General features: G+C 45.9%; 1 protein-coding gene, 1 long non-coding RNA gene, 1 other non-coding gene and 2 pseudogenes across 5 annotated transcripts; 2 read left to right on the top strand and 3 right to left on the bottom strand.

Annotated features, from left to right (window-relative positions):
• Positions 1-118920: 118920 nt before the first annotated feature.
• On the bottom strand, positions 118921-119650 carry LOC129515362 (ferritin light chain-like; annotated as a pseudogene).
• A 150588-nt stretch (positions 119651-270238) lies between these two features.
• PBX1 (PBX homeobox 1) lies at positions 270239-562451 on the bottom strand. 3 transcript variants are annotated; one of them, XM_055333978.1, is made up of 10 exons: positions 562255-562451; positions 561750-562040; positions 558345-558418; positions 328848-329092; positions 322556-322746; positions 315154-315289; positions 310367-310526; positions 303067-303179; positions 301599-301688; positions 270239-275525 (listed from the first exon to the last, which is right to left on the bottom strand). In XM_055333978.1, exons 2-10 carry the CDS (start codon positions 561938-561940, stop codon positions 275433-275435), a joined length of 1293 nt encoding a protein of 430 aa, XP_055189953.1. In that variant the 5' UTR covers positions 561941-562040; positions 562255-562451; the 3' UTR covers positions 270239-275432. The 3 variants fall into 3 exon arrangements, with proteins under 3 accessions (XP_055189953.1, XP_055189952.1, XP_055189954.1); XM_055333977.1 differs by having other exon boundaries at positions 561750-562451; XM_055333979.1 differs by lacking the exon at positions 303067-303179 and having other exon boundaries at positions 561750-562451.
• Positions 312647-319432, top strand: LOC129515226 (uncharacterized). Its single transcript, XR_008665541.1, has 3 exons — positions 312647-312680; positions 318983-319085; positions 319340-319432. It is a non-coding gene; the product is annotated as an uncharacterized LOC129515226 (long non-coding RNA).
• LOC129515287 (methylsterol monooxygenase 1-like) lies at positions 388135-389017 on the top strand (annotated as a pseudogene).
• Positions 422998-423103, bottom strand: LOC129515452 (U6 spliceosomal RNA). The gene has a single exon (XR_008665587.1). It is a non-coding gene; the product is annotated as a U6 spliceosomal RNA (small nuclear RNA).
• Positions 562452-576716: the final 14265 nt, after the last annotated feature.

The raw sequence follows: 576716 nt of genomic DNA, 5'->3' as shown, positions 1-576716 counted from the left end.
AGAATTCTGTTTCCCACAAAGGGACTAATAATAATATTTACCTCAAAGGGTTGTAAGTTATATATGAAAAGCATTCAGAACAGTTCTTGGCACATAATAAGTGCTTAGTAAACATTAGCCAAAAACATTACTAAATGAGGGTTTTTTTTCAAAAAAAGATTTCTTGGATTATTTGCCTTGGCTCCAGAGCCAAGTATCACTGGGAACTCAATAGTTGTTTGTTAAGCGAATGCATAAATCTATCTCATGCAGATATATAAAATAACATTTTACCAAAATAAGCAACTTTGGAGGTCAGGTCATCTAGTCCCACATCGACATTTTTAACAATTTTGTGGCCCAGATTGGTGGGATGATCACAACGATCATCAACTAGGGACAGAACGGTCACCAGATGACAAACCTCCAAATTGTCTAATATCTCACTGCATTCCACTGTGCTGCAGACAGGGACCTGGACCCGTGTTCTCAGCTATTTTGTCCAGCTGCCTTAGGACAAGGGCGAGAGTTCCTATTTAGTGTCTCCTAATGGCTCTCAGAGTGGTGCTTGGCAAACAGGGTGGGTGGATTAAATTATACCCTTTGTGATATCATGCAAGTAATCTGACTACCTAACAAGTTACAGTGCCATAGGCTGTCTCTCCCTCTCCGTATAATCAGGATATTCACTGTGATCATTCATAGGGAAGCAGATGGCTTTAAGAGTAGATAGGCCCTTACACATCTTCCAGAACAGAGTTGCATGGATTATGTTTTTTTGTGCAATGTCAGGTCCAGAGATATTACTAAGAATTTTTCTTAAAGAATATTGGTCACTCACATCTCCCTTCTACCCAAACTCTCTTCTCTAATTTGTTGTTTTCCATAATTCTTTTCATCATCTCATATGCTATATATTTTAATTTTTTATTTTGCTTGTAGTAATTTCCCCCATTATGAGGTCAGCTTTCTGTGGGAAGGCATTCCTCTGCATCATGTTCCCTGTTGAATCCCCAGCAGCTGGAACACTGCCTGGGACAAAATTGGGTGCTCAGTAAATAGTTTTTTTGAATGGAGAATGAAATGGGTTTGGGGAAAGCTGGGTCAAGGGCTTTAGACTGGATTCTTCCCTTTAGAACCTCTCCTGACATTTATTATAAGAATGTGTGTCAAGATTATCCAAGATGAGATGTGCTGTCCTATAGCATTTCCCATGAATAACGACGAACATATCGAGGAACACTGCTCTGCAGGGCACAGTTCATGAGGCACTCAAATTTTCTATCTTATTTTTTCAGTGCAGAGCCTGAGGCCCAGGACGGTTACACAGCTCAATATTTGGGCTGGACCCTCAAATCTTGCTGACATTCAGACCACTGCTCTTTCAACTGCACGCTTCCTGAGGCATCATTAAATTCATTTCTCTGCTACATAATAGCTAAAGTTTTAAATGATTACCCTGGTCCAACAATCTTTTATCAGGTGGAAGCATGAAACTTGATAGAACAGTTCCCAAATATAAGAAAGCACATAAGATACTTAAATGGATGTATAGATCAAATCTCAGTGTTAAAAAAAAAGGCCATTAGTCATCTAAATTCCTTCCCCATAATGGAATTTAATTATGATTATCGTCTCTTTTAGTTGTGTTTTTAGGAACTTGAAAAGAACATATCAGGCATCTAACTTCTCTGATGATTTTGAAAAGAAGAGAAAATGTAATGGGTACAGGAAGGAAGAGAGAGAGAGAGTTCCCCCTCTTCCTCTCCCTCTGTGTCTCTGTCTCTGACTCTTTTTCTCTCATACACATACTCAGACACACCCTTGTTTTACTCTTTTTGCCCACAGATTCTGAGACTCTTGTAGGTCCTTTGTTAGGTGGTGAGAACTTTTGGGAAGGACTGAAGGCAGTTGGAGGGTCAGACAGCTTGGTACAGTGGAAAGAGAGCTGAGTCTGAAAGCATCGAACTTGAGTTTCCTTTTGTCTCCATCACAAACCACCTGTGAGAACCAAGGCAAATCATTTCCTTAGGTCTCAATGATCAGTGGCAAAAGGTTGTTATACTGCTATGAATAGTTAATAAAGGCTGATGAGTACCTTCCTACTTTTTGTTGCAATAGTCAGTCTATGAACTAAGCTTAACCCATAGGACAATTGCTCTCCAATTTTGGAGGACATGAGAAGCACCTGGAGTACATTGGATTCCAGGCCACACTCCCAGAGATCCCCACTTAGGAGTCTGGGACAGGGCCCAAGAATCTGCAGTTTTAGCATACACTCCTGGAGATTCTGATGCGTGCAGCCAGACTGAACACCATGTTCTTGGAAGCATTGTTCTAAAGTATGGGATTGCCATTTAACTTTGGCAAATAGATCAGAAAAAGCATCTATATGTTCAAGACCCAGATGCCATGTTGCAGTCTTATTACAACTTTATTGAGAACACCATTAGTAGAGGAAGATTAAAGTGAAGGAAAATGAAAATGAAAAAAAATAAGATTGGCTCATAAGACAGGTTAATAGTTTCCAGTCTGCATAGTTCATCAATGCCGATGGGTTCACTGGGTGCTTTTTTAAGGCCCAGATGGAGAGAGGAGAGAAAGGAGAAAGGTTTTGGTACAAACCTAACCATATTGGTGAGATTATGCTTAATTTTCACAACTCCCTTCTGGATTGATATAACTTATCATTTTCCAAAGGAGGAAAATAAGACTAGTGACTTGTCCAAAGTCATACAACTACTAAGCAATAGAGGCTAGATTTTGAGCCAGACCTTCTAGCTTCAAAGATTTATGCTATTTACCATATAACATACTGCCCCTGTGTTAAAAGATATATATGCATGTTTCTTCAGGCTTTGGGTAGATGGAGTAGAGAGAAAAATAGAGAAGACATTGAATGAAAAAAAGAGAAATAAGGAGGTATAAAATGCAGAGAAAAAAATAGTACCCATGGTGAAGAGTATCACAGGATGACTAAATTTAACATGGATACTACTTGGGACAGGGGCAAAAACAGTTGGGAGAAGTTGAGATGGAACTGACAATGACTTTGTAGCTTGAAATCCTCTTTAGAGTACTCCCAACTCTTCTGACTCAGGGAGCAAATCCTAAGGTCAGGAGTGGGTTATATCAACTGATATAAAGTATAAATGACTTACATGGTTTAAAGCACAGGTTGCCAGGGATGCTGGTATTTTAATGAAGGAAAATTAAGTTAAGGAAGCGCATGGCTAATTGTGAAATTTCAGACCACAACTGACAATTAGTAGTGAGTCAAGTGGCCTCCCTATTGCATCTAAAAAACAAAAACAAAAACCGTAAGAGAAGAGACTTCCTGTTCTGCTTCTGGGCACTACAGAGGAGAGTGCGACATTATTCAAGCACAGGTTGGATTTCCAGAAAAAATGTTGACTTGTGGGCTACATCCTGAGTCTTAGAGATGTATTTTGAGGCTGAAAGAAGGCTAACCTCAAGCCATTGTCTTCTGACTAATGACCCATTTCTTTCCTCCACTTCCATTCCTGTCCTCTCAGCAGACAGAGTCCTTCTTCCTGTTCAGAGTAGCCTCAGGGCTGGCCTTTGAGTGAACAGTACACCTCTATAGGCACCTGCAGCTCCTTTATGTGCGGCCACCCAGCATTTGGGAGTCTTGTGTTATCAGAGCAGCTGTCCCTGACCTGTACAAGATTCCTTTATTTGTCCAACAACCTCTGCAAACCCTTTGGGGTCTGGGGTCACTGACTCTAGCAAATGCTGCCCATGCTTCTTGAAGAGGTGCCTTTCGGGAGTGAGGCTTTCATCCTCTGTCATCAGATAGGAGAAAGTTTGCTTTGCTCTTGAGCCAGCCAACTGCCCAAAGATCAATCCCAGAAACTTCCTATCCTCTTTGGAATCTTGTGCTGCCTCTTCTGGAAGCCACTAAGGGATTGAGGGGTCAGCTCCTTTCCCCATATTCACTTACATATTCATTGACAAATAGTTATTGAACGGGGCCACTGGGTGGCTCAGTCAGTTAGGCTTCTGCCTTTGGCTCGGGTCATGATCCCACTGGGATCAAGTCCCACATGGAGTTCCATGCTCAGTGGGGAGCCTACTTCTTTCTCTTCCTCTGCCCTTCCCCCTGTTTGTACTCTCTCTATCTCAAATAAATGAATAGATAAAATCTTGAAAAGAAATAGTTATCAAATGTCTATGTTTGCCAGTCAGTGTGCTAAGTACTGTGAGTCCTCAGGAACTCACAGGCTAGTGAGGGAGACAGGGGTATTAAAATCCAGAGGAGGTATGAAGACAGAAGCAAGGTGGGATGCTGTGGAGGCAGGTAGGAATAGGATTGTACCTTATCCAGATTGGGGCTTCAGAGACAATGTCCTGGAGGAAGTGTTAGCTAAGCTATACCTGGCAGGACTATCAGTAAGTAGGGAATGAAGGGTAGGAGTGTGAGGATGAGTCTTCCAGACAGAGAAACAGCATGAAAAGAGACTCAGAGGCCAGATAATGGTTGCATGGGAACAGCCTAGCAGTTCAGCAGCAAGAATGGAGGGGTGTGAGGGAGAGGGGACATTCGAGATAAGGCAAGGTGAGAGACATGAGCAGAGCCAGGACATACAAACTCTGGATCAATAAAGATGGATTATTCTGAAGGCAATCCGAGGTCAGTTCAGGGACTCCCTTGATTGTTTGTCTGCTACCTTATAACCAATGAGTCTAAAGGATGCCTCCATCACCAAGAACTATTGGCTGAGGGATCCCTGGGTGGCGCAGCGGTTTGGCGCCTGCCTTTGGCCCAGGGCGCGATCCTGGAGTCCTGGGATCGAATCCCATGTCGGGCTCCCTCTGCCTGTGTCTCTGCCTCTCTCTCTCTCACTGTGTGCCTATCATAAATAAAAAAAATAATAAAAAAAGAACTATTGGCTGACTTTTGAGAACCTTCCCATGCATTGCCTCACACAAGCCTCCCAAGAGCCCCAAGAACAGATAGGGCATTCTCCGTTTTACCCCTAGTTTACAGATTTCCAAACCGAAGGTCAGCAAAGGTGATAGACTTCACTGAAATCACATAGGGAGTCCATGGTAAAGATCGGACATAGACACAGGGTAATGGTAAGTGCCATAACACAACTGGTGAATCAGCAAAGGTCCTAGACAGAAGCAGAGTTACCGTGAAACTAGTCTTAGCTCTGAGGACCACCTGTTTCCATGTGCGCCTTCAAAGACCTGAGGAGTCATGCAAGGTGTGCATGTGGTCATGGGCTTTTCTAAAAGTCACATCATTGAGATATTCCAGGAGCACTCAGTCATGACCTTCTCTTCCACTCTGCCTTTCTCTCCATCCCTGTCTCCCCAGGGTTGGGGTGAGGCTGCGGGGGCTGTGTGCAATTTTGAGATTTGGTTAAAGGGCTGCTGAGTTGGAGCTAAAATTTGGGGAGAGATTAATTGTTTTCATAGTCATTTTTGTGCAGAGTTGATCTATTGGTAGCCAAGTTGGTACAGAAATGGCCCCTGGGAATATACCTGTGGCCCCTGTTCCAATCCACTGATGAAACAAAGATGTGAGGCCAAGGGTCACATGACATCTGGCAGCAGAAGTGTGTGGATCATGGGAGAGAAAGAAGACTTGAAATGTAGGGAGCCAGAAGCTAGTCTTGGAAAATTCTTCCAGATATTATATTGTAAGTGGAGGATTTGCTTTTGGTGGATGACTAATCGGAATGACTAATCTGAACTTTTCTTAGGTCAGAAATATACTTAATAATGGAATGTGTACAATCATAAACACACGCACACACCCACTATATGCAGAATGTGGGGGTGCATGTAATGGAAATGACATGACAGAATTTATCAGAATTCCCAATTCCTGTGTTGGCTGGGACAAACCCTTGGCTGTACTGCACAACTGAGTACATCTGTGTGTGTTTATATGTTTTATGCACCCCAACCATCAATAGCAACAAACAAATTTGAATTAACCATGCAAAAATAAAGCCTCAATTATCTTTTCATTCTCTTTGGTAGAAAGTGGTACAAATGTACATAAGCATACAAAATAGTAGGTACGTACAGACGTATACAACATATGGATATGTTGTATATATTTTGCAACATATGCAAAATAGTATGCAGTTAAAAATGTAGAGGAACAATATAAAAATATATCTGGCAGTTAACTCATAAAAAAATGTGATTTCCCCCCAAACTTTGTGATGTTTGTTATATTTGCCAACTTTTAAAATTTTTATAATTTGGTGGTTTAACACTCCACAGTGTGACTGAGCCCTTATCTCCTTAGCTCTTCCCCTGTAATGGGCATTAGCTTGGCTTCCACTTTTTTGCCACTCTGAACCCTGCTGCAATAAACATATTTGTACAAGTGTCCTTAAAAAAATTTTATAGGGGATCCCTGGGTGGCTCAGCGGTTTAGCGCCTGTCTTTGGCCCGGGGAGTGATCCTGGAGTCCCAGGATCGAGTCCCGCGTCGGGCTCCCGGCATGGAGCCTGCTTCTCCCTCCTACTGTGTCTCTGCACCCCCCTCTCTCTATATCTATCATAAATCAATCAATCAATCAAAAAAATTTAAAAACTGACAATTAAAAAATGATTTAAAAAATTTTATAATTTGCTTCTTATTTCATCCCAAATAAGTATTTACCTTCCAGTCAAACCTGAATGATAAATTTTGTTCCTTCTTTTATTATTTTATTTTAGTTTTTATTATTTTTTTTACTGAAGTGTTATACTATATGTTCCTTCTTTTTAAAAGCCCTTCCCTCTTCTCTATGTCTCCTCAGTGGCATCCGCTTCCTCTGATTCCCTGATCCGCTCTGGCCACAGGGATTATATAAACCCTGGGCTATTACGGTCCGGGGGAATTGAAGGTTTGGCGGAGGAGGTGCTGTTTGTGTGGGCTTTGATGACAGGTGAAATTTTCTATTAAGGGTCTCAGCCAGTTATGCTCCAGTGAGTTTTAGCCAGGGGAGCATTTCATAGAGTCATAAGTGGATCCTACCGCAAGAAAGGGATCCTACCCAGCCGTAAGGCTCCAACACAGTGGTAGGTAAATGCTGGGTTTTCTGTCCATGTGTGAAGTGAATGTGGACACTTTCTCACAAACAGAATTGATGCTGAGGTCGGTAGGAGGGTCAGTTCTGACTTAAGGGGGGAAGGTGGCCCAAGACTCATCTGAATTGAAAGCCAAACCCAAACCACCACTGGGCTTCATTTCCCCTGATCACAAGCTCTCCGAGGAGCCATCTCAAAAAGCCCTGTTTTGTGAAGCCATTCCTGCTTGGCATACAATATATGCTCAGTGATTATTTGTTAATATTACTTAATATCTTTGCAACTTGGTTTTCCCATCTGTCAAAAGGATTTAATGGGGTCACTGTGAACATTAAGCACCAAAGCCCAGGTAAAGCCCCTAGTACTTGCCTGTATACAACAGCAATAAATAAATGTTATTTCCATTTCTTCTTCTCCAACATAATAAGTATTTCATTACTTAAGTCAAACTTTTCGCCAGCCTCATTTCCCCCTTGAAACATACAGAGGGTTGTTTAGGGGAGTGCTTGGCCACAAAACATCTCTTGCCCCTTCATGATGTCCTTCTCAGGCCTTTCTCTTCCTCCTAGCCTAAAATCCCACTTCTTTTTTTTTAAGATTTTATTTATTTATTAATGAGAGACATACAGAGAGAGGCAGAGACACAGGCAGAGGGAGAAGCAGGCTCCATGCAGGGAGGCAGATGCGGGTCTCGATCCCGGGACTCGGGTCACGCCCCAAGCCGAAGGCAGGCACTAAACCACTGAGCCACCCAGAGATCCCTAAAATCCCACTTCTAACGTCATTTATTTAGCAAATATTTGTTAAAGTCTAGGTACCAGGCTCTTTTCATTGTCACAACTGCTCATGGGGTGGTACCTCTGCTACTGTCATTTTACTGATGAGGGCTGCAGTTGAGAGATGGCCTGACTTGCTCCAAGGCACACAGCGGGTGAGGGGGTCACAGCCAGGGCTGAAACAAGGCTGCCCCTGTTCCCAGGTTGAGCGCTTCCACACAGTGCTGTCCTGCCTTGTCCTTACTCCAGGTCAAACAGAGATCTCTGGTGGTTGGATGGCAGGTAGCACATGCATCTTTGTATCCTTCCCAGGAGGGCCTGGCTGAGGAGGTGTGCAGCCAGTGTGGCTCGTCGACTGAGCTGGAGGACAGAGCCTAGAAACCTCAGAGACCAGTCCTCTTGCTTTTACATGGCAGCGTTGTCCCAGGCTTGGACCTGCTCACGAGCCACGGAGGGTGGTTTAGTGTAACTAAAAAGGTGAAAGTATTCAGGGGGCCGGGAGGGCTCAGTAGGTTAAGTGTCTGCCTTGGGCTCAGGTCATGATCTCAGGGTCCTGGAATCAAGTTCTGCACTGGGCTCTGCACCCGGCGGGGAGTTTGCTTGAGATTTCTCTCTCTCTCCCTCTGCCCCTCCCCTCTGCTCTCTCTCTCTCTCTCTCTCTCCAATCAATCAATAATCTTTTTTTTTTTAAGTGATGGTATTCAAATGTCTGGCTTTAATATCCTTGTTGGTTATTTGCTAGTTTCCTCTTCATTTGTGTCAAACTCGATGCTGTATGTTGTTAGGAACTTAAGATGTGGTAGGTCTGTTGAGACCTACTCTAAGGGTTCTGGCGTTGAGGGTGAGAATCCTTTATTACTAACACTATCATTTTTTAAGCATCTACCATGTACCAATGTGTCTGGTTTGCTGTCCGCAATCTTCACAAGATCTCTAACAAATAGGCGCAGTGATCTCCATTTTATAGATGAGGAAACTGAGGCTCAAGTAGGTCAAGACAGTTGTCTGGAGCCACAAGGTTGACTTTGTTAAGGTGCAAATACATACCCAAGGTTATAGCGTTCCAAATCTACAGTGTCTCCTGTAAAAGACCCTATATCCCTCTATGATGACTGGTTCTTTTTGGGTCTAGGCCTGCTCTCCCAGGCTGCCAATCAAGTGTTATGGTGGGGCCATCAGCTTCGCTGTGCAGCGTGCGTGATGTGTGCTCAGTGTGCCGATGGCATCAAGGCTGAAGCCAACTACAGCGCCAGCCTCCTTTCCAGCCAACATCAATTCCAGGGTCGATCCACATCCTACAGAAGCCTAGAGAGGCTTTTGGCATGGGAGTCGGGAAAGAAAATGCTCTGATGACTGCAATGTTAATAAGGAGCAAGCCCAAATATGATTTGTCCCTCACAAAGGCCACTCTGTCCTCAGTCGACAGCCTGGGAGTCCTGTTTCAGCTGCAAGTCCGGCCACCCTGGCTCGGCCGCTGTCTCACCGCGTGGAGCAGGCCAGGCGTGCCTGATAACATCACTGGGGCACAGTGGTGCATTGTGTAGGTTCAGGGCTCTGGTTACCTGGGGCAGGCAGGATGCGGGCTCCGGGGCCGGAGGCCAGGAGGGAGGCAATGACTAAGTAAAAACAAGCATGAAAGGGGAGTGTTTTGGAAACCCCAGAGGAAGCTCTCTTCTCCCCCCTGCATCCTCAAGGTCTTTCCCAAGGAGGCTGCTTGATCACTGCCATCAAATTCAGCAAAGAAGAGGAATTTGGGCAAGACGTTTCAACCATCAGCTGCCTTGGGTTCATGTGTGTTCCTACTCATGGCTGGAAGCGGGCCAGCTTGCGAGTACAGACACTTCTCCCGAGTCCCTGGAGCCTTCGTGGTGTGACGAATCACAGGCGAACCGTCTTCTGAACCAGGGTTGGGTTGCCCGCGACTTCTTCATCTGGGGCCAACAGCCCTGATTTGCCTTCAAGCGCAAGTCAGATGGTTCGTGAAGCCTTCACTTCAGAGAAAGGCAGCCTGAAAAAAAGCTTTTCATAAATCACTCTGTTCAGCCCAGAGCCTGTTCCAAAGAAGCTGGGTTGGATGAGCTGCTCCCTTGGGGGCGGGGGAATCAAGTTCCTCTCTGGGAATGAGTCTGATCCTCTGAGCCTTGAGCTGGAAGCAAGCGACTTAAAACATCAAGTGTAGGCAGTGGGGTTGGTCGCTGACACCTCAAGTGCTCTCTTGGTGGTCTCCCCTAGTTCACCCTAGCCTCCCTCGCCCTGGGTGCGCACATTGACCTGTTCCCCGTATGTTCTGCTGTGACCTCTCTGCCACACCAAGGGCCCTGCCTGGGTCTGCTTGTCACATCCCTTCACCAACACTTCCTGCTGTTCCTTTCCCTTCCTGATGAAGCCTGTAGGTGTCCCAGGTCCCCGATCTTTGAGCTCTAAGAAACAGCAAAAACTAACATAATAAAGTAATTCCAAGGTCTGGGATTAGCTTCCCAGGACTGCCCAAACAAAGCACCTCAAGTCTGGTGGCTTAAAACAATATCTATTCTCTCGGAGTTCTGGAGGGCACATGCCCCAAATCCAGCTGCTGGCAGAGGCTGACGTTCTGTGGGTGCTAGGGGAGGACACTTCTGTGCTCCTCCCAGCTTCTGCTGTTCCTGGCATTCATTGGGTTGTGGCCACACAAGGTCACTTGTTCCATTCACTGATTCTGAAGTCAGGATATGGTCATGTAGTTTGGGGGGCCCTGGTTCCACCCACTACAGGGGGTAAAAGCAAATAACACTTGAGTGTGTTATCAACACTGTGCCATATTTGCATTCTTAAGCATGGGACTGCACTGTCTTCATTCAAAAGAACAATCCCTAGTGGAGATTGTGGGCAGGCTTGTAGGCAGGCCCTGTGCAGCACTTTGGAGCAGGATTTTTGGCTTGTTTATTTCCTTCTGATCACATCAAGCGCTCTATCTTCTAAGGGTCACTAAGGGAGACCAGCCTCGTGGTTCCTGAGATTGAGATGATGTGGAGATCACCAACCAGGGCAGAGTCTTCTTTCCTGAGTTGCTTTGGAAGAAGTCTTGTCATCCCCTGTGGAGCTGGAAGGGGGCAGTGGGGCGGTTCCCAGGGCTCTCTGCAGGAGACAGCTTCTGAAACAACGGGGATGCTTTGAAGCTGGGATTCCGGGAAAATCCCTGCCCCAGACAGGTGGTTACCTTCCAGCTGGTTCTGGAAGGATCGAGGAAGAACAGGATGGGTTCTGTTTCTCTGATTCTCAATGCTTGGCCTTTCCATGACAGAGCTGGCCAGACTTCGTACTTCTAGGGTTTCTAAGGGAAGCCAACTTTGGGAGGACCTCTGATCCTTTTGGAAATGTGTGCAGAAGGGAGTTTGTAAACTCTGAGATTGTGTTTGTTCTTCTGCTTCCTGGAGCATCCCTCTCACCTCCAGTATCTACCTTAAATCAGGGTGGACTTCCCTGACCACCCTATCTAGAAGAGCATTCCCTCATACCCTCTATATCCTCTTTCTTGACCCAATTTTTTTCTTTCCAGAACTTCCCATCTCTCTTGAGGACAAGAGATGTGTTTGGTAAAGATTCTTGACTAACTAAGTGAGTCGTAAAACCAGGAAGGCTTCATGAAACCACCAGCTTGGTGTAGCCACCTGCCTTCAGGGTGGCAAAGCTCTGTTATCATCCTTATTTTATGGTAGAGACCCTTGAGGCCTGGAGAGGGCGGACAACTGCTTGAGGTCAAAACATTGTGGGAGATGGATGGGGAAATAAAGCTGGAATCTATGATTTCCAGTCCAGGGAGCTTTGTGCTCACTATCGAACTGTTACATCAAACCTCCATTTGGTTGCAACCCAGTGGTCTGCCTTCATGATCAAGTAGTTTTCCACTGGGGATGAGAGCAGGAAGACTGGTAGCAGGAAATGTGGGCGAGGAGTTCCTCAGGCATGAGGACGCCCAGCTACAGCCAGGGCACCGAGGGCAACTCTCCAATACCTTGAGCTGGAACATGTTGCTATGATGATGTTAATGGGAGCTGATTGTGTGTGTGTGTGTGTGTGTTTGTGTGTGTGTGTGAGAGAGAGAGAGAGAGAGAGAGAGAGAGAGAGAGAGAGAAGACAGTGATACTGAGAGAAGGAGAGACTGAGTCAGAGATAGAGCAAGAGAGAGACAGAGAGAAGAGAAAGAGGGAGAATGAGCATGAGTGTGTGTTGGGGGGAGACCGTGTGGAAGGCAGAGCCCATAGTCAAATGTTTTCACCATAAGTTCGTAGTTTTATTGCATCTTTTCTCCCTGTCTTATCTTTGCAAGGATCGCATTTTTTCCAAGCAGCTTTATTCCCCAGGCTCTTTGGAAATTAAGATTTCATTTTTTTCTTGCACTCCCCCTGGCTGGCCGGCTGGTGCCCACTGACCCCCACAGGGAGGCGGCTCTGAGGCATCTCCCTCGCATCCCAGCACAGCTGCCCGCCAGCAGAGGCTCTTTGCTCTCTTTCCTTGTTCCAGAATGACTCTGCTCCTTAGTGGGGCTTCAGGAACTGCAAATTAAAAAAAAAAATGAGGGTGCCCTGGGTGTCTCAGTGGTTTGATGTTTGCCTTCAGCCCAGGGCGTGACCCTGTGGTCCTGGGATCGAGTCCCACATTGGGGACTGCTTCTCCCTCTGCCTGTGTCTCTACCTGTCTCTGTGTGTCTCTCATGAATAAATAAAGAAAACCCTTAAAAAATAAAAAAATAAAAAAAGAGGCCTGTGGACATGACGAAAGACTTAGATAAGTGTCCAAGGAGAAACTTTTAGATACTAAAAGGGCGATGCTCTTAGGCCTAGGGACAGTGGAGCCAGAGGATGCCAGTGGGGAAGTGGCCACATCCCTTCCCCAGCTGGGTGAGGTGGTGAGGCTGCTGGGGGCCTGTCAGCCCTGATTCCAGCCACCAACACCAGCAATGTCTATCCCCATCCCCATCCCCGGACCCTAGTGCCCTTGCTTTTGAGGTCTCCAGGCAGCTCTGAATCAAGACAGCCCCTTCATTACTCTTAGAGATAAAAGCTGAGAAGAAGTGTTCTTATTTCTATTGACTCTTCTGGGCCCCAAAAAGCAAATGGTGACAGTGGCAGGGTTTGTAGAGACTTGAGGTGACGCAGGGTGCGGTGTCTTGAGCCTGGGCTCTCATATCAGGCAGGCTTGTGTGAAAGTCTATGGCATTTTCTCATTCCTGGAAACAAGACCCTAACTCCTCATAGACTTGCCTTTTGCATCTGGAAAATGGGAATGATGCTGCCTTCCCACTGAGCTTGTTGGGAGGATTAAATATGATGTGTAATAATAGCTGGTATTGAGGTGCTGGGCTAAATGCTCTTCATAAGTTTCTCATCTAACCTGTGAAGATTGTGAGGAGTTCATGGGGGGAGGGGCCCATTCAAGGTAGAGTAACTGGTAGGACCAGAAGGTATGCCTAGGTCTGTTTGGATCCAAACCCCAAATTCATAGCCATGATTGTACTGCACCCCGACTAACCTCCTTCCATTAGGAATTTATCATAAGCATACATTTTTATTTTTTAAATTAATTAGTGAATTTTTTAGTTTCAGAAGTTGAGTTTAATGACTCATCAGTTGCATGTAACACCCAGGGCTCATCCCATCACGTGCCCTCCTTAATGCCCATCACCCAGTGACCAGTGACCCCATACCCCCACCCATCTCCCCTCCAGCAGCCCTCAGTTTGTTTCCTAGAGTTAAGAGTCTCTTATGGTTTGTCTTTCTCTCTGATTTCATCTTATTTTGTTTTTTCCCTTCCTTCCCCTACGATCCTCTGTTTTGTTTCTTTGTTTCCACATATGAGTGAGATCATATGAAAATAGTCTTTCTCTGACTGACTTATTTCACGCATAATACCCTCTAGTTCCATATACATCATTGCAAATGGTAGGATTTAATTTTTTTTTTTTAGTGAGTGAGTAATACTCCACTGTGTAGATATACACCACATTTTCTTTATCCAATCGTCTGTTGATGGACATCTGGGCTCTTTCCATAGTCTGGCTATGGACATTGCTATGAGCATACATTTTCACAAGACAAACCTAAAGGTCCAAAAGAATAAACTAGAAATTGCTTAGAATTCCATCACCCAGAAAAGCCATTGTAAACACTTTGCTATATGGTTTTCCATACAGTCACATATATTCTATGATATATACATGCTATTTTTTTTTGCCAAAAATAGCATCGTTTTGCTTTTATGGTTTTGTAGCTGGCTTTCCTCCAAAATGATGTATCATAGATAACTTCCAATGTCAATTTTTCATTCAACAAATTTGATTGAATGTCTTCTTTGCGACACTTGTAATAAATCATGGAACTGAAAAAATTAAAATCCCATTTCTGATGGAGTGCACACTGCTCTGTGCCAGATAATGTACAATAAGCATAACGAAAAGCACAATGAAAAATCACATAGTACCTTAGAAGGGGATACGTGCCATCAAAGAATAAAGCAGCATAAGGATTGGGTCGCATTTTTAGCCAATGAGCCCACTGAGAAGAGGGCATTTGAGCAAGGATATGAAGGTGAAGGACTTCGCTCTGCAGACTGAGTGTCTTGGGCAGAGGAAACAGCCTGTGGCAGCATGAAGAAAGAGAAAGCGGTTGGTGTTTGGCTGTGTTTGAGAGCAGTACCAAAGGGATTTTCTGACAGACAGGAAGGGGAGGCCTGGGAGGAAAAGAGGAGTCACAGAGGACTCCAGGGGATTGGTGCGAGCAACTGGTAAGAGACGTAACGGACACAGGGGAAGGTCAAGGGTGGAATCAGAGGTGAGTTTGGAACATGCTGGATTTGAGTTGCTGAAGATGTTGGAGTCCAGGAGTGAGAGTGAGGCTCAGATGACATGGATTTGGGAGTTAGTAACACAGATGCAGTTTAAAGCACGAGGCTTTCTGAGATCTGCCCAGAACAGAGCATGTGAACAGGGCAGGGGACGAAGATCTGAACCCTCGGGGACTCTGTTGTGCAGAGCTTGACAAGAGGAGGAAAATGAAGTAAAGACTGAGGAGGAGGAACCAGGGAAGTAGGAGAAGCGCCAGCAGAGCGCTGTGTTCTGGAAGGTCAGAAAAAGAATATATTTAAAGGAGGGGGTGGGGACCAGGTGTGTTAATACGTGATCACAGGAACAGCGACCACCTGAGTACAACTCCAGTGAGCGCTGAGGGGGGAGGATCCTCCAATAGGATTCTCTGACGGTTTTACTCATTGGGTTATAACCCATTGGTGTCATTGTTCATTTCCATGTTCGTATTGTCCCCTAGTTGGCCCCTGTGTCCTTTGCCCAAGCCCATGTCACTCTTGGTGCACTTACTTATCTTCCGATGGATGTTTCAAAGTTCTCACTATTGTAAGCGCTCCACTGAACATCCATGGACAGACGTCTTTCTATCCTCTTAGGTCGCTTTTGAAACTTGCCCTTATTTCAGGATGTATTGCGACTATTTTCTTTGACTCTGCCCACCCCATGCAAGTGTTTCTTGGTATTGCCTGCCTCCTTTCCCTATAAGGAGAATCTATATATTCTTTTCTCGACATAGAAGTTGCTTTTTCGTTTAATAATAATAATAATAATAATAATAATAGTTTCCCCACATAAGTGCCACACTTTATTGATCTGATAAATATTCATTATACACCTACCTTGTGTCAGCCTCTCTGACACCTTGGCTCCAGTTTTATAGTGGGTGCGAATATTTGAATAGTCACTGTCACCATTCATTGATATACTGATTCTTCTTTCCTTCCAGACACATGGTGGGGTCACAGTGGAGTTTGCTTTCCGTGGGGTTTGGGTGGCATCACAGGACTTGTTCTGGCTGATAAAATGTGATTGTGTGTCACTTCCAGGCGGAAGCCTTGGGACCAGTGCAAGAGTTGCCACCTTCTTTTTTCCTGCTGTGATACCTGGAAGCACATGTTGATATGGCACTTTTATCTGCTTGTTCTGCAAATGAACCAAGTCCCCTGACAAATCCATTGAGTGAAAAGTACACTTGTATCATTAAGTCACAGGGATTTTGTGGTTGTCACTGCAGTCTACCCTCTACTGACCACTAGTATCTAATCAGCTATTAATTTACTTAATTCTGCTTATCTCAGAAAAAGACATTTGCCTTGTTGGGGCGCCTGGGTGACTCAGTCGGTTAAGCAACCAGTTCTTGGATTCGGCTCAGGTCAGGATCTCAGGGTCCTGGGATCGAGCCCCGTGTCCAGCTCCATGCTCAGTGGGGAATCTGCTTCTCTCCTTCTTCCTCTCCCTCTGCCTCTCTGCTCTTTCTCTCTCCTTTCAAATAAATAAATAAATAAATATTTTAAAAAGACACTTACCTTGCTGGATACCAGATATATTTACAATTTGTTACTAATCTACCAAATTAATAATTTTCTAAGAGCACAAATGGCAAGTTGCTCTAAACCCAGAGCATGGTGGGAACGAAGGCTGTAGGTAGGTCACTGCTTATCAAACTGGTATGAAGAACACCAGCCTCAAAACCATCTGGGGTGCTTGTGTAAAAATGCAAGTGGGTAGGCCATACAACTCCAATAAGGTCAATAGATCTGTGGTTTGTATTTTTAATAAAGTCCCCAGTGATTCTTGCATATATGGAAGCCAGGGTGAGGAGTGTGCATCGGGTTGCAAACATTAACTCAGCAGTTTTGGGTTTGTTACAAAAGAAGCTCACTAGTGCTGATTGAGTGTTTTCTATGTGTCAAATGTTATGTTGGATCCTGGAAATACAAAGACAGACAGAGTTCCTGGCCTTGGGATCCTCAGAGAGGATGATTGTGGGACACATTTGTATAAAAGACTAATTTTAATCAAGAGTTGGGATGGAGGCTTCTACAAGATGCGGTGGAGGTCCCAACGTGGAAGTGGTCACTTGGGGGTACTGAAGGGCATGGGGGCTATTTAAACCGAAGTGAAAGGTATGTTTTGAAAGCCAATGTCAGTCATCAGAACCCGACCAGGAGGGAATCGCGGGGTCGGTTTGGTGAAAAGGAGGTTATACGATGAAGCAGTGGCTGGGTGGTATATTTTCAGCTGTGAAGAGGCAGTGACTAAAATCAAATATATCCTCTTCAGAGATTAGTCTTTGGAGGTAGGAAGGAAGGGAGGTGCTCGGCTATGTGGGTGCATTTTGGAGGAGCCAGAGGCAGGTGCATCCCGACAACCCCAGTTGACTCGGATACCCATGCCTTTGCTCTCTTTCTGTTCTTCCTGTCATCCACCTCCCCCCATGTTCTCTTGGCATCCTCCAGAAGAAAGAGAACTTATATGCTAAATACACAGATATATTCATGTGCTAGGAGCGTTTTGCAGAGTAATTTCCTGCTTGAAAATAACTAAAACCATAATGAGTCATAGATCCAGGTAGGACGAGAAATAAGTACTGTTCCTTGACCTACAGATCAAAACCCGGGCCTGAGGGTTTGGCAGTAGTGACAGTAGGTTCCTGAGGGTGGGCTGTATGCCCTTTGCTACTGCATTTCATATTTTACTAGTGGGGACGCTGACCAGGATCTTCCCTTGAGATAGACTTGAAGGAAAATCAGGAGATGGCCTTTGCAAGGGTTGTGGCCGGTACTCAGGAAGTGCTCACCTTGTTTCCTAAGGCTTCTGGTCTGCTCTTTCCTGAGCAGTTGTCACATACTAGCTTGTGAGACACCGAATCCCAGGGCCAGTTACGGAACTAAATGCATGGTTCTGCCTTCCTTTGGCTTCTTCAAGGGAAACTCATCTAGAGTAGGGCAAAAAGAGAGCTGAGGTCCCAAGTCATCTGCTGAGGAAGTATGGAAGGGACCCGGAGGGTTGGCCTGGACAGAAGAGGGTTCTGGGAGACATGAACTCAACACAAGGGCATGCTCTTAAATAATTGTAGCTGTTCAACTATAGTAGGAACTGTCTTAGGAGGCTGCGCTCATCTAAATGTTCAATCATTATTGGGACACTCTCTAACCGTTAGGTGTTGGACGAGTTAAGGATACAAAGATGAACAATATAGGGTTTGTTCTCTTGGAGAGGCCTCTACGAGAGACAGATTCGGATGTAAACAGATACATTCCAGCACAATATGTGCTGGTGGTGTTGGGGAAAGGTGCTGAGGGATAACAAATTAAGGAGTAACTAATCTGCCTGGGTTGCTTCGGGGGAGCCTTACTGAGCAGATGACATTTGATCAGGGTCTTGAAGGATGTGTAGGAGTCTGCTATTCAGCCATGCGGAGTGCCTTATCACTGGAAGTGTTCAGACAGAGATTGAATGGCCACCTGTCAGAGGGATTTCTGGGAAGGTGGGAGACTGGCCTGGGTGACCTCAAAGGTCCTTCCAAACCCAAGATTTTGTAAAAGAGCCCCAGTCGAGGGACATTATCGTCCTGGCATATATGTTACCATCCATCAACACGTTATGTCCAATGCTCCGCCTCATGGGGCTGGAGGAGAGCCGCTGTCAACCCGAAGAGGGTTTAAGTTGGGATCAGGAACGGGAGGAATTTATCTTTTCTTTGCCCTAAGGGTGCATATCTCTTTACACGTCTCGACTGAGTGTACTAAAATGGGAGGGTAAGATGGAATTAATGAGAAAACACAGAGATTTGGGGATGGAGGAGAGAGCTTAGCTCAACTTTGCACACTTGGCAGAGTCAGAGGGTTTCCCTTCTGCCCGGGTGGGCTCCTGTCGCTCCTGACTGCACAGAGCAGCTGAAGCAGCCTCCTCTGCTGCGGCCCTGCTCGCCCGAGCCAAGACAGCCATCTGAGGCTCTCCGCCTGCCGTCCAGCGCCGACTTGCCCTTCTGCCAAGAAAAGCAGCGGAGACAAAGGAGAAACACCCGAAGAGCAAAGTGCTCCCAGCTTCTCTCGGCTGGAGAATACCTGAATTGTTCGCATTCTTGACTCTGCTCAGGTGAGCACAGGTGCACTCAGGTGGAGCCACCAGCCTTTTTCTCCACCTGCAGGGCTGAGAGGCCCCAGTGACAGGTGAACACACAGACCTGCCATTGTCACCTGCACGGGGTGGTATATCAAATGCATCTTAAGAAGGGCTTGGGGCTTGAGGCTCCTGGGTCTCCGAAATACACACTTACAGGGAAAAAAGGAAGAAATCTCACAAATATGGGCTGTCCTTCTGAGAACCGGTGGGGAAGAATGTTTAGGCAACTGAGTCTAGCTGCTTCCTTGGTGACTTCTCATGTAGTCAGTCAAATGTAGAAATAAATCACCTTCCCTCTGGCCTCCAAAATTCAAACCTTGGCTTTCATACTCGTTAAACTCTGGAACTAGTTAACACGTCAAGTTTCTTTTGGGATGTCTGTCAAGAAGGATTAGCAGCCGGTTGATGGATGTGGGTTCAGACTGCAGTGAACTTGCAACATCCACGCAGTTCAGGAGAGCTGACTCTGTGTCCCCTGCTGACCCCTACAGGCTCCTCGGAGTCAGTAGGAAATGCAACCCGATAGGAGGGACTCTATGGTGTGTACAGATTGTGCCTTTTCTCTAAGCCAGCAATAATTCTAATATTAACTGTTATAAGGAAATAAACACACGTCTGCATTTTTGCCAAAAGAAACACAGGAAGGATAGACCCAAAACCAGCAAGACTGGTTATTGACCAAGGCTGGTGGGAGCGGGGTACATTTGAGGAAATGACACTTTAAAAAAAAATACCCTTTTTGAACAATTTTCACTTTTGGAAGCATGTTCATGTTTTGCTGCTCAGAAAGGTCAAATTGGTAAGGACAGGGGAAAAAACAAAAAATGGGACACAAACAGAGACAAATGGATCTACTTACATTTCTTATGAAAAACATAATCACACTAAAGGGGGAAATAAAATGAACCCAAGGAACTTTGGGCCTCAGGATTTTCACTATATACCTTCAATCTAAAGTCAAAAAGGCCTGTCAACAAATATTGAAGTTCGCTTTATAGGTTTGTTGTTCACGGTGGCATGGCAATTTTGAAACTAGTGTCTGAGTGTCCTGAGCAAATTTGTGATCATTCTATACATGGAAGCCTGCTATCATGTCAGAGAAAGGAGATGCAAACATGGGAAGGGGGAGGGTTTGGAATGAACTGGTAACACTGGTCTGAATGGGACTGCCTGGGACTGGTGTGAATGGAACTCATTTTCTTTATGTATATTTTGTGCAATACATATGTATATAACAGGATGTGTGTGTATTATGCTTAACGACATATGAACTGTATCAGGACAATGAACTTATCTAGATATCCATCAACCATTATTGAAAAATCTTTTATTTTTCCATTGTGAAAGGATTACCCCATCTAGTTAATTAACAAACCCAGCTCCTCACTTATTTATTTGTTTGCCTTTTAATTTTTGGGGGGCGGAGAGTGAACATTTAAGTTCCACTCTCTTAGCAAATTTCAATTATACATTGCAGTGTGATCAACTATAGTCACCATGTTATACCTTTGATCCCCAGATCTTATCCAACTTTTTTTTTGTTTTTTGAGAGAGAGAGAGAGAGAGAGAGAGAGAGAGAAAGCACATGGGTGGGTGTTGGGGCAGAGGGAGAGGGAGAGAGAGCTGTTTTTTTTTTTCTCTTGGATCACTTTCTATTTTTTTTAAATTTATAAATTTATTTTTTATTGGTGTTCAATTTGCCAACATATAGAATAACACCCAGTGCTCATCCTATTAAGTGCCCCCCTCAGTGCCCGTCACCCAGTCACCCCCACCCCCAGCTCCCCTCCCCTTCCACCACCCCTAGTTCATTTCCCAGAGTTAGGAGTCTTTATGTTCTGTCTCCCTTTCTAATATTTCCCACACATTTCTTCTCCTTTCCCCTTTATTCCCTTTCACTATATTTTATATTCCCCAAATGAATGAGATCATATAATGTTTGTCCTTCTCCGATTGACTTATTTCACTCAGCAGAATACCTCCAGTTCCATCAACGTCGAAGCAAATGGTGGGTATTTGTCATTTTTAATGGCTGAGTAATATTCCATTGTATACATAGACCACATCTTCTTTATCCATTCATCTTTCGATGGACACCGAGGCTCCTTCCACAGTTTGGCTATTGTGGACATGGCTGCTAGAAACATCGGGGTGCAGGTGTCCCGGCATTTCATTGCATCTGTATCTTTGGGGTAGATCCCCAGCAGTGCAATTGCTGGGTCCAAGGGCAGATCTATTTTTAACTCTTTGAGGAACCTCCACACAGTTTTCCAGAGTGGCTGCACCAGTTCACATTCCCACCAACAGTGTAAGAGGGTTCCCTTTTCTCCGCATCCTCTCCAACATGTGTGGTTTCCTGCCTTGTTAATTTTCCCCATTCTCACTGGTGTGAGGTGGTGTCTCATTGTGGTTTTGATTTGTATTTCCCTGATGGCAAGTGATGCGGAGTATTTTCCCAAGTGCTTGTTGGCCATGTCTATGTCTTCCTCTGTGAGATCTCTGTTCATGTCTTTTGCCCATTTCATGATTGGATTGTTTGTTTCTTTGCTGTTGAGTTTAATAAGTTCTTTATAGATCTTGGAAACTAGCCCTTTATCTGATATGTTATTTGCAAATATCTTCTCCCATTCTGTAGGTTGTCTTTTAGTTTTGTTGACTGTATCCTTTGCTGTGCAAAAGCTTCTTATCCTGATGAAGTCCCAATAGTTCATTTTTGCTTTTGTTTCTCTTGCCTTCATGGATGTATCTTGCAAGAAGTTACTGTGGCCAAGTTCAAAAAGGGTGTTGCCTGTGTTCTCCTCTAGGATTTTGATGGAATCTTGTCTCACATTAAGATCTTTCATCCATTTTGAGTCTATCTTTGTGTATGGTGCAAGAGAGTGGTCTAGTTTCATTCTTCTGCATGTGGATGTCCAATTTTTCCAGCACCATTTATTGAAGAGACTGTCTTTTTTCCAGTGGATAGTCTTTCCTCCTTTGTTGAATATTAGTTGACCATAAAGTTGAAGGTCCACTTCTGGATGGAGAGAGAGAATCTAAAGAGGCCTCCACGCTCACCACCTTGAGATCATGACCTGAGATGAGAACAAGAGTCAGACACTTAACCCACTGAGCTACCCACGCATCCCAATCTTATTCCTCATATAGCTGAAAGGGTTTTTTTTCCTTCTTTTTTTTAATCTATAGCTGAAAGTTTGTATCTCTTCCTCCTTCTTCAAGATTCCACATATAAGTGATACTATGCAGTAATTGTCATTGTCTGGTTTATTTCCCTTAGTATAATGCCCTCATGGCCCACCCCTATTGCTGCAAATGCAGGGTTTCTTCTTTCTCACGGCTGAATAATATTTCATGTCCAATATTGAGACAGACAGACATCATGGGTCTCCTGGTATGAGAAGGATATGACAATTCTTCTATGGTATTTCTTTCAAAACTGCATAACCTGAATCTAATCCCAAGGAGACATCAGACAGACTCAAAATGAGGAAGCTTCTGCAAAACTGACCTGTACTCCTTGGAAATATCGAAATCATGAAGGAAAAGGAGAGCTGAAAAGCTATTTTAGATTAAAGGAGGCTCAGATATCATGACAATAAATGCAACACTTTGTCCTGGGTCAGATCGCGGAACGAGGAAAAATAGCTGAAAAAGGATAGTATTGAAACCATCGACAGGGCAGCCTGGGTGGCTCAGCAGTTTAGGGGGAAACCTTCAGTCCAGGGCGTGGTCCTGGAATCCCCGGATCGAGTCCCACATTGGGCTCCCTGCATGGAGCCTGCTTTTCCCTCTGCCTGCGTCTCTGCCTTTCTCTTTCTCTGTCCGTGTCTCTCATGAATAAATAAAATATTAAAAAAAGAAACCATTGACAAAATCCAAATATGGACTGTACACTAAATTATAGCATTATATCAGTGTTAAATTTACTGATTTTGGTGATTTTACTGGGATAATATAATAGAATCTTCTTCTTGGGATATATGCACTAAGGTATTTAGGATTAAAGAAATACATCTGGGATGAAGGAAAAGAGACGGAGAGAGTGATAAAGCAAATTGGGCAAATTATTACCAATTGCTACTTCTGATGTATCTAGGTTAATAAGATATGGGTTTTCCTTGTGGTTTCCTATAATCTCTCTGTAGTTTGAAATTCTATCAAATAAAAAGTTTACAAGATAAAAGAGGCAAATTTGAACTGTGTTGATGAGGATTATTCCTGCCTCATTTTGCATTATTTTGGGGAGAATTAATTATATATCAATTTAATTTTTAAAGACCTTCCATTTGTATGCTGGTTTAGACCAACACTCTTTCACATTTTTATCTCATTTGATCCTCAAAACAGACTTTTGTAGTGAGCAAGGCAGATATTTTATTGCCCTAATCTTCCAGGAAACCCAAGATCAGACACCTTGCATTTTTCGAAGTTACAGATGTGGCTAAAGGTCAGGGCTTGAACCCCGGGCATTCCAGCTTTGGTACCAACCTTCCTCACTGCACTATGGTCACACCTTTGACCTTTGCGGTATGGGTGTTCCCTCCTCATCAGCTATGTAGGACATTGATTAGACTGTGATGAGGTTTGGCCACTCGGTGCCTGTCCTATGCCTCTTCACCTGCCTTGGATTAGGCTTCCCACGATGTACTGCTTGTCCAGCCAAGTGTCATATGTGCTGTACTAATACCTCATTGTTTTGTGGTAGATGGTCATGCCAGTGTCAGTGGCTAGACGTTACTATGTACACAGATTCCAGCCCTTTCCCCTCATATATGCCCCAAACTTTAGGCTATTTATGAAGTAAAAGCTATATCCAGCATCTTAAATTCTACAGCTCCTTTCTTTCAAGTTCAAACCCAAGTAATAAAAGTCTACCTTTAGGGCATATGGGTGGCTCAGTCAGTTGAGCGTCTGACTCTCAATCTCAGCTTGAGTCCTGATCTCAGGGTCTTAAGTTCGAGCCCCATGTTGGGCTCCATGCTAGGTGTGGAGCCTCCTTAAAAAAAAAAAAGCAAAACAAAACCAAAAAACCCTCTATCTTTGAGGAAGGATCATAGGCAAGTAAAAAGGTATTATGGCATGGACAGGAGAGGAGGCAATGTGAAAGTCAGCAACAGGCCTGGTGATTGGTTACTTGTAGGTCTTAAAAGTGTTTACAATACAGTTCCAGGCCCTCTTGCTAAAAAGAGTCAAGGCTAGAATTTCAGAGGGTTTGAGCTCATGGACAAATGAGGCAGGGAATGTCCTGTGATCAGACTTATTAAACTTGTAACCAAATTCCAATTTAAGTCCAGGCCCATTGCAAACCTTGATTTTTTTCACATAGACATCCATGGACCTGCCCTTTCCACACTGCTCTTCTTGCTCCAAATCCTTAACACTCTGATCATCTGCGCCCTTCATTTGACGCTGATCATATATTGCCCTATTTGGAATCATCTAAGGGCTTGCACACATGCACTAGACACTCCTAAACCCAGAATTGAGGTTTTGGCTTTGCCACAGCTGCTCTGCAATAGCTGCCTGGTCACCAAGTCCAAAGACCTGTCCTCAGTCTTTATTCTCCTCTATTTGTCTAGAACAACCTTCTTACCTTTGAGGATGTGACCAGCATGCAGATAGGCCCACATACACCATTCTACCTATAATTTCAATCACCTCCTTCTTCTTAGTCCTCTCTATTAGGAGAATTAGAAACAGGTGTTTGGTTTTGGTTTTGGTTTTGCCACCTGACTTAATGAAGCTCAAAGAATCCAAATGCTTGGTAGCAGAAAGCAGCATGAGGTGCTGGGGGCATTGCATCCACCTAGAAGCAGCCAGCAGGCCTCTTGCCTCTGCCCTTCCCTGACCACACTTGGTCTTTGACAGGCCCTGGCTTAGCACAGTCCCATCACACTGGGCTTTTATGAAGGCTGCTGAAGTGTTCCTTCACTTGGGAATGGCAGGTAGATAGAAGGTGAGGCAGAAAGCATGTCACCTGTCTGAACTTCCACCTCCAGTCCCTTTTCTACTGGTCAGTCCAGCCTCAAAACACCTGGATCATATTCCTGGTGGTACCAACCATCAGGGTGGATGGTTGAGTTATAGGAGTTGATCCAACAATTTGATACTGGACAGACATGCCTTTAAAAATGACACTGTGAGCTTCTAAAATGCTTTCTGCTTCCCAGGGATGTTTGGGGGCGGATAACATCTGGGAACGAACTATGAGCTTCTTGGGAGAATTTATTACCCAACACTCTTTTGAAAATCATTCCCCAAGTTGTCAGGTGGCCAAAACTGTAGTCATCCCACAAAACTGAGGCTAGCCCAACCCATATTTACCAAGGTCACATCTGAAGCACCCGGTTGTTCCCTCCTGCTTCTCCTCACTTCATGAGGATGACTACGAACTCAGAGCCTCTGACTCCATGTCCAAGCATTTCCCACTATGATGGTGTGAGCTACTATTTAGGGGACTGTGCCCTGGGAGCAATAACAATATGGAAACAAAGAAATGCACCCTACAGCTCTGCTATGGGGAAAGTACAGTATAGTTTGAGAGGAAGATTCGTGTATGCAAAATCCAACTGTGAGTATCAGCATTTCCTGAAATGAGCTCCTTGGCATTCTAGTTTCCCAGAAATCTGACAGATGCTACACGAGAGAGAAAATCCATCTACTCATGCTTGGTAGAACAAACCAGCCAACTGCTAGCCATCCGTGGTCAAGTACTTTTAGGAGATGCTGGCACATAATAATAGAGTATTGTTGAATGAATGCATAAATAAGTGAAATACTGAGTCAAACAAAGTTCAGTGGGGTTCTTTGTACTATGGTGTGTCAAGTTCCCCAGAAGCCAACCCTGAAGTGAGGATCTGTGGCCAGGGATTTATGAAGGATGTGCTCCCTGGAGAAGTCAGTAAGTGGGGGGTAGGGGGGTGGTTGGGAAATAGGACAGGGGAGGAAGAAGCCAAGCTACCGTGTCATCTCCGGTGAGGATGCAGCCCAGGCTCCCCCACCCCCCAAGAAGCTCCAGGGATTAACTTACTTGTCAGAATTTGTCCCACCCAAGGCAAGGGGCTAGGCTTCCAAACTGCTGCCCTCATCATCACTGGCCACAGCCTCCTGGGGGAATGTGAACTCGTGCTCTCAGGGCACCCACCAGTTCTCCGAAGAAAGTTGTGAGGGACACAGAAGCTGGGGATGAGCATAAAGAACCATAAAGAGATCTTGGAGGGCTGGAGAGGGCATTGACCATGTCTGCTACAGCTCCTCGAACTCCTCAAACACTTTACCATGCTGATAGAAACTGTGACTCACTAGGAGGAAAATCAATCACTCAGTGATAGGAGTCCCTTTTTTTGGACCAAGACCATTTTCCCCCTTAATGGTTCCCTCACTGGTTTTCTGTGAAACATTCTTTGGGAAATGCTGCTTACATTTTTCCCTCTTTTGCAAATGTTGTTTTAAGTGGCTTAAGGAGACATAGATTACGACTGTGTCAATGGGCACGGGTTAGCCAACAACTCCCTGATTTGCAACACATTCCAACTGATTGGTGGGCACGTGGCCAATTTTGCATCCTATTTCTGAGAGTGGAAGATATTGAAAGCCATCTGGGGCAAGCCAGCGGGGATGGTCCTTTGGAATTTAAATGGCATTTGGGTCTTGGATTTCAGGGACCTGAAAATGTGCCTACCAACAGCATAAGTCTGTAAATGTAAAATTGTAGACATACAAAAATATACAGATTATAAGGTCCTTGACAAAAGGATAATTCAAAGATATCTCATTTTTAAAATATTCAGCTGAATAGGCCTAGTCATTTCTTTCTCTCTGTAATATCCCTGGCAGCCACTAACCCAAGGCCAAAGCTTGGCTTTGTCTACTTTATCAAGAGAGCTAAGAATTAGAAGGGAATGTTCCAATTTTGATAAATCAGTCTCAGACATAGGGAGAGAGGGTGGGAGAAAGGGAAGGAGAAAAGCCTGCCATTTGTGTCCATGTGACAAAACAACCACTCTAAGGACGGGTGACATTTTATACCCCTGACCTGAGGGGCTTATGGGAACAGCTCTTCTACATCGAGAAGCCAGTTTCCATTGTTAACCCCACACATTTCCAAATTCAGGAAAGGAGGATAAATACCCTTGTTTCCCAAGTGCCAAATGGTAGAGGCAATCCACGAACCCTGTACTATGTTATTCTGTGTAAAACACACATCGCGTAGAGTTGCCAAAATGGCTTTCCGCATTTCGATCTGCAGAATGACAACAAGCAGAGCTCAACTCTGACCCTGGTCAACTTTTTTATTACAACAGCTCTGTGGGATGATTCACACGAAAACTCAAACAATAGAATATAAATGCTCACACTGGCTAATGGCCCAGAAGGGAGGATGATTTTAAAATGTTTTTGTTGTATTTTTTTCATATAGTTGCTTATCCTGGAAGCAGACAACTTGGTCATGAGTATTTCCTGGTAGGCTGCGGGGATGGACAACACCCGTGTCATAGGATGTCAGCTTTCCATGGTCCCCGGACATGTGCACATCAACCGGCTGTCTGCGTGCGCCTGTGTACATCTGCATGGACACGTGTGTGATGCATCCCTTTTCTCTCGCTGACCTAAAAGCATACTGTGCCACTTCAGCTTAAGCTTTGTACGCACTCACCAAATTCACATTGGGCTGAGACCCAGTGTGATAAGAAGGAAAATTTCCCCAAATTATGAACAATTGGCCAAGCGAGAATGAGAGAGATGGCAGGGAACCTGCCACCTTAGTGTTTGCTTTCTGTATTCTTCTGTTACCACTGGTTCAGCTTCAGGTGCTAAAAATGGATTTCCATCCTTGCACTGGGGCTTCCATCAGTGTTTTCTGGGGTACGCCAGTGCCTCTGGTGGGCATATGGCTGGAAGTGTTGAGCAGAGGACGCCCCTTGTCCTGCCGTGTGGAGCAGACACTCGATGGTGTGCATGGAGTTCTGTAGAGAGCAGGGACCCGGGCGCCTGGGTGGCTTCGGTGGTTGGTTGAGCGTCTGCCTTCAGCTCAGGGCCTGACCCCAGGGTCGGGATCGAGTCCCACGTCGGGCTCTCCGTAGGGAGTCTGCTTCTCCCTCTGCCTGTGTCTCTGCCTCTCTCTGTGTGTCTTTCATGAATAAATAAATAAAATCCTTAAAAAAGAAGAAGAAGAGGGATTGAAGGAACCTCCCCACAAGAGTGTCAGCAACCTTGCACCATCTAAATCAGCACTGTCTTGGAGAACCTTCTACTGAGACAGAGATGTTCTCCATCTCTGTTGCCCAACACAGTAGCCATTGGCTAGTAAGCCCTTGAAATAGGGCCAGTGAGATGAAGGAACTGATCTATTTTTCATAAAGGTGAAATTTACATAACATAAAATGAACAATTTTTAAATTGTATGTGGTTCAGCAGCCTTTGATGCATTTATATTGCTGTGCCACCAGCACCTCTATGTAGTTCTGAAACAGTCATCACCTCACAAGAAAATCCAGGGCCAATAAGCAGTGACTTTCTTTCTTTCTTCTTTCTTTCTTTCTTTCTTTCTTTCTTTCTTTCTTTCTTTCTTTCTTTCTTTCTTTCTGATTTTATTTATTTATTCATGAGAGACACAGAGAGAGAGGCAGAGACATAGGCAGAGGGAGAAGCAGGATCCTTGCAGGGAGCCCAATGCAGGACTTGATCCCAAGACCCCGTGATCACAACCTAAGATGAAGGCAGGCTGAGCCAGCCAGGTGCCCCAGACAGTGACTTTCCATTTTTGCCTTCCCTCAGACCCTGGCAACCACCAATCTCCTTTCTGTCTCCACGGGTGATCTACTTTGGATATTCCTCATATGTGGAATTCTACAAAATGTGACCTTGTGTGACTGGCATAATGTTTTTGAGCCTCATCCAGGTTGTAGCGAGTGTCAGTATCTCCTACCTTTTTATGACTAATATTCCACTGAACATATATGCACCGTCTTGTTCATCCTTTCATTCACTGATGGACATTTGGATTCCTGCAACTTCTGGCAATTGCGAATAGCGCTTCTGTGAAGATTTGTGTACAAAGATCCGTTCAAGTACCTATTTTCAACTCTTTTGGATATAAACCTAGGAGAGGAACTCTGGGGGACATGGTCATTCTGCCTGTAGCTCTGAGAAACCACCAAACTGTTTTCTGCGTGTAGCTCTAAGAAACCACCACGCTGAGGTTTGAATTTTATATAGTTGTAATGAACAATTTAATTGGATAAATAATGGGTAAATGATTTTAATCCCAACACTGCAACAAGGTGTGATGGTTCTAGAGCATCTTAATTCTTTTTGCTTTTAAATATTTTATTTATTTATTTGAGAGAGAGAGCATGAGGGGGATGAGGGGCAGAGGGAGAAGCAGATTCCTTGCTGAGCAGGGAGCTGGAGCAGGGCTTAGTCCCTAGACTCCAGGATCATGACCTGAGCAGCCCAAGGCAGACACCCAATGGACTGAGCCACCCAGGGGCCCCAAGCATCTTGATATTTTCTGAGCAGTAGAACAGAGAGCTTAAGAATTGTCCAGACAGGGCAGCCCGGGGTGGCCCAGCGGTTTAGCCCCGCCTTCTTCCCAGGGCGTGATCCTGGAGACCCAGGATGGAGTCCCACTTTGGGCTCCCTGCATGGAGCCTGCCTCTCCCTCTGCCTGTGTCTCTGCCTCTCTCTCTCTCTCTCTCTCTCTCTCTGTCTTTCTCTCTCTGTGTGTGTGTGTCTCTCATTAATAAATAAAAAAAAACCTTTAAAAAAAAGAAACTATAAAAAAAGAGTTGTCTAGACAACATCCTAAAAATATACTCTGCTGGAAAGAAAGCCATAGATATTCCATAATCCTACCGTTTTCTTTTCCTACATTATAGGGAAATAGATCACAGATCATAGAAAATAAGAATTGAAAGTGACCTTCAAGGATCAATATCCCAGTCCTGATGTTTAATAGATGAAGGAACTAAGGTCCAGGGTGGTGACATTTTCTTTATAAGCATTTGGTGTGCACCCCACTCAGGGCAAGGGCTGGAAGTCTGCGGCAGCCCATGGGTGCTGGGTGGCAGCAGAGAGCACAGGGGGCTGGGGAGCACAAGGAGAATGAATGGGGAGATGAAACCCCGAGACCAGGTCTATGGTCTCGGCCAGAGGGTGGGTGTGGGGCTGCGGCTAACCGGCCTCCGTTTGGGTCTGGCCTGCCTTGTGGGTAAAGCCAAATCCGATCGGCCCCCACCGTCAACTGTGACCTGCACCTGGCTAGTTCTCACTGCCTCCATCATTACCCTCCCGGGCCTGCACCCTGGCTGTCACCTAGCTTTCTACTGAACCACCAACACCCCCACCCCCACCGCATTCCCTTGCACTCTCGTTCATTTTCAGTCTTCTCTGCCCCAGAAACCTGAGAGAGTCTCATCACACTCAAATTCCGAGGCTCTGACCCCGGCTTATGAGACCCCATGTGTGTGTGCCAGGGTTGCTCTCCACCTCATCTCCTATCAGTGTCCCCCTTGTTCTCCGCTCCAGGAACAGCAGCCCTTCTGGGTCTTCCTCAAGCTCACAAACATATTTTGCCCCTGTCCTCTCTGTCCCGGGTCCTCTTTCCAAAGACATCTGAATGGATCCCCCCTGCCCTTCGTTCGGGTCTCTGCTCAAGTGTCACTTATCGGAGAGGCCTTCCCTGTGCATGTGGACTAAAGCGTCTCTGCTCTTCCACCATCTCTGCTCATCCTCATCCCAGGCACCAGGATTCTCCACAGCCCTCGTCATCTGGCATGTTCCTATGTGTACTATTCTGTACAAAACCGTGGCATCCCCTGCCAGAGTGTGAGCTCTAATGGGGTTGGGACTTTGTCTCTTTGGTTCTGTCTTCTGCCTCTAACAGAGACTGATATGTTAAAAAATAAATAAATAAATAAAAATAAAAGGAAGAAGGAGAGAGGGAAAGAAAGAGGATAATCTTGGCCAATAAGCTAATCTCTCTCAAATCTTGCTTGTTTTGATTCAAAAATGGAACACTGAGAATCATATCTACCTCATGGGGTCATTGGGTCTTATTGCTCTCTGTGTGCTTAGTCCAAATCTGGCACCTTGTAAGTACTCAGTAAATACAATTTTCCAGAAACTTCCCCAGATTCTTTTTACCATCACTTCTTCTTCCGAGGAGATGCCTGTACTCCATGCATAATCTCTGTAACAGGCTGGGAAAGGAAGGCATGGTTGACCCCTATTCTTTCCATGTCACCCAGCTTGACCTGGCCCACCTGCCATTTCATGCCTCTAGATGATGCTCTCCATTCCTCCCCAGCCACTGGAGCCTCATTTCTTCCCTGCTCTGCTCAGGGTTCAAAGTTCCTCGGAGTCCCCCACTGATTTCTCACCACTTGGTACACCAGATCTCTGCTGAGACTGATTTCATATTTAGGAAGTGTGCACACACGCACACTTCTCAATTTTCAGCACCCTCTAGAACCCTTGAATCTCTGGTTGATATGACGAGATAAGGATATAACATCATTTTTTTTACATCTGGACCTCCAGACAGTCAAAATGGGGCTAGGTGATCTGCCCCTGTTAGACCGTAGCCGGCACTCAAAACATTGAAGATTAGGAAAGATATCTACTCCGGGACTATGGTCTCCATAGGTCAAAGTTTTCTGAGCTGGTCTTTCTCACTAAATAAGAATGAGGCTGGTGGCCTGTCTCCTTGACAAGGCATTGGGTCTGTGTGACCATACTTCTTCAGTTGGCACGCAGTCCTCTGGGAGGTGTTTAGCTCCAGGATAAACACAGCAAACACTTGCGGGACATCAACTGTGGGGATATAGGTCATTTAAGCCATTGTTTGAGATGGAACATGGATATGAAGTAGACTGTGCATGGATTTGAAATAGCCTTATAAATGTTTAAGATAAAATATCAGTCTTCAAGGAAACATCTTGCTTGTAAAGTGCTGGTTCAGTCTACATGCCCAGGTTCCTTCAATCCTCACTAGGTATAGATTCTCACTCTCCTCTGCTCTTTGACTACTCTGATGGAATAATCTGAGGTGCATTATTGAGATGAAATGTGCTGCTGTGAGATATTTCCATGCTTTTCACAATTACATGGCAAAACAGAGCAGCCTGTTGCCAACAAATTTGTCTGATTAGTGTGGTTTGTATGAAATAAGGCCTAGTCATCCTAAACCCAAACCCATTTCCACCACCAGAGAGTATCATTGGATTAGCCAGTCTACAACTGATGCAGGTCTTATTTATTTATTTATTGGTGGTGGGAACCTTTAATTATTTTTCAATAATTAATATTGAAAAAAATGTACTGAATTAAACACATCTTCAGTGTTTTGAAGTGGGGCCTGGATATACTTAGCTTTTATGGTTCTAATAATAGATGCTTTACATTCTTTAGGATCATATTAAGGTCTTCCAGCATCTGGAGCCTCCTTGATCCAGTGATCACCCAGTGGTTCATAGTCCTCAATTGGTAAGATGATGGTGCATGAAAAAATATAGTTTAACTTGGTGGCACCTACAGTAGCAAGCTCAGATCCTCAGTCGGGGACCTGTAGCTCATGCCTGGGGCTGGTAATTACACTTAATAATAAGGTAGGTGCAGGGATTGTATAGTGAAAAATGCAGTCTGGAGAGTTCAAAAATTCATCTCGTGGCCGCCTCCCTGCTCTTCATTCCTGGACCAGCTTTCTCAAATTACTCTTCTTTTGACCAAAGAAAATCATAATCACAGGGAAGGAACTTCAACCAAACATCTGCTGGGGAAACAAGTAGAGCTATTCACCTGCATAATCAAAGAGGTTCCTAAGTTACACAGGGCACAGCGGTGACCCGGAATCCAAGCACAGGGGCGGCCATGCTGGGGACCCTTCTTGCTAATAGGAAGAAACTGAATGACGGGAAAAATTGCTTGTGGAGGGCGCTCGGGCCACACAACCCCCAAGTCACCTTAATTCAAAGTCCCAGGCCAGTGCAGCTCATCTCTTAGGTGAGATTATATTTGGGGGAGGGAGGGCAGGTGGTAAGATACGGAAGCATGATACTTCATGGAATACACCAATGACCAAAGAAAGTTGAAATCTGCTTCTGACCTCGAGACACTCCTTTGATCTTCTAGCTGTTGAAAGTTTTCTTTTCAGAAAAATGATCTATTCAGCTAGATTGTTTCCTGAGCATTGAGACATTACTTACTTGGAAAAAATTAGTCTTTATTACTCACTAGCAGGGTGGTCCCAGGTTAGCTTTCAGAGCACGACATATGGTCTCATGGGCTCACTTTTTAAAGCTCATTCCCTTTCCCTAGTAGACACCAGCGAATATGCTCAGAAGGGTGACAGAGCTTCGGGGCTGACATATGCATTTCTTACCTATGGCTGTCTAGAAAACATGAGCCCTGATCTTTCCCTAACCCATGAGTGGCTCTTGATTAGGATTGTGAAGTCAGGCTGGAGGGAAGCAGCCAAGCTGGTAGGGTGAAGGCAACACGGACGAGGGGACTTTTGGTGCCCCGCAAGCCAGAGCAAAGATCAATCAACTGTTGTCTCTTCTGACTGGGGGGCACGTGTCCCCCAGTAGAGAGAGAAGTAGGCAGATGTTGAGCCATAGACAGTGTGCTTGGAAAGAAGGATATTTTGCCATCTTCTAGAAGAATGTCTTTCTGATGTTACCTGATGCTGCAATGCTAGGCATTTCCCCCCAACACACACACACACACACACACACACACACACACACACACACACACACTCATTCTAGGACTGTCACATGCCTACCACGATGTTCTGCAAACTCTATCACCCCTTGTAAATATCCTCCCGCCATTCTCTCTCCTGTGGTCTCTGCTGTCCTTCCCCTTCTCATCTTCCTCCTTTCCTCCTTTAGTTATTCCTACATGTGCTCATGACCCATGATTGGTGAGAAAGAGAAGTGGGAAGCAGCCTGGGGTGACCACAGAGACAGCAAGGAGGTCTTTTGTGCCTTTGTTCATGTGGTCTACCCACGTTCAAGTCCCAGTGCAAGGAGCTCAGCTTCGTGACATTTCTCCTAGGTGCCCCCAAGGAGAACCAACTGCTGTCCCAGTTAGTCTCCTTTGTCCTTGTTCAAACTTCCATTGTAGCATTGGGTCCTTTGTGTTATTATCCAATTCCATGGAGTCTCCCTATTGGATGGTCTGTGAATGCTCCAAAAGCAAGGATTAGTCACCGGTCTTTAAGCCTGCAGTTGAACCCTGTTCTTGGCCCATACATGGTATGTGTACCATGAGTGCAGGCTGGATGAATGAATGAATGAATGAATGAATGAAATGTGTGATTGATTTCCTATTGTCTGGAAAATCATGTCAGAACTCCTTAGGATAGCCTTCAGTGCTTTACTCAATCTGTTCTCAACGTGTTCTATGTGGTTCAGACCCCCGATCCAGCCAAGAAAACCTGTGTACTCCCATCATCGTACTGCAAACACTCCTCCTTCCTTCCTTCCTTCCTTCCTTCCTTCCTTCCTTCCTTCCTTCCTTCCTTCCTTCCTTCCTTCCTCCTTCTCCCCCCTCCTCCCTCCTTTCCTCCTTCTATCTTCACTGTCACCTTATCCTCCCCAATGATATTATATCTCCTCATCTCTCACTCTGAGTTTCCATCTTGCTCCTCTGTAAAGACTGTCCTGTCTTCTGCAGCTGTACTTTCCTACTCTGATTTACTCGCAGGACATTTAATCATTTATAGCTCGCAGCGTCTCTTAGAGTTGTTTTGAAATTGCTACTTAATGGAAAATGACTTCTGAAGAGCGTCTTTCTTGTCTCCTGTAAGTTCCCTGCAGATAGAGATGATGCCACACACTTGTAACTGCAGAGCTTACCTCTGCCACCGCCCAAGCCCAGCACATTGCTGGACACAGGAGCTGCTCAATGCTGTTTCTGAATGAATGACTGGAGTCTGGCACAGACAAGGAAGACTGTGAGCAACAAAGTCATTGGGTTTTTTTGAGAGTGGATTTTCCTCTCCTGCCTCAACTGCCCTCGATATCTGAGAGAAAAGCTGCAGGAATGTGTAGAGTATCTGAGACAGTAAGAGAAGGCAAAACGATGCCAATGAAGAAGGCCCGAGAGTCCTGGAGACTCTTCTCTTCCATGGGTGCCTAAGCCAGACTCCAGTGGAAAATGGAATCAGAATGACTCACTTCTCCCACCTGTGTGGTTGACAAGAACTCTATTTCTTCCTCTCTGTGCTTCCAGCTTTGTCCACATTTCCTTACCCTCGGTTTCATGGATTTCCTTTCAGCAGTGCATCTTCTAGACATGCAGGGCTGTTATTCCTCTGTCCAAAACACTTTTTTTTTTAAAGAGTAAGCCACTTTTCTGCCAACTTTTTGTCCTTACCTACATAGCCCACCACTTTTTGATGATACCCATGAGGATTTTTTACTTCTTTTTGTTAAAATTGCAAACCCACTTTGCTTATTCCTCAAATGCTCTATTGGGAAGAAGACTCACACAGGAGTTACTTAACAGCGGGCTTTACTTGATCCCATTTTGTTCTAGATAGAGCTTAGAATATACTGAGCTTTTCAGCTACAATCTGTTATTCATCTTGGTATCCCCAGCATTTAGAATAGCACCTGACTTCTGTTGAAGGGTACCAAACTTAAGTGAATCTCATTTATAATTGTAGTATTGAGCATGAGACTGATATTTACCTCAAAAGCCAGTGGTCCTTAAAGTATGGGCCCTGGACCAGCAGCATTAGCATCACCTGGGAATTTGTTAGAAATGCAAATTCAGGAGCACTCAGGTGGATCAGTTAGTTAAGCATGTGACTCTTGGTTTCATGATCCCGGGATCATGAGTTTGCATCTGGCATGGGCTCCTCACTCAGTGGGGAGTCTGCTCGGGATTCTCTCTCTTCCTCTCCCTCTGCTCCTCTCTACTTTGTGCACTCTTTCTCTCTAAAATAAACAAGTAAATTTAAAAAAAAAGAAAGGGAGAAAGAAGAAAGAAAGAAAGAAAGAAAGAAAGAAAGAAAGAAAGAAAGAAAGAAAGAAAGAAAGAAAAAGAAATGCAAATGCACCAAATCCGACACTCTGGGGGTTTGCCCAGCAATCTGTGTTTTAACACATTTTCACAAAACATCCAGCTCATTCTGATGGACTCTCCTTCGGAGTTGAGCTTTTTCAGTGAGTTGTTGTTATATATTAAAAGATGCAAGAACTTGATCGAGATTTGTGGAAGCCCATCATGCTTTAACATGGTTCTGGGACATTGTATGTTTCTAGGCAGTGGGGCAGCTGGAGCTTGTTTTCAGTCTCTGATATCAGATGGAGAGAGAGCTGCCTGTCTGTCACCACACACGCCCTGGGCTTTCTTTGCTGCCCTCGGTTTGCACTTAGCCGCCCCGTCCCCCACACGCAAAGGATAAGAGGAGTAATACAGACGGTGCTTGATTCACACAAGCCCTCCTCTGGCCCCCTGTGCTATGCATGGCATTTCCATAACCTGGCCAAGCCGCCCGAGCCCCCATTCTGCTGAGATTCACCTGCACCAGGTAGACAGTGAGGGATTGTTCGGAGCGAAACACTGTGCAATCAACTGGAGATAACGGAGGCACAGGGGTCAGGCGAGCTGCCCGGAGCATCTTTCATCTTTGACTTATATTGGTGGGGTGTAAAGTGTGGCATCGGCCTGGCCTGCCCCTCGGTCAATGGCTGCCTTGTTCTGCCCCCCACTTATCTGCCATCGCTCTGATGTCACAGGTTTCATTTGGATAGCTGACTTCAAAGGTGCTTTTCAAATTTTTTTAATTTTTCTATTTCAGGGATAATAGCACAGCTTTTCAAAAGCATTTTGCTGTGCAATCAAATCAAACATTCTTAAATGGACGGGGCCAAGTTAACCCAGCCCAGGCACAGAAGCTCCCAAAAGGTTGCCAAGAACTTGGTGCCAATTCTGACAGATGGACAAAGGGAAGCTGTGTTTGCTGTCCTCCTCAACTGTACTCTTTTCTCGAGTCCATCGTGTGCTGAGATTTAGAAAGCAGAAAACACCCCTCCCCACTCCGTCCTCTCTGTGCGTGCCAACTCCCCTGGGATATTTTCCTCCAGGATCTGTAGTGTATTATCCAGGAATGACTGGGCAGTTGAGTCAATAACTGAATCTCTGAGTTTTTCTGATGGATTAACTACAAGTTCCACGAAAAGAGCCAAGCTGAATTCTGGCCTTCATGTCTTATGACTCCGCTTTTATTTGAGGCCTTATCTATAAATGAACCACAGAATCTGCCACTTTGTGGCCTGTTCCTGTTCCTTTTTTTGTGTTCTTCCATTGTCACATTAATGGCTGAATGCTCTGTCATGGCCTTCCTGTGCCTCATGGTGGTGGCTTGACCTGACTTTTAGGTAGGTTGAAAGTACTAGACCCAAGCTTGAGTCTTTACAGGGGAGGGACATTTTTCCAGTGAATGATGAGTGCACATTAATTGACATGGTTATTTCTTAGAACTGAGCTAAGTGCTTTCCAAGCATTATCTCATGTAATTCTCATGTCCCTTGGTGGCAGGTTCTGTTATTAACCACGTTTCACAGGTGAGAAAATTAAGGCTCAAATGGCTGAGATTTTAAACTCATGCCTGTCTGCTTCCAGAGTAGGCATCTTAGCTATGATTTTGTGGCTCCTCGGTCTTGCTGCAGGTGGCATCTGAGTTAAGGAAAGTACAGAAAAGAAAGAAGAAGACCATGGTTTTTGGCCGGGGAATATTTTGCCTTGAGCTTCAAAGAAAGAAGTCTGTAAGAGCAAGGGGAGAGGGAAGCATTGCTTTTGGGCTTTCAGCACCCCAAGATCTGTCTTCCCTCTGGAGCTGTGGAGAGCCCTTTCTATGGGATGGGAAGAGGTTGCTTTGCTACCTAGGTGTTTAGGAGTGGGGAGATGTTAAGCTAAGGACAATCTTGACTCTACAAGCTCCAAACTGTGGGCACTTGACTGTTCACAGTGCCCGAGAGTGTAGGGCAGAGTCAGAGAGATGTACTTTATACTTCAGGAATTGGATTTGGAATAAGTCCACAGAAACAGAAGCTCAGAGAAAAGATAGGGAAAAAGTCCCAAAGACTAAGACAGAGGCAATAGACTCATGGAATTTTTCAGAAAATTCTCAAATAGGAGAAAAGAGGAAAAGGATGTTAGGAAGCACTGAGTGGTCCTCAGGGAATGTATCTGTAAGTTCAGACATACATGAGCCACAAGGAAAAGCTCCTATAAACAATGGTGGACAAAACACCATGCCATTGACGTCTGGGGGCAATTTGCAAGTAAACCAAAAGGCATCAGATGGTGAAAGATAGATTTTTTTTTTTAAATTCAGATTTTGAGCAAGAAAAACCAGCAACAAAGTGACATTGCTCTGCTGAAGGTCAATACTGAAAATGGCCACAGGTCATAGAGAAAACAATTCTCCAGCACCTATTTCGCTTCTATGCTCTTTTAAGGAGAAAGATTGTACAACGGTGAAGGTCGACATCAACATTGATGGGAGGGGATTTTAACCCTGGAGAGGCGGGAGGTGATAAAGGAGAAAATAAGTGCTCTTTCTGCATGTCTCATGGGAGGAACTGTGTGTTTTCAGAGTACAGAGTGCTTTCACACAAGCCGGCTGGCTGGAAGCGTCCGCAGTAATTTTTGAGGAATCCTGAAATCAGTGGTCTTTGAGAAGCTGGCTTGTGAGCACTTGGACGAGAAAGAAAAAAAGTGAGGCCTTGGGTCAGGTATAAAAGTATTAAGGACTAATGATAACAAAATAGGCTCACCTCCTTTCTTCTTAAGGCTACGCTGTAGGCACTTAATGACACTTTTAACAAGTGTGTATGGTTTGAAGCTGGCATGCTAACTAATATGCCCAGTGAGAGAATAAATCCCAAAGTTATTGGTGGACTGGGCCAAAAAAAAACAAACCTCACAAGATAAAAATAACACAATATCGACCACAGCTCCAGTACAGAATAGGGTAAAGGTGGCTCGCCAGGCATATCGTGAGAAAAGAAACATGGCTTTCAGGTGATTGTAGACTCAACATAAGCCTGGGATATGATACTGTTGCCCAAAAGTTAATTTAAACTTGATCCACATAGATGGAAATATAATGTTCAGGACTTGGCAAAAAAAAAAAAAGAGAGAGAAAGAAAAAGAAAAAAGAAAAAGAAAGAAACCAACATATTTTAATGCCTTCCTATTGCAAAATATTTTCAAACACATTATCTAATTTTATTGATTTTTTAGTAGGATATAAAACCTCATTTTTTATAACTGAGTTACACAAACTGAGACACAGAAAAGCTAATTGATTTTTCCAAGATTGTGTAGCCAGAAAGTGGAAATGTCAGAGTTCAAACTCAGGTCAGTTTGGTTGCAAAGCCTGGTTCCTCCCACTTTCCCAATAATAAGGCTTCCACCAAAGTACGTAGGGCACGGTTGGCCCTGCAGCAGGGTGCTGGGCTGGGTGGTGAGGGCTGTGCTCCAGGAGAGGGATTAGTAATCTAGAGCATTTTTCGAGTGCTCTAGATTTTTCCGTGCTGGAGTGCACTGTGCGTTGTCCAAGGCACCAACCTTTTTGGGTGAGGGTGAGAACAAAAATACAAAGTAGATACAATAATGAGGGGTCTAAGAATTGTCATGTGGGGAAACTCCAATAATATTAAACCAGCAAACTAAAGAGTTAGGGTGGATTTGAGATGTGTGTTCAAATAGCTCAATATTTGCTGTGGGGAAGGAAGAAACAGAGGTGTTTTCGTTCTTCCAATAGCAGATCTAAAGCCAATGGGAGAAGTTATAGGAATGTTGACTTCCCCTCTGTAACAGTTTCCTATTGCTGCTGTAACAAATTACCCTGAACCTAGTGGCTTAAACAATACAGATTTATTACCTTATAGTTCTATAGGTTAGAAGCGCTTTATAGGTCCCACCGGACTAAAATCGAGGTGTTGGCGGGGCAGTGTTCTTTCTGGAGGCCCTAGGGGAGAATCTGTTCCCTCGCCCACATTTCTTGGCTCGTGGCTCCCTTTCTCCATCTGCAAAGCCAACAATGGTGCATCTCCCTGACCATTCTGTACTCCCTCTGATGCAGATAGGAAAACATCTAGGTGATCAAGCTGCACCCTACCTGGCTAATCAAGAATCACCTCCATCTGCCAAAGGAGATTATTCCTTAAGCTTATTTTAAACATAATCACATCTGCAAGTCCTCTTTGCCATATGCTCATGGCTTCCAGAGATTAGGATACAGACATATTCGGTGGGCCATTCTTCTGTCTATTTAGCATGAGGTTGTACTTTGCAGACAGCTCCCTAATAGAGCTGTACAGCCAAGAGTGGGCTATTTGGCACCCCGCTCCTGGAAATACTCTAACAGAGAATAGACCGAGTTTTGATGGCAGTGCTACAGGAGAGGTTCGATTAGCTGACACGTAGTTGATGAAATGTTTGTATAAGGGTGATCCCACCCTGAGATGTAGGATTTTGGGCTGCGACCACCCATTCTGTAACAGGTCAAAGAACGTCCCTCCAAAATTCATGTCCACTTCAGAATGTGATCTTCTTTGAAAAGAAGGTCTTTGCAGATCCAGGTAGTTAAGATGAGGTCATATTGCATTAGGGTGGGCCTCAAATTTGGTGACAAGTGTCCTTATAGAAAGAAGAGAAGACATACAGCGACACAAGGGGAAGAAAGATTTGTGAGGATAGAGGTAGGATGAGACTGTAGTGCTTTTTTCCATGCTGTGCATGCATCCTCTAGTGCAATCCAGTTCTACCACTGTGGCTAAGAGCATAGGCCCCAGAGTCTAGGGGCTCCTGCGTGGCTCAGTCGGTGAAGCATCCGACTTCAGCTCAGGTCATGATCTCAGGGTCCTGGGATCGAGCCCCAAGTAGGGCTCTGCTGCTCCCTGCCCCCCATCCCTCCCCTGCCCTTCTTCCCACCCCCGATTTGTACTCGGGCACACTCTCTCTCTCAAATAAATAAAATCTTTAAAGAAAAGAAGAAGGTAGGCCCTGGAGTCTAATGGCTCAGAGCTGAGGACTCAGCCTCTTGAAGATTTATTCTCTTATTTGTAAATCATGGGTAATAGCACGACCTTTCTTGCTGAGGATTCTAAGATGCCCATGTAAAAGGAAGCTCTCAGTGAAGTGTGTTCACTCACACAGGGTGCATTCTATGATCATCTGTGGAGTCTGTCCTACGTGTCAGCCACCACGCTGGGTGCCTGGACATCTCAAGGAGCCAAACAGACAAAACGTCTCAGGCCTGTGGTACTTACTTCTACAAGGCAGCAGAAAATAACAAATAGCAAACTTAACAAATGTACAAATTACATAATAGGCTGGAAGAGGATAAGAGCTATGGAAAAAAAAAAGAAAAGCAAGGGGCTTGGGGTGGGGTATGTGTGGAGAGTTGCAGAATGAAATTTTTAAAAGTCAGAGTGAGATTTGAACAAGCACAGGAGGCTGCTGGGGAAGTCAGCCATGCAGATACCTCAGCAAGCACATTCAAGGCAGAGAGAGTAGGGAGCACAAAGGCCCTGAGGCAGGAATATTTCTCATGAGTAGTAAGATCAGTGTATCTGGAACAGAGATACATCTATGTGTATCTTACCTTTCCTTTGCCTGGTCATGCAGGCAAAGGAAAGGAGGTAAATGAGGATACAAGAAGGACATAAGGGGACAATCAAAGGATTTGGCTTTCACTCTGAGCAAAATGGAAGCCATTGGAAGGGAATGAGCAGAAGGGTGATATGGTTTGGCTTACTTTTTAAAGGAAGCACTCTAACTTCTCAAGCCAGCTATTGAGAATACATCACGCCGGCTTAAGAGTGAAGCAAGGAGGCTATTGTAGTTGTCGGGTGAGAGATGATGGCAGTCAGGACCAATGTGGTCTCAATGGAGGTCAGGTTCTGCACAGATTTTGAGGATAAGTCCACTAGGGATTGCTAACATTGATAGTAAAAGGGAATCAAGAATGACTCCAAGGTTTGGACAAGAGCCATTGGAAAGGCAAAGTTGTCCTTAACTAAGATATGGGAGACTGAACATAGAAACTGTTTTGGGGGAAAGAGGTTTAATTTTGGATATGTTAAGAGAGTGATGCCTAAAATGTATCTCAATGCTGATGTAGAATAGGCGGTTAGATACAGAAGTCTGGGGATCAAGGTAAGACACAATCTTGTAATATCAAAAGACCTATAAAATTCTGTTATTGATTTTGTGGAGTGTGAGTTACGGGAGCATGGGGACGGTGTTAAATTCATACCTGAGTCTCCTGGCTGCCTAGCAGAGAGCATTGCAGAGTTTGTTGCCCAATACATGTCGGCATCCAATGCTGAGTAATTGGATACTTCCATTTTTCTGAATTTGATGGGTCTATAGCATGAATATAGGACCGATATGCCTAATGCTTGGTCTAGATTATTTCTCCTCTGCAAATCATTGCCTAATGGAAACAAAAAGAGCTTGTTACCCATTCTGCATAGAACTAGGAGTCCCTCCTCTGCTACATCCTTGAGTTTCTTCCTTCGTGACATGTTGAATAACCCCATTCCCTGGAAGAGTGAGGTGGAAAAATCACAGGATGCAGAACAATTCAAGTGACAGGTGAGTTCCTTATTTGTCTCCCATCTATGACAGTAAGAAGATCCTACTACTTACTTTTCTGAATTCCTTCTATGACAGTTACTTCTCGTTTATTGCTATTTTTTAATCTTAGATTTTAAACCATCGTCTCTTCTCCCATCCCAGCACCTGCTCTAGGCCCCGAAGAGGGCTTTTTAGTTAAGAGCCTAAGAGAAAGAGGAAGCTCAGGATCCCTTCAGAAGCTTCAATATACTTTGTAGCCTCAAATATTTAAATCTGGAAGAATCAGCCAGTTGCTCAACATCTTGATGTCATCTCGAGCTCTACCCTGGTGGGCTTCTCTGACTTGAAGCTAGATTGAGAAGGGCTTATTTTCAAATCAGCCTGGAGTTGTCTGATAATTTATAATTTCCAGTCTTATAATTTCTGATTTCTAGTCTAATAATTTCTGATTTCTAGTCTAATAATTTCTAAGCCTGGAGATGCATTACAATTACCAATGAGACTCAAACACTACAGATTCCAGGGCCACAGCTGAGACCTGCTAAGTCAGAAACCTCCAGGTCTTGAGCTCAGGAATCTGTATTCTCTAAGGTCCCATCATGGACTCTGATACAGCTGGCCCGAGGACTTAGACCATGCTACCTCCTTCTAACGACATGGCACCTGCAGGATCTGAGGTAGCTCCCCTACTTTTAAAGGCATCCCCAAAAGAAATTGTTCAAACCACTTCTGCAAGTCATTCAGTTTTCTCATAGATATAAACAGCTACATTTTTTAATGCTTTAGTAAGCTCTCTTTTAGGAAAATGAGTATGGCCATGCTCATTATGTGTTTGTCTTGCCAATACTTGATAAGCTAAACCATTTGCTCGCTGTTGGGGGTACAATGACAGATAAAACACTGTCTTTGCTCTCTTAAATCTCTGGCTACAGGGGGAGGGACAGAAAAATAGGCAATGAGCAGGGGGAGGTAATACCAAGAATAGAGAGATGATCTTCAATATTAGTAGACAGAGACCCAGACGGATACATCATGGACACGCCCGTGTGTATTGCTTATGTGAGGATAAGTGTGTGCACAGATCCTTTGTGCTTACACCCTCAATCTCCAGGCTAGAATGAGTAAGGCTGATTTACCTTTTTCCTCCTTTAAAAATATTCTTTGGACCTAGATCTGTGAGTATGTATATGCGGGTATCCTATGTGTCTTACTGTGTCTTACTCTGTTTGGGCAGCTACGACAAAATCCTGCAGACTAAGTGGTTTCTAAACAACAGAAATTTTTTCTTATGATTTTAGAAGTTGGAAAGTTCGAGATCAGAGACCACATATTTGGGTAGGGGCTCTCTTCTAGGTTGTAGATTCTTTGTGCCTTCCCGTGGCGGAAGGAGTGAGGGAGCTCTGTGGGAGTCTCTTTTTACATTTTTTTTGAATATTTTAATTATGTATTTGAGAGAGACATTGCCTGTGCATGTGTGCTCACAGGAGTGGGGACAGAGGGAGGAGGAGAAGCAGATTCCCCGCTGAGCAGGGAGTCCCATGCAGGGCTCTAACCCAGCATGCGGGGCTCCATCCCAGGATCCTGGGATCATGACCTGAGGTGAAGGCAGACGTTTAACTGACTAGACCACCCAAGCACCCTGTGGGGTCTCTTTTTTTAAGAGCACTAATCCCATTCATGAAGACTCCACTCCCACGGTCCAAGCTCTACCCAAAGGCCCCACCCACAGCACCTTTGAACATTAGGATTTCAACATACGAATTTGGGGCGGGGATGGGGGGGGATACAAACATTGACACCATAGCACTGTGTAACCACCGCTGCTGCCAGTAAGTACATGAGATACACAAATACTGATGTCCCTCAGGACGTTCAGACACTGCATGGCCTCCACCACCCAGGCAAGCCGTGAAAGCAAGAACATGGCGTTTTTCACCACAGTTTGTCAAATGTGACTCCAAGACCCTCTGCCTGACTCTGGGAATTCATAGCATACATTCCACATATCAGAACAAGCTTTCTGGAGAACCCTGGTGATTCAGAAATACCCACCCTAACTCACATCTTGCAAAGTAGTTACCTTCCTTATGCATCGTCTTTAGTTTGGTGGCATCAAGGTCCTTCCAAAAGCAAAGCAATTGCTGCAACTTCCATTTTTTTCATAGATGACTATCCCTGGGGCAGAAGGGCAGGGTTGATGTTCCCACAAGCAGTGCTGAAGAATTCTTAATAACGAAATGAATAAAAATGCTTTGCCTCTGTGTGGGTGTGCGTGCATGCACACGTGCCATATGGGACCACATATACGTATGGGTATCCACGCGTATGTATTTTGCCTTTGCCACTTATGTTTAGGATGATTTTATTTACGTCATTTCATTTCCACCTCAAATGCTGTGAAGAAGGAAGGGGCTGGTGGCATTGTACCCATTTTGCCAAATTGAATACAAAGGGCTCAGGCAGCTTATGTCCTTTTCCAAGTTCACAGCTAACGAGAGAGGAGCCTAAACTTGAGCCCAAATGTTTCCCTCCTGTTCTGAGATTCTCTTGTATTTACCTCCGAGGATGCTTAGCTTGGTGCACTGGACACTCCTAAAGAGTGTGGCTGTTGCTTCTGTGAATCTGCCATTTTCAGAGTTTCTTCTCGATGAGGAGTCCAAACTGAGGAGGAAATCCTGTAGTTTTTCCTTAATATTTCGTGTTGGTTCCTTGGGTGGAGACATCCACATAGCCATTCGTTAGTGCTGAAATGTGGCACCTGTTCCGAGCACTATTGGTCATGCCGGTGGTCCACGACCATGGCTGTCTTTCTGTACTTTGTCCTGACTATAGGCAATGGCTCTCTCTGGGTCCTGGGATGACTTTTGTAAATCGCTTACGTTGTCTGTAAAAGATGAGTCCACCATTAACAAAAGGGATTAAGAGTGTGATAGAAAAGAAATCTATTTTGTTTGGGACAAATAGGAGAGGGATAAGATCGGGACTCTCGGACCCCTACAGCTCGATCCATGATGGCTGTTGTCATTTACAGTAATGATTTACATGGATGAAGCCCGATGGCTTAGAAGGTGCTGGTTGGGATAATTTTGCCTTTATGAGATGTCACCCTGAGGTCAGGAAATAAATGTCACGGGCACCCAGAAAAGCAAGTTGAAAAGGTGAGGCACTTGAAGTCATGCCTCCAGGGTGAATAAAGGGTGTTGCCAGCACACACAGACGACAGCCTGCACTGTTTGTCCTCGTCTGCTGGGGGGACGAATTCCCAGGAGCCCCGGATTATTAATGGCATGCCAGCTGCTCTGTCTTTATTGCTGTCAATCACGGCGTCTGCGGCTCCTGTGGTCGGAGTGCAGGGCTGCGATCCTGGCGTCTGCAGACTTGCTGTGCATCCCTACCTGCCACATCAGCTCTGGCCTCCTTAGGTTAAGGGGGCTCCGGAGTGCAGAGGCGGCCTCCCAGGCAAATGATGTCCGACTGCGCCACCTGCTGAGCTCAGGCGTGACGCCGAATCAGAAGGCTGTGAGCATCTCCACAGAGCCCCTGGCTATCCTGCCTGTCTGCTCCCGTCGGTGGCAGGGTGGCCTGGTGGCAAAAAGCTACATGCAAACACAATTTAAGGCAGAGACAGAAAGCAGAGGGTGGTTGGCAGGGACTGAGGGGAGCTGGGAGCTGGGAGCTGGGAGTGATGGTTCACTGGGTAGAGGGTTTCAGGTTTGCCAGATATAAAGTGTTCTGGAGATGGCTGGTGGGTCTAGTTGCACAACACTATGAATTTATCTAATACCACTGAACCATACAACATCAGTGGTTAAGGTGGTAAATTTTATATTGTTTGCATTTTTTACCACAACCACAGCAAAAAAAAAAAAAAAACCATAGAACTGTAGTAAGGAATTGATTTTTAGTAAATGAAATATCTTCTTTGATCACCAAAAGTACATACATAGAAGGTGCCTGGGTGGCTCAGTGGGTTAAGCGTCTGACTCCTGGTTTTGGCTCAGGTCATGAGATCAAGCCCCGCATTAGGCTCGTGCTCAGTGGGGAGTTTGCTTGAGATTCTTTCCCTGTGTCCCTCCCCGACTCATGCTCCCTCTCTCTGTCTCTCAAATCAATCAATCAATCTTTAAAAAAATACATATGTACAGTTTGAGTATTTTCCAGGTATCCAATACTCTGTCTCCATAAATTTCTACTTTCACATCTCATTAATCTTGAAGTTGATCTTGAGAGGGCGTAATCATTCACTTAGAGAAGTAGCAGTGTAAACACTAAAAGGACCCCATATCATGGGCCTGGGTGAAGGTTGCAACCTCTCGGCAACCAGCTCTGCAACCAGCTCTGCCAAGAACTTAACCAATTTCTGGATTTCCCTGTCAACTCATCAATTAAAAGAAAAAGAGGTCAGGGATTTCTGTGAGCTCGAAGGCTAAAAATTCAAGGAGTTCCCATGAAAGTAGAAATTGGACTCATATTCTCGCTAGGAAGGAAATGAATGAGACTTTCTTAAGCACAGGCTTTCTTTAAGGAGAAAGCACAATGGGAGAGGGTGTTTTCAGGCAAAGGGATGACGGACGAGATGGGACAGTTTTGAAACCGAGAGTTCCAATTCCTTAGTGGGTCATGAAAATAGTTTGCTGGCTTCCAGTCAGCACTTTATAAAAGGAAATAGAACAAACTATTGGACTGTGTTGTGTGGAGTCATGGTGAGTATTCTGCGAAACTCTGATTCCAGGTCATGAATCCCTGCGGGATAAAGCCTATCAGAAATTCCACAGAGAGGTGGGCATGACAGGTGGTGACTGCCTTCCAAGGATCCAACCCTCAGGCCACATTCCTTGATCACCAGACCTCCACTGCTTCTGGTTCTGTGCACCATGTCACACCTAGCACGGTGGCATGGATTTTCATGGATCAGACATATCCAAAGGCCTGGAGGATATGGGCGTGAGGAGCAGACTCTCAAACTACTGGAATTGAATTTTCCAGACCTTGCAGAGCATTCTTAGTAAAAATGTCTATGCACACAATGGTCTCATTGGCTAACTTTTCCAAGACACTGCTCAGTAAACTAGGCATTTGTCTGTAAGAGACTTTCATCTGCAAACATAGGCATGAAATGCTTGCCCAAATGCACTTGATTTGGGGTTGTTCTCTTCTTTGGTGAGAATTTGTTGTAAAAAGGAGGCTTTTAGGATCCCAGGGAGAAGTTCTCCCAAACCTCCAGTATTTTCTAACCAGGTTACATAACAATAGAATAAGATCATAATAAGGGGACTGGTTGTCTATAAAAAGTGAGAATTTCATAATTCCTAATCCTATGTAGTCAGCATTAGTCAAGGCAGTTTAATTGCTGTGGCAAAACACCCCCAAAACTCTGTGACGTAACATGAAAAATCCAACTCAGTGTTCCTGGTTGGCTGGTTCCTATGGGAGGCTTTCCAAACGTGGTGACTTGGGGACTCAGGCTCTTTGCATCTTGCGATGCCACCATCTTCAACTGAGTCTCCAGAGTCACCATGGAAGGGAAGAGAAATGAGGAAGATACTCTGGATATCAACAATCTTGGCTTGGAAGTAATATGGATCATTGACATGGTATGGGCCAGAACTGGTCAGTCAGATGACAGGAGCTGGAGCGTGAGGTCCCGGCTGGGGCCACTTCCCAACAATAACTAAACCGTGGAAAGGGGACTCCAATCCCTGATGGTCGGGGACCTGTCACAGCCACAACCTGACCTTAATGTCGTAAATCATAGGCTCTCGATAAGCATCTCCCGAGTTTATAAAGGGATACATGATTAAATAATAAAGACTTTTTAACTTTATAATTGTTGTATTATTTCTATGACAATATAGTTTTATTTCTTATTTTAAGTCATTTTGAAGCACTCATTTAGCTATTTAATAATTTTCCTACCTTTCCTGCAGGTCTAAATGATTCTATACCATGTCTCAGAGTAGCTTAGGTGGCATTTTCCTTAAAAAGTAATGTGGGGGCAGGAGGCATCTGCGTGGCTCAGTGGTTGAGCATCTACCTTTGGCTCAGACCGTAATCCCGGGGTCCTGGGATCGAGTCCCGCATTGGGCTCCCCGCATGGAGCCTGCTTCTCTCTCTGCCTGTGTCTCTGCCTCTCTCTGTGTCTCTCAGGAATAAATAAATAAAATCTTTAGAAAAAAAAGATAATGCAGGGGTCTGATAATGAAATTCAAATCCCTTCCAAATTGGCCTTTATAAGCTACACAAACTCTACTTTGACAATGTCCACAGGAAAGCAGAGCATATTATTTTGCAATAATTCTATTTCAGCTAATTATGGGTGTCTGCCAATGAAGCCAAGGCAATGGTGGTAGCCGGTATATAAGAAGTGTTCCCAGAATGATTTAAAGCTAAGAAAGCCAGTTAAAAAAAAAAGAAAAAGGAAAAACAGAAAGCCAGTTAAACTGCAAACAATTTGATTTTATTGTAACTTGCCTCAGAGTATACGTTGGGCTTATAGCGACTTAAAAAAAACATTTTTTTAATTTAAAATTTTAAAAAATTTTTAAAAAAATTTTTAAAAATTTAAAAAAAATTAAAAAAATTTTTTTAAATTGTCAGCAATTTTCAGTACTACCCAAAGAATTATGGAATGATATATCCAGTGGTTCTAAGAATTGTAGTCACAAAAGAATGTACTTATCATAGGACAAAAGCCTTTCTGTAAGTGAAATGACATATCTTGTAAAGATACCTAATTTGCTTTGCTCTAAACCTCTGCTCATTCCAGACTCTGATTACTTTACAAATGCTCTTAATTGATTACCCCTTAACTGATGGGCGAGACTGACCAACACTCTCCATTCCAAACTTGTAGACTGATGCCCACAGCATCTTTCATGGAGGCGAGCAGTCCAGACTCAAATGGTATTTCTCGAGATTGCGGAGGATTCAGGTTCCTTCCAGTTTTCTGCACCACTATCCCTAGAAAGTGACCATTATCCTCAGGGTTCAGTATGGTTCCCAGAGCTCTAACCATCCAGCCACATGATGAAGAGCTCACCTTTTTCTTTTTAGGAGGCTGCTAGGAAGTATTCTATATACATTAAAATAAAATGTTTGAAATATGTTTGTATCATTTAATCCACTTTAACTTTATTTATTTATTTATTTATTTATTTATTTATTTATTTAGTTAGTTAGTTAAGATTTTATCTATTTATTTGAGAGACAGAGAGCATGAACGAGGCATTGAGGGTAGGGAGAGGGAGAAACAGACTCTCCACTGAGCAGGGAGCCCAACTTGAGACAGAGCTTAACTGACTAAGCCACCCAGGTGCCCCTTAACCAACTAACTCATTTAGATTAACCACCAACTAGCAGTCCTAAGAATATCTGATAATAGAGCTTTTAATTCAGCTTCCCATGATATTGACTTGGAAGAGGATGTTCTGTAGAATGAATTAAACATCCCGCTGTGGGAGATGCATAAACTAGCATCTGGTTTACTCCTTGGGCACATGCACATTAGAATAGAGTTATTCTAACTCTACTAGTTAGAGTACAGTCGAAGTTGCTATAACAAAGAGACTCGAAAAACCCAACGGCTTCAGTTCAATAGAAAGGAGATAGATGGCTCTGTCCTCTTAAAAAGTTGCCATTTCTCTGAGGGCAAAGATGTTTGTTCCAACGTTCACCTCTCTCAAAGAGTTGTAAGAATTTAAAAAAATCAGGGGACAGGATGGCATATGCTTGATCTTTTTAAGCTTCCCCAGGTGTGGCACATATCACTTCCATTCCACTGGCCAGAACTTAGTCAATCATAGGGCCACCCCTAGTTGTGAGGCAGCCCTCTGACACTTGATTCTTGTGGAAGAAAGGGAAAAACAGATGTTTGAGAACAATTAGCAGCCCCCCCCCAATAATTTGTTGCTATTGAGTCTAATAACTCTAAACACCTGATGGGATCCTAGTTTCTGAACATGTCTTAGGATCAAACCTTGGATTTCGAGGAACTCAGTTTTACAGGTTACGAGTCAACAGTGAAGGGTTTATAAAGCCCCCAATCATGGAACCACCAGAGTCAACCTTCCCACCATGAAGTGCACACACCGAACAAGGCTGTATCACCATAGGGCTGCGGGATTCGTATTGAACTGTATAGATGGAGACTTTTGGTGTCATGAAGACCTAACATCTCAGTGGTTGGACTGAACTTTAGTTTTTCTATAACAGTATAGCCACATCCAAATGCTTCCTGAAAGCAAAGTCTGAGCCTAAATGAAGCAGGATTTTTACTGTCATAACCATCATCAATTCAATGTGTCTAGATTAACTTTTTTAACAGATTTTATTCATTTATTCATGAGAGATGCACAGAGAGAGGCAGAGACACAGGCAGAGGGAGAAGCAGGCTCCCTGCGGGGATTCTGATGTGGGACTTGTTCCCAGGGCCCTGGGATCACGCCCTGGGATCACGCCCTGGGATGAAGGCTCAACTGCTGAGCTACCCAGGCATCCCTAGATTAACATTTTTGAGGGGCAAGGTACTGGGTTAGGTCCTGGGGGATGAGAACCTAAAGAAAACAATTTTTTTCTTTTTCTTTTTTTTCAGTATTCTTTTTTCTTAAATTCAATGAGTCAACATAGAATGCATTATTAGTTTCAGAGGGAGAGTTTAAAGCCACTTTATTGAGATATAATTCAGGTATCACACAACTGACCTATTTAAAATGTACAGTCCAATGGTTTTTACTTTACTCACAGAGTTGTGCAACTGTCACTACAATCCATTTTAAGGCATTTTCATCACCTGTCCTCCAAGACCCATGCCCACCAGCAGTCACCCCTCATTCCTCCTTTTCCTCCCTCCCAGCCACGGGCACCTGCAAATCTACCCTCTGTCTCTACCGACTTTCCTAGTCTGGACATTTCATACAAATGGAATCATATAATATGTGCCCTCGTGGTACTTTCAAGGCTCCTCTATGCTGGAGCAGGAATCAACACTTTATTCCTTTTTATTACAGAATAATATCCATTGTCTGGACACACCCACTTTTGTTGATCCATTCATTATTGGCCGATATGTGGAGCGTTTTCACTTTTTGTGTATTATAAATAATAATGCTATGGACCCTCTGGCACAGGCTTGTGTGCAGACATATGTTCTCATTTCTCTTGGAAATACATGGAGGAGAATCACTGGGTCGTATGATAACTCTGTTTAACCTTTTGGGGTGCTGCCTGACGATTTTCCAGAGCAAAGGCACCATTTCACTCTCCTGTAGCAGCATAAGAGGGGTCCCGTCTTTCTGAATCCTTGTTCTCCATGTCCTCATCAAATTTTGCAAGTGTCTGTCTTTTTTTTTTAAGAGATTACATCCATCCACCCATTTATTCATGTATGTATTTATTTATCCTAAAGATTTTATTTATTCATTTATTTAAGAGACAGAGGGTGGGAAGGCAAGTAGGGGAAGAGGCAGAGAGAGAGAACCCCAAGCACAGTCCGCCTGAGCAGAGAACCCGACTCAAGGCTGCATCCCACGGTGCTGAGATCATGACCTGAGCCAGAAACTATGAGTCGGTTGCTTGATGGACGGAGCCACCCAGGTGCCCCCAAGTGTCTTGTCTTTTTGATTATAGCCATCTGAATGGGTGTAAAGGTATTTCCTGTGGTTTTGATGACCATTTCTCTGGGGGCTCATGATGTTTAACACCTTTCCATGAGCTGCTCAGACATGGGTATGTCTTTGGAGTAATCTCTGTTTAGATCCTTTGCCCATTAAAAAAAAATAGATTATTTGCCTTTTTATTACTGGGCTGCAAAAGTTCCTTACACATATTTCAGATATAAGCCCCTTATCAGATATGATCTGCAAACACGTTCTCCCATTTGGTGAGCATTTTAGTTTCTTAATGGTGTGGAAGACAAGTTTCTTCCCTCCAGTTCGCTTTCAGATAAGGGCACTACGTGAATAGAACACACAGAGGATGTGCTAACAATGACTTTTAAAGAATCCCCCCAGGTGGAGGCTGGGCATGATCAGGAGGCTGGTGCCCAGGATGACTCGGGTTGTCCCTGTGTTTCTTTTGTGACCAACTCTCTGGCTACCAAATTCAGTCAAAATAGCGATCGGTCCAGTCCAAGAGCTGGTTTGGCTGGGTCTTCTTTCTTGTCGGGCTGACCACAAAGGGCATTGAGTGAACCAACTGGTTATCTGGTAACGCAAACCTGTCCAAGGACCTCACCGCTGGGTTCTCTCAACCTGGTAATCACATAGTCTCTGCTGCTCAGTTAGCAGAATTAGAATCACACCTGGCTTGGAACGAAGAGATCCCATTTGTAGCCGGCGAGTGAAGGGTCTTATGAAGCCTGGCAGAGAGGAGGCCTGGAAAGCTTAGCACCCTGAGTCCCATACCCAGTGTCTCCGGCTACCCCTACTCCCTTGCCCCCTTCTCTGACCTTCCTGGCCACCTCTTGGACTTTCTGACCCACTTTCCCCCAAAAAGTAAGACTGGAAAAGTGAGGGTCTCTAAGCATCTAAGCAGTGATTAGGGTCTCAGCCCAAGTCAACTGCATGGCTGTTGGGGCTCAGGGTTGGGGGGCGCGTAGATGTGGTCCATTTCTTCTCTTGTTTAGCAGTCAGAACACTCCCCGCTGCAAAGGGCTCTGTGCACAGAATCTGCCAGTGAGGCATTCTGGCCGAGGGTTACTCTAGCACAGGAACAGATGACAGGACGGCAGGTAGTCCGTCCCCTTCTAGGGAATAAGGCAAGGCTTCCTTTAACACAATGTGACAACTAATCTCTCAATAGCATCTGACTGAGAGGTTTTAATTACTACTGTGATACACACACGTGATTTCTTTATTCCCGCAAACAGCCGGGGCGCCTATGTCTTTCCCCGTCACTTTGCAGCGTGTGCACGAGCCCAGAGAGGTGGATTCTGAATCCTTCTCCTTCTTTCCTCCTTGTGTCTTTACTGCCCTCTTGCCCCTGCTCTGTCTTCGCCCTCCTTTCTTTTATCCTTAATTTGTGCAGAGATGCTTACTGATTTCCCGCCTTGAACAGAAGGCTGGGTCCTTCAGCTCTCCTTCCCCTCCCAGACGTGGCAGGGAACCGAGTGGTCCCGCGGAATGAAGGTGTTTTCACAGCCTTGCTGGCATTCAGATGAAGACCTCTCTGGGAGGGAGTGTGTGTGCTGGTACAGAGCAGGGTTGTGCAGAGAAGGCAGGAATCACAAGGAGGCATTTGGTGGGGAGCATCCAGATCAGACTTCCCTTCCAGCCCAGGAATTAAACCATGATCCAGTTCCAAGCCTGTCACCATAGCCCCAAATATCTATTTCGTTGGCCATGTAAAAATACATAACATCTGGGCCTTATCACGACAAATGTCTGAATATTTGGGAGCGTCGTGATTCAGCTCAGATTATTTGTTTATAATCAAACATAAGATGATCCAAATGCTCAGTTTGGAAGACTCTTTGGAACACCCGTTTGTGAGTCTCTCCGCTTCTAGGCAAAACCATGTTGTAAAAGAGGCCAAAAAAAAAAAAGGTTTTAGAAAATGGAAATATTGATCGGACATGGTGTCAGCACCAAGATATTCCACAGAGGAACATTTCTCAGCAGCTTCAGTAGTTATAAATGGACACCTGTTTGATTTCAAGAGAAAGAATATGTGGTAAAGGGGGAAAAAAAATCTGAAATCCTCACTGTGAAGCTTCCGATGGGCAGAGCAAGTCAGCAGCCAGTGTTCCTTTCCATGTGGTTCCTAAAGATCCTCCCTCACCAAGCACAAGACTACAGCCACTCTGGAGGGACAAACTGGTGACATCTAACTTGCTAATAAAAGTTCCCGTGGAAAGCAGACTTCATCACTTGGGTCCTCTACTCCAGGCGCCGACCCCATGGTCTGGATGTGCTTCTTACAGGATGCTCTAGCCCTGGATAGATGCACGTCCTCCATCTCCAGCCTCTCGCCCCCTGGTCCCTGCTATGGTGCCCTCACCCTTCTGAGCCCGCCCTGCTCTGGCCTAGATGCTGGAACAGCCTCCGCAGCTGCTGTGCATGGCTCAGACCGCATCACACAGACCAGAGCTAGCCCTTGGTCTGACTCCTTGGGCCATCCAGGGTCTAGCTCTTTCTGCTTTTTGGGTCCAATTCCATGACTATTCTCTCCCTACTGAGTATCTGACCAAGAATTGGACTATTTGCCTGTTGTCCAAACTCATCCTGGGCTTTTTCCTTTTCTACATCTTTGTTTGCTGTTCCATCCTCCTGGAATGCTCTTTTCATCCTCAGTGCCCTCCCCAACTTATCAAAATCCTACACATTTTTAAAAAATTATAGCCTAAATGGTTCCTTTCTCAGGGGCCTTTCCTCTGCAGCCCACGGAGCCTTCACTGCTACTCTTTGGGGCTCTGCTGTGTTCTTGCTGGAGCAGCAGGAGGAGCCTTGTTGGGCTCAGGAGGACAAGGCACTACTTCAGCTCTCTTCCCAAAAAGGCGTGTGGACCCTAATTTCGTCCCTCGATCTTTTTGAGCCTCAGTTTCCTCCTGTATCAACATGATGGGTTGGGATCGTCCCAGAAGGAATGGGCCTTCTGTTTAAAGCTCAGTGATTCAGTGATTATGATTTCAGAGCCTACATGGTAGCGCGCCTGCAACCTACTAGCTCCTTTAAGGTGAAGCTGGTACCTTCTTGGGGTGCCCGGGTGGGTGGCTCCCATCAGTTGAGCATCAGACTCTTGGTTTTGACTCAGGTCATGATCTCAAGGTCATGGGATGGAGCCTGAGAGGTTGGGTTCTGTGCTCAGCAGGGAGTCTGCTTGAGGGCTCTCTCTCTCTCCCTCCCCCCCTGCCTCCCCCCTGCTGCTCTCATGCATGCTCTCTCTCTCTTTCTCCCTCAAAAATAAATAAATAAATCTTAAAAAAAGAACCCAACTGCTAGCTTCTTCACATAACCCTCTTTCCTCTTGGTGCATGAGTGTCTTGCACATAGTACATAGCCAGTAAGTCCTGGCTACAGGAAGGAATGGATGAAAAGCAATCTCTTGCTACAACCTGATCTTATTCCGCATTTTGTTTCCAGAAGTGCTATGCAAGAACTGATGTGCACTGTTTATTTAATAGCTATTTCCTGCCTCCTTCTGTTCACGCACACAGCATTTGCCTTGGCTAAAAAGTTACATGCTGGAGAGCAAATCTGTATCAAAAGGAAGGTGGCCCTCGCATCCTCGCATCGTGTGCACATGGATTCTTTTTCCCTAAATAATTGGCTCGAGATAAGTATTAATTTATTTGAAGGGTTGTGCTTCAACCTTCTGCCTTCTGTCATGAAAGAGGCATGCCTTTGATTTTTGAAGAGGTGCCCAGTGCCACACAACCCCATGGTTGCCAGAGCTCTCTGTGTTGGTTGGCCGCACAGGGTAGGAGATCACCCATGTGATGTGATTTCAGAGGTACCAGTGGGGCCACCATCTGCCTACCCACTGGTTGTCATGAAGGAATTACTCCTTTGGTTCGAGAGCAGCATGCTGTGATGACACACCTCAAACTACCATGGGCGATCCTGTAGGGCAGCAACAATTCATGTCACATGCATCCTAGAAAACCCGAGCACCATAAGATGCAAATAGGTGTTATCATCGAAAGGAGACTTCTGCAAGGAAATAAATTCGGGCAGCTACATTACGTAGAACTAAACAGATTTTCCTAGCTGCGGGACTTCTCAGAACGATGAACAGGCCACCGTGCAAGGGGAATGAGGCAGTCACATTTCCCGAACTCACGTGACCACAGAATCAGAACCCTCCCAGCTATTTATGTTATTATTATTATTTTATTTATTATTATTTTTTAAGGTAAGTGTCCTAAGCGTGTAGGTTTTCACTGAACACTTTCTGGGAAAAGCTGCCTCAGAGGGGGCGGTAAGAGCCAGCCTCGTGCCAGATTCAGGGAGGGAAGCAGGTGGGGTGGAGAGGCGGGCTGGCCTGTGGCCTCCGGCAGCCAGCGACACTGTGCATGGCAAGGGAGGTGCTGCCCAGGTGGCCGCAGATCCCCACTCCACCTGAGACTCAGGTATCACCTCTTCTTTCACAGAGTTGCACCTGATTCAGCTTTGATGAGCTGTCTTCACACTTGCATCGGGTGACCTTGAGGGTTCAGGGGAAGGTGTGCTAGTTCTCCAGCACATGTGCTGGATGCTGGGCTCTGCACTCGGCAAAACAGAGGGAAGCTATGAGGATCCTGAGCGCCCCCCACCACCACCCCGGATGTGAGAATCCTCTGCCCTTCAGATGCCAACGCTACCGCTTGGCTCCTCACAGCAAAACTGCAGTCTGAGGTGGGGTCAATCCTGGGGGTGGGGTGATGGGAAATCAATAAAGCCTATTTCCTGGTAATGTAGAGTTTAAAGCAGACCATGGTTGATTATTTCCCCGCGGTTTTTCAAAAGCTTCCTGGGCTGTCTGCACGCGAAGATCCCAAGACAAACAGGTTGACCGCAGACCTTAGACAAAAGAGCAGCTGCCGTGTAGAAAATTAAACTCCTTCTTTAAGAGAGCCGGCGGAGGGAGTGAAGGAAAGCCCCTGTGGCAGGCAGGGGAGGGAGGAAGGAGAATCTGGGGCAGCAGAGAGGGCATTCCCAGCTCTGCGAAGCCCGGGGCGGCTCTGGGTGGCACCTGCTGCCCCCCCGTTACCGGGAAAGGAAGAGCCCTGCCCTGTGACCGGAGCACCTGCAGGTCATGGAAAGCCCTCCTGGAGCATCTGGTTGTCCTGACTCCCGTGGCCCCACAATCCGGGGCGCCCTCCCTGGCACTCCCCATACCGATCCAGCTCCTGTCCTGCAGATCTCTGTCCTGTTCCCACCGTCACTCTGCTGCAATGTCACCGTCCAGCAGGCACTGGGGACACCCCTCCTGGTGGTCTTAGTGGCTCTGGTTAATAGCACTGCATAGGCCGGATGAACATTTGCTGTGATGTTCCTGGCCACAGCGATCTCAGCCCTCCCCACCTCGCTGCGAGCATCTAAGAAGCACCCTGGCTCCGGGTCAAAGTGACTTGCTCGCCCTGCGGGGCCCACACAGGAGCAACGACCACGCTCAGGCAAGCGCGAAGGGGCAGGCGCTGGGCACGGGAGGGCCTGTGGAGCATCCTGCCTTGGTGCTTAGCAGTGATGCCGCGATGCTGGGCACTGGGGAGTGGAAGGCCAGGCTGAGCTCCTACCTCCCCGCCCCTACATCCTACTCAGAGGGCCAGAGGACCCTGGACGAAGGGACACGGCGACTGTGGGGGCAGACGACACAGCCGCACTTCCTCATCTGCCCACATGGCAGCCCGGTGGGGGGCTAACGAGAAGCAGGATGAGACGCAGGGCCTGCAGGGCCATCACAGCTGCTGAGACCCCCGACAGCACCGGCACCAGCTACGCGCCTCCCACCTCCCCCAACCAGGCTGTTAGCGCCACGAGGCCAGGGGACCTCCAGGCCGCATTCACCCCTGCTGGGCCCCCACTTGTGGGTGGAGGCAGCCCCCGGCCTTGAGAAGGAGGCTGTCTGAAGGTTCAGCCCATCTACTTGCAGGGGGAAATGCCTCCATCTGCCCAGCAGGCCTTTCTGCTCGTGGCCTCGCCCAGGTTGCGCCAGCTGAGAAGTGGGGGGGCAGAGGATTGCTGGACGTGCCCCAGCCTTGGTGGCCTGTGCCTGCCCAGGTGTCAGCTTGGGTCTCCCTCTGCCGGGAACTGCCAGGGATTGCCCTTGGGCCCCCAGCATGTAGTTCAGGAGGCCTCCCCAGGCTTCTCCTGCCTCCTGGAGAGCCAGGCAGCCAACCAGGCCCGGCTCTCCCCCCACCTCTCTACCTGGTTGTAACGGTGACCCCTTTCTGGTTTCCCAGACTCGCTGTGGTTTGTCCAGCCCATCTGTCTCTTGGTGCCCATTGCCAAGCGTGGTACGGTCAGGCCATGGCCATACCCAGCACAGTCAGGCCATCGCCATACCCAGCACAGTCAGGCCGTCGCAGTGCCCATCACAGGTCTGCACAGGCTGTTGAATGAATGGAACAAATGAACCAATCATTCGAGTTCACCAGCTGGCTGAGCTCTGAGTAGCAGGATCTAGAGAGGCCAAGGAGCCTGCCTGCCTGCACCCAGGGGCATGGACGGGTCACCGCATCTCCTGGCCCCCTATAGGGGCTCGTACCTAGGAGGCCTCCCTGCTCTGCTCCCTTCTGGGTGCAGACAGGCGCGCTCATCCTTTCCTTAGAAAGTCGCTGTCAGAATGGATTTCAGGGTCCCCTGCTGTGTGGGAGGAAGCTGCTCTAAAATCATTTTTTTTTAATTTTTTATTTATTTATTATAGTCACACAGAGGGAGAGAGAGAGAAGCAGAGACACAGGCAGAGGGAGAAGCAGGCTCCATGCACCAGGAGCCCAACGTGGGATTCGATCCCGGGTCTCTAGAATCGCGCCCTGGGCCAAAGGCAGGCGCCCAACCGCTGCGCCACCCAGGGATCCCCGAGGAAGCTGCTCTGAAGCAGCCTTGCCAGACGTCAAAGAACAGTGGGTTCCTTCCGGAGTGGTATGTGTCCCACACACCCGGCAAAGCCCTCTCACTCTCCCCACCATCAGGGCTGGCTCTCCCAGGGCTCTTTGCTCTCTCTCTGTCTGTCTCTGTCCCTCTGTCTCCCTGGAGCTCAAGCCAGTTCCTGGAAGTACTCACCCCCATCCCACCCCAGCATCCCCAGGTCCCAGTGCTTCAAACCACCTCTTCCTCCCTCCTCCTCCTCCCTCAATGCTTTCAGTCCAGGCAGGGAGGGAGACTTCTGGTTGTCGCAACCAAGGGTGCTTCCCGATGTCCCCCCAGCCCCCTCTTCTCTGCTCTTGCCTCCTTGGCTCCGACCAGGACGAAGGGAAGGAGAAAGAAGCAGGACGCTGCAGCCAAAGCCCCCAGTGGCCCTGCTGGGGAACGGAGCCGGGGTCGCCGGCTGCAGGCACGCACACCTTCTGCCCAGGCGCGTCACCTGTCCCCGACCACGGGCCCCAGACGCCCGCCGCGTGCCACCTCTCCGAACAGCTGGCCCGCGTGTCACAGCCAATTAGGCTTCGGAGGGAGTGAGAGGAAAAGGAGTGACACCGCATCCTGACCCCTGCTGTCACCGGCCGGTGTGGCGGCCAGCACGCGTCCCCGCACGGCCACGCCGCTAATTAATCACCTTGGCCACCGAGTGGTGCCAGCGCTCTGCGCGGAGCCGGGTGCATGCGGGGGCAGGGCCGCACCTGCGGGTCGGGGCCGGGGCGCCCGCAGGCTCTGGGCCACCAGCCGCCCCGGCTCAGCTGGCCCCGCAGGCCCGCTCCTGGCAAGTCTTCTGGAAGCTGTTGGGGTTAAAAGGAAGGGTGGGAAAGAGCGAGGGCACCTTCTAAAAGCCGTAGGTGATTACACAGAGCGCGGGGAGAGGAACCTGGGTGTAGAGCTGGGCCCCCTCTCTGGGGCTGCGGTTTTGGAAGAGTGAGTGGGTGCTCAGGGATGTGCCCGGGAAGGGGCCTGGGACCAGCTGACCCTCCGTTTACAGTTGTGCCTTTTCTTCCTTCCACTGGCTTCTCCACCCGCCCCCTGCATCCTATCCTTCCTTCCTCAGGCTTCCAGGGCCAGGTGCAGGCCCTGTGCCAGCTGCCCCAGAGCCCTAGGTCCTCCACTTCTTTTGAGACTTGAGTGAAAGTTGCCGCCTGCAGAGACTCTGAGGGTGGCCCTCCGGAGAGCACCCTGCGCCCTCCAGTCCTAGCACTCAAGAACCTGCGCTGTGATCGTCTATGTGACGCAAGGGGACCCATCCGGGTGGCTCACCTGCTAGTGCAGCCTCCACCGCGGGGTCTGGTATCACCTTTGCACTTAGCAACATTTGTCGGGTGACCCCTGAATAGGGCATGGTCTCACCTTCACGAGCTCTGGGTCATGTGGGGAGAGTGGCTCACGCCAGGTAACTGCACCACAGCCTGGCAAAGTCGATGGTGTTACATGGCAGGGTGTGCGGGGGGTGGGAGGGAAAGTGGGGAGGACAGAGAAGGGAATACCAGCCCCACAACCAGTCACAAAGCATATATCGTACGTGACCTTGGTCAACTGATAGCTGCTTTTGTGGAAATCTTGGGTCAATCTCCTCCATTTCTATCAAAGCTCAAAATCATGGCCGGAGCAGTCAGGGCGACCACTGCATGGCTTATCAGGCAAGACTTCTCCTTCTTTGAGGTAACGCAAGCCCTGATCACTCACACACTGAAAACAAACACGGCTGCTTCAGGTGACACAGCACACAGCGGGGGGACGTGTTATGTGCATCCATTTGGATACAGATCATTATAGGTTCAGTTTTAATTTTAAGGTCCAGGAGCCATTTATGCCTATCAGATCAAGTGCAGACTCTTGATTCCCTCGGTGGGATTGGGAGAGAAGCCTTTTGGTGCTGGGCCTCCCCAACCCTCTCAGAGTCATCCCCCCCACACACACACACAGCACTGCAGCTGTGCAGCGGGCCCTGGCCTAGGAAGCCCTCTGGCCTCAGTCTACTTAGGCAATATCAGCTCCCCTTCTATAAGCTCTGAAACCTGCTCTCCTTGGACTGCCTTTCTAGAAGACAGCTTAGGAGCAACGAGAAGCTCGAAGGGTGAGTCACAGTAATCATTCCATGAGGACAGATCCCTCCTGTTCTACGATAAGAGCTGTTGCGAGCAGCTAAGGGCAGCATTGGGAGAGTCTGACAACACTCTTTGCAATTTCTCGTTGGGCTGAGTGGACAACAAACAAGCGAGGGAGCGTCCATCATCTCTCTCGATGGCCATGGAAGTAGCGACCGATTTTACTCAATCATTTATTCTCTGATAAAGACATGGAGTTATCTATGGCTCTGAAGGAATGATACAGTCTTAGGAAAGAGAATATGTTTACACGAAATCCTTAACCAAATGTTTAGATCTTGGGATACCCGCCCCAACCCCTGCCAAAAGTGTCTCTGTGTTTCTAAAGAAAAATCGAAGTGAAATATATAAAAAGAGTCTTAAAATGATCTAAAAGTTTAATACACGAGGGGCGCCTGGGTGGCTCAGTCGGTTGAGCATCCGACTCTTGGTTTCAGCTCAGGCCCTGGTCGTGAGACGGAGCCCTGCTTCCAGTTCACACTCAGCGGGGAGTCTGCTTGAGAATCTTTCCCCTCTCTCCCCCCCATCCTCCCCGTGCTCACATGCACACGTGCTCTCTATCTCAAATAAATAAATAAATAAATAAATAAATAAATAAATAAATCTTTTAAAAAACATAAGTCTACTAAATGGTACCTTAAAATGTCAAAAACTGGAACTTGTAGCTTAAAATATGTTAAAAAAAAAGTATCTAAATTAGGAAAACAGAACGGTATGGATGGGATTGGCTGGTGGGCTCTGTCGGTTGCCCCGACAGGGAGTGACCAAGATCCAGGACTCTGTGTGTGTGGCCTTAGAGCTAGTGTCTGCGGGGACAACAGCAGAGCTCTGGGCCATGCTGCAGGGGCGCTGACTTTGTGACCTCTCCGGATTGTCCCTTTGGTCATCAGCCTCAAATGGCAATGGTCGTACGAGAGAGAATATGTACTGTAAAGGAGGCTGGGGTTGAGTTCCAGTGTGCCTTCTTAGCTCGTGTGACTTTGAGCCACATTCTTTCATTTGGCTAATGCTTTCGAGCGCACACTCACACACGTGCTCACTCACGGGTGCACTCATCGCACACGCTCACACTTACATCCAAGTGAGGAACGAGACAGGGACTCTGCTGGTACCAGAGACACAAAGTGAAGGTCGATGGGGCTCCTGGCTGCTCAGTTGGCAGAGCGTAAAGCTGGATCTCAGGGCAGTGAGTTCAAACCCCACACTGGACATGGAGCCCACTTTCAAAGGAAATAAAACAAACCAAAATAACTAAAGTGATGTTCCACACATGCTCCCCGCCGAAGAGCTCTCTGTCCAGTGACAAGCGCCGTTGACTTCCTCCAGGCGTTGCTGTCTTCCTTCACAACATGGGAGTGGGAATGCCGGTCTCAAGGTCATGCCGTTCCTTGTTCCAACAGGTCACCTAGAGCAACAACCAATCTCGTGTGCATTCACTCTGACTTTTGATACTTGCTTTTGGAATGCCTTGCGCCATAGATTCCAGTTTTTGACATTTATAACAAAATTTTGGTGAGCAATAAATGGACCGCTGTTTGCTCTTTCAAAAAATCAATGTATCTAGAAAGAAGTCAATCAGTTAAATTTTTTTTTTCCTTCCTGCTTCAAATGTTTTGTGTTTCTTTGTGTTGTTTTTTTTTTTTTCCATTTCCTTTTACCTGGTGCCCAGTTCTGTGGGCATTCAGACTGGAGATGCAGAAAAGTGTTCTAGTATTTCCCGTTTTCTTTTTTTTCTATGATTTTATTTATTTATTCATAAAAGATACAGAGAGAGAGGCAGAGACACAGGCAGGGAGAGAAGCAGGCTCCCTGCAGGGAGCCCGATGCGGGACTTGATCCCAGGATCCCAGGATCACGTCCTGAGCAGAAGGCAGATGCTCGACCGCTGAGCCCCCCGGGGGCCCTTATTAGTTACTTCTACCAACCAAAGTCTTTAATATGTTCCAGAGTTATCTTTAATCCCCAATGGGCCCCAAAAGGGTGCCCCATTTCCCGTTTTCTTACTTGAAGGATGCATGTAAGTATGTGTTATTAGTGTTGTGGGTGGATGTGTGAACATGTGAGTGTGCCTATGCATGTGAGTGTGCATGTGCACATGTGTGAGTCTGCACACAAGTGTAGGGTTAGGGAATGCACACACTAGGGCATGTGTGGACATGCATGTGGATGTATGTAGGAGAGTGTATACATCATACACCCCATATGCGTGTGTGACAATGAGTGTAGGTGTGAATGAACGCACATGTGAGAAAGAATATGTGTGGGTATGTGTGCGAGTGTACCTGTAAATGTGTGCATAGAGTGTGTGAGTGCAAGAGTGGGTGCACGTGTGTGCACGGTAGTGTGTAAGCGCGTGTGCATCTGTGAAGGCACCGTGATGTCTCTCGCACTGGCTCCGGAGACCAGGCGTCTGCCCCTGAGAGCAGAAACCCAGAGAGCCTCAGTATGAGGTCAACAAGCAGTCAGGCAACTTGTTCACCCAGTTGGCTTTTTTTTTGGGACAGATCTTTTCCTCCCCGATTAGCCTTTAAATACACCATCAAACATAATAATAATAATGATAATAATAATAATAACAACAACAACAACAACAGGGAGAATTGGTCTGAAAAAGAATGAGAGAAGATTCCAGAAATAGAAACCAGCAGGGATTTTTAAAAAAATAGCTGCTCGGCTGGGTCTTTCTGGTGAAATTGAAACTAAAAAAAAAAAAAAAACTGAAACTGAGCCTAAATGACTCCTGGAGGCACCTGGAGGGTTGTGGGGCACCTGGGGCCTGCTCCACTGGGGATGGGCAACCGGCTCCCACTAGAAGGTGGGGTCTCCATCTAGTGGCCAAACACAAAACTGCAGCTCCTCCAAAACAAAAATTACCAACCGGCTGAGAGCACAGGGCGTCGGGGGCATCCCCAGGCCTCCTCTTTCTGCAGCCCCCACAGACCCCCCCGCGACGTCACAGAGACATACCTGCCTTGGCCTCGCACCGGTTCCTGCACAGAGCTCCTCAAACCCTTGCCGCTCCTTAAGTGCTAAGAGCTCCGGGAGCATCTTCTATCCTAATCTTCGGTCTTTGGTCCTAGGTCCTGACACTCCTTAGAATTTCCTAGGGGAGAGCAGTGTCTTCCGTTCTGAGGAGGTGACTCTGGGTGGGCTCCCAGCAGGCAGCTGGCGGGCCCTGGTGAGGAGCCTGCAGCCTCGGCCCTTCCCCACTCTCCAGGCTGTGGATAACCTGGGGACTTACTATTTGCCCCTGGAGTGTGAGGTAGAGGCAGTCTTGCGGGACTAAGCCCTTGACCTGTGAGTCGACACTAACCCAGCATAATGCCCGAATTGCACTGAATTTTAGGGCAGTGGGCTGAGAATTGCTTGGTGGGGTAAAAGCCCCGTATCCACTTGTGAGTGTGGCAGTGGTGTGACAGTGGAGGAGAAGCCCAGGGCCTGGGTTTGCTCAACAGCCCCTTTCCCAACTCCCTCTCCCCCCTTCAGAGGCTCTCTGGCCTCCTGCCTTCCCACCACCTATCAATACCCATCAATCCTTTGCATCTTTCCCCACCCCCCCATACATCTTCCCTGGGCTTTACAGAAGAGGAAACCAAAGGCCAAGATCAGAGGCCATCAGATGTGTGATTTCTGGACTTCCGTTCCCAAAAGGGTGGGAGTTGCATTTTCTGTAAAAGGATGGCAGAGAGTGTGAGCAGTCAGCTTTCAGACAGAAGTTCACCAAATCAGCTTGCTTGCCAGGCTGGATGCCACTTCAGAGTTGGTCCTTGGCAGCAGGTGGGCACAGGCCCGGGGCACCGGCCTGGAGAAGGAAATCTGACCCCCGTGCAGGTCATGCCCGGCAGGCACCTTTAGCCTGCTGCTAATCCACTGACGTTTGTGCAATTGCCTTCCTTTTTTTTTTTAATTTAATTGATTAACCTGTAGTGTATTATTAGATTCAGAGGTAGAGGTCAGGGATTCATCAGTTGCATACAGCACCCAGTGCCCATCCCATCCCATGCCGTCCTTAATGCCCATCCCCCAGTGACCCCCTCCCCCCAACCACCTCCCCTCCAGCCACCTTCACTTTGTTTCCTAGAGTTAAGAATCTCTGATGGTTTGTCTCCCTCTCTGATTTGGAGCTAAGGGAAATCTCTGGCAGCTTCCGTGGAGCTTTGAGGCTCTAGAATCTAGCTATCCCAAGCCTACAAGGAGGGTCTTCAGGTTTTATCACAGACATCAACTGTGGGAGGATAAACTAGAATGAGTTGTACCCTCTGTAGAAGAGAATACTGACACCATTTAAAATGACTTTATGGAAAAATAATAAACACTGACACACTGAAGTGCTTCTGATAGTCCTTGGCAGCTCCTTAATAAATATTAGTCATTATGGTTATTATGAAGTCATTTTTAATGGTGTCAGGGCCATCTTCCCAACAACCCAATAATCGGAAACTAATATTATCTCTATCTTACACATGAGGAAACTCAAGTGTTGAGAGCCTAGCCACCCTCGCTAGACTCTGGCTAAACTGGGGCTTCAGTGCTGGTTGGCTTGAGTCCAAAAATCAGGCTCTTATCCTGTGTACCAAGCTATCTTTATGGAAAATATAAAGACGAGGGAAGATGTTCCATGATATCATTATCTGAAAAGGAAAGTTGCCTGAAATAATGTTATAGGATAGCCGTGCTCTGTATAAAGAAAATGTGTGTGCGTGTGCACATGTGGGCGCGTGGGCACGTGTATGTGTGTGTATTAGAGAGCTGAATGCAGGTTATGACAGTGGCATAAAGAGCTTAAGAGCAAGAGGTCTGGAACCCATTTTATGGGTTCACACTCTGGCTCAACTGATTCTTCGCCTTGCCAGGGAGGCACAGACTAGGGTTACCTCCGTGTGTATCAGTAGCAGTCCTACCTGGCAGGGTTGTAAGGATTAAATCAGGTGAGACAGGTGAGCCCCTAACACAGACGGTGGCGCTTAGCCCCTCAATACATGTGGACCCTTATTATAGAGACATACGAAGACTTTACAGAGCTGACCTCAAGATCGTGTAGACATGGGAGCCTTTTCTTCTTCTGTTGTATCTGTATTTTCAGAGTGACTTTTCATTAATGTGTAACACAGATGAGAAAGCATTTGAAAAGAATGTGGGACAAGCAGGAAGGTTGGGGGAGACGGCGGGTTGGTGGCTGGCTGAAGGCCAGGTGGAGGCTGGTGGTGAGGAGGGGAAGAGGCTCTGTGGGTCCATATGCCTCGCTGGACACAGCCAGTGGCACTAGGGTTTTAGGCCGATGATCAGATACGGCTTGTGCTTATCATGGGGCAGTAGAGACTGAGCTCTCCTCAATATCTGCTTTTCCCTTCCTACACCTCCAACCTCTAGCTGGGTCCATGGCCATGCAGAGTACAAACCACATTTTCTAGCTTTCCTGTAGTCAAGTAACTGATCCCGGCCCATGGGATGCATGTGCTGTGTGTCACCTCTGGGATGCATCTTTGAAGGTAGAGGACATTGGCTCTTCACTGTCCCTCCTCTTCCCACGGCTGGAAGCTGTATGTTGTGAGTGCAACCAGAGTAGACATGTTGGACCACGATAATGTGATCATCCGAGACTCCGCTCCTTCTGGTGGCCTTTTTACCAGACTACTTACTTGGGGATTTCCTTTACAGGAGGGTGAAACAAATTTCTGCCTCATTTTAGCTGCTGTTATTTGGGATCTCCTATCATTCGCAGCTCATTGGTTTTCAACTCAGGGGATACGTGGCAATGTCAGGGGACTCTTTTGGTTATAACTGCTGGAGAGATGCTCCTGGCATCTTGTGGGTAGAGAGCAGAAGAGTTGCTAACCCCCTGTCTGGCCCCAAATGTCATTGGTGACAACGTCGAGAGACCCCACTCACAGCTGAACTGAGTCTTAACAGAAGAAGCTTCCTACGAGCATATCCACGATGGCTTTATAGAAACAGCCGACCTGCTGAAGCACGGTCACGAGGTGGGTCTGAGCCCACCTTGCTTATCTCCCGAGACAGCTCTCTAATTCTTGAACTAGTCTGAGCCTTGGGTTTCTTGTCCACAAAAGCCCAGTGCCCTGTGCGCCAGAGGCTGGGTCTCCTGGGTGGATGACAATGCAGGAAGGGCCACAGATCTATTGCTCAGGCCAACACTGGGGCAGATTAGGGGGTAAAATGTGACTGTTTCCAAGAATCCAGCTGGCTGAACTCCCCCAAATCCCTGGGACCGTGATGGCCCTCTTGGAAAGGAAGGACTTCCCAGTCTGGATCCCAAGGTTCAGCTGCACAAGTGCTGTGAAGTCTGAGAGTGAATTACATCAGCCAGCCTCTCTTAGTGGTGGACTAGCGAGTCTTTCCTTGACCAGGTGAAACTCAGCAGGAGGGTCTTAAGAAGCATGTAACTGCATGGTCAACAAACAGTTCCCTAAACAGATTCGGTTGTCTGGGTTTGGAGGAATCTGCCTCCCTCCCTCCCTGCCAGTATGTCTGTGAGAGCACAGGGATTTCACAAGACAGGTGCCCAGTCTGGGTGACTTGCCCTGATGGACCAGGGATTCCCACAGTCTGGGACAAGACTCCCTTCTGCAATAACCATGAGTTGATCAGATTAGGTAGGTTCTGAGAATCTCTTCATCAGATATGCGCAGTTTGATTCCAGCTCAGGTCCTGGGTGAGAGGTTGGACATGGTGGCCCAGGATGGACACTATTGTTCCCTTGACGCCTGTGGCAGATGGTGAGATTGGCAGCTTCCTGTTCAATAACTCTCCTGGTATTTTGAGGGATTCTTAAAAATCTCTTAACAGGCTTGGTGAAAAGCTCCTTGTGATCCAAGAGGGAAAATCATGTCAACCAGGGTAGTAACCAGGGTCAAAGGGTGGGAGTTCTACAGTGACATGGTGGAGTGAGAAAGAGAAGTCAAAGATCAGTAGTAATTAAGGAGGGGGGTGAAAATATGGAAAGTAGTTGCTAAACCAATTCAAGCAATTTATTTTAAAGTAGGGGCCTTGGGGGGAAAAAAGTTCTAAATAATAATATACCAAAGAGAATAGTAATAAGCCTCATATGGCCATGAATTCACAGCCCATCTTATTTCCTTTGGTACCTTATCTACTTCCTGAACCACCCCATATGCTGAGATTATTTTGAAAATTTTTTTTAAATTTTTTTTATTTATTTATGATAGTCACAGAGAGAGAGAGAGAGAGGCAGAGACATAGGCAGAGGGAGAAGCAGGCCCCACACACTGGGAGCCCGACGTGGGATTCGATCCCGGGTCTCCAGGATCGCGCCCTGGGCCAAAGGCAGGCGCCAAACCGCTGCGCCCCCCAGGGATCCCTGAAAATTTTTTAAAGATTTATTTATTTTAGAGAAAGCGTGTGTGTGCAGTGGGGGAGGGGCAGAGGGAGAGGGAGAGAGAATCCCAAGCAGACTCCCCGCTGATCGTGGAGACTGATGCAGGGCTTGATCTCAAGACTCCAAGATCATGACCTGAGCCAAAATCAAGCATCGGACGCTTAACCAACTGAACCACTTGGGAGCCCCTGTTTTGAAATATTTTTATATAAATATTTTAGTAACTACCCCTAAATATATTCTTATAAAAATAACTATAATATCATTATCACACCTAAAAAATTATAATTTTAATATAATCAAACATTCAGTCAGTGTTTCTCCAATCACTTTATAATATTTTTTACAGTTTATTTTGCGTAAGGATACAAAGTCCTTGCGCCGTGGTTGATTGATGTCATTTAATTCTGTCTCAGTAGGTGCCCGTCTATATCTTTTTTTTCCCCCCTTGCAATTAGTTTAAGAAACCAAGTTGTTTATCTTGTAGATCTTTCTCATGGTCTGGGTTTCTCTGTTTTCATTCCTATGGTGATGGTTAGCCTGCTACTCTGTCTCCTAACATTTCCTAAGCTTAGTGCTTAGATCTAGAAGATGAATCAAATTTGGATGTGATTTTGTTGTTGTTGTTAAGACTCTTCAGAAGTGATACTGTGTGTTTCCTTGTGGGGGGAGGAAGGCTGTATTTGTCTGGTTATGTGTCTTTTTGATGATTATTACCTAGATCCATTAATTCCCAGGGGTTGCAAAATGGTGACCTTGAACCACCTATGGTGGTCCCGGCTATGTAGCGAGATGGAAGAGTACTTTCCACTCTGTGCACCAGCTCCTTTGTGTTTTTTTCCTTCCCCTAAGGAAAAGTATTTGTCAAATTGTTGAAAGTAGTGTGGCAGATCGAAAAATGTCGGACTGACATCTCTTGGAATCCTACTCCTAGCACCTACTCATGCTCTGACTCTGTATGTGAGTTCTGTAATGTGCTTTAATTTCCTAATGTGTAAAATGAAGATAACAGAACCCACCCTGTAGGAATGTGGTATTAGAAATAATGCATACAAAATTGGTATATAACAAACTCTCAGTAAGAACTAACATTTGTTCTGCATTTCATTGACTTAAAGATGTGCTTTTTAATTTTTTTTCACATGGTGACATCTCTGAACTTGGGATGTATGTTATGACATACGGTATTTTAGTTCAATGGCATATGACTGGAGTTCAGATGGCTTTCTCTTGCTCAAGGGCATTGAGTCTAAGTCATTGATGTTGCTGCAGAGCCTCATCATCACTGGAAATGGGGCTTTCCAAAGTAAGCATGTTCTGTTAGTAGTTTCTATCGGTTCTAGAATTTTCCACTTTTACACAGGCTGTCCATTCTAGGATACTAGGTATGAGTTTGATACACTTTCTTTGTAGATCAACAAAAATGAATTCTCAGAAGAACTTGGAAATTCTAATGTTGTTATATAACATTAGATATTTAAGACAAAAGAAAATCAGAATTGAGAAAGTGAGTTACCTTCTTGTTCTAGATTGGTTCATTCCCTCATCTCTTCCCTATCCTTTTCCATTCTTTCCTGGTCATAAGGAGTTAATCTTGTGGGTCAGATTCTGGAATTTGAATGGGGCTGTCATGGGCTGAAAGTTTGTGTTACCCCAGAATTCATATGTTGAAACCTAACTGATGGTGCTAGAAGGTGGGGCCTCTGGGGAGTGATTACTTCATGAGGGTGGAGCCCTCTTGGATGGGATTAGCATCCTTATAAATGGGACCCCAGGGAGCCCCCAGGCCCCTTCTGCCACTTGAGGACACAGCAGAGGCTAACTATCTGCAGCCTGACAGAGGGCTCTCACCAGATCCCAACCACGCCAGCACCCCGATCCTGGTCTTCCATCTCCAGTGCTGTGAGTAATAAGTGTCTGTCATTTAAAGCCACCCAGTCTAGGACACTTTGTCATAACAGCCCTACATATGAGATGTGCATGTGAGTGCTGGCCTCTCCCACCTCTCCTACTTGGGGAAGCAGATGGAGAAGGCTGGGCCATCTTGATCTTTCTCATGATCGTGTTCTGTTTAGCTTCGTCTTATACTACAGATATCTTTCCACGCTTCTTAATGGTTAAATCTTAGTAAGTAAATGCTTATAGTTAATGCTACGCTTCATTCTATAGGTATATGTGATTCCTTGAACCATCATCCCATATGGGCATCTTTGTAGTTTTTCACTGTCGTAAAAACATTGACAGTCATCATATGGTCTCACTCATATGGGGAATATAAGAAATAGTGAAAGGGATTATAAGGGAAAGGAGAGGAACTGAGTGGGAAAAATTAGAGAGGGAGACAAATCACGAGAGACTCCTGACTCTGGGAAAAGAACAAAGGGCTGCAGAAAGGGAGGAGGGAAGGGGGATGGGGTGATTGGGTGATGAGCACTAAGGAGGGCACTCGATGGGATGAGCGCTGGGTGTTATACTATATGTTGGCAAATTGAATTTAAATTTTTAAAAATGTGAAAAAAGGACACCTCGGCGGCTCAGCGGTTGAGCATCTGTCTTTGGCCCAGGGCGTGATTCTGGAGTCCTGTGATTGAGTCCCACATCCAGCTTCTTTCATGGAGCCTTCTTCTCCCTCTGCCTGTGTCTCTACCTCTCTCTGTGTGTGTGCCTCTTAATAATAAATAAATAAAATCTTCAAAAAAAATTTTTTAAGTGAAAAAAATAAAATAAAATTTTAAAAAATAAAAAAAACACATTACAATAAATACCCCTGAGTCGAGCATTCTTTTAATTATTATTTTGGATTGTTTATTTAGAATGTGTTCCCAGAAGTAATGCAACTGTGGCTAATCAAAGTGATTATTAGGGAGGAGAAAGTATTTTTATAAGTTTTAAGAGGATCTGTCCAAGGCTGAGGAAAGACTGCATCAGGACAGGCAAGGCCAGGAGGAAAAGGTGTGTGGGCTTAGGCTCAGGGGTTTGGGGGGAGGGTGGTGTCGGGGGCTCTAATCAGTGAACTGTGCCTCCAGTAGGTGCTGCTGAGCTGATGATACACATTTCAGTAAGCTTTGCTTCTTATCAAGAATACTTCATCTTTGGTGTTGGTGCTGTCCTAAGCACAAAATGCCAGATATCCTGAAAAATCCCTTGCTTACCACTCAGGGACAACACGCTGGAAATGCTTGATAATCAGCAAAGAATTCCTTATTTTGCAATCGTTGAGTTCTGTATTATATCTTTGGCCAAATTTCTATGACCCTCTTTTTGGGGGATTTTTCTTTTAATGACTTCACATCTAGGTCATAGGGAATAGTTAACTGCTCTCTACATACAATATACCTTTACATGTGTTCTTACCTGAGTCCATGATTTTCCCTCTGCCTCTAAAACCCTTCCTCCCCTTTGTCACCAGGTTGCTGCCTTTTGGCAGACCCGGTTGCTCGCCTTACCAAACAGCCATTTCCTTCTACTTTTCTGCTAAAAGAACGCCAACTTGGTTCACATTTGGAGCAGCAGGGTGCTCAGTTGGTGGCCTCTTCCTGGTCTCAGCCTATCGTGGCAATCCCATGTTTCCTTGTCAACAATTGCTCGAGGGCTGTGTAAGCAACCCAATGTGGCTAACAGGGCCTAAGAGGAAGTCTGATGGAGAGTTCCAGAAAATATTTTTTACCCTGATAAATCACGAGAGTGCCCCCAACCTCTCCCACATTGGAACATCGTTATGTGAGGATGTGTGTCGTATGGAGCTTCAGCAGCCATCTTGCATCATGAGGGCCGATATCCCTGTCATACTGAATGCGGAGGGCTACATTGATGGTAAGAGCTTGCATCCTTTGGAGAACAGAACTGCCTACCATGAGTGGACATCAGCAGTTTATCAACTAGACAGGGAGTAGACACCCAGCTCTCACTGGTGGCATCAGGTCATAATGCAAAATAACCACAAAGTTGGGAATAGACTGCATTCCAGGCTTTCTCTTTTTTGGGGGGAGATGCTGTTTGGCTGCATGAAGAGAGATTTGATTACAGTGACTCACTCAGACATATGCTCAAGTGAAAGGTAAGTGACCTAGGGCAGATGCTGTGGCTCCACGAAGACATCAATGCCCCTGGTTCCTTCAGCCTTTCTGCTTTGCCATCCTGGGCTGGTGACTCCACTTTGGATTGTTGCCTCAAGCCCGCTCCACCTCGAGCCTTGTGTCTGTGCTCTAGAGAGTGTGAGGAAGAGAGAAGCACAAAGGGTCAGGGCTCATCATGAGAAAATGAATGTGTCCTAGAAACCTTCACATCCATCCTCCTGACCAGAGCTGTCACATGGCCACCTCTGGGAGGTCTGGGAGGCATGACGTCTGGGGGCCACATTGCCATCCTGAGTAGTCCTAGAAGTCTGTAGGTGAAGAGCGAGGGTTAAGTAGGCAGAAATATTATTTGGGAAGGTGCTTCAGCCACCATACTGAAATGGGTGTGTCTTTGGTGTTCTGTGCCCTCCAGGGCAGTGGGAAGTTGGAGCCTGGACAGATGGACATCACCCTGACACCAACCCAGGCTTGAGCCAAGCTTAATAAAGCAACGTCACATTTCTTCTCCAGTGCCAGGGAGCAGATCACCCCCGATGGGTCAGAAAGAAGCAACAGCTTCGGCTTAAAAATAGTTCAGCGTTTTCTCATCACATTACGCTGCTGGAACTCTCTCTCTCGTTTGTTCCCCCTCCCTAAGACCCAGCGGCCCCAACCTTGCCTGCATGCTCTTCTCACCTGGAGCGCACTAACAATTCCTAATATCCAGACCTCCCAGCAGGCCAATTAAATCAGCCTCCTTGGAGAGGAGACCCAGGCCTCAGTAATTTTTTTTTCTTTCTTTCTTTATTCTTCTTCTTCTTCTTCTTTTTTTTTTTTTTTTATAAGCTCCCAGGTGATTTCGACGTGCTGCCAAGGTTGAGGACCTTTGCAACTGGAGCAGTGGTTTGAAATCCCAGCCACATATCAGAATCATCCAGGGGGCTTTAAAAAAAAAAAAATGCTGACGCCGATTCCTACCCCTGGAGATTCTGGCTTAATTGGATTGAGGCGGGGGCCCAGGCGGGGACCGCTCTTTACGGCTCCCCAGGTGGCCCTCATGTGCAGCCAGGTTTGCGAAGCCCTGCACTAGAGCCACCAAACCACGGGAGGGAGGAAGGACTCTTTCTTTTTTCTAGGCAATAAGGCTGCTTAAAGTGCTGTCATCTAGCATGTTTCTGGGCATCGCCAGAACAGTGGTGCTCAACCTAGCTGGCACGTGAGAACCTCTGGGGACAGTTTTTAAAAGTTCCAATTCCTGGACTCTGCTCTCTGGGGTTTTAATTCAATTGTTATGGGGGGGGGGAGGGCAGCGGGCCCTGGCACCATTCTTGCCCGTTTTTGTTTGTTTGTTTGTTTGTTTTTTTAAAGCTTTTCAGGGCAGCTCGGGTGGCTCAGTGGTTTAGCATCGCCTTTGGACCAGGGCATGATCCTAGAGACCCAGAATCGAGTCCCACATCGGGATCCCTGCATGGAGCCTGCTTCTCTCTCTCTCTCTCTCTTTCATGAATAAATAAATAAAATCTTTAAAAAAAATAAAGCTCTTCAGTGATGATTATGGCTCTCAGGGGTGAGGACCACTGCAAAATATTAGTGATGGTGATGAGGGTGATCATGACGGTGATAAAACAAAAACCCATAAAAAGCTATAACTGGGCAGCAGGAGACCATGGTAGCTAAGAGGGGGCAGGTTTCAGGGTCCCTGGGTGGCTGTATAGGTTAAGCCTCCGATTTGTGATTTTGGCTCAGGTCATGAGGGCAGGATGGTGGGGTCGAGCCCAGTGTCAGGCTCTGCGGGAGGTTCTCTCTCCCCCTCTTCCACTCCCCGGCCATCTCTCCCTCTCTTCTCTTTCTCTCCCCCTCTCTCTAAAAAAAGGGGGGCAGGTTTTACTCATGCCAGAGGCGCTGAACATCACTGTGTGCATCTTTTTCCACTGTTAATTCGGGGTACTTTCCGCATCCGTCAAGAAGTACCTTGTTTTCCTAAAAATAGGAAAATTTTTAAATAGGCCCTACTCATTTTTTTTGGTCTGCTTTTCTACTGTCTCCCGGCATAATAGGAAGTCCCCAGCAGTGGTACCCATTAACGAACTGTGTGGCTCGAGCGATCGGAAGTCTGGAGGTACCTGTTTAAGGCGGCATCCAATTCTCTACTTAAACGATGTCAGCTTTTTCTGTCCCCTTGCTGCCCTACCCCATCAGTCTTTTTATAAAGATCTCAGTCAAACTCGTTGCTTGGGGTTGTGTAAACAGAACCACCAGCCTAACTGTGTTGCGGCTGTGACAGATGTTTCTGGGGATACAAGTGTGCCCTGCACGTTCGGAGCCCCGGCTGCCACACGGCGCGGTCCCCGCCTCCCTCCACGGAGGCGGCAGGTGCTGGCAGGAGGACGCCCAAGGACAGAAGCCTCTCCCTTCCTCCGCCCACCAGAAGCCGAATGGGGCACCCTCCATCTAGGGGAGGCCTGAGTGCCTCCCCCCTCGCCCTGAGGCCTTCCTAGCTCTCTCCTCAATGCCTCCCCTCCTGCCTCCCCATCTGACCTGTGCTGTGAGCTCCCGCACGGAACAGGAGCCCTCCCCAGGGCCTTTCGAGGCCATGAAGCCACGTCCTCTTCTCCTAGGGTGTCTGTCTCTCTGTCTTCTGTGTTCAGAAACTGTTTCTTTCAATTTGATCTCAAAGTCCAGCACTTCTCTGATGGAAGCATGAGGCCCCCAGAGCTTCTGGAAACCCTTAGGGTTCAGCATATGCCAGCTGAACCCCTCCGTTGACCTTTCCGGGTGCAAGGTACATTGCTAGGTGGTCAGTCCTCGGTCACACCCGTAGGAAAAAAACTGCTCCAAATTCAAGCAGGCCCAGGACGGGGCCTCTGTGCCTCAGGGGCACAGCCCTGTCCTATCCCTCCTGCCAGATGAACCTGGTTGGTTCCCTCCAACCCCCAGGGCCTGGGTTACACAGATGTGACCAAATATTACAAAGGCAAGAAAGACCACCACTTCCTGTCTCTGCCATCTGACAGGGGGGACCTACAGGGACCACAGAGGGGCAGTGTCTATCGGTGCCCATGTGCACATTATCAAGCAGAGTAGAAAAACCCAATCTCTTTGCTCAACCTGCTGTGTCTGCGGTTTTCCAAGATCCAGTGGAAGTTGCTAATACGGTTGTTAACTAATAGTTGGCAGCTGGGAGTGTGGTCAGTGACTGGAGCACAGAATTTGGCCAAAAAAATTAAAGAACACAAACTGATTCCCTTTCTCTCTGATACAAGAACAAAATAACAAGCCCAAGCTTCCCGGTCTGACCTCGGCACTGCTGGTATCTCAGGCAGGAGAATTCTTTGTTGTGGGGGCAAACCTGCTAGATGCTGAGCATCCTCACATGATGCAGAGCATCCTCCAACCCATTGAGACACAAAAAATCGTCTCCAAACATTGCCAGTGTTCCCCAGGGGGCAAAAATCATCTGAACCATCACTTTAGTCGGTTGGCTTAGAAGGCTAAAGACTATTTGCCAAGCCAATTTCAGGCCACAGGCTGAGGAGATAAAAATCATCTTAAGCCTAGAAGGAGATGGTTTTTCTGAGTCTGAAGGGAGAACATTCGAGGCGGCTCACTAATGGGGTCTTTCTGTGGAGGGACCATCGGGCCCTTCATCCCCCAGGTGAACACCCACGTGGGGAATGGTCTGAGGAAGGGAAGAGCGGAGCTCTCGTTAGGTTGGGGGTTCCAGAGGCCAGCCCCTGGGCCTTAGTTCTGTGGCCTAGCCTGGGGAGACTTGCAGCTTAGGAAGGTCCCAGAGGCGTCTACACCTCCTTGTGGTGGACGGAGAACAGCTGAGAGTGTCGGGCTGCGGAGAAGGCCTTGGAAAAGTAGTAGAGAGAGGCTGGCAGACCGAAAGGGCCCCAAGAGAGATGGTAGGGGGTGAGGGGATGCAGACGCCAAGACTTCCGACAGAAGATCGAGACCAAAAACAGATGAGACGTGTCCCCTCCGGGCGTCTCCCGGGGCCCACCTGAAGACCTGCACCCCCGACCCCAGCCGAGCCTGCAGGAGCAAGGCCCGTCCCGAGTTTCTAGGACTCGCAGACAGTGGAGGAGCCGAGGGCGAAGTCCTGAACGGATGGAGAACATTTGCTGTGACAGCACGTCCTTTGCATTGTCAACACTTTTTTCTCAAGGCAGCAAACAGGATGGCAGTTGGAAAGTCAGCTTTTGGCCTGCTTTGGAAAACGGGTGCCCTTTTGCACGCTGGCATTTGTGAAAATTATGCCTGCTACCATTTGTGTGAGCTAGCATTTCTGATCTTACTTGACAAGGAACACGTTCTCTGTGTTTGAGAAATATCTCTGACTCGCCATTCAAACCAGCGTCCCGGTTTCATACACTTCAGGGACTACTGGCTGCAAGTGTAGACACTGTGTCTTTCCTATAAGACAGACAAACATCTCTTCTTGGATCACTGAGCTTCTTAGCAATACGGAATTGCCTCTGTCGAGTGCATTTTTGTTTTCGTCGGACACGAGGTGTTTGGAATTAGCAATCAGCGTTGTGCTTTGAGGGGCAGACAAGGACAAGTTCTGAGGTCTTGGGCATGAGGCCCACCCACCCTTTGCTGAACTTGACACAGATGAGGCATGAAGAAGCCCTCCAGGGTGGAGCTGAAGACGTAGTGCAGGAGGAGGAGGAGGTCGGGTCTCAGAACCTGGCATTTCACCTCGTGTGCTGGAGGAGTTTAAGGCGGGAGCTGGTGTCCAGACCTGGCTCTCCACCTGCCCGGTGCTCCCCAGCTCTCCTCCTCCCTCTCTCCCTTCCCTGCAGCTCCAGGGATCTCCTGCCCAGCATCTCAGGAGTCCCCCAAAGTAGGAAGAGAAGGTCAAGGCCACACATGGCCTAGCGGTGACACTAGTGACAGCCCAGGTGCAAGAGCCCCGTGTGATGGGAGTGTCCTCAGCGCCAGAGGAAAGACTTCATCCATGGTTCTCCACAGAAGCAGTTCTTTTTCCACAGCCCATTTGGTAACATGGGGACGCCTTTTTGTCTACTGAATTGATGGGTGTGTTTTATTGATGCTTGTGGGTAGGCAACAGGGTTGTTAAGTATCCCGAAATACAGTGCACAGTTCTGCATGACACTAAATAGCCATGGCATCTCCTACAGCTTTGGAAGGCTTTCCCAGGGCAGGTGGAAAGCCTATTTGTAGCTGCCCAAGGAGCCTGGACCCCATCTCCCTCTAACAAGAAAACACAAAAGACTTCTCGCAAAATTGTAGTCTAGAAATGAACCTGCTCTTAAATTCCAGGGAAGGGACGCTTGGGTGGCTCAGCGGTTGAGCATCTCCCTTCGGCTCAGGGCATGAGCCCAGGGTCCCAGGATCAAGTCCCGCATTGTGCTCCCTGCAGGGAGCCTGCTTCTCCCTCTGCCTGTGTCTCTGCCTCTCTCTGTGTGCCTCTCATGAATAAATAAATAAAGATCTTTAAAAATCAATCAATCCCAGGGAAGGCTGTTCTTTAGTTGTTTTTTTCTTTTTTAAAATTTTATTTATGTATTTTTTGTGTGTTCTTTGTTTTGTTCAGAATTTTACTAGCTCTTCTTATTTATTTTGAAAAATCACGTAGTCTGCAACCACTGGTGGCTGGAGATGGCCATACAGTCCTCCTGCTCATTGCCTTTGCGACCGTCATGTTTCCAATGATTCTGACTAGATGCACATTTCCTTTTTTTTTTAATTTATTTATGATAGTCACACAGAGAGAGAGAGAGAGGCAGAGACACAGGCAGAGGGAGAAGCAGGCTCCATGCACCGGGAGCCTGACGTGGGATTCAATCCCGGGTCTCCAAGATCGCGCCCTGGGCCAAAGGCAGGAGCCAAACCGCTGCACCACCCAGGGATCCCTAGATGCACATTTCCAAGTAATTGTGTCTTCTAGAACACTCAGACTTGGACATTACATATTTAAATGCAGATTTGTTCTTTCATTCATTCTACATATGCACATTTACTCATTATTTTAATTTTATTTATCTAAAATTACTTCCCTCCGATTTTTCTTTCATATTACAGTTAAGATTCTTAGGGAGTATCTTGAGTCATCTGCATAAGTAAGCTATATTCAATTCAAAGAGTAAAGGGCACAAAATATTTATTACTTAAAGGGGATCCCCTAAGGGGAAAGTAAGGTCCTCGTGTCCAAAGACAATGAGAGCAATTCTACAAATTGTCCACTGGAGGTTGCTACAATCTCACCCAAATGGGTCAGGAAGGCTTGCAGGAGAATTCTGGTTCTCCCATGTTAAATCAATAGTGATGCAAACGGCTATTAACGTTACTCGCTTCCCCCCTACACACACACACACACACACACACACACACACACGGGATTGTGTCTCCTTTCGTGTCTTTTCCATGTGTGTCAGCACCAGCCAGCCTCCTTTCTTCACACCCTGGGCACTGCCTATGCCTGCCTTCCCTGAGGTTTAATTTCAAGGATATAGAGATGTTGAGCTGCACAGGGGCATGACTGCCTTATCTCTCTCTCTGTTCTGGTAAAAATCAGATAAATCGGCATTTTGCAGAATTTAAAATTAGACCATACGTTACATGCTATATTGGAGTTTACCATGCCTGCATTGCCGCCCCAGGGGCAAATAGACGGAGCTTCCGTCAGCAGAGCTGTATAAATGATAGGGCTCTGTTCACATTAAAATAGAGGAATGGCCAAAGGTGTGTGTGTGGGGGAATCCTCAATATTTTTTAGACACCTATTTGGCTATCAGAGGAAAAACATTTTTCGATACAACACGTCTTTAAGGGCCTGAGCATACTGCAAAGTCCTTGGTCATGAGACATCTGGTAAGAAGAGGTCTTTGATGTGAATCGAAATCTGTTTTCTCTGTGTCTCACAAAACCAGTGTGCCTAGATGTCCACATGTTTAGAGACATTTAGAGACATGTTTAGAGAAAATATAGGTGGGGCACAATTTCTGGGGATTGTCACAGAAAATGATGAGTGTGCCAGGTGCACAGAGTCAGAGCTTTGGAGATGAGAGGCGAGAGAGATCAACTCCTCCGGCCCCTCCCGTAGACCCCTACACCTTCAAGATGAGAAGCCCACATCCTGGGAGGGAAAGCAGGAAGACGGAGCTCAGATTCAGTCTGGAGCCTGGTTCCTTCAGGTGAGGGAGGCAGGGGGACAGCACAGGGGGAGGGCATCTAGGGCCATGCTCACTGGTGACTATGTTCTGCTTCTTGTGTTGGGTGGGAGGCAGGTGTTTGTCATAGAAACAGAACAAACAAATAAGCCAAAAGTAGGCCATGCCCAGACCAGCGATGAGAGGGTATCGTGAACCAAAGACTGTGATAAATTTGAGTCTGTGTTTTTGAGGTTCAAAAGGCGACAAGAGGTGATTTCTAGGGTCATACTTCAGCTCCAAAAGCCTGAATCCAGACTCCGATCTTGATTTCTAGCCTGAAACCTACGTCCAGCTATTCTTTACCCTACCTGCAGCTCTTGAGTTGCCTTGCAACACACATTGTGCTGAAAGGTAGTTTGAAAACTAACAAAATCAACCAATAAAAATAGTCAAAGGGATTGCAGTCCAAATGTGGGAAAGAAGGAATGTGGAACATCAGGACAGTGACCTTGGCTTGAGGAGGTGAGTTTCACACAGATCAGATCAGTAGACCCCGCTTCTCTCTGAGGTCTGCACTGACCCCACGCCACAGGTTGATCCACCTCTGAGAAAGAAAATATTCAAAGGATTCCCACTGTACAGAGAGGATCCAATAAGTGAGAGAATAAACTAATAGGCCTGTCAATAATAGAACCCCATTGAGAAATTTCCCAATTTTCTTTGTTTCTTTTTTCTAGGTTGGGATTTGGCCCAATTATAGCCTGTTGGTAGTTTATCACTTGTTTGTGTAAATCAAATTGTATGGTAGTGGTTTCAGCTGGGATGAGTTTGCTCCCTAAGGAGCATTGGGCGATGTCCGGAAGCATTTTTGGTTGTCCTAAGTAGCGGTAAGTTGGTTCCTGGCACGTAGTGGGTCCAGTCCAGGGATGCAGTGTACATAACAGCCCCACACAGCAGAGAATTAGCAGGCCGACACGTCAATCAGTAGTATGGAGTGGAAAATCCCTGGTTTTCTTGGTAGCCCCTCATATTCAGTGGTTTCTTTGGCTGCTCCACCAGCAGAGTTGAGTAGTTGAGACACAAATCATGTGGCTCCCAAAGTCTAAAAGATTTAGTGTGTGTCCCTGTATAGAAAAAGTTTGCAAACCCTAATCCAAATCTAGATCATCAGTTAAGAAGGAGCAAACAAGTAAACTTGTATTACCTTAAAGACAGCAATATTTTATCTGTAACGTGTGCAATATCCCTTCAAAATCCCCTTTGTTTGACTTTTTATGGCTATGTTGTAATTCTATATCCTTCTGATTGCCACTCCATCATCTCTTTTATTAAGGCCCTACTTACACACCAGGCACTGAGTGGAGGCCTCTGCCATTCAAATACAGGCACATTTCCTGCTCTTAGGGGGTGGTGGTGGGGGTGGTCCCTGGCCCAGCAGGAAGACAGACATTAATTAAACCATCACCCTAATGAATGTATAATGACAAACTGTAGTGAGAGCTTGAAGGCTAGAGACAGGTTCTATGACAGTTGACTGAAGCTCAGGAAAGGCTCTGTGAGGAAGTGATTTGAATAGAGGCCTAAGTGGGGACTAAGGGTTAACTAAACCAAGTGTGTGCGTGGCTGTGGCCCTGGGGCAGGTACAGGGGTGATATGGTGAGTTAGAGATTGAGACACTGGTGATTGAGGCCCAGAAGAACCTGGAGGGGATTGGTGGTTGCAGATAAAGCTGCAGTGGGAAGTTGGGGATGGGTTGGGGTGGCGGTGGTCAAGCAAGACCTGGTGACACAGGTTACATGTTTGGTCTTTACCCCAAGAACATTCCAAGTGAAGAGAAGCCATTGAAGGGCATGGGGAAGGGGGGATTGATTGGATTTGTATTTCAAAATGATAAATTGTCAGATTCCAAAATTGGAAAAAAAAAAAAGTTGATCTCGTTTTAAAACCTAGTTATTTTTTAAAAAAACAACCAGCTATTGATTCACTTTAGAAATTCTAATTGAACTATAGTGTTCCTTCTTGTGTCCCTTCCCACCGTAGTCAGTGAAGAGTCTAAGTTCACATATGATCATTTTCTTTTTGTAAAATAGGTTTATGTGCATAGGCTCAGCTGGAATTTATCCTACAGTGATTTCTAAGGTCATACTGCTTTTGAAGATCAGTTGAATATTTATATGTGTGTGCTTTGATGTTGTTAAAATTCCCAATTCTCACTGTGCCTTCTAAGTTTTCTAGGACTTTTAAAAAAGGCTCACCAGAGAGTCAGTAGAATCAATAGCTCATTGTATAAACTCTCTATGGTATAGACCATCGAGGTTTTCTGTGCAAAATGTGTTGCTGTTTTTTTCCTTTTTTTTTTTTTTTTACCAAATTTTTATTTTCTTTTAGCCTCATCCATTCGGCTGATCATACCTAGCCTACTAAATTTTATTACGGTCAATAACCTCTTCATTATTTATTAGTAGTGCTTTTGGAAATGTAGGCTACAAATTCTCCATGTGACTAAAGTCAATAAAAGATTCTCTTGTATAGGTTAAAGGGTGGAGAAAGGATGGGGTGCCTAATAGGATGTGATTTTGGTTATTGTTCCTTTGGCTTATTGACCATTGTCCTTCAAGAAACAATTATGTCTGTTGTCCAGCAGAGGGTATCACACTACCAAGTCCAGCTGGTTGTCTGGCTTTGCCTAAAGTTTAATGGGAACCTAGCCACACTCACTTGGTTATTTATTGTCCTATGGCTGCTTTTGTGTCACAAGGACAAAGTTGAGTAGTTGCGACAGAGACCATCCAGCTGTAAGCCCGAAATGTTTAGTCTCTGGTCCTTTACAGAAAAAGTTGGCTGACTTATTCTAGAGAAAGCAGATGAAGATATTTGTATGTTCCTTTTATGTTGGACCAGTTAGTGGTAACTACATACACAGCCTTTGCCTTTGTATGGCCACCCTAAAAACCCTGCATTTTCCCACCACTCCCAGGTAAGACCCTAGAAAGGACAGTAACAGTTTTCAGCCCTTATAACACAAGCTACACGTCATGAAGCATTTTATATGCATCCTCTAAGCCCCGCTTCTCACCACAGCCCCGTTAATGAGATATCGTGATCCTCATTTTGCAAATGAGTAAGTTTAGATTGGGGAAGCTAAATAACGTGTCCATGTTCGCAGAACTTGTCAGTGGCAGAAATGAGGATCCGATTCAGTTTCTTTTTCCTGGGTTACTAACCACTCTACTGCAGTGGATTAACTCCCCGTAATATTTTCCATCAGAGCCAGTTGACAAAGTGCAATGGCTGTTGGGTCCAAAAGTAGCCTGTTGTTTCCCGGAAAGGGCCTGAAATGCTCAGCTCTCGGGACTAATGTACTTCCCAGGGCATAGACTTCCTTTCCTTGGAGACCACCAAGCAGATTCTGTGTCTGGAATGGATGCTCTGAGGCCTGCTCCGTAGCCTTTGATGGCTAATGGCCTCAGAGACGCTTCTAGGGTTTCATTTTTGAGAGATTTTAATTTCATCTTGAAGCATGGAAGGTAAGGGAGATGAAGAAGCAGCTCTCAACCACCATGGGGTTGCAATATGAGCTCTGTTCAAAGCTCTCTGTTACCTGAGACCAGAACATTTGATGGAATTACAGAATTATTTATTTTTTTAAGAACATTGAATTATAGAATTATTAAAGAAGCACCCCCTCCCAGCCCCATCTGTCATCATGTGGGTATTTGCATTTCACTAGCAGAACCAGTGGCCTGAAGAGAATGCTGCTGCTGGCTTCACAGAGCGGCGCCAAGGCTGCCCCAGCCCTGTGATGCCCAGGAGTTCTTCAGTGACATATTACGGCATTGCCTGCAGCAAACAGAAACCCTTGATCTGTTAGTCAAGCCTATTTGAGAGCAATAGAACTCGCTGCACAGACCCTTCAGAACCCTTGTTCATTTGTTCCCCAGATGCACAAACGGATTTGTGAGAATAAATTCAGTCGTTTGAATTCAACAGGTTATTTTCAAAAGAGCCAGGTTTTTTATGTGATTCAAATTTCTTTTCCCTTGCAGCAATTTATTCGAAAAAAATCATATATTTTTTAATGCCTCTTCAAAATGGAATACAATAATACTGCACTCTGGGGCTTTTCCTTACTCTAGGATGTGTCAGGAATTATTTTAAGTCTCTTCTGAACACAAAGATACTCCGTTCACCTCCCTGGTCTAGAATTAGGTCAGTAGAGTTGAAGAAGTTAAAAAAACAGAATTTTCAAGTCCCCAACTATAAAGTGAATTACCCACCAGATGCAGCAGGCTCTGAAGGAATCATTAAGAGCTATTTAGCTAAATAATATCTGTGCTAACAAGTCCCACAAAAGAGATTTTTGTGACAATGCACATCACAATGGCGCTAAACACACATCGCACCATAAGTGTTCTATCAGCTAATTAATATAGGGTGGGAGTTTAAAGAAATACCATTAGCTGAATAAGATTCTCTTACCTGATCTCCCTACTTAAATAGCATGAGGGAGAGCTACCAGCTGGCTCAGAGAGCATCAGGTCTCCATTTGACCTTGTTTGGCCTGTGGGGACAGGAACTCCTCCATAGTTCTGTCTTTTTGCCCTTCTAGAAACCCTCCCAGCAAATACACTTTTAGGACAGTTCATTGATGCTACTGCCACAACAGGAGAAATGCAGATTCTCATCTTATGAGAGTTTGTCAAAATCTTCTGCAGATAGATTCATTCACTTATCCTTTCAACATTTATGGAGCTCCCACTGTGTACCAGCTATTTGACACTTGACGTTAACAGACATTGCTGCCTTACTTGTGCTAGACAACTTTGTGGGGCAATACAGCTCCACTCGGGGAAGCTCTTGAAGTTCTAGTAAGTGTGTTTCAGGAACCTTCTAACTTTGAGACGTCTTGTAAGCAGCTTACTCCAAACCCATCATGGGCTTTTGCAGCTATAGATAAGCAGCACCCAAACTTTCTAACCTCAAAAACCCAAATCAGAAAGTTACACTAAATATATTTAAAGAACATGCATGTCATAAGTTCCATTCTATTCCTCCAAACCAGAGATGTCCTAGCCAGGAGTCTGGTCTGACCATTAAAATGTCATATGAACTCATGTAAAAATTCATTTCCTCCTCTTTCTACATCTGACTCACCCCCAAATAATAATTACAAGATTTCATGCCTTTCTCTGGCTTGTCAGTTGATAAAGGGACTGTGGAAGTAGAACGGGGATGCTGGGAATTTGGTCTTTAGGTATACGATTGACACCCAACTTCCCTGGACATACATGTGATCCTTCAATTGCTTACCCTCTAGTAAGATGAATAGCCAACAGACAATTGCAATCCAGTGTGAGATGTCAACAATGGAGCTACATATAAAGTCCACTAGTTGAAAAATGGAGGGACCATCGCTGCTATGGCTGGAGGATTGGAAGTGGCTTCTTAAAGACAGGAATGGAATCTATCCCTGAAAATCCATTGAACCTGGAGGATACTGTGATGGGAGGGGGAGGAATGAGCATTCCAGGCAGAGGGACGAACATGATAAGGCTTCCAGTGAAATAGGATGGTAAGGCCAGGATTCCATTGGCAGTTTGGTGTCAGTATGGGGCAGGGAACTGTTGAAAATGGGGGTTGATTGCTATACAAGGACCACAAAGCAAAGAGGAAAACATACATTTTTATATTAAGTATGCTAGGCTCTGTAAGCAATAAGTCTTCTTTTTTATTTTTTATTTTATTTATTTTTTTAAGACTTCTAATTTATCATTGTATTACTCAGAGAGCATCAAACATAGTGCCTTGGTCTAATTAGATCGTTGCTAAATATTTACTCATTTATCTATTGAATAGAATACTGAATATTTTTCAACCATCTATTGGCCCATTTCTGCACAATTAACTCAAACATTGGTATGATAAATGGAATCTGATCCTGCATTATTCCTAAAACATGGGAAACAAGACACCTTCAGACAAAGGTATTCTTAGAGTTGCTGATCATTGACTTAGGGGATAATATGCACAAAGTGGTTGGAATTGGATATGTGGGAAGAGAAATGTATATAAGGGTATTGGAGGATGATTCCTTTTTAAGGAGTAGGAGACTGGAACATGCTGGAAGAGAGCAGTATTTGCTCAACTTGCAGACCCACCTGTCCGAACGAAATATTATACAAGCTACATACATAATGTAATGATGTAGCTACACTAAAAAAGTAAAAAGAAACTGGTGAAATTAATTTTAATAACATATTTTATTTAACCTTTTCTATCCAAATGATCATTTCAATGGGTGAGCAATATAAAAATTATGAATGAGAAATTTTATACCCTTTTTAAAAACCGTCTTCAAACTCCCATGTATTTTATACTGATGACACACTCCAATTTGGACAAACCACATTTCAAGTGTTCAAGAGCTACATGTGCCTGGTGGCAACTGCATCAGATAGTGGGCCTTAGACTATCTCCAAGTAACCAAAGATGAGGTCACCAAACTGCTTTTCATCATGGCTGTCCCTTCTAACAAGGGGCCACACAGAGTCAGGATACAATAATTGCTGACATTTATTGGGCACCTAGTTTGTGCCAGACACTGCCTGTGGATTATTGCACTTAATCCTCACAAAAACCAATAAGATGAATGTTCTCAGTATCTTCTGTTTACAGATAAGGAGGTTGAGACTCAAAAAGCCTAATCTCGTTGTCCAAGTTACATGAATGTAACTAAAAGCAGGGACAGGATACAAGTCCAAGCAGGTGACATTGATCACATCACGGTTCTACCTCCCAAGCAGTATCAGTGCTTTTGGTAATGTACTCATGCTGGCTCGGAAGCAGAATATATATCTCATATTTATGTCCTATAATATATAGGATATGATTATAGATTGCACAAATTCAGTCCGGCAAAGCGTCCTACAGACAAACTCCACAAACACTCAACAAACAAGAAGTGTCTTGTACCAGCACGCTGTAAGGCTTTGGGTAGAAAGGAGTTAATAAAGCACCAGCCCCATTCTGGGAGTTTACAATTTACTGAGGGAAACAAAGACATGAATTGAAAATGTTCAATACATTAGTCCCACCCGAGGGAGAATCCAAGGTGCAAGGAAGCAGGAAGGAGAGCGTGATCGGGTGGACCAGGGAGACTGGCTTTGTAAGGAAGGTCCTCCGAGTTGCTTCCAGAGGGATGAGCATCCCTCCATCTCGATTCCAATTAACAACTTTTCATTACTCAGCTAAATGATTCCATTTACCCAGCAGACAATGAGAAATGGAACCCATGAGGTGGTTTTTTTTCCCGGCTCCCTTGAGGGTCTCCTCCCTCTGGTATAGTGTTTTTATACTCCAGAAATTAATTAGGTGAGTCAAGAGCAGCATTTGTCTTAATGAAATAAGTTAAAACAATCAAGAACAATAGGTATCGGGGGCAGTTCTGGCCTTGGGATTCATATCCTTTCCGGCAGCTAGACCTTGTTTCGAGCATCAAGTCCTGTGCAAGCTACCAGGTGTTGATCCCTCGCACATCGCAGTTTCATGAGACTTTAACTTGAATATATGTCCTGGTATATATACCAGAGTGTGATATAAAATATGTTTCATTCTGTGGCCATGGTCGTAGAAGTTTGAAAACCATTGCTCTGAGTGTATGTGACTGCTGAGGACGGATTGCCTTCATCCTTGCTGGTGCTGGCCTGGCAACGTGTCCTCACATTGCTGTGGTGCTGCTGGCCTCCCAGGACTCCTGGGCACGGCTCTCTCAACACACTGTGCTCTCCAGCAGGATGCCTGGGAGGAAGGGGTGGACGTGGGGCAGCCGTGCCTCCTTTGCTGCCCCACCTTCCTCCCCAAACCATTGCTGGATGTGCACCATCCCTGACTTGAGTTGAATTTCCCGTAGGAGCAGAAAAACTCTAAACATGACTGTCCCCTTAGTCCATGACGAAAACACTCCAGGTGTGAAAATATCTGCAGGGGCCCATTCACCAACATCTGCTTTTCTTATGCTCTTCTCTGTAAGAATATCTCCCTGTACGCTTGAAACTAATCTAACACTGTGTGTTAACTAACTGGAATTAAAATTAAAACTAAAAAAAAAAAATGAGGGGCACCTGGGTGGCTCAGTTGATTAAGCATCTGCCTTCGCCTCGGCTCGTGAACTCAGGATGGAACCCTGCATTGGACTCTCTGCTCAGTGGAGAACCTGCTCCTTCCTCTCCTTTGTGCTCATACTCTCTCTTACTATCTCTGTTGTTATTTCTGTCTTTCTCTCAAATAAATACAATCATAAGAAAAAAATTAAAAAAAAAAAGAAACTGTGTAGAAGCACTAAAAAAAAGAATACTTCCTTCTTCTAACTTCCACTATGCCAATTATCATTCCACCTCTCAGGCAATCTTACAGGCATTCCACCTCTATGGCCTGGGATTTCTATATTTCCTGGCAGCGGGACTTTTTCAGAGTGAGTTTTCTGTTCCTGTGAGCCCTACGCACCAAGAAGAGCAATGCACTAGGCACTGTGTGTATGCACACATGCACACACGCACACACACATGTGCGTAGCCAGAGAAATTTAGACATTCCATGTCCTGAGAAATAATCAGGAGAGACATGGGCAGCTAAATCCCATGTGCTTTGAGCTTTGAGTTGCCCACCTGCCTCTGCATTCTTTCCATGACAGAGGTTAGCTATAGGATCACACAAATATTCACATATGCACACACACACACACACACACACACACACATATTTCCTAAAGACCAACATTAATCCCTTCCCCCATACTAAAATTTACACCAGAGTTTTTCCAATACCCCATGTTCTAGAAGCACTTGGGAAGCTTGCTAAAATTTAAATCATCAGGCCTTCACCAAAGGAATTTTGGTTCCTAAGGCCTGGTCAGTGCCTAGGAATGTCAATCATAGCAAATACTCCAGGTGATTCTGGTGCAGTCTTGGGACTACCTTTTGAAAAACACTGCCATCCTTGCTTGAAGCACTTTCCCAGTGCTACTACCACTGGCACGGCCGTGAATCAGGACTTCACATCATTATGCAGAGCAGTATATTTTGTTTCTTCGTTATGTCCAGTTCATAACCGTTCCCCTTCCTGCCTTACCAGGAGGCCAACCAAGAAGACTCAGGAGGCCCCGGTGCAGAGCCCCATCCCAAGCCCTAGCTGGTGGCTTCCCTCAATGACATAGCACATTGAAATGGTGAAATGACACCATGAGTGCTGAGTTAGATGCCTGCACCAAGGCCTGTCTCCCCCTGCACCATTTTCTGGGGGTGGGGGTGAGTTCTGCAGAGGGGAGGGTTGATTTGCCAGCCACAGTGACATTTGCTTTCTACAGCTTATGGGGTCAACTCACTCTTCCACAGAGACAATGACTCAGAGGACCTCCAGGCTGGGTTGTTAAAAGAGCCTTTGGAGTTTCCTCTGAGGAAGAGCATGGCCCGCTTCAGACACACATCTGCCTTGAGGGACTGGGGAGGTGGGGGTACAAAGACTTTGCGACATTCGGCGATTTTCCAACATGTGCCCATTTCAAGAGGAGGAAGTCTGGGAAAAGCCCACCCAGGCCGGAGGGGAGACATAAACTGGTGGCGGCCCTTCGGCCAGACACCTGGCTCATCCTCTTCTGTCCTCTGCTGATAGGCAGCAGCTGCTCCACTTGGGCCAATTCACCGTGGAAACAATAAAGCTGATATTCTACCAACAACCCTCGTCCTCAAGCCAATGGACCAGTCCAAATCTCCTTCTCTTCTTTTTTTTGCTTTACATTTCACCTCAGATTTTTATACCTTTGCCAAAAGCTCTCTTCCCCCTTGACTGTTCCTTTTCCTCAGTTTTCAATATCATATCTGGGTCTCTGAGGAGGACTCTGTTCCTTTCCCAGATGATGTTCTCTTGGCATCATCCCAGATGCTGTATGTGACCTGGTTCCACACACCTAGTTCTTGTGGCTTTGGTGCATTTATAAAATGTTATCCTGTGATTAAACATCTCTGGGGATAAGCCACCGTCTTGTCAACTTTTTAACAATGCTTCCAACCTCTGGCCACATGGTTGCCCTTCTCTGCAGTTGAACCTAACAGCTAGTCTCAGTTTCCTTATTATATGATTACTAATGAGGGCTATTCACCATGAGCTCTAGTCACATGGGGCTCCTTCCTGGGGGCTTCCAGGCTGGGACCTTTGCTCTGGTTGTTCCCTCTGTCTGGAATACTCCTCCCCGAGGTATCAGCATGGTTAAGCCCATGACCTCCCTTAAGTCCCTCTCAATGAGGCCTACCCTAACATTCCTTTTAAGATGGTAACCCTCTACAGTCCTGATCTTCTTAATTGCTCTGTTCATTTTTGGTGCTTATTTGGTTCTTTATTGTTTGTTGTTTATCATCTGTGTTCCTCTGCTAGACTGTAAGTTCCAAGAAGCTATGGATTTTGTTCTGTTTGGAACACTGATGTGTCCCCAAGCACTTAGACCAGATGCTGACTCACAGTAGGTGGTGAACAAATATTTGCCGAATAACCAAAATCACCCTTCAGGATAGGATCTCTGTTCCCTCTCTATATCTACTGTAACACTTAAGAGAATGTACATGGGAAGGGCTCAATAAATTGTCACTAAGCTCTAGTTGTATTTTTATTACTCATTTCATAATAACCTGTGGATGTCAAGCAATATAAACTCAAAGGTTTTTGTTTGTTTGTTTGTTTGTTTTTAATTCTAGAGACAGTACTGGTGGAGGGAAGGCCATGGCACACACATTACCTATATTGTGTTTCCCTCCTCTTCCTGCCCATGCCATTTGTTGGGATAGGCTTCATGTCCCCTTGTGTCTCTCAGACACCAGCCAGTCAGTAAATGGTTCACTACTGATTTAATGAAGGAGGTTGGCAGATTGCCTCCCTTACTTTTGTAGTTGAAATACCATGAGGTTAGTATTTGGGGTACTATATAAGATCTGCTATTATTAGGTTGATCTACATGAAATTGCCATTTTTTTAATGAATAAAACTTGATCCAATGTCAGCAATTTCATATGGTTTAACCTCAACACATAGTCAATCTGATGCAATTGCGAATGGAACCAAAAATAACTAGACAGAAGGGACTCATGAGTGAAGGAATCCAGGCTCTGTTTCTCCTTCCTTTACTTGAGCCAGTTCTCAGCCAACTGATGTGGTGTCATGTTTGGAATGCTCAATCAGCTATATCTTATCTATTCAGTAGGATCATTCAATAGAAATGACTTTCCTTCTCAGTCAGCTACTGGGTTCTGAGCCCTGAGATGATCCAGGGTGACAATCAAGGTCCTGAGTATATATCCCAGGATCCTGTTCCTCTCAGAGAAACAGCAAACTCTGATCACAGCCCCTTTCTCAAACCTTAAATGTCATCACCTAGATCAAGGGCCTGTAAGGTTTTCAGCCTGTGAATCACTAGGGAAGTGCTTCTTTTTTAAAAAGATTTTATTTATTTATTCACGAGAGACACAGAAAGACAGGCAGAGATATAGGCAGAGGGAGAAGCAGGCTCCATGCAAGGAGCCCAATGTGGGACTCGATGCTATAACCCCAGGATCACGCCCTGAGCCAAAGGCAGATGCTCAACCACTGAGCCACCCTGGGTGGTGCTTCTCTAGAGACCTTGCAAACCAATGACTCCATCCTCAGTCCTCAATACGAGAACACTACCCTGACATTTTAGAATAGATGGTACCTGAGAGGATGCCAGTCCTTTGGAAAAGGTGCCAGGAGGCAATGTCTGGACTTCATAAAATATTAATACAAACCAGGAAACAAATGATAATATATTCTTGTCACAAGGCACATGACATGTGGAGAAGTTTAATGAGCTTTGGAAAGCTTGCCAATCCTATTTTAAGAACCATGGATTGACTCTGGAAAACTGTGTGGAGGTTCCTCAAAGAGTTAAAAATAGACCTGCCCTACGACCCAGCAATTGCACTGTTAGGGATTTACCCCCAAAGATTCAGATGCAATGAAATGCCGGGACACCTGCACCCCAATGTTTCTAGCAGCCATGTCCACAATAGCCAAACTGTGGAAGGAGCCTCGGTGCCCATCGAAAGATGAATGGATAAAGAAGATGTGGTTTATGTATACAATGGAATATTCCTCAGCCATTAGAAACAACAAATACCCACCATTTGCTTCAACGTGGATGGAACTGGAGGGTATTATGCTGAGTGAAGTAAGTCAATCGGAGAAGGACAAACAGTGTATGTTCTCATTCATTTGGGGAATATGAATAATAGTGAAAGGGAATATAAGGGAAGGGAGAAGAAATGTGTGGGAAATATCAGAAATGGAGACAGAACATAAAGACTCCTAACTCTGGGAAATGAACTAGGGGTGGTGGAAGGGGAAGAGGGCGGGGGGGGGGGGTGGGGGTGAATGGGTGACAGGCACTGAGGGGTACACTTGACGGGATGAGCACTGGGTGTTATTCTGTATGTTGGTAAATTGAACACCAATAAAAATTAATTTATTAAAAAAAAAAGAACCATGGATTGGTAGTCAGTAATTGCATCTCTGTTGTGATGAGCTAGATCACCCCTTTTGGTCTGATGGAACCACATTTGTCATTCAACAAGGATTTAATGGGAATTGAGGCAGCAGAGGGTTATAGTTAAGAGCAAGGAGTCCTACTTTTGCCACTTACTGCTGTAGGATCTTAGGAAACTTACTGAACCTCTCTGTGCCTCAGTTTCTTCATGTGTTACATGGAAACATTAGTGCCTACCTCATAGGTTTGATGTGAGACCTGAATAGGTGAACCTGAACATTTAAAAAGTGATTCACATCATTTACATGACATGATGTGAATTGTTAGCTACAATTATGACAACGTGTCTACATCTCCAGAACACTCAGAGTGCCCAGGACAACACAATTTTGAAAAATGGCAGGGGCTCCATGAGTGAGCACCTGAATAAGAACGTGAATGTGGCTAGATTATTATAACTGCACCAATAGACTGAGCTTACTTATGCCTGTGTCCACATTTCACCAGGAAGACAAATCAATGCAGTCGGGGAAACATTAGATGGGTTGCTTGATGCTGTGTAGATATGCCCCCAGTGTTACTTACATTTAATTGTGAATGTGGTTTAATTAATTGTGGCTGCAAGGATGTATTTTAAACCACTGTTATGCAAACCATTATAATGGCTAATTTCCAGTACTCTTGAGGGAATGGGAGCCCTTATCATAGTAACTACTTGGGTTCAAAATAGTTCCTACTCGTGTTCCCATTACCCAAATAAACTCTCCTCCCTAGAGCAGTGGGGAATATTTCCAAAACCATGCTGACCATGGGAATACCCATTTGGTATTTTCACACAGAGAATTTCTTCTGTTATTATTCAAGCATCAGTTGGGAAACACCATCTTTATCAGAGTGAGCTTTGATGGTGTAGGAATTTACAGCTATAAGCAGAGAAAGATCCATTTTCTTCAACAAATTTGGTGGAAGCAGAAAAACACGCAGTAAATTAAACCTGATTTGCATGACATTGTGCATGCATGCAGTCCTTCCTATGAGCTAGGGAATGCTCTTTGATTGAATTTTTCTTTTTCTCTATGTTTGTATGGTATTCTGGGAACAATCGAGGAGTCCTCTGTTGGCTAATTAACACCTGTAAATTCACATTGCCTAGTGTCTTCCTTATATTGCAGAGGTAATGAGTCCAAATCCTGGTAGGGTTGTATTTTTATTAAAATTTCTACGTATCTTTTCCTTTTCGTGTCAAACAGATTGCTACACGTTTAACCCTTTAATGCCTTTTATGTTCTGTCATTATCCTGGTAAATAAAGCAGAAATTAGAGAACTATCATTGGGTTGCTGACGGGAAGAAATCAAACACTCAGGTAAGTTGTGATTGGTAAAATATAGGTTCTGAAACTATGTGGTGACAAGATAGTTGTAGAATGAAATTCCAGCCATTTAACCTATGGGTCAGTCTCTGTGATGCCAAATAAATGCTCATTAATTCATTAACAGATATTTCCTGAGTGACACATACATGATGATTAAGGCAAGGTAGGTTTCAAGAGGAACAATATAACCGCTGCCCCCAAGTCACAACTGGCAACAGAGGTAACGGTAAATAGATGCAAAGCTAGAAATATGCTCAGGGTACTACAGAAAAATAGAGAATGGAGAGGTTAACCCATTCTGAAGGATCATAGGCTTCTCAGAGTAGACAAAACCTGACCTGAATAGGAAAAGATGGTAGGAGTTAGCTGTGAAACAGGGATGGGGCACTCAATGGAAAGAAACAGCATATACAAATACTCTGTGAATGGAAAAACGCAGTTGCCTGTATCTTTGAAGGGAAGAAGGGGAGAGTTTTGAAGATCCCTTCCATCATGGGATGCCTCCAGTGGTAAAGACCAGCCCACTATGGTGATCCTGCTCTGAGAGGCCAAAAAGTCATTAGGCTCTAATTCTTAGTGAGTCAGACCTGTTCCCTAGCATGGACTGGCTCTTTCATCATGACCTATTCCATGGAGGAAATGTTCTTTGCTGACTTACTGAACAACTGTGCCATCAGTGGGGTAACCTCACCTGTGTTGTGAGGAAACTGAAACTTCTGGAATCACTTGTCAGTATCAGAAAAAGCCTCAACACACAAATGATAGAGAAACTATATTCCTTCACACCCTTCCAGTCTGAGTAAGAGTCAGGGCACCAGGCCTGATGATGGTGGACCCTCGGGAATCAGAATGCACTCAGAATGACACAAAGTTGAGTCTGTTTTGTGTTGAGGCCCCATTGTTGAAGCCTCAAGCTTGCCTCATTCTGAGTGGATATGGTCAATGGGCACTTTCTGCTGGAGAGATCAATAATGAATGAGACCCTACTCATGGAAGTCAGAGTAAAGGGTCATATGGAGAAGTTGATTCTATTGATTGTTCTATCAGTTGAGGTGAGCTAACTGCCACAACAAACAGGTCCCTCAATATATAATGGGCCAAACACAGTACAAGTTCATTTGTCGCTGGGTAGCAATGCTGAGTAAGAACACAGGTTGATGGGGTGTCCCTCAATCATGCAATTATTCAGAGATCCAGGTTGATGGAAATGTGCCATCTTCAGGTTGTGTGACTGCCAACATGATCTTGGGGTTGTCCCCATTGTCACCACTCTTACCAGGACAGGGTAAAGGAACATGGAGGACAGGATAGGAGAGATTTTTATGGAATGCCTGGAAATGGACCACAGCATATCTATTCACATTCTATTGACTAGAACTCAGTAATGTGGCCACATCTAATTGCAAGGAATTTTAGCAAATATAGTCTAACAATATGCCCCCAAAGAAGAGGCAAACATGGATTTTAGATAATAGCTAGCCATTTTCCACAGTCCTCCACCCCACTCCATGCCATCTCTTATTAGGAGACCTTCTCTGGATTTTGTACATGGCCCAATAATCACCCTGGACATCGGGACCTTGGTTTACTGCTATCATTGCCTACACGCCACGTGGCCAATATGCTCTGTCCTCAATACTGCTATCCAGGATGGTGTGATAGTTCACGGTTGATCGCTCAAGACGGTAAAAATAAGAATTGGAGAAGCTTCCCCTGTGATTTCATGTCTGGAGGTACACACTGATTTAAAATGATAGGATCTGAAGCTTTTGTCTGCTTTATTTGTTCATAGTTCTGTATAACATTATGACTGAACAAAGAGCTCCTAACAAAAAAAATTTGAAAATAACGGGGCTGGATTTCCAAACTAATTTCTGTGAGTCTTAGAAATAGGTTATGTCAGAAGAATGACCTTAAAAGTTATGATTGAATAGTCAGTGAGTCATGAGAGATATCTAGAATTCAATATTAAGAGATAGGAAGCATATGAAAAGAATGCAAGATGCTGACAGGTCCAAAAGTCTTTAGAGTTAACTGGAAAATGCATTTAAGTATTTTAAGATACAAAGGAAAGCAAAATGCAATCAAACAAGCCAGGGTTGGGAATGAGGTTTTCTAGGGTAAGTGGAACAAATCATGTATTATTATACAACTTGGTATGAACTAAGCCATCTATGAGTCCACTCCATTGGAGGGTTTTGATATAACCACAGTAAATAGATCTAGGCATGCCCCATCAGTGTGGCTGACAAATATCCAGTCACCATCCCAGCTGAAACCTCAGGTCATCATGTAACCTCAACTGACTCCGACATTATCCTTCCAAATTATGTGGGTAACGTAATTGTTTCTCTTCTGAGTATTCATCTTTCAAAACTCAAAAGATTTAGAATTAAGTACTGAAATGTTTGCTTAAAAGACAAGAACCATAGTACTGATGTGTTTGTGTCAGGAATCTGAAAAAAATCTGGAATTTAGTTACTGGTAATATTTAGATACTTATAATGACCTATCAGAAGAATAATTTAACTTTTTAACTTCAATTTAAAATTGCAATTGAGTCATTGATTTAGTCCTGTAATTTTATGTTGAAATCTTACTAATTTTATAGACAGTGTTGAAATATTTAAGAGAACTTAAATTTCACTGTGTTTAAAAGTCTAATTTATCAGATTTATAAGAATTGCTTAAGTATGGGGAAAGTTTTTCAGCCAGATAATTGAAGTGTTTAAAGAGAAAATTGAATATATTAAATTTATAAGTGCAGTTTAAAATTTGTAAGGGAGCTTAACCATGTTTGTAAATGGGTCCAAGCATTAATAACGTCCTCCCACCCAAATATGATTAAGATTTGTTAGATTTAAAGGTAAAATAACAGGATTTCTAAGTTGAACTAAAAAAGCTTAAGGGATGATTAAGTTTTCGGATTGGTAACTTTAATAAAATAAGTGTTAATTACTACCACCAAAGAAGATAACTGATTGGGACTTTCTGGGACAGGAAACTATTCTCAAGGACACACATGCATACACAAATGATCCTTATATTTAGTAGATTTTATATTCAGGGTTCTATCTGAAGTGTCAGCCAACTTGTAGAAAAAGAAAAAAAAAAAAACAACAACAAGTCAACCAGTTGTTCGATGGAATTGAGTAGACTTTTGGTGGAACTGACTGACTATAGTCTTCAGATTCCTATCCCAAAGATTTCCCTAGAGCAAACCCAGTAGATGGAGAGCTGGGTCATTCTGTGCAGTGGTCCTCAAATCTTGAGCAATTGTGTAGGGAAAAAATCTCAAAGATCCCTGTGTTAAATTATTTTTACATTATTTTGATATGTTTAACATAAAACCAGATATAAAATGTTCAAGTTAAGAGCTCTGATACACCCAAAACAAATTCACCAACTAAACACAACCTCAGATACAAACATACTAAAATTCAAATGAACACAGAAGTATTCTATGATGAGCAACGTTTGGCTGAAACTCAGTCACAGTTTGCAACACAAGTATGGTACTGCTACTGCAGCCCTCGCTCCTCAGAGTTCCGAGTGCCCAGCTTATTACCTCATGTACTGGCTCATTTGCACACCACTCTCCTCTACTGAACTATTTTGTACAGCCTGCTGTGATGTCATTTGGCACAAATGCATCATTTACTATTCAGTTCACCTCTGTTCTTTTCTCATTAGTTTGAGCCATTAAGGTAGCGCCACTTGGCAACAACATAATTGCAAACAAAAGCAAATAACACTGAAATGTGGCACAGCCCAGCTGCAAAGTGGGTATAGAGATGATCCAGAATATTTGTAAATGCAAGGTTTTGAATTATTTAAAAGTGAAAACTCAATTTAAAACATACTACAGAAAACCCATGGATTTTAAGTGTATCCAGTTTGAGAAGCATGTGGTAAAGCGGAAAGAGCTTAAGCTTTCCTGAAAGACAAACTCAGCTTCAGATCCTAGCTTTTCCATTTGATCGACGGTTAGATGATCTCTTTGTCTCTTTTCTTCATTTATAAAACAAGGATACCAATAACAATCACACAGAGTTAAAATGAGAAACTGAGGTAATATGTATACAGTTGGGAGCAAGTGGGTAAACTTTCGGTAACAGAAAGTATTATTAGAGATCATACTTAGTAAAGAGAGTTAGTATTATTAGAAATTAGAAATTATACTTAGTGTATTTGCCCAATAACCTGTTCTGAAGTTATGAGTGTGTGTTTGTGTGTGTGTGTGTTTTAAGTGGGGTTTTATAGTTAGAAACTTTACCTGCATCAGACACAAATGTAAAATAGCATAAGGCAACGGTTTTCCAAAGATACTCTACGAAGCCCTGGACAAAGGAAGCCATTGGCCTTGGGAGAACGGGTGGGGTTCAGGATCTTAACACTCTCTTCAACCAGAGCAGTTTTATTTCACATACTTGTTTTATACATAGGGCTTCCATGTAAGATAATATTTAGATAAATTTATTTTATGGCTAAAAATTTTAAAAAATTAAAAACCATTAATATATTATTATAATGATGATGACTGTCAACCCATTATTATGTGGCAGACACAACAGCTTTACGAGTTAGGTATTGTCATTATTCTCACTATAGTAGTAAAAAAGGTAATTTAAAGGTATATGTGTGTGCACGTGTATACATATATATGTACACACACACTTTTTGTCTCCTCTAGTGTTTTGAATAAAATATAGCCTTGACAGTGCTATGACAACAACCTGAAATATTCCTCAGTTTCAAAAGCCCTTGTAAACAGATCTTCCAGGTCTAAACTTAAAATGTAATTCCTTAAACATTAGGCAAAATCATCTTCTCACCTTTTTGAAATACTATCCCATAGCTGTTCATAGCCATCAGCTAGGAATTCACACCTCTCAAGCCTGCCTCTTAATGAGTCAGCATCCTTCATTTGATTCCTATTAAAATGAAGAAGCGTGAAACCAGTTTCAGGCAAGTTGAGAAAATAGACTGCCTCAAGATTTTTCACTGTAATTTCATCCCCAGGGGCCCTAGAAACGCAGACACATGCATGCCCACTGGCTAACACCCCCATTTCAGATACATGTGTGTATGCAGACACGCACACACAGGGATACAGAGAAAAGGTGTGTTATTGTTATGCAAACGAATCTGTTAACTAAAGACTGGGATGCCAATTGTCTAAGGAATGTATTAATTGTGAACTCTGAAGAAAATACCTGATGGGAAGGAGAGAAAACATAGCCTAAATTCCTGTAAAATCATGTAAGCTGCTACCTGTGTTTGAGGTTACTGATCCTTTGTTGTCATCTGATGGGCATTCCATTTTTGTCAAAGGCAAAATAATGAATTTTGCCACAGAAAGTGTTAAGAGGATCATCTCATTTTATTGGCCAAAGGGTTCCCTTTCATGTTCTAACAAGCCAGTGTTGATGGAAATTTGGAATGTTGTTGCTCAGATTCTCAAAGGCTCATAAGCTCTTTGGAAGCTGGGTCCCCCCCCCCCCCCCCGTCAGTTCTTAGCATGAGGAGTATGCGGTTATAGCATGTTGTTCTAGAAAGCTTCTGCTTTAACACCCACAGATGACCTCTGAATTGACTTCCCTTTTCCTTCAAGGGAATCATTATTTTCAACAATCTGAAACAGTTTGGTTGATTGAATCAACCATATCATTATTTTAACAGGTCATTAAAATAAATGAAAAAAAATTTAATGATTATAAAACCTGTGTTTTCTGCAGTATAATCACAGCCAGAAGCTCTGTGTGTATATAATAAAATAAGGCCATGGCACAACATCTCATAATGTCACTCAAGTATTCTTTGAAACCAGGAGGGTATAAATAAAATTAGTTAGGGAAAAAAAATGTCATGCTAACACAGTCGAGGATTGAGAACATGTTGTAATGAAAAGACATTAAATTAAAACTTAGGAAAACAAGGCCCTTGGTTCTGCTCTCCAGTAACTAACTAGATTATATTGAAAGACTCACTAATTTTCTTTGAATCTTCATCTTTTCTTGTGCCAAATAGAAAGATTTGTAGCCCTACCTGTGTTAAGTTTTTAATGTGGTAACCCATTTGTAGCTCATTATGTAGTTCAACAAATATTTCCAGCTCTCCTTCTGCTGCATTGTAGGGTTGCACGTCCTGCTTACTTTGAGGGTAGTTATTGCCAGATGAAGTGTTTGGGCTAATGAAATACAAGCGGCAGTGACATGTATCACTCTCAGGTAGGAACTTCAAGAACCAATGATTGATTTGCCATGTGCCCTTCTCACTGCAGTTGTGATTATAGAGGCTCACATTGAGACGACATCTTGATCATGGTGGGCTGGGTGCCTAAGCGACTATAATGAGCAGAGCCCCATGGCCCCATGTTGGACATGCAACATACATAAAGAACTTTGAAAAAAAAAAAAAACCTAAAAAAAAAAAAAGAACTTTGATCACATTGGGCTTTTGAGATTCTGGTGTTGTTTATTACTGCAGCATAACCTAGCGCATCCTAACTAATACAGTGTATGCAGGTGCTCTGAGAAGTAGTAGGGATTTCTCAAGTATAAGAATGAAGAAACCACTTGTTTTGAAAGCATTTTTATTCTGTTTAGATTTTTAAAGAGTTGAACAGGGTGGCGCCTGGGTGAAGCATCTGCTTTTGGCTCAGGTCATGATCTCAGGGTCCTAGGAGTGAGCTCCCTGCTCAGTGGGGAGTCTGTTTCTCCCTCTCCCTCTGCCCGCTGAACCCCATTCCCATTCACGTTCTCTCTCTCAAGTAAATAAATAAACAAGCAAATAAATAAATAAAGATCTGAATCTTAGAAAATAGAATATCTTCTTTTTAGTGAAAAATCAAGGAAGTGGCCCTGAGAAAGAGAAGTGTTTACAGGAGGTATAGTAGCAGTATGTACGCAGCCCCTACTAAGCAAGCCAAGGAACGCTTCTTGTTTGATTTTGGTTTTTGCTGGTTTGGACATAATTTAGCATCTGTTTTTAACGGAACAGGAGAAAGACAGGCTTGGGTTCTAAGAGAAAATATTGTTTTATGTATTCAGAAGAGACAACATGGGAGGGGTCCTATAAACACTGTGTTTTGTTTTGTCAGCACAGTGTTTAGTTCCTTTCCTTTTCTTAATTGGAATGACTTTCTGTGGGCATGGGTCTGGCCGTTCTCCAGAGTACCCACCTCTCCCTAGTGCCTCCCGCCCAGCCCCCCTCTACAGCTGTTACTGCCTCACCCCTGAGGCCACTCCAATTTTGCAATCCTTGCACTGAAGTGGATCGACTTCAGAGAGAAATGGAAGTTTATGGTGGTGATTAAAAACTAATACATCCATACAAAAGTGAAAAAAAAAACACACATTTCAGTTCAACAAAACTGTTGTTAAGACCATAACCATATAGGCAACACGCAAGCCATTAGAAAACAGGATAGACAATTCCTTGAGAGGAAGTTAATATTTTTTGGTATTCCTGAAAGGAAATTTTAGAGCTAGATAATGATTGAAAATTAAGCTTGAATTGGGTTAGTTGAGAAAGAGACTGACTTAAATGTGACATTTCTTTTCATTTTTCTCCTTATTTTTTTACTATGTTCCCATCAAACTGCTTCTTATCCTTTATATTTTAAGATCCGGATATAAATCAATAAAAACTAGGCTGTCTATGTAATTGGCTCTTTGTCTGTGACAGTGACCATACTTTGGACCTTGGACTATACTTTGGAAAAAAGCTCCCTAAAGGTATTATCTTGCAAATCCACCCTGCTTAGGAGATGACAAAGAGATGAGTCCTGAGGAGAGATGCCAGGTCAACTACCACTGGGACTTCCCAAGTCCTGGAATAGGAGTTCCACTTTCCCTGAGGACATTGTCTCCCTAGAGACAACTGGGAGCTAGTGCTACCTAGGACATTCAAAATCTTCTTCTTAAAAACCTCTTTGTCGGAGCACCTGAGTGGCTCTGTTGGTTGAGAGTCCAACTCTTGATTTTGGCTCAGGTTGTAACCTCAGGGTCATGACATCGAGCCCCCAGTCGGGTTCTTTGCTCAGTGCAGATTCAGGGTGAGATTTTCCCTTCTTCTCCTGCTCTAACCCTGCTCATTCTCTCTCTCTCTCTCTCTCTCTCTCTCTCTCTCTCTCTCTCTCTAAGAAATATATAAAATCTTTGAAAAAATATAGAAACCTTTTTCTCTCACAATCTAGAAGCATTCTATCAGCACAACTTGCTGCCTTAGTTTCATCTCTCCAGAATGTGGCCACTTCTTATCAGAGTTCCTGTTAATGGTTCTTGCCTGGATCTTCTCACTGGGCTTCCACACTTGCTCCTCACCAGCCCGTTTCCCACCGAGGCCATCTGATCCTTTAACACCTGTCAGGTCTTGCCTCTCCTCTGCTTTGAAACCACTAGAACTTCTGCATCCATTAGAAAGTCCACACTCTTCACCATGCCTGTGACACCCTCCATGCCCTGATCTCTGGCTGCCATCCCTGCCTCTAGGCTGGCCTACCTTCCTTGTTCTATCTGCAGTGGCCAGTCCAGCCTCCTGAAATGTGCCTGTTCACCCTTGCTGTGCTCTCTTCCAGGAATGCTCTTCCCCCAGACACCTGCCTGGGCACTCCTCCAACTGCCCCTCTCTTTGCTCTAGGAGTCCCTACTCTAAACGCTTGCTGCCCTTATACCAGGTGTTGTTACACTTACCAGTGCCTGACAAAGTGCTATGTATACATTGGATATGAAAATAAGACCCCTCCTGGCCTTGAGGCCCCAAGACTGAGAACAATTGGGTTGCTCACTGCTCCGTGCTGGGCATGTCGACTGCAGCTTTGATGGAAGACGTTACTATTAAACTGGGGAGGAGGATTTAAAAAGTTTCAGAGTAAAGATATCTTTAGAGAGAGGGAGGATTGGGATTGGGGGTGGGGCGAGTGGGGGTTAGAATCTCAAGGGAATAACTGGAGAGAATTTAACACATTTCCTGGAGTTTGAGGGTTCCTTAAGGACTGAGGTGCCTGGCTAAGAGTTAAAAAACAAAACAAACAAATAAACAAACAAACAAACCCAAATTTCCAGGAGAGAGGTTGGCTGATGCAGCCTGTGGGGGCAGTGGGTGGGCAGGGACGGTGGAGGAGACTCATCTTCCAGAGTTTGGTGGGGAACAGATGTGTGGCTCTATTTCCCAGGCTGGATATGGATTCCTGCCCTGGGAGCTCAAGGTGACCCCAACAGAAGGACTGAGCTAAGGCCGAGGAGGATGATAAACATGGACAGATCAAGGACACTGGAGGTGGGAGGCTCCCAGAATGCTGGGGTGGGAACTGCAAGTGCAGTCTTCGAAGACATGCAGAAGGCCCAGCCCTGTCCTGCTGGGCACTCAAGTTGCTGCCTCTTCTCACCATCCCCACTTCCACCTGGGGCAAGGGCCTGGGAGAGGCTAGCAGACCGGAGGGGTGGTAAGATGAGGGAGAGCCACCTCCCCAGGGCAGTTTCCACACCTCAGTCCATCCTGAGCTGGGGGGTGGGGGGTGCAGGGAAAATGGCATTTGAAACAGATGGCACACCCAAACTTTACTCTGTTGCTTTTTCTTTTCTTCTTTTTTTCTTTTTTCTCTTCTCTTCTCTCTCTTCTCTTCTCCTCTTCTCTTCTCTTCTTTCTTCTCTTCTCTCTTCTCTTTTCTTTCTTTTCCTTTTCTCTTCTCTTCTTTTCTTCTCTTCTTTTCTTTTCTTTTCTTTTCTCTTTTCTTTTCTTTTCTTTTCTTTTCTTTTCTTTTCTTTTCTTTTCTTTTCTTTTCTTTTCTTTTCTTTTCTTTTCTTTTCTTTTCTTTTCTTTTTTTTCCAAGCTTGCAAAAGGGATTCCTTCTCCAGCCTGGTTCTAATGATTTTTGAGACATTATTAGGTAGAACTGCCTGGATGGAGGTAGGAGTTGGCCAAGAGAGGGAGGCAGTTGGAGAAATGGTTAGAGGTGGAGTAACCAACCCTCATGAAGGGAGAGCATCTCCTCCACCGGGAGGGAATCTTACTTTGGGTGCCTCCCTGACTCTCAGGCCTGGGAAAAAGCCCCAGAGCTCATTGGCTCTGTGGACCCTGAGAGCAAAGATCCGAGTTTCCATTCTCAGGAACATGATGGTTTGGACAAGGTGGTAAGGCGATGACTTATGTGAGCGAAGGCCTAGGGGCCACTCATTGCCACGAGCCCTGGGAAGATCCCTGGCACCTCTGTGTTGTCCTTCAGAGGGAGGCTGGTGTTCTAACAAGGGAGGGTTCAGGGTCATAATTAATTTGATTTAGAGAAGTTAAATAACACAAGAAGTTAAATAATGTCTTGCACCTGAGTGTAGTGGTTGCAAATTTATATCTATCACACATGAGAATGGGGCCGTGGGGCATAATCCTGAAGAGTCAGAGGAGAGGGATTAGGCCACTTTCTAATTAACTGCTCCAGACAACACGCCTATTAAGTGCACAGTGGGCAGGTACCTGGAGTCCCATTTTGCTGGCAATAAAATTAAGTCACGAGCAGCTTGTCGACACGGGAGGATCTTGGAGTGAGACATTGCCAGGGCCAGAGAGCTGGCCAGAGCCAGAGGTCACGCAGCCCAACGGGCTCCTGGCCTGCCTTCAGACCCCTCCCTCCAAAAGCCTCGGGGCTCCACAAAGATTTAAGGGGAAACAAGCAAAAAAGCCCAAGAATGGAATTAATTCTGGCCAGGATGCAGAAAGGAATAAAAGGGGAATTTACAAAGCCATCAGGGAAAAGGCAGCATTGCAGAGAAAAGAGAGCAAGTTATAAAGGAAAAAGGGTGGCAAAGTGATGGGGACTAAAATAGATTAGAATTTTATGTGCATTTCTAACATTTCCCAGGCCTTTAGGAATAAGATCAAAGGCCACCCCAAACCCCTGTTCACTGGAGTCAAAGGAGGAACGTGATAGGCATGTGTGGGGAGCAAACCCCAGAGGGCCTTTGTTACAAAGACTCTGGCCAGGCAGTGGTTGGGCCAGGTGGTGGTTAGGCCACAGCCTAGACTCCCCCCCGCCCCGCCCCCCACCCCCGCCATGGCCTTCCCTGTGTCCCCCATGGACCTGTGTTCCTAGTGAGAACAACACAACAGATGTGGGGAGGCTGCGGGGAGCCAAGTGCAGCTGCAAGGGGCCACCTCTTTCCCCCTTCCTCTCTTGTCCTGCCACACACAGTGGAAAGGGTGACCCAGATCATGGTGGGCATGGCTCCTCCTGTAAATGAACAGAGATGCATTTGCTGATGCTGGTCACCGCCGACCTCTTAGAGAATTCTGTTTGTGAAGCACTTGCACAAACACGGTTACGTGGGGACAAGATCCTTTGAGAAAGGTAAGAGCAAGTATTATGAGCATTATATCTCCCCTGCCCTACAGATGAAGAAAAGGAGGCTCGGGATCCCTGGGTGGCCCACTGGTTTAGTGCCTGCCTTTGGCCCAGGGCATGACGCTGTGTCCTGGGATCGAGTCCCACATCGGGCTCCCTGCATGGAGCCTGCTTCTCCCTCTGCCTATGTCTCTGCTTTTCTCTTTCTCTCTCTCTATGTCTCTCATGAATAAATAAATAAAATCTTTTTTTTTAAAAGTAGGCTCAGAAAACTTAGCTAAATAGCCCAGGGGGGCATAAATACTATTCAGAGGAGCCTGGATTCAAATCCAGATCTTAAAAATCCTCACCCAGACACACACTATTTTCCTGGGGTGGGAAGAGGAATGTAGGACGATGAGTTTGCATTAGACATGGAAGAAATAGAATGGTAAGGTCGCCACCCTGGGGTCTGCCCCAGACATGTCCCCAACCAGCTTTCTGTAGGGTTTGCAAGCCCATAGCACGAGCTGCATTTCTGGGCGATGGATCTCAGGTGGGGTGCTCCAGGCAGTTGGCAGGGGACAGCTCTGTGTTGTTCAGGATCGCAGGGTGTTCGGCATCACTGCCTTGCACCAAATATAAATTGGCAGTACCAGCCTTCATCATCATGATAATAAAATATTCCAGTCATTTCCAAACGCTTCCTGGAGGCTGGGGCTGTCCTCAGTTGAATGTCGTGTCTCTTAAGAAGGGTAGAACGTTCATCTGCATGAGGGGCTAAATTCTAGATTTGGAGCATGATAGATCCCTCCCGCCTTGCGCCGCAGGAAAGCAAACCACAGAACTGAACGTGGCAATACACAGCCCACTGGCTGCGGTTGCCAGCAAACGGTGGAAGGGAAGGTGGAGCAGTTGGACCTCGGCTCACGGATAACACTGTCTGAAACAGAGCTCAGGCTCCCACTGCTCTCACCTCTAGAGAGATTTAGGGGGCATCGTGCAAAGAGTCTATTCCTTCCAGTAAATGTAGCTACAGATGCAAGTCCTTGGTTCTTGATTTATGGATAGGGAGACCATATTTCCTGGTTTACCTGGGGGTGGTTCCAGTTTATTCCTGTTTTCTTGGTATCAGTGTCAATTACACCCTCTTTCCCTCTGGAATACATCCTGCTTTGCATAATAAAATATATATTCCTCCTAATATGGTATAACTCAGGCAAGGGTGATTCCCTATATCCTGTGTGTCTGAGAACCTCCACAGAACCTAAGAGAAGATCCTCCTTTGAATTACAGTGCGTACTTAGCCACTGTTATGAGCTGGTTTGTGTCCTCCCCTAAATTTACATGTTAAATTGCTAACCCCCAGTATCTCAGGACGTGACCTTGCTTGGAGATAAGGTCTTTAAAGAGGTAATTATGTTAAAATGAGGTCATTAGGGTGGGCGCTAATCCAGTATGACTGATGTCCTTGTAAGAAGAGGCGATCAGGACACAGACGCACCCAGAGGGAAGACCACATGAACACGTAGCCAGAAGTTGGCCATTTACAAGCCAAGGAGAGAAGTCTCAGAGGAAACCAACCCTGCCCTTAATTCACCTTAATCTTGGGCTTCTGGTCTTGAAAACTGTGAGTAAATAGATCTATGTGAGTTGGGCCACCCACTGTTGGACACCTTGTTATGGCAGCTCTAGCAAATTAATAGAGTCACCTTCCAGGATATATAAAATAGTACTGACCACCAGGAAATTAGAAAACACAGTGTTCCTGGGGTGGTGGGACCTTGGGCCTGATTTGCCATATGGCTTCACTTGGTTTGTAAGACTAAGACCCTGAGTAAGAAAAATCATTCTCTAGGAGCCAGATCTAGAGACAGGGCCCTGATCAGTGTGAAGTACCCAAGATGAATTAGTGGTCCAGCCTTTGGGAATTGCTGACCTTTACAAAGCCCTGGAAGCAAGTCTTGAGACCTGGCCACATCCCCTTTGGTGCAGCCAACCTGCTTTTCCAGTGAGGCTGTGTGGGGAAGGAGCCCATGAGCTTTTCGACTAGAGCTGCTCTTGGTGGAAGAGCCTACCACGTATGAGAAACTGACTTGGGGACAGCTCCTGGCCTTGAGGGTTCTGTGATTGCCACCATAAAGCACACACACTGGCCAGTAGGAGGGTAAAGTGACTTTGCCTTGTGCCCTCCCTAGTCTGGAGCCGAGTAATGGGCACGAGTGGCATCCCCTGAGTGACTATTGGGCCAGCAATCTGAAGTCCAGTGTACACCCACTTAACTAAGTGCTAGGCTCTGGGACCCTACAGACCTGCCTTCTCTTGACTCTGCCGTGTGCCACTTTTACCATCTTAGGCAAATATAGAATCCTTCTAACTCTTTGACTTGGGGATATAATACTATCGGACAATAAGGGTTATTGTAAGGATTAGATGAGGTAATATATGTGAGTTTCCCATTATATCATCCACGTACGGAAGCATAGCTAATGCTAGTAGTAATATTTCAAGACCAGATTACCTCATTGGTTCAGTTGTAGAGCATGTGACTCTTGATCTCTGGGTTCTGAATTCAAGTACTATGTTGGGTGAAGAGATTACTTGAAAAAAATAAAATTAAAATATTTTTGGACTTAGCTCAGTTTCAGGGATGTCAGCCACCTTTCTGGCCCCCAAAGGTAGAAATTCAAAGATGCTTTGTAGTGGAGGTATGGTGACTCACAAGACCACCCTCAAGGCCCTATAGTTGGGCCTGTGCCAAGCAGCTAATGATCTTCACCACTTATGGCTCAGGTTTCTTCTTGCTTCTCAGCTCTTTCTGAGTGGAGATCTGCAGTTTCCTTGGAGCACTTATACCTTGAATTTCACCTTTGAGTTCCTTGTAAGTTCCAGAGGCCTCTGCTTCACCTTCCATTCCCTATCTGGGGATCCAGACAAGGCAGTATTTCAGAGCAGGATATGGAGATACTGATTCAGCAACCAGAGTAAAACTCAAGACAGACTCCAGGGCCCCCACATTCTCAGGTGTACTGACTTTGTAGGAACAGTACCAAAACACTCCATGGGTTCACCCTCACAGAGAGGGTCATCAACTTCTTATAATCTAAGGACAGAAAGAAGTCCATCAAATCTTAGGGGACCAAGATTTAGATGGTCTCTAATTAGTCACCATCAGAGGTCACCATCCATAGCCTCTACCCTCCCACCTAGATCACCTTTATAAGACTCAAGCCTATGGGAAGCTGAACCTGTGCCTGAGATGAGATTAGAGGGGGTGACAATGCTGAGATGTTTTTAAGAAAATCCCTTGGTCCTCAAACACACAATGTCTATTTATACAACACCCCCACCATTGTCATTAGCTATTCATTGCAGAAAAAAATCATTTCTAATATCTTTCGTATAGTTATCAAACCTTCTAAGTATCTGTTCCCTCTGGAGTATAGATTCCTGATTACCCACCCACTACCCAGTGTATTTTTCTGTTTAGGAAATTTTAAATATTATCTATATCTACCCAGAGGATGTAGATAAAAAGGAATACATACTTACTATGCTGTTCTTATTGAGGTATTTGAAACAAATTATAGATAGAAGAACCATCTCTTTATGTTTATTTTTTCATACGCAGTATTTTATAGGATATATATCATATACATCATTCGAAGATATATGTATATTATATAGATAGATACATAAGAAGAAAAAATACATTATAGGAAGAAAAAAATCCTCTTTTGTACATGTATGTGTATGTGATCTTGATTCATGCTGTTGAAGCACCTTACAGAAAGGTTTATCATGATATGGTGTCACAAATATGTAAAGGGTAAAGGGTAGATGTTTCCTGGGTAATAATGTGTATTGTCATATAAAGAAATATGTGCTAATTTATAGATGAAAATAATGTCTCATTTTAATTCCTGCATCTTTAAAAAAAAGGCAAGAATTGAATGTTTTTTATGTGTTAATTTATTAACACATAAAAGTATTTAAACTATTTGTAAAAATACAAAACTATTTAATAGTTTTTAAACTATTTGTAAAAATAGTATTTAACTATTAAATTAACTAAAAATAGTATTAAATACTATTTATTAATACTATTAATAGTATTAAATAGTATTTAGTGTATTAAATACTAAAAATAGTATTTAACTATTAAATAGTATTTAAACCATTTGTAAAAATACAAAAGTATTTTGTCTTCTCATGAGTTGTTGGTTTCATATTCATACTTTTTAAGGTTCTATTGTTTTCTTACCAATTGGCACACACTTTAAGATAATGGCTGTAGACCTGCTCTGATGCCATCTTGGGTACATGAGGAAACATGGCTAGAGGCTCAGATCAAATTCAAACTGAAGCTTGCCTGACTCCAGCTGATTCTCCTCCAGTCACATGGAACTTCCTTCCAGCATGCCAGGGAAATAGCAGGTTATGCAATGTCTGTGTGGGGTCTGAGGTAACTCAGAGCCAGGACCCTATATAAATATGGAGCTTAATTACTGTGATGTGGGTCCTGGATGTGTCTCATAAATAATTTCTCATTTAACCTCAAAATACTCCTATTAGACAACAATCAAGTATAATTATGATATTGACATTTTACAGATGAAGCTGCTAGGGTAAAGTAAGATCCATGTGCATTAGGTCAAGTAGAGGTCAAGTCCAGTCTTAGACTCAATACCATTATTTTATGATAATATGTAACACTCCATTTATCTGTCACCATCGGGAGGAAGAGGCAGTCACTTCAGTTAATTTTCAGTTAAATAAAAATTACCCCTTTAAATACCAATTTTTAAAAACCTTTCATGGAACTTTCACAAAAAAATATAACTGATTGATCATCCACATTTGTCTTTTCTTCCTTTTGAGGAATGACTAAAATGATAGTAAATAAAGATTTTAGAGGTATAAAACATAACCACAAAGAGAACATTAGAGTTGAAAATTTCAAATAAATTCTTGAGAGAGAGAGAGGGATTGAGAGAGACTAAGTGAGTATATAGGGAATGTGTAACTGTTGAAGAGGGACCTACGAGGCCTGGACCAAACACTGCTACTTAGATTATGGTCTATGAACAGGCAGCAATAGCAATGCCCCAGTATTTGCTAGGAAAGTAAATTTGTGGGCCCCATGCCAGACCTACTGAATCTGACTCCCACGAGTGGGGCCTGGAATGTGTATTTAATAGGCTCAGGTCATCCCTATATACAGTCGAGTTTGAGAAGCATGAGCCTAGAGAACGCCTGGGTGATACAGCTGAGGAAGTTAATCTTTTTAATCCCAGAGATGCTTGGAATTTGCAAATACAGGTGTGAGGAAGACATAAAACAATCTCCCACCTGTCCTTTGCAGGACCCAGAGCAACAGTACACGTGGGGTCCCTCAGCCCCCAGCTGGTATCCCTTCTCTCCCCCACCCTCTGTTTTGTACCATTCAGGGCCTCCCATGCACCCACATAGCCAGCCCAGTTGGCGTATTGTAGTTCCATTTACACCCCCTCAAATGCTCCCCCCACAACTACCATTCAAGGCCTGGGGAGAAACCCCACAGTGCCTGGAGGAAGAGTGTTGGGGCTGAGTGAACAGGGAATTCTGGGGTCCCAGTTACTCAGAGCATGGTCTAGAACTGTGAACATTGGATGGATCCTCCTCTGGCTCCTCAAACTCCTTGCCCAGGGCTGTGGGGTGGGTGGCAGTGAGGGGGGTCATGGGGGGAAGGGCCTGAGGTCAGAAGAAGGACAGAGTAGGAGCCACGTATAGCATAGGAACCAGAGCAGGGGCTGCAGGCATGTGGCTGAAAGAGTGAATAGAAAGATACCATGGGGTTATGGACAGAGAGATTAATTGAAAGCATACACATGGAATTGTTGGCATTCTTTAGCCCCGCCATTAATCTTTTTTTTCTTTTTTAAAGTTTTTATTTATTTATTAATGAGAGAGAGAGAGAGAGAGGCAGAGACTACAGGCAGAGGGAGAAGCAGGCTCCATGCAGGGAGCCTGACATGGGATTTAATCCTGGGTCTCCGGGATCACGCCCTGGGCTGAAGGCAGCCCTGCCATTAATCTTGACTTACAGAATATTCCTTCCTGAGTTGAAAAAGTGGATATCTTTTAGAAAAAATAACTCTGCATTTTCTTTTCTACAGATCTCCCCCCAAAATAATCATGTGCTGCTGGCCTGATCGTCCTGGGCCATAGGCTGACAAACGAACACCCTGACCACAGGCACCAAGCCCCTAGTCAGTTCTTGGTTGTTACATTTAAGATACAGACACAACTAAGGATGGATAGAGAGTTGAGGATTTCCAGCACCGTGAAAGAGAAGATGGAGATAAGATAGCATAAAATAGCCTCATGGAAAAACCATAACAAATAAAATCCAAGAGAGCATAAATAAAACTCTAGTTAGAATCCTCTGAGATAATACATAAAATTGGCATTCATAAAAACAAGAAATCATATTATAAGAATGGAAAAAACAAAGTAAAAAGAGCTGTCTGACATGAGGACCCTGGCAGCCAAAGGGCACTATCGGTGGCCTGTGCAACAGCCATTGTCTTCTCTCCCCCTTTTCTGACCGAATCCTGATTTCGATCACCTTCTCCAAATGCCTCATGTCTCAGGGGAAACTTGGACATTCTCGGCACCAGGAGTGGATTTTGATTAAGATAAGAGTGGTAATTCTGTTCTCTCTGTCACATAATTGGCTGAGGAATAGGAATGTGATACAATAACGGCCAATGAGATTTGAAGCAAAGTCTGCAGTAATGTTTCTGGGTAAGATTTTTCTCATTAGTAAAAAAGGACACAACATAGACGTTTTCTAGTTGTACAAGGACACAATGCTTGGAGTTGCTGCAGCCACCTTGATACTAAAAGTCACCAGGTCCAATGACAAGGATGACACAATGAAGCAGCCAGAACCTCTATGTCATTAAGAAGCTAAATTTATTAATCCCTTGTGCCACCCACCTCTGGATTTTTTGCTGTGGAGATAATCCCCTTTTTGATTAAACCATTTTGAATCGAGTCCTCATTACTTGTGGGCAAAAGCATCTTAACTGAGATATTGAAACAAAAATATTAAATAAAAGTTTAGAAAATAGTACCAAGAAAGTCCCTACAAACACACAAATGGGCAGGAAGGAGATATATGAGTTAAAAGGTCATACTTAGAAGATCACCCCAGGAAGGAATTCTAGAAAAAGCAGAGAAATGGAGAAAGGGGGGAAATTATCAAAGAAATAGTACAACAGAATGTTCCAGAGTGAAGGCTGTAAGTGTCCAGATTGGAAGGTCTTTTCTTTTCTTTTCTTTGCTTTGCTTTTCTTTTTTCTTTTCTTTTCTTTTTTTCTTTTTTTTTTTAAAGATTTTATTTATTTATTCATGAGAGACACAGAGAAAAAGAGGCAGAGATACAGGCTGGGGGAGAAGCAGGCTTCATGCAGGGAGCCCGATGTGGGACTTGATCCCCAAGATCATGCCCTGAGCCAAAGGCAGATGTTCAACCACTGAGCCACCCAGGCATCCCTGGAAGGCCTTCTCAATTGTTAATTTAAATAATTGGAAAAAGGTCAAAATATGGACACACCACTGTATAATATCAGAACACTGAAGATAAAAAAAAGGATGTTTCCGGAGAGGAAAAAAATAGGTCACTTAGATGAGGAAAGACCATATATTTTATCAGCAATACTGGATGCTAGAAGTCGGTGGGGCAATTTCACCAAAATACTAATGAAAAATTATTATCAATGAAGAATTGTCCTCTAAACTAACTACTTGTCATAAGACAGTAAAATAAATGCGATTTCAAACATGCACCCAGAAAGAGGAAGATACATAATTATATTATTATTTGGTGAACATGCGCTTCTCCTTCCCCTCTGCAACAGAGAAGTGTACCTCCCCTGCCCCTTGAGCCTTTGGCCATGTGACTTACTTCACCCGGTGGATTGTGCGTATATGTGACATATGCCATATTGATCAGAGCCTTTAAATGTGCTCATGAAGTTTACTTTGGCTCTTCTATTCTGACTTTTATCATAAAAAGAGCCAGTCTCATGCAGTGCTGCTCTTTCAATCTGGATCCCAGGATGGGGGACTGGAACCGTTCCACAACCTGGAAAGAAAGCAAAAGGCATTGAGTTGTTTCATGGTAAAAGAAGTGTAGCCATGATGGAAAACTTAAAGAAAAGAGTAGCATGATCCCAAAAGGAAGACTAGAGGAAACAGTAAAAACAAAACACACCTTACAAGAAAGCAAATGTAATCATAAAACCATAAATGGCTCTACTATCAACAGTGCTTACAGACTTTACTGATTTAACTGAAATAGCAATAGAACTCTATCGAGTAGAGGTCAAGATTCATTTTTTCCCCCATACAAACAGCCAATTGTTTCAGCACAGTTTGTTGTGAGATATTTCCTCTGCTCACTGAATTGCCTTGGCAGCTTTGTTGAAAATCAATTTACTTTTTATGTGGGGGTCTCTTTCTGGGCCCTCCATTCTGTTCCATTGATCCGACTATCACTATGCCAATACTATACTCGATTTCTTTAGCTTTATGGGACGTCTTGAAATCAGGACTCAGGATTCAACTCTGGTAACTCTTTTTTTAGACTGTTTTGGTTATTATGGGTCTTTGAATTTCCACATATATTTTAGAATCAACTTATGATTTTATACTTTAAAAATCCTGTAGGTATGGGAGGGATTGTATTCAATATGTAGATAGGGGCAAGGAGAGCCCAGATGTTAACAATTTTGAGTCTTCCAGTCTGTGGGAATGATATCTCTATTTGTTTAGATGATAAATTATATTGTAAATGGATTTTTCTAAGTTTTATTTTCCAATTATTTACTATTTTTAAAAATTGACCTTGTATCTGGTGACCTTTCTAATTCCACTATGAAGTCCAGTATCTTTTTTAAAGATTCATAAAATTTTCTATATGTTTACATATAAACAATTATTTCATCTATGAATATTTTACTACTTCTTTTTCAAACTGTATACTCCCCCACCCAGCCTTGCCTGTCGCCCTGGATATTACCAGAAGTGGTAAGAGCAGACATGCTTGTTTTGCTTCCAATATTTGGGGAAAACATTCAATATATCACATTATCACCATTAGCAATAATGATTGCATGGGTTTTTCATAGATATCTCTTATCACATTGAGGTTTCCTTCTATTCCTATTCTGAAAATTGTTAGAGTCTTAAGTAGGTGTTGAATTTTGACAATCTTTCTCATCTTTATTGTGGTGGTCATATGTTTTTCTCTTTCATTCTGTCGTTGTGACTACTTTGATTTTTAATTATTGAGGTGACATTGCATTTCAGGAATAAATTCCACTTAGTCATGAAGAGATTTGCTAAATTTTGTTAAGGATTGCTTTGCGTTCATATAATAAAAGATATTAACCAATGATTTTTCTTTTCTCATGATATCTTGTGGAATTTTGATATTAAGTTTATGTTGGCCTTATGAAGAAATTGTGGGCTTTTCCTTTCCACTCTATTTTCTAAAAGGTTTTTAAAGATTGTTATTACTTCTTCCTTTGTATATTTGGTGGAATTGACTGATGAAAGCATCTGAGCATGGAGTTTTCTTTGTGGCAAAGTTTTTTTATTACTGATCCAATTTTTAAAATAGGACTATTTCCATTTCTTATTTCTTCTATGTCAGTTTTAATAAGTTGTGTCTTCCTAGAAGATTGTCCATTTCATTTAAGATATTGAATTTATTAGAATGAAATTTAGTCTTATTATCCCTTTAGTGTCTTCAGAATCTTTAGCAAAATCCCCACTTTCATTCTTCATGTTGGTAATTTGTTTTCATTTTTTTCCTTGATTAATCAGCTATCGATTTATCAATCTCATTAATTTTTCAAAAAACTGATTTTGTTTTTGTCAATTTCCTCTATTATTTGTCAGTTCATATTTAATGATTTTTGCCCATTTTTTCCTTTTCTGTGATTTTAGTTTGCTTTCCTCCTTCTTCTGTAGCATCTTGAGATAAAGACTTAGATCATCAATTTTAAATCTTTCTTCTTTTCTAATATAAGCATTGAGATGTAATTTCCCTGTATGTACTATTTTTACTATATCTAACAAATTTCATATACTATCATTCCATTATTATTTAGTTCAATGTGTTTTCTATTTTTCTTGTGATTTATTTTTTGCTTATGAGTTATTAAGAAGTATTGTTTAATTTTAAAATATTTTGGGATTTTTTTGTTACCAATTTCTAATTCAATCCATTGTGGTAAAAATATACTCTAAGATTTCAATCTTTGAGATTTATTGAGACATTTATGGCTGAAAATATGATCTATATCTTTTTAATAATGTGTATTCTATGTTGGGCATAATTCTGTATAAATATCTATGAGGTGAAGGTAGTTGAAAGTGTCATTTGTATCTTCATAGTCTAACACATTTTTATCCAGTTGTCATATCCATCATTGATAGTGAAGTATTAAGATCTCTAAGATTAATTTGTTTATTTCATTCTGTTAGGTCTTGCTTTATGTATTTTTAAGTGCTGTTATTATAGTCACATACAATTATAATTCTTTTGTCTTCTGATGAAATAGTCTTTATCATTAGTAAATATTTCTCTTTATTTCTGGAAATACTTTTTCTTCTGAAATTTACTTTCCCTGATATTATACTTATGCCTACTGTTTGGTGTGTCTTTCCTAAAAATATAATTTTCTTTTTGATTTATATTTGTATTGTATCTCTTTAGATAGCATAAACTTAGTTTTTAATTTGTATACAAACTGTTAGAGACTTTCCAAGGCATTCAAATTGAAACTTTAATTCAGGACTTTGCTTATTGTATTCATGTCAATAAGTTTATCCTGGTCTAATATATTTTTTTAAAGATTTTATTTATTTGTTCATGAGAGACACAGAGAGAGACAGAGAGACAGAGACACAGGCAGAGAGAGAAGCAGGCTCCATGCAGGGAGCCGGACATGGGACTCAATCCCAGGTCTCCAAGATCACACCTTAGAAGGTGGTGCTAAACTACTGAGCCACCTGGGCTGCCCTGTCCTGGTCTAATATTATATCCCTTCCATTCTGACCCATACTTTTAGGTTACTTTCTTATACATGTTGCCCCAGACTTTTTATTTTTTAGTCAACAAATCTTGGGTTCCTTTTCTGTCTTAACCCCTATGAGTCACACTTTGAAATGACTCCTTGGGGACCTTATGGGACTTGAGTTTGGATATAGCTCAAAAGTAATACGTGGTTGCAGAGCTAGGTCTTGAGGAGGATCAGTGTTGCCCTGCAAGACAAGAGTTGCCATCACAAGTTCTTCAGGGAAAGAAAGACAAATCTCCTCAGATAGGGAAGAACATTATATCGCCAGTAACAAAAAACAAAAAACAAAAACAAAAAAATCTTGCAGAATATGGAATTTCAAGGTCTGTGGCTTCATTTGAATCTATTCATAAATCACCATTCCAAATCTTGGTGTCCAAATTCTTTCCAATTAATGCCCTAAATTTAACATAAGATATTCTACGAGCTTATAAATTCAACTTGCATTGTAATTCGGCTACGCACAAGATTATATTTTGGTTAAATGTTCAGGTATCTCAGCCTGAAGCAGTAAGAGATGAGTTAATTTTGCTGTTTTACATAAAATAGCCACAGATGTTCTGTGGTCACTTACCTGGATCTTGATCTGGAAATTCGAAGTTCTGGGCTCCTCATCTTCTTTCTTCATGTTCTCCAAACAACCTGATAATCCACACACTCTTTATTTAAACTAAAATGCTCTATGGAGTAAGCTACTTGGTCACTCAAATCCTTGTCTTCTATGGGCACTTGATTCCAGGTGATGGCTTAAATAACTGTTCTGCTATTGCATGTCACAGACTACCAGTGTCCCATTTACCACTATCAGCAATAAGGTCATTAATGTCTTTAAACACAATCAAATCAGGGATTCCCGTCCTTTAAATTCTGTTCATTTGGAAATACATCTAGAATAAATAATCATGTGTTAGCCAGGGTTTAGTTAGGGAAGCAGAACAATTCTAAGTGTAATGGGATATAGCATTCACATAGAGATTACACCTTACACAATTACAGGAGGAGTTTAAGAAATGGAGATGTGGAATGGGACATTAGAGGTCCCCAGAGGAGACACTGATGTATGTGGACAAGTAAGAACTTGCAAGGGAAACTAAGAAACCAAGCATGATAGGTGGCCAAAGTGAGACTGTGTAGAGAGAAACTTGTGGAGGGGAAACTGGGAAGCCATTGCTTCCAGACTGACCTCTGGGGATCTGAGGCCAGGAGGCTGGAGGTGGGCTGGGCTGTTGTTGGTCTGCAGGGCTGACAGTCAGGCAGAAGAGCTGGGCATGGAATGAAGGAGAGTGAGAACAAGCTGGAACTTGCTAGGCATCTCTTCTTCTGCTTGTCATCATATCAAGCTGTGAAGGACATCAGAGAGTAATGGCTTCTGCTTCAATTTCTATTCCCAAATGTCATGCTTGTTCTTATCCTAGCAACTGTAGTCTGGGATCATGCAGAAGAAGACTCTGGGTGATATAATTCTTGGTTTAGCCAGGCTAATGATAGAACAACCCAATGCACATTTATTTTCTCACCTCAAAATTATTTCTAAAACAAAAAAAAAATTTCTAAACCCAATAAGAGTGATTATCAAACCCAGTGATGCAGGCCTTAGTAATGAATTTTAATGTGCTAAACAAAAACTTCTAGATAACTCTCAAGTATATGTATTGTGTATCTAGGCATTACCAGTTGAGTTCTTAATTTTGAATCTTAGTGAGTAGATCAATGACTCTTTTTCTGTACTTCTTCCTCTTCTCTACCTCCACCTTTCATTATGCTACAAAGAAAAAGCTTATTTTCATAGTTGCAACCCCTCCCCTCATCCCTTCATATTCTCCTTTACATAAGTGAAAATATTAACCTTCTCATTTAATGAAAATCATGGCCTCGAGGCTTTGGCACTGGGCAGAGGCACAGACTGCCTTGGGATTGGCCGCCCCTGGCTGGATCCATGTACTCTAAATCTCCACAAATCAGAGCAAAATACCTGGCCTTGAGAAATGGTATTTAAATTTGGCTACTGGAAAAGAAGGGTAAAATCTAACAACTGTTTCTTGGTTTCATCTTTGGGTTGGAGGGTGGGGGTATGGGTTTCTCTGCCCCTTGGGGAACAAAGGAGCTGGGTTGGCACTTAATTTCATCATGGGAATCATCTACTATGACCATCCAGGGGCCTGTGCCCGCTAGTCCCATTCCTCTGACTATATTTAGTCCATTATGAATATGGAATAACCCTGAAGATGATTCACATCGACATTTCTCTGTCTAGCCTAATAACGTCAAAGTCATTAACAACAACGTAAGTTCACCCTGACAGTGTGGTTTGGAAACCTAGCCCTCCCTAATGCCCTCCTCTGCTTGATGTCCTGGACACAAGAAACCAGCATGCATTCCCTTCCACTCCCCAATCACCACCCTGCTCCAGCAGGGGAGAAAAAAAAAAAGTAAAGGCCATGGAGAGAAAAGAATGCTGTTGGCTATATGGACTGTGGATAAAATGTGGAGTCAGCTGGAGTCAGGCCATCATCACGGAGAAACAGTGAGAAGTGAGGATAGAATGGCAGTTAGTTGAGAGGTCTTTTCTCTTTCTTTCTGTCTCTGACTCTGTCTTTGCCTTTCATTCTCCCTACAACATCCCACCTGAGTTGCTGATACTCCATAATCCCACTGTTGCTCTCGTTCTTGTTTCGGGTCAGGATTTTCCAACAGGGGACTTCTCTGCATATTACCTCACGTTACTCCACTAGAATAACTAAGTAATGGGTCCTCTGTTCTTTTTTTTTTTTTTTTCTTTTTTTTGCTGCAAAAAGCTTTATTGTCTCCATTTGGTCCACGTTTTGGGAAAGGGCTCCAGAATGGTTAAAAAGCTGCCTAGTGGCTGCATGGGAAAAGGTTCAGGCACAAGCCCTGGCACCAGGGGGTTGCCAGAAGAGCCCCTCAAAGGCTGCTGGTCTCCAGAGGCTCCTAGTCGTGCTTGAGAGTGAGCCCTTCAAAAAGATACTCGCCCAGCCCAGCCTGGGGGGTGGCCAGCCTGCGGAGGTTAGTCAGGTGGTCGCCCATCTTCTTGATGAGTTTTACCTCCTCATCTAGGAAGTGGTTCTCCAGGAAGTCACAGAGATGGGGATCCGCGGGGGCAGAACCCAGGGCATGCAGATCCAGAAGGGCCTGGTTCAGGCTCTTCTCCAGAAGCAGGGCGGCTTCCATGGCGTCCAGGGTCTTCCCCCACTGATCTTGGGACGGTTTCTGCACGTCCTGGAAGAGGGCACGGCCGCCGCGCTGGTTTTGCATCTTCAAGAAACGCTCGGCGCCCTCGCGCTTCTCCTCAGCCAACTCGCCGAAGAAGTGGCCCACACCCTCCAGAGCCACATCGTCACGGTCGAAATAGAAGCCCGGAGAGAGAGGTAGGTGTAGGAGGCCCGCAGGTGCATGTTGACCAGGCGGTTGACGGCGGCCTCCACCTCGGTAGAATAATTCTGACAAATCTGGGAGCTCATGGTTGATCCTGGACAAGGAATTAAATTCAAACTTGGGTGTTCGCTGCCGGTGTCACAAGATGGCCAGGAAGATGGCTCCGAAGGTTGCGACTGGAAAAAAGGTTGGAGGGTGGCCGTTGGCTGGTAGAAGGGGCGTCCCTGGGTCTGTTCCGTCCAAACACTGTTGAAGCAAGAGACAGATCCGCAGGACCGCCGAAAGCACCGCCTGTTCTTTGTACTAATAGTATTCACCTAAATAGATATGTTTTCCTTACTAGCCTGTAAGCTCTGTGAAGGCAGGGACTCTGGTTTGCCCATCACCTTATAGGCCGGAGCAGTGAGCATCATATAGTGGTGTTAAAGAAATATCACTTAAACAAATGAATAAAAGGAGAGGAGGAAGAAAGGTGGACAGGTGAGGTAGGGGTAGGGAGAGAGACAGAGAGAGAACTTGAGAATTGATTTCATTTTACAGGAGGAGAAACAGAGGTACTGAGCTGGTAAGCCATTTCATTCAGGCCTCTTGGCAAAGTCCATATGAGTTACTGCATTTTCATATTCTGGCTTTGGGGTTTCCATCCCCACCCTGAAATCTCTTGTTCCTCTAAAATTAATAGGAACTATGTTATGGGCTCACCTGTGCATGCCTATTGCAGCTTGGCCTGTCTCTGGTCTGTGGCAGATCGTGGCAGTCAGGTGAACCCTAGGTAGTCAGGTGATCGAGTGCCAAGAGTGAAACCCTGAAACCTTTTCCTTTATTTCTGCTGTGGACTGCTGTGGTGAGCAGTTTATGCAGCCTCTCTTCAGCTACCATCACAGTGGAACTACGTAGCCTATTTCTTGCAACACAAGGCTAAAATGGGTCTCCTCTCTTCAGTTGTGTTGCTTGGGCTTTTGACAGAGAGAAGCCTGTCTACTCTCTGCACCTTTATCTAATTGTGCTAATTTTCCTGGCCCTTTCCTACATCACGCCCAACACTTGTGCTCTAAGAATAAGAGTCTGTTCCTCAGCCTCCCTTGCAGGGACTGAGTAGCACTCTCTAACCCTTCCCCAGCATTAGTTTATCTTCCTAAACAAAGAGAAATGGCTCAAGAACATGAGATCAGTTGGTCCAAGGCTTACTTGCACTCTTTTGAGAGTATAGGCACAAGATTCTTATCTGCAACCAAAGAAAAGATTTTGGGGAAAGACTCATGTAATTTCCTTCTTTCCTGCTCCCATTGAGGACCTGAGAAGTTCCTCCTTAGTGTTCGGTGTTTAGGGGAAAAAAAAACTTGCTGATACCTTCCTTCCACATCATAAAGGGAGAATGAAGAGGGAAATCATTTTGTCAACTAAAGTTATTAGATATTATATTCCAAATTAAATTATCAAATTGAGCTATTCAACAAAAGTGTGTGAACACTTGAATAAAGGTTCCCCTAGGAACCACCATGAGATCATCATGGACCCATCATGTCAAGCCTCTTTTGGGAAACGATATTGCAGACAAAGTGGATGCCATAGACAGGGCGTACTTTCTTCTCACACATGCATCAAGCTCAGAGGGAACAGCAAATACAATGAATCATGGAAATAAGATTGAAGATCTTAGACCTCAACAAGTCCTCAATTTCTTTAGTATCAATACTGTTTACTAAATATTTGTTTTTTTCCTGTGCCTGGTGCTCCACTCAAATTTTCAATTCAATTTTGTTTTTGTTAAGGCATACTCACATGCAGTAATTGTTCTCATTTATGTGTACAGTTTGATGAGTTTGGACAAATGTGTACATCCATGTAACTAGCACCACAATCACAATGCAGAACTTCAATGCTTTTTTGATATAATGGTACAGAATATTAATTTCAGCCTCCAGGGCCTGCCAATACCTTCCACCATGGTCCAGAGATAGAAATAAACTGGATATTTGAGATGAAAAATATTTGTTTGCTTGTTTGTATTTTTAATTGTGTTAAAATAGGTGTAAAATAATATTGATCATCTTAACCATTTTTTAACCACCAATTTTACACTTTGCCAGCATCTAGGATGGACAGGGTTCTTTACTTTATCGAGATAACATGAATACACAGTTCAATAGTACCAAGTATATTTCCATTGTTGTACAACCAATCCCCTGAACCTTTCCAGTGAGGGGGAGTAATTTTGAATAACCTTTTCTTCAATTACTCTACTGAGTTGATTAGGCATTCTCTAAAGCCCAAATAAGCCAGATCATAAGGGAGATATTTTGGTGGTCAAGAATATGAGCTTTGAAATTACATGACCCAGCTTCAAACCCAAGTCCCACCACTTAACATACTGTGTCATCTCTAAGACACCACCAACCATAAGGCACATCATTGTTATTTTAAATATTAAGAAGGAAGACATGTCTCTAATCAAACTAGGAAGCGATGCCTTAATAATGGTTCTACATGACACATGACAATGGTCCTACCAGGGTCTTAATGCTTTGAAATTTCTTTTTTTCTTTTTCAAGGAATCTGACCATCCTTTACAGTGTGCTGCTTGGCATGTGATAATCAATCCTTTTGCACATATCTCAGGAATAAAGAGAAACAGCTTTAGCTATTTATGGGCATCTTCCTTTTTAGGTCTCGCAAAGGACTTGGTAGTCGTTTTGCTAGAAAATATGGAATTGTCATTCCTTCAGCAATAAATATTTGCATCTCAAATATAAAATTTACGATCTGCTGCTCTATTGTCTTTTTGTGCACACAATAACTTTTAATTTTATTTCCAAGTCATAGAATACGCTTTTGAAAATATCTTAAGGAGCTGTTAGGTACAGTGCATGCAACTAGATGGAAGCGATAGCACTACAAACGGCTATGGCCAAGGTCACAACAGGCGCACACAATTGCAGTTATATTAAACTACTGCCTGGTTCCCAGCAATTGTGAGACATCATGGATTGTTAAAAGCCATCCTGATTTCAGAGATGGTAAATATGAAAAAAATGTGCATATTATAATCCATGAAATACAATGCCGTCTGTGTCCTTGGGCAGGATATTTAACTTGCTTATGCCTCAGGCGACTGATCTATAAATGAGATTAATAATAGTACTTGCCTCATAGGGTACGTGTGAAAATTAAATGAAACATTTAGCACAGTAAGTGATGTACAATAAGCATCCAATAAATATTAACCACTGTTGTTATTAATATATCATCTTAGTTGTAGCCAAGTATATCAGGTATCTATAGCTGCATAATAAATTACTCCGAACTTTGTGGCTTCAAATAATAAACATTTATTATCTCACAGTTTCTGTGAATCAGGAATTTCTAATGGCTTTAGCGGGGTGGGTCTGGCTCAGAGCACCTCACGTGGTCAGGAAGGCAATAAAGGCTATGGTCCTATGCAAGTTCGGCTGAGGTTGGAGAATCCACCTCCTAGGTGACGAGCTCACATGGCAATTGACTGGAGGCCTCAGTTCCCTCATCATTGTGTCTCTTCAAGGGTTCTTGAATGCCTTTCTGACATAGCAGCTGGTTTCCCCCAGAGCATGTGTTCCAAGAGAACAAAGAGGAAAGCACAGTGCGTTTTATGACCTACTCACGGAGCCAGTACATCGTCACCTTCACTGTTCACATTCATTGGAAGCAAGTCACTAAGTCCAGCCCACACCCAAGGAGGGGAATTAAGTTCTACCTCTTAAAGGGAAGAATATTGAATAATTTGTAGACAGGCTTTAAAACCACCATACTGATGATTTTAGGTCAAAATAAGTATCATCAGCTTCTCCGTCTTCTCAGTTGTTGGTTGGACAAGAAACAGATAGCACATTCAGCTTAGGATATATGGAGAAGGGCCTTATTACAACGTATGGGCAGGTGTGTAGTTATGCAGAAACCTGACGTGGGCAGAGCAAAGCAGTTACCCCCATAGGCCTGAAGGATGAGGATGGGGAGTCTAACAGAACCATGAGGAGAGAGTCATAGAGAGCAGGCTGTCTGGAAAGAAGGAGTGATCTATGCTCAAGGTACATAGCCAGCTTGAAACAACTTCACAGGGAGAAGTCAGGGGACTAGACATCCTAATGTCATTCTCCTGCCACCCTTCAGATTCATGCTGGTAATGCCGAATTAGCTGAGGTCGGAGGCCTATACAAGCCCTGTTGGATGTGCTACTTATAGATGAGATTGCTGTAGGAGGAGGTGGGGTAGGGAAAGCTGGCACCTGGATCTGGGTAAGTAAACAGGTGACATTCAGCACAGTCTCTTCCCTTTCCCTCCTTAGCATTTCCAACAGAGGACTCAGTCCCATCAGCAACTTCATCAATGTGGGGAGATGCCCGATTAATCATACTCCCCCTGAAACTTAAAACATGAGCCACCACTGAGTTCTTTAAGTTTCTGGGATAAAAATGAGGAGAAGGAAAGTAGGTAAGTACCCTTAAGAAACTGTTACAATCTCTGCCTCTGTGGCATCATGAGGTCTAAGTTGGTATTCAGGGTTCAAAGCAACCTTCTTCCACTACCAATTTCTTATTCCCCCTGCTCTTCGCGAGCATCTAGGATGGACAGGGTTCTTTACTTTATAGGGATAATTAAATCTTAATTTCTTCAGAAATGGAGTTCTTTTTTAAAAAAAAGATTTTTTATTTATTCACTTGAGAGAGAGAAAGCGAGCATGAGCAGAAGGGAGGGTCAGAAGCAGAGGGAGAAGAGACTTTCTGCTGAGCAGGGCACATAGGACTTGATCCCAGGATCCTGAGATCATGACCTGAGCTGAAAGCAGTTGCTTAAGAGGCTGAGTCACTCAGGCACCCCAGAAATGGAGTTCTTGATAGCCAAATCTTTACTTGGTTCCCCCAGATTTCCATTAAACCAGGGACCTGGGGAAAGGCCTCTAAAAGCAATCAAGTAAATTCCTTTTGTTCTTGATCTGGTCTTTCTTGCTGTTTTTGTACAGCAGTAACCAAATTTCTGTTGATAATTGAAATTAACTTCCCTACCCAGTGCAATGGTCTCCCCTTCTCTGCTTGTTGGTTTGGAGGTAAAGGGACCCAAAATGAGGCAGCAGGCAGATGTAACTTCTAATTCATCCGAAAGATAATTTGGTTCCTTGGTGGAAAGTTTTCTCCACTGGGCACCAGAATCTCCAAAAACATGGCTGAGGTTCATAGGAACGGGAAGGGGTAACTCTTCCAGTAGATTATTAGATACAATAGTGATGAAGACCTCCCCCAGTTCCAGTTCTTGACTCCTGAACCCATGTATCCTGACTATGGAAGGTGATGTTGGTTTAAAGCAACATGACATCTGAAAAAGACTAGCCCAATCAAGTAGGGTGTTGTCTCTCAGCTGGGAGCATAACAGGACCTCTAGTAGGCCAGGTCACTGCTTTATCAAGCCAACTGCCTCTACAAGTTGGGAAATTTGATAAAAATCACTGAATTCTATGATTGTAAAACATGTCATCATTTTATAAAATATATCTATTGCTCTTAAACAACAATGTGTGAGATACCATCATGATGGATGAGTCATTTTTAAGTTTACAAATAATGATACTGACCAAAACCCTTCAGGTAGGAAAAGCAAATATGTGTTTGTTTACTCCTGTGAAGATAAGGTGCTGCCTACTTTATAATAAGTGGAGTCCAGTGTAACCAACCTGTAAGCTGACAGGTCGCTTCAGGGAATAGAGCCACATAAAGGGCTCAGCATGGATTTCTGCTGTTGCCATATTGGTCACTCATCCATGATAGTAGCTGAATTTGCTTTGCTGGAGAAAGGCCATGGTGTTAAGCCCAAAGGGAGTCTTCCTCCATGCTTCCAGAGCCACTTTGTACATGGATCCATTGTGTGACACTGGGGTGGCTGGAGACAGAGGCCAATTGTCATCTTCAATAGGTTGGTAGGAAAAAATAAACAATTAAATATAAATAAATAAAAAAAAATAGGTTGGTAGGCCCATGTATTTATTGGGAGTCTCCTTAGCTGTGGATGCCCTCTAGTGGCATTTGTCTGTGTAATGTCATGATTCTCTATTCTCTGAGCTCCATTTCAATACTTCTTGTCATCAGTTTTCCAATTTTGCCCTTTCCAGATTCCTAATCAGCGGGCCAACTCTTTAGCCACTGTCCACGGATCAGGATAGATATGTAACTCAGGCTATCTTTCCTTCCATATAAAGTGTGTGATGGAATATATCTGCCCTGTTGTGGGATTTCCCTTATTACTGTCTTTCAAGGCCACCCTTGAATGTGAATATACATAGTGTGGCATCTGCAGAATTTTGGCTGCTTACTGTGTAGATCTATTCATGAGCCACACAAGTGGTTTTTCTTCTCCTGTTAACTGGTTATGGGGAATACCACGTGAGTAGAAATAGGCTGAGGAAGAGGCATTGACACACAGTGTGGACAGGCACCATAGTAATCTGGACTATCTCTTTGTGCAATTCACCTGTACCTTCTTGACCACTTTGGGCTCAATATTTCATATCCAACTTCCTTCTTACAACATACTGATTCTGTGTATGTGTGATTTTGTGGTTCTATAAATAACCCCCAGTTCATTATGGGAAGTTCAGGTCACATAGTCATTTGGTAACCCATTGTCAGGTATTCAGTCTACACCAGTGGCAAGTCATAAAGCTACTTTCAAATGCACAATAGTTGTGGACAGATCTGAGTGTGGCTTTATTCAGGGGCTACATTGTGGTTTTCCTATTGGGCCTTTCAGAGGACCCATGCTGCATCTGTGTCTAATGTAGACGCATAAATGGATCTTCTGGGTCTGAAGGCATTTGCATCACAGCTTTGATCTGTCACAGAGCCCTTTTGGGATTTACTCAAAACTGATGGACTTAAGGATTACTTGGTAAATGGATCAGAATAGCATGCCAAGATATGTATATGTTGTGTCCCAAAACCAAAAGGCCACTGAGGCACTGTGCTTTGCCTTCCTCATAGGTGGTATAACAACTGGTCTGTCACTTTATAAAGAGTATACTGACATGCTCTGGACCGCTACTGGATCCTGAGAAACTTCCTAATGTGGCAAGACTTTGAACTTTTGCAGGGTTTAACTCTCACCCTTTGACATGTATACGTTTTACTAAAGCATCTAAGAAGTTTATTATTCCATGACTACCCATTCTGAATAAATGAATAAATTAAATGACATCGATTCTGAACCATCGTGTTGCGATGCTCTAAAGGATATCAGAACAGTTGGAGCCAGACAGTTGGAACTCTGAGCAAACACTGTAGAAGTATATTGCTAACACTGCCAAGTAAATGCAAACTGTGGCTGCTTATCCTTACCAATTGAAATGTAAAAAAAAAGCATTTGCCAAGTCAATAGCTGTGCATCTGATGTCAGGGATGGTGATTCATTTGCTCTAGTAAATATAGTTCCTCTGGAGTTGCAACTACGATTGTCATAACAACATAATTAAGTTTCCATTAATCTATTGCCACTCTTTCTCACCTGTCTGGGTTTTGCAGTGGACACAGATGAAAGTTTATTGAGGATTTGGGAGGAATTTTCACCTCTGCATCTCCCAAGTCTTTGACAGAGATCCTATTCTCTGCTTTTTCCCTAAGTTGATGGTTTTGATTTTATTATTTTGGTAGATATAGAAAGAGGTCAGTTGCAAGGGCCTCTTCCTAGTCCTTCCTAACAGAAAAGCCTTACTTCAAGGGAAAGGAATAATGTACAGGATCTGCTTTTTACCTAGTATGTCTATTTATATTATACAGTCTGGGACCAGTGGAACAACTCCAGGTGAGTCTGCATGGGCCTATTGTAAGATGAGCTGGGCTAAGACTCCATCTATTATCTGATCTCTACTGTAATAAAAGATCTTAGGCCAAGACCCCATCCTCCCATAAGCCATGATGGTATTTTGAGTTTCTGAGGGTCAGTATTAGTTCAGGGCCAGAATCTAACAACCCCAGGAAATTGATTATTTCCCCTACTCCAGTGTACAGCTATCCCCGTAAATGGCCTCAGACCCCTGTGATGAAGGCTGGTTGTGCAAGTTGTATGGTTTACAAGTTACATTGTATACCATATGGCTGTATTACAAAACTCAAAGGAATCTGGCTTCCTCATCAGTCAAGGGGCTCTGGGAACAGGCTTTATTCTGGGAACTAGTTAAAGGGTTGGGAATCCCCATTATAACAACTTGGGTTAGGTTTCTGCACATCAGACCTAAAACATTTTCTCTTATATATGTCAAGCAACCTTAGTAGACAGCTTATCTATATTACATCTAGGGACCTTGTGATGAATCATCATGGCATATTAAAACACTCTGATTATTATTTTGTCATTGTGGACCGTGATAGTAATTGCCCTCCTTGTCTCTGATAATTAAGTGATACCACCTGGCCTGTACCAGTGCAAGGATCCCATTGGTGCCATTTAGATCAGGGAACCTGAATCTATTGCATTAACCCCTACTAGTTTCCCCAGCTTATAGAGGACAATCACAACAAGAGCCTGCAGTAGCGCTGGTGCCCTGTTCACCAATGCATTTCTTAATTCCTTTGTGAAGGGAGAGTCCTTTGGGCCTTCCTCCTTGGGGTGGGAGGACAGGGAGAAGTACATTTGGGGAATATCTGAGCAGAGTGCACATAATGGATCCATTCCAAAATTCTGATTTATTGAACCTTCAAACTCTGCAGAATTTAGTGACGTTCAGGCATTTTGATCTTTTTAATTCAAGGTCATTGTTTTTTTTTCAAAGTCATTGTTAATGACAGGTTTTGATTAGCCAAAACACTAAACCTTAAATTTTGGGATAGTCTACCTAGGTCAGTGAAAGCAGCTTGTTTGAATCCAGTATTTATTCCTCCTAATCTAATGCCCTTACAGTCCTTCCTTGGGCTTCCCCAACTCCTGTTTGGGGAGTGTCTTACAATTATTTTTGTGTATAGACTCCTCCTCATAGAACAGGGCTTCTACTTCTCTAATGGGACTAACACTTACTTTTGGGCTGAAGGCAATAAAAGCTGCTGGTGGTGGTGGCCTGAGGAGAATTGGCATTAGCTTGTGAGCCCCAGATGCAGTCACTGAAAGCCTTTTTTCCAGAAAAGGGTGAGTTGGAGGAGAAAATAGAGGGAGAGGCTGGGAGGAAGGATGGCTTCCTTTGACAAGAGAGGTTGAAGGATTTTAGCGGTCCAAAGCTTTCAGCCCCATCTATGTCTTTCCAAATATTCACATCCCACATCTCATAGTTCCACTCTTTTCTGCAAGGCTCTTAACACAGCGTGGAGGCAGTTCATTGGTGCTATAACATTTCCAACTTTACAAGACAGAGTTAGGGCTTGATCCTCAGCCATATTTGCCTTACAACCATTGGAGGTGGAGGACTCTTAAAAGCTGTCATGGAGGCCTTCCTCATGACATACACTATTCTCAACCACCTATTCACAGCTTTTAAATGCTTTTTCCTAGATTTGACTCTAGGGCAATATGCACAAATAGGTGCCAAAAGAATTCTACATTCCCTTCTCTAAAGTCTACTCCTACCCCTGTCTTCCCTGTCTCATTCAATGTTACTAGAAGTCACCCAGTTGGGGCACCTGAATATCTCAGTGGTTGAGCTACTGCCTTCAACTCTGGTTGTGATCCTAGGGTCCTGGGATCAAGTCCTGCATCGGGCTCCCTACAGGGAGCCTGCTTGTCCCTCTGCCTGTGTCTCTCATGAATAAATAAAATCTTAAAAAAAAAAAGAACCCACCCAGTGACTCAACCTCAAATTGAGTGTTTCTCTCCTTCCTCATCTGCGTACTCCACCTCCTGGCAAGTCCTGTGACTCCCCCTATCTCTAAAATATGTTCCTATCCATTTACTCTACTACCTATTGCTGTAACTCTAGTCTCAGCCACCCCATTTCTTGTCAGTTTCCTAAATGGTCCTCTTGCTTTCACTCCTGATGACTTATTCTCTATCCAGAACTCTGAGTCATCCTTAAAAAAAAAAAAAAAGTGGAATGGTATTCCTCTGCTGTTTAAAAACCCTCCAATGCCTTTCTATCATTCTACAATTAAAACAAGGAAGAATCAAAAAAAAGAAAAGAAAAGAAAAACAAGGAAGAATCATTTTATCTTGCTTAAAAGCCATGCATGCTCTGGTACTTGCTTATTTCTCTGTTTTCTGCTATTCCTATTCTCCCTAGATCATGACGTTTTAGCCACATGGGTCTTTTAATTCCTTGAACATGCCAACTTCTTCTGTCTTTGAACTTTTGCCCAAGCTGGTCCCTCCACCTGGCTTATTTTTCCTTCTGATCTTTGAAAAGCTGGCTCCATGGCATTTGGATTTCAGCTGAAATGTCTTCTCTTCAGAGACCTCCGTGTTGCATTTTCACCATCTAACATTCTGTTAATTATTCCTTTGTTTTTCTGCCTGTTTATCTTCTCCCTCTCCCTTTAGAATATAAGCATGTTCACTGATGTATCTCTACATCTAGAACCTAGCACAGAGTAGTAAGTAATTGAATAAATGTTTGTTGAATTTGGCTAATGGGATATCATGTAAATAAAGGCATGGAGCACATGAGCCATTAACTAAACTATGGCTATGTAGATGCCATGAATAAAGGACATTTTAGGTCCAAAGAACTTGATTTTTTAAAAAGATTTTATTTATCTATCTATCTATCTATCTATCTATCTATCTATTTATTTATTTAAGAAAGAGAGAGTGTGAGAGAATGAGCACAAGAGGGGAGGAAGGGCAGAGGGAGAGGGAGAAGCAGACTCCCTGCTGAGTGGGGAGCCAGACCTGGGACTCGATCTCAGGACCCTGAGATCATTACCTGAGCCAAAGGCAGATGCTTAACAGACTGAGCTGCCCAGGTGCCCCAACTTGATTTCTTTGAAATACTTAGGTTATTCATGATAGAAGAAAACCAACAGCAGAGGTGTAGGGAACTACTTACTTATCAGAGACTGAATATACACATGGAAAATGACCAGACTCTGTATAAAAATAGAACTATGACCCTCAATCTGCAGCAATAAGTCCAGGAAAGCAACCTATTATCTGCAGAAACTAATCCAGGAAGCCAATCCATTTTGTATACAACCAGTCGAGGAAACCACATAATACCTCCTATAGCAGTTGGTCACAAATAGCTGGGACTTGATAAATGGAGAGCTTTCACAAGCTTTAGCCTCCATCTCCAACTGATGACCAACCTCAGAATGTCAGATATGACCCAAACCAATCACCTAGAATGCCCCTCTTCTAGTAAGCTTGCATGAAGCTTCCCCATCCCAACACCATCCAGTCAGGGCACTTAAAGCCTTCTCCTTTCTTTCCGCTATAAAAGCATTCCCACTTTTCTGCCTACATTTGAGCCTCTGCCAAACGCATGTGATGGTGGCTGACTCCCTTGCTATACCAAGCTCTGAATAAATAGCCTTTGCTTATTCTTTTATGGGTGCTTTCTGTTTATTTTCACAATTATGCCAACATATCTAATACCTAGATAATTCAGGATAATGAAAAGATTCAGCATGAATTTTCCAGATAATTTTGCTGCGTGGACCAGACCCCTGGGATTTGAGATGGACTTTTGAATTTAAATGCTGTGTATAGCACACCATTTAATGCCAGAATAGTCTAATGAGGTGGCATTGTATTGTGTGATATATATCCCCAGGAGTATTGACTTGCTAGATCATTATGCAGTCACATTGCCTTCTCTCTTCAAAAACAGAACACAAAAAATGGGAAAAAAGAGGTTGAGTTTGAAAATAAAGTTCCCTTTCTTCAAGAAATGTCTACCAAATTAAATATATATAATTATGTATGGTTATTTATCTTTAATGGATGTTTCTGACACAGAATTATTAGGGAAACTACCTTGCTGTTGTGGTTTCCTGTTTGGGTACTGTGCGCTGGGAAGAAATTGCTTTATTCAAACCATTAATGAAATGTCACTGTCAATCCACCTCTAACTACATCATGTGCTTTTTATTCTTTGTGTTAAAAATAAAGAAATAAAGAAGAAAATATTTCCAGATACCATCTTGTTCCCATAGGAGAGAACTGTGTTCTAACCCCAAGCTTTATTCTTATTTCCTGCTTATTTATAAATTTCACCATTTAAAAAATCAAACACCCAAATTTAAGAACATAAGAAAAAAATTATCATGAAGAATTCTCCCCTTGTATACTATTATTTCCAGTCACAACTTCTAATTTTTCTGATGATGTAGTGAAATGTTTTTCCTCCCACCCTTCTTTATTTCTGTTGTTCTCCCACCCTTCTTTATTTCTGTTGTTTTTATTTTTGCAAAGACAGAAACAGGATCTCTAAGTTACCTTTTCTCCCCGTGGCCCCACACTTTCTCACTCAGGCCCCTGATACGTGTACGCTTAGCTCAGATTTTGAAAACAGCATATTCTTAAGAAACCATAATAGGTTAATAATGGCCTCCAAGTCCTGATGTGGTCCTAGGATAGTAGATAGGGAGAAATATGAGGTATATTTGGTAAAAATTGCTCTGGGTTGCACGTGACAACACAGGCTTAACTAAGACAGGATTAAGGGGCGTGTTTAAATGAATCCTTAATACTGAAGATATGGTATTTCTCCTGGATCACTTGGCATCAGAGCAACCACAACCTAGTTTGTCCTGGCTCCCTCAAATCCCCTGGGTTCCCAGGAAGACCTTTGGGGAAAACTACATCAAGACAGCAAATTCTTTTTGCAAGCAACTTTATTGCTGGGGCAAGAGGTTGCCTGTGATAGGTGAGTGCCATGACTCAAACTCCCGAGCCTGGCTTTTGACATCACTGGGTGAGGCTGGATCTCATCAGCCTGTTGTAGGAGGGAAGATGGTGCTGGAAGGAACACAGAATTGGAAGCAACTGGGGCATCTTTATTGCAAACTTTCATTTATTTCATTACATTGGATGGGTGGGGGAAGGATTACAGGGGCACATCTTAGCCCCTAGACCAAGAAGTAGACAGGATAAGTGGACCTGGCAATATCTCCCTTACTGGGCACAGTGAACTGATTGGGAAGTGGCTAAAGCCATTGGGGGGATGAGGGACCTGGAGTCTGTTACAGAGTTTAGTTATGAGTCTGGCGTGAGTCTCCTCTGCCTTTGGTGTTTAGAAGTGCCCATCCCAGCACGTAGGGCTCCAGCAATTGGAATGTAAGCACCAACGGCATCGAGATGCTTTGCGCTTTGGTAAACTGGCTCACCCTGCCCCAGCCATACTGCTAACTAGCAGTCCTTGAGTACTTGCCTTGCCAAGCTGCAGCAAGCACAATGCAGAAGGCAATATAGACATTATTATTTCTTTTAGTCTTTGATACAACTTGACAAGGGGGGGGATACAAACAATATCCTTCTTTTGCAAAAGGTGAAACTGAGGCTCAAGGAGCTGAGAGGCTGGCCCATGCAGTGTGTGTGTTGGAGAAGGAAGGTGTAATTGGTGTATAAATTACACGTCCACACCCATGACATCAGTTTCCCTACTACCTGGGAGAAATAAACCCACTAAACTACCTCCCTCTCTCTTCTTTCCTCTGCCCTTATTTGCTTTTATTGCCCTTATTGCTTTTATCCAAAGCAATTTTCTTGGCTCCAGGAGGAAATGAGAGCATTTCTCAGCTTTCTGGATGAGACTAAAGCAAAATGGAGTCCAAGTCTGACTCAGAACCCCGGTCTAGGGTTTGTAGTTACGCCATCACACATGTTCCCAAGTCTTGGATTTTGGGTTCAATTATGTATATGTTTTTTTTCTTCTGGGCTCAAACGATAAAAATACCTAGTCTGTCACCCACTTTAGGTCCCTTACCTTTCCCCAGTCCCCAATTCATCTTTTTCTAACGATCATCAACTGTTAGGTCGTGCAGTGATTCATTTGGTACCTTTCCATTTATTTTCATAATATATGATGTGCTCCTGCTCATGTTCACTCCTCTCCAGTCCTTGTCTTCACCGCTCTCTACCCCCCCACCCCAATTTTGGAACAATCATCTCTAGCCATTAACTGACTTAACAAATCTTTCTGTCAGTGGGGTACTTTATGGAAATTGAAAACTAATTAACGTTTATCTCAGCGGCTAATCACATAAAATCTACTGCCTTCCGATCTCAGGTTCTAAAATAATGATTGCCTGTGAATTGAGCAAGGAAGATCTTGATAAGTCCTGACAGGGCACAAGCTGAGATGAAAGGGAACCGGTAGGTTTCAGCCTCTCCTGCTAATGAGGACCATGGGGGCTACAGCAGCAGAGGGCATCCAGGAAGAGGTGGCAGTCAGTCACCCAGACATACATGTTGCGTCTGTACACGCAGCCTATACACAGAGAAGAATGTTAATCCCTTCCCCTAAAGCTTTGATGTCAATGCTTAAAAATAGTCCTCTTGGGAAAAAGATTCTATTTCTTCATCTATTCATTCATTCCAAAACCATTTAGGTATTACCTATGCTTGGCATTTTTTTTTTGTGCTACATACTGGCAACTGGACATGTGATCCCTGTGTCAGAATTTAAGTTATAAGCCACAGAAATTCAGCAGAGGGCAGAAAGGGGATGTCCAGGGACATGTCTTCAACAGAAAATGATCAAAAAGAAAGAAGGAAAGAAACTGCTTTTTTTTTTTTTTTTTTTTTTTTTACATTTGGGAAACAGAGTTAAGCCATGTTTTCCAAGTCAGCCAGATATCTTTACTGCAGGACTTCTCAGAGACTTTAATATGCTAACATGTGTTGTTAATTGTGTGTGTGTAAGTGTGATAGTTACCATATAGGATAAAGATTCCTAGAATGTATTTTGGGAAATTGTGGCTCACAGTGACATCTTTTTTGTTTTTTTCTTTTTTTAAAGATTTTATTTATTTATTTATTTATTTATTTATTTATTTATTTATTCATGAGACACACATAAAGAGAGAGGCAGAGACACATGCAGAGGGAGAAGCAGGCTCCTCGCAGGAAGCCTGATGTGGGACTCAATCCAGGGACTCTGGGATCACGCCTTGAGCACAGGGCAGACGCTCAACTGCTGAGCCACCCAGGAGTCCCTCACAGTGACATTTTTTAAACAAAAGAATTAATATGTTTATGTGGTGATGGGGCCTCAGGAAGGATGCTATTAAAGGGATGGAGGCACATGTTGAGCTGGTCTGGAGATTGTGTGGTATGGGGACTGCAATCACATGTCCATCATCACTCACAGGGCTGCTGCAGGCCCATTGCAGTCCTAGAGCAAATTCAAAACCATCACCTCTCCTCTGGGCTGATCCAGGCCTGGATAGTCCAGCCTTCAGCCTCTATGGCCTCTCCACTGTGTGCCCTTGGGCAGAATGCAACTCACACAGTGGAATGTGGGCACTTGGTCTGAAAACCAGGGGTCTCCTTCCTGATGACCTTAACTAAACTTCTCAGTGCCACACTTAGATCCTCCAAACAGTAAATCAACTGTCAACACAGAACCACAGCAGAATCAACTGGAAAGTTGTTGAAAATCAAGATTTCAGGCTCATTCCCAGGCCTACTGAATCAGACACCGAGTGGATCCCTTGAGTATGTATTTCTTTTTTTTCCCCCTTAAAGATTTTATTTATTTATTATTTTTAGAGAGAGACAGAGGCAGAGAGGGCGAGTGGGGGGAGGGGCAGAGGAAGAGGGAGGATCTCAAGCAGACATCTTGCTGAGTGTGGAGCCAGATGTGAGGTTCCATTCAAGACCCTGAGATCATGACCTGAGCTGAAAGCAAGAGTCAGATGCCTAACTGACCAAGCCACCCCAGGTACCCCTGGAGTGTATATTTCAGACAAACATTCCAGGTTGTTTGTATGGCAGCCACTTTGGGGAACACGTGTGGGAAGAGCTGTCTTGATTACATTGCAGTGGCAGGAGAGTGAGCAATTTTGACCTGAAACCCAGGAATTCTGTTTTTTCTTAGTAACAGGTGGTAGATGGAAAGTTTGGATGAGAAATAGAAAAGAACCACTATAATTAAAACTTACTACCTAAAATTAATTTAATTATATTTCTTAATGAAGCTGTCTACCTCTGTCTTTATTAGGATTTCATTTATATCAGTAAAGTACTTTCTATTCTAATAAAGTGCATGCTAAAAAGATGGGTGCATCCAAAGGATGATATTAGAGGGATTACTGGTCCAGAGTTCAGAGTCTCTAGCAGCTCCATTCCCAGGTCGCCTTGGGCTGTGGTAGGGGAAGAGGCCCAAGCTGGACACAAACGCTCTGAGTAGATTTACTCTAGCTGAGATGAAAACAAAGATCTTGCAGAAAAAATAAAACAAATAATGGTTTTAAAAAATTTGACTTGCCTTCATTGTGTCAAAGACAAATTTGTTGAAATTCAAACCTTATTAGTTAAAGCCCTCAAATCACAGTAATAACCTTCACAAAGTTCATGGCATATAGTCAGTGCTGGACAGAGAGAAGCTTCTCAAGTATAAGAATAACATCACATCTACTTTGGGACCTCCCAGAACATAGCACTCATTAAACAAATGCATTCTGTTTATCTTTTACTCAACACTTAACAGGTGATTTGTAAGAATTTGTGGTATTGATAAACATTTTATTTTTGAAAATATTTTAAAATATTTTTCTCAAGTGGTTTATATTGGTTGATGTAGAAGTCCAGTCACAGGCATTACAAGATCTATTTTGGATAAAGTTCTCGTAGTCACAGTGAACATAAACTTAGCTGAAATAAGAAATCCAGAGTGACTTGAGCAGGAAACATGGCAGGGTCTCAGGAGGTCTGGAAGCAGGAATTGGAACATCCCCAGGTGCTCTGGCTTTTGCTTCTCTGCTCCTCGCTCTCTCATTCTCTCTCTCTCCCTCTCTCCAGACAGCTTTATGGGCTTTGCTCTTTGACCTTTGACAAACATGGTTTCCTAAGGGCCCCCAATTTATATGTCCTCAGTTCAAATGGATACATCAAGGTCAAATGAATCTCTCAATCCCAACTCCAAACTCTCAGGGGAGAGAATCTAATTGGCTGGCTCCTTTTGAATCAGGGTCTTACTCAAAGTCAAATCATCCATCGCCACAGGTGGGGAAAGAAGAGCGTGCCACACAAACAAGGCCAACTAAAATAAAACAAAACAAACATAGCCAACTGGACTCATACATGCTGTACGTATGATGTTCTCAAATAAGAGGGGTTATGAACTGGGAGGGTCCCCGTAAAGTCATCGAGTATGACATCGCTGTACAATGGCCCTTGTAATTTGTACCCACTGCCACCTTGCTCCATTTTTAAGGAATCTTCATGCTTTGCCCTTATAAGGGGAATTTGTCAAACATAATAGTTGTGTCAATTAGATTTTAGTAAATGGGACATGACATTTGGATTTTGCAGAGTGAGTCATTTCAAGGGATCTTGTGTGAGTATTCATAAATTAAGAGAAACAGCATTAGTTTATATGTTCTCTCAGTGAAGGATTTTGCTGTTTAGATTTTCTAAAGCAAGAATACCAACACTGTGTTCAGACCACTCCTTTCTGTGCACTTCGTTTTCCTTACAGAGCCAAACGCGGCATTTGAATAGAGCACTTAGGGGAAATACCACCACAATGGCTAGGATTTCCATTCAACAGAAAAAAAAATAGTTTCGTTAAATTAAGAACAGACATTTATAAAGACCAAGATGATACTAACATCCTAAGTAACTATTTCAAAGTGGTTAAGATTAGGGACGCCTGGGTGGCTGGGGCACCTGGGTGGCTCAGTGGTTGAGCATCTGCCTTGGGCTCAGGTCGTGATCCCAGGGTCTTGGGATCGAGTCCCACATCAGGCTCTCCACAGGTAGCCTGCTTCTCCCTCTGCCTATGTCTCTGCCTCTCTCTCTCATGAATAAATAAATAAATCTTTAAAAAATAAGTGGTTAAGATTATATTATTGTTAACTTTGGATAAAGGACAAAATAATAATATATGAGAGTTTCAGAAGAAGAGTCAACATTTCATACTTATTATGATCCCAACTATGTAAAATATACGTTTTTTTTGTAAGAAGAAGCTCCAAAATACTAAAAGTAGTTATGAATATGAATAACTGTATAAGTATTCACGTTTTTCCATATATCTCCCTGTATTTCCAAAGTGACATTTTTTACTTTTTTACTGGGGGTTGATGTAGTCTTTATTTAGTTAGCTGTAACAGTTTTTAAAAAAATATTTTATTTATTTATTTGTGAGAGACGGGGGGGGGGCAAGACAGAGGGAGAAGGAGGCTCCCTGTGGAGCAGGAAGCCCAGTGAGGGACTCGATCCCAGGGCCCCGGGGTCACGACTAGAGCCAAAGACGGCACTTAACCAACTCAGCCACGCAGGTGCCCTATAGTTTTATTGTTGCTGGTTTTTTGTTTAGTTTGTTTTTTTACAATAACCTTTATTCACATTTCCACAGTTTTCCCTGATGTATTCTTTATCTGTCCCAGGATCCAATCCAGGATGCAACGTGCCAGGCTTTCCAAGCTGTGCCAGATTCTCATTCATTCCTCATGTTTAAGGGCCTCAGCACTTTTAAAGAGCACTGGTCAGGTATTCCGTAGAATGTTCCTCAGTTTGGGTTAGTCTGATGTTTAGATCGGATTTACATATTTTTAAAAAAGACTTTTAGTTCTTTGAGCAGTTTTAGATTTACAGAAAAACCGAGCTGGGAGTACAGACAGCTCCTGCACGCCCCTCTCCCCCACCCACCCCAACAGAAAATATTGCTACAGACTCAAGGGCTGGTGCACCCTTGTAGGTTATGGAATTCTAACCCATTTACCTCACAGATGAGATTATAAGGCTCAGGACGCCGAAGCAATTTGCCAAGGTCACACAGTAGTGGCCCTACTTACAATACACCTATTTTTGGTGTGTTTTTCAATTACTTCTAACTTAATTCTCTGTAACCTAAGAGATGTCTTTGCAATAAAAGTGTTAAACTCAGAAAATTTTGTACAGCTTTTTTTTTTAAAACTTCTTTTAATTACAGAACTTGGAGACCGCCTTGTCTTTTTACGTTCCTCTCAGAAACAAAGCACGCTGACAGTCATTCTTCCAGCAAAGAGGCAAGGAGAGCCAGCATCTGGTTTTAAATACGGTTAGCACAATGGAATGAAGACCCTGCTGAACGTATCTAGAAGTTCACTGTTTACACAATCTGAGGGGCCCTTCGGGATGGCTTTTTTCCTTCCTTCTCTTTTGGGGGCTGATCAAGGTGCAGACATCTTCTGAGAAGAGCATCTCTGTCTTGGACAATGGTTTTCCAGATTGCAAGGAACTCACTCAGGAGGTAGTTGACAAGTTTAGTTCAGCTTTAGGTTGCCCAAGACATTACTGATGGCCTCTGTGGTTTTCCATGGTTTTGCGTGAATGTTATTTCTGCGTCCAACCTCTTTCTCTTTGTTTGTTCTGCAAGCTGCACTCTCTGCCTCACGCCCTAACAGAGCACTGTTCCCAGGGCCTGTCAAGGAAATGGCCAGAAAGCAGGCATCACAAGTACGACAGCTTTAGAGGTGTAAATCTTACTACATTTTCCTTAACATGGCCCAGATGAAAAGCAACATCAAGATGCCTCCATTTTCCTTTGGCTCAAAACCCTTATCTTCCTGGAATATGGCAGCAGAAAGAAAAATCACTAGCTCAGGTTACAATCAGAGGAATGTTTGATTCCCAGCCCACACTTGGTTCGGTACAAGATCTTATAGATGCTTCGGCTTTCCTACTTGCCCACCAAGGGTTGCCAACCTTCCACCTCTGCGAGCCGTCTTAAGGCCGTATAGACCCTGTCTGATGCCATGGTCGCCACCAGGGCACTATGTGTTACTGCTGGAGTCTCAGGTGCCATCAGCCCCTCTAAGAGCCACAAGAGAGAAGATCACTTCCCTCCAAAGGACAGCCAGTCTTTTGGGCCCAACATCAGCACTTCTTTTATTTGTCAATGCATACAAGACTTCTTTCCTTCATCAATTAAAGACTAGAGTGAAATTCACCTTTGAGGGGGTGCCTCACCCTTGCCTGTCTCACTCAGCATATTCATATTATTCTCAGATGAAGAGGCCTCGTTCACCTTCCAGCACTCTCATACACTCTTGCCTACCCCAGTGGGGAAGTAAGCATCACTGTCCTTTCTTGGTTGGCAAGCCCTTAAGCTCCAGATGTATTTTCTGTACTTTCTGCCTCTGTTGGTGAACTGAGAAACTCCTCAGAAACAAGACTTTGATATTCTGCTATGATGCTGGAGAGTTCTTATATTCCATAAATAGATCAGACCCTGACTGCACGGTTCCCAAAGGTCCCTCTGTTCAGTAAGTTTGGAAACCCCAGTAGACAGAAAAGAGATCTGGAGAGTGGATTCTAATAAAAACAACAACAGCAAACACCTACCATTCCTAACTCAGTTTCCCCTTTAAATTGGACATAACTATTTTTATGTAAGCAGAGCCTCCTTTGGGGACTGCTTGCCTTCTTTTCTGGATCTTTTGCCCATCCCCTGCTGTCCAACGTTTTGTTTAAATGATACCAAACATTTGGAGAGTTAGCTGGATTGTTTTAGTTTTGCACCCAGATGTCTGAAATCCTGTGGACATTGTCAAAAATTTGTTTATTATCATCCAGCCTGTAATCATGCTGTGTCTGCATAATCTTCATCTTCCAGATGAAAACTGAAAAAGTCAGTCAGTCATCCAGATGCTTCCAAATGTCTGGGTGTTTGTCATTGCCAAAGAACATCTGGATGGATGCATTTTTTTCCCCCAGTTTTTATTCATGTCTTTGGCACAGACACAGTCTTGGGTTTAGTTGCTCTGGATACAGCACAATAAATAGCTTTAATGGGATGGGTAGATATTTAATGGAGATATACTCACTGGACTTCTCTAGTTAAAATGCCAGTCATTGGGGCAACCCTGTCAGGACCCCTCTCACTTTTGAGAGCTTTGTCTGTATCTCTGCTTAATAAATTTCTATCACTTTGCTCACAAAAAAAAAAAAAATGCCAGTCATTGGTCTGCAACAATTGGAAAACTGTCTCCACTTGAGAAAGTATCCCAGAGAAGTGGCGTGGTGAACTGCCCAAACCCCAGTGCTCTCTCTCTTTCTCTCTCTCTCTCTCTAGAGGCCTGTCAGCATCAGGGAAATTGAGATGCTGTGCACCATGTATCTCTGTATGTAGGGAGCCTCCAAGGCTGGAGACGCAACTCTTGGCACCATCTACAGCCCCAAACACAAAGCCTGAAAACACCCACCCATTATAAATAGAAGCAGATGTCTTAAGAAATCTTGGGAAAACTGTCTGCCCTTTTGGGACAACCCTTAAATGAAGGAGCTGGATTAGAAGGTCACCAAGTTCTCGTCCAGCTCTGGAAGCTTATTGTTTTATAAAACCTCTGTGCCCATTGCCCAAAACAGGGGAGGCTGCAGGATGCAGAGTGGGCTGGCGGTGAGGGTTATGACCTTCAGAGTCAGGAAGACCCCATTCACATCCTGGTGCTGCTCCTTCTCTGCTCCATGAACCCAGGCAAACTCCTAGCTTCTCTGAGACTTATTTTTCTTGCATTTCCAAGCATAATAATTTGGAGCACTGTCATAAGGATTAAATAAGACCATGTATTTGAGGAGCTTGCATAGCGCCTGCTGTTCCACAAACCCTAGGAAAGTGAACTCAAGGTAGAGTTAAGATTCATCATTTAATTAATGTTTAGAGCAAGTCTGGAATTCAGAACAGGGGCCTGACTGGAGTCATAAATGAGGACTCAAATGGGAAGCACCAGAAGAAAGGGTAGAGAGCAAGGACAAGAGGTGGAGGCTCAGAGCCTAAGATACTCCAATATGAAAGAGCAGAGAAGGATCAGCAAGTGGGGCAGAGCTGGGGGAACCCTAGGAGGAGAGGTGTCCAGGAAATCAAGAGACACAAGAGTTTTCAGGAAGGACGGAGTGACTTTCTGGGTCACACGCTGCTAATTGGTCAGGGAGCAGAGACAGGGAACTGTGGGTCAGCATAGGTTGTCATAGGTAGGATTCCTTCAGAAGCAAACCCAGAGAGAAAAATCCGAGTATTAGCAGTCATTTATTGAAGAGGTGACAGCAGGGATGTGGGGAAGAGAGAGACAAGGAAGAGAAGACAGCCAGTGGCATGGGGGCAACTGATGATGAGCAGTTCCTCTACCACTAGGGAAACTGGAAGCCAGTGTAAAACCACTCCTCAGACGAGTTCTTTCCCACAGCCCCATGAAGGGAGGCTGCTTTTCCCCTTCCCCACCGCACCCTGCATCCCTCAGAACCAGGGTGGGGACAGGTGCCCTGCTGGCCACCGCCAGACCGTCATTCTCTTCCTGTGTCTCCAGGTCACAAATTTTGGGGTTCTAAAAGACATCTCGTCATTTTCCATCGTATCATTCATTCACTTCTCTGCAGCATCAATTCTGCTTTTTGATTTTCTTCAAAAGGAATTGTAATCCCGAGTTTCCGTTTTCAGTTCTGTTGGGATCATTGCTTATCTCACTATGTCTCTTTCCACGTCCTGTCATTACTTTCCCCCCAATCCTGTGCTCTATCACCTCAGCCATCAGTGTCTCATGTTTTCTGCTCCTATTTCAGAGAGGCCATCTCTTCCAGACTTTAATTAAGAATGCCATGCAGTTTGTGAATATTTGCTTCCATCTGCGACAGAAGCCTAGTTTTGGAGAAATGATCTCATTCTAGGTCTTCCGGGGGCTTTCCCTTGCTCTGATAAATTATCTCAGAGTCCCATTCCTGGTTAGTTCTCCTTAGTAATCTTTGAATAAAGCAGTATCTTTATCCATGTTTGTTGCTCCCAGTGAAGGCATTGTTTTGGCCCATGTCTTGGGTTACCCGGGTGGTGGCTTCATCTTCTCTTCAAATACACCACTGAAGGGGCAGTGGATGAGCTCCTAATTTATTTCTCAGTTTCTGGACAAGTGGCAGTCACTGTACCTCTGCTCTCCCAAGGTGGCAACTTATATCCACGTGAATGTTTTGATTTCTGGTATGGCGAGGCCATGTGGTACCTTAAAGTCTGTTTTTATTTATGGTGTGTATGGCTACCAGGACTCTAGCAGTCTCTGCCACCGACGGCTTTCCCTTATGTCTAACTCAGCTCTTTCCTCAAATTGCAGCCCCTACCAGAATGGGAATGACCTGTGTCTGTAGGTAGCGGTCCTTCTGGGGAAGAAATGGTGTTAAAGGAAAAGTATCTTCTCATGTAGACTCACAGCAAGGGGGAGGAAGTGATTGTCCAGTTTTCAGGACATATCTATATGGGAAAGGTTTGTAAAGCTTTATCTTATCTTCGTTAAGGAAGCCTCTGGTCCATGAAGTGAGGCCAAGTCTAGTCAGGGTTTTCTCCATCCAGATCTGTTGGTGTACTATTAGTAGCAATTACTCCCCATTTCCAGCATTAGCCAGTCTGCCATCTGGTTTTCCAGTATGTCACTTATTTTTTTTTTTAATCCTGTATCCTCTGTCATATTTTAGGAACAAGGTGAGAGAGGCTGATTTGGGGATGCTAGCTAGATTCACTCTGGATCAGCAGTTCCTACCCTTTGGGGATGGAAATGACCTGGTGGCTTACGGTCTCCAGGGGGCTAGCATGTTAGGAAGGAGAGTCCAGGTTGCAACTGGACAAATCTGCACCCCAAGTGTGAAAATGTTTTATTTCTTTTATTTTTAAAGATTTTTTAAGACATTTATTTATTTGAGAGAGAGCATGGGAAAGAGAGAGAGAGAGAGCACAAGCAGAGATAGACGTAGAGGAAGAAGCAGACTCCCCACTGAGTGGGGAGCCTGATGTGGGACTTGATCCCAGGACCCCAGGATCATGACCTGAGCTGAAGGCAGATGCTTAATCAACTGCATCCACAACTGCCATTTTATACCTGCATTGTCCTTCATATGTTAAATTGGGCCAACAATACTTACTTCACAGGATTTATAAAAGAGTTTGGTAAAACAGTGAAAAAAATGTTAAAATGTGAAACATCTAACCCGATATATGACTCATTATTATGACTCACATGGCACATTGCAGAGGTTCTTATAATCCATGTTAAGGAATGTAATAAACTGGACCACCTAAGTTATACCACTAATAACTAACTTTCTGTTGCATCTTTAAAAAGGCTTTTTTTTAATTTATATATTTTTCACTGACTTTTCATCATCAAAAACTTGTGGATCAGGGAATATTGCCTTCACCTTATCTTACAGAATGAGCTATAGAGAAGTAAAGTGAATTCTTCAATACTGCTTGCTAATTTAGAGCCAGACCTTGCACCCAAGTGCCCAGCTTTGCAAACCTGGGGCTTTCAACACTATTCCTCAAATTTGACAAAGCCCAGGTTGGACAGCTTTCCAAACAGCTTCATTCATAGAGAGGAACTTTTGCTCCACTGCGTGCTGGAAAAGCAGATGAGTTTACCTGAGATTCATTGTGAGGACCTTAGAGAAGCATCTCCTCTGCTCCTAATCCCACCCAGCTCAGCCATACATGTTAAAGCACAGCTGTGTGAGATGTTTTATCAGGTGTCATTTGTGTTTCTTGTAAGAAAAGCTTCCCAGTGAACACACTTAAGGTACCACGATTTGTTCTATTATTAATGGAAACTGAGCAGCAGCTTTACCCAGCGGCAATGTTGTCACTTGGATCATTGATGTCTTGTTTTTAGACTAAAAGTAAATTCACAAGCAACTGAGAAAAATGAACAACTGTTTTAACAAAAAATTTACCATCTTAAGAAGAGAACTCAAACTAAAAGTGTATAGGGGGCAGGAGAGAATTCTTGGTCTTTTGGATTTTGTCTCTTTTTTTAGATAAAAAGTACATCCAAACTGTAGCCTTCCCTTCGCCTGAGATGGGAAGGGAAGAAAGGGATCAAAAGCAAAACTTTCTCCCATCAATTTTGATGCTTGCTGACATAATACAAAGGACCTGAGAGCAGCGAATAAATGTGCACTTAGCCATTGTTTCTTTCCCAAGGAAGTTTACAGGGACAAGGGCCTTAGGCCTTTTTAAATTAAAGGCCTATAAAAACAGAATTGTGTGGGCATTTTCTCAACAAAGGGCCTGTACATTTGTTATCAAATAATTCAAAGCTATTTGAACTTTCCTATTCAGTTTATAAATGGTCTTGATTTTATTTGCCCTTCCAAGCCTTGTAAAAGCTGGGAGCTCCTGTGTGCAGTCACACAAGGCAGAGAAGTCGTGCTCAGCCACGTCTGGTGGAGAGAACATATGGGCAATAGCACCAGAGAAGTAGAAATCTTCTCCAGAGGAGATGCAAGTATATGATTAAAGCCAAGAGACAAGAACAGGGAAAGAAGAACCAAAGTCTAAATGCCTAACCAATCTTGACCTTCTGACTCAAGTACCAATAGACAAGTGGGACCATATCAAAATAAAAAGCTTCTGCACAATAGAGAAATAATCAGTAGAGTGAAGAGGGAACCTACAGAATGGAAGGCACGTATCTGATAGAAGGCTACTATCCAAAACACAAAAGGACCAGATGAGCACTGGGTTTTATACTATATGTTGGCAAATCGAACTCCAATAAACAAAAATACATAAAAAATTATTTAAAAAATTAAAATTAAAAATAAATAAATTAGACTTCTTCAATATAGTCAATTATATAAACAATAAAGGAAATCAGATTAAAGAAAAAAAACGAAAGGAGCTCCTACACCTCAGTAGCAAAACAAGAACAGCAAAGCCATTAAAAATTGGGCAAAGGACTTGAAAAGACATTTCACTAAAGAAGCCATACAATGGTCAACAAGGACAAGAAAGAAAGAAAGAAAGAAAGAAAGAAAGAAAGAAAGAAAGAAGAAAGAACAAAAAAAACAAGGACATGAAAGGATGCTCACCATTCCTCATTACCAGGGAAATGCAAATCAGAACCATAGCAAGATATCACCTCACACCTGTTAGGATGGCTAGAATCAAAAAGACAAGAAGTAACAGGTGTTAGTGAGGATGTGGAGCAAAGGAGCCCTCATGCACTGTTGGTGAGAATGTAAAATGGTGCAGCCACTGTAGAAAACAGTACGGAGATTCCAGAAATCTCAATTCTGAGTATAACTACAAAAGAAACAAAATCCCTGTCTCAAAGAGAGATCAGCTCCCATGTTCATTGCAGTATTATTCAAAATAGCCAAGACACAAAAAAAAACATTAAATGATAATTGGCAGATGAAGAGACCAAAAAAATATGGTCTATATGTACAATAGAATATCATTCACCTTTATTTTTTTAAAGATTTTATTTATTTATTTATGAGAGACAGAGAGAGAGAGAGAGGGAGAAGCAGGCTCCCTGCAGGGAGCCCGACACGGGACTCGATCCCGGAACTCCAGGATCACGCCCTGGGCTGCAAGCAGTGCTAAACCACTGAGCCACCCAGGGATCCCCCTATCATTCACCTTGAAAAAGAAGGAGATCCTTCTTTTTATGGATGTGGCAATATGGATGAATCTGAAGGATATTACACTAAGTGAAAAAAGCCCATCACCAAAGGGTAAATACTTAAACGAAAAATCTAGAACAGTCAAAGTCACTGAGACAGAAAGTAGGATGGTGGTTGCCATTGGTGCTCCAATACAATGTCAGTGATACAAGATGAAGTAGTTCTAGAGATCTGTTGTACAACATTGTGCCTGTAGTTAATAAAATTATACTGTGAACGTGAAAATTTGCCGAGAGATTAGATCTCACGTGTCCCACAATTTTTAAGAAGAAAGAAAAAAAGGCTTTTATGCGTAAAACCCTAGAGATCTTGTTAAAATAACAAAGAGGGCAGCCCCAGTGCCCCAGTGGTTTTGTTACCTTTTTCAATTCTGTTTCATCGATCTGTATTCTGTCAATACCACACTCTTTTGATCACTGTAGCTTTGTTTGAAATTTTGAAATCAGAAAGCAGGAGTCCTTCCTTCTTCCAACTATCAGTTCTCCTGGGTTACTTCCAGAGACTTCCACTGTCTCTCCACTTTATGGTCTGAATGATATTTCTGGTCTGGGAACTGTATCATGATCCTTGATGCATGATAACTCTTCAATGGTCACCATGGTTTTCAGTTAAAATCCATCTCCTTAATATGGCTTTAAAGAGGGGCGCTTGGGTAGCTCAGATGCTTAAGTGTCTGCCTCTGGTCATGATCCCGGGGTCCTGGGATTGAGCCCTGCATGTCTTCCTGCTCAGCGGGGAGTCTGCTTCTCCCTCTCCTTGTGATCCTCCCCTGACTCGTGCTCTCTCTCTCTTTCTCGCTCATTCTCTCTCTCAAATAAATGAATAAAAATATCTTAAATATGGCTTCAAAGATAATTTTTAGCTTTCACTTTCATGAAATCACAACCATACCACAAGAAACATGCAAACCAAGCAATTCCAACTTACTATAATGAGTGCTGCCAAGGTTGAAGCAGTAGGTGCTATGGGGACACATAGACAACGTTCCTAACTCAGAAAGGCTTCCTAATGGAGGTGACATCTATGGAGACACATAGAGGAGTGTCTGGGTGGCTCAGTTGGTTGTGTCTGACTTTTGATTTCAGCTCAGGTCATGATCTCAGAGTGGTGGTGAGCCCTGCATCCAGCTCCTTGTGAGAGCCTGCTTGAGATTTTCTCTCTCCCTCTCCCCCTCCCTCTGCTTGTGTTCTCTCTGTCTCTCACTCTCTTTCTCAAAATTAAAACAGATGACACACAGAAAGATTGGGCCTCACTTAGGCAAAGAGGGGTAAAGCATAGAAAGTCATTATTTGCTCAGCCCCACTGCATGCCCTTCTTCTGTCAACTCATCTGAAAATAACTCATTAGCAGAAATCAACACAGTAAGTACTGATTGTTTCATGTAAGAACATTTATGGAATTTAATTAATCTGCAAATACTAAGGGCTAATTGTAGTTTTTATAAGCAGCCTGAACACTCAGTCCTCCTACACAGAGCTTTCCCTCTGCAGAGAAGTAAGACCAGATTAGGTGGAAAGCATGAATATCCAGGCCAGACAGATTTAGGCCAGAGAACTTTCGGGGATCCTACAAAGCCAAGATTCTCATTGTATGAATGTGAAAACTGAAGCTTAGAAAGGTTCTGTGACTCATCCCAGGCCAAAGAGGTGATATTTAACAGAACAAGGATGAAAATATCAATCTCCTAACCCCCAGTGTCACCATCTGCACACGCAGCTGTGTGGCCTCTTCAGGTCATAGGAACACGTGTCATAGGACTGACTAATGGAATCTGCCCACTGACTCATCACACAGGCACCGGACCCAAGATGATTTGAGAAAACTGGAAAACTAAATGTGCCTTTTCTTGTAGGTAATAATCTCCCTCCTGGCAAGACTGGGTTGGCACCACCATGAAGGCAGCCTGCCAAGCTGGGGCTCTGTAAGGCCCAACACTTTCTTCCATGACTTCCAACAGAGCCAGCAGATCATACTTTATATAAAAATTGGATTATTTAGAAGAGATTACTGGAAAGGAAGGCCTATTGTCAGGCATTTGGTAGTCTAAAAGATAGTTATTCAAAGAGCTCTGCAGTACTGTGTTTAGTGAATAAGAGCAGTGGTTGGCCAAGTCTTAATATTTTTCCTATCAGTGAGATTTTATGACTGTACTGATAGCATAAATGGTCACTTTTCCATTTCTTTGCTTCTAGTGAGCCCGGGTTCTTGGCTGGCAAACGTGGAAGGAAGGAGGACCAGAAGAAGTTGAATATTTACTATCTACCAGGTACTTCCTGTGAATTAACAAAACATAACATAACATCATAACATAACATAACATAACAACAACATAATTCTACTGATAGTTCCATGAAGTATGAATTTTACTTTACAGATAAAGCTTCTGAAGCTCAGGGAAATTGTGTGACTTCATCAAGGCATAAGGCAAGTTTGGCAGGCTCTACATTGAAACCTTGGTCTATGTGATGTCCAAGCTGGAGGTCGACTCTGTAGCATTTTGGGTCACACTGACCTCCTTCACAGTTTGTTTAAAACAAATTTAAAAAGATAAAAATAAAAATAAAACAAATTACAGTTCCATTTTGGTCATATTTGTTGCCACTGCACAAAATTATAAATGATGCAATCCTGAAAGAGACTTTAATAGAATAAAGAAATTCAGGGACTCCTTCTTACCTTTTAAAAGAACTGCCTCTTGACTATTGGTTGTCAGTGTTTTTTCAGCTGGCATCACACATGGCTGCAGCAACTTCCTTGCTCAGTCTCCCAGGACTCCCTCTAAATGCAAAGTTCCTAAAGCAAATGGCTTTTACTCACCAATGTTTAAATATATAGAGGGAAAAATACTGATCATTTCTTAAAGATGTTTCTCCAGATTGAGAAGTGGGCAAAGCCAGTCAATTAACTGACCAGATACTGATCCATTTTGAGATTTCTTTTCTTTAACCAATTCAGCTACTTTCTTTTTATGACTTGGCATAACTGATGAGGAGTTTACCTCATATGTATGGTCTTAAGAGAAGTCATATGGGACAACTCATCCAGAGTTATCGTCAACCGGTCAACCCAGTCAACAAGAATGGATCATGAGCCTGCAATGTATCAGGCATTGTCTAGGGACTAGAGAAACAGCAGGAGTGTTTGGATCCTTTGGATCAGACATTCTAGGTGAAAATAGATTATATAAACCCATAAATATACAAAATGTAATATAAATATACAAAATAAAATATAAATTTGGATCATAAAAATGGAACAATGTGATGTGGAGTGACCAATGAAGATGTCAGGTGGGGGTAGGACTATATTATGTAGGGTGGTTGGGGACGTTCTCCTCTTTCAGAAGATGATACTTAAGTAATGTGTGGAGGCATCCATGCAGACATCTGTGAAAAAAGCATTTAAACAGAAAGAATAATTAGTGCAGAGGCCCTGAGAAGAACAGAAGCTTGGTTTATCTGAGGGGCAGAGAGAGAGTTAGTGTGGAGGGTGTACCCCGTAAGAGCAGGAAAGTAGAGAGTGATGAGGTGAGAAATAGGCACAGACAGTTTGACATTGTTTTGTAGGCACAGAAAGTGTGACAAACACTTGGTGTTCTTTTCCTCCTCTTTATGATCCCCTGCCTTTTCAGAAATAGGACTACAAATGTGCTCTGGAAAGGCATGCTTTTTTCCCCTTCTCCAGTAAATGAATCCTAATTGACTAGGACTTTTCTATTTACCAGTGATGAACTTAGGCCTAGTCAGGTAACTCAGTTTGGAAGCTAAGAGGAGTCTGTTTAGAGCATTGGAGAAGCATTCGCCTCTCTCCTAATAAAATAAAGCCCTCTCTATCCTTCCTACTCTTCAACATTACGTGAAAATGTGATCCTTGGAGCAACAGCTGCCGTCTTGCACCCATGAGGTGAGATATCACCGATGCGCTGAAGATTACAGATCAAAAAGATAGAAGAGATTATGGAGCTCTAGAACCAACCTTAGAGCCACTGGTCTTTGCCATTATTAAGGGGTAAAACATAAAATTGTTTTCTGTTAGGTATTTTTGACTTGGAGTTAAAAGTATTCTAACTCATGTAGTTGGAATATTGGACTTTATTGACATTAAAATGAAAGGCATTGAAGATTTTTAAGCAGAGTAGAATTATAATTTGATTTATGGGTTTAGAGATTTCGCTGAATGCTGTTTGGAGAATGGACCAGAGTGGAAGTAGGAAGCACAATTAGGAACTTACTACATTAGCCCAGTATTGAATAGGGCCATGATACGGAGATGGAGGAGAATGTTTGGATTTGGGATGTACTGTGGTGATAATATTGGCAGGACTTGCTGCTGTGTTGGTTTGGATGTGAAATACGAGGAAAAGAAGAATTAAATGATGTCTCCTGGATTTCTGTCCTGAGGAACTGATAGGTGATAATAGTATTTATGGTGATGGAGAAGAGTTAGAAAGAAAGTATAGAGGCAATGATTCTGTTTGATCAAGTTAATTTTTGGTTGTTTATTAAAAACTCAAGTGGACATGAAGCGATTGTCCAGTAGACAAGTGTACCTGCAAGCCTAAAACTCAGGGGAAAGGTTGGGATAGAGACATAGTTTGGAATCATCAGCATTTAGGGGGTACTAGATAAAATCACCTGGGAAGAACGTACGTAGAAGAAGACAAAAGTCAAAGTCCTGGGGGTTCTTTAGTTTTGGAAGTATGGCAGGGGAGGCCAAGGGAGCAAAGGAAAAGGCAAGCAAAGAATGCTGACAAGGATTGGCCAGTGAAGTAGGACATAAACCAGATAAGGGTGCTATTACCAAACTCCAGACAAAAGTATTTCGGTAATGTGGAAATCCCAAGTATAGCTGAGAGCAGCGAGGGCAGACTGTTGGTCATTTGCTTTGGGAAGACTTAAGTCCATGTTTTCCAATCTCTATAGAGATTATCTGGGGCTTCTTATTAAAATCATATTCTGTGGTTGGGCTCAGATTCTGCATTTCTGAGGCTGGGTGCGGCTCAAGCAGCTGGTCCTAAGACCACACTTGAAGTTTCAAGGATCTAAGTCATTGGTGACCTTGACAAGAAGTCAATTTCCAGTGGATGATGGAAGATGAAAGGCATATTGGAGTGGGTTGGAGAGAGAATGGGAGATTAGGGAGTAGAGACAGAATGTGGACAATTGTCAAAGATACAAAAGGTCTCTCTCTCTGCCACTGTGGTGTGTGCTTGTTTCCTTTGCATCTATGTGTGCCTGCACAAATTCCTCCTCCTGCTTATCACCCTGTAAGATGATTGCTGTGATCCTTGAGGGAAGATCAGCTCTGCCCTGCACAGCCCCAGTGATCAGCCCCCAGGCTAGATCCCGGAGGGGTCTAGACTCTGGCACTAGAGAAGCAGAGCATGTGACCTTCAAGGGGTCGCAAACCTTGTGTATTTGCCACAGAGCTGAAGGCATCACAGAGCCACTCAGAAGACTGCTAATCATGACATTTCTTTCCAGGGGCCTTCCCAACACGGTCTTTTTTGTTATGGGATTTTCTATGGAAAATGCGACATTTAATATATTATTTGTAAATTATACATTATTTGTTATAAGACTACCTTATGAGGTTTTTTTTTTCCTGTAAAGCACATTCTATTACCCATATATCCCCAAGTTTACCAGGATTCTCATGTCAGACTGCTCAAGTTCAAGATCCAGCTCCAACATTTATTAAGTAGGTAAGCTTGAGCAGGTTATTTAATTCCTTCCGATTTCAATTTCCTCACTCATGAAGAATAAAAGTACTCAGTAGCTTTGCTGAGAGAATTAAGGTAACGAATAGAAGTGCCTAACACAGCACCTAGCGCATAGTAAAAGCTTCGTATTTCTTGTGTATTATTACATAATTTAATGCATAAGGCAGAGAATTGGACCTTTATTAACTATCAAATTATGTAGTCTTTACAACGGTTTTATAGAATGATTAACAAAGAAATGTTTATCATGAATAACATATCCTTTTAGCCCCAAAGTAGGAAATGTAAAAATTATTTGTGATCAACAAAATACTGCCCAACAACACAATACTTTCTGACGTTGCTTTATTTTTTAAAAAGGGCACTGGGTTCTCCTTTCTGGCATCCGCAGTCAAGTCCCTTCCCTGCCGTTCCCCCTTCCAGAACCATAGACTGAGGAAGGCAGGCTGTCTCAGGGACTGAGCTGTCTGAGGACCTCTATGCAAACATGGAAGCAAACACTCACACATTTGGGCAGCTCACACAAGGTTCCATGGTCCACAAATAAGTGAAAGAATTCAAGTTTAAATACAGGTCTCCAGATCCTTTCTGGGATCAGAAGAAGGAAGAGATTAATTAGCAGGGGACATATTTGGGGTTAAATAATTCAGAATATTTTTATGGCAGCAACCTGAGATGTGAAGGGGCAGCCCGGGCTCCACAAGCAGGACACACAGAAGCAAGGCTGGCAAGAGTGCCCCTTCCTGGCATCTGATCTGCACCTTCTCACCCATATTTTGCCCGTCCCTGTTGGTTCTGATCTGATGACCTGCTCGTCTCTGCAAGTTCTCGTCTTCCTCATCCTGATTTATGAAACCTGCCTTCAACAAGGGTTTGTCTGGATGTGGCTTTGTAACCTTCTTCGAGGCACTGCCCCCAGTGGGGGCCTGCTGGGGTGTCCAGCTTCTTGCCCTCTCTGACCTCAGAAGTTGACCTGGACATATTTGACTCACTTAAATCTGTTAGAACTATATCCAGATAAACATCTTCAAATAGGATCAACTGCTGTATGTTGGTGTTTGAGTATGATCTTGATGACCTTGGGCAGGAAGACAGGGGGCTTTCATTTCATGTGCTAACTCCAAGTAATTGGTGAAGGCTGCCTAGAATGTTCTGATGATAGTGGTCTGGGTGGCACCTTACCTTAAAGACCAGCTACCAGTGCACCAGCCAGCTACCGTGCTAAAACAGCATTTAAACATTGGAACCAGTTAAGAATTTCTGCTGTGGGCAATGTTGTCCAGCCTTGGGGCTCACATCTGCTTCTTTTCAATCTCTGAATGACTGGCTGGGCATTTTCTGCGACTGCCTTCTAGGTGCCCTTGGAGATAGGAAGTCTTTCTCTGATCCTCAAGTAAGAAACTTTTTACCTCTCCACCTTCAGAGGGATCGCACCATATTTAGAGAATTTAAGAAAGTTCCAAAGAGAAGAAGGACATTTAAATTTGCTGAAGGCTTACTGTGTCCTACATACTCTCATGTATGTGACCTTTTTTTAAGTATCAAAAGGAAATACGTGTGGGGAGGGAATGATTTGCCTGACTCGGAAGCAGAGCCTGCTGGCAAGGGTCGAATGTCCCAGCTGTTGGAAGAAAAGGAGCTAGGGGTCAGGGAGCCTGCAGGCCCTGATATTTTTGGTGTCACGTTGTCACAGTTAAGAGTCAGAGAAGCAGAAAGGCAACATTGAATAATGAGAGAGGAAATAATGGGAAGCCCATTAGCATATTTTATAAAAACTAATAACTTAGGCATTTCCTTAGTGTTGCACAGCACCTTGAGATCCCCAGCTCTGCCTTGTGTAACTCATGTCCCCCCCATCACCCATTCCTGGCTCTGGTTGATGGCTCCGGAACTCCTATGGATGGAGACTCATCCCATTTGAGAACATGCCCAAGGTGGGGTCCAGGGCTCTAGGAACTTTTTGGTCTACAAAAACTTTTTGGTCTACCTTTTAGTTCTACACATCTGATTGAAAAACACTTGGTACATGATAAAACCTAGAGCCACTTCCTTTTCTCAAAACTGAGAAAGTGTAGCTCCATTATATACTTTAAAGGTTGCACTTACTCTGTACTAAAAGTGCTGGGAACTTCTTAAAAAATGAGTTATACCTGGAAGATGAAACTTTGCTTTTTCTGACCAGGTTGCCCCAGATTTATTCTCTTGTGGAGAATGCGTGTTTGGGGTAGTGGTAACTCAGCATAAAGTCCTCCACAAGCAAGTGCCAGTGACATTTATATTATTAAAGTCCAGAGGGCCTCCTTCCCCACAGAATACATCTGGGATTTAGGATGTACCTAGGGCTAACTCCAAGGGATTGGTGAAGGCTGCCTAGAATGTTCTGATGACAGTGGTCTGGGCGGCACCTTACCTTAAGGATCAGCTACCAGTGCACCAGCCAGCTACCGTGCAAAAACAGCATAAGCATGGGAACCAGTTAAAGTTTCTGCCATGGGCAAGGGCACACGCTCACATGCACACACGCGCACACACACACATACTCGTATTTCTGGCAGCCCTTAGGGATGGTTCATGGGTATCCGGGTTCCCAGGTACTAATCTCTCTGCCCTGCAGTGAGTGTCACCCCCTCCGCCAGGCAGTGCTGATTGCCACAGTCATGAACCTGCTGCCTCAGGGGTGCTGCTACCCTTGCCAGTGAGACTGCCACGCTCCTTGCCATTTGATTCCGCTACTTCCCATAAGGCCCCAGAGGCCCCTACCAGACACTTCTGTCTCTTGTACATCACCAGTGTGGCTTCTCCCATCTCCAACTAGACCCCCAAATCTGCCAGGAATTGTAGTTGAGCTCTTAGGGTAACAAATCTGCACAGTGGGTTTTGGTTAAATCAGAGACACTATTTCCCTCAGTGCCCTTTACTGAGATCGGAAGGGGAATATCAGATTCACTCATCTATTTATTTGTTGTGTCCAGAATTCACTTCACTGAGCATCCTCTGTGTTCATTGCACCAGGTGCCAGGCTGCTGCTAAAATACTGCTCCCTCTCGCAGCGCCACCTCTGATGACCACAATGACCACCACTGCAACCCAGGCTCCTGCTAGACTCCAGACACTGCAGTGGGGGCCTCATTTACCCTCTTCATCCAACCCTCAGAACAGCACAGTCAGGGGCCAATTCCATCCCTATGTTGCAGCTGAGAAAGACAAACCTTGTGAGATTGAGGGGTCTGTTTGAGGTTTTCCACTAGTGACTAAGTCCCAGAGTCAAGGTTTGAACCCAAGCCTTCCAGTGGCTGAAGCAGATGAACGGAAAAGAGGCCTTACCATCCAGTGTCGCATAGTTTTGCATGAACACACTAGGACGCCATAGACACATGAATGCATTATGTTGCACCTCCAAACAAGCACACGCGGGAATGGTTTGTGAATCTGTGGATCGCTGTCATCTCAGAAGTGAGTGGAACACCCACCATGGTGGACACTCGCATGTGTTCTGTAAGTCAAGCTGACTCCATGAGCTCTCTGAGGCAGCATCTCCTGCTCTGTGCCACCTCCAACCCTGCATGGTGCTACCATAAATGGTGACTATCTGGCCCCATGTACTCTGTGATGGTACAGTGACGTGGAGAGCAGGGAAAGCTGCCCTCCTCCTCACACTCCCACCCCTGGGTGTCTCTCTTCCTGAACTCAGCAGGGGCAAAACAAGAGTGCTTCTAGGGAATGCCCCCTGAGTAGACCTCTGGGTGCTCAGACAAGTTTCACATATTTGGTAGCAACCAAGGGCACAGCATCGACAGTTCTGGACTAGATGGGGTTTCCCCAACTCTCCTATTTGTTGAATGAATCTTTTTTTTTTTTTTTTAATGAATCTTTTTTGCTTTAAAAGATGCCTCAGATAGGAGGCCTCCTGGGTGGAACACAGTGATTCGGGAGACACTTGGGGAAAGTACTTGCAAGGCCCTGCTCTTGGGTGACTCAGTTTCAAAGAAGCACCGAGGATAAGTCATTATCAAATTAAACGACAGACTTCCAAGTGTCCACTCTCCCAATAAACCACATTTATTACCTTACAAAAGTGATATTTTCCTTGACGGTAAAACAGTAACGTTATAAAGAAATAACTGTCCGTGACATTGCTAGTCACGGGCATGCGAAACCATTCCCAGGCCTTAAACTCCAATGATGTCTTTGATGATGATTATCCTCATAAAAAGAGGGGCTGGGGAGAGAGGAGGAGGATCTTTCAAGGGTGCTTCCCAGGATCCTTCTCTTGCGAGAACTGAGATTGGAATCAGAGCATGTAGGTTACGGTATACAGAGATTGATTCCAAGCATCCCCAGTCCATTCTGTTGAAATGGGCACCAAGAAATGTTTCCTCCTGTTCATTCCCTGGGGAAGGAATGATACTGAGCTTACCTTTACTCTGGGGCATTGGAATGGGAAAAACATCAACAACAGATACAAGGCACGCTACACAGACAATGTACTTTTCTATTATCGCCTCGTCTCCCAGAAGCCCCAGGGTAAGCAAGGAAATGGTCCTGCTGACCATCTGTGTGGCACCTGAAGTTTATCATCTTTTTCACAAATTGACCCACTATGTCTTCCAATAGCCCCATGAATTATAAATTATTATTATTATCATGAACCAAAAGTAAAGCTCAGGAAGGGAGCTCAACCCAGTATTTTATAAAATCACAGGCTTACAGACTATGAGGTGTAGATGGCACCTAAGAAAGGATCTAGCTGAAACTCTAGTTCAAATTAGTTTAACTTAACTTGATTCCATTGGATCAAACCCATTCACACATTACCTGGCTGGGCTCAGCCCTGTGTCAGACACTGGGTATAAAACACAGGAATCAGTCCTGGTGTCTGTCCTTGCAGAGCATACCTTTTGTTGGGGGAAACAGGTAACTCATCCCATGAAGTAAGTGATACCCAGGAGAGGTGTGTGTGGTGCAGCCTGGTCAGGGGCCAGGAATTTGCCAGGAAGGACACACTGGAAGGGTGTTTGAGCTGAGCTCTGAAGGAGGAGGGGGAGGTGACGGAGGAGGGTGTCTTCTGGAGGACCAGCTGGCAAAGGTGGTCGGGCAGCAGGGCAGGGCCATGCAGGCGAAGGCCACAGCAGAAGCAGAGAACAGAGGGATGCCACAGACGGTCGGCAGTTCTATGTGGCTAGAACACAGTGTCAGAGGAGAAAGGCAAGGAAGTTGGAAAGAGAAATTATGATCAGAACGGGAAGGACCTTAAGGACATGTTAAGTAAGTCAGATTCGCTCCTGCAGGAAGTAGAAACTTGTCAAATGCTTCTGTTTTTTTATTATTATTTTTATTTTTTTATTAAGATTTTCTTATTTATTCATTCATGAGAAATACAGAAAGAGAGGCAGAGAGAAAAACAGACTCCCTGCGGGGAGCCTGATGTGGGAATCCATCCCAGGACCCTGGGATCACGCCCTGAGCTGAAGGCAGATGCTCAACTGCTGAGCCACCCAGGCGTCCCTCAAACACTTTTAAATACATGAATTCTTTAACAGTATCATGATAATAAGTAATATTTAGTGAGCATTTAGTACAAGCCAGGCACTTTGCTCAGCACTTTACAGGCAGTATCTCAGTTCATCTTCTCAAATACACTTTGAGGTAGGAACACCTACAATGTTTGTTTTATCGATGTGGACACATAAGGTGAGTAGCTTCTCGTGGTAGAGCCGGATCTCCAGCAATGACAGACTCCAGCGGCTGCGTTTGTGAGAAGGATCACTAAAAAGCAATGTGGAAAGTGGGCGTCGGTGGAGAATGGGGTCACCCCGCCACAGACAAGCATGAATTAGGCCCCCTGGCAATGGCCTCGATTTCTGAGCTGGAGAGGGAAGAAATCCTTTCCCTCAGTGCTGGCTTCACTCCCCAGCAAGCCTGGGGTGGAGTGGGGCCCTGACTACCCAGGTCACTGGCTTCTGCCTCCCCCGTGTCCCTCTTCCACCGACACACACATTTGCACTCTTCCTCGGTGACAGCTCAGAGACCCACCACTGTCACTCAAAGGTCTTTAGCCAAATCCAGGCTGTTCATCCCAGGAGGTGAAGGGTGAACAGGGTGGGGAGCTACCCTACCTGTGATCCAGGTCAGGCTGGGGGAGGCAGGATGAGCGGAGATCACCCTACCATTAGCACCTCACAGAACGGTCCTTGGAACCACTCAGATTCCATGCCAATTCAATGTGGGTAATATAATTGTGATCGTACTGGTTAAAGAGAGGGAAATGGCTGAACCGTAAATCAGTTTATTGAAATGCATTTTTGTGAGAGCAGAGTATAGGCATATCATTAGCTTGTAAATGTGTCTAATAAGCCTGTCTTCACTAATATGCCAAAAAGAGCCTAATTAACTTTTTTTTTCCTCCAGTTAGGCAGTAGTGTGAGAGTCCCTGATCACATTTCCACACTATCTTTTTAGCATCAGCAAAGCAGCACTAAAACAGCCCCTGTGACATCTATAAAAATGCTAGTTTATAATTAGGACGATCTTGGCTTGAACAATAATGTTGCAATTTGTAGTGATGGCTTCTGTTTCTCTTTAATTTTAACGTATTAGCCTACAATGCTCTGGAGATTTCTACGCAGACCAGCCTGTTGCCTTTTCCAAAACTGCTGGCGTTCTATGCTTCAGGTTAAGCAAGAAGAAACAGCTGCAGTTTGGTAGGGTCATTTTTGTTCTTAATGAATCCAAGAGCAGAAGGAATATGGGGGAGAAGAGCCGAGTACGACATCACCCATTTATGCTTAACGCATCACCTGGACGTGAGGACCCTGTCTTGGAGACGAGGTTGATGAGAACCAGACCTAGAAACCACAAACAACAGAATCCTGGAGTCTCCTGATATTCTCCAGCGTGGGGGTTGTTAGCCTCTTTCCATCTGAGTCCTTGGAGGCCTGCAAAAGTCTGCCAAGGGTTCTGCAAACATAATTCTCCCTCTAGTCCTGCAAAGTGCCAACATCCCTGACAGGACCCCATCACTGATGCCCACCGTGGCTTGTTTTGGTCCAGGACACGACTGCCCCTGCTTCCTGAAGTTCTCAGTACTGGGATGGAGGGGTCCCCAGGTAGGCTTCAAGAGGTGTTCGGATACCCTGAAATAGAACATAATTCTGATTGAACATGAGAATTATCTGCAAGAGATTTTACTCATACCCAAGACTTGAGTTTCACCTTTGAAGAATCTGATGCAGGAGATCTTGGGTGGGATTAGGGGATCTGTATTAAAAAAAAAAAAAGGTAGATGATTTTGATACCTGGGAAGAATTTTCACAACTTTTATCAGAGCCTCAAATAAATGTGCGACTCCTGAGAAGATTAAGCACTGTTGGCCTAAGGTCTGGCATTCCAGCCATGCCCCTTCACCTGGCCTCATCTTCTGTCCAACCCTATTGTCCTACTGGGGATTGAGGGATCCAGTAAACAGAACCACTCTCCCCTGCCTGAGGTCTCAGCCAAGGAGAGATAAGACAAATGAGTGAGGCAGAAGGGAGATGAACAGATTATATTTCCTAAGTGGCTAATCTGGAAGAATGTGGCATACAGCTTCAGGCTAGTGGATTTGTTAATACTGAGACCCCAGGTTTAAACAGATCTACCCACTCTGTCTCAGGCAGTGTGGGACTGGGGCAGGCACCCCCACCAACAAAGGAGAAGGTGCCCCTGGAAACAGGACACAGAGGAGGGCGGTGGTATCCATGTTTCCCCTGAGCAACTGGCTCCCCAGGGGGAGAAAGGCCTGGGGCTAGGAAGCCCAAGTTTGGTTTTTCTCCTAACTATTCCCTGGCAGCACAAGTGAGGGGATGAGGGAAAGCAGGACTTTTCTCCAACAGAACCCCCTCCACCGGGAGGGAAGCAACCAGAGCTGTCACTACTCCTTGACTAACATTTACCATTTTTCCCCAATATGTCGTGTATTTTATTGCCTCTGTATCCTTTTCACACCACTTATCCTACCTGAGAAGCCCTTACAATCGTCGTCATTTATCTGAATTTCGTTTGTTCTGAAAAAACAGATGGAGTTGAATTTCCTCAGTTGAATGCTCTCTGCTTCCCTGGGTAAGCTTTCCCTGTGCTGATGGTGGACCTCCTCTGAGCTTCCATGGAGGTTGCCCATAGCCTATTTGAGCATCAGAATTACCTGGGGGAGATTTTACCCACAAGAGCTTGGGTCATGCTGTTGGAGTATCTGGTTCCATAGATGGAGTTCCATAGGTGGGGTTTAGGGATCTGCATTATTTAAAAAAGCCTTCCCACATAATTCTGATAATCCTTCTGGTCTAGAAAGTACCATCCAGTCATTATTTGATGACCCATTTTGCACTTACACCCATCCATGAGAGTGGAGAAGTGTTTCTTATAAAATAGAGGGACTGCAAGAGAACACGTATGTAGAGGTAGGATGAGCATCATGGTTAAGGATCTTCAACACTTGGGTGACACAATGCTTGGGTTGTGAAGAAGTATTGGGAATGTTTTCTACTACTTCGCCCTCTCACTGCAGCTGAAATAACCTCAGGGACCAGGGGCACAAGAAAATTATTTGACCATTATCTGTAAAATGAGTATAATAATAATACCCTTGCAGAATTGTTGGGTGGATTAAGAGAACAAAGTATATAAAGTACCTAGAATAGTGCCTGAATACAAATGATACTTAATAAATAATATCTAAAATGATTTTAAAGATAACAGTGAATACAACTCAGAATATGACCACAATCCAGATTCAGTTAAGTTCCTATACTACTTGTTTGTGGGTTAAGACACAGGATGAGGGATCCCTGGGTGGCGCAGCGGTTTGGCGCCTGCCTTTGGCCCAGGGCGCGATCCTGGAGACCCGGGATCGAATCCCACATCGGGCTCCCGGTGCATGGAGCCTGCTTCTCCCTCTGCCTGTGTCTCTGCCTCTCTCTCTCTGTGACTATCATAAATAAATAAAAATTTAAAACAAACAAACAAAAAAGATACAGGATGAATAATCACAAAATCATATATGAATATGATTCATAAAATTGACATAGATATTCTTATTTTACGTATTGCTTTTCCTGATTTCCATTAACTTTTTGTGTTTTTCTTTAGCTCTTTGAGCATATTTAAAACAGTTGTTTTAAAGTCTTTGTCTAGGGGATCCCTGGGTGGCTCAGCAGTTTAGCACCTGCCTTTGGCCCAGGGCGCGATCCTGGAGTCCTGGGATCAAGTCCCGCATCAGGCTCCCAGGATGGAGCCTGCTTCTCCCTCTGCCTGTGTCTCTGCTCCGCTCTCTCTGTGTGTGTGTCTATCGTGAATAAATAAATAAAATCTTAAAAAAATAATAAAAAAATAAAGTCTTTGTCTAGTACATTCGATGTCTCTGCTTTTTCAGGAATGGTTTCTTCCTTCAAAGAGGCCATATTTTCCTATTTCTTTGTAAACCTTGGGTTTAAAGCTGGCAATTGGGTACTCGAAGTAGCAGCCACCTCTTTGAATCTTTGCAGCCTGACACTGTGGTGGGCAGTCCTTTGCTGATCAGCTGGGTGTGCTCTGAGCCTGGGGACCAGCCCGAAGTGAAAGCTTAGAGTCTTCTCAGGTGTGTTTTAAACATATATCTTAACTGGGCTTTTTTCAGCCCCTCTGTCCACATGGCTGCTTTTGCATGTCCTAATTTCTCAAAGGTGTCACTTCAGCTTCTTCTGGGGGCCTGAGATGGGTTATTGCTTGTCTCTACCTTCAGTGTCCTGCCACCGGCTCTGCAGCTTTCAAGGGCTACTGACCACGTCTCTTCATTGGCGATCCAACTGAGGTAGGACAGAGGCCAGTGCTTCATGCAGCTCCCAGCCAGGTTATAACATCACAGGTAAGGTCTGTTCTGCTCCTTCCAGTTTGAGGGAGGAAGTTGGAAACTGGGTCACCACCTCCTCTGCACTGGACAGCAGATGGAACAAGGGCAAAGGAAAAATGCCACAGGACTTCCTACCATTTTGAATGTGGATTTTCCTGATTAGAAGTTCCCTTGGTTGCTGTGGACTTTGACCGCCTTCCAGAATTCCTTTAAGGTTGTTTTAGCCAGTTTCCATTACTTTTTGATGTTTGCCTGCAAGAGCAAGGGATTGGAGGACCCTAGCCCACCATCTTTGTATCAGACTTCCATCTCTTAAAGCGTGCTCTCCTAAGACTTTCAAGATATTACCACTGTTTTTCTGACAATTTAAGGAATAACAAAAAATGATCAAATCATTAGAATAGGGATGGATTCCAAAGCCATCGTTCTCAAATTAATTATTTTCATGAGGAAGTAAAGGCCTCTCCTGGAAAGGAGAAGGGACTTCACACAGTCTGTGGGTGCAGATCTAGGTTTCAGATCCAGCTTTCCTCACTTAGCGTCCACTGCAATCAGCTTAAGAGATACACACATGTCAAGAGAGTGTTCAGCCAGCAGAATTTTTAAAAAATTTAAATTTAATTAATTAACATATAATGTATTATTAGTTTCAGAGGTAAAGATAAATGATTCCTTAGTCTTATATAACACCCAGTGCTTATTCCATCATGTGCCCTCTTTAATGCCCAACACCCAGCTACCCCCTCCCCCCACCCCCATCTCCTCCAGCGACCCTCAGTTTGTTTCTTATGATTAAGAGTTTCTTACAGTTTCATCTTGTTTTATTTTTTCCCTCTCGTCCCCTATGAGCCTCTGTTTTGTTTCTTAAATTCCACATATGAGTCATATGATAATTATCTTTCTCTGATTGACATGTCACTTAACATAATATCCTCTAGTTCCGTTCATGTCATTGCAAATGGCAAGATTTCATTTTTTGATGGCTGAGTAATATTCCATTGTGTATATACCACATCTTCTTTATCCATTCATCTGTCAATAAAGATCTGGGCTCTTTCCATAGTTTGGCTATTGTGGACATTGCTACTATAAACACTGGAGTGCAGGTGCCCCTTCAGATCACTACCTTTGTATCTTTGGTGTAAATACCCAGTAGTGTAATTGCTGGGTTGTATGTAGCTCTATTTTCAACTTTTTGAGGAATCTCCATACTGTTTTCCAGAGGGGCTGCACCAACTTGCATTCCCACCAGCAGTGTGAGAGGGTTCCCCTTTCTCCACATCCTTGGCAACATCTGTCTTTTCCTGACTTGTTAATTTTAGGCATTCTGACCTGTGTGAGGTGGTAGGTATCTCATTGTGGTTTTGATTTGTATTTTCCTGATGCTCAGTGATGTTGAGCATCTTTTCATGTGTCTCTTGGCCAGCAGAATTTAAGCCACACTGGCCATACTTCTATCCTCCTCCCTTAGCTCTGCGCCATTACAGACACCCTTCTCCTCTGTTGCAAGGCCAATCTCATTGCTAGGTCTCCGTGTTGGAGTGCTATTAGGACGTGCATTGCTCTCTGTCTCTCTTCAGGCGTTGCCTCTAGAAGATCTCCCAACACCTGTCCTAGAATGCTGCTTGCTGGCACTGGAGAAGACAGAGTGATGAGTGGTCCACACTTTTATCTTAGGATGCTTAGCAATTATTATGTGATTGCTGTTGCTATCAGGCTCAGAGACTTTGGATCTGCTAGAACCTGGGACAGGTTCCCCTATAAAGCTGTTCCGGTCACCCAAAAAATGACTTTAAGGATATTTTTCATTGGCAAATTTTCTCCTCCAGAATTATGTTACATAATCTGCATGGTGTTCATTTATCTTATTAGTAGTAGTAACAGTGAAAGTGGTGGTGGTAATACCAGTGGTAATGGTTCTTAGCTACGCAGTGAAATCTTTGGGGTCCCCATTTTGTAAATGTTTTGTGGATTGCTAGTCCCTTGGGAAGCTTGCAAAAGCTCCTGTGGAAAATGTACATGCAAATAAACACATGATTATCCATGAGATGGCAGGGATTTCATGAACCTCCTGAAATCCAGACATCAGATTCAGAATCCGTGTGGGTGGAAAGCTGGACTCAGGAGTCAGTGGGGCCTTGGTGGTACCATTAGCTTATTGGTTGTGATGGTTTGGATAAGCCAATTTTTCTGGCTTCTATTTACTCATCTGTTCAAATGAGAATGGATACAGTATTCATAGTTGGAGAGAACTAAGTTAAGAGCAGAAGGCCTTGCCTGGTGCCATCTTGGCCACCAGAGCAGAAAGATGTGGTGATACCCAGGAAGGAGAGGAAGAGAACCTGCTTAGTGAGGGTTCCAGGGGATCCTGCAAGATGGACAGGTGACATGGAACAGTCTGGCATTACAGAGGTCCACCCACAGGAACAGGTTGGAGGTGGGTGGATTGACATGTCTCAACAGGCAGGATACTCTGGGAGCAGACGATTTCATAGTTCCTGGCAGGAACCAGCCACACCAGGGAGGTTTGAATGGAAGTAGCAGGAACTGAATCCTCAGAGTGGGATCAGGAGCAGAACTGCAGTCCCTGGGCAGGGAAGTCAGAGTAACAGCCCACAAGCAAGTGAAATGTAGGCAGGTCCTAGAAGAAACCCTCAGACACAAGAACCAAGAGCCATGTAGCCACAAATGTGGGGCATGAAAAAAAACTGTCCATTTGTAGGGACTGGACAGATTAAGGACAGACACAGGTAATTGTTAAAAGAAGAATACAATTAATTGGTATAGATATAAGGATGTCAAACCTCAATATTAATCAAATAATTGCAAATTAAAATAATACAAGATACCATGTTTCACTTACCAAAATAGCAGTGATTTTTTTTATGCCAAAAAACAAGTAGGTTAGGGAGTAGGGAAATGGGTATACACACTCAATGCTGGGCAATTTGATTTCCAAATTTGAAAAAAAGAATATGTCAAAAGGATATGCACATATTTTGGTCCAGTATTTTCACCCTGAGAAATGTATACTAAGAAAATGTTTAAGAATATGCACAGTATTTAGCTACAAGAATACTAATTGCAGAGAAGATGTGCAGTAAGTTACTAGTTAATATACTACACAACATCCATATTTTGGCAAACAATGAACAAGTATAATTGATGGTGTTATTGGCATAGGAAGATGTTCATGACACAGTGCTAAATAAGAGGAAAAAAGTGGTTCCAAATATGTGCATTTGATGTGTTCTTGACATACAGTATACTCGATAAAAATGTGTTTTTTTTTCAAAAAAAATTTTTATTTGAGTACAGTTAACACAAAATGTTACATTATATTTGAGTGTACAAGATAGTGATTTGACTTCTCCATACATTATGAAAAATATGATTTATTGATATGATACAACTCTAACAAGTAGAACACATGCCAAAATGTCAGTAGTTCCAGACCTAGGGTTAGTGGATACTGGGAATTTTTTTCTTTTTACTTTCTTCTTCTTCTTCTTCTTCTTCTTCTTCTTCTTCTTCTTCTTTCTTCTTCTTCTTCTTCTTCTTCTTCTTCTTCTTCTTCTTCTTCTTCTTCTTCTTCTTCGTTTATCTCTTTTCCTCCAATGTTATACAAATAGTGAAAGTTACTTTTAAAGTGGAAATCATTAACTAGATTCCTCCTTTACCAGAGGTTTTGTAATACTACTTAGCATGACCTGTAGGTGGCATCTCCCAGGCCTGGATACAGGTCACCAGGCCCAACTGCAGAGACAGAGGCCTATGCTTCTCCCATCCTGATTTCCTCCCCACACCCCAATACCCTGACTAAAATGAGGTCACCATCAGTCCAGTAGCCAGATCCCAAATGCCCCCAAAATGCCCAACCTCCCTGGAAAAAGTTTTTTCTCAAGCTCCTACTTGCTAGTTACACAAATATCAAGTTAAAGCCTCCACCAAGATGGCTAATAGGTCCATCTTGCAGGCCACACTATCCCCCGGTGTCTACAGCAGCATGCTTGGCACATAATAGATGCTCATTAAATATTTGAGTAACTGATACAGCGTAACTCTTACAAAATATGTGGAAAAGAGAGGAAAGGAAATGGAATTCAGTTCCATGAGTACATTCCATAGGCCACACATGATTTCAGGAATTTTTCAAGACTCTTTTTTTTTTTTAATTTTATTTATTTATGATAGTCACAGAGAGAGAGAGAGAGGCAGAGACACAGGCAGAGGGAGAAGCAGGCTCCATGCACTGGGAGCCCGACGTGGGATTCGATCCCGGGTCTCCAGGATCGCGCCCTGGGCCAAAGGCAGGCGCTAAACCGCTGCGCCACCCAGGGATCCCTTTTTCATGACTCTTAAAAGTCAGTACAGCGTGGCTGTCAAAGACACAAATGAAACTCAAGACAGCTGGATTTGAATCCTAGTTCTACTTACTAGCTCTATGACTTTGAGAAAGTTACTCAACAATCAGAACCTCTGTCTTCCCATAAGTGAAATGGAAACATGGCAGCCAGCCTCCAATAAACCATTCCTCCTGGTATACAAGCCCTATGTCATCCCCTCCCACATTTAGCTTCTGCCCACCTGGGACCTGACTGCATGAATAAAAGGAAACTGACAGTGATGGTTTGGGCATTAGAAGGTTGGTGGATTGTGCTTTTGTGCTTCGGGGAGCCCTGTGCGGTTGGGTCCGAAGTCTATCATCTGGAGAGGCGGCACGGAGAGGTGAGGCCCTGAGACCACACGGGAGAGCTACACAGCCATTCCACCATTCCAGTTGAGTCTTGGTGGCTCCATTCCCAACTGCATCTGACTGACTGCATCCCACCAGACACCCTTAAGCAACACGAGCAGAATAATCTCCACTGAGCCCTATCAACTCCTAGAACTGCAAGAAATAATAAAATGATCATGTAAGGCCCCCAATTTGGGAATGGATTATCATACAATCAATAACAAAAATCCAAAACATTAGTGTTTACCTTTTAGATAAAATACAATCATGCATATAAAACATATGGAGCATAATAGTTGCTCAGTACATGTCCATTAATTGCTTAGTCTTTACAAACAATTTTGTAAGGGAGGTATTGATAGCCCCCATTTCCTGATGGGAAACCCACACCAGAAAACCAAAAGGAGGGGTAGGGACAGATTCAAGGAGCCAGCTTCAGTTCGCTGCAAAAAACCATCGTCCCCTTAGTTCATGGCTGTGTCTCTAGTAAAGAAGTGGCAACTTGCCCCAAAGTCTTAGGAAATCTAAGACCAATTTTTCCATATCTAATCCCTTTAGTAATAACTACCGAGGGGGAGAAGCATGGTGGGAGGACCAGTTGCTGGGGAGATGGCTCTCTTGTCTCTGGGGCATGACGATTTCCGTTGGGGGGAAACGAACCCCAGGAGCGGTTGCACCAGGAAGCCACCACGCTCTCTCTCCTAATGCCATGTAATGAAGGAAGTTAAACCACAAATGAATGAAAATAGGGATGGAATATTTTCTAAAGATAATGCTTCCTGGCATCTCCACAGCGCTCTAACGAACACCATCAGCTGGCAGAATGAGAACAGCAGTGTAAGTGCCATTCCGCGTTAATTATGTTTAAATGTAAATCTAAAGGCACCGGGCTCAGACAAGTCATTTTTAATAACACCTCATCCTGGACTCTTAAAATTTTTATTTGTCACCATCTAATTGATTTGTGTCTGTTTCAATTATTTGTTTACTGTATGCTCGTCACTTTCCTGGGCCAGTGGGAACAGGTGACCGGCAACCTTCCTAACCTTCATCTCTTCCTCTACTGGTATTCATTCCCATCAACATCCGCCATCCCAAATAGTGGACACTGGACCTTTTCAAAGTACCGTTGCCCCTTGGACAACTTGGATTTGAACCCTGTATGTCCACTTACATGTGGATTTTTTTCGATACATACAGTGCAGTATTGTAAATGGATTTTTTCCTTCCTTATGATTGTCTTCACATTTGCTTTCCTTCACTTCTTTTACTGGAAGAATAGAGTATCTAATAATATAACATAAGAAATACGTGTTAATCAACTTGATGTTTTTGGTAAGGCTTCTGGTCAAAAGTAGGTGATGAGTAGTTAAGTTTTGGCGGGGAGTCAAAAGTTATATGTGGATTTTTGACTACCGAGCAGGGGGGTTGGCTCCCCTAACCCCTGCAATTGTTCAAGGGCCCACTGTAGTGCACCCTCTGCCCTGCTCCCTGACCTGGGGGTCATGCACATCAATTCCTCCTTGAACCCAGCTTCAAAGTCAGCACAGGGAGTCTTCCCCACCTAACCCTAACCCACTCTTCCATACTCACTACTCAATAGGATCACTGGATCCTATTCATTTTGCCTTTTAGGACCTATCACCTAACAGTATATGTGTATGTGTTGTCTCATTCGATTTCTACAAGCTCTTCAGGGCAAAATCGTGCTTGCTATCTTCCAGCTCAGCTGTTTTTCATAATGGGCAACACAGACACAGACATAGACACACACACACACACACACACACACACACACACAACCTATATTAGTGCTCTGAGTCCTAGTGATTTTTTTTAAGATTTATTTATTTATTTATTTATTTATTTATTTATTTATTTATTCATGAGGGAGAGAGAGAGAGAGAGAGACAGAGGGAGAAAGGAGAAAGCAGGCTCCATGCAGGGAGCCTGACATGGGATTCAATCCTAGGACTCCAGGACCACACCCTAGGCTGAAGGCAGCGCTAAACTGCTGAGCCACCCGGGCTGCCCAGTCCTAGTGATTCTCATCCAGATTCACCCATTGTGCTTTGCCCCATCCTCTCAAGTCTCTCCCAAGGGGCCAACAGCAGTGGTGATGGTGTAGTTAATGAAATGAAGGGCTGCTAATGTGTTGATTCTCTTACGTGACCCTTGCCAGATAACAATATGCTCTAAATTAAATAAAAATGCATGTATCTCCTTAAGATGAGAACTGAGTTCGTAGAAGAGGTAAGGAACTGTGTATCAGAGGAAGAGGGTAGATCCCTTGAGACAGAGAGACCTTTTTGGACCCTCAAATCATATCAGGAAGTCAGTTGCCTATTGCTCCCAAACTTTGAATGCCAGGTTTGCAGCAACTTTGTTTTGTAGACCTGATGGTGGCTGACATTGTAATTAAGACCTTCAGGGCTTCCCGACCCACCTGCTAGATAATAAAAAGCAGATGGGATGTGGTACCCAGAGATGCAAGGCTTTGGGACAAATAGAGGACAGAGACAGCAATAGAGGTAGAGAGGGGCATGCCCTCCCCATACCCTAGTTGCATGCATGCTCCCTCTTTCCCCTCCCCCACACTGTCCTTCAAGCTCAGCCCACATGCTCATGCCTTTGAATACCTCCATCTCGAGGCATGATATGTTTTCCACAGCAATACGAATCAGAGTAGACATGGCTTCCAAAGAGCCAAAGGGAAATGGCATTCACCCATCACTGCAGGGACAGGCACCAGAGGCTCCAGCAGTTGACAATATGTTTGTAACAGATCACTGGGCAATTTTCCAGTCTGATACTTCCACTCTGCCTGTGTCCTCCAAAGCACAAGGTATCAGGAAAGTTGGCAGTCTAGTGTGACGAAGGCTTTGAAACACAACCCCCATCACACACCACGCCTGGAAGGCATCCAAGCCATAGTACCCTGTTGGATTCATCTGCAAGTCTCTGAGCCCCAGGTTAATTGTACCAGACAATGGCCCTGACCTATCAATACAAAAGGAAGGCTGGCAGGCTCACAAGCGTCTGTTCATTTAACTCACCCTTCTAAGTGTCAAGGTACTTACACGGGCACGTGCGTACGTGGTAAGCACAGGAATATGTATGCTGATGCATATTAACACACGTGTACATCTACACAGACAGCCACACACACACATACACATAGATTCATGCACATAAACGTGCGTGCACACACACATACACAATGCAAACGAGGTAAATCATCCATCAGGCTGGCTCTTGAGTCAAGCCAACTGGGCTTGGCCTTCTCAGTCTGCTCCCAGAGCCAGAGAGTGCAGCTCAGCAATGCTCTGAGTAGGAAGCACCTTCTGGCTCCTGAGAGTGACCTGAGCCTGAACACCACTCCCCCACATAGCCTGGCCACTTCGCTTTGAAAATCAGCAAGTCTGGGGGCCAGCCATGAAACAGAAGGCTTTCCACAGCCACCTGACCTGTGTCCAGGATGCCACTGGCTCCCTGTCCCACTGTTAGGGGGGCCCCGAGGCCCCACCCTGGCTCCCTCAGTCTGGCAATTCTGACTCCTGCCACTTGACCCTCCTGGCCCTGAACTCCCATCTGTGGCTGGGCTGATGAGCATCTGTCCACTCTTGCATCTCCTTCTGTTACTTTAGGTGGAGGTCCAGCTGGCAGAGCTGTCACGCATGGGCTTGGTGACGATGCCGATGCCTGCTGAACACACCCCTGAAGGCTTCTGGCTCTACCGTGACCTAGGGTGGGCAAGGGAGTGAGGACAGAGGGCAGCTCCCCTGGGTTGCATTGCAACACGTAGCTGTGTATCCTCGGAGGACTTGACCTCTCCAAGTTCCCTTGACTGTAAAATGTGGGTGAATGATGTGCCCTTCGCAGGGAGACTGTGAGGGCCGGATATGTCACCAGCCTCACCTGGTTCTAGCACACACGGCAGGCTCATGCATGTTGGGCATCATCGTCATCATCTTCATAATCACCATGCTACCACAGAAAACACTGGACCCTCATAATGACCTTTGCCCCCACCACTTACTCTTTCTGGTCCTGCCACCTCTGCTTTTCCAGGTAATAATCCAAAAATTAGAAACTTTCTTCTTGAAAAAATTATTTTGTTACTCATTTACATATGCATTGTTTTGTGCATTTAGGGAGATGGAATGAATATTTACTAAGAAATGACCACATCGCAGGTACTTGATAAGAGTTAGGAACTTGAAAATGATCCTGCAAAATCTGGGTTGCATCCGCAGTGGAACTTTGGGAGCAGGGGGACTCCTGGGGGAGGGGCTGAGAGCCCCACTTCTGAAAAGAGAAGGAGCCCACCCCACGTGCGTATGGGAAATGGCAGGAGCTACTCAGCCCACTGCAGGATCACAGGAGCCCCGTCAGGGAGTCAATTCTGTGGCAGGATGCAGTTTGTCCAGGGACCTGGGTACACATGTTAACCCCTGGTTAGAGGTTTCTGATTCAAGGTGAGAAAGGATGAGAGAGAGAAAGCTATTGCCTTCTTTGAAGATGAGTCTCCTAAGAACTTCAACTCGGGTCCGGCAAGGAGAGCGCTACCCAAGAAAATAATAATATGTTTATCGTGCAATTACCAGGGGCCAGGCATTGTTCTAAATACTCTACATGTATTCTCACTACACCTCTGTAAGGCAGAGACTTCTTGTTCCCATTCCATAGGGGAGGGAACTGGAATAACAGGAATCATTTCTAGCACAAATTCACAGGGCTAGCACATGCATAGCTAGGACTCGAACCCCGGAGTCTGGCTCGGGAGCCTTGACTAACAGCCATCGAGGGAGCAAGACGCTGCCGAGAAAGTGTTGCAGATACAGAACTGCAGGCCTGGGCAGCATCAGATGGTGTGGAATCAACCGGACAATGAGGGGGGCTGTCTCTGGGCAGAAGCAATGGCTTGTGACCAAGTGAGCACGCAGAGCATAGATAACTAAAAAGGTTTGTGGAGTCTCCAAAATAATATTTTTCCTCACCTTCAGTTAGAAGGACAGGCCATGTGCCCCCAGGCAAGTTTGGTCCAGCACAGAGACCGACTATGTCCGCAGCCAGTTCTGGCCTGGCACTTATTTTTGTGAATAAAAATGGGACACAGCCATGCCTGTTCACTTACATGCTTTCTCTGGTTGCTTTTTCCACGACAACATCAGAGTCCGAGAGTTGTTGACAGACTGTATGGTCTGCAAAGCCAAAAATATCAAAAACCTAGCCTTTAGTTAGAAAAAGTGCTGCTGACTTCTGGTCTAGAGAAATATTCATCCTTGATCATTTTCTCATTCGTTCCTCCCAGGCCAGGGTGTTCGGTTTTATCACCCCCATTTTACAGATGGAAAAATCCAAGGCCCTGAGAAGTTGCGCCATTTATTCAAAGTCTTATGGCCACAAGGTTCCCAAGTCAGAATTAGGGCCTAGATCCCTGGACCCCAAGGATGGTTTCTTTGGTTTCATTCTTCCACATGTGTGTCGAATAGGCAGCAGAATAAGCCTCTATTTCTCCTCCCAAACTCCCAAACAAAGCCCAGGAGAACAGGAAAGGTGGTAAATAATACGTGTATGCATTCAAATACATAGCATTTTCTTCTTTCACTTTCTGGTTCCAAAAATCCAAGGACACTGGATGTCAATTGTACTTTACACAATGTGTGTCTGTATGAAGACTTGGGGCTTCCACCAAACTTTGTGATTGCTTTGGGAGCCACAGGAGACCTAAGATCACAGGCAAATCAACTGGGCCCAAATCTAAGGAGAGACAGTGCCTATTGGGAGAAAAGAAATGCAGAAACATGCTCACCCAGGGTGGACACATCCGGACACTGGTAACAAGGGTGCTGCTGCACCAGCTGACAAACTGGTGAAGGCAGGGCGTGAACTGAGGTGGGTGGGAGACCATGACACCCCTTAGCAGCCACAGAACTCAGAGGAGTCGGCCCTCTCTTGTGTCCTCCCTCTCCTTGTACTTCACCACCTGGCATTCGCAGAAAAGACCAGAAGAGACAAAAGGAGTGTGTGTTGTGCAGACATGGGGAAGAAGAAGAGCAGCTGCAGGTGGGGGGCAAGAAATTCACCAAGATCCCTCTCTTTTATTTCCCATGTAGAAGCAAAGCTTTCATCTTTAGGGACAAAGGCAATACACACTCTGGCTTTAGGACATTAGCAAACACTCATTTCAGCTGGGAAAAGGGAACAAAGAGGAAAGTTCTGGAAAGAATCCTAACAGACACCATCTTAGTAAAACGATGGAGGTTAACATCACTAGTAGGGCGTATTGCCCCCCTGGTGCTCCCGGATAGGATACATCAAGAGGGCACCTCAGTTCTGTGGCATCTTGCTGGTAATGATGAACCTCAATCTAATTATGAGGAAACATCAGACAAGTCCAGTTGAGGGACATTCTATAAAGTAGTTAACCAATGACCTTCACGAGTGTCAATGTCATGAAAGGGAAGGAAAAACGGGATAACTGGCACAGACTGGAACAGACAAGGAGACGTAACAAATATGGTGTGGGGTCCTGGAGAGGATCCTAGAAGGAGAAAAAGAGACATTTGTGGACAATTTGTTGAAATATGAAAAAATTCTGTTAATAGTATTACACTGTTGATTTCACAGATCCTACAAACGTCTGTCTAAGATACCATTAGGAGAAGCTGGGTGAGGGGCATATGAGAACTCGATAGTATACTTTGCAATCGTGCTGTAAAGCTAAAATATTATTTCACATTTTAAAAGCAACTATTGAGGCAGCCCCAGTGGCTCAGTGGTTTAATGCCGCCTTCAGCCCGGGGTGAGATCCTAGAGGCCCAGGATTGGGTCCCACATCGGGCTCCCTGCATGGAGCCTGCTTCTCCCTCTGCCTGCGTCTCTGCCTCTGTGTGTGTGTGTGTGTGTCTCACATGAATAAATAAATAAAATCTTTAAAAAAAATAAAAAATAAAAGCAACTATTAACAAATACATGCGAAGTGAATTTTACTTTACCACTGATTGCCATCAGGATTCTAGAAACCTGTGATTTGATCCTGATTGTTCTTTAAGTACCGGCTCTAACCTGCTGGTTTTCTGTATCTCTACTCCCCTAACACTCTGACAATGATGTCATTATCTGTAAACAAACACATAATTTTACGAGCACATGTTCCCAAGAATCTTGCGTCGACATTTTTCAAACAAATGACATCTTTTGCAAACTTGAGTTTCCTCCAATGTGTATGTTTTTGCAAATTTCACTTTTTCGCATATCAGACCCCCGTGGGCTTATGAGCAGCTACCACACTGAACATACTATGTGCTTCCACACTTTGGTGCCCATTTCTATGGTCGAAATGGGCTTGCTCCTGTTCTCCAGCAGTCCTCCTCATTATTCAAGAGGCAGCACAAATGCTACTTGTCTTCCCATTGTGCTTCCAGAGTGTGATCTCCTTCACGGCTGTAATACTCAAGACATTGAAAAGATGGCACGTCATCAGCGTTGACCTGTCAGAACTGCCGTTGGCCATCAGCATATGTCTCAGTGACATTGGCACCTACTTGTTGAATATCAGCTCTTCTTTTCCAGTTGCACCTTCCATTGAGCTTTGCAATCTAGATAGTGTTTGAAAAGGTATGTCTAACTCTGCCCATCGAACTGTAAAATCATTAGGACTAGCTTCCTGGGTGACTGGGTGACAAGCACTGAGATGGGCACTTGATGGGATGAGCACTGGGTGTTATTCTGTATGTTGGCAAATTGAACACCAATAAAAAATAAATTTATGGAAAAAAAAGGACTAGCTTCCTCATCCTTGCATACCCCCAACACATTTAGCCCAGTGCCTTTCCCCTAAAACTAGTTCTGAGGACCCACAGAGGCTTAGCGATAGAGCCAGAATTTGAACCCAGTCGTTAACTCCAATGACTGAAAATTCTATATTCTTTGTAATGTGCAACTGCTGTCTGCTGTGCTTGTTAGGATGTGTTTGACTCCAAGAAACAGAATACCAATCAACCATAGCTTTGGCAATGAAAAAATGTGATTCTCTCACTTTACAAAATTTTGACAATGGATAATACCAGGTTTATTGTGGAGAATCAATGTATCATCAAGAACCTAGGCTCGCTCTGTTTCTCCTCTCTGCTGTCCTCAATGTGTTGCTCTTTTCCATTTAGGCTTCCTGCCTGATGGCAACATGATGACTCCAAACACCACTGTCACACGATGGCAGCTCACACAGAAAAAGAAAAGATGCACAGAAGAAAATCCTTACACCCCAAGAGATTTTCCTTTATGTTTCATTATCCAGAAGAGGTTCATATGCCTAATACTGGGCCAATCACTGGCATGAGGAAGTGGAATGTCAGTGATTAGCTTAGACCAATCATAGTCCCTTCCCTGAGCTTGGCAAGGGGACCTACATTCCCAGAGCATGTTGTAATCTATGTCATATCTGGGCAAACTTGGGGTTCCATTAACAAGAAGGAAGAGGAGAATGACTATTGGGTGGGCAACTAGCATCTGTTGCATACACTAACTTGAGTTTTTCTTTATTTTTTATAGGCACTTATACTGTCCCCTTTAATTATATTCATTATGAACCTGATAGCAAGAATCGAGTCTTAGATTTATTTTGCATCCTCCAGACAGCCTGGTCTAGAGATCAGCTCAATAAATATTTGTTGGTCAGTTGGAGGGGGAAAAAAAAAAAAACAAACCAATCACAACCTAATGTTAAAGAGATGAAGACCTCGTCATTCACTGTGTCTCCATATTTCCATGCTAGCTTTACATGGGTCCCTTTGGTACATTTGGAGAAGATGCCAAGCTGGAAGTAGGGTACCAGGAATTCTGTGTGGCAATATTCAGTTCATTGGCTGGGCATGCACACATGCCAAATTATACACCAGGCAGACATTGGGACACCTGCTTTGACAAAGCATGTCTATTATGGGATTTGTGTAACTACTAATGCCAGCAGCAGAGTTCCCCACATTCATCATGTTGTGTCTCATTTCCATAGTTTTGCTCATGCTACCCCCACTTCCTGCAATGCCTTCTGCTCTCCCACTACTCTTTCGCCTGGCTGAGTCCCTCCAGGAAGACTTCCTTCCCAGATTCTTCCTACCAGGTAGGATTTGGGAACTCCTCTTCTGTGGTCCTGGGTGAGCATCCTCATAATTGCACATAATACCATTAAATGTTACGAATATACGATAGCATTTGCAATTTATTGAGTACTTCTTATTTTAAAGCTTGTGATAAATGTTTTAAATCTATGATCTCCATCAGAAAAAAAAAAGGAGAGCTTTCTTTCTGGCTTGAAGTTCAGATGATCAAATAATGACAGAATCAAAGGCATAGTTACAAACTCTGTAAAGTGCTTTGAAGAAAAACACACAGGGCCATAGAAGCATCTAAGAGGGCAAGCAGACTTAGTCCATCACAAAGAAGCAACATTTAAATTAAGAGCAATGAGTAAATGGACATTAGCCAAGTCAAGGGAAGAGGGACAGGGGAGTTGGAGCAGAGAGCAGAGAGCCTGTAAGGCCCCATCAAGAGAGGGAGAATGATAGGGAAAAGGAGAAGAAGGTCCATGTGAGTGCCATAGCGAGTGAAGGAAAGAGCGTTTTCTCTTTCCTTGACCAGTGGGGCAAGTCCTAGGTCTTAGCAGGCTACACAAAGTGGATACACTTTGTTATCTAAAAACCATTGGGATGGTGTTCATCTTAAGAAGACTTGGAGAGGGTAACTGTCTTGGCCAGGAATCACATGGTTGGTTGAATTTCTATCCAAAGAAATGATTTGGAAAAAAAAAAAAAGAAAAAAACAAAGAAATGATTTGGCTCCAGTGTAAAGACCTCATAAAAATGAGGCAGAGGGGTGTGGAAAGGACTACAGAGCTACTTCACTGGTCCAGGAGAGACATGACAAGGGCTTAGACTAAGGTAGGGGCCATGGAGGTGGAGCAAAATAGATAGATTCAAGCTGCATTCATTTTCCATTGCTGCCATAACAAGTGAACAAACCTAGTGGCTTCAAACAACACCCACTTAGTATCTGGCAGTGGGTTAGAAGTCCTGGCACAGAATAGCTCCACTGGGCCCTTCACTCAGGGCCTCCTAAGGCTAAAGTCCTGATTCAGCTAGCCAGGCTCTTATGTAGTAGCTCTGAGGCGGACTCTGCTTCCAAACTCACTTGAGGTTATTGACAAAATTGAGTCCCTTGCAGTTGTAGGATTGTGGCTTCTACTTCCTTGACACATGACCCCCTTCATCTTCAAGCCAATGATAGTGCATCAAATTTTCCTCATGCTTGGAATCTCCAACTTCTCCTTCTGCTGCATTTATCTGATTTTTAACCACATAATATAAGCATAGGCATGACATCAGAGGTCAAAGGCCATGCGTGCCAAAATCCTTCTACCACACGAGCTTAACAAAGGAGATAAAACTCACAGTTCTTGGAAATAGATTGAAGGAACAATAATTATGCTTTTCCTCCAAGCAGACAGATGCAAGTGGAGAGAAGTTAGTCCCACATTAGGTGACAGGTGACTGTTATTTGTCAGCTAGTACCATCAGATGTTTTCCAAGTCTGGCACCTAATCATGAATAATGAGACCTGGGTCAGAGGAAGAGTGGCCTGTGCAATAGTCCCAGCCTGTGGGTCTTTGAGCAAGCCAGTCTACCTCTGGGAGCCTTGGTTTCCTAATTTGTAAAAGGAAGGAATTGAACCAGTTAGTCTCTTCCAACTACAAATCTCTAACACTGAGTTAATCATATTCATTTGTCTTTTCTTCCTGCTACTTGATCAGAAACGGGCCAGGTGTGAGGAGGAGGCGCTGTGGAACTGCCTGCAAATGCTGAATTCATCATGTCTTTTCATAGAGTGTAATGCCAACAGATGTTTCTGAGTCAGAATAAAAGGTTAAATATTTTAATAAAAATAAAAAAGACACATGTTGAAGGTGATTTGGGTTTCTGTTAAACTCCACCATACCCACCATTTTTTTCCTCAAATGCAAATGAACTGGAAGCTTATTAATGAGATGAGAGGCTGAAGCCTAATTAGCAACAGGACTGGGGAAGCTTATATTCGCTGATTCAGCAAACTAACTGGATAATTACTGTAGCTGGACTTTGGCAGCTTCTAGAAAAGCTTATTAATGGAGCTCTCAGAAATTGCCTTGATTATGGCCTCTCAACCTAAGGGCTTAATCCAGGCCATAGACATTTTATGGTTATTCTGTGCAGGGAATCACTGTCTTCCATCATCGTTAGTGGGCAAGCAGAATACAAACCATCTCCTGCTAGGTCAAAGCTTCATCAACTTGGAGACCCTTGGGGACTCTGTATCTGCTGCTGACCCAGTGTTTCCTTGAGCCCAGTCTTCATTTGCTCCTTGGCTTCAAGAGATGCAACTGATGATACTTTTCACATTCATTGCCTGTTTGAGACTAGGAGGTCTAGTGTTTTAGACATTAATTTTTAATTTACAAAAAACATTTATATGGTTTTTAGCATGGCAGGCACAGTTCTAAGTGAGTTACCTTTATGAAGCCTGATTTAATCCTCACAAAAATGCTGTGGGGTACACGTTATTAGTCTTCTTGACTTCCTTGACTCCATAAGGAAATGGAGGCACAAAATGATGCATTCAAAGTCACACAGTCAGTAAGGAGCAGAGCCAGTATATGAAACCAAGAAGTTTGGCTCTGGGATCCAGACTCTGAGCCATGTCCTAATGATGCTTTGTAGCTTGACATGGTAATAGTTAAGGGGAAAAACTGAACAACCAGAAGCATCAGGCTCCCAAATTCAGGCTGGTCATCTCAAATAGTGGTTGCAAAACCATAACGTTAACTCTATTTTATTAGAATTATTTAATGCCATTTGACTTTTCCCAGATCTTATTTTTGCTATTAAACAAACATGTCCAAGTTTACAACTTCAAACCTGGGCAACCAAATTGCCTTCAAATTACAATTATTATGCCTGTTTTTTGAAGTTCAAAGTTAACTGGCTCCACCTTACTGGTCTTGTCTTAGTTTTTATTACCAAAACTGTTCCTTTGAGCTACTGCCTCAGGGTATAGAAGCAGGGGGCGGGCAGCTCTCATCCTATTGAAGACCGATATAATCCCAGGTTACTTATACTAATCTCTACTCCACACTGAAACTTTTGTCCCTTTGTCTTGGTCTTCCTGCTTTCCACTAAACTTAATTTATGAATCTCCTCTTTTGTTCTATGTACCACTGAGCTGAAGAGCTGAAGGCTAGAAGCATGGAGAAAAACAGGTCATACTTCTTGCTCTTAGATAGCCTGATGAAGAAAATGGACCCGGTCTTTAAAATAAATGGAAATAAAATGGTCTGTGGAGACAGATGTAAATCTGGAGTTCTCGAAACGATTAGAGGAGAAAACAGTTTTTGGAGAAGGTGATGTCCGAGTTGAGTCTTATTAGGTAAGTAAGAGATAGGCAGATAAGAGAGTGGGCAAGTGAACACAGGAGGCAGTGCCCTCCAAGAATGGAACAGCCTGGTGTATGCAGGGAAATACAAACAGTGGGATGTGGAAAGTGACAGGCAGGGATCCACGCTGAGAACTGAGTCTGAGGACATAATAGGCCCGTGTCACGGAAGATCTTGCATGTCCTGATAATGTGCGTGAACTTATTCCATAGTCAAAGCAGACATCTTGAAAGGCATTGAGCAAGGTTGTGAGTAGGCCTCTCACTGCAGAAGGTGGAATGGATTTAATAGATCAAGACTGGAGACAGGGAGACCAGTTAAGCTGTTTTTGCTGAGATACTGCTTGCAAATGACATCTGGTTTGCAGCCTGGATGTCTTTGGATTGCAACATTCCATCAACATAGCTATTAACTCATCAAAAACAAAGACTGGTGGGTCACTTAATGAGAATTCTTGAGGGACCTTTACTGACTAAAATTACAAGGGACTGGATTAAGAAACTTCATTTCATGTGAAAGAGATCCCCATAAGAATGGGTGGGAAGATGCTTCTTACCTCTGAGCTGGGGCCCTCACTGATCCCCACAGTCCTCTTCAGGGCTTTATTTTTCCATTGTCCTTGGGAAGAGTTGTATTAATGTGCTGTTACCTTTTCCTCAACCTCCTGTTCTTCAAACCATCATAACATGGCTTCTGTCCTCATGCCCCACAAAAATCATCCTCATCAAAGCCACTAGTGTTACTCCTGTTACCAAATCCAATGGACTCTTCCTTGTCTTCATCTTACTTAAGCTCCCGAAGCATTGACCCAGTCAACACAGCTCTCCTTCTCTGGTGACTTTCACGAAACCCTCCTTTCTTGGATTTCCTCCTACCTTACCAGTTGCTCTTTCTCAGTCTCCATTCTGTGACCTCTCCCTGCACTCAGAAAATGGCAGGACTTCCACAGGGCTCTGTGCTACTCTCTTCTCTTAATTCTTTCCTGAGGTAATCTCAGGCTCTCCCATGGTTGAAATGACATTTCTTTAGTGATCATGATTCTTAAATGTATCCCTTCAGCCCAGATAACTCCTCTGAGTGCCAGACTCACACCTCCTCTTGAAGATCTATCACACACCTTAAACATTACATATCCAAAATGGAACTCTTGATTAACAACTTCTACCCCAACATGTATATACCTGCTGAATACTCAAATACTGAAGCCAAAAATCCTCTTGAGTACTTACCCATGCACTAATCCGCAATTACATGTGGGGAAGCTGCTTGAGGCTAAGAAAAGAGCTCTTCAAAAGGATTAGGAGGAATGATCCCTGGTGCTCACACAGGGCTGAGAGTTATGTCTGTTCCCACCAGCCAGGGTAAGAAACCTCATATTTACAGGACATTGGGTAGTTTTGCCTCAGTACTGGAGAAAATTAACCTTACACAAAAAAACCCAGGCTACTGTACTAAGTAATCAAATTACAGATGAAGGAAAACTACTTAAAAGCAAAAGCTGAAAGGAGCAAACTATTTCCAAGCAACTTAAACAGAATCCAAAAACAATGCTCAAGGAAGGATAATTACAGGAATGCAAAAATATCCAGTATCCAACAAGGTAAAATTCATGTCTGATATCCAAGGAAAAATTACCAGGAATGCCAAGCAGCAGAAAATACTACCCACAACGAGGAGAAAAATTGACCAGTTGAAATTGACCCAGAATGACACAAATAGAATTAGTTTACAAGAACATTAATAATGCACTTGTGACTATATTCTATATATTCAAGAACCTTGAGAAAAACTTAAACATATTGAGTAAAAACATAGAATATGAGATGTAAAACATACTAGATGGGTTTAATGGTATATTATGCAGAATAAAAAATAATGAACTTGAAGACTGCAATGAAAACTACCAGAAATAAAACACTGACAGAAAAAAAAAAAGATTAAAAAGAAAACGAGAGGAGGAAGAAGAAAAGAGATGTGGAGCATCTTCAATCAGTCTAATAAATAGGCAGTCAGAGTCTCTGAGAGAAAAGGGAAGAGAAAAAAATATTTAAATAAATAATAACTAACATTTTAAAAATTTATTGAAAACCATAAGGTCACAGATCCTAGAGTAGAATACTACACAGAAATAGAAAGTAATGGACTACAGACACAAGTAGTAATATAGATGAATTTCAAATTAATTATGCTGAGTTAAAGAAGACAAACCCCCTTACTTTCACCCCCCCTAAAAAGAAAGAACATACTGTACGACTATGAGTATACACCATATGTATGATGAGTATGCTGTATGAGAACATACTGTATGTATCTATAAAATTCTAGAAAATGCTAACAATGACAGAAGGCAGATCAGTGGTTGTCTGGGGAATCGGGTAAGAGTAAGGTTTCACTAAGGGGTATGAGGAAGCTCTGGGGATGATGGACGTGTTTATTTTTTGACTACAGTGGTGGTTTCACAAGTGCGTATTAGTTTCAAAACTTATAAAATTGCCACCTTAAATAGTGTAGTTTATTGTATATTAGTTATGATTCCATAAAGCTGTTTTTAAAGAAAACTTGGGGAAGTTTTGTGAACCACTCATTATTTTGCAAACTAGTAAATAAAGGGGAAAGAAATGAAAGGAATAAAATTAACACTTTCCTTTCCTATATAAACTGTACCACTGGGTACCCAAATAATACATGAAAGGAAATTTCTCTTACAGATGTGACCCAGTGTGAAACAAATGACAGGGGAATGAAAGAAATGAAATTTACCATTTTCTAATCCCTAATGATTAATGAGTCTAGGCATTGATAATCAAAGACTGCTAAGTCATTGGCCATAACAAAGTGAGAACCAGACATTATGTGCTACCTGATGTTAGAACACAATATCACCTCTAAATTAGTCTTGCCAAAAAAAAAAAAAAATTAAACTTATGTATCCAACAACTGAATGGTGGGAGACATAGAGGACAGGAGAACATGTTAAAAGATACTATGGAGGTGCAATAGGCAAAATCTAGTCTGTGGGAAGCCCTACAGGACAAGCCACTGAAGTCTTCAACAAATAAATTACAAGGGGAAAAAACAGATTATCTTTATAACATTCACATATCTTATTTTAAGAGTTATATACTCAAATATTTGTGGATGAAATAGTATGAAGTCTGGAATTTCCTTCAAAAGACTATGAGGCTGAGTAGTGGGCAAATTTATAGATAAAATCAGATTTGCCACAAGTTCATAATTTTTAAAGCTGGGTGATGCATACAATAGTTTATTATACTATTCTATGCATATCACTGAGAAGTTTCATAATGATTTTTTAGAGTAATTTTATCTTGTTGGAAACCTAAGCTTTATTTCACAAAGCTAAAGAAAATTGCTTCAAATAATGTGAAATGACATGACCTAGAGAAAAACCAGGAAGTTAAATAATATTTTGTTTTAAATTAGATACACAAGTAGTTTCAAGGATAGTAATGGCACCTGGATAAAGGAGAGAAACCTGCTTGTTTATACCCCAGGACGGAAATTAGGGTATTTGTTTATACCCAAAGTGAACAAATCTGACACTGCGAGAAACCACAGACTTCTTACCAGCATGGTTGGCAGAAACTCCTGCCTCAGCGGGGTGCGCATCCAGATTCTTGGATGTTCATCAAGACCAGATTGAGTCTTTAGGGCTTCACCCATCACCAAGCAGAAGGATGTTTCATTGCTTTCCCCATCGCATATGTCACTGAAGATTAGGATTTCCTAGTTAAAATGTTACCCGGAGGTAGTTGTTGGGAGCACACCTCATTTACTTAAGGCCAAAGAATGGATCAACCTCAGAATTGTAACACGTTTCCCTTTCCAATAAAGGGATGCCAGTCTTCGGTCTCTTATTGGTTCTCGGCATGCAATATAGCTTCAGAAGCCTGTATATCTCTTCAGCATACTTTTTCATAGAACTAAACCTGGTCAGGAGACCAGATTTGAGTTCAAAATCTTTGCCGGGGGACACCTCAGTGGCTCAGTGGTTGAGCATCTGCCTTCTGCTCAGGGTGTGATCCCAGAGTTCCAGGATCCAGTGCTGCATCGGGATCCCCACAAGGAACCTGCTTCTCCCTCTGCCTATGTCTCTGCCTCTCTCTCTGTGTCTCTCATGAAAAAATAAATATAATCTTAAAAAAAAAATCTTTGCTAGGATGATACCATGCAATACAACCCAGTGGGTGACTGCTCTGGAAAAAGAGTTGTTCTCAGAATCCCCTAGGAGAATAAATCCCACAGAAGAGGAGTTTAAATTACCTTTTGTCTCTTTCAATGTCATTCTACCATAGTCAGGATGTGCCAGTGATACTGGATCCTGGATCTGAATTAGAATCACTATTCATGGATCTTGCAAATATACTGATGAAGGGGCCCACTTCTTGAGACTCTCAGTATTGGTGTGAAACAACCTTGGGCATCAGTACTTTTTAAAACAGTTGTCCAGAAGATTTGGATATTTGTTAAAGGCTGAGTATCCATTATTAGAAGGCCTCAGCTAATATCGGTGAGGGTGTGACACCCTGCAAACAGGTGTCTGAATGCTTATCACATGCCTCCTCATGAAGGTGCAGGGAGAACAAAGGAAGCAAATGAGAACAGTCTTAAAAATACCAAATGTTTTACCTGAACTAAACTTGATCGGTGTTTTCCACTTTAATGTCCTCTGATCAGTTCAACAGGCAAAGAACTCTGTGGTCCAGCAGTTCCATCCACTTTTGTCTAACTGCTACAACCTAGCATTCATGGATGCTGATGACAAACATAAACACAGAAATGAGAGTCAAGGAGATAGGCTCTCCTCCTAACTTGGCCATTATCTTGTTAAGTAACCTGTCTGAACCAGAACGCATCCTTAGGCACCCTCTCACTACCTGTGGGCATAGCCAGTCACCCTGTACCCCATGGTGGTGGTGTTCATCTCAAGGAATGGTTGACCTGTACTTGGAACATGTGTGCTTTGTTTTGTCATGTTCCTGCCTCCCATTTCATCCCATGGCCTTTAAATTCATCTTAGTTCTTTTACCTAACCCTTATGGACTTTAGTTTAATTCATTTCTAGTTTTAGTTTTGCTACAGACTCTGCCTTTCAGATTTCCCCAGACTCAGATCAATCTAACCTCACTCCTGCCACAGCCCAGCCTGTTAGAATGCCTGCCCCCCATCTATAGTCTTCATTGTCACCTTTGCCCTGAGATTGTTCCCCTAGGTTGCCACTCTTCCTAGAATTCTGGGCCCCATTGGAGAAAATCTAGTGTAGAAAGACAATGGGTTTTGGTGTTGGCCAAATTTTGAAAAATTTTATTTAGGGATCCCTGGGTGGCGCAGCGGTTTGGCGCCTGCCTTTGGCCCAGGGCCCGATCCTGGAGACCCGGGATCGAATCCCACATCAGGCTCCCGGTGCATGGAGCCTGCTTCTCCCTCTGCCTGTGTCTCTGCCTCTCTCTCTCTGTGACTATCATAAATTAAAAAAAAAAATTAAAATAAAAAAAGAAAAATTTTATTTAAAATCAATTAATTAACATATAGTGTATATTCAGTTTCAGAGGTAAACTTCAGGGATTCATCAGTTCACACCCAGTGCTTATTCTGTTAAGTGCCCTCCTTAATGCCCATCACCCAGTTACCCCAGTCTCATCCACTCCCCTCCAACGACCCCCAGTTTGTTTGCTAGTTAAGAGTCTCTGATGGTCTGTCTCCCTCTCTGATTTCATCTTATTTTATTTTTCCCTTTTTCCCTCCCTTCCCCTATGGTCCTCAGTTTTGTTTCTTAAATTCCACATATGAGTGAAATCATATAACTGTCTTTCTCTGACTGACTTATTTTAATTAGCATAATATCCTCTGGCTCTATTCACATCATTGCAAATGATAAGATTTCATTTTTGATGGCTGAGTGATATTCATACACACACACACACACACACACACACACACACCTCACATCTTCTTTATCCATTCATCTGTTGATGGACATCTGGTCTCTTCCCATTGTTTGTCTATTATGGACATTGCTGCTATGAACATTGGGGTGCAGATGCCCCTGCAAATCATTATATTTTTATTCTTTGGGTGATTACTTAATAGCACAACTGCTGGGTTATAGGGTAGCCCTAATTTTAGCTTTTTGAGGAACCTCCATACTGTTTTCCAGAGCAGCTGCACCAGCTCGCATTCCCACCAGAAGTGTGAGAGGGTTCTTCTTTCTCCACATCCTCTCCAACATCTGTTGTTTCCTGACTTGTTAATTTTAGCTATTCTGACTGGTGTGAGGTGGTATCTCATGTGGTTTTGATCTGTATTTCCCTGATACCAAGCGATATTGAATGTTTTTCATGTGTCTGTTGGCCATTTGTACGTCTTCTTTGGAGAAGTGTCTGTTCATGTTTTCTGCCCATTTCTTGACTGGATTATTTGTTTTCTGGAAGTTGAGTTTGATAAATTCTTTATAGATCTTGTATACTAGCCTTTTATCTGATAAGACATTTTAGTGTTGGCCAAATTTTGGGTTGAATCCCCATCCCCATTTACCAACCTCATGGCCTTTCTTAAACTCTATGTGCCTCTATAAGTTGTACCTGATGATATTTATTCATTAGAAATATTGCAGGGAATAAATTAGATGATGCTTATGACATAGGTATCACACAATAGGCAATACACACTGTTGTATTATCTTTGCCTCCAAATCCAAACTTCATTGTCTGCTCTGTAAAAACGGAGATGGGTCCTTTAAATATTTCCCCTTTGTCAGCTGGCACACAGTAAAACTTTGTCAGTAGAAGATACTAGAAGGACACTGGTAGAGGACGGGGTTTTCCTTTCTAGTTCTTTGTACTTTCATGGCAATAGCTTGGAGCAAATGCTACTTCCTGCATGCCTGACTCCTGCAGTGTGTTCTCCTGGCCAGATTCCTGCAGCATGCACCACTTCCCAGCACCCGGCTTCTATGGCTTGCATGGCTCTCCCAGCAACCAGAGTCCACAATACAGGCAGCTCCTCCAGTGCAGGACTCCATGGACATTCTTCTGAGCCTGGCTCCTACAGCAAATGACTTCTTCAGCACCCAGCTTTACAACATGCCTAGTGGCCAGTGGATTACCCTAGTACCCCCACTCAAGCATCTTCATAAAAGAACACACTGGCAAGGCACCTCCCCATCATAGGCTTCCCGGGCTTGTCCTTTGTGGGATTTTTCAGCAAGTTCTGAGGTGCAGAACCTCCCCATCAGCAGCTTCCCCTAGCACCTGAAAGACAGATTATTAGCATAGTCCACATGCCTGACACCTCAGTGACTTCTTCATTATCCACTACCCTCTCTGGATTTCAGCTGTGGGATAGAAGAGAAGGGCAGCTTTCTTGAGGACTCTACATTAGCCTCAGCATAATGGCTGCTCCTTCCATCTGCCATCCCGTGTTCCTTAGAGAGCTCTTTACTTCTTACTAGCCAATCCCCTATTACTACAATCCCCTGTTACAGTTAATAGTAAATTTTCCCTGCTCAGGTTATTGTATGATTTCTATATCCTAACCGATATAGGCACTCAATTCATGTTAGGTAAGCCCTAGACTGAAGAGACTGGCTTACATACTCTCTTGTATTCCTCTTCTAGTGTTTAGACTTAAAAAAAAAATTTATTCCATAACTGGCATTACTTCTTATGATAATAAAAACTATAATGCACAATACATTATGAATTGATACCTAAGGACAAAAGAATGAAGGCCTTAACATCTGATATGTATCCATATTAGCACATGGAGGGACTCAAGCCCTAGCAAGAGTCCTCTGGTGACCCGTATATCCTGTCTGAGGACTTTTGCTCTGTAGTAACATACTTTCCTATGTTGCCTTCTGAAGTATTGTTAGAAAAGAGTTTGTTCTTTTCTGACTTATCAAGGAGTTTGTTCTTTTCTGGAACGTACCTCAATGTGGTTTCATGGGAAGGGGGTAGATGCTTTCCGAGATGAGATTGCTTATCTCTGGAAAACAGAATGTTCTTAGGATCTCAAAAAAATTTAATGGAAAATTGTCTACATTAGTGATTGCTTAGAGAAACAGAACAAGAATGAATAAAGTTTGGATAACAAAGGTCAAAAGTGTTAATTGTACTACTAAGCCAGTAGTCACTTTAATTTCCTGCCAATGGGATATTGTTGAGAAATTCGACTTAAAATTAAAAGCAGCCCTTTTCACAATGAGTCACTGGTAATTGGTGCCTTTGAAAAGACTGAACAGGACTTATGACTTGAGGTTTCTTTCTTAATTTGCATTTTTAATTAGATGGGATCTCAAAGGGTTTCTGAGCCTTTTCTCTTTTTGCCTTTTGCATTGCCTTGTTTGGATTGTTGCTCTGCAATTAGAATTTGTAACAAATGAGTCGCTGGCATATAAATGTCAACTCTGAGGTAAAATATTGTTACTGAAGGACTTAGCAGGGTCTGACCATTACTTTTTAGATGAAAGCACTTTTCGAAAGGTTAGCACATTCCGTCGATGAGAGAGAAATCAGTGTGGCTGGAAGAAGGGATGTCTGGATTTAACTCTGGTTCAGGTTCTTCCTATCAAATGTTTTCTCCATGTATATTTGAGTAATTTCTGAAACACAGCATGCACTCCCACTTCAGAGAACATTTCCTTCTTATTCAAGACCCTGTGTAGAATCAAGTGGACAAAGTTAACAATCCAGAAGAAGGGAGTTGGACTCCATAATTCTTCAAAGAGCCTTCTGGCCAAATGGTGTGCATCTGGCCAAATCTCATTTTATGAAATGATGGTAGGAAAATAACCACGGGGCCAATATCTAACTCGCCGCAAACCAGTAGACTGCATTCAATCATTGTTAAATCATTTTATCCAAACTCCCGACTTCATTCATTCATTTACATTTGCAGAGCTCATGCTCTCTGTCCAGTGCTGGCAAACAGAGGTAAAGAGGTCCAGCTATCAGAGGTCTGGTAGAGGCATAGCCGGACCTCCAAAAGGATATTAAATGTGCAATGGACACAGGCAAAGCAGGGAAGACATTTGCTGTTCCCTGCACAGATCATCTAAGTTATTTTTAAAGGCTTCTAAAGAAGAGGATTCAGTAAACTCCCATGACAACCCATCCAGCACACTGCCAGGAACCACTTCCTCATATCTAGCTTAAGCTCCTCATCCTAGGGGTAAGCCATTATTCTCCAGTTCTGCTCTCAGCTCGGAGAGAAAGCAGCTGCTCCCCATCCTGCTTAGGTGAGCCTTTTATAGACTTCAAGACGGTGTCTGCCTTCTGTCTCCTTGTGACAGGAAAGAAACTGGGGCTGCCAACGAAGATAACAATAATAATTTTCACTTGGAGATGGAATTATTATTGCTATGGTTACTAGTAAAATTTTTTCCAAAGGGGGAAAAAAAGGCATTTATTCAGCACTCTGCCTCTGAGAAGAACAAAGTACTAATAAACCCTGGTTTGTCTGCTTTGTTGATTACTCAGAAACATCAAACGGGAACTGCCCGAAATATGTCCTGCTGCCATTTGGACTCTGGTGGAGAACTTGATGAAAAGCAGCCCTTCTCTCAATTTCTGAGCAAAAGTTCAGGACTTGAACCAAATAGAATCTCCCAGTTTATTAAATCAGGGTAATTTCAAGAGGGGCTTTGAAGGAAGAAACAAGTAGAGTGTGACTTAGATGTTACAACTGCCATTAAGAGAAAAGAGTTCAAATAGTTTTCTTTCTTTCTTTTAAATTTTTTTTTAACTGAAGAAAACTCCAGAGAAGTCACAAAATGGTCAGGACAGGCCTACGTGCCACTAGCTGCCTAGGTCTCACGCTTTGAAGAACGCCTGTCATAACTCACTGCCTTCCCGAAACCTATCTCCTAGTGGTCGGCCAAAGGCCCAGGGTTCTCGCATTTGTCATTTCTCTAGGTGTAGGCAGGAAGGTTTGAAATTAAAGCAGAATTCTCTTCTGGGACAAGTAAAAGATGTAGGCATTATCAGTTCTTGACTCTTGGGCTCAAAGTAGGTTGTTAGGTGAGTTCTTGGCAAGAGTAGAGCTCTGAGACAATGGATGAAGATGACCATGAGCTGAGGGGTTGGGGAAGAGGGAGCAAGAGTAGAGCTCTGAGACAATGGATGAAGATGACCATGCACTGTCTGAGCTGAGGGGTTGGGGAAGAGGGAGGCCTGAGTTAATGTCCTGGGGATGCTGAGCTCAGGATGAGAAGTTTGCTAGGGGCAGGGGTGTGAGGGAAACAGGGAAGGCCATGGGAAACAAACTTACCCAATTTCCAATCTTCATGGCATTTTTTATATAGAGACCACACATGTTAAAACACTATACCTGTTTGTGTTTTTTGTAAACCAAATTACATTCAGTAAGTGTACACAGTGGAGTGCCTAGTTGGCTCAGGACATTAAGCATCTGACTCTTAGCTCAGGTCATGATTGTAGGGCCGTGAGATTGAGCCCCAAGTCTGGCTCCGTGCTGTAGCACATACATATCTTCTGCAAATAATAAAATATATTCTTACACATTTATTCATGATTTTTAAAAAAAATGACTTGTGGCTTAAACAATGAAAAGTTAATACAGAAAAAAATAAAAGTTAGTATGGAATACAGTAATAAAGAATTAGAAACGGGGATCCCTGGGTGGCGCAGCGGTTTGGCGCCTGCCTTAGGCCCAGGGCGCGATCCTGGAGACCCGGAATCGAATCCCACATTGGGCTCCTGGTGCATGGAGCCTGCTTCTCCCTCTGCCTGTGTCTCTGCCTCTCTCTCTCTCTCTCTCTGTGACTATCATAAATAAATAAAAATAAATAAAAAAAAAGAATTAGAAAGAGAGTCTAGTTGTGGAGAAGCAGTCGTTAACCATATTAAAGATATGCATTTGTTCAGCTTTTATTTTATCACTTTTTAAATCTCCCCTGAAGTATGACATAAAAATACAGAAGCGTACATAAGACAGAGCTAGATGTTTTATAAACTAAATACATCATGTAACCAGCACCCAGATGGACAAACAGGACATTCCTAACACCCCAGAAAACTCCTATTTCCTCCCAGTTATTACCTTACTGGAAATGTGACCACCTTCCTGGCTTCCAATGGGAGTGATGTTTCTATTATGTTTTATATAACTGGCATAATACTTTATATATTCTTTTTTGTTTTCTTGTTTTTTTTTTGGTCTGTCCTTTATTGCTCTCAATATATTTGTGAGATTAATTAATATTTTATATATGTTTATGAATCATTTATTTTCATTGCTAATTAACATTCCTTTGTGTGAACAAACAATATATTTATCACTCTCTTATTAATGGGCATCAGGGTAATATCCAGATTGGAATATTAAAAATATTGCTATTAAAACTCTATTATATGACATGGATGAACAAATGTATTAATTTCTATTGGTATATAGTCAGGAGTAGAATTCTCTGGTCGTGGGGAGTACATATGCTCAGCTTTTCAATTTCCATTTAAAAAAAAAAGCCTACTAGGATTTTGAGCACAACTTCATTAAATCTATAGATTAATTTGGGAGAATTGACATATGCTGCATTCTCCAGTCTGTGAATGCAGTATACTCCTCTATTTAATTCATTTCTTTTAGTAATATTTCATAGTTTTCAGGGGAGTGGTCTTATGTATCTTTCACTACATTTATCTGTAAGTATTTGATACTTTTGATGCTATATTTTACAATTTTTTATTTTATAATTTTTGTTGCCAGCATACAATTAATTCTTTTAGACTGGCCTTGTATCTACAACTTAGCTGAATTCATTTATATTTCTAATAATTTGTGGATTCTTTTGAATTTTCTAGATAAACAATCATGATAGCTGTAAAAAATAAGAGTTTTCCTTCTTTCAAAATATATGCTTCTTTTTGAGAGTGAGAGACAGAGACAGAGAGAGACAGCACATGGAAGGGGGCAGAGGGAGAATCTTAAGCAGGCTCCACGCCCAATCTCACAACCCTGAGATCAAGGAGAGCTCAAGAGTCAGACATGTAACTGACTTAGCCCCCCAGGCGCCCCAATAGGCCTGCTTTTCATTTCTTTCTCTGGACTTATTACTATGGCTACAAACTCCATCAGGATTTTTTTTTTTTTAATTTATGATAGTCACAGAGAGAGAGAGAGAGAGAGAGAGAGGCAGAGAGGCAGGCTCCATGTACCGGGAGCCTGACGTGGGATTCGATCCGGGGTCTCCAGGATTGCGCCCTGGGCCAAAGGCAGGCGCTAAACCGCTGCGCCATCCAGGGATCCCTCCATCAGAATTTTGAATAAAAGTGAAGCTAGCAGGAATTTTTGCTTCATTTCCAAACTCAGGAGTCAAATTTTCAATATTATATTATTAGCATGATATTTGCTATAGGTTTTTTGTAGATTATATTTATTACATTAAGGAAGTTCCATTCTGTTCACACTTTGCTGTGAGTTTTTCATGAATACTATTGAATTGTGCCAAATGGTTTCTCTGCATCTATCAAGATGATATTTTCTCCCATAATACGGTAATATTTTCTCCCTCTTGTTGTCAATTGCACTAATTAGGTTTCTAATGTTAAACTACCCTTCCATATCTAAAATAATCCCATTTGGTTATGTTAATCCCTTTCTTTTTGTATGTCACTATATTCTATCTGCTAATATTTTCTAAAAGAATTTTGCATCTATATTTATGAGAGATTGGGTTATAGATTTTCTTCCCTGAAATGCCGTTGTCAAATTTTAGAATCGAGGCAGCCCAGGTGGCTCAGCGGTTTAGCGCCGCCTTCAGCCCAGGGCCTGATCCTGGAGACCCCGGATAAAGTCCCACATTGGGCTCCCTGCATGGAGCCTGCTTCTCCCTCTGCCTGTGTCTCTGTCTCTCTCTCTCTCTCTCTGTCTTTCATGAATAAATAAATAAAATCTTTTAAAAAATTTTTTAGAATCAGGATATACTGATATCTAAAAAGATTAGGAAGTGTTCCCTCGTTCTTTGGTCCCTGGATGTATTTGTGCAAGAGTTGTGCTATTTCTTTCTTAAATATTTGAACAAATACTTTTCTAGTCTGAAGAATCAGGCATTAACATGTTGGGTTTTTTTTTTAATTGTTGTTGTTTTCCGCATCAGTTTGTTTTTTTAATTTATACCAGGTTTCCATTTGGTGTAGGAGTAGTGGATGCATTTTGGAGTGTTTCTTTAACTTTCAATGAATCTCTTTTCTTCTAGGCTAGTGAAAGTTCTACCTCCCAGGAAACTGGGACTGAGAGAATCAATCTCATTTTGAGGAACATAAAGTTAGGAGTAGGGAGTGGACGTCGTGTCTCTTACAGTGTGGCTCAAAGAAGCAGAGGAGAGTGGCTTGCAGCAAGACAGAAGGAAGAAGCAGCTGCACAGGAAAGAACAGAAACAAAGGACAGAGCAATAGCTTTCCAGTTCTTGGATTCAGATTTTTCCAGAAGCTCTGAGGCCCCAGGTTTTCTGAGACATAACTTATACCTCATAGCAGACTCCCCTTTTCTGCATAAGCTAGCTCTAGTGGGCTTTGTTTCTTGTCACCTAAAGAACATTACCAAATACAGTGGCAGATACCTGAAACAGTCAGTTAAGAGAAAGCTTTACTGGCATATTCTCATCACGGAGAGAATGAATCAGGTAGGGCTAAATATTACTACATATCATAGACCAACCAAACACCCTTAGCTGAAATAAGATAGAACCTATTCCTCCTTTGGATAAAATAAGTTTAGAGGCAGGAAGTTCATAGCTGACACGACAGTTCTTCAGTTATCAGGAAACTAGAATCCTCTATCTTTGTTCTTTGCTCCATTTGGCTCAAAATTCCTTTCTTGAGGTTGCCTCATGGTTCAATTTGGTTGCTGAAGCTCCAGCCTTCATGTTAAAGTTTCAGGTCTAAAAAAAGGAGGAAAGACAGGAGGGCAGAAAGGAGCTTCAGCCTCTCTTTCTCTTTTATGGTGCTTCCGCAGAAGTTCCTCTGAACAGTTCCATTTACGACTCAATTGCCAGAATTTAGGCAACTGGCCACTCCTTGTTAGTAGAAGGTACTGAAAATGTCTTTTACCTGGCACATTGCTTGTCCCCAAAGATAGAGGGGTTTCCTTAGAAAGAAGAATTAGAAAGTGGAGGATGGGTATAGAACTAAAGTCCCCGCAAGTCACGTGGTGCTTTTATCATATCCACAGGAATATATCTAAAAGCACACAAATCTGCTCAAGTTGGTTGAACTGATGGTCTATCAAAATTCCCCATAGTTGGTGCCATTAAGCAGGGTGAGGTAAGAAACCACCAACTGGATCCATGGCCACCATCTCTCAGGAAGGGGATAAGGGGAGCCACAGGTACGAGGTGATAAAAATTCTCTCCCTTGTTCATAACACAGCAGTTGTTTTAAGGGGCTTGAATTTCCCTTCAGCATCACAAATTTCCTTTGAGATACTTCATTTGAGATATCCAATATCCCTCCTGCTTCCTCCTATAGAGATGGTGTGTGTCGTCTCTCCCAGGAAGTGTGCAGAAGGGTTAGTTGGCAAACAACTAAAGTTCTCTGGAGGATCTTTTAGTCTTAGACAGTTGCAGTGTCACTACGAGGCAATCTGTAGACAAAATGCATCCTTTTGCAATTGAGCAAGAAGTCCAAGTATCTGGAAGGGTCTCTCCAGAAGCCCCATGTGTGCTAATGGGGAGCGCAAAGGTGGAAAGAGCAAGGGAACTGGAAGAAGACGGGGAAAGAGTTGGGAAAGAGGGTCACACTCTCAAAAGTGAGTGCCATATTTTTTTAATGTCAGATCCTTGCCTGCAAACTGCCGGCAATAAAAAGAAGATACCAGCTCACCTTGGGACGTGCAGATACTTCTGAATTTATGAGAAAGGACATCTGTGGAGCATGAACAAAATACATTAAAGGCAGGCAACAAGATTTGCTTTTAGAAGTTCTCTGGATTGGGAATTGAAATTTTACCTAGTTCACACTTTTGTCAGCCTCTTGAAATGCCCTCACCCCTACACCGCCACCGCTATTTGTTCATGGTGTGAAACCACTCAGGCCTGGGGAGAAAGAAACTGTTTCCTCACTCACCCAAGACACCCTTTCATCACTGGGATGCTTTCTGGAGTGGTGCTGTAGGCCATAGGGTTGATCCACAGTGTTTCTTGTTACCAGATTTAAGTTGGGATGTATTTTCCCTTGTATCACAACTCACGCACTGTCAAGGTTTTCTGGAGGTTATGGTGTTTAAACATTATTTGTTTGCATAATATGCATAATTTTAATTACATTTCAAGAAAACCTCAGGACTTCTCAGGAGCAGACGTGAATTTTGGAAAAGAGAAGTAATTGCAATTTTATCTTCTGGCACAGTGTCAAAACTGAACATAATGGATAAAAGCATGGGTTTTGGGGTCTGAACACGTGAACTCAAATCCTAACTCAACCACTTAGCCGCAACGTACCTTTGGACAAGATACTTGGCTTCTCTGGGTCTCTGTTAACATGTAGTAGTATTAATGCAAGGATTCAAAGTTCGCAAACTCCTAAAACAATGCTGAACCTCCATAAATATCAGCTGTAATTAGGAGTTATTATATTACTTGCTACTCAACAAGATCACTGTCCAAATGGGTTGGGGAAAGAAGTCTCCTTCGCCTGTTCTGTATTAGCTTTCTCAACGCTCTCTTTGATTTTGGGAAAGCTAATACTGAACAGGGGAAGGAGATCTCTTTCTCCAACTCATTTGAACAGTGATACATATTTAATCGACATATTCTTTGGTTACTATTAAGAATCCTTATGTTGGTAAATTGAACACCAATAAAAATTAATTTATAAAAAAAAAAAAAAAAAAAAAAAAAGAATCCTTGAGTAAAACTCCCTGTTTTTTGATGAGTGTTCACACTACTTACATCCCCTATCTCTCATTTGAGAAAATGTCAAGTTAAATCTTTATTTAAAAGATAGTAGCAGAGTTATGGACTGAATGTCTGTGTCTCAAAGGTCATAGGTTGAAGTTTAATTCCCAAGGTGATGGTCTTGGGGGGGTCATGAGGTCATGAAGGTGGAGCCTCATGAATGGGATTAATATCCTCATAAATGAGGCCCCAGAGACCTCTCTTGTCCCTGTCTGCCATGTGAGGTCACAGTGAGAAGACAGCCATCTATATACATTGGGAAGCAGGCTCGTGTTAGACATTGAATCTACCAGCACCTTGATTTGGGACTTTCCAGCCTCCAGAACTGTGAGAAATGAATGTTGACTGTTTCAGCCCCCCAGGATACGGGTTTTTTTGGTTGTTGTTGTTTGTTTGTTTGTTTTATAGAGGCCTGAACAGACTAAGACAAACAATTACCTCTAAGTGCCCATGAGATTCTTTCAACCTCCTCTGTATCTGGGCTGTGGCAGTGGCCACAGAGGCGTCATGCCCCATAAGCTGAAGCAGCCTTCTCGTACATGTTCACACCCAGGGCACTCCATGCTGCTCCCTTTTACCTCCTGCCTCAGGACTTCCCTGCTGGTCCTGAGGCATAAGCCACCAAGAATCACAGGGGAGTTAACTCCCCCAATAAGATGAACCTATGTCTAACAAGAGAAGGGAGCCAGCAGATGAATTTTTCTCCCTTTCTCCACCTGGATGGAGTATTCTAAGAGGCAACTGTTCATATGGTGCCTTGGGAAAGGTTCCTGAGAGACCCAGCAGTTGGTTGTACTTGACGCCAAGAGCAAGATGGCTTGGAAACATACTCTTGAATTGCCTCCTCCTCCTTTCCTATCTCTGCCCCATTTCCCCTCCCTTTTGCTTCCCTGGAGTGGCACTCCTGATAAAGCAGTAGCATGTAGGCTTTTGCCTCAGGCTCTGCTTTCTAGGGAAAATCTATAGTTTTTAATTGTAAGATTCCTCTTAACACCACGCTCATTTATTTTGCATATTTGCATATTAGCCTCTCCTATCTTGTGTGACACATTGATTCAATCTTGATACCAATAGATTTCTTTCTTGGAAGTTCGAGAGATTCTTTAAAAGTATTTTTTCTCTGCAGAAGATGAAGAAATCTTAAGAGATAGAGTCACTACATTGAGATAACACAGACTCAGGATTTGAGAATGGTCATCTCCAGTCTTGGCCAAGAGCCATCATCCCTAAACCCACCCCAAATTCCTAAACACTTTCAAGGTTACTTGTCATGGAGACCTCATTACTCTACTCTGCCAAGCATCTAACAGTTTCAGATCTACCTCTGCAAAAGACATTAGGTATTCCTACCTTCTTTACTTCTCTTATGTTAACCGGCTAATCTACATTTCTTTAATCTCTCTACAGTGGTATTGCTCTGCTCCCCACCCTCACTCCTTGCAGCTAATTCCAGGACCTCTCCCATCTACAGTCACATAATGCCTTCAGTATTTACACACTTATTTATACATATTGAGTGTGACATGTAATGTGATATGATAGGAATTTGACTAAGGTGTATTGGGGCCCCCTAAATAAGCCTTAGCTCAATATTATTCACCAGGAAGCTATTTATTATTGAATTATGTTTATGACTGTATGGCTATATGACAAAAATAATACCTACTAAAAGACCCAGCATGTTTTAATAGCTCTTTACTTTCTCCTCTGCTGACTTAAACACTTTCCCCAATTTTTCCTCTTACAGAGTGGTTAATTCTTGAGAAAGAGAAAACTCCTATTTCTACTGTCTCTGAATTGTTCCACCTTTCTTTTAGTGATGGGAAAAAATTTATGATGATGTGGGAAAATAGTTTGAAGTATTCACTGACCACTTCTGTGGTAAACAGCCCTACCACCTTTCTCTCTCTGACTCAGACAGCAGTGAAGTGCTCTTTACTCACTACTCAGGATGCAAAAGTGCAAAGAAAAAGGGAGAAAAGATCAAGTTTGGCTTTCGTTCTCTTAAATAGACCTTTTGTTGCGGACTGAATGTTTGTGTCCTCAAACACTGAAATCTTAACTCCCAGTGTGGTGGTATTAGGAGGTGGGGGCCTTCATGAGGTGATTAGATTATGAGGGCAGAGCCCTTGTAAAAGAGACCCCAGAGAGCTCCCTCTCCCCTTCTACCCTGTGTGAACAGTCTATGAACAAGGCTCTTACCAGATGCAGGATCAGCCAGGACTTTGATCTGAGAATTCCTAGGTTCCAGACTGTGAGAAATAAATTTTGGTTGTTTATAAGCCACCCAGGTTCATAGTTTGCTATAGAAGTCTGAACAAATAAAGATAAACGTTTCAAACTCATTACTTTTTTGGAGGAAAAAAAAAAGAGAGAGATGTAGGATGTTTTGAGTTCCAGAAAACTGGCTTTTGAGTAATAAAAAGTAATATCCTTAAGGATATAGGGAATAAAAATTATGTCATATAAATTGACTTAGAAGATATACAGAGCCCATTTTCTTGCCTATGGGAGCTCTAATTTCCCTGGGAAGACAGCAGAGAGGTAAGGAGAAGATAGCATTGGACATTGCTATGTGTCCCTAAGAATTAGGGTCTCTGCATCCCATTATCCCCTACTCCCATGCCTCAGAATATGAAGTCACACCCCTGAAAAGTTTTCTTGAAGTATCCTAGCGCCACAGCAGCAGAAGAAATGGTAGCATGTCTTCTCTAAGAGGAGACTCTGAAATCACCCTATTGATTTTCCTGTGATCTCATAGTGCTTCTGGAGAATAATCAATACTGTCTTAGGATGCACCTTGAGAGGGTCTTTGAGGCACCTGAGAGAATCAACAGATCTGAAGAAGCCTCATGGTTGGGTTCTGAGGAGGCTATGGTTTGCTTTCCATGGACTAATGACAAGATCAAACGTCACCATGGATGCCACGGCAGCTTATGGATGCCATGGACTAGGTGAGTGGCCCAAAGAGTCATAGCCACTACATGTATTAGCTGGAATGACTAAAAAAGGAGTGTGCTTCAAAGGTTAATGGTGGGTTGAAGAGTTACTAAATGCCAAAGATAGTCATTCTCACTGAATGTTGATCCAGAGGAGTGGGAGTAGGGGAGATTGGGATCACATCTACCTTGGAGTTGGAGGCTGAGTCTTCTTAGTTCCCTGGAACCCGCCTCAACCATCTGGTATGAGACCCACACCCACCATTTATAGCCAGCACCGTTATAGCCATAGGTAGAGAAGTCCCTGGCCTCAAGGCATCTAGAATCCTCGTTTAGCTGTTCACCTTTCCCTTGCCAGAAGACTTTGTGCTGTCCCTCCATGGTGCCTTTCTTCAGCTTATTCTTCTGTAAAAGGAGTGAATAATATTTGCATCCTATTTATAGAAAGATGGAAATAAATTAGGTGAACATATGGGCTTTAATGGACTCTGAGTTCTTTGGGAAAAGTTGCTGACCAAGGACAATACACTTTTTTTTTTTAAACTGACCATTCTACATACAGTCAGTTATTTAACGCCACTGTGTCCTTTCTTTCTTTCCTTTTTTTTCTACAAGATGTCATGTCATGTCTTTGCAAGACTTCCAGTGAACAGGAGGGCTCATCAATTTCAACCTAAAGCTATTAAAATGTTACTTTGTTAGCAATAATTAAGGTGTGCAGCCAGGGCTCCCTATAGATCACACTTGGAGTCAGGGTCATATTTTTCTCCTATTGCACCTCAGGTGTCTTAAATTGTCAGGTAGTCAGGGGAGGAGGGGTAATTGGGAACCGGGCAGGAAAGGAGAAAGGGTGGAATATGCTTGCCTTACAAATGAAGGTGGAAACAGCAAATGGATCTTTTTTCGATAAGCCCACCTCTCATAGATTTTTTAAAATAAAAAATCCCTCAGATTTAATCTATTGAAATATTTCAAATAAAAATTTGTCTGATCAGAAACATCTCTAAGTAGATTTTTTTCAGTCATCAAAGGCACTCTCTAAAATTTCCCTTTGACTTTGGCTGACAACATATCTGACAGGCTATGAATTCTATAGCATGACTCCAAGAAACCTCATGTCCTCTACACCATGTTTTCTATATGGTCTCTTTTTCCTTCTTAATCTTATTTTCCTCCTCAGAATGGATCTTCAGCTATGCAAGAAAACTCTACTTGATTGCTCTTTTCTTTTTGTGCTCTTGGCCACCCATCCCACATTCTGACATTCCAGCAAAATCATAATCCTAGAGGATAGTCGAAGTGATTTCCTATAGAAAAGTTAGCTTGCCTAGAATCGTGAGGACATAGGATATGGAAGGGAAGGTCAATGGAAGTTTGGAACTCAAGCCATGGGGAAGTATGAGAAGCAAAAAAATACTGGAACTTTGATAAATAGATCTCACTGTCTAGCATGGGTGAAAATATGTTTCTCATTCCCCTTGGGTGCATAGGGACTATAGGGTATTTACCACACTGTGCATTGGAGAAGTTTTTTGATTATGAAAGAGATCTGAAGCCTGCTTTTATCGACCGATGGTCTAAAAGTTTGATGCAGTGGAAATAGCTTCAAATTGGATATGAGATACCTGGGTTTTATTAATTATGTGGCTTTGCCCTGAATATCTAAAAACTTACTTTCCTTCATCTTTCAAACGGAGACACCTGCCACCTCAGAGCATTGCTATGAGAATGAAATGAGATAATATATGTGAAAGAGCTATGAAGGGCTACACCAACATTATTTTTGCTAAGTTCTTTAGTAGTTTGAATTCTTGACCCCAATTCCTTACCCTTCCTTGGATCTATGACCCCAGTCATGTGTCTCACTTTCACAATAGAATGTGGCCAGACACTACGTGAGTGGTCAGTTCCTTACCTAAGCCCTAAGAGATGGCTCTCCTCTTGCACTTCTACCATTTTCCTGGCTAGCCATCTAGTCCAAGAAGGATGAGAGATCTAATCTCCAAGTTAGAGGAATATTTCTTGAACTTTATTAGCGTCAGATCACCTGAAAAGTTCATTAAAACACCAATTGCTGGGACCTACCCCTAGAAGATTCTGATTGAGTAGATCTGGGACGGGGTCCAATAATTCACATTTTTAATAAATTCCCAGATGATGCTGTTGCTGCTGGCTCAGTTATTCCCAGAACTATCTTTCTTCCTTCCTCTCATCCTTCTTTATCTCCTTCCTTTCCTTTTTCCCTTCCTCTCTTCCATCCTTCCTTCTTTTTTTTCCATCCTTTCTTCCTCCCTTTCTACCCGCCCCCCTTCTGGTATGTACATCATCCCTGCATCACAAGTCATATTATGTCCTAAAACAGACCAACAAGAGCAATTTCATCCCATCAATGGCTGGTGCAGCCAAATTTAAAATTCACCCTCAAACCTGTTTCTGAAGAACATAACAACCGAGTCCAGCCTGTATCAGCCAACTTCCAGACAGCCTGAGCAAGTGTGAGCAAAATAAATGCTTATTGTTGTGCACCACTGAGGTTTTGTGGTTGTTACACAGCAATAGCTGACCAATGTAAGTAATCACTCAGGTTATAAATTAAAGAGTATGTGTCTTCTCAGTAACAAAGTTTCTCAAAGAGAGGTAAATGGCAGCTCCTGAATTATGAGGAGCCTGCAGGACTGTCTTAAAATGCCATGTATCAGTGATCTTTTCCAGAGAAAAATCCTTCACCCCAACATTTTTCAAGTTTTCCCCACTCCACTCTGCTCCCTATCTTATCTATCTGCTCTCTCTAAATGTTCTGGGAAACTCCTGAAACGTGCCTCAGAAGCAGGTTTGAAGGTGAACCCTAAATGTAGCCATGACAGCCACCAATGGAATGAATTTGTCCTATTGGTCTATTTTAGAACACAATGTGACCTACAATACAAGGATGATGTACACGTTGGGAGGGAGGAGGAGAGGGAGAGAGGAAGGAGGAACTCGCAGAGGCCCCTGGAGTCTGATGAACTCTCTCTGTTCAATGACCCACAGATGCAATTTTTACAAAACTCCCTGATTTCTGCCTGGGGGACAGGAGAGCCAGTGGGTCTGCATCTGCTAATCTAGGCTCCATTCCGGTTTGAGGAACTGTGCATTTGAGGGACTGTGCATCCAGCATGCACATGTAGCGGATACATTCCCTCCAAATTATAAGCTCCTCAAGGGGAGACATCTTTGTTTTGTTCACTGACATAACTCAGGAACCTACAGAAGTGTGTGGTATGCACTAGGATTTCAATAAATATTTGTTGAATTGAATTGGCCATGCTGTGGACAGTTCTGGGAGCAGTAGGTTGCTGGGCTGATGGGCCATCCCTGTCATCCTCACCAAGCCGGTCACAGTAGCTCACAGTTCCCAGTACCCACCCCCTGCAGCAGTGCAACACCCACTCACAAGAGCCACATATGCTACTTACTATATCCAACTACTTCTTTTTCTCTTAAATTCTTTTCATGAACTCGAACATTTCCCCATTCAGCTTCACGTCCTTTAAGTCCATTCCCTTCCATTGTTCCTTAGCATAAAACCATTATCACTTGGCCCTTCTGGATTTTTTGCTCTTTATAGAGTATTTAGTTTGCTCTTTACAACACTGCAATGGAAATAATGTAGGAATTTTACACCTTTGGAAACCGAGGCACAGAGAAGGTGACTAATTTGCAGGATGGAGCTGAGACTGGAATTCCCCAAGAAAACCCTTTTCCTTACTGCTCCACAATGCCTGAAAGGTGTTTGGTGCCTTTCGGGGCCAGCATTAGATGCAGGCAGTGAGTCTGATCAAGCTTATCTAGGTATCTTGGATTATGAAGCAGAATGCTAATTTCTATGCTACATTAGCGTGATAAGGAATTCTCACGCTTCTAGAAGACTCTACAGCCTGCAAACACCATTTAGCACACAGTCCCCTTTGATAGTGAAGGACTCTCTCTGGTTCAGGTGATGGCTTTCTTGACAGATTCCCTGCAGTTCTGGAAGGAAAAAAAAAAAGCACCCATAGTGTCACGGTGATAAATAACGTGCTATTGATGCAGCCACGTTCCCAGGGCAGCAGCCTATGGACTGTAGCCCTAAGGAAGCGTAGACAATCCTCTGAGTCCCAAACTGAAGTCTGGAGGAGGGATCATGGAAAATGGAGCCAGAGAAAGGAGCAAGAGGCAGCAAGAATGGGGCATCTCACCACGGAGGCCAATGCTGACGGGAGCGTGCACAGTAAAATATTTTACTACGAAGCAGAATTACTCCAAAGACTGATGGGCCCGCTCGTGAGACCCACTCACATTTATGAAGGTCATAAGTTACAGACGCCCAGCCCGCTCACAGGAGCTCAGCCGCCACCTTTTATGGGTGAAACTTCCTGCAGTATATTAAACTCTCCAGAAAACAGACAAGGGGTTTATGGCAAACGATAACTTTAATGCCTAGAAACCATTCGGTGATTTTGGGAGGATTATTAGTAACAAGGGCAAGATGCTGAGTTGTTTCCAGGCACCGGGCCCTGGCTCTCCTGCCTCTCACACCCAGCCTTCTCTCTCAGCATCCCAGACAGAAACGTGGACCCTGAGGCCACCTGGGGTGAGCAGGAGTGTGAGGAGGGCAAACTGAAAATAATTCTATCCCAAAGAGAAGAAGCACCTGATGAGGATCTGTAGGTTGCAGCAAAGACCGTCGTTGGAAACTCATCAAGGACAGGGGGCCAGGAGACATCCAATGTCACTGCAACTCATTACAGGTAATAAGGGAGTACCTGCGTGAAGTATGCCCCCTCACCTGGAGGTAGTCATAAAAAGGACCAGGCTAGGGCCATCTTAAATGCTTTGCTCTACCTGCTTTAGAGGAATCGGAAAGGGTCCTCCCCACCAAAGTCTGATCACAGTGATTTGGTTTATTCCACGTCCTGCTCACAAAGCTGTGGATCTCAAGCTGATGGGCACCGTCAGCCAGCAGAGGGGTGGCTGGAAGCGGGGCCAGCAGATCTGAGCATGGAGTAGTCTGCAAAAGTGTCCAGAGCAGCGGGTCAGATGGGCAGCTCCACCCTGCACATGGCATCCCTACTGGAGTCGGGTCAGTAGGCACTAGAGCACTGAACTGGGAGTCAGGTGTTGTGTGTTTGAGATCACAACCCAGGACTGCAGACACGTCACTGCAGCTCTCACAACCTCTGTTCTACTGTTTGTAAAAGAGATGGATACGATACTCCCATGGGGTCCTTTGTCTTCGTGTCTCTCACTGGGGTTTGTTGCTGGGGCTCCAGCTGAGCATGCCCTGGCGGCACTTGCATGGTGTTTAGTTCTCCAAATGGTACTTAGACTTTTTTTCTTTTCCCCACAGACCTGCTCTTAAAAAGTACACTCAAATCAGTCTTATGGACTGAGCATCAAATTTCTGAATCATAGGAGGGGGAAGAGACAGAAAGGGGAAAAGCAGAAAGTGTCCTGTAGTAAGAATACAGGTCCTGGGTTCCTGCTTTCATGGAGCCATGGACTGGCCATGTATCCCTTCCCAAACTGAACTTCCATTTTCTCCTCTATACTGAACACGACTAGATAACAATTGCTTCCATTTGTGACTGCTTGCTATGGACCAGCCGTGGCAAGTGTTTCACAGGTGCAAATCCCATTCTATGAGGTAGAAATCCTTATTATACCTGTTTTACAGGTAGGGAAATCAAGGCACAGAGAGTTTAGCAACTTGCCGAAGGTCTTACAACGAGTCAGAGGCAGAGCTGAGATTTAAAACTCAAGCCACTTGGCTTCAGAATCTGACATCATACAGCTGTGATTTTTTTTTCAAGCTGAACAAAAGTTCTAGGAAAACAATATTGTTCTTCATCAGCATCTGTAGATTCTCTTTCAAAAGGGTAGCAAAGGTGGCTGCCTTTGCAAGAGCTCAAAAGGCAAGGCAGTATCAGAAAGTGTCTTTTAACAGAAAGTTGCAAATATAGATGGAGAAAACCTGTGTATATATTTTTCTTTCAGAAATTCATTCCCTTTCCTGCCTCCCACCAGGTAAAAGAAAATATTGCACTCTCTGCTCTCATGACTAAGGGGAGACAAGGGTTCCAGAAGAAACTTTCAAGATTATCAGGAACATTTGGATGGGGGCCATTTCACCTACCTCAGACCATATGGAGACAAGCAGGACCTCTGCTCTAGCTCAGCAGTTCCCAGCACTGGTGTGTATATGTATCACTTATGAAGCATCTAAAATGCTCAGGTTCTGGACCTTCTTCTAGGGATTCGGATTTAATTGTTATCGGGCAAGTCCCAGGATACCGTATTTGTATCAAATGCCAGAGGAGGTATTGGGAGGACTATGACTTTCTGAGAAACACTGCCCTAAAGGATCTCCAGGTATTTTAGGAGCCTATTTGGGGGGATACGGACAGATTAATGGGGAGAGAGTATCTCTCCTGTCTTTGAAGAGCTCACCATCCAGCCAGAGAGAAACCCAACACAGAACATGTTATAATGCAAGGCGACCTGGGACATTTGACCTTCTTCCAGGCTGTGACCTTTGTAACCCACATGACCCAAGCTCCACCTCTAGCACCCTGAGACCAGGGCCCATTTCTGATTCTTAGAGTCCTTACCTGATCGTTGCTTCTCTGCTCCCACGACCCTCAGCTCTCAGCACTGTGCTGGGTTTCCCCTGCAGCTCCAGGACCACAATGCTTGATCTCTACGGAGAGTCAGAGGAGGGGTAGACACGAAGCCCACTCTACTCCCTATCCTGCATGTGAGTGCAAAAGAGGGTCACTGCAAAGCCATTTGCACCCCAAGGGGCAGCCTTTAGCCAGGGCTGGTGCTTCCCGACCTCCTCTGCTTAGGGAGAGAGCAAAGCAGATGATGATCTGTTTCTTTCTCCTATTTATGAAGGAGGAGTTGTCCTTCCAGTTGCTTACAGAAACTTAAATGTTCCCTCTTGTTTTCTTCCACTGCCTATGTGGGAGAAAACGCACACATGAATGACACACCCCACTGGGTGGTACAGGTTCCCCCTTCACGTGGCATCTGAACCATATATTTGCACCCACAGGAAGCCATCACAGTTTTTGCATGAATTGGATTGTGGATGTCTTTTGGTTTGCTTTAAGAATATCTCTTCTCCCATCATGCCTTCCTGTCTACCTGTCTTTGTTTTAGACCAGTCATTCCTTGAGGGTGACTGTTGACATCTATAAACCCCATTGTGAAATGCTCACCCAGGGTCCCAAGGATGTGGGTGCTTAAACAAACATTGCTCCCACATGAGGCTCATTTGACGCTTACGTTACACCCATGAATCCACCCTGTATATGTTGAAGTGTCTTGAAGCAAGTTACAGACATGAGAATGGTATGACTGTGTCTGACATACTATCATTTAACCTTAGTTTTGGACATCGGCTTGCAAGTTGCACTAGTACATAGGATTTCTCACACTGGACCCCTGAAAGCCCTAGGATCCTCCTCGCCCCATCCCGGCTCCCACGAGGAGGCAGGTGAAGGGCATCTCGTGCAGAGACTGACCAGAGCTCTCAGGCTCTCAAATCCAGGCAACTTACCTTTTACATGTTTACCCACATCTGCCTTCCGAAGATTGTCTTGAGAAAAAATTTTTGATGCTTTTAGGAAAGTTTGAAAATTCCTTGAACTTTTCACAGTTATGTCTGATTCAAATAATCCAACACAGGGTTGTCCTTCCCAGTGTTCTGCCACCCAAAATGTCGCTTGGTATCCACTAAATCCTTGCCAAAAGTATTTAACCAAGTGGGGCTAAGCTCATCTCTAGAGACTTCATGTAAGTTAGTGAAAATGAAAGCATATGAGAAGTACTAAGTCCGTAGATAAATATTGGCTGTGATTAACATTATAATTATTATTAGAAACTACCCTCCATTGTTAGTCTTAGTCACAGGATGTATATTTTTGAGTAGCGTTTTTCAATAAATTCGTATACCTGAATTCCCAGCCAATTCACGTGTCTTCATCTTGCTTCCAAGGATATAATTTTAAAAACTGTTAAATGTCTTGCTGAGAAAGACATGTACAGCATTCTCCTCATCTGTCGGTTTAACAATCATAGTAAAATAAGGACATGCTTGCAGGGTGTGTGAATTATTTGTAGTGAATCCATGCTGATCCCAGAGACCACTCCTTTGTTGTGTAAGCACTCATCGTTGGTGAATTCTCTATTTGATCATTTTCCTCAAGAGTATACATCTATTTTATTAGCGTGCAGTTTCCAGGTTCAATCTTTTTTTTTTCCTTCCCCAAAACTTGAATTGGATTTTATTCTTTCCTACCTTATATTTTGTATGGTTTCTCAAAGATCTTTATTCTGTGTGGAGTAGATCTTTATTTTATGGGGAAGCTGCCTATTTCTATCAAAATGAGAATAAATGCCTCACGTGGACCGAGGCATTGGGACTCCTGTAGAGAGCTGAGGTGTTTTCCTACCATCTACACAACTGGCTTGGGCTTCCTTTCTGCTTTGAGGATTGTCATCCTTAAAGAGCAACAGGGGAGTAAATGAAGAATTAGAAATTATGTTTCATCTTTGCTCAGGTGTAGAGGAAGTTTTGGTCTGGGCTGAGCATCTTACAATGGACCCACAACCACAGAGAATGAGTCCAGTGAAGTACCTCTCCGAGCATCAGTAGGAAAACTTCATCATCCTCACAAATAGCTCATCTTTCCTGGAATATTTTGTTTCAAAAAGGTATGATTCTTTCATCTCATGCAATATTGCACTTGTTCCCGTAGAGGCAGAAGCCAAAGCAATCCTTGCATTTTTCGTTCCAATATGCCTGAATAATCTCTTTCAGAAAATGCATTCTAGTATCTAAGCCTAAATTCCTGCTGCTAGAGCTTTAGGTTTATGTCTTCTTGTTCCTTCTTCAGTGAGTTGGGGAATGGCTCACAAAAGTTAATATTCACTCTTATGTGATATGAATCTGCTTCGTATAAATGGAGACTAGATACTGGCAATCTGCTCTGTGCTTTGTAGCACAATACACAGTGGGAAGAGCATAGCCATCAGATCACACGGGGCAGCCATTAAATCCAGAGTTAGGCTCATAAGTGCTGCGTAGCCCTGGACAAATGATCAGCTCCTTGTAATTGAAGTTTCTTCATCTGTCAAAACAGGACTTTTAAATTCATCATATCTATTTCCCAGGACTAATTTTTTGATTAAAGGAATATGGTGAAAAAAATTTTTTTAAAATAAAGGAATATGGTGTAAAATCAGTCCTTTCTGAACTTCGCTGCACATTGGAATCACCTGGGAATCTCAAAAATGCTGAGGGCTGGCTCCCACTTCCAAACATAGTGAATTAATTAGTACAGGGCATTAAGAGTTTTAAAGCTTCCCCAGGAGATTCTAATGTGCAACAAAGTTTGGGAACCACAGCACTAAAGTACAAGACACAGAGCAGGCATCTGTTAAATATTGACTTCTTCCCCTTGGCTTTCTCTTCCCTGAGAGAGCACCTAACAGCTTCCCAGAATACACAAGCTGGGTGCTCTATTTTCTTGATCTGAATTAAATGGGATGGGTCTTTCAGTTGGAAATAGATGGCTTGGACAAGGTGAAGCCATTGCCTTCTTGGGGAGGACATTCTCTTGAGCATAATTTCATGTAAATATTGCTTCCACAGGGCACCTGGGTGGCTCAGTCAATTAAGTGTCTGCCTTTGGTTCAGGTCATGATCTCAGGGCCCTGGGATGGAGTCCCATGTCAGGCTCCCTGCTCAGTGGGGGAGTCTGCTTCTCCCTCTCCCTCCACATGCTGTTTCCCCTGCTTGTGCATGTTATCTCTCTCTCTCTGTCAAATAAATATATAAAATCTTTAAAAATATATACTGCTTCCACAGTCATCCCTCTAGTTTAGGCTTTTGAGTTTCCCAAAGATCTGTAGATCTTGTTACTCCCTTAAGTCAGAATGTGCCCCTCGCTTCAATTCCCTCCTCCACTCTCCCCTCCTCCTTCCCCGTCCCAGTGAACACTCCTCTTTTGCTAGTACCTATTTCTAGCTTCCAAGTCCCTCAGACCCTGGAAGAACTACTCTCAAGAAGAGGCACCTACCACGAGTCCATCACAGTAGAGAGCCTGCTCCTGCCTCTGACCCTTGGGGTAATTCACTTTCCATGAGAAGCTCCCAGGGAGCACCCTGACCTCCCAACTCTAACTTTAACATGAGACTACTCACTTGCCTAGTCTTGTACTTCTTGGACAAGCTAATCTTCAGGACTTGAGAACTAATCAACTGCTTTGGTGCCAAGGAATTGCAAAATGACAAATGCCTTTCACCCCTCTAGTTCTCATTGTCATTGACTTGCAACATCTCATGAAGTAGCTTCTGGGACAAATCCTCTCTTGTGGTCTAGTTGATGTGGGTAGGCACATAGGGAAGATCTGAGTCGCTTCCTCTCCTAATACCAGATTGCTTTCTGGAATGTCCTTTGTCATTGTCTTAAATTGGCCCAAGTTAGGGTTGGTGACTCTATAAACTCCAGCCACAGGGCAGGTGGATGGTGTCAAAGATGCCAGCAGATGCTGGCATCCCACTGGACTTCAAGCTCCAAGATAGCCCTGGCGCAGTGGTTCTCAATAGAAGTAGGAAGGGTTCTCTGGAAGCTTTTCAAAAACATTTACCTCCTCCACCCTCATTTTATAATATTCTGATTGGCTGAAGGGGAATGTTAGTATGTTTATTTTGGTGGAGAAGAAGTTTCTCCACCTAATCAATCATTGCAACTTCATTATCACCACATAATTAAGAATTACAGATTTGGTGGTGAAATACACCTGTCTGCATAAATAGTTCTTTCAAGTCTCTGTTTGATCATTAGAGTCGTAGGTGGAGTTTTACAGAATAGAGATTCCCAGTTCCCGCTCAAACTCTGCTAAATCAGAATCTTTTCGAATAGTGTGAGAAGTCTGTAATTGGACAAAAGGGCTCTGGGATGATTATGGAATCAGCCAGGGCTAACAACCACTAGCACGGTGAGTAGGAACTTGGAATCTGGACTCAAATGTGGAATAAATCTTTTATAGAGGTTGTAACATCCAACCTAGCATCTCAAACTAGCATCTTGGGTACCCAGAAATAACAATTGAAAGTCACCAATTCTAAGTAAGTAATGCACAAGTGCTTTATACACATTATTTCATCCTATTCTCACAAGAATCAATGTTCTATTGAAGTTCAGAGACATTAAGACTACATGCGGCCGAATCCAAATCCACACTGAGACTCTGGTCTCGTTCCAAAACTCATGCCTATCTCACACCACATCTTCCCTAACCCTTGAGTGGTGAATACATGAATTTCCAATATTATGGCCCTTTCTTTGGCCTTAATCTCAAGTAAACAGTCAGCTTCTACCTCCTATAGACACCTGAAATTAATACCCACTTAATCATGTGCACGCGGATGAGAACAGAACCAATTCCATACAAATTCCTGTGTCGGAGCTTTTGGGTGGCCAAAAATGATCAGGTGTTCTCTGAATTTTAAGCTTTAAGCACCCATTTTCTTGTGAGGATATATGGAGCCTCTGACCTGGGCTGGTTAAAAAGGGCTGGTGTCTAGGGCTTAAGAGATAAGATGTAAAGTTTGAAGAAGAAGAAGAAGAAGAAGAAGAAGAAGAAGAAGAAGAAGAAGAAGAAGAAGAAGAAGAAGAAGAAGAAGGCGGCATTTGGAAGGATTCTAGTGTGGAGCAGATTGCTTGCTCACCCACCAGTGCTTCTTTCCCTAGACAGTGTTTCATAAAATAGATGATCATAATCCCCTTGAGTGACATTTTTCGATTAACCACAGGTCTCACGTATTCGTCTACGTGTGAAAATAGACATTTGGTGTTAAGATCCCTAGAAGGGACATATACAATCAGGCAAGCAGATGCTGGAGTCAGAGAGCCAACTCAGGGAAGAAGCCAGGAGCAGGCGAGGCCCCTGGGCCTATAAGTTAAAGAAGCTGCTCCAGGGAGGAAATGACACGGGGCTTGGCTGGGTGTGATGAGCTCTGGGCTCATGGGCCATGGTTGGAGATAGAAGGCTGTCAGGGACCATTGAAGCACAGTGGGCAAACTGTGAGAACTTTAAATCACTGCAAATTACCAGTGCACACTGGATACTGTAGTCAACCCATACCCCAACTTTGAGTCAGAGAATCTCCTGGTTTCCAGATGTAGGCAGCAGAGGAATGTGCAGATCCGCAGCTCAACCTGTCCCTGCCATATGCACCTGCATAGGTGCATGTGCATGTGCATCCTCCCCCGCCACACACAACCCACCTCTCTCATCCAGCTGATACTTTTAGGACACGCCCTCACTCCAGATTTTAGGTGCCCTGAGGACTCTGATGTGAGTGAAGATTGAGTGCCTCGTCAGCCAAGGCCAAAGCTGGAGTCACGTGATGTTCGCCACGACCAGTGACTTCATTGGGGAGTTCAAGAGCAGATGAATGAGAGTCCGAGGGTAAAGGACACATCTTCAGGGAGGCAGCTGTCTGTTCAGAGATGCAGGCAGGCAGCAAGTCCTTCCAACAAAGGATACTCCTCCCTTTTAGCTCATTCCTGGTGCTGTCATCGATCCAGAAACTGAGTCTTAACGGCTCATTTGCTGAGAAGTACATCTTCCCTCGACTGGGTAAATGGTGCCCACTGACACAGTGAGACATTCACAGGGAATGTGTCACCTCACATTGCTTTACCTGTTAAAAGGCCCTTACTTCATTTTAATTAAAAATAGTGAACACCTTCCAGCTGGTAACACACCACAGCGTTTTCTTGCGCTTAAAAGAGCAGGTTCACAGACGTGACGACAGATTGGGAGCAGTGGTGGGATGAGGGGGGGAAAAGGTTAAAGATAATGCCCAAGATTCTGAGTTAGGCACCAGAACTGAAGGCATGTGGTTGTCAGGTGGCCTTTTGTGCAAATGGAAACTGATTTTCCAGGAGGACACTCACTCTCTCATTGACTGTCTTCTTCTTCACCTGGATCTTTCATCCCCACCTTCCAATGCCTTCCTTCTACCCTTGATGGCTCCTCAGCAATCTGATCCTTTCTCCTCTTTCCGAGCACTGTCTCCTTATCCTTTCCACCCTTAGCACTGTCACTAATAATCATAATACTTCAGGCTTGTACGGCATACCCGAGTTCCTTGAAACATGCCTACGGATACCATCTCATTTTTTATGCAAAACAACCTTCCTCTTTAACCAAAAAGTCACATCCACAGAATTGCTTTTCCCCCAAAGATAAAATACGAAGACTGGTTTTTTGGCTGTATCGTTTGTGTTTCTTTCTGTTCATTGTTCTAGAATCTCAGTATATGTGCCCTTTGTTGTTTATTTTAGATCCTGCATAACCTACTGGTCTAGTGCACAGCATGCACAAAGCAGCAAGAGCTGTGAGGGCCACAACCTGGTGATTATGTTCCTCACCAAGGAGTGGAGTTGACTGTCCTGGACGCACACGTATAAAGCTGCCTGACAATGGAACTAGCTCCCTGAGGAGGTGGGGCCTCCCTCACCACTGGAGTTGCTCAAACAGCAACAGAATGGCTCTTCTCAATACTGCAGAGTAGACTGATGGTTAAAGTAGGGGGTGAGATTAAGAGCCCCTATACTTCCTGTCAACTTCTCTGATTTTCTTGTTACATGAAAGAGTTTACCACGGGCCTTCGTTAAAGCCTGTCTCATCCACAAGAAGTTTTCCAGCAAAGCTTCTCTGGGGATCGTATTTTAAGCAAAGCCTCCTGTGTATTTAAATGCTGCTAGGCCTTTCCTCCTTCCTTCAAAGGAGCATTAGTAGAATTCAAAGCATTGAGTAGAATTCTCCAGACTTTTCTTCCCATTAACACTACACAGAGCCCACCAGGTCTTAGAGCAAGCGCCCTGTTCACAGCTTTTGAAGGAACTCAGCCAGAAGCTACTCAGGCAGGAGAATCAATTTGGTCCTCATGCTCCTGGGCTGATTAGTTCTTCCTTCTGCCTTTCTTTTTAAATCTCCTGCAGCACTTTAAAACTGATTCCTCTGCATCCTCCTGGGCTTCTTCCCCAAGCATCGTTTGGTCTCAGAGAATGCAAACCTTTTCAATGTTAGCCTAAGGAAGCATTTCCCTAAGCGAGATGAGAGCAACACTCGCCCTAATAGGCGCTTCAGGAAACCAGATCCTTGTGTTCAAACACTGGCCATACATGCTCTTCCTCTTTGGAAACCGTCAGTGTGTATTAGCATGTTGAAAGTTTTGAAAGATCCTGCACAAAGAAACCTGTTTCACTCATTAACCCAGAGTTCGCCATACTTACTCAATATAGAAACCCTTTTGTAGATCCTCCATTTTGGAGGGAAAGGGGAGAACTGAGCCCTGGCAACTGGGTTGGTACCAAAAATACCTGCCAAGGGTGCCCTGAATAGGGCAAAAAGGTCCTAATGTCATTCATGGTAAGAGGGATATCGTTTTGGCTTCTGGAATACGTATCATTTGGAACAATTTGTGCCATGGCACCCACTTCCACCTCCAGGCGTATGTTGGGTCTTTTGGCAGCAGCAAGTCCTTGGCAACCCCCCCTGGGAATCAGTCTTGGATGTATGCTGTTGAGGTGGCTCCAAGTCACCATCTGGAGCAAGATGACCTTCGTCTTCTGGGCTGTGACCAAATCATGTCCGCAGTTTCCTCCAGGAGCAAGTGTATTTTCACCCTCCAGCTCCAGGGCACTGGTCCTGCGGCACCTGGAAGAGAATGATAATTCCATCGTTGCCATGGGATGTTCCCAGTAATTCAGTTGGCAGGAGCGAGGGGCCCAGAGGCTCTCTTCACAAATCTCTAAATCAACTGGCCATGCAGATGCAGGAGCAGCACCAGCTGTTCCAGAGGCAAAGGCCATTCATCTTCTGCCTTTTATGCTCTTGTTTCTGGGAACCTAGAAGAGTTGATAGCTCTGCCACAAAGCATCACCTGCCTGGGCGCTCAACTAAGGTTTCAGTGGGACTATAGAATGTGCTAGGCACTTTCAGAAGGCTTCCACATGGAGGACCATGTTTTTTATGCAAAGGGCTTAAGGTCATGAGGATTCTGTTTTAAAAGAGCTCATGGAACCCCAAATTCCAGGTCGGTAGTTTGTGTTGGCACTACTCAGTACAAAGCAGGTATTTGCTGTGCCCAGCACTGTTCTCAGAACTGAAGGAGGTCCAGAAAAAGGTACAAGATGAAGGATCTGACCTTCTGGTTAAAAAGCACTCATAATACCTAGGAAGGCTTAAGAAAGGGGCCTCTAATTACCCCCATCCCCCAGTAATCTCTATTCTCCCCTGAACTACTCCAAATAACCATGAGATCAGCTGGAAAAGAAAACTTGCCTGTTTAAAATGGCTCTGCTTGGGCAGCCTGGGTGGCTCAGTGGTTTACTGCAGACTTCAGCCCAGCACCTGATCCTGGGCTGTCAGGATTTATTTATGTCCTGACATAATAAATAATAAATAAATAAAATAATAAATAAATAAATAATAAATAAATAAATAAATAAATAAATAAATAAATAAAATCTTAAAAAAATAAAATGGCTCTGCTTCTCCACGTGGATATTTAAGAGATGTCACACGCTCACCATGCTCAAAGCAAGGCTTCCGGTCTTAATTCTCAGCCTGTGTGTCCCTAGTCTCCCTTGCCCCAGTTGAAAGTAACTCTACCCTGTAGACAGAAGCTTTGGAGCCATTCCTGAGTTAAGTCTGACTGCTCTCAGTTGGCGGCTGTGTTGGCTCTACTTCCAGAAACAGCCAGAATTTCATATCCTTGACCTGTTGCACCCTTACATAGGTCACCTTCTTCTTTCATCTCATTTACTGCCACCACAAGCTCCTGTCAGATCCCCAGTTTCTGATTTTGCCCACCTGCAGTCTATCCTCAACATAGTGGGAAGAGTGATTCTTAAAATTTTAAGTGTCACTCCTGTGTTCAAAACACTTCACTGTCATCCTTTTTTATTCAGGATAAAAGCCAGAGTCCTTTGGTCATCTACCATGGGCTTCCCCATTGCCATTGCCTCTCTGATCTCATTCCCTACCGCATTCCTCTTTCCTTCTGCTCCAGCCATATTTTTCTAAAGTTCCCAGGCATGAACCTCCTCTGCATATGGTACTTGCTCACTGTCACTTTTACCTGGAGACTACTTTTCTCAAACTATCTGCATGGGTCAACTGCTTACCTTCCACAGGTCTTTGCTTAAGGCTCTCTGACCACCCGGACATAAAGCACTCACAATCTCCTTCCACTGCTTTATTTTTCTAGCACTTACCACCATCTGCCATAGTTTATAGTTTACTTTTATGATCTTTCCCACACCCACTAGCATCTGAGTTCTTCAAAGGCTGGAGTATTTGTCTGTTTGATTCACTGTTTCATGGACTGGGGACAGCCACATGGAAGGCACTCAACAAATACTCATTGAATGAAGGAACCAAAGGGTAGTAACATTCATTAAACATATTTCAACAGACCACCTACAAGGTAGGTGCTACATCTATTATTTCATTCAATCATCATTCCTTTGTTAAACGTGAGAAAACTGAGGTACTTACCAGATTTAGAATTTAAATAATCAGATTTAGAACTGAATTTACCCACCTCCTAAATCCATGTTCTCAAACACTCCATGGCTCCCCTGTGAATGCCCCAAGGCAACCAGAACAATCAGGATTCAAAGGAAAGAGAAATGGGTTGTCACTGAGGAGGATCTGGGAAAGATTCACCCACAAGATAGAATTTGATGCAGACCTTGGCAGGAGGGCACCTTCCTATTAGGTAGAAAGAGGGTGGCATTCCAAGCAAGAAAAGTATGAGGGCACAGAAGCAGAATAACTCAAGATTTGTTCATTCAAGTGTGACTTACAGTGGGTAAGCTGCTCATCCCAGTTTGCCTAGGATTTTTCTGGTTCTTGCACCAAAGATCCTGGGTCCTGAGAATCCCTTCAGTCCTGGGCAAACTGGGATTGTGGGTCACCCTATGGGACAAATGTATCTTTTTAAATAGAACAAAGTATTTGTGCACATTATTGAGGAGATGTTGAGAGTAACAGTGAAAATTGAGATTTGAGGCTGCAAGAAAGAATATGGAGTTCATGGTGCAGTTAAGGGGAAGCCTTTGGAAGTTTTTGAGTAGAGGCCATTGTGTGGAAACAAAACAACCAGCCCCACATGAAACAGGAAAAGGCAATGAGAACCTAATTCTGGCAAATAAGATATAGCATTGCATGGGAGTAGACCAAGGATGCCAGAGTAGCTCATAGCAGAAGGTTGACCAGATCTAGACTCATTTATCCTAAGTTCTTTCAAATAGCTGTTCCTCCTGAAACTGGCACTTTTTCTTCTCCTTATAATTCTTCAATCCTTGCTAACATCTATTGCCAACATCAGCTCCTAGGAGTGGATGGAGGTATGTCATCTCCCATCTAAAAAGAACTTAGGGACACAGGGAAAGCCTGTCTTGGCTCCATTTCACATTTTCCCATCCCCTAAAACTTCATCTCCTCCAGCATGGACCTACACGATGCTTTCCTCTAGAAATGGCAGGGCTTATGGTCAAGATCCTCTAGGATCCCTATATACATTGATTGCCTCTATATTAGCACTTTCCATCATGTCTTTTGGGAGTCTTACACTTACTACTTTAATGGAGAGTCTTTATTGAAAGAAAAGTATGAGTCCAGTGCCCATCCATATTTAAACAGATGAGAAAGAAGTACCAGGGGGCCTATGGGTGCCCTTAATCCTTGGAGATATCCAGGATCATCTATGAAAATTGCACCAAAGGCAGTGATGCTGGATAAAAACAACCAAAATAAATGCATGTGATAGTTTCTTCCTCACTGTGGTGTGTTTAATATCAAGTACAACAGTCTTGCCATCAGAGGTCCTCAGCACTTCATGAACCAAACAGAATGGGAAGTAAGGCCTCCAGCAAACTAGCGCTCAACAGAGATAAACACACCAGGGTTCTGGTAGAGCTGAAAATTGCCCTCTGCCCTCATGGATAGCCCAGCAATGTGAGCACACCTGTGCATGTGCACACACATGCACACCTACACACCTGTTTTTTGTTGTTTTATTTGCAGAACATATGAGGAATTTTGTCTTAAAAATACAAGTCCCCCAGAAATGACTGGCTTCAGTGCCTAGGAAATTGTTTTCAGGTCTTTTCAGAAGTAAAGTCAGGTTTTTCCCAAAGGTCATAAACCTCAGCCTTCCTGGCTAGACATCAGAGCAAGTTTCCTGAGTGAGTCGAAGACAGTGCCCTGCAGCTGCAGCTGGAAGGAAGCTCTTCCAGAGCCATGGTCTGATGATGAGATGACTGGAAATCAGCTGCACTTGCCCTCAATCACACAGTTCTTGGATGAGTCGATAAGGAATGGAAACAGAAAAAAAGTCTGTGGTGTTGTATTTGACGTCATTGGCAGTGGCACAGAGTAGGGTCACTGTACGTACCCCCCTTTTTTTCTTTCCTACACATTCTCCTCATTTCAATATTGCTAAGTTGGATTTAAATGGGGCTGAACTTCGTTCTGGATACATCAGTTATTATCTGTGTGAACTGTGTGGAGGGCCAAAAGGAGGCTGTTTCCACATGTGCCACTTTGACATATTGATTATTTTGAACTTGAAGTTACTTAAGAAACAGTCAGTGTAAGAGGAACACTCTTACCTTCCTTTGTCTCCAGAAAACAAGAAATAAATCTCCCGTGTGAAAGGTGCCCTCCCTGTACTAGAAGGTAAAGAAACATCCTTATCACCAGAGACAGAGTTCAAAGCTGAGAAGGCTGCATAAAAAAACTTATTACATTTACTAATTTACCACCCCAGTGCAAATTCTGCTCAGAATTCCTTACAAATTAAGCTCTAAGCATATGTTTTCTTTTTCCTGTCAATGTCTCACAGGTTTATTGTTTCTTTGTCTAAAATGCATAAAAACGGTCTTGGTCATTTCTTTGAGTCTCAATTTTATTATTGGACCTCTGTGCACATGCAATTAAACTGTATTTCTTCTCCTGTTAATCTATCTCAACCAACTTCATTATTAGACTACCTGGAAGAATCTTGAAGGGTAGAGGAAATTTTTTCTTTTCCAACAAATGAATATTTTATTTAACTTATAAATTTAAGTCTATCTGCCTATTAAATGGGGGAACTCCTTTCTTGGTAACCTGAAAGTTGCCATAAGGCTGTTGCAAGAAGTTACCAACCAAGTACTTAGCATAGCACCTAGTATACCTAACAAGAGGTACACCTAGTAAGAGGTCAAACAAGGCAGCTGGAGTCATTATACCTTCAGCACTGTCTCCATTTTCTTGCTTCTTCTACTCCTTCTTCTCCTGCTAACTCCTTATATACCCCAGCTTCGACTTCCAACCCTGGGAGGGCAAATGATGCCTGTTTTCACCTATCATTGACTGATTTGTTAGATGGGCTGCTGCCCCACAGAAAAATTCTTGGGATCTTAACTGGATTTGAAATTTAAAACCTCCTCATATTCATGTGTAGTTTAGACATTGCTTGAATCTGACTAGTTCAAAAAACATTAAAAAAAAAAAAAAGATGGATATATGTTTAAAAAGCTCACAAGTTCTCTTGGGCACCAAATGGCTCTTTGGAAAGAATCTTGTGACAAGTTAAGTGTAAATGAACCAGAAACATAGAGATTAAATTCCTCCTGAAATACTCCTGGGTGTGGAAATTAAGGAAAAAGCAATTGCAAGATGTCTCCCGTTTTGCAGACCTGCATTCAGCTGGCTTCCCTTAAGGATGCCTGCTGAGCTGTGGTGGCAAGAACTGGCTGGCTCAGTCCAGCCTCCAGGGTACCCCCGGAGCCATGGGGTTACTTTCTTCCGGGTGGGGCAGCAGAGGTGATTTGCTGGGGGAAACTTTCATTCCAACTGCTCTTCCGGCAAAGCTCCCCTCTGGGGACCTCAGACTGGCACCTTTCACCATTGTTAAATTCACTTAAGATAAAAGCGACACCAGGCAAATGACAAGGGAAGAGCCATTAAGGGATGAGCGTAAGTAGTGACTGACAAGCAGGCTCTGCTAAACACTCAGCTGCCAGCCCAGCCTCTGCTGGAATCACTCCCGAATCCTGCCCCAGCCAGCGCTTGACAGACACAGGATGCAATCCAAGCCTGTGGGCCTCAGCCTTTGTTTCCTGGAGTCTCCCCAGCTAGGTCCCTCCACCCACACCCACCAGCCCTCTGACCCAGGGACAGCCCCAGCAACCACGCTGAGAGGAGATGGTTGCTTGATAAAGGTGAGAGCCTGCCCTTTGCCTGCCCTCAGGTGGGTGCCTGCAGTTGGTGGGCCATATAGTGTGGACAGCAAATCCACTCCTATTCGAGTTAGAAGAGATGAAGGCTGAACTCAGCTGGCTATGAGAACACATACTCTCTTTTCTCCAATTGGTTTTTGGTCTTAGTTTAAAGTCATGTTGGCCATGTCAATCTTTTCCTAGGATTGTGTACAACGGTTCCACTGGAGCTCTACTAGGAGATGCTCACCACCCAGCATCCCAAGAGTCCTGCACCACTGCGTCTTATTGATTTACTTGATTAATAATTGTTATTAAGGTGATTTATTGGAAAATATTTGAAAAATACAACAAGTCAAAAACCCAGAGAAAAGAAAAATAGCAATCACTCGGAAAGTCCACGATTGTTAACATTGTTGCAAGATTTCTGGTCTTGACAAGGTGACTCTGGGAGTTTCTTTGCTCCTCTGTGCTTTCCTTTTCTTATCTGTAAAATGAAGACAAGTACAGACCCTACCTTATGGATTTGTGAGCATTCAGAAGTTAAAAACATGACGCAGTCAGAAGAGGGCCCAAGGTGCTGTAAAGATTCATCAGAACAGTAACCATCGTTATCAGGCAATGATTTTCACTGACCTTGATTACAATTGCAGCTCCACTAGATCAGTGGTTCTCTACCTGAGGAGATTTGCCCCCAGAGGACATTTGACAATATCTGGAGACATTTTGCTCATAAATTAGGGGAGGAGTTTTTACTGGCATCCCTTGGGTAGAGGTCAGGGATGCCACCAAACATCCTGCAATGCACAAGACGGCCTCCACGACAGAGTGATCTGACCTCAAATGTCAGTAGTACTGAAATTGAGAAACTTTGATCAGATGAAGGCATGTTGTGACAGATCCCAGCACCTTGAACTTCAACTCTCCTTCAGGGCATGTCATAGTATTTTCCAGGGGTCCTGGGTGATGGTGTCTTACATATGCTTAGAGACACACCTGTCTCCTGCTCCAGCCTCCTTTCCATGTGTGCCACTGCCCTCCATGACATGGATGCACACAGCTATCCTCTGCAGATGCCACCCTGAGCTGAGTCAGAGGCTGGGGACAGGGTAGGCCAGTGGCCTTCTCCCAAATCTCTGAAGTCTTGTTACTTAGATCCTGAAGTAGCCTCATGGATGCCCAGAGGAACGCAAGTTTTACCAGCACAGCCTTTAGCTTCTTTTCCTCACTTCTCTTTCAGTTGAGTCTCAAAACCAGACTCTCCGCATGGGTTTTGGAGCAGAGTCCATGTCACCAAAATCATCCTCATCTCCTTTTCCCTCTTTCTATTTGGGTATCACCATCCCCCAAAACGTCCTTCCCCTCTTTTAGCCTAAAAGGTAGAGATCTCATATATATCAGAGGAGTCTTATCAGCTCGTGTAAACAGACTCTCAGGGGCAGCAAGCCAAGGGTGTACATATCTCAGCAATACTTACTAGAACGCACAAACTTACAAATACATAACTTTTAAAATAAAAGTCATGATTTTACCATTTACTTGATCTGTACTATTGAAAATGATAAAATAGTGCTGCACTGAATAGCATTATAAAGTAGCTTTGTACTCTTGTCCACTGATTTTTCTTAGGATAAGCTTCTAGAATGTAACTTAAGGGTTGAGAAAGAAAGGATTTAGGAACTTTGTCTTAGGCAACAACGTTTGCTCATAAGTACATTAGAATAGTAATCCAATACGCAACATGCCTGGGAAAGTGAAATACTTAGTCACTGGAAAGTTCTAGTTAGTGGAGAATCTCTACCCACTAATATCATATGTGGAGAGAGTATTTCTAAATAATATACTTAACACTAAATGACAACAAAATTCCATCTTCCCTTAATAATTCAAAAGTCATTATACTAATGCTTCAAAGTCATTAGTATAACCTCATTTTTCACTGTAGAGTTTCAGATGATATGTGTCGATGTTCTTTGTAAGTGGCAAAAAACACACAAAGAAATATAGGGTTTATAATTTCAATTTTTAAATGGGGGAAAAACTATTGACCAGATTTATCAAGAAATGACATATCTTGGAAATTTTTGTTTTGGATAAGTTTCTAACATCAATTTGTCTATAGGTCATTTACTCTTTCCTCATAGAAGCAAAATAAAGAATATGTAAAAATTCCTTTTGTTTCAGGTTTTGCATTATATTTCATATGGGTATATTTTACTATAATCTTGATATCTCAAGACACTGTTCAGTCATGAATTCTTTCCCGTCTGCTCCCAATGATAAAAATAGGATGAAAACAATACTTTTTACTAGCTGTGTCTTCACCAAGTGAGGAATCTAAGGTAAGCCCAATATTACCCTTATCTATCTCTTGTAGCCATGACCTTGGGCAAGTCAATTATCCTTTCTGGAACATGTTTTCTTCATAGATATGTTAAGGCATAGATAATGAAAAGGCAATGATTTCTAAGACCCTAAAACTTCTGTGATTTTATGGTTTACCTTGTTCCTTCTGAAGGATTTGAAGCTCTGTTGTATAATTTTCTTGAAAAAAATATTGAGCTAAATAAAAACAATTTTCTTAGGAAACAGGATGTTGAGTAGGATTTTCCCAGCATCTTGGAATGTTTGGCCAAAGCCCCAAAGTTGAGAACAATGGATGAGAAGTAATTTGTCATTTTAAAGAGAGGAACTAAAAACATACTACCAAAATGTACTCAAAAGAAGCAGGGCGGGATGCCTGTGTGGCTCAGTGGTTGAGCCTCTGCCTTTGGCTCAGGGCGTGATCCCGGAGTCCCGGGATCAAGTCCCACATCGGGCTTCCTGCATGGAGCCTGCTTCTCTCTCTCTCTCTCTCTCTCTCTCTCTCTCTCTCTCATGAATAAATAAATTCTTTTTTAAAAAAAAGCAGGACCTGTCCATCAGCCCCATTAATGCCCAGTAGTGAATACAAGACAAGTCCAGAAATTCAAATGAATAATTTGAGAGATTTGACTGAAAGAAGATTATTAGACTGGCAGGGAAGACTGTGATACCTTTTTTTCTCCACTTATTTTCCTTTTCGAGGGTGCCTTCCTCCAAATCAACTGAGAGGGATCCAACAGAAATACTTATAGAGGTTGAGAGTACATGTGAGAAACAGAGAAGGGCCTCTCACTGCCCCCCACTGGATATTTAGGAAGTGTAGACTCTGGGCTTCAGGGCTGAAGAGGGAGATGGGGTGAAAGAGTCCTTCTTTGGAATTGTATGTGAAACTCAGGACTGATGCCTGTTTCTTCCTCTAGAGTTCAGATGGCTGGAGACCAGCTGTGGCCATGCACAATGGTAGGGTGAGGAAAGAGACAACACTGAAGAGCTACAGACATTAGCACCCTTTGGACTGGCAAGAATGAATGAGTTTCCTAGGGCCGACTGGATCCTGTGGGAAGTCGCTGGGTTTCAGTTACCTTTCAAGAGGGTGCCCTTTTGGGGTGAAGTTTTTCAGCAGTAAGAGGCATGGGGTGAACAATCTGACAGCCAAGATTAGTTGAGAGAAGATTACAGTAGCACCAATGACATAAAAGTCTTCACCTCTTCATCTGCTTGCCCTTCCCTCTCCTTGGACCCCAGGATATGCAGAAGGCAAAATGGGGAGGTGGTGAGCAGAGAACAAAAGAACACGTCACACCTTTTCCCCAACTGCAGGTGCTTGATGAGCAAGGCACCAGTTAAAGAGAGGAAAGAAGTTATGGAACAAATCTGATATTAAAATTTTAATATTAGACTAGATTGGACTTTTTAATACTTTAAGGGGAGCAATCATTAGTGAAATGACCCTACTTACAGCAGAAAGTAAACAAATACTCCAGAATCTGCCTAAGATTCTTCCAAGGGATGGGAAAAGGAGGTATAACTAAGCAAATGTCATGAATGGCGGATTCCAGCTGAGTCAACGTGAAAATAACATCAGTATGTCTGGGAATAACTATGTGTTCAAGGACCACTATTTTTGTTTGTGTGTTTTTATAGCTGAGAAAACCGAGACATGGACAATGATCCTTTACCCAAGACTCCGCTTCACCTATCCTAACAGCGTGAGGTTGTTTTTTCAAAAAAAATTTTTCTTTTCTATGACATTTTTCTTTTCTATGGCATTTTTTATTTTCACAACCACAATATTACTCTAAAGCAATAATTCTATAGTAACAGCAAAAATCAGTAAATGTCATTTCTTCATTAGATATATAGAGGAAGGTTTAAGACAAGGTAGTGAAAAAAAAAAGACAAGGTAGTGAAAAAATCTGTCTATAATAAAATAATGTTATATTTTAACCATGGAATTGTTACTTTCAGTGACTTCCTTCTTTATATATATATGAGATTTGGCAAGCAAACAATGAATGTTTTTTATTTAGTTATACCTATATAAGCAGCACATAAAGAAATATATGTTTTTTTAGAGAAATTACTATATAAAATTGAGTTCATAGAAAGTTTATGGCCTTTGAAGATAGACAGACTTGAGTCAAATTCCTGGGTCTACTACTTACTAACTACGTAACCTAAGGAAAACCATTTGATCTATTTGGACTTCCACTTCCTCAACTGTAAAGGGGACTGCTAATATTTATTTCATTGAAAAATGACAATTAAATGAAATCACATATACCATGCGTTAACTCAAAGGACAGAGACGATAAATTTGTTTCCTGTTCTTCCTCTGCTCCTTGGTTCTAAAACACAAATTTGCCTGATTTCATTTATTCTAATTTAAATTATTTATTTACTTACTTATTTTTATGTATATATGTATTATACATGTATATATGTACACACATATTCTACTTAAATACATTTTTAATAATTACAAAGGTAATCTGTAATCTTTGTTGCAAGTCAAAGAGAAGCATAATAAAATGCTTAATGATCTCACCACCCCCAATCCCACCCTCTTTAAATACCTAATGTTAGTAGTTTTGGGGCTGCTCTTTCATGCCCTTCTCTTTGCTCACACAAACATCCTTTACACATCACTCTGAAAATTGTTTTTATTCCCCGTAAAAATATATATTTGGGATACATCTTAGGTTAATACATGTAACTCATGTTTATTCTTTGGAGTAGCTATATAATATCCCATAGCCTGATGACTCTATTTCAACTTCTTTTTTTGATATTTTGTTGCTTCCAACTTTTGCAACCATAATGCTCCCATGATGTTTACTCCATATATGGAGATAATGCCCTTTGATGTTACAGTGCCCATTATCCCCCTTGAGGGACTGCTGAGGTGAAAAACGTGTACATTTTTTAGGAGTATATACATTTTTTGAAAGATTTTATTTATTAATGAGAGACACACCACCAAGAGGCAGAGACATAGGCAGAGAGAGAAGCAGGTTCCATGCAGAAAGTCCGATGTGGGACTCGATCCTGGAACTCCAGGATCACACCTTGGGCCGAAGGCAGACGCTCAACTGCTGAGCCACCCAGGCTTCTCGTATATACATTTTTTTGAGAGGGAAAGTGCACACGTGTGTGCACATGAGTGGGGCAGGGGAGGAGCAGAGGGAAAGAGAGAATCTTAAGCAGGCTCCACACCCAGTGCAGAGCCCATGTGGAGCTTGATTTCACGACATTGGGACCCTGACCTGAGCCAAAATTGAATTGGACACTTAACCAACTGAACCACTTCGGAAGTATATTTTAGTGTTAATAGATATTGACTTATATTGTAAATGTATTGGATAAGTTCATTATATAAAAACAAAACAAAACCAACAAATGAATCAAACAAAATTCAGGGAATTCTATAAAGCAAAGGGAACTTTTTATGTACCAAGCCTTTAATTTACTTGTTTGGTAAATTCAAAATGTCAGAGATTGCTTTTTCTTTGATGGGGAAAAAGAAAACTTTCCATGCCAGAATGGATGTGGTGAAGGGCTCAAGGGAAGTTTAATAATGCATTGTCAATTTAGTGTCCAAGGCAGGGCTCTGGTCCTCTGAATCATTTCATTCCCTCTGGCCATCAGCTTTTGTGAGTGGGATGTGAGCTACTTGCTGCATTGGAAACTGCTTCTGATGTCACCATGCTAGCTTTTCCCATTTAGAACAAATCCAATCTCTGGGTCACTAGAAAGTCACATGTCACATGTCATAGACTGTCAGCTTTTGTCTCCCATCACTCCTTATTACTTAAGGGTGTTGGCTGAGATCCCAACATCTTTATCTCTTAGGGGGTGAAAGCCTGGGCAGCTTCTGTACCTCTCTCTCTTCTTTCTTCCCCATATGCCTCCAATTGGTCATGGGCTTTTAGGACATTCTTGCTCAAAATTTCCTGACCCTTTGGAAATCTGGATTCCAATATTAATAACCTTAATACTACTGGGATTAGTATGAAAAAAACCCTTATCTCTATTTGCATCCAGCTCTGGGTGGAATATAATATGGGCTCAGCCATGGAAGTTGGGCCTTCATGTTTAAAAGAAACCGTTGTCCTCTCTGACTTTGTGCAAGCATGAGGATCTAACATTTAGGAAGTGATTTCTTCCTAGTTTTCCTCCTTTAGAATAATAATAATTTCAGTTATATTATAATAATTATAATTACCATATTTTATATTGTATTATATTATTATGTAATAATTATACTATTATCATTTTATGAATGCTTTCTATGTACCCATTTCTTTGTGAAGCAGTTCTTACACATTAATCCATATAACATCCATTTTGGATGAGGAAAATCAAATTCAATAATATAGAGTGACTTTTGAAATTTATCACAATTCTAAAGTAGAGTTGAATTTGAACTTAGAACCAACTTCTTGGATCTCTGGGTGGCTCAATGGTTGAGCACCTGCCTTTGGCCCAGGGCCTGATCCTGGAGACCCGTAATTGAGTCCCACATTGGGCTCCCTTCATGAAGCCTGCCTCTGCCTGTGTCTCTGCCTCTCTCTCTCTCTCTCTCCCTCTCTCTCTGGGTCTCTCATAAATAAATTAAAAAAAAAAGAACCAACTTCTTCTGAAACCCATGTTCTAATCCAACTGCCACATTATGGTTTTAGAAGTCCTGAATAGAGCTAATGTAGGTAGAACAAAGAGGCAGTAGGTTTCCCAATTACCCTGGCCAGGAGCATTATGAAGAGAAGTTTCCTTTATGTGCATAACTGGGCAAAAGTGTTACATGTTGAGGACTATAATGTAGTCAACATTTATTACATAAATTTTATTGTTGAAAAATCAATTTCAAAGTCATTAAAAAGATCCAAATATTTTTATGATGAAACAGTGATTGATAACTTTGTTTCTCTGATTACTTGCAAGGAGCCTCAGTGTCATAGGCTCTTGGGATCAGAGATATTTAGAAACCCAAAAGTAGAAGAGACTTGAGAGATCCTTTTTATCCTTCTACTTGATTCTTAGTTTTTTGCATTCCATGTCCTTGAAGTATGTCATGGATCATCTATTTGGGACACACTAGCAATGGTGGTCTCATTTTAACATGACAGAGAAGAACCAGACAAGTAAATAGACAACTACAATCAAATTTGATGAATGTTCTAAAAGATCTGTGTACAAGTTACTAAGGAGTGTGGACAAAGCACCTGGCTTGGAGGGAAGGTGATTCAAAAAAAGATTTCTGAGTGAGTATGACAGTGTATTGACTCTTAAATGAAAGAAGCAACTCTGGCAAACAGGAGTGATAGTAGGGGAGCAAATAGAGATAGCTCAGATAGCTGGAAGCAAGCAAAAGCATCAAGTATTTGCCATGCACGGGACTCATGCTACAGGTACCTCAGTGTGGCTGGAGCATGGACTGTGGTTGGAGAAGTGGTAACAGATAAGGCAAATCCCAGACTGGAAAAGTGTATCCCATGTTAATAAGTTTGGAGTTTATTCCCAAGAGGAGAGGGAGTCATTGAAGGTTTTTGAGGGAGAACCAAGATCAACGCTGCATTTTCAAATGAGCCCTTGAGGGTGTCATTGTGGGCTGTGGGCTCAATTCTTCTACTGAGCATGGGATCTGGAGGAGGAAGTTAAGGCAGAGTTGGACAAAGGGGCGATGACAGGAGACAGCAATAGATTCCATCCTATTTAGCGCCTAGAGTTGAAAGGATTTGGTGATAACATGGGTGTGGTAGAGAATGGGAGAAGTAGAGAAGGATGCCCAGTTTCTAGCTTGGGTAGCTCTGATGTAAGGCTGAAGAACCTAGGACAAAGCACATCCAGTTCTAGCCTGTCATTGGCAAGCCCTCAGTATAAAGCAATTCTTCTGGTATTGATCTGACGACTACTGTTCTTTAACATTCTTTGCGTTGGTCTTCACCTGACTTCCATTGTCACAAAGCAACGGCCATTACTTTGTTGATGCGCTAAGTTGCAAGTAAATAGCGACTCCTCCTTGAGAAACTGCTTAATAAATCAGATTTTGTTATCTATCTCTGTATATACTTATATATTTATGTGTTATTTGTATTTACTAAGATATATTTATATGTACGTTTCTTTGAACTTCTAGGAAAACAAGAATTAAATAATTCCAAGGGCTCATTCCCATAATTATGCTTAACATCTGAAAAACAAGGTTACCTTCTGAGTTTTCATAAGGAATAAGTAAATAAAAGTTCAGCCAGCATAGACACTGAAAGGCAATGGATAAATCGTGGAAGGAGTCATCAAGCCCCATCTTTCCCTTTACCCACTGGCCTTTTCATGGCCAGGTGTTATACGTATTGCCATTTATTCCACTGTAATGACTAGCAGGCAGACTGCAACTCTGTTCTGATATGATGCTCCCTGTTTCACAAAAGCCCTTGGGATAAGAGAATCAAATATAGAATTTGCTGAAGGGCACAAATATCAGCAGTATTCAGCTACCCAAATCCAAGCTAATGACATTCGTCTAAATCTGGGATGTCAAAGATGCCATTCACCCTCGATGACAATTGTTACTGCTTTTTTTATTTTTCCATCCAGACTTTTTTTCAAAGGGAGGATATCCTTTGACTTGGTCAGGTACTAAACTTCACTCGAGGAAGATTCATGAAGAATGAAGTGGTTTTGTATAGTGACACAGTTTATGAAAGTTTTACCAATTCCTTGCTGGGCCAACATGCCTCTCACTTAAGAAATCATAGGACCTCAAACTGTACAGTCTTTTCTTTCTCCCTAGCAGATCTTTATGATATAGCAAAGTCACAACCATGTCTCATTTTAATGAGTAAGGGCAGGTATTTCTCATTCTTCTATTGAGCCAGTGTCATTTCCCCCCCAAATATATGAGAAAACATTATGTTTATTAAATGCAACCCCATTAAATTTAAAAACTGCTGTAAAATGTCACCCAAGGATGTCAATGTAAAGATGATGGAGTAATAATATTTTTGTTTAGCTCCTCTCCCTTGAAATCTACTAATCCATTGAAATGAACTTTTAAAAAATAAAAGAATAAAAAGGAGAGTAAGCTTTCTCTTTAATGAAATAAGAATACTTCACGGACTCCGACCACAAAGTATAAAGCACATCCACCTAATAATGTTAAGTCTGGGATAAGTTGTTGGGACACAGGGAAGCCAGATACATGACTTCTTAGAACATGAGTAATTTACAGATGTCCCAAGCCCCCTTGCCAAGGGAGTCTCCCTGTGGACTTTGGGTGAGGGAGAAAACAGCGAATTGCCAGATTGCAACATGAAATGTCTGTGAGTTAACCAAGAATCCTCTCCCTTTTTCTTCTGGAGAACCAAGTGCTTTACAGATTTATACACACTCCTATGCTAGAGATCCTAACCTTTCGTATGCTTTATAGATTGAACACCTTCTAGAACCTTCAGTTTATTTAAATTTTGCATATCATTTAACCAATTTTGATGTTGCTTTCATTGGGAGCAGGGAGAGAGCAAGGAGCTTTCTCCGTAGCCAGACACACTCTTTTCCTACCTTCCGTGCTATGTTTAGAAAAATCTTATCCATCCTGATATTTTTACTGAAAGGTTACTTCATCTGACATTTATTTTGAAATTTTTCTTTCCCAACAAATTAACTATTTAGCCCAACCAGTGAATAAACCAGCCCTTCCACTGCCACCTTTATCTTATATTAACGTATATACGCTCGGGTCTGTCTTTGAACTTTTGAACTTCATTTTGTAGCTCTTTAAAACGGTGGTGCAAGACTAGGGACTGTTAATGAATAATTGTTGAGTCTGGCGGATGTTGAAGATGGTATTAGGATTGGGTAAAAAATAATAAAAAAAAATTGGGTGGACACTGGAGGGTTTAGGGGTGTCTGAAATGGACCTTACTCTAACAAAATTAAAAGGAGTTAAAAATAAAGAAAAAATTGATTGCTGATGAAGCTGGATGATGAACAATGTTGTACTCTGTTCCTGCGGGCATATTTGGAAATACTCATATAAAATCTTAAAAAAAAAAAAAAAAAGGAAAAGATTAGTTTTCCTCCTGTGGGAACATTTCCCCCTAATGGCAACCACCTTGGATTCACTGGGCTCTCCAATAACTGAAGACCTGCTCTTCTACTTCCATCTGTGTTATAACTTCCTCATCTACTTTGCCTTATTTCTCAGCTACGGTAGCCAGGAAACCCCCTGGTTTCATCTTTCGTGTTCTGGCCTCTTGGCAAACTACTGCTGAGGCTCACCACTCATTGGCTTGGACCGGCAAGTGTGAGGTTGGCTGCTGCCTCACAGGCTGTCCCTCAAAGAGAAAAAAAGGATAAATTTCTCGAAGTCCTTCCTTGCGTACCTTCCTGCAGTTGTCCCCCCCCACCACCACCACCACTTCACGGTCAGACATAGACATAAGGGTGTCCTTGCAATCAAATATTCTTTATTGCTTTTCTACACTTATTTGGAGAAAGCAAAAAATGGATTTTTTGTGAATCATCATTTTATGTCCTCTTGTGTATAAATGTATTCCATGCTTTCTTTATCCTCCCGCCCTCTCCTTCATGTTTCCCAAGACAAAAGTGCACCCTTGTAAGAGTTCCGATGAGTCTGCAGGATTGACTAAGGAAATTCCTAGGGCAGAACATTTCACTAGAAATATCTCCAAGTGGAACACATTGCTTCTCCCAAGTGTTGCCTCCAGTCCACCAACCACCATGTCTCCTCTTTCTTTCTTCCTTTGGGTACCCTCCTATTGCCCTAATTTTACAGATAGCAATAAGGAAACAGAAGAATAGGGTAAGTCTCAAGTGTCAGCAAGTAAGAGCCCTCTCATAATAACACTGTGATCCTTTACTTCTCTGGGCCTTTTGCAAACTGCTTGCTTTGCATGCATTTTCATTTAATCCCTAAAATACTCCTATGCAATATATAGTATTATGTCACCATTTTTACAGAGGTAGAAACTGAGGACCAGGGACGTTATATAAAATTGCCCAAGGCCATGCAACTACTCAGTGTTGGTGCAGAGATTCAAACTCAGGTCTGTCGGAATGTAAAGCCCACGCTATTGAATGCCACCTAACACTGCTTCACAGATCCTCATGCATTCAGGACTCACATCAATATTAAACACTCTTTGTCCCCTGCTAGACCTCTCCCTTGCTGCTGGGTGAGTGACCGTGCTGTTAGTCACCATTGTGGAAAGAAACCTTTGTGACAGTTAGTGGTCTCCGCGCATGTAGGAGACTCAAAATAAAGCAAAAATAGCCTATTTGCATAAGTACAATCTGCTCAAATGTCAGCAAGCACAAGCTAGCAACAAATTCGAAGACAAGGAAAAGGAGGGTAAGGCATCACTACTTGCGGCCCACCGTGGCATCCTCGTCCCTGCGGCCTCCGTCCTGGACCCTGGGACCTGCCAGGGAATACATCCCGTCAGATGAGCCCCAACCAGACAAACATTGTCATTTGACTGCCGTAGACCGTTCTGATCCAAACCAGCTCCCGGTGACACCCCATCATGAGTGGAATTTGGTTTGACATGCACCTGGCTGTGAAAGCCCCGTTCTTGCCCCCACCCCTGCCTCACTTGACCCCTGTAGCCTCATATGTCAGAATGTGACATCCCAGGTGTCAGCTGTTACAGCAAGTGCACAGAGCAGGAGATAGATGGGCCGTGACAGCAGAGGCCAGTGTGCCCGGCCCAGACCTGGCACCGGGACCCGCCTCCTGCCTGGGTGGGGGCAGTGGGGCTCCCCAGCTGAAAGTCAGGGAGGCTGGAGCTACAAAGCCCCCTCCACTGGGTACATGGGGTCCAGAATGCCACTGCTAGAATTTTCCCTGTGCTTATGCACTATCTTCTGAGAAGTGCATAAACTCCAACTCATTCAGTGTGAATTTGGGCATCAGCTAGCATTTTCCCTGGCTGGAAGAACCCGGGGTGGAAGCATGTAGACACGAGGGCACAGAAGACAGGACAATTCACAGCTTTGCCTAGGACTGCCCCTCAAGACAAAGCAGGAGGAGAACGTGTGTGAGCGGAGACAGAAGCAAACACTGACTGAGCATTTAGTCCCGAGTTAGGAGCTTTACCTGAATTATGTGATTCTATTGTCACAATGACATTACGGGGAGCTTAAAAAAGAACCCACTCAAGGCCGCACATTCATTAGGTGGGAGCCCTGGAACCCTGCCTGGTGTCCGGCACAGCATCCTTTCATGATTATTACTTCCCATTATTTCTCTTCTCTCGAGGCACAGAGAACAGCAACAGATGCACAAGGTAAGTTCTCGGGACTTTGCCCTCTCTCCTGTCCAGCACCCCAGACCCAGAAAGGAGCCATCAAATATAGACTTGAGTCAGCCCATCCACTTACCAACCCCCCAAGGTCCTGGGACAGCTGAGGGCTCCCATTCCTCGCAGACCTCCTGTGGCCACCCCCGGGCCTACACAGGGTCCTCACAAGGAGCCAGGCAGGAGCTTTCAGGGCCACAAGGGCAGGGTCCCACCCCCAGGGTGCTGAGGCTGATGCTGGGCATAGGGTGATGATGGCTGCCCGACAAGATGAGGATGCTTACAGGGACCTCCTGCTCATCTTTGCCAACACTGCTGGCAGATTATAAGTGGCATCATTTAGCGCTGTGTTTCTAGCCTGAGGATTTTTAATTTTTTAAAACACTGAAGCCTGTGTCATATAATTGCCAGTATTTTAGTTTGCCAAGGACTTATATAAACCATCCCCCAATTATTACCACTATAATTTCATAAAGAAGAGACCTTTGTGAAAAATGTAGGAAAGACATCATCTCATCATAAAAGACAGGCTTTTCCAAGAAAGGAAGTTGGTGAGCTATGTTGGCATATGTCTAGTTTTCATGTTTTGTTACAGATGTATGAAAATGCTCCCAACTGCATGATCCTTAGACTGATGTGTAAGCACCTCTAATTAAGGTGGGACAACCCTGGAACAACCCAAGTCAAGGGTGACTGGGCCAACCTTTGACCTCATTACTGACCATCTATGTGGTCCTGAGCAAATGGCACCATCTCCCTGGTACTTAGAGTTCTGCTCCACGGGATGGCGCAACAGCTCCCATCTTAGGGGCCACTGGGATGATTCAATGAATAATGGGGATTCATCTGGTAAGTAGGGAATTAGAGAAAATGAGCTTTGAGATCCCTTCTGACTCCCCAAACTCCAGGAAAGCAGCCCAGGCCTCTTCCAGCAAATGAATGCCCAGAGAGAAAGTACATTCACACAGAGAGAAAATGACCCTCAAAATGAAAGTATTCCATAAATCCTGGGGAAGATCAGATTTGGGGGAATCCTGGCAAATTCTCAGCCCCAGTTTCACCCACAGTCTTCTTCCTGATCTTATCCATACATAAATGAGAACAGCAAACACATTTGTGTTGTGCTTTGGCAGAGGTGGGGTCGCAGAGGCAGCCATGGCAGGTGGACCACCTCAGGAAGCTGGTCAAGGTCAGGAGATAAGATGCAAGGATGTGAAAAATTAAATAACAGAAGAATTAAATCCAAACCACTTCAGGGCCCCTAAATCCTATTCCATCTCACTTCCAGGCTGTGACACTCTCAAGAACATCAGACCTCAAGCTAATGCGTGGGAAGAAGGTGGGCACGGGGCACACGTTGTGTGCCATGCTCATGCCTGTGAGTGGGAAAGAGGAGGCAGTGGGATGTCCTTGCTTCTCTCTCTACTGTCTGTCCATCTCTACCTGCCTCAGGCCCCACCTGAGACCTACTAATATGCAAGCGGCCCCGCACTCTTCCGGTTGTCAAGGGGGCAGTAGCTCTCCTTACATGTGGGGAGATTTACATGTCAGATGAATGAGGCCAGACACAGCTTAGGCAGGAGACCCATTTTCCAAAGCTCAAAGAATGATTTAAAAGCACTGCAGGCTCATTGCACCAAGTACCAGGCTGGATGCAGGTGTGTTGGTGGCACCTGCCTTTGCCTAACTGCTGGACTTCATCCTGTCTCCAGGCCCCATCGTCACAAAACCTGGCCCAAGTCCAGCCTCATTTATACAGAGCGCATTTAGAGATAGTCCTACCAGCCTCAAGAGGTTCTGGAAGGCTGACCACCACGTGTAAAAGGCGCTGTGTGTGTGTGTGTGTGTGTGTGTGTGTGTTCATATAATCCATCCAGGAAGAGTGAGGGCAATCTGGTTGCAGCTTACAGAAGAACACCAAGTATCAGCATGTTACTCGATAATGTTGTAAAGGTCATCTTCCAAAACCAAAATTCAATGGAAGATTAGTATGCCCACGGGAAGTGGCGTTATAAGCTCTCACTAGGAAGAGAAGACTGAGCCAAGCACACTCCACGGCCACACCACTAACTTCCCCCAAGCCCTTCACCAGCCCAAGGAAGCTGCATCCAACCCTACAGATATCAGTGCTTGGAAATATGGGTTAAGCATCCTGGGGATGTGCTTGAGCCAGTGGAAATGGGAGAGGGCAGCAGCGGAGGCTTGAAACAGATAAGAGACCTGGACAATGTTTCGTAGCTGCCAACATCAGCTTTCCCATCTGTTCTTTTAAGGTGAAGGTTGAGGCACATTTGGGGGGGGGGGTTTGCAGGAGGCAGGTTTCTCAGCTCTTGCCTTACTCGGGGTTTCTCCATTTTTTTATTATTTGCACATGTGAACCAGAAGCTTTCAAACAAATTCAGCAATTTTTATTGCCCTTTTTGGAACAACAGAGATAGTTTCTGTATGAGCCATCATAATTAAAATGTCATCCAAAGGGTCATCCATACAACAATAGAATAGAATAATAAAAAGGATGAACTAGTTCAAATGGTATACAACCCATGGTCCCCTCCTCCATCTTGAGCTCCCACCTATTTTCCCTAAGAAGAACTAACTTTTGAAATATCGCAGGTCTCAACAGGAAAACTGCTGAACATGTAAGAGAGGAATTTAATAGGGTCTGCTCTGTGCAGGATCACCTCTCCTACTAGAGAACACCTAAAATTGGAAAGAATGACAGGTAATGTAAAAAGAGAAGGGGAAGGCCAATGGGGTGAGCGTCCTGGGACAGAAAAATCCTCCACCAGAGCGGGGAGGACCCTACCAGGAGGTGCCAGGGCTGAATTGCAGCAGAAAATCCCACTCCCCTGGGGTGGATGTGGAGGATCGGCCTAGAAGTGGCTTTGGGAAGGTTTGTCATAAGCTGGAAAAGAATGTGTCAAACACACGTTGAGCTGGGCCTCATCTGTCAGGCATTGCCTAGAGCACTGTAGTAGTCAGGGTTCTCCAGGGAAACAGAACCAACAGAACCACACACACGTGCGTGTGAGCATGCCTGTGTATATGTATGTGTGCATGTACATGCATATGCACGTGTATGTGTACATGTGCACCATGTGTGAAGGTGTGGTGACCAGAACCACCAACCGCCAAACCTATTCTTCCCCAATCCAACTGGTAACAGCAGCACTATCTGACCAGGGTCAGTTACCCCTGACTGCTTTTCTTACTTGCTGGTCTTTCCTCACAAAGGGCCCGACGTGCCCAGACAGCAGCTGCAACTTCCAGCCCAATGGCACTTGCCTCGTCTTCTGGGAGAAGTATTTCTTCTTTGTGAACCAGACTTCCAAACTCACAGAGACCAGAGGTATGGGAAAGGAGCGCACAACTGCCCCCCCCTCCCACCGCCCGCCACGTAGGTCACTGGGAGTCATGGAAGTACGATCCCTTTGACTTCTACCCTTTGGTCTCAGATTCATGCATTCTACATCCCAGGGACCCAGCACCATATCATGACCATTGATTTAGGATGTACAGTGTGTTCTGGAAAAAGGAGCTCCATCATTGCAAGGTATCATCTCCAAATTGGTGCTTTCTTCAGAAATCCATTTTATCCTGTCTCTCCTGCTAGTTGCATCTGGATGATGTTGAATATCATAGGGAAAGCAGACCCCAGGGTCCTGTGCTTACTGCCACCCCTCCTTTGCTATGAAGTAGGTTTCTTGGTCCAATGCAATATTATGTGGAATCCTGTGCTGGTAGATTTTAGAAGCTCTCAAAGAGTGGTACTAGCTAAGGCCTTGAAGGCAGGAAAGACAAACCCAAATGTGGGATATCTGTGGGTTCCAGTCAAGCTGCATTTTTGCCTTTTATGGAGTAGAAGGGATTCCAGGTTGTTAAGTTGCTACCAAGTGGTTGATTTGTCTCCTTGGGATGGTGCCATTTGAGGGGAGGTTGGAGAGTTCTGTTTGGTCGATGTTGCTACATAGACATTTGACAATGGCAGTATCTAGATTAGGCTTGGTGGATGGAAGTCCATGCATGTTCCCTGCTGCCATGAGCATTCCATTTATGGGCCCATTGTGCTAACACTGGAGTGGCCAATGAGATAAACAGGCTGATATCAACTTGAGAAGTCATTCTGTCTAATTGGCTGTTGAGTGCTTCTTCTGTGATGAATCTCCTCTGATAATCATTGAAGAAGGGATGGTTCCACACCCATAAGTCCATTCATATATGTCTTCCCAGGATCTCCTTATCTCTGATCTTAAATCTCTCTTTTTCCAGGCCCCCAAACACTAGCCATGCCCTTCACCATGCCCATGAGTCTCTATGTATCTTTACTTCAGTTCACTTCTTTTCCCACACAAAGTAGGGGAAGAGAAGGTTCTGAAACTTGTAGCAGTTCTTCCTCATTACAATAGCTCTTACCCCACAGACCAAGGAACTGTGTGAGGTTTCTATCAACTATCAAGTTTAGGCATTGCAGTCATTTATTTAGGGACTGAGGAAATTACCAAGGTTGGGTTCATGGACCTAGAGAATGCAGTAAGGACCAGACCTAGGACCTGTACTCTAACAACACATCCATGATATTTATCTCAGTTCCAGACATCAATGTCAGCTTGAGGCCTAAGAGCCTTCAAATGCTTCAGTAGTCTTCCTCCCCCAGCGTATGCTTATCTGAGTAGAGCCAAGGACCTTTGGGGGAAGAAGTTGGAAAATCATTACCATATATACATACTATGATATTTGAGAAGTTTTTCCACCTGGGCCCCCAGCCTTTCCTACTGTCAGTGGGTCCTGGGTCTGAAAAATGATTCATGTCTGGAAGCTGGGTAAGAGACTTTGACTTGTAGTTGGGTGGCTGTGCTCAGCCTCCTGATCATGGATCCTTGGTTTCTTCAATTGTACAGATCCAGCGGCATTCTTATTGGCTATCTCTCCATATTGCCCCTAGAGATGCCATGTTTTACCAACCATCTCCATGGCACTCTAAGTGCATAATCTCCCTCGCTGGATTCCAACTTGTCTTTCATTACAATAATTATACCCAGGGTCATTGAGATGTGGCTATCCAGCTTCTAGGAGACCTCTATGCATGAGCAGTTCGTTACTTCCTGAGACAGCTTTTATCATCATTAGACAACCAGTTTTACAGATCATTTCTTATGTAGCAGAAATATGCTTCCTGGAATTTCTATCCCTGTGACCACACCTTTAGTTATTTGAAAGAGCTACTAGGCAAAGCCTCCTTTTTAAAATTTCCCCCACAATGGAAAATTCTTCTTGCTTCTAGATTAATCTAAACAAAATCAGGCCTTCACATTACCAAGAGGATCAGAATGTTCATCCCAGATTATCTGGAGGGGAAGAGAACACTGAGGCATGGCAAAGTAATAATGAAATTGTAATGGAAACAAACAGGTACTGTGTGTAGAGTGTTTGCTAGTGCCAGACTCTGTGCAAAGCACATCAGTCATATTATCCTCACAACAACCAGTCATTTATGCAACAAATATTTATTAAGCACCTAAATCATTCTAGAAACTGGAGATACAGCAGTAAAGAATACAAAACACCCTGCCCTTATAGAGCTTACATTCTAGAGGTGAGAAACAAGCAATAAATAAGATTCTTAAGTGCTATATATGGTGTGTTAGGTGTTAGGTGTTAAGGAAAATAATAAAATGAGGAAAGAAGACAGGAAATGCCAGGTGGTTTGCAAGTGTAGATGTCACGTCCAAGGAAAGTCTCAGTAAAAAAGTAAGCTGAGTGAAGCCCTGAAGGAGGTAAAAGGGTGACCTCTGTGAATAACTGAATAACGGAAGACCATTCCAAAGAGGAGCAATAAAGGCAAAGACCCTGAGGTAGGTATTATTACGTTCATTGTACAGATGGTTAAATGATTTGCCCAACAGAACACCTCTTGAAGATAGGGCCAGGATTCAAACTCAAGTCTACTTGACTTCGGAGCTAGTATACCATACACCTGCCCAGTGATGGAGTGGGAGCAACCTTAGAGAATCCAGAAATGCTCTATGTTACAGATGGTGACACAAAAGCTTACAAGAGGAAAGCAATGTGTTCAGGTGAACACATGCAGGTGGTGGCTGAGCTGTGACCAGAGTGTTGTCATTTCCACTCCACCACCCCGGCCTCCAGAATCCAGATATTTACTCTCGGGCCAGAAATCTCTCCCAAACCAATTAATGGACTTGGTAAACTTCATCAATGTATTTTACTGAGGGGCATTTTAAAAGCATCTTGTCCTGACCCATCTACCCAGACGATGTCTCTGAGCTCTGACTTCTGTCTGTGTCAGAGGGTTAGTAACAGAGCATATTCTGTGGAGCTAGACACATCTAAGCTTGAAAACAGGCTCCACACTTTTCTGGCTATGTAACCTTGAGCAAATTATTAAACGTCTCTACCTCCCAGCATCATCATCCACAGGACAAGGATAGGAATGCCTCTCAGGGATGTGGTGGGGACTAGATAAACTAATACACATACAGCACCTCGCACAGGGACTGGCAGGTGGGAGATGCTCTAAATGTGTTCAAGGTCTTCTCCCCATGTAGTCGGTTGTATTTTCGCATGCACAACTCTAGCTTTCTTAATGCATTATAATTTTATTGAGGGTTGAGAAGTTGCCTTCTATAGCTAGGTACTCACCACATTTTATATTATATGGCAGTGCATAGTAAATGCTTACAGGTGATTATTTGATTCCCGGATTAGTGGGGAAGAGAAAGAAGCGTGATTATTGCTTTGGGATTCTGTTGATGCAACAGCCATCTACTTGCAACATCTGCCGGCCCACTGCTCACCAGAGATGTTCGGGCTGATACGACTGGCCAGCGGGTATCCTCTTACTCCTTCAAAAGTCAATATGTGTCATTCTGGAAGACAGACCACTTTCCACGTAGAGGAAGACATTTCTTCAGTCAAGAGGAGAGGAGTAGCTGTCACCACCAGGACATCCAAACGATCAGTAGGTTCTTGCAATTTCCTGGTAAGAAGGCAAAATCCCAGTTTAACTCACAACTTCAACACCCTCTATCCACAAATCTTTCATCAGGGCTGCTATCAAAGAGTCAAATTGACCGATTTCAGCTTTTATTTCTTTTGCCCACCCTCTGGCAAGATCTCAACGAGCAGCTAACCAGCTGAAAATAGTAGGAGAAGGAAAAGGCCCAGCCCTAGATGATGCAGGAAATGGCTCATCGGCCATCAAAAATGGAAGTTACTTTTTCATTCATATAACGTGGGAAAAAATTCTCTGTGATAAATATTAGGAATAGTTCAGTGGAGTAACTGTTTATAATTTCTTCTTAAGGAAAACAAGCAGATCATTTGTGTAGCACATTCTCTTACATTAGCTTGTTAAATCCTCATAACAACCCTGTGAAAATTATTATTACCCGTGTTTTACAGATGAAGCAATGATCAGTTGCAAACTTAGAGCTTAAATCTACAGGCTCTTAATTTGAGTCCAGTGGTTTTCCTCTGCACCTCATTTTTATGTTTCCATCTAAAGACAATTGATAAAGGATGGCCTCTCCTGATCCTATTATGCAACAACAAAGGTTGAAGAGGGAGCATTACCGAACTGTCTCCTCTTTTAATGAATCTATGTATACACAGAACCAGGCTTTAATACAAAAGCATTTTCAGAGAATAAAAATAGTTTTGGAGGCACCTGGTTGGTTCAGTCTGTAGCGTGTGACTCTTGATCATGGGGTTGTAAGTTTGAGCCTCACGTTGGGTGTCGAGATTGCTTAGATATAAAATCTTTTATTTTATTTATTTTGTATTTATCATTTATTTTATTTTTTTATATAAAATCTTTTAAAAAGTAGTCTTTTCAAAAGATAATAATGTTTCTAAAGTTTAATGTGTACCTGTCTCTGAATAGCTGATAACACCCCACAGACATGAAGCTTTATCCCCAGTCCCTACAGAAGGGGAGGAAGGGCATCTGTATTTGATTTGGTGGCCGGGGAATCAAGAGGAGAGAAAGAATATCTAGTCAAGTTGTGAAAAGAACCAGAATCCTAACTTCTGAATCATATGTCAAGCTCAGCCTGACAAGCTTTTTGCAATAAATCCATCTATTGACAAATTGCCAAAACGTTAATTACAAACATATATATGGGCACAGAGAGATGAATGTCATAAAATGAGTATTACTGTGTTAGGGTAATAGAATTACAATATTTTCCCACTTTTACATTTTGTGCAATGATTTCATGTTATTTTATACAAGGAAAATAAAGCAAGAATTATATTCCACTTTACTGGACCCTATGAGGGTGTCCATTTGCCCAGGGGTAGGCTACTTCTTTCCATCAAATTCCCAATATAACAATTGATTGACACTCTCAGGAGACTGATCTCTTCTGGGTCAGAGGCACTGACAGCATCTTCTCAGTAACATATTATGCACAGAATCAGCACCCCGCCCGCAAGCAGTGGGGGCCTCAACTTCCTTTCAGCACACCTCATAACGAGCACGGAAGGGAGAGCTTGATTTGAGAACCAACGTCTCTTAGAACAGCTTCTCTAGCAAGTCTCCCCCCCCCCTTTTATCTTTATCTTAAGGGCTTGGACGATTTTTTAGAATCAATTATGTCAGTAAATACACCCAATTCACTAACTGTTGTAATTTCCCATGGAGTTCACTACTGTTTATAATTCCCCATTTAGCTTAGAATGCCAGAGCTTGAGGGAGAGAAGACAGTTGAACTTTCTTGTCTGCAGATAAAGAAAGTAAGACTTAGAGAATGTACTTCCAAATTAAAAATATATATGAGGGCGCCTGGGTGGTGCAGTCAGCTGGGTGACCAGCTCTTGGTTTTGGTTCAGGTCATGATCTCAGGGTCATAGGATCGAGCCCCGCATCCAGCTCTGCACCCAGCGGGGAGTCTGCTTGAGGTTTCTCCCTCCTCCTCCTTCTGCCCTTCCTGCTCACATTCTCTCTCTCTCTCTCTAAAATAAAGAAATAAATCTTGAAATTTAACGTAAGCATGCAGGGACGCCTGGGATGGCTCAGCGGTTGAGCATCCACCTTCGGCCCAGGGCGTGATCCTGGAGTCCTGGGATCGAGTCCCACACCGGGCTCCCTGCATGGAGCCTGCTTCTCCCTCTGCCTGTGTCTCTGCCTCTCTCTCTCTCTCTCTCTCTCTCTCTCTCTCTCTCTCTGTCTCTCATGAATAAGTAAATAAAATCTTAAAAAAATAGAGTAAGCATGTATCTGATAGCATAGCATACATGTTATTTTTCCAATTATAATTACAAGCTGCCCTATAAAATAAGTCCAGCTGTTCCTGTCCTTGATATCTCTGCCTCCCTCAATGTCAGTGTTCATTAATTCAGTACAAAGTACTCCAGCCCTGGGTGTTGAGGGCTTAAGAATAAGCTTGATCTATAGAAATTCCACATTTCATAATGAGAGTAGATACTGCCTGCATGACCTTACACTGGACAACTGTAACAATAGGTTTATATTTCACGTGTTTTCTCTCAGAAGGATGCTATCCCATGATATGAAAAATCTGAAACAGAATTTACCTAATCAAAAGAATAGGGAGTCATCCCTGTCCCATCTGGGGTAATCCCATGGCTTGGATAAGGCTGATGTCCTCTCCCAGATTTCTGCTAATCTGAGGTAGGCACCAGGGAGGTGTGGCAAAGAGGGGGGCTGTTTGCTTATGTCCGTGCCTCTCAGCCTCTTAGAGACTCCTTGAATTTTGCTTTTGTCTCACACCACTTCACGCCCAATGTAATGTAACCCCTTCTTCAGAATTAGGAGCCACCCTCACGAGGAAAAGCATCTATTCCCAGTATTTGAAAGTATAGTATCTTTTGCAGGAGAATTCTGGGAAGCCAAGTTTAGAAGGATTCCCATCCCCCAGTACCCAGGACTCAGCTTTCTGCTCCTTTTTAGGCTCCTTTTCTGTCTCCCTTCTTCCTTCCACTTTTCCTCCTCCTTCTTTCCTGTTATCCTGAGAGCTCCAAGTTCACCTCCCTGTGGAATAAGTCCTGTGTCACCCTTCCACCCCCCAAGACTTCACACCCACCTTATAACACTAACACATCAAAATTGGCACTTATTTTTCTCCAAAGAGATCATTGTCCCTTTAGTGACTTCTTTTAAGATCATAAAACATTTCCTCCATTGTAACCCCGACAAGATGCAGGCTCTGAACCGGGCACAGAGACAAGCAGAGCATGGTCAGGTCAAGATCTCCGGTAGGAATATGCTGTGGAAAATGATCTGGCTTCGTCTCCAAAAGTTAAACATTGAGTTACCGCAGGACCCAGCACTTGCACTCGTAGGTATATGCCCAGGAGAAATGAAAACATGTCTCGACCCGGAAACTTGCATGCACACGGATGTTTACAGCCACAATATCATAAAAGCCAAAAGGTGGAAACAACTCAAATTCCCGTGAACAGGTGAATGGATGATGTGCTATAGCCCTGCCCTAGAATATTATTCAGCCCTGAAAAGTAACGCAGCAGGGTTTCATGTGACCACATAGATTGGACCTTGAGAACATTTGCTGAGTGAGAGAAGCCAAACATGAAAGCACGCCTTTAACATCCTACATCTGTTATAGGCAAATCCATAGAGGCAGGAAGCAGATCAGAGGTTACCAGGTGAGGGGGGTGGGAGGTACGAGGAGCGACTCGAGGAGCGAGTATGGGGTCTCTGTGGGATGATGAAAATGTTTTGGAATTTTGGAATGCCTCTTGTTGTACAACGTTGTGAGTCCTGCAAATAACCCTGAATTGTATACTTTGAGATGCTTAATTGCATCATATGTGAATTCCAATGAATTTTTTAGTACATCCCCCACCCTCCCACCATCACACCCCCCCTGTCAAAAAAAAAGAACAAGAAGAAGAAAAGAAGGGGGTCATGAAAAGGAGGGAAAGCGATGAGAACTTCCCAGGCTCTCCTGCGGGGGAGGACTGACTCTCAGGTGGGATCCCTGGAGTCGCCTTCACTTTCTGCACAGTGAGCCCTGGATTAGGGCAGCATGAGTTCATGGCTTTGGAAGTCTGGGCTCTGGCCCCGGATCTGCCAATTACCATCTGTGTGAGTTTGAGAAAATCACTCAGTCTCTCTGGTCCTCAGCCTCAGCTGTTAGAGAAGGGGGTTGGACTAAACAATCTTGAGATCATTTGGATTGCATGCAACAGACTCTGGTTCTTTGAAGCAGAAAAGGAATGAATGGGAAAATTGTCGATTCACTCAGAGAACTTTGGGAAGCCTAGACAATCAGTCCTGGCAGGAGACAGAACCGGGGCAGCGCGGTGGGCAGGGCTGGGGGGGCGGGCGGCTGGGGGGTGCTGCAGGCTCGGGGCAGGTCCCCTTGAGGTTCTGCTGCTGAAGCAAATGAGCTCCTGGCACTTTGACCTTGCATCTTTCTGCTCAAGACCTGGAGTCCTAGGAGGGAGGCTAATGGAGTAGGGCAGATCCTGTGTGCAAATCTCACCTAGGATGGCGGCCAATTTAGTCACACCTTCACCAACACTGCCCAGAATGGTGGAGATGGTGTTAGCAAGGGGCAGACACTGGGAAGTAGACAGTGTAAGCTTTTAGGACTTTTCCTCCTCCTTCTTCCTCCCCCTCCCTCCTTCACTCCTTTTCTTCCTTTCTCCCTCCTTCCCCCTCTCCCTCCTTCCCTTCTTTCTTTCCTTCCTTCCCTCCCTCCCTGTCTTTGCTTCCTTCCTTCCTTCCCCTTCCTTCCTTCCTTCCTTCCTTCCTTCCTTCCTTCCTTCCTTCCTCCTTCCTTTCTTTCTTTCTTTCTTTCTTTCTTTCTTTCTTTCTTTCTTTCTTCTTTCTTTCTCTCTCAAGGGCTCTTTGAAAACACCAACTAGCTTTTATACAATGGAGAGATCCAATGGTAGTAAACAAGGGTAAGCTGTTCTCTCCCAGAAAAATCCTCACTTCTCTGCAGACTCCCAGGAAGATGGGCTCACGGTGTGGGGGGAGGAAAGGGTTTCCCTGGCTGCAGCTGGGTACCAGCAGTGCCCACAAGGACCAGAGCCAGAGAGGGCTGGGAGTACTGAGCTGGGAGCAGATGGCCAGGAGAACAGACTACCAAAGACCCCCAGGTACTGCTGCTCGTCTGAGGGGTTTCATTTCCGAGTGTTCCCATTAACACATTTTCTTGGCTTTAGTGTTATGGCTGCTGGGATGAGTGGCTTTTTTCCTTTTCCAAACTGTCCTTATCAGTAATGCAACAATAGCTAATTTAATTAGCTGACCTGAAAGGCAGCCAGTTTGAGCTAATTTGGTTTTGCTAGCTGCTCCCTGGTACGTACAGAGCTGATAAGCATACTTCCCTCCAGACAAACAGTGGGGGATTGGGGGGGGGCAGGGACAGCGATGGTGGCTCCTCCAAAGTCTGTCCTACACCTATGGGATTTAGCACTTGACCAAAGGCAAGTTATTCTGGAGTCAGTATTCCCCAAGGGCCTGTCAAATTTGTCAGCTGAAAGAGATAAAATAGACAACCAGGAAATTGCAAAGGCAAGGTGCCCAGGATGAGAGTGCCGGGGAAAACGTTCCCCTTAGCAGAAAGAACTCTTGGCCAAAAGATCTGGATCTCAGCCACCGACTGCCCTTCCCCAAGTCATTCTACCTCTGCGTCTCAGCTACTGATGCATAGTAATAATCATCACTGCCCTACTTCCTCCACCCCAGTGTTGTAGAATGCCAACAATATATTGTAGATGACAGTTCTTTGACACCTGCAAAGGACTACACCAATGAGACGGTTTTGATAATTAGCACACTACCACTGAGTGTACTCTCTGCTTTTCAAGGGCAGGAACCAAATACCCTTCCTCTTTGTGCCCTAGCACTTCGTGCAGAGTCTCTGCATAGAAGGTGCTCAACGTGTGTTTGTCAGCTGAACGATAGAGAAGCAGGGCTATGAGGAGAGGAGAGGCGATGGTTTAAGGTAGCAGGAGGACAGCACACAAGTAGGAAACAGGAAAAACAAGCCATCTTTTCAGTTCAGTATCTCAAGTTTCTCCATTCTTGACGAAAGACAGGTTTAGGAAGATACTATTGTTTATGCCAGATTTGTATTTAATGCAACAAAGGAGCTATTCTATTCCACCTGCACCTCTGTCCATCATCCGCCACCCAAAGTGCTTCTACCCCAACTAGTAGGTAAAGGACCACACCCAGGGCAGGCTCGTGTTTACTCCGGGCTCGTTTTTCCTGCTGTTCAATGGGATCTGGATTAGAGCTTCCATCTATTCACAGTGAATAATTAGTGTATGCTGAACAAATTTTGAAAAGTTGGCAAAGGAAAGATCTATATGGTTTATTGTCCCATTCCCATGACTGTAATATGTCTTCTGATTCTGGTATCTGGTCAACCGTATTTTCTCCATCACTGTATTGACCATCTGCTTCCACTCCACACACTCACGCAGGGAGACCTCATCCACTCCTACAGCCTCATCGACATCCTAAATGTTGATGACACACACCTTTCTCTTCAACCTTGACCTCACACCAGAGCTCAGGATCCAGAAACACAACTACTTGTTGGAAGTGTCCCCCTGGATCTCCTATTACACCTCAGATGGGAGATGCCAGAAATCACCCTCATTACCTGTTTTATAAAATCTGTGTATCCTAATTTTCTTTCTTTGTGAGTGGCTCACAGTTCTCAAAGTGAGGACCCTGATCTTCCCTTCATGCCTCCTTCTAGGTATACACACTCCATTGATTCTGCTTTCTAAATATCCTTTGAATCCAAGCCTTTCTTAGCACTGAAATTAATTTATTTGTATCCTTCAATCTCTATCACTTACTCCAGAAAGGAGTATCTCAAAGCAGATTCTCTATCAGACAAATAAGAAAGACTCACTCACCTGAACTGAATTAAAATGTCCCTCCTTCTATTAGACGAAATTACAGATCTTTAGTGAGTATCTATTACTGTACTTAATGTAACTGAGTTTCTCTATTCTATGATAACAGGTATTCCAAGGGGCTCTAAATTGACAACCCAACCTCAAACTTGAGGAGGTGAGTACCTCCTGCTCAGGTGGGACTGCGCAGCCACACCGCATGCTAAGTGACGGGGCTGCACTCTTGGCTGGCTTTACACCTGAGGCTCAAACATAAGACACTCAGAAGTTTTCCCAGTGTTTCTGGGAAAGACAGAATAAGCTCGGGGTGCCATAGTTTCTTCTTTGTGGATTCTTTGTCTTTGACTCACTTATGGCAAAACCTAGAATCAGGTGTGGATCACCATTCACAATTCCAAATTGCAAGTATATGCCCAAAATACATTTGAAATATTTGGTATCCCTTAATAATAATTGGTGTCCTGACTACCATTTTGTTCTTCCATTAGCCATTTTTCTAATTTTTATTTAGTTATTGGTATGGTCTTCGTATATAGATTTTTTTCCCCCTAAAATGTGAACCCTTAGGGCTGCTTGTGTGGCTCAGTTGGGTAAGCATCGGACTTTTGGTTTCAGCTCAGGTCATGATCTGAGGATTGTTGAGACAGCCCTGCATGGGGCTCTGAACTCAGTGGGGAGTCCGCTGGGGATTCTTGCTCTCTCCCTCTGACCCTCCACTTATGCTCCCTCTCTCCTCTCAAAAATAAATAAATAAATACTTTTTTAAAAATGTGAAACCTTAGTGTTTGTTTGTGGATGATGTCACTGCATACCAAAAAGTAGCCAGATCATAATGGAAAATAATACAGGGTCTTGAGCCAGACTGCTTCAGTTCAAATGCTGAATCTACCTCCTACTATCGGTGAGAATAGAAAATGACCATACCCCTCATCTGTCTCAGTTTCCTCCTCTCTAAGTGGGCATGAATATGTACCCACATACTTCACAGGTTTCTTTGAGGATTATATGCCACAATTGGCCTTCTACCTGGCCAAATAGTAGTTCTTGCCTACTATTATTCTATTACTTGGTATTGAAAACCTGAGGCATGTCAAAGAGATTTGGATGAAAATATTGTCTTTATTGTTAAAACTTTCTATTTGAATCGCAAAAACAAGTTCTTACCATGTACAGATCCTGCACTATTCACCTTACCTACCCTACTCCATCTAACCCTCACACGAACCCCACAATGGCGTGTTTGTTATACCCATCTCACAGATGAGAAAATTGAACCATGGAGAGGTTAAGAGATTTGCCCCTTGGCACACAGACAGTAAGTGACAGAGCTGGAATTTGAACTCTGGGCCGAATCCAAAGCTAAAATTAAATAAAATACATACAAATTATTCAAAGTCCTTATGCCTCTGTGAATAAAACAAAGGAAAAGAAAACACTTGGATGAATCTCAAAATAATTATGCTGAGTGAAAGAAACCAGACCCAAAGAAAAGAGCATAGACTGCATGATTCCATTTATACAAAACCTTACAAGAAGCAAACTAACAATAGTGACAGGAAACAGATCATTGTGGCCTGGGGAGGGTATCGGGTGAGGAGGGGTGGGAGGGATGGATTACGGAAAAGGAAACTTTTGGAGGAGATGGACATGTTCATCATCTTGATTGCAGTGATGGCGTCACTGGTGCTTATGTCTGTCAAAAGTAACCAAATTGTATACTTCAACTATGTGCAGTTTATTTTATGACACTTATGCTCAATAAAGCTATTTCTTAAAAAAAAGCAAACCCTTGAGCTACTTTTATACCCTCAAAATCTGACATGTTAAACAAAAGGTAATTAGTCATTATTAAGAACACAGCCCAGTGATGGGCAAAAAAGAAACAAATCCCCAAGCATCCCCAAGGACCTCGGAGTCCACCCAGTATAACAAGGTTCTACCACTTTGTTGACCAACCTGGAACTCATCTCCTTCTCCGTGAATAGTCGTCTGACTTTTGGCGAGTTACTTACCCAAATCTTCATGTTCTTCCTTGAGGTGATGAGGACGTTAGGGACAATAAATCCTGCGTCTTGGGGACCCCGTGAGAATTCAATGAGATGGTAAACATAAACCCCTCAATGGAGTATGTGGCTCACAGGAACCCTTTATCAAGGTCTGCTGTGTTTTGGGAAGGTACCAGAAAGGTCCAAATGAGGTTCCTTGTGTTCTGCAGCCCCCGGGGCATCAGGGCCACAGCGAGGGGCAAGGAGGAGCCATTAACCCGGGTGTAGCCCCAAAGGAGAGAGGGACTCTGTCATCGCAAGAATGTGTGCCCTGAGAGGCCCCAGCGTGTGGGGGCTGTGGCCCATCAATGGGTCAAGCCTCCTCTGGTTCCCTGGGGGGACTCTCCCCACCTTCCACGTCCTTCTGCTGGCCGTAATGCAAAAAAGAAGACAGCAGCTCCACCACTGAGGCCAGTGCTTTCTGCTTTTCTACAGAAAACAGTAATGCATTCTGCTTTATTCCACTCCTCTATTACCTTAATGTGCCGGCCTGGAGGATAAATGAGATAATAAACAGAGCACTGAGCACAGTGTCTGGGTCACAGGAGGCACTCAATAAATGTTAATCCCCTGCCCCCATCCCTCTTGGCCAAGAGCCCTGACTTCTCAGAAATGCAAATCCACATGCACTCACCGGAGTCCACCTTCCCCATCGCTGCACCGGAGCCTTGTCCTACTCCCTCCAAGCTGCATCCCCCTCTCCTCCACTAATTGTCCCACAGAGCCCAGAGGAGAAGGCAGCCACTGACGAGGAGGCCCGAGCCTCCCAGCAGAGGACACCGTGCTCATTACGGAGCGAGGTGAGCCCGGACCTCATTCATCTTCACAGACACTGCTGCGCCATCCATTTTAAATGACATGGAAGCCGACCCGTTTATCAAGATCAGCACACTACTATATTATTATGATTATTTAGCATTTGCATAACACTATATTTGCAAAGTGCTTAATAATAATTTATTTATTGCTTCATCTAACTACTCGCTAATGGAAATCCAAGGGGTTGTCCTGAGTTCACTGACCTCCACTCTGGAGACACCTTAGGCCATTTCCAATAGCTTGCCCAAGTGCCCGCTGTAAAATATTTTAATGAAAAGCCATCTGGCATATATACAAGTATATTTTTTTTCCTTTTTGGGCATTTGTCGTGTATCTATCGAGGCAATACTCCTACTTTTCAATGAATAAAAATAAGCATTACTATTATTATGAAGTCACCAAAGTCCTATCTCTCCAGAACAGGTAGGGAACCTACTAAGGGCAAATTTGAGTCGTGTGGCAAACACGGACGTGCATCATCTGCTCACGTATCCCTTCAAGGAAGGCCTCCCTGCCTGGCTCTGAAGACAGGGCTTAGCTGGGAGCCTCTGGTGGTGAGATGTTTCGGGACCCATACAGACAGCCATTGAACATGGCCATGCGACACAGCTTGGTCATTTCTGCCCCAAGTAGGGCTCATCCATTGGGTGGTCTTTGTTTTAGAACCTCCCGTTGGGTTGGCTGAGATGTTTTCAGGTCGGCATCATTATTTGCTTCTTCTGTGCCCAGTCACACATCCTTCTGCTTTTTCCTTCACAGAGGTAATCCTCTGATATGCACTTTAGAATCCTAACTTCACTTCAGCCTCTGCTTCCCCGAGAACCCAGCCGGCATAAACCCTGACAAGGCGCCATGCCATTTTAGGCAAGTGTGCCCGGACTGAGATTTTTCACCAATATATCAGGGTGGATGGTTTGAATTGTCTCAAAGGGTTTTCTATTCCTTCCTTTCTATGATGGCTGTAAATCTATGTGGAAAGGGATTTAGTATAAATTCTGAGTGTTGAGCCTCCACGTATGGGACTTTTGTGGTGGAAGAGGGTTTTGAAGAACAAGCTCACTGCTCCAGAGCCCCCCATTCTCTTACCTACAACAATCTGTAATGATTCCACCTCTGACAAAACGTGAGTAGAAAGATGATTATGAGTATGGATTGCAACGTGTGAAAATTATACAGTAAGAAGTTATGTGTACGTGTAAACTAATACATTTAACATGTGATAAGCCACAATGCACATAATTTTAAAATATCATAATATAAGTGATCTAATACATTTGCACACATAAAAAAATCAGTCAAGACAGGGATCTCACAGCAGAGAGAAAATAAGTAGAGTTGTCTTACTGATACATGGGGGAAGAGAGGACTGTACTCCAGGAGGGTCTAATGCCTGAGTCTTCTGCTAAACGATACTCAACAGGGGTTAAAAAAAAAAAAAAACCAACTCAGGTGAGCCTCCAAAAAGAAAAGTTTCTTGGATGGTGCACACCAGAATTCTGGGGGATGTAGCCCTCCCCTTCCCAGCTGCTCAGGACTTGTCATCCGCAGAGGGTTTGTTTGCAAGTAGATGCAGACTCTCTCCTTCTTGTCCCTATCTTTCGTTTGTATTTATTTATTTATTTATTTATTTATTTATTTATTTATTTATTTATTTTTGAAATATTTTTAAAATTTATTTGAAAGGGAAAGAGAGAGAGAGAGAGCACAAGCAGGGGGAGGGGTAGAGGGAGAGGGAGAAGCAGGCTCCCTGCTTAGCTAAGAGCCTAATGCAGGGCTTCCTCCCAGGACCCTGAGATCATGACCTGAGCCAAAGGCAGATGCTTAACAGACTGAGCCACCCAGGAGCCCAGCTTTTATTTTTAAACAAACTTTAAAGAAAGTCTTGTCTCAGTGATCTCAAAGCAAAGATGTCTGCCACAAAAGAAACTATTAAGAAACATAATCAGGGTTTGGGGTGCATGGGTGGCTTGGTTGGGCATCTGCCTTCAGCACAGGTCATGATCTTAGGGTCCTGGGATCGAGTCCCACATCGGACTCCCTGCTCCCCAGGCAGCCTGCTTCTCCCTCTGCCTCGCTTTCCTGCTGTTTTCTCTCTGTCTCAAATAAGTAAAATCTTAAAAGAAACTTAATCAAGATTTTTGAAATTAAAAGCCAACAAAAAAGTATTTATTTCTCCAATAAAAGGACCAAGGCGAAGGACCATGACGAAGCAAGCCTCAGCCTGAAGAGCTCTCGTGTTTGCTACACATATTACTGAGCCGGATGAAAGCAGCACAGCAGAGTGGCTCTGTGCATGGCCTTCGGAGTCAGGCGGAGTGGGGTTCGCATCCTGATTCTTCCCCACATGGGCTGTGTGTCCCTGGACAGGTACTTAACCCCCCTTAGCCACCACATGCTGAGCTACCAAACGGGGACAGCACACACCTCAGAGCTGAAGTGAGGGCAGAGTGAAATGTCGTGTCATGTGAAGCACAAGACCTGCCGGAGACGTACACCAAACTGGCCGCTCTTTGTGGCGCACTCAACACATCGTCTGTGAGTAATGAGCTGATACGTTGGATGACAAGAGCAGAATCCAGAAGGATCTCAGCAGGCTGGACTCAAGGCCCAGGTCTGTTAGGATGGCATTTGACAGGGAGAGATGTAAAAGTCCTGTGGTTAGGTGTGAACGGCAAGCTGCACACATGCCCAGTGGGGAGACAGGGCATGGCAAGGGTACCCCTGGAGAAGACCAGGGGCCCTACCCGACCCGGAGCTCGTTGCTGGGTCAATGGCATGAGGTGGCTGCCACAAAGCAAATGCAGTCTTCGGCAGCTTAAAGACAAGCCCACTGTCTGGAAACAGAGAAAGAACACCAGCTACCCGTGGCTCCTCTCGGGGTGGTAACAGGGGTTCTCCAAAGACAGAATCGGGATAAGCGAGGAGGCATAAGCTCCATCAGAGCAAAGAGCAGCAGAAGCAAAAGGAAGACCAGGGAAGCTCAGGACGAGGGTCCCCCAGCACAAAGCAGTTACACGCAGGATGCCGAGTTAGTGCCCCTGGGTACCAACCCCCAGCTCCTTCCCTGCCTGGAGTTGCTCAGCAGGGAGCTAGGACGAGGGTGGAATTCCAGAAAGGACGGGTGCTGTGCAACATATAAAAACAATCCTTCTGACCATTAACACCATTCCCACGTGGGAAGGCGGGAAGTCCCACCTCCAGGAGTGTCCCCCCAAGGAAGGATGTCCCCAGAGAGAGCTACACCCTCAGTCCCCGGGGCCCAGGAATCATTGGCAAAACCCTGTATGTGCGGATGTGCGTTTTTCTCTAGGGGGAGGCTTCGAGGCCTTCTTCAGATCCTTTATGGAACCTGAGACTCCCCAAAAGATTAAGATGAACGGAGCTGGTGCATCACTGCTTCCAACATTTAGGGAGCATCTACTGTAGGCTCGTAGGCTAGATAAGGAAGACACAGAGATGGGGAAGGGTCTCCATCCTTGGAAAGGGAAACTGCAAGTCTCGTGTGTTCTTTTCGACAGACCAGTATAAAAATTCCCTCATTTGTGCTATCTTGGGGCACGGGATCCAGGAGAGCAGCAGGGAGACAATGGTTTATTCAGCCCGAGAAGAGCTTCCTTCCAACTCTGAGGTCCCGGGAGTCTACTACAGGCTGTCCCAAAAGGACCGCTGGCCATCTTTGCCACCTCTTTGACTCTCCAGGGACAGCGGGGAGATGGATTTGACAAAACAGATGTCCTGAGAGCCCCAGCGAGGCTCGGGGAATCACTTGTCTCCAAACCTGACCTTCCCGCCAAGATCCAACCCATCTGTCTGTGATGGGGCAGGCCCTCTAGGGCGTCCTAAAATGAGATGTCGTGAAACCTGTGGGAATCTGTTCTCCATCAGTTCATGAAAACCCAAACCACCGACGGTCTGCCTGTGGGCACACGATCAACTGCCAACCCACTTCACCTGTATTTACCCACGACGTAACGCCTGCTTTACTGGGCTAATACACTGGAGGCGGTAATATCCACCCATCAAGTTCTTACCTGGCCTTGGAGGCCTGGCTGTCACCCTGCATCCTTCAGGGGTCCCTCCGGGCCCTGTGCCCACTGAGAGCACTCCCTTCTCTGAGCCTCTGGAGCTCCCACTCTGTGTAACTCTCATTACGCGCTTACTGTTTACCATTCTGTACTGATATTTAGTACATTTTGTCTTGCGTTAGACTAGACAAGTTGTTGCCCAACAAGATCGTCAACTCTCCAGGGACAGAGAACCTGTCTTGTGTCCTTTTTGTCTTCCATTGAGCATTGAGTTGAGTATGTCAGAGGGGCCCAATTAAATTGGAGGAAATAATGATAATACTGATTATAATATTGATTAATTGGAGGTAATAATGATAATATTGATTCCACCAAGGGGTGGAAGATAAATCAGCTTGACCTAGTTGATAAGCATTTGGGAAAGGAGGTTAGGGGTGGGATTTAAGGCTCCCACAGCGATGTCGATGAATCTTCTATACCTCGGATCAGTCCCCACGCCTCAACTAAATAGGAGATAAGGAGTAACGTCCTCCCGGGCTCTCACGTGACCTTCCAGAGGAACCCCGGCCAAGGAAGTCCATGGAGATGGGCCCTTGAGATGCTAACAAACAGTTCCCCTGATTTATTTTTAAATTCACTTAACTAGAATCACAGAATGTTAGAGCTGGAACAAAGATAGAATTTAAAAGCATAGACTCCTTCTTCTAAAGGTGATGAAACTAAGGTTGATGGAAGTAATTTTAGGGTGAACATCATTTAAAGTACTTGGTAATAGGGCTTGTTAGGAGCAAAGCTGAGACCTGGACCCAGATCACCTGAGTTCCAGGTAAGCGCTCCTCTAACTAAACCCTCCAGAGCTTTTTCATGTCAGCCCAAATAGAAGCTATGGTCCTGGCAATGGCCTAGTTCTCCTATCTATAGCTGTCCCCTTGTCCCTTCCGTTCGAGTCATGCTGGCTTCTGTGCTGCTCCTCGAAGCACCAGGCATGTGTCTGCCTCAGGACCTTTGAATATGCTGGTTCTGACCACATTGCTTGTGCCCCACGTATCCACCGGCTTGCTGCCTCACGTCTCCTCCGCCCTGTTCACACGTCACCTTCTTACAGAGGCCCTCCCCGGTCATCCTAGTGGTCCTCCCGCCTGTCCCAGACAGACGTTCACTCCCTTCCTCCTCCGCTAGCCTTTCTCTTTGGCACTGACCACTAACATTCTCACTATGTTACTTGTTTGTGTGGGCCTCTCTCCTTTAATGTGTGTTCTCACAAGGGGGGGGGGGGCTTCACTCTTAATTGTTCATTACCTATCCCTGGTGATGACTCTAAGGCCCGAACTTAGAAGGTATAGTGAATTCTCATCAAATAAGTGACGGCGGTGCTGACTGGGACAGCTGAACACTCAGGAGCTTCAAGTGATGCACAGGGAGCCAAATGGGGAAGTTAAGCTGCCTCCCCCTGCCTGTAGGAGACGTCCAGGCTCCCTGACGAGCGGGACAGGAGGTAGCTGGATCTCGTGGGGTTTTCACAATGGATCTAGACTTGTGGGTTTCAAGTGTTTCACTGCCAGCTGTGATGCAGCATCTAACGAAGCCTACACTGATGTATACAACGTCGGGGGCTGTTTGGGGCGGGGGCATCACTGTGGTGGTATTTAGGTGTTTTTTTTTTAAGATTTTATTTATTTATTCATGATAGACATAGAGAGAGAGAGAGAGGCAGAGGCACAGACAGAGGGAGAAGCAGGCTCCTTGCAGGATGCCCCAACGTGGGACTCGATCCTGGGCCTCCAGGATCACAACCTGGGCCAAAGGTGGCGCTAAACCCACTGAGCCACCCAGGGATCCCCTGGTATTTAGGTTTTGTTAAAATACAAGCTTATTATCAATTCATGCTGGAGATAAAAACCAACATTCAGGGGCACCTGAGTGGCTCAGTCTGTTAAAGGTCCACCTTTGGCTGGGGTCCCGGGATCGAGCCCCATATCGGGCTCCCTGCTCAGCTGCTTCTCCCTCTGCCCCTGCCCATGCTCCTGCTCTCTCTCTCAAACAAATAAATAAAAACTTTATTAAAAAAAGAAAAACAACCAACATTCAAAGGGTCAGAGGCCTATTTGCCAGTGGCCAGGAGAACCTTTCTAGTCCGCCAGCAAAGATCCCCCAGCCTCACACAGAGAACTGAGGACCCAGGGGAGAGGAGGAACGTGGAGCCAGAACAACCTCAGTTGGGTGCCTTCCCGGCTGAGTTGCAAGGTCATCACCAGCTCTTAGAGGGACTCAAGCATCTGAGTCCTGATCCACACCTGCTCCCGACGATGGAGCATCACCTGGCGGGGGAGGCATTCCAGGCCACAGACTCCCAGGGCCCCTGCTGTGAGCCCAGACCTTCCACGCAGCCTCTCACTGACTCCCAGCCACTATGGATTCGTTAAGGGCCCATGAAACCCAGGACCGAATTGCTTCATACTCAGTGACCCAAACCCAGCCTTTTCTGACACTTTCCAAGCCCACAATGTCACAGGCTTCTTCCTTTGGCCCCACCCACCCTTTGCCCACATTGCTCGCACATCAGAGCACGAGGCCCACATTGCCCACATTCAGAGCACGAGGCCTTCCTTACACCCCAGGTGGGGGTTCCTGCCTGCAGGGGAGCCCCTGGGACTCAGGTCCAAGCACCAGCTCAGAGCAGGAAGGTTTCCCGTGAAAAGGCTGCACCCCTAACCATGGGGCTCACACCGGCCCTCCCAGGCCTGCAGCCCCAGAGGCACGGAACCAGATGGGCTTGGTCTCGCGGCCTCTGAGCCCTTCTGGAACCCTCCACCGAGGGAAGGAAGGAGCGCTCGGTGCAGACAGACCATTCACTGGCCGGGAGCGTGGCCTCCCCCAGGAGTCCCCTCTGGCTCTGGCCCAGCTGGACACTGGGGCACCATGACCCACCCCCTGGGGCGTCTGCGGGACCCGCTTGGCCCTCCGAAGCTAGCTGCGAGCCCACTCTATCCTTTCTTTCTCCAGATCCTCTTCCTCCCGCACAAATGCTGGCGGCCCACCTGAGACCTAACATTTGTCTGTTTTGAGAATAGATGAGTATTTATTAGAATTAAACAGCTGGGGGCTCTGTGATATTTAGACGGGCATTAGGAGGAGTGTGAGAGGAGAAGCTAATGCTAGGTCTTTTTTTCTGTAAACCAGCCTGGGCTTAGTTACTGAGGGGATTTCTGGGGTCTCCTGTGAGAGCCAGATACAGTTAATTTCTTGCAAGAGCTGCGGGCTGGGCCGCGCTGATATTGCAGTGTTATTTAGAATAGAAAGGTCAGGCCTGAGATTGAATAATCATTGACAAGAACTCCACGGGGGATACGAAGCAGTCGGTGAGCAGTGACTGAAATCGCGCCTGGCTCCTCCCCCCTCCCCTTCCTTCCAGGTATCAGGCCCATCCTGGGTTTGTTCATTATTCCTTCTGCAAAATGCTTCCCGAAAGCTCGGAGCTAGTAGGCAAGGTGAGGGGGGACAGGGACAGGGGGCGGCTTTGGGGCCACATTCAAGATGGGACGCTCTGCGCACACGTTTGGTAAGCCTGCTCCGGGGCCACTGTTGGCCCATTTTGGTCTCCAACACATCTTTTTTTTTTTTTTTCCCTGCATGGTCTCTGAGATGTAATCCACGCAGCCCAGTTTCATAGCCTGTCCCGGGTGCGAAGTCAGGTGTTGCATGTCACAAAAGCGCAAGGGCAATCGGATGGATGGGGCACCTGCTATGTGTCACCCGTGGGCTGTGCCCTTTGAATACAGTGTCTCATTAGTCCTGCTGACCCTGAGATGAAGGGAAAGGCTCGGAAGGCTCAGAGAGGTTGAATAACTTGCTCGAGACCTCCCAGCTCCTAAGCAGCAGGACAAAGGTCTTTAAACGGAGGGCTCTCTGCGCCACGTGGTCTCACAAATTCCTGAATCTCCGCTGTTCCCTGAACGCTGTCCTCTTTAAAATGCAATGACCCAGACGAGGTCTCAGAAACCTGAGACCTTGGTTTTCTTCTTATTTTTTTTTAAGATTTTATTTATTTATTCATGAGTGATACAGAGAGAGAGGCAGAGACACAGGCAGAGGGAGAAGCAGGCTCCATGCAGGGAGCCCGATGCGGGACTCAATCCCAGGACCTTGGGATCATGCCCTGAGCCCAAGCAGACGCTCAGCCGCCGAGCCACCCAGGCACCCCAGAAACCTCGGTTTTTGATAAAGGCTTCTCTCTTGTTGAAAACCGTCGGCAGCCACTACCTCGGAGACCAGATCCCACAGACTGAATGGAATAGGGTTGTGTCCGCATCGAAAAGAGGGGGACTAGGCTGCGGGATTTCTGAGGCCCCTTCTGAATCTCACATATCATGCAATTTATTTATTTTCAAATTCGATTAATTTCTTGAAAGTTCGACCCTAGAACGATTCTTCAAAGCATGATCATCTTGCTTCATTTGTGAACTTTAAGGGCCCAGGTATTAAAATCCTCAACACGTGATCTACCAGCAATCGGCTGAGTTGGCATCCGGGTTATGGACTAGCTTTACTAGTCCGAGGGTCACGCCTGGAGTCAGGCGAGGGGTCGTGTGGGTGGTTCTGGTCAGAGTTAAGGGAAGGTCTATGGCTGTACGGTCGGGATCTGGGTTAGATCTCTGGATAGCTCATAATCTAGGAAGGTCAGCAGTAGGAAGGTCACATGAGGACGGCTTCCTGGCACAGTAGCTTTGGGCCACTGCTTGTCGGATGCCGCCCTGCGTTGTCACAAAATGTTCGGGCATCTGATGACCTGTCCTGCGATCTCTGAGACTCCACGGCTGGATGATATGGACAAATCATGGGTAACAGACTGTTGATAGAAGGAGCTGGAACAACAGCCTCTACCCCAGGGTTGCCCACCAGGAGGCCCGAGACGCAAGTAGGAATGTGAATCAACGAGTCCCGTCGTCCACTCTTCCCTGGGTTCTATAAATTCACCTTCTTCGCAGAGACGCGATTTGATCTCAAACCATTCTCAAGCCAGTTATGGAATAATGAATAGAAATATCTATCCGGTATTTACAGATTTTAAAACATCGATGAAAAAACATGGGTTTCTAAGGGGCGTAACCTGGTGGCTGGTATTTGGACTAGAAGCCTGAAGTCCTGAGTTTTGCTTCTAGATTGGACTCCTCGCTCTCCTGAAAAATCGAGGAAGTCGTGTGCGTCGAGTACATTTCCTGAAGCTCCAGAAGGCTCCAGGGCCCCACCATTGGTATCCGCTGACCGGATCCGATTATCCAGTGCAGCAGAGGCACCTGCTATCTTTCTCTCCATCCCCTCCTGAGCTCCCAGTCCCTCACCCAGGCCAGGGCTGCCTCTTCCATTCCACCTGCCCCTGACCTCCCGAAGGGAGACACAATGAGGGGCACAGAGAGCAGTCTGGAGGGAAAAGAAAGAGGTGGTATGGCAGCCGGGTCAGTAGCTCAGATGCTGCCAGATGTCATCCGGGCAACTTCACTTAGCAGTTTGGGACTCTTGGGAGAGTTGTCCAACCCCTCTGTGCTTCGGCTCGGTCACTGGTCACCGACATGGTGATGGCACCTGCCCCGGGGTATTGAGAAGATTGAGGACGTGAGGACGTGCAGAGCCCCAGCACCGTGCCTGGTTCGGCCACGGTAAGGTGGAGACGGGTCTTTTGGTGCCTGCTATGCCGTGGCACCTTCGAGGTGCCTTTTCCAGCAGTGAGCACTGGCATGGGGGGCATGAGAATTAGCAGTGGGTGGGGAGTGCGGGGGTGATTTCCTACCCAGCTGATTCAGGTGGGACCTGCAGGCTCCCATCATGTAGTTCTAACCCTTTATCTGGACACAGTTTCAGAAGCCCCTGGGGATATGCCTTTGAGGCTGCTTCGGGGCAGCAGGAAGCCATTCATTCATTCATTCATTCATTCATTCAATACTTGTAGGCAGCCCCTTCCGAGCCTGTGATGCCCTGGCAACTCACTCCGCAGCCCTGCATCTCAGTTTTTTTTTAAGATTTTATTTATTTATTCATGAGCGACATAGAGAGATAGAGAGAGAGGCAGAGACACAGGCAGGGGGAGAAGCAGGCTCCATGCAGGGAGCCCGACGTGGGACTCGATCCTGAGTCTCCATGATCACACCCTGGGCCGAAGGCAGCGCTAAACCGCTGAGCCACTCAGGTCGCCCGCATCTCAGTTTTCAGATGGGACTCATGACACCTGCCCTGTGGCCCTCACAGGACTATTGCGAGGCCCCAAAGGAATGTGTCAGCACAACATATAAAACGCTAGACAAGTCGGCGGTGCCAACGTTATAACCAACGACGACCGTCACCCTCTCCAGGGTCAGGGCCCCGCTGTCAGATGGCAATCTCTCCAGGGTCGAGTGGCACTAGATGAGACAGACGACCTCGGGAACACGCACCTCATGGCACCATCTGGCACCCTGTGTGCCTTTGATTTATCAGGGCAGGTCCCTCCCCATGCAGCCCCATAAAGGCGGCTTAGGTGACACCTTTATTGCCTGGCACAGTATGGAGCAGGGATGGTCATACGCACGCGAGGACAGGTGTGGGGGCGCACCCCTGCCTTCTCAGCGCACGTTTCTTCAGCTAGAAAAGGCCGCAGGTGCTGCCTAGGAGGACGTGGCCACCGCGGCCGCCCCGGGATGGGTCAGGCTGAGCCCAGGGCAACAGCGGAACGATGGGTCTCCGCAACCCCCTCGCCCCTTGCTGCCCCCCCCTTTGCTCTGGTGGCTGCCATCCCCGAGGTTTATAGGTATCATTACCTATGAAAAATCTGTTCCATCTGAAGATGGTCGGGGTTGGGGATGGGTGGCAGATTGCAATTTAATGATCAGATTAAAATATGCTAAAGCAAACAAATAAATAAATAAAAAGCCCAGCAGCCTGGAGCGCCACAATTCATTCTGCGGGCAGCAGAGGCTGGGGCTCCAGAGACCAGCTCGTAATTCACCCCACAGGCAGCTTTAGAGACCCGGTACTGTATGACCACAAGGAGAAACAACTCTCCCAGAAAGATTTACACCCGATGGTGCTGGAGCTGAAGGGCCGGGGGCCGGGAGAGGAGGGAGACGGGGGGCCCCAGCGGGTGCTGGTGCTAACGGGGGACAAGGAGTGGTGCCGAGCCTCCTGGCGTCCACCACACGGGCCCACAGTGCCTCCCACCCGCCACGACTCCCCGCCCTCGAGCCACCTCTACACCATGGCAGTGGACACGATGCGACGGCGGCATGGACAGGCCGGTGGCCTAGGGGCATGTGTCTGTGTCCGTGTCTTAGGGGACCGTGATCTCACGAGGGATGGGAATGCAAACCCTTTATCCTCTGCCCCCCGCGTTGCGGCACAAGGCTGCTACTCAACAGGTCAAAGTCGGAAAGGCAAGGGAAAGAACTTCTCCTCTAGCAGAGGCTGCAGTCCCCGCGGGCGGGACAAGCAGGTGCATGACAGTGGTGGCCTCGGGGTCCCCGTGGCCCCCCGCATGCATCCCTCCTTGCTCTCGCCGGCCTGCGTTCAGCTGGTGGCACCTGCCGGCTTCCCGGCTCGGACACGACCTTTGCACCTACTGTTGCTCCAGCCTGGAACTCTCTTCTCACCCATCCGTACGTATTCAACTGCTTTTCCGGGTTGCAGCTCAAGTGGTGACTCTTCAGGGACGCATCGTGACCCCCTGCACCAACTCGGTTTTCTTTGGTGTAGACTCTTATAGGATCCCAAGTCTTGTTGGTGGAATATATGGAGCTGCAGAGTTACACGTCTCTGCATGAGTAGTGGATGGACATTAGACCCGCCCCCCCAGAAGGACCAGGTACTTCCCCTCTTTTCCTCATCGCCCCCAGCACCCCGAACAGGAGGCTCTCAGGAACCATCTGTTGATTGGAGGGGCAGGAGCAACCTTCAGGATGTCACCGCACTGTGTGAAGGGGACATCGCTGTAGTCCCCACCCCAACCCGATGACTCCATGACCCATCCCCCTTTGCTCCCCTCCACCCCCGAAACATGCAGCTGGAGTGGGAGGCTGATTAGGGCAGCTCCCCGCCAGGGCCCGGCGTGGCCGTGGGCCACTGCTGTGTCCAAAGGGAAGAGGAAACGGGTGAGGAGATCCGACGTAATCATTCATTTTCCCTGCTTTGGGGAAACTTTTTTTTTTTTTTTTTTTTGTTCACACTCAGCAAATGATGCTCTTGTACCAATAACAAATGTCAAATGCTCTGCCTGGGACTTGGGGGAGACAGCACATTAGCGAAGGAGGAGCAATTCCGTGAAAAGGACAGAATTTCTGTTTAAGGACTGAAAAGCCAAGTAACAAATGTCACCAAGAGACTCCAGGGAGACAGCTTTGCATCAACAGCCAGTACTAGGGGAAAATAAATAAATACATTCACAGGTGCTTTTAAGCATCCTGCACTTCTCCCTTCTGGAATCTTCCATGGGCTCACTTTCTCTCAATCGGACAGGACACTGCTCTCAACGCCGTAGCATCTGCAGGCAACTGTCCCGGCGGGACCGGGCTCCTGGGAACCGGCCCGGGGAAGCTTGGGAGCGGCCGGTGGCAGCCTGTGTGGTGACCTCATAGACGCGTGGTAAGGAAGGACAGCACATCGCAAATCCTGGTGGTTTGGCTTCTGGTTAATTTGTTCACCTATTCATTTGACAAAAGGAACCAAACTGGGGGCACCTGGGTGGCTCAGTGGTTGATCGTCTGCCTTCGGCCCAGGGCGTGATCCTATAGACCCGGGATCAAGTCCCACATCAGGCTCCCTGCAGGGAGCCTGCTTCTCCCTCTGCCTGTGTCTCTGCCTCTCTGTATCTCTCATGAATAAATAAATAAAATCTTAGAATAAAGGAACCAAATTGTGTGGTCCTTCTGGGAGTAGTTGTTTTCCCTACTGGATTGGGATTGAGATAATGTCTTATTTGCTTCTTAATTCCCACTGAGTGTACATGTTTGTAGACTGACTAATGTCGAGGCATTTGCAGTTTAGAAGGAGGCAGAGGTAGATGAGTAGTTGTAACAGGATCAGCTCAGGGCGTCGAGAGGCAGACACAGAGCGCTGTGGGCGGTGACCCTCTATGGGGACTACCTGGAGGTGGGTGACACCGGCCCTGAGCCTTGAAGTTTGGGAGGCTGTGCAGCAGGGAGAAAGCCACTCCAGGGAGAAGACAGTGTGTGCACAGAAGCGGGCGCAGCAAAGACAGAGGGGCTTCACTTGCACTGGGGTTGCTGTAGGGCCAAGCCACCGCCACCTCTCGGCTCCAGGACAGCCACCATCTTCTGACTGGCCTCCCTGTGTCCACACTGTGTCTGTCCTCAACACCGCTCCAGCGTTACACGAGGACACGCCTGCTACATCACGTGATGTCATCCCCCACCCCAAAGCCTCTGAGACCTCCTCACTCCCAGGAACAGCCGAGGTCCTCAGCAGGCCCCGCAGGAGACTCTCTGTTCTGCTCCCCTTCCACCATAATTGTCAGACCACGTCTCCTCGGAGTCTTGCCCTCACTCCCTCTCTGTCACCTCAGGGCCCTGGCAGCTCCTCGAACCAACAGGATGTGCTCCTGTCTCAGGAACTTTGCAAGGGCTGTCCCCCTGCCTGGAACAGCCTTCTCAGAATCTCTAACGCTCTGCTGTGCCCCCTCCTTCAGCCGGTCCTCTGGGCCACCCAACTTGACTCACAAGAACACTTCGGTCCTTTCTTATTTCCCCCCCAGCGCGATCACCACCTGACATACCACTTGCTCACTTACTCTGTTTTCTGTCTCTTGCCCCTCCCATGGGGACCTAAGCACCCTGGTGACAGGGGTTTTGGCCAGCGTTGGGTCCCCGTGCCTAGAGCAGACCCTGGCACACCGGGGAGCGCTCATCCAGGACTCGCTGAGCGAAAGAACACGTGTACGTACGGGCGTGAAGAAGCATGTGCCCAGGCCAACGCCAGGGGCAGGCAGGCCTGTGAGAGCTTGCCAGTAGTTAGGGTTCTTTAAATAGGGGTGCCTGGGTGGCTCAGGGGTTGAGCGTCTGCCTTTGGCTCAGGCATGATCACTGGGGTCTCTGGATCGAGTCCTGCATCAGGCTCCCTGTGGGGGGCCTGCTTCTCCCTCTGTCTGTGTCTCTGCCTCTCTGTCTCTCATGAATAAGTAAATAAAATCTTTTTTAAGTAAAGTCACAGACTTGACGTTCACAGGTGAGGCCGGCACAGCTCACTTAAGACTGTGAGGTCAGGCCCCGCAAGTTTGTCTTCCCACCTGCTCCATCCTTCCCTTGAGACTTTGTTTCTCTCTGCAGCTGCCTGTTTTGACTTCTTCCTTCCCAAATGCCAGAGATCTCACTTTAGGGGGGGACGGACATGACCTGCCTTCCATGTCTTACCAGAAAGACCCCGTTGCCCCCTTACTCCCTACCCCCACCGCCCACTGCTCTTGATATTTCTGCCTGTCCTCCCCCTCCTTCTGCCTTCCTTCTCATTTTCCCTCCTCTCATTCCCTCTCTTCTCCGTCCTCTGTATCTCCTCCTACCCCTTCTCCCTTCCCTTTACTTTCCTGTGTGCTTCATCATTTCCCCTCTCCCTTCCTTTTCCTTAATCTTTCCTCCCTCCCTCCCTCCCTCCCTCCCTTCCTCCCTCACTCCCTTCCTCTCCTCAGGGTCTGAGCACCTGCTGGAGGCACAACACAGTGCTTCCCTCTCTGGGTGAGAGATCGGGCCCCTTAAATAGTCACAGTTTATGTAGACAGAGAAGATATTTAGTAACAATTAGGCCGGCCAAGGACTCACTGGAGGGGTTTGGAGGAACAGAGGAGTCCAGGAAGCAGAAAGGCTTCATAGAAGAAGACGGACACCTGCTCAGAGAATGAGTGTGGGAGTGGGTCTGTGACTATGGTGCGGGCCGTTATCCACGGTGGCTGACATCAGGACATCAGAGGCGAAGTTTGCCAAAAGGCCAAAAGAAGGGAGGGAACGAGCTTGGAATCCTGGGGGTGCTGCCAGAAGACCACTGGCAAGAGCCAACTGTTCTTGTTTTGTTTTGTTTTTTAGGATTTTATTTATTTATTCATGAGAGACACACAGAGAGAAGCAGAGACACAGGCAGAGGGAGAAGCAGGCTCCCTGGGAGAAGCCCGATGTGGGACTCAGTCCCAGGACCCCGGGGTCACACCCTGAGCCAAGGGCAGATGCTCAACCACTGAGCCACCCAGGCATCCCCAACCGTTCTTACTTGAACTTGTAGGAAAAAGGCGGAGAGATCCGTGAACCCTCCAAAGTTAGAATATTGCTTTTCTATCGTTCTAACATTGTTTCTTTACCTCTCCGGAGCAACCCAACTTCACATGCATATTTTTTAAGCAAGCAATTGCTAACCCATCTTAGTGATCTTGTTCTGGCAAATTCCCAGGACCTGGCTGCCAAGAGGTATTGGTTGAATTGAATGGACTTGAATTCCTGTATGACTGCAGGAAGGGAGACGAACTACATTCCAGGCTCGGGAAGGCTTTAAATCAACATCATCATGGCTTCTGGGTGTTGAGGATTCCTGCCTAGCATCTTTGTGCCTCTCCTTGAAGCTAGATTTAAAATAATTGGTTCATACAGTTCCTCTGCAGCTTCTTGAGCTTCCTATTGTTCCTTCCCTGGATGGGATTAGTTGCTTGAAGTCATCCGACAGCAAGAATGTTTTCATTTTAATCCACATCTGTTCCCATACGCCCAGCCTAATTCCATTTCCCCCCGGTTTAGGGCTTTGTTAAGGGACATCATAATTGTAAATTCTTGCCCAAGCTTGTAAATTGATGAATACAGGCATAGCCATGAACAAGGACCTGGAGATTTGGGTTGTTTTTTGTTTAATCATTTGTCTTATTGAAAAAGTCTTCCCAGGGTAGTCCTGCCAGAGGTTGGGATCCCTGCGAAGTGCAGAGCAGTGCCTGGCACATAGGAGGTGGTCAGGGCATGCTTGCTCACTCAAGAAACACAAGGATGCTCACACACATGGCTGCCTGGCTGGCAAGTGTCTGTGATGCCCTAAGGAGTAACCCCCTGGGAGAGGAGCCCAGGGGACTCACAGAATCCCCAGTAGACATTCTGCTATGGGCAGAAAGGAGGTATTGGCCATGCATGGAAAGTCCCAGGGAGGAAAGTGTGCTGAATAAAGCAGTAATGTGTGGAGAGGCAGGACTGCAGATCCAGAAGCCAAAGAGCCGGGTTTATGTCACTGAGGATCAAGAGGCAGTGACCTGTCCTGGATAAACTTGGGTGCAGAAAACAAAGGATTAAGGTGATTCCTGAGCTATGGTCTTTTGTTCTCTGGAACCGGGTGCAGAAGGCCCAGTTTGAGCTTCTAGGCTCCGTGGAAGCCCCGGAAATCATGGCTTTCCAGGGCTCTCTACTCAGGAGTCCATCCTGTGGACCTTCCTGGAGGCTGATTGAGGCCAGGCCTGCACAGACGCCCCTGTATTCAATACGAGGTAAGATCCGGGAGGTCTGCCCTCTTCTCTGAGAATTGCCCAGAGGCCTGCATTTGCACAGCAACTTGGCATCTCTTGGGCCATTCATAAAAATGGCATCTTCCTTGTTTTTCTGTTTTATTGAGATAAAATTGACATACAACCCTGTATCGTTTAAGGTATATGGCGTAATGACTTGGCTTACATATATTGTGAAGTGATTTTCACAGTAAATTAACATCCATCATCTCAAAGATACCGAGAGAGAGAGAGAGAGAGAGAGAGAGAGAGAGAGAGAGAGAGAAATGATTTTTCCCTTGTGATGAGAACTTTTAAAATCTACTCTCTTAGCAACTTTCAAATACACCGTAAGCCAGCCGCGTTACCCATGGTGGTCATGTGGTCCATTTCCTGATTCCCATTCAGCGCTGCTACTAGTGTTGGTTAATAAGGAGCTGGAAACCCCCAACCTTCAACGTAAGTTAGATGGAGCTAGCAGACAGGATCACCATGTTGGAGCCGTTCAAGTAAGACATTAGAGGCACAGTGCATCCTTTCCTTCTCAGCTGAAATGTCCTTGGTGGTAAGAAGCCTAGAAAAGGAGCTCAGGGACGGAACGAGAATTTAAAGAAAGGACGTGGCCTGTACAAAGGCAGACCTCAGGGACTGTCCAGATCTGTCCAACATCAACTCTGCGTATGCTTCTAAGCACCGGGTTTGTGACTTCTTCTAAGAATCCTAACTTCTCTTAAAGTCAGGAAGAGTGGGGAAGTGATGGAGAAATGGTGTAAGATATGCTGGTTGAGCCGGGGAGGTGCCAGGGATTTCCTCGGGAAGGGTATGATCTTAGCATCCCGGCTAGATGGATATAAAAGAAAGAAAGACAAGAAAATACACATAACTAACAGTTCTTTACAGTGGAATGAGGGAAAAAGAGGACATCCTAACTGTTACTAGTTCAGGGAAGGAGAAGCACCCAGAAAGGTATGTGAGGAGGCTAAATTCGCTGCTAATAAGCACATCTGTAGCACTCGTCAGTGCTAGCCAGGCATTGTTCTAAGTAGTGACTCACTTAATCTTCCCGATGGCCCTATGAGGTAGGTATTAATTATCTCCATTTCATAAAGGAGGAAAGTGAGGCACAGAGAGATTAAGCAATTATCCAAGGTCACGTAGCTGGTAAGCAATTGTAGTGTAACGGGAAATGCATTTGCATCTTTGTCCTTGGATCCTGGCATGGAGCTCCTAAAAGCGTTGGAAATTCCTGAGTGATAAAGGTGATGGACCATCTTTTGTTCATGGGCCCCCAGAAATCTTCAGAATGGAGGCTGATCCAGGAAAAGACCAAGCCTTGTTCAGAAACTCAAAACTTTGAGACCCACATCCCAGTCTCCAGGGAGGGCAAGGGGGTGGAGACTGAGTTAATCACCAAGGGCTAATGATTGAACCAAGCATCTCTTGTACTAAAACCACTCCGAGGGCCCCTAAACCACAGGGTTTGGGGAGCTTCCGAGTTGGCAAGTGACTCCACGTGCCGGGAAGCCGGCACACCCCAATGTTACAGCGACAGAGGATCCATACTCAGGACCCTTTTACATCTCATCCCATGTATCTCTTCATTTGAACAGTCATTTGTATCTTTTATAACAAACCAGTAAATGTAAGTAAAGTGGCTTCCTGAGTTCTGTGTGTCGTTCCAGCAAATTACCAAACCAGAGATGGGGATTGTGGAAAATTTCAATTTATAACTGGTCGGTCAGAAGCAGGAGTGACCTGATACTTGCAGCTGGCATGTGAATTGAGTGCAGTCTTGTGGGCCTGAGCCTTTGTACTTGTGGAATCTGACACTAACCCTGGGTAGTAAGTGTCAGAATTGAATTCAATTGTAGGACACAGAGCTGGTGTTGGAAAGTTGGAGAATTGGTTGGTGCGAGAAAAATTCTCTTATGTAGCTTCAGAATGAATCCGACAGTAGCAGAGCTAGGATTCAAGGCTCTGTGCTTTGACTTTTAAGATCTCAGCGAGCAAACTATATGTATTCCTCACACCATAGGACCCAGGAAAGACCCTTTGAAAGCAGCAGATGGGGAGCCAGTACTAGAAGCAATCTGAGATCTCCCTGTGGATGACTTTAAAGGTCTCACTAGATGATAAAAGAAAATGTGGGCACATCCGAAGGGGAAAATCAAGAAGATCGTGTTAAATGCTTCAAGAACAATTAACGCATTTCAACATTGGAGCTACTGTGTGCAGGGGCTCTGAACATGCTCTGTGCTCTGAGGGTGGGCCCAGAGAGAGCGCTCTAAGGGAGGCCTCGGGGTGGGGTTGGGAACACAGTCGTGGAGGCTGTTGGGAAAACTTGCTGAATGTGTGTGTTGGGAAGGCACCTCTTGCAGGGACTCAACTCAAGGAATTAAAGCTGAGCAGAATCGATCTGAACAATGGAAGTCTTGGACAGATCTGGAAGTTTTGAAAAACTTTTCAAAATAGAATTTAGAAAAGTATGAGAAGAAAACAGATGTCTGGGCTGAACAGCAGAGAGAGTGAGCCCTCCATAAGACAGGGAAGGGATGGATGTCACTAGGGAAAAGGCAGGTCAGGCCATTTTAGCTTTACTGGCTCTGCTCATTTATATAGATTTGGGGGGAAATAGGAGAAACATTGGGGCAAACCTCCAAGAGATCTCAGGCTGGACAGGCAAGGTCTGAGGGGAGCAGTGCGGGGTGCGGGGTCAGACCTCAGCTCCGTGGTCAGCAGCTGGACATTGGCTCAGCTGAGACAGAGGAAGAGCCCAGATGGCGTCGCGAGCTTGGCAAAGTCCAGAGAAGGAAGAGCAGGAGTCACAGGAGGATGGCGATCAACATATCTGGGATTAGGAACACTGGGCGTAACGGGAAGTGGAAATCGAAATACATCTTAAATACGTCTATGAATACCATGGGGAAGAAGGGAGTTGCAAGTAAGCCTGGGGACAGGAGGGGACCCATTTTCCACTTGTGAATTTTTCACAAAGGCATGAATATTTCAAAGGTCGTTCTCCAAAAGGGGAGGCAGGATGTGGAGACTGGATCGTGTCCCCCAGGACGCAGGGAGCAGTGCGCTACATGAACCTCTCGACGTTGGCTCTTTCTCAACACCACACATGATACTAATCAACTGGCCATGTAGAGACTGAGCTATAGATTGTCTTCTCAGTCTTCCATGTCTTTGCCGTCTTTCCTGCATCTTCCCTTGAGCGATCACATCTCTGGAGTGGCCATTCATTGGCGATCGCCATGCAATACTACGTTCTGGGTTCTGGGGACTCAATTTGGACCCGAAGCCTGGGCTTTGCTTGTGTTTTCTAAATTCTGTAGGGCAGGCTGCCGAGGAGATACGGTTCACATGCCTCCTAAAGTGACTTCTTGGGAAGAGCGGGGCACTAGAGGGATGCAAGGTTGGATTAACTGCACTTGGGAGGGACCCAAACAGTGACGGCTATTGTGCGGACTGTTGCTACTCTAGATGGCAGGCCTCTATTCCCTGTTGGGCCGACGATGGACACAGGAGGAACTCAAGGAAGGCAGAGCTGCAGACTAGCGTTTGGATTTTAATTTAAAGAGAAGAGGACTTTATCCTCTTGAACTTTCATTTCTCCCTGGATACGAATCAACAGGAGGTTTATATTCCAATGCACGATAGCACTTGGCACCTCCTTTGCTGTCAGGAGGTGCTCACTGATGACTGGTGAATTACCCCTGGACACTGTGGCTGAATATCGTGGGAGAGAGCGAATTTTGGCTGGGGTACAGTGTAACATGGATGTTAATGCACGAACTCCCCTGCTCTAACCCGGGGCGTCCAGAGGCTCGAGCGAAGCTGTATTTTGCATGGGTCCCAGGAGGGCGATGGTTCTTTAAAGCACGTGGCCCTGGACACTGTCACTGTCACAACCCCTTATAGCTCCCACGCCCAGAGTGCCCAGAGTGGCCTCCGAAGTCTGCCCAAGGCTAGAAGCCATGGACTGCATCTCACAGTGGATGCTCTGCAGCCTTTGTTTGCTGTTGTAGCTTTAATGCAAAGGCATGAGAGCAAAGCTCCCAGAGCAGAACCCCATTCTCACTCCAGGGCCCCAGTTCAGAGATCCAGGCTAAAACATCCTCCTGGACACACTGAACCATTTCTTAACACTGAGCTCCCGGGGCACTCCCTATGCTGGATGTTTCCAGAAGCTGTATTGTGGCTATGGCGGCGCTCACAACATTGGCATTTTGCTGCATGTCTTTTGTTTTGTTTTGTTTTAATTGGGCAAGTAGCAGAAGTCTATGAAAGTAAGTATGAAGAAACCAATGGGGCGGGGGGAGGAGGGAAGCAGGTGGAGGGCAGTGAGCTTATCAGATTTTGTGATTTTTAAGGCTTCAGACCATAGTCTTCAAAGTGACTGCTGGCCACCAGACTTAGCTCTTCTAGCCAGCAATGAACCTGGGGCCACTTCTGAAGGCAGGGACAGGTTGTCTTAATGGCCCGCAGCTTCCTCTGCCTGTGTGATGATCACAGGCTGGGTGCTGAGACCTGGGTTTAGGCAATAGCCAAGTTTGGAGATGGTTGGGGAAGGGTCACGTCCCCTCCCTCTAGCACATCCCCATGGAGGAAGGGACTTCCATTTACTCAGTCCTGAAGGGTAATTCTGGGTGGAATAGCTCTAGGGCCTGAGGCTGTGCCCCTTTCTCTATCTTCCCCGCTGCAGCGTAACAAAGCCAAATCTGGGAAGTTGACTGGAAATGTTTTTACTGAGTGTGCCTAGTACAGGGAAACAACCATGTGGGTTTGTCTTCTGCTCTCGGTTATCCATTTGGTCACTAGCTGTGACACAGATGACCCACTGTCCAAAAAGTGGGTGAATGGGGCACTATTGCCAGGAAGTGGTTGGCTAGCCAGGGACCACTTTTCCATCTTCCACCCCAACCTCCCTACCCCTTGCACTTAAGAATATGGATGGGAGGTCTTGGTCAAAGCCTTCGAAAATTGGCGAGCCTTCATCTGACTTCCCTTCTGCCAGCTAAATGTGGAGGACCAGTGATCCTGGAGGGCGCGGGAGCCATAGGGTAGAAAGAGCTGGATTCCAGAGTCACTACACTAAGAAGAAGCACCCCCACCAGGAACATGGCCTTAGGCTACTACCTAAGTGAGAAATGGACTGTATTGAGTTTGAGGCATCACACGTTTGGTCTATTTGTTACAACAGTTTAATATCACTCCAATTGGTAAACTAGGGGGCAGAGTCACACCCAGTTTTTCGTTGACCTGGAAAAGGTAGGAGTCTGAGGTTGCCTGGCATACATACACCTCCACAAGTGTGTTCCAGTGTCTTGGAGTGAGGAGGGAACACGGGGCCTCCGTTTTGGCTCCTGGTGATGATCCCCAAGGCCTTATGCTATTGAGGCCATTGGGCTCTTGGCTTGTCCATGAATAACAAGGATCATTTGATCCTATCTCTCCATCCCTTTGATCTATTGTCTATTGATTCGAATCACAATTGAGATGAGAGGGTGAGTGATTGGTTAACACATCGATACATGCTCTGGAGACTTAGGGTATGGAAATGAGGAAACAGTATATGTGATGTCCCTGGAGGGATGACACGTCCACTGCCAGGTAAGTTCCATCCAGCCCATGGATGGGAAGATGGTGTTAATGGCTGGGACACTGCCTCAGGCCGGGAGAGCTGACAGGGTACTGCAGCCATCAAACACCGGAACAGATCGCACTCCCAGTAAAAACATTTCCAGTCCACTTTCCAGATTTGGCTTTGTTACTCTTCAGTGGGGAAGATGGAGAAAGGGGCACGATATGAGTGCAAAGAATGGGGGAGGGGGGCAGATGCTCACATGGGATAGTAGACGTAACACATGGTAGGTGTGCAGACCTACAAGAGTTAACACCTAGCATGCCTCTGAAAGCCTACCACGGAGTATTATTCATAACCCAGATTCTTTCCTCTGAACCATCTCTTGGGTACCATGCTTCTCTTTATGACCAGATTCCAGCAGACAAAGGGAAGGAAAGAGGAACCACTGGGCAAACAGCTGGGACTTAAAGACTTAGAATTTATTTATTATTATTATGGAAAATCTCCCTGGTATTTTTTTTTTTTTGACTGGTATCTGGAAGGTGGCAGCCAGTCATAGACAAGCACACAAGGTGGGATGGTTTGCCCCCCTGCAGCACAGCTAATAATCGCCCATAAAAGATCCCTCCCTACTTCTTCCCTTCCTCCCATCTCATTTTGTGGGTGAGAGAGGTGACTCGCGAGGTCATTCGCGCCCCTGCCCTGGTACGTAGCCTTTAAAATAATTAGGGCCACAGTTTGAACCACAGTCCACACTAACACGGCCCTAGTCTGGGGGGAGACAAGGTTGCCAGTAGGTAAGAGAAGAAATTTACACAAAATACAAGTATATGTATTTTTTGCAACAAAAGAAACTATTTATTTGGAATATGCATTACCAGTACAAATTAGGAGACTGTAAAACCTACACCGTGTTAGTATCATTAGAGAACACAAAAGTTCAGTTGGAATCAAAAGGGACAGAAGCCTGTGCTCTCACAGAAGCAGAAAAGCTTAAACTTTCAAAAACCAAAACAGAGCAGAACTTTGCAGGTTTATACTCTGAATAATAAGAACAGGGGAGGGGAGCAGGAGAATAAAACCAACCACCAAAGGAAAGCACTTCAAAATAATTGGAAAGAAAGGAAGTAATAAGAGAGAAAAGGGGGGAAAACATTGAATGTTTTATTAATTTTAACAAAAGGAAAAAAAAAAGTTTACAAAAAACAGAAGATTCCAGAAAGCTCTGAGCTGGGTGTTGAAACCAGAAAGGTGATGTGAAAAGCTCGTCATTATTTTGTTGACTCAGGAACAAGAGGGCAGGTGTCTGGGCAGAAACACCTGTGAAGCACTGTTCCACAGTCCCGCATCTTTGCCTTCACTTTTCTTGCTTACGTTCTGGTTGCTTTCTGGACACTTATAATCATTTGTTGAATGCAAAGTGTTTCAAATAAGTTTCTTCCAGATAATACTGCTTTCTTTTCTCCTATTAACTAATAAAAACATTCCAAATCACGCCGGGTTAACTAGTTTTAAGCAGCCACCTGAATCGGAGGGTAGTAAGAGCTATGCTGTCAAGGAGTCCAACTTCACCTCTCAGCATTACAAGGAGAGCCCTGGGTCAGGCTCAGTTTCTCAACTCTTCATCCAAAATCGGGACTCAAAGAATCAGCGGGCCGACGGACCCCCGGGACGGCTTGCTGGATCTAGTCTACGTAGCCAGTGGTCCATCACACCAGGATTTCCTGTCGGATGCTTCTGGGAGAAAAGATCCTCTCTAGTTGTAAGAGGGCTCATGGAATGTTGTTATTAATCAGGAAGAAAGAAAAGAAAGCATTTCGTTGCGACATTCACAGTCAACAAAGGCAAGAAGTCTCTCCCTACTGTAGACAAGGTCTCCTGGACCAAGTCCTTGAATTTTTAAAGGGCCAAAAGGAGAACCCAGGTCCCTGACTGTTTTTCTCAGGGACTGCAGGAGTGCCACACACTCTGGAAATGCACGTGAGTGATGTGACATCCGCATGGGCTTCATCTTTGTCGTTGAAGTCAACTGAATTCCGGAGCAAAGTAGAAGTACAAGGAAGCCACCTAACTCTACAAATGTCATCTTTTCACATCACCTCGTATACATATTTAAGGAATCAAAACAGCAAGATCATAATCCTGGCAATTAAAAAAAAAGCCCCCCCCCAATAAAACAACCAAAAATAACACAAAACATATTTTTTTTTATATTTTAAAGAGCAGGAATAAAGAAAGAAAAGAATTTATTTCTGGGTCTCAAAGTTAATAAACATAACGTGTTAGGTTGTACCTATTATGCTCACTATCCCAACCTTTTTTTTTTTTTTTTTAGTTTACAAAATGAATTACTGTCACTTTTAAACATTGTGAAACAGGAAATGAATGTGCACAACTCGACACTTTTCTAGCATTCTTGAACTAATTCACAAATGCAAGAAAATAAAAGAAAAATGGGGGAAATGATTAATGTAGGTAGTTTGGTGTTAAAAACGAACGCAGGAATGATGTGTATTGTCACAGAAAGAAGAGGGGAAGCCCCCCATCCTGTTTTGCGTGCTATGAGGGTCATTTTTAAAATTTTTTTTATTATAAACACTATTAAATTCAGACCGCTTTTTTGGTTTTTTTTCTTTATCTGAATATACAAGAACATTCATTATCAAATGTTCATCATCAATACTACAAAGAACGAGACACAAGTCGCAAGAAACAATGGAAAATGTTAATAAAGCTGAAAGAATTGTTGAGTATTTTTTTTGTATTTTTTTAAGTTTTTTTTAAATTTGAGTTTCTGTAGTTTCATCTTTTTTGGTATCGAAGTCAGGTTTTTCTGGGCAGAAAAATAAAACTCAGAAGGAAGGGGGGGGGAAGGTATGTGAGAGAAGGCAACCAGGAACTCAAGAACCACCACCACAGCAAAAAAAACAAAAACAAAAACAAAAACAAAATAATAATAAAAAAATCACTGTTGAGGAAGGTGCCACTTGGCAAAAGTACTGCACAGGCGTCAATTCCACGCCAGGGGGAGGAGTTAGGGGTGAAAGGAGGATGTGATGGAGAGTTAACAAGGTGGGCAAACCCAAGGGCTAGTATTACTCAGGGGAAATCAGCTGCCAGGGAAAACAGGGCGCTCCCACTCCCATTAGAAAATGCAGGAGTCCTGGGGCACATTTTGGTATCTGTAGGATGGACCTAATACGAATTCCCAGGGAGCTATATTTCCAGAGGCACGCTCTTTCCATCCCCTTCCTTCTGCTTCCAGAGTTCCCATACTTTGCTCACTGTCGGGGATCTGGCGGTTGCCGTGTTGGACGTGATGGTGGGCATGGAGGGGAGGTGGTGGGCAACTGGAACCGAGGTCTGAGGGAAGTAAGTGCTGAGTGGGGAAGATGCTGGGAGAGGTGAGAATCAGTGCAAACTCCTGCGGGGAGAGAAGCCGTCTGTGCAAATGCAGCTCTGCTCTGATCTGTTTCAACACCTTAAAATGGCAATCATTCAACCCAAATCTGGAATCGCTCTTCCGGTTTCCAAGAGAACCCTTTCGGGTCTCTTCTGCACTTAGCGCAGTCAGGCATGTGACCCAGCCGTACCCCCGTGTGGGTAGTTTAGGTCCCTGACCCTGAGCAAGGTTCTCCAAAGGCTCTATGACTACGGAGTTGTCACAAGACGGCTCTTGCCCGGAAGCCCCTCTACCGGGCTCTGTTCTGATTGGGGCACAGGTCAGCAGACCCAGTCTTTCCACTGCTCCTAGTCACCAAGGCACAATTCCATCTTGCCAAAGATTTACCTTTTTTTTTGCCTTTCCTTTAAATTCATGCACCTTCCAGTTTCTTAGGGAACCTCTCTCTTCAACACACACACAGGAGCAATTTCTATTCATTACCGTAGCGCCATGCACAATTTCCACGACCTCGTTAGCGGGCCATCCTTACCTCTCAGGGGCTTCTATGTCTCCCACAGGCCTCTCAAGCAGAGTGGATGTGACAGGGGACTGAGTACTTACAAGGCCACGTACTGGGTTCAAGTACAAACTAAGAGAACTGGGTCCTATTTTTCTAGGTTGGACGCTTATCTCTAGTCTATGAAACCAAACAGACCAACACAAACAAAAAACCAACAATAATACCCCTTCTCCCCTTTGTCACCACGGCAGTGACGTCAGGGGTTACCAGATGGTTGTGATGGCAACCAGAGGTTGGAACAGCAAAACCATATATTGCCCCTCCATGGCACGAACCGGTTTACCTCAGGGATGACACTTCCCCTGACTTCACATGTACAAATGGGATATGAACGAAATCAATTTCCTCAGTCTCTCACAAGCCTCTTGGTAAGCCAGGCATCACAATCCCCATCTTACAGATGAAGACAATGAGGTGCCGAGAGATGTGGCCACCTCCCCACTTAGGTTACAGAGCCACCACGTTGATCGCTGGCACAGCTGAAGAATGTAAGCTCAGGTGACACTACAGAAGAGCTTTCTAGTACATACTGTCCTCTCAGATAGTCCCAGGGAATGAAAACCACTGTGACAATTTCACGGAGGACGTTACCTCCCCTTTCCCCAGCGCTCCTAGGTCTTCACGTTAAGCTAGCAAAATCTGCCCGAGCCGTGTTCTTACGCAACCCCTCCAGTACCAGATTGTGGGGCCATGTGACACTTCGGAGAATTAATGCAACGTCCCTAATAAGAAAACAAAACCAGAACAGAACCAAATCCGTTCCGGACATTGTAAGCACTGTGTGTGGCTCCCTGAGCGCTCCAGAGGTGGCGGGAACAACAGTGTACGCTGCAAACCTGGCCTCCATCACGATCAAGTCCTGTGTGTAGGTCATTCCGCTGTGTGCAGGCTGGGGGGCTGCAGGTCGGGGAAGCCCCAGGCACATACTCTTTCTCTGGGTCAGCAACCTTCACTCAGAGCGGCTAACTGCCTCTCCTGGGCTCACCAGGCAAATTGCTGTGGCTGCTAACGTGGGTCTTGGCATGTGGCATGTGACTGATCTTGAGAAAACCAATGTGTGAGGCTGTGCCTGTGCTGACGTGTGCCTGGGTGTGCGTGAGCACGTGTGTGCACGTGTGTGTGTGTCTGTGAAGGTTTCGTTGAAGGGTTTCAGGGTAAGAACCTTCTACTCCTTAGTGGCTCATTCGTCACCACGCCCACTCAGATCTGGCTTTGCCGTAGGTGCTGGACATTGCTTGCTAAGTGTTGCGTGGTCTCCAAAGACTATGCCTCTGAAACCAAGAGCTGTTAGGAGGAGGAGGAGGCCTCCAAGAATTCTCCCCTGCTGGTTGCTTACGTCCTCTCCTGCGGCTCCACTTCCTGCCTGGGAATCGACCTAGTGGAGCCGAGACCGGAAAATGTGGCACCTTCAGAAGCCCAGCTGCGGCAGTCTCCGGGGCACAGCTGGGGCTGGGAAGGAAGAGGAGGAAAGTGTTCTAAGCAGAACCGGCCCAGGGAGGGAAGAGCGAGAGGAGGCAGGGGGCCTGGAATGAGTGGGGGCAACGTGGCGCATTCCTGCGAAGAGGTAGTGAGAGTAAGAAGAGAAACAAGAGAAGGGCTGCCTTAGTTAACAGAGGGAGCGAGGGATCCGAGTGAGGTAAATTTGGCTCCTCAAACCACCAGCGTGAAAACATACAAACACGTTTATTATTTTCTTTGTATTTTCTTTCCTCTTTAAATTCCTCTAATTGTTGAAAATATCCTTCCGTGATGTAATAGCGGGCAGGGACCCAGGGAGTCTAGGACAGAGGGAGGGGGCAGGAAAGATGGCGGACACCAGGCTGACAGCTGGAGGCAGGGAAGGGTGGCTTCTACCCAGAAAAAAAAGGGAAGAGAGTATAAAGAAGTGTCCAGATTGGCTGAAATAGCATCCCAAAGAAGAGAAGAGAAGGAGACTCTTATTGTGTTTGCTGAGTGCTTCGACCTCCAGTCTGACCGCTTCAGCGTTGGGAGAGAAACCCTCCCTCCTGGCCCTGTCCCGACTGGGGCACAGGGTCAGCCGGGATGCGACTGCTGGGAGATCAGTTGGAGGTATCAGAGTGAACACTGCCAGGGCCTTCTGTAGGGGAGGTCACTGATGAAGGGGTAGTAGCATCCTGCCAACCTCCATTAGCCTAGAAGGGAAAAAGGGAGAGAAGTCAGTCCTCTGAGATCGGGCGGCCATATTGAGCAGACAACGACAACAAGGCAACTTGTGTAAGGGGCCTGGCACATGGGCGGCTCTTCTTGTGGTTGATGATGCTCCCTCCACCCTCGGATGAGTACGGGTCCTCCCAGTGAGCCTTTGGACCCAAGCTGACGCCTCCCACTTCTTGAAGATAACTTTAAATCGGTCAAAGCCATCCAATGATCATTGGGTGTGCTCCAGGGGAAGGACGGGTCAAGGGCCCCCAGTTCTAGTTCTGAGTCTGGCAATGACTAGCTCTTGACTCTGGCGAAGGACTTCCACCCCTTTGGCCTTAGGTTTCCCAAGAAGGTTGCCCAAATGCTTTTTAAACCCTTTCCCCCGGCATGTTCCTTATGTTACGGGATTCCAGGCACCTGTTCTGTGCAAGGCTCTGTACTACGTGCTCTTGGGTATATATAACGATGAGCGAGATACAGTGCATGTCCTCAAGGACGGGGAGAAGACACGCACACGAATGAACTCTAACTCAAGGCAGAGCCTAATAAATGATACAGCCCAGGTGTTACGACAGTCCAGATGAAGACAATATCCCATCTTGTTGGAGCATCAGGAGAAGCGTCAGGGAAGAGGTACTCTTGGAGGTGAGCCACGAAAAGGTCAGAGGTGATTGAGGCGAATAGAACAGGTGAAACAGAGGCGGACTAGGGACTGGCCCACATAAATACATCTAGAGAGGTGGCGAGCCGGGAAGCTCTAAGTATGATCTCCACTTATAGATCTTTTTTCTACGGTTCTAAATCCAGAATCATCCAAACTATGGGATTGTTCGCAAAGGATCGGTTTTAATGAGCACCGTTGCCAGAAATATCTCACCACTGAAATATCTGAGGAGTGATCTGTTAAGAGTGGTTAGTTCGTGATCCGTACGTAATCCGTGACTCTGTATGTATTTTAAAGCACTGAAATGGAAGTGTCCTAAAGTGCATTTTTCTCCCCAGTTGCTGTGTTCCCTTGAAGCTGACATACCTCACCTCTGAAAATGTTAATGTTGAACAGACCAGGTCTTAGGCAGGCTTGGTAAATTATTTTCTACTGTACTGTCCACGCATATATTTGGGGTACCCGGGGCAGGTACTATTGCTGCCATTTGGGAGGGACCCCAGCTTCTACTCTAGCATAATCCACCGTCCTTAGAAGCATGCTTGACGCCTGGGTGCTGGCAACTCTGGGTTCACATTTCATTCGTAAGAAAGCAGGGGGGCGAGAGAAACACAGGCTTCTGGATTCTGGCTGAGACACACCAGTTTCTTCACCTTTGAATCTAGACTCCTTTTTCTCTGCTTTCTCATCCACTGGGCTTTCTTTTTCACTAGCTCACCCAAATGATGATCCAATTTTTCCAGGGAAGCCAGGTGCTTAATTCATAGCAGCTCCCACCAGTTACCTCTGCATGAAGATAGGATCACCTGCCCCCCCGCCCCCCACCACACGTCACTAAAGAGCAGGTCTGGATACTAAGAGCACAAAAGGTCATCCTGGGCAATCCACCTCAATCGGGGATTCACGAATCATTGCTCACAAAAATCCAAATCTCCATCTCCTGACCTAGTCAGGTAGCTCCTCCCACCCCCCTCCCTGCACAGCCCATTTCTCCTGTTGTTGGCAAGGGATCAGATGGTGAATAAGGAGGGGGAAATGGGAATTCTTTCCTTGCTATCTTTCTGGGGTCAAGACGCTGCAGTTATGCCCAGAACAAGAAGAGAATTAATTCGGCATCCTAATGCAGGCTGGTCACAGAGCTCAGCCTCCCTTTCCAACCAAGAACATGTATTCTGGTGCCATTTTAGGCAGATTGGGAAAAGCGATTGCATTTATTTTACCCCAAAGAACATCCCTTAATGTCATCGTTCATCCTTCCTGATTATACGAGCTTATATCATATTTTCAAATATAATATCTGCAATTCTATACGCAACGTAATATTCGGAAAAGAGAAAAAGCATGAAATATAAAATGGAAACACTTATAATCCTACCACTCAAAGACAGTTAGCTGTTAGCATCGTGAGACCTGTCTGCCCTGACGATCCTTTTTTATCCGTGGGCGTCTACCAGAGGGACAGGTAAGTAAATAACTAAATAGACGGCTATGCGTGTGCATGTGTATGTGTGTTTGCCGAGTGGTGCAGGTTTTTCAGAAAACTTGATGGAAGTTCCTTAAGTACGGTGTCACGATGCAGAGAGCAAAGTGCTGGAACAAGAGGAAACAAACGCTTGTGTCTTAGACTCAACCTGGGGGGAGACAAGTAGATGCGGAAAAGCAGGCGGTGTCCGAGGCGCAGCACACGGCGCCGAGAACTTTCACGACCTTGCTCATAATGCACCACTATTACCATTATTTAGCCGTGCTCCGATTTCATTAAAATAACAATAAGTGGTGCCCCCCAAATAAAGCCATCAATCAAGAAAATGAGCCCTGTGGCGTCTCATTAGGAGGGAGCCGGCAAGGCGTGCGACTTTGACCAGAAGATTCAGGGAGGCTCCTTTTTGATTCGTGTCTGAGATGAAATAACTCGAACAGGAGACCATGTGAGAAAAGTTCTGTTTTCTCAGACCGGTGCACAAGATGCCAGAGGGTCCAGGGAACTCACAGATGGTGGAGACACGAATTATTTCAAGCCGATATCAAAACTGGCATTTTAATTAGGCTAGCTGGCCCGGCGAAGAAGACGATACAAGACCTTCTATTAAAAACAGATAAATAAAATCAATCTCTTCAGCTGCCTTTTATTCCATAAACACCCCCACGCAGACTGGGTGACCAGCTGTCCCGGCGCGCCCAGGGCCCGCATCCCTCGTGCGGAACACTCAAGTCCCATATTCCGGAAACACCTGCCCCAAGGCCCAGGGACACCAAGGGGGCTGCTCATCATCCCCCAGGGTGTCCCCCTGCCATGACCCCCTACGTCTTGCCACATTCAGGACCCCGCGGACTCTGGCTTTCCCGTTAGAGGACTGCAAGCCCTTTCTGGAACAGGCATCCCCTGTGACAGCGCGGGCTGGAGACTCTGCTTCTCGGGGGCACTGCTTGCCCGGGCCCAGGGGCTGCTGCTCCCCTGCTGGAACCTCCGCGATCGCCAAGTGCGAGGTGGCCCAATGCAGCCGGGTTCCCTGTAAATCCCGCTGGCACTTCGAGCTGCGGTTCCAGCCACGATATGAGCCGTTCAGGGGCCGCTCCATCTTGGGAACCAGCTGACCCCGCTCCCGGAGCACCCACCCCGGGGAGCCATCCTCCTCCTCCGACTGCAGGTGCACAGCAAGTGGGAAACCCCGTCTCTGTGTGTTTATCTCTGGAGCAGGAGCACGGAGAGTCCAGGAGAGTCCCTGACGGGCTCATTAGCCACCGGGCAGGGGCGGCGAGCAGCAAGCCTCATTGTTTTTGTATTTTCCTTCTGCACCCCAACTTCCACTCTCACTCGCCTTCGTGGCAGACGCGCTAACTTCGAAGAGCTGACGCTGGGAACGCACCCGGCCCTACGGGGGTGGGAAGGTGAATACGAGCAGCCCCGGTGTGAGAACGTGGACGCCTGCACCTCGGCCTCCAGGGAGCCTGCGGCCCGCAGGTGCTGGAGCCAGAGCCCAGCGCGCGACTCATCCCACCCGTGAACCCCGGGCCAGCGGCCGGCTCATCGTGGGCCCTCCTGGAGCGGGAGGCGAAGACAATATAAAACTAGGACTGGGTGATGGGCACCGAGGTGGGCACTTGATGGGATGAGCACTGGGTGTTATTCTATATGTTGGTAAATTGAACATCAATAAAAAATAAATTTATAAAAAAGAAAAAAACCCCCCAAAAATAGGACAAGATGCAGCCGGTTTCCTAGTTAAGAAAACCTGGACTTTCAAACACAACGTGAAGAAAGGTACACGGGGACAAACTGTTCCAGGACAAAAATGACTATTTGCATCCTGCCCGGATGCACTTGGCACATAACGGACACGTGCCCCAGGTGGCCGGGCTCCCCCTAACAGATAAGGCCCAGCCTTCGCGCGAGGGAGGCAGAGAGCGAGCTAGCCGTGAAGCCGGCGACGGAGCAGTGTGGACGTGGACGCCCCGCACGGTGTCTCCGAACCAAACACGAGAACTTCGCAGAAGGGCCCCGAAGCCCCGGCTTCTCTCTCCTCGCCCCCTTCCCGAGCCCCAGCAAGGGCCACCTGCCTCTCCCTCGCTGCGCAGGACGCAGAGGAGCGGCAGCCGCCGGGCTGAGTATCTCCGGGCCGCCCTCCGCTCCCTCCGGCCCTGCCTCTGAGCGCCCCTTCGCAGCACACGGTTGATGCAGAGAATTCATCACCGGATGTGACAGCCCAGGCGAGCCTGGCACTAAGAAACTCTCATTTGCAGCCCAGAAATCCGCGGAGGTGCCACAAACTGGCTGATGTCAGCACCAAGTGGAGCTCGATCTGCATATGGGCCAGATGCCATTTCCAGAGATGCCTTGGGTGTGGGTGTGGGGAGGCGCGGGGGGAAGGAAGGAACACCGAGCACCCCGACGTGCCCCCTCGGCCTCTTAGGCACGTGCACACACACGCACACACACGACACGTGCCTGCACGGGCCCACGCGGCCGCTCCCTATCAGCGGAGTCATTGGCTCACCCCTGGGGCCACATCCAGATCTTCCTCGCTTCCATGAGGACAGAGCTTGGGGTTCCTGCCGTGCGTGCACGTTTCCCAAGATCACACAGGCAGCGCTTCCCAAAAGCTGCTCGTGGGCAAAGTGGCGCCGTGGACAGGCCCCTCAGGGACACAATGTTCAAAGCCTCCCCAGAAGCTGCCCCGCGGTGCACGGGCTCCCCGGCCCCGACAACCCGCACACAGCAGCCTCCCCAGCTGCCACCGGAGCGCTCGTTCCAGGGTTTATGTCCCATCTCCCCACTTCACCTTCAGTGGCTTCCCCTTGGCCTCAGGGTGAGGCTCAGCGTCCTCATTGGGCCCCCGACGTCCCTGATCTGGCTCAGTCCCCCACTCCACGCTTGTGTTTAATACTCCAGCCACCGCAGGCGACGCCCAAAGTCACGGGTGGAGCAGTCATTTCAGGCCTGCTCCTTGCTCCTGAACACTTCCCTCGTCCCATTACCTGCCACACACACCTTGGCTCTTTTCAAGATTGAGGTGACGTGTCTCACGTCCCTATCTGCCCCCCAGCAAGGTCTGTTCCTCCTGCAGGTGCGGCCCCCCTCAGCTCCCACTCCCCTAGCCCCCACACCCCGCCGCACTCTCCCCCCACCCCTGTGTTCTCCGTATGCACCTGTGCTCCCGCCCACACTGCACCCCCTCCCCATGTTCTCCGTATGCACCTGTGCTCCTGCCCCCATCGCCCCCCCGTGTTCTCCGTATGCATCTGTGCTCCCGCCCACACTGCACCCCCTCCCCATGTTCTCCATATGCACCTGTGCTCCTGCCCCCATCGCACCCCCCTCCCCGTGTTCTCCGTATGCACCTGTGCTCCCGCCCCCATTGCACCCCCTCCCCATGTTCTCCGTATGCACCTGTGCTCCCGCCCACACTGCACCCCCCTCCCCGTGTTCTCCGTATGCACCTGTGCTCCCGCCCCCATTGTACCCCCTCCCCATGTTCTCCGTATGCACCTGTGCTCCCACCCCCACTGCACCCCCTCCCCGTGTTCTCCGTATTGCATTTGTTCTATGTCTCACCTACCAGACCACAACAGCAGGAACTTCTCTTTGTTTCCAAAGTGCCTACCACAGTGCCCGTCGCAGCACAGGTTCTAATAAATATCTCTTGGAGGGACACACAGAGAAGGAAACAAACATTTAGTGGCGCTACAACATTCCTTCCCCATTGTGGGTGTGGAGAGATTCATGGTATTGGACCCGTGACCTTCACAGACCAGGCAGAGGACACGTAAAAAGCTGTGTACCCTAGAAAATATTCAAAGGCTAAAGCCGAGGCAATGCCAAGTTTCAGAGTAACTTCTACCTCCAGGAAGTGAACTTGTCTAAATGGGCATCAAGGAGACCTGGTGCTTCCTAAGCAAGGAACAATGATTCCTATTTACACTGCTCTGTTATGCTTCTTTCAAAAACAGTTGAGGAAGCACTGGATCCTCCCTGTTGCAGCTCCTCCGCTTCACACACCACCTCAATAAGGAGTGTCCTCCCTAGGGCATGGGGAGAAAGCAGGTACTGTACCCTGAATCTGGAACAGTCTTCTGGTCACTTCCTCAGTGGGAATCACAAAAATGTAAGGACCAGAGGTTTCCCCACCGTTACTTCCTCCAAAGCTGAGACCCACATGCACACACAGCTCCTACACCTTGGGATCTGGGATTGGAGTTGCCTAATAACATAGGACACCCCCCAAATTTTAGGTAAACAACAAATAACTTTTTAGTGTAAGTCTGTTGCATGCGATATCTCCATGTGCAGCTCTATTGGGAATAACATGCACACTCAACCCAAAAATATTTTATTCTGGCTTATTCTGGTACCATAGGTAACTCAGAATCAATTTTGCTGCTTGTCTTGCTTTGACCTTTTGCACCTGAATCTTCATACAGGTGTGTCTTTGCTGTGGCCACACCATCTCTACCAAGTCCATGCCTGCTTCTGCTTTATGTCTTGCTACTTCTTTTTTTTTTTTTTTTAAATTTTTTATTTTTAATTTATTTATGATAGTCACACAGAGAGAGAGAGGCAGAGACACAGGCAGAGGGAGAAGCAGGCTCCATGCACCCGAAGCCCGATGTGGGATTCGATCCCGGGTCTCCAGGATCGCGCCCTGGGCCAAAGGCAGGCGCCAAACCGCTGCGCCACCCAGGGATCCCTGTCTTGCTACTTCTTACAGTTCATCTGAGACTGAGATGGTGACTTGCCCTTGCACTTTGGTCCTGCTCTGGAACCTCAGCTCGCCAACTACTACCTGCCATCACATTTCCCCTAAGCCCTTCCTCTGCTTGGATTATCCTGCGCTGCTGGCTCCAGAATCCCTGTTTCCATGGTCCCCTGACTCTGTGGGTACCCTCCCTGACTGCCCACCTGCCACTAGGTCAGTCCCTGGTGACCTTACAACCAAGTCCCAGTATCACATCCCTTTCTAGGCTGGCTCCACCACAGCCTCCTGAGTCCTGAGATTTTGCTCTGAAGGTCCACATGTGAAGAAAAATCAGCAGTGAAGCAGCCACTCCTGTAGAGAATGGATACCCCGGCTAACCAAGACTTCAGCAGTTTAAGCTGCTGCCAAGAAATAATAGACTACCTATTTGCAAAGTAAGATTCCTTTTGACTCTATAGCAAAGTCCAGCAAGAGGCTCCGTGCCTTTGCCTCTTCCTCTCCTCTGGTCTCTAGAACTCCATGTCATTGTCCATGGCCTGGCCTGAGAGTTACCTCCTTCCTTCTTCAAGACATACCACCATCTACTTGCCTATGTACCAGGACCCCTGACTTTTTGACCTTTCATGTTAACACTTTGCCATGTGTGGCTTTTATTTATTTATTCAAATATCTATGTGAGCACCAGGTCTCACTCACTGTCATCACTTAGTTCTGAATTCTAAAAATAAGCACCCAGTGTCTACCTTGTACTATGTACTACAGTGGTAGTTACAATATATAAATTTTTAAATCTGACATCTACTCTCTCCTGGAACTTCCTGCCTTGTGGGAAATAGACATTTGACAAATCATCAAAAGGACAAATGTAGATTCTATAGATGGTAGTAAGTGCCATGAGAGTATAAAAGGGACCTCATTGTGGTTGGGCTTCGGGAAAGTCAACCTAGAGGTGACCGAAAATAGACAAGTCAACAGTGGGGCAAAGAGCAATCTGGGCAGAAGGCGAATCCTTTCCTAAGGTTCCAAGGACCTCGAAGAGGGCCAGAAGCAATGGAATGAGGAGAGAGTGAGGGTAGCAAGAAGGGGCTGGAGGGTTGCAGGGCTCGATCATGGTTTCAGGACTCATGAAGGGTTTTCATTTTTCCTCTCAACGAGATGATGAATCATTCAGCCACAGGTCATCAGAGGAGAAGGATCATGTCTCATAGAGAGCTTCTCAGGTACTTGAGGCCTTCTGGAGGCTGGTGGCCACCCTAACTGTGCTGTTGTATAGGGATTGTGGTGCTAATTCTCTTACTTCGGTTGATGAGTACATAATGGTACATAAACCCAGTGGGAGCTCCTATTCTTACTTCTCAGGTGAGGAATCTAGGACTCAGAAACTAGAAATTTCCAGACTCAGTCTCTGCTATATGCCACTACTTTTGGACATTTCAAGTTCCAAAAGGTCAGGCCGTGTGACTGGGTGGGCACCACAGGCAGAGCATGGCTCAGGGCTGAAGGCAGGGGACTCACGGCTGCACTTGACCTTCAGGGAATCTTTGTGCTGTTAAGATGCTAGAACTTATGAACCACAAGACAGGTCTCCAAGACCTCTTTTAGGGGATTCTAGTATCTCCCACTGCTAGCTGCAATCCACCTCCCCAAACTTGGTTCTGGACAAGACAAACTCTCCTCCCCCGGGGTTATACCTCTGAGACACCACCACGTGGGTGCCATCTTGCTAATACTAAGTTATCTTAACTGGAAATGGGGCGTCCAGCTTTAAAACCTGTAAGGTAAAGTTGGTATTCATCTACTTGGTACGAACATGAACTCTCTAGGACCCGTCGTTGTCTCCAGCCTTATCCGGTATGTGCTCTAGCTGCTGTCCAAGTGGTGACGGTCAAAACCCAACCACAAGAATATCAACTGCCACACTGAGATGGTGCACCACACAACTAAAGTACACATGTCGGTCAACTCTGAGATCGAGATCTGTTTCGGCACCTTCTTAGCTTCATCCTTTTCTAATTCATCTGTTATGAAGGCCCAGGGTTAATACTGCCACGTAAGGCTCTTCAGACACACAGGATGGTTTGGTAGAACCTTTCATGGCTCGCACAGGATATGAAGTCACGTGCATTTCCAGGCTCATGGCTGGGCTGCTCCCTATTTCTGCCACAAGTACAAATTGGACAGTTACACATAATGTTTCTGGGTCCCAAAGACTTATAGAGTCCTTAGGTTAAATGTGCATTAAGGAAGTTAAACTTAAAGAATTTGTTTTATTTCATTCACAGAGTCAAAGAAAAATAAGCTCCGCCTGATTTAGCTAAATGGAGGTGCCTTAGTGCAGAAAAGTATTTATACTTTTATAAATCTGAATAAACATCCTCTATGCTCACACCTGCATAAACCAAAACACATACACACTTGCACACATCCATACACAGTGTTCATAAATGGGCAGAATTTGTACTTATTTCATCATATTTACAGAGAACTAATACAGGTTTAGAAAATACAGCACCTAAAAAATGCACATACAACCATGCACACACACACACACACACATACACACCACAGATGCTGCTTAAAAGGGAAAAGAATAGCTGTACGAGACAACAGAAAATCATATTTACTCATATGCCTAAAGTCTAGATAATTCAAGCAAAGCTATTTTTTTTTAAACTCTCAGTATACATTATCCGATTGGCTGATTCTACACGGCCCCAAATTCTTCATTTTATTTTTATAACCTCTGATTTTGCTTTGGCTTTTTTGAAAGGCTATTATTTACTCAGGGCACACACTGAGATTGTATACACACCTTAACGATGAACGAGAGCTATACACAGAACACACACACACACACACACACACACGCACGCGCAGATGAAACACATGGTGAACCTTGAGGCTATTTGCCATCACACAGGAAGCTAAAGCCCCTTACACTTTTCTGACCATCCAAGAGACAGCAATTACCCCAGATTATCAGACCAACAATGACATGCCGCGTACAGAGAGACACTGAGCCAACTCTACATCCCAAAGACTGGCATATTCAAGTACACTTAGGACATTAATAGCAATTTACGTGCCATCACTGAGACAAAGCCACAAAGGCTCCGCTGGCAGCCTCTTATTTTGAAGCCTATTATTTGTGGGAGTTACAGGCTATAATCACAACAGAAACTTTTAAAACCCTTATCTTCCGTGACGCACCAAATCTATTTCAGAGTCATAATTGCTATGTCACCAGAGAGTTTGCTGCTTAATGCACTCAAATGCCATTTAGTGTTTGCAGGGTCATTACAGCTAACAGAAGGGTGGGGAGGGGGGAGATGTGGCGGGAAGCTGTGGGGGGAATGCAGACGGAGAATGTGGAGGGGAATGTGCTAGAATGGGGCACTAATTTATTTAGGGGAGGATATTGTTGTTTGGAGAATTTCATTTACTGACAAAATGAGAGCAAGAGCTTGCAAACTGTGGGCCTGAGAATTCAGAATTCATGTGCCACCATCCCAGAGCCGTTTAGTGGATACTGGGGAATGGCCTCTTTTATTCTGGGATTCTCAGCCAGGTGTGAGAGTGGGTTGATTTTCTAAAATTTTAATCTGTTTTCCTCTTACATTGCCCCAGAAACCTCTGCAGTGGGAATCTTCCGTTGGTGCTGAGGGCTCGGGAGTCTGACCTGGCTCTTCTGCACATGTCCTGCTCTGGAAGGAGAAGGCACAGGGAAGCAGTGCCCAGGAGGTGTCAAAATTCAGCAGCCCCGAAGAATGAGCTCCCTCGCAGGTGGCCAAAGAAGATACCAGGAGACTGATAGAGCAGCCAAACTGCCAGAAAACACCACATCATTCAGAAGACCAGTTTGTCAACCGAAGGTCCTAAGAAAGCTTGTTAATGTACGCAGCTTGCTTTCTTCGTCCTGGCTATAAACTCGCCAAGTTCTTACTTGGCAACTCCTAATGCTTCCGATCATACCAGGCGCAGGGTAAGTTGTCAAGGAAGTTTTTGACTGATTGATATATCCCTAGGTTTTCAAAGAAAACTCTTAGCTTCTATTTTATAGACCTGAGTTTTCTCATAGACGAGAAATACAGAAAATGTTAAGTGAATTCTGATTAGAGGGTTATTTTTGTTTGTTTGTTTTTTTAAATCAACACCAGTATCACTTAGAGATCTGCCTTTCGTTTTCCTAGGATAAAAAAAAAATCTGAAGAGCTTTCCACAGAAACAGAATAAGCCCTGGGGCCTTATTCCATAAGAGCCTTCTTCCACTGAGGAATGAGAGTTTTCTCAATTGTCTACATGCTGACGAAGTGCAGGATGGAATAATAACTTTATTGTATAAAAGTTCTTAGAAATCAATAGCAAACATATGAAAAACATTCAATCTCACTAGTAATCGAAGAGATACAAATTAAAATAGAAATGAGAGGCCATTTTATAGCTGGATAACTGCCAAAGATTAAAAAAAAAAAACCTGCTAAGATACTATTCCCAAGAGTGAGGAAATGGGAATGATCATGAACTGCTGGTGGGAATCATGGGTTCATACAAGTTCCCAGAAGACAAGTTTGCCAGATATCGCAAAAGCCTTAGTCTAGTTCCTATCCTTTGATCTGGCAATTCCATTTCTAGGAATTTATTCAAGGAATTAACAGAAAGTATATACTGAGTTTTCTGAACTATGATGTTTACCACACTGTTTTTAGTAATAGTAAAAAAACAACAACAACAACAAAAAAAAAAACATGGGACCCTGGGTGGCTCGTGGTTGAGCACCTGCCTTCGGCCCAGGGTGTGATCCTGGAGTCCTGGGATCGAGTCCCACATTGGGCTCCCTGCATGGAGCTTACTTCTCCCTCTTCCTGGGTCTCTACCTCTCTGTGTGTGTGTCTCTCATGAATAAATAAAATTAAAAAAAAACAACAACAAGAAAACAGCTTAAGTATTCCACTGTAGAGACTGATTAATTATGGACTTTCCCTATACCATGCTTCTGCAGTTATTAAAGTTATGTTTGAGAAGAATGTTTAATGATCTGAAAAATATTTGTAATATATTTTTAGTAAAATGAGTAGGTGATGAGATGATACGTTCGATATGATCATAGCTCTTCAACATCCACACAAAACACACTTACACACAGAATGCTAGAAGGCTGGAAGAGCAAAAAAGTTAGCAGTAACTTCCTTCTGTACGATTTTCCTGCATTCTCCAAATTTTCTATGTTAAATGTTAATTTGTAATCGGAAAATACAAAGTAAATGTAGAATTTAGACAAAGCATATGCGGGAAAATCCACATCTGATTTAGGTCTTTGTCTCATACATTTGAAAGGTTTTGGTCAACCTCCAGCACTCACTGGAAAGCCAACCAGGGCAATCACTGGTCTGAGGTCTTAGACAAAGGCAATTGGGACTCTTGCCTAGAGAAAAGAGAGTTAGCAAATGATTTCAAAACTCTCTTCAAAACACAACTACCTGCGAAGAATGTTAATCAGTTGTTTTTCCCTTGCCGCAAAAAATAAGGTCAAAGAAGGCGAAACATAGCAATCAACTTCGATGAGATGCAGAGGAGCTTGGGAATCTCCTTTTTATTTTCCTTGCCCTAATGCTCAATGCAGTAACTGGGTCATAACAGAGCCTGCCAACTGAATGAGTGAATGAACTCTGGATCAAGGTCAAGGCCATAGAGACAACATCTGCTCCAGAGGGAAGTATGGGAAAACAGGGAAGGGCAGCAGATCTCCGGTCATTGAGTATCTACCCATAAAAGTCTTAGGGTGTGAGTTGGTGAAGACCGTAGGGTACAAGGGATAGAGGAGTTGGAGGTAAAGATGCATACCAGGCTGTGTTAAATGGAAAGAAAAAGAAGGAGAAGAAATCCATTCTTTTGTGGGAGAGACTTTCCAGACAACAGAAACACCAAAATGCATATGTGTGCAGGGGATCCAGACGGGCAGGAAATCCAACCACAAGTCTACTTGCTGGTTTAAAAAGAAGTAAGCAAAAAGTAAGAGGAACGAAAAGAAAAGAGAAAGCTCTTGACTACAGGTTCAAGCAGACTCAATGCAAAAAAGCATGTATTAAGCACCTACTATGTACCAGGCTTGGACTGAAGGCTAGGATACAAAGTGAGGGTTCTTCTGTTTAAAAAACCAGGACGCCTGGAGAAAAATTAGAGGAAAACAACCAGAAAATGACTCCCATTCCAACCCAGCATGCTAAGTACTAGGTAGGTGCTCTGTCTGCAGGGACTAGGAAGGACATCTAGAAGGTAATCCTGTGCTAGCTAAATCTTACAAATCGAGTGGGATTATGAGATGCGTGCCCACTGACATTGGTTCTGGGCCACGGATTCTACTGCTTGAGAATTTTAATCACCAGGAATTGCCTCTAGGAAAGGCCAAGCTCAGGAGGACAAGAGGCAGAGAGAACTGACATTTATGGCACCAGACGCTTCCAGAACCCATGGTCTAGCTGGGAAGCACCAGCCCAGGTACTTGGTGATCTTCAACAGCAAAAATCATCACACAAGACAAGGAATGCCAATGGATATCTTCAGGTCTGTTTTGCTCACCTTTAATTTTGTTGTTTTGTTCTGATGCCTGCTTTTACCCATCTCCAAAGGTTTTTGGTTGACATTTTTTAAAATGTCTTAATTGTTTTAATAAACACAAATTAAATAAGATAATGCACATAAAGTGCCTAGCACATAGAAGTCAGTGTTAGTTATTAATACAATTATTAAATGTCATTTTAGCATGTTAATTTTCTATCCTTACTGTGTTTTAATTGTTCTTTAATTTACTGCTTTATACCACTTCCTTATTTTATTACTACTTGATCTGTTTTATAATCTTTGTAAGTATGTTCTTAGCTGATGTTATTTATTTTAACCACTCATCCTAGCTTATTTTATGCTTTTAGTGTTCTCTTTAGTAATTGTCTGTCCTAATTGCTTTTAACCTTCACTTTGCTGCTTTACATTTCCTCATCCTCCTGTCATTCTTATTCTCCCATCATTCCCTTGTGATTCATTAGTATACTCTTTCTTCCTGATTCCATTTCTCTTCTTTCCCATTTCTCTTCTTTCTCTGCTCTCTTTATCTAAATGTTTATTATGGAAGTACAGTTGACATATTTCCTAGCTCTTTTAAATTTAACACGTGTCACTCTTCTTCTAAATTTAATTGTTAAAATTTTATCCATATCATATCATCCTTGCATTTTGTTAATTTAGTCTTTTATTTTTTAAAGATTTTATTTACATATTTGAGAGAGAGAGAGAGAGAGAGAGAGAGAAAGAGGGAGAGCTCACAAGCTGAAGAGAGAGGTAAAGAATCTGAAGTAGACTCTGCATTGAGTGCAGAGCCTGACATGGGCTCGATCCCATGATGGTGAGATCACGACCTGAGTCGAAACCAAGAGGTGGCAGTTTAACCGACTGGGTCATCCTGGTGCCCCAATATATTTAGTCTTGTAATGGATTAAAAATGCTGTTCAGTGTTCAACAAAGAGGAGGGACTGTCTCGGTAGAAGTCCTGGCCAGCAAAGTGAGGTGGTCCCTTCTTACCCTGACTGTTGGTCCTAGAGAAACAGTTACTTCTGTGGTGGATACCCTGGTTTCTTCAATGCTGACCTTCCCCCAAAACCATTAATTTACCATAGATAAGCTATTAACAGACAAAATTTTCTCTTCCTCCATTTTACTGTCCCCAAATTAAAAAAAAAATTTCTCTTGGGATCCCTGGGTGGCACAGCGGTTTGGCGCCTGCCTTTGGCCCAGGGCGCGATCCTGGAGACCCGGGATCGAATCCCACATCGGGCTTCCGGTGCATGGAGCCTGCTTCTCCTTCTGCCTGTGTCTCTGCCTCTCTCTCTCTCTCTCTCTCTCTCTCTCTCTCTCTCTCTCTCTGTGACTATCATAAATAAATAAAAATTAAAAAAAAATATTATAAAAAAATTTCTCTTGATTTCATACTTAGATCCCTTAGTCTTGCCATGTATTTTAATGAACCCCCAAATTTCTCCATGAGGAGACGCTGCTCTCTCTCATATGATCCCTGGGTTCTTGGCTAGGTTGGTTAACCAAACGAGACACAAGAGCGATGTAATGTAGGCTATCTCCAGGGAAGGGCTTTCTATATACCTTTTAGATTTAATTTTAAGAAGCAAACCCATTGGTCTTAAGCATTCTATAGGCCACCCAAAAGGACACATAACATAATAGTCTAAGTGAATACCCACAGTTCTTTTCTCTTATCAGCCAGGCTCTAAGAGATTTATTATCAGGAAACACAACAGATTATCTTAGGGTAAGGGTTCTTAACCAATTCCCTTTACTTAACATAAGAACTAGAGGTTCAAGGCTCCCTCTGGACAAAGGGAAAGAGTAGAGGCTTTGGAGTCAGGCTTGGTGGGGTCCACGTCCTGGCTCTCTCCCTTTCTGGCTATTTGATCCTGAGGAAACTACTTAATATTTGAGTCTGTTTTCTCATCCACAAAATGGAGAAGAGCGTGTTAAGAAAAACACTGGACTATATTAGGACACACACTAAATGTTACGAGTTATGGTTCTTTTTTTTTTTTTTTTTTTTTTTAATTTTTATTTATTTATGATAGCCACAGAGAGAGAGAGAGAGAGAGGCAGAGACACAGGCAGAGGGAGAAGCAGGCTCCACGCACCAGGAGCCCGACGTGGGATTCGATCCCGGGTCTCCAGGATCACGCCCTGGGCCAAAGGCAGGCGCCAAACCGCTGCGCCACCCAGGGATCCCGACGAGTTATGGTTCTTAATGTGGATACTGGGATACTGAGCTTAGGTTTGTCTCAGAATTTACGGATGGAGTTGGGCTGTGCCTTTGCTCTCCTGCCCCTTGAAAAGTGCACAGAGTGTTCAGTAGCGACACCACGTCCCTCTATGACTCCCAGATCTGGTGGGAGAGGGGCCCGGCCCTCCTCCCCTCAAAACCTCACCCTCTTTGATCATCCCCTTAGTCTCGGGATTGGCTGAAGATGTGCTTGCACACTCCCTTGACAGATTACTTCTCTAAGGAGGAACAAAGTACCATTTTGGACAGGTTGTGTGGCTTTGAAAAATAAGAAGTTTGTATAATTTGGGGGAGAAGCTTCTGAACTGGACTTTCAGCTAAAGGGAACTAGAGAAGAAAAGGGTGAGGAAGACAAGATGAAAGAGGGGAGGGATGCCTGGATGGCTCAGCGGTTAAGCATCTGCCTTCGGCTCAGGGTGTGATCCTGCAGTCCTGGGGTCAAGTCCCACATCGGGCTCCTGCATGGAGCCTGCTTCTCCCTCTGCCTGTGTCTCTGCCTCTCTCTCTCTGTCTCTGTCTCTCATGAATAAATAAAATCTTTAAAAAATAGAAAGAGGGGAGATATAGTATCTTCTAAGTGAGGAAATCCACTCTAATTTTCATATATCATCAGTGTTTATTTTTATGTATTTCAAAAGTTTTTATTATGCCAAAGGGAACACAGGTCCCTTTAAAAGCAGTTATATCAATTCAGAACCAAAGGCAAGTGTACAATAAAGCATCTAATCCGATATGCAATAGACTTGTTAGCAGAGTCTGGCTCTCAGATCGAGCGAGGGGGTGAGTGGCGGCGGGGAGTGGGAGGCAAGGAGGACATCTGACTGCCTGTGAAAGGACAGATTACTCAGGACAACTCTGTCCTTCCTTTTGCTTCATTTTTGTTTTTGTAAACTATGAGAAAGGGGTAGATACAAGAAAGTAAAGGATAGTAAACTTTTCACAAGTGCATTACCTTTATCAAAACTCAAGAGAACGTACCCTTCATCATCTACGCTTAATTGTGCATAATTTTACTTCGGAAGAGAAAGAAAATTGTAAACGAATACTGAACTCCAGTTAATGATACCAGAGCAATGTTTATTTAGGTGAACCTGTCCTGCTGTTGATTTACTTTTACAACTTACTCTGAAATGCATCAGAAAAGTAAGCTGGGTTGGTGATGGACAGAAGGACGCAGATATGGACATAGATATATGATGAAGCCGGCAGAGTGAAATATGGATGCCAGAACATGCAGGTGGTAGGTACAGTGGTTTCACTGCGAAAATCTTCCAACTCTTCTGCATGCTTGAAAAACTTTAAAATAAAACATCAAAAAACATTTTAAAGGTGGTATCCTTCCAGCAAGAGAAAACAACATAATTCCTTCTCTTGGGTAAGTCCTAAGCAGCATTCAGATGTGCTTCTTGCTAGAGCAGAGCTTCTCAAACGGAATGTGCTCAGAAATCACCAGGGGATGTGGTTAAAAGCACAGAATCTGATTTAACAGTCTCGATGGGGCTCACAAGTTCCCAGGAGATGCCGATGATGCTCATCTGCAGGCCACGCTTTGAATAGGCCAGCAGGTCAGGGTGGGTAAGGGCCAGCCAAGCAGTGGCTGCCAGCAAAGGCTCTGGGCACCTGGGAAATCTGAAACAGAGACGGGACCTCCTCTGAGCTCCAAAGAGTTTTTAGGTGTAAAGAAAGGGTTCAAGATGAGTTCAAAGACATGTCCTGCTTAGGCTTGAAAACTATTAGGTTAGATGAATGAATGGCTGACAGTTGACAATTCCTGCAAATAGAACCACAATATATGTAGCATTTATATATTTATGTTTTAAACCTTCCTCTGCATTATTTCATGGTTTAAAGCATAGGAATATGCTAATCTCAGTTAACTTCTTGTGCGTGGTGAATTTTTAATAGAGTTTTATTTGCATTAGGAAAGGCTGATTTAGGCAGAAAGCATGTCTTTCTGCGGTCTGTGTCAGGAAGTCTGCTCTGTTTTCACAGCATGGTCACAGCTGCCAACACGATCGTCCCACCTTTGGTGGCCACTACGTGACTGGCAGGGCATCTAGAACTGTGCTGGGCAAATGGCAGCCACTCGCCATGTGTGGCTATTTAAATTTCAATTAAGTCAAATTAGATACAATTAAAAATTTGTTTTTTCAGTCACACTAGTCACACTGTAAGTGCTCAACAGCCACGTGTGGCTAATGGTTAACTTACTGGACGGCACTGAAATAGAACATTTCCATCAGTATGAAAAGTTCTTTTCGGATAGCATGCTTCTAAAAGGAAAGACTAGTTTTTGGCACTGTCACTTGCAAATTCTGTAAAAGAATGGCAAATGTCAATCCATGTTTACAAGCCACTCACATTTTTGGTTGCTAGGAATATGATTATATACATAAATTCCTCTCACAATGGCCATTCCCAAAATCCTTTAAAATACTATTATATTGGCTACATTGGGTGGTATAGACCTTCTGTTTCAGAGATGCAGGGGTGGAATGAGATAACTCCCAGCACCATGTCTTATTGACATTTGTATGGCCCATGATGGAGATTGGAAGGTTCTCTATAAACGTTTGTTTAATAAAGCATTTACTCATTTATTTACTCATCTGGTCAGTTGTTCCAGACTCAAATTGGTCCTGCCTTTTGCCTTATTTCTCCATCAAACTGGAGTATATAAACACTTAGTGTTTAGAGTTATGGAAAAGAATTTCCTCAAACTCAAACACAGGCAGAGGTAAGTAGCGGGTTTTTTTTTTTTTTTTTAGTACCAAATTTTAAAAGAACAATTGGATTTCTGAGACAGAGGTCTAACATTTTATCTGAAAACAAGCTAAGAGCATGGAACTCCTTCCCAGAAGGCAAGAAGCCATCAGCAGAAATCGATGCCAACGTTTCCCACAATTAAATTCAGACGATTTAATTAGTTTAATATTTACTGAGGTCTAGAGGGGCTGGGCCACTTTCAGGAGCCACTACAAAAACAAACTGCCCTTTTGAGGTTGTGAAATTTTTCTTTGTAGAGCAGAAGGCGGGACCTACCTCGGATCCTAGCCCGAGGACAGCACGGCTGCAGGGCCAGATCTCGGCCCACCTGGGCAGGCTGCTATAAAATACCAATTCCAGTGGGAACGGCATGGCGCACGTTGTCATCTCATAGGTGGGGCTCTTTTTCAAAAAGACAAATTTCTCTTTAGTTTATTGCTTTGAACTATTTCCCTTCCTGCTGTATTTTCCTAGAAATGGGAAAACATCGTGTTTTAATATTTTTTTTTATTTTTATTTATTTATTTATTTATGATAGTCACAGAGAGAGAGAGAGGCAGAGACATAGGCAGAGGGAGAAGCAGGCTCCATGCACCGGGAGCCCGACGTGGGATTCGATCCCGGGTCTCCAGGATCGCGCCCTGGGCCAAAGGCAGGCGCCAAACCGCTGCACCACCCAGGGATCCCACATCGTGTTTTATAAGCAGAATAGGACACTGGACGAGGCCATAGACATCTAGCTCTATTGTCATGCCCAGAGTTCAGGAAACTAAGTCCTATTAAGGAGAAGTGATTTGTCCACGGTCACATAGGCAAAAAGTGGCAGGAACGGAATGGGTGTCCATGTGTACGTGCACATTGTGAATGTGATTGTGTCCGGAGTGATCGTATTACTAGGTTTGGGATCAACAAAATCCTTTGCGATTGCTTCTACACAGGGATAAGGAGTCTCCCCAAAAGGATATGTTCTCTTGCCAGGTCCCGGTAGGGCTCTTTGTGGGGGTGGGAGGAGATTTCTCAAACTACCTCTGGTTGGTCTTGAAGTCCTCTCTTCTGCTGTGTAAGTCACTTCCAGTTTCCCTCCTAAACTTGAGTTCATTGGTTCCTTTGTTTGAGTCTTCCAAGGACAGGAAACCTGATCCCAAAGTGCTGAATGAGATTGGAAGCTAAAACAGGTGCTGACTGGCATCAGGATTTTACATTATCTCCGGTACTGCCTTTCCCTAACCTGACCTGGACATAACAGGACGTCGCCTCCTTTCCCAAGGTCAGAAATACTATGGATGACTTATTACTGAATGGAGGGATGGACAGGTGAATGGATGAACACATGAACACATGAACGCATGCGTGTATCAAGATGCCATTGGATGATTTGGTCTTATTTGTTTTCTGTACCTTGAAGGGCTTTCACGTGGCCGCTGGGAGAAGAACAATGGATTACATACGAAATTATAATATTGAGATTTTTTTTTTTTTTTGCTTCTCCAACTATTGTGGGCTCAAATGAAATGCTTTTCTGTTCTCAAATGCTGAGCTGATATGGTATTAAGGTTTAAAAGCCTCATCAAATAAGAAGCTAAAGGGGCTTCCTCTGTTTCCTTTTGACTCTGCCATAAAGTTAAGCCGGGCTGGAAGCTTCTGGAAGGCAGGAGTCCATCTATGCCATTCCTGCTGCCTTCAAACCCTCCAGAGGTTGGTTCACCATGTTCAGATCTGTCGATTCTCATCACTCGCTCCATCCCTTCACCCTGGGGCTCTTCACAAGTCCCCAGCCACAGCATTGGGAGGCACTCGAAGGCAGCTAACAGGGGAGCCTGGATATATTTTAATACCTTAAAATCTCAAATTCCACTCGGCAAAATAGAAGAATTAAAACTTCATATAATTAAGATGAGTTTTAAAAGATTTGCATATGAATTTTAATTATCACTCCCGCTTCCCAGCCTTCCAATTCCACATGTGGCAACATCTTATTAATATATACTTTAAGTGGAAGGAGGTCTCTCAGAAGTAGTTAAGGAAAAATTAAAATGATGGCACGTGGCCAAGTATTACCAAGTAACCCTTCTGATATCCAAGCATCTGCACTGTGTTCACGTCAATAGGATGCTATTTTTGCCTTAATGATTTATATTTCTTTCCCAATAAATGTCCTTTTCTTCTCTTTGCTTAATAGGATAGAAAAGCAAACCAAAACAAAAATATGTATGCTATGGTTTACAAAGATAAAAGTTCCAACTCTATTTTTCCACTCCTATAATTATCACTAAGCAAAACTGATGAGATGCTTCTGTCATAAACTGACGTTAATGGCACTTTGCCTTTTTGGAGAGAACACTAACACTTTATTTCCATCCTCACTACAACTCTTGAATAAGAAACATCTTGCAGGGGTTTCTATTTATGCTTAAGGTTGGCTGGAGTGGACTCAATCCCTTAACTCACACTTGAAAATAATTAAAAATAAAGTGTTTTGCTCCTGAAGAGTAATGTTTTCTGCTACCACATATCTCCAAGAATTCAAAGGGAAATGTTTGTGTAATGGCAGCTCTTCCTCCTTCCCATTTAGGACCTCAGGATACAATTGGAAGGGGAAGCAATGGGTTAGACTAGAAGGAATGCCAGAGACTAAGTCTCCCCATAGAGTTCTCCAGGGAGCGCAGTCTACCACTGAGTCTGGCATCCCTGGGGCTGACAGCGAGGACCAAAGATCTTACTTGTAGAACTCTAGATCTCTACTCTAGAACTATCCAGCTGAGAGGGAACTTAGAGCTTGCTTCTCTAGTAATTTTATAGATGAAGCAAAAATACAGAGATGACTCGACTTATCAAAAGAAAAGGCACAGGAAGGACTTAAGTTTCCTGATTGCTAGTTGCCTCAATCTCCCACAAATCTATGCTGGGGGATTTCAGTCCCATATCTGGTGGAGACAATGTTATGTTCCTACATGGATGGTATCCCACAAACAGGTATTGACACAAGGATTCTTAGGACAGGAGGAGTTCTGCAGAATTCAAAGGGATCATCCTCTTGGTAAAAATCAGCTCTATATAGCTTCATGTTTCTAATGCTGATTTGACCTGGATTCTCAGAGAGTCTGCACTGGCCAAAAAGCTTAGAAAACTTTTGTAGAAAGGAAGACCTGGGGCCCCTGGATGGGGTCAGTTGAGCATCTGACTCTTGATCATCAGGTCATGATCTCCGGGTCATGGGATCGAGCCCCATGTTGGGCTCCTTGCTCGGTGGGGAGTCTGCTTGGGATTCTCTCTCCCTCCTTCTCTACCTCTCCCCTCATGCTCTCTCCCTTTCTCTCAAATAAAAATAAATAAATAAATAAATAAATAAATAAATAAATAAATAAAATATTTTAAAAATATGTAAATAGAAAGACTTAAGAAACTTTTTGAACTGGAAACACAGTATATTTGTGGTCTAGTAAAGCATTTAAAATAAAAATCAGGGATGCCTGGGTGGCTCTGCGGTTGGGCGCCTGCCTTCTGTTCAGGTCGTGATTCCCTGATCCCGGATTGAGTTCCACATCGGGCTCCCTATGAGGAAACTGCTTTTCCCTCTGCCTGTGTCTCTGCCTCTCTCTCTCATTCTGTGTCTCTCATGAATAAATAAATAAATCTTTAAGAAAAATAAAAATCATTTGCAGATACTTTGCCGTTACATAAATGCGGCTATTGGTTACTAAATAAACACCCTTTCTAAATTCAGTGGTGACTTGTCTTCTCCTAGATTTATTCATCTGTCAACAAGTTCTGAGCAACTAATACAGGCATTTAGGAAATATTTAGGAAATATACAAGAGTGGAAGACACGAAGACCAATGAAGTCTGTTCACATATCTATAATGCAAGGGAAGCGTATGTGTGATAAAGCAGAGAGAAGCAGGGAAGAAGCGCCTAGGAGGACAACCTGGGGAAGCAAGGAGGAGCTGGCTGTATGATTTTGAGATGAGGGAAGCATGGGGAAGGTGGCACGGGAACGAAGGACAGATGGCAGCCACGCGCAAATGTAAGGGGGGACGTGCACTACCAGGTAAGGATGAACTGACTGTGCTGCCCAGCATCCAGATTTTACCTGGGTGTCAGGAGGGTGAGGTGGAAGGGCAGGTGGATCGGGACCAGAGTGTGGGAGACGCCTGAGTGTCAGACTCAGGGTTTGAGCTTACTTAGGTGGGCAACAGACAGGTGCTGCTGATTTCTGGGAAAGGCACGGCCAAATTCAGAGAGTGTGTGCAGGAGAAAGGAGATGCTGAAGTCAGTAACAGTGATGAGGAAATGAGCACAATGGCCAAGCCGATGGACTATTCTAGAGCCAGGACAGTGGCAGTGAGAAAGGACTGAGGAGAACGAATGCGATAGCTGAGTGATGGAAGTCCGTCTGATTGACAGGGAAGTGAAATAATCTCCCTCCATTACTCAGAGCTACTCTAACCTGGTAAGTACTGCCCGTTGTCACCTGAGAGCACAAAGGACTTAGGGATGTATAATTTAATGCTCGCTGCAGCTCAGGAAGGGGGTGTTTAAGACTTGCACAACTCTACATCCTTGTCGAAAGCCTATCTTTCCATCAGAAGGGAAAAAAGTGACAACCGTGTCCTAACCAATCCTCACTAGCAACTACCTACTGTGAAAACCGCTCACACAAGAGAAAAAAAGGTCAAATTAGAAAGTTATCGCTTATAACATTTCACACTGCATTCATGTGGAAACATTTCTGCTTTGCCAAGCCCTTTCCTACTTATTTTCTCATTTTCCCTAAAGCAGCGCAGGAGGTATTAAGGGTGGGAATTACTGGTCCCGTTTTATGGAAGAGAGGTACAAGGCCTGCCTACGGACACACAAGAGTGACCAGGACCAGTCTCCCAGCTCTTCCCGACCGTCCACACCATCACCACATGGGCTCAGTGAAAGAGGCAAGTGGTCTGAACTTTAGGGGATTTAAAATAGACACTCGTTGGATAAGACATGGGTGCTAAGAAACCCAGCCAGGGGAGCAGATATAGGCTGCCCAGAAAATGTCCTCCACCAAATGAAACACAATCCAGAGTCCAGCTGGGAATTCCATTGCTGCCTTGGGTTTAGGAATTGTTTATTTTTATTTCTTGGCTCGAGCCTTTCATTCCTGCCCTTGTCTCTTCTTGTCTCCCTCCTTCCCTCTCTCCTTCCTCTCCTGGCAGCCAGAGCCCAACTCCGCACATTCACACGCGTCTGCGTCGAACACCGCTGTCTAAAAACACGGCTTGCCCTAACAAGCTTCGTCTCCTGCAGGTGGCACATTTTAAAAATTTAAAATGGGTACCCCAAGGAATGTATCCTATCACGATCAACCTTTGAATCATTTACCCTGCTTATTAAAGATTCAGAAATAAAATAAACACAGTTTACAGGGAAAAAAAATTAATGCACCACGAGCGACTCTTTCGAGTGGCATTTTCAAGCCCAGTTTCTGTGGTAAGCTTATGTAATCAGACATAATTGTCTGCACATTGCACATGTTTGGTTACACTCTTTCAGAAATGATTCCCAGCCCACCAGAGAGCGTCACAGGGGTCAGTGTCGACCCCCCAGAGTCTGAGTGCCACCCTCTCCTGCACTACCCGGTTAGGAAGAAGGATGTCACACAGCAGAACCGTGAGCCCATTTCCTACCCACTCACACAGACTTTCTGCAGCTCATATGTTCATCCCCATGCTCTGGTACTTTCCTCCTTTTCTTCTCTTCCACTTATACAGAGCAAAGCTTTTTCTGGAAAAAAGTCTTTGGAGATAGAAGACATCTCAAATAGGCTCAGAGAACGCGTAAACGTGTATGTGCTTGAACCCCATCCCCCAACACACACACACAGCTGAGCACAGACCAACTTCATGTCTGGAGTCTGTTTTGGGGAGGATAACTTCTCTGCCACAGTACCTTGTGTTTTTCTAAGCAGGCTTTCAGCGCATCAGCCATTAACATGGTAACAATAATTAGGATAACCACAAGGAGAGAAGACTGCCTCTGCTCTGGAAATCCTTGCTGGAAAAGTGACATGACTGCCCAGGGTTACATTCAACGGGGTTGGCTTTGACCTCCTCCATCTCCTGCCAGAAAGGGGCTTAAGGAATATCATACAAATCCAGAGGAGAGTCTGCCTAAAGAAGGCAGAAAATAAAGGTTTCCTAGTTGGCAGGGGCCTTAAAAAGTCACCAAGACACTGACGACCTGGTACTTGACTCTCTTCTCCGACCCCCGACATCCTGACTGAGTAGCCAGCTGCACCCTATTTGAACGCTCTGATGGTGGGGAGTTCTTGACTTCCGGAGGCAGCCAGTCCCTTCTCCGGACAAGTCTGACCAGGAGAAAGGCCCACTCAAGCTCGAAGTGAGGCGTGTTTCTCTGAATCTTCTACTCAGTACCGCTACCCTTGCCCTGTTTAGATCACTCGTGATGAAGCCAATCTCTTTCACAAATACCCCTCTTTCAAAACTACTCTAGACCACTCACATTTTCTCTTTCGTGGGCTAAGAACTGCTCATTCTTTCAGTCACTCCTTGTGATGAACCAACCAACTGGGTCGGTATTGGGTTGATTCCTTCAGTCTCGCCTTAGCCATGTCTGATTTGACCAATGCAGGGTCCAGGGGACCGGCACCTCCCGCACTGCAGACACGGCACCTCAGTTAGTAAAGACTCGGATGACGCTAGCGCATCGTGCCTACCTTTCCTTCCGTCCATCCCCAATTCATTTGAATCATCACAACAGAAACAAACGACAACAAAAATCATCACCATCAATCAGCCATAGTTTTCTTTTCGAGTTCTTAGCCCGTGGTTCTACGGGAGCCCCCCGCAACCTCTAAAAGCCCAGGAAATGACCCCTGATCTACACAACAGCCTCCTTTTCCAGGCTGCCTCTCGTCCTAGCATGCTGTCACCGCTGCTGAGATAGCGGACGATTGATCTGAGAAATCAAGTTGGATTGCTGTCCCAAATCCACATTCGGTTCTCCTTGTGTCTGTCTGATTGATTTCACTCTGTGCGACACAGCTTGTCGCTATGAATTTTCATGCTAGTCAGAAGCCACCAGCGCGCCCAAGAACCAGGGGAAGATGGTCCCGCGCCCCTCCCCACCCCTCCCCACATCCCCAGCCTCTGTGTTTCATTTCCTTCTTGTTTTCGTCCTTAGACAGACTGGACAAAGGTTCTTTTGCAGACCACAGACCTGCATGCGAGGGGTTTTGGCTACCGGTTTTCCCGCCCGGGTCCCCGGGGCCCCAGCTCGTGGTGACATTTCCTACCACTGTTGTGCTAGGTGTCACCTGTTTAGCGGCTCCTCTCAGCTGAAGGCGAGTGGCCGCAGGTGCCATGCGGACACTGATTGCGTGTGACAGCCCTAGACGCCAGCTGCCTGCATGAAGCCTGCCCGGTCGCCACTTTTCGTGTGGGGAGGACGCTGCCGATGGCGTGGCCGATGGCGTGGCCGATACAGAGACGAGAAACTAGGGGACCGTAAAGCTAAGATAGGTCCTACTAAGTGGCATTCCGAGCCCTATGGCTTTGAAATAATTGGTTAGGATAGAATAAACACAAAGGGTGGGGGAGCCTTGTTTTCTTACACTGATGCCCTGCGGACTGTACATCTGACTGGCTGCGAGTCCGTCACTGTATCCTCCTGTCTGGCTGATAACATGGCGAAGGGTATCCACCTAAACAGATGAACAACAGAGAGGAAATTAGTCAGGGGGATGCAGGAAAAGGGAGGCAGAGCATCACAACGCGGCCTACAGTGCGGGCGGGCCAAACGTCCACAGTCCTCGCGGAGGCATCCTTCCTGGGAGGGCTCCGCTCGGAGGAGGCCGGCCTCTCTCTACCTGCCAAATCCGTTTTCCTTTCTGAGTTCAGTCAGCAAGACGGTAAAATGGTCAAAGAAACCTGGGATTCCCACCACTGAATCTAACTCCCAGTGCTGCAGGAGACGGCGGGGCGGGGTGGCAGGGGCGGTGAGAGAGGGCAGGGAGAAGGAGGTGCCCCTGGCGTACAGGTCCCCCGACATAGCTTCTCCTTCGCTGCTACCCTGCTCTGCCCAGAGGGGGCTCGGCAGCCACCTCCCCGAGAGCGGTGTGGACTAACACCGTCCTCTCCGGGTCTGTGGTGAGGGCCAGCTGTACGGCCGCTCCGCTGGCCTGACCACGGCTCCCCACACTCGTCCCTAGGCAGTGGTTCTGGAATCACTGGCCAGCTGGTCGCCTCCTGTGCCACATGCAGGGTGGGAGAGCGGGCTACCGTGGCTGAGAGGCTCCCCTAGCCATCCTGCCCCCAGCAGTCCACTCCCCCCTCTCACGGCAGGCTCTGTGCCGAGGCAGGAGGACGGCCTCACGAGGTGCAGTGAAGGCAGGCCGTTCGCTTAATGGACACCGAGGGTTTACGCCACACGACCTGGTGTTCGCTTCCCAACGTGGGCTCTGACTCACGACCAGAAACCCAAGTCCCCTGACCTCAAGGATGATTGAGAAGATGAGCTTGGTCAACCCGGCTGGGTGGGTGTTTTTAAAGCTTGAAACAAAAACAGGAGACACGAAGGCATTTGCCTAGTCACCAGTCACCTCCTTATTTGGCAAATATTGAGTGAGGGAGACCCACAAACAAGAGGGAGGCCTGCAACGTGAGACAACGGACTGAACTCCTCCTCCCTTTCCCTTTGGCCAAGAAAGAATATGTTGGTTCCACGTGCCTGATGGGCCTTGGTCCCCTCACCCCGTGCTTGCTCTCCTGCCTTCCCAGTGTGGCTGACAAGCCAGAGCCAAATGCATTCACAAAGTGTGGACGAGATTCCCCACGACCATGGTTGTCTTTGTTTTGTTTTGGTTTGGTTGTTGGCAAGATTTTGTTTCTACATTTCTCTCTTTCTCTCTCTCTCTCTTCATTTCTCTCTCCCTCTCTCTGTCTCTCTGTCTCTCACCCTCTCTCACCCTCTCCCTCGCTCTCTCTTCCTCTCTCTCTGGACAGAACTGGCAAGTGCCAAGACTACCGAGGGCTCTTGGGCTCCAATGCATTCACCTGGTGGCACATTGGCTGGGTCCCTACCTGTGACTGCACGTTGGCTCCAACCTGGGCCCCTTGGTAAGAGTCCCCATTGAGTGACTGCACGCCCATGAACAAATCTCCAGAGTTTGACATGTTAAAAGAACTGGAAGAACCTGGAAAGGAAAGAGTGAGGCACCTGAATCACAGAAAGGAAAAGGCTCAACCCCTGCAACTAACAGCCAAGAGGAAGAAATGACATGCAAAGCAACCCCCCAAATAAATACCAAAATAAAAATAACATCAACAGAGTCTGGTTAGTAGCATGAAGAACAGAGCAAGCAATAAAGGGTGCATATCGTTCATGTTATGTGAAGCCACATGTCACTGCAAGTTGCCAATAGGACTGTGTCCCCTTAACAACTTCAAGCTGAAAAAGGGAGTATTTCTTCTCATTTGTTCTTCTCAACTTAGTCTATTTGAATTGGAAATGGTCTCCAGGACCTCTCTTTCATGCCCATAAAATTCTAGGGGTTGCCAGGGGACCACAAGCTGAAGAATCTGGGCTAGCCAATGGTACTTCTGCCACCATGATGGAGCACATGAGCTGTCCGGCTAGTTTCCAAATATGCCCCCACCAACCCATCTGCCCTCACATGGTAAGCAGCCCTGGTGGGGGGGTGGGGAGTGCATGAAGGCAATGGCCCACAGTAGGGCTGGGCCTGGGATGGGAGTCCATAGGACATTCCCTATTTCTAGAAAGAAGGTCAAGTTCCTTGCTGGGTGGCAAGCAGCCTGAGAGAGCCTCGAGGACCGCCAGGAGATGTGAGAATGGTCACTTCTTCCCTTGCCACCTGCTATCATGGAGGAACATGAAACAGAATAATGGGCCAGGAGTTCTGAAGCATGCATGAAATATGAAGTCCTAATAATAACGCTCAGGACAATCATAAAAATGGGCCTCAGGAAGAGCAGTCAACCCTCGGCTTTCATCTCCCAGAAAATAAGTCCTCTCCCAGATAGCCTCCAGGCAGCACCCGGGTGGCACTGTGGTACACTCAGCCCACCCTCGGCCTAAACACAAGGGCGTGGTGAAGCTTTCTATTATTCTGAAGTCATCGTGCAGCTCAGCGCATTAGGAAAGAAAGCTCAACGTGCAAGGTTTGGTTAAAACATGACGTTAGCCTAGAAAAGGAGAGACCTCAGGGACCCAGGTCAGTTCCACTCTATTCCCAACTGTCTTGCTCAAATTGCACTCTTGTCCTAACATTCTGGCAGCCATCATCCGTGTGGGATGGCCCAGCAATGATGCCCCAGCTCTGGTACTTTCTGAATCTCCCAAGACGGGGACCTGTGCTCTCCTAGAAGGCTGTCTCCCGGAGCTCAAGAGAAGGCTCTTTCTGTGCCATAGAAGAGTCACTTAACTAGCAATGAATTCTGAACCCTACCATTCTGCTCCATGTTGAACTGCTCCGAGTATATCTTCACACTTCCAAGGGGAGACCCACTTAGAAGGCCCACTTAGGTCCACTTGGGGAGACCCTCAAGGTAGGAAACATTTCCATTTTTCTTTGTTTGGGGGATGTCCATCCACACCCAAGAACCAGCTAGCTCCTGTGCTACATAAACTGATCCCCCACTCTCTCTTGTTGTGGGAAGAAGGGAATACTTTCTCTGGGGGGCAGGGAAGGGCGACCTGAGCACCATTCAGGGAACTACGATGTCCCCATAGCTCTGCAACATGTCCCATCTCATTGGGCTCACCTTTCTCTGTTTAGCTTATTCTGCAAGGATGTAGACGACTGGGGTCTTGAGCAAAAGAGGCCCAAGGTCTGACCAGGCAGGGCAGCTTGCCCTGGAAATTTCTTCCAGTAATGTGGTGCCAATCTCCCCAGCGTGCTGGGGAAGCAGCGCATGGCACAGATCACGGATTCCCAGGTTGAGAGACATAATTCCCAGGCCTGCATGTCCTACCTACATCCCTCTCAAGCCTTTCTTTTAATCAGAGGTAACCTCCATAATAAGAGCCATTTTATCATCGTTGTGGCAACACACGCTCACATTTAGATGGCATCAGAACCAAGGATGGTCAGCTCTGAGGCCCCAAATTGTGACTGTTTACGTAATATCAGAATTCCGCCACCCCCCCCGGAGAGTGTTCAGTTTGATGCCCAGATACTTTCTTTCTCACCCAATCAAATGCCATGCAATAAACCCACACTCCTTATGCCTCGCTGATGGTTTACTAGAAATCAGCACACAGACTGAGGAATTGGGAGAGACCCCCAGAAGGGCTGCGCTGGTGCCAAGGAACATGGCATCCATGGACCCATGAGGGTATGGAATGTGCCATTTACAAGATACACACTGCAATTGACACAGATGATTTAAGAAATATATGTGCATAGATAAATTGTAAATATGTCTGGCTGCCTAATGTACAGAGAGATAAATATGCGCATATCAATGGCCTTCATGTACAAATGCATTTGAATCAGAGCAGTAATTGCAGGAATAGTCCGGGTGCTCTTGCCTCTGCGGTTCTGGCATTTTGTTGTCCCTGTATAGCCATGTACTACACTACCATGGCCTCTGACTCTCTGATAAGTGTCTCGAGGCAGGGATGGCTCTGAGAGAAGAGGCCACATGCCACCAACGCAAGAAAGCAGACAGAACCCCACACAAAACTCGAAATAAGGAGGAGAAGACATGTCCTTCATCTGGCACTGGATGTCAGAAAAAAAAAAAAAACACAGAACGGACCACTCCCAGAGAAGGACATACTTCCCCGCCCAAGAGTGAGTGGGCCACCCGGGAGGTGCTGCGGATGCTCAAGGAACTAATACAGAAGCACCTGCATTGCTGAGAAGGTTCATCAAGAACCTCACCTGCAGGCGCCTGTAAAGTAATCAGCAATTACCAGAAGCACACTCTAAGATGTGCTCGCCCCTTAAAAGGTTCTGAGCTTGAGTGGGAAGGGAGGCAAGTGGCTCGTTTAAGCTGTCATCCAGACATCGGGGGCAGGTACAGAGCTACATCCGCACTCCACTGGACAGACAAGAACTAATGGATCACCTATGGATTCTAATGCAATGGCTCAGGCAAATATAAAGATGTGGAGATGTGTTAACATCCATTTTCCTAAGATCATTTCCTAAAGACTGCATTTCTACTTTAAAGAGTCTCTAGGAGACTTAAATGTGCTCAAGAAAAAAATCAAATAATCATAATTTTAAAAATTCTTACGAATTATGATTCATGACTGATGTTATTATGATTTTTAATCATAATTTTTTTAAAAACCTAGAGTACTAATGATAAAATCTAAACTTAGAACAAGCTTTCTACATTGGCATAACTGATGCTCTGGGCTAAAAATCTGCTTGTTGTGGAGGAATGTTTTCTGTACTGTAGGATGGTCAGCTACCTCCCTGGCCTCCATGCACCGATGCCAGTGGCACCTGCCTCCTGAAACTCTGACAACCACACGTCTGCAAACAGCCCCGATGTCCCCTGAGGTACAAGTTCACACTGTGGAGAACTAGTGATGGACAATAAGAGGGGATTTACTTTTTCTTACTGAGGAACTCGAAGTGTTTAAAAGCATTGACTCGTTATTCCTCATAGCACTTTTAATGAAGCAGATATATGACAAGTGTGGCCCCAATTTTGCAGTTTTGAAATCAAGGCTCCAGAGACATTAGGTGGCAGTAGGTCAAATTGGACGCTCAACACCATTTGGAGGCTAAAAGATGGAGCCTCTTTGCTAGATGTGACTTCATTGTGTCTCAGGCTGGTTTCTCTATTTTCTATGGTTATCCCCCTTCCAAACTCCAAAAATAATTGTTACTTTCTACTCAGGACAAAGCACAAGAGACAAAGGCCATCTGGTTCAACGGGAAAGCCCTTTGAGAAGGTGCACATGGCAAAGTTCTAGAGTTCCAATTCCGGCAGGCTGTGTTTTCATTTTCTACTTAGAAATTAAGGGAAGAAAGAACACAGCAGAAAACATCAAAGGGATAAATTCTTTCACTTGGTTTAAAAAGAAAAAAATCCTAAGAGTTCCCATGGATTTACTGTCAGCCAACCTCCCCGGATGTGTTACCTCCTCTCTAACTGTGGGTATTATATACACAAACTTCTCCTAGGAAGCCAGAGTCTAGGAGTTTTAATATGATCGTCTTCCCCCAATCCAGAAAAAACACCAAACCTTCTATTAGGGGGTGTAACAAATACGTACAAGGGCTTGCCACTAACTAAATAGTGCCAGAGAAAGGACTTCCATGGCTGAGCCTGCCGGTGTCCTTGACACACACACTGAGCCAGGAAAAGAATTCAAATTGGGGGAGGAAGTCCTTAGGCTCAATAAGCCTGGGATTACTTAGCTAATCACAGAATCTAATAAAATATCAATGCTGACGCCATGCCATGGCAAACATTTGTAATGCATGAGCCAGTTTCTTTCTTCTTGGATGCTAAATGTCCTCCAGAAGATAAGGTGACCTTCCAGAAGGGGCTCCATTTTTCTGAGATCTCATTCTTGCCTTTATAATCTCATCAAAAATAGAAATGAGAATGTGTCCTTCTAGGTGAGTGCAGACTTATGGATCCAAGGTTATAACTATTGCTTCGAATGGTCCCCATTCTTGCTTTTTGTTTTCTTGGAAACTTAATTTTCTTGCCTTCCTTCTATTCTCCCTGTTTGTTCTCTCCATTCTGCACAACACTGCTGGTGTCAAATATGAAGCATGTCAAGTATCTCTACATGCTTGCTCTTCCCCCCACGGGTCCTCGCCCAAAGTGATTTCAATGAATTATGCTTAAGGACACAGGAGATCAGCCATGTATCACTGAACAGGAATATTCAGAAGTGACCTAAATAAAGACACTGAGGTATTGCTGGTCCACACAAAAACTTCTAGAGGGAAGAGGATTTACTTGCAAAGTATCCTCTTTGCAGTAGAAATGAGTATGTATATTCAGTAAAGCTTCTGGGGGTGGGGAACCACAACAACAACCCTGTTCCAATATTAAGGATATAAAAGCTCCCAGGTTCCAGAACTCTAGACTTCAAACTCAGCCCACATATATTTCACTTATTAACCTTTTATTTAAAACTTGTACCTATTTCAATGATCACCTCCCTTCGGAATTATCAAGGAGCTAGTATGCAACTTCATAGGCACCCTATGTGAAAAGTCTGACCACTTTCAAGTTCTTGGTTTATCTGTGCAATGATCTGGGTTCTGTTAAGGGCGAAGGAAAATACACAAAAGCCCATGTCTAACTTTTCCTGTTAAAACGTTGATGAATAAAAACCCCGTGCTATTGCACATATACAATAGTATTTTCTTTTGTCTCTACTGTAAGAAAAAAAAAACAAAAAAGCACTACAAAGGGGTTCCTCTGCATATTATTTCCAACCACCCAGGCACAACTGGAAGGCTTAGCTCAAATTTTCCATAATAATTTACTCTGTGCTTAGAATAGTCACATAAGTTTAAGCTACCAGAAAAATTCTTTAGAAAACTGTAATCACTGACTGACATTCCAAGAGAGCCAACATAATTCTTAAACACAGAGCGGGGGTTTAAAATGCTTACTTTTCTCTTTTTAAGCGCTTTAGAAAAGAATAAAAAGTTAGGGCTTTAGTAATGAAGGGAGTCCACAGGGCCCTTCTAGGGACTAGTCATAAATCATGCCCAACCATCTGCAATGCAGATATTATCAGCGACAGGAAAAAGTCATTTTGATATCTGTTTTGCATTATGATAACCTTCGCAGGAGTGGTGAGTGTGTTTTTGCTAATGTTGACAGGACTGTACTTCTTCCAGAGACAAGTGCACATGTCTGCCTAGCAGTGTGATTCAACTAGCATTGGCTGAAGTCTGAAATGCTTAATAGTTGACCAGATGGGGTAGAAGGAAACTCTTCGGTTAGTGAATCTCTTAGCCTTGATCCTCTGTCAATCATGCCATGATGGGGAGAGAAGGAAATGCACACGCACAACCCTCAAAAGGTAAATATGCTCCTTAGAGTTACCCGACCTGGTGTGCTGGGAAAAGTACAACTAGACTGCATTCTACATTGTCTTACCATGTCCATGCCTACAAAGCCCCGGCCACTCTTCATGTAAGATTCCAATTAAACAAAAGAAGGCCGTGATGGTACAGCCCAGTGATGGTCCTCCCAGTGGAGAACCTTATAACAATTTAGGGCATCTAGATGCTCACAGAAGACATTAGTGTGTGGAGCCTTACAGGTCTCCAGGAACAGCCCACCATACGGTAGAAAGAGAATTTGTTTTAGTGAAAAAACAAGCCTTGGGCTCAAACACACTTCCCAGAAATTAGATTTTTCATCACATTATGGTCAAACACATTTGAATTTGTGACCCTTCAAGTTGGAGACAATCTTCTGAGATATACAACCCACCGCCAAAATCAGTGTAGCTGGTTCATAATGGGGGGCAAATATCACATGATCTGAGACCAAAAGTATTTAAAAAGGAAGTAGCTCTGGTTTTCTCTTACAAAAAAAAACCCAAAAAAGTACCAACATGTCTTCCACAGCATAAACACTACGGTTATATTTTATGTATCATTGACTACGTTTTTTTTTTCATGTGTGGAAATTCACAACTGGTGGTATGAGGCAAACCCCAAAATATCTTACGTTAGCCCAAACTCTGAAGTTAGTGATATAATGCACGTTCACTAAAATAAAACCAGGGGCGTAGTACATGACTAATATCATAACCAGAAAACTGGAATCTGAATAATTTGAATTAATGACTGGCAATTTTCTTTGTAGTTTATGTAAAGAAACCAACAAATCAAAACAGTAAAGAATAACAACTATAAACAATGTACAGCAGTAACCCCAGTCTGGCTTTGCAGACCAGAGCATTATAATGAGGAATACTCTTGCTGAGAATGTATGCTAGTAGGTCACCCAAACAGTATGTGATGGGAACAGCAAAGTAGACAAGGATAAAAACTTTATATGAGCCAGACTAAATGCTACAGCTCCCAAGGGATTATGTCCAAGTATTAGATCTAGCTCATTGTCATCTTTGAAAGGAGAATGTGAAGGTCTTCTCATCAAAACCAACCAATTTAGGCCTGTCCAACTTGGACAGACATATTATCGCAAACCTCCAGGCAAGCCCATCTTATAAACAGTAAAACACACTGCTCCTTGGAAATGAAAGGAAAAACCCAAAGTGGCATCAACAACAAAAAGGACAATCAAATACGTAAGTTAACCAACTGGAAACCTAGAGAGTGAAAGAAAACCCCAATGTAGGAAAAGCAAGTATAAAAATGGAGCACGATCCCCCCAAATCAAAGAAAAAACTAACCAGCTGAGTTAGGAGTCGAGGGTGAGTTAGCTTGGCTTCCATGGGCTGACACATTGGTAGCAGTGACAGCCGTTTTGGCAGCATAAATATTGGCTTCCTCTTGAAATTTACCTATGTTCTTCTTGTACCGGATTCGCTTATTTCCAAACCAGTTTGATACCTAGAGCAGTTTAAGAGAAGAGGAGAAAGTTAACATTCCGTCCTACGCAAACATCTCAGGGGAAAAGGGGGCATCAAGAGAGGGTTGCAGGCAGGCTGCACCCCACGTCCCAATCCTATTCTGATTTCGAAACATCAATGAAAAGATGCGAAGGAAGAGCACCGAGAGGGGCCGCTGCCTACAAGGAGAGTCTCCTGCTTAACACAGCACCATAGAGCAAAACCACGCCGCAAAAACTTCCTACGGAGGAGCTGCTCATTTGGACTCGGACAGTTAGTTTAGGGTAAGCATTTTAAACTTGCTTACTCTTAAGAACATGACACCAAAATAAACATAGCATTTCAGGGGAAATGTTACATATCAGTGCTAACACTGAGCAACGAAGAGGCGTAGACTTTCAAACATCCATACAAATCTGTATCAACATATAGGTGTTCGCACCTAAGGATTAATTTTAAATAGTTAGAATTTATGTAATGCTAACACGGACTAGATTCTTAACTGCATGTACTATATAGACCTTAGGATCAGTATAATCCAATCCGATAGATTTCACCAAGTTATTTTGTGCAAAGCTTGGTGTTATCTACTCAAGGAAAAGCTGAGCCATACCACAGATTATTCCTTTGAATTCCAGGCTTTAAATGTTAAAGCCAATACGCAAAATAAACCTAATTTATTTTCATTTGTTAAGTTATTTCCTTCATGTGGTTCACAGCAGCTGTCCTGGCTTGCTTCTGTGTCCCCGTTCCCTTTTTACCAAGACCTCTGCTAGACACAAGAGGAGATGTAGTGAAATTCAGGTTTTACCCTTATAGTTCCTGCCTTATGAGGAACGTTTTATACCCCATATTCCAGATGTGATTTCAAACATTTTAAAATACTGTGTGTTTTTTTTTTTAATAAAATTACAAAATAACCAATGGATTTGGTGAGGGAAGAGGAAGTTGATAACACATGTACCACATAGTTTATACTTACCCAAACAGTGGTAGATAAAGGAAATTTTTCCAAGCTACGGTTACCTTGTAAATACATTAGCAAAATTTTAAAATCTTATAAGGTAAGCCCTCCTATGCCTGTGTGGCTTATGCTACGGGAGAAATGCCAAGCCTTTGTTATCAAAACCAAACCATACCATTGCAGTATTAGTAAATGAGAGGAAAAAAAATTCAGTGAGAAATTGCTTTATTTACTGTAAATGCTGCAGTGCCTACAGAGAGTTATGTTAGGAGAGGAAGGGCACTCTGGGGCCATTTTAGGACCACAGTATATCTAATATCATTCCAAAACTCATGCTTTCCTTGATGTAACTTTCACTACTGATATGAGGGAGAGGAAAAGAGGCAATGAGATTTTTCTAAGGTAACTGATGAGTTGGAAGAAAAGGGAAAAGATGAAGGTAGTTTGGGAGGGCTTTTGAGGAAGAAAAGAAACGCCTGAGGTCTAGTTAAATAAGCTACGTGAGGAGATGGAACGTGTTGTGGGAGTGACTCCCCCTCAATGAGGAGAACAGACTGGTGAACAAGGTGCTTAGTCGGTTCAGGCATTTCCTACAGTATCAGATGCCCTGAGCCATGTATGTAATCAGTGCTTTCATTAATGAACTTGCCGTTTGCAGCTGTGGAGCATTTACTATGTGCCAGACACTAGAGACACATAGAGGACAGACACAGACAGGTAATACAGAAAAAATAATCGGTTCTCTTGGGAGAGTTTAATCACATCCCAAACATCTTAAGTTCGAAGAGTCTGGGCAGAGCCATGGCAAAGTCCAGCAGGAAGGAAGATACACGAGCTCGCTGTGCCAGGAGAATCTCATCTGAATATATTCAAATAAAGGTATACTTGCAGCTATAAGCAGAGAAGAGATCTCTCCGAGAAAGTGTGTAGAACAATACTTTTCCAGACTGAGTGTGCACAGAGAGCTTGTTAAAACAGATCCCATCCACCCTCCCTTAATTCTGACTCAGGACTTGGGCTGAGACCTAAGAATTTACACTTCCAGCCAGCTCCCAGGAGTTGCTGATGCTGCCTTCTGTAGACCACACTCCAAGCAGCATGAGTACAGAGAACGGCAGTCTAGGGATCAGAGGAGAGGATGGTCTTTTTGTATCAGCACATTTTTGTTCTGGAACATGGAAGGAATCAACAGTAAGTAGATTTCGAAAGAATCTGTGGCTTAAAAAAAATTGGGTAAGAATTACGGGAGAGGCTTGAAGAGATGAGGACTAAAGAAAAAAACAAATGGTATTTCTAGGTTAAGTAGAGACAGTAGATCCTTTAAGAAGACCAAGCAAAAGTAGCCCAAGAGGAAGAAGGAAACTCCACAGAGAAGAGTATCAAGGAAGCTAAGGGTGGAGAATTTCAAGAGAGAGGGGTAATTTCTTTAAAGATTTATTTATTTGTTTTGTTATTTATTTGTTTTGAAAGAGAGAGAGAGTGCACACATGAGTTGGGGAACGGGTAAAGGGAGAGAATTTTTCATGCCGACTCCTTGCTGAGTGCAGAGCCCAATGTGGGGCTCAATCTCAGGATCCTGAGATCATGACTTGAGCCAAAACCAAGAGTCAGATGCTTAACTGACCGAGCCACCCAGGTGCCCCAAGATGGAGGGGTATTTATTAACCAAAAAAAAAAAAAAAAAAAAGACAAAAACAACAACAAAAAAGAAAGAAAGAAAGAAAGAAAGAGAAAGAAAGAAAGAAAGAAAGAAAGAAAGAAAGAAAGAAAGATACAGCCCCAAAATGGCTTTTAAAAAAAGTCTAAAATCTGCAGTCCTTAGATTTGAGAACTAAAAGGAGATTTAATAAATCATGTGGTCCAACAAACCATGATTGGCAGATGGGGCAATTAAGACCCAAAAAGAGGGAGTTCCCTAAAATCTTACAGTTGACTCTTGACAAAAACATGCTCCAAGACGAATGCTCTTGTTATAGCACCATATCATACTGTCTCCCATTGGGACTTGTTTGGCAACAGCGAGACAGCTTCATTGTTGTTGGGAGGGAGGAATGTGATGGGAAAGGAAGATGGCATGGCCTTAGGATGGGTGAAGCAAAGGGAAAAGTGATATAAATGTAAATATTCACCTCAGTGGACAAATTATGTGTACTTTGAGTTTCCATAATAATGGAGGTGAAAGTTGCTGGAATGGGCCGGGAGTCCATCTTTGATTGAGATAGAATACGGACTAGCTCCTGGGAGATGTTCCTTCTACCTTCAACAGGGCTTTAGAATTCCTAATCCCAGAATTAGATTTCAAAGAGTCTAGTGATTTAATTCTACTCTAGAAGCAGAAGATTCCGTATATCAAATTCACTGATGGTCAGTTAGGGATATGGTCCATGCCTGGAACCATTCCTCACACACGCAGAAGATATCAAGAAGCATCAATTCCCTTTTCTTGTGGACAAGGGATCTAAAGTTGGACAAGAATGGTTAGAGACCTAGACAAAACCAGGTCACGGTGAGTTTGACCACTCATGCATGCTCTGCTTTCCTAGGGTTAAGACTGGAACAATCTTCCCCTGGGTCAAAGCACCTAAGGAGGGTCTGAGTTGAAAGGAGCTGGTGTTTCAACTGCAAATTCCCCAAAGCTTGTCGGGGAGGCCCTGGCAATCTCTTCATTGTGCGTACACTGTGTGGAGTTCTATATTCTGACTGGACCTAATTCAGCTTAGTTAAACACAGGTTGACGGGATTAGCACCCAGCACGGAGTAACAGAAGCCAAGACTCAACTCAAGGAAGTACAAATGCTCGCTTTATACAAAGCAGCATCTATTCTGGTTGGAAAATGTTAAGTGAAGTTTCCCACTAGAGTAGCCTTCTTTCCCTCATTCCCCCAACTCCCTTTCTGGAAATGTCAGTAGATTTGGTTCTCCAGCAAGTGATAGAATTCAGGGGGACTTTCTCTGGTAGCTTTCAGAACTATGGTTACTGTTCTCAACTAGAGACCAGTGGTGATATTTTAAGTTTGGAAGAAATAATAGTTTTAGGTGGATCTTTTGGGTAGACAAATACACATACACATACACATTGCCTACTTTTTTTTCTTCATACTAACGTTGAAGACTTCAGGTCCATAAAAATGTGTTATCATGTGTCTTTCCATGTCAACAGGCACCTGTTAGGGTTGTTGCTTTTTGGGAAAAGGGGGCACTCAGTGACATTTTGTGCAACCATCCCATTGCAATCTTAGTGACATGTTAAAATCCACACACTTCATCAGTTACAGAGTGAGCACATCAAGAGAAGACATTTGAGTCCCTTTCATTTACAAGTTCCATTCGCTGACAACTTCCTAGGTTGGGCAAAAGATGGGCTAAGGAATGGGTCGTGTTTGAGAAAACAATAGGAAGAATGCAGAGAGCTTTCCAAGTGCCTGCAAGAACATTGACCTTCTCCTAGTCTGTTGGTCCCTCTCAAGATTGTCCAGGTACCTAACTGGAAACTCTCCAGTTGAAACATCTCATGTGTTTACCTTGCCCTGTTAGGTTAGGGCTTAAGCAAATGGAGCCTACAGGCCATTACGAAAGCCCAGTAAGGCAGTATCTCCGAGCCCCTGCCTTGTGGCTCCCTCAGAGCCACGTGACAGACAGGCTGAGACTTTTCAGGGCTCCTTACCTGGGACACTGTGATGCCACACTTCTTGGCTAACTCCTCTTTGGCTTCCTCACTGGGGTAAGGGTTGCTGAGATGGGAATAGAAATATTCATTCAGGATTTCCGTCGCTTGCTTGTTGAAATTTCGTCTCTTCCGCCTTTGTAAAGAGAAAGGAAAGAACAACAACAAAAAAGTTCACAGCGAGTACGTATAAAAAGGGAATGAGAATCTACTTCTGGGAAAAGACAAATTTTTTATTTAAAAGTGGATTCAAGGAAATGTGCATTAAGGGGCTGGATGCCAAAACCATCATTGAAGGTATTTGTTAAGCACTTGATTGTACGTCACTGGAGCGCTTGGCCAGAAGAACAGTCACAGATGCTCGCACGGAGTGGTGAGGAACAAAAGTTGCAAAACCCAATCACCTTGGTTTTGAATCTTGGACCAACTGAACGCCAGCTGGGGGAGTGAGATGCCCGCCCTCCAAGCCTCAGCTTCTTCTTCAGCTGAGAGTGAATACAGTCACGCTGGCCTTGCAGAGTGACTGCAGGTGGAAAATAGCGAGTGTGCTCTGCACAGTGCCCGGGATAGTGTAGTGGCAAGTGCTAGGTGACGGGGTTTCTTCCAAGGCTCCAGGCATTGGATCTCACCCTTGGTAGCAATCAATTCAAGTTACTCATTTTGCACAACTAGTGAGATAGGTATGGTTCTTCCCATTTACTAATGAAGAACTGAGTCCATAGGTCATTCGGCTAGCATGTCCTAGAACCAAGATATTAATTCAGGTCTTCCTGACTATAAAACCCAACCTCGCCCTTAGAAACAAATCATCTCCTGGCAATTACAGAGACTTTGCCGCCTTAAGTTAAAAATAAGTTATTATTTCCCCTGTATTCCATTCCCAGGTAAATGCACACAGCACTTTTTAAAGGCATCTGGGGAAGAGGGTGTGGAAGGCATGGAAATTAGCCCCCTGGATTGCTTGACCTCCCTTAGAAAGAGAAAAGTGGCACTTCTTAAGCAAGAACAGCTGCTAAATGGTAAAACAAAAGCCCACAGAAATCTTTTTAATACACAGGTTGCTGAAAGGAAGAGAACCACTTTTTGAATAAAAGCATTTTTCTGTCTTTAAAAAAAAGTGCTAATTGAACTAATTTAAAGTGAGAATCACTTTATTGCCGCCTCGCAGCTAAGGCCTGTAGGCAGCTGGGGGAGCTGTTTGGGGACACCAGGCTCGCAGCAGAGGCTGGCTGGCCCTCCTCAAGGTGGTGGGGACTCCATCTTTAAATTAGCTCTATTAGCACTTTGCCTTTCTTGCTTTTATCAAAAGCTTTTTCCTTATGGAAGGGATTTCCAGAATATCCTTGGTTATGCCAGGACATAGGATTTCCCGATTTAGCCCACCAGAAAGCACTGATCGCCTCGCTAGACAAGAAATTCAGCTAATATTGTATTTTCAGGGTCCCACTTGGATTAATTAACACAATAAAGTGCCTGATTTTACCGGATGAACACCATCTGTCCATAGGTATTAACCACATCTGTCCAGACTATGCCAAGCCCAAGTCACTTTCCCAAATCATGCTGAGTTTCTGGGTCACCCAGCATCAGAAATTGGGCAGAATGGATTTTTTAAAAAAGCCCATCTCAAAAAATAGGCATTTATTAAAAGTCCTTGCCTGATGGGAATTTGAGGAAGATAGCCAAGTGGCGAGCACGGGCTCCAGGCCAGGCTTTAGATAACCCTTGGCTTCTTCTCTGCCTAGAGAAAACAGTTGTCTTAGGCCTGGGGAACTGGACCCTGAGGGCTCCCCTAATTGGGAGAACCTCGGTTCATTCATTCAGCTGTCTGCATTAGCATCACACTGTATTTTTTGGGAGTCTTCCAACTGAGCTCAAAGGAAGCCTCTCTGGAATGAGCTGGTGGGGCGGGGCTGGTGCAGACAGCTGTTCCCGAATCTCTTCCCATAGTCATGTGCAACCTTCCCTAGGTGGTCTCATCTACTCTGATGGGCTCCCTTATCACCTCTCTTAGAGCCGTCTCCACAGAGGGCCTCGGAAATCCCAACATCAGGACTTCTCAGAACTTCAGGAAACCTAGTGAAAATGATGTACTTCTGACGATAAGGTTATTTGAGCTAGACATCTGGTTTTGGCTTGAAGTGTTAGCCGCTGGGTGAGTTAACATTTGTGACTTTGAGCTCAACAAAAGCCTCGGGAGTTGGGTATCTAGATTTTTATTGTAAGAGGCTGATCATCAAATAGTACTGGATGCCTAAAATGTGGCATTTTAGGAAGGAAACCTTTTGCATCAGAGTGACTCAAGAGTGGGAAGTGCAGCACCACAGACACACATTGCTAAATACCAAATGTGACTCTCCTAAGAGTCACTGTCCATCTACTACTGCACTTCTCCGGCTTCAAACACACTCTGTGTCTCCAAAACTAGCATAGGATTTCACCCAAAGCAGCTCCATTGTCTTCCTTACCACACCCCCTTGGATGCAGGTCATTGTATCTAATTTGTTCATTCATTCATTCATTCATTCATTCATTCAAATATTTGAGTACCTAGCAGGTGCCAGAACCTGGAAGCGATTCTCAACCCCTCCTGCTGTCTTACCTTCATCAGATGATGGGCCCCAAAGCAAGTCCTGCCAGTTCTATTCTTTCAAATCCAACTCTTTTATTCTAGCCTATTGCTGCTCTATTTTTGAAATGGGTTCAGATAAGCCACTATCTATCATGTGACGGTCTTGCCAGTGCTGCGCAGTGGCGCTTTCAACAGTGAGGGAAATGTTCTAGATCTGTGTTGCCCAGTACAGTGGCCATGAGCCTGCTCTTGACCACTGAGCAACTCAAATGTGGCTAGTGAAACCGAGCAGTTAATTCTGAAATCTTATTTATTTCCATGTTAATTCAGTTTGAATTAATTTAAATTTAAAATCAAATAGCCACTTACTAGATGGTGTAACTCTAGACCGACGCTTTCCAGAAATACAAGGAAGGTGTGAATTCACAGCCCTGCTGCACACCGTCAAGAGCATGAAAGGTCTTTAAAACCTCTTTAGTTTATTCTGTGATGAACCAATGTTTATCTTAAATTAAAATGATCTTGCTTTGCATATTTGAGTAAAATGGGGAAGGTACTTCATATTTATTTTGTGTTCACCCAGTTTGAAGAGCACAGGATTTAACGGGGGTTCTTACTGCATCTCTTCTCCCATTCAGCTCATCTTCAAGAGAAGCACTACAATAATTTTCCCCAACCATGGATCTGATCATGTCACTAATCATAGTAATAGTTATAGTAATAAAAATAAAATATAAATATGATAAAATAATATATAACATAGTGATAGTTAATATATTAAGTAATTCTTTTATGAATTACTGTGTGAATACCATATTCCAGACACTATACAAAGTCTTTTTTTCTTCAAATTATCTTAATTACTCCTGCGTATAGGACTAGGCCCATTTTACAGACAAGAGTCCTAGAGAGGACAGGTCACTTAGCCTGAGTTACAAAGGTTGCCAGAATTGGAATCCAAGCAGTGCAGTTTGAGAACTTATGCTACAAATTACTGTATCCTTTCCTTAAACAGCTCTAACGGTTTCTGCCGCTTTTCTCAGGACAAATTTGAAATCTTCACGGGCACAGTTAGGAGTGTTCAATGGATCTGTCCCATCCCTAGTGCCTCATTTCCCCCAGCCCTAAACATGCTCTGCATAATTTCATCTAGCCACATCATATGCTTCTCCATTCCCCAAAGACACTTGTGACTTTTATGCTCCTATGCTTCTTCACACCAACCTGTGTATTTCTCTCCCACGGCATTTGCCACAGGTTTCCATATGTCTCCCCAGCTACACAGCAAATTCCTCAAGGGTTGAAGCCACATGGCATTCCTCTTTGAAACCCCAGTGCTGACACATAGTAAGCATTCCGGGTAAGTATCGCCCATTGAAGTTGGGTTATGTTGTTTCACCGTGCCCATGGGAGTCCTTCTGCTTGGCAAACACCATGCTGACTCTGAGATCCCAAACCCTCTACCCTCTCCCACAGAGCTGGTAGATGTACTTCATGGAACACGCAATTTTATGTTCACTCGTAAGAATTGTCTGCTTGTTCCACACAGTTATGAACACCTTGAAGGTAAGACCCCCAATTGATATGTGGGTTTTTTCCTCTTATTTTTTCCAGTGGCTACTACAGCGTTTGGCAGAGAGTAAACTCAAGGAGATACATCAATCTAAATACAGGTGAGAGGGCCCAGACCTTCCTGGATGTCCCGCCCTCTCGTTGTCTTCTACTTTACTACTTCATTTTACATAATCCCTCTGTCAGGGTGAAATGCAGAGGTGTTCTTCGAGCTGTTTATCCTCTTATTGTTGTCTCCAGCAAAATGTGGTTGAACAGAAGTTAAAATTATTGCTTGAAAATCATTAAGAGTTTTGTTAAGTTCTCTCTCTCTCTCAACTGAGAAAACGGTGTTGATGGTCCTGACAATAACCTTACAAGTTTGATAGCACAAAGTTTGGTACATAGCATGAGATAATAAATGTAGAATGAATGCATGGATGGATGGATGGATGGATGGATAGACTTATTTCTGGCACAATTAAGTCAATGTAAGGAAAAGAAAAAAGAAATGACCTGAATGGACAAACCTGGACCAAGTGCTCAGCTGAGGAGTTGGGAAGGCAAAATTATAAGGTCCAGGCTCCAGCCTGGCATCCCCTCCCTCCCACCAAGTGTGGGTGGAGCTGTGACCAGGAATGGATATCCATCCTGTGTCCTTGTGTCTCAGGAGATTAGGTTAAAACCTTAAAATGGTGAGATCCCCTTGCTGGCTTCCAGGAAGAAAGCAAGCAGCCAAGATGTATGCTGGCCAGGGAGAGAGTGGCTCCTGGGAGCTGGGGACCTCAGTCCCACAACCACAAGGAACTGAATTCTGCCCACAGTGGGAATGGGTGTGAAATAGGACCCTGAGCCTCAAAATGAGATCACGGCCTCTCCTGACACCCAGATTACAGCTTTGTGAGACGAAGGGCAGAGGATCCAGTTCATCTGTTCCCAGACTTCTAGACCACAGAAAACTGTTCCATAGTATCTTTGTGTTGTTTTAAGCTGCTTTGTGGTCACTGGTTAGGTGGCACCAGAAAACTGAGATGAGGAGTATTTCACAATAAAGTCAGATCATTCGATTCCACATACCTGTGACAATACCAAGCCTAATCGTGCCACTAAGTATTTTACTTGTCTTCCACCAAATCTTTCACTGATGAAGCCCAGCCCGTCAGATGCATGTGAATATTAGCACTGACTCTGTCTTTCTCACTGAGATTTGCTTAGCAAGAGCTCCAATTATAGCACTGGAAGCAATGATAGGAACTACCCCAGTTACAAGGTCTGGGTAAATATTTCTTTCTGAGCTGAGAAAACCATTTGCTCAGCTGTGGGCTGGCCTTTGGAGTTATACTCCAAAGTTATACTCACCGACACCAGATAGACCCTCAAAATAAATGCTGCTAACGATGATAATAGCTTTGTTGTTTTAGTTTGGAACCATGGCTCAGAGGCAGTGATTCAAAGGTTGCAACCAAAGCAGGAAAGAGGCCCTCTCTTAAGTGATTGTCCTTCTGATGCCAACTGGAACCATCCAGGCGAAGACTGTTGGAAGTGACAGGAACTGCGTACAAAGCTCGCCCAGTTTTGGGTCTGACCTTCAGCTGTGCACAGCACAGTTACAGCGAGAAGAAATCCAACAAGACAATGATTCTGCTCCTCCCTCCTCCCCGGGTTCTCTCTGCATGGGAATCCAGTGTGGGCCCAACGTTCCTCTTTTTCAGTAACTGCCAACATAAATACCAACCCCAGAATTTTAACTAGGGGGGTTTCCATGGGGATGGAAGCAACACATGCAGAGTGGCGGTGGTGGCAGCATGGGTGCCGAGCCCAGACAGAGGCCACCAGTCACTTGCACTCTGGATTGTGAGTACCAGCCTGCTTTAAAGAAGCTGGGCTGGCAGCAGGCCATCAGGCGAGGGAGATGCACAGGGGACCTGCTTCAGGGCGACTCTGCCTCCTTCTGCATCACCATGCCCAGCTGGAAAAAGCTCTCTTTGTGTTAACTTTCTCTTGACTGATCCTGTGGAATTCTGGTGGCCCAGAGACACATTTTGCTAGCTGGCATTCTCATTCTGTATTCCATGTGACCCAAAACACACTGAATAAAAGGGAGTTTAGGAGATGCCAGGGAGTTTTAAAGAGGTCTGTGGACCGCAAAAACCACCATTGTGAACAGAGAGAAATACAGGTAAGCACTAAATAATGCATGACTTCGAGGGTGAAAAGATTCTACAAGGAGCAGTGACTCTGTCTCATTGAAAAGGGACAAAACCATAGATCATGAAATGGCATACTGTCCTGACACACCTGAAGTTCCAATAACCCAAATCATAGAGTGGGGTGATTTTTAGGAATTGAAGCAATGACTAGTGAAATCTGCACTTACAGAAGCTGGCTAATCTAAGATGGGCTGCAGATCGTGAAGGACACCCACACTCTGCAAACATGTCTGCAAGATCAACTATCGAAACACTCCTCCCCAGTAAATGAAAGATATGATGATTGCCATCTTGCAGCCAGCATACCAGAAGTTAAAGATACCAGAGGGATTTGCATAAATCCAGTGGTCTAGAGAATCAAGGACCAAGGGCTGATTACTGGTTCTCTGTTCTCTAGTTTTTTATCTTTGTTTAAAAGGACTTTTCAATCTAGGATTTCTTCGACTGAATTCTATGAACTCACAAGTGAGGTCACGAGTAGCAATGCCAGATGGAAGACATGAAGCCTGGATTGAAAATGTGGCCCCTGCTCCTCCTCCTCCACATCCTTGTACTCCTAATATGCAGCTCAGAGTATGCCACGTGGCCACCTACTTACAAAGATTTGTTAAGCCGAGCAAAATGCACTCTCTGGCCATACGTAACGTGGAGAAGATCCCAGCTTTTCAAACTGCACTAACGTTCTGGAGAACATGTGTCCCTGAGGCATCCAGTGAGACTGCTACAAGCCCAGGGCGACAATAGGTAGCTCTAAAAGAGGTACTGAGCCATAGGAACACAGAAGTGCGACCTTTGCTCTCACCTGCCTCACTCATTCCTGCTTCCCAAGCAGAGTGAGTAACAGTGGGAACAGAAGGCGTCCCTTCTCATCACACATTTTCCTGGAGCTGCCTAAAACCGATGGCTGATGCCGTCCTGCAGCCTCCCTCTCCTGACCCAAGAAGCAGGCTGCCATTCAGCATGGCTTTGGACATGGTGCAAATGGAGCCTGGAGAGAGGGGCCAGCTATGGGTCCCAACCCCGGATCTGGGATATCCCCAGTGGACAGGTGGCCCTGTTGGCGACTCACCGCGCATCCAGAAACCGGGAGCGCAGGATCATGACGGCCTCACATGTGCTCTGCTTGAGCTGCATCTGGATGGAGCTGAACTTGCGATGAATGATGCTGACCATCCGCTCGATCTCCTTCGGGGAGATGGGCCTGGTCCGGCTCTGCTCCCGCAGGAGGTTCATCACGTGGGTGGTAAACTCGTTGCACGCCTAGAACAGCAGGACAATCAACACCGGCACATGTGGACGGCCAGGGCCTGGACAGAAGGCTGTGTGGGCTCTTTTAGGGATGCAATGAGGAAAGAAAACTCAGCTAGACTGTGGGATAAAATAAATGACAGGCCTAAAAATACGTTTCCTCCTGTTTGACTCTACGTTTGGCCACGATTGAGATTTTTTTTTTTAAGGGTGAAGAGAAATCTTCATCTTTTTTTTTTTCACAATTTTACTACAGTGAAAGGTGAGAACATGAATCCTAGTATAAGATACACTCTACCACCCTTCACCCCAAGGTTCACAGCCCAAGAGAGCTTAGGGTCAGAGAGGGCACAAACTTCTCCCTTGCTCATTATCGCTGATGCATCAGAACTTCCAAATGTTCAATTTTGGGATGTGTAAACAGCCAAAAGAATGGAATCATGGGATTAAAAGCTAACCCTCCTGGGAGATCTCTCATAAATCTACTTCTCCTTTCAGTCTTATTACGAGAATTCCCTCCTCTGCTGGCCTTCTGAAGACCCACTACATCCACCACAGAGATTGGAACCTGTTCTCACAGGCCTTGTAGAAATGGCATCAACACATGACGTAGAGGATTCAGGAGTCATCCCTGAAGAAAGGAAAACTCTCAGGTTAGACCAGTAGACCACCAGCTCTGGGGGTGAGGTTAAATATCAGTTGTTCCACCTCCCTACTTTACATTGGGGTAAAACTGCAGCCCAGAGAGAGGAGGGGCCTTTTCCTAAGACACACAGCAGAAAAGGAGCAGCCACGCCAGGACCTGAACACTTCCTACTCCAGGCCAGGGACTTCTGTCCTTTCCCAGAGCCCAAACTTGCTCCCCTGAACACTAACCAGTGCCCTTCCTTGTGGTTACTATTACTTATCATCTCAAGTCTGGTTTCCATAGCTGAGCATTCAGATGGAAATATCTATTCACAGATTAGCAACATTACAAAACTATATTAGATTTGTAACACAAAAGGCAAGACGATCTTTGACAGTTGAAGAATTAAGGACTCAAAGGGCTTCAACTTAATACCAACACCAGAAATGCCACTCACTCATTAATGGTAACACTGTGCTGCATCTGTTTTTACAGCACAAAGCCCCTCATTTCTGTCAAGAATGCAGTAACAACAACATATTCCCTACTCAATTCTCTTAAGAAATCTTTCGAGATTGGTTGGCCAAAGATTATCTGGGCAGGCCCATCCACCAGGCTGAGTCTATACTGGGGACCAGGGGGTCTGGTCTTTGACCCCGATTCTGTAGGTGTCTGGGCAAAGCCTTTCACTACTCAGTGCCTCATTTTATTCATCTGGGGGAATGGATTTAATCATTCCTACCCCTTAGCAAGGCCAGCAACACCCATGGTCTTATACGGTGACCCTCAGATGGTGTGAATCATGCTCATGAGGTGAGAGGGGCCTGAATGGCCTGTGTTCGGATCCTGCCTTGGGCCTTGGAAAGCTGCCTAACCTCTCTGTGACTCATCTTCCTTATATGTGAGATGGGGTTGGCAGTTCCCACTTCAAAGGGTATGGTAAGGACCAGAGAAGTGACTAGGTGTGTGTCTGGCTGTGTAAAGATGTGTCCAGACCCCCGTTTGTCTCTTAGTAAAAATAAACAGGGTCCGATTCCCTTCTTTCTACTCTACCCTCCGATTACCTTCTTTCTACATGCTTAAGAGAAATCCATAGATGGGATCTATCTAGCAATCTGCTCTCCACTAAGAGAATTACCATATAAACACAAGATCTGGATGATATAAGCTTCTTCCCTGCCCACCCACCCCCCAGTTGTAAACAAAGGGAAAGGCATCGAGTTGGCTGGATTCTATGAGGCCACTGGGTGGGGAGTGCAGGGTCAGGCATGTGGCTAGCATCCCAGCCACCTGGCTGGCCTGCGGCTCCTCACCTGGTGGGGGCTCCACCGGGGGAGGGGCTTGATGTGAGGAGGCATTGTCAAGTGCACTCACTCTCCACAGGGAAGCCACGATGCTGGGCTAATAATAATGTGCTTCATTACAGGGAATAAAAATACTCACAATATCTGATGTTTATTCAAGACATTTTTATCCCGGGGCCCCTTCTGCTCTGCCATAAACAGACAGTGGGGTCTTCTCACCCACCACTGAGGTAGAGCAAGGCAGCTGCTCAACAGCTGCTCAGGAACCCACAACAGAGCAGAGGCCCGTTCCAAGTCCACTTCAGATGGACAGGACATTACGATTCGGGTTTTTTCAGGACCTACATGACCCATATGCCATCCTCCTTGGATCCTGCAAGCTTGTGCCTTTGGAAGCCAGGCCAGGCTGCCTCTGTCCTGTCAGGTGTGGCCCATAGGACAGGGATGGGAAGAGCTGGTGCTACAACTGCTAATTAAACAGGACCTGCAGAGGCTGGAAGTCTCTGGACAGGGGACCCTCTGCTGCGGACGGTCAAAAAGGGAGTCACCCTCTGGCACTGCCACTCCACGTGCCCCTACAAGGCTGAGGATTTCGAAGGGACACTTCCCAGGTTCCAGGGCAAGAGCATTTCCGGGAGCTGCAGACTAAAGACAGGCCCTCCTAGAACATCCTGCTCAAGCTTCCAGAGTTAAGCTTCCCTCCTGCACTCTGGTCAGCCCATCTTCTTCCCTTAGTCCTTCAAACTGGATGTGGTGCCCACCTCAGCAAAGAACATAACTGGGATTTTGGGTTCCTCCTGGCCATGGACCGACCAACCCAGCCCGGTTCAGCTGTACACATTTAGCCCCATCCATGCCCCAGCAGCATTATTTTCAAAAGCTGGAGAATCCTGCAAAGTGACAAGGAGCATCAGTTTTTTAAATACCCCATGGAATAAAATTCAGTGTTCTGACATCACGGTTTTGTCTATTAGAATAAGCCAGCTCTCAAATACCTTAGCTACCTCCATGATCTCCTGGAAAAGCATTTTTCTGATACCAGTAACTAAATAAAATAATTTCCTACCATTCTTTCTAATGAAAATCTCTAGAAGCTTTCTTTATTTAATAACCTCAGGGTGAAACAATGGCTGGTTCAGGTAGGTGGTTTTGTTTTGTTTTTTTTCAGGATAGGATTGAGGAGGGCCATGACACCTAATTAGCAGAAAGCTAATTGATCGTCTGGTTATTTATCACCACCATACTAAAAACAAAATAAAAATACCAGAGTCAACTATTAATAGCCAATTTGGCAACTTCATCCAAGGTACGACTAAAGTAGAGAGCAATAGTTTTACTTTACTGAGGTTTCCTGATTTCATTTTATTTTTTTATTCTTATTTTAAAAATATTTTTAATTTAATTTAATTTAATTTAATTTAATTTAATTTAATTTAATTTAATTTAAATTGAGAGAGGGAGAATGAGCGAGGCCAGAGAGAGATTTTCAAGCAGACTCCCTACTGAGCACAGAGCCAGGTGTGGAGCTCAATCTCAGGACCTGAGCCAAAATGAAGAGTTGGATGCTTACGTGACTGAGCCACCCAGGCATCCTTGAGGTTTCCGGATTTTAAAAAAGCTCCCATGAGGAATGATCACAAAAAAATGAAGACGATGCATCTCCCAGACATACTAACTAGGAGCTTAATGGCATAATTTCCCATCTACTATTTATTATAATTAACAATATAATTAGCTCTAATAAATAATTAGGCGCCCAAAGTATGTTAAGTAGGATTCGGTTCTTACCCACAAAATGTCCACATAACTAATGAAATTATTTTTTTAGTATTTTTAAGAATAAGAAGTATAGATGACCACCCTTATAATTATGTAATTTTTCTGTACTGATGAGAGTTTTTCCTTAAGTTTCTGATTTCCAACCTCTTTATATTTAAAACAGGTAGATATCTTTGAGAAGTTTTTGAAGGAGAATATTATTATTCCTAGCTTCTCTTACCTACCAGTAATTAACCTAGTCCCTGGAAGTAACAAAGGACAGGCCAGCTTCTTCACTGCCTGCACAAGCCCACACTCCATATTGAGTGCAGTCAGGTGGTGTTCCAATAAAAGCCCTTGGACTAAGGGTCAGAAACTGGATTCCAGGGCCACCTCTGTCCCTCACTGGATATGTGACCATATAAGCCCTCTGATCTCTACTTCCTCACCTGTCAAAACAAGAGAGGCCAACAGTACCTGTCCTGGGTACCCAACCACAAAATTACCTTGAGGAACAAGTGCAATTGTGTCAGCAAATGTAAGCAGTCAGTTCTTCTATGTTGTGGGCAACTTGAGCTAAGAATAAAGCCAGTTTTTAACACTTACCAGCCTAAAATCCATCCCAGTTATGGGTTTAGTTTGGTGGGGAGAGAAGATTCACTCCCTGAGCTCTTCTTGTCCCCCTGGTGTTTGGTGGGAGTTACCCTGGATGGCAGGTCTAGAGAGGTTGTTTTGCCAGAAACCAGGCTTAGTTTTGAAAGTAAAGTAGAAATAGCACTGAATGGGTGGAACTCAAGAGGTCAGCTAGGATTTGTCCCCTTCTGTCTCTTAACCTCCAAAGGTTAAGGCAGACTGTGAACTGTAACAGGATGGACCTGAAAACTTCAGGGATCGGCGAGCTCTGTGGGCTCAGCATCTCCTGAGATCTTGGGAAATATCTACACGAGCCAACACTGCGGCAAGAATATTAGCTCTTTACTAAGAAGGTGAAAGGCGATGACTCACAGGTTCTTCTTGCAAGATTGCTGCTATGCTCTTCCCCTCAAATCCTCCCTACGCCTATCCGATAGTTGAGTTTCACCACGCTTGGCTGCAAGCTTCGCAGCAATTCTTCCCCCCAACCCCTCATGAAAAAGGGACTTGGTAGAAATCCATTTCGAAGGCAGATAGGAGTGCAATAATGAAACTTTCCTCACTTTAAATTTTAAAACGCCCATTTCTATTTTAAAATTTAAATTTTCTATTACGTTTGCATTTGCTGTCGACCTAGTCGGTCAGAAGTGGACTAGAAAGGGTCTTCTGCCTTTTGCTTTTTCTCCCTCGTGATTCTGTGACTCTTAAAAAAGAAAAGGAAACCAGAAAGCTAGGAATTCCATGAAAGTAAGTTAAGTGTCGAACTTCAGGATAATGCCGTATCCAAAAATGTGACAACAAACGTACCTGTCACCTGCTGATGGAGGAAAGGTGCATATAAGGGACTCCTGTTAAAATAGTATTGCTCGTACAGACCCCAGGAAGCAGAACTGATACATAGAGTCCCATATGTGTGTGTGCGCACATATGTGCATGCGTGCGTGCGTGCGCGTGTTTGTGTGTGTGGCGCAGGGAGCGTTTCTTGGAGAGAGGAACTCTATTATAATTAGAATACGTTACATTTACATACTGCTTTGTAATTTAAAGCCTTTCCCATGTTCTCTTTATATGGTTTTCATGGTCTTGTGATATCCTTGACTCTAAATCTACAGCTCTTTGCCCTACGCTGCCAGCTTTTGGTTAGACGGTGTGGTCCACTGGGTCCCATCAGTGGAGCGTCAGGACTGGAATCCAACTTTGAAGACTAATCCCCTGAGACCCTCTACTCTTCTTTTTTGGAGGGAGGCGAGCACCACATCCTGTATTATATAAAAAATGAACATGTTTAACTCTCACTTGAGCTGAGTCTGGGTAGAGCAAAGGACTTGAAGGTCAAGTTTTAGTATCCTTTCCTGTAGGATTCCATGAGCAATTGGAAGGTGAGGAATCACCCCCAAATAAGGAGCAGAAGAGGGCCAGAGGAGCCCACTAACTGCCCCACGGGTCAGGTGGTGACTCTGCTAATGACCTCTCTCATCCCATGAGACCCAGGCTGCGGACCGTGGGCAAATGTCCTCCTGGAGCCCAGCTCAAACGTTTCTTACATTGATTATTAGTGTTTCTTGAAATCATCACTTACAACTTAAGTTTTTTAGGTGGCTTTGTGGTCAGAGTGCCTAGGTTTTTAATATTGGAGACTGAGGACTCTTGGCCTCTCGTCCAGCCAGGGACTTGGTGCAGAAATGCAGAGGCTTGGCCCTTGGGGCTCTGCAAGCCCCCGAGGCCCATGGCTCTTCACCCTCCTTTCTAAAGGGCCGGGGTGCCCAATGCCCCCCCATGGCCACGGTTACCTGCTCGTACTTCTCCAGCTCCGTGTGGTAGATCTGTCTGATTTGGGACAGCTTGGCTCTGTAGTCTGAATGCTCCACCGAGTTGTCGGAGCCCGCGCCTCCTGATGCCGCCGCTGCCGCCGCTGCTGCCGCCGAGCCTCCGCCCTTCTCAGGGCCTGCCACCCCCTCGGCCAGCAGCATGTTGTCCAGTCGCATCAGCTGGGGGTCTGTTGGTTCCTCCTCCTGGGCTCCCCGGATACTCAAGACTGCAGGGGGACACAGCAGAGGGGAGGGTTAATGGTAACCCATATGCAAGCAAATGAAGAAAACAGAAAGCAATGGCATGCCACTGGCGCAGCAAGTCACCCAAGTGCTTGCAACATGGCACGCGTAGGATGGGTGAAGGGTCGGGCAAGGGGGATGACGAAGGGGAGAGAACCCAAGGAGAGGCTTGCTTTTTGTTCCAGAAACTACTGATGCTCCACTTATGAGAGCTACACAGAACAGTCCAATTCAGGGAGGCAGAAAGTAGAAGGGTGCGGGGGCTGGGAGTCCGTGTTTCCTAGGGACGGAGTTTCACGTAGGAGAGAGGGATGGTGGTGACGGCTGCACCAAAGTGAGCGCGCTTAATGTTGCTGAACTGTACGCTGGACACTGAAAAATGGTTAAGATGATAACCTTGTTATGTATACGTTACGTAAGAAATTTCAAAAGTACAAAAAATTAATTATAGCAGGAAATAATTTTCACTTTCATCTCCAAACTGCCAAATTTTTAATTCAAGGAAAGACATTTCCTTCTTTTCTAATTTTAGAGTTCTGTGAGTTTGTGGTTTTACCCTCATATTGCCTTTGTTATATTTGATTGGCCTGAATTTTCATTTCCAAAAATAACCTAAGCCACGTAAATCTAGTCATTTTGGACTGAAATCTTAAGACCTTTCCTCTAGGCAGCAGGGAGAGTATGGAAGTTTCAAACAGCAAGAAGATAACATCACATGCCAATTATTCTTCAATAAAAAATAAAATAAAATAACAACATAAAACAGCAGGAAAACAAATTGGCCAGTGAGTAGGGATGTTTCTTTTTGGACGCTGAGATGTCTTCATTCCAGGTATAGACAGTCCTGTTGGAAACCAGGGTGAGGTCCACTTAACAAGCTGTTTTGGGTATTCTTCAGAGAAGCCAAGTAGGATGGAGGAGATTCCAATGAATGAAATGGCTGCTTTTTATTAAAACACCCTGGCCATTTGGGTGGGTGGGTGGGTGGGGGGTCAGGACCGAAAGAGATCAAGTGTTTTAGTAAATCAGCAGAAGAGCTAGGCAGTCTCTTTTTACTACCATCATACAACTTGCCATAAAATAAATCACTCATCTAAACCTAGTTTATCTGTCAGCATCCAAGTCTTTGTCAAGAGAGAACATGAAAAGAATTTCCAATTAAAAAAAAAAAGAATAAAGTTTGGGGTAAGGAAGGAAAGTAGGGAAGATATTCAAGGCAGAGGAGAATGAGCCATGTCCGTCTTTTTTCGGGATGGGGATGGCAGGCACCATGTGGCCTGATGGACACACGTGCAAGGGAACAATCAGAGAATCAAGAGCTGATTCCAGGTGGGGTGCATCTGGGGAGCCCCCAGGAGGTGGGCCCAGTTGTCTCCTGAGCCCTAGCAAGACAGTCCCACGGGGTCATGAGCGGGAAGGTGGATATGAGGTCAATATGAAGGATGTATAGATGTTCAGGGTGTCCCATTACATGTAACACCACCATAACCACATGCTCCTGGCTTCCATCAGGCAAGACAAGGACCAACCGTGAGCGTGGTTCAGAAGGAAATCCCAATTCCTACACTCAGTGGGACCCTGCAGCATGGCTTCCATGAAACCAGTCAAGTGGCATGCTGAGCCAGGTGGCCCAGCAGTGGCAGTTAGGAGCAGAGGATGAAGGCTGGGGTAGAAAAGCAGTGAAGTAAGGGAGGGCGGGGGGTGGGGGGAGGAAAGATGTAGGGAAGACGGCTAGCTGGGGAGGAAAGAATGAAGTCCGCACCTGTACGCAAACCCCAAACACCTCTGGACTCAGGCTCTTCTCCTTCCACACCCGAGCCCTTAATTTCCTGCTGCACTAAAATAAAATTGCCGTATCAGTGATGGCATTATTGAGGGATGTTTTTTGGGCTTCTTTCCAGGGAAATCCTCCTTTTGTAGGCCCAGGAGATGAACTGAGAAACTGCCCCTTTGACTGGTTTTTTAATAACATCCAGTCATGTTATTCTGTGCCTTGAATTCATTCACCCAAACCTTCAAAGTCCTATGAAGAACACATCGCCACTAACAGGTTTCCTCAAGAAAATAATTCAATGCTGTACCCATTTCCTGAGTTAGAGACCTTTCCAGTCCCTAAAGGGGCAGATAAGAAAGGGGACCCACACCAGCAGCCCAGAAGCTCCCCTTTCCTCTCCCCTATGGGTGAGGGCATTCGTGTGTGGCGTCTACAGGTGCTTCTCTCTTGAATTTGATTCAGCGAATTTTAATTGCTTTATCAACAAAAATATTTTGGGTCATTTAAAAGATTCACCTCTGAGCTATTCTTAATAAATAAATGTAATTGTTGCACTTTAGCTTGGTCATTAAATAAACTGTGCAAAATTCTACTCTCGATTAATCCACTCTACTCCATCTTGTGTTGCGGACCTCCAGAAGAGGCCACAGACTCTAGACAGAAGCCCCCCGAGGCTGACAGGAAACTGCCCCCTCCCCGGATGCCCAGCCAGTGGTAATGCCTCCAACTGGGTCCTCCTGGCTGTTCCAGAGCCAATCCCTCATGCACGTGAAAGATCTCATAAGAATTTCTGGTCTCAGTGAAGGTAGCAAAGAGAAATGGAGCAACATCACCCTAATGGTCAGGACTTGCCCCCACTAGATCCAGTCTACAACCTGTCCACCCAAGATGATGACAAGGACCCTCGGACAGCACGTGTGCCTACGGCTGCCTCGCTCACCCCATCAGCTTATTCCTCCAGCAAAGTTCAGTTCGTTAGGACAGAGGCAGAAGCAGATAGGCATCCACAGACCAGAGCGCTGGGCCCAGTCCCTCCAGGTACTAGGAAGGTAGCCATGGGCGTGTTACCAGCACCCGTACTTACTTCTGAGAGTATTTTCCCCTTCCGGACCCACACAGTTGCATGGACACCTCTGCTCCACCTTTTCTTTGAAACAATCAGTGGGATACACAGACTATCCACACATCTACCTAATTAACATTTTGTTGGGCTTGAAATCTAACTGCTTTTAAATGAAATAAGAAAGAAAATGGCTAAGACCTGCAAAGGATGCTGAAGGGTTACACTGCGAGCCCCTCACCACCAGGGAAACTTCACGGCAGTCACACAGTGCAAAGCGCTCACCTATACAGACTCTTTTTTTTTTGTCCCTGCTCAGGTATAAAGGATACATTTAGTTAAGAGGAAAAGAAAAAAAAAAAAAACACACAAAAAAAAAAAACAAACAAAAAACAAAAACAGGGCAAGTGTTAGCACTTCGCTTTGCTTTTATACCATTTTATGAACCCTGAAAACAAACACTCTTTAAAAAGAAATTTGGTTTTAATAAGATTTAATAAAACTGGTTTCCAAATGTGGCCAATAAGACATCGGTACAGAATACGATGCACCTTAACATAGGTGTCGCCTGCATTTATACTTAGGGTTCAGGACACATAAATAGGTCCCAAACCAGAGATCCAGTGAAAATGAAAGAATGTAAAGATGGGGGGTGGGGGTGGGGGAGGAGCAGTCCTCTCCAAATTACACTCTTTAAATTATACTGAAATTAAAAAAAAAAAATTAAGAATAGAAATAAATTATACTGAAATCATTATGGGAATTAAAAAATTCAGAGTATGTGTTGGAATCCCGGGCTATATATATATCCCTCATGTGTATATATAGTGTGTGTATATATAGTGTGTGTGTATATACATATATAATGTGTGTATATATAATGAATATATAACGTGTATATATGGATGCATAATGTGTATATGTAGTGTGTATATAGAATGCACGTGTGTGTGTATATACACATCTGTTATGTGCTTCTATATACCAACAACATAAACAAGAGAACATCTTCATCTTGTACTTCGCATAGAAGATTCCGGTTCCGATGCTCTGGGGCTGTGTCTGTGCACTGAGTGGACGCATGGACGGGCCAATAAACTGCCTGCACTTTATTTCTGCCCAGGAGAAGAATCCGTGTGAACCATTATAAAAAAAATGGGTGTGGGATTCACGGATACGGAAAACGCTCGGCTGGTCGGTTAAAAAAAAAAAAAACAAACCCTCCAACATTAAATAAATAAATGAAACGGGTGATATGTCTAAGCAGAACTGATGCCACCTATTTATTGCTCGAAGCCAGCACTCTGGTGTGTAGGAGACAAAATGATTATTTAAAAGCTCCTTTTTATCTCTGTGGCACCATGCAAGACTCAAATGAACCTTTCGCCAGGACACCAGAGATGTTAACACTCATCCTCCAAGATCCAATTTCAACCAGCGGAGCTGTTACCTAATCCAGCAACCATCACATATGATCAGGTTTCTGCTTCCCTGACGGGCGCCCTGCGCTCTCTGCTCCCCCCCTCCTCCCCGTGTTCCCCAGTCCAGCAGCCTTCACCGAACCAGCTTTTAAAGGGCCAAGGCCCCCCGCTTATGCCCGCGCATACGGGGCTCTAGCAGTCAGGAGTCAGGCGTGCACCTGTCCACTACCTGAAAACGTAATCATCATCTGCACTGGCCTCGCCAGCCGGGGGGGACGGGGGGTGTCACCCAACCGGGGAGGTAACCCTTTGGGTAGGGACTGTCAAAGAAGGAGGCCACCCCTCCCGAATCTAACCCCTCGTGCTCGAGGCCAGTCAAGGCAGGTGTGTGATTTGTGTAGAAACTGTCAGGAGCCCTCGGACAAGCATCTGATGTCACACCTACGGCGCTGCCTCGGGTGGCCCGGGAAGGGGGGGGCATCCTTTGGTAAAACTCCCAAGACAGGTGTACAGACTGTCACAGCCGCGCCGAGCTGCTCTCCCAACTGGCCTGCCGCTGTCCTTTCTTCCTTTATTTTTTCTTCGGAGAAGGACAAAAACAAACCAAACCCAAAGGCATGTTCAAGATCCTGGGCAGGAGGGCCGGAGCTGGTTGTTTTGTCCTTCCCCGAAGGCCGGGAGCGCGGGCAGCGCGGCCGAGGCCCACTAGAGGGCACCCTGTCTTCACCGAGGACAGGATGCGCAGGGAGGGTCCCCGGCCCCAGCCTGGCCCCTGCTTCCATCCAATGTCCACAGTGGGGCAGGTGGGGGGAGGAGGGCAGATCTACAGGCAGGGTCGTTCGGACTGGGACGGGCATCCAGGGACCCAAGGATGGGCTGGGGGACAGAAGGATGCACGGAGATAGAGACGTGGTTGGTGGGGATGGGGGGGGATGGAGACTAGAGATAGAGACAGGTGGTTTGAGAAAGAGCGCGAGGTGGTCTCTGCAGGGTGGACGCCCTCACACTGGCCACGGCCTTTCTCTGCTGGGCTGGAAGGCCTGAGACTGAACCCCCACGCGGAGCGATCCACGGTCCGTGGGTTACTCTCCACGACACGCAGGGTGGGGAGGACAGTCACCCCACCACCCCGGGGGACAGCTATGCCATCTCCGGCTGTTGAGAACGCTGGAGAGAAGTGAGGGACAGAAATAGTCTGTGCTTGCATTTTTAGAAATACAGGTGATTGCTTGCCTCGTGGAAGTGTCATGGGGACGCCTTCCGCTAGTTCATAAAGTGCCTGCGTGTACAGACTTGTGTCACTTTACAAAATGTGAGGCCCAAACTGCACCGCAGACGAGTCAAGATGACCAAGGCGGTAACAACAAAGTAACGTCCCCCACATCAAAGCCAAGGGGACACAGCCGAGAGGAGAATCAGGGTCTCAGACACTGTCTCCTCGACTGCAGCATTAGGATTCTTTTTTTTTTTTTTTTAAGATTTTAAATTTATTTATTCATGAGAGAGAGAGAGAAAGCGAGAGAGAGAGAGAGAGAGAGAGAGAGAGAGAGAGGCAGAGACACAGGCAGAGGGAGAAGCAGGCTCCATGTAGGGAGCCCGACTTGGGACTCGATCCCGGGTCTCCAGGATCAGGCCCTGGGCCGAAGGCGGCACTAAGCCGCTAAGCCACCCGGGATCCCCAGCATTAGGCTTCTGACTCTTCCACAAAGAGTCACTAGGTGGACGTGACATCAACCTGGGGTGTGCGTGTGTATGCGTACACACACACACAATGTCTTTCGATGCACAAATGCCGAGGAGACAAGAGATGAGGCAGGGAAGGAAGGAAGGTCTATTATTCACAGACTCCTTAATTTCTTTCAATTCCTCCAAATCTGATCCTCTTCAATGACCTCACTCTGCCAAGGGCTCCCTGACGGTCAGAGCCGCCGTGCCATGTGACTGAGCGCCCTCTTCCCTCTCGGCCAGAGAAATCCACTTACCACAGTCCTATCCTATTTCAGATCTCAGCTCAGCACTCTCCTCCGTGGAGCCTAAGCTAATAATAGCCCAAAATGAACTCCCTCACCTCGGAGCCACCAGAGCTTGTGCTGTCTACCCCATGGCCACAGGGCATCTCGGAACACCTCGGGTCACACCTGCCAGCTTGCCAGCAAGGCCATGAGCTCCTGAAAGGCAGCGAGGACCCGTCCAGCATCTGTGCATCCCCCAGATGGCCTCCCCGAGCCTCTGGCACTAAGCACTTACTCAAGCATTTCTTAATATGTAAAAAGAGGGAAAGATTGGCGGGGGGGGGGGGGGGGGGTGGAGTGACCCTGGACCCACTGCCTCATCACGCCCTTAGGGAGGCAGTGGGCTCCCGTGTGGCCCTTCCCCTACATGCCAGTGACGGGCTGGGCCATGGCCAGCATGCTATGGGGTAGGAGCATGCTGCCACTCCGCCAGCTTGCATACCCACCTCAAAAACCTGCCCTTGGGAACCTGATGATTCCAAACAGGCAAATCCATGTTACGGTTTAAGCCAGAGCCTCCAAGACCCCCAGCCTCGGGGGTTCCCCCAGAAACCCAACATTACCCATGAAGGCTCTGGGTGCTTTGGAGAGAGCCTGGCAGGTGACCGGTACCTGGGAGGAATTCCTGGAAGGCCCGACAGCAGCCCCAGTGAAGGGGCCACACGCGGGATGCTGAGCACCAACGAGCCCTCCGAGGAATGCTCAGTCGCTCACGTTACTGACCAAGCACCTGTAAGGTGCCAGGAACCAGGTGGGTGCTGGGATTTCCAAGAGGACCCAGCCACGGGCTCTGGCCACATGAAGCCCATGGGTTGTCCTCCTCTGGTCCCTTCTCACCCGTGCTGCCAACCGCCCTGAGGCTGGCGGTGGACACAGGAAGTGGCCTGAATAGGTGGCTGGTGACCAAAAAATTCTCAACCCACACACCCGTTCCCCTTGCGCCATGTTCTTTGGTTTCCCACAAGCCCAATCACACCCAGAACTGGACACTCCTCAGCTCGAGCTGAGAACCAACTAGGACGTAACTGGATTCTTCTACCCCAAAGGGGGGACCAGGATCTCGCGTGAGTGGCTGGGGGCTCGGGCTGGTGCATCCTGACCTCTCCACCCCAAAAGCTTAACCATCCCATTTGTTTCATGGAAGAGCTTATTTTTGTGTGTTGTTAAGAGTTTGTCCATCACACAAATGGAAATGATTATCAATTCAGTGCCCTGGATTTTCCAGACCAGCACCCTAAGAAGGCAGCACTTGTGGTTAAGCACAGGGGGAGCCAGCTGAGACCCTCCAGGCCTGCTGGGGCTCCGGCTGCTGCTCTTGGCCTGGGGCAGGCTCGGCAGGTGAGAAGCCCAAGCTCCTGAAATCCTCAGGTGCTGGAAACCACGCGGGGACTCTGCGGCGTCTGTGTCTTGGCCTTCCAGAAGCTCAGGGGTGCGAAGGCGGGGCCCCAGGTCTGGGGTCTCTTGAAGAGCCGCCGGGGGCTTGGCTATGAAAATAAGAGGTCCTGGGGGCCTCTCACCTTTCCTTCTGGGTTATTAGGCAGGCGGGCCAAGCCAGGGGACCCGAGGGCCACAGCCAATCAGCAGCACCATCTTGGGATTCCTCAAGTAGCTCATCCCACAAACACTGAGCATCTCCTACGGTGCCGGGCACGGTGCTGGACCTCAAAAGAAAATGTAATGCGCTCACTTTGTCCACATTTAGCCAACAGCCACCAAATGCGCAGGGCTTCGTGTGAGGTTTTGGGGTGGGGGTGAAAATGAAATTATATGATGCTCTTGAGATGATTTTCAAGTGTGTTTGTTTTTTGGTTTATGTTTTCGGGCTTTCTTTAGAGAAACACATCACACTTTTCTTGTCATCATCTCTTTCTGGGCGAGGCTTCGGCAGCTCTGGTCACATGCATTCTCTACTTCTCAGGCGATGCTCGGGCACAGATCCCATTCACACGTCCCCTGCTTGGCACACTGAGCCTCCCTGGGCCAGCTGGCAGAGAGAGGAGGCTCACGTGCCGGGCAGCAGGCTCCTGCCTTTCTGGAAGGGTGCCGGCTGCCTGGGCGAGGGGCTTTGGGCCTTAATAGCTCAAGCTCGGTCTGCCGCTCGGGGAACCCCTTTGCCCAGAGAGATGCTGCAGAAGCCAGCAGGAGGCCGGGACTCCAGGCTGGCTCGGGCCTCAGGCCGCCTGCTGAGCGGTGTGAGGAAGGGGGTGAGCTCACAGGACTGCGGAGTGTGCGAGGCCCACGCGGCACGTAGTGTCCCACCACGCAAGGGATGGTTTCCTCCCAAGCTGTATAAAAAATATGAAGCCACTGGTTTGTGACCTGAGGTGCATTCCTGGGAGATGCAAGCTTCTCTTTACAGCGGTAGTTTATAAAAGAGGTGACTGCCGAGAAAGTGAGAGAAGTTTCTCAATATTCTCTTGCCTGAAGATGAGAATGTCCTGTAACTTGGAGTCGCCAACACATTTTCTGCTCTGTCCCAGTGCTAATATATACTAGGTTTCCTTTCTCGTCATATTTTATTTTATTTTATTATTTATTTTAATTATTTTAATTATTTTATTTTATTTTTTCAAGATTGTATTTATTTATGAGAGACAGAGAGAGAGAGAGAGAGAGAGGCAGAGGGGATCCTAAGACCCTGAGATCATGACCACTAAGCCACCCAGACACCCTCCTGTCATCATCCTGGGTCCCAGGATGTGTGGTATGGGCCCAGGGCCCCGTCCTGGTAGCACCAGAGCATGCACAGAGGAAGAATGCTGGGACAAAGTGACGTACAAGACTCCCCATCCTGTGATCTGACGTCCCCTAAGCTCACCATCCCTATCACCCAATGGTCAGTAATAATATCAACCACACTGCAATTCTTATTAAAGATGAACTAAGGTCATTTTTATAAAAGCAGATGTCTTGGAGACTGGTAGGTTTTCCACTGCTGGTTAAAGCTAAATCAATCCCATTGGAGAAAAAAAAAGGTCCCTTTGGGAAGAATAGGAAAGCAAGACAGATTTAGAAGTCAAGAGTCTGGTTTCTGTAGCTCAGGAATCAGCAGCACAGAAGGAACCAGGAGAAGTCACTGAGCGTCCGGATTCGCACGCGGATGCACACTCCTGCTCCCTGTCCCGGGTGTGTGGACAGGCTCGTGCTCACACCATCATGGGCCGAGCCACCGATCCTCAGCCAACACAGTAGATTTCAAACATCTTTCTTTTGTGTCCTCGTGCTCCTTCCTCTTCACGTTCCTTTCTTGCTATTCTTCTCCCAAGCTGGGTAGGAATCGCGCTTCCTCTAAAGCCTGAAGTGTCCCCTGTCTGCAGAGCCCCTGACCTCATTCTTCCTGAGTCGGGGAGCATGGAGTCTCCCCGACCTGGCAGGGCCTGCTATGGAAGGCTGGGTCCTTCTAGAGGCAGAAACACCCTTCTGGGAACCACTTAGCTTGAATGCGGCCTCAACCTGTGTCCAACACGCTAGCCTGGAAGTCATCTGAAGATGGCAGCTTCCCATTTCCATTAAAAAAAAACAAAAAACGAAAAACAAAAAACAAACAAAACCAGAGAACCGGAGAGAGCGCGAGACTCTATTCATAATTAAGGTTTGAGCAAGCTGTGTTTCGGTTTCGACTTTTTGGGTGGGATTCCGACTTCACAATCATCCTTCTCCGCTGGGGCATCAAGAAACCCCACACTCAAAATGTTAAAATACCTAGATGTCACCACATTTCCTACTACGTGTGGTCTTACCATCTTGACATCATTTCACTCTCAGGACCACAGATGCTCTTCTGGTGCCTGGTGACAAGTGGGATTTTCTCACCTGTATTTACAAACTCAATCATGACAGAACTAGTTGTTTGTTTGTTTTTTCTCCAGGCTTCCAAACAATTTTATCAGACTTTAGTTTGAAATAAAGAACATTCTGTTCTCACCCAGGTTTTGAGAGCCACGGAATAATTCCAAGGCAGGGTCCCGAATGTAACGTGCTACTGACCTTAAGGAGTCTTTACACAAGACAGTGATAATTTAGTCTCCACCTGCTCCACGATTATTTCCAACTCCACCAGTCAGGAAGACTAATAGTACTAACAGTACTGCCCTGCTGGAGTCGGCTCACACCGCTGCCAGATGACCGCCATCGACAGAGGTGAGCACCCCAGGGACAAACGGACCATGACATCACGACTGGCAAAGAGTGGGTTCCAGCAGGTGGACACAGGGTCTGGAATCAAGAAGTGAGGTACAAGAGGGGCATCCGAGTAGCTCAGGTGGTTGGGGATCCGACTCTTGATTTCAGCCCAAGTCATGACTTCATGAGTCACTGAGCCCTGCATCGGGATCCATGCTCCGTGGAGAGTCTGCTTGGGATTCTCTCTACCTCTCTGCCCCTCTCCCTGCTTGCTTTCTCTCTCTCTCTCTCTCTCTCTCTCTCTCTCTCAGTAAAGTATATAAATAATTTTTTAAAAAGAGAGGTATTTGGGAAGCTCAGCTGCTTAAGCATCCAACACTTGGTTTGGGCTCAGGTCATGATCTCAGGGTCATGAGATCAAGCCCCACGTCAGGCTCTATTCTCAGGGCAGAGTCTGCTTGAGACTGTCTCTGCCTCCCTCTGCCTCTCCCCTGCTCATTGCCCTCACCTGCGTGCTCGCTCTCTCTTTCAGTAAATAAAAATAAATAAATAAATAAATAAATAAATAAATAAATAAATAAATAAGATCTTTTAAAGGTAAAAAGAAAGAAATGAGGTACAACATGCTAGTTCACTCCATCCCTTTGGCCTCTTGGACCCAGTCCTTCTGCTCCTCTCTCCATTAGAAACCGGATTCCTTTCATTCTATAAAGAGGACGGGAGGTCGAAGCGTGAGAGAGTCAAAGGCCTCGAACAAGACAAGAGAAAGGGGCTCCCTGAAGGTCTCGGACTATGTTACCTCTGCAACTACCACTGATAATGAGATCGTTTCACATACATGTGTATGCTGACTATGCGAATACTCTGTCAATACATGGGATACGATGGAGCACGGACCATCCTCTACATGGGACGTGGGAGAGGCAGTCCCTGGGGAAGGGCCTGGCAAAGAGCACTGGCACAATGATGAAGGGATGGGTTAATTTTCCAGTTTCTTCCAATATATTTAACGTTGGCTTTCAGGGGAATCTATGGCCACTGAGAGGAGAGACACCTTCCAGCGTCCCTTGCAGCTAGATGTGGTCATGGCTTGGATGACAAAATTCTAGTGATAGAATAGTGATAGTGAGGTAGGCTATAAAACTTCAAAAAAGAAGGAATGTCTTTCTCATTCCTCTCTTTGTCTGCTATGTTGGCTAGAATATGAAATGCAATGACTGGAGCTCTAGCAGCCACTTTGGGCCATGAATTGGCTGGGGAATGGAAGCCACACTAGCAAGAAAAGCCAGACAGAAGTTATCATACTCTAGAGGCCAGCCTGGATGATCACCTTCAGACTCTATGAAAACAAAGAGAAATAAATTTATATTTTGTTTAGGTTACTTATTTGGGGGTTTTGAAGGTTTTTGTTTGTTTTTGGCAGCCTAGCCAATCCAACCTATTAAAAAGGAGGAGGAACAACTCCACAAGGCAGAGTGATTCCATGTTGGTTAGCGTGTTAGAGATGTAATTACAAAGGGGCAGATTCAAGAACTAGAAGCAAGTCAAAGAGCCTGAGTAGCTACTGGGGAGAATTTCTTCCTGCAAAAGGAGAAGGTTTAGCACAGATAGCAAGAGAGCTGATCATTTGAGGGGGCTCTCCGAGAACTGCTCTGGCAAATGAGCAGAGATGGGACTTCTCCAGGGAGTCTGGGGCAACAGAGAAGGGGAAGGGGATGCCTCCTAGTCAAGGTGTTGGGTGACTGGCTGCCTAGACTGGGGATCACGGGGCAGGGAGTGAGGGCCGGTTGCACATGGAAACCAGCCGAGGGCACGCTGTTGCCTCCGCGGTGAAGAGAGAGAAGAGAGGGACCTGTCTTGACAAGGGGAAAACTAAGGCAGATCAAACTGTAAACCTGGAGGCAAATATAGGAGGAGCGACGACACGGGAGATGAAATTCTATCAAATTCCTTTTGGCCTCTTTGACTTGCCCACCTGTACAACAGTGCGTAATGGGACATTTCCTTACACAACACTAGAATAACGTTTGCTTTCTAACCAGCCTGCTGAACCTGTCGGTTCCAGAGGACCAGAATGGGGACACGGGGGCGGGAAAGGAAATCCTCGTGCAGCCTACTTAGAGAAGACATCACCTCCCCTCGCTCTTTTGGTAGCAGAAACGCAGCCGAAGGACACCGGGTCTATTTATGGGCGCCCCAGGTCCATTTCAACACACATGCCAATTAGCTTTCCTTTTTCCATGACCACAGACAACACCTGTGACCCCAGACAGCCATCTCACAAATGCACACAAGGTCAGGCAGGGTCCTTCGGGGGGAGCATACGGATGATCCATCACTGCTCGTTATGAAAACCACCCCAAGCACATACCTTGCTGCTAATGAGTCACCCGTACCATCCTCAGACGCACGGAGCTGCAGAGTCCGCAGGCAAATAGGCTGCAGGAGAAGCAGGAGGCTTTTGCTGCTTCTCGAAACTTTCCAAGTAGCCTCTGAAAGCACTAAGGCTTGAGTGACAGGGAAGATCAGATGGCAGGCTGGATGAGGCTGGATGTCTAGATTCTGGGCCTGGGCAAGGGGTGCTGAGGAAGAAATGCTGGAGGGGGGTGGGGATCTTGGGGTGGGGTGGAGGGGGCAGGGTGCTCAAGATTATGAGTTCCAGATTGCAAAACGTGCCTTCACGAGCCCAGCCACCAGCTAAAAGAGAAACATCTCCTGGGGACCACAGAGGGCCTTGGCTTGACGTCTTAAAGGAGGCGTGACACTTCCGCTTCGAGGAAGAGTCCACTGAGAGCCACCACTTCCTACTTTCACCATCTCAGTTCCTGTGTCTGTCCTCGGGGATGGGGGCATGGTGGCTCTGATCCCCTGGACTGCCCCCCTGCGGCACCTCTCTCTCCCCTCCCCGCAGAGTCCAAGCAGCTGAAACCTCGAATACACAAACACCTGGAGGACCAATGGGCTTAACTTTTCTTAAACTTGAGCGCAAGCCTTCAGATTCCATCCTGAGCAGCGCTTCTCAAACGCCGATTCGAGTTTCCAGGGGGACATTTTAAAGGAGAAGTAGATTTCAAGTAAATGATTGCAACTTATCGAAAATAATGTGCTACTTAGCGTCTGCGGCAAACATCCTGGCAGGCAGCGAGGGGAAGCAGCCCTGGAGCAGATGGGAGCGATTAGGCTCTGAGTTTCAGACGAGCATTTTGCTGTCGTCTTCACTTGCTTTTACATCCTGGTAAAATCCAGAAGAAAGGGACAAGAGAGAAGGGTCTGCTGGGCCTATCCCTTCTCTCGGAGCATTTGTGATGAGTCTGCCCCCAACCCCCCGCGCTCCCACCAAGGGCTCTGGCAGGGGGGTGCCTCTCACTGAGGGGAGGTACAGTGGCCATCATGACCATCATCATCAAAAAGCGTTTAGCACCGCAAGGCGCTAGCTAAATACATCAACGGTTGACACAGAGACAGATGACAGGCTATCTTAATTTTCCTTTAAAGATCTGCCTCCCCGAGGCTGGGCCTTATTTACTGTGGTTCTTTCTATATTTCTCTGAAGAGGTGTCTTGTTTTCTCCTCCACGGAGGGAGCCAACATCTCTGTGACCCACAAAATAGCTGCTCTGGAGTTGACACAGGGTGGGAGCTCCCCACCTGCTCCACCAGCCAGACATTGTTTGCAGGCGCTTGTCAGAGCCGCACAGACGGCACGTCACTGGGTCCCATGTGGTCCCAAGGGAGAGCCCCTAGCAAGCCCTGTCTGAGTCGAGGAGGACACCGAGGCCCAGGGTGCTGAGCATTCCACAAGGGCCCTACAGATCGGAGAGGGGATTCCAGTTGTCCCCACTTCACCAGAGGCCTTTGCAAGGGCTCACGCTCTCTGGTGGCAACAGACATATGGCTATCTTAGAAGCCAAATTTGCTTTAATCTTTCAGTGCTGCCCGCTTTCCAGAGTCTGCCCGACTCTGCCAAACTGGTCAGGTCCACTTCTGTTCAGTGACGGCCTTGCAGCTCAATTAAAATAAAAATCTCGGGACATCTGGGTGGCTCAGTGCTTAAGTGTCTGCCTTCAGCCCAGGGCGTGGTCCTGGAGTCTGGGATCAGGTCCCACATCGGGTTCCCTGCAGGGAGCCTGCTTCTCCCTCTGCCTGTGTCTCTGCCTCTCTCTGTGTGTGTCCCTCATGAATAAATAAAATCTTAATAAAATAAAATAAATAAAAATAAAAATCTCTCAGCCCACACAAAGTGTGGCTGGCCAGCACGATTTCACCAACATTGCCATTCTGACGAGGACCCCAGTTTGTCAGTTCATCCACTATTCATTCAACAATATACCCCGAGTACCTACTCTGCTAAATCCTAGATTTTCCACTGGGGAGACTCAACCAGAAATAAGTCAGCAGAATCACGGAAGATAGAGAAGCACTGGCTAACACCACCAAGTGCAATGGGTGGATGTGTGGACAAACGGCATGGGAGAAACAGAGGGAGGGAGCAACGATCTCTTCTTGTGTGGGAATTAAATTTCATACAGCAATTTATCAAAAATGAGCTCATTTGCCTTCACTCTCACATGAACATTATGGGGTGCTATTAACCCTTTATTCAGATGAGGGAACAGAAATACAAGGGAGTCAGATGGGCTCGTGGCCACACAACAGGTTATGCAGTCGACATAGGGCTTTCGCCTACATCACGGCCGCCTCCGTCCAGTCTTAGCAAAGCTAGGAGCCAACGAGGGCCCAGGCCCTGAAACACTCACAGGGCTGAACTGGGACACCTGGAAATCAGCAGCCGGTAATTTTCACTGGTTAGAGGCCAACACGAACATTCCTGCTCTCTCCTCTCCTGAGCTAGCCTCAATCAAGAAAAACTCTATAGTTTTTAGACATCACAGACTACCAAAATGTCAAAAGGGCTGAGCCAGGTGAGAAAAAAGATGCTCTCACGTCCTCCAGAGAAAGAGGTGCCACATATATCCCTGTCAAGCTGCTCAATGTATTAGGTATCATGTGTTTATCTCCTTTTCCCAGATAAAGTCAGAAGGTCTGGAGCCATCTGAGCCCACCTTCCTCATCTTCAAACAGGATTTTCAACAGCTGATGATGGAACAAGATTAGGACAAAAACTAGCTAATTTTTAGATTTCATAAACCAACACAAAGCATGTTTACATATTTCTGTTTCCCCTTGGAGAGAGGATCCCAGGAAACCAACTCCAGAAAACACACACACACACACCCCTAGATATTTCTACTTCAGGCAAATCTTCAAACAACACTGCTGGTCTTAAAGCTCAAGATGCCAGCAACACCTAGGAGATCAGAGAGTCATCCAGCCTCTCAGTGACAAGGTGTGAAGAATTATAAACAGAATAAAAAGCAGAGGTTCCCCTAATTTCTCTCTGCGTTGCTGCTCCTCGTGCAGTCAAGACATGATCGTTTGGTCCCTACTTAATGTCCTTTGAGACATTAAGTAGGGACCAAACGAGTTCCCTACTTAGGTCTGGCCCTCAGGTTTGGCTCCATGGTCTAAGTCTCTGGGATGCAACCTTACTATTCACTTCCTGCCTCTCAAAACATCTGAGATTATTTGGAAGGAGAATTTCCAAATGTGTTTTTCCTGGACAGTTACTCTTTTGAGAGTCAAGCATTTTACTCAACTCATGTGTAGAAGAAAAAAAAAGGCTTGTACCTCCACGTTCTGAAGATGGCACACATACTCTATCTCGCACACACACACACAGAAAAAAACACAAATGCACAGCCACGGGATCTAGGGTAAATATCCAGTCTTTTTGCAGTTGTAGCTGTGAAGCTAAAGCCATACCTACAGTGATGGTAGGCTAAACTCACACATGTTTTAAACCCTTAAAGAAGAGACAATTCATCAGCACACCTCCAAGAAAATCTTCATTGCTTAAATCAGGCTTAAAACTTTGCAGTTACTTTTCGGAGCTCTGCTTTAGTGTGCCATGCTCTCCGAACAACTCTTTGGGCTTTTCCTAGAAGCACAAATTAATTCAAGTTCAGAAGAAAAAGAAATCTCCCTGGGGGTACAACTCATCCATTTTGGAGAATATGCTGATCTTCAGGAGACAAAGATTTCCCTAGAAAAGGTAAGGGAAGAAGGGGAGTGTGTGTGTGTGGGGGGGGGGGGGAGGGAAGAGGACTCAGAGGGGAAGGTGAAGGAGGCAAAGGGAGAAGAAAAGAGGGAGATAAAGTAAGTCTGGAGACATCTGTAGATCAAGAAGCATTACACAGACCAGATGCCCAGCAGTGAGGACACAACGCAGTGGCCCTTCTGTCTAAATCTCACGTCACAGTGTCCTTCCTAACATGCGACTTGGCTCTGCAGTGTCCTGTCCTGCCTTCGGCTCAATGTGCCCTTTACATCTAAGGAAAGGAACACCAGTGCCCCCGGGGATTGAAAGTCTGCTTAAAGAAAGAAAGAAAAAAAAAAAAAAAAAGGAAAGGTACACAAGAGGGAACGCACGTTCAGTGAACTGTGCAAAGCGATGGGTACTTGCATTCGTTCTCAGGTAGGCCCCTTTTGACTGAAATATATTAATTTATTCATTATTAAATTTTTTAAAAAGGACTTATTTATTTATTTGAGAGAAAGAGAGTTTGTGAGAGCACAGGGTAGGGGTGGAGCAGGGAGGGACAGAGAGAGAAGGAGAGGGGGCCCTAAACAGGTGCTGTGCTGGGTGTGGAGCCCCAGGCGGGGCTCGATCTCATGACCCTGAGATCCCAGTCTGAGCTGAAACCAAGAGTCTGATGTCCAACCGACCGTGCCACCTGGGCGCCCTTCAATTCATTAATCCAAAATCATCATTCATTGAGAGTTTCTCACATGCCGGGCAGGACAGGTGTACTGGGGGCACAGAAATAAAAGACAAAATGCCTGCCTTGGAGGGGACGGATGGTCCCGTGGAGAAGGGCAGACAAACAGACCGTCCGCACAGACTGCTGTGGAGGAAGTTTACGCTGCTTGGTATACGTGCAAAGTTAAGCGGCTGACATGCACCGCACCTCCCTTCCTCCAGTGGAGGCCACTGCGTATCCAAATAGGTCAGCAGGTGCCAACATCTGCCGGCACAGAGGCTGACCAGGCCAGGGGCCAGGCGCTCACGCCTACCCGGGATCACTCAGCGCTCATGCCATCCTCACGCCAGTAAATCAGCAACCTCTTGTAGAACTTAAACCCCTAAGAGCCATTATGGAGCACCACCTGGGCTCTGCACAGGGGACAGGACCCCCGCCCGTTCCCCAGGAGAGCACAGCCAGCATCCATCAGGCCAGCTTTGCCTGGCGGGCAGTCATAACAAATGCACTTCCTCCTCCACGTAGAGCCAGGGCCTTGGGGACTGCACCCAAGCCACAAGTTGAAGGGCAGACCGGTGATGGGCGGGGAGGGAGACACAAAGGTGGTTTCAAGGCTTTTGTGGCTTTGAAGAGCCCATCAAGAGCCCATCTCTGGATGCGAGAAAGCATTCAAATGGTCTCTGCAGGCATCTCGCCTTGTGGTCGGGCACTCCTGGGTCTGTGGCTGTTGACTTGACCACACACTCAACTTCGCCCCACCTATTGCTCCCTCCCTGGGCCCTCCCGACAACACCCCACCACAACACCCCACCGAGATGGTCCTACAAAGTGCCCAGGGCCGTGCAGAGTCTGGGGCAGTGACCTTTCAGTCTGTGATCTTTGACAGAGAGGCCTGGGGGCAAAAGGCTCAGACTCTTAAAATCTTATCTGGGTTCCTTCCGTTCACAGAGGAGAAAAGTCAACGCTGGGTCAGTGGCAGAGGTCGAGAGAAAAGCAGCTGTAATCAAGGCTCCCTTTCTCACCCCTCCCAGACCTGGGGTGAAGCCTGATACCCCTGACCCCGAAGCAACTCACTCGGTGCAGGAAAGCACAGACTCTAACCAGCAATAATTCCACATATAAACAACTCTGGGAGGCATGAAGCACACACCAGACAGTAATCAGCTTATCTAATAGAACAGGCCTCTCTTCCTAACACAGAGGAGGATTAGCAGGCTTGAATTACAGCCGTGAAGTGTAATCAAGCCCTGATCGACACTGGCAAAGGACACTGTATACTCCTGCTGGGCCGCGGGTTATTGGCGCAATGTGGTGTACCTACAGGGGACAAACAGGAAATGCTTGGGGTGGTAATTACACTGGGAGATCTCAATGGAGAGATGGGGGAAAGCCAGTCTTAGGGAAGAAACATTAGATCACGACTGATGCCCACGGCCCCCTTCGACTGCTTCCAGTCTTCGGGAAGTCTCCAAGCGGCTGCAGTGGAGCAGATTTGTCAGGTCGGTTAAAAACGTATCATCCCCTAAACCCTAACAACCCTAACAACCCGGGGCCAAGTCCTCCCTCGGTTGGCCACAGGAGCAAATTCTGCAGTGTCTGTGGCACAGCGCCCACGGCCTCTTACCACAGCGACCGCTTGGAAATCCAAGCAAATAAATGTGAGAGTTCCAGCCTCACCTTGAAGGTGCCAAACCAACCCAAGCCACATCGGGGTTGCCTTCTCTAGCTCCCAAACAGAGACCTCTCATCGTACTGGAGAGCCAGCATTTTATGCTACGAAGAGGCCTTCACTTCATCAGTCCTGTGAGAGGAGGTACCCAGCCTTCTGGGATTTTTGAAGCTTCCCAAATGAGCTTGCTTGAAGAGGAAAGTATATTAGGTGGGTTTTCCCTTGTTCTGCTATTTCTTCATGACCGACTTTTCCGACATCTTCTGCGTGGAAGCCCTCTACACAAAGCCAGGCAAAAAACCATGAGCCTTCTCTTCTAAAGAATAAACAATCACAGGGCCTGTGAAATGGAAATTCCTCATCTTTTGCCACCTATCTCTCTCTGCTACTCACATTTCTTAAAGATCAAAGAATCCAAAATGGGGACACCTGGGTGGCTCAGTCGGTTAAGCATCTGCCTTCAGCTCAGGTCATGATCTCAGCGTCCTGGGATGGAGCCCTGCATCAGGCTCCCTGCTCCTTGGGGAGTCTGCTTCTCCTTTTCCCTCCGTGCTCTCTCTCACTCTGCTCTCTCTCAAGTAAATAAATAGATCTTAAAAAAATTTTTTTTTTTTTTATAACCAAAAAGCAAAACAAAGAATCCAAAATGGACACAGCGCTTCAGGGAATTGTCTGTCCTAACATGGGGACGACGGGGAAAAAGGACTTGCTGACTTTCCGGAGTCCTGGACCTAGTTCTTGAGGCAGATCCGCTACGCTGACACTGCAAATTTGCTGCTCACTGCCCGTGGCTCCCTGGGGCCCTGCCAAGCTTGCTTCTCTTCAGTTGACTCTCTCACCTCAGCTAATTCTTTCCCAGACCTGCTTTTCAATGCCTTCCAACACCCAATTCTTTTCAGAACACTCAGCAGGTATCTCAAGGTGATATTATGAATCCACTCTAGGGATAATCCAGTGGTTCAGAAATGATGTGTCTGGACCACCTGCCCTACCAGCCCCATCCTAGCTCTTAAGCCATGTACCTCCCAAAAGCACTCTCTACACTTGATCACCAAGTGGAACCCAACAGCACAGGCCTTTATCTCCATGGTCTCTGCCAGGACAGGTTGAGACCAACACTGTCAGACCCTTCAACAATTGATAAGTTCATAAAACTCCTCTTTAATTACAACTGAACAGACTACAGCAGAGGTGCTGATACACGTGAGATACGCAGTGTGTCAGGAGGTGTCTGTCAGCAGAATGCTGAGCTGAGTGGGTCGCCCCGTTCGGTCTATCAGGGTGCAATCCAACTGCCAAGAGCAGAAGGTAAGAGACAGGGTAAGACCAAGAACTTCGTGGTGACTGTATTTAAGAGCTGGATCAAGGGAAGGAAAGAGTTCTAGTCAATGAAAGACCTGGTGCCAAAGACCCTTTGAGAGAGGGCTTAAAATTCACACCAGGGATCCCTGGGTGGCGCAGCGGTTTAGCGCCTGCCTTTGGCCCAGGGCGTGATCCTGGAGACCCGGGATCGAATCCCACATCGGGCTCCCGGTGCATGGAGCCCACTTCTCCCTCTGCCTGTGTCTCTGCCTCTCTCTCTCTCTCTCTCTCTCTCTCTCTCTGTGACTATCATAAATAAATAAAAATTAAAAAAAAATTCACACCAAAGTGCAGCCAAAATAGTTCTAGTCTTCAACCTTGTGCCACGAACACGGAGAGGCTGAGAATCCCCACTCTTAGTGGGACGAAGCGACCAAATGCCAGAAGGAGTCGAGCTCTACCAAGAATCCTCTCGGTGAGGAGTTAGGCTGATGTGACCTGACATTGGTTTCGAGAGCCAAGGAACAGTTTAGGGCTGGAGCCCAGAATTGGGCGTGGTCCTCTCTGGAAAATCAAGCATTCTGAGCATGAAGCACCTCTCCAGGTCTGACTCAGCAGGCACCTCCCCCTCTGACAGGCCCAACCACTTATCTAGAGCCAGGCACGCACTCGGGGTTGCTAAGTACCATCTGGGTACTCACACTTCCAGCCAGCTCCAGAGGTCATCCCTGGGGCCACCCATCTAGCCTTTCAAACCTCATTCTAGTATCTCCACCACCCACCCCGCCAAAAGCATGCAGGGTGCGCAGGGGGAGGGGAGGGGCCATACTCCAAGCCCCGAGTCCAGTCTCTGTTACAGTTCTCCAAATTTGTACATGATCCTGATACCAACAGTCACTTTGCACCCCCAGGGAGTTAGTACCATGTGCAAAACCAGCCCGTGCCTTTCCCCTCCAATCCTGGTTTAAGCTTTTCTTGTTTTCTTTTTCTTTTTTCTTTTTTTTTTTTTTTAAGATTTATTTATTTATTTTAGACAGGGAGAGAGGGAGGGGGCAGAAGGAGAGGGAGAGGTTCCCAAGCAGACTCCAGTGTTGAGAGCGGAGCCCATTGTGGGGCTCGATCCCACGACCCCGAGATCATGACCTGAGCTGAAACCAAGCGTTGGACACTCAACCAACGACAACACCCAGGCGCGCCCCTGTTGTTAAGGTTTACAAACACACTCTCTGCAAAGCCCTCTTAAATTTATTTTCCTAGCTGACACCTTATACGGCCCCATCAAACAAGCACCCTTGTAGAGTGGCCTGTCAGAGTGGGTAAATGGTGTGGCATCTTTGGCTAGGATTTCAAATGTCTGAAAGGATTTTAAACCATATGCGCTTTTAAATATCGACTTTTTAAAATAAAAAAAAATTGCATCGCTGAACCCCAAGGTCTCACGGCAAAGAACTCTGCTGTAGTAAAATCTGTTATAAATTATATCCTGTGGTGGGAAGCACCGCGTTAGAAGGCGTTGCTGCTCCTCTACAAATCTTTCTGTCGAGTTTCTGATCTGGAGCTGAACTGGATCTCGCAGTAGACCTTTGGGGAAGAGCTATCAAGTGCTTTTGGGAGAAAGGAGGGGAGGTGGGCCTGTGTGTTGGGATCGGTGGGCTTTCTTCTATGCTTGGGGTAGGGCCCACACTTGAATCCAGCCCTCCCTTCCCCTCCACGGATCTCGATGGACTTTCTACATTCCTTTCCCCTTCCCTGGGTGCCCCCAGCCCCCCCTTCCAGCCAGGGGGCCCGGGCTCATCCCAGGCAGACAGGTCTGGCGGGGGCAGATGGGTAATCTTTCCTTTCAGCTTTAATGGCCACTATTAACAATAAGTTGCCCTGCCCTTCTGATGGCTCAACTTGCAGCTTTTTCTCTGATTGCCTGTGAGTAACACTGTGTCACATGAGCTGTGTTTAACAGAGGTGTAATAAATGCCAAGGAAGAAATATTACTCAAAATAAAAAATAGTTTGTCCCCGTGTGGCCAGGATCCCATGACTCACAACAATGTTCATTTTAGCTTCCAGCACAATTTCCATTTGCATTCTTTTTTTTTTTTTAAGGGTCTCCAGGGGCTTTAAAGAAGCTGTTTAAGAGAAAAGACAGAAAGACTGTCGTGATCGTCAAGTGCAGGGACTTCTGCGTTCCAGACAAACAAACGCTGTTTGCAGACAGCAGACAGACTGACCCATGGGGGAGCCCTCTGGGCAAAGGGTACAGACAGAAGCAGGTAGAAGCTAATTACTGAACGTCTGCCTTTGATGAAAGGCAACCTGCCGCCCTTGGTGTGGTTCTGAACATCAGCTTTGGCTACCAGGAGACAGCGATGGTGGGGAAGGGGAGGCTGGATACCCCTTTCCCCCAAATACACACACACCCCTGGGGCAAGAAAGATATCAAGTTCTCATTTAGTTGCAAGAAAACTCTATTCTCCTTTCGATAATAAGCAAAAAACTATATATATACTTCTATGTTTTTCAAATAGTCGCTGGTCGGAGCTGTTCCAATCCCGGAGGAAAAAAAAAAAAAGCAATAAACACTCAAATCCCCTGGCAGTCCCTTGGTTGAAGATGTTGGTGAGGGAGTATTGCAAATCCTCAAGGTTTTCAGGGAAAAGGAAGGCTGAGAGGACCAGGGAGGATGGAGAGAAGGGCCCCCAGGAGATGTGGGAGAAAAGCGTGCCCCTCTTGTGAAAGCTGACATCCTAAGGCAACAGGATGGAGAGAGAGGTCCCTACTTTGCAATTTGCTTTGCTGAAAGGACCAGCCAAATACAGAGGGGCAGCGGTCTTTGGAATGTACAAGTGCACAAATGTTACTTGTACTGGCCTGTGTCTCTCTTTGGGAGGTCAGAGACCTCCTCACCTCCTCTGCACACCTCTCACACCAGTGTGATGAACACCAGAACCTTCCTTGCACATCGAAGTAAGGAGTCGGGGGCATCGAAAGACACAGAGATACTAAGGGCTTGGCTTCAGAAAGGCTCTTTCTCCAAGCTGTCAGCATCAACTGGTAGAGTTGGAGACGGGCTTCCAAGCTTAGAGCAGTAAGAAGAGGCCTGCACACCGCATCAATTGCCTCACCTGAGCGTAAAGAATAGCCTGGAAAACAGTGGAGCCACCTTGATGCGCAATGCCTGCAGGCACCGTCTGCAAGACATCTGGGCAGCCAAGCACGGCAGGAAGAGGGAAGAGAAGGGCTCTAACCTGCTTCGGTCACGAAGGGGAGGAAATGTCCACCAGACTGCGAGGCTGGGACAGCTGGAGCACAGGAGGCGGCTCTGGGCCGTCGTGGGGATTTCACAATCCAGAGGTGGCTCCAGGGGAAAAACGCTGGTTTCCCACTGAGGTTGAGATACTTGGTTGGTCACTCTTCAACTCTGTGACTCTGGGCAAGGGACTCTCCTTGCTTTGTGAAAAGGGAGGATGGCACTCGGAGGGGTTCATCAGGTCATTTTTAAAGATCTTGGTGATTAAGACATGTTTCTGGAAAACCATCCATTTTCTAAAACCCAGACAGAGCGTGTGAGAGAGCCTTTGACTCCTTTGAACTTCTTTTCTGCCAAAGCGCTTCAGGCTCTACCAAGAACTTGCATATTACCTCATCCCCATATCGCACCTGACCCCCCGCCATCAATCTTCAGAAGTAGATCACAGATACCCATCTCAGGAAATTGGCTCAGAGAGGCTCAACTCAATCCAGGGTTACACGGATCACCCAAGTCCAGTTCTTCAAGGTACGAGTCCTCTGCACAATCCTGGGCTTCGGGGTGCCTGGGTGGCTCAGTGGTTGAGCTCCTGCCTTTGGCTCAGAGCGTGATTCCTGGGTCCTGGGATCGAGTCCCACATCGGGCTCCCTGCATGGAGCCTGGTTCTCCCTCTGCCTGTGTCTCTGTCTCTCTGTGTGTGTCTCTCAGGAATAAATAAAATCTTTAAAAAAAAAAAAAATCCTGGTAGTCAGAGAGGGAAGGATGGCCTGGGTATGTGTAGACTCCTCTGAAGCCCATTACCTTGTTTCGAGCTGCTGTGAAAAGGTAGGGTGCAAGCAAGGCAGGGGAGTGGGGACGGTATATGGAGGTGCGCGTGGATATACTGCGCACAAAGAATGGAGGAGGTGGGGCATCATGGCAGCAACCAGATCCAACTCCCTTTCAGGAATAAAGCGCCTCTTCTCTTACAGGACAATTATTCATGAACAATTTCATTTGGTGCCATTGTAATAAAAACTGGCTTAAGGTCCACGTGTGGCACAAGGTCCCTAGACTGCCAAACCAAGCCCCAGCTTCCTGGTTAGGATGATGTCATCTTTATTTGTACAGCACACACAGTACACCTCATGTGATCCTTACAAACAGCCCTGTAGGAGAAGACCAGCTCTGCTAATAAACGACACACTGAGCCTCCTTTATGTGAGGAACCGAGAAGAGACTCTGCCTTCCCCGCTTTAAATAGGGGTCTTCCGAGCCTAATGCCTTTGTTTCTTACTTTCCTTCCTAGGGAACATGGGTCAGAGATGGAGCCACTTCTGATAGCAAAGGGAATGTGTCTCCCCCCCCCCCCCACTCCCCGGCTCTGTAGGGGTCAGGGAATGACAGGAACCCAGGGTACAGATCCATGATTAGGGCCAGAGTCTAACTGAACCTCTGCGAGATTCTTCAAGATCCCCTCAAAACCATGAGCGGGCAAATCCAATTTATCTGTGAGGGAATCAAACCATATGTGCAGGTGAAGGCAATGGGCCTGAAGTTGAAACCGATTTGAACAGACTCCACACTAAAAGCATCCTTATCTCACACGAATAACAGTCAGGGTCAGGGGGCAGTGAGGTAGAGTAGCGTGGGCAAAGATAGTGGCAAGCAAGTGAAATTTCTTTTATGGGAGAGTTCACAGGCCTTCCTCTCGACTGCGCTACTCTGCTCTAGGCACCTGTTCTTCCTGGGGGAAGCCATCCTACTGGGGACCACAGGGTTTTACACAGAGGGAAGGAGATGGGAGCTGTAAATCCAAATCACATTTTGGAAACGTTTCAGGGAGCAAATGCAGAAGTTATAAAGCAGGACTCCACCTCCACAAGGACCGAGAGAATGTTAACTGCAGGGCCCGCTCCTGATGGCTCAGTTCCTACAAGGTTGAGAGGCTGAATTACTTTGCAGGCTCTGTTCCTTCCTCTGCTTCTGGCTTCCCAGGCTGGAATTGAGATGGGAGGAGTGATCTGGTGTGCCGGGGGGGTGGGCGGGGGAACACCGGCTTTGGACTTAGAATTCAAGTCCCCTTAGCGTCGCTTACTGGCATGAAGGCTGCGGGTGACATCTTGGGAGCTTGTTTTTTCAACTGTAAAATAAAGTTGGCAGGACTTTCTGTCTGTGGCTTTGGTGGGTCCCCTGTACATGGCTGGTGTGAAATAAATATTAGGATTTTTTTCCATGTCCCTTTTGATAGGAAGATTCAAAAAAGTACAGAATTTTAGCCTCCCCCAGAATGAGAAGAGTTGTCTTTGTGGAGTGGGCACATCTACTCATGTTAAAACACAACGACAATCACAAAACTCCTAAACCTATGGAAAAACAAAAACAAACCCCACAAAACTACTCCCTCCTTCAGAAGATGCGGAGTTAAACCACATTCTGGTTCAACAACAAGAGTCCTTCATTTGAAATCTTGTTCTATTTAAATACCCTGTGGTTTCAGCTGCAATTGCATGTTTCGTTTAATTGTCCAGAGTGGCAGATGTGATTTCTGTGTAAGTTCCTATCACATCTGTTTTTGTCCCAGAAATACACGTGGAAGGTGCTGGGACTTCTACATAAAACGATGGGCCTTATCTCCACTTACAATAATAAACTTGCAAACTTGAAACTGAACCAGATCTGGGTTGGCAGTGAGCACAGAACCCATGTTTTCGACGTGTGATTCCTCCTACTTACCCATTCTCTCCTTTGCTCCAAATCAGAATTCTTCAGGAATGACTAATAAAGAGCTATCTCTTCTCATGCAATGGAGAGTTAACACGTTCCTGGTACATCTACCCGGACAGGCAGACCCAAGAAACCACGTCTATCCCACACCCTGAACCCTGCTCCTTCTTAGCCCCGATGCGTGCACATGCCTCCTCTCCACTCCCTGCTTTGGGAGGCCCTGCTACGTTTCTAGGACAGAAGGTATTCCTTATATCCTAAGCCAAACCTCCAAACAGGGCCAGCCCCCTGGATGAGAGGCCCCGCGCAAACAGTGCCTCGGACTCAGAAGGACGCTGCATTTGGTTTAATGCTCTAAGGTCGAAATCTTGAAATCCTTAATAATTATTGAGCGTGGGGATTCACATTTTTGTTTTGCACTCGGCCCCAACACATTATATAGCTGGTCCTGCCTCGTGTATTTTCTTAATTAAAGATGATTCTGTAAATGGTGATCTGATACAACCAAAACAGGACAAGCATAACCTACTCAAGGCACACCTGATCTTACAGCAGGCGTCTATGTCTGGGCCTGGGAATCGAGCCATGTCACACCTGCAGCAAAGGAGAGGGCCATTGTCAGGAGATAAGCACTAGAAGAGACTGCAAGAGTCTAGAATACAACCCATTCGTAAACTGGAACCCACTGACAGGGTATCAAACTCTAGAAGAGCCCTTACTGTTTAGATCCAAACTGGAATCAGAAGACTTGGGATAATGTCAAGTGTCTGCGCATCATTAGCTGGGGGACATTGAGCAGGTGGGGAGCTGCTGTGCCCAGCCCGGCGTCCCTCACGCAGTGCCTCTGGAGCCCTTCGCAGAGCACAGCATGAGGTGGAGCAGGGCTTGGCCACTGCTTCTCATCTGGGCAAGAACGATGACCATGGTGAGGAGGATAACCAGCACACCTCAGTAAGAGAGGCGGCGAGGGTAAACAAGGTAAGGAGTGCTTCGAGAACCGTGGAAGGCCAGGCCAGGCCGATGCTCCTCTTGTTCTACCTGCAGAATGATGATGCTTGGTTTCTCTAGCATCCACCCAAGCTCCGTCCAGCCAATCCTCCAAGGTCCTCTCTGCACCCTCCAGCCAGCCACATGGAGAGCATCCCTGTAGGGCTCTGTTCAGCCAGCCCTGTGCTCCTCTCACCCTCCTGGGCTTCTCCAGGTCTTCTCTGGACCACAGCGCACAGCTCAGTAGTGACCCCCGATACCCCATGAGTTCCGGCTCCATGACAAATCATCAGGCCCACCAATTTACATGCTGTTTTCTCACTGCCTACACAGAGTCACCCATCCAAGGGTTGGGACCACACCTTACCCTTCTTTTGCTTCTTCCAGCATATAGGACTTTGCTAGGGGCATGAAACGGGCTCATAAACACAAGGTAAGCAGCATCAGAGTCTAGCCCATAAAGGCATCGCTAGGATTTCACACAAGATTTTCGGGGGGGCATTTCCCACCCTGATAGACGGAGCCTACCTGACTCACAGTGACACAAGTTTCCATGGGGCCCTAGAAACCGGATGGCTTCATAATCAGACCTAAGTGGAATTTTGATTCCTCTGCCTCTTCTTAGCTGTCTGACTTGAGGCCACTTAGTTGACTTCTCAAAGGCCCGGACTGTTTCCTCATCTGTAAACTGGGAGGGAAACCCCATTTATCGGGCACAATTGCCATCAGGTTTAAACGAGTTAACACGTGTGAAGTCATCAGGCGAGTGCTTGGCACACAGAAGGCATCCAGGAAATGTTAGCTGCTTTCTCTCTGGCTTTCACGAGGTGAAGTCCATTTTGAGCAGTTCACCGACTCCAGTAAGGATTTGCTTGCTCCTTCCCCAATTCTGGCGCCGGAAGAGAGTCATTAACAGGAGCCAATCACCTTGGGAGATATACAGCGCCTTGTTCCCCTTCCTGGGGGGCCCAGTTCACAAAAGAAATCAGAGCAAAAGTGTCCTGTTTCTTTCCATCAGGGAAGGCCATTTATTGCCCACTCTACTGCACATGGCACACGTGTGCGCATACACACACGGAAACAACATGCCCAAGACAAATTTTTTACAGGTAACATTTAATCTTGCTGGGCAGAGACAAAATCATGGGTGAATTGAGAGCAGAACTGTATGTATATATGTCTTTATACCACCTGCCAATTCGTGTCAAGGCATTATCTCCGTGTGTTCCTCCAATGGAGGGTTAAATCAATAACCATATACTGTTGATGACCATATACGGAGCTGCTGGCAGATGCAACTACTCTACAAAGGCCAGGGTGGAGGAAGAGTATTTTAAATCTGTAACTACATGGAGAGCTGTCTTTCAGTGCTGGAAAATCCCTTCCCAAAGGAAGAAGACCAATTCACCGAAGAATTACAATTATGACAACTTGCCTAACCAAAATGAAAAATAAAAAACCTTAAATATAGGAGTACGGTCTTTAGACATAATAGATGGTAGTCTCGACAACGGTAAAGAAATACGCTAACCTAAGTATTTCATTACAGGACAGTGGAAAAGGTCTTATGGAACCACACGTCAGTACGCATCTCAAATTATACTATATGTAGATCTGGGCACCAACGTCGCCACAACTGATGGTTCTTTTTCAACATAGGCGGACCATAGTTATTTGGGCAAATTCTAATAAAATTATTAAGGCAAAATAAAAGGGAAAACAATGAGGCTGGAAATGTAACAAAATAAGACAACTAAATTATGGGACCGAACATCTGTGGTCTAAATAAAATATGTGATGGTGCCGGCAGCACCATAAAGTTTCTCCTGACATCCTGAAGAGACCAGCGGCGCTCACTCGTGAGTAATGTGGTCATCCCCACATCACTGCAACAAAAATATTAGAGCAAGCTACAGTGTCAAACACTGTATGGATTTGTGACCTAAGGAAAATCATAGGAAGAGGCTGATGTGATGTATAAGGTGAAACAGTATACAGGGGATCCCTGAGTGGCGCAGCGGTTTGGCGCCTGCCTTTGGCCCAGGGCGCGATCCTGGAGACCCGGGATCGAGTCCCATATCGGGCTCCCGGTGCATGGAGCCTGCTTCTCCCTCTGCCTGTGTCTCTGCCTCTCTCTCTCTCTCTCTCTCTCTCTGTGACTATCATAAATAAATAAATTAAAAAAAAACAGTATACAGATACGCAGACATACACAAAATGCTTTCTGTCACGATCATATAGGTGCTCTGTGTTCATCTTAGCCTTTAAAATATATAAATAAATAAATAAAATATATAAATAAATAAAAGACAGGGGCGTCTGGGTGGCTCAGTGGTTGAGCACCTGCCTTTGGTGTGATCCCAGGGTCCTAGGATCGAGTTCTGCATCGGGTTCCCCGCAGGAAGCCTGCTTCTCCTTCTGCCTGTGTCTCTGCCTCTCTCTGTGTCTCTCATGAATAAATAAATAAAATCTTAAAAGTAAATACAAAATAAATAAGTAAAAGATAGCTACCGGCCAGCCATCAGGACCCATGACGTGTGTGCATGCACACAGTGTGACTCCAAAGCCCTTGGGGCAGTTAATTCAAATGACAAAGCACAGAGGGAAGACACCCTGCTTGCCCAGCTCATGGAGGATGACTTGAGCGATATTTGAGCTACAAAGCAAAAAGGACGTGCCCTAGTACTTGGAAACTCGGATTTTTTTTCCCCCTTCAGGACTAAAGTCAGCCCTCTCCACGGAGGCTACATGGAGCATATGGGTTCCTTGACCACTGGCAACAGAAAACCAAGGCGTTGATCCTATAAATATCCTCAATCCTATAAACCATTCTTTTTATGATTTCAATCGAAGTAACACCAAGGGGGGGGGGGGATGTGGATTTAACCGCTACTATTTTTTTTCTTTTTTTAAAAATTCTGCTAGAAGCACAGCAAGTCAACTTGAAGAATTTACACCAGAGCTTGCAGGTCACTCCTCTGGCCATGGACTGGCCGCCTGTGGCATGAACAGGGTCAGCCCCTTGTCTTGCTGCGGCTTCTGGAAGCACACCGCCTCCCCACGTGCCTCACCACGAACACGTTTCGTCGCACCGATTTAGCAAACATTCATGAACACAATCAGGATTTGTCTTTCCATTAGCGAATGGGTTCTCAGGTATAACATGATGCCTACATTCCAAATCAGCTCTAGACAATAAAAGTGACTACCCCATCTATCGTACGTGGTCGAGGGTCAAGGGATATTTGGGGGCTGAGGCTCTCACTTCTCTTCTAAACCCAGGTGCAGCGCTATTTCAGAAACTTGCCCAAGCATTCCCACGCCGCCACATTTCCAAGGCTCTTCCTTACAACCAAGAGTGTCCATATCAGTAGGTCCTCATCAATGGGATACAAGCAGAAATATAGCTGGTATCCTAAGAAGTCCTCCTAAAAGGGAGTTAAGTCTGCTCATCATCTTCACCCCTTCTTCCATTCTGATGCCTGGAATGTGTGTGGAGGGCTGGCGTGTTAGTAGCCATTCTGGATCATGAATATGTCAGAAGATTACACTTGTCTTCTGTTTCTCGCAATGGGATGAGTGTGGTTTCTATTACCATTGGGCCTAATCCTAACACATTCTCACTTATTTGAATTGTGATTGTGGTTAAGTTGTTTAACCTAAGCTTCTCTTCCAATCCAAGCAAAGACAAGCAAAACACTTCTCCAGAGTCATTGTGAGGGTGAGAGCAGAGATAGTATATACAAAAAGTACTTTGGACACTGAAAATAACTATACCAATATTAGTACTGTTGCTATTATTTTTCAGTTTATCTCAAACCACCAGAGAAAAGTAGGGCAATGATTGACAAATTAAGGCTAGCTAAAAATAGGAACTCCAATTTCATTTCTCTGGCAAGATTTTTTTATTGGCAGAAAGTGAGTCCAAGATAATTAGTTGTATGAAAGTGACCACAGGTTATTAAACATTTCTAATTGTTGTGTTCCTAGAAAATTGTCGCAATGACATTATTTTAGTTCCCTAAAAAACAGGGAACAGTGGCATTTCTAACTCCGTTTAGGTCCCAAGTTTTTACCTCTTGCTCACCTCATATTAAGAGGATGACAGAGCTGAGCTGGAATCAAGGTGGACTGGGACCCATGGAGGAATCCATCTGCAGCACACTTGAGAACCAGCTCTTCCACTATTAGGTCACCTCCAAAAAATGTTTTGTCATAAACTAGTATGAAAACGAAGCACACTTTATTTTTTAAAAGCATGTCGTGTCTCCGTGCTTCTCCCTCTGCCTATGTCTCTGCCTCTCTCTCTGTCTTTCATGAATAAATAAGTAAAATCTTAAAAAAAAAAAGATTTTAAAAATAACAAAAAAAGAGAGACAACAGGGGAAAGGGGTGGAGAGAGAATCCCCAGCAGACTCTCCACTGAGCATGGAGCCCAATGTGGGGTTTGATCTCACAGCCCTGAGATCATGACCTGAGCCTAAATCAAGAGTTGGATATTTAACCGACTGAGCCTCCCAGGTGCCCCCACAATGAAATTTAAAAAATAATAATAATCTCATGAATTATCAATCAATCAATCAATCACTGTAAAAGAAACATGGTTAATGTTTTTCCTCCATTTTTTGAAATAGCTGAGAGATATGTGAGCCACTCATTCCTCTAGGTGACACTGCATTTGCCCAACACTTAACACTCAAGCATTTGGGGTGGAGAGGGAAAAAACTACACTGATCCCAAATATACATAGCCCGAGTAAACAGCCTGCTTTCTATTTACCTAAATGTTCATAACAGTAATACCCCGATAAAAGAATATATTCAGTGTTTATTTTTCAGACTTCCAAAACACACCAAGCTCAAGTCGTTTGGCATGCTCGTGCACGCACACACATGTACACACACGCACTTAAAATACTACTAGTGTCTGATAAATATGTGCATATGAGATTATATTAATAAGTTTGCATAAATTGCTGTACACATGTGTCTTATTTTTACATACTGACTTGGTGATCTGGGTATACATGCTGGGAAGAAAAATCCTCGTCCCTGACCACAAATGTGTCCTTCAGCGGCACGATGTGACGGGACAGGACTTTTAAGGGCACAGAGTGGGGAAGTGGTTTTATTGAAGGCTCTTGAATAAGTCACGGAGTCAGAGCCAAGGAATTGATGAGAAAGAGGAAAGAGCAAGAAGAAGGCAGGGAGGAGGGCAAAGGCCGCTTGTACTTGCATAACACGGCCTTAGTCCAAGTGAGAGGAAAGGAAATATGCCCCCCAAAAAACAATCATGACCATTACACACTCGGCTTCCAACGTGGGTGCCACCAAGAGAGCTCATGGGGCACGTCCCAGAGACAGAGGCAGTTTGAGAAATTCCTACCCATCAAGCTTTATTGTGTTATTCCAACTAAGCAGAGACAAAAAGACAAATCTCAGCTCCCTACTTTCATTTATAATTGAACCAGGTCCAGAAGGATGGAGCAGTACCATCTGTAACGCATGCTGCATTAGCAGCCGGGAGAATGAAATATTCAAATTACTCTAGGCTACCTCGCATAATGACGGGGCTACAGAAAGGGACCTGGGGAGGGGAGGGGTGCGATGAAGGAAAGAAAGTTTTTTTGTGTGTCGGGTTTATTTATTTCTTTTTTTATTGTTGCCCTTTCAGGGCAAGACTTAACCTCAAAAATGTTATTCTCAAAGAGAGAGAAAACATGCCTGGGGTGGGGAGCAGGGGGAGTTACTTTTAATTTATTTATTATTCTCAGAAAAGCTGGAAAAGGGGCAGAGAGAAACAGAAAGGGAGGGGAGGGGAGAGGGGGGAAGGGGAGGGAGAAGGGGGAAAGAAGTGCAACCCCCAAATTCATCAATTTAGAATCCCTCTCCCTTGAGATACAGAATCCCATGGTTCTAGCATCTTCCTTTGTGTAAATAGGGGCCCGATTTCGGGGCGGGGGTGCGGGTGGAGTCTGAGCTGCTCATTCTGATACCGCTAATCAGGGCTGCCGAAACGTGTGACATGGTAAGTGGCTCTAGCCCCTAGCAGTAGTCAAGACGGAGTGACAGGCTCCATTTAAGATGTCACTGCACATAATAAAGTGTAAAACTATACTTAAAATAAACGAGATAGAAACAATAAACTTGACTCAGTATTTGAACTTTTACAGACACACGGAGACTGGAAGAGAAAGCATGTGTGCTTGGGGACTTTGCAGAGGCTCCTGGTTGTGTGGTGCTTTTATGGCTGTCATTTCTGGGAGATCTGGGCTCCAAGGGCAGGTCAAGTGGTGGTATCTTATCCTGGGAAGCGGGCATCTGACTAGCTCACAGCCCCAAACCCGAGGGGTCAGCAGTACAAGACGTTCCAAGGGCCAAGACTAGGGTCTTCCCTGAAATTGCCTCGGAAAGGTCTGTGGGTGCCTTCACATCTCTTGCTTCTGGAAGCTTCTCCCAGCCTGCGCTTCCCCATGCCCCCAACTGTCCACCTGCGCCAGGGCTGCCTCGCTGCAGCTTGGCTTCGTCTCTTCAGAAGGTTTAACACAATATTGTCAAGGCTGGTTGGCCCCAAATTGGAATGATACTTTTTTTTTCCCTCCAGGGCCTGCAATTACTGTTACATGTGGGGGTGGATTCAATGTCAAAGCAAATGTTTTCCTTATGTTTCCTTCTTAAAAAAAAAAAAAAAATCATAAATGGGAGCCAGCAGACAAAGCTGAACCAGCCACCCAGGCTTCTGAGTCATGGGCAAGAGACAGGCACCGAATGTGGACTTCCTCGTGTGTTGGACTTGGGGACTTCAGCTTCAGGTGACCCCCGCCCCGAAACCTGCTAATGCCACACATCAGGGCGGAGCTTGGAATGACCCTATCACAGCACATTACTAGAATTTGGGTTCAGTCAAATGCATTATAATCTACTGCCTGTGTTTCAATTACTACTTCCACCTTCCATCTATGAGATCGTCAGGTACTCGAGAACGGACGCTACCCTTCAAGAAAACGTTTTTCTTGCAGTATAGGATGCATTAAATAAAAGCGCACAACTCAGAGCTGCTGGGCTTGACGACTTTTAACAAAGTGCCTGCGTCAAGAAGGACAATAGAGGGGCACCTGGCTGGCTCAGGAGGTAGAGCATGCCACACTTGACCTTGGGGTCATGAGTTCAAGCCCCACGTTGGGCATTGAGCTTACTTCAAAAGAATAAAATAACATGTTTAAGGGTGTTATCGTCCACAGGAACTAAAAGGCAATGGCAAAGCTGCATAAAATTAAAAAAAGAGAGAGACAAGAGAATATAATTAGCAGCCCCTGCCCCAAAGCCTGGGGCAGCCACTCACCGTTAAGGGTAGTAACCCTACATCCAAGTGTAAGCCACTATCCGTCCTGACTCCTCTTAAGCAGAGGTTGGTTTTGCCGGTGTTGGAACTCAGTTTCCCTCTACATTTCCTCATCCCTTCCCGGTGCCTGGTGCACCCCCCATTTAGCAATTCAGCAAGTACTCGGTGAGCACCTACTAGGTGCTAGGCACTGAGCTAGGAGAGCCTCCACCAGGCACTCAAGACATGCTAGCAGAATCGACTCCACCGAAAGGAAGAAGAAACGGATTTTAGTTTCGAGCATCTCGACCACTGGCAGGAAAAGAGAGCGAGGAGAAAAAAAAGTCAGTCACTGAACTTGCGCACTTCGAGGAGGCTAATTCCACCTCAACGTGCGCACTTGCACTTGGCTGGTTGCTGGCGAGGGAAAAGAAAGGCTGTATCATGGATTCTGAAGGTGACGGAGTAAGAAAGAAGCGAGGAGAGGCAGGTTTGCACCCGGCCACAGGCCCTGGGAGTCCCCCCTTCCTCCCGTGCTCCAGGAGGGATCATTACACAGGGACCCTTGTGTCACCTGCATTTCCCATGTCCTCGACTCCGTGCAGCTGAGATCAATCCCCAGCATCAGGGCACATCTAAAACCTGCCACTTCAGAGTCTGCCTGCAGCTTGCAATGTCACTTCCCACCAAGCCGGGCTGCAGTCACTCAGAGTGGGAGTTTTATTAGCCATAAGCCATGACACCATGCAATGATATATTTAAGCAATAATGAACAAGAAAACAGTGGTTGTCTGAAACAAACACTGAAGTGGTAAAAATAACCAAGGGTGTTTTGTGAACACAAAGCCCCACATGCAGACTGGATTCTCTAAGAGGCAAAATAATATGGGCTTCTGGGATGGGGGAGGGAGGCAGCACGGGGGTGGTGGTGGTGGCGGACCGATGAGTTGTAGGACCAAAGAGGAAAACTTGCTGTGAAACATAAAATGCTGCATAAACGTGAGGGGGCCCTGGCTGAGGCTCCGATGACCAACCGGATGGTCTGAGTAAACGCGCTGCCTGACTCATCATCCCACGTGTCACAGAGCTCAGCTTGTCTACAAAGCCCAAGTCCCTCAAAAGCCATGAAAGCCCATTTTAAATTATAAAAGTCCTGGCGCTGTAGTGAAAGACACAGAGGTACACTAAGTCTGATTAGATCCCAACAGACCCAGAGGGTTGCTTTGACCGGCACAGCAGAGGTACAGACCCTGGGCTGGGCCTGCAGACCCGACTCGGCCCGGCCCACAGTCCTCAGGGGGTTTCACTGGGTCACCACAACCTGGTGTGAGAGCCTGAGTGCGAGCAGGCTGGGCTACAAAACAGGAACAGCACGATTTAGAAGTGGGTTTTTCTTTCTTTCTTTTTTTAAAGGCTTAAACCAGCTTGGAAAAATGCCTTTTAAAACCCTTTTCTTCCTTCTCTGTCAATACCCAATTGACTGCAGGTGCAACACACTGACTTCACGGGCCAGCTATGTGAAATGGGTGAGATAATTTATGTGATTGTAAGAGTGGGTGAGAGAGCCCCATTCAAGTCCTTAAACCTCTCTCAGGGAGTTTGGAAGGTGAGACATTACTTTGGGGCTACTGCTTATAATCTTTTGATCACCCCCTTTGTACACCCTCATTGGTCACACTTTAGATAATAACAGAAAATATGAATCTTCAGTGAGTCCAAGAGTTGAGCCCACAAAGTTAGGGCCTATTATTATGAGGTTATAATGCAGTTCACTTAGAACATTCGGGTTTTGTGTTAACTTTTTTTTTTTTTTTAAGATTTTATTTATTTGAGCAAGAGAGTACCAGTTGGGAGGGTGGGGGAGGGAAAGGGAGAGGGAGAAGCAGGCTCCCCAATGGGCCGGGAGACCAATGCAGGGCTCAACCCCAGGACCCCGGGATCATGACCTGAGCCAAAGGCAGACATTTAATGACTGAGCCACCCAGGTGTCCCTGTGTTAACATTCTCTAAAAATTAAAATGTCTCACGACTTCTTTTTCATTTGTACTCTTTGGAACTGAACCTCAAAGTCATGGTCAGCCCCTGAAAGATTTCACTGTCCCTCATCAGGTTTATATCCTTGAACCCCAACCTAGTTTATATATGTCTCCCCTCCAAGAATCTGAGTCCCATGGGGGCCACGGTGTCCTCTTTCTTGTTCATCGCTATCTCGTCTGTTCTTGGGAGCAAAAGAAGGGGGCCTATAAATATTTGACGCATCTTCCTCTTGACTAAAAAAGCCGAGACCAGCGAGTTTCGGAAATACGGTTACGTACCACCTCCACTCCACTGACTCCAAATCCGCTGCAGCTCCCGATGCATCACTGACCTAAGAGTGTCGAGCTCTTCAATGAGTTGCTACATAAATATAAAAAATTTTCTCCTCATCTAGACTTTATCTTTGACAACTCTTTGAATTGTGATTTTTGTTGTATTACCACATTAGGGATTCTCTGGATCCCAATCTCTACCCTTCCTCTCTGCACTTATGCTCATATGTCATGATAAGCCTAAACGCATATATTTATAAATAAGTATACAGACATCCAGAGTTTGCACTAAATACATTACCTTCCTCCGTTTGTCTTATAAACACTGGATCTGGTGAGCTAAGAGACATACCAGGAATTCTCCACTCAGTCTTCTTCTAGTGAGTGGATTTTATGGTTCTGGTATTTTCACTACAGAGCTTTCTACTCTGAGTGCCCAAAATTTATGTGATGCTTTTTTTCATCTCTGGACTAAGCAGGCAGCGTTAGGGTAGCTTAAGAAACCCCGTGGCCAAGGGTAATTTTTTTTTAAATGACCGCAAAGAAAAAGTAATTATAAATATGATGGTGAGCATATGTGTATGGCAGTTCTGTGTAAAAATGTGTAAATTATTTCTTTGGGGGGAAGAAAAAAAAAACCACTCTTCTAATTTTTAACATGTTTTGCAAGGCCCAAATTAAAGAGGTCTTTTTAAAAAATTGAAGTTTTTTTCAACCGAGGCCACCGTTTTCCGTAAGACCTTACAGAGGGGGTGAAAAATCCATAAGCCTTTTTGTGACAGACAGGACCTGGGTTACACAGGGCAGCCTGAGGGAGGGAAGGGGGCCAGTCTTTGTGCTCGGTCATCCCCGCGCAATGCTATTCATATAATATGACAATGATGGCTTACATCAAAAGCCACAGTGCAAATAATCCCCTTCTCCATGCCATCCCGAAGCAAAAGCCGGCCCCCTAAAATAAGAGGCATCGTGCCAGCGTAGACAGCCCTTGTATGCCAGCTAGCTCTGGGCAGAGGGGAATGTGGGGGAGTTTCTTCTGAATTGGGTTTTACAATGAATGTTGACTGGCACCAGGAGACTACCTTGGGCCCCCAGAGCCTTCTTAAAACGCTGGCAGCCTGCCAGGGGAGCTCCAACTTTGCAGCCCAGAGAGAGCCACGTTGGCAGCTTGTCAGGAGCCAGGGAGTTACATGGCGCCCTGGGGGTAATAATATTTTCCAGAACGCTCAAGCTAATAGTCCCATGATGGGCGATTCGAAGGACTAGAGGTATGCTCTTCTCTGTCCCGGGTGTTGGACTCTCATCCATCTCTGCAAAGTGCCGGAGCGCACACTCCGCTGACCTTCATGGCCGAGATGGGGACACGATCCTTTGTCTCACTTTACTTCACTGCGGAGGGTGCTCCGTGCAAGCCAAGTCTGGCTCCTACTTATTGTCACGCTCTGAATTCATTTAAGAAAAGAACATGTTGTACATGTACCTAGAGGCGTTCTGGCACTGAGTGCATTTTTCTATCTCCCTTTAAAAAAAAAAAATCCCACAGTTACGTGTACAAAAATACATGTTAAAAATCCACACCAGGGTTGGGGTGGGGGTCGGGGGGCTGTCCAGTTGATGCACCAGTTTCTCCGTCGATCCAGGAATCGGAATCTTCTGCTGTTTCTCTGGGGGGCAACTGCAGAAGCTGCTGGTTGACCGGCCTTTGTTCTTCCACCAAAGGTCCAAGGGGAGAGAAGCCTGTGTTTAGTCTCTCAAAATGCACCCCGAGCTCCTTCAATCGTAATCTCTTAATTTCTCTCATGGAGATGGGTTTTTAATTCTTAGCGCGACATCTGACATTACAGAGAGATGTGCAGGGCTCTCTGCTCACGGTCCACGGCTGGGAAAAGATCAAGGCAGAGGAAGCCAGTCCACCCTTGCAAGCCTTCGGGTGAAAGCGATCCACCATGCCATGGAACCTTCTGGGTGAGCTGTGCACGACTCCAGGAGCTGTAGAAGGACGCACCTATCACGAAGAACGATGGAGCGTAACACGCTCACGCGCCAATTTGTATCCCTCTAATGCATCGCTCTGTCTCTCTCTCACCCACCCCTCTATTTGTTTTAGAACAATAAACTGAATTTAGTTCCCCTGTTGAAATGTAGGGTAGCCATTCCTCTTCACACCACGACTTCTATTCTTTTCTTTCTTTCTTTTTTTTTTTTTGTGGGCCCGGCAAGGCAACGGGATCGAGACTCACATACAGGTTGATGCCAGTTTTACGTGTTGAAACAAACCAGTCACTCTTTCTCCTGCTAAGCAGTTAAATTAGAGAGTATTCAATTAATAACAGCTGAAAATTCTGTCACATTTAGGAAGATGTATGGTAAGACAAGCGAGTTGTGATGTATCTGACAGAAATGATAAAGGTTCTCCCGACACAGTCTGGCAGATACTTGGCTCCTACGGCGGCTCTTTCTCATGTTCTAAAACGTCAGCAGCACAGACCCAAGATCCAGCACTGGCTTGAAGAAAAGAAACACCCCAGAGTGAATCGGGGGGAGCTCCTGCCAAGTTCTCAAAGAGTGTCCGGCCTCTGCCTCCCCCCACCCCCACCTGCCCCCCAGGCCGCAGGACAGCAGGTGCTGGGTCACCTGGAGGTCCCTGGGACCCAGGCCCGAAAGCCACCAAGACACACGCTTCCCCAAGCCCACGCCTCTTAACGGCCACGCGGAAAATGCTTTTATGATCCGACCTCAGGGAAGCCCAGGGATGCTGACCCCTTCACGGCCACGCGAAACAGAAATCTCCCCTCTCAGGGGGGCCTTTCTTCCGAGGCTCCTTGGCCCCTTTGGAGGGTAAGGCGACTGCTCACACAGCATCTATTCCTGCTCCCAACCCTGGGAGCCTTGATCCACATTCCTCAGCCAACTGCCCAGGCCCAAATTGAAAAGGAAAGAAAAGAGACCACAGCCAAATTGCTAACATACGGGGAGTAAGAAGAGAGCAACGCCTGACACCACATCCTAGGACACTCTGCGCGCCCCAGCCAGCCAGCCACGGTGGCCCAGGGGCGGAGGAGCCACCCTCAGTTCCGAGAACCAGCGGGAGCACGACCACACGCCGGCTGTGTCACTCACAGATGGGGCTGGCGAAACCACACGAGGGCAAAGGCGGCCAGGCGGGCAGGACGCGATCTGAACGTGCAGGTGAACTCGCTTCCAAAACCCTGACATCAGTCTCAGGAGTGGGCAGGGGGTAGGCCCGAGGTATCAAGAGCACATGCGAGACAAGTTAGTGCAAGAAGGTCCTGCTACAAAACAACCACCGCCAACAAAACCAGAGCAGACCAGAGAACCAGGAGAATTCACATAACCCTGCCAAGTACCAAGAAATGATCCGAGCGCCCATCTAGAGGCTTTTTAGAAACAGACACAAAGAGCCGCTGATTTAACTCGGGATAATGGTTTTCAAAATGGAGTTGCACCACTGACGAAAACTCAGAGCCCCCCGTGCGCTTTTCAGAAGTTATGAAAGAATCAGAAGAGACAAAAACATATAGACAATATAGTGCACATTCTACTTAACAACTTTTCTCTCGCGGTGTAGACGGGATTCACGCCTCTCACCAACCCCATCGACGAAAAATGTGCAAAACACCAACTTCCTCACCTTTCTGCTATTAAGAAATCAACTTCATCTCCGAAAACCTTTCAAGTTATGCTCGAGCCGACACACACACACACACACACACACACACACACACACACACACGATCTCTCCCCTCAAGGGGAGGGAAACACTTGACACCAACCGGAGGATGCCACAGACTTTTCCCAAGTGCAGAAAAGACTTGTGTAACCGTGGGTAGGCCTCACCTCCCCGCCCCAGTGACACGGCTGACCCATCGCTCACGGAGCACATGGGCTGATTCACTACACTGCTCACCAGATCAAAATTGCCCCTTCAATTTTTCTACGTTCCATAGAATTATTATTATTGCCAACTTCCCCATCTACTTTATTGGCAAATGCCTTGGATTAATAAAGCCCTCATGGTGTTTATGAGCAGAAGATCACTTTATTCCCCTAATACGCCCAGTGACACCGTGGGGCAACAGGCCCTACCACTTAATTAGATTATATAACTGTCAGGAGTTGGTGAGATTTTGAATTTATATTTCAATTAATATTTAATAGAGCTTAATTAACAATTCCCCCCTCTCCTCCTTCCATATTCTGCATTCTCCCCTATGTCTTATTTCTCAGATCTTGTTCTGGAATGGTAATGTGGCTCGCAGTATTTGGTAGGGTGGCACCTACACACCAGAGGCCATTTTCCGTAGAAATGCACGGGCTGTGGGGCCAGCAGAAGAAATCATGGGGACAGACTCTTTCCTAAGGCCTAGTTCTCTGTCCACCTGAGTGTCCGAGGACCACAGGTGTGCAACAAAACCCTGAGGCACGCTAAACTGACGTGCTCACTGCTGACACCTCTAACTTGCTCATTTCTTGGGGAACCACCCTGAAGCCTGCAAAGCATCTGAAAAGTAATCATTACTGGTGTTTCCCCAAAGCCACCGATCACACAAAGGTAGAGACAATCAGTGTTTAGAACCGGTGGTTCTCAAACACTTTGGGCTTGGGACCCCTCTACGTTCTTATAAAGTATTAAGGACTCCAAAGAGTTCTTGTTTATAGAGATTACAGTTGTTGATATTTACTGTATTAGAAACTTGAAACTAAAAAAAATTGGGTTTATGAATCCATTTTAAAACAATAATAAGCTATTACACAGTAACGTTAATGTTTTCATGCAAAATACTATTTTGAAGTAAAAAATTAATGAGAGGCGTGTTTTACATTTTTGCAAAATTTTTTTTAAGACTTTAATTATTTGAGAGAGAGAGAGAACACAAGCAAGAAAGTATGAGAGGGAGAGGTGCAAAGGGAGAGGGACAAGCAGACTCCCCGCTAAGCAGGGAGCTCAAAGCAGGACTCGATCCCAGGGCTCCAGGATCATGACCTGAGCCAAAGGCAGATGTTTAACCAACTGAGCCACCCAGGTACCCTGCAAATATTTTATTATTGACGTAGAGAGAGAGGGAGAGGGAGGTGGGGAGGGGCAGAGGGAGAGGGAGACTCTCAAACAGACTCCATGCTAAGCGTGGAGACCGAGGGGGGCCCGATCTCACGACCCTAAGATCACAACCTGAGCCGAAATCAAGAGTTGGATGCTTTTAACTGACTGAGCCACCCAGGTGTTCCAATTTTGCAAATCTTTTTAATGTGTGACCTAATAGAAAGCAGGCAAATTGTCCTGTCTGTGCATTCAGTCCGTGGCAGTATCATATATCATGGGGCCTCTAGAAAAACTCCACTGTACACTCATCAAAGACTAAGTGTGAAAAAAGCAAATAGTTTCTCAGTATTGTTATCCAAATAGTTTTGACCTCACGGTTCCCTGAAAGGGCTTGGGGATCCCCCAACCATCCTTTGAGACCTGTAGCACTAAGAGAAGTTCAAAACGTTTTATGGATAGAACATCACAGGCCTGAAATAGGTCAATTCCCCTCTGCTCCCCCAAGTCCCTACTCCGATGATGATCGTAGCTAACCGCAAAATATATAAACCACTGGCCACCAGTCACAATGATGATAAACCTGAATGCAAGGCTTCCGGCTTCAGAACTCATGTGCTAGTTCTAGAACTTTCTTACAGAGGAGATAAGGGACACATAAAAAAGAATTTTTTGTTAAAGACACTGAAAGGAAGAAGAAAAAGGAAAAACAAAGTCTTCCCCGAGCCTCCTGCAAGCCACCTCTTGTTCTAGCATCCAGACTCTCTGAGAAAGAGCTGCCTCTGCCAATGATGCTGCCCCCAGGCAGCAGGACCGGCAACTGGATATCATCCTATTTCAGATCAATTTCCGCCCCCCACCCCCCAACAAGAATAGCTGGTCCAGACATCAACTACGGGGTATAGTTTTTCTTTTATGGGCTTTTTTCTTTTTTAATGTTCTTGTTTGAGAATATATTTTAGTTGCTAAGAAACTAGTTTCTTATTGTAGACTCAGTGAGAGTAAAGATAAAGCAACTGTCAAAATAGCATGTTATTTTGACAGTAGCCATATCATAACCATAAATGATACAGTTTATCTGTACATTTTTACCTTCACTAATGGGGTCTAAATACTGTATTCTCAGATATTTCATACACACACACAAAGACACACACACATGCTTTTTAGTAAGAAAGGCCACCGCACAGTTTGCAGTAAGCGCTCAGGAAACAAACGCACATACAGACACACACACACACACACACACACACACACACACAACCACGCAGCCTCTACGTTGAAAGCTCCTTTTAAATGCAACTTGGGAGAAGTACAAATACTCTGTTGGCTCTGGCTCAGTGTTTACTTCATTTGAAGTCTCTTTAAAAAAAAAAGAGAGAGAGGGAGAGGAAATTGCTTTTTAAAAAGGTAATACACATTGTCCTCTAAGTAGTAATGTTTTTGCTTAAATCCTAACTTTTTATGTAAAGCAAAAAAAAAAAAAAAAACAACAACAAGGCTTGGGGATGTCTGTATTCACTCAAACCATCATTTCTACATACGGATTCTTGGTCCATCAGGTGATGGTAACCACCGTGAGAGAAGGCAGGCCTTCTATCCTGGCCTGCTCGGTCTGTAATGCTCCTGAACTGGGCACTTATGCTTCGAAAAGGGACAGAACGATCCTCTCCCATCCGCTCACCCACCTGCCCAAACAGCCTCTAGTTCCCATCCTCGTAGAAAGCTTTTTGGGATGGTCAATGTTTCAGGCCTAGCTCATTTAAGCAAAAGCAAGCTCATGTGAAAGATCAAATCCACCAAAAATCTCCAGGAACTCAAACCAAATACCTGAACACTTACTTCATCTCACTTTTGTTTGGCTGACAAGCAGTTTTTGGCAGAATCTGAAGGAAACACAAAAATAGATCTTTATCTCTCTGTGCCTGCCCAGGGACTCATAATAATAAATGCTATTTGTAATTACTTTCACCTATTTCCTGGGCAATTACCCTTAAAAAATTCTACCTAAAGAGGGGCACCTGGGTGACTCAGTCGGTTAAGTGTCCGACTTGGTGCCAGCTCAGCTCGTGATCTCAGGGTCATGGGATTGAGCCCCGGGTCAGGCTCCATGCTCAGTGCAGGGTCTGCTTCAGATTCTCTCCCTCTGGCGCTCCCCCTGCATGTTCACCTCCCCCTCCCCCAAATAAATAAACAAATCTTAAAAAAAAGATTTTATTTATTTATTCATGAGAGACACAGGGAGAGAGGGAGGTAGAGACACAGGCAGAGGGAGAACCAGGCTCTATGCAGGGAGCCCGATGTGGGACTCAATCTCGGCACTCCAGGATCAGGCCCTGGGCCAAAGGCAGGTGCTAAACCGCTGAGCCACCCAGGGATCCCGGTAAACAAATCTTTTAAGAAATTAAATAAATTAAAAACTTTATCTAAGGACTATTTAGCAGTTGTTAAAGGTAATTATTTGAAAGTAATACAGCAACGTGGAAACACTTTATACTGTTCCGTTAGTTTAGTAAGCAAGATGCCTGCATATGCTCCAATCTTCACTATCCAGCCTATATCTCTACCTGTCCCCCCGTCTATCTAATTACCAGCCTACGTATGCGTCACAGCAAGGAAACTACTGCAAAATGCAATGTGTTCCTGTATTTGGGGGACAGGACTGCCAGTATTTTTCCTTTTGTTTTCCCAGTCTTCTGTGCTGCTTTAATATTGTCTGGAAGGACATCTTAGAGCTTTAGCTATACCTGATTTTCCCTTTTTTTGGTGGCTCGTAAAGTTATCCCAGAGGGAGTGAGGACTATCCCGTAACAACAAGGTGAGGCTAAAATCAAACCTATTACAGAGTTGTGAGTATTTTCTTCCTGGTTTCCTCCTTCTCATACTTCTGATCCTACTTGAAGTGAAGAAAGATTTCCTCCTGTCTTCTCCCTCCCCCCCACTATTTGCATCCCCGTGCTATCCTGAGGGGCTCGCATAAGGTTAGTGTGGTCTTTTCAAATCCTCATGTAAGATCTAATGAAATGAGGTGACCTTTCTCCTCATCCAGAATGAAGGACAGATGTCATGGCCGTTTGCTCCTCAAGACCACAACCCCCCTCCCCCCCACCTTCTCATCAGCTCCAGGACAGCTTCCTCTGAACCCAGCCATACTGCAATGTGTAAACATTTCTGCTCTGAGATCTGAAATTTTAATAGAAATTTCCAAGCCAGAGGCTTCTGCAAAATAAGTGAATCACAGGGAAAATATCCGCTCTTTTCTGATTGACCCTTTTAATGACGTATTATTTAACCTTAGATGATCGAGGTCACAGAGCCCGCCATGACCTCTTCTAATGACTATTACGCTGACCTTAGGCAACCAAGCCAGTAGAAATCAGAATTGATTAGGAGGATTTGCTGCCTCTTTCTGAAGAGGCTGGACGTGGAGTTCTTATTTCCACTTAATTATCTCTTGGCCTGTCCTCTGATACACATGAGTGCTTCTAGAAGGCAGCAAGCAGGAATCACAAAGCAGTGGAAGTCAGGTGAACCCCAATGAACTTCCTCTCTCCCTGCCATCCCTGGAGACACACACACACACACACACACACACACACACACACACACACACACACACACCTTTGATCACACAATTATTATTTATGGTGTGACATGGTCTTTTTGTATTTTCTATTTCGAATAAAGAATTTGAGGCTCTTAGTGTTTAACACTTTGCATCTCAAATCCTGCTGGTCTATTTGTGTCATTAACAGGACCTTAACGTTTCCCGTCAAATGAAAAATTAAAAAAAAAAAAAGGAGGAAGAAGAAGAGGAGGAATGAATGCATGGCACCCATACTATTTCTCCCATTGGTTAAACTTCATTTTGAAGTTAAAATAGTGGGTAGACTTTTCTTCACAGGCTGTTGGCTGTATATTATTTTACTACTCATGATCGGGTGTATACATTAGGGGAAATGGAGTAAGAAATATTTCTGCTCTGATTCATAAACCTTATCTTCCCGCTGTCAACCTCCAATCTAAACAAAATTCTAAAGCTGTCTGACCCCAACATGTCCTGGAACACCATTCCTCCTCAAACCATGAAGGCTGTCCTTTTTTTCCTAGGTCTCACTACAACTCAGGTCAAGTTGAGCATCGCCGAGGTCCAGTATATGTCTCCACTCAGAGGACTGTTCATTATCTCACAACTGCTCTACTCTTCAGCCCAAGAAGAAATGGCCAACAAAATCCTGCGTTGCCTACTTTTCCTGTGGAAGGTGGCAGATACTCTCATTTCTAGTGAGCCCATGGTCATTCAAGATTCAGAGAGGGGGATCCCTGGGTGGCGCAGCGGTTTGGCGCCTGCCTTTGGCCCAGGGCGCGATCCTGGAGACCCAGGATCGAATCCCACATCGGGCTCCCGGTGCATGGAGCCTGCTTCTCCCTCTGCCTATGTCTCTGCCTCTCTCTCTCTCTCTCTCTCTGTGTGTGACTATCATAAATAAAAATAAAAATTAAAAAAAAAAAAAGATTCAGAGAGGTACGGTTACTTGCTTTCGGTTACACAGAGCAGAGGGCTGTTCTAAGATCTGGCAAGCAGGACACAAAAATATACAAAAAACGCACTGTCATAATAGGCCAAGAATATAAACATGACCACATTTGTCTTTGCCCCAGCTTTTGTCCTCCTTTCTTATACTTTCAGATATACCTACAACACACACACACACACATACACACATGGGTGCCACATTAACGTAAGTAGGAGAGTTACAAACATACTCTTTATAGTCTGGATCTGCTAAAAGGAAAAAGACCACTCTCAAATTTACTAGTACTTAAGTCTGGAAAAAAGGAGTCTGAAATTAGTGGTACAACAATAAAATTTAGAGTCAGCAGATCAGATTCTGAGCTGCTACTCAGTAACTTCTGGGTTAGGTGCTCCCTGGAAACTCGATTTGCTTAAGCCTCAGTTTCTCATCCATACAAAGGGAACAACAGCTTCTCAATGATTCGGGGACATAATAAAATGAGAAAATGCAGTGATTTTCAAGAGTTTTGTGTGCTGTGAAACACAAAATCCTTCCTTTAGGATTACTTGGAAGCACCATATGGAAACTAGACCCAGGTGACTCTACTCCAGAAACGAAATCCTGTACCTACTCACCTGCCCACGTTACCTCATCCCCACTCCCTGTAGCCACACACATCCATGAGGACCCCACAGCATTCTGTGCAGAATTGATGCTAAAATGAGTGCTGGCAAGAAATCCAGGTGGGAAACATAGGAAAAAAAAACTATTCACTAGCACTTTCTCATTACATTTAAGAGTGTGACTACCTGTTACCACTTTACCTATAAATTCCAGGCTAAGTGACCAAGATGTGTGAGCAGAATGCTCCCCATCACTTTACTGTCTGTTGGGAACCTCTTGCAGCAAGACGCCAAGCACAAGAAAATAATTCCGAATACTTTTGGTACCTAAAAGCTGGCTTTCTTAGCTTTTCTTTGGCCCTAGGAAAGTTAGATTCAATACTTTATTTCAAAGTACTTGGGATGGCCACTTAAAAATATACATGCTATACTACTCTCTTAGAAAATAATCAGATGTGGGCACCTGGGTGGCTCAGTCAGTTAAGTGTCTGCCTTCGGCTCAGGTCATGATTTCAGAGTCTTGGGATCGAGCCCCACATCCAGTTCCCTGTTCAGCGGGGAGTCTGCTTGTCCCTCTCCCTCTGCCTGCTGTTTCCCCCTGCTTGTGTGCTTGCTCGCCCGCTCTCTCAAATAAATAAATAAAATCTTAAAAAAAATAACAATCAGATGCTTTCCTAGGCACTGCCAAGGACCATGTGGCAACAACAGATCAGTGAGAGATTGTTTCAATTCTGATATTTAGGATGTGCGATGGAGGCCAATTGGCAGGATCCTTCAGAAGCACATGACTCAGTCACGTCAATTCTGATTGGACTGGAAAGTCTCAGTATCCAGAGGAAAATGGAACGCAGGAATAGGATATTAATATTAATGGCACTGGGTCACATATGCACATAGGAAGGCATGCAGCAGAATTCACAAAGAGATTTCTAAAGGCTCTTGGAAAGGTCTAACCTCAGATGGTCTCTCACTCTGCTAATGTCTTTATTAGACACTTCACAGAAGGAGTAAATTGGCAGAAAATGCTTAGGACCTTTGGCCTAACCTGCAGCTGGTTGACTAAGTTTACTACAAATAGACGATTGGATTGATATCGTTACGATTACTACTACTTTCTTTGGGTGCTTTAAATTTAGAGGATGCAGCTCAACGAGGAGATTCAAAACCACTTTGCAAACTGATCATGTTGACAAAGCAGTGAGGCACCTCATCTCTGGTTCTCTATGCACTTCCCAACACGTTAATTATTACATCGCTTTGGCCAAGAAACAGTATTATTAGCTCAATTTGATAAGGGCAGAAGTGTAGGTGTAGATATAACTGTTAGTATTAAGAAATAGCATTTGTATAATAATAAAGGCTCGATCCTTTACAAAGAACTCTTAGCAGGCAGCCTGTGATGATAAAGACAAGTCCCAGGGCAGCGTCGGGAGAAAGACAGAATTCAGTAATTCTAATTTCCAGGCCATTGCTCAGTCTGTGGCCCGTGCTTTCCTTCTATTTTTCACTGTAAAGTTTAAGTGTCCTGCTTTGATATTTTTCCTTGGAGAGGCAATGTGGTGCCGTGGAAAAGAATATGGATTTTAATATCAGCTTTGCCATTTACTAGATATGTTGACCTTGGGCGACTTTTTTCATCTCTCAGACTCAGTTTCTCCATCTTTAAAATGAGGATAGAAGTATTAACCTGCAAGTCTGGCGTAGATAATAAAGTACTGCCACCTAAGAGTGGTGTAGGGAATAAAAACAGTGCCTTGCGAGCGTGGTATATTACATGGAATAGAGTCTTGCCGATGACAAGTAATCAGCCAAGATGCCATCCCTCCTTCCCGGACCCTGCACCCACCCCCCTTCCTGTCCCCCACACACCCTATCTTCTTAGATATGACACTAGATCAAATAGCTCAATAAAATATGGGATCCATGTGAAATTTCCACCCCTGCTGATGAATCAACTCTCTCGGATTATCTATATATCTCCCATCCCTGATCAACAGCTACCTAAGAGTAGAGGGCATGTCTACAACCTATGCCTATTAACCCTTTCACCTCTGACCATGCGGTGACTATGGAAGAAAGGGAGAAATTATTTGTTGGGTGACTGTCATATACTAAGCACTGTTGTAGCTACTGGGGAAGCAGAAACAATCTAGACAGATCAAGATGTTCTCCCACAGATGAGACACTACCCCTGCCCTGCAAGGTTGTTACAAAGATCCAATAAAGGCAGTAGATCTAAAGACATTGGGTATGGAGGCTACATATCAGAATAATCATGAGTGTTAAGTGACTTCGCAAAGAGACGCGTGTTCAGTAAACTATTCGCCCTTTGGACACATGTTAAGATGTTGTGTCTGGAAGTTCTTCAAGTAGTAAGTACAGAAGATTTCTGATCTCTCAATCCAAACACAAAGAAGTAAGGAACTACAGGAGAGATAAGAGGGAAATCTCCTCAAGTTACAAGATGTGGCTAGAAATGGGCCTCGGAAATATAACCCACTATTGAGTCAGACACATTACTTTGAATTTCTGATTTTGACTTGGTGTCGACCATGGGTGTGGTCTGCCTATGTCTTCTGCTATTTCGGAAATTATGCCATTCCTCTCGGATGTTCTGTGATCCTACCTCCTGGTGTTATCTTCTGGTGTATGGAATAAATGTGAGCTCAAGGAATCCAGATTAATGCAACAAGTCCTTACAGTCCCATCAGACTTCTAGTTGCCTAGCCAAGGCCCATTCTCTACCCTTCCTCCTCAGAAACAAAAATCCAATGTATTTAGAAAATATGCCCAGGCAAATGATTACATTCTCAGGCTTTCTTGAAGCTAGCAATGGTCATGGGACCAAGTTCTGGATAATAACGTGTATGTGGAAGTGTTTATGGGAGTTTTAAGAAGGCTCCTTCAAGGAATGATTCAAATGAGAACTATGCCCTTCCTAACCTTCTCCATCCTTCCTTACTGCCTGGAACATTGATGGGATGGCTGGAAATCCAGCAGTAATGCTAAATTATGAGGGGACCTTGGGGATAGAAGCTAAATGCAGAATGATGGCTTTATAAGGCCCCTCATTCTCTGATGACTCACTTTTGGAATTCTATTCCACAAGATATTATTTAAGCCACCATTTTTTTTAAATGTTGCCAGCAGACAGATCTGATGCTAGGTGATACAGGGTTGCTAAGCTGTCTAAGAGAATCCTGGATTTCCTTGGAATCAATTTTGGAAACATAATATGAAAGATGATGCACAGCCTCGCAGATACTACCTAATAAATTCTGAGGGGTCTAGCGCATATGCTGTGCTAAAGTGCAGGTTGGACATATATCATCTCCAACAGCAGCAGAGGGAAGTACGTTTTCTAGCAAAAAGATCAAAATAGTGGATAGTGAGGGGTAGGAGTGTTGGATCCTTGAGTCCTGAAGATACCTTATTAAAAAATGAGAGAGTGAGAGATCAAGAGAGAAAGAAGGAAAGGAAAAAGGAACAATTCAGCATGTCAGAGTCACCCGAGACTGACTTACTTTCCAGTGGAGGAAGGAAATGAACAAAACAGATCAATAGAACTGTTATCAAATTTGTTATCATGGCAATAAATATTACTATTATCATGGTCATCTAATTATGTTGCCATTGATTGGACGTTTGTGTGAAAGGAATGCAACAGCTACAATCCCACCAGGAGCTCCCCACTTAGGCTAGCTGGGCTCTCTGACTTTGCGCCATCCACTGGTCTTAGCCCCTGAGGAATCTTCTTCACTGGCTTACACTGCTGTTTGCCAGGAACTGACCCTGTAGCAGGAAAGTCGATCATATTATCGGAGTCAAAGCTGGTTCCACTCCTTCCGTCCAGTAAGTAGTATGCAAAGCCATGACATCTCTGCTCTATGATGAAGTTATTCATTACCACTTCGCATTCATCACTGTCAACTGCTCTACAGTCACTTTCAGAAGCCATGCCTCTAGCATTTTCAAGCAGTAAGCTGGGTAGGACTATTAACCCCCAGTCTGTAGATCTCTAAGTATAAGCCCAAATTTGATGAAAATGATCTCTATGTGTTTTTGTTTTTATTTTGAGTCAAGCTGCAGCTCTTTGATTTCATTTTTTTTTTAAGTCAGTAGTTAACAAGGTCAGTTAAAAATGGACTGTTTTTATTAGGCAGTTTCCTCAAGCTGACATCTGGGTTCTAACTGTAGATAATGGCCTGAGTATATCATTTTTTCATTTAATTCATTCATTCATTCACTGTTTAGGAGGAGTCTCCTACTGTACTGGAAATCCAGTTTTAGGAACCTCAGTGTTGAATATTGAATACATGTTGGATCCTTCAGTCAACAAGTAATGATACCCTGTAGTTGAAGGATTTGAAGACTTTTCTCCCCATACCTAGGATAGAACAAATATCAAATACCCACAGGTTTCCCTATTCTGGAGTTTCTCTAGAATTGATTGCAATGTGAGTAGAAAAGGTACTTTTCTCTTCAAGACTCCCTAGAAGACTGTCTTTCAAATATGGGCATTTTTTATTTGGCTCTTAGATGAAAACCACAACTCTCAGCTTTTCTTCTTGCCCATAAATTTGCATTTTTTCCAGATGGGATATGGTTTCGCCTAGAAAGGTTAAAGAAATTTCTATTTTAAAAGAATTAAACCATTGGCTGTTAGCTCCAGGTTTACAAGTCCCTCTTGGAATTGATGATGACATTTCTTTGCTACTAATGTAGGTGATTTTCACCCTAGTACTTCACTGTAGCTTTGGTGGTTCATAAATCAAGCACGCATACGTGTAGACACACACACGCACATGCACGCATACATGCTGACTACAGTCTCCTAGGATAGCAGCCTCACATAGTTGTCTTCATCTAGAGATCATAACTACGACGATGGCCAGGGGACTTATTAAAACACTCTCACCATTTATTAGAGCAGTATAGTGAAAAAGGGGGACAAAAAGGTTGGCTACCATCCTACCAATGCAACCAACAGGGACCCACAGCCCATTTCTGCAGTTACTTCCTTGTACAGATATTACATTTAAATGACAGGAGCAAAAGACTCTGATCTACTATACCATTATTCTTTCACTCTTGGATCTGAAATACATTTTACTTATAGGACCCTTTCTGGCTGCTTGTTAACAGGAATTGCAATTTATAACCTTGGAAATCTGTCCAGTGTTCTTTGGAATAGTAAAAGCCTACATCTAAATCTTATGAATTCTGGATCACTAAAGAATTTACCAAAATGTACTCCTGGCCCACTGAATCCAGAGATGTGTTCCTCAGGGCCCACGGGTGCTATTCATACTCCATGTGCCTTCAACAGTCAGAGACTACTTGGCCAACTTTTCTGCTTGTGTCTTAGAAAATGTGTCTCTCAGTATATACCTGAGTAAAACTATTAACACCGCATAGTAGCAAAGAAGAGGAATAACTAGCCCTAACACCAATTCCTAGCACTAACACCAATTCTCACACATACATACCTTACCAGCTCTTGTTAGGTTTTCCCTATAGTTTTACCTACAATATTTAATAATGTTCCAAGCCTGATGGTTTTGAAATCTTTATCCTGTATCTAGTAACAGTGAACAAATACCAGTATCCACAGGTACAGTTAATTTTCCCTTTTCTGTTTTCCCAAAGAATTTTGCAAATATTTATATTATCAAGCACTTATTCTTATGTACTAAAAAGAGTTGATTATGTATTTACCTGTTATATAAACTCTTGAGTTCCTTGAGAGCAAAGATAATGAAGGTCTTATTCATGCCTGGCACATAATAGACACATATTCAATATTTTGCAAATTAATGAATGAATCCACATATTGAATCTGAAGTATCTTACACAAATCATTGGTACCTAATCTAAATATACTAATTCCATATTACATAAAGCCTTATTAACGGGGTCTGAGCTTGGTGAGTCTCCCCCCCTCCCTACAAATTAGTCGTAAGTTTATTTTCTCATCCACTGGTCCTCCCTCTAACTTAGTCAACTTATTAGCAATATAGCTGCCTGTTACTGTGTGTCAAGTTTATGGCCACTAGACTGTGAGTTCTCTGAAGACAGAACTGAGTCTTTCCATATTTGTTATCCTTTCCATACTATTAGTTAGAATATAATTTCTCCATCATATGGCTCAGCACATAGAAAGCATACGGAATGAAGCAATGGCTCAATGTGTTTTGTTGCCATGGTCACAGATCACCATAAAGAAACCGGTAGCCCGCAGGAACTGAACCTATAGTGTTGAATCAGTGACTACGATGCTCCTGGCCTCTGCCAATGGGTGGTAGGACTTCATCACCATCCCAGTCTTCTCTGCATCCCCGCCCCCCTGCAGTCAGTCCCTCACTTGTAACTTTGATTTCCTGTCCTCATATTTCTATCAAACTGTCTCTTCTCCAGATATAAAAATCTTTAAAACATAACCTATCTGACTTCCTGTTACTTCATTGAGGCCAGTAACTACCTATCTTTCTCTGCAAAGAAATGGAGGCTTTCCATGAGGGGCACTTGCATTTTTTTTTTAAGCTATAGAACTCTGGTATGTATGCCTAAAGAAATGGACACTGTAATTAAAATATAAAATGTTACTCAAATATTTCAAAACCTATTTTGTCTCTGAGATCTCAGGTAAATAAATGCTAATGTGTAAGGAAACACACACACACACACACACAGAGTTACTTCATAAATGCTGTAGCAGGAACTGTGTCCAATCACAGAAAAAAAAGAGACGGCAGTGTGCAACTTAAATGGGAAGGAAGAAAAAAGGCAAGAGAGGGGAAAAAGTATAATCATTGAAACTTTTAAAGACAGCAATTTAAGCAAATTGCCATATCTGCTTTTAGAAATGAAAGGGGAAGAAAAATGCTCATTTCTTTTGAAGGAAAATTGAGTAGGTCAATCGTCTCAATAACCACTAACAAAAGACTGGTTTGGGTGGTTAGGGAAGCTGCTCAGTAGCAGGTATTCATTGAATCTTGTAATAATTTCACTCACCACAAGCTGTGCAAGAGAACCAAGCACTGTGTAGAATGCAGCCTGCTAGGTAACACATCAGCAGCTGAGGTGGAAAAATAAAACCCGCAACCAAATATTTCTTGAGCTTTATCGTGTGATTATTTACTCCAAAGGCAGGAAGCTGTATATGGAGCCCATTGAAGGCACATGAGCAGGTGAGGTTTCAGAGTTTAAAAAGCACATAGAGTACACATGTAGTGTAGGGCTGAGACTGATTGACACCGGGGGAACCCACATTATTCAAGATGTGTCATCTTAGATGGTAGAGCGGTCATGAGTCCTTCAACTAGGGCTTCCGGGACCAGTTAAGCTTCCTGAATAATTGTTGAGCACCTACGGTATGTATGAATAATTACTTATTATTAGTAACCGGCATGGGGAGTATGAAGAGGAGAAAACATGCTTCCAGTCTATAAGGGAACTCTACCAAAACTGGTATCACCAAACAGACCAACCATCACACCACCCAGAAACAACTGAATAGTTAGAAAAATACTGTTCAAGCTAGACGGTGCTACAGGATAATTTACATAAATAATAGTGGAAGAAAGGAGAATTGAGGGAGCTCTTTGGAGAAGGTTTCCTGCAGAAGGTAAGAAATGGGGCCGTGGAACACAATGCAGATCCGAACACCGTTTTCTTGTTTCCTTAAATAGCTGCACAATTCAACAAGATCAATTAATAGTTAAAACGTGTAGATTTTAGGAAAAGGGGTTTTATTTCAATGTTATTTAATTTCATTTTAACTAATTAAGAGTGCCCAGGTGAAGGGAGGGGCAGAGAACCTCAGGCAGACTCTGTGTTGAGCACGTGGAGCCTGACGTGGGGCTCAATCTCACGATCCCAAGATCATGACGTGAGCAGAAATCAATAGTTGGATGCTCAACCAACTGAACCACCCAGGTGCCCCTTAAAGTTACTTTTAAAAATGGAATAATTCGAATTATCCACCAGAGCCTAAAGACAGCTTTATATAGAACACGAGCAGTCTGTATCAACTGGCTGATTTTTCTATTACCGTAAGTAAAATCTCACCTAATTTTTCCTTTGTAGAAAAGATGCTATGGTCTAACTCAAGAAGAGCTAGAGGTATAGCCACTTTGGAAAACAGCCTGGTAGTTCTTATAAAATTAAATGTAAAGTTGCTCTATGACTTAGGAATGTAAGTCCTAGGTGTTCACCGAGGAGAAGTGAAAATCTATGTCACACAAAGATTTATGCACAAATGTTCACGGTAGCTTTATTCATAAGAACCCCACACTGGAAATGATCCAAATGTCCATCAATGGATGAATGGATAAACAAATTGTGGTATTTTCCCACAATGAAATCATATTCAGCAACAAAAGAAACACGTTTTTGAGCCAAGCACCAACGTGGGTGCATCTCAAAATACTGTTTTTGAGATTTTATATATAAGAAGGCTGACACAAAAGACTACATTCTGTATAATTTCATTTACATGGAATTCTAGAAGAGAAATGATACCATTGTGACAGAAAGGGGATTGCCAGAGGCAGGGATGGTGTGTTGGGGGGGTGGCGGTGGCTGTATCGGGGCATGAGGCAACTTTTTAGGGTGATAGAAAAGTTCTCTATCTTAATTGAAGTGGTGATTGGGGGAGATACATATATTTGTCAAAGCTCATCAAACTATACACATAAAATAGGTGCATTTATTCATGTAAATTATACCTCAAGTTGATTAAAAATACAAACTAAAAAAAAAAAAAGAGGCAACATTCATACTTCAATATTGAAGTAAAGGCTCTGACATATTTCCCTCACTGAATCCTACTTTATTTCTTGATTTAGGGGACTGATCCACTGCACCTTTCAATACCACTAATGTCACATGTGATACGTGTCAATCTAACTTCAAGCAAACCCATCCTTCAGGGACCTGAGAGCTGAACAGGCCAAGGCTCACGGAAGGAGCTCTCCTTGGGGGGCTCTGCCGTCAGGTGCTGAGAAAACACAGAGTGGGGCACACTTCTCAGGGCTGCCCAAAGTCAAGGCCAGGGGTGCTGAGGTACTTCTGCTGGGCAGGATCCACCTGGACGTGTCCCTTACTTCCTAAGCCTCCTTGGATCTCGGTCACCAGCATTACGTCCCATTTCCCCTCATAATCCTCCTGAATAACCTACAGATCGTCCTTCTGAGGGGCCGAAAACTCACACACAGGCCTTCTTCACCCGGCGTCCCGTCTCTGGGGCCCCCCGTATGAAGCTCTGGGCCCCACCTCAACACGTGAAGGAAACCGGACGGTGGGAAACAACGTCTCCATCCTCTGGAGGTGGGCAAGCCTCGCCCTCCGCCCCCCCACTCGGCCTCGCTGGCTTCCCGTCCCGCGCCCTCCATCCGTCCATCTTGTCTACCTCGTATTAGGGTGACAATTATTTTTCTGACTTTCGCGGCATTTCCTGGCTTGTGCCTTTGTTCAAAACCTATGTCTCTTCCAGAGGATAACGCATGTGTCATTGTTCCTCGGGTGGCTTTCTCCCCTCTCTTTATTCGGGGAGCGGAGGAATGGATTCTCCTCAAAGAACGGAGATGAAAGGGGGAATTAGATGGAGACGAGAGAGCGTGGAATGGGAGAGGAAGGTGTCAATTAAAACAATGAACCCCACCGCATCCCCCTCTTGACAGGTGGGGTGAGTGGAGCTGACAGCCGTCGCATTAGCTGGCTTTGGTGGAACCCTCGTGCCTCGTGGTCCCCCGAGCTCCAAAGGAGTGATTCCAGGCCTAGCGGACACACTCACACATTTTCACTTGGTGTCCCGACGCCTCCCCCGCAGCTATTTCTAATAATGGTAATTATAATGATTTGAGGCTTAAGCAGGGCAATTCCGGCCTGAAGGCAGATTGTAATGAAGTAGTCAGGGTGAAGGGAAGGGAGGGGGCCGCCGTGGAAGGGGCCGGACGGGCCCTTTCAGGCCTTAACCAGCTTTGTCTAGTCAAGTGCAACCGGGGCAGCCTCGGCCGCGGGCCCCAAGTCGCAGCCCGCCCCGCAGGACAGTCAGAAACCGGTTTCTGCGGGGAAGGGGGATCGCTTACACCCGCAGACAGGCCGCGCTGGCTCCCGGGCAAACCGACAGCTCTGCGCGCGGCCACTCGCCCCGGGCGGTGGCTGGAGGCCCGCCTGCCCTGCCTGCCCTGCCCTGCCTGCCCTGCCCTGCCCAGCGCCTCCCCGGCCCGCCGCAGAGAACACTGTCTTGGAGCCTTGGCCGGAATCCAATTACTGCTGATATACATCTTCTCTGGACTCCAAATGGCTCTCTCTGCCATTGAAGGATACCCCGGAATGTTGAAAACTTGTCCTGATTGCAGAGTTAATGGTCATGTGGTCCCCGGCTCTGACGGAATGGCCTTAGGGGGAGCCTTGATGGGCCTCCCCAGTCATCAGGGCCACCCCACCTCTCCGCTCAGCCCTTATTAAAGCCATTCGTTCTGAAAGCTAAATGAGTCTGTTTCCTCTTCAAATGCTCGAAAACAATAGCAGCAGCCAGCGCTCCCGCTCCCGTAGAACAATGCCGGCTTAATCACCGTTCTCTTTCCTTCTCCCTCCTGCTCTTGGGCTCTCAGTAAGGCCTTAACTACCTCTCCGAGCTTCCGTACAAAGCGCGTATGAGCACACGCAGACGGGCACACGCGCATCCGTGCTATTTACAACAAATTTCCAAAGTGCAAAACACATGCACGTTCTAGATACGCAATAACGTACAGAATTTAATCCCACTATGTCTAGATCAAGCATATCTCTGCATGTTTATTTGTGGCCTCTCTAAGCAATCCATAAATTCTTACGCAGCCAAGTGTTGAATGAATCCGGGAATCTAAACACTTTATTTTGCAGAAGGAATTATCTGTTTTTTCAAATGATCGTGGCGTTGCAAATACGGCATGTACTTACATTGTGATTGGAATAGAGATGAGCTAAAGCTACGGTGTGTATATACATAGCTCATGCAATATAGTGTAAATAATTGCATAAAACATAATGAAACAAATTAAGCATTTAAATTAAATTTTAACTGGAAATGAATACTTTTCTAATAGCATTAATGAATTATAGAAGCATTTAGAAGGTTCTCTGTTTCACTTTTCACCTAATTTCCATAGTTCTTGCTATGCAGCTCAGAAAATAATGCCATGATATTATCTCTTTATTCAACGTTTCCTTAGTTCAGAGATTTTCCTAACGTAATTGGTTTCATTGGCAAAAAAGGCAGCCCCACAAAGATTCCCTCTCCAGATCACAGTACCATCCAATAGAGCTTTATCTTTCCCATTCTTCAACCTTTACATGCAGTCCAGGCACCTAAGTAAATACTGCCACAAAGAGGAAAAATGTTCAATATGTCAAACTTTATTTGTTACTCTTGGTAATGGTGTATTATGAGTTTTATCACACTATATAATTCACTAGTACAGGTAATTTAACACCACGTTATTCTCAGGGCCTAGTACTGTGTGTGACATACAACAGGCATTCAAAAAGTATTTGTTAAGTTGACGCCTTATATGATAGTCATATCACATAACGGGAAAAAGCTACCCAATCCCTAAACTTCAAGAATCAGTACATGGTGGGTCATGGCAAACACATCATCTGATGGTGATGGTGTGCAAAACAAACAAAATCGCATTAAAAGAGAAATTCAAATCACGAAGTTGATTATTCAGACAAGAAATAATAGGATGTATTTAAGTAATTTAGCACGGCAGTTTTTCTATTTTTTGGATTTTAAGCATGCAAATGAGTTGCCCACTGAAGTTGATTTTGGTCCATTATGTACAAGAGATGTTTCCTTCAAACCATCGCTGGTAATCGGGACCTACAATACTATACTTCTTACAACTAAATTCCAGGAAAAAAATGAAAAAGGAGATAACTTCAAAATATAGAGCACTAGCATCTGATTATTAGTGCTGTACATCAAGTGCACGCCCACTAAAATCTCATGCAGCTGAATGTCCTTTAAAATCACAATCTGCAGGCCCGCCGCTGGGCCAGAATTCAAAGGCTTTCTGCAGAGATTTGAAAAATGGCAACAAATGAAAGTATCTGCATCTTTAGTTCAGCATCCTTGGCTGTGGAGTATGTAGATTCACTTTCACCTGAGAATCCTCTACAAGAACCATTTAACAATGCTTGGAAAAATATGTTGAATTATACAAAGTTCCAGATTGGAACATGGGGATCCTTGATAGTTCATGAGGTTCTTTATTTCTTGTTCTGTTTACCTGGATTTTTGTTTCAATTTATACCTTTCATGAAAAAGTATAAAATTCAAAAGGATAAACCAGAAACATGGGAAAACCAATGGGAATGTTTTAAAATACTTCTCTTTAATCACTTGTGTATCCAGCTTCCTTTGATCTGTGGAACTTATTATCTTACAGAGTATTTTAATATACCTTATGATTGGGAAAGAATGCCAAGATGCTATATGCTTTTGGCAAGATTCTTTGGCTGTGCGGTGATTGAGGATACCTGGCACTATTTCTTGCATAGGCTCTTACATCACAAAAGAATATATAAATATATTCATAAAGTTCATCATGAGTTTCAGGCTCCATTTGGAATGGAAGCTGAATATGCACATCCTTTGGAAACTCTGATTTTTGGAACTGGATTTTTCATTGGAATCATGCTTTTATGTGATCATGTCATTCTCCTTTGGGCATAGGTGACCATTCGTTTGATAGGATGTCCATAGTGGCTATGACATTCCTCTGAACCCTTTAAATCTGATCCCTTTCTATGCTGGTTCTCGTCATCATGATTTCCACCATGTGAACTTCATCGGAAACTATGCTTCCACATTTACATGGTGGGATAGAATTTTCGGAACAGACTCTCAGTTTACTGCCAATAATGAAAAGATGAAGAAGATTGAGAAAAAGATTCAATACATATCTCATTAAACCATCCTGAAAACACACATCTTTCCTGAATTGAAGCAAATAGCGAATGTTGCTTCTGCGAATAGTTAACATTGCTTCTGCGGAGCAGAAATAAACATGGGTGTTGGCTGCTAAGTGATACAAAGAACATTAACAACCTGTAATTATCTTCCCAGTGGAAACTTTTTCCACTTTACATAAATGTTCTGTATGTGTAGAAATAAGTAAATATATAATGAAGTATGATTTTCATGAGGAAGTTGTAAAGGCCATGTTGCTAACCTTAAAGAAAGGTTTTAAGTAATGGAAGAAGTATCAATCTGTGTCTTTCCCCCAGTGACACCATAGGCCTGAAGTTAAAATTGGTCTCTAAAATCTAGTAAATATATAGTGGCCATTTCAGTATCTCTTATCAGGGTGTTGGCCTCATATTGAACTAAACAGTTTCTAGAATTTGCCTAAACATCAAAGTATCGTGGGTTGAACCATATCAATCGACAGTGAGAGTGAGGCTGCCAAATCAGGAACAGCCCGCCCCAAGAACTTCCACTCTTGTCCTGAGCTGACTGGTTTTGGGTGATTCTCCTTTGAGAAGTCCTTTTGGATTGCAATGTACTACTGGTATCTATAAATTAAAGGCATTTCCGAATTGCTGTAAATGGAATATTTTAGTCTAAAGGTTTTTGGGTTACTTGAAATTTTTTTTAAAAATTGAGCTTTATTTCTGCTCTTTACCCTTTCATTTTTGTATATCAAGTTTTCATTATACTTAAAACTGTATCTTGAAACATTGTGAACTGACTTGCTGTATTTGTACTTTAAACTATTGAAATAAATGTGATTTTGTCTGAAAAAAATCACAATCTGCAAACGCATGGAGGAAAATACAAGTGCATATACATAACGAACCCACACCTACACAACACAGCAACATACAGTATGTAAGGACACGCATGTGCACAATAAAGCCCAGCAATCCATTTGTCAATGCGTCAACTAAAGAAAAAAATGAGTAGAATATTTCTGTGGACATAGCAAGAAACACAAAAAAGGGTCTATTTTTTAAAGTGACTTGCTGTATTTGTATAAAAGTTTTTAATTGTATAAAAGTTTAATTGCTTTAATTGATTAAGAGGTTTAATTAAGATTTAAAAATATTTCATAAAAGTTAAAATTTCTCTTATAATTATAATTATAAAGCTGTTTAATAGTTTTCCTTTTCTAATTTATTGAGAAATTAATTGGATAGAGTAAAAAAATTAGTTTCAATGTTTCTTCAGCCCTCAATTAAAGTTCCTTTTATGTTTTGGCAGTTCCCTTCTGTCAGATTCAAGACGACCTTACTTATGAACAAGGAGGTTACTTTTTTATAAACATATGGTAGTGCATATCCCAGTATTCTTTTTCTGCACCAATAATCAATGCATCTTTTGGAATTGCACAATCAGGAAAGATCTCTGAACCCGACTTTGAAATGATTCTAGTCCTAGGATTTTCTTAGATGACATGAAGACCCGCCTCACCGCAACAGAAATATCCTCCTGTGTAAGAAGAAAGGTGGTAGTGGGAATAAGACTCTCAAAAGTTGCCCTGCTAGGCACCCAAAGGTGCACAGGACCCAGGGTTCCACACAGTCCAGCAAGCAGGAGGCACCACTGCGTTAATAGTGGTACTCCCCTTGTGAGATACAAGAGTGAATGAGACACATGGCCTGGGACCCTAAGCCCAGAGTTCTTAGGCCACTTGGTGAGTCATAAACACCCTGAGGTTGATGGGGTCACCCAACAAGTAGATAGAATGAGGTCCATCTGTAGCCCATCTGAGGTTAGAACTCTATGGGAATATCAATATCTAAGGGTCTAATGGAGATAGAGAAGCCCATTAAAGGGAACAAAATCATTCAGAATCATCAAGGCCAAGGGAGTACAGCTTTTGAGAAGAGGTCATGAAGAAAAGTGTTAAAAAAAAAAAAAAAGAAAAGTGTTAAACACAGCAACGACAGAGGTCCAATAAGATGAAGACTGTAAATTACACATTACATTCAAGCAGCTGTGTGGCTTTGGTGACATTATCTAGAACAGTCTAAGGACGGGGCAAAGGAAGACCATGATAGGCCGAGAAAGATCAGAGGCGGATTTCTGTCGTCAAGCATTGGAATGACAGGAGGAAGGGAAAGACTGACTGTGTAGTTACAGAAGGACAGAGCCACAGAAAGGTTCCTGGAGGTTACAAAGGACTTGAGAATGCCCACGAACACACAGAAGACAAACAGAACCACAGATAAAGCCAAGGACCAGAAGAGAGAAGAGACTAGCATAAGGGACACAGGGAGAAGAGTCACCTTCATATAAGAAAGGGAATACCTCTCGGAGGAAGAAGAAGAGGAAGGTGGAATATGGATCTGTCTGGAGATAACGCGGGGGGAGATTAAGGGATTCTGAGATCAAAGGGTTCAATTTTCTTCATGAACTAGAACCTAGTGCCATCTGCCAGGAGGAGGCCGCATTCAGCGTTAAGAAGGGAATCTGTTTTAACAGTCACTAGGGCAACCTGCTTCTCTGTAAGGCGTGGAAGTGTTAACTGGCAGAGCTGAGAGCCCAGGCGAAGTTGGGGAACAAGTATTTGGGGTGTCACTAATCTCCCATTGGACGGACTGGGTGCCTGCAGGATGCTTAACCATTTCTTTATCCGCTTCTCGCTACAGAAACCGGCCCATGTGTTAAGAAGGGAAGGTAGAACTTAGAAAGAATGGATGACCTGGTGCCGATTGAGAGCCCCTTCTTTTCTTTTTGCTCCAAATTACCTACGGTGAACATCTCCGATGCCTCAGCACCGATATGGAATTTGGCTTCTTTATCAGCTCACAAAGCCAACAGTGTAATAAGAGAAAAAGAAGACAAGGCTGGCTCCCACATCCGCCGGGAAGGCTGGTGCTTTGCGCATCTCTTTGCGGGTTGACCAGGCCCTCTCCCCAACATCAGCCCTGTCCTTCTGGTGGCCCACTGTGTAGGGAAGGGCCTGGTAGTTGATGCCCTGTGAGGGCCTGAGCGCTGACCCTTCCCGCACCTCTGGCCCTCCCGTCCCGCTGGCGAGGCTGGAAGGTCAGGAAGATTTGTGGCAGCAGGGGCCCAGGCGCCATCCACAGACCTGCAGAGCGCACGCAGGCCGCCAAGCCGTGCTCACTTCTGTGGCAGACTTCATAAGGCTCCGCTCTTTGACTGGCGTTGAGTTTATGTGAAAGTAATTAACAGTAATTAATCCTTAATTACAGTAATTAGCCAAGTCGCAGTAAATTAAACCACATCTGGAGCAGATGAGGGCTTCCGAATGGGAGGCAAAGAGAGGCGACAATCGGGAGATGCTGAATTCATCTGACAGCATCTGATTAAGCCTACCTGTTGCTGGCGGCCTCATTTGCATGTTGTTTTTGTTTGCATTTCCCAGTAACCCTTTCAACGGCTTTCATGGTGTGGACCTCTTGGTCCCTGCTTAACTACCAGTTAGGCAGCCCTGCTGCCATGAGGCCAGGGAGTCCCTTCCAATCCAGCAGGGCGGTTGGGTTTGCCTGGGCTTTATTTATATGTTTCCCCCCCCTCCCTCCGAACAAACAAAAATATAAATAGCAGGGACCTCATCAAGTGACAGGCTGAAATCAGAGGGGAAGCCAAGCGAGATTTTTTTTTTTTGGCTGATGAAAAGGGAAGATGATATGAGCCATTAACATGTCTGATGGGGGAGGAATGCAAAGAGTAGGAGGAAGGCAAAAGACACTTGGAAAATAGGTCAAGTGGGTCATCGCTGGTAAAGATGTTTCTAGAACCTACAGAGAGGGAGTCGGTCTCCAGAAGACCTATTGCCCATACGTCAGAGACACAGACATATGTGTACAAGTGCATGCATGTGCACATACACGCACTGCATTGGCAAAAACACACCAGAGTCTTTGACTTTTCTGACCTCATTCCGATGAGCACTACCCATCCATCCATTATGTTTTTCCACATTTAAACAAAAGAGTAGACTCTAAGTTCCACCATCCAGAGATCGGTGTTGACAAATATGAAAAGGAGAGAAAATATGGCAAAAATGTTGCAATAAATGGTCATTCTAGTTGCTTCTTTAATGCCAAGGGGGAAGAGCCAGTTGAGTTCATTTAATTTTGTCCCCTATCGCTGCCCTCGACTTGACCACGCTTATGCAAAAGCAGTGCATTTTCTGCAAAATGAATCGTGGAGTCTGAAGTGCCAGGTTGTTCAGATCCCATTTTAGCTGTGGCAGCTCAACTGAGGAGCCCAGGGAGGGCCAGAGATCCCTTTCTACAGTAAAATATTTCACGGGGAGATGGGATTGAACCTTTTCCAAAAGGCAGGAGAAGGCTGAGGGAAAAGGGGAGAGGAGAGAATCACCTCCTTCCCCCAAAGATTACGCCTAACTAGGTGATAAGATCCAGGATGAAACAATGACACTATTCCACCCTATTAATGGAGAGGTCCCAGGACACACACTCCATACTATTGGGGTGGGCACTAGAGAGGTCAGGACACCCACATCCTGACTTCTGCTGCACAACTGTCATTGCTAGGCCACAGCCAACAAGGTGTGTCAGTGCTCTAGCATGGGGATGTCTCTGTCCTTCCTCATTGATGCCATCAACTCTGGGACAAATATTCAAGGTTATGTCCATGGAGAGGAGCAAAACCAACCAACGAGAAATGGATTCACAGACTCCATGCTCTAACCAGCTGATAGACCCGCCATTCCTACCCTCCTACAAACCCAGCTCGGCCTCTCCTTCCCTCACAGGGATGTACGTGGATGTGTCTTTAGAGGTCCTGAAGCCCTCCGGGTGTATCCCAACAATACTAGAGAGCTGCTGCTTCCCAGATGTGCAACATGAGGCGAGTCAGAAACTAAGTCTATTTCTAAGTGTGCAAAGTGAAGGGTACTGATGGCACCCACATCATCACGTAATTGACAGGATTAAGTGAGGGAATGGTGTGAACTGTGGGCCACGGTACCCGGGGCACAGAGACTTTTTGGTGATAGTTACTTCTTTCTTTCTTCCTTCCTTTCTGAGAGAGAGAGAGTACATATGAGCGAGGGGTTCGGGGAGGGACAGAGGGAGAGGAAGACGGAGAAGAGAATCCTAAGTGTGGAGCCCAACGCACAGTTCGATCTCACAACCCTGAGATCATGACCTGAGCTGAAATCAATAGACCCCTAACCAACTGAGCCATCCAGGAGCCCCTGCTTCTTCTATTCTTATTATTATTACCATCAGTCCTTTGCTTATTACACTTATCTGAGAAGCAGCACAGACTCCCGAGCCAGACTGCCTGCCTACATTAACTAAATATGCCACTTACGAGCTGTGTGACCTCAGATATGTTAGTTAACTTCTCTGGACCTTAGGTTCTCTAACTGTAAAAGGGGGATAATATTTATACCTACTTCCTCTGCTTCTTTAAAATAAATTGCCTGAAAAGCACTGAGAATCACCCCAGTCATATAGTAACTGCTATATGAATGCTGCCTATAATTAGAAATATTAATTATTTATATATACAAACATCTATAAAGACATACATATAGACCTAGAACACATGCACACACATATATGCAATTCCTTGAACTCTCTACATCCATGTTAAAAGCATTTATTTTTTAATTTTTATGTATTTTTAAACATTATTTATTTATTTGAGAGAGAGAGGGAGAAGCAGGCTTCCTGCTGGGCAGGGAGCCTGACATGGAGCTCGATCCCAGGACCCTGGGATCATGACTGGACCTGAAGGCAAAGGTTTAACTGACTGAGCCACCCAGGTGCTCCCATAGTAAAAACATTTATATTAACTTGCGAAACCCTAGAAAGCAGGCCCAATCTATTGCTACCCTCAGAGATGAAGATACAAATATAAGTACGTGGATAAATGTCTTCAGTAGGACCCTAACCACTACATAGTGAGTGAATCTATCAGTAGGACATCATTCAGGGAAAATTCACTTTGAACCAACAAAGGTACTCCAATCATTTGGAGCAGATGGCTCAAATTTATTTCCTACTTACCGTGAGAATTCAATCACATATTTTAGTTTTGCTTTGGTAAACCTCCAAGGTCAGTTACCTAATATTCCTGGACGCTGCCTTGAAAATTCTGCCTTCTGGAAAAGGCATGTTCCCCATCTTTGTTCAGATGTCCTAGCAAACGTACTACAGGGAGAAGCGGCGGTCACAAGCTGAGTGGAGACGAGTATGAATGCCTAACACGGGGCCGAGGAGCCTACCAGCAGTAACCCTACAATTATCTTGTGGTTTCCTAGAAGTTATAATGAGCTGACCCATTTGGCGTATCAAATTCCTCCTGACTGGTTTTGTAGTTCTCACCCATGCAGAGACATGGCTCTGTGAAGAAAAATAACAGGCCATTTAAGCTGAAATATGTTGCAGTGGGTGGAGAGAATATTGGGAAAGAGATGCATCCTGCAGTTAAAAATTACTCAGTGACTCTCAACTGGTTTGTAAAGTTAAAAACCAGAGGCCCTGAGCAAAAAATATGCATTTTTGAGAAAACAAACAAATCTGTAGCTGAGAGGCGGTCCCTCCTTCTGTTGAGTGAAGTAGGTTTAGTTAACATTAATATCTGTATTTTCTGCATCTCCCCAAATTTCATTATTCAGGCCATGTCTAAACCCAGGATAGGTTATAATTCTGAATAATGGGCTATCTGCTGCCTGTGGGGAAATACTATAATGATAATAAATAATTTCTGAAAATTATGAATTCCTTCTCTGCTTTTGGCTCCATTTTGGAAAATAGATAAATTCTTGGTTTGCCCACGAAATGGAAACGCTGCATGTGGGCTCCTTGCTCGCGTCTCCAAGAACCACAGCCTGAAACGGTTCACCAATCTTAGAGTCACCCCCATTCTCACCAGAATGCGTAGGGGTGAGCCATCTCCACTTTTTGTTCATTGGTTTCTCTTCTCATACCCTCCACAGAGGATGATGGGGGGAAGGCACAAATGCTGACAAACCCCACTGGAAACACCAATGAGGTAAAAGCCTCCCTCTCGGATGAGGGACAGGTGATTTTTCCCACTTGTCCCTTACAGGTGCAGTACTAACTGCTAACTTAGAAGTTTGAGCAAAACCCTCCGGGGTTCAAATGAAAGGAAGCCAACATACCATGACCTATAACCAAATTCTAGCCACTAACCAAAGGCTGTGTCTGTAACACTGAATCAATCTCTAAATCTCAGTAATAAAAACCAATCACAATCATGTGAGTGGATGCGGCAGGCCAGAAGACCCACCCAAGAGCTACCACCACCTGCTCAGATGCACTAAATGAAGGTAATTTGCCCTTTTTACTTTTAAAAGTATGTTAGTTCTTGAAAAGTGCACTTTATTAAAATGGACTGTATAGGAATTGTATTACTTGGAATTATAACCAAATGGAGTTTTATTAACGTGACATAGTGAGTACCAAAGAAAAGTGCACATGCACAGTCCCTGACTTCCAGAATCTTCCAAAGGAAACCAACAGAAATTGCAGGTTCTCTGAGATGGTAAGATGGATATGAAGGCCATACATTAAACAAATACATAAATTAAATAAGTTAATCACTGAATTTCATTACATATTCATTATGCGCATGCCAAGGGGCAAGTGCAGTAACTCACCCTGGAGTTGCTAAAGGGTCAGAATATTTATTCCTAGGGGTTTCTAGCTTCATAAACCCTAAGCCCAGCATTAAGCTTTAGCAAAACTGTAATGCTATGCTGCATGGCTCGGGCACCTGACCAAACTGAAGTGATCAAAGAGAGTAGCTGGAGGGAACCCAAAAAACCAAGGGGAAGGTTTTTTTCCTCCTGCATTACAGAAGAACAAGAGAGGCTCTTGGAGAAAGCTGATGCTAAGATGGAAGTGGAGCCCCAACTCAGCGCCTATCCCAAGGGATGCCGACGATGTCACTGCCCTCAAGACGTGTCTCAGTTTCTTCCATTACAAAAAATGCACTGTCAGCCCCACACAAATACTGCTATAAAGTCATGAACTAAGGACCACCACGAAGAATTATTTCACCATGGGAGATGCATGGGATGCTTTTACCAGTAGAGCATTATTTTGTCATTACAGGTTTTAGGAAGTACTCTCTTCCTAAAAGACTTCCTAAAGACCATTTTTATACTCCATAGACCTCCATTTCATACTCAATAGACTTCAAACATAGTGCTAATTCAATGATGAAGTGAATGCCCATGCTCACAATTTTATATAATTCCTGGAAGTGGCTTCAATATGCACCTATTCATATACCCAGATGTGACCAGGTTTTGTTTTGTTTTATTGGGTTTTGTTGTTGTTGTTTGGAGTTTTCTTTTCCTTTTTTTTTTTTTTTTTTGGTTAATTCATTGGTTCTAGCCATATTCATGGATGAATGCCACCTGGTTAATTAAACTGATCCTACGGCAATCGAGCTTAATTACTGTTTGCATGGCTAGAATAACTGGGCTGGCAGGGTCACTGTCCAGTTATTCAGGTGACATACATGTAGACTAAGCATCATCCTTTCCATTCTCTCTACACCAAGCTCACAGCAAAAAAAAAAAAAAAAAAAAAAAAAGACGTCAGCCTCTGCAAACCGTAATCAACATATTCAAATCAGCAAGATCCCAGTCCCTGGAGGAGGCAGCTATGGGTCCACCGAAATGTTTGTATGTAAAGACAGAGATTACAAGTAAATATTGTGATCATTCCATATTTTCATCTTGTCAAAAACAGATTCCACTTTTAATGCTAAAAGGGCCATACAAGAATCCAGGTAGTATAACACTTTTCCAGCAAGATGGCATCCAATTGGGCAGCCCGGGTGGCTCAGCGGTTTAGCGCCTCCTTCAGCCCAGGGCCTGATCCTGGGGACCTGGGATCGAGTCCCACGTCGGGCTCCCTGCATGGAGCCTGCTTCTCCATCTGCCTGTGTCTCTGTCTCTGTCTCTCTCTCTCTCTCTCTCTCTCTCTCTCCCTGTCTCTGTCTCTCATGAATAAATAAATAAATAATTTAAAAAAAACTTAAAAAAAAAAAGATGGCATCCAATCACTCAGGGCAGACAAAAATTTTCAACCAAACAAGAGAGTAGGAAATTCCAGATGTGCTTAGGTGGTTACATTTCATTTCCAAATCCTCTAGGTGGTTGTCAAAAGCTCCCTCTACCAACTGAAGAGCAAGACAAAGCAAATTCCATCATGGTGCCAAGCACTCTAGATGTCTTGAGCAAGTCACCTTCATTCTCTGTCTTGGCTTTCTTACAAAAAATGATGGATAGCTACTTCACAGTCAGGATTTACTTGTGTAGGCAAAACGCTTGGAAGATAGGAAGCCAGGCATATTACAGGACCATTATTTTGGCCCCCAAATGAATTCGTTATGTGTTGGGCCTCAGATGTTTCTGATTTGCACCTTAGTCGGAGAGTGTGAGACAGGCAATGGCTTATGGGTTGCTGGGAGCGAGCTAGAACTTTGAGATGTGTTTACAGGGAATCAGCCCGTCTGGCAAAGCATCAGTGGCTGAGAAGTTAGTTACCTGTGGGAAAGCAGAAAGGTGTACAGAAGTTGAGGCCACAGAAGCGAAGGCCCGTTAGGAGAAGCACGCGGATCAAGACACAGTAAAGAGAATTGATGTTGTCTGTGAGGCCCTGGGTACCCACGGAGATTTCCCACCGGTACAACTCCCTCCCGGTGTTCCCGGCGAAGTGCGTGAGCACAGAGGCAGACCGAGCAAGCCTCTCTAGGAGGGACAAATAAACATCCTGAAGACTCAAGAATGTGAAGTCAACGGAGCCTCAACGCAACCCAAACCTTTGGGGGTTTATGCGTTATTAGTTTGTATCACGGCTTCCAATCATTTGTCCCTTTAGAACAAGAACTCTCAAAGACCTGACAAAGAGGAACGGACACTTGCACTTCCCCATTTTGCTTTCTCACTCTCTGCAAGCCTCCACTGGGAAAAGGAGATGCCATGCTTAGGAGGCTGAAACACCAGAAGGGATTTTCTAATGAAAAGCACAACCCAGAGGTCCCTCTCTCACTAGATAGAGCACCAGAGCATTTGTCTTTCGAAGCTGAGGAGGACCAGTGTGGGCATCCCCTACAGATACAATAGAGGGATCCCAATCAACGTCTGCAGAAGACAGGCAAAATGCCCGACAAGTGATGTCAACACACCAGTGATAAGCAGAACCCCTGCCTCTTACACCTAGAGAGACAACAAAGACAAACATGAGAGTTGCTTGAAAGTAGCAGGCAGGAAAGGCAGAGAAATTCAGACGCGGACAGACCAGTCCCCGTCCCTGGATGAGGCACTTGGGCTCCTCTCCCTTCCTTCTTTGTGGGCTAGGAATGGCACCAAGAACAGCTTTTCAAGCTATGGCCAGGCCAGGGGCCCGTGCAAGAGAAAAAAAAAAACCAGGATGCTAGATGGGAAACACATCATTGCGGCTGTCTAGGGAAGGTCATTCGCATTTGCTGTGCGAGTGTCCGCCTGTGTGTGTGAGAGACAGCACTCACGAGGCGGAAATATAAGACACTGGAAGCTCAATAAAATGCCTAAATTTCTGGATTTGATTTACGTCCTGGTGACCTGTACAAAAGAGTGGAATTTCTGGGGCACTTGGGTGGCTCAGGAGGATAAGCATTTGCCTGCAGCTCAAGTCATGATTCCGGGGTCCTGGGATCGAGCCCCACATTGGGCTCCCTGCTCAGCGGGGAGTCTGCTTCTCCCTCTCCTCCTTGCTCATGCTCTCTGTCACTATCTCTGCCTCTCTCTCAAATACATAAATAAAATCTTAAAAAAAATGGTGGTAGGGGGGTTTTGATGGAGCTTTCAACGGACCCCCGCCACAAGGATACACAACCCCGTAACGACCGACAGTCTCATTTCCAGTTGGAGTAAGATCCTTTCAGGGCCTGGGAAAGGGGACTCAAAACCAACTAAAATGCTTAGTTGGAGCTTCTAGGATTAGTTCACATTTTAGGTGAAAGCACCGTCCTTCCGGTAAGCATGGGCGTGCAGGTGGACAGACCGACAGGCCGGCGACCCCTAACCCGCACGCCGATTGACACGATCTGGGGACAGAAGCCAAGCTCGGTAAACACTCCCCACACTTCAGCTCCTTCCAGGCTGTGGGTGCTGGCCCTTCTTCTCATCTGCATGGTTCAAATTAATTATACACTTTAATTTCATGAATTATTAATTTGATTCTGACTCGGCAGCTTATGATTATCCAGCGCTACAGACTATACAATTCCAGCTTCATTAAAACATCACCAGCTGCCTGAGAGACAGACATTAAGTAGGGGAGAGCAATAATAAAATTAAGCTTCCGGCGCATAGCAACAGAGTCTTCTTCTCCAGCCGCAGGCAGCGCAGGGCTCTGCGGCCTGGCTGGCCCGGGCAGAGGGGGAAAAAGTCCTTGCAGACAAGTCCACGCCCTTCTCAGAATGTGCTTCTTGGCCTTCCACCACGCACACAACTTCAGACGGTCAGATGGCATGATGGGGAGAAGGGGGGGTGTTCATATGTCGATCTCTCCCCTCCAGCCCCTTCCATTTGCCCACCACCCACGCCGGTCCCACATTAACTCTTTGGGAGCTGCCAATGCTCCGAGCGCAGCCAGTCTGGCCGCCACCCAGCGTCTGCCCAGGCCAGAGCAGTGCAGAAGCCTCTACGGAGCCCTGCCTCCGTCCTCCCTCTCCTTGGCTCTTTGGGTTTCAGGAGAGGCAGTAGGATGATTGGAAAGGGACTGGGTTTTAGTGGCGGCTTGGAATTTGCCCAATCCAGCCAGTTACTGCACCATTCACAGATCGCATGTGCACAATGCCTCGTCTAGGGGCCTGGCGCCTGTCAAGTACTCAGTCGGTGCAAATTCCTTATTCCGTGTTCACATTTACAAAACGAGGGAAATGAGGTCATCATCTCTCAGGTTCCCAGCAATGCTGATTTCTGTACCTCCATGTGGAAGATGTGCTGTTCTTACAAACCTCACGATGCGGAGCCAGAGTTGATAACTCTTTCCCAGAAATTCTGTGTTTCCTTTTCACAGGGAGCATTAAAAAAAAAGAATCACATAGATATCACTCAATGAGGTCACTGCCATAGGTTTGAGCTGTATCCTCCTGGAAAAACCCTACGCAGTTACTCCTCAAAAAGAAGTCCTAGGTCGACGGTCATACCCTTCTTCAAAGAATCCGAGAAACCACTGGCTGCAAAGACTACGGCCCAGCTCAGCCAGCATTATGGGAGTCAATGGGAGAAGAAGGAGAGACAGAGAAAGAGGGAGAGATCCAAGCCCAGTATTTTCCTTCCACCTCGTATACAAAAAGCCCGGTTAAGAATGCAGAACCCTCTGTGGATTAATACACTCTTTCAGATGAATAAAACCGCAGCACTCCCTCCCAGCAACATCGTGGCAAAGCAATTTGTAGGAGGAAAAGGTTGGAATTTAGACATTCCCTTTAGCTGCTTCAGAAATCTAAGGACCTCGAACCCTGTGGGATTTGCAATCGATGGAATTAATTAAGGGAGATGCCCAACACTCTCCACTAAGTCATCAGCAGGTACAGTAGACCTGAAAGTCTATAAAGAAAAATGGAACGGGGTGACATTGAAGGAGGCAGTAAGGATTAAAAAATGAGCATCCAACGGGGAAAGGCACACGCCCATTGATCGCGGCGTAAGAGATTAAGGCTTCAGTGAGCGGCAAGATGATCCCGTAGCAGAAATGGTTACAGAGCACGAGCATAAGCCCTGCAGATACGTATAATCAGTGACAGCCAGGCAGCGCCACACAGGGGACCACCCGCCGGGGAGCCTCGCGCTGAGGGTCAGTCCAGGGGTAAGATGCAAAACTGGGCCTGAGACATTAGGGTTTTAAAGGATAGGGTACCGCCTCCCACCATGTTGTGACCTATTGACAGTCTATTTCCTTCACTGACATGGAAGCTCCGTGAGGGCAAGGGTTTGTTTGCCTGTTTCATTCACACTGTATCCCTAGTGTCTAGGATACAGCCTGTCGCTAAAAGACGCTCCACAGGGGGCCTGGGTGGCTCAGTCGGTTAAGTGGCCTTTGGTTCAGGTCGTGATCCCAGGGTCCTGGGATCCAGGCCCATGTCGGGTTCCCTGCTCCATGGGGAGTCTGCTTCTCCCCTTCCTATTGCCTGTTGCTTCCCCTGCTTGTGCTCTCTCTCTCTCTCTCAAAAAAAAAAAAAGAATAGAATCTTAAAAAAAAAAAAAAAAGATGCTCCATAAAGTTCTGTTAAATGAACAGATAGATGAACAAACAAATAAAACATTCTAAAAGAAAATACGCACCCTGGCTAATCCCCAGATGGGGTTCCCCATTTTCCTAGGGTAGCCTGGCAGGGAAAGGGGAACCACAGGGAGCTACTAATGAGAAATCAAACACAGCTGACCTGTGAACAGCGTGGGTTTGAACTGCGCAGGTCCCCTTATCCACAGAATTTTTTTTTACAGTAGGATATTCTCTTTTTTACGATTTTCTTAATAACTTCCTTTAATTCGCTTCATCCTAAGAATACAGCGTGTAACACCTGTAACATACGAAGTATGTGTTCATCAACTACTCGTGTAATCGGTAAGGTCTCAGGTCAACGGGAAGCTGTTACGTTTTGGGGGAGACAAAAATTATACGTGGATTTTCCACAGTGCAGGGGGTTGGTGCCCCCAATCCCCGCTCAGTCCAACGGTCAACCGCAAAAAGGTCAGTGCTCTTACCTGGGGATCATTAGGGAACCTTTAGTAAATTGCTCTTTCAGGCCAATGACAGCAAACGGAAAAGTGAGAGAATCCAGATAAATGTGTTGGAAGGTATTCCACACAGGAAAAAACTGGGCTGTCATAGCAGAGCACCGCAGCTCAAAGAATTCAATTGTTTTTGCTTTTAAGTCATTATGCTTCTACCTCCATTCTCTCCCCAAACCCGTAGAAAGAAAACACACACACACACACACACACACACACACACACCAAACACCACCACCCAATTTTACAGATGGAGTCCCTGAGATTTGAAGCAGTGCCCTAAAGAGAACTCAGGCCAACTGGGGATCAGAGAAAGTCTTAAGACCCTGTAACTCCCCAATTCATATGCAACACAGTCAAATGCCTGCTCCAGGGCCCGAGGATGGAGAAGAGCATGAGTCCCATATTCCTCGGTGCACAGCTGACCTTTCTACCACAAAGCACAACTCAGAAAAAGTCCCCGGCATGACAATGCCAAGAAGCAAATCCCAGAAATAGGAATGGACAGTCTGCCATGCACCTGAGAAGGCTCACGGACTCTTGGGATTGGATGAAACCTTTACAGAAACCCACACCTGCTTGGCCTTCTTCTCATTGGTCCAGGTAAGTATAATCAGATGCCCACCTAAGACATCCTGACATTCTTTTGGAAAAAGAGACCCTCTCCCGTTCCCCACAAGGATTCCCCTAAATTTGTCTTCTGTTACAACACAGGTGTGACTACTGTGAGTATCCCTCAGAAAGGAAGCTACAGAAGCCTTCCGCCAACCCACAGCGCCACTGGAGGGGCAGCACCTTCCCTGGACCGGAGATCACAAGCCAAACAAGCAATGTTCCACCGGGCATCTCTGTTGCCTTAACAGACGTCTCACCACATCCCTGCCCAAATATCTCTTGCGATTCACACCGAAGAAGACACTAGCTGGGGTCTGGGGGGCCAGGGGAACTCAGGCTTCAATGAGATTTCTCCAAGTGAGCCCCGGTTTGGGCCCTGGCTGAAGGCAACCTTGAGAGGCTCCTATTTGTGTCGGCAGGTGTCAGCCTGAGAAGTGGTAGCTTTCTGTTTCGGTGACTTCTTCCAAAGGTAAGTTAAAAGGCCCCAGGGCTCTTGGGTTCATCCCTGAATCCGAGGGGCAGTGCTCCCTTTGTAGCCAGAACCACCAGGTGGGGAATGAAACGCTGACTTTCCCTACAGAGAGCAAACATCAGTCATACAATCTAAGAGTCTCTTGGAAGGGGTCAGCATGTTCACATAGGGATCCTCGGCACAATGGGGGGCTTAACACACGGTAAGAAGATCTAGTGATTTCTGCCATCTAGGAGCTGAGAATCCAGACAGGGTGAAGCTTTCCATAAGCCCATACATCTGAACATTGCCTGCTGTCATTAGACCCATAGGACCATAAAAAACAAAACAAAACAAAAAACAAAAAAAAAGAAAGGAAAAAGAAAAAAAGAAAGAAGAAAGAAAGAAAGAAAGAAAGAAAGAAAGAAAGAAAGAAAGAAAGCAAGAAAGCAAGGAAGGAAGGAAGGAAGGAAGGAAGGAAGGAAGGAAGAAAGAAAGAAAGAAAGAAAGAAAGAAAGAAAGAAAGAAAAAAAGAAAGAAAGAAAAAATTATGCAGAACAATGAAGGAAGGATTTTCTGAAACAGAAAACACAATCTTTCATTGTTTTCTCTGTCTTCTTAATAAAAACACACTGTTGGACCTGTCTGGACATGGGGACTTTCCAGTTTCCATGCGAGGCTGGACATTTTGCATTCAATACAAATTAGTTCCTCAAAATCAGAATCAATTGTCATAAAATGTAGGGAAGTGTTTTCCCATGGGGCAAGCGTTTGTGGTACAACTGGAAATGTTCAACTTGATTATAATGCTTCACGAAAAGGTCAGCATGGGATTTCAGAGCTTTACCTTGAGGATGTTAACTGTGTTTGCAGGCAGGGTGAAATGGGGAGAGTCGGTCTGCCCAGGCTTGTATGTCCACATCACTCTGATCACATGTCAAGGGCCAGCAGCAGACCGTGGGCTTCAGAAAACAAACCCGTGCGTACACGTGCGTGGACTCACGCATACCCCCATGTGCTTTCAGGAGCCAAAATACTTCCAAATGCAATGACAGGAATGGTGGGCCATCATCGGGGTGCTCATTGAGCAGGACAACAACGATGTTCCTATATAATAATGTAAAGCACCGGATCTCCATTCGGTGGGACACGGCACAGACTCACCCAGGGAGCCTTTCAAAACTGCACAGGTCTGGGATGATCCAGGATATGTACAATTTTTACAAGGTCTACAGGTAATTTTAATACACCATACATCTACTCCCTCGTTTCCTGTAAATGCTATATGGCTCGGTCGGCTAAGCATCTGCCTTCGGCTCAGGTCCCGATCTCAGGGTCCTGGGATAGAGTCCCATGTCGGGCTCCCTGCTCAGAGGGGAGCCTGCTGCTCCCTCTCCCTCTGCTCTTCCCTGCCCTGCTCCTACACTCTCTCTCCTTCTCTCTCTCTCTCAAATAAATAAATTAGAATTATTTAAAAAGTGAACTGTATCAGGTTCATGGAGTTTATGTTTTTAAAAAATATTGTATTTACAACTCCAATTAACAGCCTAAAGCTTTTAGATACTCAGACCAAGTAAATACGGCTAGCGCCCCCAGACCCCCAGGTTCTGGTCGAATGTTTGTTGCACAATCTCATCGCCTTTGGAATCAGGGCTCATAGTCCACATTTTACTACAGACATCAAACTGTCAGCTTCCCAACCTTCCCTCTCACAGGACAAAGTAGAGACAGAAGAACTTCCCCTAACCTCACCTCCGCTTTAAACCTGCAAGAGAGGGAGTACGGAGAAAAATGGCTCAGCGTGGAGTTGCTTGCTGGGGAGGCACCCCCCTGCCCCTTTGTTGGCTCTCACAGACCAGCAGGCCTGTGTGGGGCTCCTTTGCAGCTCGCGGTCATCCCCAGCTTGTTCAGTTTATCAGATCTGACGGGGTCACCAGCCGGGAGCAAGGCTGAGTAGAATTCTGAAACACTTTCGTTATCAACCAAAAGGTTGTCATTTGGCCAGTTCCTGTGGGTCAGCCCCTCCTTCTTCAGTAAACCCAAGTGTGATTCCACAAGAGGGAGACCAGTGGACCACAGAGACGGGGACTCTAGGACTCCAGTCTCAGTTTCAGAAAGACCTAACCTCTATCTCACTTGCAACTCACATTTTCCCATTCCAAAATCTGAAATTCGGAAACAGAGCGCTCTCTCAAAACTAGCCCCCGATGCCACAAAGAGAGGAGTGTGTGGCTATCTCCACCATCGTTATGTAGCGTCCAGATGATCAGAGTCAAAACCAAGGTGGAGTCTCTGGCAAGCTCTAGCCAGGCAACCTCTCTCATCAGCGTTGATTCCACAAAGTAGCAGAGGTGGGCTTAGCTCATTCCTGAAGCCTGAGCAATCCAAGGATTGGCTGCTGGAGGGCTCCCTAAGTCGATTCCTCACAAAAATTAACTGTTTTCCACCGAACTAACTAAAAGAACTTAGATGAATCAGAAAGCTCCAGGAACATGATCTATCACATCGCTCTCCTTACCTTTGGAACAGATTATATTTACAATTCCAACCAATAAAACCTTTTAAAACCTTTGAGATGGATACTCATCACATGACAACAACGAGAACCTACAGAATCATTTTCAAGACTACATTTGTCACTCAAATCCTAAATCCTCCCGGTTGTCAAGTATCCCTCTTAGACCTACAACATACCAGAGTTAGTCCTACAGAAGCGGCATCCACAATGATGACAGTCACCACATCTTGACCTCTCAAGGGTTCCCAAATGGGATCCAACTGGGAAGCTTCAATGGGCAGCAGCTGATTTTCACCCCAGGCACGGCTGTCTTTATGGGGTTGGGGGTGTCATCTTTTGGCAGAAAACAATCTGGATTCTCCAAAATTACCCTGAACATGCTATAAGGTCAATATAAGATATTTTTCTACATTAATCCATATGTCTAAGTTAACGTGTTAAAAAAAAAAAGGTAAAACATGCTGTTAACGGCAAGTTCACTTTTTTAACAAAGTATGGTAGCTCAAGAAGCTGACTTAAGTCCATGACTTAAGCCTTATGCACCCTTGGACAAAGTTTTTAACTATCATGAACCATTCAGAACTATTTGGGGATATGGAACAATATTGGTATTTTTTTTGAAGATTAAATAAAACAATACATAAGGTGTCTGGCACATAAGCACGAAACAGATTGTGAATATGTTAAGTCATCGTCATTATGATCATGGATGGAGATTGTCTTCTCCTTAAGGTCATACTAGGTGCTGTTATTAATAATGCACAAGAACTGGATAGAAACAGGTATTAATTCCAACCTAGTGCTCTGAAACCACAGTCTCCCCCTAGTGGAAGCCTATTCATTTGTTTTGGAACTGATGGGCTCAGCCAAGGCAACCGGTTTCCAGGCAGGGCTAGACGAAATAAATGCTTCATTTTGTTTCTCCATCAGAAACGGGTCCCTAGTCCATGTAGGGGATATGTCTAGAGAGCGTTTGTTCTAACTTTCTGGAGCCAACACACACCTGCCCAAGTAGCTGGGACCGTGTACTCCCACCATCCTGGAGCTACTAAGGCGGTCCCAGCTGCTGCTGGAAGTGTTTCTAGATGCATTATTTATTTGAACACCTGCCTGACAATCCTAGACCAAGCTCAGTCTTGGAAGGGAGGGGCCACTGGGACACCCAAGGACTCTTTCCCATCATGGTTGCATTTGCCGGGCTGTAATCATCTTGTGGCCATGAAGGGGCTTCCTCTTCCCCCAGTCCGGTTCTGACTGCCCTACACACCAGGTGGATAAAAGTCTTAGAAGAAACACATCCCCCGCTATGTTCTTAAATGAAGGCTCTCAAGGAACCCAAGAACCTAAAGCCAATGCCGTGCCCATGCAGGTGAGACACAGAGCAACCCACCCTGGCAGCCGAGAATATGTCACCCTGCACTGTCCTGCCCATGGTGCCACACTCCTAACCAGTACCATTTCCTTTATTTTTACCAGAAGGGAAACTGAGATATAGTAAGAGCTACTACAAAACCATCACCCTCTTTCCCATCATTCTGCCTTTATTTATTTGGTTTGCTTCAAAAGCAAGGCCCATTCTTCCACCTTCTGCTGACTTCCATCCTACCCATTTTTCAACTCAGAGCCCCGGCTCCCTTCCCCTACCATAAGGTCCCCCCCCCCCCAACGACCCTGCGATGTGACTGCTCTCCACCTCCAAAACTGAGCATCGTCTGTATCACAATTTTTAATACTTTAACTACATACCCCACAGAGCTAATCCCACCGATGGTGTCCTTTGGTCTTACAGGGAAGGGATTGTGTATGTTTTGTCTTTTTTTTTTCTCTCTTTAACTGTTTGCAACTCAGGAGCAGGCCCCTCCCAGATGCTGAGTGTCAGTCCGAAGACTCAAAACCCCTCTCGAAGCCACACGGCAACCTCCCGCTACGAACACGTTCACAGGAGGAATCCTTGCCGCTGGTGCCGAGGGTAGGTTCACCGGTTAATGCTTTTGCTGCACATTCCGCCTGGAGCCAAATTGCCTAATTTTTCAAAATTTTAGTCTTCCTATTTTGTTCAAGGGGGTAAGGATCTTATTATTTATTTAACTCACAGGAGTCGTAAATGACTGGATGTTTAAGGAAGGTTCTAAGATCCCAGCATGAATGATGCGGCCTCTGGAGCACAGCACCACCGTCTTACACAACATGGACCAGTGGGCGGTGTGTTCAGAGGCACACGCATAAAAACACTACTTGGCAGTCACCACACACACCGTTTTCATACGATCTGAAAACATCGTGCTGGCACAATTCATAAGTAGAATGTCTTTATATTTAATGACCCAAAATGCCAGTCACGTGCCTCTGAGAAGCAAGTTCGATTCAACAGAACCCAGCCGACCCCCTCCCCAAGTAACCTCTCCGCCTTGCATTTTGACCCTCTGAACAGCCGCCTTCAGAAGCCTAGGTGGACAATCAGCCTTTGTGCGTAGTCCTCTCAGGGTGATGGGGAGACAAGCCTAGGATACAAAGGGCCCTGGTGGCAAGAGTTAAAGGTCCAAAGACACAGATTTTTAGCCAACTGACAGAATGTATGCTTTGAGGGGAAAAGCGTATCCTGGCCAGGATTTCTGAGTCAGAGGAATCAACTCAGATCAGACTTGCAATTTGGCTTCTCACTTCCAAGGCATGGGCTAGTGGAGTCAAAGTAGACCTACCTCCATTTAACGCCTCCATTTACCAAGTACCTGCTTGGACACAGGGGTCATCTAGACACTAGAGAACAGCAGGGAGCAACTTACATAAGGTGTCTACCCAGGGTGCCTAGAAGTTCCCCTTCTGGGGCGCCTGGGTGGCTCAGCCGGTTGGGCATCTGCCTTTGGCTTGGGTCATGATCCTGGGGTCCTGGGATCAAGTCTCGCATCAGGCTCCCTGCTCAGTGGGGAGTCTGCTCCCCCTTCTCCCTTTGCCTACTGTTCCTCCTGCTTGTGCTCACACACACTCTCTCTGTGTCAAACAAATAAGTGAAAAATCAGAAAGAAGAAAAGAAAAGAAAAGAAAAGAAAAGAAAAGAAAAGAAAAGAAAAAAGAAAGAAAGAAAGAAGAGAAAGAAAAGAAAAGAAAGAAAAGGAAAAGGAAAAGGAAAGAAAAGGAAAAGGAAAGAAAAGAAAAGAAAAGAAAAGAAAAGAAAAGAAAGAAAGAAAGAAAGAAAAGAAAAGAAAGAAGAAAAGAAAGAAAAGAAAAGAAAAGAAAAGAAAAGAAAAGAAAAGAAAAGAAAAGAAAAGAAAAGAAAAGAAAAAAGAAAACAAGCAAACTCCCCTTCCATCGCTGGGAAAAATGGAAAGACTCTAACTACCGAGAACCTCAAAGTCAAATGACCCTCAGGAGCATGGGCTTTGCGAACAACCAACCACGAGGCAAACGAACAATAACAAAATTCCTCGATTATAAACAGGCCTCTGCAGTCCTGAGAGGTCTTTCATCAGAACTGCCAAAGGCCTCATCACCATTTTTCGTTGTTTCTCCTGAAAGAGATTTAAGAAATGCGTGGCTGGGAATATGCGCCCAACTTAGATGAATCGTTTAATGAAAGAGTCATCACTTGAGAAATCCAATTAAAAGTCATATTCATTCATTCATTCATTCAAATATTCATTCAAATATTCAGTAGTCAACATCTATTGAGCAGCTCCACGTTCAGAGCGTGCACCCGGGAAAGGCGGAGGTGGATGGCACAGGCCCAGCTCCTGGGGAACTTAAAAATCAACTGAGGAATTACAATCCTCATTTTATAGATGAGCCCACAGTGGCATGGACAGTTAAGGGATTTATTTTAACCTCTTCATCCTACAACTAAATCAGCCTATAAAGTCATCATAAAAATGAAAAAGCGCTGAGCTAGAAGGTAGGAGATCCTCTTCATCCCTAGAGTTGGAGCCCTCGTTCAGACGGACCGGGCAGCTCCAGTCCCCTCTCCGGGGCTTCGATTTCTTCATCTACACAACCAGGACGTAGTTCTTCAGGTGGGTTCCTCTGGCTCTTAAGATTCTGTGACTCTAACACTTGTGAGCAATAATGTCTGGTGGTTAGAACTAAAGGAGCCAACGTTTTGACGGATTTGTCAGGGTCTGTCAGGCTCAGCTAACATCAGGTCCATCCGAAAGGGATGCGGAGGCCATTGCATTTTGTTGGCACTCTTGTAGGTTTTCTCAGAAGAGGCTTAGCCCTACGTGGGAGATGTTCTCTTCTGTGGACTTTCTAACTGGTATCCTGCCATCTTAGCAACAGTGGCAAAGAAAGCTGGAGCCCTTCCCCGCATCTCCCTGCAGCCCCTGCTAATTGCCTATAACACAGGGTAATAAGTGTTTGCAAGAGCTATGTTGCTCTCTGTAAGAATAACTGCTCCAAAGATAATGTAACCAGTCTATGTGCCATGTGACAAATGGGGATGTGGAGTACGTGTAAGGAACTCTTAATTAAAGGTTTAATAGACAGTGAGAGGATTGAACTGGATCATATGTAAGGTCTCTTCCAGATTTAGATTTTTATATTATATTACGATGAATCCAGTGACAATAATGTAAGGGATTCCTCTATATTGAGTCCACCAGCGGCTCTGAAACACTCACCCGGATCATTTAGATTCCATTTATGGGCACTAACTTCCAAACAGGAGAATTAAGAATTGGTGCAGAAAAACCTGTGTTTGGATTTTTAAACACAGACTGTTGGAGTCATTTGATTACATTTCCAGCCCTCCCCCGAGATTTTCTCTCAACTTGGGGGACGTCTCCTAAATTGCCCATCAGCTGGCCATTTTGCAACAGGGGAGCTGTAAAATCATATACGTGGAGATCTAAATGACAGAATGATTGGATTTGTTTATATTTAATTTTTCCCTTCCTGCTCCCACATATCATTTGTCCTTAACGCCCGTATCTTTTTTTTTTTTTTTTTAATTTTTTTGGTTGTAGAGGCACAGGTGGTTCTTATTTCAGGGCTGTATGAACGGTTCTGCTATTCAAAGATTAATGAATAAAGGGAGCCTTGTAAATAGATTTGCATGATAATGGTAATAATGCTCTCTGCTGCCTTCTGTGCTTACTTCAATCTGTGCGCCCCTGAAAACGCCTCCCTCCCCCCATGCACGGGTCCGCTTGCCCCTCTTTCCCGCCACCTGACTCCACTGGCTGGGTCTTAGGCAGACAAAAGTGAGTGGGGAATGGGGCAGCTGCGCAGAGCAAGCAAGGAGAGGACAGGAAAGAAAGGGGAGAAGAGAGCTGGAGACGGACCCACGGACGGAAGCAGACAGAAAGATGCCCAATGCTCTTCCGGAGAGGACGGTCTCTGCAGAATGCAGAGGAAACATCAAGACTTCCACTGTCCACGGCAAACAATACCTTCCTGCTTGCCTTCTTTTTCTGGCATCTGCTGCCCATAGCCATTCCGCGTCCCCTCCAACGTGTATTTCCATCACACGCTTGACGGCCTCTCCTCTATCTTTTTGTCTCAAATCCATTACCTGCTCTAGCAGCGCACACATGTCAAGGCTCAGGAGTAACTTGTTTCGGAGAACTGGGTCCAGAAGCAAAAAAGCTAGCTGTGGATCTGGCTTTTATCTCTCACTGTATGGGGACGGGTCCAAAGGGCTCGTCCTTGAAGGCCATCCCAAGAGGCAGGAGGCTGGGCCGCTCTGAAAACGCACACAGTAGTGCCTCCCTGGGGGCTGAGAACCAGTCACCAGTCCAGGACTCCACGGGGCCTCGGGTTATGCTGGTGCCTGGGCCTCCCACTCAGTGTCCGTTCTCCTGTCTGTGTTCCGCTGACCCGGCCCACTGTGTGGCCTCTAAGCCCACGCGAGGACGATGAATGGGGCAGGGTCTGTCACTCCGGAGGGAGGCCACCAAGACAGAAGGCACGAGCCAGGCCCTACAGCAGGAGAGAGCGTGGGAAGAGCCCAGCACCTATGCCGGCCGGTCCAGGTGGAGCCTCCAACGGCGGGAAGATGCTGAGCCCAACAGGCATCGGGGCCCACACACCAGGCCAGGAAACAGAGCCCCTTCCCTTCCTTTGTCTCCTAAGACCTGCACGTGTTTTCCCTCATTTGAAGGGAGCCCGGAGCACTGGAAGCCGGGCTGACCCTCTGCCTCTCATGTTGATTAACATCCCACGGGGGCACACATTACTACCCACCCCACCTCCTTCCTCTGCGCCTTCTGATATCAACCGGGGAAAGGGAATCTAAAAATAAAGCTGGGGCCAGAGTGTGTACCACTCGATTGGGCTCCTGTGCTCACAGATCTGCTTATTTTGGCCTATCTCTCCCCAGCGATAAGGCTGCTAACAGCCTGTTATCAGCCAGTTGGTGAAAATGTGCTCCAGCCTGATTAAGCCTCAGTGTTTGCCAAGGTTATAAACAGCCGTTATCGTTTTCCCGAACAGAATAATCCGGACAGTATCAGCTCAGAAACATATGGGCCACACAGAGAAGATAGCCGCTGACGGACACTTCATTTTAATTGTAACGAGTGGGTAGCAGCAGCCTGCAGACAGCAGAGAGAGCTACCCGATTGGCAGCAGGGTTGTGGGGTGTGTGCGTGTGTGTGTGTGTGTGTGTGTGTGTGTATTTAAATCCCTTCTTCTTCCCTGGTCTCCAACGCCTAAACTCCTTTGATATTCTGGGTGGCATAATGAACTGGACCCTACCCCAGATGCTACTAGTCACCAAGCACGACCCTCCCCCTAAAAGGCAGATGGGACCTTTTTGATTCTCTCATGGAAAAGAAAAGAAAGACAAAAAAAAAGAAAGAGAAAGAAAGAAAGAAAGAAAGAAAGGAAGGAAGGAAGGAAGGAAGGAAGAAAGAAAGAAAGAAAGAAAGAAAGAAAGAAAGAAAGAAAGAAAGAAAGAAAGAAAGGAAGAAAAAAAAATAGCAAAGGGAAACCACCAATTCAGCTGTCTCAGCTCTTCAGCCACCAACTGCATTCCGAGAACCTGTCTGCTCCCCCACCGGGGTCCCCTCCCCACGGCCAAGCACGACCCGAGACCTCCCACCAATGAGCGCCACACGCCAGCGTCCGGCACGGAGCAGGCCCTCGGCCCACGGCGGCTGGACATCCGTAACGGAGCGTCTATATCATTCCCTTCAACTCTTCTCATAGAGACACGGGCATCAACCACGGTTGCGCTTGTGGGGGACAGGCCCGTGCTTGTGGGGATTGCGTGTCCTGAAAGCAATTTCCCAAATCCGGTTCCTCCCCGTGTTCTTTCCCGACAGACCTGTTTCTCAGGCTTGTCACAGAAAGTCAACCCTCTGGAGCATCGCAGGGGAGGGAGGCAGCAAGGACCCAAAGAAAAAATCGTGAGGGTAAAAGTTTTGCTAGAAGCGTCCATGCCTCTGCCCTCCCCGGTCAGCAGACGTCTCGGTGGCTGATGGTGCAGCCCTGGGTCACCGCTGAGGGCCCATGGCCAACAGCCACCCGGTCCTTTCAGGGGGTGACGCAATTTCCCCTCATGCAAGTGGACGGGGTGAGGAGCAGGGGGGAAGAAGGGCCCACGGCAGGAGGGTGCGAGGCGAGCAGGCCAGATGGGGCCAGCGACAGCAGGTGGATTCTGAGCCCCTTGGACTCAGCTGTCACTGTCCACTCTTCTGCTCAACATTGGAAGGAAATCTGGTATCTCCAACCTGGTCATCCCCTTCCTTCATCCTGAATCCCCTACATGGGCCTTCTCTGTCCCCATAGGAAGAAAGGTGGCCCCTCACACCACCGGGGCACACGCCCCATCAATTCAACAGCACTGGAGAAGGTCCCCAGTTTCAACTCTACTTCTGGCAGCCTTCCAATAAGGACAAGCAGGGAACTGAAATGAGAAAACAGGAACAAGTTAAGGGAACCCCAAAGAAGTTCCTTCCTACCCACGACGGTGCCTCTCTTTTCGGGATGTCACCTTCTCATTCTGCAGAGAGAGGATGGCGTCGCTTTGCCCAGGAAGAAACGGGAGCAACAGCTGATACTCGCTGAGCACGGCGTGCAGGCCCCAATCCTACACACGCTCGCCCGTTTAACCCTCGAAACGACACTCCGAGGTGTGCCCCGTGACCCGCTCCCTGGCCGCACCTACAGCACGCAGTGTATCCTGGCACTGTGACGGCCTACGCCGGTCCCGGTGTTGTCTGGGGTCCGAGAGTAGCCGCCCACCCCGTGCCCTCCTCCCTGCGGATTTATGGGGCTCACGAGAAGCCCACCCCCAGAGCTGACTGCTTTTTCACTCTCGACTGAAAATTGAGTCTGTGATAATGTTCCTGTAATAATATCAAATTCAAAAAAAAATAATAATTCAGAGAGAGAGAGAGAGAGAGAGAGGAAGTCCGGCTGCTAGCTGAAATGAGCCTGAGGCACATGTTTGTTTTAATCCTTTTTTTTTTTTCATGGCTTTTCAACACCTGCTCTCACCCTTCCAACTCGCCCTACAAAATAGGGCTTAGGTTGCCTCGCAGACAACCCTAGGACTGGCCAGCAGATCCATGCAAGCATCTGCCGTGGGTGGTCTGTGTGCAATGTCTTGGTGGTCCTCAGCTCAGTCCCCCCAGACCAAGTTTCAAGGTCACAATGGTCTTCCCCTAATTACCATCAGAATCTGAAAATATCCTGGAAACATGAGAATCCCCCGCTCTGAACTCAGGAGCCGGCTCAGCGGTGGGTTATTCAAGTTAAAGTGGGGTTTTCTCTCCTTTTCTTTTTTTGTTTACTTATTCTTTCTGTTTCCATGGACCTAGCTTTGTTCGGCTACAATTTGGGGCTAACGAGGCTAGAGAACTTCCTGCAACAAGCAGCTGGGCCTGTTTCTCTGGTGGGTCTGCTTCCCATTTTGTCCACAAGCCCCTCTTCCCCTGCGAAGCTTCCAGAAACTTTCATGGAACGAAGGCCAGCTCTCTGGGTGTCAACAATGGAGGCAGATGGAGCCTTCGGGGGATGCCGATTTTGACAAAGGGGACCTCAAAAAGTTGGGTGGGATGCAGCCATCCCGTCTATGCAGACTGGCCGCCACTGTGGACCATGGGTGAAGCCTTCTCGGAGCACCGGTGGCACCACCGCCACTGCCGATTGGCCTGGGCGCCCCATGACGGTGAGCATGGGCTCGGTGTTCCCCCAGCGTGCACCCCCAGCACCCCGCATGGAACGTGGCATCTGCTAAGCGCTCAGTGAGTGGGGGCTCAAGGGAAGGAACAGATTCAGGCCAAATGTGCCAGGTGGGGGTTCGAGGCCAAGCTCCTTGGAGACAGCCTTGGTTCAAACCCGGCTCCGGCCAGGTGGGGGGTCTGGGTGGCTCTGTCAGTTGAGTGTCCGACTCTTGATTTCGGCTCAGGTCACAGTCTTGGGGTCGTGAGATCAAGCCCCGCATCGGGCTCTGTGCTGAAGTCTTCTGGAAATTCTCTTTCTCTCTCTGCTGCGCCCTCCCCCCCAACACCTGCTCTCTCGCTCTAAAATAAATGGATGAATGAATGAATGAATGAATGAATGGCAAAACCCGGCTCTATTCCCCTACGCCTGCTTCAGCCCCGGCTCCTCCATCGCTAAGGTGAGGATGAAGTACCTGCGCCAGGTTTGCTGTGAAGGTGACATATGTTAAAGGCACTTAGACCAGAGCCTGACGCCTCAGCGTCACTGGATACAAATAGTTCTTCTTGATGAATGACGACCCCTCAGTCGCCCCCGCGTGCCCCTCACAGCGCTCCTCTGCTGCGCAACGGGCTCCCACAGGACAAGGCCGCCCAGGCCCCGCGGCCTGTGCCGGCCTGCGCCGGGCTGCCGGCTCCCCGCCTCGCCGCGGACTCGCGGGTTGGCTCCGGGCCAGCGCGCGACCCTCCAGATGCGGACACGCGTGGAGAAGCGGAATCCAGACGCTCGAAGGCGCTGCCAAGTCGTGCTCCGGGAAAGCAGTTCAAAGTCTAGCTGTGCGCGGCCCTCGCGGCGGCCCTCGCGGCTCCCTGCGGCTCCCCGGGGCTCGGCCAAGGCTCGGCGTCCGTCAGGGCCGCCCCGTCCGTCCGCGCCGGCTGCACCCTCGGGCCTCCCCCTGAGCTCGGCGGCAATTGATGCCGGGCCGGGCCCACAGCGAGCCCCTGGCCGCGCCGCCCCGCCCCGCCCCGCCGCAGGCCTGCGGCCTCCCCTCGGAGCAGCAGCGTCTCTCGCTCGCGTGTCCCGCGGCCCCACAGGCCCCCACGTTCTCGTGGCTTCCCCCCATTCTCCCTAAAAGCCACCCCCGCCTGGAGGCCCCTGAGCCATCTGCATTCCCAAGACAAGCTCTCAGGCGAGCAGTTCGTTGCAGCTCGGGGCCCTGCTCTTTTCCTTCCTTCCCTCACCGGAAGCCGAGGGAATTCGTAAGCAGGTCTGAGGGCCTCAGCATCCAGGCCTGACACGCGACAGGATTCCCGGGGAGCTGTGCTCTCGGGCACACTCGCCGGCTCACACGCGTATTCGCATCCCCCCAGCACGTATTCTCTCCCCCACACACATTCACACTCTGTCTCACGCACTCGTTCTCTCTCATGCTCTCAGGTCTCTCTCACACGTGGTCTCTCACACACTCACATTCCCCACCCACACACATACACTCGTTCTCACACAGTCTCACACTCTGTCACATTCACTCATTCTCTCACACACACTCCCCACACATTCTCAGGTCACACTCACAGTCTCTCACATACACTCACCTTCCCCTCACACACTCACGTATACACACGCGCACTGTCACACGCACTCGTTCTCTCTCATGCTCTCAGGTCTCTCTCACACTCTTTCTCTCACATCACACTCATTCTCTCACACACTCACACACCTTCTGTCTCCAACACACATACTCACACTCATTCTGACACATGCTGTCTCACACAGTCGCTCTCTCACATTCTCTCACACACACACTCACATTCCTCTCACACTGTCACACACACTCATTCTCTCACACACACAATTACATGCACGCTCACGTTCCAATACTCTCACACGAAATCTCACATACGCTCCTCACACACACACTATTACACAGACTCGCATTCTCAGTCTCTCACCCTCACGCGGCCTCACACACTCACACACACGCACAGCCGTACAAGGGTGTGAGCCTCGTCAGCCACAGTGCGGTTCTCAGCTCCCGCATCTCGGGCCCTGCCCTGGCCCAGGCTCGGCCAGCGCTCTCTCTCCTGGCCTCCTGCGGGAACGGCGCCAAATAAAATAACAAAAATATTCATATGGCGAGGCACGTTAAACCTTGGGAAGATTTAAGCCTGGGCTTCATGTCACAGCCGCCCCCTCCCGTAATCTGTATTCCCATCTCAGTGTCAGCCGAGCTGTGATCAGAATACCCAAGGTCTCATAAAAGATTCAGGGCTTACCACTTTCCTGACATTTGCTGTTTCGTGCTGTTCCTGCTCGTTCCCTCTCAGCCTGGAAGAGTCCACAGGCCTCGGCAACCCACCGCCGCAGGTGGCGGCCTGGCCGAGGCCTGCCAGGAACTCGGGACACGCACGGAACCCAACTCTGCCTGGGGTTCTGGTCTCCTTTAGCGACTCCTTTCACCTGGTCCCGGTTCTCCTAAGACGGCGATCTGCCCCTTCCCCCAGGGTGCCTGGGAGCAGGACCTGGGGATCCAGAGGTTAGCGCGACCTGAAGAAGACTCTGCTCTTCACCAGGAGTGCTTTGGAGGGGAGGGCTGTGGATGCCTGACTCAGTGTCGGGTTCTCATGACAAGTTACACCACAGACCGTAAGCATTCTTTAACTTCATGAAGTGTGGACGCTATCATTTGTAGGGGCGGGAGTCCGGCCCATAGGGGCTAAGCACCTCCTCTGATGGCCAAGTTCAAAGACGGGCACATGACTCACGCGTAACTCCACAGCTGCCATTTTGGACGGGTACCACATGGGTATGGATACTAGTAGTTGAAAAAGTCAAGCAAGGTGTATTATGACATAAGGAAACCAAACGTAGCTAGAGGGGTGATGGTGAACACACCCTTTGACTTGCTAAGAGGATCACCAGAGGTGACCCACCGACTTTCCAATTGTATGATCCGCTTTCCAATCATATCATATTTTATATCCAGCTTACCAGAAAAACATCAGTAAATAAAGTGAGTTACAGCATACTTTTTAGGGGTGTCACACACTCTCACACAAGAGAACCTCGGATGCACCTACAGGGTACGGGCCCAACGACCTAGAGAGATGGCAAGAGGAGGAGAAAGGACACATTGCCTCATGGCTAACATCACCAACCATCCAAGGCCACGGGGACAGGAAAGATCAGTGGCTCCACAAAATAGTAACAGAAGCAAGACACTTCCGAGGTTCACCTTACTAAGTCACAAGTGTCTAAAATTTTTACAAAGAAGGGGGGAAAAAAGCAAATAGACTTCCAAAATTGCAGCAAGCAATAAAAAACAAAAGGCCTGTTATAATTTACTCTCTTTTGAAAACATATTGTCTTAATTATTCTGTAAACGCTATGGCCATTAGGCAAATTAGCACAAAATCCCAAATCAAAGTGCCATTCACACGTAGGTACTTCCCTAACATTAGGTGGCACGAAGGTGAACAGGTGCTATAAACAACCTCTTTGAATGTTTTTAATGTATCCACTAATAAAACCTTCTGATGAGGTTAAAAAAATTCTCGAACACAAATTGAAAATTAAAGGCAAGTTGATGGTACATCCTCATTAAATATGTCAAGTGAGAAAATTATAATCCAAATGTCTCCGTCCCTCTGAAATCCTTCACTGCAAAGGCTCGTAATATAAATGTGTGTATGTGTATGTACATATGATTCTGCACATGCGTTTGAAAAATCAAAGAGGCTAACATATAGATAAGTGGTGAACCCTAAGATAATACAGAAAGAATACGCCCTCTAGACTCAGAGATGGATACACCCGTAAACATGGGCCGTCGGACTCAGGCAAGCAAACAGGACATTTCTTATTATGGAGTAATTTAGTCCCAAGAAATTCCACAGAACACTTCAAACACTGAGTTAGGTCATATTCTTTGGGTAACAAACACACTATTGAAGAGAAGTCCACAGTCAGACATTTCTGAAAGTTAAAAAAGCCTATCATTGACCATATCTGGTAACTGGGTTGTTTTTTTTTTTTTTTTAAATTACCAGATATAACCTACATCATATACTTTATTATTTACAGTAAAAAAAAATTGTTTTCAAAGACATATTATAATAATGGGTAGGTGAGTGGTTCTTCGAGTACCTGGGAGGTTCAGTTGGTTAAGCATCTGCCTTTGGGTCATGCCATGATCTCGGGGTCCTGGGATCGAGCCCCACATCCCCCACCCCCACATCAGGTGCGGGGAGCCTGCTTTTTCCTCTCCCTTTGTTGCTTCCCCCTGCTTGTGCTCTCTCCATCTCTGTGTCAAATAAATAAATAAATAAAATCTTCTAAAAAAATAAAAAATAAAATAAATGGGTGCTTCTTAACAAGGGATGATTACCCCCCCCCCCCAACCAGAGGGCACCTGGCAATGTCTGGAGACATTTTTGGCTGTCCCAGTGGAATAACGGGGAGGACACTGGCTACTATGGTAGGGAACAGAGATGCCTCTGAATACCTTACAGAGCAGAGCACAGCCCCCACAACAAATAATCTTCTGGCCTAAAAAATCTAGAGTGCAGATGGTCAGAAACCAAGATACAGATGATCACAAACATTACAAAATTCCTTAAGTCATGTCCCTCAAAGGCTTTTAAGAAATTAAAAAAAAATTTTTTTAAAAAGAAATAAAAAAAATTAATTAAAAAAATTAAAAAAGAGGGAAGTTGAAAAACATAATAGAGAACTCCTTTTAGTAGCATTTTGATTATTTGAATGTTTAGCTGCTTTGGGGGGGGGAGGGGAACATCACGATACATTACTTCACGTAAAATACGCTCCAAAAGCCCATCACCTGTACTCAACACGGCAGCCCTCCACCGAGAAATGCTGGGAAATAAGCAAGGGTCTGACCGAAAAACCACCATGAGAGATCTTCAGTGAACAGAGGAGTAATCCTGACCGATTGTGTTCAAATCAGATAAAGTAAGATATAACAAGAGCTAACTTTTTAGCCAGTGAAAAATAAACATGTCTGGTATTTCAGAGTCCTCCATGTGTGTAGCCATCCAATTCCACAGCATCAGAGCCTTGACGCCCAGTAATATAATAATATTATTTTTGAGACCGGTTAAGGTATAAAATGTGCGTAGTCTCAGCCTTTAATATTAATAAGTCTTGTAACTAGCAGTTTCTCGTAGCTCCGAATTCTTGAGCACAACTAGAAAGGGCACTTATCCTGAAAAATCTAATAAATTTACAGTTTTATATACTTCCTTCAATTGTAAAAGTCTTGTTCAATAAACTTTAAAATGCCACTATAGAGCAATAACACAGACAGTATAAACCCAGCCCTGGGAAAGCTGTGCAACCAGAAATTGTTCCCCTTTCTGCTAGAGCAATAAAGTTTTATATGTTTGAACTGACTGTAAAAAGGTTTGAATGTTGGCAACTGGGGAATAATCTGTCTTCTTTATAGTTATTATCATATTTCCCACAAGACCCCTTGGTCTGTGTCAATCCTTCTTGTATATGACACCTTTGTACTGTCAGCGAAAGCAAGACTACTTTACTTTTTTTTTTTTAACTATAGGACTTGTATCTGTTTTCCTTCAGATTACAGCTAACAGGAATAAATTATTTCTGACAAGCATCTATTGCAGCGTTTTACCAAATAAAGCTGGTTGTGAGCTGCTTTTCCAAGAGCAAGGGGGGGAGCCTCCTCCCCTTCTCTCTTTCTCTCAACTGATTCAAATGCAATTCAGGGGTGGTTAAATTGGAGGAAATGCCAAGAAAAAGAGATTTGTAGGGAAGTGGCTCTGAATGCCAGAGCCCACCGTAACAAGGCGGCGCGGTCCTCATGGGCGCTGTTGGAGCTGTGCGGAGAAGAGGTTTAGGAAAGGTCAGAGGACAGGCCATTCCTTTTCCTTTCCTCCCTGTCTCAGGCCTGAGAGTATGTGGGCTTCTCGGTTCAGACAGAAACTGAGTGCAGCCGGCAGAAATGGCTGTGACCGAGAGAGAGACAGAGAGACCCACGTTGTCACCCGCAGGCTTGGGCCCTTGGCTAACAGGTCATCCCTGCCAGAAGGAGTTTAGGCTCATGAGAGTCAGTACAGATACTGTGTGTGTGTGTGTGTGTGTGTGTCTGTGTCTGTATCTGAATGTCTGTGTGTCTGTATGTATATGTGTAGTTTTGTGTGTGTGTGCTTGTGTGTCTGTCTATATCGGGGTGTCTGTGTGTGTATGTGTGTGTCTATATCTGGGTGTCTGTCTAGGTGTCTGTCTGTATCTGAATGCCTGTGCGTCTATGTGTATGTCTGTGTGTCTGTATCTGAATGCCTGTGGGTCTATGTGTGTGTCTGTATGTCTGTATATCTGTATGTCTGTGCCTGTATCTGAGCGTCTGTGTGTCTGTATCTGAGTGTCTCTGCATCCATGTGTGTCTGTCTGTCTCCCTCCCCCGGTCCCACCACTATAACTCAACTCCAATGATACAAACCTATACCAAGTAACCCACTACCCACACAATCCAGACACGTTCTCCTCCGTCACATCTCTAGACCATTGTCCTGAAGTTCCCCTGCCTTCACACATTTATGATAGCACAGGGGGGATAATCAGAGAGGAACAAGGATGTTTGCAAACACCAAGTTTTCAAAAATCAGATGACATGTCGTGGCTGGACATCAGTGGAACCGGCAGGGTAAGTTAAGCATCTCTGCACTGTGGCACAGACCAAGTCCTAACAGGAGACCACGAGAAGAGGATGGCCGGTCACCAAACACAGGCGTAAACATATACACATACACCCACGTGAGTGCACACACTCACACACACAACTCAGCCAACTCTAAGTGGACAGGTGGCTCCAGTATGGCAGCTGCGGCGTGGAAGGGAAAAGCCTAACGGTACCTACAAATACACAACTCTATCAGCAGGAGGCAGTGCACGTGCAGGTGAGTAAACACAATCGCATCTCCGAGATCTTGGAAAAAGCTGGAGCTCGTGAGCATATTCACGTTTGTGAATGCAAATCCAGGACACCCTCTCACTCTCCCCTCATGATCCCCATCTCCAGCAGTGTCCGGGCAACACTGTCACAGGCTCTCCTGGCCCAGTTCAAGCCACCAACATTCTAACCCGTGTGCAGGGGACACCGCAGGTATCCCGACGGTGGTCACCACAGACTGCCAGGAGGAACGAGGAGAGGCATTGCTCGCTCCTGCCACCCATTCCCCGCAACTGCTACAAACTAGATTTTTGAACAAAGATGTAGGAACTTGCATCTTACCAACCCTTCAGGGACAGCCGTCTAGAGGAACACCCTGGATCCGTAATACCAGTTCTCTAGTCTCCTCAAAAGAAGTTCTTGATGTAGGTCAAAGTTCTTGAGTTGGGGTCATAGGTCAGAGGGCCATTAATTAAAGGACAACAGATGCTTTTTTTTTTTTAATTTCAGGATATAAAACAGGTTTAGGAAAGGGCACAAATCACAAGTGCAGAGCTCAGTGAACTAAGAGGAACTTCCTTACAGATGTGTACGCCATCCTTGGATAGGACCATGCTAATCTTCTCCATCTTGTTCTCATTTTTTTATATGTGTTGTTGAAGTGAGCACACAGGCTGCATTTAAAATGCTCTCACATGGTTGGGGCACCTGGGGAGCTCAGCGGTTGAGCACCTGCCTTCGGCTCAGGGCGTGACCCCAGTGTCCTGGGATCGAGTCCCGCATCGGGCTCCCCGCAGGGAGCCTGCTTCTCCCTCTGCCTGTGTCTCTGCCTCTCTCTCTGTGTCTCTCATGAATAAACAAATAAAATCTTTAAAAAATAATAATAAAATGCTCTCACATGGCAGTGGATCCTCAGCTTCAGGACCGGTAAGTGAGGCACCACCAGGGTGGAACGGGAGGAGGCACAAAGGTAGAGGTATTTCCCAATGAGTAAGGTATGTGCAGCAGGAATCTACTCCCTGGGAGGTTATTTATGAAAAGCAGATTCCTAGGCCAGAGAGCAAACCTGCCTGTGACTCTGCATTTTATAAGCAGCCCAGGTTATTCTGGAGGCTAACTGGTCTCACCTGCTGAAGGATACTGGCAATCCCCCCTCCCCCCCGAAAGGAGTTCCCTATTCCCAAGAGGAAGGGCGCAGTGCACACCCTTCTGGGCTAACAGGTGGTGAAACAGACAGCGCTGTGAGCTATGGCTTGGGAGACAGAAAAGAAAGGGAGTTAGAAAAATAGCTGATCCACAAGGGGAAAGCACTGCCCTTCTCTGCCTTGCTCCACTTTGCTCCTGAACTCTGGTCTCCATGTCCGCCCATTTTAGGCATCCTAGTGGGGCCTGGATGCACAAAAGCAGAGTCTCCCGAAAAGGCCAGGAGCCAGATCTCCCCTCTTCCTTGTTACTGTCCTTCTTGTACTTTTCAAACAAACCCAGGGGTTTGTACCTACTGGGTCCAAAAATACACCCCTCCCCACCCACTGCCGCATGAACCCAAGTGGAGCTGGCTTTTATAGGGACACATTTGAAGACAATGTTCCAGGACCACAGAGGCCGTCAGGAAGACACCATGACAGGCTCCAGCCTTTAGAACAAGCAAGAGGCAGAAGGATCCCACCAGCCCAAGGCAGACTCACACGGAGAGGGGTCTAGTCGTGCGGTTTCCTCAGCTTACAGATTCTACCCAAATATACGGAACTCTCTCAAAATACAAATGGAGCAAAAAAGGCAGACCAGAGGGCATCAGGCATTACTGCTACTGTTCCTGGTTCTCAACCATCATGACCACCACCGATGCACTACTGGGGTAACTAACAAGTTCTGGTGTCAGGTACTGGTCGAAAGCCTTCAGATGCACCAGCACATTCTACCCTCAGAGCTGTTCTCTTTTTAAAAATATTTTATTTATTTATTTATGAGAGACACACAGAGAGAGGCAGAGGCACAGGCAGGGGAAGAAGTAGGCTCTCTATGGGGAGCCTGATGTGGGACTCAATCCTCAGGACCCCGGGATCATGACCTGAGCTGAAGGCAGATGCTTAAGCACAGAGCTAGATACCGTCCCCCTCCCCCAGAGCTACTCTCACCCTAATGCACCAACAATATTATTTGCCAAGAGACAAGATTGTGTCATCAGTTGGGACTATTTTTCATGTCCACCTAGCATTCCTTCCTGCTCCATTCAAGGCTGGATATAAGGGTGTCTGAGCACATAAAGTAGACATGGGCAGGAAGAGAACATTTTCTGTTAAAAACTGTCAATAAGCTAAAAAAAAAAATAACAAGGGAGGTTATATACTACGTGCCCTGGGACAACAAAAGACACCTCAGGCGATGCTTCTTTCTAGGAGAAACTGAGAATCTGGTGAGGAAGACTGGAAATAGGGAGAAGAAAGTATTAGAGACAAACAGATGACAAATCAATAGAAAAGAGGGTAATGCAATGCCAATCATAGGGAAAAAATATATATATACAGAATATACCCCTTTTCTCAGGAAATTTTTAATATCCTTCATAAGACAAGATGCTCTCATGCAAAACAATCAAACACCAGAAAGTGTAGATAGCCAGCTGTTACACATAGTCTACAAATCTGAGGAACCAAGAGAAACGAACATTCTATACAGGCCACGGTTGTTGAGAAAAGAACAAGGCAGCAAAGTGTGAAGGACAGACGGAGACCGGACATACAGAGGACAAACCGGAGACAGGTGACCGGACATCCCCAGGACGAGCAGCCTAAAAAGCAAGACTCCCACCCTGTCTGGCAGGTGTGGACCCAGAAGCGAGGACGAGATCTAGAGGAAAAGGAAGCAGGAGGTAAGACTGGCCCCTCGCCTCCAGTGGTCAACCTATGCCAACCTGAGACTTGGAGCGGAGTCCAGACCACGGTCGACCATGCCCCCCCACCTAGGTCCCCCCACCTAGGTCCTTTTGCTCCTGTGGAAATACTAAGCACCTCTGAAATCAAACTGACAATCAAAAAAAAAAAAAATCCCCAGAATGTGGACTATCTTATCATCATGAGGGCCCTTAGCGGCACGGCCTCATAGAGCGCAGTCACATCTCCGAGAACGAGGTTGGGCTGAAGAAGATCTTGGATGGAAGAGCTCCAGGGAAACATCCAGCAGCTGCTGGAGGTGGGGTCCGAGCTCCAGCAGGCAGCATGTTCCAAACAGAATCAAGGCCAACGATCTACATTCTCTATGAGCCCTTCTCTCTCCAAAATCCAGCGGCTCCGTGAAACTTTGAAGAGGAGAAGACGAATACCCCAGCTCTAGGGTGACTGCAGTCCCCGGGGTCCCCAACGAAACCAACGTCCCACCAGGGCGGTGTCCTTGACCATGTGTCCACCACTTTAGCATCCGCCGAGGGTGGCACTGCTTGGAGCACGCGAAGCTGCTGACTTGAAAACACGATTTCTTGGGTGAAGTTCTTCACTTTATCACTTAATGTGTGTTTATTGTCCTGTTACTAACAACAGAAATAATGGTAATACTTTGGTATTTGCACAATGTTTTATAGCCTGCCAACACTTTCATAAGCGTGATTATGTTTACTCCCGATAATAAATTTAGCCATGTTATGGATGAAGAAACTAACGCCCAGAGAGTACATGATTCACTCGAGGCCACCCAGCAGGTAGATGGCGGGGTGGGGGGGGGGGGGCCGGGTCGGCTGAGTCCTCCTAATTTACTAAATCCTTGTCAGACGCAGGACACAGAGTGAGTAGGAAAGGCCACAGGAACCCAGTGCCGAGGGAAAAAGCATGTTGCTCACGGAACCCAACCACATTTCAGCTCACTGCACTGCACCCCACCTGCCTGGCTGGGTCCCTGGGGTGTCCCATCCATGCAGGGTGCCCACCTGATGGGCTCACCTTGCAGCAGGCACCGTGCTTGACAGGGCGGTAATAAAGATGACCCTCTCTGCCCTTCCCTCCCCCCCTGACAGGTGGGCCAGGGGCACAGGGCTAGGCACCAGCTACGGGGGGCGAGGGTGGGGGGGGTCAAGCAAGGGAGCCAAGCACCAGGAATTTCCCGCCCTCCCAAGTAATCCAAGTGCTCCCAATGGGTCTCCAGTGGAGAAACCAGCAGAGCCCCCCCTCCAGATCCCCTGGGGAGCACCCAGGCTCTCTGATGCGTGGGCCCAGGCGTCATTAGGAACACGCTAGGCCCCCTGCTCCCCACACTCCCGCTCCCCCGCCGGAAGGAAAGCCCCCCAGGCTCCCACAGAGGGACCCAGCGAGAAGCCCCGGAACCCACAAAGGGGAGCCAGCGTGCCAAGGGTTAAGCACGCCCCGTAATAAGCATCTCTGTTCCGGCATGTTGCGAGAGCCCATTACCTCCCGCCACATTACCTCATTCATTTCTTATATGCGGATGGTTTATTTTCCCATGAGCACCCTGGCTCTCAGTATTAAGTCCCCTCCTTCGCCTCTATTTCTCTATCCATCACATTTAACACTCTGACAGTAACAGTCTATAATGTTTCTATTCTACAAAACCGCTCTGTCAACTCCGGGCTTCCAGAGCAGCAACTGAGGAAAATAAATAACATCAACGCCAGGGACGACAGCATCACAGCTCCCTTTCTGCTGGGCTTTTTTATTTTATAGGATTCTACAAAGGGAGAAAAAAAATAAAATAAAATAAAGGGGCCAGGGGAGGTGGAAGCCAAGAAGAGAAGAATTTCCTTCTCATCCAACAGACACCTCACAGACCTGAAGGGACAGTCACAGAGCTTCCCTATCAGACAAAGCAGTGATTCCCACCAACCCCCTCCCTCCTCTCGACTCCCCTGACCAACCCCCCCCCCACCACTTTCCATTTCCACGGTGGTTCACGAAAGGACTGATGTTCACTGCACTGCACTCCCTCTACCTGCCACCGTGGAGGCAGAGCAACACAGCTGAGGGAGCGTGTGGCACCCCATCCACGGTGCAGGGCGATTCATAAATTCTTGTCATCTTTTCTGGAGCAAGAGGGGGTGGAGGCAGTCCGGTGGCCCATCACCTTTGTTCTGGGGGAAGACACCCAGGGAGCGGCAACTCTGGAACCCAAGAGCGGGCAGCAAGGCAAGGGAGCATTAAGTACCGAGAAATAAATCACTCTGGAAAGCTGCCTGTCTCCACCTTCTGGGGGCGCGGGGGAGGTGGTTACCAAAACTGTGTTTATTTTCATCATTCTGGATGTAAATCATTTTAAAACATGTTATATTTCCATCTAGCTTCTTTAAAAAGATATCCAGATAGATAGGTAGATGGATAATCTTGAACATAATTTGGCTTCCTCTTCGTGACCCAAATCATTTATCATTATGAATGCCAATTACCACCCAGACCCACTGCTAGGTGGGAGCCTGCCTGTCTACTGTACATAAACTCCACCTGCTGGGCCGTGCAAGTTTTCTCCTCTCCTCTGCACAGTCTTACTGCCTCCTGGAGCTTCCTCTTCTTCAACGGCGGTAGTGTTATAGTTAAGAGCGCGGCTGTGGGACCAGATCGTGGAAGCCAAACCCGACCATTGGCCATGGACCCTTGTTTCCGAGCTGTGCCCTCCTCCCCCGGGGAAATGGAGACAAACTTGTTACCCAGCTCCTAGCAGGGGTCGTGAGGATTACCCGAGTTAATACCTGTGAGCCCTCGAGCCAGGGTCTGCAGTTAGCAATGGCGAACTGTGCTCAGTAAGGATTAGTCATGACCACATATATATTCTGGCAAGAGCTGGAAGACCAGACAACCATACCGTTGGAATTGTGTCTGAAATAAGATCAAAGAGATTCTGGGTGGTGGCCTCTGGGCTCTCTGATGAGTCAACTGCACAGTCCGAAGTGCATGGCGCCTTTATTTTGGTCACATAGAGGCCTTCTATGCTAATGTCCTGGCTCCCTGTTACTTCAGACGGGCGAGGCTGCTAACACTGAGCTCTGAATGGTGAGAAGTAACTACCAGAGAGACTCATTTGGGATAAGGAAAGAATGAAGAGACAGGAGGCAAAACAACTAACTGAAGGCCTTTCACTGAATACTGCCAAACGCAATCCTATAATTCCTTCCATCCGACAAAAACAAGAGGTACAGTGTATACAATGCTTTGATTAGTATGACATACTCTGTGTGTTATTGTTTTTACCAACAGGAACATTATTATCACTCAACTTCGCACCCTAGAACAGCTATTAGGCACTTCTAACCCTAAGAGCATTCAGAAGTGGGAGTCTTGCTTTCCCTTGACTCCTACGCAAGGGGCCACGGATTTTTCTTTGTTCCATCTCAGTCTGTGGCAGAATGGAGAAAAGGACAGGCTCAGAGCCCAACCCTCCTGACGATGGGTACCCTGAAGGGTACTCCCACTGATTCTCCAGACATGCTCCCCACAGAGGGAAGGTCAGACTCCAGCATGTCTAAGGCACTTCCTGCAAAGCTTCAGAGGAATGCCTGCATTCCAACAGAAGGGGCAAATGTGAGAAAAAGCTAAGACCAAATAGGATACAGCATGTCTGATGCCTGGAGGCAAGGAGGAACTGGTTCCTGATACTTCATTTCTTGTCTAGTTAAATTCCAAATATCACAGTCTAACTTACTGAGGCAAAGATCACTTCTGCTTTTATAACTTTTTATTTGGGGGGTGGGAGAGTAGATATAAGGATCATCATCAGACTAAGTGATGTTATTTCATTATTTTAAATGATCACATTTCATTAGTGCTGCTTACAGTACTCCTTGACACTCTAATTTTTCTATTTTGGTGACAGAAAGGGAAAGGTGACCTCGCAGCACCAAAGATGTCCCCTAGGGAAAGAGTGAGCTGAGCCTTTCATAGAATTTTCCAACAAATTAATACTGAGAATGCCTATGTAGAAAGAAGGCACTATAGGGAAAATGCATAGGTAGGCACAGTTCCTACATTCCAAAGTTTATAATTTAGTGAAGAGAGAGGGACATATGAACAACTAGCTAAAATTAGGAGTTGAATAATTAGAAAAATACATGCTAATTAAAGCTACAGGCATTTTGTTATAGAAACATGGTAGAAGGGGTGATTACTTTAAATGGGAGTCTTAGGAGAGCTTTCAGATTTTCACAGAAAGAGAGAGATTTGGGAGGCTGCGGAGTTTTCAGTTGTTAAAGGCTCAGCTATCGTAGTCATTCAACCCAAATTCAAATTCCTAATCTGCCAGTTCCAACCATGGGTAATTAGGGCAAGTTTTTTAAGCCCTTTGAGCTCAGTTTACTGGTCGATATAGTGGGGACAATGACAGTATTTACCTCACAGGCCTTGGAGGGAGGGTTAATAATAAACATAAATAACACAGTGCTTGGTACACAACCCCTAAATTAATACTAGCTATTATCATCGTCATAATACTCCCCCCAAACCTTATGAAGTCGGTGATATTACTATCTCTACTTTTAGTACTAAGAAAACAGACAAGAGAGAAATTAGGTAACCTGCCCAATGTCACACAGTAGATGGAAGACTCGGGACACAACCTCAAGTCAGTCTGACTCCAAAGTCAAAATTCTTTCTCACTATATTTTACTCTGGTCCACAAGAAACTCTGGCTCCTCCCAGAAAGGAGGTCCAAGATCTAAAAAGCAAAGTCTTGGAAATCACCGGAAAATAGAGCAAGATGCTAGCAGCTTACACATTTTTCTCTGGAGAAACAAAGTCGAATGAATGTCAGACACATGGCCCATAGGAAAATCAACAATACACAGAAGCAATCACAATATTCCATGAAACTGAAAGATCTACCACAATATGAAATGAACGAAACTCTACCAGGTATTCCAATTCCCGCCCTTTCCTAATTTCTTTGTCCTTATTAATGTCAAGCCCATTTTCCCAGGTAACACAGAAACACAGACACATAGATAAAGAGATGGAAAACAACTCAGAGTCTAGTTCGAACTTGCACACAGTTCAGAAAAGGCCTCTAGGGCAATCTCAGCAAAGCACCATTTCCCACAGCTACATGATAAAGTAAGAATCTGTGACCACACCCTCTGGCTATTTTGGGACAGTTATAATCGTTAAATAGTTTTTTTTATGTACTAAGTCATCTCCCATCTGAAATTTTTTGTGGAATCCAAATTAATCAATGACTTAAATGATTCAAGTATTCCTGACTCCTACTTTTCCTTCAACTTCCATATCTAGATGCTCACCACACACTGTTAGTCTTTCTTTCAAAACAGTCCGAGGCATTTCATTCTCAAAATACCACTTCATCTACCCAGACCCCAGGTCCTCTTGTCTCCTGGCTGACCTTCCTTGTCTTCAATCTTCCTCTTCAGTCTAGTATACATCCTGCACATTTTTATCAGAATAGAAGTCCTTAACTCTGATTTCAGTAAGTGTCATCTATGTTCAAACAACCACAGGGTCTCCACTTCTTTTTTTTTTTTTTGATTGATTGATTGATTTAAAAGAGGGAGAACACACAAGCAGGAGGGGCAGGGGGGAGAGGGAGAGAGAGAATCTCAAGCAGACTTCCTGCTGTGCACTAAGCCCTATGCAGGGCTAGATCCCATGACCCTGATCATGACCTGAGCCAAAACTAAAAGTCGGATGTTCAACCAACTGTGCCACCCAGGCACCCCCACAGGGTCTCCACTTCTTGCCTGAAGCCCTCTGCTAGACTTTCAATGCCACACTGTCAGTGCCAACCACTTTATCTGTTACAACCTATTTCTCATACTTCCCAATATAGATCTTCCAACTTGGTCCAAGCAAACATTTCATAGGACACTCCCAACATAGAGACCATGCACACAGAAACAGTGGCATATTAAGTTTTATGTAACATGTCTAATGCCATATAACCACTCATGGATGAGCTAGGGCTCACTCCTCAGACTCCCAGTCTATGGCTCATCCTGAGTCCATCAAGGTAAGATATGGTACTAAAATTGCCTGCCTCTGGAGAATGTTGAGACCATTGGATAAGATGGTGCCCACGTGACTCCCTAGTTCATACAGTGAATGATTATAGAGCATCTACTAAACACCCAAGCCTGTCCTAAACAATTGCAAGAAGAAAAGAAACACAATAGAAAGACATTAACCTCAGAGTCCTTAGAGTCCAATTGGAAAATAAACATGTAAAAAATAAAATTACAGAGACTAGGTAATATAATTTACAATGAAAGAATTTATAAGGCAAAGTGAATACAAAGAAGAAGGAATATCTAGGGCTGAGTCAGAATATTTGGACAAGGTCTCTGCTGGGGTTTCAATGATTAGCTGTAGTTTACTTTAGGGATGGTGGGTACAGGGAATCCCTGGTGGAGGAGACAATCTCCAAAGGTTTAAGGAAAAGTGTGGCAAGTGCTAGGTATTGTAGGGAACTCTACGTATTTGTAGCCTACAATGAGATAGAAGAAAATGGTGGGAAAGAGCCCTCATGAAGTAAATAGACAAGGCCTAGATCACAAGGCTCATGTACTTATGCCAACACCTTCAGAGTTCATCCTGCAGATTTCAATGTCATTCCCAAGATGCATGCTCAATGATGCTCAGATTCAGGGCATATTCGGGAGTGTGTACCCAGAGAAATGCCCAGTTCCCAGGAGACTATAAAGCTACTTCTCTTCAAGAAAGCATATAGGAATTCAAGTGAGTGAAAGCGACGTTTGAATGTTGATAATTTGAATTAGTTTAAAATTCTAAATAATTTCCAAATCTCAGGTCTTAGCCTATTATTAATATCATAATTCCTTCGACATACTTCACACAACTACAGTTTTGGGACTGTAGCTTTTGACACTGGGGCTGACAGTGAAGAATTCTCAATAGGGGTGTGGCAAGCAGGTTTGCATGTTAGGAGTGTCATGGTGGGCCTCAGAGAGGATGAACAGCTGTAAGATATTAGGGGCAGAGATACCAGCTAAGAGGTCAACGTAGCTGTCTGGGTGAAAGATGGCGAGGGCCTGACCCAGGAGTGTGGTAGATGGGGGGAGAAGAGGATATGAGACATTGTTAGGGTGGTGTGTTTACCTTGGTATTCCCTCATCTGGCATTAAGCCTGGCATAAAGTGTTCAATAAATGCCTCCTTCTAGAATTAACACAGATTGTCCAGTGATTAGATGGAAGGTGGGGAAGAGGGATGCTGCAGGCTTAGGAAGAAGTTAAGAGTCTGATACAAACATGAGATCTCTGGATTGGGCAGATGAAAGAGAGAAAGCATATGGGAAGAGGATCTGATGTGGCCTGGGGGGATGAGAAGGTGTGCTCTGGCCGTGTAGGGCTGGAGGGCCCCGTTGCATATGGGTGAAGAAGAAATGCCGGCCAGGCAGTTATACGTGCAGATCTGAAACTCACAGAATCAACCAGGGCTGAAAATATAGACTTTAGTAATTTACCATTTGTTCAATAAATATTTACTGGATATTTGCTTTGGTTCAGAGATTGTACTGTTCACTGGGGATGCAGAAAGGTAAGGTCCCTGTCCTCAGTGAGACTACAAGCAGATACCTTTGTGAGCCATGAGTATTGGATAAATGAAGTCATGAGAAATAGTGGGGAGTATTTCAGGGGTAAGTTGAGAGACAGGCATCACTGAAGTTAACTGAGAAGTCCCAACCACACAACTATGAGGCAAACAGGATAAAATGGAAATCAAGGAGGAATGGAAGATTCATGACAGAAAAGTCATAGGTATCGAATACAGCAAGAGTCTAGAATTGGAAAGGGTGTAGACTGGACTTGTCAATGGGGAGATTCCAACTGGAGAGGCAGAAATCTCCTCTCAATAGAAGCAAAGAAGCTTCTAGAAGTTATTGAAGAAAGTTGGAAATCTCAGAATCAACAGACAGGGTAGCTGTGAGGTCTCGAATAGTCCCAGAAGGCTTCGTGAAGGTGGGATAAGGTGGGATCTGGGTCAGGAAGTGCAGAAGATACAACGGACAGTTTTAGATGAAAATGAAACAGAATATGACCCACATAAAGGGAGGATATTGTCCCAACTCTTCTGAAGATCAAACAGGGGCATAATATACATTCGCCTAGCAACATGTTGCCAAAAGGAAGGCACTGTGGGGTTTGGGACAGGAGACGCTCTCATGGAATCTGTGGACAAACCCATTCTTCACTGGCTGTGTGATGCTCACGGAAAAGCCTTGCCATGAATTAGCCGGGCCTGTAAAGCAAATATCCGTGAAAGCTGCAAATGGAACAACAGACGTACTGAGAACACACTAGAACAGCCAATGGCGCAGCTCTAGCTCTCCCTCTCTCCTGCCACATGAGGCAGCCCCAGAGAGAGGGGATGGAGAAAGAGGAAAGGGTGGGGGCGGATGGTGAGAAGGGAGCACTCCTAAGCAACTTGGGGACGGTCAGGGGACACAGGGACCTGAAGGGTGCCATGAAAATGCCATCACACTTTGCTCTCAAAAATATGCACCATATTTTACTCAGTTTACAAGACTAACCATTTTTTGGCTTTTCTGGTGCCAGACTTGGGCCCAGGTCCTTCTAGGTTTTATGATAATTGTCACACAGGTTTCCCCAGCTATCCAGAAGCAGCATCTTATGAAACCTCCCCTGAGCCAAGATGCCATAAAGCGAAGACACCATCACCATTAACTTACATGGAGATATTTTTGAGCATTCCCAGACCCCAAAAATAACCTCTCTCAGGCTTTTCTGATACCTTAGGACACATCTTGCCGAGGGATGCACAAAATACAGGGAGACAAAGCACAGGTGCTCGCGGACACAGGTCAGAGTTGTGGCAGCTGAGACCCCGAGTGTGGCTCCCGAGAAGAGCTGGACGGAGCCCCTCCCTGTCCAGGCATGCACTGCCTCCGAGAGGCTTGCTGCAAAGCCAACATTGAACGGTCTTTTTGTTCCTTACTTTTTCTCGTAAAAGTGAAAAATCCCCTTCGGATTTCTTTCAGTTAGCAAAAACAGGTACTGACCTAAGTCCTTCATAAATGTGAAATGGCTAACATGAATTTTTGAATAGTGCACCTGTACCTCCCCAGCTCCTCGGCAGGCACCCAGGGAATGGCAAGGCCACCCTAAGGACCAGGTTAAACCCACCTGATTGATGTCTCCTGCCTCCCCCAGCAATATGAACTATAGGGCCGGTTCAGAGATGCCTCTTTTTGTAACTCCAAGCCACATCTGTCCGTGGGAGTTTAACTTTGCCCTGTAACAGTGGCACTGGGAGGGTCCCTACCCAACGTCCTCCCCCATGTGCAGAGACCTCAGTACACACACAGCTATGCTGGCAAACCGAGGTCCCAGGGAAGACCCCACTCACACAGGCTCCCCTCTGGGGATCAGCACAGTTGGGCCAAGGCTCACAGAAGCCATGTGCTATGGTGGAAACCACCCAATCTGGGTTTAGTCTTGACTCTACAACTTACTAGCTCTATGATCCTGCATCCTTTACTTAACCTCTCTGTGCCTCGGTTTCTTTCTGTGAAATTAATACCTAACAAAAGTAACCCGCCCCCTTCACAGACACAGTTGCTGTGCAGATCAGGTAAGCTAATGCTCCTGAAATTTTTCTTGATTTTAATACATACTATTTTTAAATAGGTAACACGTTTACATTGTAAAAAATACATCTACAATATGTATGTAATGATTCCCATATGCTGCTGGGTCTTGCTCCCATTCTTGTCCCCATACCCCCATCCACCCTTCCTACCTGGCCTCAACGGGTAATTATTTGCTTATTTATCTTTGCTTGTTTATCTCCTCAGTGTTTCTTGAAGGATTGCTTCAAAGTACAGGGCTATATAAAGTAGTGATCATCGTTGTAATGGGACAGTAAGTGGTGAGGAGTAGGATGAGGATGGATGTTTGTATTGTCTATAAGGAATCCCATTTCCTCCATGGAAACCTGCCTCAGTGATGCTATGGTTCATCCACCCACCTATCCACCCATCCACCCACCCATCCACCCACCTATCCATCCACCCACCCATCCATCCATCCACCCACCCACCCACTCATCCAACCACCCACCCAGCCACCCACCCAGCCACCTACCCATCCATCCACCCATCCATCCATCCAAGCAATACTTTTAATGCCACCTATACTCAAAGCTAAATGACAGCATAATTCTAGAAATCCTAAGATTCATAAGTGCATCCATAGCATTTCTGAGTTCATACCATCCTTTTTGATACTTGTTTTCTCTCTGGGTATGAGCAGCCTATGGCCAGTGACCATATACCAAATAAACTTTTTATATTTCCCCTAGCATATGGTGTGGTACACACAAATATATACAGCAGATGTTCAAACAGACTTGAGCTGGTCACGGACAAGAAGTCCCTCTGGATGGTGGTGCAACAGCCAGTCAGACAGTGTGGAGTCCAGCAGCTTTTCTGTTGGCCGTAGGAAAATCCAAGATGGCCTGCAGGCCCTGGAGGGGCCCTAGACCGGGAAGGGTCTGCCCCAGCCTCAGACTGCGGCTAGACGAGGTTGAAAGGGTGGGTCCCTGGGCTCTCACTCAGTGAGAGCAGAAGTGACTGAGCAGGAAAAACAAAAGGACAGGAGCTTAGAACAGCTTCCAACATGGTGACAGGATCAAGGAGAGAAAATCACTCCTCAGAAGGAAATGCTGTGTGTCAGCTGTTCTCTGCCATGAATTGTGCTGCGGCTGGACGCAATATCCCAGCCACTCCTGCCCCTCTCCGGACGCTTCAATACTTCCTCTTTCTTTTCTGTGTTGTTTGGTTTGGTTTTTAAGGTTTAACAACTCTCGGTGGCTTCATAGCATACCCTTGAGCTGTCCTTCAGCATCCTCGGCATTTTTAAGGATTCCTCCTCATTTTGCCACCAAATGACATTACGACCTTGAGTTACAGTGTAACTTAGGGTCTCTGTCTCCACTACTCCATCTGTGGAATGGGGGTGACCATTCCTACCCTACCTGCATTACCAGGTGCCGATGAGAATCAAGCCTGTTAACACACACTGAAGACGAGTGTGCTCTTCGTAAAAAGGGTATTGGTGTTAGAATGGGTGCTGCCTCTCCTCCAGGGAGGAAAAAGGCATCATTTCTAAACGAAGAATTTTTAAAGTGAGGCCCAACTAATCACACACACAAAAGCCATTTCACAGTAAATTTTTGTTCCCCCCTTTCTGATCTTCCAACCCTAGAGAGACCTTTCTGGTCTCCTCTCCTCGCAGGCCTGACAACCACTTCCAAAGAATATAATTTTAGAGGTTAATTCCAAATCCAAGCTTAGAGCCCTGACTATTCCTCTCCCAGCAACCTTTTTATATCTGCCTGACGCGCCCTGTTTCCCAGAGACCCACAGCCCCCCTCCCAGCCCCCGCCCGCATCCAGGGTGGTGGCAATGATAACCAATAATGAAAACCTGCAGCCTGCAGACACTGGAGCGAGCGGGTGCACGGAGGGGAGGCCGAGGAGGAGCCGGTCAGGATGCATGTAATCAGAAGGGTTATCTAATGCTAGTCTCATTCTAATTGAGTCAGTACCATATGTCACCCTGCAATAACATCGCAAGCAGCATGCAACTGAATACATATTTAATTCACATAATGGGTACAGCAGTAGAAGTAATCAAGGCAGTTTGCCATAAGCCATAAAGAAATGTAGCTTGTTCCTATCAAGAAACATTTGGCACTTAGGGAGAGAACTGTATCACCAGTGAGAGGGGAACTGGATTACTGTGAAGGCTCATGGGGGGAGGGGCCGGCTGTGGGGGGGGAGCGGGGGCATGGGGAGAAAGAGATGAGGAGAGGGAGCAAGAAACCAACAAATGAACACACCAAAGAGATTAAAGCCAGAACATCGATTCCCGGCGAATGAAAATCAATAACGGGATATTGTCAGTGGATCGTTGGCCCTCTCAATATAATTAACAGTAATGGATTTATTGGCACCAGCTTAATGATTTCGCAGGCGACGTGCTCCCCAGAATTTCCCGTGCTGTCATGGGTCCTTCCTGTTCCCTCCTGGCCCAGTCCACGTCCCAGGAAACAGGATGGGGCTACCGAGGGTTAAAAAATAATTTCTTTTTTTTTTTTTTCCACATCTCTTCATCTGGATTGGCATCTGACAGGATGTTGCTCGCCCATTCCCTCATTTCCTCCCTCAAGGAGATGATTAATACAGCTGGGCAATGCTCATCAATATCTTTGGACAGATCAACTGGAGTTTTCATTAAACCCATATTAATGTCCTAGATACACAGCTGTGGACAGGTTATTCTAAAGAAAGAAAGAAAAGAAAAAAAAAAGAGGAGAAAAAGAAGGAAGGAAAGAAAAGAGAGGATAGGAAAGGAAAAACTACTCCACTTTGGTTAACTATTCGCCGGGAATTAACGGAAACCTGGCCCCTTCCGTCATTAGGGCTTCTCCCACCAGCATGTTTTGATGTATATTTCATGAGGATAAACAAACATTCATTTCACTTTGGGAAGGTGTTTGCTGTAATGTATTGTCAGCGTAGCCAGCAATGAGAGGACATTAATTTCAATTCTGGTGTTTAAACACTTTGGCGAGTCCCAATTACTCATTCCCCAGCTCGATATCTGGAGCCCCAGAGGAAGGTCGCTGGGTCCCCACGCGGGGCCCCGGCACCCACGGAGGAACGGCTCCACCCCCCCCCCCCGGGGGACCAGCTCTAGAGCAGGAGGGTGGTGAGAGGGACTGTCACCCCACCCACCCTCAGTGCCACCCCGACAAGAGGGGCCGCTGCGGGGAAGACACAGCCCGGCACCCCAGCGACCATCGGGAGAAGCTGGGTGCGTGCCCTAGTTTGAAAAGGAAGTCGGATCCTATTTTTTTTTTTTTCTTGGCCTAAATCTCCAGATGCTGACCATTCGTGGAGAAGGGCAAGGCCTTGGTACCTAAAAGGTAAATATCAGGAAGACTGGGAGAATGGAGGTAGGGTCATGGGTCATTGATGAAGGCCTTGAAAATGGGTGGGGGAGCGTCGTGGTCCTGGTGCATCTGGAGGGGTTCCCGGAGGCGGCATCCAGCCACCACCATCCACCCCCCACCAATGCAGAAATGTCTGCAGCAGCGTTTATTCCATCCTGCAGAGGATCAGGGATGGAGACCTCCTACACCCACGGGAACATGAGTACTCGAGCTTTGCAAAGCCTCTATAGAGGACTCCACAAATTTCCTTTTATTATTATTTATTATTATTATTATTATTCATTACTCATTTCTACCTCCATTTCTGAAAGTACCTGCAAGTTTAGCAAAGAGTGCCAAGCCTCTCTTCAAGCTGCCAGTGACTCGTGTGCCCGCTCAGACACACCAGAGAATCTCACACTCCCGGGAGCCGGCTGGCGAAGACCACCAAACTGAAAAATCCTTTTTAATAACCCAAAGAACTACCCCCGGGTCTGTCCAGTTACTTGCAGCTAATGATGAACTACCTAAAGGCAGGTGCACTTGTGTTTCCAAGACACAGCCGTGGGGCGCCTGGGCGGCTCAGAACCTTAACCCCCCAACTCTTGATCTCGGCTCAGGTCGTGACCTCGGGGTTGTGAGATCCGGTCCGTTGTTGGGCTCCCTGCTGGGTGTGGAGCCTGCTTGGGATTCCCTCTCTCTCTGCCTCTCTCTCTGCCTCTCCACCCTCCAGGAAAAATAAAGGTGTGTGTTAAAAAAAAAAATACGATGCAGGTGTAAGGTTGAAGAAATGAAGATGGGAGAGATGCCACGAGCTGCGTGTGCCCTGGCAGGAGTGAGAGGAGCAGGGAGAGGCAGGCGTCCCCCACAGTCTGCGCCAGAGACAGCACCGGAGTCCCAGCGGGGAAGAGCCCGGGGCCAGTGGCCCCCCAGGGAGGTCACAGCACGTGCCCACAGCAGGACCCCGCCAGCGAGAGTCCGTGAGATGCAAAAAACATGAAACCAGTAAAGAAAAACCCACTTGGTTCTTATCAAAGTTACTTCTTCCATAAGTGAGTGTTAAATCCACAGTTTCTCCACCTAGAAGTTTGTTGTTGTTTTTAAGATTTTATTTATTTATTTATTCATGAGAGACACAGAGAGGCAGAGACACAGGCAGAGGGAGAAGCAGGCTCCATGCAGGGAGCCCGACGTGGGACTTGATCCCGGGTCTCCAGAATCAGGCCATAGGCCGAAGACAGCGCTAAACCGCTGAGCCACCCAGGCTGCCCTAGAAGTTTTTTTTTAAAAAGAACACACAGGGGTGCCTGGGTGGCCCCGTCGGGTTAGCGTCTGCCCTCGGTGCGGGTCGTGATCTCGAGGTCCTGGGATCGAGCCCCGCATCGGGCTCCCTGCTCAGTGGGGAGTCTGCTTCCCCCTCTGCGCCTCACTCCCTCCCCGCTCATGCTCCCTCTCTCCCTCTCTCTCTGTCTCTCAAAAAAATAAATAAAATCTTAAAAAAAAAAAAAAAAAAAAAACAGAAAGAAAGAAAAAGGGCACAGCACGAAGTACCAGAAGCCAACGCCGGCTATGGTGACCAGATGACTGTCCAGCTCATATTGCCAGGAAGACATACAAAACCTGGCCCAAGTGTTTGGCCTGGTCCGCATGTGCGCTGGGAACCCCTGCCATTGCCGAGGTGAGACTGATCCAGTTAGAGCCCAGTACGTGGGGACCACCAGTCTAGACCTCGAGATGCTTCCGCACAGGCTGATAAACGGCTCCACCTTAACGGACCTTGCCATCTCCCAGGGCCACCCTCTCTGCTCCGTCTCCTCCCGCACAGCCCGAGAACCTGTGGCCACTGGGTTAACATCCAGCCCAGGGAAGGCAGCCATCAGGACCCTGCTCCGCGCTATGTCGGTGTCCACACCCCCCGGCCCGCTGTTGACTAGTGTCAATACCAGTGCTGCGCCCGGAATCAGGAGTCTAGGCATCACTCCTGTGCTCAACAAGCTCACCCAGGGCTGGGGGTATACTTGGCCTGTGCCCAGGGGACCAGGGAACTTAAGTGGCATCCTGGTCTCCCTCACTGCCTCCCCTCAGTGAGCCCAAGCATCACTGTTCCTCTTGCCTTCTGCCCCCCTAAGGCACTCGTCCTTCTACTCCCCCTGGGGCAGCCACACAGTCGATGGGCCAGTTGTTCCTCTCTGCTTCCCACCTGCCCGATTCCCATCAGACGGGCCAGGGAAGCCTCCCAAGGAACCAGGCCAGACAGGTTTGGCGAAACAGAGAGGCCTGGTAAGATCCAGAACCCTGGCACAGAGGAGAGGCTGGGAAATTGGCAGAGTTCTATCACAGATCCAAGAGCCTGGTGAAGAATGCACCCTTGCAGGACCCAGGTGACCTACCACTGGCATCTTTAAAAAATGTGCAATGGGCAGGGTGGGGGTGGGGAGGCACCTGGGTGGCTCAGTCGGTGAGGCGTCTGCCTTTGGCTCAGGTCATGATCCCAGGGTCGGGCTCCCTGCTCAGTGGGGAGTCTGCTTCTCCCATCCCGCCTGCTCTTGGGGGCTCTTGCTCACTCCCCCTCTCTCCCTCCCTGTCCCCCCTCAAACAAATAAATAAAATCTTTAAAAAAAAAGTATAATAGAGGACTCATGATAATAATAAGGAGCATCACTTAGTGATCACCTACCTACCGGGGTGAGGGCTCTGCACATGCCCTCCAATCTAATCCTCATACGTCCCCTTTACAGGTGAGTAAAGAGAGGTCTGGGGAGGTTCAGCAGCATGCCGACCCAATCAACAGGAAGGGGCTAACCAGGATTCAAACTCAAGCCTGACTGGCTCCCGAGTCCAGGCCCTTCCCTCTGGGTGGTGCTGCCGTCTGTGACACAGAGGATGGGCACCTAGTGGTCTCCACTCAGAAGGCTTCAAGAAGCCATGGTCTGAGGTGTTCTCCAGCACGAGGGAGGCCACCCAGTATAGACAGGCCGCACACAGGCTTTGGACTCTTACAGTTCTGAGCTCACATCCAGGCTTCAACTTCTTATCACCTGTGCAAGTTTGGAAATGGTACTCGGGTCCCAGATCCCCCATCTGAAAAATAGAGATGATGCCCACCTCCTAGAACTGTTGTAATGCTCGGGAAAATGTTTATGGAGTCCTAGCACTGTCCTTGGTACAGAATCAATGAGAAGTACTTCTCCCGGGTCTCCAGAAGCTCCCCCCCTTCACAGAGAAACCAGAAACACTTCTGCATTATTTCACGCCTCGAAGAGGCAAGAGGGAGGAGAGAGCAGAGCGTGGGGTCTGGGGTGGGATGAGAGCCTGCTGGCTTTAGCTGTCCCCTGGGGGAAAGCTGGCTTTGCTTCCTTCTACCCCAGGAAGCATGAAGGTGCCCCTAATATATAGGTGAGATAAGACCTTCCAATCTGGAACACCATGATGAGCTGCTGCGGTGTGATCTGCATGGGCTAAAAGTATAGTTTTTCAGGAAAAGAGAATTAAAAATAACAGCAACATGGGGATCTCTGGGTGGCTCAGTGGTTTAGCGCCTGCCTTTGGCCCAGGGCGCGATCCTGGAGTCTCGGGATCGAGTCCCACATCGGGCTCCCAGCATGGAGCCTGCTTCTCCCTCTGCCTGTGTCTCTGCCTCTCTCTCTCTCTCTCTCTCTCTCTCTCTCTCTCTCTCTCTCTATGTCTATCATGAATAAATAAATAAAATCTTTAAACAATAAAAATAATAATAATAAATAAAAATAAAATAAAACTCTTTAAAAAAATAACAGCAACAGTAATAATGTAGAGAGATCTAGGAAAAGCCATTCTCATCCCCCAGGAATAGCCCTGAGAGGGGAGGCCTTCAGAAGGGGGGGCTGCTGAAGAGTCTGGGTCACACTGGAAGGCTCCTGCCACTGCCTCTGGGTCATGAGACATCCCTTAACAGACAGAGCGAGAACTCTGGATTCAGAAAAGGAGGCTCCGGTTTTGATCCTTGAGGAAGTCACTCAAATCTCTCCATGACTCAGTTTCCCGACCAGTACCAGGCTCTAACTCCTGGCATCAAGGTAATGATTAAGTACCACAATATACCTATAAGTGAGTTTTCTTCTATTTCTTACTAAAGAAATAGAACTTACTATTTCAACACACTAAGTGGTTCTGGGACACCTGGGTGGCTCAGTGCTTGAGTGTCTGCCTTTGGCTCAGGTCGTGATCCCAGGGTCCTGAGATCCAGTCCCGCATGGGGATCCCTGTGAGGAGCCTGCTTCTCCCTTCTACCTCTCTCTCTGTGTCTCTCATGAATAAATAAATAAAATATTTTTTAAAAAAGACTAAATGGTTCTTAACCATAAAATGCTCCATGAAGATCATTCACGTTCTGTAGGATAGGTAAGACTACATATGTACAAGAACAAAAAAGTTCCATTATTATGCCTCAAATCTCCTTTGCCAATACAAGGTGACATCAGAAGGTCACTCTACCTCAGGGAGCTCGTAGGAAAAGCACCCCCCTCCCCACTTTAAGCGACTTCTGGATGCGTGAGATGATAACTCTCCTTCCATGTTTATTATCCTTAGGGTAACATCTATATACATTTTAATGCCCAGAGAGGGTCTGTGAATCTAGGACGCGTAAAGAAACATTTAAACACAGCCTTCTCAACCCAAGGGCCGGGGTCAGAGAAGTATCCTGGTCTGCCTTGACCACACGGGATCCTTCTTTCTAGTGTCTTGTCCATTCAGGCTTCTAACAATTTTAAGGCATTTTTTTTTTTTAAGCTGCTTCTCACAACTCAGGGAAAGCCCTAATGCATCTATTTCCTTTGTTCTCCCTCAATTTTTCAGGATGCATAAAGCCTAAGAGAGATCAAAGAATAAAGACAGCTCTTTTATTTCTGCAAGACTTTCACAAAGTATCAAGAAACAGGATGATAATGCTACCTGCCAGAGATGGGTAGGTCTATGTATAGATTCATCTACAAAAAGCAAACAGTATGCTGGAGCTGGAAGGGTTCACAGGGATATTCGTAAGGCCGTTCTACATGCAAGCCTAGCTGTTAGATATCCTGCGCATAAACAACGGAAAAGAAATCTTAAGAATCACCATAAATCTTAAAGCGATCCCCCATCAATACCAAAAAGAAGAGAAGGGCGCACAGTACCACACAAGCACATAACAAAAGCAGAACTTCATTTTATCATCCGAGTAAGTTTGTGGACCAGGTTCTGCAGCCCTAAGCTAGCTTACTCAGTGATGGATCCAAACGTGAGTGCGCCACTCGCCCGCGCGCTCGTGGGTTCCCATGCACATGTGTGTGCCCACAGGTGGCGCGGTGGTTCCTGATACATTAAACCAGGTAGCAGGGCAGAAAGACTTGGATTCGACGACCCGGGTTTGGATGCAGAGTCTTCTCCCACCTGTGCAACCCCAAACACTTAGCCTCTCCAGCTCGGTTCTCCCGTTTGTAACACACAGAAGATAATGACATGAACCCTGCTTGTCTCATTTGTTGTGTGAGTCAAGATAACAGGGGAGAGGCAGTGTAGCCAGCCAGAGGGAGCACGGGCTTTGGATTCACAGGACTAGGCTTAAAAGTCTTATTTTGGGGGGCACCTGGCTGGCTCGGCTGGTAGAGCTTGCAACTCTTGACCTTGGGGTTGTGAGTTTGAGCCCCAAGTTGGTGTAGAGATTACTTAAAAATAAAGTCTTTAAGGGGGAAGGAGGAGTCTTATTTTGGACACTTTCTACAGGACCCTGGGTAAATTCCTTGAAATGCTGGGCTTCCTCTTCTGTAGAACAGGGCTCTCTCTTCCACCTCAGGGCACCCTGATGGGGATCAAGTGACAGGACACCTGATGTGATATCTAGAAGCTGCACTCCGCTCCACAGAGGCCCATAGGGGTCATGCAAATGGCAGTTAGTACCATCCACGTACTCACCTCTATCTGGCAACCTTGAGTTTTAACCCAGAATTTGATGAGGGTCATAGAAACACCATCCCCTTAGAGGCTTTCCCGCTGTGTGCTCTTCCCCAGGACAGGCTAAGTGAACAGCTCTCCACATGGGAAGGCTCACAGCCCAGCTTCTGAGCTGAACTGGGGCACGGGAACACAGCACAATGACGAAGCCCAGCACCCCTGAGCTGCTCTGCCTCACAGTGATCCCACCACCAGCAAGGAAGGAAGGTGTGCGGGGAGTAGGAAAGGAAAGCAAAGACTTTCTGTCCTCCCATTGGAGTGGTTTCCTGGTGAGGGACTGCTCTCCATGGTGGCCCCCCACATGGCAGCAAGCCCAGCCTCTACACCCTGGAGCACGCAGGCCTGATGCTTGGGCCACCTGTTCCCCTGCAGCCTGAGGAAGGAGGGAGCTACCGAAGACTCATGGAAAATGCACAGAAAGTGTAGGAGACGCAATTACCCTTCATGCGTGATTAGTTTTGATTTTTCTTTTTTTAAGTTGGAAGTATCCAACTTTGATAATTGATAGGAAACAGCAGCTATCAAGTGACTAAAAGTCATCATTCCTTAAAAAAAAAAAAAAAAAAAACAGTTTCTTGAGGTCGGGCTTTTTTTTTTTTTTTTTCCTGCTTCGTTTACTAATATCTTCCAAGCACTGAGAATAGCGCCTGGCATCCAGTAGATGCCCGATAAATATTTATTCAATGGATGGATGAGTGGATGGACAGACACATGGGCAGACAGATGGGAGGATGGATGAACAGGTCTTTCCTGTGGGTCCAGGAAGAGCTGTACCAAACCTGCTCTATTTCCAAACAGCTGCAAAGAAAGTGAGCGACCCTAAAATGGAATTTATGAGCCATTTTCTCACCAATTCAAAATAACAAGAAGGGCCAGTCTGAATTAGGGATGGCTGTCTAAGAGAGTATGTTCAAAGTAGGATGATTTCTTCCTACCTCTTTTCATTGGGCTTATAACACCCTTGGTAGATCATATTTGTTTTAATGAATCTATAAGAGGGGCACCTGGATGGCTGAGCAGTTGAGTATCTACCTGGAGTTCCGGGACTGAGTCCCACATTGGGCTCCCTGCAGGGAGCCTGCTTCTCCCTCTGCCTATGTGTCTGCCTCTCTCTGTGTGTCTCTCATGAATAAATTTAAAAAAATCTTTTAAAAATAAGATAAATCTATAAGAAAGACATGTTGTCATTGTATGTAAGTGACTTATCAACATATTTTTATTGAGCATTTATATTATAAACTAGGAAAATATGTGAAGGTTCTCTTTTGTTTGCCTGGACACTTAAAACATTCCCCCCACAGTCTTCCTTATAGTACTAATTTATTTAACAAGTTTCTTTATTTCTGAGTCAATATTTATACCAGCAAAGACAAAGGTACATCTGAGTTCCTCAAGAAAAAAAGATCAAATCTTTGAGAATAGCAGAATTTAAACAAATGTGTCTCCTGGCAACTTAGTTTTCGTTGACTTTGGAGTCTTTTCCTATCCTGGGCTACCCCTCATGATTCATTTCATTACTTCTTCTCCTTTGTCCTTAAAGCTCTGTGTCACTTGTCCTGCAACCAAGCCTTGGCTTCATGCAATCATTGAGTTTCTGTCCACCTGTTCCCAGACTGCTGAGGAAAGTCACACAACCCCACAACCAGGTTTTCACTTGCATTCTATGTACTGGTCTGGAACAAAACTGAGCAAGCTGCTGAAGCAGGAAGCCAAAGTTGCATTTCTCCCCTCACAGGCATTGAGGCCTGACAATCAACTCTAATGCTCTGTCTCTAAAGGGCAGCTATAATTAACTCCATAATTAATACTTGATTTTATTATTATTTTCTAAAGGTTTATTTAAAAGTGATCTCTAAATCCAACGTGGGGCTTGAATTCATAACCCCAAGATCAAGAGTCACATGCTCTACCGACTGATCCAGCCCAGTGCTCCTACAATTAATATTTTACAACATCGAAGTCAAAAGATTTAGGGAACCCAGGTGGCCCAGCCGGTTGAGCCTCTGACTCTTGGTTTTGGCTCAGGTTGTGATCTCGGGGCCATGGGATCGAGCCCGAGTGGGGCTCTGTGCTCAGTGTGGAATCTGCTTGGGATTCTCTCCCTCTCCCTCTGCCCCTCCCCGTGCTCCCATGTTCACTCGCTCTGTCTCTAAATAAAATAAAAAATAAAATAAAACAAAGTCAAAAGATTTATTTGAAATGCCTAACTTTTCAACATCTTTCTCATTTATTTACATTCCAGTTTTCATTTCCTATAGTTAAAAATACACACATGTATGTATGTGTATGTATGTGTCTGTGGGTATGTGCATATACACACATACACACACACATTTTCTATTCCCTAAGCACAAAGGAAAAGAACACAACCAGATTTCCTTTTCCTAGTTCTCAGGTTGTAAGAAAAAAGTTTAAATTGTTTAAAGTGCCCAAGCTCGTCCATAGTAGGTGCTCCATAAATGTCTGTGGAAGTATGAAAGAAGTATAAAGAAGGTACAAATAACACACAGAAACTCAAGGAATTGAGCATGTTCAGTTTCGGGAAGAAAAGATGAAGGGATAAAAACAGTGGTCTTCAAATATTTGAGTGGCCATCGTGCAGAAGAGCAAAGGGGGATTTGTTTTACAAGATGTCCAAAGGGAGACCTCAGATAGATGAGCACAATGTTTCACCGAGGGAGATTCAGTCTATCAGGAGAAAAAAACAGCCTGTTTGATGCGTATGGCATCCTAACGACTTTTCGATAATAATTATCTCAAAGGCTCCTTAATTTAAGATAGAAAAATTCCATGTTCTTGCTACCAATTTCAAGGAGAATTTAGACAAAATCTAGATGACATTAGCCAGCTTGGTCGCAGCTCATGGTACGGGTAAGTCCACTCACTGGGTAGGAGTTTAAAACTGGATTCCTTTTGAATCTGTAATTCTAAAATTGTTAATGTCCTCTCTTCCAGATAATACCAAACAAGCTTAAAAGCTTTGCTTTAAAAAAAAAAAAAGCAAATGAATATAATAAATGCTTGTTTTATAAGCTTCTAAAATACAATTTTTTTAGTAGTTAATTTCTAGTTCCTTATGGAATATCCATTGGACCCATCTGCCTGGCAACAGGCTTTCCTTCTGCATTGGTTAAACCATCCAGGTTCACCCCACCAACAACAAACACACAGGTAGCGGCCAGATTTCCACATGCAATGAAGTAACGCACCTGCTCTACTCTGAGATCTCATTCCCACCAGGAAGGAAGAAACCACTAATTAATTTCACATCATCACTGGTATTTCCAATGACAGCCTCCTTGCCCAACTAAGATCAGATCAGTATTTTTTTAAAAAGGAGGAGCTTAGAGTCAGAGTACATAATTTGTGAAATCCATCCCATTATTTCCTTGCTCTGAGCCTCAGATCTGCCATCTTTAATATGGGGTGAAATCCGTGTTTGTCCCAAGAACCTACTTCACAGACTTGGTTATGCAGATCAAATGAGAACACAAACATCAGTGGAAACCCTCTAGTGCTATTATTCACAGGTGGAGGATTGTTTTTTGGGTAAATTTGAAAAAATAACTACAAAAGCAGTAGTAAATTTTGTCTTTTAATTAGACAATAATGACATGAATACAGTCTGCTTGACTTTTTCTTAAAAAGCAACATAAGGTCTCAGAGTCAACGACCGTGAATTTTTTTCTTGTGGTTGACAATCTGATGAGCTCATACTGTGACCTTAAAAATAAAAAAGGCCCAAAAGGTCTGCCAACTCATGGTGAAAACTCAGATGACTCCACACACCGTGTCCCCATCATGCGTTTTTGAAGGAGCCCTTCAACTCTGTCCTACCTCTATACATGTCTCCTACCGAGGTCCCTGAGTCCTGACCGTGGCCACCCACCTCTCCAGTGGCCACAGCAGCAGACTGGCTCCCTCCCTACCTCATGAGTCATTTTCTTCCTTTCAAAGTGCCCACAGAGTTTGACAAGGGCTCCTGAGTCCTCCTTCTCCTCGCCATCATCTCCTGCCTGGCTATCATTCATCAACTGAATAAAAAGCCCAGCCCAGGAAACAAAGCATTTGATGTGGTTAATTAAGAGCGTGGAAGCCATGTAACCTTTAGGGGGAGGATGAGCAGTGGGAGGAAAACCTATGGAAGCTTTTTATAGTTACTGGCAAGCCAGTTTCTCAAAATACTGGTCTGGACGCAAGAAGATACACGTAGATTTGATTTAATTTATTTCTCCCCTTGACTACATGAAGACAGTCGCCTTACCACCGACACGATTTCTTTGCCATCTTAGATAAATAAATCTAAATTAAAATGACCCTAGCAGTCCTTCTATCTCCAGACAGGTGCCCCCCCCCCCCCCCCCCCCCCGCCGAGCCTGGAAGTCGGTAAGTCCTCATTGACAGAGACTGTCAGCAACAACAACAACAAAAATCCAGTTGTCTGTAAAAGTGCCCTGCAGACTGGACCAAAGGACGGGTTTGCGGATGCAGTACCCTTAACCTTGGCCTCCTCTGAACTATGCAGGTAGTAGGTAAGATTGTAAAAAAGGAAATAATCTCCAGCTGATAAAAAATCTCCCACTGGTTGAGCTCAGAGACAACTAAAAGAAGAGCATCACCTCTAGGGGTCAACCAGCCAGACCACCAGGGATTAAGGGAATACGGTCCTGGACTGGAATTAACCAGAACCCACCCTATAGAGAAGACACAGAATGCTATCCTCTTCCTTCGAGCCCCTTTGCCATCCTCCCAACAAGTGCCAGACAACCGGGTTGCTTTACTACCTCTTTTCACCTGAAAAATCCATGAGTGTTGACAAGAATCACCCCTTCTCCCCCATCAACCCTCATCTCCCACTTTTTGATAACAAAGTCTATCAAAGGAATCTTCATTAAGAAATAATTATTTTAGGAACACCTGGGTAGCTCACTCAGTTAAGCGTCTGCCTTCAGCTTAGGTCATGATCTCAGGGTCCTGGCATCGAGCCCCACATCGGGTTCCTCACTCATCAGGAAGCCTACTTCTCCTTCTCCCTCTGCCTGCTGCTCCCCCTGCTCGTGCTCTCTCTCTAAGTAAATAAGTAAAATATTTTTAAAAAACAATTATTTTAGTCAGATAGTCATTAGTGTATACACTCGCTAACGAAAACCAAGAGATTACAAAACACAGCTTAACATACGGCAGGGATGAAGTCTGCTTCCCCCTGGATGGGCTGTGGCAGTGGGGTGGCTGTTCCTGGGATTTTTCACTTGAGGCCCTGGCCTCATGTTGTCAACCAGAAGTGTGAATGAAGAAGGCCAACAGCTTTGCTCATCAAAAATGCAGTTTCCTGAACACAGAGGCAAGAGCACAAAACTATTTTCTTTCATTGCCAAATGGATTGTGTTTGGTGATCCGAAGGCATCGTAAATTGTAGAGACACAGACTCAAAAAAGATCACGTCTTTGATACAGGCTGGGCTGCAGAGAGAGCACTGGGTGGATGTAAATGGGCTGGCTGCTGCCAGGACATGGGGAAAAGGTGCAGATCCTGGGAGCAGAGCTCCTAATCTGACATTCCTGTCTGCCTCATGGATTGCTCTGTATGTCTCACCAGATGATCTCCTCGCCTTCTAGAAACAGACACACTCGGGTGCAGTCAACAACTTCACTGGTAACTCCCCTCACACTCACACTTCCTCTCTAAGAAAGCCACAGAGGTTCCCCACCTGCAACCACATGTAGCCTGCAAGCCTGCCCTCAATGAAGGCCTCCTGGAATGGAAAGAGCACAGCTTTACAGAGACGTAGGTGTACCCATCATCATACATACTTTCCATAAAATGGGCCAGCACTAGGGGCACCTGGGTGGCTCCGTGGTTGAGCATCTGCCTTTGGCTCAGGTCGTGATCCCAGGGTCCTGGGATCGAGTCCCGCATCGGGCTCCCTGGATGGAGCCTGCTTCTCCCTCTGCCTGTGTCTCTGCCTCTTTCTCTGTGTCTCTCACGAAAAAAATCTTTATAAAAACAATAGGCCAGTACTACTGAATGGATAGGGCTCTTGGTGAATCAAATAACGAAATGCCCATGTGAACTACCTACCTTAAATTCTCCTGGTCTCCTTTCCATAATCTGACCCTACTCATCCTGTCTGTCTTAGTCTATTCAAGCTGTTACAATGAAAATATCATGGACCGGTGGCTATCAGTCTTTAAACAAGAGAACTGTACTTTTTACAGTGCTAGAGGCTGAGAAGTCCCAGATCCATCATAGATGGACGGCCAATTTTTGCTCTGTCCTCACGAGGCAGAAGGGGCGAGGGAACTCTCTAGAGTCCCTTTAATAAGGGCACTAGTTCTATTCACAGGGGTTCCACCCTCATGACCTAATCTCTTCCCAAAGGCCCCACCTCCAAATACCATCACATTGGCTCTTAGGTTTCAACATACAACCTGTCGGGGTGCACAGATACTCAGTCTATAGCATCCTCTTAATCCACTGCTAAGCTAACCCAAATCCAGCACAACAGGCAGGCAGGCCCACATCCTCACTGTCACTCCTTTCCCATACAGAAGTAATTCTTAATTCCAATAACCTCCTTAGCGCTGGCAACTGCCTCCCCGCTACCACCCCCATGTCTTCCCCATTACCTCATCCCACCCCAACTCCTCTCCACGAAGCCAATTCTAATTACCACGAACTCTAAGCCACTGCTTTTGTCTCTGAAATATCACTGTACTTTTAATCCATGACATCTAATTACAACTTCCCCGAACATTACCGTCTGTAGTTTTATGTATTGTAGTTTTCTCTCCCGAACACTGGAAGCTCCCCTAAGGCAGATATCAGTTTTTACATTTTTTTTTTTGTAGACCTCACAGTACCTTAAAAACTGTCAGTAAATAGAACAAATAAATGCATTTGGTAAACTGTAAAGCAGTATATGCATGGAAGATATTCTTATTTGCCATAAACCATGAAGGCTTGGCTACTTTTCACATTGAGGCCTTGGCAGTATCTTCCAGTTGGTCAAGGGGTAGACACTAGGCCAAGAATCCTAACCGGAGTATCCAAATGGGTGTGACAGTGATCAGAGGAGCCTGACAGGGCACTCTTCTGCAAAAGCAAAACACACCCAAGCCATCAGGGCTATTGGGTAGAAGGGACTCTGGGGCAGCAAGTCCGTTTAAAGGCGGACCTCAACCCCTGGCTTAAGATCAAGGTTTAAGATTTGAGAAAAGGAACTCTCAGCAGCTAGGAAGCAAGTCAGGCATGGCTTTCTGAAAACAACAATGCTAACACATATTAAGTAGGGCAGTTTAAAAAACTCAACATCGGGGGATCCCTGGGTGGCGCAGCGGTTTGGCGCCTGCCTTTGGCCCAGGGCGCGATCCTGGAGACCCGGGATCGAATCCCACGTCGGGCTCCCGGTGCATGGAGCCTGCTTCTCCCTCTGCCTGTGTCTCTGCCTCTCTCTCTCTCTCTCTGTAGGACTATCGTAAATAAATAAAAATTAAAAAAAAAAAAAAAAAAAAAAAAAAAAAAAGAGTCTTTAAAAAACTCAACATCACGTAGCCAGCGAATGGAGAGGCCAGGCTTTGAAGAACCCAGGCAGCCCCACTCCAGAAGCTCCTCTTAAATCCCTTTACTATAACCCATTTCAAGACCTGGTGTCTGAGCTCCCAGAGATCCTTGAAATAAACTCTGTAGCCATAGAAGCCACGCTCTAGGGCTTGAGATGCTGGATCCTCTGAGGCTCAGGAGCCACCTGGTTTCAGCTGAGGGCTCTAGTTTCCCCCTTCATATACCTCTTTGTCTTGCCTTCCTGGTTTGATTTTTTTGGCCCGCCTGGATTTGATTTTAATTTCATATTTTTGTTCGTCCTTGGTTCCATCCTCTCTTGGTCTACAGCCAGCCCTACTAATTCCACGATGAAAAATCCAGCACCTCAAGGCATCTGCTTGTTCAGGAAGGAATCGGAAAGCAGAAGAGGAATCACAAGTGGAAACCCAGGCACTTGGCTGGGCAAATACAACATGGTTATATAAACACTTCATGAGCCCATAGAGGCCCCGGTTTATCTCAGGCAGTAGAGAGAATGCAAAACCCCTTCTTTTCCTTCATGCTCCCCTCTGTACAGCGGGTGACCCTGATCCAGCCCTTCCTCTATCAAGGTGGGCTCAAGAACTTAGGTGAAGGTCTCTGTAAACCGCACCAGTTCCCGCCAAATGGAAACAGCACAGCCCTACCAGCAAGCCATAACTGGGGAGCAGGGGTCCCACTGAAGGAAGACAGGTGACAGGTCACCAGACTCCCAACTGCAGAAATGGAAGGAGATGGCACATAGACCACACCAAACATGGCATGAGCCACCACATCCAAAACCTAGTGTTCTGGACTGAATGTTTCTGTCTCACCAGAACACCCCTGTTGGAGCCCTAACCCCCAACATGACGGTATTAGGAGGCAGGCTTTGGGGAGGTCATGAGGTTTAGATGAGATCATGAAGGTGAAGCCCCTCACAATGGGATCAGTGCCCTTATACAAAAAGGAAGGCCCAGAAGAGCTTCTCACCACCATGTCAGGGTGTAAGAAGGTGGCCATCTGCAAGCCAGGAAGAGGGCTCTCACCAAGAACACAATCTACCCATATCTAATCGTGAGCTTCCCGGCCTCCAGAACTGCAAGAATTAAATGCCTGTTTTTTTTTTTTTTAATTTTTTATTTATTTATGATAGTCACACACACAGAGAGAGAGAGAGAGAGAGAGAGAGAGAGAGAGAGAGAAGCAGAGACAGAGGGAGAAACAGGCTCCATGCACTGGGAGCCCGACGTGGGATTCAATCCCGGGTCTCCAGGATCGCGCCCTGTGCCAAAGGCAGGCACTAAACCACTGTGCCACCCAGGGATCCCCCAAGGCCTGTTGTTTACGCCACCCTAGGTTACGGTATTGTGTTACGGCAACCTGAGCTGCCTAATGCACCCAGTCTGATGATATATGGAAACTTCATGGCCAATCCCACACCAGGATCTGCTTAAAAGTTTTTCATCCCAGCAGGTCCAGTCGAATATAATGCAGGAAGACCACAGATAGTCCTTAGTGGCAGACGGGGGGCCTGGAGTTCATTCATAGTGATATGAGTAATACCGAGTTAAAAGGATCTTGCAACTACAAGGGCAGAACATGAAAGGAAAAGCTAGGAAAGGGCACAAACCCCTCATCATGATGGGCAGCCTGATGCATGGCATACAACAGAATAGCGTCTGATGCCCTCATCGAAGGGGAAACCTGCCGGCCAGATCTAGCTGGCTCGGCCTCAGCTGCGCTGGGCATGAGGGGGGTGGCCGATCAAGCAGAGACTGCTGTCTTCTCCACCAGGGGGGAGCTTGGGAGGCACTGCCTGGTGGCTGTTACTATTAATACTTCTTACTTGAATGGTAAAAGGAAGACATTTCCTATTCTCTTCAGTGTTAAGGGTTGCATGCCAGCAGTAGGAAAAAAAAAAAAAAAAAAAGACCAAGACCCAGAAGAGAACCTTTATCCTATTTCTATGAATGAAATGGTTTTACAGTTTTGTTTCACCAAAACTCCCAGGGGAGAGCTCTGCAGACATCACCTATCAGCCCAGGACGATGAATTCGACCTTGGACTGTTGTCCTGGCTCTGACCTTCACCAGCTGTGTCACATTATACAAGCCACTCTGGGCCTCTAGCCCTCAGTATCCTCATCTTAAAATGGAGTTAACTGTATTTCCCTTGCCAATCTCTTCGGGGTGTTTTGAAGATCAAGTAGGAACACGGATGTGAAAACATTTAGTAAACCATAAAGGACCATGTAAAGAAAGGGGTTACTTTCACAGGTACCAAAAAATCCTAACATTATCCCATCAAGTGTAAAGACCCTCTCAGTAGGTAAGTGACTTCCTTCTCTGACCAACCACCTGGGGTGACCCTCTGCTCTGCTCACCTGGGATCAGTGGTCTCCAGGCTCAACTGACTCAGACTTGTGTATCTTCATTTCCCCCAGTTTGTTAGAGTTAGTAGTTTTGCTCCCCTGAAGCCACGGCACACTGGGTGGCTTCTAAATTCTGGCAGCATCTGTAAAAATTTCTGCCTATTTAGTTGGCATCAAGTTCTTAATGGTACTTAGTGGTTCAGAATTAATTTCTCCACCACAGAATTATCCAGGACATTCCATGCCTATTTATAGCTTTCTCAGGACTCCTTGACTGCTGGCTTTTACTCCGGGTCCCTAGGCTATCTCTTTTAACAGGAAAAAAGGGTTTTGGTGGCAATTACCAAGGTCTAGCATTCATTCCAACTTAGCAAAAAAAAAACGATGACCTTGGCAGAGCAGAGCAAAGTCAAGAACTCGGGGAGAAAACGAGCTATTTGCATACCTCAGCCACAGAATCAAGTAGAATGGTACCGAAAACACAAAGACGCTAGGGCTCCTGGATCTAGACTTCAACTTCTCATTCCCCCTTGTTCACATGGAAGTCATGACCCCACAAAACCTAGGCTTGATTATAAATGAAAGGGGATCTGCTTCTAGAAATAAGGGTTTCGGAAACGCAAAACCAATGCGATCTGGTGTAGAGTTGGGAAGCCCCAACCTTAATGAACTTGAGAAGCAGGGGTGGAAGCTGACCAGCGATGGACAGGTTAAAGGTAAATAAAACCTGCCACGTGTTGAAAGGTCAACTGGATGGAGAAACCGACTCATCGTTGGAACCTGCACGCGGCCACGTCTTATTTTCAGCTCGGGTCCCTGCATCACTGTGCCCCGGGTTCCCAGTGTGTATAAAACACTACGGATATTCAAGCCCCTCTCTGCACGTTGCTCCCGGTCTCCCTGAGGGGCGCATCTTTGCATTTTGTGGACTCCTCCTGAGACCTTGCAGACTGTCCGGCCGAAGCTTCGCCCCCTGGTGGCTGGTGTGGCCTGTGCTGAGCTCGGTGTGGAATCCCACCACCTTCCCTCAAGAATTCCAACCAGCTGGAAGCTAAGCGCTGAAAGAAATGCTGTCCCCACGGAGTCTACAGTGCCAAGACACAAGCAGGTGCATGGGAGGAGCTCAGCGTCCTAAGGCAACTTAAAAATGTCAGCAACTTTTCCAGAAACAACAACAACAACAACAACGCCAGAGAGGCTGGGGTGACAAGAGGACAGAGACGTGGTGGGTGGCCCTTGGAGCTTGGATTCACTGCAGAACAAGGGGTACTCAGATGTGGGTGTGCATGTGCAGCCCCGCTCGCAGCCCCCATGACCTTCTAGGACAGCCCTGATTACGTATTTACAGCCTTCCCTTACTGTAGCTGATGGGCACTCGGGTGACCAATCGCCCAAGAAAATCCCTCAAGTGAGGTATGCTCCCTTCCACCCCACCACTTTCAACCTTAATAGAAAATGTGTCGTATACTAGGATTGTTTCCACAGCATTTATCTGTCTGGTTCATGTAACTAAGTGTATTGTAGAAATCTGTTGGGGGCCCAAAGAGGTTTGTCGGAATTCCTGAAAGAATGATTGTGGATAAGACCTCAATTTTACCACCTACCCAATCACACTCACATCTGAGTGAGTCCTGTGCTTTGGTGTCGCCCCTCTCCGTCGAGTACAATTGTAGCTTTAAGACAGAGCGGCGAGTTAGACAGGGAATAAAAGAAAAAAGAAAGAAAGAGGGGGGGAAAAAGAGAATGACATGTTCCCCCTGCCTTTGAAGTGTCTGCGTGTTTACCAGATGACTCGGGAGAAGGACAAACCGTGGGCAGCCCAAAAGCCAAGACTCAGTGGCTGAGGACACTCCCCAGATAAGAACAAAAATAGAAGTCCCCGTGTGCCTCTGTGTGGATCCGCATTTGCGAATAATCAGATGTACACACAAGATGCACAGGCATGCTTCTGCACATTTACGGGCTGTACAGACATATGTTCACAGAGATGAGGCAAATATCTCTTTACAAATGCAATTTAGCAGGTATAGGAATGCTGATCAGCAGCAGCTTAAAAAGAAGGGGGAGAAAATCCTGTGGAAATCATTAATACTCCAGGAACCTCTAAGACTCAACCTGAATGCAGACACTTAAGCTCTCAGCTTTGCCATTAAAGCTGGGGCCTAAATTATTGATCTCTTGCCTTTATCAGCATAACAGTCACGTCCCAGTATCGAGATCTAAGTACACTGCGGTCCCTCTGCTGCAGCCACTGAAATAATTAGGAGAAATTCTCATTAAAGGAGAGTGAAAGGTTCAGAGACAGAGGCAGAGCAAAGGGTCCGGGAGGGTGTTTAAGTCTTCCGTGGGGTCGAGAGATCACTGGGATCAAATCCCCGAGCAGGGCCCACAGATGACAGCTTATCAAAGGGAGGAAGTATAAACAATTCACACATGCAGTGGCCCTCTGTGGTGTGTTTACATCTGTGAGTGTCTATGTGGAGTCACACGCAGGCTGCAGGGAAATCGCTGTCCCTGTTCATGGGGGGCGGGGGGGGGGCGGCGAGGGGGCGTGGACGGCAGGGCTGGAGACTCGGCGTGGGGAATCAACAGGGGAATCGCAAACGAGAAAAAGGAAGGAAAAGAAAAAAAAGAAAAACAGCCAGAGTAAGAGAAATCCATGAAAAATAAATAAAAAGAAACATATTAATAATGGAAAAACCACTGTGGACTCTTCTTCAGTTTAATTTATTCATTCTTTGAAAGTACAAGGGGGTCTGGGGAAGAAAGGAAAGGTAAGGCATATGGGCAAGCCAGCACTTCCTGATGAGATCCCAGTTGGCAGAGCTACCAGGATAATATATACCACGGATGCACACACCCACACCCACATAAAACCTTTACTCCCGGTGGTGGCGGGAGCGACTTGCCATTGATTCGAATGCAGATTTAACCAGCTTCTCCGACCCTCCCCCCAACCACTTACAAAAAAAGGGAAAAAAAAAAACCTCAGCCTTTCACACATGTTCCCAGAAATGGCCCAGACTTATGAGGACAGAGCAAAGGACAGAACAGCCTTTCAGAAGCCATCCCGGCGGAGGGCCAGGGTTACGACAGGGGAAATCAAACGCGAAGCAATCGGCAAAGGGGGGGCAGGAAAAGGACGGGGTGGGGGCGTCGGCTGTGAGCCTCTCTCCCGGCTCCAGGCAGGCTGGGCCGCCGGCAGGTGCACACACCTGCAGGCACACGCATGCATGCACACCCCGGGTTGGCCCAATACGGAACGCCGGCGTGCGGTCATCGCAGAGCGAGAATTCCGTGTCACGCGGCGAATCAGACTTGTTAGGGACACTGTCACCGCAAACCCTGGGAACATCTGAAATTGATTATTTTTGCTTCGTGCCGTTAATGAAATCCTCCAGCAGACCCAGGGCTTAGCCCCGGACGAATTTCTACATAATGAAAAGAAAAAAACAAGAGTAGAACTTCACCGACTTGGCCAAAAAAAAAAAAAAAAAGAGGTCTATCTGCGTATGTGAAATATATACGTATTTCCTCTGATTTCTGCTGGTGCAGAATAATTGAGCGGCGCTGAACGCGTTCCCACCATCTTGTGCAAGGGAGATATTAGCATGGACCTCACATCCCGCAAGGAGCACCACATCATTAAATGTCTTGGGCTGGCGCAGAGGGAAGAGAAATGCGGGATGTCACCGGCTGATAGGGAAGAAGACTTGATGTTATTTATTAGGGAACACTTACCAGAAACTGCATTTTCTCCATTTGCATTAGACACGGCACCGCTGCCTTTGCAAAGTGCACACGGGCTCGCGGACATGGGCAGCAAGAGAACAGCCCTCGCGATCCTCCCCCCACGCTTTGTTCGCGGCCCCCCCCTCCCCCGGGCTCACCCCGGTGCCCAGGCGCACCCATCGCTCGCCCTGCGCCCTCTCCGCGAGGCTCCCACCCCACGGCGGGGCTTGGCAGCGCTGGAAGCCCCGGGCCCTCCGCGCCCCACGCTGCACGCGGCGATGCATTCAGCTTCCACCCCAGCCTCCTTCCACTCCTGACCCCGACGCCTCCGGCCCGCTGGCTATTGAGATGTCAGGAGGCGTACGAGGCAAGGCCATCATCACGGTGGCGGCGCTTATAGCTGGATTTCCCTGAAATTCATGAATTACAGGAGTCACACGCGGTGGGGGGAGGAGGGGGACAGCTGACACATATTTTTTAATGAGAGTAAGGGGAAATCGGAGTTCAAGCTTCCAGGGGAAGTGCTGAAATTTCCCACCGGGGGATTCTCCTGGAAAGGACCACGTGGAAGCCTAATTGCCAGATCCCCGGCCCCCCAGATTCCTCAGCGGTGGCAGTCATCAAAACAATCCGGAAATGTGCTTGAAAGATGCTAGCCTCAGGCCATCGGCTCTAAAAGAGGTCCTGGGCTATCCCCCCCCGCCCCCCCCCCACGGATCTCCCTGAGGGTGTTTCGGTAAGAGAAGAAAACCAAATAAGCCTTTTCTGTCGTGGGGCTGAGGGCAGAGTCGGGCTTCCTGTGGGGCTGCCCACCACGTCGGGCCCTCACGCTCTGCACGCAGTGGGGATGTGCAAGAGGAATCCCCTCCAGCCCTCGCGAAGGGCAAGCCGGCCCATCCGCGAACCGGCAGCAGCTCTGGAACAGAAGGGGGAAAGGCTTACGGATGGATGGACGGACGGACAGACGTCCACAGCAGCAGCGGCCAGGTCGAGCCCCCACACGGGCACATCCCTGGCAAAAGCCCACCGGGCGGCAGGCAGTATCCATCAAGGGCTGCAGGCATGTGTGCAGGGCTGAGGGGCAAGCGGTGGGCCCCCCAGGAGGACGGGGTCTGAGTTTCGTAAACTCAGGAAAAGGCGCCAAGGATAGACCCTCCACCACCACCACCACCACCAGGCCGAAGGTCAGGACAGGCGGTGCGTGCATTGCAGAGAACCCAGCTTCTGGAAAGGGCTACCGGGGCTTGAACTCCGTCCCTACTTGAGATGACTTCCAGGGAGGAGAAGGCAAAGGACGGGCAGTAGAAGGATCTCTGTGAAGCAAGTTGTGCTCACCTGCCGGCAGCCACATCAGCGAGGGGAGCCTGCCCCGCCCCCCACGTCCTCTGTGCATTTATTACGGGGCACCCCTCACCCCGATCCCTGGTTGCCAACTCCCTAATGCAGCGGCCTCTCCCCCCACCCAAAGGAAAGTGGCCGAGTGTAATTATGCAGAAAGCACCACTGGAGCTATATCAATAAGACAGACGTCTGTTGTATCATTCTCTCTCAGTAAGGCATTTCTTCTCCCCAATTGCTCATATAGAATCATAGCCTAATAGCATCCCATTAACATAATTGCCAACACAACTAGTGTTCCGTGTCTCAGAGCCATTTACTTACTTTACCATAAAGAATACCAAAACAGCCCTAAAATCACAAAGACGAGGAAGGAAGATGGGTGGGTGCTGGGGAAGGCGACAGGAGAGCTGCACCCCTCTGCGTACTCCCTGCGCTCCTGGATGGGGCCCCAAGATGGTAAACACGGGAGGGCCTCGCTCGTCTGCGGGAATCGTAACGCGGGGCCTTCCTACCAGACTCCCAAGCAGACGTGTGCTAAAATCTAAACGGATTCTGCAGGGCGAAATGAAATTCCCATTATTTTTAATTAATCCTTAATTAAAATATATTACTCCGCAGATTCCGCAAATCTCTCTTAATATGCAAATGCGGCCCATTCAAGGATATTTACATATCATTAATTAAAACGGCACATTCTTTCAGTCTAACAAGCTGAGGGGCTGCGGCTGCTGCCACGTTGGCGCGAGGAGCCTGTCCTGGCAGCGCCAAGCTCATCTGATAAAAAGACGTCAAGTGTTGGCCGCGCTGGGGGAAGGTAAGGCAAGAGGGGCAAGAGTACATTATCCTCTGATGCTCTTGAGCACGAGGACTTCAAATATTATCTTGGGGCCGTGGCCAAGTGGTTTTGGCAGGGCTTTGAGGCTGCCTATCAGCTACGCCTACCCTAAAGATCATCTGGGGCCCTGGCCTGGAAGGCCGCGCACCCCTTGCTCGGGCAACCCTGAGCCTCGGAGGGGGCGGGCCGGGTGCTGGGTGCTGGCATGGGACAGGAGAGAGGATCGGTACCCCGCGGGCCACTTCTCGCGATGCAGTGCAAACCTTTGGGAGCCTGGAAGTCAGCCCCCCGCCTCATCAGGACACGATCGGGACGGTGGGGAAAAGGGAACCGGGCACAGTACCTCCTGTCCCTTCACCAGCCACCCCAGTTAACAACAAAGGACGCCTAGGGAAGAAGGAGACTCCCGGGTGTGTGTTGGGTCGGGGGGCTCTGTGCCTGGTTTCACCGAGTCCGAGTTCAGGACAGTACAGAACAGGGTCGACTGTCGGGGACAGATGATAGGAGGCGGCGCCGATGACATGGTTCCTGACCAAAACGCGAAGGAGGAGGAGCTCATGGAGGAGAAGCAACGGAAGCGGACATCAATCACCGTTTCTGCAGACGAGCCTGATCAATCAGGGGGAGATCTGCAAACAGCACAGCGCCCACCCCGATGCGGGGAGCCGGAGCCCTCTGCGTCCAGCCAGAGGGACAGTCTGCTGGCCTCCAAGCCTTCCACCATCCGGACCGCTTGAGCCCAGGACAGGCCAGGAAACAAAACGCGGGGAGCATGAACTGCATGTCCAGGGAGCCTTGTGTCTGGAGACGGGAACCCCACTCGAGGAGTCAGCTGCGGGGACCTCTCCGGCCTGAGGACCGACTCCTGCAGAAGCTCCGCAAACTTACAGCTCACTAGATACCATGGGCACCTGCCGTCACGTTACCAGCCGACACCAAAAATACAAACTCTGAGGACCAAGGGCCCACCCCACTTCAGTGAAAAAGCACTCAGCGGATTACAACAGAGGTCCCGTGCGTAAGATGACTTCTTGGTCCCAAGCGGCGACCCACAGGGTCTGAGATGCAGCTCGCTGACCACGACCCAGTGCACCTGTCTCAGCCCAAATGTCTCCTGTTGCTTCCTACACTGGGGTCCCGGCAGAGTCAGAGTTATCGCTCTGCCAATACTTATTTTTTCAAATTACAAACTTCTACAGGGCCAAGGCCTTCGCACAAACAGTTGCACGTCTTAGCTCACTTCCATGGAAAGACAGAAGCTAAATACACACACACACACACACACACACACACACACACACACACACACACATAGATGAGCAAAATGAGGTCCATGAGCGAAAGGGACAGTTGTGAGGCCAAGCATTCGTGAAAATGGAGCAGCGGGCCGGAAAAAGCCTCCAGAGGCAGGATCCGTCTGGGTGGAGGGCAACGAAGTTTGCAAGGAATTACCTAGAGCTCCAGAACCATCCCAGGACAGACAGGAGCTCAGGCTCTGTCGTGAGGGTGTAGCCTGGTGCGAACAAGCAAATCCAGATTCAGACCCCAGTTCCACTCAAGACAAACATGTGACGAAGACTGGTTGCAGAAAATTGCCAAATCTCAGTTTATTCACCTGAAAAAAGGGGGATCGATGCATTCCTTTAAGGAGCTCTGCGGGGACACCCAGGTGGCTCAGTCGGTTCAGCAACCGACTCCTGGTTTCAGGTCAGGTCACGAGCCCGGGGTTGTGGGATCCAGCCCTGCATCGGGCTCTGCATTCAGCAGAGTCTGCTTCAGATTCTCTCTCCCTCCACCACTGCCTCTCCCCCTGCTCATGCTCTCCTGTGTGTCTCTAAAATAAGTAAATAAAATCTTTAAAAAAAAAAAAAGAGTTCTTTGAAGAAGATTCAGTGAGATAACCTAATAAAGGCCCTCGGCACATAATCAGGACTCATAAAAGGTAGTGGTTATTAATCTATGATTTATCGCTACTTTTTCAGGAGGAAGGGAGGACTTTAGTCTGAATCCTCCTCGATTTTAAAATCCAGGGACTTTCGGGAATCTTCTTTCTCACCCTCATCCCTCAGCCTCTGTATTTATTTCAGCCCCTCTCCCAGGCATTATTAACTGATATTCTCTGAAACCAGTCGAGGGACATTTCTATTATTGGAATAGCAATAACCCAAGCCCCACAGTTCTACTGAGCTTATCAAGTTGCAGAGTATCTGCTCCATCAACCAGAATCTGTTATCAGGCGTCTTTGAGCAGCTATCATCATTTCATTTTTCTTTCTCAGACTAATCTGAGAAACGAACACACTAGTACATTATAACAACATAAGCATTAGCTAAATACATCACAGAATCTTTGAAACCTTAGGCATATTTATATACAAAAGCATCAAATAAGAATAATGATAATAATGGACGTGAGCCCCCTTTTAGCATTCAGAGGGTGTCCACTGAATGCAGAAACGAACAGAGCCGCCTCTCCTTCCACCCAGCCTTTGAAGCTATTGGGAGGAAGAGCTGAGCTGCCGCGTGGCAGCCAAGAAAGCCTCCAGAGGGAGCCACCATGGTAGATGTAGACCCCAAGAAGGTGGCCAACGGGGACCTCCTCTGAGGCCGAGGCATTCCAAGGACAGTGAACGGCACCCGCAAGCCACACTCCAGAGCTCCCCAACATCTGGTTTGGTGCAACCACCCCCACCCTGTCCCTAGAGTTGCTCCAAACTGAGAATCCCGTACCTTACCCTTCACTGCTGCTGAACGTCTTCGAGACAGTACAATTTCCTACATTATGAGTCCACCTTCCCAAGGCCAAACCCCAAGACCTAAAACCCCAGACACCCTTGCACTTGGATGCAGGCAGATAAAATGGGTCCCCCACCAATCTGATGAAGCTTAGATTTGAGAGAGCAGCAGCTGAACTCAAGAGGCCTGGGTCTTGGCAACCTCGGTGACGGGGCATGTGGATCGTTAGGGGCAGAAGCGACCAAACCACTGGCAGCAGGTCTGCACTGTCCTGGCTAGTGGAGGAGCCTCCATGGTGCTGCTGGGCGCAGGGACGCGGGCCGTCGGGCCATCCAGACATACTGGGAGCTGACCAGGGCCTCATGTGTTTTTTAACCTTCATTTTTTTAAACCCAAGATCTTTTAAGAAACTTTTTTATTCTGCTCAGAGGAGCCAGAGTATATTACTTTTAATGAGCTAAAAAGTCCAATGCAAGTGACCTCATCAATTCTTTCTGCCCAGTGAGACAACTGTCTCCTAACTAAACCACTCAACAGGATTCATTACAGGATTGATACTTCACTGAGGAAGGTGCCAGTCCTCCCCTTGCCCCACCTATCATGAAAGGTCTCTTTTCTGCGATCCTACAACACGGATTCCAAGTCTGTGCCATCGTGAAGCTCGAGCACAACGCAGAATGACACCAGGACCTGTCCCTCATGATGGGGGTTCAACCCAAGGCAGAAACCCTAATACACTGTTCTGGCTGAGATCATGACCAATGTTGGCACTGCAGCCACCTGTTACAAAACCAAAGTGAACACGTGGCGGTGGAGGGACAGGCATTGCCTATTAAAGAAGACACAGAGCCTTAAAACGACCAGTGGACAAGGTCCCCCAGCTGGGTAATGTCCAACCCTCGTAAGAAGGAAAAGACTTCATCATGTAAAATGAGGGGAACAGGGATCCCTGGGTGGCTCAGGGGTTGAGCGTCTGCCTTCAGCCCAGGGCATGATCCTGGGGTCCCGGGATCAAGTCCCACGTCGGGCTCCCTGCATGGAGCCTGCTTCTCCCTCTGCCTGTGTCTCTGCCTCTCTCTCTCTGTGTCTCTCTAGAATAAATAAATAAAATCTAAAAGAAAGAAAGAAAGAAAGAAAGAAAGAAAGAAAGAAAGAAAGAAAGAAGGAGCACTAGTGCTTTCTGAACTCCAGGATCTCAGCTCATCTTCTTCAGTGGAGGTATCTATGTCCTTCTCACTGACATACAGCCACCTCCCTTGGTTATGTGGATAAATATGAGTAATTCAATATATTCACCACACGCAAAGTGGCTGCCAGCTTCTGACTGACAAAAGCAAGCATTTTGCTCTTCCCAGATTTACCTGTCACAAACGGGGAAGCTGCTTGAAACTCCTTGACAAAATCATCAGGTACCACTCAGCAGGTGTTTGGATTCCTGCACGCAAGACCACCATCTCTAACTTTCTTCAACACTTGGCTTCTGGGAAGAGTAATTAACTTACACATCATCTGATTAGTCATAGCTGTACTATGAAAGGTGGCCTAGGGTTCACCCCAACTTACCTGGCAATTGATATTTTACTTAAGGCGCCAACACACTTCCCCATACTTTGCTAATGTAATTATTTGCATAGGACTATGATGGATAGGATATCATACCAAGAGCAATGCATTGAGGAGCGCTCAAAAAGTGTTTGATGATCTCATAAATGTTTTAATTGCAATGACAGACAGGTGCAATCATCTCATTAAATGTAAGTATCTTTGATATAACTTTACTTTTAAAGAACACACAGCGTGTCGGTGATAAGTATCTTCGCGTTCAGAGCCTAGACCAGGCAAGCTATGGGCCAGAGCCCGAAGCAGGTAATGTTGAGCAGTGACATATTATTACACTAGATCATGTTGCATCCATGGGGAGAGGTCCCCCCCACTAAGACACCTTCTGCTCTGACCAAATCTCACAATATAAGACTTACTGGGGGGGAAAAAAAGGCACAGTTTCCATTTTGCTTAAGTCATCCTTTTGGCCGACATATGTGCACTGTGGCTTCTGGGAGACCCCTGAAAGGTAACAAAGCTGGGCAGGACGTATTTTCATAAGTCGTGCTCATGTTAGCACCAATGCGCTTCCATGGCACCACAGTCCATTTCAAAACACCTGTGTTTTAGGGATGTAGTTCTTCACAGGAACACAATCATTAAGATACAGGAGGGAGGGATCCCTGAGTGGCGCAGCGGTTTAGCGCCTGCCTTTGGCCCAGGGCGCGATCCTGGAGGCCCAGGATCGAATCCCACGTCGGGCTCCCGGTGCATGGAGCCTGTTTCTCCCTCTGCCTATGTCTCTGCCTCTCTCTCTCTCTCTCTCTGTGTGACTATCATAAATAAAAATTAAAAAAAAAAAAAAAGATACAGGAGGGAGAGGGTTCTAGTCCAGGAGGTAGAAAAACTTCGTTCTGATCAAAATCCTGCACATGAACCACTTTCTGGCAAAAGACGATCAACCTGCACGCGTGTGCACAGGTATGTACAACGAAGAATGCTAAACCTTCACGTCACCAGAAGGTAACGATCGGGAGAGAGCGTGATCATAATAACCGAGTGACCGAACTGCAGGAGAATTGTAGAAAGACCAGCACAGCTTGGGAACAACGGCATCCCACTGCCGGGAGGCTGTGCAAGACACCTTGATCCAGGGATGCTCCAAGTCCCCACACCCTCCCTGGGTCTGCTGGGAGAGGGGGTGGTGCAGGGGTGAAGGGGGGGCTCCAGGCTTGCCAGAAGGGTCTCCTCAGGGTCCCGTCTGACCTTGTGCCATCATGCAGGACACCAGACCACCACAGCTGACTGTGGGAACTCATGACTGACTTGGTACAGGCGGCAGTGCAGAGGATGCTCGGGGTCTCCCAGGGCTTCACGGGATTCTGTGAGCATCCTATGCACTCTGCCCTAAAGCACGCGTCCTACAAGGCCTAATGCCTAGTCAGACTGACCATTCCAAAACCAGACCAAGGAGGTATTTAAATAAAGGGGGGGGGGGGAGGTCTTTCTTCAAGTCTGAGAGGAATTGATTTAATAGGATTTAGAGAGAGTATTTAAGAAGAAACTATCCAGAAAATTGATGCGAGTTGGTGTTTTTTTTAGGTCTTCAGGCTCCCCCCCCCCCCGCCTTTTAACTCTATAACCAACCTGTCCACTTCTGCTTGGAGATGCGAAATAAATAAAGAGCTGACACAACTTCTACCTTCCATCGCGGTGGTAATGCTTATGTGTACATTCGAGCCAAAAATAAAATCACAAAAATCAATATAAGAGGCTGGCTTACGGTGGAATTGCCAGCGGTCGCTAGGCCGCACCTCAGAAACGGTCCCGGGCTCTCCCTACGGATGTGGAGAGTCCAGGGACCTGAAGCACAGGTACTGTGACCCCTGGTGCAGGTGGGGTGTCCTTGAGACACCTGGGAGAGAGGGAGCTCTGCTGGGCTCATGCACAGACGCTCAAAGCACACACTCCTTTCCTTCCTGCCCACTATGGATCCGGAGAATTAAAAGACAAGCGAATGGCAGCAGGGGTTCGGCTTATAAAGAATTCAGTCCAGGGACACCTGAGTGGCTCCTTCGGTGAAGCATCTGCCTTCAGCTCAGGTCATGATCCGGGGTCCTGGGATCAAGCCCCGCATCGGGCTCCCTGCTCAGTGGGGAGCCTGCTTCTCCCCTTCCCTCCCCGCTGCTCGTGCACGCTCTCGCTTGCTGTCAAGTAAATAAATAAATTCTTAAAAAAAAAAAAAAAAAAAGGAAAAGAAGAAGAAGAATTCCGGCCAGTGGGGAAGAGTTGGTGGATACAGAGAAAACCAGACAAGAGATTTTCTTCTCTTCGCTACTTCCAACCTGGGTGTCCTTCAGCAAGGGAAACAGGTACGGCCACTAGCAGCGTGTCGGCCTCCAGACGCACCCAGCTACTGCACGGGGTGAGGACCTGGTCACCCTCCCCGGCAGAAGCACGGTAGGGATATTAATGGGGGATCTTGGCTCCACAGGGAAGGCAGGGAATGCCTGTGCTCCATAGAATTTGTAGGAGAGGAGCTTATAAATCCTAGAAAGGGTATGAGGAGGATCAACAGTTGATGCATTATTGGTTTGGAGGCATAGACCCCAATCTGTTATTATTGTTAGAAATAAAATACGACACTAAAAAAAAAAAAAAAATACGTGTGTGTGTGTCTATATATGTCCTGTGCTTGGGTTTTCAAAGTTCGATGACCAGCAGATGCACTGAAGAGCTTCAGTCAAGGGTAAAGTGCACAAAAGCAGACCTGTTTTGTTAACCAAGAAAAGAAAGTGATGGGGGAGGCAGGCGTCACTACAACCACTAAGTGTGACCTCTAGACAAAACCACTTCCTTCTCCATTCGCCGACGCAGCTTATAGCTGACTTTGGTTTCGTCTAGGCGACAGGGTGACGGACAAGGAGCAACAGGCTGACAGAAAGGAAATTTAGGTGGTGGCCGGAGTCCTTCCCTCCAGCCCGGGGAAGAGGGGGGCAGGTGGAGAGCCGCAAGGTGGTGGCCCAGATCTCTCGCCCATCGCTCACACCAGGCAGGTGTTTTGAGTCTTCTCAGCCCTGCCACATGGTCGGTGCAGCCGACAGGCCTCAGCTTCCTGGCAGCTGCTTTTCAAGCCCGGTGTGAGTTCCGCCAAGCTCCAGGCCCCAGCATGTCCCATGCAGGCAAGGTCCCCAAAGGCCTCCGTGCAAAGCCCAAACCAATATTTCAGGCTTAGACAACATTCCCCTATATATTAAAGCCAGGTGCAATCCCTCCTCAGTTCGTGTAACACCTTTTCTCCCAGAAGGATTTCACTCACTCAGAGAACCCTGTCCTTCTGGTCACGCACCCCAGGAACACGTGATGGGGCTCGCCCCCTGCTCCCTCTCCCCTGGGAAGTTGATTTCTGAGCTGGCATCTGGTCCCCCACCCCCACCCCCCAAACTCCTCCACCAGTCCAGGGCTTTGGTTACAAACAGCTTGAATGGACTCTGGCCTGCCTACCCAGAGAAGGAATTTATTGGACAGATACATGGTGCCTCATGGAATCTACAGGAAGCCTGGAGAACCAAGCTCAGAACTCAAAAAAATAAAGTAAAATAAAATAATAAGCACAGGCAGCCGAGAACACAGGCAGAACGTTGTCACAGGAAGTCAGGAGCTGGGCAGGGCGCTGCTGACTTGGGGCCTTGTCCCGCCACCGCCGCCCGCCACCCTCAATACTGCGGTCGGTCCCGTCCCCCCCCCCCCGCCCTGCCCCAATCATCCTCCTCTCTGCCTCTCTCCCTCCTACGCCCACCACCACCACCACCACCAATTCGAGACTGGGCACATATTTCCAGTCGGCCAGGTGCCAGGTGCTCATGCCCCCGCTGCTGGGGAGAAGGGAGAAGCGGGGATCGGCAGGAGCCTCCCCAGTGGCCTAGAGGACGCTCTTCGCAGACTCATCTCCTGCTTGCTTGGTACAACCTCAACTTCCCTTTACTCGCTCACTCAAAGGATGGCGGTGGCTCAGCAAACAGCTTGGGAAGACACAGCACATGGTCACCACTCTCCCTAAATAAGGTGCTTTGGGGACACAAGGGAAGTCAGTCTAAGCCACCGATGTTCTCCAGGAACTCAGGCGGGACTACAACAGAGGGCTAGCTTCCCAGGGAGGAGGTGGCAGAGAAACGCATGTCCCGCTCTAGAAGCTTGGAAAGAAAGGATCTGTGGCTCTCCTGCCCGTGACCCTCCCCAGGAATCAGGATGCGGGATCCCAAACCTTACTGCAACCGGACCTTCGCCGCCCACCCCCCCTCTTCCAGCTGAGATGACGTGTAGCTTCAAGTCTGGGCACATTCCCAGGATGTGATTTCTAGAGCTTGAAACAACAGACTTCACTTCCAACTACTCGGGGAAAGGAAGACTTCCGCTCTGTGCCCAGGTCACGCCGTTCCTGAGTAGGAGTAAAGGGGTAGCGACGGAAGCCACCCTTCGTAAGTGCCTCCTAGTCGCCAGGCGGCGAGCCGGGTGAGGGACGGGCATGGCTCTGGTTAAGTCTTCCCATCATCTGGGTGATGGTTCTAGAAATCTAAGAGCCCACGATTGAGCCACATAACGACTGCACTGGGGCAAGTGACTCGAGCTCTTTGTTGCCCTTTCTTTGCTCTGCTATAGAACGAGCAGAAGAGCTTCTACTCTAGAGGGCCGCGGCGGGTCTTCGGATGGTTGACGTGTGTCAAGTGACGATGACAGTCCGTGCTATGCAGGTGCTCGGTAAACACTGCCTATTATTTTTATTATGAGGCAGCTACTAAAATCCTCATTTTACCAACCAATAACCCGACGTTGGGGAGGTCAAGTGGCCCGTCCAGAGTCCTAAAGCTGGCTCTTCCATGTAGACGTGCAGCAGAACGGGAATGCCGCATTCACGTTTCACGTTGGACTCAAAAACCGGCCTTATTTCTACGACACCACGCTGCGCACACACTTCTACACCGTCAAACACGCAGGGCGAGGGAGCGGCTATCAGAGCAAACGCTGAAGTTCCGCTGCTTGTGATGCTGAGGAGCCAGCACAGCAATGATGTGTTTTAATAGGTCTCTGGTATTTTATCTCCAGTGATATCTGCACTTATTTTGGCCATTCTTACGCAAAAACTGAAATTCCCAGAAACCCCTGTGACCGCAGCAGAGGGAAAGCAGCTTTCAAGTGGTTGATCTACACACCGAGCTGACTCGGGCCTTAAGAACTGATGGCACTCGCCTTCCTGGTGTGTGGGCACAGGGTCACTTTCACGAGTGCACTAAATCTTGGCTGCGGGACTGGAGCGGGTTGTAAGGTGGATGCAGTTTTATTTTTGTTTTTTTTCCCCTCCCCCTTCTTCTTTTTGTTCTTCCCTTCCCTCCCCCCTTTCAATATTTGAGAAATAACCACAATTCTTGAACACCATCGTGGTTACAAGAGAAAGGGGATCAACTTCTGAATTTTAGGTCTCCCCATCTGCCACCCACCTGCCAACCATCATCTATCCAACTCCCCCCCTCCGCCCATGACAGTCCCCGAGAATCTGCCTGACATCGCAGCACAAATGCCCCCCAGCCCTGACACTGAAGCCACAGGGAGGCGCGTCTTCAGAGGCTCCCCTCGCAGGAAGCCGTCCCCAAAGCCACCGGGATGATGAGATGGAGAGTCACCGAGAGGAAAAGGCACCAGGAGTCCGTTTCACTCTGGGGCTAGCTGTCCATCACCTCTCCTTCCCAAACAGCACGCAGGTTACACTGGCTTAAAGCAGAACGGTCGATAAAGCCACACAGATCACGGTGAGTAAATGAAAGGCAAGAAGACAGCAAATCTAAGGCAGGAAGGAAAAGGCGGGTTTCTTTCCTCAACCACCCTATCAAGGTAAAAGCCAGTCTCCTCTCCACTGGAGCAGACCAAGAGAAGGAACAATAGGTAGACTGAGTCACCCAACGGTGGACAGAATGGTGCGACGTAAACATACTTCAACATCCCACGTTCCATGGTTCAGGACCGAGTTGTTACTAGCATCTTCTACGGCTTTCTTGTCTCGTTGATGACCTCATAAAACAGGGATCATGGGCTCTGCTGGAATTGTGAGATTATTGCTTTATTTCTGATATTGAAGTCAACCCTACCTCACGCAGTACAGAAGCATTCACTGTGATTTTGATTTTATGGCTTCGATTAATCCCAGTTTTAATACATCAGTGATAATACGAGGTTTGGTTTACCATACTATTATTATTGTCTACTGTTGAGATGAAAGTCTCCCAGTTACATGACAGACAGATGTCCCCACCTTCTGACTAGACACCAAGGCATGACACATTTCCTCCGTCCTAAAAATGTTTGACGAGGGCACGAAGAACTACCCAAATCACCGAAGAAAAAAAAAGTGCTCCACTCTGCTGTCCCTCGATTGTCACACGTTTCAGAAGCTTGACTCTTGGACTCAACTATTTTTCGTCATCTCTACATACGCTCTTGTTATTTTTCACTCCGTGGAAAACAGGACCAACACACTCCCCGTCATTTGGTTTTGCTTCTCAAGCAGCAGCTCACTTGCATAGTGAGACTAGAATACGTTGTCTTAACATCATGGTGTTGGCCAGACACCCCCCCCCACCCCCATAGGAGATCTTTTTTTTTTTTTTTTCATTTTTAACACAAGCTTGGTGTCAAACAAATAGCCCCAGTTCACCCATTCATAAACTCACACATGGGTGGAACATGTTATCGTCTGTACCTGATAAGGGACACGTACGATATAACACGTTATACGTAACATAGGAAAGCCAGTAGCAAAGCACGACGGTAGGCCATTTGCAGAACACCAGGGTACCAGCAGAAGTGGAAGCTACGAACCTCGCACGCAATTAGTCATACGACAAGAATTTCCCGAGCGTTTTAGCATTTTACTGTCCTTTTACTTTCCATTTCACACTGAGCAGGGTTTTTTTCCTTCATTTCCTCAGTGTCCATCACTCAATCTTACATTGACACAGCAAACCCTCCAGTGGCATCAAATGGCATGCCGTGTTGCGGCCAAATTCCAGACAGTTTTCTCATCATTTCTCTAAAATGAAGGCAAGAGATGCGCTGTGGTTCCATACAAATCTGAGGGCCTCCTTAGTCCTGAAAAGCTAATGAAGGAGTATTTTTTATAATTCAGTTTCAGGGTAAGGAAAACACTTGGTATCACTGGTTTACTGATCTGAATTAGCTCCGAAGAGAGGGATTCTATCGTTTTTGAAAAATCTTCTAACTCTGCAGTGGTTTAGATGCATTAGAAGAGCACAGATTCTTTTTTTTTTTTAAAAAAAAAAAAAAAGATTGTTTTTGCTTATTTATTCATGAGAGACACACAGAGAGAGGCAGTGACACAGGTGGGGGGAGAGGCAGGCTCCCTGCAGGGAGCCTGATGCGGGACCCGATCCCAGACCCGGGAATCATGACCTAAGCCAAAGGCAGACGCTCAACCGCTGAGCCACCCCAAGAATACAGATCCTAACAGGCAAATACAATTCAGACAAAAATATCCAAGAGACATACGAAGCTCCTGCCCTTTCTGAATTACTATCTGCTTGAAAAAGATCATTAACTAGTCAACTATAACAGGTTTCATCAGGACATAACTGCTTTTGCTGCTCCATTCCTCATTCTGCAGATTTGCCTAAGCCCACCTGGCCGCAGTTACTTAATTATTTATGTGTTAGACCAATCTGTATGTGACAGTTCTCCCTCTTCGGGAACTCTATCGATAGATCCCGAAAGTTACTCATTATATTAAACAGCCCACTTTCTGCTCAACTAATCAGATCATGAGAGCATCTTATTTTTGACTCTCTAAAAAAAAGATCATTTCTAAAATATTTTAAGAATATGCCGTGCGTATTCCACTCTCTACCTGCAGTCACCGAAGGCTAAATGTTCGTCTACGATCCACACCAGTCAAAGCAGCATATACTATAATGGTGGATAGTTACACTGCCCTCCTGTTCCATATACCTACTGACTGCAAAGGCAGCCACTGCCCTCATCATCCACTGGTGGATGGTAGGATCCTGAGTCCCCATCAAGTCCTTATACTGTATGAGACTCTAACAATATGGCAGCAGTTTCGTGATAAAAGCAACCTACCCAGGCCCTGTAAAAGCCTCCCCAGTAAGGATTAGAGCAACTACATCACACAGTCGTAAACCGGTGTCTTATAACTCTAAAGCCCAATGCAAACAAGTAGACAAAACAAAAACGGATGACCGCCATCAAAGGAGGCAAACTGGAGCTCCAGACCAGCCAACACAAAAACGGGGTCAACTGCAAGAAGAAAATTCACTGATCATCACCCGAAACATTCACACTGTCTTGATCATCCCAATGGGACAACACCAAAAGTAGCTCATTCTCTGGGAGGTTAAAAGTGGTCCCAACATCCATGTGCCTCATCAATCCTATTTATTCAACACTGGACTTTTCCACTCTAGAAACTAGACCACACCCCATAGGACGGTGCCCTGCAGAAGACACGTGTCCCTGAGGGATGTCAGAGATGGGGGCGGGGAGAGGCAGGCTGACTTAATGAATAACTCCTTTTGGCTAATTTCCATAAAATCAGTTCTTGCCCTGGGTTATCCTGGCCAAGGCACCATCCCTGGCACAAGCGAACATGCTAGAGGCTCTGCTTACAGTTCGGTTAACTGCCATGGTTCTTCCATCGACTCACAACAACAAAGTCCCTCCTGAACAAGCCTTTATAATGCCCCCTAACTAAATATACCTAGAGAATTTTTGTGTGCAGGGTGCAGAGAAAGTAGGATGTTGATGGGCCACCTTCACGCCTCTACTCTCAGACCATTCTCTTCCCCATTTAGATCCCCGAGAAACTACAAACAGCGCTGGAGAGAGTTTAAAGAAGGAAAGGATTTAAATTCCAGTATTTCTTGCTTTACTTGTCTCCATCTTTACAAACCCTTCTGGGTCCCTGCTGCTCCAATGGGCCCAGCAAGGCGAGGCCGTGGGTTATTAGCAAGTCTAAGTCAATGAAACCTGAGAACTCCTGGCTTACCCTGATGTCAACTCTAACCAAAGTACAAAAGACTAGGCCTCTTTTCTGTCAATACAAGTGGCAATTCCCTGCACACACACTCACACACACACCTTACCTGTCCAATCCAAGGGAACGCTGGGCTATGTCAGGGAACCTGAATTTTCTTGTGATTCTAAGTTGCCAAACAATCTGACAAAGTTTTCTAGGTTGCCCCTATAGCTAGATGCTCCCCATTCATTGTACTTAAAGAGTATCTGCCAAGATTTCTAGTTCCAACCAGTGATAACCTTGACTTCACTCCACTATTTGGAAAGGAAATCGTAGAAGTTTCTCCAGAATAAAGCTCCATTTTAACCTTGAGGGAAGGAGCAGCAGAATTTTTACCATTAAATAACCAACGTGGAATAACAAAATGCCAACGAAGGGCATCACTGCCCTACTGCCCTGCTTGTTGTCATGAAGAGCACAGGACAACGAACCAGGCAATGAACTCGAGGCCAAGAGAAAAAGAAGTCCCAAGCTGTTTAAAGCACCAAGCTGCGGGGCAAGGTTTGAGAAGCGTGGCCCTAAAGCCTGTGTACTGCGTACCTCTGCTCGCCCACCCCCCTCACCAGGCAGCATGGCCCTGCACCTGAATCCAGGGGAGCCAGGTCAAGGTGACTACCATGTCCTTCAAAACTGTTTTTGAAAACTTGTGTCTTAAACATCAAATCAGGAACGCCTGCGGAGCTCAGAGGTTGAGCGTCCGCCTTTGGCCCAGAGCATGATCCCAGGATCCGGGATCGAGTCCCACATCGGGCTCCTTGCAAGGAGTCTGCTTCTCCCTCTGCCTATGTCTCTCTGTGTGCCTCTCATGAATAAATAAATAAAATCTTTAAAAAATATCAAATAATTTGACAAACACTTTTCTCAAAAAAAAAAAAAAAATCCCAAGTGAGACCGGATAAGCAAACGATGGTATGTTCACAGGACAGAGTACCCACTTTGCAGTAAAAAGGAAGAAACTCTATATTGATTCAAGCAACAACACCTGAAAAATCTCAAGAAATTTATGAGGAGCAAAAACTAGGTACGAAAGGACAGCTGACCTTTCAACAACGTGAGGGTTGGGAGATTTGACCGTTCGCATCATGGAAAAGCCATGCATTCAGGTTTTTTTTTTTATTTTAATTCCCATTTAGTTAACATACAGTATTATATTTAGTTTCAGGTGTGCAATAATATAGTGATTCAATAATTCTAGACATTACTCAGCGCTCTTGATGAGAAGTGTACTCTTAATCCCCATCACCTATTTCACCCATTCCCCTACCCACCTCCCTCCCCTCTGGTAACCTTCTGCTTATTCTCTATAGTTAATCTGGGTTTTATTGGTTTATCTCTTTTTTTCTTTGTTTGCTTGTTTTGTTTCTTTAATTCCACATATGAGTGAAATCATATGGTATGTGTCTTTCTCTAATTTAGCTCACTTAGCATTAATATTCTCTAGATCCACCCATGTTGCTGCAAATGATAAGATTCCATTTCTTTTATGGCTGAATGTCATTCCTGTGTGTGTGTGTGTGTGTGTGTGTGTGTGTGTACACACATTTTCTATATCTATTCATCTATCAATGGATACTTGGGCTACTTCCATAATCTGGCTATTTTAAACGCTACAATAAACATAGGGGTGCATATATTTTTTTCAAATTAGTGTTCTGGTATGATTTGGGTAAGTACCCAGTAATGGGATTACCGGATCATATGGTAAAGTCTATTTTTTAATTTTTTGAGGAACCTCCATACTGTTTTCCACAATAGCTGTTTGCATTCCTACCAATAGGGAATGAGGGTTCCTTTTTCTCCACATCCTCGCCAACACTTGTTGTTTCTTGCGTTGTTGATTTTTGCCATTATTAACTTTTCTGACTCCTCCAAAACTCAACTACTAATAGCCGCCTACTGTTAAGCAGAAGCCCAACCAATAACATAAACAGTTGATCAACACCTAATTTGTATGCTCTATGTATTATATAGGCTGTAGTCTTACAATAAAGTAAGCTACAGAAAATTTTATGAAGAAAATTATAAGGAACATACATTTACAGCACTGACTGTATTTACAGAAAAAAAGGTCCTCAGAAACACGGACCCTCACACCCAAACCCAAGTAATTCGAAGATCAACTGTATATATAGTACATGATTCCATTAATATGAAGCGTAAGAACTGGCAAAAATTAATCTCTGATGATAAAAATTACAAGAGTGGTTATCTGGGGTGGAGGCTGGCAGGCAACTGAAGTACAAAAGGCCAAAGTAAACTTTCTAGGATGATGAAAGAGCTCCATGTCCTAACTGGGTGTCGGTTACACGGGCAAATTCACTTGTCAAAATACATCCAAGCATATACTCAGGTTTTATGCATGTTACTGTATATAAATTTACTTCAATTTTTAAAGTTCATCACCAATATCCTCCCCTCTTTGACTAAGTCTAGGAATTTTTGTGGTAGAGGGGGAGAAAATGTGAAATTCTAGAAAGAGAAGACCTATACTAGGACCCCTGTCACCTTCTGGCTCGATCATCTTGAACAGGTGAGGTAACATCTCCACACACTTACCCATCTGTAAAATGGGAGAACCCTAGTGGTCGTCCAGACAAAACACCCCGATGATAAAATATCAGTAACTTAGAAAAAAATGCTGTAAGTCAAATAATGGTAGGCATAAAAGAGATGAAGGAAATAAATAGACTGGAGTGGGTGTGGGGAAAGGGAGAGAGAGCCTCCACGGGGATTATTTTCACTTATGTGGTGATTTTCTCTTTCCACCATTCTATTTTATTTTTTTTTAAGCAGGTTCCACACCCACTGTGGGGCTTGAACTCAGGACCCTGAGATCAAGAGTTGCATGCTCTACTGACTGAGACAGCCAGGGGCCCCTCTTTCCACCGTTTGAAAACATGGATTTCTGTAGCCGATCAGAGCCCCTAACCCTGGAGTGCTCGTTTGGCCTCCACTTTCACACACACACACACACACAAACACACACACACACACACTCACACCCCATAAGCTCTGTTCTCACTCGCTCTAGTTGCTGTGCCTGCTTTTGCAAGGTGCCCAATCTGCATAAACCATGAGGATAAATCAACCAGGCAATGAGAAAAAGGCAACACACCGCAGCCAAGGCCAAGGTGCAAAAGCCCACACCACGCAGGGCAGGTCATCAGGTCCCACCAAGAGTCTCGCATGTCACCTTGCTTAACGTGGACCTGGTCGCAGGAAGTCACCCATTTGTGGCATCTCTCTGCCCACCTGCTCTTTTCGGGGCGCTGTCTGTGTGCTCCCCACGCCTCCCGCTTCCCCGGCTTCCCCTGCTCCGCCGTTCTCTCCCGCACTTTCTCTTTCTCTCTAGGCTGGGTTTAATTTGACACCTTGAGCTTTGGTAACGAGGTGGGGAGCAGAGCAGCCACAGTGGAATTCATTAGGCTCAACACTGCAGGGCCCGCTCTCTGTGCGTTAATGACATCGGAGGGTAGGGAAACGAGACAGCCACCACGCGAGATGAAATAAACATGAGGACTGTCAGCAGTGACAGCCGAAGCAAAGGGGACAAAATGAGCCAGGTAGAGACCTTTCCCCGTCCGCACAATGCAAACCGACAGCTTGCAGAGCCCCCCTCCCCGCAGCCACCAACCCCCCCCAACACCCAAAGCTGAAGAGTAAGAGGTGGGGGGAGGTGGAAGCCGGGATGGGAAAGAAGGAAAGAAAATACAATTAAATTATCATTGTTTTAACGTACAAATTTCATTTATCAGTTTAATGTTGGCGCAAACCAAATTCATCACCCTCCTTCAGAGAGGCTGGGGAGCGGGTCTGCGCTGTGCTATGCTTGGAGGGTTCTTTCCTCCCTCCTCCCGGCCTTAAGCTTTCTCGGCTGATTTTTTTTTTTTTTTTCCTGAACAGCATCATCCCACCCCCACCCCTCTTCAACCACTATAACTCTGTCTCTCCCTGTTGCTAAAGGCGGCACTGGAAGGAGGAAAAGAAGGGAGAAAGAAAGCAGAGGTGGTGATGAAGGAAGAGAGAGGCTGCTCCTGCACACGTTTTGCTTTTAAAGGTGAGGGGTGGGGCGGTGGCAGGAGGGCGACAAAGAAAATTCAGGCAGCACGCACTGGACCACAGAACAGAGCCGCATGGGCCACATCCGGACTGGGGAAAGCCCTTGAACGTGCCCACCGGGGAGAACAAGTGCCCTGTTCCCAGCTACCAGCTGTCAAGAGGGTCGAGTAGCAAGGAAGGGCTCAGAGTCTGCGATGGCCTTGTCTTCTGCACACGATGCATTAGGGATGCACTGGCTCTAATCAAGCCAAGTCAGGGCCTCTTCCTCCACTGGAAATAATCCTAGATGCCCAGGGGCAAAGAGAAAGCCTCCCTTCACTGCACTTGCCTAAGAGGAAGGTGGCTTCAAAGGGCGCAGACTCCATACAGTTGGCCCCAGTGTGAAGCCCAGGGCTGGTACCTGCAGTTGCTACATTTTCCCTGATGTCTTTGATCAGCAGATCTCCCAGCCAGAGCTCAGAACTGCTTCCATAGCCCTTCCCAGAAATCCTTCCCCTCTCCCTCAGCCGTTGACGGGACGCATGTGAGCCGGAGCCCATACTTTGAGGCCAAATATCATGGTTTTCTTTGGCCGAGGACTTCTCAAGCAAGGTTTTTCAAAGAACCCCCAAAAGCCAGCAATGTTATTATGAGAAGGGAAAAGAAAACCATCATGAGCAGCGTTAAAGGGGGACGTACGTGAAGGCCCAATCAATGACACCATCCATGCTTAGAACAGACTCGTCAGGGGTCAGTCCGAGTTTCCTGGATGAGCGTTTGCCCTACCAAACCCCTGGCAGGGGTGGGCGGTGGGCCAAAGAGCAAAGCTAGCTTGCCAATCTGCTACCGGGATGTGAAGGGTGTGGGAGGCCAGGTGTGAAGATCCACAAACCTAGCTGGTCATCGCGTAGGAAGCCATGGGATCGTGACTCCAAGTCACAGGTATGAACTGATACCAGAGAACGACCTGTTTCACATACTGGGGGGGGGGGGGGAATAAACCAAACTGATAGACCTAGGGTATCACAAAATAGAGGCCATGACAATTGTGTCAAACATGTCGCAGGTTCAAGGCCCAGAGATGCCCACCAAAGGTTCTGTCTACATTCAACACGGACAACATGTCTCAGGTTCAAGGCCCGAGACACCCACCAAAGGTTCTGTCTACACTCAACACGGACAACATGTCTCAGGTTCAAGGCCCAGAGACGCCCACCAAAGGTTCTGTCTACACTCAACACGGACAACATGTCTCAGGTTCAAGGCCCGAGACACCCACCAAAGGTTCTGTCTACACTCAACACGGACATGTCTCAGGTTCAAGGCCCAGAGACGCCCACCAAAGGTTCTGTCTACACTCAACACGGACAAAACCTTAGTTTCCTCCCCGCAAAGTAGTTCAGACCTCCTTCCCTGGATGATGTGAAAAGACATGGGTTGGCACCTCGTACGAAGCATTACAATCCCTGAAGGAAAGCAGTCCATTAATAAAAGTGCTGGAAAAATAAAAAATAACAATAAATAAATAAAAGTGCCAGAGAAGAGTGTTACCCTTAAGAGACTAATTTTGTTTTAAGCTAGAAAATATGATTATAGAACATTTTGTGAAGGGAAGGAGACACACACCGTCCATTTGTTCTGGAAGGCAGTGACTGGAGTGGTTGAGAGCACGGTTCTGGGAGAGGACTGAACTACATCTGAAGGCCGGTGTTCACGTGGGGAGTCCATCCTGAACACAAAGGTAACACCACACAGATCAAAACTAGAGAAGCAGAGGGCATAACGTACGTCAAGGACACCAAAGGCTGGGTAGTTAAACACAAAGCATGGTCACATCTGAACAAATGCCCCACCATTTTGTTCCTTGGCCGGATTCTAGTTTCAAGCTTGCCCTGTGGCTAGAGGCCCCAGGTCAGCTGCATGTTTTCTTTACCCAACGTTGCCTTGTTCCATCTCAAAGGTAACCCCTACAGCAGCTACTTTCCCCCTCATAGTCCCTCACCTATCCTATCAAAGGCCTTCCCACCAAGAGAAGGGACCAATGGAACAAACTCACAAGTCCCATGTCATCTTGAAGGAGTACAGTGGAAAGAAGCGGGGGAAGGTCGTCTTTAGAGAGTCATAAACAAGTTTGACCCCCTTCTCCACTATTTCCACGTTTAGGGACCCTGAGCAAATTATTTAGCTTCTCTGGGCCTCAGTTTCCTCCTCTGTAAAATGGGGAGTATAACGCCAACCTCTGACCTACACACGACTTACACATGGTTAAGTGGAATGTGTCTACAACCGGGCCTGGCATGTGGTAGACGCTTTCAGTGGGGGCCAGGCAGGCAGCTAAAGAAGTGTCCAAAGAAGCGGTGGTGATGGTTCTGAAGTTCCCCAGCCTCGAAATACGAGAAAAATGAGCTCCGTGAGCCAAACGAACCACACACTTCACTACCAGAATAACCTATAGCTTGATAACATCAGAGCAGAGTTGCAAGTCCCTTCCCCCACCGCTTATCAGAGCAGCTCCTCAAACCATGGCCCCGGCAATAAGCCTTTCCTTGCCTTTCCTTTCTTTGGCTACTCTCAACCTCCTGGCCTCCTCTGACCAACCTCTGCCACAGGAGCTCTGACAACCCTGGGGTGCTTGGAGAAAACACAAATGCTCAGCACACCCCCTACCCCAACCCAAGGGGGACTGCATTGTTCCGGGATGGAGCCCAGGAGCCCAGGAGCCCAGGCGTTGGTGGAATTTTGCAAAAGTTCCCCAGGTGATGTTAATGTGGAGCCAGAGCTGAAAACCACGGTGTGGCAAACATACTTCTTCCTGAGAGGTTTATGCATGACATCAAACACATTTTTATTACCGTAATGACTCACGGGGCGGGAGTGTTGGCCCTCTTACCTAGAAAGGTGAGCTGCTCGGCCTCCATGGAAGATCACACCTGGGAGGGGCTTGGAGGTTCACTAGGTGGGTCACCCATTCCCTCTCCTTCTTCTCCTTCCTCTTTTCCCATCGTTCCCAGCACTTCCTCCGCCACTGGCCTTGTTTCCAAATCTCTACTGCTAAACCTTATCAGTTTGAAATGTTCCATACAGCGCCTGGAGCTTTGAGACGAAAGGTGCCATGAAAATCTTAATAAACAAATAAATAATTCATATTAGGTATTGGTCTAGTCTCTGCACTACTGGATTCCAAACATTTCTTAGAAGCAGCCTCTTAGCCATAAAGTCAAACAAATAAAAGCCCTGAGACAGAAGCCCAGGGGCTGAAGTTGGGGTGAGGGCCCGGAGCCTCATGGGCTCACCCCATTGCCGGGAGGGCAGCCCTGGGCCGCCCTGTACCCCTCCTGGGGCCGCGTGGGGCAAGGACGGAAAACCACCGCAGCACAGGACGCAGGGCTGGGTTGCGGGCTTTGAGGCTGTTGACAGCCCCAAGAACAGTTTCATTACATTACACGTCCTCCTCCCCCCCCCACAATAACCAGAAAAAGAAGTCATTTGTTGTAAAACAAGAGCACCTCTGTGAAAATTGCATGTGTTGCAATTGGATTGTGAGAAAAATACAGAAACATGGCAGCGGTCAGACCGGCTCAATCCACTCAATCCTGAAATGGGATTTAGGTCCCCCAAGACCATCAGGAGAAAACCTCTCTCCAATCCGCAAGCAGGGAAAGTTCCCCACATTTGTGCGTGTATGTGTGCCTGTGGACTCGTTTCCTCCCCTCAAGACTAGGGGTCTCCAAGCCCTGTTTGCATTCGGGAGCGAGGAGTACCGGAGAAGAGTTGGGAGTGAAGAGGCCGGTTTGGGCCACATTTCCAGCCCGGAAGCACCCACGGGTCTTTGGAGGCCAAGGGTGCCTGCCTCTTCCTGGTGGTTCCTGAGAGCAAACTCGAAAACCTACTTTCAGCTTAATGCCTTAACTTACGTGGCTGCCAATGACCAACCTTCCCACTGTTGATCTAAGTCCTTAGGCAGCAGCAACTGCGAATTCCATGGCTACATTTGCCAAAAACATCAGGTTTGATTATTTTAAATGATTATCATAATACAGATGAGGTGAGGATTACAACAGATTTCTGTTTCTCTGCTCGCTTGCTTATTCATTTCTTTTTTAAAAAAATATTTATTTGAAAGAGAGAGAGAGAGAACATGCGTGAGAGGGAGAGAAGCTCAAGCAGACTGCACCGCGCGCAGAGCCCGATGTGGGACTCAATCCCATGACCCTGAGATCATGACCTGAGCAGAAATCAGGAGTCGGACACTTAACCGACTGAGCCACCCAAGCGCCCCGCTTTTTTCTTTAACCACCATGTTCTCCTGAATCCATTTCCCCTTCATTCTGTTCCAAAGGAACTCTGGCTCACTTAAAGACTGGGTCTGCACACCTAACGGGCGGTCAAGGAAAGAAGGCAGAGACAAAAAAAAAAAAAAAGAAATCTCCAGATTTGCACTGTGTGTTCCTGGTGTCTTTCATCCTCTTATCTCCACAGGGCAGATGACACACTCTCCATTTACAGGTGAGACAACTGAGGTTGGCCAAGGTTAAGTGACTTCCCCAGGTCACACAGTGTATGATCCCCGGAGCTCAGGGTCCGAGCCTTCTACTTCTTTTTTTTTTTTTTTTAAATGCCAGGTTTGAACTCACAACCCTGAGATCAAGGTCTGAGAGATCATGAATCGGACACTTAACTGACTGAGCCACCCAGGCGCCCCCAAGCCTTCTACTTCTAAATGCAACGCTCTATACGCCACACAACTCTTGCCTCAAAATTCCGAGCCCTGGAATCATGAACCTGCACTGCCACGGGTCAGAAGCGCTGCAGAACCCTAAGTGTGCGGGGTCCTGTCACGACGGTGGCATCACTTCTCCCCCGTATTATCCCCCCACCACCACCCCCCAACTTGCTGTCAAATCTGCGCGTGCACTGGGGGCGAGGGATGTATCTCTGCGTGCGCGTTGGCAAGAATAATGGGCCACGAGCTATTTTCAAAGGGCCACTTACTTTTCCTTGAGATTTCAGGCCCAAGTCCTCTGCTACTATCTGCCTCCCAACTCCCACTCTCGATTCTTTTTGATCACCGCCCCCCCCCAAAACTGTTTGGCCCCAACCCCCCTTCCCCCCTGCCTTAAACTCAAACAGCCATGGAGTTTGTTCAGATTCCCTATTCATCAAGGAAATGAATTCCATATGCATAATTCATTTCTTTTGTGAACTTTTTCCCCTGCAGGGAGTTAATGCTCGCCAGCGCATTGGGAACAGAGACGGTAGCAGAAGGGACAAGTGAGCAAAGGGGGTCCCAATGCTTTCCCCCGTGTAGCCGGGACAGATAGGGGCCAAAAGGTCTGGCCTCTGCTGGCTGACACCTCGAGCTCCACAATTTTATCTCGCAGAAAGGAAAGGGGGACCCTGCACTGCTTATTAGGGAGACAATGGGCTTCGCCTTCAAGGGCGAGCGGCCCGGGGAGCCCCGAGGCCTTATTTCCAAGCCCAGTGGCGGACTGTCGCCTGGAGAGAAAGAATGGCGAGAGCCCTCCCACTCCTCCACGTCTCTGCTCATATTAAAAACCCAAAACTAAACAAAGAGATATACACCGTGCCCAATGCACCATGTTTAACAGCTGTTGCATTTGGAGGCAAAGCAGTCCCTAGTCCAAAGTCAGATTTGAAAAACGGCTTTATTAAGAGAAAGATTTACTGTATATGAACTCCAAGACTGGAAAGTGGAGGAGGAGCAGCTGAGAAACACAGACCTGCCAGACGGGGAGCCCAACTGACTCCATGGCTGATGTTACCTTTTGGCAAGTTTCTCTGACCCCCGCGACATCCTGGAAGTTGCGGGCCTCCGGTTATTAACTCTTTACTGACAGACAGTCCAGAGCCCCCAAGTTCCGAGCTGGCTCGATCCACGATCCACGGCACAAGAGATTATAAGGCCAAGACGGAGCAGATAGTCCAGCGCGGTGTATGTCAGGGAATTCGTGTCACGTAGCATCTTACTTAAATTTCCAAAAATACATCTTTCGTTCCACTTTTTTTTTTTTTTTTTTTTTTTGCTTCTGCCTTCCTCCATCTCCACAAAGGGGAAGGGGCTCATAATCATTTCAGATTTGGAAACCATCGTGCCTAATCCTAAAACCGCCTGGTAGTTGAGGATCTGCCTCTTGAGAAAAGGTCAACTCGTGACCTCCGCCACCTAGGATCAGCACCATCCCACCCCGAAGAAGAAGCCGTGTAATCAGCGATCATAAAATTTCATTTGTTGTTTCTTCTTCCAGCGTGTGGTCTGATACGGGCTGGAGAGGACGGAGCCAGCGAGCCAGGAGGAAACAGAACCGGATCCACCAATAATTGAAAGCAACAGAAATTTTACTGTGATTCCTGTAGGATTAACTTGTAAAGACAAATAAAACCGTCAAGGGCTTTCATCTACCGTATGAGAACCAGAAAGCAGCTGGCCAGCTTTGCTTTACCATCATCCACTGGAAAACCCGGCCAAGATAAGCACTCCATGGAGAAGCCGGGGAGAGAGAGCCATGGTTACGCGAGTCATAAATGAAAGCACTCCGTGGCGCTTGGGGACTAGAGACAGTGCCCTGCCCTTGGCCTCACAGAGCTTACGGTCTACTTAGGAAAAGAAGGAAGTGTGAAGGGAATTCTAAAGTTAAAGTCAAAGCAAACCCAAAGAATATATAAATACATAAGCGAGCCAGACTACCCCAGCAGCTGGCAGGCATTCCCGGGGACACCTGCAGGAGAGCCATCAGACCACGGCAGTTGCACGCAAAAGCTCTCGAGGTGGATGGACATGTGGTCTGAATCCCAACCGACGCCACTGGCCACCTAGCTATGAGATTTCTGACACGAATTTAACCCCTCAAATCTCATCTGTAAAATATACCCTCTCATTTCGCTTCTTCGTGGTGAGAATTTAACCAGATTCGAGGGCATAACAAGACTTCAGGGGCGCCCGGGTGGCTCAGTCGGTTAAGCGCCTGCCTCTGGCCCGGGTCACGATCTCGGGGTCCTGGGATGGAGCCCTGTGTCGGCCTCCCTGCTCAGCGAGGGGTCTGCTTCTCCCTCTCCCTCCGCCGCTCCCCACCACTCATGCCTCACTCGCTCTCTCGAATAAACATGTAAGAATCTTTGAGTAAAGTAAGATAAAGTAACTTCATGGGATGCCCAGTCACGTATGTAGGTGATACAGGCAATCGGTACCAATTTTAGAGACTCTAAAAAGGCACGAGTGTTCTCTGGCCACTGGGAACAAACACAGGGATGTGGACCGATGGTGACAGGTAAGCTGGTTTGGCACGAGGTCTGATGCAGCCATATGCCTGCTTCTTGTACGGCCCGGCTAGAAGGCGGGTCCAAGAGAATAAAGGAACCCACTCCCTCGGCCAAAGACCAAGCTTCTCCATCCCGCTCTGGAGTGTCTAGGTGGGCACCGTGCCCTTCGTTTCGGCGAGGTGCGCTCTCCACCTCCGCGCCGTCTTTCACCACCAAACCAGTCAGCATCTCTCCCTCCTCTACTAAATCTGGACAGTAAGTAGCATCGCCCTGTCACGGGGGTACGGAGAGCTTCTGCAACGCCCCATTTAACTGCTCTGTGTTCCTATCTTCGGCTTCATTAGCATATTTCAGCAGTGCCTTGATGGATGAAGATAGATGGGGGAACATCATCCTTGGTGAAATCACTGTTTCATCAAGGTTAAACCAGCCTCGAGCTTCGCCACCTCCCTTTGTTTGGCTAGGTCTCTAATAACAAAATTAACGGCAGAATTAATGCCCAGGAGGCTCCCGGTGAAATACACTGATGCTCCCAGAATGAAGCTTTATCTCGGACCTCCCAGTTTATAATCCATCAATCAGTGGCTTCCATACTTTATTTTAAAGTAAAGCATCACCTCCATCACGGCAGAAGCCCGCCTCTCCATCCTTTCCCCTGACACAGCTGGGCTGGGAAGAGGCAAAGGAGGAGACTCAGAACCGTCTGGAGCCACCAGTCAGGGAAGAGGAGCCCCGAGAGCCTCCATCTACCCCGATCCGTGAGCTCCCGGAGGGCAGCTCGCTCTTGTCAGATCTGGTCGCATCTGCTGTCGTCGGCGTGGCACGTGTTCACTACGTCCTCGCTGGTACTAAAGGAACCGTGTTCACCAGGACAGCAGCACCTACCTGAGTCCCTAAAGGCCTACCGAGCGCCCACCGCCTGGTAGGACTTGGCGCCAACGAGGCCGCGCTGCCTCCAGACCTCAGGAGCTGCCCCCCAGCAGGTTTCCACACCGCTCCTCGAGGGTTTCACCTCCCAACTACCCCGAGAGGCACACCTGGGTGGCTGTGCACGTGACAACGGGACTGATGTCCTCGGCTGGCTCACAGCGAGGCAGGTGGGAGCCAGCTGAGAGGCCCACGGCCACCTCTGCTTCCATCTCCCATTCACGGTCGCATCCCCCGGGCAGGACCCTTCCCCTCCCTGGGAGCCTGTCTCTACAGCAGCCAGGCAGCCTGCACACGAGGCCCCTGGCCCGGGCTGGCTCCCCGGTGCCGTCCATCCCGGGGGCCGCTCGACCCCTCCAGTGACAGCTGGAGCCCACCGGCGACTCTCCCCTATCCCCCCAACTCCACGTAACACGCGAAGGGGGCTGTCATGAGTCCGTGGTGGCACAGGGCCACGGATTGGGACAGTCACATGCAGCCTGGAGGGGACGCCACGGCAGATCGGGGGCGGGGGTGCGATTCCAGAACCAGAGTCCCCGAAGGCCGCTCAGGGGGCGCTTTGTGAAGGATGGTGGCCCGCCTTGCGCATGGAACAAGAAAGGGAGTGGGACGCAGGCATCCTGGGGGGCTAAGAGGGAAAAACCCAAAGGTTCTGTGAGCCCAAGGCCCTCCGCTGACAGAGAAGCGATGCCGGGAACAGCTGTTTGTCCAGAAGACCGTGCCCAGGGCACCAGCGTGCCCAAGGACCCCGTGGGGCAAGGAGCAGTCGGCCGAGGGGGCCGTTGCCAGACAAGTCGAAGCTGAACGTCGGCTCCTCCTCCGAGAAATAGGTCAACGTGATCATCGTCGCGCTGAGGAGGCTGAAGAAGGCTCATCACCACAGTCTTCCGTGAGAGGCCAGCCGAGCGAGCGCCTGGAACCTTCTCCTCCGATCCCCGTGCCACTGCGGACGAGGAGGCGCACAAACCCGGACAGGGCGGAGACGACGGCGCGAGGCCCCACCTGGGCCCTGCCGAGCCAGCCAGCTCTGCCAGGCTTCCAGAAGCCGCCCGCAGCCTGTGCCCTGTCCGCAGGTCCCTCACTGGCGACCGGGAAGTCCGTAATTCTCGAGCTCCTGGACCTTCGACTGCCACAGGGGCTTCCCACCCCACTCTATCCCCTCTTGCTTTGCCAAAGGCCTCACCTACCTCCTCAGGCCCCAGGATTTGGGCTCACCTTGGAAGTGGGGGGGGGGCCTCCAGGACCCCAAACAAATAACCTCACTATTCTTTACTCCTGCCTCGTCTTCTGTGAAACGGGAGCAACCATCCTGCTTCTGGAAGGTCTGAGAAACCACGGAAAGTGGACGAACGCCTTCCAAGCTCCACAGGAACCGTGTGAAGCATTATGGGAGGGCAGTTTCTGGGTCTCTAACTGAAAGGTGGGCACATAACGGCTCTTCCTTGGCAAGACTAACCTATAAGACAGATGCCAAGAGGTCGGTGTTTGTTCTGCACAAGCTTGCTTTTCTCCTCCCCACTGACCACAGGGAGGAGGGTCACAGCAACGGTCCCCTCACACTCGCTGCAGGGCACGTATGCCAACACACTCGTGGGGCCTTCAACCCACCCAGGGGGGTCGAGGGGCGGGTATCGCCACCCGTCACAGACAAGAACACAGAGGCTCAGGTGGGACAAGAGGCTTGCACAAACCTACACGGCCGGTCGGGCGCGGAAAGGAGGGCTGAACCGGGGTCACCTGATGCAGGCCTGTGCTCTGGTTACAGTCCGACTCCTATAGACAGAACCCGGCCGGGCAGCTCCCCTCCACCCAAGAAGAGGGTTACAGCTCCCTGACACCCTCAGCTCAGGAACTCCCGGAGCTGTCCACACCCAGCCACCAAGGAGAGCACAGGCCTGAGAGGACTCACAGGCCGCTGCGAAGCAGGTGGCTCTAGACCCTGCAGTAGGCAGGTGACCTCACCGAGGAGCGTCACATGCGAGGGGTGCAGGTCCGAGCCGGGAGGAACGGCCAGCCCGCGGGGATCGCCTGCCTTTCCCTCTCCCGACTGCTTTGTCCTCAGACCCCCAAGAACAATAGGTAGTCATGCTCTGCTCCTCGTCTTTCCCACTCGGCGTGTGCGTGCGTGTGTGCGTGCATGCGTGTGCCTTTATAAAAAAATTGACTGTTTTATATTATATTTACACATGCAGAGGAGAGGCTCGCCAGGCGCAGGAGAGGCAGCACCCAGAGAAGTCTGGCACTTTCCTGAGCTTCCTCTTCTGTCTCAGCCATCAACCTACGGGTGCAGCTGTGCACAAGAACTTCAAAGGGGAAACTGAGGAAGGCCGTGGAGAGAAATCAGTGCTCGGCACGAGACAGCATGGAAAGGAGTCATTTTAAACCATATCCGCCCCGGTTCGCTGTGTTTTCCGCCACCTTGTTGTGCCTAGGGCAGAGGGTGACCCACAGAAGCCGTCTGTGTCGTCCGGCAGACCAAAGAGGAAGAGGCGCAGAAAGCTGCGCAAGTGACCACGCTGCCGCGGTTGCTAGGCAGCACGATTATGTCCATTCCCTGCTGCTTGGCAACCAGCATCTCCCATCATATCCACGCACAGCCACAGCAGCAGCACCAGGGTCTCACAGCTTGGAGAGAAAGGGGCTGCATTTCAAAGGAGCCTCTAAGTATGAATGGATCCCCCTCAACATTGCACCCGGACCCAGATGGCCCCCAGAGCAAGATGGCCCCATTTACTCAGAAAGTGCCCCTTTGGTGACACTTGAATTTCACCTGATGGCCATAGAAATCTACCGAGTGCAGCGATATGCCAGGAAGATGGGGAGAGAGCCTGAGTCAGCAAGCTCCAGCTTTTGGAGAAGAAAGCCTGTGCTCTCGGCCCCATACCTCTGAAGGATTCATTGTTGGGATGCTCTTTTTCCCCGGATCAGCTGCGTAGCGGACTAGGCTTAGGCAAGAGGGCCAGATACCTTAAATGGTGATGTTTCTTTCCATGGTCCCTGACCAAATGCCAGCCCAACTTGGCAAGCTTCTACGAACTGAGGGCAAAATCGTGCTACCGTCACCCTAACCTCATTGATCACTACCCACTGGCTCAACAGCAGGGCCAAAGTCATCAACTTACTGTTCAATTCGAATAGCTGCCTACTGTCTAACAGGACTCCCTCAGCCCACCTCCTGCCTTTGGGTGATACACAGATGCCCCAGATCCCACTGGAAGTCAGCATCCCAGCAGGCACTTGAACTCAGAAGCCCTTGGCTTCTAGTCAACTGTCTTGGCCACCATATTGGCTTCTAGTCAACTGTCGTGGCCACCATAAGACCTGCTCTGTTGTTTTCAGGCTTGAGCCACATAAGGATTGTGTTAGTTCATTTCTTTATTCGTTTTCTTTCGGTCCAACTTTTTAATATATTAACTTCTCTAACAGCCCCTTTAGGAGAGACCATACAGAGTTCTGCTCTGCCCACCAGGGCAAGTGCTCCCTCAATGCCATCCAGGGCATTATGAATTCTCTTCTAAATCTCTCCACGGGATTTTCATAAAATTCTCCAGCATCATTCTGATTCTACTCTGAATTCAGTGAGATCATCCAAAGTGATAACCTCATTGGTATTTCATTTTCTTCCCAGCCCCAGCTGGAGAATTTTTCCCCTCATTAAAATTAACGAGGTCAGTTTCCCAAGCTCAAGACACTGAGCACTCCTGTTGGTGGAGTTTTGTTTCTTAAATTGAGCTACAGTCTCTAAGTGCAAAGTTATACTAAGCGTCATTTACTTTATTGCTGCGTAATAAGAAACCAAAATGGAAGTACTACGCTATCCTCCTAGCACATCCTACACTTCAGCAGCCACACGCAAACACACACAAACCACACATCCCCAACTCAGCCCGTGGCTTTTTGGCATTCTGGCCACCAAAGGAACCTTGCTGTGGTTTAGGGCGGACAGTGCGGTAGAAAAAAATAACAAAACTTGGGCCTCGTAAGTGGCCAGGGATCTAGGGTTCCAGCCAATTTGAGAAGAAAGACACAGCCTCCCCGGGCATTTGACAAAAGCACGGTGTCCCCGTGAAAAGTAATACAGGGTCAACGGGATCTGAGCGGAGGGGAGGATTCCTGTCCCCTTCTCAGGCTCATCTCTGCAGCCAGTGAACAGGTGGATTAGATATCCAAAGCTTAACGTGGCCGCCCCACCAAAATTCAAGGAGAGGCACTACATCACCAAAGAAGAGACGTACTTAACACGACATCTCTGGTGACAGGAAGGGGAGAAAACAAATAAACATAAAACGCCAATTCCATAAATGGGGTGGAAAGGCACTCTCCAGGGCTACCATAAATACTCATACCCCGCACGCTAGACGCAAGCTGCACGCATCTACCTTGTTCCCAGCTGGAATAATAGGCTTTCAAGATGGTCATGTAGCAGATGAGCCCAGTCCCATTCAGACCCACTGCTCCGCCCCTGCTGTCCATCTCCTTCCCCTGGGTCAGCCCAACCAACTTTGTGTCCCCCCCACCCCTTGGGCCCCTGACCCTGGAGACCTGTAAACGTAGAATGCAACTGTAACTGAAATCACAAGGTGGGGGAGAAAAGATGCGAGGGGCTAGGAAGAAAGCCTCAGAGGGGGCTCCCACCAGCTAGGCCACCAGATTTGTCCAGGCCCACTGACCTGGGCCAGGGGTGGGGTGGGGGGTGGGGGGTAGGGAGAGCTCTCAGGTCTCACTGTTGGCTGATCCTAGTCCAATCAGAGACTGGGGGAGGACCCCGGGCAGCCTCATGTGACCCAGCACAGACAGCCCAGTGTAGAGAGGGGCTGTGTGCGCGCAAGCAAAGTGCACCAGGACCTCTTCACTGAGTGAAGGGAGAGAGGGAGAGAAGAAAAGGAGAGAGAGGAGGGGGACGGAGAGACCGAGCAAGGGAGTCTATCCGAAGCTGCATCCTAACGAACCTTAATAAGTTAATGCAGAAATCTTCCCAAGGAGTCTGGCTATAGGAGACGCTGGTCTCTCCTGAATCAAAATCTGTTATGTTGTAATATAATAGATGTAAATTAAAACAGAAAATCTATCATGCCTCTAATGTACCCTGATGGCTGAGTGTGTGGATCCGTCCGAGGAGAGGCACCAGGAGAAGGGTGATATATGGCAAAGCTGGATGGAGGGTGAAAAGCGTGGCGAGGCGCGCGGCGGAATGGCGCAGCCCGCTCACGCTCCTCAGACCCAAGGGCAAGAGACGAATAAATGTTGATTAGTGTTGATTTTGTCCGACAAACGCCTGTCGAGTGACAGTTGGGCTAAGCTGCACTGAAAGAGAACCATTAATCTTGGTCTGGTTTAAGTAGAGTATATTAATTTGTGTCATTTTTACTAAGTCTTACGGAGAAAGGCCTCTTACTGCTTTGCATATGACTGCTTTGGTGGCTCAGCCCGGCCCCCCTCTCCCCCAGCCCTCACCCTCCCCCCTCCCACAATCTAAAACAGATACCATGGTGGCAGCGGTGGCAGCCGCGAATTCAAATGACACAGCAGGGGAGCAGGGGACTGAGAGCTCCTCTCTCGGATTAAGAAAATAAACTCCCAGGGTGTTGGCATAGCAACAGCATTTCAGATGAACTGCTATATATTCAGTGATTAATAAATTAACATTTTTTACAGTTGTTCCTCCTCCCCACCCCCACCCCCACGCTCCCTGTACCCCCTCCCCACGCTCACACTTCAACCTTCTCCTCCCTGGGGCTCCCTCTCTCCCCTAAGGAGACAGAAAGAAGGCTCAGAGGCGGAGGAGCAGCCCAGGAGGTAACCCCGGCCCCCCGCCGCCAGCCCCCAAGACAGTGAGGGCCTCCGTCCAACATGGCACTGGCACCGCGGCTCTCTCCCACCACACTGGCATCAACGACCCCCAGCCCCAAACGTCTGGGCCTTGCTAAGTCCTGACAGGCTAGGAAGCAACGAAGAGCTACCCCTCCTGCCTGAAAGTACAACCCCCTGAATCAAAGACCCCAAGCCACGTCCGGGGGAGCCCAGACCTCGCTATATGACAAGGAAGTTTGCACCTTGGGCTGGTGGCCATGAGCAGGAAGCTGACACTGCCCTTCTGAGCTTACAGCCGTCCAGTGGACACCACTAGGGATTTGGACAATTCCTGTTCCAGAAACAGAATCCAACTAGCGCCTGTGGAAGAAGGGAAGCGCGGACCCCAAGCACCGCCCTGAGCCTCTGGTCCAGACAGGTTCCACAGTAAGTTCAGAAACGCTCCCTTTGCAAAATCTTCAGGAAACAGTATTATGCTTAAGGAGAGAGGAAGAGGGAGGCAGTAAATTTTGTCTTCCACAGCTCTTACCTGGACCGGTGCTTCGGCCTGGGGATCTGGGAGTCCAAGGCGAGCCCCAGAGGGTGTGTGACCTCAGCCCTCAGGAAACACGTCACCACGACACCCCCGAAGGAGCCTCTGGCCGCATCTCCCAGCGCCCCGCAAGCACCGGCTCTCAGAAGCCAAGGGGAGGAACACTCAGCGAGCACCCCAGGAACCTCCATAGCAGGAGGAGGAAGAGACTATTCTGTACAAGTGTCAGAGACAGAGCTGGCCCTGAGGATGAGTGTTGCTGGGAGTGGAGAGCTGGCCTGCAAGGTGGCAGCGTTCCAGGGAGCGGGGTCACCATTATCAAAGACTGGTTCCAGGGGGTTCCCTCCTCAGCTGAACGGGAGGTTAAATCATATAACCTTCTAGACGGCTCAAGGCCACTGCTGGAGGATGAAGGAAGTAACAGCAACAAAAACCTGCTGTGAGGCTTAACATGGGCCAGACACGGGGCCGTCGCTTTAACATGGGCCAGACACGGGGCCGTCGCTTTCCATACACTAGCTGGGAGGGAGATACCTATGGAGTAGACGGTTGTGATTCTCCCCAGGACATAGATCAGGATAAGCTGCACAGAGAACCTAAATGATACGTCTGAGCCACCTAACATAGAAGGTGGAGCTGTGATTCGAACCCTGGCAGCCAGAGCCCAGAGTCCATGATCCTAACTACTGCATGACATGCTCCGCTGAAGCACTCACCAGACCCAAGCAAACAACCCACAGCGAGATCCCTTGAATCCCTGCAAAGTGGACCCGACAATGGAAACTCCAGGAATAGGCAGTGACGGGATGACAAACAGTCTAAGGAGAGAGAGAGAGAGAGAGAGAGAAGATGGCCCTGAAAAGCAAAAGCCCCACCCAAAGAAGTCGGTCAACACTGTTCGGTTGCAGACATCGTTAACAGAGTGTAGTGAAGTGGACGTGGCATCAGGAGAACTGGTTGGGGGTCCACTAAGGTGTGTGAACTCGAGCAAGTTACATCCACTCGGGGCTTCCTTCTCGTGAAACAAGCGGTTGGGGATTTCTAAGGTCTCTTCCAGTTCTTCAGCCCACAGGGGCAGCTTGGGCACCATAAAATTCATTTCCCAGTTTTGAGGCCATTCCCAGACTCACCCTCATCACATGCTTTTGTGCCTCCTTGTCTGCCCTTCAACCGCCCCCAAGCTCGTGGAGAATGTCAATGAGATCATGGCTCTATCTTCTCTAGACCTCACGCACCGTGTGCGTCCACCATGCCCACCGCACCGACCAACCCTTCCTAGTCCACTGATCATTAGAAAGGCCTAGTTTTTGTGTGTTGGGGTGGCTGATAGAAAACAGAGGATGGACGCCTGAGTGGCTCAGTGGTTGAGCTCAGGTCGTGATCCTGGGGTCCTGGGATCGAGTCCCCACACCGCAGGGAGCTGCTTCTCCCTCTGCCTGTGTCTCTGCCTCTCTTTGTATGTCTCTCATGAATAAATAAATAAAATCTTTAAAAAAAGAAAACAACAGAGGAAAACAAAAAACAAGCACAGGGTTTGAAGACGCAGGGGCTGAGAGCAGTGGGGCCTCTAAGTGATACTTCCCTTCTCTGTAACTCCAAGGCTCCAGGACGGCCAGTGGCAATGAGGTGCCGGGAGGAGGGCTGTTAAGGCACAGCCGGGGCAAGGTCCTACGGTTTCGGGGCAGGAGGGCATCAGGTCAGCCCCGAGCAATCATGATGATAACATAACAATATTAGTATTTGTCCAGAGAGGGGTGGCGTGAAGGGAATCACATTAAATCCAAGAGGACTCAGATAAAATGACGCCAAGGGTCAGACGGCATCTAACAACAGCCTTTGATTTGTGGCCCTGCCACGGCTCTAATTTGCCTCTCTCCGGCTGACGGCCCATGAAGGTGAGGGGTGCTGCTGGGCGCTGCCCAGGCTCGGCTTGCGGAACAAGCGAGTCACAGCACGGCTCGCGGGGGCCCTGACTTGGCCACGGCCACGCTGGCCCCGAACAACACTCCGATCCCATAAAGGGGGTGGGTGGGGGGAGAACAGTCCCATCCAGATCAGCTCTGTCTCCCCTGTACCTTGACTTGTCTGATTCTCCTTCCTGTTGCCACAAAAGCTGATTTATCTTCGCCGTTTCACATGCATATTAATTGCTTTCCCCCTTGTTTGTTTACAGTATATCTGATGCAAGTGTCTGTCTCCGAAAACAATACGTCTCGCTTACTATTGTGGATTGTAAACAGGAATGGCAGGGACCGTCTTTATTTTTTCTATCACACTTGTAAATATGCCCAGAGGCTGGGCAGCTTCTCCAATAAGTAAAATAAATAATGAATTAACTAAGTAGACTTGTCACCCTCTACGTGGATTATTTATGTTTCGCACCTTATCTCCGTAAAAGGGTCACCATAAAGTGATAGCTGCTCCTTTCTTCCTTTACCTAATTTTTATTTTTTGTCCCTCCTCCTCCAGCCCCTGTCCCCTGACGTCATCACCTGAACCTGAGAGCTACGTTTTCTGGCTTCTCTGCGCAGAGACACTGAAGTTGGTTCAGAAAGCGCCTTGAACGTCTGTCACCAAAGCACAGTCTCTCCCGGTGGGTTCGTGAAGCTGCGTGTTCTATTTTAACGAGAACTTTCATCTAGCACCTAAGCCAGATGGAGGCTTTTAAAGGGTGCCTTGGACACACACACACACAGAATAATAACAATAAATGAGGGATCCCTGGGTGGCGCAGCGGTTTGGCGCCTGCCTTTGGCCCAGGGCGCGATCCTGGAGACCCGGGATCGAATCCCACGTCGGGCTCCCGGTGCGTGGAGCCTGCTTCTCCCTCTGCCTATGTCTCTGCCTCTCTCTCACTGTGTGACTATCATAAATAAATAAAAATTTAAAAAAAAAATAAATAAAAAAAAAATAAAATAAAATAAAAAAAAAAATAACAATAAATGAGATGACACTTGTGTACATTAACCTGCAAGGAAAAGAATAAGCAACCTTGGGTGTTACTAAGGTTCATCTACTGCTCCCTCCGCCCTCCGCCTGCCACCCCCAATCGCTGCCAGGTGCCTAGACCTGCGATTTCACAACCCACTCTGTCCGTGACATCATACTACCTAGACACCTGCTGGAGGCAACAAAGGTACCTTCACAGGGAGGTGAGATCTGCTGACTCTCAGGCCTTTGCGTGATGATGCCAAACACTTGTCATTCTTGTTTTATTATGAGTCGTGGAGGAAAGAATTAAGCCCATTATTTTAAAAAAAGAAGAAGAAGAAGAAGAAAGGCCCAAAGATTGCACAAGAGAGTCAGTAACTGCCAAGTACCTGGTGAGAGCGAAGTGATTCAGAGGAAAGAATGTGGGGCCTGACATCTGAGGAACCTGAGTTTTAATCACAGAGTCGTTACAGGACCCTGGGCGGTTTATTTATTCTCTCCGGGGCTCAGTTTCCTCATCTGTCAAGTGGGAATAAAAACGTGTTCAAGGTGGCTCAATGGATTTTGCGTAGAAGATCTCATTGTACCTGCTTGGCAGGAGCCCAGTGAACGTGAGTGGTCTCTTTCTCCCTAGTATTTGGGAAACAGAGAAAGGACATCAAAGGGTGTGTAACAGTGTTTCCTGGTTGGTAGATGGATGGTTAAGGCGAACTGCTAACTGCGACAGGAAGCCTATACGTGAAAACAGCAGAAACACGTGAGCACCGCATCACACCTACAAGTCGGAAAGCCCACGGGAAGATCTAAAACAGAGCATGACCCGTCTCCTAAAATGTCACGTTGCCTGGGCACGTAAAATACTTCACTCGGACTTAAGATTAGCCCACAAAAGAAAAATCTATTCGGTCTTTTTTTTCCACGTCATCCAAAAATGGATGATACCATCTTTCCTTCTATGCCCACGCCAAAAAAGTCTCAGATGGGAATTCTTTTCCCTACTCCAAATCACTAAGGTCGGCTACGTGCTATTTGTGAGCATCCTCCCACCGACCACAAGCACTAGCTTTCTTAATGACTTTGTAACGGGACGTCAGGAAAAATTTCACATTGTTTTAGGGTTGTTTCCTTCACCTTCCTAAAAAAAGTGCTTTTACTGATAGCACTTCTCAGATATCATCTGTGATTTTTTTGGCACGCTCCTTCACACCATGTTTCAAAAAAGAAACAGTCAAAATATTGCCCATATAAGATCCATAAATATACGTAGCACACACACAAGCATCCCAAACGTGGTTGAGATAACAGATCACAGGAACTCCTACCTTTCATCAAGGTGTTGGCAAGCCAATCTTCTTGCTGGAGAAAGAACTGAGAAGTCTGGGGGGTATAGCCTCACCGCGCGTATCAGTTTTTGCCAAACGATCTCAACCACTCACTATAGCTACACCCACGTTCCAGAGAAATGCTCAAGTGGCTTAATGGGAAGTTGGCCTGATAATAAAACCCCCTGAATAATTTCTGTTGTAAAGAATCAACTAATCGTGGCAAAGCTGACAGCCAACTAACCGGGGGCTTGGACATGGGGACTCCCATTCCATCTGCATTGAGGTCACACAATCCTTGATGAAGCCACATGCCAGTTTGTGCCTCAGTTTCCCTCAAAGTAATTGCACACAATTCTCTGATCGACTTACTTCACTCCGCATAAGTCAATCAGAGAAAGACAGTTATCATATGGTCTCACTCATATGTGGAATATAAGAAATAGTGCAAGGGACCATAAGGGAAAGGAGGGGAACTGAGTGGGGGAAAACCAGAGAGGAGGACAAACCAAGAGAGACTCCTAACTCTGGGAAACACCAAAGGGTTGTGGAAGGGGAGGGGGGCAGGGGGATGGGGTGACTGGGTGACAGGCACTGAGGGGGCACATGATGGGATGAGCACTGGGTGTTACAGTACATGTTGGCAAGTTGAATTTAAATTTTAAAAAATTGCACACATCTCAGTTACTCAATTCTGTGACCCCCATTAACCGTCCACATAGAGGCAAGAAAAAGGAAAGTCTGGAGGAAGAGAAAAACCTGACGGATACAGAGAGAAAACCTAAAAACTGCAGATGGTAATCTAGAGATACCGGCCTAGGAGGGAATTCCAGAAAGCGTCTCGCTGTGCAAAGGGCTTTCCTCAGCCTCCTCTCTGGCCGCAGTACTTGCCATGGTGGCCGACCACTGATGTCAACTGCGTATTTCCCTCGAAAATGCTTAAATGCTTTTCCATTTTTCCTTTCCCTTTTTCTTTTCTTTTCTTTCTTTCAATTTTTAGATGGCGAGTGGGTCAGCCTCTTTACATTCCTTGGAGGACAGGTGCAGGGGGTGGGGGCAGGGATCATCAGCGTCGGGGCAGCCACCCCGGTCTAATACACGGAGCTGATGGCATCAAAGAGAGCAAAGTGCCACCGATGAGCAGGGTGAGGGCCCCAGCCCCGGCCCCGGCCCAGGGTCCGAGGTCAGCCCGGCCAAGCACCGGCCTCAAGAACGTCGCGTGAAGATGCCATTGCGCTCCACTCTAAGCAGCGGTGGAACTGTTGCCATGGCAACAAAGGTACTTGAGAGGGGCACGAGCAAAGAGAGACTTAAAAAGAAAAAAGACAATATGTGGCCTAAACAAAATATGTGACGGTGTAAGGGGTGTTGTAAAGCCTTTATTGCCACTTGTTAAGGAAGACCTGTATAGCTCACTCGTGAGTAATAAGGCGGTCAACCCAAACTAAGGCACTAAAAATTTTACAGCACCCCACATATCATATGTATCTGGATAGATGGAGAAACGGAGGGATACATATATAAAGGACTGCCACGGCCGGGCTCACACGCACACAAGCAGGGGTTGCTACGGATCTGCAAATGCCATCCTCTAATAGAGTCGTTAAGATTTACCAATATCCTTAATTTATCGGCTCTCAAACTCCACGTCCCATCAATTCAGTTCTTAAAAGGTTCAGAAAGCTCAGCTGCGGCGAGAACAGTGGTGGTTTCCCAGGGAGGGCGGACCAGCCAGGTGCGGCAAGCTGGGATCCCCGGCTCCGGGGGCGACTCCGCAGCTAATTTATTATTTCACAGTTGGATTAAACGCTCCCTACTGCCATCGCGGGGACTGCCAAGGTGACCGTCGGGGATGTGATGAAGGGCGAGGGCCGCTGAGAGACGAGACCATGGTGCCGCACGTCTGTAAGGCTTTACAGACCCCAAAATCATGCTCTGGGGCCACCAGTTCGGAACTTAGGGACGATCTCACTGGAAGAGGGTCCGCTCGAAGGCAAACTTGCAGTAAGCCGTCTTAGACGTCTGCAAAATGTTTTCGTAAGTAACGACTTTTTACAAGTTTCACCCCCAGATTTCGTTTCTTACGGGTTTTCTCAGGGTGAGGTGCACGTGACCCCGGGGACTCCACTCCGCACTGGCCCCCAAAGCAGTCCCTGTGCTTATTACTTCTCGCCATCACTTGACTCCAGAGCAGGCCAGAAAGACGCCTTCTCTGGGGGCCCACGCTCTATAGTCCTGCGACTCTCAGGTGCCACTTTCAAAGGTACGGTCGGGGCAGGAAACTGGCGAGGGCCAAGGCCACTGGCCCGACCCTGCCGCCCTCCAAGAACTTCATGCACGGGGAAAACTAGCGAGAGCACGTGGATGAAAGTGCTCGAAGCTCTCTGGTGAGAAAGCAGTGGGATCAGGATTTCTCCTGAGCCACTCCTGAAGCACAGACAGGGATGCCTGCCTGTTAATGATGAAGGAGCGCCCATTGCCACTAACGGCCACAACCGGGTCCCCCTTCTGTAGCTCAGAAAACGTGACCTGCCCCTGCTTCCCCCCAAGCATCTCGCCTCTCACACTGGCCTCCGGTCTCTTGGGCCTTGTTCTTCTTCCCTCACGTGGATCACTGTCTCCTTTCTCTGCTATTCTGACCCTCCTGCTCCGGATGCGGAGGGTCCATTCCCCAGTGCCACCCCTCTGGTTCCGCCACGGGGGCGTCCCACTGCCAAGGTGAGCCTGGTCCCCTCCCACGCTCCCTGAAGCAGGAGACAACTCTTGCTGAACCACACACACAGGAGCTGCAGGTGACACAGTGAGCAGGTCAAGCACCTGCCAGCCGCACATCTGCACTGGCACGTGCCAAAATCAATAGGACGCTCATAATAATGGAAATCCAACGGCGACCATCTTATGAAGTGTTAAGCGTGCCAAGGGACTGCGTTAAAGCTCCAGCTAGGAAAAGGAACAGGAAGTTATACTTCCTTTGGAGGAAAAAAAAAAAATTAGCAAATGGTTCATTTTTCCTTAAGGGGGAAAAAAGGCACTTTCAATTAGGTGAGTAGAAGGACAAACGCTCCGAGAGCATTTTGCTGAAGTTATAAGTGCTTTTGAAACCCCTCCTGTCAGAGCGTTAGTAACACAAGATTTAAGATGCCCAATTAATTTTTTCCAGCCACCAGCCAAAAGTAGATGCAGGAGGAGGTTAAAAGCTAAGTGTTTAATTAATATTAAATTTATAAGATTCTCTATCACTGAAAGCATTGTAAAATTGAAAAAGCAGTTAATTTTACGGTTGCTGTGTATTCCTCTGCTTTGATCTTTGATCTATGATATAAAATCACCAACTGTAAAGATTCGTCAGCTTTATTATACCTGTTTAATGGTAAGAAGGAAGAAAGGGAGGAGGAACCTACAGACATGAGTGGGAGTGGGGCCCCGAAACTGGTCATCGGCGCTGATCGGAAAATGCTCAACGTGGAAAAACGCAGGCAACAGTCTTGGATCAAGCCCCACGTGGAGACGAGGCAAGCATCTCTCATCCATTTCTACCCCCAGTTCTCTGGAATATTAAGAGCAGCAAACAGCAGTTGGGGGATCTCTGGCCTAAGACAAAACACTGACAAAGAAAATTTAGGTGGCATTCGGGGAGAATTTTCTGAGATGGAGAGTTGCCAAGGCTTCGGTGGTTCACTGGGCTAGGCCATGACATTGCCTTTCCTACAGAAGGAAATTCTGAGATTAGCAAAGTGCAAGTCTCCTGTGTCTGTCTCAAGCAGCCTACGGATCGATTCACACTACCAAGGGCTCCATCTACTCGCTCACGTGTAGTAGAAAAAGCCAGGCCTGGCTGAGGAATGCTCAGGCTGCTCAGCCGGGGCAACGAGCCCTCTTTAATCAATGGCATTTGCAAAAAAAGCCCTCCTGATAAAGGACAATGCGACAAGAAACAGGCGGGAGGTGGGGCGGGGTGGACGTGGCACCTGCTACTAGAAATGTGACCATCCTGAGCAAGGTTTTCACAAGGTTTCAAATCACCCTATTTTCTGCCAGTCGAGACAGATGTTCAGTCCCTCTACACCAGACCACGTCATGAGTGTTGGGAATTAAAAGGGGAGAAGGGAGCACAGGCCCCTCAAATAAACTAGCTCGTAAGAACGAACACTTGCCTTCACCTCCTCCTGGCCCAACATTGAGGGGAGGGGAGGAGGGCTGCAGGTGCAGGTGGTGAGCCTGGGGATGAGGATGGGGATGAGGACGGGGATGATGGGGTCCGGGGAGAAACCGAGCTGGGAGGTGGAGGCAAAGGGAGCATCTCCCGCCTCCCAGAACTTTGTGTCTTGTTTCCCAAAAAGAACAATAGGGGCATTTTCAACTCCTGGCCTCCTTCAATTGTGTCTCAAACCCAGAGACAAAGACCTATTATGCAGAATAGATTTTACAGAAAGGCAGAAGGAGGGTGAGGGGGGGGAAGGGGATAATTCATGTGAGGTGTTTTTCCTTTTTTTTTTTTAAATAAAAAAAAATCCCATCAGGGATCTCATTATAATTTCATTATTAGTAGAAAAACCAAATAAGTGGCAAGAAAAGGAATCTCAACTTAATATTAACGCGCACACTCACACACACACACACACAAAGATGAAAGATCTTCTGAGCTTCAAAGCAGCTGCTAATTTTCCCAGCTTCAAACGACTCGGCGAGAAAGACACTGATAATGAATGTGCCTTTTCCACTAGCTCACTTATAAACTTTTTCCCTTTCCATCCCTCCTCCCCCCACCCCCCAAAAAATCGGTTCTCATTTTAACTGGAAACAAGTATCAGGCATAGTAACAGCATCCTGGGTTCATACACAATCTTCCATCAGTGCTCTAACCAAAAAAAAAAAAAAAAAGTAGGGTAACTAGAGAAGGAGGAAATGTGGTATGAGGCTCACCCGAAATAAGCAGGTACTGAAGCTGAGCAGTTACACTATCAACGGAATCCAGGTTTAAGGGTAAAACCGGGAACCTCAGCCCCCCAAGCCTCGGTGCAGGTGGAGAATGGAGGGAGAGAAGATCCCCAGGGAACCGAGTCCACGTCGCCCAGAGCACCACCAGCACCGCATTTTTGCCTTGCTGCATTCGAAAAGGGCTTCCAGGTGGGCTCTTTGTGGCACATTTCTACAAAGGTGAGCGCCACCCTTTACAAGACAGGTTCCCACGTGAGCAAAAGTATCACATGCACAACCAGAGGCGATGCCTAAACTGAAATCAAATGTCTTCGATGTCACGAGGGTACAATTGAATAAATGGAGTGATCTATAGTTTTCCTTATGTCTTTTTAAAATCAATCCTTTATGGGACACCTGGGTGGTTCAGTGGTTGAGCATCTGCCTTTGGCTCAGGACGTGATTCCGGAGTCCTGGGATTGAGTCCCACATCGGGCTCCCTGCAAGGAGCCTGCTTGTCCCTCTGCCTGTGTCTCTGCCTCTCTCTCTCTCTCTCTCTCTCTCTCTCTCTCTTTCTCAAATAGATAAAACATCTTTTAAATAAAACCTTTAGAATCAATCCTTTAAGGTTAACACAGAAAAGGGCAAAGGAACACAATCTTGAGAAGGAACTCAAGCACCATGTGGGAGGCCATTCTCTTGCCAAGCCCACGTCCCAGTACCAAGCCGGAGGGGATGGCCTGATGAGGCTTGAACCAGTTAGTAAAGGAAAAGCAACTTAGAGCTCTGCCAGACACAGAAGTAGAGCTCAAGACGTTATAAAATCCAAACCCAAAGTCTACACCCTTCCACGTTCCTCAACAGTAATAGGGCCACACTGCCTTGGGAAGAACAGCCAAGGAAACGCTACAAATATACCTCATCACCAATAACCTGATAAAACCCATTTCAGGAGGATGGAGCCAATGCACAGAACACTAACTTTCTTTGTCTGTGTCTTGACCCATCAAGAGGCTACAAACTTTAGACGTGTGCCCATCAAACTTCAGATGTGTGCACACACGAATACGTGTTTCTGAAAGCTTTGCCCGGTGGTTACATGTGATACTGCGAGTCTACCTCTCCTGGGCATTTTCATTCTGAACAAAAAATAAAAGAGAGCAAGTTTCCAGAACTTCAGTCTCCATAAGCCAGTGCCACCTGTACCCTGCAGTGCCCAAGACCCTACGTGGTGGGTGGGCCATGGTACATGTCCTTCCAACTCACAGGGATCTCCTACTGGAAGATGGAAAGATACTCCTAAATCTTTAATAACGGTCACAGTAGCAACAGGCAACAGTGTAAGGACATTTTCACAGACATATTTTCTGGAATATATGACAGTTGTCAAGAGTGACGGTTACCTGCCTAATTTTTACAAGCAGCTTTGATGACAACAGGCCAGGCTGAGGTTGCCAACCCCTGTGACTGTACAGTCTCCTTTCTAGCATCAATAAACTGTAAGGAAAGGACACCTGGGTGGCTCAGCGATTGAGCGTCTGCCTTCGGCCCAGGGCGTGATCCTGGAGACCCGGGATCGAGTCCCGCATTGGGCTCCCTGCGTGGGGCCTGCTTCTCCCTCTGCCTATGTCTCTGCCTCTCTCTGTGTGTCTCATGAATAAATAAATAAAATCTAAAAAAAAAAAAAAAAAGAGCAAAACCTGTAAGGACCCCCAGGGCGCCTGGGTGGCTCCGTCACTGGAGTGTTCCATTCTTGGTTTCGGCTCAAGTCATGATCTCGGGACTCGATCCCACAGCCCGAGCTCAGCCTGGATCGTGCTTGCTCCTCTGTCCCTCCTTCCTGCTCTCTCTCTCTCTCTCTCTCTCATAAATCAATAAATTAAATCCTTTTTAAAAATCGTTACGGCCCACTACAAGAGAGCATTTATTTTTAGCTTCCACAGACATGAGACAAGGCACATGGACAAAAAAAAGCCAATAGGAACCATAAATTGCTATTTTAAATGAATGTGCATTTTATTAACCACAATAGCATCTCATACACTCAACGAATTTTACTAGGCCTATCTGTGTGTGTGCGTGTGTCCTGACACTATTCTGTTTACCGACAATGCTTCGTGTGTGCAGGGATTTCCCCAAACCTTTTCAACCACTGTTTGGCTCCCCCCCGGGGTCTGCAGCCCACAAACTGGGCACCACTCCGGCAGAGGAAGGAAGATCCCAAATGAAGAAATACACACCTCCAACCAATTCTTTCATTGAGAGAAAATGACATTCCAACAGCTGAATGATTTTACACACGCTGCCCTTGTTTTACTCCTACCGACTCTATCAAAATGTTGATGGACACAGTACGGATAATTCCCCAGTTTACATGGTCTTGATGGTTGGTTTACGACACAATAAAATTTTCTCTTTGGCACAAGAACCTATCTTCCATCTTCCGTGTATCCATCTCCTATTACAAATTGCGGGTAAGGATGTTGTGGAGAATAACACAATCAAAGCAACATTTCTAACAAAGATATATGTGTATGATCAATGACAACGGTAGCAATTGCTTAAGAAACATTAGTAAATGATTCTCGGGATACACAGCCAGCCGTGTGGTTTTAGGGCAGGGGCAGGACCATATAGGAAAGCTGTGCTACCTGCCAGAAAGACGGACCCCCACGTCAATGTACGCGGGGCGTTCGCACCCCCAGGACCCACCTCCTCCCTCCGTCTCCCTGCAGGGTTTCCCCTCATCCATTCTCAGCTCCTGTTTGTCTGAGGCCACATGCAACTGGATTTGTCAAGCCCCCTTTTAACAACTTGTTGTCACAGTCCATTACCAAATTGCATATAGTTATATATTCCACTAATTAGGCTTCTAAAATATCATTAACATGTCTCTTGATCATTAGCATAACGTATGAGGCGTCCTCGTTAGGCACGACGCGAGTTTGTTAACGTGGTAATGAAAGGCACAAGGCAGGCTCGGCAGGAACCAAGAAGCACGGAGAGGTGGGAACATCCAGGCGCCGATGCCACAGGGACAGGGACAGGGGCCCAGACAAAGGTCAGGAGGGAAGGTGGGACGCGTGAGGAAGACTGAGAGAGACAGGCCCAAGCGTGAGCGTCTGACGGCTTTGGCATTCAGGTGGCGGTCCCAGCGGGAGGGGGAACCCCAATGCACCCTGCGCCGTTTTGAGGGAACTGCAACCTGGCAAGGCTCTTGATGTGCTGAAGCAGAAAAAGGTTTTGAAATTTCCTAGACAAGGGGGCACCTGAGTGGCTCAGTGGCTGAGCATCTGCCTTGGGCCCAGGTCGTGATCCTGGAATCCCGGAATCGAGTCCCGCATCGGGCTCCCTGCAGGGAGCCTGCTTCTCCCTCTGCCTGTGTCTCTGCCTCTGCCTCTGTGTTTTTTATGAATAAATAAAATCTTATAAAATAAAATTTCCTAGACAAGGAGAAAACAAAGTACGGAAGTCTCTTCCTCTCTCCCGACCTAACACATGGTTGCACATGGGTGCGCCCTGTCCCCCGAAATCCTATCCCACCTCCTCTCCGGTCGTGCTTATGGAAAAAACTGCAGGCGGCCCATTAGAATTACCTGGGGGCAACATTTTTCTATTGCTCACCAGGCCCTTTATTAACACACTGCTAGACGTCTCTATCTGTCTGCACCCACTGTGTTAGTGATGATCATCTTATGTGTAATGGGGCAGGTCTGACCTCCGGAGATTACAGGCATGCTCGGTGCAGAAAAAAGAGAAGGAAGAGGGGCTTTATTGACAAAATGGCAATGGTGTGTACGCAGGACGAGCACGTGTCAGCGTGTGTGCAAGTGCACACCAGCAGCGTGCAGGGCGTGCAAGGTGATCTCGGACAGCCAGTTGCGCCTGGCTTTCGGATTTCATGGAAATGTTTCTCAAAGTGGACAAGAACAGGATGAAGTAATCGGTGTAGGACAGTGGCAAGCATATGGTGGGTAGGAACTTGGAGGAATTTGGAGAGAGGACATAAGAGTGGGTGCAAATCAAGGGCCAAATTCATCCTGAGTACGGAAGAGCTTGGTCCAAGTGAGCTGGGCCTTGGTCTCAGGCTGAGGGTCACAGGTCTCAGAAGAGCCAGGTGAACCTCACTCCTCGACTCGCCACGGCGTAACGAGCTCATCGAGAACTTGGGAGTCTGAAATGCCCCCCAGTCTTGCAGCGCAGAAGTCTCTCTGGGCTGATTTCTGCGGATCTAAAATTCCAGACAGATAAACTGGAAGCATCCGAAGCGCTCACACAGTGCGGCACGGAGAGGAGTGGGTCACAGTGACTTCCCTGAAATGGCTTCAGCAGGAACAGCTCGGGGAGCAGAAATCGAGGTGTCCGGCAAGCCAAAGTTTTGCACACACACACCCCCCTCCTATAGGATGCCTTCTCCTCTGCAGTGGTCATTTCAAGATTTCCAGCCCCGCCTTGTCTGTTGGGGGCCACACTTGAAGAAGAGTCGACCCTGCAGCTACAAGTATTAAAGCCACTGCCACAACAGACAAGGAGCCGGGTCAACCTAGATGGCACCTAAATGGACATTTTTCCTGTCCTGTCTGGCTTCTCTGACACCAGAATGAGCGGCCCTCGTAGTGTATCAACAATCCCTCGACTCGGCAGGTCTGTGCAACCGGGGCTCACTCACTGCTTCACTCACGTGGAGCAAGAATCAGTTAGTTGCTTTTACAGACCAGATTTGATATGAATGATGGGGCCTTTCTCTTTGATCCAAATGTCTCATCCTTAAAGAAGATGGAAATAAAATAGTAGAAAATATCTATCCAAATGCCTATTCAAGCATTCTACGGGCAGACACAGGGGTAATCAATCCTCTCTGAGCTCTGAATGTAATTCTTGCATTCCAGAAACGCAGAACCCTTTCTGGGGAGGTCCGTCCATCCATCCATCCCTTTCTCCATGGAGCTGTTGAGAAACTCCACTGGCCAAACAGGATGAGTTGGATGAGAATGCTTCTTAATTATGGCCAAAAAGAGGGATGGTGCACGGGGAGGGATGGCCAAAATTCACGATTATTTTCAACCAGACATCCTTTGTGGCTCATGGAATGAGCACCTAATCCAGCCCAGGACTGCTCAGCCACTGACCTGTAACAGCCTCTGAAGGAGAATGGGTAGTGAACCAGTTTGCACCCAAGGCCCAGTGCCAAACAGCTCCCCAGGCAATCCTTTGCAGTGCTTTTCCACATCCTTAGCAGCCAGACAAATGTCCATAATAGCTTCTGAGAACCTAATTCTCCCCCTCTGAATAGAAGAGAAAAGGAAGGCAAAACATAAAGACAGGAGAAAGGGAAGGACTTTTTTCTTTCTTTTCTTTTTTTTTTTTTTTTAATGAAAAAGATGAATGGAAAATAAAAAATGTCTTTGGCTTTCCTCCCAAAACCTGAAGTCAATAGCTACCAATCCAATCATACATTCAACAATCTTCTCTGCATCAGGGCCTGGATTGAGGAAGGGGCAGGGGATATAGTTGTGGGCAAATTCCTCCTTCACGTCAGGGGTTGAGGAGGTGAAGGCGGGAAGAAAAGAGATTCACACACACATACATACACAGACGCAGACATGCACATGCAGACACGCAAGCATATGAGCTGGTGAAAAAACCTAAAGTGATAAGGATTATTTTCTAAAAATATGGAATTTTATCGCTTGCATAACAATAATTGGAAGTAGCTAGAACTGCACCAGCAAAATAGAGCCTCAAAAGAGTGACTTATGAGAAACCCGCTTTAATGAAAAAAATAAAATAAATCTGCATCTTGGGTCTTTCTGAGCTTATTCAAAGTACCTGAACACAAAGGTTTCTCTAAAGTAGTTTATGCTTTTCTATAAAAATCTGCCTGGACGGGCCTGCCTTACCAACGAAACAAAAGTAAACTTCCGTTGTGTCTCTATAATAATGATCACAAATTCCAAATGGGGAAAATCAGACTCGGTGGGGACACCTGACCACGGAGGAAGAAAAGAAAGAGCTCTCCTGTCCTCTTAACACCAGAAACTGATGTAGGGAAGCGTCTTCCTCTGTCCCACCCCCACCCTTCCGCAGGGTGCTCCCTGGACGTGCTCCCCCCTCGCCCTGTCTGGCTCTCTATCCACCAAGCACAGCTGAGGTGCCAGGGAACCTCCAAGAGGGCTGGCACTTTCGATGGAGACAGCACCGAGCGATGGGGGTAATAACATCGCTTACCTCCCGGGCCTGTAGTAAGAGCTGACTGGGATGTTTAAAAAGTGCCGTAAGATATACACGAGAGAATCACGAATAAACAAAGCTCAACAGAATGCTGGACCAAGTATTCTAAAAAACAAACAAAAAAACCCACAGTCCACCTGAGCTTTCCCTGAGATGTTCCGGGTACCTGCACTAGGATTTGTCTGGACCCTAGAAAGCATCCTGGATCTCCCTGGATCTCCCTCGGCATCTAAAGCAGAGGGATTTTTTTTTTTTTTTAACCTGACAAAATTAGAAGATCCATAGCTCGCCTTTCAGGGATTGCTTAGTTTCCAGAAATTGCATGCGGGACAAGACAATGCCCAGGTGTACCGAAGTTCATTTTCTGGGAGAGGGCTGCAGCTTTCATCAGACGACACAGGGACATGTGACCCATAAGACGCACCCTGCTCCTGCTCCTGATCCTGCTCCTGCTGCCAAGGGGCAGGTCTGAGACTGGGCCCCCAGGACCCTGATCATGGAGGAGTTAATACTTCAAGGGTTTGGGAAGAAGGCATGCACCGCCTCTCCAAGCCAGCTGGTCCCTTCAGGTCATTTGGAGCCCTCCCCACCGATCCCCACAACCCCCCCACCCACCCACCCACAGCCCCTTAACTGAATTATCCAGTAAGCCTCTGCTTGAAAGATATTGTAAATAGCTCCAACAGAGTGCACTTTGGGGCGGCTTCCAATTAGCCTTCACTTCGCTCCTTTTTCTCCCTGCCAAATCTGTGCAGTGAGTATCCAACACCCCGCCCTCCACTTGGCTCTGGGCTTAGGGCAAGGAGGAGACACGTCTGTGATCAAGCCGGTGGGCGTCAGCTCCAAGGTGTTCGCAGGTCCCACCTGAAAGCCGAAGAGGGGAATTCAAAGTGTTTTCAAAAGGGGTGGCAGTGCGGTGGCAGCGGGAGTTTCCTTCTTTTGTTTCTCTCCCTTTGGCCTAACCCTAACTTTCCCTGCTGCCACTTAATTATCTATGATCATTTTACCCTTTTCTCTGCTTACTGGCTGATTATCTCCCCATTTCATTTGAATCCCAGTGGAGATACATCCGAGCTAAAAACAAAGCTGATGGCCAATTAAAAGGTAAGTGCCTTATGGTAAAAGCCAGAACATTATACTTCAATATTCATAATTAGGTAGCTTTTGAATGACTGAAGAACAATACATGTCCATATATGGGGGTAATCAGGGCACCTATATTTTGCAATCCAAATCAACCAACGTCTATTTAACTGATTGCTGGGAACTACCTGCTTCCTTATTGGCTGGCTGAGAGCCTCAGTACTTCATAAATATTAGAGATGTAAAAGACCATGGAGTTCCTAATGTGTTTGTTTCAATATAATGCATTTTTCAGGCAAGTGAGAAGAAAGAAGAAGAAGAAGAAGAAGAAGAAGAAGAAGAAGAAGAAGAAGAAGAAGAAGAAGAAGAAGAAAGGAGAAGGAGAAGGAGAGGAAAGAAAGAAAAGAAAGAAGAAAGAAAGAAAGAAAGAAAGAAAGAAAGAAAGAAAGAAAGAAAGAAAGAAAGAAAGAAAGACCCTACTGATTTTGGCAGCTCTACTATTCTTCAGAAGTCACATCGAAATATTACGGAGGACTAGAGCATAAATATTATTCACTTGGGTTTCATGTTTTTAAGTAAAGTAAAATTTACCTTCGCCTCCCATTTATTTTCCAAACTAAACCAGAACACCAAAGTTGCCTGGGAAGTTGGACAAAGCTACACAGAAATAAAGGAAAAAGTGAGCGATGAAGTAGGATAATCATCAACAAGATTCAGGCAATCTTCAGGATTCCCCCAGAGAAAGTTGGGGACTGCTGCAGACCCTCTCAAATCCATCCAATGTGATTATTCTCCCGGTAGAAAGTCGGTTTAGAATCTCCCCCAGGGGGGGACCTGGTGGCTCAGCGGTTGAGTGTGGGCCTTTGGTTCAGGTCATGATCCCAGGGTCCTGGGATCGAGTCCTGCATCAGGCTCCCTGCGCAGAACCTGCTTCTCCCTCTGCCTGTGTCTCTGCCTCTCTGTGTGTGTCTCTCATGAATAAATAAATAAAATCTTTGAACATTTTTTTTAAATCTGTTCTTCGAACTTTTAAATGATACTTTCAAGTGCTTATTAATAACGCAGCTAATTTGGGGAGGAAACCAGGGTGTGAAAGGGGTGCTTCTGTCTCACTCAGGGAGTTAAGACAATGTCACTTTACAAATTCAGAGCAATGAAAGGCCAAAGAAATGCTCACAGTCAATAAGCAAACCTTTTCTAGAAAAGAATCTCGGGTGCTCAAATCTCTGCTCCCTGCAAATGCTCTGTCCACTGGGAGGCAGCATAGGCTGTTGGAAAGAGAAATGGGCCAGAGCCCAGAGATCTGGGTTCTAGTTCCTGCTGGGTCACTGACCTGGGGTGTGCACTGCAGCTGGCAACACAATCCTAGTTACAAAATTAGGACAAAAATAGAAAATGAGACCAGAGATGTGGGAAGCCTCCAGAGGTAAAGGTGTATAACCTGCTGAAAGGAAAGCCACACATGCAGAAGTTTGGGGAACGTGGAGAGGGGTCCTTTTGGCTCCCAGTGGCTCTCCCTTGTTGTGCAAAGACAGCGTGACTACAGGAATTTAAAATAAATAGCAAAGAGCAACTGCACTTTAAGGCAACATTTGCTAAAGTGTGTTTGTAAGAATCCCAGTCCAGGGAGAAGGTCCCCAGGTCAAATAAATTCCCCGAAAGGCAACTACTCGCCCACCTCCCAGGCCCCTCCAGGAGATTTACAACTCGCATTAACATATTAAAGCTCCAAGAAGTCCAGTCATTAAAAGAAAGCTCTTTAACTCACCATGGCCCAAACTCAACTTGAGTGGGCAACCATTCCTCATGGGTAAACCCTAAAACAAATACCAGGTCCAGGGAACTCACTATCAAATGCTATTGTAAGCTATTAAAACTGGCGGTCATAGCTCTTCCCCGGTTGGAGAGACATTACTGAACCACCATCCACGGTCTTGGGTGGCTGGTCAAGTGCTCTGCACCGTTTTATCCACAATCCCCTCCTTATTCTCTATGATCAACAACATGCATTTGGGAGACAGCTGGCCAAGGTGAAAGGTTAATTCTATGGCCATGAAACTCAGCCCGGCTAAGAGACTCATAGGAGGGTTGAACCTTGTCACCTTGGCCCCATTAGCTCTAACCAACTGAGCTGACTAGCCCCGGACATTAGCCTTAGTTATAATCTCTAAGGGAAATAAAAATGGAAAGGCACCAACGCAGAGCCTTTGGGCGTATAAGCTTCAGGATTTTTTTTTAATAATATTTGAGATGAAGGTATGCTATTCCGCCCATAACAGGAAAGAAATAGTCAAGAAGTAACATGATAGGACCTCTGGAGCTGGACCCCAAGTGGGTTCAAATCCCGGCTCTACCATTTAACAGCTGTATGACCTTGAGCAAATTACTTCACTTACTTGAACCTCAGTCTGAAAAATCTGTAAATTAGGATAAATCTATTCCATTCCTTAAAGGATTATTATGAGGATTATGTGAAATGATTTATGTCAATGGATTTAGCACTTACGCCTAGCACATGAGAAGTACCACTAAATACGCACTTTATTATTACCACCCTTAAAAGGACCCAATCACCTAGAAAAACGCAACCCCCTCTCAAATTAGCATGAAGACAACATAATTTGGGATTTTTTTTTTCCTGATGAATAAAGTATTTTTACCTTGTAATTCATCAGAAAATAGGCCTCCTTAAACCTTTACCGAAATTTTCAGCCTGTGGTTGAGATGGCCCGGGTCAGGATTTCTGTCCTTGAGCACAGATTTGTAAATTAATAATTCCCGTAGCTACAAAAAAAATATGATTCAGCTAACTGAAACTCATTACACTGGTATACTCCCAGGAATATATTTCTCAAGGGAGATACACCCCATATAATGCTAAATAATTGCAAGGTATCAGTATCGGGGCTAACCTAGTGCTTCCCACCAACACCCTAATAGATCAGTAAACCGAGTTTCCTACTAGTCTGAGGCCCAGGAGGAGAAAGGGAAGGAGGGAGGGGGGAACCCAGGGGCATGGGGAGTGGCAAGCAACTTGGAGAATGGACACAGGCACTAGAGGGCACAGGGCCGGAGCAGCTTGCCTGCTGGACCAGGCATGGATGGCTGCGTCAAGAACTGGCCCAGACCTGTTCACATGCTGAATCAGCCTCAGGTTTGGAGAAGAGCCACCGAAAAGTTTACTGGGAGTCACACGGCAACAGCTGCAGAGGCCAATACAGAAAGAGACTGAGCAAGCCTTCTGATCCCGGCCCCATGGCTCCTGTCACCATATTCACATGGTCCTGGGTTGGTCACCTCAGGACACCCCGGTGCAAAGGATTTTCATGGTGACCACCTGGAAGGCACCGTTGTGACCACACACAATAACCCTTTGCCTCCCCAGACTCCTGGCTCTTAACCTCTGAGACCTTTCCGGGCATATCCAGCCTGGGGAAGCCGGATCCCAAAGTCGAGAGGGTGTTATGGTCACTGTGGGCTCTCCCTCCCTTACCTTCTTCTACTCCACTCCTCCCCTCTCGTGACAGGTCATTTGTAACTGTCTCGTGGGTTTTATTTCCTCGTGGTGGGCACAGTTCAATGCTGTTCTAACTAACAGAGTCCTTGTCCGGCAAACAAAACCACACAAAAGTCAGCCTGGGTCCTCTGGCCACGTTTAGTGACCGCTTCACGTCACTGCCTCGTCGATCCAATCAATGGTCCTGTGGTTGGCTGTTAATAAAGCTGCATAAAAACGAATTGATCACAAAAGGGTCAATTTGGAGCCTAACATTTAGAAGGCCAGCGTCTGAACGCTTGTCGTCTGTGGGGAATCAACACCCCTATAAAATCAGGAACATTCCACCTCAACAAACAGTCATTTGCCTGAAAGAAGGGAAAGTTATTCTAGAAATATATTATTGATTCATTATTTTTATATTAGGCCAGAGAAAATTAGAGAAAAAAATTTTAAAAAAGAATGAATTAGTGTTTTTTTAAATATGAATTTTTTTAAGATTTCTTTATTTATTCATATATATATATATATATATATAGAGAGAGAGAGAGAGAGAGAGGGGCAGAGACATAGGCAGAGGGAGAAGCAGGCTCCATGCTGGGAGCCTGATGTGGGATTCGATCCCAGGTCTCCAGGATCGTGCCCTGGGCCAAAGGTGGGCACCAAACCGCTGAGCCACCCAGGGATCCCCTGAATTAGTGTTTTTTAAAAAAAAAACCTCCTTGTGGTTGTTTGAAAGATTATCTCGGCCACAAGGAGAAGTGGAAATAAACTAGTCAACAGGACCAGGCTAACCCACAGATTGTTAATAAAAGGAAAAGAAATGAGTTCCAACTGCATTCTTTTTCTTATTTTACACCATGGGTTGGTTACTCCACGCAGAAATCGTGTCCACAAACTTTGGCTACAAGAGAAATAGTTTTGAAGAGTCCTCACCACCAAGGAATAACGGGAAAAGTTGAATGCACTTATGGAGTCTAGCTGACGTGAGCAAGGAAGCCAACCTGAGCCACCAACTCATGGTCATGCCCTCCCAGACCCGTCCATCGTCACTGTGTGCCTTCTAACGAAGCCCAATGTAGATTTGCCATTTTTATAAGCTGCTTCTACGTTGCCAGGGGTGAAATCGGAGGCAGAGCAAAGTAGCAGAGCAGACTCTTCATCCGCCAGCTGGCAAAAAGCAACGACCTAGGTAGCAGGCCATGTTGGAGGGACCAGAAGTCACCTGTCTACAGAACAAGAGAGATGGGGAAATGGGAGAAGGGAAGGGAGCCAGGGGGAAAGAAGGAGAGAACAGACCAGAAAGGCCCAGCTGAAGAAAAAAGAGGTGTCTACGGGCTGACCTGACTGTGTGAGCTTGAAGTTCGAAAGGCAGCATGGCTGGATACGAGGAGAACCCCTGTCCTAAGACCTGCGTCCCAAGCCTTCGTCCTGTTATAGGACTGTGCCCTTTGGTCAAGGCACGTAACTGCTCTTTGCCTCGCTATGCCCATATATAAAATGAGAGGGCTGCAGTAAGTGGTGGCCAAACTACACGGACCCTCTCAGCTGGTTGTGCTTTTGCATTAACAGGGAGGGCCCAGCCATGGAAGGTCCCCAAGTGGGGGAATAACAGGGTTGCACATTGCTTCCTGAGTGTTCTGGAGGAACTGTTCACGCTTTTGTTTTCCCCCATCAGACATCCCACAGGAACATCCTAGAAGGGTTATCCTTGGGAAGGTAATGGCTTTTACTGACTCAATCCTACTTCTCTGGCAAGGCGAGGAGTACCTGCCAGGTCTTCCCAGGGTTGGGTGCCCCCTGGAATCGCCACCACCCCAGGAGAGAACCTGGAGGCTCTGTGCAGCCACAGCCCCCGGGAGAGAGTCCAGCTTGAGACCAGCACATGCTCTGCAGTCATCCTGACTCAGATGAAGCCTCACATGGGATCTGGTTTCTTTGTGTCCTCCCCAAGGTGACCTCACCAGAGACAGATGTAAGACAAGGAAATGTATATCACTGTCACCAAAAAAGTACTTATTTGTCCATTTATTTAAAATATGGCGAGGCGACTCGGTCAGTTAAGCATCTGACTCTTGATCTCAGCTCAGGACTTGATCTCGGGGTCGCGGGTTCAGGCCCCACAATGGGTGTGGAGGCTACTTTAGAAAAAAAAATATATATGGAACGCTAACTGGATCACAGGCACTGTGTTAACAGGGGGACCTCGGGGCTGTCACATAATCCACACAGTCCTTGAGGACAGCACAGAGATCCACACACCACCTATGGAGACTCTCAGGAGGAACAAGGGGACGGTAGGCACAGCTTTACTGCATGACGGATATTTGAGCTGGTCCTTGAAAAAAGAAAAATTTGCCAGGTGGTGCGGAGCCGGGGAAGGCATTAGCCACAGAGGACACCGCGCTGCAGCGACACAGCAGCAAAGGGTGTGACCTGCTCTGAGAATAGTGACAAGTTCACTGCAGTTGGTATAAAACGCTTCCCTTGACAGCCCAACGCGGCTTTAGGTATAAATATCTAGGTGATGGCCTCAGAGGGCTTGCCTGCAGGTCTGGTAACAGAGCAGGACAGGTCAAAAATTGGAACACAGGACGCCTGGGCGGGAGCCACTTAAATCTTCTGAGGTTGACCCAGAAAGAGGGAGCTGGGAAGACAAAGTACACTGGCAATTGGCAAAACCACTTCTGGAAGGACTCTTTAAAGGAAGTCCTCTACTTGGCAAGCACTGTTGGGAGCACTCTGTGTATATGAACTCGTGTCATGTCCCCAAAGCTCCTGCGGGGTAGGGCTAGTAGCAGTCGTCCTGCCGGACAGAGCAGGAACGGAGGCAGAGGTCAAACACCCGGCCCAGGGTGAACCCATCAACTCACTAAGGACAAGGGCCAGGCTTGGGGAGCCAAGGTGGACGTCAGCTCCAGTTTCCTTACCGGCTCGCGAGGCACCGGTACGGGCCCCTGCAGAGAGCCAGAGGGACCGGGTGGACGGGGACAGCGGTGGGACAGGCCCGACCATTCCCTACCTCTTCCCAACCCAGGGCAGTGGGTGCTCCCACCCATCTCCAGTGCCTTTTGGTTCAACTCAAATGTGAATGCAGAAAGGAGACGCTCCTGAAACTTTTAGGGTACAGGTAACTGACCACAAAAGAAGGCGACGGGCAGTAGCTAGACGGGAAGGAACCCCCAGACCCGTTGGCTCCCCACCCAGCAGCAGCGTGGCCAAGGGCGGCCACAGCCCAAGCTGAGCAGGAGAACCAGGGCAGCCGGGAAGACAAGCTCGGTCACCCCAAGAACGCCCCACACCCCACTCCATCCCAGCTGCCACCACAGGCCCCTCTTTCCTCTCTCCGGTCACTTCCTCTGTTCAATCTCCACCACTGGACCGTCAACGGCCAGGCCACCACCGTAAATCAAGACAATGGCAGGGGACCCCAGGCCGACAGGGGCCAACAGGGTCCGACAGCTCGAGGGGGGCAGCTCCCAGGCCTCCTTCGACCAGATCACTCTCCAACACGGACAGGCTGGCTTAGGCCCCGGGAGGTGGAAGGGGCGAAGCAGGAAAAAAAGAAAGCCCCGCTGCTCACCTCGGACTCCCAGGCCCAGCCCGGGTGCTACCCCCAACACCCCCCAACGCCCCCCCCAACACCCGCCTTCTTGAACTAAGAGCCCATCTATTATACCACGCCATGGTTCATTTCAGCAAAAATCAACCAGCATTCTTCTGACCTGGGGCAAAACATTCCCTCATTGAGATCCTGAAAAATAACATTACATCATGGTGCCCGTGTCAGGTTTATAAATGGGCCAGGGGGAGGCTGGGGTGTAACCTGACACTATCAAAACACTGGCCCTCGGAGAAGAAAGGAGGCCATTGTTGCAGGCTGTCAGCTCCCCTCTTGCTGGAGGTAAAGTGGGATTGCGGGAAATGTTAGTGGGAGGCCGGGCGCACTGCAGGCCCCGGGTCACTCCAGCTCCCCAGTCCCCAGGCTGTCCCCGTCCCCAGGGGCGCACCACCCTCCCTTCTCTTCCCTGGGCAGAGTGGCCCAGCTGAGTCATTTTTATTCCCATGCCTCAAAGCAGTTAGGTAAAGGTTGGCAAATCCAGGGGACAATCTGATCCCCCGCCACCCCCACCCCCACCGCCGCCCTCCCCTGTCCACCCCTGCCCACCAGGAGGCCGGCTCACTGCTCTAAACACACAACCAAAAGGAGGCCTGATCCCCAGCGATCGTGTACACACACGAGAGGAACCGTTTTAATTGAAAGACAGAAACATGAACGTGGCCCAAAGCTGGGGGAGGGGGGGGACGGGGGAGCCCAAGAAGGATCCAGTGAACAGCCAACCATAAAGCAAGAAATCCTGAAATCTGCATTAGAGGGGAGGAAAAAAAACGGGGGGGGGGCATTTCAAAGTCAAGGGCTGGGGGTCCGAGGGAGACACAAGAAGGTGACAAAAAGACCCAGGGAGGCTTATGAAGCCGGGACAAGACACCACCAGCCAAAAGTGTTGGCACGAAGATTAAAACGTTTTAATGGATAAAAGGAGAAGAAAAAGGATTTATGGTGAGAGAAAGTTCAGAAAATAGAAAGCCAGACGAATGTAAGCCAGCCTGACTGGAGACAGCATTCATTCTGCTGCTCAAACGTTTAATTTGATTTTCTCTTCTCTCTCTTCCCCATCTCCCGGCTGGGCTTCTGGGTTTCGAGGGACAGGGGAGCATGCAAATGTGCTCCCCGAGGCAGAGGTCCCCGGCGAGGGTGGCGCCAGGGGCCGGCCTGCGGTCTGTGGCCAGGCGGGGAACACGGGGACACGGCACAGGGCAGCTCTCGCTGGTGCGGCTCCTGGTGTCTCCTCCCCTGCCACCAAGTTGTGGCTAATCCAATCATCGCTCCACCAGGAACTTAACCTCGGACAAAAGCTCTCCCCACCCACCCTAATCCAGCAGCAATTAAGGGAGCAGGCCCTCCGGAGACTGGGTCCCCGCTTGCTCAACTCTTGCTTTATGTGAACCTCCCCACGTTTTTTTGGAGCTCAACAGGGACCCCTTGGACTACCCCGGATGGTGCCCCGCGGTCCAAGTGCATCGCCCTTCAGAAGAGCTTCCCCACAGAGCCCTGGAAGCCGGCCCCCTCCGGGGTTCAAAGAAGGGGAGAGGGGAGGGGCTGTGGACCACCCTCCGTCCCGGCCCCGCCTTGCCGCCGGAGGCTCTGGTTCTGGGGAGCCTGCTGCTGGCGCGGCGGGGGCAGGGGGGCCACTGAACCTCACGGCACCAAAGGAGACACACGGCCCTTCCGTACAGGACACGGCGAACCGGGCCAACCCTCCCTCTGGTGTGCAGGCTTTGGGTCTCGGAGAGCCTCCGTCCCTGCTGTCACCCTGCCAGGAAACATCTGCTCCAGCACCTCCAAGTCCCCTCTCCAAGTCCCCTCCAAGTCCCCTCTCCAAGTCCCCTCCAAGTCCCGGGACTTCCTCCCCTGCACCAACTGCCCGCTCCTCTTACTGTATCCAGCCCCCTGCTCCCCCGGGGAGCTCACTGGGTGCTTTCCACTGTGCGACCTACTATGGGCCCATCGCTGGGCTGGGTGCTGGGAACACAGCGATAAGCAGAATCAGGACGGTCCCGCCCCTGTACTCGCTCGCCTTCCTTTTCCCTTCCCCGGTTCCAAGGCCCTTGCCAAATTCAACAGAAAGGTTATTTAGGTGGTTTCTTGAAATCTGTGCGGCTCACGGTGACTGGGCCAAAGAGCAATGCCCTGGAAGAGAGGTGGAGCGTCTCAGAGTGTCCCAGGATGCAGCTGGAAGGCCTCAGGGGGCCCGAGGACAGAAAGGGAATCTGGATGGATCCAGAAGGGTTAACAAGGTGGAAATGAGGATGTGGGCAACCTCCCTCCGAGGTTTTTCAGGCTGTAATACAGGTCCCTTCAGGTGTGCCCGGCTCTGATTATCAAGAAAAGTACTGGTCCTCCTCCAAATCGGCTAGCGCGCTGCAGCGCGGTGAGCTTACGGGGAACGTCCAACCAACACCGTAATTTTATGTTCCCGGAGACTCGGTCTCTGGCTCTGAATCTATTATCACTTTCCTGGGGGTGGAGGGAAATTGTGCTAGGAGAGGCCTCCTGGAAAGTGACACCTCTGTCCCTAAATTTATTTTTTAATTAATGAGTAAAGGGGGATTTCGTGTTTGAAAAAAAAATGTCTGTTTCCTATCAACTCTTTTCCCTGGTTTTCCCCCCAGACAATGGAGCCCCAAAGAGACCAAGAGCAGATGTTTTATATTTCAGGAGAGAGCAGTCTCCCCCAGTTCCTGAAGGATTCCTGGAATTCTTCTACTTAACAAAAATTAGCTACAGAGAAAGAATCATGAATCATGAATGGGAGCCCAGGGAACCTCTGGGAGCCAATCATTTCTTCCTCCTCCTGCCACCCCAAGTGCTGCCTGGCGCCTCCCCGGTTCCACAAAGAAACCTCTTGAAAAAAGCAAGGCATCGGGCCCTGCCCAGTTGCCCCAAGAGCAGGGCCTCGTTCTGTGCTCTGAGAAGCCAAGCCCAGTGCCATAGTCTCCAGAGCTAGAGGTGGGAGGCAGACCCGTGGACCGCTCCCAGCTCAGTTTCGGTTGTCGATCACTCAAATCACACACATCTCTGTGACCTCATCTGTCCCACGGAGAGAACGGTCCATATCTCTCCAGTTGGAGAAATGCAAAGATCAAGTGAGATGTGCGTGTGCTCTCCTAAGTACTTACACAAGTGAAAAGCATTTGTACTGTGATCGTGGACATAGGGCAGGCCTTCTGCTTGCGAGGACTTTGAGCTGACCAGAGCACTCCTGTGCACGACGGCCGGGTCACCGAGTCCTGACCTCCGCGAGGTTCTCAAAGGTCGCCCATCCCTGGTCAGGCCCCTTTGTTTTGTTGTTTTGATTTTTTTTTTAAAGATTTTATTTATTTATTCATGAGAATACACAGAGAGGAGAGAGAGAGAGGCAGAGACACAGGCAGAGGGAGAAGCAGGCTCCATGCAGGGAGCCCGATGTGGGACTCGATCCCGGGTCTCCAGGATCACGCCCTAAGCTGAAGGCGACACCAAACCAGAGCCACCCGGGCTGCCCATGGTCAGGCCCCTTTGAAGGCTGATGCAAGCTTTAACCCTTCAACATTTATTCGATAAACATTTATTGAGTACCTGGCACAGGACTTGGCACAGGTTGGGTGCTCAGTAAAGATCTGCTGAATAATGAATGAATGAGTGCCTAATGCAGAGATGAAAAATACATGGCAAGTGGCCACCAGTCTCTGATCCTAAACCCATACCAGAAACCCTTAATGGACTAAGGCACTCTTGTCTGAAGACCCTGGACTCAGCTCAGAACTCCTACACTTGGCAGATGAAATGAAACCTCTGCCCCATTCGTGACCTAGGCGCCAAGATGAAAGCACGCTTTAACCCTGTTTCCATGGGGCTCACAAACGAATGGGAGAGAAGGACAGTGCACAGAAAAACGTAGCACGGTCTACGTTAGGACAGAAGTAGAGGAGTCCAGAGGAAGGCCACAGCACCTGGCCGTGATGACCTACGGTTCTCAAACTCACCTTGGCCTTGAAGATTCCAGCTCCCTCCAGTGTCCCTCCCGCCTCTCTGATGATCCTTTCCTTATCCCCTCTTCTGCCTGCACATTTTGGCATTTTCTGCCCTGGTTCTCTTCTATTCTCCCCGGACTCTCCTGTGTCTTCACGTTCCCTCCCATAACATCAGTTGCTATCCACAGACTGATCACCCCCCACACCTATGTCTCCAGCCCTGACCCTTCTCTCTGAAGCTCCAGGGGTGTATTTCCGGGCTAGTCAGAACCCAGCTCATCCCCCTCACGGCTCTGTTCAGTCTCTGAGAAGCTTGGTGTCCTTCAAGCATTACTACTCACGCTTTCCAAACTAGAAATCCTTAGCTTTGGCATAATTGGACCCTGGCATGGCCCTGGACTGTGGCCATCAGGATCACACGACTCCCCTGCGCGCTGCTCCGTACTCGGCCTCGGATTCGCCACACACTCACATTCTGTAGCTGCGCCTTTGTATCCCTCAGATCTATTGAAACTCCATGCTAACGTCACTCTGGAATCCTTCCCCAAAACCTCACCGCAGAGTTAGTGAGGCCGTCTTCTGTTAAATAAATGAGCTTGTAGGATTCTGCAACTCCTCTCTCTCATCAAAGAAATTAAAGTTAGAACAAGGCAGTATGGACTGTTATGCAATGTCTTTTGTACAAAATTTGCAAATACCATCAGTCTCCATGCACAAATAAAGCATTAACTGTCTCATGCAGTCATTAAATAAAAATGGGAGTCCTTGCCATATGGCAGAGAATGTTCTAGGTGCCAGGACGGAGCAGTAAGACAAAGTCTCTGCTGTCACAGGACTTGTACGCAAGTCTCAAAGGAACGGCTCAGCCACACACCGAGACGCATCCTCAGCTTATCACTAAGAATTCTTTCTATTAAAATTTAATGCAGTCATCTCTAGCGGTTCATTTTGTCTGCCAAGTCCTTTATGACTATTTTGATAAGTTATTTATTCCGTATGGAATGCACGGTTGTAAGTGGATGGCATAGGCAAGAACTCACAGGACAGCAGAAGAGGCCACGTCCACCCCTGATGAGTTAAAGCTAACTCATTAGATCCTGCGACAAAAAGTCGTCACCACGCATAGGCCTGAAGGACAGGGCATCCTGGCACCAGGAGGCGTCCAGTACAGGTGACTGGTGAGTGTGCCAATGGATGGGTGGATGGATGAATGAATGAATACCAGGGTGGAAGGAGCCTCGGAAGTCCAACCGTAATCCTAAGAGTCGGGAGCACCCTGTGCAGTGACAGTGAAATGCAGACAGGTAAGGAGGCCAGCAGAGCAGCGCGGCACGGCCAGCTACGACTTCCAGAATCCCGGGCTCCTCCTCAGTGTCCCCATTTCTAAAATAGGCCTAAATGAGTTCATGTACAAAGTCCTTCGCACTATGTCTGGCAAACAGGAGGTGCCGAACATTACTATGTTCTTCTTTCTTAGCTACAGTCCAGTTGCTAAACTGAAAAGCAGACCACGCTAAACTTAAAACTCCAAGCCTGTTAGTTAGACGTCGCCAGGAAGCGCTCTCAACCCAAGCTGTGGTGTATGTGCCTGTTCTCCGCACAATCTGTCATAAAGTCCTCTGTTTGAGAAGAAATGTGGTTTGTTTCTTTTTTTTTTTTTTTTTTTTTTTTGGTAAAGCCAACCACACCTTAGACCAACTCAGAGGTTTGTTATCTCAAAAAAAAAAAAAAAAAAACAATAACAAACCAAAAAAACCCTATTACCTTGCATGGTTACTATCACGCCGCTTAAAAACGTGAATGATACACTGAATGACACAGAGATTTCTTTTGGAAACGCACAAGTATTTTTGTGTCTACTTCTGCAGACCCACATTTGCACGCACTGGAGTTTCCTACAAAGTGGGCCTACCCCTTCCCCAGGTGACAACACGCCGGCGCTGCCTCCGGAGCTACATCTGGCCAGCACGGCTAGGACAAAATCGCCTTCTCCTTCTCCAGCTTTAACTTTTAAAGCATGGGACGGGGCTGAACTTTCTCCACATTCTGTTTAACTTAGGCGGTTATTCAGAATTCCTCTCTTTTGCAAGCCACCCTTCCGAACTTGGCTCAAGAGAGAAAACAAGCAAGCAAGCAAACACAAAGAGAGAAAAGGGAAAATGGGGGGGGGGGGGGATAGAATCAAGTCTTCTGGCCCTGCCTTAGGCAGAGGGGGGGAATTGCTGCCGCCTTCCTCTAGCTTTTATTCCCGCTCTGTTCCCAGTGGCTACTTTTAGAAAAATCTGGAGGGGTGGGGGCGGAGTGGGCTGGGAAGAAGGAAGGAAGGAGATGGAAGATAAGGAAGGTGGGGAAGAGAGCTGCAGGAGAGAAGGAGGGAGCGCTGAAACCCGACACTCAGGAACTGGGGCCGGCGGCCGGCCTGCTGGACTGAACCCTCGCCAGCCCGGGAGGGAGGGAGGCCCTCCCCCAGCCCCTCCCTCCCCGAGGCGTCGAACATTCGGCCCCTAATTTACAGCCGGCGGACGGCACACATTCTCCAAGTACCTTTGGGGAACCTCTGAGGACAGAAAGAAATCTGAGAGAGAAATTAGGTACCTGGAGAGCTCCCCTCAAAGGCAAGAGGCCTTTCGTGCAAGTGAGCAATTTAGCACATTATGTTTTGTCTGTTGGGGACCCCGGGGGGCCGGGCAGGGGGCCGGGTTGAGTGCAGGACACGGAGCCAGTGGGCGTCTGGAGGCTGCAGGAAGGGGCTGGGGGGGCTCTGGGGTGGAGTGGGGTGGGATGGGGGGGCCGAGCACAGGCTGAGGGTCTGGGGGGGCCACGTGGGGCTGTGGGCCAGGGTGCAGAGACCCTTCCCAAACAACCAGGCCCTGTTCAAGCAATTCAATACACAAGAATATCCAAACACAATATAAAATACAGTCAAACCCCCGGAGCACAACCACACAACCACGACAGAGTCCTGGAGTGTGAACACAGAGGGCACATTTTCTCAAGGATTGGGAGAAGGCAGAAGAAGCCTGAAGTCTGCCCCCAGAGCAGACACTGACCCCCGCAGGGATGGGGGCCGCGGCCTGGAGGGTGCCCCCCCCCCCAGGGCTGTCTCTACTTCAGCAAGCCTTTCCCTTCCTGCTCCTGTGTCCCCGGGAGCAGCACTGGGCTTCAGGAACCAGGGCCTGGGAACTGGTTAGGCAGCTTTCTTCCCCAGGCCACAAAGAACAGTCCACGGGCCAAAACACAGGTGTCCGGGGAGAAGACCGGAACCCCCTTGGCCTCCAGCAGGAGAATGGGACAAGGGAGGCTAAACAGATTACCTTTTAACTAACAGCTTTACCTAAATGGATTAACAGTGAGGATTAACTTTCAGAGCCACGGAGCCGGAGCCGGGCACCACTGCTCTCAGCCAGGATGGGGAAGGAGAAGGCAGCCAGCTAGCCTCCTTCTCAAAGGCGTTTCCCCTCCACCACCACCCCAGAGTCTCCCTGGAATGGGCCCAGTGGAAAAGGAACCCCACAAGCTAAGCGGTCTCATCGTTAGATTATCCAAATGCAATCGTTAATCTCTTTAACGATCTTCAAGGAAATGCAGTGAGAGCTCAGGGTAAGGCAGGTGGCAGGGATGGGGAGAAGGGGGTATGTATGCCCTGTGGAGGCCAGGGGGAGGCCAAGCAGCTATGCCCTGACCCCCAAGACTCATGCCCCTGCTTCCACAATTTCTAGTCCCATGTTCCCACCTCCTGCAGAAAAGAGCCGTGCAAGCTTTCCCGGCCAGTGAGATGCTGACTCCAGCACTTCTAATTCCTCTCCCCCAACCCCCAAAACCCTCACCACCTTCACATGGGCTTACCTGTCGGGGGTGAGGCTCCCTGCAAAACCCCTTTAACTACAGGCCTCAGAGAGCACCACACAGTTACTTCTCTCCACTCTCCTTTGTGTTAGTGTTACCGTAAGCACAGGAGGTTCCTTAGCTCGGAAGGTGGTTACTACTGAATAGAGAATCTGCTTAAATTCACTGCCCCATTCTGGTTTTCTGAAGGCAGAGCGATCCCTGAGTTTGCAAAATGCAAGCCATCCTTCAGGGGTGAAAATCATCACCATGGACCCCGTAAGAGTGATCCTTCGGGATTATTACTCCAGCCTCAGATCGACCCGGGATTCCCCCTGGAGTGCACGGTGTGACTAGAAACAAACACGCACGAGATGGCCAGACCACGTTAGGGATGGAGTCTGTGGCCCAGGAACAGGCCCAGTGCTTTAACCAGTTAAGCTACACTGCGCTAAACAGGCAACAGCGGTATCCCAATCAATGGAAAGTGCCAGAAGTCTGTTTGCATTGTGTGGAGAGCAGGGGCTCAGGTTGACCTAAGTTATAAAGCAGTAACAAGGAAGCCTGGGTGGCTCAGCGGTGGAGCATCTGCCTTCTGCTCAGGGCAAGATCCCCGAATCCCGGGATTGAGTCCCGCATAGGGCTCCCTAGAGGGAGCCTGCTTCTCCCTCTGTCTATGTCTCTACCTCTCTCTGTGTCTCCCATGAATAAATAAATAAAACAAAACAAAAAAAAAAAGGCAGTAACATGGTTTGGGTCCTTAATATTTCCATCATTTTAGTCTAACACTGCAGTGATGAGACATCTGGGGTTTGGGGTTTTTTTTTTAGGACACTCCTGACTCATACATTCTACCCAAATTTTCCCATAAATACACTCACAATTATCAGGCCCAGCAGACTACATTGAGATTTAGGAAGCAGGAACAACCACACTTAATTATTCAGCATCAGGCAAGGTCCTTCAGATTGCCAGGGTGATTAGGGTCTTTCGTGCTGCCCCCAAACTGGCCGCTGTGAATTAAAATTTGCTTCGGAAAAGAACGGCTCATGAGGTCTGAGTTGCCTACACACGCTGGCTTCAACTTTTGTTGGCTTGTTTCAAAAGAGAACAGAAGCTTTTTAAGAAAAGGGGGGGAAGGGGGGATGGGGGCTGCACAAAGCCTGCTCTTTGCTCAGCAAACCAATAGGAAAAGTAAAATGAAGAAAGGACACCCGCCAGGAGGGATCTCCCAGTCTTCCAAACTCCAGCAGCAGGCTTTTAGAAAGGCTGCAGCTTCTGTAGTCCAAGCTTTCCTGGGCACTTCTATCAGAGGAGGGAGGAAAGAGACAAGTGTCCTCCCAACCTCCAGCATCCCCACCTCGGCCCGGGGCCCCTTGCCCATCCCAGGGACAGCCCCACTCCAGGCTGCTTTTGTAAGTTTTGACCCTCCCAAGAAAAATGATGGGTTTGAACTATTAACCCTTCCCCCAAAAGGGCTAAAATGAAGAAGAGGCCACTGATAAAAGATTCACATGAGAATACTGTAAAAAAAATATATATATATAATGATAAGAGGCTAAACATTTGTCCAGCAGCTCCAGACGGGCCTGAAGAAAGAGAAAAGAAACAAAACCACAGACAGGAGTGGGCGACAGTAGAGAGAGACTGGGGTCAAGCTCAGGATTACCCGGTTCCAGAAAACTGGAGTAGATGCTGGTGACAGAGGAGAGAGCAAGGTTGCGGTAGAAAGTGTGGTGTTGGACATGGGATCTTAAGGGATGGATGGAAAGGGGAAAAAAGAAATCTCTTGATGAGCCTGCTGACTCTTCTTTGCTGCAAAAACCAAGAGGAAAAAGACCCAGGAAATGGAGTTCCATGTAAAGGAACACCACTCTGTCTATGGGCAGGGAGGAGTTGGTTTGGACGCAGACCGGGATTCAAATTCAGGCTCGGCCACATACCTGTTGAATAACCCAGGTCAAGTCACTGCACTTTTCTGAGCCTCCATGTCTTATGTGAAAGGGGATAATGATACCTCTCCTTCTTACCTCCAGGTGGTTTTAAAGGTCAAATCTGATAACATAAATGAAGTGTGCTGTAAACTCTAAGGTACTACACAAATGTCAAGCTATTTTAGGTACCAGGCTCTTTATGAAAAATGTGGCTGCCCAGGTAGCCCTTCAAAAAGTCTGGAAGGATAAAAGGGGCATAGCGGAGCTGGGGAAGGAGGAGGATGCTGCCCAGAAATGGTAAGACAAATGACAAAAACCAGACATGAGCAGGTTCTCCAAGGACTTCAGCACGTAATGAGGACTCTGGTCACCCAGCTGAAGACCACCTGGCACCATTCTTTCATTAGAAAGATCTGAGTATCAGACTAGTTCACCTCCAGCAGGCGACCCTTCTAGCTCTAAGAGTGTATGTAGGCATCGGGGACGGTGGGAGAGGAGAGCTACCCCAGGATGCCACAGACAATGGAGGACTGGGGCTTAGGTCCTCCACTTTGACCTGACCCAACTCCAGCCTAACATTCTGCTCCGGAGATGCCCGGGTGACTCAGTGGTTGAGCGTCTGCCTTTGGTTCAGGTCGTGATCCCGGGGTCCTAGGATCCAGTCCCACATCAGGTTCCCCACAGGGAGCCTGCTTCTCCACCTTTCTCTGTGTCTCTCGTGAATAAATACATAAAATCTTTAAAATTAAAATTAAATTAAATTCTGCTCTGGGTTCCACCACCCCATAGGAAGGTAGGGGGGCGGAAAGGAAAAGAGAGAGAAAGAGAACCATATTCTTATTCTGGTAGTCAGGATACCTAAAGAAACAAATAAACAGACAAACACCAGAAACCCAGAATTGAAAGCCCTGCAGAAATGTATGGTGATCATTCAGATCAGTTTCCTAAAAGGCCAAGGCCTCTTAAGGGCCCAGAGGTACAAGCTACAGGGTGACTTTTCTGATGTGTCACGCAGCCACAAGACCCCAAAACAAAGGCCATGACAAGGCCATTCTTGAAGTCCTAAAACATGGAAGAAACTTAAGGAATTTGTTAAGGCAAAGTGCATATGGGGTCCTGTCTTCAAAGCCACACCTTCAGAATCATCATAGTTGGGGACATCCAAATGGGTGCAATTGGTCTTCCCAGGGCCATATAGAGAATTGGGAAATTCTTGCTTTTTGGCCAACAAATTTGGAAGTGTGGTAGACAATTACCTCTGCATCCCTCCCAAAAGCTTCTTTATAGATACCATCATTCCAACAAGTCAAGATGGTTCTACTTCTTCAAAGGACTATGTTGTATTTTCCAACTATCAACGCTTGATGTCACCATCTACCTTCGAAGGAGATGACCACTCTCTCAGGTAACCACCAACTCCGTTCCTTCCACAAAAGACAGGGAGAGGGGAGCCTCTTCCTGGCTAACTGGCCCTTTGGGGCCACATAAACCCATCCCAGCTGAAGCAATGAAATAACTGGCAGTACGTAGAATGCAAAAGTGACCGCAAGTGGTATTTTCAAATTGTTATTTGCAAAGACCAGTCCCCACAAGAAATCTGACACTGTTGGGCAATTTAATATATATATAGAGAGAGAGCAAACTCAAGACCAACAAGAACTCCCATCTCGAAGCCTGGGTCCTGGAGCATGCCCTCACTAATCCGCACAACGGCCAGGAACACATCTGAAGACAAATCATTGATCCAAGTCAAGAAACCAGCTTCACAACCCAGATGTGCACTTATTTGCTATGTGGATTTGGCCAAGACACTACACTTCTCTGAGCCCCAGCTTATTCCTGGATATATGTTTGTGGTTTTTTGTTGTTTTTTGGGGTTTTTTTTTGGGGGGGTTGGGTTTTTTTTTTAATTTATTCATGAGAGACAGAGAGAGAGAGAGAGAGAGAGGTGCAGAGACACAGGCAGAGGGAGAAGCAGGCTCCATGCAGGGCGCCTGACGTGGGGCCCTAGGCCGAAGGCGGCGCTAAATCACTAAGCCACCCAGGCTGCTCCCTTTTTTTTTTTTAATTTTAGAGAAGTTGAGCAACATAAGGGGAGGGCAGGGGGGAGGAAAAAAACTTAGAGCTTAGTATAGAAAGAAAATTAGTGGGAAACAGTAGAAGTCCAAAGAGTAACACCTTACTTCTCAAGACACTATCCTGTAGTTACTGAGATCCCTATTTGACACACAAGGAAACAGAAGCCGAAAAGTGAAAGGCTGTTTCTAGAATCAGGATGAATGAAACAGAAGCTTCTGAAATCCCACAAACAAATGCTCTCTGCTCTAGATCCAAGTTTTTCCTGTACCATGGGCAGGGCAAGTCTGTAATGACATCACGGGGACCTTGAAAGTCGTTCAAGAATGCAAATATTGCACAGTAAAAACAGATCCTAAAAATGAACCTCCATGTCCAAGAAACAAAATTACAACCAATGTTTCCCTCGTATTTGTTCTTCCTGACTCAGTCTAATACTAAAAACTGGCCTGAAACAATGGGCCTTCTTTTACTGGGAAACTCTACTTTCTATTTTTCTAATCTACGTTCAGGGTACCATATTGGACTCTACCAAAGCCCTAGAAATTATAACCTTTGGAGTATTTTGTCAGCTGCATTTCCCTAGAATGTATTTTTCCTAGCCAGCCCATAGGCTAGGTGTCTCTTTCTGTCATTTTTTTCTTATGAGCCCATTTGCAAGGACAGAGTCTAATTCCGTGTTCTTTAGAGCACCCTTCACACCGTTGTTGATTAACACTAAATAATAATGATGTTTATAATAATGGCTGTCAATAATCATAACCATAACCATCATCACCATAAATAAGACTTCCCACTGGTGGTTTCCTGAAGCCAGTGAAAGTGAATATACAGCGATCGTACCGGTATGGAGATCTCCTCCTAAAAGCAAAGCTGAGCTGGGTGGTGCCAATGAGCAAATCAATCATAGATAACATGCCAAAAGTGGTGATTAATAAATGGCTCTTCTTCTTCTTCTTTAAAAAAAAAAAAAAAAAAAGACTCCCAGAGTCCTCATCCAGCCAGGTAACTGACCTTGTTTGCCATTAAGGCTGCTCAGTCTTGGCTTCAAGAGATATCATTCATGTCATCCTCAACTGCTTTACAGCCAGCTTGCCACCGGGGGACCATTTCCGACAAGTGCTCGACGGGCACTGCCCACTTGGCTCACCAGTGCAATGCCAAGGGCGCTCGCTGCTCAGGGTTTCTGGGGATTTTTAGGGAGCGTCATGTCCAAGCGCACACAGGGTAGGGTGAGGCAAGCTGTGAGCGGCAAGGACCCCGCTCCACTGACGGGAAGTCTGTCCGACAGAAATACGGTGCATTTCTACTTCCCCTAGAGCGAGGACATGCTTAGCAATCGGAAAGTTCCGTCTGCCATTGGAAAGACTATGACGTAACTTTGGAGACAGGTAAGGCACTCTCAAAGCCCACGGACAGTGGGGGCCCTCTCTAAGCCCAAACTATAGGGTACCAGAGGGGAGATGCAGAATTATAGCAGAAACCAAGTTCTTTGGTCTTCATATTAAAGACAGTGCAGTGCATCAGGGCACCTGCGTGGCTCCGTCAGTTAAAGCATCTGCTTTGGGCTCAGGTCATGATCCCAGGGTTCTGGGATGAGCTCCAGCACCTCCAATCAGGTCCCCTGCTCAGTGGGGAGCCTACTTCTCCCTCTCCCTCTGCCCCTCCCCCTACCTGTGCTCTCTCTCAAATAAACATAAATTTTTTTTAAAAAGACAGTTGAGGGCAGACAGTACAGTGACAGGGCTCTGAAGGCAGATTTATTTCATTTTCACCACGTATTAGTCATAATTCTGGTCTTCAGTGTCCTAACCTGCAAAATTTAACAGGTGAGATTTGGGTCATCCAATACGGAAACTACCAGCCACAGGTGGCACAGAGCCCTTGAAATAGTGGCTAATCTGAACTGAGATGCGCTGTAGGAGTAAAACACATACCCAATTTTGATCACTGAACGCTCCCCCCCAAAAAAAGAAATATAAGACTTCATTAATAATTTTTACGTTGCTTACAAATTGAAATAATCTGACTAAATTGCGATATTCTTTAAAATTAAGTTCACCTGTTTCTTTTTGCCTTTTTTAACATGATAATTGCACATTTTGAATTTCCTATTAAAATTCAGGGCTGGACTAGATGATCTCTAAAAGCTCCCCTGCAGCTTTCACGTTCCCTGTTTCATTCTGGGCTCTGGAGTGACTTTCCCACAGCAAGTTAGTAGCAGAAAGGATTTAAAATATCTTCCTTATCGAGATTCGGTTTCCTGGTTTCCTTATCTCTAAAATGGGGATAATACCACCTTCGACGTGAGATGAAATAGGAAAGGGATTGGAAATTGGTAAAGTGCCATGCAAATTAGGTTTATAATTATCACGCTGTCCTATGGCTGTCCAGGAGGTCCCACCAAGAAACAGCAACCTGGGGTGGCAGGGGTGAAGTAGGAAAAGTTAGGTTCCCCCAATGGGAGAAAACATCAGCCTAACCCCGGAGTTACCCAGCGTGCAGGCATGTCAGGAGCCCTCAAGAGCCGCAGAGAGCCAGGGGAGAAGGCCACAGTAACAGGAAGAGCGTGGAAAACACCCTGGCCCCCAAAGCACCAGGCACTTGATCCTTTACAGGAGACAGGATGGTGTGCATTGGCCTAGCATGAGCTTTAAAAAAAGAAAAAATTAGCAGTATTTTTACAAAGCAGTGGCTGCCATTCATTATTTTTTTAGCCTTCTCAACGACTTTTGGAGGTAGGCCAAATAGCCCTATTTTCACAGATTAAAAACAGAGAGGTTAGGTTACTTCCTTCGGTCACACAGCTAGTAACCACGAAAGCTGGAATTCACACCCACGTCTCCCTAACCTGATTCATTCTTCCCATGGGGCGGGAGTGGGGGGTGGGGAGCAGACTAAGGGGCAGACTTTGTCTTTCTAACCTTCCAGGGTGCAGTTTAATGCTTCTGAAGTAGCCTCGGGATCTGGGGTCCACCTGACATGTTGGAAAATTAAAGCGCAGCCACAGCAAACCACCCACGGTCAACATCCAATAAGATAATTGTGTCTGGATCTATAAATAAGTAGGTTGGGTTTCAAAAGAATGTGAGCGCCATGTGCTGCAGAGGCTGGGGAAGTTGGAGTTGCCAGTGGGGGTGGGGGCTGTCATAACTGAGGGCTCAAGAGACCCAGGGGGAGTCTCCGTCGTGGTCAGCAGGCAAATGGGGTTGGGTGCAGCAGGTTTCGGGGGGACTGGCCTGCTGCGGGGGGTGCACTGGTGTGGTGGGAAGGAGGGGGGTGCCCTGAGGGATGGAGTTCAAAGAAGAGGAGGAGCAAGCGCTGACCTCTGGCAAGCCACCTAGGGCCGTGGGTCCTGTGCTGCTTTCCAACGTGTTGTGTGGACGTGCCAGGCCAAGTCCTGCAAGGCCCTTCCTTCCTTTCTCTGAACAGGCTACACTCTGTCCCCAAGGCCTCCACCGCCCCCAGAGCCTCCACTGCCCCCAGAGCCTCCACCATCCCTAAGGCCTCCACTGCCCCCAAGGCCAAGGCCTCCACCGTCCCCAGAGCCTCCAACACCCTCAAGGCCTCCACTGCCCCCAAGGCCTCCATGGCCCCAGAGCCTCCACCACCCCCAGAGCCTCCACCACCCCCAAGGCCTCCACCATCCCCAAGGCCTCCACCACCCCGAAGGCCTCCACTGTCCCCAAGACCTCCATTGCCCCCAGAGCCTCCACCACCCCCAGGGACTCCACCGCCCCCAGGGCCTCCACCGCCCCCAAAGCCTCCACCATCCCCAAGGCCTCCACAGCCCCAAAGCCTCCACCGCCCCCAAAGCCAAAGCCTCCACAGCCCCAAACCCTCCACCGTCCCCAAGGCCTCCACCATTCCCAGGCCTCCACCGTCCCAAGGCCTCCACCACCCCTAAGGCCTCCACCACTCCCAGACCCTCAAATGTTCCAAGGCCTCCACCACTCCCAGGCCTCCACTGTCCCCAAGGCCTCCACCATTCCCAGGCCTCCACCGTCCCAAGGCCTCCACCACCCCTAAGGCCTCCACCACCCCCAGACCCTCAAATGTCCCAAGGCCTCCACCACTCCCAGGCCTCCACTGTCCCCAAGGCTTCCACTGCCCCCAGAGCCTCCATGCCCCCAGAGCCTCCACAGCCCCCCGAGCCTCCACTGCCAGCTTTGGCACCTGCTCATCCAGATGAGCAACAAGGCACGACGCTCACAACCACCACCCCAACTTCTTCTTTCCCGACCCTTGAGCATTAAAGGGCTGGGGGGGGGGGGGTCGTTAACTTTGGACTGTCAGCCAACCGGGCAAACTGGAAGAGGTTAAGAGCTACTCTGTGAATCCCTATAAGCTCAACTGAGAAGGCTGGCCCAGGCTGGCCCGGGGTTTACAAGTCAGGTGAGGGGCCTCGGTTCCATTTCCCAGGACACAGGCTGGCCGGACTGGAAAGGCTGCTGCGTGCAGACTGTCCCACCGTGAGCCCAGAGGGGACGGCGTGTGCTAGGATTCCCTGCCACCCTCTCTGGAACCGCAGACGTAGAACAAAGACCCTCCTCCCCATCTCCCTCCCGCTCCCCGACCCCCACCCCCTCCCCTGCCTTCCCCCAGCCGCATTAACTACTCAGAAACACAGCCACTCCACTCTAGACTTACTCAGGAATCACATTCTTAGAATAACTCATCAATTATACCTGTCAACTTGCCAAAAGTGCCACAGGGGAGGTGGAAAGTCTAGACTGCATCTAACTGCGGCAGCGCGGCACCCCTCTTCACGGAGGCCCCCAACTTTCTGCAAACGGCTTAACTAAGTTCACAGGAAACACGAATCCCACAACACGCAGGAGTCCCGGGCTGGTGCACAGACCAGGTCACCCCACTACCTACCCTCGGGCCCCGGGGGTGCACAGGCCTCCCTCTCGCCTCTCGGCTCACAGGCTAGGAAAACTGCACCAGCCTGCCGACGGGCTGTTCCGCCTCAAAACAGCCGTGGTTAGGAAACGTCGAGAAGAAATGTCACCTTATTCCTTGCATGTGCACACAAACACATCGTCAATAAAAGTGCTGCCAAGAAAGCAGCGCCATGACAGACATACTTTTTAATTAATTGGCAAGGATCATCGGTAATTAAAACATTTATTGGGAAGTTTATTCTCCCAAGCAGGCCACATTGCCCCCTGCCCGCGTACGCTGGAGCCTAGTTGGGAAGTCCTCTTTTTGTCCACCTGGGAAGAGGTGAGGCTTCAGAGCCTGCAACACCCTGGGGCCCAACTTATCCAGGATCCTAATTAATAGGGGTGTCTCTCCTTCCCTTCCCACAACCCTCTTGTGAGCACAGCCAGCCCATAAAAACATCACTGGGAACGCGCCCTATCTCCACGATGGTGCACATGACCATTCACTATGCCGGGCAAGGGGTTTTAGTCACCCTGTGCTTCCAATCCCTCGCTTGTTAAAAAAACGACGATTTTAAAAAATAAAGTTCATGTCTAGTAATTAAAAAAAAAAAAACGATTTGCACCTCCCAGGACGGCTGCGTGGGTTACATGAGCTCATCGACACGAGCAGGCAGGGAATGCGCAGGAGACTCCATTCAGGCCAGAAGCCCAAGCCGCGTTCACCTTTTTAACCAAGCACCCCCCACACCCCAAACACAGCCCCGCAACAAGTACACTCAGGCCTTTATTCGGGTCCACGATTCACTCAACAAATCCACCGGTCAGGAGGAGACACAGAACCCCCGGTGTCCTGACTCCGTGGCTCAGTTTCCCCGTTCGCCCCCACCAGAAAGAGCTCCTGAGCCCCCTGTTGGCCCACCCTGCAAGGGCCGGGAGAGCACAGCCCCTTGAGCACCCTGCGATTCTGACGACTTAGGGGGAAGAAGGGGCCATGGGTCTGATCACAGCGGCAAGCAAGATCTCACGCCGGTCTGCCTTCCAATTTCGGGCTCACCCCAAAGGACACCTCTCCCCACAGATCACCCTCCCCACAATCCCGGGAGGCTGGGAGCCTCCGCAGGAGCGTGTGACGCAAGCAGGAAAAGTGAGGGGGCCCCCGCTGAGGTCTGGGCAATGGCAGGAGGGCCGTCCCCTGGCCTGTCCCCTCCCGGCTGGAGCTGGCCCCGGTGCTGGCACCGTGAGACCTTGGCGGAGTCACTTCACCTCCCTGCGCCGCCGCCCGCCCTGGGAACGGGAATCCGACAAGCATTCGTCAGGGCCCCTTCCCGTGCTGACAGGTGGATAATATCACCTCCACCCTAAATGCCTCGCAGGGATGTGAGAGGATGGATGAGCCGGCATTACAGCCAATATTCGACTCTCCGGCAATAAACAACTCACCTTTTGGAGGTAAACGGGCTCTTTCCAGGGCACCAGGGGATCATTTAGCACTCTGCAAGAAGTAATTTGTTCTATGGTCCTCTGGTGTCCTGAAAAGTGTAATCCACCTCCAAGAGGTGAACCCTTCACTCCCAGAGAATTTGTTTCCTCGCTGCAGGATCAGAAGGCTTCAAGGCTTTTCCGCTTCAGGAAAAAGCACCCCAGCTCTCCCCTTCCGGCCTCTCCTCTGCCCCCCGCCAGCCCCCTCTCCTCGCGGCTCACCCATGCCCTCCTCCCTCAAACAGAAACCAGATGAACCCGGCGTCGGCAAAACAACCGGGGAGCTCGGCAGTGTGTGCCTGGGGAAACTAAAACAAAAATCCTTTCTGGGGCGGCCCTCCTCCTGCCTCTGGCCTCCCTCCGAGGCCGGCCGGCCTCCCTCCCTCCCTCCCTCCCTCCCTCCCTCCCTCCCTCCGGAGGCTGAGGCTGCTGAGGCTGCCGAGGGCCCAGCCAGTTAATGGGAACAACCCCCCTCTCCCTCCCCCCACGGCCCCTCGCCCGGCTGGGTCCTCAGCATTTGATTCCTGTCTGTCACTGAGTGATGAGGACAAAGGGTGAGGAGTCAGGAAAAGGTCTGCGCCACTTTGTTCGGAGTCTGGATGCGAACTTTGGATGAACTCTTCATCGGGGAGGGGGGCTGGGGAGGCCGGCGTGGAGAAACCCCGGCTCAGGGCTCAGGCCTCAAAAAAAAAAAAAAAAGATCCTCTTTAAACAACAGAAAGGGGGGAAAAAAGGAAGGGGGGCTTCAGGGGATAGAAACAGCCTCCCTCAGCCCCCTTAGGGGAAAAAAAAAGAGGGCACGGTGGGGGAAAGGGGGTGTGCTTAAGAAAACAGAAGGCCGGGACAGCGCTCTCAAACAAGGCTGCTGGGCCACGCCGTGGGCTGCCAGCCAAGAGCTAGTTCTGCTTCCCCCCCTCCAGCCGGCTCTTTCTCCCTCGATGTTTCCCCCCCTAAACCAAAGGGAATTCCTAATAAAGCCACAGTAGACTGGTGGAGGGCAAAGGGAAGGGAGAAGGAACCCGGGATGGGAAAAGACAGCTCCCACTCACGCTTCCTGGAAACCCCCGATGACAGACGTGCCCCCACGCACGTGAAGCCAAGAGCACGCGCCACCACACGCGCGAGCCCAGACACGTTAGGTCCCGAGGCCCGTGTGTCTCTCCCCCACCCCCACCGATCGGTGTGTATGCTTGGGCTTGCACGTCCAGGCTGGGCTGGCAACTGTTCCTGGATGACTTTTCCCCCCCTGCCCTGGAGTTTTCAACAAAAAAAAAAAAAAAAAAGCACCATGAACATACAGTTGGAACCAGCAAGAGCCAGTCTGTCCTCTTTGTGCTCAATAAAACCCAGCTCAAACTCTTTCACCTCCACTTACTATCGATTTTTCTATTGTGCTCTACAGGCGTGTGTATCTCACTCATCAGACTGTCTTTCATTCGGCGAACCTCTCTGACCACATCTGGACGTGAGGCTTTTCAGCTCCCGGTGATGGGTATCCCTGCTTCCTTCAATTATTTTGCGCCCGCATGCGAGCAGGCACTCACTTTGGGCCTGGCCTCCGCCCTTTGGTCTCTGCCTCCCAGGGTCTGGATGTCGGTTCCCAAAAACTCAGGTGTCCTTCTGGGCACGGGGCGCTGAGAGGTGCCGAGGCCTCCCTGCACCCCTGGGGCTCCTGCCCCTGTCCGCCCACATCTAGGTCTTCAACTTAAGCCACCTGCTGGGGGCTTCACACTCCCAGGGCAGGAAGACACAACATCTGGCCCTTGGGCTCCCCACCTCTCCCGGGAGCACCCCCGGTGTGACGTGTGAGGCTGTTTCCCCGCAAGCACCGGAGCGGGGCACCTCTGTGCCTGTGACTCAAATTCACAGAAACACTGTGACAAACACAGGCGGCAAGTTGGGCCAATGAGATGGGCCTTCATCACCTTCTGGAACTAGTAAGTGAATCTATGTATTGAAAACCTCACGTTCTGCATCCCCACGAACAGGAAAATAAACTCCACACGTGGAATAAGCGGGCCTGACGTCCTTGCCCTCAGAAAATGGGACACACAAAAATCAACAATAAGAAAGGCAGGAAAAAATGCCTTCCCTGTTACAAAAGTATCTATCCGCATCGCAAAAAGGGTTCTTCACCCTAAAAAGGAATGCCCCAAGCCTCACCTGGAGGAGCCCATACCAGTCACGCCAATCTACCCCCCTCACTTAAAGAGGAAGGAGCCAAGACCTCGAGTATATGCAAGCACTTACCAAGTGACCGACCACTGTCCGCCACGCCATCGGCGTCCTGTCCACCATACACGCTTCCAGGAAGTGAAGGAGGGTACTCAGGCCGGGGACACCGTGAGCCAACAGCGTGCACACACGTGCGTATGCGGGGGGGGAGGGGACGGCCAACACAGGTCCCCTGAAGACACAGCTGCAGGTGTAGCATCCTGGCCCCATGTGGGAAGCCAGGAAAGGTGAAATAAAGGGACACACACACCAACACAACCACACGATGAGCCTCGCGTGCCTTCTCCCTTGCCAACATGGCTGTGAGGTGCTAGGAGGCTGATATTCCAGCTCCATTCTGGACAAAATCCCAGGGGACAGCGGCCACTGTGGGCAGGTAACCTCTACTTTCAAGCCCCCAGGGCCCCCCACCACCACCTAACTCCCAATCACACCCCTCTGTCCCACTGTCTTGGGGCCTCTGCTCTACAACAGTGGCCTGACCTACCAATTCCACGTTCCGCAAGACTTCTCCGTCTACACCACGTTCTAAATCAGCCCTCCACCAGCCTGCCAGTCCGTGGCTTCTTTCCCTTGCTTCAATTCTCGGTGGGTTTGAGAACTCACTTAAGTTGTGCTGTGAATTTACAGCTTACAAAGCATCTTAAACCCCACAGCTCCCTGGAGATTCACAACCACCGTGGAGGTGGATCAGAGTCGGTCTGAAGAGTGTAATCAGGGCCCACACCAAGAGGAAACCATGCACGCCTGCACCAGGAGCGTGCATGGCTGGCTCCGGGGTTACCGACCCACTCAACACTACCACAGGCCACTGGCTGGTCCCCTGCATCAGAAGGCTGCTCCAAATGGGCCTGCATGTTCCCATATTGCTTTGGAAACAAAGAAGGAAAAACATACATTTTGCTGACCACTCGCCATGCACCTGGTGCCATATTGGATCCTCGCTCTTGCAACAGGGAGCTAACTGTAGGATCCTCACCCGCGTGTGAGCGGCTTCCTCTAGGCCAGCCACGAAACACACACATGTGCATCTTCTGCACACAACACCTTCTGCTCTTCTTATTCCTATTTGCCTGGATATATGTTGGAGCCGTAACTCCAACACCGTAAACTCCATGTCGTAAGAGGAGGATGTTGGGTATTTTCCGATTCGGTTTGACATGTGGATTTGCCAATCAGATTAGATAAGTGACCACCTAGGGGCACCTGGGTGGCTCAGTGGTTGGGCATCTGCCTTCAGCTCAGGGTGTGATCCCGGGGTCCTGGGATCAAGTCCCACATCGGGTTCCCTGGGGGAGCCTGCTTTTCCCTCTGCCCTTGTCTCTGCCTCTCTCTATCTCTCAAGAATAAATAAATAAAATCTTAAAAAAAAAAAAAGGAAAGAAAAGTGACCACCTAGATTTAGGATTCTCTCAACAAACCAAAATATTGCCCTAATCAGCAAGGGTGTAAGTACAGCACATGTCTCCCCTGTGGACGTGGGAGCTGGGCTACCAGATTCCCAGGTTGTTCTTCTCTTTGACCTAGAACCCCAGGAAGAGACCATTTGTTGAACATTTGGTTGCCGGGATAGAGGTCTGTCTATAAGCATCATCTACTCGGGGAATGTCATAGGAAACGGGGGAGGCCATTCATTGAAACTTATTTTGTTGATCAACAGCACAAAGGGTCTTTATTCAAGAAAACTACCACCCCTGAGCATCGAATGTAAAGAACAGAGTGTACAAACCAAAAGGCAAACGTCTCTCAGGGAGACATACAATGTTATTAGCCCCCACGATGCCCAACTTGGGGTGAGTCTTGGCAACCGAGAAGGTCACAGACAAGAAGTCTTAAACAGACCGTGGTTTCTCCAGAGGAGCAGAACAGCCACAGACAAGAATCAAAGGAACTGGTTCTAGCGGCCTCCAGACCAAGCTTAAGGAAATCTCCAGAACATTTTAAATGGGGGCACTTGGATGGCTCAGTGGTTGAGCATCTGCCTTTGGCTCAGGTCATGACCCCGGGGTCCCGGGATCGAGTCCCATATCAGGCTCTGCGCAGGGAGCCTGCTTCTCCCTCTGCCTGTGTCTCTGCCTCTTTCTCTCTGTGTGTGTCTCGCATGAACAAATAAATAAAATCCTTAAAAAAAATACAGAACATTTTAAGTGTAGCAGAGTCCAGTCCACCCACTGCCCCCCTTATTGGAGCTTCACTTTCCAAGATTTTGGGGACCCCAAGGTTTAGAAGCAGATGAACCTCCTCCTGGTGTACAGCCAGAGGGTGCCCATGGTGACCGGACACTATACCTTGATGCCTACGTCAGCCTCTCGCTTTGTCTCATCACGGAGGCATTTTATCAACTGGCACGGGTGACTACAGGACCACAAGATACTCTGAGAAACAGAGCACATTCACGTAATCTTTATTACAGTATCTTGTTATAATTGTTCCTTTTATCATTAGTTGCTACAGTCAATCCCTCACTGTGGTTAATTCATAAGTCAGATTTTGTCACAGGGATGCCCGTCTGGGGAAAAACCTAAGTTTCTGTGGGGTTCAGTACCACCCAGGGTTGCAGGCATCCAGCAGGGCTCTCAGAGCACATCCCCTGTGGGTTAAGGGGCGACGTACGGGGCCCCAAGGACCCACTACCCTCCTCAGAGCCCACAGTGAGATTCCCTGTCTAGGACCAGCCTCCCACCACCCAGCGCCACCCCCACCCCCCTCAAGCAGGTTAAGTTGCAAACCAGCAAAGTTACTAAAGCAACCGCAGTACCCAACAGGGGCTCCTGTTCTTCCCTCTGAAACATCTAAATTGCACAGGGATTGGGGGAAGGATATCCCCAGGGAGTGACCCTGAAAAGTGACAGCCCAGTTTGAGATAGCACAGACTCCCCACTAGGAATTTTCACTGAGGGAGGAGGGGACCAGTGGGAGGAAGGTGGGGGTGATTCTCTCTTCACTCATCCCCAAGGACAGGTTTAAATTACACGTGCTTAACTGGGGTTGGGGGAGGTGGGCCCAGAGAGCCTCCTGTTCGATTACTTCCCCTGCCTCCTGGTCTACAACCTCTTTCACCTTAAGAAAAATCCCACTCTCAACTTCTTGAGTTTATTTGTATTTATTACTTTTTTTTTTAAGATTTTATTTATTCATTCATGAGAGACAGAAAGAGAGAGAGGCAGAGACAGGCAGAGGGAGAAGCAGGCTCCATGCAGGGAGCCCGATGTGGGACTCGATCCCGGGACTCCAAGATCACACCCCGGGCTGAAGGCAGGCACTAAACCACTAAGCCACCCAGACATCCCCTATTATTAATTATTATTATTATTATTATTATTATTATTATTATTAAATGGAGAAATACATTTCTGACATTTCAGTGGAACCTGGACAAAACATTCAACGTGCAAGGGAACCTGGACAAAACGTCAGCACAAGCAAACAGGTGGCTCGACTCTTGGGAGAAGGGCAAAGAGCAAAGAGGAGGCTTTGCACATGGGAAAAGGCAGGGGGACAAGAAGATGGGCAAGAAAGAAGGTGCTGGAATCTGAGCCACCGGCTAAAGCAGCAGCTGGCCCTCCCACCTCCGCCTCTCCCACTGGAAGGTTGCGTCTAGCCAGCTTCCTACCTCTGATTATCACTTGTCTTTACACGGTTCTCATGTGTCCTGTCTCGCACGCTCCCCCCCACCCCCCGCCACCCCCACGATACCCCGCGCACACCTTCACAACTCCAAGTCCAACACCGTAACTCAGAAAACTCAGACTCCGAGGAGCCACCCGAGAACTCTCTCCATTCAGTGACAAGTTGATTCCAACCAGAAACCTCCTGGTCTCGGAGCACGGGGTTTGGAGCACTTCACTGGAGTGAGCCAGTAGATGGGGGGGGGGGTCCCACCCTCTCTTATCCTCTGACACATCCCGGACGCACACACGTAACATTCACACACTGGCAGGCTCACAGCAGGTAGTAGTGATTTTGCAAATGATTTTTTTTAAGATGCTGAGTCTGAAAATAGAACTAGGTCCAATTTAGATTCAGATGAATTACCTATGGCTCCTTTTTCCCTTCTCTCCCTTCAACTGATGTTTACTGGACATCATATATACTTTTGCACTGTGCGAGGTGTGCAAAGCATGGCTTGCTCACGAGGAGTTTACCATCTGGAAGGGGAAGTTCACAATCTTAGAGAAAACTCAAATCATCTTTTTCTGGAAACATTTGAGAGCAGACAGTGGGTTGGGCACTAGGCTACATTAAGGTCGCCTTCAACGTCCTGATCAATGCTGCCCTGAAATCCTCTCTTGCTTTCTTCCCAGGAGTAAAATATTTGAGGACAACATCCTCCTGTCTTGCATCTCTCATTGCAGGCATCCATCCTCTGCTTTGCAAAAGTTTGCATTGAGTCACTTCACTTTTTTTTATAAAGGTTTCACTTATTTGAGAGAGAGCATGGGGAGAGGGGTGGCACAGGGAGGCAGAAGGAGACTCTCCGCTGAGAGGGAGCCTGATGCAGGGCTTGATCCCAGGACCGAGATCACAACCTGAGGTGAAGGCAGATGTTTAACCCACTGAGCCACGGAGGTGCCCAGAGTCACTTTACTTTTACAAAAAAAAACCTGTACTAGTACCTGTTTTTGCAAATTGAAAGAAATCCAAAGAGGACTTACACTTTTGCATAAATTAATTAATTAATTGATTAGTTAATTAAAGCAAAAAGTGAAAATACCCTTCAACTTTAGATTTGCAGTGAGGGTTACAGAGGCAGCATGCACCTGGACCGCGAAGAGCACCCCCCAGCCCCTTCCCGGAACCCCCAGTTAGCACCCCAGCAGCAAGCCACCAGAACTCTGACCCGTGCCCATGAGCACCCGAGCGAGCTTCGTCCTCCACGTATTTTGTGCATCCTTGCATCCCTTAGCAAGATGTGTCCCAGGGTATGAGAAAAGGCTAAGAAAGTCTGAGAATGCTCAAAATTTTTTTCCATGTAAAGTGAAGGTAGTTGGGATGCCTGGGCAGCTCGGCGGTGGAGCATCTGCCTTCAGCTCAGGACGTGACCCAGGGGTCCTGGGATCGAGTCCCGCATTGGGCTCCCCACAGGGAGCCTGCTTCTCCCTCTGCCTGTGTCTCTGCCTCTCTCTCTGTGTCTCTCAGGAATAAATAAATAAGTCTTTAAAAATAAATAAATTAATTAATTAAATAAATAGACGGGAGTTGTTTCTCTGCTTTGGCTTAAGAGTCGCAGGACACTCTACTTTCAGATTATGGGGAAATTGGCATGCCTAGCCTAGAAGTGCCTGGTAAATGTTTTTAAACAGAAGGAAGGAAGAAAGGAAAAGAGGAAGGGAAGTAAAAAGGAAAAAATTCTCCAGTGCCTGGGTGGCACAGTCAGTTAAGCGTCTGGCTCTTGGTTTCCTGGGGTCCTGGGATCGAGCCCTGGCTGGGGCTCCGCACCCAGCTGGGAGTCTGCTTGGGACTCTCTCTCCTCTGCTTCTGCTACCCCTTCTCCTACTCTCTAAAACAAATAAACAAATCTTTAAAAAAAAAAAAGTATAACAATTCTGGTCAGTGTAGTCATGAACAACTAATAATTAACAAAACCGGTAAAAAGCTAGTTCCTTGCTCTCTTCACTCTTTTTTCACAGGTACGGCCCAAGGATCCTTTGCTCTTCGTCTTAGCACCTGTTTTCTCTGTGGCCGCCTGCCCCCTCATTCATGGGGGCCTGGGGTTCAGGGAGGTAAAGTTAGTTTTAGCCAAGGCCCAGGACCCTCTTTCCTATAAAAGAGGACGGAAGTGAAAGAGCAAACCTGCAAGACAATCACCTCTCCTCAGGCCCCAAAACTCTCAGATGCCCTCATCATTCTTGTTTCCGCTTCCCCCCACCCCCTTCCTGGCTTACAGATCCCAACACAAACTCCAAAGGGAGAAGCCAGCTGTACTGAGAGCGCATTTTAAGCAATCTGATACTCCATTCCACAAAAGAGAAAATGTTCGTGCCTCTATTACACATCACTTATCCAGCCAAACTCCAACATACCTCTGAGGACAGAGCTATTCCCAGACACCCCATAAGTAGCCTCAAGGGCAAGCGCTTCTGATTGACCCCTCTTTTTAGTAGCAAGTACTCAATAAATGCTAATAAATGGATTTATCTCCTTTTTGGATAAACAGAGAAGACAGCCTTTCAATTCAATAAATATTAACTGAGTATCTCCTGTGTGCTGGTCATAGAAGTCCTGATCATTATTTTTCCTTCATTAATCTAATGAAGGAATCAGATCATAAGCCAGTAACTATAATAAAATCTGGTGAGTGCTGAGGGACTTTATATATAAAGGTCTATCGTAAAATATGAACTATATAACATTTTGCTTATGATCTCGTAGAGGACAACATCTATCACATCCCTTAACGCCTTCTTCTAGTGAGCGATAGGAGACATTTTGCATGAAGTCAAATTCTGATTCATTTCAATTCTCCATGCTTTGAAATCCAAAATTGATCCTGTTTCCCTTTTCACTTTTGCTGCCAGGAAGCAGAGAGTTAAATCTCTATAACCAATTCCATAGGATGTGGACTAAATACGGTCCTAGATTAGTCTGATCCAAAGAGGCAGAAGCTATTTCCATACCTGCAAAAGGACTGGAAACCAGGAGAAAGGATCCTTACGCAGGCAATTTTACATACTAACATTCCCTAGCACTTTAATTTTCTACCACAATTTTCTCTTCTAGTGTCCTCACTTATTTAGTAAATCTCTTCCTTTTGCTTATCCCTTTTGGTAAACTGCTTGAATTCCTCTTTGAGACGATATGAGCAATCCATAAATAGATTAAGATCCATAACGGGTTCTGTTGCAAAAATAGGAGAGACTTTCATCCCTGCACGCGTAATCATCCCCAAGAAATAGAAAACTCATACAGCCATAAGGCAAATGACAGGAAGGAAATATTAAGCACAGGGTGATGAGGGGCGGGGGGTTGTTGCTTATAAAGCGATAGTGAGCTAGGGTAGTACGAGTTAAGGTGGGTTTCTTTTCTTTTGTCAAATTTTCTTTATTAAGCAAAGTTCCTGGTGTTAAACTGTTTTCTGAACAATACATTGAAACATGGGATATGCTGAATTCTTTCTTTATTCCTTTAATTCTTTCTTTATCCACCAGGGGTGACATGAAGATAACAGGCCTAAGAGTGTCACCGTCACCAGGACATCACCTCCACCCAGCTCTCCGGGCCACCCCACCCCGTGGGATGCAGCTGCGCCCTCCAGAAAACTGAGAACATCCACTTCTCAAAACAAAGGAGCTGCCCAATGTGCCATTGTGACAGAGCGGCTCTGCAGCTGGAGGGAGCAGGCTTCCAGGTCTCCCCAAGGCAGCTTCCGGGACACCACCTGGAAGCACCTAGGTGCCCTGGGGCCTGGAGTGTGGCCACAAACGGAGGTACGAGACGAGGATGGCAGGACCAAGGGTGTGCAACAACAAGACGCTGTCCCCTGCTTTACCTTCCTGTCAAAACCCCAGGCTTCTGAGAAGGAACCAGAAAAGGTGATATACACATAAGGGGGGGGGGGGGCAGGCAAGCTTTAGGCCACCTGTGAAAGTAAGTCATGCTCACGGCCTGAAAGAAATCAGGGAGATTCGAAAAAGCTAACAGGCAGAGGGCTAATAAAAAAACAGGAAATAGGCCCAAGGAGAATTTTGAACTTATCTCCTTTTACTTATGTTTTACAGTCAACCGCAGCCAAGACATAATTAAATTTATGTACCTGAGAAACAGGACCAGGGGTGGGCAGAGCCAAACCATTTGGGTTTTTTTCGGACAACTAAGTAGGATTCCACAGGATTTTCATGGAAGAATCACAATCTGAAGGGCTGTCACTCAAGGGGAAGGAGGATTTCAAAGAACTGCCCGAGGAACCTGTCCCAACGTGGCCTCTCGTTAGCCGTGTGACTTTAAGGAAGTTCATTAAACTCTCTGTCCCCGTTTCCTCATCTTAAAAATTGGGCAAATAATATTAGCTCCGCATGCAGGTCAACGTTCCATGCACGTTGTTATTACCTGTGGACAGAATTTCCTGCTTTACGGGGACAGAAGGAGCATCACTCCTGCTGACGTTTCCTATCCTGCTTCATCCCGAGATGACCCACCACCACCACTCTTCTCCCAGCCTGGGGCCCGCAGCACCCTTCCCTGCAAATCGCTCGGACTGGGTACAAGGGAATAAAAAGCAATAGCTTTCACCATCTACACTGCCTGCCTCCCTTGCTCGGCTACCAGCCAGGACAGACAGACCAGGTGTCTGTGGGCTGCGCCAGCCAGGACAGACAGACCGGGTGTCTGTGGGCTGCGAGAGTCGGAGAAGCCTCCGGCGCTGGCCTGTCCCAGGGACTGGCTCCCACCAGCTCCCAGACCAGTTTGATCCAAAGGGACAAGCAGCTCTTCGGTCACCGGCGGAGCGGCTGGGCAGGCCACAACGAGAAAGCCATCACGGGAGTCTCAGAAACCTTAAGCAGACAGGAGGTCTAATGGCACAGGGCCTCAAAGAGCATTAAGTTAACCCAGCATCTTCGACCAGCAAGGAGGGAGAGCAAGAAAGAAGGTAGCCGAGGAGGGGAGGGTACGCATGTGAAAGATGAATCTAACCATGAAAATTTAATTTGTTAAAATAATGACTAGGGAATGACAGATAATGCACAAATTGTCTACATGCATTTATTGAATACATAATAAATGTGTGTATGAATATATATAACTATATATGCGCACCGCGATAAAAATTAATTCCAGCTTCCAGAAGCATCACTGTTTGTCTCCCCGCTGGCAAGAACCCTGGAGCACAGAGGTAAATTTCACACTTCCTCTCGGCCTTCCCTCAACACAGACCCCGTAGCTTAAGCTACCCAGGTGAGCAAATGTCACCAAATGCCTAGTCGGCGGGTGGTAAATTCCAGCCATCCCAGGGAAATGCCAAGTGGTCTCAGGTCACAAGTTTGGCAAATAGCAATTTGGGGGTGTGAGGGAGGCAAGGAAGGGGACAAAAGAGACAATGAAGGGGAGAAGGCCAAGCAAATGGAAATGGGTGATGAGATTTGGGAAGGACGGGGTCAAACATGCCAAGACTGCGACACAGAACGGTTCTCAGGCTGCCACAGTGAAACACAGCACCCTTGGAATCAACGAAAGCAGCTCATCAATCACCCCCACGTGTTCATGAACTTTCGTTCAGAACGACCTGGAAGGCCACACTCCTGGTCCTAAGGAGCACATCCTCTCCTGGGCACAGGGCTCTGGGAGCAAGTTATTAGCTGCACACGTGACAAAGATCATGACCGTGATTCAGGTCCCTCATTGGGCCGGGGGCTCCTGGAGGGTTAAGGGCCAGAGTGTACGCATTTGTACTCCCAGGTCTCGCATTAAGGTTCATAGGAGGAGTTCCATAAATATTTGCCAAAGCAATCGATGGTCCAAAACAGGGGACAAACTCTGCACATTTCATCGTGCCCTCCTGAAGGTCTAAGCTGACAGTGTCCAGCTGGCACAGAGAAAGTAACCTCAGTCAGGACAGGGATTCATTTTTAACTTTTTCACTATTCCACCCGTGGGGCATGAGAGTCTTTGCCAGCATCCCCAGAACTGACAGTGGTCAAACAGGGCCAAACGTAACTGAAAAAACAATTAAGCTTCCATAACCTCCGCTGATGGAGGGCGACAGTCGGAAGGTGACACTACAGGTGAGAAGATCTATTCCAATGGGATCTTGCCCAGACCACCAATCTGGGCACACGTAGGCCACAACGGAGATGCCTGGCCCTTTAGTGTAAGCCTGGAGGTGAATCCGGGTACCAAGCTATCTCAGCCTGAACCCCCTACAGAGGGGGGACTCGGTAAAGGGTAGGAGGATGGGGAGGCCCGAATCAGGAGCCGAGGTTAGCAAGTGTTCATTATTACCATAGCCGGTATGAGCGTCCCCACTCTTGAATTTTAGCTACAACGTGTTTCACAAGAGGAACACGGGAACCCTCAACCTACCTACCGGCCCTGGAGTTCCCGGGATGAAACATTCACGCTGTGAAACTATAATCAGGGGCCTGGTAGTTGGTGGATCAGAGACCCGGCTGGTGAAATTCCTGGACTGAACTTCACAGATTTCCCAAGTAATGGGAAAATGAGAGCATTCCACCTCTCCGACTTGAGCTCTCCCACGTGCACTCAATGCAAAGTTTCTGGAGGGTCTATTGCAGGACCTGGTGGTTGCTCTGCGGGGCTGTAACAGCAATAACGGGAAAGCACAAGAATCCATTTAAGAATAATAATCACACATCAAGAACATCTTTCCTAGTGTAACTTTCTAAGAAGAAAAATAAAGTAATATGGCTTAGGCCTGAGCATGATGACAGCCCCTTCCTGCCTCGGCTCCAGTAGGCTGGGAGGGGGAGGGGCGCGGGGCGCACGGGTGGGGGGTGGGGGGAGGGAGGGGGCCGCAAACTCCCCAAATCAATTTTCTCTTTGCTGAGGACTCTGGCAAAAAGCAGGCAGCTGGAGGCCCCTTCAAGCCTTCCTGTGAGACAAGACAAGCGGCCATCTAAGGAGCCAGGGACGTCGGAAGGCCCCAACCCTCCTTCCAGTGTTCAAGGAATCAGGCCACGCTTAACGAAAACAAATGTCAGTGCTGTTTGAAGTGCACCAAGGTTCTTTGGGTTAAAAATCTCCCGGGGGGGGGGGGGGGGGGGATGAGATGACGTGCTCCCTGGAATTGCTGAGAGCTCCCTGGAAGAGCTGGAGAGGACAGGGAGGGCTGCTGCAGCAACCTGAGATGATGGCATTGGATCCGTCCACCGCACCCGGCACCCGGCACCCGGCACCCGGCACCCGGCACCCGGCACCCAGCGGAGTCTCAGAGCCTGCAACACGGGGCTGAGGAAGGCGCTGCCAATCCATGTGCGCGCGTGTGAGCGCACGCGCATCCCCAGCCACGTGCCTGCACGCCGCCTCGTGCGTGGCACCTGTGCTGGCGCGGCCACCCCGGGCACCCCCTGGGCACCCCCGGCCCGCCGACCCCGAGGCTCCGCCCCGCCCCCTGACCGCAGGGCCCAGTCACTGGGTGCCCGGAAAGACCGCGCGGCCCCCGGGGGGGGGGGGGAGGAAGGGGGGAGGGGGACAGGGGCCGACCCGGGGTCCTCCCAGGGGCAAGGGCAGCGCGGTCAGCGGGCTGGGGGGGGACCGGGGGGGGGCACGCGGCCGCGGAGGCACCCCCGCCCCCGCCCCACTCCGGGGGACTCCGGGGGACCCCGAGGCGCGCGCCCGCAGGGTCCCCGCCCCCTCCCCACCGCGCCCCCGCCCGGCCTCTCCCCTAAGTTCCCGAAGTTTGCGGGCGCGGCGGGCGCGGCGCAGCCCCTCAAACTCCTGCCCGCCGGCTCCGCCCTCCGTCCTCCACCGGGGTGAGCCCCCGCCCGCCCACCTGGCCGCCCTTGACCCCGCGCCCTTGACCCCGCGGCTCAGCGCACCACCCGGCCGCCCGGCGGCCCCGCACCCACCCGCGCGTGGCCCAGCCGCCGCGCCTCGCCATCGCGGGGGCCGCGGGGTCACGGGGACCCCCGTCGGCAGGCCGCACAAAGGGAAGCCGGGCCGGCCGCCGCGCTTTGTTTGCAAGTGTTTGCTGATGGGAGCGGGGTGCAAGGTCCCGGGCCTCCGCGTGCACGTTCTGCAGGCAGGTCCCGGGCCTCCGCGTGCACATTCTGCAGGAAGGTCCCGGACCTCCACATGCACATTTTGCAGGCAGGTCCCGGGGCCTCCGCATGCACATTCTGCAGGAAGGTCCCGGACCTCCACATGCACATTTTGCAGGCAGGTCCCGGGGCCTCCGCATGCACATTCTGCAGGAAGGCTCCGGCGAGCACACCCTCCCCTCCGTGGAGGACCTTCCGGGAGGCACGCATCTCGGGCTCCCTATCAGGGTCCCCGAGAGGTTTTCTTTGTTCGGGGACAAAAGAGAAATGCAAACTTTCAATTCGATTAACAATGGTAATTATAAGGAGGATTCTCCTACGGGGACGCAGTCAGCCCGGATCACCTAGAGCCCCCAGAAAAGCCGCCCGCCGGCCCTGCCTGCCCGGCCTACCAGCGCAGGCCACTAGGTAAACTTATCCCTCTGCCCCGCTGGCAGATTCCGTCCTGTCTCCACGCGCGACAGCCACACTTGCCCTCACACTCCCTGGACCACACTCAAAGAGAGCCAGACATCTTGCTGAATATCCTCACTTGAAGCTTCCAAAAGCCCTCCTGACAGGTGGGTGGGACTCAGACCTCCTTTCAGCATTTCAGGGAAGGCCACAGGTGAGCAAGTGACCCTCTCCCCAGTTCCAAGGTGAAAACCAAAGCCAAGTTTCCCAACTTTCCAGGCGGCCCCGTAGGAACTTGCAGAGCTGTAGACTGCACTTCCCATCCTGCAACCAGACTCTGTATTTCCCAAAAGCAATTTCCAGGCTAGAATCTGATAGCTACAAATAGGATGCAAAAGAACCATTATTTGTATTCAGTCATGGAGTCAACAAGGTGGATTAAACTGGGACTGGCCTCCAACTGGCCTTGTAAATGTGATGCTAAATGCTTCAATTAAGAAAAAAAAAAAATTGTGATTTTTTTTTTTTCTCTCCCAGTTTGCCTTCTCCAATTCCACTTGATTGATGGAGGTGGCTTTAACACCACCATAACCACTTTTACATGACTGTCTAGAAAAGATACAAGGAGTCAAAGGATAAATGAGAACTGCAGGAACAATAAAAAGGAATTTTGTTTTCTAAATGCTCCACCTGCTTTCCATCCTGTGATCCCAAGCCTTGGCAAGGGATCACGTTGGGGCTGGTGATCTATGGGATGCGGGGTCAGGCTACTGGCTTTCTAGAGTTGCCCATTCCATGGATGTGGAAACCTAAGATCAAGAGGTTAAATGACATTCTTAAAATAACATACTTTGGAGGCAGTCAGCAGTAGGCCTGGGAACTCCAGACACAGCGTCCTGCAAGTTTTTGTCACACTACCGACTCCTCTGTACTTATTCATTGTATTCTCAGGGCAGAAAACAAGATGGCTGCTTCCACCCACTCATTCTATTTTAGGGAACATTTCAGATTTTCAAGAATATAGAAAAGAATCATTAAACAGTAAGTCATAGAAAGAAAAAAGTAAAAATCAGAAGAAGGTAGAGGGGAATCACCTCATCCTAACTCCCACTAGTGAGACATTCTGTGCCAGAAAGAAATGCCGTAGACATATGCCTTGTTCTGGGACATGGCTTTCCGTCAGGAACAGGTACAGTAATATCAATTGCTACAGAAGTACCAGAGCAAGTTTGAGTAGGGAACAATCATGTGTCTTCCTGAGTGCAGAAACTATGCCAAAAAATAAACAAAACCAAAGTTTATGCCAAAACAATCATTCCATGGCCAAGTTGACCAATATGGAAGACGCTAACCCCATGTAACTCTTGAGCACTCTAAGTATGGCCAGTCCACATTGAAGATGTGCTGTAAAGGTAAAATACACAATGGGTTTCGAAGTCTTAGCGCAAAAGAAAAAAGCAAAATATCTTCTAATTTTTATGTTGATCACACGTTGAAATATTTTAGCTATTTGGGTTGCAAAATATATTTCTTAAATAAAATATATTTCACCTGTTTATTTTTACTTCTTTTAAGTGAGCCACTAGAAAATTTAAAGCATTGAATTTAAAATTACATATGTGTTTACTGAACAGCACTGTTCTATGGGATTCCCTTCCTAGAACTCTTAGGACTGAAGGAGGGAGAGGCAGGTATGTGTTGGGATGCCTGGTGCGGAGCTTTGCCCAAGAGTCTTTTTTCCTGTCACACAGACAACCACTTAAAGCATTTAAATGCAGCAGACTCAGGAAGCATTTTGGTGAGCCTCTAAACCCCTGGGAAGAACCGGGAAAAACCCAACCTGAAGAGACAGGGCCAAACTAGTGAGAAGGATGGTCAACACTCTGCCGTGTGGTTTTGGAAAAAACTAAAACAAAAATAAAAAACTGTAGCTGGCAATTATTGGCACACTCCCTCAACTATATGCATTATATTATTTATTGTGCTCTTTAGTCTCCCAAAGGACCTTACGTAGTATTATTATCTTTACGTTACAGGTGAGGAAATGGAAGCTCTGTAAAATCAAACTTACTAAAAAAGATCAAATAACTTATTAATATTACCCAGCCATGCTAGGAACAGAATCCAGGTTGGTTTTGCCTCAAAGTCCAGGCTTTCTCTTATCATACTAAATTGCTGTTCAGAAAATTGCCCAATCTTTTTTACTAATTCCTTCCCCTCCAGGTACCAGATATCTGATATTCCAGAAGTAGAAATTAATTCTTTTGCTTTAAATCTATTGAAAAAATTTAGAGTAGGTATTGATCAAAGACGACCAAAAATACAGTAGAACCCTAGAGAAAAGGATTGAAAAAAATGCAAGGCTGGGAGTGCTGAAGACAAACTTTGAGGTCACTTACAATATGACTTGAGAGCACACCTCCTACAATCAAACACCAAGCATAGAGTACCATGTGATCAGCATGCTGCTACTAGGTGTATATCCACAGAAACACAAACATCCACACAAAACTCCGATGCACACGTTCATAGCAGCAAAAACATACAAAACAAGCTAACTAACAATCAGCTGATGAATGGATAAACAAACTGTGGTATATCCATACAATGGAACATTATTTGGTCATAAAAAGGAATGAAGTACTGAGGCACCTGTGCAGCTCAGTCAGTTAAGCAGTTGCCTTCATTTCAGGTCATGATCCCAGGGTCCTGGGATCGAGCCCCAAGTCGGCGTCCCTGCTCAGAGAAGAGTCTGCTTTTCCCTCTCCCTTTGCCCCCCGTCCCAAAACTCTCACTCTCAAATAAGTAAAATCTTAAAAAAAAAAAAAAGGAATGAAGTATTGATGCTATGCTACAGCATAAATGAACCTGAAAATATTACGCTAAATGAAAAAAGCCAGTAACAAACCACGTATTATAGGATTCCATTTATGTGAAATGTCCAGAACAGACAAATCCATACAGACAGACATTAGCAATTACTAGGGGCTGGGCAAAGGGCAAAATATGAACTGACTGGTAAAATAGGGACTGGGTTTTTTGGGAGGTGATAAAAATATATCTAAATTTAGGTTCTGAGGGTTGTACGATTTTGTGAATCTACTAAACCACTGCCATGTACAGTTTATGTAACTGAACTTAATGGTATATGAAATATATTTCAAGAAAACTATCAGCGGCGCCTCGTTAGCTCCTGCAACTCTTTATCTTAGGGTCGTGAGTTCGAGTGCCGTATGGGGTGCAGAGTTTACTTAAAAAAAAAAAAAGAAGAAGAAAACTATCCAGAAAGAATAAAAAAAGAATAAACCTCCTATGTATCAAGGCTGTCATTATGACAGATATAAAATTGTTCCTAAATAAGAAACGTAGTAGGAAGTCAGGAAGAGGTGGGGTTGCCCTGAACCCACTTGGTGTTACTCTTCCTACTTGGAAACTTTGTAAGTGGAATGGATGGGTCTCTGTGTTTTCAGAGAGAAAATATTTTTAACTATAATTATGTAATATCCCCAGTTGCTGATGCTAAGACAACACTCTCCCTAACATATGCAACTCTAGCTTTTCAGGTAGTTGTTGTCCAGTTCGTGGATAATTAAAACCCTCTGTCTTTGTTCTTACCCATTTCTTTTTTTTTTTTTTTTCCTCCTTTCTTCCAACCCAGCCTCAGCCTTTTTGGAGAGATGTAGCTAATTCTCACTTTAAGAGAACAGCAAGAGAAACAAAAGGAAGCGAATCTTAAATTCAGCAATTTTTGTCTCTTTTCAGCATAGAATCACAGAGTCTTGGAATTGGCTTGGTCTGTAGGGACCATCTGGTGCAAGCCTCTCGTTTTCATGTAAGAAAACAGGGCCAGAAATAATAAAAGCTAACAGTTATTGACTGCTTATGCCAGGCACTGTAATTTACATGTATTACCTCATTTAATCCTCCCGACATCCCTCTCCGATAGGTATCACTGTTCTCTCCTTTGTACAGAAGAGGAAACTGAGGCACAGAGAGGTGGAGTAACTTGAAGATCATAGAGCTAAAGAACAGGAGATGTGGGATACAAACCCAGGCAGTGTGGCTTCAGAGACCAAGTCCTTACCCAGTACTATTATAGTTTCTCCTAAAATTATTTAAGCAATTTGCCTATCATCTTACAACTACTTAGGGGTAGGTCCCAAGCTAGTATGGGTACAAGGCGCCCACCCCAGGACCCGCTTAATGACCAAAGTATCAGCGTATCAGCACAACGAATAGTTGAGTGTATGAGCTAAACCCAAAAGGATGATTTCTTTTTTTTTTTTTTTTTTTTTACCCTTTGCAGTCTTGATTTCTACCAATAAATAAGAGATTGATACACAGCTGTCACTGGTAAGAAGACCATCCGGGAAGTCACTACTGACCTTATTCTGCCGTAAAGGAAGATAGGTTTTTTAATCTTATGACAGTCTATACCTGCACTTCTTTTTTTTTTTTTTTCTGGAAATCACTCTGCCAAGTTCTGAGAAGTGACATCTCTAAGATGCAGATGCAGCAAAAGATTGAACCAGAGAATTCTCCCCATGAGAGACAACCAACCACCCAGGACGTGATGACAGACCAGTGGATGAGTCCCCGTTTCCTGAAAGAGTTAATACAGTGACATCCTATGAAATGGAATAGGCTAGGAGTCCTGACATAATTTATCACAGAAAACACAGCATCTTTTATTTGGATAGCCCGAGGAGCTCAAAGCACTTTGCAAACAACTCCCAAATCCTCTCTGTACTTTATTTATCAATTACTGGATTCCTTACACCTCACTCCACCAGCTCAGGTAAGGGGCAGGGCTGGGGCCAGAACTCTTATATTCTTCGTACCCAGACACAAATGACAGTACAGAGAGACTGGGGGCCCCAGGGTCACAGGAAAATGAATAAGGTCTGTCTTGGGGAGCTGGACCTCGGACACTGCCTCCGTCATGTGGCTTTTGGGGTGAATTTTTTTTACATAAAAAGGAAAAGGAATGAAGTATATTTAGATTCACCTCACCAAGTTCAAAACAGAACAGCATCCATCTAAAAGTGGTTTAAAACCAAAATTAAGGCAAAGTTTTCCCAAGGCATGAATGCAAATTGTGTTTCCGAAGAAGCTGGGGTTATGCTTTAAATTAAAATTAAAATGCTCTCCTGTTTAAACATGTTCAATATTTAAGTTTTGGTTTGTTTGCCTGTTTACGGCTATTTCTGTCACTTTGCCAATAATACGACCCAAAGTTCACGGATGTCAGCAGACAGCAGGGGCAACAGCATGTGACAAGCCTGGCACCAGCAGAGAGCTAAATGCACAGGCCAGCAATGCCCCCTCCCGGCCCTGCCCAACCGGGAACCCCCAGCTCCCAGCACCCACTGACCCTGGGTCCCAAGTCTCTGTGTGTGTGTGTCTCCCAGTCCCCTCACTTTAACTTAGATCTCCCTCCTCCCCAATCCTCACAGGCACCCTGACTGCTAGAAGCAGTGACACCAAACTTCCAAAACTCTCATCCCTCTGATGGGTTACGACCCAAATGTGCTTTGCACCATCCTCCCCACCTCCCAAATACTAGAGTTTGTCTAACCCACCCCTTAAAACAGATCACATAAAAGTAACTGGAGAGAAGGGGTATTTCTCAACAGCCCTCGAGTTGCAGGTCAATAGCTCACATCCAGATTATGACAAACTGTATATCGTCGAATCACATCCCTTCTGCCGAGCTCACTGCTGTGCCTGAATGGTAGTGTTCAAGGAAAGCCGGGTTGTGACTTCCCTTCCCTCATTCTCCCCTTTGCTCTCTCAGCCTCTTCCATCAAAAAAAAAAAAAAAAGAGAGAGAGAGAGAGAGAGAGAGAGAGAGATCCAACACTTGAACTCTCTGGTCAGCAAGAAAAAGTTTTTGCATTTGCCTGCTATGGATGAACTTCTGTGAAGTCGCTCCAGCTGCTTCGACCCCACAAGGAATCTGAGCAGAGGCAGCCCTACATTGACTGAAGTTATTTCACTCGTGCTCGGCTCAAGCCCTCATGCCATCAGAATTATTCCCCTGCTGTATACAGCTTCGCTGCATAATGCCCATCTCCTATTTATACAAACGCACACGCACACACACACACACACACACACACACAAATGATTCTCTAATGTTGTAAAGAAGAGAGGAGTACCAGTCCCATGATATAATTGCTGTATTACAAAGAAGTGGCAGGCAAGAATAATAAGATAAGGTGTCAAAAGTGAAATACAGTAGTAGACTTAAAAAAAAAAAAAAAACCTACAGTTCTGTGATGGGGGTGTTAATTGAACACAGAGAAAAAAAAGAAAAGAGAGAGAACAAAAGAGTGTTAAGGAAGCAAAAAATAATAATAATAATTTTTTTAACCTCCTTCAGTGATTTGATTTAACTTCAGCGCAGATAATTCACAGAGGAAAATCGGCTGAAAATGCCATAGATAGCTATTATGTTCTAAAATTAAAAACTATTCACAACAATTACAGCTATTCATTGCTATCTATAAATATTCTCCTTAGTAAATGGCACCCAATATTTTTTGCGTGTTTTCCTCATTTTTAAACCTGCATGATTTTTGACACACAAGTAAAAAAAAAGAAAAGTAAAAGAAACACTGGAAAATATAAGGTCTTTTTTAAGAAATGCAGTGTGTCTACCTTTTTTTTCCCTCCTCCTCTTCCATATCCCATCAACCCCACGACCACCACATATACACATATGGAAAACTCAGCCTATTGCTAATATGTCAGAAGACAAGGAATGGTTCCTAAAAAAAAAAAAAAAAAAAAAGAGAGAGAGAGAGAAAATGAGATATTGAGGTCCAAAACTCTATATTAAATCCCTCTGTTCTCAGAAGGAGAGAGCAGATAAAAAGCCACTTGTGAAACACACATTGCTATGGGTCTAGACAAGGTTTTCCTTGCTGTTGTTTGAGATTTGCCACCGAGCATTTTGCAGGCATTCTTTTTTCTGAGCATTTATTTTTAAAAAGCAAAAGGGTATCAAAATAAAAACTCACCCACACTCTGAAGAAAGAAGACACATGGTGAGGTGTTTTTTTTGTTTTTTTTTTTAATATCCTCACAGTAATTTCTGACTTAAATACCCATCAATCAACTGTAATTTAGACGCTGCTGCCTACTTTGGGTGTTGTGCGCATGTGTTCCTTTCAAGTTCCAAAAGGTTGGTGAGACCATCTCTGCTAGCATTCCTACTTGCTTCTGAGCTCTCCAACTGAAATCATGAACAGAAACCAAAAAAAGTAAAAGCAGAAAATAGAGGCCACCGCCATGCACCTCTCAGAGTCCCGTCCTCCCTATAGAAAGACCCAGGTGAGCCAAACCTGTGAACTTGGTGTGAGAATACCAACCAGCAAACAAGCCCACCCTACATCAAGTAACGTCTACAGGGCTTGAGATGGGAGCCCAAAAATACTCATCCAAAGCAAAATTACTCATTGAAGGTGAAAATACTCATTCAAGGCAAGGGCCCTTGGAAGTAACAATAGGAGAAGTCCCCTAACAATGAAGGAATGCGTAGGACCTGACCATCCTACAGATCTGGTTACCAGCTCTGCATCAAGGGAAGGGGGTAAAAAAAAAAAAAAAAAAAAAGCTCCTGCAACTTTACACTTTCTGTGTCTCAGACACATCGACCGCAAGGAAGATAAGCTGGCAGGGAGACGGGAGTTGGGCAGATCCTAAGGAAGGGAGTCATCAGGCTTTAGAATCAAAGGCCTCTTTTCCACACACCGGTTGTCTGTCTCCCACCTTCAACACAGAACACTCAACACTCCAGAACACATTTCTTCCTTCCCCTCACTCCTTCTAACATCCAAGTGGAAGAATAACAAGGAGGAAGGCAACCTTTTTTTCTTGTCTTTTTTTTTTTCAACTTTCACCGTGGGTGCCCTCTCGATCCCAAGGCCTAGGTGTGTATGTGTGCGCGTGTGGACATGTTATTTCCCCTTACACAGGGGCAGTGATCCTTGCCGTCTTCCATTTCCAGGACTTGATCAACTATGTTTTAAATCTGTGATTCTAAAGATAGCACACAGAACCTTAACTTAGATTTTTTTTTTTTACCTCTCCAGACATTAATTCATTAAGTGGCAGAAAATTCTTAAAAAAGCAAAATACCAATCCAATGATAAATGACGCCTTTCCAGTGTTATTTTGACCAATACCACTGCTTCCTATCACCGTAGTTTAGCCAATATGAATAAGAAACAAACTCTTTAACACCAGAACCGGATCTCTATTCACACCCACCCACTTTGATCTATTGCCTTAGTAGGTTTTAATTAGAAGCCTAGAATTAAACACTTTGGCCACAATATATGCATTCAAGTGCCCTGATGGGCTTCCTTTCAATAAATATGTGATAAAGTGTCTTCAAAAATAGAGTCGCCTTAGCCTGGATTATCAAATATGCCTTTATGTCTTGATTTCTACATTTCATGAATCAAGAGAGGCAAGAAAGCATACCAGATTAGAGACAAATTTCAACAAACCAAATACTCAAAAGTACAGAAGCATCAGAGATCAAAAAAGAAAATGAGAAGGAAGAAAAAAAAAAGGAGAGAAGAAACAAATAGCCATGCACTGAGGTTTCCTGCTCCGGTTAATAGGAAAAAAAAAAAAAAAAACAAGCAAACTAAAAAGTGTGACAAACCGGAAAAGCTCTTTGATATTTCTATGTACAATTCATAAATCTCTTAAAAGGTGTTTCACAGCTAAAATAATGTAATTAACAGCTTTGCAGCCAGGTTAGGCTCTGGCAAGGCAACCTGGAAGTCTGGAAGGTCTGAACATCACTGCTCAGGTGCTTTGTCTAGAATGTTATGCACAACACAAATAACATCCAACAAAGGAGCTGCTTACTAATTTCCCATAGATTTCAAGACCCCAGTAATTACATGTTCCATCAGTGGTCACATCTTGAAACTATTTATTTTTTAAAAGAGAAACACCAAGAGCTTTCCGAAAGAAAGCCACCCTGGGTGCCCTCCCCCCCCCCTTTTTTTTTATGTGTAACTATCAATGTATATCAACCGGGCATGCAATCATATTTATTGTCACTTTCATTCATGTCATGCCCTTGCTTATATGGTTTAGATATGAATTATTGACTGTTACACTCCTTGTTGTAAAAAATAAATAAATAAATAGGATGGCAGGTACTTTGCACTGCTCTGAAGCGAGCGAGCAAGCCAGAGGCCAGCAGAAGCTCCCGCTTTATATAACCACCCCTCGTTCCTCATCTTTATGCCCTAGTTTCAGATTGCCTTCTCAACTCTTTCTTTTCACAAGGGCGAGATGCACCCACTTTGGAAAATTAAGGCTTAAAATAAACAAACAAGAGGATGTTGCTAAATGTCCTTCCCAGAGCATCTGTTGTTTAAGAACACCTCTGATTGATGATTGCTATTTTTTAATTGTTGCTTTAAAATTTAAATGCCCTCCTGGGATGTGTTATAAGTGTGTTAGTCCATGATATGAGGTCTAGAAAGTAGAAAAACAACAGAATGAGTGATCTCATGGCATTATAGTCCCCTAAACCCAACGCTTCCCCCTGCTATAAAATCACAGGGCACTTCAAATACCGGCAACCTGAGGTTGTATGGCGCTTTCCACAAAGGTATTTGACAACACTGCTAAGAACCTCTAGCCTGCTGCTTGGTACAATTGTAAGAAAGAAAAAAAAAAGGAAAGGAAACTTTAAACAGTTTAGCCCCCATGCCCAACTCCAAAAGAACGAGCGTTTTAAATATGGGCCAAAAATTTTCCTCCAGGACACAGACTTTTACTTTCATATTTTTCCCCCAAAGGCACATCATTCTATAAATTTCCCTTCAGAACCTCTATCTTAGCCCCAATTTCAAAGAGGCTGGTAACAGAGTTAAGGAAAATAAACCAGTAATGCTGGATAATAACTGTCAAAGAAACTTGGTGCTTTTTCCAGGAAGCAGGGCTACCAGGACTTCCTATTGGAATCTGCGATCAATCTTGAGAGCACTTTTATTCTGAAATTTTAATATTTAAATAATGGGTTTGTCATTGCTGGTTAAGTGAGTCAATTGGCCAAAGAAAATGCTTAAATGTTGGAATCTCATTCCTACCTGTTTTTTCTTTGATTTCACACAACACATTAAACAAGGCAGGCTTCATTCTGTGGCAGTTTAAAGCATGTTTTCTGCAAGAAAGAAACAACAACATAATAGCTTAGGTGGACTTTCAAGATCAAACTGCTGATAATGCACAGGGGGAAAAAAATCTGAACATTTAGCCAAAATTATATCCCAAGCATAACTCTGTGGCATGCTTCAATTGTTTTATGACTTAATATACAGAGTCCCGCCATAGAAAAAGAAATAATGTTAATTAGCAGGGAGAGAGTAGGGATTTAACTACAGAACAGAACTAACCTAAATTATGCCCATTCAGGCAGAGTTAGGTTTTTGCTTGGGCTTTTTTTTTTTTTTTTTTTCCAAGTAGTTCAATCAAAGTGGAATTCTTAAACCAATAATTCTATCCAGGGCAATGAATACGGCAAAGCCAAATGCATGGGGTAACAGTTTTCTATAATCTATGCATCCACCACAGCCTAGGAGCTGTCTGCCTCTCCGTCTATGTGTGTGTTTTCAAATTTAATTCATCCATGTGTTCGAATTCATTCCGCAGATGCCCCTGTATTCTCATAAACACAAGATGCTTGAAAGGTCTTCTGAGTAGAACTGTCAATTTATAAAATTTCAGTCCCCAAGTTAAAGAGTATGGAAATGCATTGCCAGGGGGCAAACATACCCATATGGGGAATAAATTCATTTCTCCGTGTTCACATTATGCCTCTTGTGCACACACCGCTTATTTGCAGGTGTTGAAATTCAATTATTTACAATTAGGACCTTGCACCCATTGGGGAAAAAAATAAATACAATTCTGCCTTTTAGATTAGTGATTTACCTGGTTCCTGCGTGTGTTTCTATTCAGAGTGCACTTGAGGAACACAACAATACCTTTCCCTTGATTTTACTATGGAAGCACTTAGCAGGAGGATATTGTTTTGGAAACAAAATCCTGATCATATCAGCTATCAGTTAAGGGAATTCTGTTTACAAACTGAAATTAATGTGCAAAGACAAATGGAAACCTCTGGCACTCCAGACACATGCAATTCTTTTTTAATTCTTGTGAAAGTTAAAAAATAGAGAGAGAGACACATTCTCCTTAAGGACAGTAACCAGAAGCATGCTCCATACACTGTACAGCAGAGGGGTAATAAGCTCAAAATTCAAGAGTATCAAAATAAACACATGCATGGTGTCTAAAACACTAATGGTCTACTTTGTAAATAATAAATGTACATGAGAAAGGTATGGCTAAGGAAAGGAAAAACAGATCTAGTATTTGCTAAGTAGAGTTACATTGTTTAACCAAAAAGCAAGCTTAGTGGTGATTGAGTTCTCATGTGGGGTGAGAAAAAAAAAAAAAAGGTGGAAAATACTTCACTGTATGAAAGACCCCTTCTGGGGCCTTTTTTAAATAGTTTTCATTTAAGTGTATTCTTACGCACAGGCCCAAATGGAAAAACAAATAAACAAAAGCAACAACAAAAAGCCCCACACGGCTTTACAGAAATACTGCATTTCCACAGCACATCAATGGGGTTATGGAGAGAGAAGAGCTTTCCCTCTCCCAAAATTGGGAGCCTAGATCGCTCGCGGCATCTAGGCCACTGTATGGGGGGACCCGCCAAGCCACGGCTGTCCTCAGTTGTACAAAAAGGGGTAGGACCAAACATGAGAAAAGTGGTGAGTCTCCAGCCTTCCCGGCCCCTTCCACTTCACAAACTTGTTATTAAACCTGTTTATTGGTATGTCTGAGTTTATTTTCCTGGAACAATGTAATGGAGAAATCTGTTCCAATTCAAAAAGAGACTGGCCAGTGGGAAATCTTCCACTTTACTACAATTATTAGCTTCTCTTCAGATAATACAATTCAAAAAGAGCACCGATTCATTTCCGAAAACTTTCCCCCATTTAAAAAAAAAAATTAAGAATAGTTCCAGTCTTCAGAGATTTCTAAGTTTTCGAGCACACATAAACCTCAGTACTTTTGAGTTTACATGTTGCATGTGCTTGCAGCTAAAATAAGGGTGTAATTCATAACATCCATGCTTTTAACTGCTTCTCATTTTCTCAACTCAAATTCCTTATTTCCGTAGGACAAAATCACCTATAAATGAGGTCTTTTTCACATAACTAAGTCATCTGGGGTATAGGAATAGTGTACATATTTTCTTTTTTAGAAAAACAACTACTTCTGAGATTTAACAAAGCAGGGTAATTAACTGTAAAGACATATGTGATCATTAGATTTTTTAAATTCTTCCTTTCGAGATCGGCCTTGGGCAAGCTGTTAGTGGGTTGCCATTGACTCTACGTTTTATTTTGAAAGAGAATTTCCTGTAAAATCCTGGAGTGGAGAACCTCTACCTGGCAGAGGGTTAAGTTGAGAAGCTACACAGCTTCTTTATTATGTTTCCTTAATAAAGATCTTCCTGTCCTATGGCACTGAAATACATGCAATTCACACATGCCTTCATTTCTATTTATTTGCATTCTAAGTGGTCCTGAAAGAAGCATGGAGAGAAAAAAAAAAAAAAAAAGCATGCTTGATTTTTGTGCCACCCCCCACCCCTTTTTAAAGGACCATACATTGGGTGCCACTGGAAGGCTGGTAAACTGACTCAAATGAACAGACAATAAAGTTAAACTGAATATCTGAGTCGCCCAGAACTAACAAATATGCCTAAAAGCAAAATCATGTTTGCCTTCTTCCCATTAGCTTCTTTTGAAACAGAATCAAATGAATGCAAAATATCTTTTGGAGAGCTGACAAGTACTGACAAAGAATTAATCTGCTTTTTGTTGTTGTTGTTGTTGTTGTTGTTGTTTTTCCAAAGGGGGCAGAAGGGGGATAAAAGATAAAAATCCATTTTGGAGGGGTGCATCAAGAGAGGAAAGCAAAAAGTCTCTGAATGAGGTAAGGAGTCACTAAATTTGCAAATAAAAGTGTTATTGGGACATTGCATTTTGTAATGCTGCGGAGTCCCCCAGCAAGAAGGCAGGGAATGGGGTTCAAAACTTGACAATTGTGCTCTCTCTGATACTTTTTTTAAAGCAGTGAAAAGTGCCGAGGGCCGCTTTTGGATCGGCTGGCAGTATTTTCGGCGTGCCTGAGTGTTTGTGTGCACATATAGGAATATCTCTGTATTCTCACACACACACACACACACACACACACACACGCAGCCACATCTCGGCATGGGCGATTACACTTTCGATAACAACGCTCCTTGCAATTTTACTCCTCCGCCATGGAGTTGAGCTCATCAGAATGGGAAAAGAAATAACATTTAAAAAGAAAGCGCTGTGCTGATTCGGTTCCCATTGTTTCCCCCCGCGAGAGGGAGAAAAACAAAAAACCCCAAGAAAGGAGAAGAAGAAAAGCCTCCATCTCACCTGGCCTGCGCCTCATCCAAACTCTGGTCTGTGATGGTCATAATTTGCTGTAAAATGTCTCCAATGTCCTGCTTCCTCCCGCCCTCCCCCTCGGTCCCTCCGGCCCCATCCTGCAAGTGCTGGGACAGGCCGGGGTGTCCGGCCATCCCGACCCCAGCATGGGAATGCATCAGCCTGGGCTGCTCGTCCATCTCCAAAGGCAACGGCAGCCCCCGGCTCTTCCTCTTCTGCTCCTCGGCTCGGCTCCTGGGCAGCACCAAGGCTTTTTATCCTTCAAGCTGGCTTCAGATCCTTTTCAGGATAAACAGGGAAGGGGAAAAAAAAAAAAAAAAAAAAGAAGACCAAAAGAAGAAGAAAAAAAAAATCCCTTTGCCTCTTTTAGAGGCTGGTGGGAGGATGGGGAGTGGGGAGGGGGAGGGGGGCGTGAAGGGGTTGCGGGGTGAGGGTGGGAATAAGGGCTGGTGGGGAAGGGTGTTGACTCCGAAAAGCAAGAAAAATAAACCACCTTCCCACTTGACGAAAAGAAATCAGAGCTGGCTTTTGGTTGTTTTTTTTTTTTTTTTTTTTTTTTTTCTCAGTCCGGTCTCCTTTGCGAGGCAGAAATGGGCTCCCGGCGCTTAAATCTGTGGCTTAATCCTTTTGCAAATATGCATTGATCGGGAGAAAGGAGAGGAAGGCAGGGGGATTGCAATGCAAACTTTCCCCCCCACCCCCCGCTGCCCCCCACCCCCACTCCGGGCCAGAGTGATCTCAAAGGGGGTGGGCTGTTGCAAAAGCCAGATCTCCCCCGGCCGCGGCGGCAGGCAGAGCTCAGGCTCTCTCCTCCTCCGTGGCTCTGCAAACTCCGGCAGCCCCGCCAGCCTCCTGCTTTTGTTTAGCTCAGGCTCAGGACTCCAGAAACACATACAGAAAAACCACAGCCTGCGAGGAGGAGGAGGAGGAGGAGGAGGAGGAGGAGGAGGAGGAGGAGGAGGAGGGAGGAGGAGGAGGAGGGGGAGGAGGAGGACGAGAAGGAGGAGGAGGACGAGAAGGAGGAGAGGGGAGGGGGCGGGGAAGCCGGGGGGCGGGGGGCCCAAGGAGGGAGGAGGGCGCGCGGGCCCCGCCCCCCTGCTCTGATTGGCCGCCGCCGCCAAGACGGCCCCGCCCCCCGCCGCGCGCCTCCCGGCGCCTCCTCCGCGGCCTCCTTCGGCCCCGCCCCTCCCGGCGCCCTGTCAATCAGAGCTCGGAGGTGGGCGGGGAAGGAGGCCGGGCCAGCGCCGAGCGCCCGGTTCTTAAAGGTGCCGCGCAACCCGAGCGCCGGCTGCCTTCTGCGCCCAGGTCTTGTCGCCTGCCTCGCCTGGCTGCCGCCCTGCAGAGACGAATGTGGCTGCCCTTCAGTGCAAACGTAGGATATTTTCCAGGAGAGAACACAGCCGCTGTGAGTCAACCCCCCACCCCGCCACCCCCAGCAGCACCAGCAGCACCAGCAGCAGCACCAGCAGCACCAGCAGCACCCACCCACCTCTGTGTTCTCTTGCTTGCGACGTTGCATTTGGAAAACTGGAACCCTGGAAATCCTTAGACCTCAGGGAAACCGTCGAGAGCAAAAGTTTGTCAGCACGAAGTAGTTAGGAAGCACAGTCGAGCTGCTAACACAACCAACCCTGAGCTCTTAAGAAAGGGCAGATGCAATAATAGATTTTTTTTTTTTTTTTTTTTGGAATCAACAGTAGAGTTCAAAGTCAGACCGAACTGTGACATTTGTGGTGCATGAACACTCAATTGTGAACTATGAAACAAAATAATGTTGGAGGGGAGGGGGAAAGATTGATAAATAAGTCCACCAATTGAATCTAATTCAACAGATCTCTCCCTTCCCCCTAGGGGAAATTAGTTATTTGGCTTAAATACTTAATAAAGAAATGCATTATCACAGTCTGGTTCTAGTTTTTAATATAGTCTAATAAGCATTATTAACTGGAGTAAGAAGCGAACTGACATTTATTGAATGCCTACTATGCACCGAGTAATTTGCATGACTTATTTTATTTAATCCTCGAGACACCTCTGAGTTATGGGTTATGATTTCCACTTTAGAGAGAGGGAATGCAGAAAGGTTAAAAAACTGGTCCAAGGTCCCACGGTTTTTAAGTGTCAAAGCTGGAATTTAAACCTAAGTGTGGCTGTCTCCAGAAACCTGGTGTTTCAACTGTGCAACCTGCCTGGGTCTAACGGAAATGTGTGAATCGTGTAAAAAATTAGCTATGTGCGCATTGCCCATGTTGTTTGCAAAGAGGCTTAAAGTGCTTTAAAAGACACACACGCACGCACACACACATTCGAACAAGATGACTCAAATTGAAAATGGGTAGGAAAGAATGAGAAAAGATTTAAGTAGAACTGAGGGGAAAAAAAACTAATAAACTCACAGCTGAAGTCCAATACTGTAGCTCCAGGTAGATCACAAATTTGCCCCCAGGCTTTTCATCAGGCAAGGTGAGAGGAGAAATCTGGCTGGCTACACAGTCACAATGGCCAAAAGATAAAAGGGCAGGGGAAGTACTTAGGAAAAGCCCAGAAAATGTTAACATAAACTATTCTAAGATGTAGCCAGCCCTCTCCTGGGATGGCAACATAGCCAAACCTCAGTGTACCCAATCTGCAAAATGGAAGGCATCCTTGCCAGGTGCTCTTAAGATCCTCAAATAAAATGTTATTCTTGGGATCCCTGGGTAGCTCAGCGGTTGAGTGTCTGCCTTTGGCTCAGGGCTTGATCCCAGGTCTGGGATCAAGTCGCACATCAGGCTCCCTGCATGGAGCCTGCTCCTCCCTCTGCCTGTGTCTCTGCCCCTCTCTCTCTCTCTCTCTCTCTCTCTCTCTCTCCCTCTCTCTCTCTCTGTCTCTCAAGAACAAATAAAATATTTTTTAAAAATTAATAAATAAAATGTTATTCTTTTTCATCACTCCAACCTCTTTCCCAGTCATTATCAAAAACAAGTTTGGCAACATAAGGAGCTCTTATGAAAGGATTTCAAAGCAGTTCTTAACAAGCTACTTGGCACTTATTGGCATGAGGGCATGCAGTAGGGCGTATTAATTGTAATGATGATGCCATTACTTAGTAACAACTGTTTTATTCATAGACATACCCTGACTTGTAAACTGGTTTTTTTTAATCAACACTAATAAAAAGTTGAGCACGAAATGATATCCTCAAATTGTATGTCAATCACAGTATCGCTTACAATGATGAAATTATCACATCTTCAAGCATGAAGTCAGCCCAGATCCTATAGGAAATCAGGAAATCAGGATGTGAGCAAGTAATTTTAACAGAAAATCTGATAAAAGTTCACCAGGCAAGCTATTGGAAAAGGTACGTACCAGCGATACCAGAAGGTCATTGTCACCTATGAACATTCTTTTTGGGGTGATGGCAATGTTCTAAAATTCCATAGGGGTGATGGTAGCTCCATTTTGTGACTATACTAAAAACCAGATTTTTTTTTGGTACGTACACAGAATTGTACACTTTATAAATGTGAATTTTATGGCACTGCGAATTACATCTCAATAAAGCTGTTTTGTTAAAAAATTTAAAAATTGAAAAAAAAATTAAAAATCGAAGAAATAAGAACTGTCCACAGTAATAATATTAATGATAGTATTTACTGAGTGCTTGAGGTGGCTGGCTGGCAGCTCTTGATCTCGGGGTCATAAGTTTTAGCCGCATGTTGGGTTTAGAGATTACTTAAAAATAAAATCTTTAGGGGCCCCTGGGTGGCTCAGGGGTTGAGCGTCTGCCTCCGGCTCAGGGCGCCATCCCGGGGTCGTGGGATCCAGTCCCGCATCTGGCTCCCTGCATGGAGCCTGCTTCTCCCTCTGCCTATGTCTGTTTCTCTCATGAATAAATAAATAAAATCTTTAAAAATAAATAAATAAAATATTTAACAAAAAAAGAGGAATTGAGTGGTGTAGTATGATCAAGTGTTACAGTTGACCCTTGAACAACATGGGTTTGAACTGAGGCAGGTCCACTTGTATGTGGATTTTCTTAATAAATACAGTACAGTATTGTACATTTGTATTTTCTCTTAGGATTCTCCTTTTTTAATTATTTATTTATTTATTTGTTTGTTTGAACACACACACACACACACACACACACACACACAGAGCAAGTAAGGTTCAGCAGAGAGGGAAAAGCAGACTCCTTACTGAGCAGGGAGCCTAATGCAGGGCTCAGTCCCAGGACCCTGAGATCATGACCTGAGCTGAAATCAAGAGTCAGATGCTTAACCGATGGGCCACCCAGACACCCTTTACTTAAGATTTTCTTAATAACATTTTCATTTTTCTAGCTTACTTTATTGTAAGAATATTTATGATGCATACAATAATACATACATAAAATATGTGTTAATCAACTCTTATGTTATCAGTGAGGCTTCTGGTCAACAGTAAGCTACTAGTAGTTAAGTTTTGGGGGAGTCAAAAGTTATATATGGATTTTCAACTGCACGGGGCATTGGCACCCCTAATCCCTATATGTTCAAGGGTCAACTGTATATTCAACGTACTTTATTAATTTAATAATCACCACAACTGTCTCATCTCAATATCTGTGCTTTTAATTATGACTCTATAGTGTTGCCAAAATATATTTCAATATATGTTTAATGCTATAGATGAGATAGCATGTCCTAAACGCTGATGAGGGATGAGAAACAGGGCAGCCCAATTACAGTGATTAGAAGAAAGCTTTGGCTGGTAAGTAAAAGCATAGGTACTGAGTCAGACAGTTGTGGTGATTAAATTAATGAAATAAGTCGAATATATGGTTGACCCTCGAACAACCAGCCGAGTTAGGGGCACCTGTTCCCCATGGAGTCAAAAATCTGCCTGCAACTTTTGACTCCCCCAAAACTTAGCTGTTAACAGCCTCTTGTTGCCCAACACCACATTTTGGAAGAAGAGAAGGTGCAATAAGGAAGAGGAACGAGGAAAGTGGCAGAAGCATGGGAAAGGACAGCGATTATAAAGAACGTTTTCAAAGAAGAGCTAACTGATTTTATGTGAATTGGGGGGGAAGGATAAAAAATGTTTTCCAGCTTATGTGGGAAGAATGAGGTGATGTTAACAGAATAATAATTCCAACTGGAGATACAATTTGTCGAGTTGCTGATTATGCTTCAGGCACCCTGTGTACTTAGTTTTAGCGATGTGACCCTTCATTGTCACAACTTTGTGAGACACAACTTTTCTCCTCCATTTTGCAGGAGAAGACACCAAGGTTCCCGGAAGTGGAATTACTTCACAAAGTATGGATTTGAAAACTCTCTTATTTTAAAATGCGTCACAGAGGGTGAAGGAAGTTAGGAGGAAACACTACCAGAGAAAAAAAAATAGAATAAAAACCAGAATCTTCTGTTTTCATTAAGGAACTCCTAGAAGTAGATTCTGAGGAGAAATTTACGCACCTTCTGCATGGGGAGGCGGGTGGATAATGCTTTTGTGTCCCTTCCATAGCTCAACGATGCTTTAGTTGTATTAGATATTTTTAACAAATACGTATTGTAAGAGTGACTGATGCTAGTAATCGTGCTGCATTTCTTCCGAATGATAACTGAGGTCCACTGAATCATGTTTCAAAGACATGAGCCATTATCAACTTTGGCCACTTGGTTGTTCTCAGTGTGATCTAATTCTGATGTTTACAGAGTCATCTCACCATGTTTACCTCTGCGTCAAGATTTAGTTTACTCTGAGGATTCTCTTTCAAACTGCATTAGAAACCCACTCGTACGTATTCTCAGCTTCATTAAGGGACAAAGAGTGCAAGGAACCCGGTCCATTCCCCAGCAGACCAAATGGAGAGAGATGGGCCGCCGACATGGTCCCAGGAATCAATTCACTACCACGCAGCCTTACATCATCTAAGCAGACACTCCTCTGTGTATCTCTGTGATTATATTTGAACTGGCCTTTAGGCTTCTGTAACTCTTCTGCTTATGTGGGAACAGAAACTGTCCTCTGCCCAAGAAGGTCAAGACCAGAGTTTACAACCCCAGAGAGCATCTCAGGCAGTCCATGGCCCCAATTCCTCCATCCAAGGATTCTTGACTTTCTTTTTCAGGTCTTCTCTCACCCCTCATTCCTTGCTTTTCTTCAACTTTCCCAGTCCTTTCTCTACCTCCATTCCTCTTGCTCTTCCTCTTCTTCCTTCTACTCTCCTCCATCCTGGTCACAGAGACCTTTCACTCCTAGGTCAGTCCTGTTTCCTTGCCTCACCAGGCTGGCTGGCCCTGAAGCAGTACTGGGACCACCTCCCTGCATCGAGTCCTGAGGTTGTATATTGGAGCATGGCGAGCCTACAACAGGGATTCTTAACCAGTCATCCATAAATGAGCTTCAGGAGTTCTGTGAACCCTTGGAAATTATACACAAAAGTTGATGCTATGCACTACCTGACATTATTTTCGGAGCAGGGTCCTTTATGTTCATCAGAGTCTCAAGGGATTTCAAAACCCAAAAAAGGTAACATCTACTAGCCCTGTATTATCAAGTAAAGTAAATGGTACTTTACTTTAAAGTAAACATTTTTTTTTGACTCTGCTGTAAAGTAAACCTTACCCTGTATTGGTCTGGAGAAACCAGGTGGCTCATAGCAGGTGAGATTTTGCAAGGAAATATCCACCTCCATTTTCTGAATGGAGCAAGCAACCAGATTGTCAACAGCCCATTAGGACTATCGAATGATAGTCAATCAAATTGCAATGTCAGGGCTAAAGAGCTGCAGGTACCAACCCTTGAAAGCCAGTCAAAGGGAAGGGGTGAGATCCTGTCCTGGAACATTCACACTGGTGCCTTGTGCAAGGCACTGGGAATATAGTAGTAATAAGACCAAATGGATTCCCTGAATGCATTGAATTCTAGTGTAAGAGATAAACAATAAGCAAATAAATGCAGAGACTCATAAATGCTATGAATGAAATAAAGGAGGGTCATGTAACACAGTGCTGGGGAGGCAACATCAAATAGGGTGGCCAAAGAAGAGCTTTCTCAGAAGCCATCATGGGGGTTCATCTTGAGTGATGACAAGTGAGATATGGGTAGGTCCTGGGAAAGAGCATGTGGAAGGGGGAGGAGATGGAAGTAGGGTAGGAAGGAGGAAATGACAAATGCAAAGGGCTTGAGCTTGGATCTTGGGACTCCAAGGAAAGAACACCAACGAGACGGGAGCATAATAAGCCAGGGGAGAAGTATATAAAGATGAAATCAGAGTAGGGAGCAGAGACCAGATAACGCAGGGAATTTCAGGCCGTGGTAAGGACTTGGGGTTTTATACCAACTGCATTTGCAACCCACTGGAGCATGCTAAACGGGAGCGCCGACGAACATTTATTCAACAAAGATTTTTTTGACAACCTACAGGATGCTAGGCATTTCCCAGTCCCTGGTATATATGCCAGGCCCAGCCTCCGCTGTCATGGAACGACATTCTAGTCAAACAAGTAGACAAACGCGGTGACAGAATGGTAAGTTCTGTAAAGAAGATAAAGTCAGAACATGTTGGCAGAGAGTGACCTGCGAGCTACTTTTCTATTGCGTGGAGGAGAAATGGGGCCTATACAAGGGCCCTCCCCGAGGAGCAAATGTGCCTACAGTGTTTGAGAGACAAGAACCAAAGACAGTGTGGCCAGATGAGGAAAGAGGGTACAACACTGAGGTTCAAAAAAAAAGAAAAAGGTGGCCTGAATCAACAAAATGAGAAGGCATTGGAAGGTGTTACACACGATGTCTTCACCTGTTCGAGCTCTGACAGCAAATACCGTAAAGGGGGTGGCTTCTAAAACACAGAAATTCACTTCTCTCGGTCCTGGAGCTGGAAGTTCAAGATCAGGACACGAGCAGAGTCCAGGTCTGGTTGAGTGCTTGCTCCCTGGTTCATAGACAGCTGTCCTCTCGTTGTGTCTTCACATGGTAGAAGGGGGAGGGGGCCTCTGCCGGGTCTTTTGAAAAAGCACACATCTCATCCGTGAGAGTTTCACGTTCATGACCCAAGCACCTCCCAAGGCCCCGTGTTCAAATCCTATGACACTGAGTCTTAGGTTTCAATCTGATTTTGGAAGAACACAAACATTCAGTCTTAACCCTGAAGAACAGCAACATCTGACTTTTACTCTAAAAGTGTAGCTGGCCTCAGTGCAAGAGAATGGATGGCCAGGGTGGGGAGGGGGAGGAGCGGAAGCTGCGTGAGGAAGTATTGTGCTAGCTCAGGCCAGAAAGGATGGTACCTTGAACAAGTACCTTGATACCAGGCACCGTCAAAATGACTCGATTTGGGATCTTTTGTGTAGGTAAGATCGACAGGACTCACTAGAGACTGGGGTGTGGGAGGGAGAGGAGGACAAGGAATTAAACTTACGTCTGGAGTTTGGTTTGACTAGTTCAATACATGGTATGTCACTTGCCGTGGTGGAGAAGGCATCCCCTGTGAGGTAGATATCAGCATGCCCATTTTACAGATGAGGAAGCCACGTTCCAACAAATAAAATTCCAAAATTTATGCTTTATCTACCATAGGATCTTCACTGGAAGTGTGGATTACCCCAGGTTCGATTGCTCATTTAGAAAAAAGAACATTGGGGCCCCTGGGTGGTTCAGGGGTTGAGCATCTGCCTTTGGCTCAGGTCATCATCCTGGGGTCCTGGGATCGAGTCCCACATGGGGCTCCCCTCGGGGAGCCTGCTTCTCCCTCTGCCTGTGTCCCTGCCTCTCTCTCTCTCTGTACCTCTCATAAATAGATAAATAAAATCTTAAAAAAAAAAAAAGAATTGTACAAACAACGTTCTTATTTTTTTTATCCCTGCCTTTATCTCCTCCATCTTTAAAAGTGGAGGATAGTGGAGAAATCAGAAGACTCCAGCCTGAAGACCAGTCTGTGCCGGGGATACCAGGATGAACTTGGAGAAACTGAGGTTGATGGTGTAATGAGAAGTCATGACATGACGTAGCTACTCAAATAATTGCCGCGTGTCACAAAAAAGGAGCACAAAAAGGATTTTCAGCTGGAAAGACTGTGGACTCAGGGCTCCACCCCAGAGTCCTAGGCACAAATACAAGATGCCCAGCAGAGCCCAGTGCTTAGAGATCACACAGACTGTGCTCTGGAACTCACCAGCTTCATGACCTCAGCCAAGTAGGTTAACTGATCTAAAGCCTCATTTTCATGACTTTCAAGATTCGGGTTAGGGTGGAATTAGATCATAATCAATGTTAATTCTTACTTTGCCTCTTGGATAGTTTCTCCCAGAATCATCTCATTTTTCCTTCTGTCCTTCCCTGCCTTGGAGGCCACTAATGACATTGTACTTTCCTCCAGAGTTCCTGAATCTTACAGTCCTTCCAGCTAGTGACCGGAGTGACCTGCTTAACTATTTTTTTTTTCCATCCTCTAAACCAAACTTCCTTTAGTTTGAGCTTATTCCCATTCACATTTGACTAAAGCAATTTATAACATAAATAAAACATAGGTGTAAACCCCCGACATAATTGTAGAGTCCCCAAAAGGGAACTTAATTCTATGGAATCTTACTTGTCAAATTATGTATTGTTGTATACCAAACCATCCCAAAATTAGTGGCTTCAAATTACAACTTTTCTTTTCTTTTCTTTTCTTTTCTTTTCTTTTCTTTTCTTTTTCCATAACCATTTCTCACTGTTCACAAATTCACAGATGAGCAAGGTCGTGCTTGGCTGAGTTTTAGCTGGACTTATTAAGACAGCTAGGAGATTGGCTGGGACCAACCTGGTCTATGATGGCCTCGCTGTAATATCTGACAGTCGCCTAGCTATGGTCTGAGATGAGAATAGTGGTCAGGTCTTGTGTTTCTGGTCATCCATCAGCCTCACTCAGACTTGCTCATGTGGTAGAGACTGGTTCCCAGAGAGAAAGTGAAAGTGCACGACGTCTTGTGAGGCCTGAGCTGGGAACCAGCACACATCCAGGGTATTCTGTTAACCGGAGCAAATCCCAAGGCCAGCCCAGATTCAAGGGTGGGGAAATGGGCACTGCCTGCCCCATCTCTTGATGGTAGTAGCTGCAAAGTCATGTTGCAAAGATAGAGGGGAAGGATGGGGGATATTTTTTGGAATGAAGAATTTGAATGGATCCTTGCCCTGAGGCATCCTGATTGTCCTAACTTGCCTTATGTATCCTTCCCTCTTTCTCTTGTCAGCCAGGAGATAAAATTTAGCCTACCTCTGGTTGCCCTAGTAATACTGATGGAGGCTACTCTTCTCAAATTTAGACTTTGTGGATTAGCATTGTCTAAACTTAAGTAAGAATCCTAAGCACTTCCTTTCCCCTATAAAAAGGAGTTGGAGAGGGGAACAAAGGAAGGTAATAGAATGGCACTTGCTGCTGGAGAAACAGGTGAGACCTTTTTTTTTTTTTAAATTTAAGACATAACTAACTAAATAAATAAATAAATAAATTTAAGACTTTATTTTTTAATTTTTTTTTATTTATTTATGATAGCTACAGAGAGAGAGAGAGAGAGGCAGAGACACAGGCAGAGGGAGAAGCAGGCTCCATGCATCGGGAGCCCGCCGTGGGAGTCAATCCCGAGTCTCCAGGATCGCGCCCTGGGCCAAAGGCAGGCGCTAAACCGCTGTGCCACCCAGGGATCCCTAAGACTTTATTTTTAAGTCATCTCTACACCCAACGTTGGGCTCAGACTCACAGCCTTAAGATCAAGAGTCACATGCTCTACCAACTGAGCCAGCCAGCCCCCTCAAGGATCCTCCTCCCTTAGGATCTCCCAGCCGCCTTTTCCCTCCATGTTGATGTGCTTGTACACCAAAAGGACCTATGGAAACTGTACCTGTAAAAAAATTCTACTTTTTATATTTAAAAGGAAAACGTGGCAACATATATTCTTCCTTACTCACAAATCACAATTTATTTTGACGGCAATGTACCCAGTTAGATAACTTAATCTCCCAGGCTTCCTTGCATTTAGGCGTGGTTATGTGTCATAATTCTGGGCAATGCAATATAAGAAAACATGTCTTGGGTTGAACTTCTGGGAAAGCTATTTTATTAGTGCTAAAAATGGACAGACTTAGCATACTCATGCCTTTTGCCCTTCCCTTTCTTATTTATTGCCTGGGACATAGACCTAATATCTAGAGGTAAAGAGCTGTCTTTAGACCATGAGAACGAAAGGTACGGATGGTGGAAGAGGACACTAGAAATGGCCTGGATCCTTAATGTTTGCCTTGAAAACCATACTTGTCCTTGACTGCCTACCTCTGGATTTCTTTTTTAAACGAGGCAAAATAATTTGCTGAAATCATTGTTATTGGTTCACAGATACACATACCAGAAGCTATCGTAACCGATAGAGCAACAAAAATGGGCCCCGAAGTATAAACTGTTGTTAGCAATATAGAGGACTTAGAGAAGAAATAAAGAAGCCATTTTCTCCCCCAAAACAAGGATATCACCAAGAGTCTGTGGCTTCTCCTTGGATCATCAACTCTGGTTCGGCGTTGGGTATGAGCAAGGCACAGGAATCACATAAAAGCAAGGAAGAGCTTAGCTGTGTGGGTAGGGAAGGAGATCTCAAGAGAAAGGAAGCAAGCCATTCTGTAGATATCCACCATACCAAGACTTCCCTCCCAATACCACACCAACAAGCCACGAGGCAGCTAGACTGAACTCACCATTCTCCTCTTGCATTTCCTCCTTATCTGTTTCTCATCTAAGCTAATGGTATCACCAGCCACCCATTCTCCTTCGTCAAACAGTGCTTTCTTCAGCCCCAGGGCAACCTGACTACCAAATCCTCTAGAGTGTACCTCTTTACCTCGGACCCTTCTGTGTACCTGGATAAGGAAGACAGATGTATAACGATTTTTAAAGTTGTTGCTCAAGGACGCCTGAGTGGCTCCATTGGTTGGGTATCTGACTCTTTGTTTCAGTTCAGGTTATGATCTCATGGGTCTGGGATTGAGCCTCATATCTGGCTCAGCTGTCAGCAGGGAGTCTGCTTAGGACTTCCTCTCTCTCTCCTTCTACCCCTCCCTGCTGCTCTCTCTCTCTCTCTCTCTCTCTCTCTGTCTCTCAAATCAATCAATCAATATTTCTTTTTTTTAAGATTTTTAAAAAATGATTATTTATTTATTTATTTATTCATTCATTCATTCATTCATGAGAGACACGCAGAGAGAGGCAGAGACATAGGCAGAGGGAGAAGCAGGCTCCATGCAGGGAGCCCAATATGAGACTTGATCCCAGGACCCCGGGATCAGGCCTGAGCTGAAGGCAGACGATCAACCACTGAGCCAGCCAGTCATCTCTAAATAAATATTTTTTTAAAAAATGAAGAATAAAATCACTGCTCTAGACCTATTTGTCTCACACCTGGACAGTTGCATTAATTTCCCATTCACCAGTTTGTTCCCGTGCTTGTCTTGAGTCTAAAATTCTGACAGAGTTGTATTCCTAGAAGCCAAAAAGTATCTATTTCTCTCTTGCTTTAAAATATTTAGGAGCTCTGAGGGACACCTGGGTGGCTCACTCAATTTAGTGTGTGCCTTTGGGTCAGGTAGCAATGTCGGGGTCTTGGGATCCAGCTCCACATTGGGCTTCCTGCTCAGTGGGGAGCCTGCTTGTCTCTCTCTGTCTGCCCTTTTCCCCTCTGCTCATGCTCTCTCTTTCTTGCTCTCAAATAAATAAAATCTTTAAATAAGATAAAACAAAACAAAATACTGAGGAGCTTTGGAAAAAAAATATTTAGGTGGTTTGTGTTTAGATAGTGTTCAAATTGCTTCACATGGCAAATTAGGACTTTCAAAATCTATCCCCATGTTATGTCTCTAGTCCTATTTCCTATTATGTCTCTGCACTGAATTCTGCTTCCCAAGTAAGTGCAAGTATGCCTTGAACTTTCACAATTCTATAAAGCAGTAGGATGCTCTACCAGAAGTATCTTTCTCTCTCCTTTCATCAGCTAAACCCAGCTGAAATTCCTTTCTGACTTCCTCAGGCAAAATTAATTATTTATTCTTTTGGGCCTCCTGTGTACTATTCACATAACTCTTTGTTTACGGGTGAGTATCCACCAGTGGACTCTGAGTGCCTTGAGGGGAGTCAGTGCCCAAACGGCTGGCACAAGGAAACATCTCAATGGTTCTAAGAAAAAAGAAAGGCGGAAGAATATTCCCATTACAGGCTTTTTTTTCCTTTTGCTTATTTCTTTTAATTAACATAAAATTAAGTCTACATCATCATATACAAAGTGAAGTGTTTTCAGAGAATTATTTTTGGGAAAGGGATAATTCATGTTTCCAAAAGGAGTCAGACTGTAAAGACACCCAAGATTCCTTCTAGCTCCAAAATTCTATGCAAAGGTATCTTTCTTTCATTGCTCTATCAAAATGCTTTAAAATCAAAAGTTTGTAGAATTCAATTATATAACTAAATGTCTGAAATCTTCCCTTTACTTTGTATTTATGTGTAGATAAAAGCCAATTGAAATCAATGAACTTTACGTTCCTGAATTGAGCACTTTGGATTTCAACAAATTTCAAGGCAACATAAAAAATAGTTTAATGGACTAAGTAATGATGATAAAATGATAGAAAATTTTAATGTTTCTCTTCATCACATCACATTTTGTAAAGTCAATATCAAACATATAAGTTAATAGCAACTATCTTTCTTAAGTCAGTATTAACTATCTAACATTAGTTGGGGGTAAAGGATTGTTTATATGACCCTTCCCCAAATTATGAGGTAACTGAGATCAAGATGTTACTTATGAAATAGGGCAGAGAATGGGGCAGGAGGGAACACTCATTCTGCCTAGATCTAGTCCTCCTGTCTAGACAAATTGGTAGCGAAGTAGGGGTGAGAGCTGAAGTGTGCACATGCACAAATGCATGCACACACACACACACACCACCTAGCTGCCTCCCAGGCTTTGGTGGACCTCCATTACCCTGTGCTAGCAGGTTGAAGCTCATGCTCTATAATGGAGCCTTATTTATGAATGGAAGAACTGAAATTTGTCTCTCGTTTTCACTATGAAACAAGATCCGTCAAGCTCAATTCTCCAAGGCTACGATAAGCAAGCAGTTCTGGATTTCCACTTCTAACTATGGCAGACTAGCTTGTATGAGACAAGTAATCCTGACAAAAACAACTAAAAAGCGTTAAATCTGAGAAAGCTGTTTGAAGGCATTTTTGAAATAATAAATGAAGACCAAAGATCCTGACCCAGGAGACAAGGGAAATTCAGGAAAGTAAGCCTCACTTTCAGTTCTGTTTTTCCTTTTGAGTCATCAGCTAATTTTTAAAAAGATTTTATTTACATATATGACAGAGAGAGAGAGAAGTGGGGATGGGCAGAGGAGGGGAGGGTCAGAGGGAGAAGGAGAAGCAGACTCCACATGGAGCAGGGAGCCTGACATGGGGCTCAATCCCATTACCCTGGGATCATGACCTTAGCTGAAGGCAGATGCTTAACCTACTAAGCCACCCAGGCATCCTTCATCAGCTAATTTTTAAGTAGCTGCCAAGAGGTTAACAAACTGAACAAATAGTCTCACCATGCTAGGGAGATAAATATATATATATATATATATTCAGAGCCCCTAGGAAGGAAGGTTTCCTGTATATACTTCAGTGCTGTATTAGGAATAGAGATGGAAAAAAAAAGGAATAGAGATGAAGCAAAAAGAGCTGTTTTTTCTTTTTTTAAGATTTTATTTATTTATTTGACAGAGAGAGAGGCAAGGGGAGTGGCAGGCAGAAGGAGAGGGAGAGGAAAAAGCAGACTCCCCACTGAGCAGGGAGCCTGACTCAGAGCTTGATCCTAGGACCCTGGGATCATGACCTGAGCTGAAAGTAGCCAGTTAAATGACTGAGCCACCCATTTGCCCCAAAGAAGAGCTATTTTATAGAAAAGTTCTTGT

This window comes from Nyctereutes procyonoides, unplaced genomic scaffold (assembly GCF_905146905.1).
Source record: "Nyctereutes procyonoides isolate TBG_1078 unplaced genomic scaffold, NYPRO_anot_genome, whole genome shotgun sequence".
Lineage (NCBI taxonomy): Eukaryota > Metazoa > Chordata > Mammalia > Carnivora > Canidae > Nyctereutes > Nyctereutes procyonoides.
Note: the sequence above shows the minus strand (reverse complement) of the source record. Positions and strands in the feature narration are given on the sequence as shown.

Bases quoted from the DNA above. Each gene is read 5' to 3' on its own strand.
- PBX1 (XM_055333977.1), bottom strand. From the start codon at position 561,940: ATGGACGAGCAGCCCAGGCTGATGCATTCCCATGCTGGGGTCGGGATG. The intron at 322,747-328,847 runs GTAACCGTGGCC...CTGCTGTTCTAG, and splicing joins AGCTGGAGAAGTACGAGCAG to GCGTGCAACGAGTTTACCAC. The intron at 315,290-322,555 runs GTGAGTCGCCAA...CTCTTTACAAAG, and splicing joins TCCCGGTTTCTGGATGCGCG to GCGGAAGAGACGAAATTTCA.